The 576,716-nt window shown below is 40.9% G+C and overlaps 37 protein-coding genes and 2 long non-coding RNA genes across 67 annotated transcripts in view; 18 read left to right on the top strand and 21 right to left on the bottom strand.

Moving 5' to 3' along the window:
- Positions 1-9,395: 9,395 nt before the first annotated feature.
- Positions 9,396-79,421, top strand: LOC139988846 (LIM domain only protein 3). Of its 3 annotated transcripts, XM_072006625.1 has the most exons (7): positions 32,878-33,499; positions 33,628-33,761; positions 55,645-55,736; positions 68,513-68,624; positions 68,896-69,159; positions 76,371-76,611; positions 77,354-79,421. In XM_072006625.1, the coding sequence occupies exons 4-7, from the start codon at positions 68,536-68,538 to the stop codon at positions 77,507-77,509; spliced, it is 750 nt and encodes a 249-aa protein (XP_071862726.1). In that variant the 5' UTR covers positions 32,878-33,499; positions 33,628-33,761; positions 55,645-55,736; positions 68,513-68,535; the 3' UTR covers positions 77,510-79,421. The 3 variants fall into 3 exon arrangements, with proteins under 3 accessions (XP_071862728.1, XP_071862725.1, XP_071862726.1); XM_072006627.1 differs by lacking the exons at positions 32,878-33,499; positions 33,628-33,761 and adding an exon at positions 9,396-10,245; XM_072006624.1 differs by lacking the exons at positions 32,878-33,499; positions 33,628-33,761 and adding an exon at positions 16,301-16,953.
- On the bottom strand, positions 38,485-47,837 carry LOC139988857 (uncharacterized). The gene is made up of 3 exons (XR_011800226.1): positions 47,143-47,837; positions 46,841-47,035; positions 38,485-39,095 (listed from the first exon to the last, which is right to left on the bottom strand). It is a non-coding gene; the product is annotated as an uncharacterized lncRNA (long non-coding RNA).
- Positions 72,744-200,726, bottom strand: LOC139988855 (uncharacterized). Its single transcript, XR_011800225.1, has 3 exons — positions 200,446-200,726; positions 73,109-73,262; positions 72,744-73,050 (listed from the first exon to the last, which is right to left on the bottom strand). It is a non-coding gene; the product is annotated as an uncharacterized lncRNA (long non-coding RNA).
- On the top strand, positions 117,106-187,066 carry LOC139988860 (LIM domain only protein 3). 2 transcript variants are annotated; one of them, XM_072006644.1, is made up of 6 exons: positions 117,106-117,509; positions 157,775-157,890; positions 158,266-158,403; positions 159,008-159,133; positions 177,047-177,203; positions 185,041-187,066. In XM_072006644.1, the coding sequence occupies exons 2-6, from the start codon at positions 157,808-157,810 to the stop codon at positions 185,197-185,199; spliced, it is 663 nt and encodes a 220-aa protein (XP_071862745.1). In that variant the 5' UTR covers positions 117,106-117,509; positions 157,775-157,807; the 3' UTR covers positions 185,200-187,066. The 2 variants fall into 2 exon arrangements, with proteins under 2 accessions (XP_071862745.1, XP_071862746.1); XM_072006645.1 differs by lacking the exon at positions 117,106-117,509 and adding an exon at positions 155,498-155,628.
- A 134-nt stretch (positions 200,727-200,860) lies between the features above and the next one.
- Positions 200,861-277,272, top strand: LOC139988843 (uncharacterized). Of its 5 annotated transcripts, none has more exons than XM_072006616.1 (7): positions 200,861-201,110; positions 236,552-236,987; positions 240,943-241,086; positions 250,576-250,691; positions 267,321-267,411; positions 274,609-274,665; positions 275,600-277,272. In XM_072006616.1, exons 2-7 carry the CDS (start codon positions 236,645-236,647, stop codon positions 275,680-275,682), a joined length of 834 nt encoding a protein of 277 aa, XP_071862717.1. In that variant the 5' UTR covers positions 200,861-201,110; positions 236,552-236,644; the 3' UTR covers positions 275,683-277,272. The 5 variants fall into 5 exon arrangements, with proteins under 5 accessions (XP_071862717.1, XP_071862719.1, XP_071862720.1 ...); XM_072006618.1 differs by lacking the exon at positions 200,861-201,110 and adding an exon at positions 212,427-212,567; XM_072006619.1 differs by lacking the exon at positions 200,861-201,110 and adding an exon at positions 216,090-216,230.
- On the bottom strand, positions 201,506-206,946 carry LOC139988837 (uncharacterized). The gene is made up of 7 exons (XM_072006602.1): positions 206,841-206,946; positions 204,414-206,743; positions 204,238-204,333; positions 204,085-204,172; positions 202,848-204,000; positions 202,169-202,228; positions 201,506-201,750 (listed from the first exon to the last, which is right to left on the bottom strand). Exons 1-5 carry the CDS (start codon positions 206,890-206,892, stop codon positions 203,858-203,860), a joined length of 2,709 nt encoding a protein of 902 aa, XP_071862703.1. The 5' UTR covers positions 206,893-206,946; the 3' UTR covers positions 201,506-201,750; positions 202,169-202,228; positions 202,848-203,857.
- LOC139988849 (zinc finger SWIM domain-containing protein 7-like) lies at positions 207,025-207,899 on the top strand. Of its 2 annotated transcripts, none has more exons than XM_072006634.1 (3): positions 207,025-207,355; positions 207,436-207,596; positions 207,737-207,878. In XM_072006634.1, the coding sequence occupies exons 1-3, from the start codon at positions 207,232-207,234 to the stop codon at positions 207,752-207,754; spliced, it is 303 nt and encodes a 100-aa protein (XP_071862735.1). In that variant the 5' UTR covers positions 207,025-207,231; the 3' UTR covers positions 207,755-207,878. The 2 variants fall into 2 exon arrangements, with proteins under 2 accessions (XP_071862735.1, XP_071862734.1); XM_072006633.1 differs by having other exon boundaries at positions 207,026-207,355; positions 207,436-207,667; positions 207,737-207,899.
- LOC139988844 (cell cycle checkpoint protein RAD1) lies at positions 207,841-209,152 on the top strand. 2 transcript variants are annotated; one of them, XM_072006622.1, is made up of 5 exons: positions 207,841-207,981; positions 208,066-208,290; positions 208,386-208,580; positions 208,655-208,930; positions 209,015-209,152. In XM_072006622.1, the coding sequence occupies exons 1-5, from the start codon at positions 207,889-207,891 to the stop codon at positions 209,042-209,044; spliced, it is 819 nt and encodes a 272-aa protein (XP_071862723.1). In that variant the 5' UTR covers positions 207,841-207,888; the 3' UTR covers positions 209,045-209,152. The 2 variants fall into 2 exon arrangements, with proteins under 2 accessions (XP_071862723.1, XP_071862722.1); XM_072006621.1 differs by having other exon boundaries at positions 208,655-209,113.
- Positions 209,199-212,548, bottom strand: Fabp (fatty acid binding protein). Of its 2 annotated transcripts, none has more exons than XM_072006638.1 (3): positions 212,330-212,548; positions 210,196-210,467; positions 209,199-209,651 (listed from the first exon to the last, which is right to left on the bottom strand). In XM_072006638.1, exons 1-3 carry the CDS (start codon positions 212,400-212,402, stop codon positions 209,598-209,600), a joined length of 399 nt encoding a protein of 132 aa, XP_071862739.1. In that variant the 5' UTR covers positions 212,403-212,548; the 3' UTR covers positions 209,199-209,597. The 2 variants fall into 2 exon arrangements, with proteins under 2 accessions (XP_071862739.1, XP_071862738.1); XM_072006637.1 differs by lacking the exon at positions 212,330-212,548 and adding an exon at positions 210,693-210,873.
- Positions 212,701-217,935, top strand: LOC139988847 (uncharacterized). The gene is made up of 3 exons (XM_072006628.1): positions 212,701-215,174; positions 215,514-215,673; positions 215,773-217,935. Exons 1-3 carry the CDS (start codon positions 215,003-215,005, stop codon positions 216,173-216,175), a joined length of 735 nt encoding a protein of 244 aa, XP_071862729.1. The 5' UTR covers positions 212,701-215,002; the 3' UTR covers positions 216,176-217,935.
- Positions 277,273-277,818: 546 nt separating the features above from the next.
- LOC139988835 (uncharacterized) lies at positions 277,819-332,397 on the bottom strand. Its single transcript, XM_072006598.1, has 8 exons — positions 331,211-332,397; positions 290,220-290,355; positions 287,775-287,970; positions 286,690-286,900; positions 285,315-285,639; positions 284,200-284,466; positions 281,107-284,086; positions 277,819-280,927 (listed from the first exon to the last, which is right to left on the bottom strand). Exons 1-8 carry the CDS (start codon positions 331,575-331,577, stop codon positions 280,589-280,591), a joined length of 4,821 nt encoding a protein of 1,606 aa, XP_071862699.1. The 5' UTR covers positions 331,578-332,397; the 3' UTR covers positions 277,819-280,588.
- A 269-nt stretch (positions 332,398-332,666) lies between these two features.
- On the top strand, positions 332,667-337,509 carry LOC139988842 (RIB43A-like with coiled-coils protein 2). The gene is made up of 7 exons (XM_072006614.1): positions 332,667-335,019; positions 335,187-335,327; positions 335,533-335,678; positions 335,771-336,011; positions 336,769-336,996; positions 337,148-337,254; positions 337,327-337,509. The coding sequence occupies exons 1-7, from the start codon at positions 334,897-334,899 to the stop codon at positions 337,466-337,468; spliced, it is 1,128 nt and encodes a 375-aa protein (XP_071862715.1). The 5' UTR covers positions 332,667-334,896; the 3' UTR covers positions 337,469-337,509.
- Positions 337,510-337,937: 428 nt separating this feature from the next.
- On the top strand, positions 337,938-341,233 carry LOC139988839 (uncharacterized). 3 transcript variants are annotated; one of them, XM_072006607.1, is made up of 7 exons: positions 337,938-338,060; positions 338,131-338,206; positions 338,279-338,759; positions 338,824-339,808; positions 339,869-339,997; positions 340,064-340,225; positions 340,291-341,233. In XM_072006607.1, exons 1-7 carry the CDS (start codon positions 338,011-338,013, stop codon positions 340,316-340,318), a joined length of 1,911 nt encoding a protein of 636 aa, XP_071862708.1. In that variant the 5' UTR covers positions 337,938-338,010; the 3' UTR covers positions 340,319-341,233. The 3 variants fall into 3 exon arrangements, with proteins under 3 accessions (XP_071862708.1, XP_071862710.1, XP_071862711.1); XM_072006609.1 differs by having other exon boundaries at positions 337,938-338,048; XM_072006610.1 differs by having other exon boundaries at positions 337,938-338,048; positions 338,134-338,206.
- Lsn (vacuolar-sorting protein SNF8) lies at positions 340,358-341,560 on the bottom strand. The gene has a single exon (XM_072006623.1). It carries the CDS (start codon positions 341,232-341,234, stop codon positions 340,479-340,481), a length of 756 nt encoding a protein of 251 aa, XP_071862724.1. The 5' UTR covers positions 341,235-341,560; the 3' UTR covers positions 340,358-340,478.
- Positions 341,561-341,590: 30 nt separating this feature from the next.
- Positions 341,591-342,936, top strand: Roc1a (Regulator of cullins 1a). Its single transcript, XM_072006639.1, has 5 exons — positions 341,591-341,746; positions 341,913-341,940; positions 342,055-342,176; positions 342,289-342,374; positions 342,538-342,936. Exons 1-5 carry the CDS (start codon positions 341,654-341,656, stop codon positions 342,548-342,550), a joined length of 342 nt encoding a protein of 113 aa, XP_071862740.1. The 5' UTR covers positions 341,591-341,653; the 3' UTR covers positions 342,551-342,936.
- A 4,060-nt stretch (positions 342,937-346,996) lies between these two features.
- Positions 346,997-352,673, bottom strand: LOC139988838 (proton channel OtopLc). Of its 4 annotated transcripts, XM_072006605.1 has the most exons (12): positions 352,389-352,673; positions 351,250-351,553; positions 351,041-351,113; positions 350,788-350,946; positions 350,143-350,363; positions 349,892-350,061; positions 349,649-349,807; positions 349,039-349,305; positions 348,162-348,412; positions 347,915-348,048; positions 347,472-347,704; positions 346,997-347,387 (listed from the first exon to the last, which is right to left on the bottom strand). In XM_072006605.1, the coding sequence occupies exons 3-12, from the start codon at positions 351,070-351,072 to the stop codon at positions 347,097-347,099; spliced, it is 1,917 nt and encodes a 638-aa protein (XP_071862706.1). In that variant the 5' UTR covers positions 351,073-351,113; positions 351,250-351,553; positions 352,389-352,673; the 3' UTR covers positions 346,997-347,096. The 4 variants fall into 4 exon arrangements, with proteins under 4 accessions (XP_071862706.1, XP_071862704.1, XP_071862707.1 ...); XM_072006603.1 differs by lacking the exon at positions 351,250-351,553; XM_072006606.1 differs by lacking the exons at positions 351,250-351,553; positions 352,389-352,673 and adding an exon at positions 351,575-352,166.
- Positions 352,674-390,932: 38,259 nt separating this feature from the next.
- On the bottom strand, positions 390,933-396,917 carry LOC139989051 (uncharacterized). Its single transcript, XM_072006954.1, has 6 exons — positions 396,206-396,917; positions 393,437-396,134; positions 393,190-393,297; positions 392,820-393,035; positions 392,196-392,516; positions 390,933-391,989 (listed from the first exon to the last, which is right to left on the bottom strand). Exons 1-6 carry the CDS (start codon positions 396,274-396,276, stop codon positions 391,834-391,836), a joined length of 3,570 nt encoding a protein of 1,189 aa, XP_071863055.1. The 5' UTR covers positions 396,277-396,917; the 3' UTR covers positions 390,933-391,833.
- Positions 396,918-397,013: 96 nt separating this feature from the next.
- LOC139989056 (uncharacterized) lies at positions 397,014-398,582 on the top strand. The gene is made up of 4 exons (XM_072006967.1): positions 397,014-397,472; positions 397,544-397,709; positions 397,786-397,989; positions 398,058-398,582. The coding sequence occupies exons 1-4, from the start codon at positions 397,289-397,291 to the stop codon at positions 398,263-398,265; spliced, it is 762 nt and encodes a 253-aa protein (XP_071863068.1). The 5' UTR covers positions 397,014-397,288; the 3' UTR covers positions 398,266-398,582.
- Positions 398,583-403,346: 4,764 nt separating this feature from the next.
- Gish (casein kinase I gish) lies at positions 403,347-462,690 on the bottom strand. 8 transcript variants are annotated; one of them, XM_072006959.1, is made up of 11 exons: positions 461,296-462,688; positions 412,336-412,376; positions 412,007-412,076; positions 411,777-411,925; positions 411,332-411,566; positions 410,475-410,794; positions 409,861-409,935; positions 408,804-408,878; positions 407,545-407,670; positions 406,418-406,524; positions 403,347-405,512 (listed from the first exon to the last, which is right to left on the bottom strand). In XM_072006959.1, exons 1-11 carry the CDS (start codon positions 461,519-461,521, stop codon positions 405,443-405,445), a joined length of 1,494 nt encoding a protein of 497 aa, XP_071863060.1. In that variant the 5' UTR covers positions 461,522-462,688; the 3' UTR covers positions 403,347-405,442. The 8 variants fall into 8 exon arrangements, with proteins under 8 accessions (XP_071863060.1, XP_071863067.1, XP_071863063.1 ...); XM_072006966.1 differs by having other exon boundaries at positions 403,347-405,494; positions 461,296-462,687; XM_072006962.1 differs by lacking the exon at positions 461,296-462,688 and adding an exon at positions 430,908-431,017.
- Positions 462,691-462,799: 109 nt separating this feature from the next.
- Rha (rha) lies at positions 462,800-467,237 on the top strand. 2 transcript variants are annotated; one of them, XM_072006956.1, is made up of 11 exons: positions 462,800-463,340; positions 463,663-463,810; positions 463,885-464,140; positions 464,211-464,885; positions 464,963-465,264; positions 465,356-465,599; positions 465,657-465,777; positions 465,866-465,969; positions 466,050-466,331; positions 466,395-466,723; positions 466,801-467,237. In XM_072006956.1, the coding sequence occupies exons 1-11, from the start codon at positions 463,289-463,291 to the stop codon at positions 467,129-467,131; spliced, it is 2,844 nt and encodes a 947-aa protein (XP_071863057.1). In that variant the 5' UTR covers positions 462,800-463,288; the 3' UTR covers positions 467,132-467,237. The 2 variants fall into 2 exon arrangements, with proteins under 2 accessions (XP_071863057.1, XP_071863058.1); XM_072006957.1 differs by lacking the exon at positions 464,211-464,885 and having other exon boundaries at positions 466,801-467,233.
- Positions 467,238-467,337: 100 nt separating this feature from the next.
- Positions 467,338-472,008, bottom strand: Mat89ba (nucleolar protein 6 Mat89Ba). The gene is made up of 12 exons (XM_072006955.1): positions 471,789-472,008; positions 471,216-471,665; positions 470,677-471,145; positions 470,321-470,605; positions 469,967-470,240; positions 469,602-469,896; positions 469,296-469,520; positions 468,801-469,235; positions 468,550-468,713; positions 468,228-468,481; positions 467,745-468,154; positions 467,338-467,646 (listed from the first exon to the last, which is right to left on the bottom strand). The coding sequence occupies exons 1-12, from the start codon at positions 471,804-471,806 to the stop codon at positions 467,401-467,403; spliced, it is 3,525 nt and encodes a 1,174-aa protein (XP_071863056.1). The 5' UTR covers positions 471,807-472,008; the 3' UTR covers positions 467,338-467,400.
- A 163-nt stretch (positions 472,009-472,171) lies between these two features.
- On the bottom strand, positions 472,172-481,219 carry LOC139989050 (uncharacterized). 2 transcript variants are annotated; one of them, XM_072006953.1, is made up of 15 exons: positions 480,506-481,219; positions 480,276-480,429; positions 479,039-479,667; positions 478,784-478,960; positions 478,337-478,698; positions 477,993-478,259; positions 477,575-477,922; positions 477,245-477,488; positions 476,908-477,119; positions 476,685-476,823; positions 476,363-476,619; positions 476,135-476,297; positions 475,882-476,054; positions 475,738-475,789; positions 472,172-474,845 (listed from the first exon to the last, which is right to left on the bottom strand). In XM_072006953.1, exons 1-14 carry the CDS (start codon positions 481,007-481,009, stop codon positions 475,771-475,773), a joined length of 3,648 nt encoding a protein of 1,215 aa, XP_071863054.1. In that variant the 5' UTR covers positions 481,010-481,219; the 3' UTR covers positions 472,172-474,845; positions 475,738-475,770. The 2 variants fall into 2 exon arrangements, with proteins under 2 accessions (XP_071863054.1, XP_071863053.1); XM_072006952.1 differs by lacking the exon at positions 475,738-475,789.
- A 497-nt stretch (positions 481,220-481,716) lies between these two features.
- Rtf1 (RNA polymerase-associated protein Rtf1) lies at positions 481,717-486,061 on the top strand. Its single transcript, XM_072006971.1, has 7 exons — positions 481,717-481,958; positions 482,359-482,617; positions 482,706-483,110; positions 483,177-483,417; positions 483,497-484,223; positions 484,309-484,576; positions 484,678-486,061. Exons 1-7 carry the CDS (start codon positions 481,878-481,880, stop codon positions 484,782-484,784), a joined length of 2,088 nt encoding a protein of 695 aa, XP_071863072.1. The 5' UTR covers positions 481,717-481,877; the 3' UTR covers positions 484,785-486,061.
- A 1,650-nt stretch (positions 486,062-487,711) lies between these two features.
- Positions 487,712-492,704, top strand: Tsr (Cofilin/actin-depolymerizing factor homolog tsr). Its single transcript, XM_072006974.1, has 3 exons — positions 487,712-487,870; positions 491,744-491,986; positions 492,074-492,704. The coding sequence occupies exons 1-3, from the start codon at positions 487,868-487,870 to the stop codon at positions 492,272-492,274; spliced, it is 447 nt and encodes a 148-aa protein (XP_071863075.1). The 5' UTR covers positions 487,712-487,867; the 3' UTR covers positions 492,275-492,704.
- A 1,184-nt stretch (positions 492,705-493,888) lies between these two features.
- Positions 493,889-497,819, top strand: LOC139989057 (WD repeat-containing protein CG11141). 3 transcript variants are annotated; one of them, XM_072006968.1, is made up of 8 exons: positions 493,889-494,167; positions 494,434-494,666; positions 494,739-495,026; positions 495,104-495,264; positions 495,349-495,788; positions 495,856-496,015; positions 496,103-496,959; positions 497,033-497,819. In XM_072006968.1, exons 2-8 carry the CDS (start codon positions 494,442-494,444, stop codon positions 497,119-497,121), a joined length of 2,220 nt encoding a protein of 739 aa, XP_071863069.1. In that variant the 5' UTR covers positions 493,889-494,167; positions 494,434-494,441; the 3' UTR covers positions 497,122-497,819. The 3 variants fall into 3 exon arrangements, with proteins under 3 accessions (XP_071863069.1, XP_071863070.1, XP_071863071.1); XM_072006969.1 differs by having other exon boundaries at positions 496,103-496,923; XM_072006970.1 differs by lacking the exon at positions 493,889-494,167 and having other exon boundaries at positions 494,521-494,661.
- A 144-nt stretch (positions 497,820-497,963) lies between these two features.
- Positions 497,964-499,302, bottom strand: Atpsyno (ATP synthase subunit O, mitochondrial). Its single transcript, XM_072006973.1, has 4 exons — positions 499,148-499,302; positions 498,919-498,963; positions 498,614-498,724; positions 497,964-498,531 (listed from the first exon to the last, which is right to left on the bottom strand). The coding sequence occupies exons 1-4, from the start codon at positions 499,274-499,276 to the stop codon at positions 498,085-498,087; spliced, it is 732 nt and encodes a 243-aa protein (XP_071863074.1). The 5' UTR covers positions 499,277-499,302; the 3' UTR covers positions 497,964-498,084.
- Positions 499,303-499,763: 461 nt separating this feature from the next.
- On the bottom strand, positions 499,764-511,812 carry Dcma (decima). The gene is made up of 5 exons (XM_072006972.1): positions 510,413-511,812; positions 509,927-510,093; positions 505,518-505,654; positions 504,677-504,853; positions 499,764-501,528 (listed from the first exon to the last, which is right to left on the bottom strand). Exons 1-5 carry the CDS (start codon positions 510,536-510,538, stop codon positions 501,356-501,358), a joined length of 780 nt encoding a protein of 259 aa, XP_071863073.1. The 5' UTR covers positions 510,539-511,812; the 3' UTR covers positions 499,764-501,355.
- A 21,103-nt stretch (positions 511,813-532,915) lies between these two features.
- LOC139988757 (limbic system-associated membrane protein) lies at positions 532,916-541,325 on the top strand. The gene is made up of 10 exons (XM_072006479.1): positions 532,916-533,086; positions 534,965-535,066; positions 536,260-536,478; positions 537,726-537,847; positions 537,960-538,101; positions 539,262-539,359; positions 540,043-540,345; positions 540,466-540,658; positions 540,748-540,801; positions 540,894-541,325. The coding sequence occupies exons 1-10, from the start codon at positions 533,047-533,049 to the stop codon at positions 541,034-541,036; spliced, it is 1,416 nt and encodes a 471-aa protein (XP_071862580.1). The 5' UTR covers positions 532,916-533,046; the 3' UTR covers positions 541,037-541,325.
- Positions 541,326-542,959: 1,634 nt separating this feature from the next.
- On the top strand, positions 542,960-545,680 carry Asnrs-m (asparagine--tRNA ligase, mitochondrial). Of its 2 annotated transcripts, none has more exons than XM_072007710.1 (4): positions 542,960-543,178; positions 543,285-543,856; positions 543,937-544,384; positions 544,478-545,680. In XM_072007710.1, exons 1-4 carry the CDS (start codon positions 543,050-543,052, stop codon positions 544,736-544,738), a joined length of 1,410 nt encoding a protein of 469 aa, XP_071863811.1. In that variant the 5' UTR covers positions 542,960-543,049; the 3' UTR covers positions 544,739-545,680. The 2 variants fall into 2 exon arrangements, with proteins under 2 accessions (XP_071863811.1, XP_071863812.1); XM_072007711.1 differs by having other exon boundaries at positions 543,088-543,178; positions 543,281-543,856.
- Positions 545,285-555,722, bottom strand: Pcf11 (Pcf11 cleavage and polyadenylation factor subunit). 2 transcript variants are annotated; one of them, XM_072007707.1, is made up of 17 exons: positions 555,596-555,722; positions 554,387-554,613; positions 553,824-553,949; positions 553,277-553,462; positions 552,929-553,168; positions 552,750-552,854; positions 551,425-552,634; positions 550,924-551,038; positions 549,459-550,844; positions 549,137-549,379; positions 548,710-549,059; positions 548,323-548,587; positions 548,007-548,233; positions 547,690-547,931; positions 547,540-547,554; positions 546,539-547,025; positions 545,285-546,397 (listed from the first exon to the last, which is right to left on the bottom strand). In XM_072007707.1, exons 2-17 carry the CDS (start codon positions 554,549-554,551, stop codon positions 546,057-546,059), a joined length of 5,703 nt encoding a protein of 1,900 aa, XP_071863808.1. In that variant the 5' UTR covers positions 554,552-554,613; positions 555,596-555,722; the 3' UTR covers positions 545,285-546,056. The 2 variants fall into 2 exon arrangements, with proteins under 2 accessions (XP_071863808.1, XP_071863809.1); XM_072007708.1 differs by lacking the exon at positions 547,540-547,554.
- Positions 555,723-556,322: 600 nt separating this feature from the next.
- Positions 556,323-559,048, top strand: LOC139989534 (ras-related protein Rab-30). The gene is made up of 5 exons (XM_072008010.1): positions 556,323-556,755; positions 556,981-557,064; positions 557,167-557,350; positions 557,795-557,946; positions 558,025-559,048. Exons 1-5 carry the CDS (start codon positions 556,669-556,671, stop codon positions 558,133-558,135), a joined length of 618 nt encoding a protein of 205 aa, XP_071864111.1. The 5' UTR covers positions 556,323-556,668; the 3' UTR covers positions 558,136-559,048.
- An 829-nt stretch (positions 559,049-559,877) lies between these two features.
- Positions 559,878-563,179, bottom strand: LOC139989531 (retinol dehydrogenase 12). The gene is made up of 7 exons (XM_072008008.1): positions 563,034-563,179; positions 562,059-562,234; positions 561,639-561,746; positions 561,376-561,549; positions 561,089-561,296; positions 560,801-560,999; positions 559,878-560,452 (listed from the first exon to the last, which is right to left on the bottom strand). The coding sequence occupies exons 1-7, from the start codon at positions 563,060-563,062 to the stop codon at positions 560,258-560,260; spliced, it is 1,089 nt and encodes a 362-aa protein (XP_071864109.1). The 5' UTR covers positions 563,063-563,179; the 3' UTR covers positions 559,878-560,257.
- An 81-nt stretch (positions 563,180-563,260) lies between these two features.
- On the top strand, positions 563,261-565,103 carry Kr-h2 (transmembrane protein 33-containing Krueppel homolog 2). The gene is made up of 6 exons (XM_072008009.1): positions 563,261-563,407; positions 563,811-563,978; positions 564,044-564,225; positions 564,329-564,396; positions 564,507-564,640; positions 564,711-565,103. Exons 2-6 carry the CDS (start codon positions 563,812-563,814, stop codon positions 564,922-564,924), a joined length of 765 nt encoding a protein of 254 aa, XP_071864110.1. The 5' UTR covers positions 563,261-563,407; position 563,811; the 3' UTR covers positions 564,925-565,103.
- Positions 565,104-565,414: 311 nt separating this feature from the next.
- Positions 565,415-566,708, bottom strand: LOC139989532 (small ribosomal subunit protein uS3-like). The gene is made up of 3 exons (XM_074111818.1): positions 566,635-566,708; positions 565,934-566,256; positions 565,415-565,860 (listed from the first exon to the last, which is right to left on the bottom strand). Exon 3 carries the CDS (start codon positions 565,830-565,832, stop codon positions 565,425-565,427), a length of 408 nt encoding a protein of 135 aa, XP_073967919.1. The 5' UTR covers positions 565,833-565,860; positions 565,934-566,256; positions 566,635-566,708; the 3' UTR covers positions 565,415-565,424.
- A 935-nt stretch (positions 566,709-567,643) lies between these two features.
- LOC139988977 (small ribosomal subunit protein uS3-like) lies at positions 567,644-568,957 on the bottom strand. Its single transcript, XM_072006813.1, has 3 exons — positions 568,890-568,957; positions 568,189-568,511; positions 567,644-568,115 (listed from the first exon to the last, which is right to left on the bottom strand). Exons 1-3 carry the CDS (start codon positions 568,920-568,922, stop codon positions 567,680-567,682), a joined length of 792 nt encoding a protein of 263 aa, XP_071862914.1. The 5' UTR covers positions 568,923-568,957; the 3' UTR covers positions 567,644-567,679.
- Positions 568,958-569,898: 941 nt separating this feature from the next.
- On the bottom strand, positions 569,899-571,212 carry LOC139988980 (small ribosomal subunit protein uS3-like). The gene is made up of 3 exons (XM_072006816.1): positions 571,145-571,212; positions 570,444-570,766; positions 569,899-570,370 (listed from the first exon to the last, which is right to left on the bottom strand). Exons 1-3 carry the CDS (start codon positions 571,175-571,177, stop codon positions 569,935-569,937), a joined length of 792 nt encoding a protein of 263 aa, XP_071862917.1. The 5' UTR covers positions 571,178-571,212; the 3' UTR covers positions 569,899-569,934.
- A 941-nt stretch (positions 571,213-572,153) lies between these two features.
- On the bottom strand, positions 572,154-573,467 carry LOC139988994 (small ribosomal subunit protein uS3-like). The gene is made up of 3 exons (XM_072006826.1): positions 573,400-573,467; positions 572,699-573,021; positions 572,154-572,625 (listed from the first exon to the last, which is right to left on the bottom strand). The coding sequence occupies exons 1-3, from the start codon at positions 573,430-573,432 to the stop codon at positions 572,190-572,192; spliced, it is 792 nt and encodes a 263-aa protein (XP_071862927.1). The 5' UTR covers positions 573,433-573,467; the 3' UTR covers positions 572,154-572,189.
- A 941-nt stretch (positions 573,468-574,408) lies between these two features.
- Positions 574,409-575,722, bottom strand: LOC139988993 (small ribosomal subunit protein uS3-like). Its single transcript, XM_072006825.1, has 3 exons — positions 575,655-575,722; positions 574,954-575,276; positions 574,409-574,880 (listed from the first exon to the last, which is right to left on the bottom strand). Exons 1-3 carry the CDS (start codon positions 575,685-575,687, stop codon positions 574,445-574,447), a joined length of 792 nt encoding a protein of 263 aa, XP_071862926.1. The 5' UTR covers positions 575,688-575,722; the 3' UTR covers positions 574,409-574,444.
- A 941-nt stretch (positions 575,723-576,663) lies between these two features.
- The window catches only part of LOC139988882 (small ribosomal subunit protein uS3-like), a 1,279-nt gene continuing 1,226 nt past the window's right edge, over positions 576,664-576,716 (bottom strand). The window contains exon 3 of the mRNA XM_072006666.1: positions 576,664-576,716. This exon is cut by the window's right edge and continues 419 nt beyond it. Within this exon, the coding sequence (XP_071862767.1) occupies positions 576,700-576,716 (17 nt within the window). The 3' untranslated portion in view covers positions 576,664-576,699.

The raw sequence follows: 576,716 nt of genomic DNA on the forward strand, positions 1-576,716 counted from the left end.
CCTCTTCTTTTTTCCGACAGATATAAGATCTTTCAACTTCATACGTATGCAACGATCAATTTTGAACCGTCGCGTTGGTTTGCTTCGGTGCGCAGGTTATTCGTTAATTGGCGTGATCTTCGTTCGCGATGCTCTTATTAAAGCCATCAGCTTCGACGTTGGATCAGAGAACAAGCGACGAAACGATATACGCTTATTGTTCGATAAAACGAACCGACGTGTATCTTCGTAGCTAGCTTAATTAGAATGTGTATCTAAACGAATTGAAACAAGACTCGAACGACATGGAGCGACCATAAACGCGTTCAATAATATATCATCGTGCTCGAGGGAAGAAAGGAGCAGAGACGGGAGTCGACGTCTCGATGTATGAGCACATGCAGCCTGGCAAAAAAAGAGACGCGAAAGAACGTGGAAAAAAGGAAAAAAGAAATACATGTATATGTATATACCAGCAGAGAGAAAGAGAGAAAACGAGCAGAGCAAAGTGGGATATATCAACGAGCTCGCATGCGGCTGAAGTGTACGCGCTTAATTAGCTCGCCGTATCCCTTCCCGCATAAAATTACTAAACGCGTTATAAACCAGATATCATTATATTTCGACGTAATAAGATCAAACTTTAATTAGATTCTCTGTAAGAGTGTTCGTACACTTGCGCCTGGTCCGCCTGCTTTACTCGTGCGCGCGCATACACACGTACACATCGACGTCGATCATACGCATCGGGCAGCCTCTTACCCGTGTAAAGACATCGCGTGTAATACCGAACGCAAGATTGGTCATCGGAGAGTCGGTCAGAAACAATTATTAATAACACGTGGTACCGGGGAACGTGCGACGGGATGCAAGCAGCGCTCGATGGATTGCTTACTCTCCGCAGAAGAGAATGCTGCTCGGTTGGGCACGTTAATGAGGTGGGAGTTAATTAACCGAACTGAAGTGAGATGGTAGTAGAGACGAAGGAAGAGGCAAAGGGAGTGAAGGACTGGCGGGAACGTCGGGAATGACGGGATGAGGCCGGTTCTCTTTCCTCTCGTGGAACGGAAGGGAAAAACACGAATCGGCGCAGAAGGTAAAGAAGGAAGGAGAAAGATGGACGAATAGAACGGAGAAGCCGATAGAGGCGAGGAGTGTTAGGGATTGAGATACGGGCACGGGTAGTAATAGTAGCACGAGAGTAGACGGGGAAGAGAGGACGAGGATCGGAGTTAGGGTTATAGAAAGGGATGCTGGATGAAGGGGGATCAGGGGGTGGAAACGAGAGAGGAATAGGTGTACCGAGCAGGGCATGCGGGCTCGTAATTAGGGATCTATAATTGCGTGGAGTCAGCTAGTGCGGTTGAGTCGAGTGGCAGGCACCCAGCGTCACGTCGTTCACACGTACGCGCGCATTTGCGTACCTATGCGGCTGCCTTGACGGACGACGACGCGTGGCGGTGTGTTCTGTGCGTGTTCGCCTTCCCTGTCCCTCTCATTTTCTCTTTCTCTCTTTCTCTCTGTTTCCGCAGGCTGAACTGACTCTCCACGCGGGGGCATCGGTCGCAACCGGAAATGGAGTTGGACACGATGGCCGCAAGTAATACGGCCCGTTACTGTGATCATCCTTGAGATTAAAGACTCTGCGATTACATTGTGTGAGCGCTCGAAATCGCACATGGACCGCGTCGGTTTCTTCTTTTTAACAGCTGGCAGCTGTTTCTTGATATAACTGGAGAAACATTTTCGATTTTTCTTTTCATATAGCAATCAGATTAAATAATTTTCTTGTTTTTATTTGATATGCGCTACCCGTATCCTAATGACGATTTGACGAAGAGTTTACTTCGAGTTTATTATGAGCGTCGCTCATTGGCTATCATCACACGCTCGTGGCTATAAATTAACAAATCCTGTTTACGTACCCTCGCAGCTAACATCGAAGAAACGCGTCTGACCGCGTAAGTACCAGTATCGCCGCTAATTGGAGCTACGAAAAAGCACCGGTTTACAACGGTTAAATAGCGAACATACACGCGATCGATTTTCCATAGTCGCGATGATTCGTTTCGCGTAGGCAGCTAGCTTCTATCGGCTCGCTAATGAGGCAGATTATTCCCGGTAGACTGGACTGACAAGAAAAAAGGAGAATGTGCATAGGAAGTGGGTTTGTCGTTCGCATACTGATAGCACGACGTCGCATTCAGCCGAGGAGATAAGTGCATCTGACGGAGATACGCCGATCCCGGGGCTAACGTTTCCCAACTTGTGCTTCTCGACGAAGTAAATAACCTCGACTGTGTGCCTTGAAATTCGTGAAGTTAATTTAAATAACGCCGAACACTTGATCGTACTGTGACGTCGCGGTGACTGTTCCACGGAACGATAAAACAAAGACGCCCTGTAAATTCGATAAATCCAGGCAAACGACGCGTATGAACGTGTCAGCTCTAAAGGAGCAACGACGAGCGAACGTAACGCACGGTCGCGACGACTGGAATTTTCACGAGTATGACGAAAGGTCGTCAACGAAGAGGGGAATTATCAGGAAATACGGATTTCAAGCTAATAGGAGAGCGGTGTATCAAAGTTGAATCGAGCGATAGCATAGTCGACCGAAAATTTCATCAGTAACGGTGACGAGTACGACGAGAACGAGGACGAAGGACCTAGCCTTGGTTCGGCCGAAGGCGCCGGAAAAGAGCTTTCCCTGGCGTGGCGCTTTCTTCGGCTTGGCAATCCTTCACAGTTAACGCCCCTAATCGTATTCATTAAAGTGCTCTCAATGCTTTTACACGGCTCTCAAGCTCTGCCACCATCTTCTCGCTTCCACTCTTTAAACACCCACGCTCCCGGCCTTCGTTCCTCTTTTCCATCGTTCGCCTCTTCCTCTAACTCTCTCCTCGTCTACCTTTCCGACGGTGCTTTCAACGCCCGAGATCTTGAGTAGATTCTCTCCCCCTAGTCTTAGCCTCCTCTCTGCCCCCCTTCGCCTCCTTCGTCCTTCTCTCCCTTCTATCCCTCCTCTCCCTTTTCGTCCGTCTTCTTGCTCCCTCCCCCCCTCGGTTTCTCGTTGCGAGAGCTTTTAAGTTGGCAACAATGCGCGGATTTATAAACCAGACTGAGGGCATTGTTATCGGCGAGTGATTGGAAGGCGGCGTTTCGACACTAGCCGAATACCAACCATTGGTTACCGTCCATTGTTGACCCCTTTATCTTGGAAATTCGTGCTCCACCACCTTGCTTTTCCCCGTACGTCCGCCAGGGACTCGCTAAATCACTTGGTTTTATTGATGGACCGCGCCGCTAGAAAGGCGCGGCCAGCGTTGGTATCACGACTTTTGATAAACGGCCCATTGTGGGCCGTCTTTTCTTCGTGGTTTCTTCCTGTCGCGAGGCCGTTTCCCGTTTCCTTCCATCTCCTAATGCGGCCGATTCTCGTTTACTCTCGTTCGTTCGTTCTTCGACACAGAACGATACCCGCTTCTGCGCTTTTCCCGATTCCCAAATTTTTCGCCGGACGATTAATGATATCTCCTCGGTCACAGCCACCCCTATTTCGATCTTTATCGATTCCACGCTGCTGCTGTTGCTGCTGCTGCAACTAGGAGTCGAAATCCGAGAACCAGTAGAAAGTAGCTTCCGGGAAACGCTAATGGTTCGCGTTCGAATTTCGATCGCGTGCACGATGAAACGATGGGAGGCGAACGGAACGCGCTGGGTTTGCCGTGCTGCACCTTTTTGTGCTTGGAAATTAATGCCGAAGCGTGCGGACGCGCGCTGGATCCCTTCGAATTATACGCATCGGTGACAGTACTCGCACAATAGGATACGATAGGATGAATCGAGTTTCTACCCTCGCTTTGCGAGTTGACTTTCCCATGATGCGGTCGTAATCAGATCATCTCTACCCTACCGTTCTCCCGCGTGTCGCCGCTGACTGTTCCATCGGCGTCCGCGTACCCGTTTTTGTTTATTGCTCAAATGGTCCCATTGTTCGCCGTTGCACGCCACCGTTTTTGTCTTTCGCTTAAAAATTAATTAAATCGCCAGCCAACGCCGCGCTATCAAAACCCATTTATCTCTTTCGAATCGTAATGAAAACATGAAAACGAATCTTCAAAACAGAACGTTCGACTACCTTTGCGCGCGGTAAAGGATGCTGAATCTTCAATTAGACGAATACGGTGCTTCACGTCGCTAATTCATCGAGTTTCACGATGAATGAACACGGTCGACCGGCCGTTGCAAATACGAAACGCGATTGCCCCAAGAGACATTCTTCGTTGTAACGTACCTAATGTTGACATAAAAGAAGACAATACGTACGTACGAAATCGCGAGCGTGGCGAAAATCATTAAACGATTACGCGTCATGGGAACTGCAGAACTGCGCGATGGTAGACAAATTCGTACGTACGAAGGATCGCGGGTTGAGAAGGGAGCTTAAAGCGCGTTAAAATAATATACGAGGTGGCCGATATCACGAGGGGTACGGAAGAATATCGATTCTCGTCGGAGAGTCGCACGTGTACCGGCGCTTCGACACGTGCCGGCTAACTCCGCTACAGGGAACCACGAGATGCGAGAAGGTATCGTTCACCGAGCTGACTGTGTGGCACGCGTGTGCGTGCAGAATCGCGTGCACCCCGATTGATCCCGAATGATGGTGGCGGTCATCCCGCGTTCCGTGGCCACCCTTCGCGCGGAGCAGTTAAGAGCTATCTTCCGTTCATCTAATCCGTAATTATGCCGGTCGAGTAGCAGCTATTTGTACGGATAGGCCGGCATTAGTAGGAGCAGCACGTATGAGCTTCCCTTTGCCTAGCCGATGTTATTTTTGTTGCGTTAACCCTGGCCACCGGGGGTGCACGCATTACGATGCAAATCGGTATCCAATGACTCTTACCGTTCGATCTTTCTCCCATTAATTGGCCGATAAAAGATCCCTTAGGGTTGAGCTCCGAGTATTTCACACTTGGAGGTGGGAATCGTTAGTTCGAATGGGTGAAATGAGCACCTTCGAAAATGAAATACGGCTTCGTTGAACGACCAGCAGTCGAAACTTCATTTTCATCGAGGGAAGTTCATCTCTAGGGAACCTCGATATTTTCTTCATTGAATATTTCTGATTAGTTTATATTTACGTAAGCAGTTAGTTAGAAAAATCGACGAGAGTAAGATCAGCTATATAAAAAAACAAGAAGAAGTTTAATATGACTAGAAATTTTTGAGCTTAATCTCTCAACTCCCTATCCTGCTGTTTTGAGCTACCATAGATATCTTTGAGTTTAATCGCTTCTAATCTCTCGCTCCATTCCTAAGAACATCTCCGTCATCGGTATTTGTCTTGATCTGCAATCTTTTCTCGTCCAATCGAGCCTCAAACAAGTCGGAAGAAACTCTCTCTCTCTCCGTCAAGCGGAGTAGCGTAAATAAGCGAGCGAGTTTTTCTTTGCACAATATGTTGCGGGACCATTACTTAAGCGTGGTGGCGCGAGAGGGGTGGGTGGCAGCTTCTGCGCGGGGAGACTAGCTCTTACCTAAATAACCACTCAGTCACTCGCAGACTTAGCTGGGAAACGGCGGAGAGGTTGAGAGAGAGAGAGAGGGAAAGAGAGAGAGAGAGAGAGTGAGGGTGGTTCGGACCGAAGAGTTGCCGCGGGGGAGAGGTCGTGGGGGTTAAGGCCAACGGGGGGATGGCCCGATACTATTACGTGATGTAAGAGCAACCGAGCATCCAGAAACCACCCCGCCAGATTAACGAGGCCATTCTCCGATTGATTTCTCGAGAAACGCTTCGACCGTTAACTTCAATATCGTGCTTCGCTAGGTAAAGTAACTTTTCGTACGATTTCGATTCCTGCCATCCTTTCTACGTGTCGACCATGACGCCGGTAAAGGGCTTACGTCGCGTTATTTTACACTTTGAAAGGTAGGGGGTTATATACGTTCCGATCGCTACCCCTTGGCTATATCGTTTTCAGAAGCAATTAACAAAGCTGTTCCCGAATAAAAACTGGCTATTGATACGTAAATTAGTACGTAAACAAATTCGTTTTTAAAACACGTCGTTGAGGGGTTGATTACGCGACGTAATTTTCTTTTGTCTCCGTCACAGGTAAATGCCGCGGCCAGACACCGTGAAAAAACTCGATTCGCTTTGATCTTGAACTAGCTGCTCGCGTGATGGCATAATATCGCTTCAAAGCAAACGATCTAATTTCAGCACACGTGTACGCAATTTCGTGAAACGTCGGAATGGTCGGCTTTGAATTTTCTGTTTCATCGAAACTGTCTAAAAATCATTAACAGCCTCGATATCGTTTCGACGTTGACGTTATCCGAGACGCGCCACACAGAGACCAGACAATTTCACAATCCTCGATTCCGTCATTGTTTCCCTGCTATCGTTCGTTAGGCTTATTTCTATGATTATTTCTTATTTCTAGGCGTATTCCTATCATTGTTCTAGATTAAAAGCCTCGATATTCGATTCAATAGGAATTCTTCACTTCGGGTTTCTCCGAACTTTAACTAGAGACTGAAAATTTGACTTCCGATACTTTTTCTTTCTATTTTCATTTCCTTTCTAGAATGAACGATCGCTTAGAAATTTCGTAGTGGGCACGATAGCTATACAGAAAGCAAGTAAGCGTAGAGCTCGCGATCATTGGTATCTGGAAAAGTATTAAGTCCTGTAAACACTCGCAAAAAGCGTTAAGCGGGGTTAGAAAGACAAGCTATCAAATGCAGCGTACATCCAAGTTACGTTCAAGACTTGTTCACGAGTAGCGCGACTCGCCGCTTTGATGTCGTACGAGCAAGTCGCAAGTTTTCGTACAAACAGAGACCGGCGGGAAGTTTCTCCGCAACCTTTCATTACGAAGCTTTGTCGCAAGTGTGTACGCGCTTTTATAAATTGCAGAGTTTAAGGAATTAGCATGCCGATCGCGTAGGGTAGCTCAGAGATACGCCAGACCCGTCAAAGTGACACTCGCAGAGAGATGAGGTTCAGACGGCGATGCAAGAGGGACTGGATGCTAGGAGGTAAAGTGAGGTAATGGCGTGTCGGAGTTAACCGGCTGATAACCATCGGTTATAATTAACTCAACCTAATTGGCGAACAAGCTAACCCTGCCAACCGCGCTAAGTCATAACCGAGCGTTTCGCTTTATGGGTATCGAACAGAGGTCGTGCTGTACAGGATTCCTCGCTGTTCGCCGTTCATCCTCGAAGGAAAACCTGGAATGGCTTTGAATCCTTGGAAATTTTCTTTTTAACTATTATTTTTCATATTATTATTGTTATTGTTATTATTATTTCAAACACGACACCTACGATTGAAATAGAATGGAACGGAGGAAAAGTACTTATGCAGATCGAGCGGGTTCGATCGAGGTGTACAGAATATTCATTTTGCTTTGATGGACTTAATCTATTTGGTGCACAAACGAACTCTGCCAACCACGCAAAGTTATAACTGTACGTTTCACTTTGTAGATATCGTGCAACGATCATAGTACGTATTAGAATTTTTCGTCTTACTTCTCGTTTGCCTTCTGTAGATGCAGGAGTCTTTGGATCAATAGTTAGGATCAATAATTGTTCTTCGTACAATTATTCTCGATAAAATAGTCACAGCTGAAACAGGATAGTGCATTATAAGGGCTGCAAGTCGAACAGGTTGAATTGGAATCTATAGAATTTCCATTCTACTTTAATTAACTGAACACGTATGACGAATAATTCTATTAAATCGCTAACCGGTAATAGTCAGGATTCCTCGCGTTATTTGTAATAATCATCTTCTAGAGTCGTCGTCCTCTAACGTAACTTCAGAGGTCTTAGGAGCCTCGATAAAAGATTCTCCGTCCATTCTTCGTTATTGCGAATAAGATCGAGATACAACATACATAGGAAACTCGACAAAGTAAACTCATCTTAAGCGCGTTTAACCGACGACTATAGAACGTCTATTTCAGCTGGATGTAATTTTCCTCAAGCAACCTATGAGCCAGAGTTTCTCACAGGAACTGTAAACAAGGCGTTGCGTTACCAGGAAGCGGCTTAAAAACGACACCCGGTACGATCGCTGTCATGGCAGCCGTTGCCGCTTTCTCGTTGCATTCTGCCGAAGGTTAATCCCTATTGTCGGTTGACATAAGCCTCTAATGGATGGAAGCGATCCGCGGGACGAATGGCGCGCAGGCTCTGCGACATGGACGCATTACCAGTTCGATTCGTTCTGTTTGTTCAACGTAACGTTTGCGAGGCGCGAACAAGGATAAAACGTTTATCTTTTTTGTTATTTCATTCGCGAACAACGGGATGCCCGGGTTCCTGTTACGGATCTCTGGACTATGGCGTAGGATTTCGGATTACACGGAGTTTACATTCGGACGTGGTATCATTTAAGGTCAATTTTAGTTAAGACATGCGGCCACGTCGAAGACGTATAATCGAAATCTGTCTTCCGGCGAACGAGGCGAGCCAGACAGCTAGGGAGGTTAAACAGGGTGTCCGTTTCGGGTGCTTTAACGAGGCGAAACGAGGCACGGAGAAACGCGGTAAAAGGGCCAATCCCAATCACTTTTCCCGACCAATTCTGTAATTTTCGCTAAGCAGAACGAATGCCTTCTCTCTTTTCTTTCCTCTATCGGTGGTAGCCGAGCCGGTACGGTAGATTGCAGGGAGGGTTTCGAAGGAGGCCGTGAGCCGGGACACGGGGTGGTTTGCGGCGGAAGGGGAGGGGGAAGGGGTGGAAAGGCCAGGCTGGGCCGCGCGCAATCATCGCCCAGTCTTTTAATTTCCTATACTGGCGGGAGAGAGCACGTGTAAGTGTGTACGCGTTGGCGTGCACGCGCGCATCAACGTCCGTGACCGCGACCGTGTGCGTGCGTTCGTGTGAAACGGATGTAGGGAAGATAGGGCAGGAGAGAATGGGAGGGAAAGTTTCGAGTGAAGGAAAAGGAGGAACGGAGAGGTGTGGAAGAAGCAAAGGGAGAGAAGGAAAGAGAACGTGAGTGAAAGGAGAGGGAGGGTAGGAGAAGGAGGAAGAGAGCGGTGGCTCGTGCGCGAGGGTCGGCACGGGGTGGTAATTGGCTGTCATGGCTTCCCAGTTCTACCAACCGCCCAACAACCCCGAGAGATTGGTATCGCTTATAATTAACTTCTCCGTGCCACGAAGCCACCGTTTCCATCGCGGCGTCCACGAAAAAGAGAGCCAGTTACAAAGGAGAGGGGGAGGGAGCGAGGGTTAAAAAGCAGCTGTGCGTGGGTGTCGGAGAGGGTGGGACGGGCGGGTGGAAGTTTCGGTTGAAATCAAAAAGCTAGCCAGTCTTCGTAATCGTGCGACGAAAAAAGAAATCGAGGTACGAGAAAGGACAATCGGTGTGGGTATGTCGATGGGAGGGAGGATTGGCTCGTGGTCGGCCTTCCTTATTTCTTATTCGTAATATTAAGTTCTCTTCGCGGTACGCTGGCGTCTAACGGGGAAGATCGAAATTCCGTATGCCCGGGAGCGTCGAACGGTGGTCTCGTTATTTCGTAATTTTCCTTAGGTACCGTAATTGGAGCCTTTTGTACGCGCGTCGCTACTCTAACGAAGAAGATCATTAGCTTTGAGAAAATCTGGTAGTCCCGCAAGTTTCTCGGCGAACACCTTTGAAACGAACTCACCAACACCTTTAGGGGTGGCTGAACGAGTTAGAAAGAACTGCGGAAGCCGTGCGTCAGGGTTCGAGGAGGATTTTACGGGACATAGGATAGCGGTTTGCCTCTCGGATGGCAGAAGAAGAAGCGACAGCGACCAGAAGAAAAGCTCCTTCACCGTGGGAAACGTGAAAAGCTACCATTCAATGCGACTTTGTCATATTTTTAGCAACTGTCATATTTTTAGGAACAAAAAGAGACGGACACTGGTGGCGGGAGGGGAAACTGGAAGAGGATTATAAAGGAAGGGAAAAAACAAAGAGGCAAAACGATAAAATAGATTAAAGCGGAGTGGATGATAAAGAAAGCAACAAAGGAGTAGAATTTAGAAAGCGTGTTAAAGAAAAGGAAGAAAGAAAGAGAAAGAGAGAGAGAGGGAGAGAAAGAGGAAGAGAGGCAGAACAACGTGGACGTTGCTAGAGAGCTGGATAAGAAGAGAGGTTGATGAAGAAGAATGACGTGGCGAAGAGAAGTAAACCAAGGGAATCGTATGAGCGACATGGAGAGCGAGAAAAGAGGAAACTGGAGGGATAGAAATGCTCCGAAGTCTAAGTAAGTAACATCCATTTCTATCCTTTACCATCTAGTCACTCCTTTTACTTTGGTTTACCTTATACTTTACGCGCTACTTCTGCAACTTTTTATTTGCAATTCCACTTTCTTCCACGACTGCCGTCGTTCTCGCAGTGGTTCTCAGGAACACCTCGGTACACTACATATTTCATGCTCCGTTCTCACAATACCATTTATTCGTTACGAAGCTTTTCTGCTTAAAAGGGCGTCCCGTGAGTTTTCGCTCGAACGAAGAACGTTTGTGACGTGTTCAACAACGACGATAAGATATTAATTCGAGAAAAGAAACGAAAGAAACTACGAGCAAGGATGCGATAATAAATAACGATCATACGATGCAACGATCTCGAGAATGTCTTTCCATATTCGTGGAACGCATCTATTCTCAGATAGAATAAAACGTTAGTTGGCGCACCCGTTCGTCTGCATGTATGTATTCAATGTCGCGTGGGATCCGTGGAATGCCAGTACAGTGCTCCCGTAACTAGTTTCTGAGCAGGTCACCCCAATTAACGTTTTCACGTGCAACGTGCCGCTCGTCCCCTCGCTTTTCGTCCTCCGATAGTCTCTTCTCTTTCCGCCAGACCTTGCCCGCCATGAGCACACGTACCCTCAGCAGCCAACCTTCTCTCTGTACCAGCGAGCATGCTGGCACGCCACGCCAAGTCTCGCAGAAACTTATAATTACGAAAGGAGTCGGCAATTATAATTGCCTCCGGCCAGCAGAGACGGATGTAATTATCCAGACACTCGTAGGCGGCGCGGCGCGAGCGTCGTGAAAATTGGGCGCAAACAGTGCCGCGGTTGTATGTTTTCAAGGACTACTTTTGTCCCTCCTTCAAAGGGCTTTTATCGCAAAAGGCAAAGAAAGAGAAACGCAGCGATTCGATCGAATCCAAGAATCTGGTGTCTTTCGCTGACGGGAATGAGAATTCATGAAAGAGTCTTCGTAGAAGAGAATTCGTGAAGCAGGGAAAGGCGAAAGGAAGGTTTAGTGGTGGAGGTCGTGCGCGAACGAAGCCGTAAATTTCTTTCGATTAACACCGCCACCTCGTAAGCCTGACGCGCAAAAAGTTTTCGCGTTAAAGGCGCGAAGAATGGCGGGCTGTCTTCTCCTTTCTTTGCTTTACGAGATGGAGCAAGGGACGACAGGAGGTGAGAGTGACTGGCGCGCGAGTAGTCGTGTCGAGGTAAGGAGCGAGAGAAACCCAAGCAAGGAGGGAACCAAGACTCCGGTCAATTAAGCGCAGGAAATTAGAGTTTTAATTACGCAGTCATTCAGAAAATTACATCGGGGGCCGTGAAGAAGGCATCCGCAATCACCAACGAACGACGAGGGCACGGCGTGCCCTTTCCTTCCGACAGACCGTCCGACGAATTTTAAAAAAGTAAACACGGATCGATGCGCGCTCGCTCGCTTGTATTATCGTTCAACGATCGTTCGATCGAACCTACTCTTCTCTCTTTCGCCTTTCCTCCCTTTTTCGACATCGAAGTCGATAGACGACGAATATGAAACGGCGGAATTAGTTTGGCGCTTTTCCGAACGAACAAATTATATCGTGCGCGAAAACTGACTCATTTTCCTTAACTGCTGCATTTAAATTCCAACAAATGCGCAATTCAGTCTTTAATTGCTTTACGGGCATACCTGATGTTCGTAACTGCTCTCCCGCGAACCAGTAACTCTTCGCCGTATCTACCGAGACCTTTATAATATGTTTCGCCTCTTGTTTTTACTCTTTTTAGCCCACTTGAAATTCGTCGTTGTGATTGCACCACGTCCCTCACATCGACGTCCCTCTATTCGTCTATCGTGCGTGGTAATTCCGGGCTGGCCGATAAACGACGTTACCATCATCGTCGTTTCAATATGCGAAGCGCGACCCTCGATTTTAATGGCGCTTCCGCGCGACGCCGCGCCGTGGCTCAGCGTTTCCATTCGATTATCAAATCGAGTCTCGCGGAGTGGATGCGATAGCGGTGAAACGGAAATAGTGGAAAAGAAACAGGCTGGATGGGGATGACTGGAGTATGTGGGTCACGGGGAAGGTCAGCGGATAGCGCGTTAAATTTAATTACACGTGTCCGTGACGGCTGTTTGAACGGTCGGGAAGGCTGTGGATCGGGTAAAGCTTGTCCAAATCACTTCGATTTGGAAGTCGATAATGGTATATCCGCGAAAACGCGGCCGATATTCGCTTTAAATTGGTATCGATGGTACTCTTTAGGACGACTTTGTGACACGTCCGCGTTCAACCTGTCCGGTCAGCCGGATTCGCTTGATATCCGGATTGCAGTTCCGACCTTCCCCTACAGACTCGTCGGAAGATCGTCCAGTGGTCGAGGACGGTGAAAGGGAGCGGAATAGTGAGAAAAAGAGAGAGAGCGCGAGGCAGAACACGATTCCGCTAGTCAGATATTATTAGCGATGTATGTTAAATGGAAAAGGAGATTGGTCGTTCGCCGCCGGAACGGAATTATTATCGTTGGCCGTTTCGGTGCCGCCACTCGCTTCCTCGTCAATCGATGACGTTTATCTTAAAACGATCTAAATGTATCGATTAGCATTTTGAAGGAAGTCGGGCTATTTAGAAAGCACCTGCCGGCTTCTATCTTGATTCGAATTCTCATTCTTTCGAGATCTTCGTTGATTTAACCGTGTTAAGATGCTCTTTGTCGATTAGAGTAGGATCGAGAGAAACATTTCAGCGAAATCCTTGACGATACGTGAAACGTAACGAGACTATATTCATATGTAGAAATTAGAAAGTAATCGCGTTCAACGCCGAATATCTACGTCGAGTAAGGAGCCTGACGACGACGTGCTCACGGACCTTGAGAAGAGGTACGCGGCCAAAATCATGGATTGCGAACGATAGATAAAGAAGGGTAGAATTGGTCGCGGGACAGACACAGGCGATAGCGGAGGAATTTGAGCAAGGTGGGTCAGGCCATAGAAGAAGGGAAAAAAAAAGATTGTTGGGTGGTTGGCAAGTAACGGAGAGTGTTAATTTTCGGAATGAAAACGAGACATCCATCTTTCGCGAAATACTTGGCACTCGACGCTTCAACTGTCGGCCCATTCTCTCGCTCAACGCATTAGAGTAATGAATTAATTTCCATCCGAGTCTCTCTCTCTCTTTCCCCCTGTCCCGTCGTGCTCCCTTCTACATCTCGCAGGCCGGCCTTTTACCACTCGTTTAGCCCGCAACGACTCCACTCTCTCTTTCTCTCTCTGTCTCTCTCAATGCCTCGCTTCTTCCTCGCTTTGCATTCTGGATTTAAAGTCTATCTTCTTAATTATAACGGAGTGACAATGCACTCCCTCTTTCCCTGTCGTTTCCTTTCTCAACACTTCCATTTCCGTGAAAATTCCTATGCCGGTTTGCATTAAGCGGAGGAGAAAGATCAACCCTTCTCGCGCTGAATTCCTCTTCAAAGCAGCGAACGACGTCTCCAAAATTGTAAAACGCGTTCGTTCGTTCGATTTTCCGATTCGCGCGCAGTTCTGTATGTATGTTCTTCTCGAACGTCGCGTGTTACACGACTTCGTCTTTTTCATGCTCGGGACGAAAGTGACGCGTCCCAAGGTTCGTACATCGGTCTCGGCCAGAGTCGAGGAAATCTGTATTACGACGCAATCTACCACCCTCTTCTTTCCGTGACTTCACCCTCGCCACGAGCGTCGTCGCTGGCGTGTGTGCGTTCGAGCTTCGTCGATCCCTCGCTTCCCCGGCTTCTCGCCCCGCTCCCTCGCCAACCTTCTCGTGGCTCCTTGTTCTTTGGCGATGTTCGCGAGGTACACGGCGCGCTCGTTAACGTATTCATGGGTTTATGGGACAATTAACCCTTTGAGGGACAGTATAATTACAGAAGCGATTAAACATCTTAACGTATAAACACGCCGTGCCCCTGCGACGTATACGTATACGAAATTCGATGTGGCAGCCAGCCGAGTAGGTAGGCAGACCGTTAGCAATTAACATACTAATGACACGAGGTGCTTTTCGAGAGTCACTGTAACCGGCTGGCCTGCAAAGCTTCCTGTGCATGTATATATACGGGACGATAGGGTGGAGGGGGAAATATACACGCGTATCGGGCGCAGCAGCAGCAGTTTCGGCTTACAATTATTTGCGATTAGGGATCGCGCGATCGAGACGTTTCCCGGTGATGTTCGTTGAAATAATTGAACCTCTTCCTCGTCGTTGTCGTCGTCGTCGATGTCTCGACACGCCGATAACGAACACCCGAAATACTTATCCTCGCCCTCTTCCTCTTCCTTTCTCTTACTCTTTTTCGTTCTCTGTCGATTTCACGTCTCTACGGCTAATGGGATCGGTTAACGGAATAGAACGAAAACGCGTTAACGTCTCCGGCAAACGAATAGGATCACGAGAGACGGAAGAAGGAGAGAGGCGGGGTAGTTTGTTTTTGCGCGGGTCGTTCAGCCAACAGAGATTTTAATAGTTTTTTAAAGACGAGAAAAGGAACTCGTTTCCTTGATTGGATTGAAGCGTATCTCGCGCGCGAGCTTCCGTAACGACTTTCCTAATTACGCTATCCATTAATTTTAATTGACCCGGTTTTTCTTTCGAAAACGTTGATACCTTCCACGAAATTCGATTAAAAAATCCATCGAACAATAATCTACAGCCGCTCTCTCTCTCTCTCCACCTTGTTCGTATCCTCACTTGCCGCGATATCGGTTACAGCAGAAACGAGAAAATTTCAATTGTGCCCGAGGCGCTGAGCGTACTATACCGATGGCTCGATCGGTCGACAACATCAAACTCCTAATGCGATGCACGGCGGTTAACGATACGGTCGAGCATTCGGACATTTTGTTTGCCACGAACGAATTTGATTATCGCGTAATCTCAGCCGGGCTGTGATGCTCGAGCCTGTAAAATCATGGAAAATCTGGCTGGACAATACCGCTTACCAGTGTCATTGTGAAACCTTTATCGCATACTGTGATACGGAGCACGAACGCGCGCGCTCCACTCCGAAAATCAACGCTGCCGCTTCCCCCACCCGATCGTACGTATCGGACGTGTGCACGCTCGACTCACCGAAATGCTTTTGATTTAATTAGCTAATTATAATGTCCATTTAATTAATATAATCGGACCGGTTAGCGAGCGTGGGTGAAGCTTGTATGCTCGTGACGCCGCCAGTGACTATTTCACCGCGTTGCATTTAATAACACCCATTAACGAACATTTACATTAGCAGTAATTATCGCTGTTCCGACGCACCATCCAGCCGATTGGGATATTTTCGTTCGTCACAGGTAATCGCGACGTCATCTAATTACGCGTTACCATTGAAACAAACCCTCGGCGATCGTCTCTCTTCCTTCTGTGCTTGGAGTAAAATTTAACTACATTAAGGAGAGAAAAGAACGACGCGCTTAACGAGAAACTCTATCTGCCGACTTCTTCTCTCGATCGCGTCAAGACGGACTTTTTCCCGAATACAATACAAAAAGCCTAGGGATTCTTTATCAGTTCGTAACGTCGTTATAGACACGATTAACTTTCTTAATTCTATATTCTCCTTAATCAGTCCTAAAACTCTTGCATAAAGTCAAGATCGTTAGTCCTTTTCAACCCCGTTTCCTAACGCCCTCCTTCTCCTCCCTCCCTTCCTCCCAATTCTCGACAACCGAGATCTTGTCGCTTCCTGTCTTATCGTTAAATCCTCCCAAGCAATATCCGTCGGTGTAACGAAGAAATCGTGCCGGCCAGACGTAGTGTTGGTGGCAGCGATGGTGGTACTGGTAGTAGTAGTGGTAGTGGTAGTGGTCGTGACTCTCCGATTGATAAAGATGACTGGTGCACAAAGCGCGTGTACTAGATGCGTGTATAGTGTATACAGTGCGCGGTGTGGTGCGGCAGAACGTTCACGCGACACGCGCCGTGCGGGCAACCGCGCATGCGCACGGCCACGCGTGACGTGCCAAATGACGTCGCAGTATGGAGCGACGAGTGGCGGCCGGAGGACGAGAAGCAAGGAGACGCCGGACGAGCGTCCCAAGCAAAGTCTAGCCGAGAGTGCGCCGAGTGGTTGGCGGTCTCGCGTCGCCTCGCGTACCGTCGCGTTCCTCTTCATTCCGAAGTGAGCTGCCGTTGCGGACTAACCGGCAGCCCCTGCGCTCACCTCCGTTGCTTCTGTTGCTGCTATCGTTGCCGGCCGATATCGTTGCCGCTGCTTATCGTCGAATCTTCAGCGGCGGCGCACATCGGCGATAACGCAACGTGTACTATTACCGATACGTCATCGCGTGCACGACACCGCGCACCCGCTAATGAATTGAATTACTTTCGTGCCGCGGCTATCCACCGCACGAGACTCCGCGGCACGCGTACGCTCGATCGATCGATATCGCGCGACAAGTGACTCAAGCGATAAGTGTCAGATACCGAGAACGTTCCTCCACTTTCGTTTCACTTCCTTGCGCTACTGTTTACTCCTCCTGCATCCTTTGCTTTCTTCCAGCCAAATCCTTGCTTCGTTTCGGCTTTCTACTCCTTCGTGTTCGAGGACTCGCTTCGTTCATCGAGTGTGTTTGATGAGTGTCAACATTTGCATCGAGGATCGAGGAACCCTACCTACCATCGTGTCCTCTGGTATACCGAAGTTTAAGGATTTCCAAGAATCTGTCGGTTTTTTCGGCCGGTGAGTAGCTGAATGATTTCTTGCGAAGGAACGTGGTCGACACACGCGCGATTTTCAACGAATCACGTATTCGAGCGGACGTACGGTTTAAATCGATTTACAACGCGACGAAACGGCCGATTGATAGATCTTATTACGGTGTGCGCGCGGGGCCAGAACGTCGGAATCGAGGTGGACGATGCTGGAGTGTCGATACTCGGTGCTGGCGATGTTGAGCGTGGCCGCTGATGCCGGTTCCGATGCGGGACGTTTTAATTAACGTTAGGAGGAGCGACTTTTTCATCGCGACAGCGCGCTTTCGTTGCATCAACAGCGCTGATTCATTTAAAATCGAGACGTCCCATGTAGATTGTTTTACGTTTCGCATGTGTGTGTCTGTTTACCAAGAATCTATAACGTTTCCATCTTTCCTAGAATGTTGTTTCGCAAATGATTTTCCGTGTTATCAATAAATTATTTTTCTATCTTTGTTACGATTAGTGGAACGTCGGTCACGAGGTTCCATTGATTCCGTTTCACGTGCACGTTCCACGAAGCATGGCCGTACTCGAGGAGGATTTTTTGCACCCCTTTTTGCTCGCCACGCTCGGTGCGTGTCACGTTTGAGGTGATCGTGGTGTAACTCGAAGAGGAATGGAGCGTACGGGCCGCACGCATTCCACTCGTCGTTCCGCGAAATAAATCCGAGGCGCGGTTATGAGCAGGTTCGCCGTATTACACGATATAACGTCGTCCTTTTGAATCCGGCCTCGGTATAAATCGAGCATTATCGGACAATCCGTGGCATTCAACGGCCGAATGAAACGTTCGCCGCGGCGTACATTTACGTTTCAATGGCCGAATGAAATTTCCGCGTGGCGTCTGCCAGGCAAGAAGGCGTTGTTTGCAGGACAGAGAGAGAGAGAGGGAGAAAGACAGACAGACAGAGGGAGAGAGAAAGAGAGATAGCGAAAGAGAAAGAGAGGAGGTGAGTTTATAGAGGTTTAGAAGGAGAGGAACGGCCGTCGCAACGCTCGCCAGCAACCCCCGCCGCGTTTGCCGAGGCATTAATTGGGTGGAGCTTTAATTGCCTTAGCGCGACCGACCGCCGTTCCCGCCGAACTTGGCCCGAGAAGGGTGGCTGGAAGGTCGCGTTAACGTTTGCCGACCCGAGACCAATTTCTTCGACGATTACGATCACTCGATTAACCGATAGAAATTGTACATTGCTTTAAACAATTAGGATATCACGGTTTATCGACGGTTTCGATAGGAGAAATCGTGAAAATTTCTTCGTGGTAAAATCGTCCATTTCCCGTTGGTTAAGTATCTGGAAAGAGAAAATCGAATGATCTTGTTTTGTCTCGAATGTTTGTTCAACACCGCGTGAAAGGCCATCCGAGTAATGGCGAGTGCGGTCAAGCTCCTAGTCTTTGGAGTATACACCTCTCCACGCCTCTCTCCTTTCATCCTTTCTGTATCTGATACTCTCTCCGCGACTCCCTTTCTCCCCCCGTGGCTCTCACGAAACGCGGAGGCGACTAACCCCTAAATGAAATCCTGGAATTAAAGCCGTATATTAACCTCGGGGCGCCTCCTAAATTAAAAAACAACATTTTTACGATGTCGAGGGCGGAGTAAGGGGTTGAAGAGGAACGAGGAGGATATCGAGGAGCGAGAATCGGTTCGCGGGTACGCGGGAATTCCTCTATTCCATCGCTTCAGCCCCCGATAGGATCGTGGCCTAACGTAGTCCTTGTTCTACGTAGGCCGCCTATCCTCAGCGTCGACAAGGTCACCGAACTCCGACCACTATTCTATTGTCCGTAAATTGCGTTTTTAAATTCGTCGGGCGCTCTGGCACGTGGTGTATCCGCGCGAGCTTCCGAAACCTGCGAAGCGTCCGTCGGAGTTTGGAAACGCAGCTGTAACCACATTGTAAATTATTCAAACGCTTAACGATCGATCCATAAAGAATTTACGCCTGAAACATTCTAAACAAATTTATCATTTAAAGAAAGGGATGCAGTATAAAAGGGTCGACGGTAGAAGCAGTGGTAAAATTAAATAATTCAGTTTGTTGGTTGCAAAAGAAACGGAACGTTTGTAGAGAGCGACGAGTTAAGGAGGTAGATGGTGGATGGTGGAGAGAAGGCGTAAAGCGTCGAGATTACCATGGAAATCCAGATCAGTCGCTTTGCATACTTTGGAAATACGTCCACGGAATCGGGTAAGGGTGTATAATGGAAGTTGAAATTGGTTGAGCCTGTCCCGTCTGGGCAAGCTATACCCGTATACGAGGTATCGAGGGAAACGCATTCCTTGCCGAAATTGCTTCGCACTCGATTCAACGGAAAACACACGCGAGGCTTCGAGTTCGGGGTTACGTTTTCGCGCATCAAAAAATATATACGCCACCGGACGAGCACACACCGGTGATCTGGTGTATACGTACGCGCGCATCCACCACTCTTCGGGTTTCTCCTCGGCTTAACTTCCTCTGTCTCACACTCGTAAAGCGTTGATTAAAACCCACCCGTGCAATGCGGTGAGACAGAGATGGAACGAAAGGAAAGAGACGGAGAAAGAGGATGAACGAGAGAAGCCGTGGAAGAGGAAAGAGCAAAAGAGGACGACAGAAGGAAGAGGGAGGTTGAGAGGGGTTGAGAGAGAGAGAGGGAGAGAGAAAGAGAAAGAGAGCAAAGCAGGGGGTTGAAGGCAGTGGAAGTTTGGGTGGGTTCGCGTGTATACGCGTAAGTGGGTGCGTACGGTTGTTGTATGGGTGCGTGTATGCAATTGTATGAGCGGAGCGCGCGCGTACTCGGACGCAGGCGCAGGAGAGTCGAACCGAAACGGTGTGTGTCCGACAACGACGGTAAGCAGAAAGGAGAGAAGAGGGAAAACTAGGAAGCTAGGAGGCGAAGAAGGAGAAGAGGCAGGGTTGAAGGTGGTGGGTATAACACAGGTTGGTAGGGTGGGTGAGTGGATCGTCGAGGGGTAGGGGTGGTCCAAGGCGTTGCTTGCTTAATTACTAAAAGCTAATCAATTCCGGAGGAAGTAAAGTTTAAATTGCAAACTAAAGTATAGCTAGCTCCCGGATGTAACGCTGCAAAGCGATATTACCGTTCGCTGCATTCTGCAATTAGCCCGTGGTAAATCATTGAAAACAAATTATGGGCGGAACCTGCGGATGGCTGCTGACCCTATCCGATCCTCTTCTAACCCCGCCAGAGATCCTGGCCTGTATCTATAAAAATGTTGGCGGACGGACAGCGCTGATATTGGAATTTTAGCCCGGTAATACGGACGGTTCTTTCGTTCGCGTTAATAAGCCCAATTAATCCCGGCCGGTAGCGATTTTTCACGGTCCTTTTTGTCCGGGCTGTCAAAGGCGCGACCTCGCCATCGCACACCCGGTCACTATGTCCAATCCCCCTGATTCACCGATCGAAAAAATTTCCAGCCGAGGATGATTCATCGCATTAAAGATCGCTCGTGCGTTCACGATTTCTGCGATTTCTTGCCGAAGGTTCTTTCCACTTCTCTTTCTCTTTCGTTGGTCGTAGAGCTTGAGCGATATATTTGCACGGGCGGAAGTTCGTTCGATGGATAATACAGGAAGGGTGGGAGGGACGGACGGATGGAAAGTGCGTTGGCGGATGGTTTAAATAGCAAGAAGAAGAAAGAAGGAGACAGAGATGGTGGTAGAGGTATAGGAGAAGGTTGGTTTCAGATCGAAGGCAAAAAGGAGAACGGAATGAGGTATACAGCACTGAAAACAAGCAATAAAATCAATGTCGTTTCCGGCGATTCAATTCGCAAGACACATCGCACAATTTCACATACAATTTTACGGCAGAACAGGCAGGACTCCTATTTACTTCACGGCCGTCCTTTCCCACCTCCCTATAACCGTTTACCCTCTTACCCTCGGTTGGTCGATCGCTCGCTCTTTTTCCCTCGTTTCCCCGAACCTCTCGCTTTCTTTATCTTAAATCCTCGGGAAAGCGCGGCCACGCGATCATCCCGCTCCGACATCTTCCCAGCCAAGATTCTTTCTCTCGAACAAATCGTGGCTCGATTAATAACGCGAGAAGGGCGACTCGCTGGAGAAGAAACGTAAGCGTTTCGATCGCGCGCAACCGATCTCGATGCCACGATATGTTGATCGAACGTCGTTCCTCTATCGCGACCGGTTCATGGCCGAACCTCGTATAAACTATACGCCTGATATATATATATACACACACACACGAACATATACACACATATATATATGTACAGTTACACATAGAGCCGCGTGTAGAGGTGGAGACGGAGGTAGCTATTGGCCTCCGTTATGAAACCATTGGACATGCCCGCTGTCGCGTTCCCCCGGTTTTAATTTCCTATTATTTAAACGAGCTCGTCAGTCACCGTGACATTTATCAATCGCAAATTACGCTCGAGCACGCGCAATATGCGGATTATGAGCGCGATCGAGTCGACGTTGTTTGCAATTAATTATTGCAAATCAGCCGCGACTTTGTACGAAAGGCCACTTTCCCCGTGGCCACGATAAATTTTCTAGTAAATTGGTGGAATTAATTGCACAACGAGACTGCTGCCGTCGGCGTGGATAGAAGTTAGAGGCACCGAGAGCAAACGGATCTCGCGAGCGTAACGAGGGAACCAACACACTGCGAAGATACGGGAATAGGCATCGATGTAAGGAAATATTTAAACACGACATAATGAGCGGTCTAATTAGAGCTCGAGTCGCGATAATGGCATGACGTGGATGTGTTTAGCTTCGTTCCTAATGGACCTACTAATGAGTTCGTAATACGTGTTTATAACCTTCCTTCTCCTTTCCTTAATCTGTAGCTTGACTATCCTTGTCTTGTGCGTCGAAAGCCACTTCCACACAATGGCTATCGTCCATCGGCCAGCATAGTCTATCGACTGATGTTCCCTTGCCTCTTTCTGCCCCTTCCTGCTCCTACCTTTCTTTTCTCTCCACAGTAGCCGACCCCTTCAGAAATCACGCTCTCGGTTCATTTATCAATAAAAGTATTGGATCGGTTGCCTGGAAGTGACGCCTCTGCTAACGAAACAAAGGAACTGGGCGTAGTTATCAATTGGATATCGGGTTCTCGATTAATTATGCAACGTAACGCGCACTTCAGTCCTCTCCATTATCGTGGCACGTACTTGCGAATGGATGAATTTCAAGGTTATTAATCTTCTTTTGGCGTCGTTTCGGCTGGACACAGCGTCGCTCCTCCAGACCGAAATCCCAATTTTGCTTTCGAACGAATCTCCTTCCCCTCTTGCTCTTCTATTCACTTCGTGACGTTTGCCACGAATAAGCGAATCGATCGATCAACATTTCGGAGCGATCTAATTCTTGCAGTAGCGAACAAAAGGGATATACGAGTATAAGAACGTTAGTGGAGCAACCGATCGTCTTGATCTATCCGTAATTAATGCCGCGGTCCCTGTTCTTGTTTCCTGCGGTGGTTTCATGTCTCGGATTTCTGTACGGCGTCTCCACCGCATACAGAGGGTTCGACGATTATACCGGTGTCACGATACGACCGTTCACCGCAATAATATCGCATTACCAAGATTAACGTGATCTCCAATAATAGATCGGACAGTGAGCAACCATGCTGGATTAGCTGACAACAGAGATCCCTTGCGCTTGTCCAGGGCATTATTCTCATTATTCGATGCCCATTAATAATCACAGCATCGTTCCTTTGGTGTCCTTAAGTGCGTTCAATTTGATTCTCCCTTTGATCGTGTTCGTGCACAGTGCACGCAATAATGCCACGGGATAAATATCGGCTCGCTTGCTACCTGTATACGTGTACCACGCGTCTCTCTTCTTCTATAATCGTCCTCGAAACCCTTTGCTCGATTCTCAACAAACCTTGTTCCGTAGCCACGCGAGATCTACGTACTTATTACTTATACCTATATGTATATGTAGATAAGTGTATCTATTCAGAGAAACGCTCTGGATACGAAGAGCAGGAGCGAAAGACGTCGAGCATTACGCATCGTGAACGGATCGTAGATTTAAATAGTCTCTCCCGCACCTTGGCGGGGGATTCGATTTTTAATCGGTGAGCAGTCGCCGGAAAATAGCCACTTCGTCCCAGCGCGTCGTGTCTCTGTGGCCGACTCGACCAGCTGTCTTTTCCGCCGCCAAACAATTGTCCCTTCGTTCGTTTATCGAGCGAGCCGACTCGAGAAGAATGAAGCGCACCGATGTCGAGAACATCCGAACGAATTGTACCGCGCTTCCTCTCGCGTCTGCGTATAAAATATCCATCCACGCTTTACACTCCAGTTCGTTCGTTTCTTTCTATCTTTCTCCCTGTTTTCGAATCCTTTCTTCTTCCATTATCCTTCGGTTCTCATTTTCTTTCCCGTTTTCGTTCCTCTTCCCCGATTTCTTCATTCGTCCGTTCGTTCATGGTGATTTTCGGTAGGTAAACCGGTATCGAATCAAAGTTTCGCGTTTAGGAGCAACGTCACTGAGCAAAATCGATGAGACCCAACGAGCCAGAGAGAAAAGGGGCAGATAGAAAGAGAAAGGGCACGACCAGCCGACAATACTATCACCGTGGTTCGTTGAAGCCAAGTGTAAATAAATAGATTGCATTCCCGTCCCATTTGTTAGATTAGAATCAAATATAATTTCGCGAGGCTTTCCCGGTATAGGATCTTGATCGAACAGCGGCAGCAGGCTGGTCTCTCTGCCTGCCTGCCTGCTTGCCTGTCTGCCTGCCTGCCTGCCTGCCTGCCTGCCTGCCTGCCTGCCTGCCTGCCTGCTTGCTTGCCTGCCTGCCTGCCCCCGTATCCATTTTACCGCGTAAATACGGCCAATCTTCTCCAGAGTAATCTTTCGCGGCGCGTTAGTTACGGAGTTCGATGAGAAAGTTTACCAGGGATCGCTGCTCGATTCTTTAATGCATTTTGCTTGCACCGCAAGCCAACCTGGCTGTTGGAACCAGCACGAAATATTGAAATATACGGAGCATTCGACAACACCGAGGAAACGTTTACAGCGGCTACGCGCTTATCGATTCGCTGTAATTGGATGATTAATAAAATTACCGGAGCGACACTGACACGGCAGAAGCCTCTGCTCGATTTCTCGCGGCAACGCGTTCCTGTGGAACGAAACGAGTTTGTCACGGAGAATCTTCGTTAACGGCGATCTTTCTTGTTTTTCTGCAGACGAACGGCTCTTTCACTCTGCATTTTTCTTTTTTTCCTTTGCATTTTGATCGGTCATCGAAACTCGTCAGCTTCGATAAACAAGATATACATATGTAGTCACGGGCGTATCGCACGATGCTTGACTAGCTAAGGTGATTTTTACAAAGCAAGAGCCAGCCAGTCTTTTAATATCGTGCGGTCCTCTGTACAAACCAAGTGGGCGGTAGAAAATGAAATTTAATTGACAATTTCTGTAACGCATAGCCGGTTATCGTGTGTATCGTATACAAAGTGTCGGTGAATATTTTCATCAAAGGGATGATACGCTTTACATCGGCATTGGTAATTTTTCTTCTTGTTCGATGCACGTATCCCCTTTTGAGAAGCAAGCGGCGGGTATATTAAGCGCGTATCGGTGTTGTTTTTATATTTCAAGCGTGTAATTTGGAATTACAGTTGCTCGATTCGATATTTCACAGATTCGGTCGGCGCAAACTCCTTTTTCGCGTTTCCGCTTCATCGCGGTGGGTGGCCATTTTCGCTATTGTATAGTACCGGTGGCTTCTACGAGAGGAATAATTATTTCTGCGTAAATGACGATAATCGGGCTATTATTACATTTACGGCATTACGATGGTACGATATTACAGTAGTACGTTATTAGAGTATTGGAGGATGAATATTAATCGGGCACGTACGAGTGGTGCTTGTAATTAAAGTAGACACGTCATTGGACGGAAAATTAAATTAAACGGCGAGATAACCGAGTAATTACGCGATGTCATTTCACCGAACAAAGCGAAATTTCTTTCGCTCGAGCCTTTCGCGCGTTGCACGATGATGCTTCACGTTGACGTTTCGCGAAATTTCGTCCACGTTGAAAAATCACCACTCCAAACCGTTTTTAAACGAAATCGTTTCCAACAGCTGAAACGAATTAAATCCCTAGCGAGACGCTTCTCCCCTGTCCCTCTGTAACACGGTTCCCCCCTACCTTTTCCTCTTTCCCTTTTTCTCTGTCGACAAAGCGTTAACGAACGCTAATTCTTGTCGCAGGTGGATCGATCGAACGTCGATTTCTAAACAAATATTAAACGGCCAATTGGTGTTTTCCGCGTAGCCGCTCCCTTGTTATTATAATTATTGATTGGCTATCCCCATTTGGCTCGTGACGATAAATTAATGTTTCTGCGCGCAACAGTGCACACATACGTACGCGCACGTGCAAGCACAGTTAACATACGCAGAGTTGATTTCTAACGACGTTAAGTCGCATTTACCGATTGCCCATATTCCATCCTGCTCTGGTAACTGTCTTTCATCGTTCCCCTCGTTGGTTCACGTATGGTGCGCCGACGCAACGCTGGAAAACACCGTTTTTACCAATTACCCGGTCATAAATTTCGCGGGAACCGGCGGCCAATTATCCTGGAATTAGCGTCGCGCCGAGCGTCCTTGCAAACGGTCGCGCGTCTCTGTCTAAGCGGCGCGCATTCACCTCGCTAATTAGAAGAAAACCGAGTAATTACACCAGCGACCGAGCGACCCTTTTCCGAAATTTCGCCGCGAATATAACAGAGAGGGACTAGAGAGCGGAAGAGCGTGCGTGAAACGAAGAGGAAGGGGCAGAGAGAGAGAGAGAGAGAGAGAGAGAGAGAGAGAGAGAGAGAATAGAGAGTATAGAAGACGGAGCGAGAGACTCGCTGGTGCGGTTGCTAGTTTCTACTTTGAGCGTTGAAACGCGAGCGAACGATCAGGGAAACACTATTACCGCCGGTACCTATATACGCGAGAACGTTTAATTAATCTTACGCGAAATCAGCGGGCTTTTATTGTCATGAATAGCCTCCGACCTGTATTTAAACTGGTTGATTTTCGAAGAGCTGGGCGGTGTTTAATGATTCCGCGTGTTCGCGACCACTGGCCAAGTAATTTCCCCGGTAATCGGAAATATGGAATCGGCCGTTTGATAAAAGACATTAGTAATGGTGCTGTCGATCCGCGATAAACTATTTATTACGTTCACCCGTGGCCGATACACGGCACGCGTTACACGCGTTTCATGGCCCAGACCGCATCAGGCTGTGGATTGCCAGGAGGTGCGCGTGGGTGAGCGAGTGCGACGAGCTTGTGTACAACGTATCAGCCTAGCGAGCGAAAGACCGAGCGCGCGAGCAGGTAACACAGCGAGCACAGCGTCGACTCTCAAAACCAATTTTCGGGATTTCATTTGGAAAACATAACATGCTTCGCACGCTGTTTATGGGTTCCATTAGGAACCTGTCAGCCGGTGATCCCGCGTTGCATTCTCATACCATAGGGAAGGAGGCAACATGCGATGCTGCAGCCGATATACCAATCGTAGGGTTCGATGCCATCTTTGGGGACTTCGGCTTATCGGATACACGGCCTTGATCCACCGAATATCCGTTTGATATCGGCTTTGATATCGAACACGGGCACATTTTTTCCTCTGCCAGTTGATCGTCGCGATTTATTCATTTCGATTAATCGGAACTTATATACGTGTACAACTGATTTTACTACGTAGTTATAATTTGATCGATCAACGTTATGCTTTCGGATAAAGTTGATGGAATTATGTGAAAAGGCTGAGGCTCGATTTTGAAATCCTTAATATTCGTCGCATCGAGTTCGATTAGCGGTCTGATTTGTTCCCTGTCCAATCGAACGACGTTTCCCAATTAAGTTTACTCTAAATTGCGCGATCGTCGCGGTTGTTTTTCTTCCACCGTCGTTCTCTGCGCTCGTCCTGATTGCTCTATGGAAAAATACATTTTGGTACAGCCTCCCGAGTCGCTTCCAACGTATTTTTCGTATCGAACAAGCGAATACCGATGACAAACGTTTGCCACGACGAGTTACTACGCGCGCGTGAACGATCTCTCTTTTTCTCTCTGTGTAATCGTCTCTCTCTCTCTCTCTCTCTCTCTCTCTCTCTCGCTTATGTGACACGAGGGCCAATCGGTCGAATCTATTCGTCGTTGCAACGTGCCGCGCTAACAAATCGATGGAATCCATTAAATTCACCGACACGCGGCGTGACGCTCGAATTATTCGTAGCTGCAGAGAAAATTAGCGATTATACCGCGGTACACTCGAAACGGTCTCCCCAGTGGCGAGAGTGCTATTGTTCGATCGATTTGAAATCGAGGCTCGAAATTGTCGAAGAGGATATAAAGATGTTGATTTCGAGTCGGGATATAATGGATCTATGCGATATATAAGTCGGTGAAAACAGATTTATTCCTAAATATAATAGGATGACTATATTATAGAAATATTGACTTTCATTTGTATTCCGTATAAAGAAAAAATAGGTAGATTTTTTTACCGAATATTAAATAAGATTTACATTTAGAAAAATCAAAGTAGAGACGATATAATAATTTCATTGTACGATGATCTTTACTCGATTCTCTCAAACTCTTACTTCTCACCCTTAACCTTTCGATGAAAAACTTTCACGCTTCTTAATAATTTCGCATTCTTATCGATTTCACACGCCCGATACACATTTTGTATAGTCGTGCGTAGCCATAATATCCACGTGGCATGCTCTCGTACACGCATGCACGCGTTTCTCGGTCACCATCGTTCACATGGCTCCTCTCATTCCCATAATACGTATTAGATCGGTATATAATCGTACCCCTTGGTTTCACGAGACATCTCGATCCCACAACATCCGGAAAGTTAATTCCTTATGGTATTAATACAGAAAGTGCATCTCCGGTAATGAGATTGCGTTGCGCGAAGGGGATGATATAAGGGGTCGATTACAAGGCTCGTTCGTAATAACATACTGTACACTCAGCCGTGTATTTGCCGGAGGTAGGCATGACGCGTCGTATATACGTGGCAAATAACGTAAATAGAGAACTGTTCCGCGCGCGACGATAATTAATTCGTTGGCGGGGCTTGGTCGACCGGTGATCGCGTCGAATCGCAGGCTACCTACCATTGCCTCATCGCGAGTGATCGATCTTTCAACGGGGATATTGTTGCGGATCGACGCGGAAACGCGTGATTCCGTTGGTTTAGAGACGGCTAAGCGAACTGCACCGCGGTGCTTCGGCGCTGGCGAAAGATGAAAGTCGCAAGTCATGCGCCTAATTCGTTCGAAACGTTCTGTCTTCTCTAGCGCGCGCAAGCTGACCGCGACCACGGCGACGAAGGCAGATGGAAAAAGTATTAACGAAAGATTCGAGCGTGGAGGTTTGGTGCGGGCCAAGCCGCGGTGCCACTCGCTTCTTTTTCACCCGCCCTCTTCCCGTTTCGTTTTCTTTTTTCTTTTTGCGATATCGGTGGAGCGATCCATCGACGCGGCGATTCCCGTTCTTTTCAGGAAAAAGAGACGTAGCCGGTCGTACGGAAAGACCGAGATAATTACTTTCGGTTTTCGGGCGTACGCTTGAGCGAGCGCAAACGAAACAGGCGTATCTTGCGGTCGTGAATTTAATTAAATATTTTCGTGACCGAATGTCCGCCATCCGCCGTGATCATCTTGCCTTTTCCTTTTTTTTCTCTCTCTCTCCCTCCTAGACACCGGGCAATTTACTTTTTTAATGTCTGTAATGAATTAAACGTTTTCCCCCGTGATCTCCCTTTCTTTTCCGTCGTGTTCCCTTTTGCCAACCGGTGTTACCAATCCCCGTCTCGCACGCCACCGTTTCCTCTCTTCTTTTCCCTCCTCGCTCTATTTTCCATCTCAATATTCCTCCATTGTCCATGCAGCTTTGCCTCGCCATCTTCTCCGTTTTTCCACACTCTGCGTGTACCTCGTGTCTTGTACCATTTCATACACAGATGAAATTAGAGACACGACGATTTTTCTACATGCATGTGTACTCGCTTATGGTGTCCAATTTCGTTCTCGAAACTCCCGGTAATTCGTACTTTCGTCGTTACAATTCATTCGCTAGCGACGAGAACGAACGTCACCGAGCCCGCTAGCCTCCTTAAACTTTTATCGTGGCCGGAGTTTGTCGAGCCGCGCGTTCGTGATCGCGACGCTATCCCTCTTCGCGCAGGTGCGCGCCGTGACGCGGTGTTCAAGGCGAGACCGTGTAAAAAGAGTCTCATCTCGCCCGAGGATATAGTATACTCGTAAAAACGTCGTGGATCGATGTAATCTATTTAATGTAGACACTTTCCAACGCCATATCGTTCCACGTTATATTCGAAAATTCGCCGACACACGGATCAATTTCGGTTCCCAATTAACATAAAGAAACGCGCGACACTGTGATTCCATTAGGTCGATACTAAGATTCAATTTCATCCGCTCTTTTATTTCGCTTTTTTTTTTTCGACCTCGATAGCGTAAATTGGATTTGACGACACCGGACGCGAGCGACGTCGCAATACAGGGGCGGATTGCACGACAGTGCAAGCAGCCCCGTGCTCGCCGCTGTGCGGGGAAGCCGGCCAATTACATTACTTAGACTAATGTTATTGATGTCGTGGCGCGGAGAGGATTGTTTTTACCGCGCGGTGGCCCGTACTGTCTCGTCGTTTCGACATTTCCGTATGCTAGTGTGTCTACTACCGTAGAAATCCTCTTCCTGTTCCACGCCTCGCACGAGCCAGTTGCTCGCGTAATAATCGATTTCCGTGCATCGTTTGACGTTGCCTCGATCGATTCTTGTTTTCGTCGAGAAAAAACCGATCTGCCGATACGTGATTTAATCACGCGCTCCTTCGATTACCTCCCCGCCATTCTCGGATAAAATACGATTACGCAAGGAGATCACAGGGTGGCGTGGCGCGCGATTGTTTAGAGGTTTCGAACGATTTTCGTGTTTCGAACGGGAGGCACGATCGTATCCCATCGGATAGATTGGCTAGTAACGGCAAGGAGTGGATTTTTCGTCGTCCCGCCGGAGGAAGGGATTCTGAATGAGAAGTAGGAGCTGAATCCGAAGCAGAAATAGGGGGCGGAAGGGGATAGCGAGGAGGACAGCGACATGCGTGTTTCCTTTTCCTTTCCTCGGAATCTAATTTCGTCGAATGTCATCCTCGAGACTCGAGAGAGTGCAGCGATCTGCATTCGAGGTTGAATCGTCCGATAGCAATTTCCAAGTGAGGGGGAGAGAAGCTGTCGCACGCGGCTGAAAGAGAGAAACACACCGACCGAGTGGGGAACGGAGGGGTTGGAGGGGTACGGAAGAGTCGGTTGCGGGGAGGGGTTGAATCCTGCGGGAGGATACGCTGTCCGTTCCCGGGGAAGTCTCGTCGAAGTATCGAGACCTGTATCATGGCGGCTATAATACATTTTTTATCTGATCGAGGGGATCTTCTTTATGGAGGGTGCTCCGTGCACGCTTCTCCGTCGCTCTCTGTATCGGCGCATATGTACACGCGCGCCACCATTTACCCTGTGCCGCTTTTCGAATAGCTCGGTCGCTTGGTATCCTGTGTTCGTGTTTCTACTTTTTCGCGCAGACACCGTCGCTCCCCCGGAAACGGCTACATACGGAAACGCAGCCAGGTTCGTGCACTTCTACCGTAGCGTATATTTGGTACTTTCTTGCGTGACAATTAACGCGCGGTGATTTTCTCGCGGAGGAATTCGCTCGACGAAGTCACTCGATAAAGTCGCCATCGTTGATCTTAACTCCGATTAAGCCGACTAACGTGACTAATTTGTGGATTCCTAGGAATTTCAGACCGTGCACCCCTCCCGCCTCTCCCCCTCCCCCTTCCCGATCATTCCTTGGAAATCGTTAAAATTTACGACAGCGATCTGTTCGTGAAATAAAACAACGGCAATAGAGATCGAAATCGAAAGAGGCGCAAGAAAGGGTGGTCCCTGAGTGTCTGGGTTGAAGGCTGGATGTTGAGACAGAGGTATAGGCAAAGGCAAAGGTAGAAGAGGGAGCAAAGGAGCAGGGAAGCAGGGACTGAAGCAGAGCCAAAGACGGATGGTGGCGGCGGCGATGGTGGGGTGGCAAGGAGAGCTCCCTATCATGTGGGGAAGAGGGAGGGCGGTATAGGGGATTGAAAAGCAATTTCCCCGCGAGGGACGCGCGGTGTGTGGTCCGAGCTTTATATTAATGATCCAGATATATTATCGGACGTGACCGAAATTGCTGTCAAAAAACTCGGATATTGGATCGAGAGGAGATTGCGAGAAGGTCGCTCTTCTCCGGTTGCGCGCTTCTACTTACACACACACACACTTATGTATATATACATACACACACATATATAAATATATATACATATATATATATATTTGTATATATGTGTACATGTATGCCGATCGGTCACTGCTGAAAGTCGTTCTAAAAGGGGCACTCGTTTCGAGGATATTTTGGTTTTCCGATTCGGTGTTTGTCTACCGATCGAGCGAAACGAGGGCACGCATTTCGCGCGAAGCGACGAGTCCATTGAAATACTCGAACGAACACCTAACGTTTCCTATGACCTTCGTCGTAAACTATCGGCGACGACTTGCAACGTTTCTATATCGCATTTCATGCACGATTCTCGTTCGCGTTTCCCCGTTGCAGCCATGTCTATTATTCTCGCCCATCACGAAGATAATGCGTCCTGTCGTTCGCCGGAGGTTGGACAGATCAATTTTGTCCGCGGATTTCCCCGTTTCGAATCCGTGTCGCCTAAAGCGTTTCGCGTTCATTCCAGTCCCCTTCCGATAACACGCGAAACACGCTTGTTCATTTTCTGCCGGCCGGTTCAAGGAGACGATATCGAGCTACGACGAGAGAAGGAGGAGACGGGTTTTGCAGAAATTGGAACGCGTAGATTGTCGCTGGTCTCGCGCAAAGTGGACCACGCGATCGTGAATTAGACTATCTTGCAAGCGGAATATTTATAAGACGACGAGACGATGGCGATCACATCACCGACGTGCAGTCACCGGTTTTCAGGAGGTAGAAACACGTCTGTGCGAGTGTGTATGCGGGTGCGTTAAATAGTGGATCCTGTCGCGTTACGTACATACGCCAAACATGTTTTATGCAGACGCGAGATAAGCGATTAAACTGCAACCCAGCCGTACCGGTTTCGAAATGATAAGCCCGGCTAATGAACGCACTTTTTGCCCGCTGAAATCCCTCCGGCGTGGCGTGCCTATGTTCGGTATCGAGCATCGCGTTGACGGCTCGTCTAACACGTGTTCACATTCGATCGATCTGGTCGAAGCAAAATTTGTCTCGTTACTCGCAATTGCGTTCCATCGATGATTTACTCCATCATTTTCTAGAAGGCCCCCTTCAAGGGGGAAGATCCCTCTTGCTCTTTCTTCATCTCTCCCTCTATCTTTCTCTCTAGACTCGTATCTCGATCTCGATCGATTGAAAAAAAGAAAGAGAGAGCAGAGATTGGCTATTTAAATGCGATCGCATCAGCGCGGACGCGCGTCTAATACGTCGATGGAAATCGACGCTGCTTTTTCTGTTAAGATGCCGCTAGCACGAGGTCACGTTCCGACTCGAAAGACCAATTTCCGCTGACTTCTATTTACATAGTTAGGTATACGGGTTGGATAATACGGCCCTGTCGAGTTGGTCGTTCGGTCGAGGGATAGCGAGAGGGGCTAGCTGTCCACTGGTAGAAGGATAGCTTGGCAGGAAGCGGGTCGAGGAGGGTATTACCGTAATACCCACAGTGTTTCCAGAACGGTGGGTAGGCGTAACTAAATTTCCATATCTCGGCGATTGTAATGCGCATTTAGCGGTGAACGACGACGACGACGACGACGACGATAGATCGAATTAGCGTTTCACCCCGGTTCCTTCTACCCATGTTTACGCTTATACTTTCTAATTTCGTGAAGCGACTTCCTTTCCCTTCCAACGAGCTTCTCGCATCGTGGAAGGAGCTTCTCGACTAGTATACCCGGCGACAAGGTTTTATCGGCGTCGGAAGCACGACGAACCTCCGTGATTTCGTATCCTTCCGCCTTTGATCGATCAACGGACCACATCGGGCCGAAAGGTCAAGCTCACAACGAGAGAATTGCGCCTCGGCTATAAATCCACGCGGCTGTTCGAACCTGTATTTACATGCGCGAGTAGCGACGTTTGATTGGCCGTGACGTCGTCGCTTGAAAGTGGCTTGCCAGCCCCTTGATTGGATTCTATCCTGGACACAATGAACTGTACATCGTACGATCCAACGTAATCGAACCAGGACGTCGGCACTGTGAGAGGTTGCCAAGGGGAAGAACGAGAAAGGGATACCAGCGGGATTATTACGGAGCATTGTACAAAACCGTGCGAAGATTCGCCTAACTCTTGATTGATTCTCCGTCTCTCTTACTCGCGCGTCAGCTCGCAACAGCGTCTCGATTAATTTGCGGCAAGTACGAGAACGTTTTGTATATTTATTCGTACACTATTGATGTTTCGTTGTTTGTACGACCGCGTGTTTGTTAATAATTGTTTTGTCGATTATTCGCGGGCAGAACGCTTTTCAATATTTATCTTTCAGTGGCACCACGGTGTACACTGATGAAACGGAGTAAAGTAAAAAATAACGTCAGCCGAGGATTCGAACTAGGCTGATAGACTACATAGAAGCGAGGAAAATCAAAGGAACGATCGTATATTGGTCACGTTCCGAGGGTGCGCTTGCACATAGTAGTTTGATACTGATTGACGCTTGTTCGCGTGCGGAGGGATTAGCGATCCGACTCGTGCCGGGCAACCGCGTCTGCGCGCTGATTTCCTGCCTCACCGCCGCCAACTCGATTCGCTCATCGAGTATACTCCGTGAAATTCGCCATGACTCGAAGATTTCTGCTCTTTGGTCCCGTTCCACTAAAATATTCCCTCCTCTGACTCAACCATGTAAAAACTCCACGGTCGAGAAGCTTTTTCTGAATCGAAACCACGGTCAATGGGACACAGTCATGGGAACAATCGTATCGTTTAATCGCGTGGCAATTTCAATCTCGACTTCAATCTCTTTTTCCAATTAATCCGTGTCTGGCGTGACGAGCGGACAGACGGTGTTCGATCGTGTCGGTTTTACGCGAAAAAAAGAGGTTCAAATTTGGCCGAGGAAGTCGATCTCCTTCCAGTGACACACCACTGCGGAGATATATCTATATATATCTATATCTATATATATATAGTTCTCGTTTAGGTCTCGTGGGAATCAGGCACGAACTGAGTATCGTGTCGAGACGAGGATGCGAGCCATAGTCACGTCGAGGAATCAACGCGTGCTCATAGTCGCGTAATGCAGGGGAGAGGGGTGGAGATACAGCGAAGGGTAGTAAACGTGGAATTCGAAGGGTGTAGCGGTTTGGAAAATGTCGCAGAGTCGCTTAAGAAATACGTAAAGCGAGAGACAAACAGCGTTTAATGTGGGGTAAGAAAATAGGAAGAAAAGGAAGAGGAAGACGATCGTAAGGGTCGGTAGCAGCGTGAACGAGGAACTATGGCGATTCGAGGAGCGGGGGCGCAGAAGGGATTTGTGGAACTCGAAGGGGCTCAGGGATCAGTAGGTTGGTTCGAGGGCTTGGTAGGAAGGGGTGACTGTACTTAGTTAGCGGACAATGCGGCCCCTAATGAACAGCCAGGGGCGGCCGGCAGAGCAGCCACTGGAGCACGCCATCTAGTCTGAGACAGACAGATTACGTTGCGTAGCGTTATACCGCGTTATCCTCCCCTGGCTGTTGCATTCGAGGTTCGCATTGCGTGGCAATTTCGATTACGGCCGACCGTTTCGTCGTTTACGACTCGAGTAAACCGTATCGACGTTCCTAAGTATCGTTCGGCCTCCTAAAGCGTGAAAACGTTCGCCGGGTACTCCGTCTGGCGATGCATGGACGCATCTTGAAAAGGACTAGCCGAGAGTACGTGTGCATCTACTTACGCGAATACGCGGAACGATTATCATACAGATCGCATTAAGTCGAGTCAGGTTTTGATCGTCGACTGTTAATGAAGAGGAGAATAGACCGTCCTGATTTTTAACTCTTCGGATTTCAGCGGGTTTGCAGCGTCTTTTAAAGGTCGATAGGGTGGAAGGGAAGCGCGAAGCTGTCCCGTAGTCGCGTAACACGGTTAACGCGATGAAAATAGATTTCGGGCGGCTTGTAAATTAATCGTAACTTGCTCGTGGGTAAGTTTTGCTAACATCGTTGAAAGTTGAGGTTAACGAGAGGCGTGTTGCCGCGCGGGACGAGTAACCAGGAAATTCGCGTGGAATACAGCGCGCGGATTTAAACATCTTCGCGGAATCGTAGTCGGTCTATAAAAAGAGAAAAAAAAGAGCGCGAAAAGTACAGTTAAAAAGAAACGAAAAATTCGCTGAACGAGGGAAATAAAAAAGGCGAGCATAGCGAAGCATCTCGGTGACTTTACGACGCCGATGTAACGGTGTGTAACGATGCACTAAACGCGCGTGCATTTAAAACTTTAACATTGCAAAAACCGGTGTAAAACGTCGACATCTCGCCGACGTCGGTAGATAACGGTTGGAAAGAGCGATGCGCGTCAGCAGTCTCGAGAAAGAGATTAAAGAAGAGAGAAGAAACAGAGGAAAAGAATGTATAATCGAGGTAATACAACGAACGGTGTGGCGTGTCCGCCGCAATGGAAGAAACGAGTCGCGTTACGGCACGATTGAGATCCACTGGCTGCTGCGGCGGTTGTAATTGGATTCAATTGTCCCGCGTTAAATCAGTGACTGCACTCTCCTGCCAGTTCTCCATTCTGCGTCTATCCATCCGCTACTCCTACGACACAGCTCATTGAAACGAGTCGGCTACAGCGCGCTCGGAAAACCGAGTCCTTCACGACGTTCGCGGAAGCTTGAAAAGAGCTTCCGCCGCCAGTTCCGCCGTTGTATAGAAAAACACCGATTATTCGCGTAAATCTTTGTCTCGGCCGCGAGCGGCGGACGTTCCGATTCACGCGTCAGCTTGTTTTTTCAATTAAAAAAATCGTCCGTTTATTTGCTGTTCCTAGCACGCGTTTCAATCGTTCCAGTTGCACTCGTCCGACTCGTTAACAGCGTACAATGAGACAGGACCGGCCTTTGTAAAAAGTTCTTTTTTAATCGTTGATTCGTGCGAAATGTTGTTCTTATATCTCGGATTCAAAATCAAAATGATGGAAATTAAATATTTGAAATTTCAGGCATCCAACATGTTCCTTCAATTATATTTCTCGACATGTTCGGTTTAAGATCGAAGAACACGGAACGCTTTGAAATATTCGATGAAGCATTAAAAGTTGTCCTATCGCAGGTCGATCGATGCCATTTGTAATTACATTCCTCGGTGAATCGTCGAACGGAGAAGTAGCAGGGGGTGGATTGCGCGCGAAGCTTTTTGATTTTTCATTGCGTCGAACGGAACGGCCACTTATCGATTGGTCTTTGCTCCCATACTCGCGTATCGATAACAAGCTAAGCGGTAATTTTGCTAATGGCATTGCCGCGTCCTTTATATTCTACCCCATTTGCGTCTTCCGTCCTTCTCGTCACTCTTCCTTCTGGTCACTGCACTTCCGGAAACATGTTTCGCGTTACGTGCGTGGCTTTCGTATACATATCTTGCGCGTATTAAGGTGGCTCCCCGCTGGTCGAATATCTTCATTTTCTTCGCGAACACTATTCCTTTTAGTAAAGTAGCATTTAGTAAATTTTTATGGCCGTTTCTCGCTACTCTCAGCAAACGCTGGTTCTAAAGGATCTCGACCCCTAACGAACACAGTGGAGTTCGAGGACTTTAGATTTCCGAGCGCCCTACGTATTCCAAGGATAAGAGATGGAACAGGTAGAGTCGATCGTTTCTTGTTTCTTAAATTAATACGCAAGTTGTACAAATATAGTCATGTTTGGTATCGCTTTTACCGCACGAATCTTAATAATTTAATTAAAGCTGTCTATATAGCGATATAATAAAAGATATGAAAAAATGATATTTTTCTTATTACGATAATTCAGTATCAGTTGAATCACGTTAAAAGATGACCGTTCGGATTTCTGGTTTATGATGCGCTATTAAGGGCTGGAGAACGAGGCATGAAAATATGGAAACTCTAACTAAACGAGCTCCATTATGTATTCTATCTTTGAAGGAATCAGTTTTTATTACTTTAGAAATAAATGTCTTACTTTTTTAAATATATACATAAAATGTCTCTTTAAATACATATATTAAATTTCATGATTTCAACATATACATACAATACTTGTTTAATACATATGGTAATACATACATTGTCCCCGATAACAATGGACAGTCCTTTATCCCCTGACGTATTGCAGAAACGAAAAATTTGTCTTGCACTGTATAACAGTTTTCATCATACCATTGCATGGTTACAAGGAAGGCACATTTTCGACGAATACTAACCTTTTTTTCTTTTTTACATCCATTTTTTCCCGAGGTACGAAGGTAAAGTTCGATTTTTTTAATTATGATTATATATTTTTCTTCGCATGATTCGACAACACTTCCCAAGGTGACTGTTTTTTCGTCCAGATCGCGTCGAAGCGCGTCAACGGGAGTCGTAAATTCCCGTTACGATTATAACAATCGACACCACGAACAGGTCGATCCCCTTATTTCTTGTAGGATAATAGGGGTGTTTGTTGTGTAATAAAACTATGATCAACAGTTTTATAAGATTTATATTTTCAACAATTTATTACGCTTATTATTGCGCCGTGTCGGAAGATACATTTGATAATTGTATACTTGCTAGTTGCTTCGTATAAGCAAAAAGTAGATTAAGTTAATGTCGCGTAGACCGTAGTGAGGCTTAAGTGTGTAGCAATAGTAGACGACTGCGCTGAGATGGAAAAAACAGTAGATGACTGCTCTAAGGATAAGACCATTGACTTGACTACACGAAGATTGGAAGAACAGTAGAAGACCTGTCTCGTACTATTAAGGAGGAAAGCTCGGTGTGGGTGTGCCTTTTTGAACTAAGAACGCGGATTCGTTGTTCACACTTTTCGGTAAAAAAGCGAAGGTAACGATCCGCGATGCCCATTGATTATAGCCAACGTTAATAAATAAAAATATGAGGAGAAAGTCTCCTGCAGATGTGGCTCATGGGTGTCCTTGTTCATGGGAAGAACCTGCTATTTCGCTAGACAATCATCCGCTTTTTCCGTAATTTGTAAGAGCGTGCGATAAACAAGGACTGTTTTAAGGACCATCCATAAACCGAAAATACTTACAGGAATAGAGATTAAGCTAAAAAGATTCGGTTTATGGTGGTTCCTTAGGTTTATTGCGGGTCAGTGTAACGATGTGTAGGCCTTGGCAGCCTGACCATGAGGGACGTCGCACGGACCATCTCACGCGACGTAACAGTGACTTCATTAAACTTTTATATATATCACCGATTTCGATTAGCTATCGAGGCACAAAGTTTTCAAATTTACCAATTTTTTCGAAAAAAAAAAAAAAAATACTGCTGGTATAGGGAGCGCGGCTGGTGGTCTTGTTCCTGCCTCATGTGCCACGTGTTAGACATTGCTTCTTGAAACAGATACGAAGGGGTTGTGTCTACAATTTATTGTTGTAATCATCTTTCCGTTCTTCTTCCTAGGTGAAAACCAACAACAACAATAAATATCAATAGATATCTCTCTCAAGAGGCAACGTTTGACACGTGGCACTTCAGACGCGAGCAAGACCACCACCAGCCATGCTCCGCAACTTCAGCAGTGTTTCTCTGCAAAAATTAGCAGATTTATAAGCTCGATATCTCAAACATTAATCGATATCGATAGTATCCATGAAAGGTTAACGAATCGATCTTGTGAAGTACTATCAAATAATGCGAAATGTTATATAGTTCTGGTTAAAAACGGAAGCGCACCTTCGTATCGTGGAAAATAATAATGTAAAAAAAGATCGTTTGTGTTGCTTGATGATTGCGTTGGACAAAATAACGTTGACTTCCATATATCCTTCACACCTCCAACTGCAAAAAAAAAAAAACTAATTACATACCTGCATTAAATTTCTACTTTCTCGTAACCAGTGTTGGGCAAAATTTTATTTACCTGTTAAATAATGGATAATAAATTAATGTAATATTTTAGTTATAAATAAGAATTAAATTTCTTACTCAAACAAATCATTTGAGGGGTATAATTGCTATTTCTTATTTGCAAATGAAATTCTACTATTTTTTATTTTTTTTTGGATTTAATTGGAAGATGGATGATAACGTATAAATAAATAGTTGTTGGTTTTGTCTTATCCGTTTTATTTTATACAGTGAAAATATCGTGAAATTAGTATGGTTATGTTTCGATGGACAAATCGCAACCGCAGTTGTGTCTGAAACTATTTGCTTTTCAAGTTGTCCGAAAGTCTAATTCATTTCGACGTATTCAACAAACATTGTTAGAAATTATCACTTATAGTATGCAGTAATCTTCCTGATTGAAATATTATATTTGTGTAAAAATAAACTTGTTTACCGATAGACAAAAAATAAAACTGTATTTGTAAATAACAGTTAATTTCATTATTTTATGCAATGTATTTAGACTTGTACAAATAACAGGTAGTATATAACAAATGATGCTCTTTTAATTAATAATTATTTAAATGAACGATTTATTCAATGATGTCCAATATTGCTGGTGACTAATAACAGTGTATTTCTAATCTATCGTTTTAGAATTCTGTTGTCTGTATTGTAATTTTGAAATTGTTCACTTAGAAGTTAGAAATGCAAGAAACGAGTTATCTAACGTTAACTATACCAATTCTATTGTAACGAACAAACGACAACTTTTATTTCTAAGATTGTTTTCGACGCTTTAAACTAAAACTTTTGCGATTAAAATTAAAAAGTAATTAGTTTCTCGTAGAATTGCTCGTTCTCTGGGCAACTAAAGTACTACGAGAAAATATTATATCGTAGTTCATTTCATCTTTCATGTAATTCGAAATTCGCTGTTGCTTATACATGGACAAATCTTTGTTTCGAATATTATGAAAGAATTATCGACAAAGCTAACTAAAATGATCAATTGACGGTGAGTTTAATGAGCTTCCGTTCTTGGTACACGAGGTTCGCGTTAATGCCACGGCGTCGGAAAAATTTTTTTTATCGTTTCCCGCGATTGCATGGTTTCGGCCATATCAATCTTGCATGAAAAGTAGAATTTCGCTTCTCTTTGTACTTTTATTATTCGTTGTAGCGAATTAATTTTGAAATTGCAGTAACATTTAATTATTTCCGCGAGAATCATTATACGTTCATAATACTGTATAAATACGAACTGAGAGAAGAAATGAGCGTTGGTACAAAAGTAATTTGAAGCGCACGTTACGAACCGAGCTTTTAAATCAGACGCCCACAATGAATAATTAAAATTTAGTAGAACGTTTTACTTCACTAGGATAACATACAGCACGCGTGCAACGCTGAGTTTTGGTCCTGTCTTTCTTCTGTCCGCACCCGAATCAGCTCGTAGGTATCGCTGCAGATTATGCGACGCGTACTAAAACATTAAAAGACATGCGCTGTACAGATAACTTGTAAAACGCCACTTCATGGTAATTGCAGAAGAGTAGAGTTGTGGCTATCTCGTCGCGCGAGAATGGTGACGCTTACCACCTTTTTTCTTTACCCCTTTAAGGGGTTGCGTGCGTGTACGTCACGTTGATTAACGAAAATACCAAGGCTTCCGAGAGCTTGTACTACACGAAACAGCGTAATTCCTGGGCTCACGCCACGTGGATGCAACATAGTTGCAAATTGATGAGAGCAGATTTGTAACGAGTTGTGGTTATATGCCGGTTATTCGATCTTTGCGTCGCGATCATGCGATTGTTCGCGTTCAACGGCGAACGGTTTACGGTTTATATAATTATTTCTGGGAATTTCGAGCGCGTCATTATCGCTAAGAAGCATCCGCGAGACGAGGGAAATTGCGATCGAACAAGCTACTCGTACTTACGCGCAATCCATCTTGACGTCCTTAGTTATTAATGTTCTCGATACAATCTCGAGGTTAAGCTTTACGCGCATACGTAGCTGATCTTACGTAGGTAGAATAGACAAACACAGACAGCTAGTGAGAATGTGTGTGTGTGTGTGTGTGAGAGAGAGAGAGAGAGAGAGGGAGAGAGCGTAGCGAGAAATCAATCGATTTTCGCGATTACGTAGACATCGAACATGCCACGCGATTCGAGTTTCCCAAGCGGAATTAATAAGAGTAAATTAATAATGAAACGAGCTTGCCCCCTCCTCTGGCCGCGTTTCTCGCCTTTCTCGATTTAATCTCTTTGCGCGTAGCTACTCGGCATTCGCGTACAAAAGCGAAAGACTTTTCAGCTGCGAGCCCGGCAACTTTAATGAAAATAGTTCTTACGTTTTTACCTGCGAGTCTCGAGGGGGGTTTACGCGACCCCTTAACGAAGATTCTAATTAAGCGAACCTCCCACATCACGGCCCTAACTCACGCCCGTCACCTACCCTTTCACCCTCCCTTCTCCTCTCGTTCCACGCGAACGTCGTTTTCCAAGAGAGCCACGTAAAGAATAAACGTTGTTGGCCGCATCTGCCAACCTCGTCGACAGACGTACGTATGCACTATACACACATCGATGCCAACGTCGATATTTTCCATTCGGACGATAGGCCATTGTACCAGGCGGCAGAATAGCGTCTCGATAAATCCTCCGTGTTCAGCGTTTTAAGCTTCTTTCGCGCGTCTACGGATCGACATCGCGAGCATAGCGAGCATAACGAACAAACAGGTTGAGCAATCAATTTAATTTCTCTCCTCGTTCCTCCTCCTCCCTTCTCTTCTTCTTTCTCGGTTTCTCTTATTCGCTCTCTTTTTCCTCTGTTTCACCTCGTCCTCGTACTCCTTCGTACGGCCACCTTCTTTTTCTCCTCTCACCGGGTCTAGCTACTCGTGTGACGTAGCCCAGCTGTTAGTAGTTAAGAGCAATGGTTATAATGAGACCCCCATTACGCCGCGACTTTTAAAATCTGTCTCTGACAGCTGGACCACGATGGATTATTCTTTATCCGCGGGCAACAGTTTATTTAAAAGTAACGAGACCGGCACGGATAATGAGCCGTCCTTCTTTATTTCCATCCGCGCCTGTCTATGAACTTCTCTCCGGCTTCTCTCCCGGGAGAGAACCCGGCTTCCGTTTCTCTTATATGGCAAGCGTAATTGAAGTTTGTATCCAACGTAATAAATGTCCTCCGCGTGTACCATGTAATTAATAAATTCCGGGATTAAAGAAGCTCGCGCCGCGCAGTTCTGGCATAGTTTCGCGGCCAGCTTGCCTTGCTTTTGTTCGATTCGCCAGTGGCCGGCAACGAACGTACGCGGCCGGATCGCCTTTCCAAATACGAACGTTAATTCCGTTCCGTTAGAGTTCAATTTCAGAGTAATGGTTTCTCATAAGGGCCGACGCAAATCGATAATTCGATTCTCCGTTCGAAGATCAAAATAGAATTTTATCGTGCTATTCGGAATCTTTTCGAAAGCTGACAAAAACGCGTTAACAAATTGAATTCAACGATGGCCATCGTTCTTTCTCGCGACGTTCTTCCCTTCGTTTGCTTAGATCTCTTTTAATTATCGAAGGCGAATAATCGTTCGTTTAAAGCGAAATTAATGGATTCCTTCGGTGCCAGCAGGTGGAGGCGGGGGTTGGGGTTAGATTTATTTTTCCTCGCGCCACCCTTCTTCTCCTCGCCATTGCCTTCGTCGTCTTTTTCACGGCGTAACGACGGGGGAACATATGAGGGCACGCTGGAGGGGGAGGGGGCGGTTACGGCGCCATGGAATCTCCATAATTCTGGCTTACAGAAAATGACAGCTTTTAGCGTTGATGCACAGTTTATACCGGGCGTATTATTTTAAGTGGCGCTGTCTGTATAATTCAAGACTCGGGGTGCATAGACAGAGCGAGCGAAACAGAGGAAGAGTCTGTGGTATCCAATCCGCGAGAGAAAGGGAGAGGACAAGAGCGAGAGAGTTTGGGGGTGAGGACGACAAAGAGGTTGGGGGAGAGCACGAGCGATAGAGAGAAAGGAGGAGAGACGGTCCATACGAGAAAACAGGACGAAGAGAACGGTAGGATGAGGCGGAAGGCGAGTGAGAGGTGAAACGGGAGAATGTGGGTGTTGCAGGGGAGGGGCGGGAAGGTCGACGCGGTAATGGCATCGTCGTGTCGCCAGCTTAAAGCTCCAGTGATTCTCAATCACGCGAATCCATTCTCCGTGTCCATAGCGTTGGCGCCAAGTCCGCGTCGCGGATGAAACCGTCGGAGGCTGCGCTGAGATACTTTCCGCTCCGTCGATGCCGACGTTTCTTCCGAACTACTGTAAAATAAATAAACTCGGCCAGCATGTTCACCAGCTCTCTCGCTCCTCTCTGTCCCTCTCTTCCATCCGGTCTGTCCTCTTTTTTTCTCTCCATTTTTCTCCCGTGCATCGAATTTGAATTCATTCACGAGCCGGATAAAACACGGTCGCTCGCGGCTAGCTGGTACGCGAGCATAATGGACATCGACGAAGAAAGAGGGGAAGAACGTCAAACGTTAAAGAGGAAAAAGGAAGAAGAGCGAGTAAAAAGGGTGAGAGGGAAAGAAGCAGCGGCAGAAGAAGGGCAGAGGGGGGTGGGGCTGAAGAAACGAGCAGAAGGGGACCAGCTGCGGTTTCCTCTAATCTTTGTACAGCTACGGCCCCACCGAATTAATACGAGAGCCTCGAAGAAAAGATAAACATTCCCGTGAATACTCAGGGGTATACAGGAGAGCGAGTGTGTGTACGCACATGCGGGCAACCGTAGGCAGTAGCATGTGCTTTGCCGGCAAGATGTTTTGACCGACGAGATCCCGTCGTCACGGATGTCGTTTCTGCTTAATTGTTCGCTCTCCCCTTCGTATCTTCCTTCTTGGTTCCATCGAACGCGAACGCCGGCAGCGCGAAACAGGGCGCCACGATAGATGGAACCCTCGCCGTGTCCTCCTCCGACGTGTTCCATTGTACGCGTTCGAAAGAATAATCGTAAGTTCATTAAACGGAAGTCGATTCGCAGTTGCGAACTCGTCGTTAATATTCCGTCGGTATGCCGCTACCGGAGAGTTAGTTAGTCGTGGCCGAATTCGAGCACGAATTCCGACAGCATCGGGACGGCGAAGAAAAATCCATCTTTCTTCCGAAATAGACGCATTTAACGACGTAAGTAACTCGAAAAGGATCTAACGCTGGGGTTCGTTGTCGTTGGTTAAGGTCTCGAAAATTGGGTGGGGATGAGCGAAGATAGGGAAGAGATCACATGGCGGAGAGAGACGGTAGCGAAAAGGGGCTGACAGGGTGAGACAGGAAATAGAGAGCAACGGAGAAGGACGTGTACGACGTAGAAAGGGTGGGACAGAGAGAGAAAGAGAGAGAGAGAGAGAGAGAGAGAGAGGGAGAACGAGGGCCGATAGACGTAGGCGCCGGCCAAGTTGCGCCGCTGATTGCACCACAAAGGGTGCAATTATGCGGCCCTCCAGCAATCACCGCGCATTCTGCCCACCATTTGACCCCTCGACACCCCTCGAGCCCCTGAAACCCCCGCCATACCCCGAGATATCTACCGTCCCGGGTACACAGGCAGCACACTGCGAAGCACGACAGACATATCACCGGTCGGGCCACCGTCGCTTTTTATTTAAATGCGCCCCCTCGACGAGTCTACACCCTGAATGCCCCACGGAGTCTATGCAATTTAACCTGGTGGTGTCGCGAGAAAAAATCTGTTAATGAACGATTGTCGGCTACTGGGATTCGGATGAAAATATCCTGAAAATTGGACGCCTTTCTTTCCTCCTTTCTTCCGTTCGCTCGTTCTCTCCCTATTCGTATGATCCTCCACCCTGACTCGTCGTTTGAATTCGCGCGATGATCAAACGTTTATTCACCGGTCTTCCTGGCCGCGTGCCTCCTTGCTGGATAATTTATCGATGCGTTACGTTCGACCGCGACAGATTTATTTCTCTTTCGTTTCTCTTGTCCGTCGTCGATCCGTCTGTAAATTCAGCGTTTCGTTAATTACGCATACGTGTAAATCTCACGTTATTTACATCTTCTATACACAAGATAGCGTGCATTCAGTAACGTACGATATTTCCAACGTTCGACCGTTCTAACGAAGTACACTGCCTATAGCAGACGCGAGGCGAACGAACCTAATTTCTGGCTTTTTGCCTATTACACGAGAGCACTCACGACGTTGTAGCGATTATGGAGAAAGGGCGAACGAAGGATGAAAAAAACGGCAGCGAAAGAGTGGAGACAAGGGCCAAGGAACAGACAGAAGGCAAGAGAAAAAGAGAGGAGCGATGAGACGACGAAGGAGGTACGACGGAAGAAACGTTCCAGATGTGTTCCCGGCTTCTGAACAAGTTCAGAGTCAAGTTGCCAGACCTCGTCTCCACGGCCGTGGCTCGCAGGCAGGAAGTGCCGCATTAAAGCCGCTAATCTGCCTGTTTTCATGGCTCTTCGTTGCTCCTCGCGTCGCTGCTGCTACTCTTTCCCGCTTTTGTGCCCTCGCTCGTAAAGCGTATGTTTATGCCCGTTAGTTAAGGAAACGAACGGGGGATCGATACGCGGATGAATGTCAGCGCCGGGATTGTAACAAACTTATTACACGGTCACGCGATAAGGAAACATTTCTGTCACGCCCAAATTGTTCTGTAACGTACTTAGATCTTATTATCGTTTTCTTCGATTCGTCGTGGATCGATTTCAACCTTCGTGTTCCATCGTGCAACACAGACATTCGCGCAGATGTAGTTTTTTATCAAGTTATTTGCCGTGGTAGTACGCGTTGTCACTTTCTCGAGTCGTATATTTTGAAGCGTATACCGACGAGACCAAACACCGACCAGGTTTAAAGTAAATTTTAAAAACGTATTCGTCCGGGTCCCCGACGAAAATCTCTCCCAATGGCCCGTTTCTGTAATCCGAAGACATTAATTTGTTGGCAGGACGGGCTTAAGAGTGTTGACCTGGCCGTTCTCCCAAGGGACTCGTTGTATTTTCTCAGGTTATCCGGGAAGAATCCGGGAAACAGCGCGGGACGTGCCGGTCAAATTCTACGCTTGCCGACTTTTGTGCTTCCGTCGCACGATGGACGGATCGCCTTGACTGTCTGTTCTAACGCGCTTTTCAAATATTGATTTTTCAATTTCGCCACGTGTTCGACCAACGTGTCCCATCGATCGTCACGATCGTTTCCTTCGAAAATGAAATCCTGTCGTCACCGAGATTCTTGACTTTGTCTCAGTTCTACCATTCTAAAATCTCCCACTTGTATCTATTACATCGTTATATCGTTACCGATCCGAATTACAACCTTCTACCTCGGGAACCCAAGGGATATCCCTTCCGTTCGATTCGATCGAAAGTGTAAAATCGGCGATCTCGTTTGCAAGGGTTCTTCTTCAGGGAGCGAAACGGTGCGGGCGTACGGGCGCGTATCAGTGCCGTCGGTGGCAGAGATCCAGAGGCAGAGGTGGCTCGCAAGCAAGAACGGGCGGGTAGGACGGGAGGTTATTGCCTGTTGGGTGATTTATCTAGTAATACTAGTCGACAGGCCACGAGGCCGGGGCACCAGGCATGGGGGCAAACCCGTGCCTTCTACCCCTACCCGTGGGGCCAACCACCGGCACCGGTGGAAATTAAAAACTCACTTTATTACACGTCTCATTCTGTGCTACCCCCTGGTTGCCTCTGGCCTCGCACCCCCGGCAAACCGTCTGTACGATCCTCTCCTTTCCTCTTTTCGCTCCTCTCGTCCGTTGCGCTACTCCGCTCTCTCGTCACATTCTGCCGTCCCTGCAGCGCCTCGTTCACCGCGGACCGACTTAATATGAGGCCGGCCATACCTGATGGAACGAATATTATTAAAGTTCGCCCGCACGCGAAACCCGTGAAATATCGCTGCTCTCTCTCTCTCTCTCTCTCTTTTTCCCTCCCTCTCTCCTTTTCTCACCGTCGACGCTCCACGTCTCTTCTCTTCAGCGTTTAGACCCTTCACCTCCTCCACTCTCGGCCTGCTGCCTCTTGCCACCGGGCTTTTATTATCTGCCTCTAGCTTATACTCGAGACGGTAGCGAACTCCCAGAAGCAAAAATAATCACGGGTAAGCCGCGATGTAAATACGCTGAGTTTCACCGCCACCCTCTCATCCTCGCCTCCTGCTCGCCACCCTCGTCTCCTACCTTCTACTTCTACTCCTCCTTCTCCTGTATTCCGGAATAGAGTCCTCCTCCTGGGTTTTCCATTTGCGCCAGCGGTATACTCCGATTTTTCAAGTTTTCGCGAAACAGGATGAAACGCCGCGATGGATCGAACCGCACGCTGCCACTTCCTAAGGTACTCCCGTACCAAGTAACGGAACGTTACGCGATGGATTATTTATGATTCTATGCTTTTATCTGTATTACTTCGTCCACTGCGACTCTGACTGCACCGCCATCCCCGAACCCGCACTTACGTATTAAGAATGCTTTCCTACACAGTGACCTGTCGCGAAACGCGAGCCTTCTCTGTAATTCCAAACGATGCTATGATACCTTGCAGCCAAAGGTTTCGTCGATGATCCGCCTAGCAGAATCAGTAATGCTTTTTTCGCGATTTTGTTCTACCATCGTTGCTACTGCGTATCCTTAGGCCGTTGTTACGGTGGATGCGTGTTGCGACTAATTCGATACGACAAAACTATCGATTACGTGTATAAACTTGTACGCGTGCATGATTTTCGGTTTTCCGGACGTTTCATTCGTCAAAACGTTGGAACATTCATGTACTATAGTACAGGGTTGTTACTCGCGCTCGTGATAAGCAGAGCCAATGGAACAACAAGCGCGTGTTAAATACAGGAATTCTTACGCACGAACTTATCGAACCGAACATTATTGGCCTCTTTGCTTTCCTCCTGCCTCTTTTCAATCGATGACTAAATTTTCCCTCTCGGTCGGGGGACGTCTCTGTATAATCCGCAGACAATCAAGATCGGTCGGCGGAGCGAGGCGGGTAACGCGATTGATTCAATTTCCAACGTAAAGGGAGCGGTTACGGAGGGAAAATTGAAGCAGCACGTTGATCGGGCTCAAAACGGCCGTGGAACATACTTTATCTTATCGAGGAGACATTGGCAAGAAACGCGAGGTCTCCTAATCATCTCGCGTCGCAGCTGCGCGGCCTCTTTTCTCTTTCCTTTTTCCACTTCGTGTCTCGTACTTCTCTCTCTCTCTCTCTCCCTCTCTCTCTCTCTCCCTCTCTCCCTCTCTCTCTCTCTCACACTCTCGCACGCTATATCGAGTGCCTACGCATTCGTCTGCACGCGTATGCACGCGTGTGCGCGTGCATAGACCTCGATGTCGTACCCATCGGTATCTGGCTCGTTTTATTAATGTCAATAAGGCAATTATCGTCGATGAATGGCGTGGGTGGGTATCTTGCTCATACCGCTGTCGTGCCGGGTTACCTGCCTTCGGTATCGATGGCTACGAACCGATGTTTTTAATGCGCCCGAATGGAACAAGTTCGTTCACCGTGCGAGCGACGCCCTCCGGTAGCTTCGGTTTCATTTAGAATCGACGGAAAAAAAAAAAATCGATGGAACGCTCGATTCTAACCCCCACGGTTCGTGCAAACAATTGCTTAATATTTCGGCGACGGATAATACTAGCATGGAGGGCAAACAGCGTGTCGGCGACGAAATAAACCAAGTCAAATAAAAACGTGAAAGCAAACGAAACGGGAACGTAACGCACGATTCGAAAACTAGCTTCCCCTGCCCTGCCCTTCGGTCCAGGCCTGTGTGCAACTACACGATTTCAATTTACCTGTAAAGCGTCACGCTGGTGGCTGCATCAAACCGATAACATCTATCTGCTGGAGGTGGCTTAAAGAAAATTATCCACGCTGTATCCACGTACCAGAACCGATTTCTTTCCGCTGGCTTCTTGAACGTTTGCGCGTTACTCAGCGCACTCGCTGAACGAAATATACCGAGGGATGGGGAGAATAATATAGGAAAGAGGGGTTTCTCCAGTCTCCGCTAAGCAATATCCATCCACCCCACATGCCTGCCTGCCTGCCTGGCTGCCTGCTTGCTTGCCTGCCTGCCTGCCTGCCTGTCTGCCTGTTCGTATTATCGGTATGTACAGACGGGCTCTCAGCAATTTATCCATTACGGTCCCAGTCGCGCGCGCACTATTATTGCATTTTTTGAAATTATTGCTCTCCCGGCATCGACGTCGCACGCCACCATCTTGATTGACAGGCTGTGCGCGCCTTTATCGCGTATGAGCGCACCCATGGGCCGTATCGCGTATATACGCGTGCCGCATCGATTTATCGTTACGCCTTTTCTACCCGCGAAACCGTAACCGTTTATCGAATCGTTTTATCGATAACGAGAGACGCTCGTTACGGCCTAAGAATCGCTTATAGGCTGCTGATACACTGAGTACCTGTATAAATGCGAAAATCTCTCCTTCTCAGGGATGATTCGTAAACGTTCGTCTACTACTCTGCTTTATTCGATCGTCGGGCTTCCATACGAGTCTTCAAAGTAAATTCACGTTAATCCGATACATCGCGATTCTAACGAAGATCGACAAAGGAAGCGAGAAAATCAAAATTAAAGATACGTAAACAGATACATAATGCAAGAACAGGTTGCAGCTTGGACAAATGCATCAGATTACAGTTACAATATTCTGGATCTTTTATTTTATAGGAAAGATCTTCGCACTCTTCGTATTGTTTACCCTATGCATTTCGACTCGTCAATTATCGAGATCGATAATTACGTATACAAAGATCGCGTATTATTAACGAGCTGCTTCGGTTTTCTCGTTAAACAAACCCCCGTTTTATCATAGCCAATATTTCCACGAGGCTCTTAGGGGACGCGTACGTGCGTAGACTCAATTACCCGAAGTGTGTGTGCCTGGTTGTGTCCGAGGAGACTTGACGGGAGCGGAAAGAGGCGGGCTGAAAGGAGCGCGGTAATACATCGTGTCCGAAGCAACTGGAAGGATGTACGAGTTCGTTTGGGGCAACGAAGTCCGCAGAGGCTCCGGTAAAGGTTGGCATGGTAAAAAATTCAGAGGGTGAATAAATCAAGGAGCGTCGCAGCAGCAAGTAGCGAAGCGGTAGAAAGCGGAGAAGCGGTAGCAGCTCCGTGCACGGAGACCGATCTAGCGACGAAAGTGCGGCCGACGCGCCACGATCTCGACGATCCTCTTCTTTTGTACATACTTTATGGCGAATAATGCGTGAAAAGGGACGGGGCCGGCCCTCGCGCGTCTCGTTTCACCCTGGACATTCCCACGTATAACGTTCCAACGTAATCCTCTGATCCGTCCTTAGACGCACGATGATTTAGGGCGCCCCTTGCACTCGCACGTTGCTTGTCTTCTATTACAGAAATACGATTAGCCACGCTAGCATATGTATATCAGAGCATTGTCGTGTATTCAACCTATCCTGTATCTCGTTATTCTTCGCTCGAACGATGCTCGGTCGTTTTTCATTCGGTCCTCCATCGTCGAGTTATTCGCTGAATAAAGGACATTAATCGTAACTCAACGCGTAACGTTTGCGCATTGAAGCTACTACGATTCTCGACTGAGTATTCGAGGCGTTTCGAAACGCGTATCTTTCGTTGGTATTAATCTACGGTTCAGGATACGTAGCTTGTGGGGTGGGGGGAGGAAGGCGGAGGGCTAAAGAGATCGGTAATTACAGGACGCTATGAAGTAATGTCCGATACCTTTTACGCTACTATCTATTTGCGAGAAAAAGGATTAAGAGGCCGGACAAGAAGGATTGAGAAGTTGAGTGGGTGGGAGGGATGCCAGAGGCTGGGAGAAAGGTAGGGGAGGAGTGGAAAAGTGAGAAAGAGAGGAAGCCACGAGAGGAAGGAACGTATCTATATAGTAGGTATAGATCGTACCGTATCGTTGAGTAAGTTGGAAACGGAGGGTAGGACGCTCGGGGGGATGGTGGCTCATCTTGTAATGGACTCAGAAGACAGGCGAGTCGGCTAATGGACCCCTGCTCTTCCAGAAAAGCTCTCAGTATCTGTGCCACACGAGCATCGATGCCATCGGGCTGCGTCCTTCCAAAATCCGCAACGCGTATCGGTACCGTGCTGCTGTTTCTCCGCGATTCTGTACGGTAGATACGGCTCGACCAGCGTTTTTCTAGATCGATGTATTCTATTCGGGTCCGCGCGACGTGTATCGCCTGATAGACGAAAAACTGACTGGTTGTTTGCCGAGTTCACGCTCAAAAAAATATTTGACGTTACGCGTAGGATAACTGGGTATCTACGTGTTTGGATAACGGAAAATAGCGGATCGAAGCGTGTAGGAACTCGCATTGGATGACCAACGACGCGAGCTCTCGTCGCACAAATATTTTCTCGCGGAGACGCAAAACGGCGAGAATATTTAAGAGGATGCACGTTCTTTTGAAACAACGAACGGCGCCGCACGATATCGTTCACAGGCCCTGTGAAACGTTTAACCTGGTAAACGCGCGCGTAACTTCTCTTCGAGCCACGAGAACAAGACGTTCGGGAGTAATTAACGAATTATTGAGAACGAACAGTTGACTGGAATGAAAATATATTCGATTCGCGTGCGTTGGCTCGCGTGTCACAGGGGATGGAATCTTAGAGGTAGACGGATGGAACTCACCTCGCAGACAGACAGTAGAGGGAGAGAGAATTCCGAGGAAAAGGGAACTATGGAGAAGGAAAGCGAGCCAGAGGTAGTCGTTCTACTCTCATCTACTCCCACCGAGTCGCACCGTCTTTCTTTTTATCCTTCGCCAGTCGTCCTTTCCCGGTCCACTCTTGAGAGTAACGTCTACCTTCGTTGATGGGCAACGCCACTTGAGCGGCACTAACACACGGTCCCGGACACACTCTACGTAGCTGTCCGGCCGATGTCCGATACATCAGGTCCATGCATAATAAATCCACAGGAGCGGAGCGTGCGGAGCGCAAACACGCGCGCTGCCTTTACCCGTATTGGACGAGCGGATGTTCGGCGGAACAGAGACAGGAGGATGCACTTCGAGTCGAGTGGGAACTTTGAAGACGGGGCACGGGACGTTTCTCCGCGCGCGTGTTTGTCCTCTTGCTCATCGAGAAAGCCTTCGCCCGGATATCAATATCCAGGCTCCGTTGGCGTTAGCGGGTAAACTTGCCCATCAAATTTTTGCCAGTTCGCTTGCCGTGCCCAGCGGGGAAATTGCACGTGAAAATCGGACAATTGGTATTTTCGAGTGCTTACCTATCTCTCTCGAACGAACGTCGAATTTTCTAACGAGAAACTTCGAGTCTAGTATGTTGAAAAACAAATACGCAATTATCGTTACGGACTCGTTAACGGGAACGGACGTTGAATTGCGTTCCCTGTTTCGGCGCAACATCCTGGCAATTACGGGGGAACGAAGGGGTGTATCGCGTGACTACGGGAAATTTAGGTTTTATCGAAGAAAAGCTCGATCGAATTTAGAAGTTGGAACCGGTGTGCGAGGCTCTCTTAATTAACGAACGCTAAATAAATCCGTTTCGGGGTGAAACTCGAATGGGTCGGGCACACGGGGGTATGCGGGTGGCAGCCGTAGAATTTATTTCGGCATCGACACGGAACGTTTCTTCGAGAGACAAGGCAGTTCTCGCTGGTCTGGCTAGGCGAGAGAGCGAGCTAGCTAGCTAGCTAGCCGAGTGTCGTTTAGTTTAATACACGTAACGCTACTCTCCGACTGCTTTTTCTCCCAAATACTCTACTTCCAACCGGTTCGAAGTAGTATAAGTCGTGGACAAAGTAGACGGCGTACAGAAAACCTCCATTAAAGTCCCTAGAAGTGATTAGTACCTTTCCCATCTTCCCCCTCTCCTCTCTGTTTTCTCTATCCCGATCTTTCTCCTTTCCCCGTTCTTCCGTTCGTTACTTCCTCGTTACTATCTCCGTATACCTCCTCGCATCTCTATTCCTTCAAATCTTTCATCTATTCCACCTTCTCTACTAGCCACGATAGCGGTTCGGCGTTCGCAAACGCGCCGCGTGTTTCAAACATTCGTAATGATTCGCGAGAAGGTGGACTCCGACTGTTCGAAAACGAGACTCCACGGTATATTCCCCGTGCTGCGTATTTTGCTCGCTTTTAAAAAATCCATTCTCATTGGTTTCGGTAGTCGCCCTCGACGCAAAGTCGTTTTCAAGCGGGAGAAGCAACACGGGACTCGAGTCGACGAGATTTTCGTTCAGCGGAGGCTAGCTGCGTTGGCGACCGCGAGTTAAAAGCACAGACAGCCAGGCCTGCCGCAACATTCTAGGAAATTAAATTCAACATAGATAGTTTCGTTCCTGATTGCAGATGAAACCTGGCAATCGCCCCAATTTCATTTCGTTCTCGCGAGAAATAGAGGGAAAGGGAACGCTTGTACGTGTGTACGTGTACATGCGGTATCGATGACGGTGATGCCAGTAAAGGGTGGGGGGAACGGGCAGTCAAAAAAAGGGTGGATGCGGATTGTAAACCGACGCGTCGAAATCCCGATTCGAAAAATAGAGCGCCGCGTTTCCCATGAACCGGAAACTTGGCGGACGTTAAATTTAGCCGCGCACCGATCGGGAACGTTCGGGAGAGGGTTAGATGGGATGGGTGAGCCGGTGGGCGGGAAAACGGGTGGGTAAATCGAGGACGGAACGGAGAAAAGTATAACGTCGAATCGAACAAGTTTCAGAGAAATGTCATTTCGCGGGAGTATGTAATCCACTCTTCTCCCTGATTTAATCAGAGACCAGTCATAAATCAGCTGGTAATTAAAAGAGACCATCGTCGATAGCGGTAGTAAACATGGCCTAATCCATTTCGCAGGGTAGCTCATAGGTGTGGATAGTATGGGAGTGGAAAAAAGGTCGTAGCCTTTCTAATTTAATCTGGCGAATGATTCCGTGATTCTTGGAGCCGGCGGCAACCCTTTCATTACTTACGTCCCCACCCTAACTCACGAGGTACCCTCGCGCGCCACGGCAGCTCCCGAGCCTCTGTTCCTCGCTTTGCCCCGCGGACACCCCCAAGAACCGGCGCAGAACACTAAATCAGCGACCAGTGTAATTTTTGTAATGGGAGGTGTGGCCTCGTAGGGGTGGTAGACGCGTCTCCCGCCGGGAGAACCGGACATATAGTAGGGATGCCATCCCTGCGTTCGCCTCGCGTCGAGGAATGGTAGGGTTTCGTAGGGGTGATTTTAGGGGTGGAATTCTACGATGCGAGCACGCCGCTTCGGTGGTTAATCCTCCGTTGCTATTTCTCGACTCGGGTTCCGATCCGCCACACAATCTTCTCTCTCTCTCTCTCTCTCTCATTCTTTCTTTCTTTCGCTTCACCATCACTCTCTTTCTGCACCCCTGTTATCGTTCTTTTTTTCTTTAGCCTGTATACTTAGTTCTGTATGCGCACACTTCCATCAGCGATACAAAGCGATTCCTTCGTTGGTTTATCCTCGAAAGAACGGTAATTAGAGACTTCTGTTCCTACGAGCGATATCCGCGTGGTTATTAAATCGCGCATCATAGAAACGTTTCCACCAAGATTTCTCTTTTGCAGGTCCAACGACCCGCATCTATCGACTTCGTTATTCCGGCCTTTAATTAGCGTACATCAAATATGCAAGTCAAATGTCGAATCGTCGATCGACCTTTTAAAAAAAGACCTCCGTTATGATCCGCTTACTTTTCTTCTCTTTTCCAATCAAACCCGCGCACTCGACTCGTGGCAACATATTCCGAACCGATATGACTCTGGCGCTTTGATCGTCGTCTTAATCGGCTTGAAATGCGGACCCTGCTCCTCGTTGCTGAGAATTTCGCTCGAGTAGCAGTTAAACTGCGCGGCAGCGTAAATGGTTCGATGATAGGCGGCCGCGGAGTGGGGCAGCGAGTGCGGGTTGCGTTTGATGGCGGGTGCAAATACGGGTTTCGGCTCGCGCGAGTTCCTCGGGTTTGGATACGGGTGCGATGACGGTCGAGTCCGACTAATGCGGAGTGGGGAGATCGTCAGTGGCGGGGAAGGCAGCAACAGCGGCGTAGGGGTGGAAATTTAATACACGGGTGGGGGTAGAAGCACGAGAGTGGGGCGGCTGGAGGGGCGAGCGGCGGTAGAAGTGGGGATTTATCACTTTCGGTGGCGTGCCGCGGTCGCACGCGGTGCTCGGTAGTTTACAACTGACCGCCGAGCGGGCGGTTTCGTGACTCTTGTCGTCCGCTTCTAGATCCTCCGTTTATCGTGTTTAAAGGACGCGGGATGTCTCGTTTCGCGGTAGAATAAACAGGATCGCGATCACGGTCGAAAACATTTTCGAAGATCCGTATATTCGAGCGAATTCCATACCTTGATATAAATGTTTCGATGTTTCATGGAGAGGCGAATGATAAATAGTGAACGTTGTTCTGTGCAGCTGGTGTAGTGTCACGTGACGGAGGGAATCTGGAGAACCGTGCTCGGCACAAGGTACTCGTGGAAACTGGCTCGAGATTCGAACTCTGTTAGGTAAGTCTCCGAATATTTTAATAAATTATCGTTATACGTTGTACGATGTTAATTTCTAGTGACACTCGATGCACTAGTAGTATTTCTTCTCTCCCTTGTGGCTTTTTATTTTTAATGTAATCGCTAATTGGAGTGATAAAAACGAAACGCCAGAGAGGAATTGGAAATGCGGTGTGTAATTCAAATTTCACTAGTTCCACTCGGCCAGTCCAGTCCGGCCGCGATCACACGTTCAATTTAACAGGGGCTTCCGGTGAAAACCGCATTTGCCCTTTCCATAGTGGTGCGATTAACGTGCGCGCGCTCGCGCTTGTTCCCGCTCAATCCGCGTCGTTCGAAAATTGTTATAAAATTCCGCGTAATCCGCTTTGCATGCGAATGGTGGGAAATGAAAAAAACGGTTGAGAGACAAATGAAAGATGAAAATTACACGCTGCCACGATATTGCGCGTTAGACCAGCGAATAGTTGGCTATTATCGCTCCCGATATTTTTTTTGTCCTGATTCATGCGCTTCACCATGATGTTTAGTCATCGACGCTGTCTTGATTCAAGAGCACTAGTCCTTGTCGCCGGTAGCATCGAACGTAATGCGTTCGTATGGTTGCCGTTAGCAATACCGATTCCTTAGAAGCGACCTTAATCTGCATCCCGTCAAATGCTGACACATTGCTACGCTTACTTTCTCAGCGTAAGGTGGCGCTCGATTATAGTTGACTCGCGGCAACGGGAGACTTTTTTCAATCAACGACCGGAATTACCGTGCGAGTCGCGACGTTTCGACGCGTTCATAACACAATACCCCTGTTATTACGAATGGGACACCGGTCGTTCGGTTTAATTGACTTCGACACGTCTCGCAACCGATGTTTATCCTCCTCACACATCCCAACTGTAGATAAAAAAATTTCATTCATGCAAATACTATTCACGACTTACGCTCAATAGTGTACGATTAATCTTGAAATTAAAATCCCGCGATGTAATTACTTTCACAAGTAAAATTTACGCATTTTCATTTATCTTATACTTAATATACGCTTACTCAATGATCCATGCTGGAAGTTACGTAATCGAATCTCTTATCTATCTATTTCCACTCTATATCTTCCGTTGGTCTTTGTCCCTCTTCCAGAACGCTCGGCCACGATCCATTGCGACCGGATATCTAAGGGGCTGTCCGTTGGCCGTCCCGACCGGGCAGAGACGCGAGGGTATCCGGTCGTTTGAATTTCAATAATTGGCGCCAGTTTTAGTAGCGGCGGCGGTCTCGTTAGTCGCCCTCCCGAACGGAGTGACTTAATTATTTCGTTTGAAGTCCGCGGTAGACGAACGAGGGAGGAGAAGGGAGGACAGGGGGCTGTCAGAGGTTGTGAGGAGGAGGCGGAGGCGGAGGTAAAGGAGGCATTTGGGTGATGCACAGTCAGGCTCCGATCGTCTGTGTGTACGTATACGTTCGAAGACGTTGCCTCGGTCCCCACACAACTCACAAATAAATTGAGAAAACTGGAGCGAGGGAGACGGTCGTGCGAGGCAAACGTTTATTTTACACCGACAAATTGGTGCAGCTAATTAGCTCCGGCTAAAAGCAGAAGTATGACCGTGACGCCACGCCTGGTGTCGCGCCGCATCGATGTTGTTGCTGCTGTAGCAGCAACAGCAGCCACGGTGCGATTGTATGTAACAACGTTTCATCGTTGCAGCCTAGAGACGTGGCACGATTCATGGCAATTGTCTGTTGCTTCGTGTTTTCGTTCCTTTTGTACACCGCTCGCATTGAATCTGAAGCGTTTCTGTACCGGTGCTTACGCACCGAACCACAATAATGCAGCAATTAACGCTCTTTCGATTCTTGTCTTTTTTCCTCTCCTATTCTCGTTCTTTTTCGTTCCCTCCGCCCCCGTTCGTTGCGTGTTGAACACGATCGAATATTGTTTTTGCAAAAGCAAACGAACATCTTCAAGGTCGATCTCCTCCGATCGTTTCGTGACAGCGTGATGCGTTTTCGCAGAAGATATTTGTCGACGATACCAAGGAAATTATAGGGGACCGTCAGTTGCGATATAATTTAATAATGCCGGCCACGCGTAATGTCTTTCGACACGCGTCAACGATAATTCCGAGGCGAATGTCCAATAAAAAGCCACTTTGCCCGATCGAAATATCAAATGTAATCCTCTTAAGTCGGGTGCACCGGTCGAACGTGTATCTCCGGGACTGACCATCGTACGCTATCCTTTCCTCTTCTATCGTCTCTCGCTTTCTCTCTCTCTTTCCCTCTCTCTTTATCGTTCAAACATTTCTGTCTCTCTCTTACTAGTTTCGAGGGAACGTCCGCTCTCACCGTCCTCGTCCCACCCACGCGATTCACCGCGAACTTCTAAGTTAACTTCTAACCCCACACCCTTTTCCCTCGCTCCCCATTCCTATCCAGAGGCGTTGCTTTTACGGCGATTGAAGCTTCCCGTGGGTCCTTGGGCACTCCGCCAGGTGGCAGTGCCGCGTCCTTCTGGGCGTCGGCCCCCGATATTCCATTTACAAGATTTTTTAGACAAGGCTCGAGTATCTCTTCGCAATCCGCATGATTTCTTGCTTCACCGTTCCTCAAGAATCTTCTAGGGAGGCGAACCGCCTCCGCGACCGGTCGAATTTTCCGCCTGCCACCTTACGTTCGCTACGGGTAGAGTGGGGGCGGTCTGTTGCCGCACGCGAACACGAATATAATTAACTGAAACTTTAATTCGTTCCGTTCTCCAACCGGCCGTTTGAAATCCGATAAAGTAATCGGTGGATTACGCGAATTTCGACAACGTTGATCGATACTGCAGAGATCGTTGCGATGAACGGTGATGATTTCCGGTGACGATTCGCGTCCTCCAAGTTCGATCGAACGTAAAGCCAGGACGTAACGCGCGATGGATCCGATCCACACGGACAGAACGGTAACAAAACGGAGGTGGAATGGGATACAACGGTGCGGAATAGAAGGAAGAGAGCGGTCGGTGGCAACGCGCAATATCGCTGTGTTCCCCTGATCATTAAAGAACCATTTGCAGTTGCACCGATGCCGACCGACGTTGAATAATTAACCGGCCACCGACTAAAATCGATTCATTAATTAATAAAGCGGCTACGCTCGCTTCTACTAATAACGCCAGTCCACAATTGAATAGAGATCGCGTTCATTAACTGTCCGTGTACTATTAGCAGCGGTTGCGGTACATTACGAACGAATCGAATCAACTAACCAGAATGATCGAGTTTACCAGGCCGATAAACAATTTTTCTGCTTCTGCCTTGGTTCTCTCTCAGGGTTTACCATCCGATCGTACACCATCGTCGTCGCGCGACGCGTATAAAACTTACATCTCTGTAACGTGTAACGCTCGACGTCGTTCCGATTCGCGGGATAGACGAGCATCTGTGTCCTAAACCGCAAACAACGACGGCTCGTTTCGTGTCAACGGGTTAAAAAGACTTTGTTCCCTTTGTTAAACGTTTCTCTGCCGCATCGCATCGACACGGCTGTTCGCTATCGGTCGTCGCACGGCTCTACCGTCTCTCTTCGTGCCGCGAATTTTCTTCCCCCTTCCCTGATTCCTTCCTCGACTGATCTCGAACACAAACGAACAAGGAAGAAAGTTCCATCCTCTTGCTCGACTCTCTGGTACTTGCTCTACCTATCTCTGTGTTTGTCCGTCCTTGTTTCTTTCTATCCACCCTCACTCTCGATTCTTCGTACTCTCTCGCGCTTTCTGGTAGTCGTTGGTCGGGCGGTGCCGTCTATTGGCCAGGATATCTTTCGATTATCAAGACTATCCGTAGCTACCGCCTTAGCCGAACGGGCGCCGTTGTCTTCTCGGCTCTTTCAATTAATGTTTTGATTGATTTCGGACCCTTGCCCGGAGGCCGACCCTCCCCTTCCGCCTGGCTCGCGTTCGATCCTCTTCAGCGCACGATTCTTGCCTCGCCGCTGCTTCCTGCGCTCGCGTCATCGATCTTCATATTTACCTTTTAAGCTTCTATTGTCTCGCTTATACAGTTCCGCGTTATTTGTCCAGGATTATTCTTGCGGCGGATAGTAAAGTCTTTTATCGAGGATGGAGCGCGGAATATGGAATACAAGTCGAACGGTTTGCTCCTTTTGTACACGAGAAATCGGTTCGATGGCTTACTTGAAATTCTCTTCGTGTTTCGTCAACCCGTGGACGCGAATCGTTCTTTCTTAATCCGTTGTTTTGTTACGTCCAATCAATCTCGTGACGTGGATTTTGCTCCTCATCCAATGAAAATGAGTTATTCGTTACGTCTTATCTCGAGCCTGACTTCGATTCCTCTGCAGGGATTATCAAATCGATCTGTCGCTTTAAAATTCAGATATCCCAAGAATGTCTCGTTCTTCGGTTAATCGTAAAAAAAAGCATCCATGTACAATTTCTGTCTCACGTTCATCGGCTCGCATATCAAGATAAAGGAACGTTGGGATACCGAGATCGAAGAGTATTCTACAGTGGTAGACAAAACAAAGTTTAAAATTCCTACTTGCGTGTACGAGCGTTGATAACATCTATATCAAACATATTTTATCAAATCGTAACAACAATTTCTAGGATACCTATTATATCTATTCATCGACTTTGTATATTATAATTTCGTTTTCCAAAATTATTGTTTCTCTATATTTCTTATTTTTAAACATTCTTTCGTCCGCCGTTCAATAAGATCAAACTTATCCAACTTCTACAATCATCTTACGCATTTGCATACGAAAGATGGGTGCTCTATGTCGCGTGATAGATTTCCAAAAGATCGAACAAAAGTTGGCTCGTGAGTTATTTAGATCAAAGAGCGAACGATTTAAAGCAGTTCGGGAGGAAGGGATGGGATAACTGTTAGCCGCAGCTTTCTGCCCGGATTAACCGAAACTTCCGCTTCCGATTCTCGTGTACGTGCCGCATCCACGCGGAGAATGGACCCCCTGGTGCGGGTGTTTGGCAACGGGTATTCGAGAAGACGACGACGTTGCAGACAGTGTCGGTATCGTCGACGCCACACTAGGCATTCGGCAAAGGAACCAACGAGAGATCCAGCCTCTACTCGTTCGAGACGGTCCCTCGAATCGGTGTTATACCGGTGGCTGTTTTATTGCGAGATTTGCGGCGTGGCCTCTCCGTGTAACAAGACTTACTGAGATCTTAATAGAATCTGAGACCACCCACTCTCAGCGAGTCCCGTAGCACCAAGTAACGCCGTCTTCGGCTACACAGTCCCGTAGCCTTCTTTCTCTCTTTCTATCCGTAGAGTTTCCTTTTTCCACCAGAAAGAGTCGTCGCTTCTATCTCTCTTTGGTTGCTCGGCCTTTCTTTGGCTGGAAGAGGATGGACGGAGAAGGGAGTTGACCCCGGCGCTGCATCCCTCTATCAGGAAAAGGGGTGCTTATTCTAAGCGTATATAAGAGGGGCAGGAGAATGCCCGGGGTGGGCTGTAGAGTGATTTATGAATATTGCCTACCGAGAAAAGTGTATCGCGTTCGCCGCGTCGATTTTACCTCGACTCCGGAGCACTTCGAAACGCGTACGCGAACTTTCTTCCGTAACATTCTCGTCGTTCCGATTAGCGGGGGCCGACGAAATAGAAAAGGGGCGGATTTCGAGCGGTAACTGTTGCGATCGTCACCGACCTATCGGATTCTCTTGTCGTCCCGGTGATTCCGATCGTTCGCTCGCTTTCCCGGAATCTTCTCGGCGATCGTCTAATCCGATCTCAACGGTTTCATCCTCCCGTCGTTTGTACCGGATCGAAATTCGAGAGAAATTTCACCTTTCGAATAAATCACTGGTAATTGTTTAACGAAAAGATAAACATCGTGGCTGTCAACGGGAGGAATTTGAACGGTGATATTGGCTCGACGATCGCAGAGATTACGCAGACGCGATCGCTGTAAACCTTGGCGGGTGGCGCTCCGCTATTCTTCACCGTACGACGTAATTAATTTTGCGTTTTATCGCGGCATCGACTATTAATTACTGGCGGGAACGTGAGTGCGCGCGCGACCGTGCCCCATCGCGCTAAATGAATGTTCCTTCGGTCGACAATAGAGAAACCTTATTAATAAATATGTGAGGGTATCTTGGCCGCGTGGCGCGATAATGGCGATCGCGAAATTCGAAACACGCGACTCTGTATCGTCTGGCCGGCTATTCACCCACACGAACGAAATATTTGGAACGGTTATTTTGTAGCGCAAATATAAACGTAGCAAAAATAAACATTGCACTGGTATGTAATCCACCCGGTGGGTTATTCAGCTCACATCTAATAATAATAATAACAACAATAACAGTACACACCTGTTCGAAAACGATCATTGTAATTGTTCGAAAGTATAAGGAGTGGTATTTCGGCATTTTCATTCTTTTCGTGGCAATGAGAATTTTTCGTACAAGATTCTCTCGAGCTTAAAAAGATCGTTCCGGTGTGCAGGGTAAATATCTACGTGGAATAAAGAATGGTTAGCGCCCAGGGCCATCGATGATCGGTTGGCAGAAGCAATTTTATATTTTATTCCTCGATTTAAATTTATCATTTCGGATCTGGCAGGGACAAAAATAAGTTTAAATTGAATTCCGTTTTCCCCCCTATCCACGACGACAACCGCTTGCATACGCCTACCATCTCTATCCCTATATTCTTCGTATACCATCGAACAATTCTGTTTCGCTTTTCCAACCAACCTCAAGCCTGTCGTTTCTTCGACACGTCGTCGCGAGGGCTAGCGGTGGTATTGTGCGAACCTTGTTTCTTCGAGGACGGTTTAATGGGAGCCGCGTCAGACGGGAAACGTTTCGTATTGATGCGCGTTGTACATTTTCAGCGAGCAAGCGGGAAACGTGGGAAATAAACTCGGTGGGAGAAGTAACGTTCGAGGAATTCAAAGTCGACGCACGGATTATACTATTATCTCGGTTTCGTCTCGTCCTTTTACACGACTCTTTCTCTTCTCTTCCGTCTGATTCCAGTTTTATCGTCGTTTGGGATTTTTGTTTAATACCATAGAGACCGATCGAATAGTGAAACGTTGCGATGAAACAGGAGACGAAATTCCGTGGTTAAGACCGTGGCAATAATCGTTAGCGTAGTTACCAGCTAATTAGCGCGAAGCTTCAAAAATATCTGGACGCGGTGATACGACATAGAGCGAGGAAAAACGGAACGAGTAGGAACCTCGTGGCGGAGTGTAAACGAGAGAAAGACAGAGAACAGCTAGAAGAATATTTTATAACGAGCTCTCGCTACGAAGACAGCACCAGCGGTACGGTTGCCAGCGCGTATAACGGTAAGATCGGGAGTAGATCTGTCTCCCCAGGAAGCTTGTTAGGCGTCGGCGAGCTCCGCTATCTTCTAATTGGCGATATAATGATTCTGAAGGATGGAATAGCATGGTCCTGAAGGGGCCGAGGAGCACCCTATTCCGTACCATCCCTTGTTAGGGGTGAAATTAAAATTTGGCTCTACCTACCTTCCTGCCTCTCCTCCCTTGCATCGTCAAACCTCCATCTTCCTCAGCCACTGTTCCATCAGGCACGTTCTCTCTCTTCCACTCCGTTCACCTCTCGCAGCTTCGTCCTCTACTTCCTCCCTCTGTCTCCTTCTTAACTTTATCCTTTGGCTACCTGCTCTCTTCTCCCTGGTGGATTCGTTATGCGACCGCTGTGAAATGTATATGTCTTCTGATATAGCTGGAGGATTCGACCGCGAGGACGAGGCGGGGTCGTCGTTATCGTGTCGTTCGAATTTCGAGGGCCTTTCTTAGAAAGCTCGGCTGGTCGAGCACCGAACGCGATTGCGTTTGTTATCCTACTTCTCTCCTCGTTCCCTTTTCGTTCGCCACGTCCGCGTTATTTCCGCCGTTCTCTCTTTCTCTTCCTCTCTCTCTTTTCCTCCTAGCCCTCGGGGAAACGTCGTTAAAAGATCAAGGACCGATTCGTGGCGGTCGGATCACGCGGCAAACGATCTTGTCTTCGCGCGAATTTCCCGGAAAAACGGAGCCGAGTGGAATTTCGAGATGGCGCGTCCATAATTGCGATGATTAAACGCGTCATCCCGGCACGCTGGTTAATTGGACGAGTCAGTTGGAAAGTGGCGTATCAGCCGGCGATTTCGTTTTATATCACCGGAAACTATGACTCGTGAAATCAACGCCGGGCCCTGTAGTTAAGCGCCAATGCTTAATTAAACGTTAATCTCGCGCACGATGGCAAACGAAAGTAGCGGTGTGTCGGGGCGGTGGTACTGGTTGGGACTAGTAAAGAGGAACGTAAGGGGAAGAGGGTGGTGTAACCGGGGCGAAATTAAGGCTCGCCGGTTGATTCGAATTCTCCTTGAGAAATTTCCTTTCCCTGAGAACGCCCTTCGTGCGCTCTCTAGTAGTTACTAAACTGGTCGTCTCAATTAGCGAAACTTGCAGCTACGTTACCGACTTCCAATTAGTCATAGGTTGCAAACTGTATCGCGCTTACTGGAGCGAGACTAATAACTCCTAGACCATGAAATATATGCATAGATACACGATGCAAATTAGTGGTACACGGCCGGGCGGACGTTTATGAAATACTTATCTTAAGAAAAATTTCGGCTCCCTCTGTGTAATCCTATCTACCTACCAGTCAAATATGTACGTTAGGTTTCTCAATTAAATATCTTTTCTCACCTCGTCCTCCTTATCTCGCTTCTTCACCGTGTTTCCTCCTTTTCACAGATTCAAGAAATGCGCGATACAGATTTTTTCCCGCGTGAAAGTTCAACGTTCCAAGACCAGACGAAACAACGAACGTGTGCGTCTCGGGATCTGGCACGTTTGCGTGTTGGAACGAATAGGTATAAGTATATGCGCGCTTCTCTATGTATGTGTGTGCGTGTGTGTATGCTCGACACATAGACACACACGTATTCACCGTCGATCCTCGGCGAATTTACGAAGGCCCTTGTCGCGCGGCTGATAGTTACAGGCCTGGTCTCAATTAGTAGAACTTACGTCGCTAGGGTCCAATTAGACGTAGGCTAGAAGCTACACCCTGTTTGCTCAAGTTTGCCGTACCTATGCACCACCGTCCGTCGGATGGGGTTGCTGCCCGTCCTGTACCTACCAAGCCTGTTGAAGGTGTCTTTTTCCTACGCTAATGACTAATTAGCAGCCTCTCCACTTCACAGTATAATGACACGGGATACAGCCTTGAGCCGTCGGCTGGGATCATTATTAAACCCCGAAATTGCAGTCGTGCCTGCCGCCTCGTGTTATGCACCGCCTCGTGCCCTGTACTTTGCCCTATCCTGCGTTCTACTCCCAACCCTGTTCTACGTGGTTTCGTATACCCTCGCCACGACGTCGCGACGCACCGTACTCGCTCGTCTCACTACTATCCACGGCTCGAAGGACACGCGGCAAGATGCGGAACGTGACTCGACGAGGATGAGGGTGCGTTCTGATTTCGCCTACCTCTTATACGCACAACCTTTACTTCCTATCTTTTTCCACATTGGTCTGCTTCTATATCTTTTCTCTTTGTTTCCATTCCTTTTATTATACCATATTCTCTTATACTTTCTTCTGATTATATTTTGCAACCTCTTTCGAAAGATTCGATGGAGCGTACAAGTTGTATATTTACATTTGATCGACTGGTTTCGTGGAACCGGATAAGGGATACGCGTGAAATTACTCGTTTAATTAATTCAATGTTAAACGCAATTAAACAGGTTTCCTCGGCGCGCGCGCGCTATTCTCAATTACGCATCAGTATTTCAGGACACATAATACGAAACGAGAGAGAGAGAGAGAGAGAGAGAGAGAGAGAGATACCATCAAGTGATCCTGTGATCCTGCAACAAAATCATTGGATTTTACTTCGGTTTTTAAATTAATTTCATAGATGGAACGTGTACATTTCAAGCCACGCTATAGTCCATTTTCAACCCTTGGCATATTATACGACGCCCATTCTCTCGCTTATTATACAACGGACAAATTCGTCTCGTTCTATGGAATAATACTTTTCCACCCTACCCGCGCGGCTCCGTGCTACAAAACCGTTTCTTCCTTCTTCCTTCAACCGTTTCTTTTACATTTATTTATTTCCTAAACGTCCGTCCCCGCTGGCTACTTTATATTTGACATTTTTATTAAACCAGACGGTAGCCCCGTGTGTCCGTAGCGACAGCGCGTATCTCAAGGATGGCAATGGCAGTGGGGACGCACGAGGCACGGCCCCGCCGCGTTATCCCATATTGCTGTTAGGGCAGTTTCGTAATCTCGCGAGGGTGCCTCCTTATATATCGAGCGAATAAAAAGTTGTATCCGTCGCGCCGATTCGTCGATCGTCGCGTCCGGTTTTCCACCCCTTGTCGCGCCGCTCGCTCCATTTCTCCGGCCACGAAAGACAGTCAGTGCGGAAACGATGGGATATTGTATCGCATCCAGAATCACCGGTACCTCCATACACGTCCCCTCCATAAATCAACTTTTCACTTTACGATTCCGTTACGTCCGAAGGCGGCAGTACCCTTTGCGTCGTTTCTTGCGCGAGAACGATTTTACGCGGTCGATCAACGGCGGTACGCATCCTACAGAGAGTTTTCTCACTCTCTGCCAGACTGTGAGATCTCGTATATATCAGAATCGTCGAGCATCGTCAGGACGGTGCGGTCAGTTGGTTACCGATACACTCATTGTGCATTGTCGCGAAATAATGGGACGGTAAATTGACAGAACTAGTTTCATTTTATCTAGCGTATCATCGAACCCGGGCTTTCGATAACGGATACTGCGTGACGGTATTAAATACTGCGCATGCCTGACAAATAACTGTACATCCGTGAGAAGTTCGATCGGCACGCGCAACTTGCTTCCGCTTAGGGAGATTTCCGTATCGATACACCGACAATGTTATACTACATACTACCGCACACATATGTAAACGCAACATAGTACGTTGCGTTTTACTCCGGTTACGATTCTTCCGGCTGATCGCGGGCTGTCGGCTTGCTGCGCGAAATTTTCTTTCCTCTTTGCCGCTGGAATTTCGTTCACATCTCTTTCCCTTCTATTCCGTGTTCGCGACACGGATTTTCACGTCCGCGCGTTCGATATCGTCTCGCGACGATATCGTGACCGATAGGGAGAAAAAAAAAGAAGCGTAAGGAGTCGTTGGAAGGGGTCAGAGAGAGAGAGAGAGAGAGAGAGAGAGAGAGAGAGAGAGAGAGAGAGAGAGAGAGAGGGAGAGAGAAATCCGGAGAAAAAATGGAGCGCACAGATCGTTTGACGAATCACGAGGTGCCTCTTGGATACCAACGTAGTCGGGGCACGCTAAGAGGGGGCCAAGGGGATACGCGGTAGAGGGATGATGTTTTTTTCCTCCGCGGCGCCTCTTTAATTTGCCCTCCAATTAACGGACGGGGTCCTATTTGAAAAATACCTGCCACGAGGGCTGGCAATTATACTCCTTCCTTTTTTTTTTTGCGCCACGAGCGCGTTATTAGCGCTATCCGTCGTTCCTCTTGCTCCTCCTTCTCCCTCATCTCCCATACTCCTTTCTTCCACCAACCTCCCACTTTGTCGTCATCCCTCCAACTTCATTCCTCCTCTTCCTCGTATCGTCGAGTCGAGTTGTTCCTCTTCGTTCCCACCATCCGCTCGTCCCTATCCCACCCGCACTCTCTGTCACCCTCGCTTTTTACATGCGTGTGGCCGCGTTCGCGTATCCGCATCTGCGTCTGTCTGTATGGGTGGTTATATATGGATGTATTGCAAAATGTGCGAGTGCTGGTGGTCCAAAGGGGGAGGACACGCGGGCGCTCGTATACGGGAGAGAGGAGTGGCGACGCGGTGAAGAGAAAGGGAGAGTAACAGGGACAAACTGTTGGAAGAGGGAAACGAGAGACAGAGAGGTACAGGGAAGGGTATAGAGAAGGTAGGAGAAGGAGAAAGATAGGGTAGATGGGGAGGGATGGGGCCGGGGTGCTGGCGAGTTAGAGGAGTGGCGTTTATAACTCGTGCCCGGGTCTCCAAGCTTTGAGAAGGCCAATTAGCAGCATAAAGCTACAGCTCGGCCCCGGGGCCGAGGATGTTTGTATGTAATAATGGATTGTTACTCAAAGTATCCGGCTAATTAATTAAGCCCCCGCGCCTCGCCGTGCAGCCACTCACCATTTTAGCCGGCCGCCCTCCTTCCCTCGGATCGCCTTTAGAACGCGTTCGTTCCTGCGAATGTGGTTGTTCGTGTTTCTCTGTCGTACCCGCGCTTTTCACCCTCGCCGGATCACGTCGGTTCGAACTACGAACAATTCCTCGCGATCGATGCTCCCGCCAGTGGATCTGCCGAAACGGGGCCACAGGATTTCAATCTCGATCCCTCGTCTCCACGTCGATTTCTTATCGATCGAAATTTAGATCCTTGGCAAATCTTGTGACCTAATGTTTGATATTATTCCACGCAATTATTTTCGATTAAGACATTTACGACGTTCGTGGGAGTAGCGGAATCGATCTATCGAAAAACGCAGGTACGGGAGATTTAGCGCGCGTCGTCGGACGACCGGTCCAATTAGCGTGGATCGTTATTGCATGTTGTCAGCCACTTAGCAGACGCTTATTATCGCGACGTACGTGTACATTACGCGGTGGCTGTCTGCGGGCTCATTGTTACGAACGCACAATGGCAGAGAGACACGATTTACGATGTCGCGGATTTAACGAGTCGACGTTCTTGTTCCGTGTTGCAGACGGCGTTCTAGCCGAAATCACGATGACGATGGACGTGAGCAAGTCGGAGCCGAGTAAAAATGGCGCGTCGCAGCACGAGTGCGCTGGATGTGGGAAAGCGATCACGGAAAGGTAAGACGATCGTGGTCTTCAGTTACTACTTTTATTTCTTTCGTGAAACGAAACGGAATGAGGTAGAAACAAAGAACAAATTGAACGTAAAATAGAAAAGGACGCGATTAACGAACCGTGACGAATTACTTGAAAATATAAGACGGACGATTTACAGAAACTTTCTAATCGGTCAAACGATAAGCTTCTTCCGAGAGCCGCGGTCAAAGATCAGTTTCGAGCACGATGGGTTACTGGTCGGTAAGAAGGAAAACTATGGTCGGTTCTTCAGGTATCTCCTCAAGGCCATGGACCTGTTCTGGCACGAGGACTGTCTGAAGTGCGGGTGCTGCGACTGTAGGTTAGGAGAGGTCGGTTCTAGTCTGTTCACCAGGGCCAACCTTATCCTCTGTAAGAGGGACTACCTCAGGCTGTTCGGGAATCCGGGACACTGCGCGGCCTGCAACAAACAGATACCGCCGTTCGAGATGGTTATGAAGGCCAGGTCGAACGTCTATCACCTGGACTGTTTCGCTTGTCAACAGTGTACTCATCGGTAAGTTATTCAGCGCGAGAAAATCCTTCGATCGATTCGATTTACATATCGTTTCGCTGTAAACGTCAATTTTTCCGTCGTTTTTCTTTCTGTCTTCTCATCCTACGATCTCCGTTTACGTTTCTCTGCATCGAGCCGTACGACGATGCAAACGACGAGGGAAAGGGAACTGTACGCATGCAAAAGTAACAAAGACGAACAGAGTTGGGGATGAAGAAAAATAGTACGACGGAGAAGGGGTATAGAGAAATACAGGGGACGAAAAGAAAGAAGCGAGAGTACGGTTTGCGAGAGACACAGTTCGCTCGGGAGTTGCTTTACAGGTCAGCTGGGAAATCACCCTGTGCTCTATCCGTCGCGACCTCTTCCTCCGCTCGCGCTAGCACTCCACACAGCAGGAGGCTAACTTCTCGTCGCATTATTCCCTGCGACGCTTTCCACCCCCGCCAGGACTCTACCCCTGAGACCAGTTATGTAATTATCCAGATACTGCTGACATTTTTGTATCATATCGCACCGTGTAGCGTAGGCAGACAGAAACAATGGCTAAATGCCGAACGAAAGCTCGCCACGTTTCCGGTTCAACGTCTCGCGATGGACGACGAGAGGAAATTCACAGCACGAGTCTTTCCTTTCTGAGTTCGATCTCTGAATCACTCGGGAGATTTTATTTCAAACGTAGGTCGAATCGCTTCGTTTATTGTTCGCCTCTCGTCTTTCGCGATTACCCTTCGCTTCGTCCTTTCGATGATCATGTTTTATTAAAGTTCCGCAATTTGGTTCAAAGCGATCTTTCTCTTCCTCTACTCTCCATCTCTCCCCCTCTTCTTTTCCTGTTGATCATCCGGTCTTTGCCATCTGACGCGTAAATTACAACGGACCGTGCGGCGAGTAATTTGCTCGGATGCGAAATTTTATTGCCGTTGGTAACGAGGCTCGAGTAATTTCGCGACGTTACCCCCATCGTCTCTGCCGGTGCGTCGCGATTCCGTGCCTCCCACGTTGCTTGCTACTTTGGTGAATACCCAGAACAAAGAGAAACGAAGTAGACGCAGGGAGACAGAGAGGGGGCATGTAACTCCGTGTACCGGGATATACAGCGGCGACAAGAAATCGCGAGAGATATAGACGAAAGGGGACGGGGCTAGAAAAGAATAAGCTTCCGATAGAAATGGCGGTCAATGTAAAACGGCGAAACTATGGAACCGTGGTGAGACACAATGCCGACTTATTGACGAGATGAAAGGTTTCGAGGGTGGCAAAAGCGGGTGGTTGGCAGCGGTCTCTGGTTGTACGTAAGAGAGCGTGAAAGAGAAAAAGCGACGAGCGAGGTGGACGAGACGACGAGAGGTCGAGAGGAACATCGTGCACGAGAGGGAGAAGGCGAAACGGAACAGGAGAATGTAGTTTGGAGCCAATAACAGTGGCTCGTCCAGGCGTGCGACAAACGTTGTACAGCTTCTCAAACAATGCGAACAAAAGGGCATCAATTTTACGTTTTTATCGCGCGGCATTGTCTGTCTTCGACAATGGGCCGAGCGGGCAGCGACGGAGCCGCGCGCCGCCATGCCCAAAGCAGTGTCGCGTTCATCGCGGTACAACCGACTTCAACGGAATCGACGAAAACCTGCTTTTGTCTCCGTGATTCACCCCGTGCCAGAGAGTGTTGCACACACGCGACATTCTTGCGGTTCGCTGCAAGCCTTTTCGCTGGATCCCCGGGACCAATAGCCTCCGCGATTGCCCGTTTCGCGGAACCATTCGTTTTGAAACATTGAACGAACGCGTTTTCACGCTGGATAACCGGCAACCTAATTTCCATTACAGTTTGCCATCGTAGCTTTGTCCGGTTCGCATCGGAACGATGGTTATCTATGAGAAACCCAAAACGTTCTCAATACATTGGCGATTTTTTTCTCCGTTTAAAAGCTAAGTTTACATATAAAAAATCTTGTCGTTGTCCGGTGCTTTTTACGTACGATACGATACTTTGAAAAATAGAAGCGTATATATTCAAGAATACGAGACCTACAAACCGTCTTTCGCTTTAACCGAACGAAATTGCCGACGATTAGATTTCATTGGTAATTTAGCGTACCGCCAATCCCGCCAATTATTCCCGTTTGATCGAAGCCCCAAACGTTCCGTGGCCCGGATCGAAACGATTCCGGGCGTTCTCGGTCGGATTTAGATATTTCCCGTGGTAGGGGAAGAGAAAGAGAGAGAGAGAGAGAGAGAGAGGGTGGATCGTTTCCAATTATTTCGTCGGTAAAAAACGGACGGGTGAACTCGAGGAGGGCAATTATACGCGGGGCGCCGCGACGTGTAACGCGACGACTTAGAGTTTGCAATTAAACAGCAACAATTACACGGGGTAACTTTAGACTGTAATAACACAGAATAAAGGGTTGCCGGTGGCGGTGCCTAGCCTACCACCCTCCTGGTTAGAGGATGATTTACCGATCCAATTAGATATCTCTCTCTCTTGCTCTCACGCTCTCCCTCTCTCTGCTCCACTAACACTCAGAAAATCGCGTCGTGTGTGTGGAGGCAACTTTCTACTTACACACGTTTATTCGTGCGCGCGTGAACGACAGAGAATACGCGTCCCCTCGACGTTTCTTCGATCCTCTTGAGGAGACGTCCGGTCAAATTTAACGACCGCCCAGTTAATGCCCTCGCCGACTACAAATTGCAGTTTGCCGTCGTGGCGTCGCTAATTCGACGTTGGCCGATTCTTCGTGCTCGAGCATCGCGTATCGAACAAGCCGCGTCCGGTTGATCTAGAAAAATTGAAAGTAGGTGTTGCAAAAATGATCTACGTCTTTCGTAACTTTGGTTGTTTACTTGTTTGTTCTCGGACGAGAACTACGATCGTTTCTATAGAAGTACGTATTAAGTAAATACGGGATTGAAAGTTGTAAGGGACAGTCGATTATGACGCGTCATTGACAGTTATTACGTTGAATTACAATTAAAAGAGATACGATAAAGTCGACTTAACGGGTCTCGCACGTTTATAATGCACGGCAACGGATGCGGGAACCTGTTTTAAAGCATTATTAGCTATAACCGCTTTGAATACGATTATTACTTAAAACCACCGTCGTATTACGATCGTCATCCTGTGATACGTATTTGCAACCAGTTAGCTCCGCATCGGTGAAAGCTCGATACTTAGTCTTTGGATACTACATTTGTACCCAGTATCTGTTTAACGTCGAGCCATTGCTCCTTAATGAAAAAAGAAAAGGAGCAAAACATTCGAAAACCTGCACTTACACCACGAGCACGTCATTAATCGTGCACGACTCGGTTGTTCGAGCTGATACGCTTAATTTGCCTGGCAACGCCTTGCAGCTGGGCGAGAGAAAGAGAGGGAGACAGAATCGGGGAGAAAGAGAGAGAGAGCTGTTTAATCCTCTTTTCTGCGCCGAGGAAACTCGTCCCGTCGCGGCAAAGGCGCAAATTAAACCGGTAACGTTGCCACCGGGTCCCCGGACGCGATCGCGACGTTGAGACGCGGCGCATATGCAAATTTTATTCAAGAAACCTGTGTCCCTTCAAAGAAAAAGATTCACAGAGACGGGCAACGGTGAATGTTTTATTTCGTTGGCGTTGGTCTGCAGCTCCGGAGACGTTCCGGGAATGTTACAACTGCATCGAACACGTCCCGTAAAGCGGAGTCTAATGGGGTCACGCATTGGCACTGGTTACTTTATTTATTTACGCGATACCCGGCTTTCGAGGTTCCGGTCGTCCGTTTTCCGCAGTGGTTGGACGTGTCCGATTCTTCTCCAATTCTCGTGCGTCCAGAGCCTTCTGGCTTCAGCGAGCTCCGGCGACCCTCGTTAAACATTCGCCCGTAGCGATCTCCGAGACCAGCTTCCTCTATGGATTGAAATTTTCTACTTGAATCGGACTACGAACCTGGTCTTTCCATCCCAACCACTCTACCGATCCTCTCTGCTTCAGCTTCGTGGGTAGATTAATATTTCAAGCCCGCTGTTGTTGCGGTACGCCATTGGTGACTTGTAGATACGTGACGGTTCCGTACCAGACTTCCACTAGTCTTTGCCTCGAAGACTATTGGCAATGTAACGCTGAAAATTTTAAATGGTAAATAAAATTGTAAAGTCTTAGGCTATGGTTAAAATATATGCGTGTTCTGACCAACTATCGTTCGACAAAACAAACTCACAGGAGTCTATGTAATAGTTACTATATATTTGATTGCTTCGAGCAATGGAACATTTAGAGGATGAAACGCATACGCTCATAAGACTCTGCAGTTGCTGACGAAAGAATTCAGACGCTTGTAGGAATATTTTACAAATATATCAAGTACGTGTGTTACACGAAACATTTCGAAATCTCCTTAGCGCTGTAATCAGACTCGACTCGACGTTATGTTCATAAAGCTTGAAAAAATTTTCTGAAGATGTACATGCGATCTACGAGATATTTAGTACAAATATATATTTCACAAAGATCATACAAATATTTAAACAGTTAATTATTCGTTACATTAATAAGCCTCGTTCAATGGGACCATCTTAGATCATTATTACCACATCTAAAATGGCTATTTCTTCATATGGTATATATATGTATCTATCAATTACTTTTAATAAAAATATGTGTCCAGTAAATATTTCGGAAATTTTATGCGCATTTGAAATCTTTTTTCCAGTATAATCATGATACTCGTGTTTCACTATAGCAATAAGAAAATTTCGATATCTTTTCTACAACACACACGATGTACATATCGTATATTACATACGATAAGTTCAAATACTCTTCTAAGTCACTGTATACATATACGTGCACGTTTGGTTGCTTTGACGTACTTATTCGTCAGAATTTGCTATTTTTGCATCCTTTGCAATTTTGTATTCTTGTTCCTGTTTCTCTTCTCTCGAGCATCAGGAGGCGAATAAGATTGGTCGATTATTCTATCGTTAGAACACACTGCACGCGTAATACGTAACAACGAGAACAGTTAATTAGGAGGGTTAAATTGTTGATGAAACAATGCGCTCAAAATGCTAGATGGAAAACGTTAAAGTGGAAAATCAGCGGGTATCGCGCGCTGGTATCGTGCCACGACAGACAGCTGCACCGGTTGCTAGAATTAGAGGAATGGGATTCACGCGGCATTATTCGCGCGATTATAATAGAGACTCCTGAACGAATGCACTCATGCAACAATATAATTCTGACGGATCATAGTTATGTGAATATCTAGTTCGATCCAGACTTCACGGAGGAATGACTGAAAGAATGTGACGCGAATCGTTGGTACTTGCATTCCACATTCACGGCATATTATTATAGAAAAAGTACCTACAGGAGAATTTTAATATCGTCAAATAGTATTCAAAAGCTCAGTACTGTGAATAGCACTGTGACCTATAAAAGTAAAATCTCTCAACATTGTGTTCAAGATGAATCGTTTAACGTTTCAGTCCTATGACAAAGTCTTTGGTCCTAATGGCACTTCTGGCAACATCCGAACGTAAGGGAACGTTCATCTCGTAATTTCTCTACAAATTCACTTAATCAACTACCAAATAGTCAAATTTAACTAGTCATTTGGGTTACCAATCTCTTGCACATAATAATTTCTTTACGTGTGATTTCATAGCTGTTGAAAGTCAGTCAAGGATTAAAATACGTTCAGCTTCTAATCCCATGGCTGTAGAAGTTTCTAATTAAAGAACGACCGGTTAATAAGTTAACTAACCGGTCCTAGACGCGACAGTGATTCTACGATGGTCACTGGTAACCAAAGGCGTGTTGGGATTAATCGAAGTATTTAAAATGACGATAAATTTCTACCTTAAAAATTACGACCATTAATGTCATCTTTTCTTAACATATTCAATTTCCTTTCCTTAATCTGCTTAAGAAGGTAAATCACTCATTTCCGAAGCAGTTGAATATCAATCATTTACCCAGATAATGAAATCGAAACATTTACAAAACGCCAAGTCGATCGATTTTATTAATTTTAATGTACAGAATACGCAAAACTCGTTTGATAGTCAAGCCTTACAAGTATCTTGTCAATCAACTCTAAAAAACAAATAAAAAAAAGCAAAAGAGAGAGGAGGGCAGAAGCAGACAAAGAATGAAATTTGAAAGAGAAGAAATCCACGAGATGGATTCGTTGAGCGAAACAAAGTAAATAACCGAGGATGGTTAGGTGTCAGGCAATTGACAAGGAAAAGAGAGAACACCTTGAAAGCAGAAGGCCGGTTGCGGCGAGAGATGGTCTCGCGTGGTGGAGACCAGAAACCAGCAGGTGACGGCCAGCTGAATAGCGAGTAGAGGAACGACAGTGAGAGGTATAGAGGTGACAGAAGGGCGAGTGAAAGAGAGAAAGAGAGGTGGAGGTGGATCAGAGTACAGCGTCATTTAGCAGACGACGCGTATAATGGGGGAAACGAGCGAAACCCGGTATAAGCTGTGCTCGTTGGGAATGGCCGCGCGCAACGCGATAATTCTATTTGCCGTACGATTATGAGAGTATCTACCTCGAACCAGACTCTGCCGCTCTCGTATTTCGCTCTCGTATTTCCTACCGGGATCAAAGCGGATGTGAGACCGCTCGCGGACAGAAGCCCGATAATAATTATTTGTCCGACGCGTTGCGATACGCTCGTTATCCAACGCTCGTCCCCTGCCACCCTTTGTCATTGTTTCTCCTTTTTCCCTCCCCCCGATTTTTATTTTTTTCCTTTTTTTTTTTGAGTCCCACTTTTTCGGATTTTCCTCCCTTTTTGCCTTTTTTCCCCCATTGTAACGATCAACCGTTTATCGACGAGCTAGCAGCGACGCGATACCCATGCGTAGTGGTTCGCGAATGAAAGAATCGTTACACACGTTCTTTTTATATCGATGATTTTTTTTACCAATTTTTCTCGCCGAATAATCCCTGATTTACCTGTTGTTAATTGGCAAGAAATTAAAAAAAAAAAGAAGAAAAGAAAAAGATATTAATCGTATTATTAAACATCTCTTCTCACATAATGTCGCGAACGATCGAACAAAAGTTCAGGCGTTCTCTTTGAAGCCGGCTCGGGGATCTCGCAACGTAACAGATGACGAGAAACGTATCGCGCGGAGATCTCATCGAATCGCGGTTGGAGGCGGTGTACAAGTTGAAGCGGCGCGACACCAGTAGCTTGTGGTTTTGATTGCAGGTTTTGCGTGGGCGATCGATTCTATCTGTGCGAGAACAAAATCCTGTGCGAGTTCGACTATGAGGAGAGGCTCGCGTTCGCCAATATGTCAGTACAAACACCCGCCACGCTGGCGTACATCAAAAGGCAACTGCCTCCAGCGCCGACACCGCCTGGCCAGAACATGCATCCTGGTCACAATCCACTGCAACCTCATCAGGCACTTGGCCAGTCGGTGGGTCAACATAATCACGTGTCGAACGTAAGTTAAGAGAGGACCGTAAACGTTTGAAGCGTTGTGTCACGCACGCATGCTTAAAAGCATCGACGCCTTAGTCGCTGTGTTACCACGGTCGTCGATGACAGGCGGAGCCGGTGGTATTTTAATTGGAAGCGTTACACGCCACGCCGGAAGTTTTCGTCGCGTGATCGGTCTCGTTCGCTGGCCCGAGGGACCAGCGACGTACGACGTATTTCAACTTTGCTTTTCAGTCGGAAAATGAAACGCGAAATTCGAATGCTTTTCATCGTTTAACTGTTAAGAGTTACTTCTTCTTGTAAATTATTTTGTAAATGATTTTATAAATTATCTTGTTTAAATTGCGCTCATTTCGTATATAAATATAACGCAATATTAAAAAGAAAGTATATAAGGAAAAATATAAATTCGTTTCTTGCAATCTGGAAAGTTGACTAGCGAGATATTGAAGGGGCGATGGACGTCTACATTGCTCACTCTTCTCCGATCTGTAATTATTTTGATTAATAACGAAAGATTTTTAATATTCCCTTCTACAAATCGATCAAGCCTTTCTTTCCGCTAGCCAATTTACCAGCCGCGAACAGTAAATCCGCATGGGTCATCTCTCAAATATTAATGCGAATTCACCAAATAACAATAATACGATTCGCAAAATAAAAAATAAAAAAAACAATCGAAAGAATATAAGAGAATATGATTAATGCGATTCATTCTCAGTCAGAATAACAATTTTATGGTACAGGGACAGATGTCAGGGAGCACGCCGATGGTGAACGGAACGGCCATTGGCGTCGGTGGACCCAGAGCTCCGGGAGACATGAACAACAACGGGCTATCGGGTCCAGCCCTCGGACCGGTGAAGCCACCGCCGATGTCTATGCAGGCTCCGACCAGCTGAAACGAGGTGTCACCCCCTTTGAAGAAGCTCAGATGTCTCAGCGGTTATTGAGGCTATTGACGCTGACCGACGAGATGAACGGGAGGTACGGAGAGGGAGTACGGGCGAGGATTAAAACGTCGTGACGAAAGTGAACGCGAGGAACCAGAGTGATAGACAGAGAGGACGCATAACATGTGGATCGGTGAGAGAAAGAAGGCAGGTTGAAACGGGGGGTGGGAAAAGACGAGTCGTTCGCGACGAGAACGGAACGAAGATGGAAAAGAGAAACGAGATGGTCTCCGCGACGGTTCTCGAGGATACCCGCGGAGGATCGAACGTTTTTGGGGGAAATAGTCGTTTAGAGGTTGGGAATAATCACTGTGATCGCGAATTGTATGAATAAATTTATGGAAAGAGATACGTTAGGAGCTGCATAGGACGTGGACATCTCGCGAAGGCGAAGAGATACACGTTTAATACACGTCTTGTAATATACGGTACAACATGTAACATGATAAAAATAGGCGATTTATGTAAGATACGTTTCTAGCGAGGAGAAGAGCGATTAGAAGCGTGCGAGTAAGCGTGGAAGGACGACCGAGTGAGAGGGTGAGCGAATGGGGCAGAGTTACTTGTAAATATCTGTATCTGTCGACTCTGCGACACCGAAAGACTATCAGTATACGCAGACCAATCGAACGAATTTCCATAGTACTCGCGATTCGTCGACATTCGACGTTTGACGGCCGATCGAGAAGACGAGTGTCGAATAGGCGGAGGAAGAGAATCGTCGTAAGTTTGTTCGTAAGTTACTGTTTGCTGTTTTTCAATTTTATCGTCGGCTCGAGACGGAGGTCTGTGATTCGCTTGGACAGAGGCGAACGAACGTTCGATTAAATACCAAAGGTAAAATCGAGAGATGTTGTTCTGTTCGAGGGGAATCTCGGCGGCGCGAATGTGACGAATCTCGAGACGTTCCCAAAATGTCGGTATACGAGGCGCGAGCAAAGGCGTACACGATGGCTAATACCAAAGATTAACGATGTAAGTTTCGATGCCCCTCGGGAGAGCAAGTCGACGTCTCGGATTTCGAATATTCCTTTCTCGGTGATAATGGCGGTGACGGTTTACTCGAGCAGCCCGTGGTTACTTGCCGAGCTTCGCGGAGAATGCATCTTTAACGCGGTCTGCGATCGGAAACTTGCGAAACGAGGGGCTTAGTCGCGGCTTTACGCTTTAACGCCAAAAGACGAGCGAAAACGGTCCAGACGAAAGGAGAAGCAACAACGAGGAAAAGAAAGGAAAAGAACGGGAATAAGATCAAACGGCGGCATCGATACCAAAAGACGATTGAGAAAATCCGATAAACGTTGCGTGCGCTGATAAACGATCCGTTTTGAATCACCGACGAAGCAAATCACATTTGAAGGCGCCAGAATCGCGATCGTGGTACTCGTAGAGAATTTGCCTGACCGTACGCTTATACGACGACAAAATTTATCACCCTCTCCCTTCTTAATCTCGATGGAGTTGTTGACGTTGTCGTTCGATCAGACTGTCTCCACGAGCCACGTGGGACGACTCGAATGTCGCGCTGATTCTACAGGATACTGCATTTCGAAACCACCGAATCGATTAAGTACAAAAGATGTTACGCGAAGAGGATGTCCTACGAAGCGGGCGTGAGGTAACAACCTGTGGCGAAGGAGAAAGAGGGAGAGAAAGAACGAAATCTACACGAGTGATTCGCGCTCCGAGCACGCGCGACAGAGCCGAACACATTTTCCTCTCGTTTTTTTTTTTTTATCCATCTGTATATAAATATCATTTATTAGCGCACTACTAATATATTTACCGCCTCTATAGAGGCTCCTATTACTACCGAGAAAATATAACATTCTTATAAATACAAGCAAATCGTGAGTTTCAAGCGTGTGTTCATTTCGTTTCCAGGATCGGCCGATACCTACAACGCCGAGTACCATACGCCGTCGTCTTTTTACTCCTCTATTTATGGCTGTTTCCGCGACGTTTGCTCCCCTCCTTCTTTCCTTCTCTCTTGTTCCTCTTCGACGAGAAAGCAAAATCGCGACACGCCGTAGAAGAGATCCACTGATTTGTGCGGGCCGTATTGCCCGCGTGATACAGGGAAATGGTTAGAAACGGAGACGGGACAGGGCAAGCGTGGGGGTGGAGCGAGGGAAAGGGGTGAGGGTGAAACAGGCAAGGGGAGGCAACGCGATTTCCCTAATGCCTTCCAGCCCACGGAGTTGAATGTTATTATGCACGGTGAAGACTTTATAATAGGACGTTGAAACTCTTTAAAACTCGCGGAGAGCGGATCCTCTACCTCCCCCTCTCCTTTCGCATCGTTGCGCTACCCCTCGAAAGGGCTCGTCACTTCTCCGACACTCGAACAATTTTCCTCGTTGCACTAAAAAATTGAGAGGTTCGTTCCGAGTATACCCCGTTGTTTGTCGCTTTAAAGTTTATTAAGATATTTCCCTCTTGGATTTTTTCTTATCGGACGAATAACGTAGGTTGCTTACTTACAAAATTGCCTCGTCAAAGATTCATTCGAAGAATTGAAAGCAAATAGCGATATGCTAAATCCATATATGAGTCAACTTTGTCCCTTGTTTATGCGTCCACTTACTCATTCCAAAGTCAGAGATCATATACGGAAAATTTTATACTGAAAACACAAACACTTCTTTTTCAAGTATGTGTTATTTTATTATGTATATACGTAGAAAATATTTTGCTTTGCGAATATTATTTAATATACGTTTTAGTTAACGAGACGCGCATACCAATCGTCTTCTTTGACGTACAAGGACGGATAACGTTTTCGTTACAGATCGTGTACGCGTTAACGAGGAACGAGTAGGAAGTTTTTCGTAGAATAACAAAACTTTTCGTCCTTTAAAATATCGGTATCAAAAAATTTATATTGGCAAACTTTGATACGAGCCCAGTGAGACAGATTTCGCCTGGATATCTCGCGTCAAGGTCTCGTAACAACGCGTCAGTCCGCATAAATTAAATCGATCAGCTTATAAGCCAGAAGGTAACACGAGTCTCGATCGCTGACGCTTTTCGACCAGCCTCACCCCCTTTGTCTCTGGTGGCATTAATCACGCCGAAGTCGCGCGGTTATAGGGGATGGTAACCGGTGTGGTAGGAGAAAGAAAAACAGAACCCCTTAAAATAATCTGGCCTGAAATGAAATCAGCCAAGGCAATTTCCAGCCCCTGTAGCCAACGGTGATGTTAACAGCGCCGGCGGTTTTATCCATCCACTCTCTGTGCCATCCCTGATTCGAGCGCGGTGCAACCGACAAATGACGACGCGGCAACCCCCTCGCGGCGGCCCACGGAATTAAAGATCCCGAGATAAGGGTGTCATCCTTCGCTATGCATTATGTGTTCGGCAAAAAGCTCAGGGCCCCCCTCGGGCTATCCTGACGCTATGCGTCTCGTTCTCGCTCAGCTTCGCGCTTCTTCTCACCCCTACCGCCCCTTTTCTCTACCTCCTCTCAATTTCCTCTCTGTACGTCCTTCTTCCTTTCTCTTACCGCTTCGTACGCCACCTTTCCTCCTCGTCGACTCTGTTGCGCCCGAAGAAGGTTCCAATTAATCTCCCTCGTACTTTTTCCACTCCCCGCCCCATAGCCGTGTAGGATGCCATACTATGAAAATATTAACGGCGTTTTCGCCGTGTGTCGAATCGCTTTATTCCACGATACCAGCTCCACGACTCGTTGTTGGTAAGAACGTTGGACGATATTGGACAGATGCGTACTGGTAAGTTATAATAAGATTATTAATATTAGAATTGTAATTGATCGAATGTGATCATGTTCGTGATTGCAAGATAATTCAGTGTAATTGGAGAATGCGGTGTAATCGAAGCATGGGGTTACACGTGTTCCCTGAGACGATCAAAGTGTCACGTACAGCAGGGTTAGAGGAGAGGGCCGGAGAACGAGCTGGGAAGGTGGCGAGGGGTTCCTTTTGAAACCGTCGTGCAAAGTAACTCACGGAAGCAACGGGGTGCACGGGAGCGCGCCGTGTTATGATCCGGACATCCTTTTCGGTTCGAGGCGAATAGAAGTTCGACCAGCGTACGCGCTCGTATTTCAGGTTTTATCGCTCGAAAACTTGGAGGGTGGGCCGACGGTCGTCGTACTCGACAAACCGTGTACCGAAAAGCGACGTACGCGATTCGAAGGAGACCGTTCCCGTGACCCGCGGCGCCTCTCCTTCCTGACGGATAAGCCAAAGCACGCTGGTGGATCGAGCTCGCCCAACCCAAAGGTTATCGACCACTTGATCGTACGTTTAAGGATCGGTCGTGTGAAATCTAAGAAACAGATAAATTTCATCGCGAGAAATTTACATTGTTAGAAATTCACTTTTTCATGCCACGGAGAATTTAACGATTCTCGTGGCTTGGAAATCTGTTTAACAAAAATGATAGCGAAATCACGGAAACGAAAAGAAGATTCTTCCGTAACGATGACCAGAGAGGAATAACGAGGTAATTCGGGTCGACGCGGCGGGGTGGGTACGGAAGGATGGCGCGCGTAACTGTCGTTGGTCGAAATCGGAGTCGCTTTATCCCGGTGTATTGTCGGCGCGCATCCTAAAGCAATCACACAGGCGACCGGCCAACCCACCATTACACGATATACTGCCTTAACTTTGGACGGAGAAGCGACGTTGGCGTCGCCCTGCGTCGCGCCGCATCGCGAACGTTACGTATAGGGTGTACCGAAGGAAATAACCGTCATCTGTATTCGCGATAACATCGTAATTGAATGCGGTTGACGGGGATTTGCTGTACGGGCAAGCGGCCACCAGGCCCATAACCGTTCCCTTTTACCTCGGCTACCTTCACCCTCCGTTATTCTTCTCTTTTTTTCCCCGCAGCCACCTCGTTTCTTCCGTCTCTCTCTCTCTCTCTCTCTCTTTCCTCCCTTTCCTCTACGTTTTCTTGTTTTCTCTTCTCCTTCCTACTTCCCTTCGTTCCAACTTCTTTCTTCGTTCCAGTTTACCTTCAACTTTTCTACCCCCTTCTTTTATCTTCGTTCTTTTGGCCCAACACCCAACCCGCACCCTCCTATCTCGCAGGGATATTAATCATATCGAGGTGCGGAAAAATCTACTTCGCCGACGTTTCGAGCGTGTCGTGGTAGCGTCACGTATAAGTACACGGACACTTGCGCGCGCGCGACCATTTTCGGCGCGGGGACAGGGAAACTGAATGGCGATACGAAGATAGCAAACGTAGGAAAGAAAGTTTATGAGGGGTGTTTCGTGAAAAGGGATTTTATATGTTGCCGTGTATGAAAGTGGACTAGCCGCTTGGTTGGCCCGACAAAAGAAGTCGCTGAACTCTTACCCTCGCCGGTTCCAGCAATTTCTATCTCTTTTCATCTCCATCGTTTCTTCTTTTCTTATTCTTTCTTTCTCGCCTGTTGTGCGACGAGTATGCCGCCGCTAAAGTACGCGAACATCTCGATTTCAATTAGTCACCGAACCCTTTCCTCTGGCTCCCTCTTGGTATCTGCCCGTTAATATCGTAGCTCCCGATGCTGCGGGATACATTTCCATGGATACGCGACAAAACGCGCGTCGCATCGTTGCGGCGCGTCATAAAGGAGTAACCTCGCCAGGGTGTATCGGAGTGTAAAAAATCAATTAACAGGAAATAAAAACACACTTGGCCGAGATAGGAAGGATTGTTCGAGTGCATCGATACCCGCTATCGGGGCTGTACAGGAACGCTAAACGGGCAAGAAAGAGGACGAATCGCGGCTATCGGAATAATAAACGGAATGGTGACTGGGTTTCGCGAGACTATTCGGGATAAATCGGTGCAAGCGCTGATGGGAAATACTTGTTTCCTCGGTACTGTCACGAAACCTGATTGGCGCATAACCATCGGATTTCGCGCTCTATTAATGGCCGTGTTTTTAATCTTTTCGTTTCTTTCTCTCTTACTCGCAACGATCCTCTCTCGTGGTCTTTCTCCTTTTTATTCTACTCTCGGTTTTCTCTCCTCAATTTCAGCCACCGTCGATCCGAAAAGTGGCCGTCCGACGGATCGACACAGACGCGTACAAATTATTTAGCCAGCACAGATCGTGGATATGGAATTTCGTTGCTCCGAATGTCCGCTCAATCGGAACGATCGACCATCCCCTTATTTCGTTGGTTATGGGTCAAGCGTGATGCGTTCAGGAAACGCGGTTAAGACGTCGTACTCGAGTCACGGTTTCGTTCATGGGTGCCGCCACGGCGCCTTACCCCCTTCTTCTTACCACCAACCCCGCTAAATATACTCTTATACATTATTCGCTGGTTACGTCGCGGTGGTGGGCAAATAATTCGGTCGCGAGCCCCACGAAAGATCGATAAATTGTATTACATAAATAACGGTTGCGCGTGGCGTCGATGTTATCCCGCAATACGTTAGAATGAACTATCTTGCGCCGAATCACGGATGATAGCCGTGATCTGTGGCGCCTGACTCGGTCATCCAAACCGCCTCCTCTGCCAGGAATTATAGTTCCGACACTTTTGTCAGAAAAGAAACGATTCGGGAAATGTTTCGTGACGATATTTTTCTTCGACAGAGAGATAATCGTGTCGTTGTGCTTTTATGACTCTAATATACCGGGTGTGATACATACGCGTGGTACAAGCGAGCAGAAAGTTTATCTAACAAAATCCTAAATATATTCCAAATAAATTGAAAGACTAAAAATACGTTCGAAGCTTTGTGTTCAAAAAAGTGGAATTTGAAAATTTCCGGATAGTTAAAAATTGTCAAAGTGGCCTTTGCCGAAAACCAAACCTTAAACGAATAAATTTTATTCTGAAAATATATCTACAGTTTATATTATACACGTATATTCTAGAAGTTTTCCAACTCGATCTTCTCGAGAACAGGGCTCTTTCCAAACGAACGGTTTAGGGACTTATTGGAACAATCGCGGATGCGTGGAAGTGGAGTTCGACTGTCTGGAACTCGTCGAAGGCAATAATCGCGCGTAAGCAGGGCATTAAGGGCAAGTTAGTTGTCCGTAAGCCCCAAAGTACGAATTAGCGTGCGACCATTGTGGAGGGAGTTTCGGCAGAATGCTGTGCTTCCGGTGGCCCTTAACCACCAGGATACGAGCATGAAGGCGCAGAATGGCGTCAGGATTGAACTAAGAATATTACCGTTGGGAAAACACGCTAACTGCGCGTACTAATTACGCGGCCCATACTAACGGTCACGATATTTCAATTTCAGGCGACAATGGTCACGTTCTCGCCCACTAAAGAGTTAAGTTTAGATATGGAGGGTGATTCGAGTATACGAGCTGATTTATATCGTCTAGCTTACGTAAGAAATTTTGAATAAATTAGTTTTGTTTAATCAATGGTAATAAGAATAGCGTCCACGTTATTAATTAACCCGTTGCTTTATGATTTTTCCCCGTGGTTATATAAAATGGCGTGCGAAAGTTTTGCAAATTTAACTTATGCAAATCTTATGCAAAGGTATTCATATAGACGAATTTACATCGGTTTCCTCGCAAAATCGCAGGGAAATGTTAGCTACGTTTAGATTTACACGTTATGTAAGAAGGAACGATATAATAAATAAATGTTGTTTATTATTGTATATCCATTGTTCTAAAACATCGCCGAGTTAACACGATTAAGAGAAGATGAAAGAATCACTATACGTAAGTCGACGTTAATTATATATATATACTGTTTTAGCACAGTGACGAGGACAGAAAGCATTTGCACATACTTCGTTCTTTTCCGTATTAACAAATGTAACAAATTTAATGCTACACAAATACCCTTTGTAGTCGCGGCATGTCGGGAGCAAGATATTAAAAACATCGTACGTGATTCGTATTTAATAATTTTAATCTTGTAACGTTAAATTAGAGTTAGTATCACAGAACGAACTTCAAAATGATTGAGCTTAATACGAGTAATAGTCTGCCGTTGTTATCTTTGCTCCTTTTCCTAGCGTGATATACGATAAAGCGAAGGATTAAACAATCGTTGGAAGCGAATTTGAAGAACATGTTGAAAAATTGACCGTTTTGTGATCGACGTTAACAATAAGATCTCCGAGCAAATGCGTAACTCGTCGATATTTAAATTTTAATAGCTGTCACGTTTGCGCAAGTAATAGAACAGCGTAAAGTGTACACAACCATTAAAGTATGTTCGAGGGAAAAGTGGTACATGCTAATTAGTCGACGATACGTAGCGGGGAGAACGGTCGATGCTAACTACCTCGATATTCCAAATTTAGGGGACAGGAGTTTCGTTTGCGTAATCAATAGAGCGGCGCGAAACGTTTCGGCGCGATTGAAGAGTGTGCCAGCGAAAATTGGATATAATCAAGGAGAAAAGTGGCGACGATATTTCCATTATCGTTCGTTCGTGACACTTTAACGGTCTACCCGGTGTCATTTTCGCGCAGATCGTTGACAATATCCGGCCAAATGAGTCTATTAAATGCACTCGTCGCTGAAAATGTTGAAATTAACCATTCTGCCCGATGTTTTCTGGCATTCGTATAAACCACGTTGACGTCTCCGTCGTTATCCTAAAATAAAACGTTCGTAAGAAACAACCTACGCGTGCCATCCCCAGCATCCTGCGAATTGAAAAGATTCCTGTGATCCGAGCCGAGCGGTCGCCTTATTCCCTTGTGCGCAAAAATGGAATACGTTAATGCGTCTCGTTTAAGCGAAGCTATTTAACAGGTTCTGATGCTGAAACGAGTTGTCGGGAATAGAAAATCTGTAATTACCCCGCGTCCTCGCGCGGATGTAATTTACGCTAATTAACTTGAAAGCATTTTTTCCCCTGTCGTCGGTGTGCCGCCTCTCACTATTTCGCGGCCGTTCCGTCCGGATCTCGCGTCCGCGCTCACCTCGGATCACGTTTGCCGCGGAGGCTTTCCTTTTTCCCGTAACTCGGCCGCGCGTTCTCGATTCTATAATTGAGAGAAAGAGAGAGAGAGAGAGAAAGAGAGAGAATCGGCTAATCGAATGACGCAATAACCGCCCATTCCTCGTACCTAAAGCGAGCGGATCGCCTCGTAATAAGACGATTCTCTTGTCGAAAACGCTCCACCGACCCAAGGAATAGAACGATCCTTCTCTCCCGTCCGCTCGGTTTCTTTCGTCTCGCCGTTTCTATTTTCCTCCTTGGCTACTACGCGCGTTTCCTTCGCGTTTCTCCCTTGCTTGCTCCATGGCCGTAAGCCCGACGGGGATCGTTCACGATTTTACGAGGGACTAGAGTCGAGTATCGGTGGGCAATTATCCGCGAAACAAACAGGTCCGCGAGGGAAAGTCTAACGACTGCCGGGGTCTTCCCAGCGATTACCTCAAAGCAAACCGCCTAACAAGACATTGTTCCGAATAGCTTAGCCATTCTACCCTGGCGTGGCCCTTTTCCACCCTCACACCCACTCCAGCGGAACCTCTTCCCACATAGAAGAACCACCACATCCAGTGGGACGACCGAACCCGGCAGCAGTTAACAACCCTGGTCTGGCGACGGTCGTTAGCAACCAACCTCGTGCACCACCTCCCTATCCGCATCTTCGACTTTCTCGCTCTCCCTTACTCCTCTCCTCTCAGCATGCCGCATCACCGTCTCCTAATTCAAATCCGTGCTCCGTTAGCCGCTGCTGGTCTGCGGACGTTGATGAGCGTGCGGCAAACGTCCGTGCATCATGGAAACGGTCCGTTAATAGCGCGCGCCATCCCCCCGTCAGAAGTTAAACGTGCGACGTTGTGTCGCTTCTTTCCTTTCTTCCAGTTTGAGAATTTGTCCCGTTATCACCGTTCAACTCGATTCGATGGTAGAGAGTTTGTCGCGTATTTTGGAATATATTCTAAACGCTGTCAGCGCTATTGAAATTATATTTTTCTTTTGTGGGAATGACGCAATTTTTATATCGGTGATACCATCGTACGTGGGTTCGTTATCAATTATTATAATTATCGATACGATGCAATATCTTTTTTTTAAGTCTGAAGACAACAATGACTATTCTATGAAAAGGAAAACGCAACAGTTGCGACAGCGGCGTGATCGAAACAATAGGCACAGTGAATTACGTTGTTAGCTTCAATTAATTATTATTAGACAATCTTGTCTTGCAACAGGACAAACGAGTTGGTTGAATTGAAACGAATTTAAAAATACCGAAGACTGGAGTCTATGTTAGCGAGCGAAAATAACGTAAAAGATAGCTGGAATAGGTGGCGCGAATAAACACACGACTCGGTTGACGCGGTGTAACTATGAATGTCGCTTTTCATGCCGTTTTCCTTCATTAAATCTTGATTGAATCACAGAACATACACGTCAATAGGAACCAGCGTTAATAGATTGAAGGAGATGCATACATTCTATGTATCGTTGATTAATCAAATGTATTTTTTAAATAGAACAAGAAAACATATAGAGATAAGATTCCTTCACAGTAGTCTGTTGTCGAAGCGAATCTCGTAGCATCGTGTCGTCGATGAGGCACCAAGAGCTCGTTCTCGATAAGAAGAGAAGAGGAAGAGAAAGAAAGAAAGAGGCGACGGAAGAAACGGCACGGTCGACCGGTAACTCGCTCCTTTAAAAAAGTTCTTTCGAGTATATTCGCGCGTTAACGGCATTATCGCCGCCGCGATAAAATCCCCCGGGTGATAATATATTCCAGCAGGCAGGCCGGGAAAAAAATACAGATTAAGGTATCCTAAGCACGGATTTAATGCTTATTTATACGCCGCTAAGCACCAGCATTACCGGCGTATTACGATCCTAGCAGTCGCGTGAACTTTTTTCGCGCCTCCTACCACCCCTATCGTCTCTCATTCTCAATCTCTCCGCCGCGAATTAGCGAGCACGATTAATTTTGATAATTCCCAGATGCTACGAAACGCTGGAAACCGCTGTGAAACCAGCCTCCACGTTCGAGGCTGAGAAACTTTACGCTGCAATTTTATCGCGCTGTTCGCGCGAAACACGTTCCGCTAGTTCTCGCGGTTCCAGTCCATTAATGGGTCCTGAGATACGACTTTTTTTCTACGTTCGACGGTTAAATCGGAGATTATACCTGTAGCGAAGAGACCGTGGAAGACCGAGCGACACGAAGACGAATCGGTTTACGAGGCTGTCGGACTGGAAGGATCGGCATTTGCCATCCCAACTTCCGAACCGACGAAACTTTCTCCGATCCGTTTTTCCTCTTGGTCGCGAGTCGAGTTTTAAGTATTTGATTACCACCCTGCACAGCCGTAACGCGTTCGCGTTCAATGAGCCACCGTTGCTGTTCGTTAGTAGCTAGAGAATGCCAGCTCTGCACGCGATTCGAGCCAGCCTGCTCGACAGACTTACGATACTTTGTTACTGCGTCGTTAATTTTAACGTCTCGTACGTGCCACCGATTTTTCTACCGGCCTCTTCGATTCTCCTCTTGCCTCGAACAACGCGTACAAACCTTTGTCTTTCGTGATTTTTCTCTTTGCTTACGACGCCAGTGGCAACGATTATCCTGGTGATCGCGCAAACAATTCGAATCGAACGTAAAGTGACGAAGATGGCTGACTCGTTTGATTAAACTGACGGAATCGGGAAATTGCGGAGGAACAGCAGTTTGTCATTTAAATCGTAGATAGATCGACGATCGGCTGAACGAAAATCAGGACGCGGACACGTAATTACCCGTTCTCCTTCGCGTAATCGGTAAGACGATCGCCTATCTCGCGGCTCGATGCGGCGTCGTTAAAGGGAATGCTTTCACACCACCCTGGGGAGCATCACGCTGGAGACATTATCACCGGTAGGCTTACGGAATTAATATCAGAACTCTGACTCCCTTCTGCCTTCGTACTGTGTGTATCTCACGATACACCGAAACTTTCCAGTTTTAAATGGCCGCAGAGTAATCGAGGATCGCGACGATAAGGGCGTGCCGAAACAAGAAGCAATTTCGTCGAGATCGACGTTTGAATAATTTCCAAAATTAGTTTGGCGGTCGATATAGCGAATTGAACTGCTACTCGGCTATTTACTGTCCTATTTAACAAACATTCGAATTATCAGAATAGATGGATGGAAAAGAGAAGAACCGAAAAGTAAGGTAAAATGTTAGTAGATTTAGTGGTAAAATTAAATAGCATGGGGTTATAATTCGCTCGTTCCTTAGATGTTCGGATAATAGAGACTCTTTCTTACGTTTCTTCCTTTATTTTATTAGAATTGCCGTAGAGAAGCAATTGCTCCTCCTATTACTTGTAATTATCCTTTATTTTTGTTTTATTAGCAGTACACGGTACATCCATCACCTTTATTTCAGTAGTACAAGAAAAATGTTTAAAAACCTGCTTGACGCGATCCAATGAGGTCTTCCGTATCATTTTCAGCAGATGATCATAAAAATCAGGATCATTCTGCATCATAATTAACTAGCTAGTAGTAGTGTAATTATACATATTCGTGAATTAACAAATAGCAAAACGGAGCTGCCTTGTAACATACAAGATTACTTTTCGTTACGTCTGTCACTGTAACTTGTAACTTGTGACCTGTAAAATTCGCTAGTTAGGTTAAGCCAATTGCACAAGAACGCTCGCATTAAGAATTTCATACGATTATTTACGTCTGTCTGTACATGTGCCACTGGTAACGTGTTCAGGAAACACGCAACGAGTTTAAGAAAACATAACGGTATCTAGTAACAAAATAATTTCAGGATTAGTCTATCGGATTCCTAGATGAGCATTTACCAACGCGCATAAAGCAACGCGTATATCGCGCGAATTATGAGGGTGTCATAATGTTTCTCACGAAAATCCAATTTGCCCCAAAAGCTGGCCGATACAGTTGGACCCGCATTTCGATATTGCCATGCTTGTTAATACCGCGACTCTCTTCCGTCACTTTAATGGATGTCGCCGGGGAAAATCAATTTGTTCCAATTTGCCTAGTTCTTCTCTCTCCCTCTCTTCTCTCTCCGTTTCTCTCGCGAGATATCACGGTTCGTGAGCGTCACTTCGCGCGTGTACAACACGCGGCCTGGTCCATCCTTAACAAAGAAGCATCTCGGACGCTGCGTGTCGGTAAACACGCGTACACGTATCCCGTGCAGATAATCTTTTTTTCGTTACGTTGTGTTTTATTTACTTCGATCTTTCACGGTTCACGTTATAATTTTTATTGGCTTCCACGCATCGACAGTATCCGTTTCGAGCACTCCAACGAAATGAATTGCAATATTTGCCGGCTGCATTGGCGGGCATATTTTCGAGCGACGGATCGATGGATTGGAAAGCCAATAACGAACATTTTCGCGAAAACAGACGGAAGGAATGGGAAGAGTGATGGCGGAGAATGATTGATTGATGTTCTTTGGCGTTCTTCGAATTTTTCCTGGTAATCAAATGAATTAAGATCGGAGCAAATTTTCGACCGATCGAATATTTAATACTTCTTAGAAACGAGATAAAAATACTTGAAACAGTATAAAATCGTTGCCGATCGTAGAATAAAGTATCGATTAATTTGCGTATTGAAAGTTAGATCAGACTGACTTCGTTAATTGAATTGTTCGAATGATCAATAGATTATTCGTTTGCGCGGCTAATCAATCGTCGATGTCAGACAGACAATGAGGCACGGTGACCTGCTTCCTTAATATATCACATCGATATCAATTTTTCATGGTATTCCTTCTTTCAGATTCTACTTCTATTTAGATCGTTCGTTATTTCCAATCGCTGATTTGAAACAATCGGCTGTGAATTACGCGCTGCAAGATTTCTAACCTTAAATAAACAACGATGATAGAGACTAACGACTAACAGCCAGTTGGGAAAATTGTGGCTGGAAAAATCGGCGCAGATGGAACGGAAATCGGAGGAATGGGTCGATTAGGTCTGGATAGGCCTCCGGACGGCAGTGAACCGATCGAAAACCTGTCGTGTAACAACAACGGCCGGTTGCTGCTATGTCAGGTCCACGGAGTGAAGTAAAATGGACTTGAAGGGTTATGGCCAGCCATCCGTGGGCTTATGGGCTGATCGCGACCGATAGAATCAGCGTTCTGCCTCCGTGCTTTTGCTCATAATCACTTTTCGATTAATTAAATTTTACGCCCTCTGTCGTCGATAAACATTAAATTTAACGGGTCGCTCCTGCCACGCCGTTATTACTCGTTACGGTCTATAAGCCCGCCGCCGCCGCCGCCGCCGCCGCCGCCTCTCGAAACACGTAACGCACGCACACTCATAAAACCGACGCGCGAAACGTTACCCGTTTTTTGGTACGCGCTATCGTTTTTCTTTTCCTTTTTCATTTTTCTTCTTTCTCTTTTTTCATATTTCCCCGTTCGTTTCGTTTCTAATACTTTAGCCTGTATCTATCTCGTGCGATATCAATTTCGATCGCTGACACGTGAAGGGACGAGGCAGCAGGAAGAGGACGGTGGAGGCCGCGCGAGCGGGCCGTGAGGCTCATGGATGCTGAATGGCCACGACGATGAAACGGAACGACGGCCGAATCGCGGAGGAGGACGAGTGTTAATTGGATCGAGCGTCTGCAAGAATATCGGTTCAATTAAGAATGGTAAGTGGTTCCGTTAATTTGAATTCCTCGAAGGCTTCGGCCCGTTTCCTTTGGCCCGCGACGCGGCCTCTCATAAATATGCGCTCGATAGTTAACCTTTTTCTCGTCGCTTTCGTCATTCATGAGCCTCGAGCACGAAGAAATCGAGCGGATAAAGGGGAGAGCCGATCGAGTCGAACGATTCGTTCCTTCTTTATTTCTCCGATTCCCCCTGCCCCGTTCTTCGACCCACCTTATACTTTGCCGATTCGGCGGAGCCGGCGAGACCAGCGAAATCATTGTACTCCTTAGCAAAATCGACAAATACTGAGCCATTCTGAAGTAGGGTATCCGTGGAGCGGTGCGGGGCTAAATCTGGCGAAGGCGGTAATTAAATTAATTAGCCTTCTTGAGGATGCAAGGATACCGACCGACCAAGAAAGCCAGCAGAACACTGCAACAGAGAAAGAAAGAGAGAAAGAGAGAGACAGCCGGCTCGTTTCTTTTCCCTTAAAACGGTCTTAATTATCAGGGAATTTTCCCCCTCCTGTTTCGGCCCACCCCTTTCCGTTACCCCTCTTCCTTTCGCTCTTCTTCCTCCTCCCTCTCTTCCAACCATTTTCTTTCTCGTCTCTCTACCACCTTCCAAACCTTCGCCTCTCTATCCGCGCTCACACTTCCTGTCTCGGTCTTTCTTCCGGCTATTTATTAAGTTTTTACTTATGGCGGTGACTGCATAACAATCGTCCCAAGCGACCAGCCGGTCGATCGGTTTCGCGCGCTCTTACAGGCGGACGAAACTTTTGCCGCGCCCGGCCATGGGACGGCTCACTTTCCATGAAAGAAGCAAAGCACTCAGAGTAATTAGAAGCGGAATTATATTCCGCCGCATCCTGTTTCAGTTTATAAACAAGGACTCTTAAATGAAGTTCCCTCGGAAGAGTAGGACGCTTTAATGCCCCCAACGCCATGCGTTCACGTGTCCCCTATCCACTGGTTTCATTATTTTCCTCCTTCTCCCACTCGACCTGGTTCCGCGTACTATTCGACATGACAATTTTGATTTCTTCCTTTGTGGGGAGCAAACTTTTTATGGCCATGCGATATCGATGAAAAAACGCAACACTCGAGAAGACAAAGTATAAGTGTTCGACTTTGGAATCTTCGTTGTTTCGATCACTGAACGTATGAAATTTAATAACGATTGAAATTTAGAAACATAGGAAAAAGAATGTTAAACAAAACAAAAATAATAGAACAAACGTACGTTCGTTTTTGTTGACTTTTTGACTTTTGTGTCACTCGATGACTAAACGAAAGTATTTCAATGTGAAATAGTTGAAAATGTGTGTGAGATTCCAAGATAAGAGCTTTAACCTACAGTGTTTTTAAAGAAATGAATAACATTTGTTCAGTCGCTACGTTAACTTAATCCAATCAATAATAGATAAATATTGTGTAAATGTAAATAATATTGCGAATATTTTTTAAAAAGTATTTAATCCCAAAATCAGTTGGGAAAGTAGTTCCGATTGAATTTTGAAATTAATCTTCTGTAAAGCAGGAGAGATATTCCTTTTCATCTTTTTCACCTATAACGTTCATTTGCGTTTTGTTTGTCGGAAAGATGTGAAATAAATTATAAAGACACATTGCCAGATCAATGAGCATTATGCATCCTGAATTAATTTATATTCCTTTCACAGATTTTAGAGAATACTTTATGAAAATCATGTTTAACGGTATTAAAAGCTTAATTATAAAAAGATTTGTGGTGATTAAACGACTAAGCAACCACGCACAATTGCCCAAAGACGTATCGTATTAACTTTCTGTTATTAATTATTGTTTTCCAAGCGTATCGATTGGCCGGCACCGGATAATTGGACCCATGGCCCGTTAATAATGCAGCTTCCTCGTTGAGTTAATATTCATAAATTAGCGTTACAATAGAATTTGTTACGCGTACAACTACAGACTCACCAGGAACGGTACCGACGTCGAATTTCGCAAAGCGGCTTGAAATCCGATATAAAGTTACCAGTGAATCAACGCGTGATTCTCAAATCTGAAGTCTTGCATGATTTTCGCGCGCTGACTTTATCGATAAAATCGAGTTTCAACCAGTGGATATTAACTCAGTTTAAATCTACACCATATGCAGAATTAAATAGTAATTTGGGAGAAGTTGCATCAAAACTGTGAATAATGTTATTATAAAATGAATCTCTACAATATTAAATTTAATCAGTCACTGACAAACTGAAGCCTCTTGTACGATAAGTTATCACCTAACTATGCTTATAGCGATACTGTTGCTGTATGTTACAACTTCATTAACTAAATAAACTTTATCCATTTAATATGCAATATATATTGCGTTGCATACAACATAGTTACACATAACGATATTATATATAACATAATAAAATAATATAAGAAAAGTAAGATTTGTTTCGACAAACTGACGCGCAAGTTGTAAAATTTTCTTTGCAACTTTATTCCTTTTATCGATGTTATCGTGCAACACGGAATTTATTAGTATTTGTAACTGGTAACTCGTAAAATTTCACTAATAGTATTAGCTCGTTCGTGTAAGCGGCTCCTAATATCACGACGCGTAAATGGTTAAGCGTTTGGCGCCAGTAGAAACGGTGGTAAGAGTCAGCCGCGTTCCACCGGCATCGATCTTGGTGTTATCGAACACGCGTGCACGCTGAACGATCCCTAGGGAGCCGTAGCTCGATACACCGCCAGCTTCGCTTCGCGACTGCGAAATTAGCGAGAAGCCCCTCCACTCGATGGTGTTCTATTCCGAGAAGAGAAGCTTCAACTTCCTAAGCTCGACCTAAGTTCGGTGCTTCCGCCAGGCCATTCGCTTCTCTCCGCTTCCTTCGCGATCTCTTCGCCTTCCTATGTGCACGCGTCCTTCGGCTTGCCACTCGTCCCCTAGACGCGACACGATGGTCGCCACCAGCAGGATACGGTGTAGACAGAGAACGGGACACGCGTTTTAGTTTTTAATGATTATTGCGTCCCAACGCTCGGCCCAGGTAGCTAGACATTAGTCGACGGTCTCCCTTTCGCGCATTTGCATATCTTTCCAGCCGTTAGGAATTGCCTGCTGGCTGCTTTCGCCCGCCCTAACCAGGCTATATCTACTAGCACGGACGTACTCCAACTTTTAAGCCCTTTGCTACCCTTCCCGTGCCCCTTTCGCTTCTCTTACCGCCTCTCTTTCTCTCTCTTACTTGCTTCTTGTTCGTTCCAATTTTCTTCGTTTCACCAGCGCACCGTCATCCCCTCTTTTACACTGTTCGCCATTGCCTCTCTGTCTCTCCGCGTCCGTGTCTTTCTTTATGCGCGCGGCAGCCGCGCTTGTAATTCCTCTCTTCCTAGTCTTCCCCCGCCGTGCCGCTGCCTTCCCTCTTCCTTTAATGGCACTCGGTTTTCGAGTGCTTTAATTAACGTTTTGTCAGGCGTTCTTTAATTAGGACGCTTTTGAAAAAATCAGTTATCAGAGCAGTCAGTGCACCGCGCCGTGGGCGCTCTGGTCGAGACGAGGCACGATCCGCTCGTCTACCTGCGAGGTCGATTCTCGGCTAAGCGCCACGTCGCCCGGAACCGGGTGTTTACTCTCTCGATCAGTCGCAGTGTCGTAAACCAACGACCTGCGTTTCACGTGGAAAATTACTAAGGAAACACGATTGTTATGTTACAATGATCGCGGTGATCCGTCTCATTTACTTTAATTTCTGGAACTCGTTCGAAAAGCATTTTGGAAGACATATACACGTTTGTTTGTTTGGAATCTTTGAAGTATTTGACATGCAAAGTGTTTTTGTTCGAGGAAGTTATTGGATAGAAAATTGAGAAGATAATACAAGAACATAGACATTGAGGCGTTTTCAAGGATTTCAGATCAATCGTAGGAAGATCACGGGGACACTACTAAGCTCGTTCGAAGATCATCGAGGGCTTTCCTAGTGACATTTGGAAATTATTTATAATCAACATAAATCGGTCAGAAGATATTCAAAGATTAACAAGGATTATTTCAGAGTATAGAGAGATTATTTTAATACCATTCAGCTAAGTCCCGCTGAGGTTCTTTGGAGATTATTCGAGACAAAATTATGGTCATGCCAAGCTGCTTGAAAAGGTCGTTCAGGTCCAGTTCAAAATCATACGAGGATCATTGAAGCGTCAAACTGAAAGTTAAAAGTTAAACGTCTGCAAAATACTTGACGTCATCCCTTCCACCAAGATTATTCGAAAAATACCGAAGATCGTTCGAAAGCCATGGAAAGTTGTGTCAAACTTCCCACTAAGACTTAATCCCTGTCTTTGATTATTATTCTCATCCAAGTATTGCCACCCTACCAATTAAACATTTCGTCCAATCCATTTCTATGAGAAGAATCGGTTGCCTAACGAGTAACCCGAGCGTGGATCACGTTCAAAGCGACGCGACGTTTCGTTCAAAACCATCGGCAGAGATCCGCTCCCCTGTACCGTTCTCGTGGCCTGGTATCGCCGAGATCGTTTTCTTGAAATCGCGCTTCCCGGAGAACGAAGCTTACGCGCCATTAAATTTTCACGCTGCGATCGTCGAAATTCGCGAATATCGTGCTCTCTCCTTATCGTCGAACCGAGTAGGTTCATAACCTTCTCGTATCGAGCGCGGTGTGGTTTACACGTTATTTAGCTGCCTCGCCGACGTAAGGTCGCCCCGGTGAAACTATTGTCCGCAATCGGCGGCTGAAACGAAACGCGTTCGCCGTCCGTTTACCTTTTCCGCCTCTCGATATTACATCTAGTTACGACCACGGAAGAAACGTTTCCCGTGAAATTAACCCCCGCGCGGGCGTCGAGGGTATTTTGTAAGCGGCAGCTGGATGGAAGAGGCAGGTGGAGCGCGGTGAAACGGACAATAGTTGAGCGGTCGCCTTCACGGACCCCTTGTATAGAGATAATATCTGTATTTCATTAACATTATTCTCTGCGGTAGACTCGAACCGTCTCTGTGTGTTCCGTGCATGCCGCGAGACCCAAACGAGGTAAACGGCACCTCCAGAAGGTACTCGATTGTGCGTTCGAGACCCACCCACTCTGGGTGTCTTGCTCGCGATCTTCCGCGAAACTCGCTCCCTTCGAGCGAGGCCTCGACGCGGCTATAGTCTCTCTAATTAGAAACTGATTGCGCGCCGAATCTCATTTAAATTTCTGCCTCTTGCCGGAGCAACGTTTACGTCTTCCCTTCTTCAACTTTGGTCCTTTATTTTAAAGGTTCAACTTCGTTGTATAGGACCGTCTGTTCTTTAGGTGACGCACCAGTGCGAAGGTTGTCGTACGAACTTTGGAACTGCAGAATTTATCACCGTGACTCTGTCTTTTTTATTTTTTATTCATTCATGGGACGGTCCATTAGTTAAGAATATAATTTATAAATAATAACAGCGTCAGATGGGGACTTAAAGCGAGGTAGAGGTTAGTAGGTGAGGTGATTGATAGAAAGACCGGTCGACTCGTGAGTTTTATTGGAATATATGGTTGTTTGGTTGAAACATTTAAAATAATCGTACGATGATATTCAACTCGCAATAATTCAGAATGATGTAAGTCTCCGGATGAAACATTGGCGTGAAATTTGTCAGTGGTACTGCCAGCATCAAGTTACTAAAACTTTGAGCGTTTTACATACAAAGAGGACATTAAATTCGGTTGTAAGTTAATACCAGATAATGTTTGTTCGCAATTGCGATAGATTACTCACATTATGAGATTCCCGTTATATCTGGCAAGTTGACAAATTCTATAATGAACTGTTGACGTTATTAGATGCATGTGAACAAAGGAACGCGTAGATAAATTGTAAGGTAGAAAATATATTTTAAATACCGAAGTGTAAATACAAATCGGAATATAATTGAGCTGGTCCAGATCCGCACGCTAACAGTGTTACCCTGTAACTAAAAACTCTGAAGTCAACGTTGCCTCTGTACAGTTTATGGTTCGCCTTCGACGCAGTCTTTTGTCTATACGCTGTCGATGGCTTCAGTGCTTGAGAAAACTCAAAGACCAGATGTAGAGTTTTCTTAAAAGTGACGACTACTTCAACATGAACTCTTTCCAGAAAATTAGTATGTATTTTGTAGTAAGAAAGGCAGATTGTGGAATTATATTTCAGAATTAACTTGATCGATAACCGGTACAATAACCTGATGGATGCTCGTATTATTGAGGAGTTGAGAAATTCGTTGAATAGGTCTTAATGTCATCATGTTCATACATCAAGTGTCGTATATATGTATATTATTAAGATAGGAACAAAGTTAAGGGAACAAACGGTGACGTGAAAAATATTCACGTTAAAAAAAAAAAAAAAAAAATTCAGGACAAAAGAACGAACGAGGGATTCGTGGCGGGCCAAAAGCAAATCCCGTGGAGCAACGTAGCGGCTCGGGGGGTCGTAGTTTACCGGGATCGTTACGGAGCAGAGCCGCGGAATTCAATAGCAACAAACTCCGGCCGCGGATATTATTCGGCAGTAAAATTTTATTTTGCCAGCATTTATTGGCGCGTTCGCAAAGCCGCTCGACCAGACCCGGCCTCTCTACGCCCGCGTTTATTTGATAACGACAAATTATTGTTACGAGAAAAAATGGCGGCTGCCTTTCACACTCTCCCCCTTTCGTTTGCCAGCGTTTCGTTGACCGGCTCTCTGCAACGGCTCTCTGCATCGGCTATGAACGCACGTGGAAGGAGGAAGGAGAGGGTTGGACAGTGCAAGAGGAAAAGAGACAAGAGGGGAAAGGGTTGGCTTTGGGCCTGAGCCTCGACCAGCTATCGGGCGACGTGTCCGAACGCTAATCTCTCGATATTTTAGCGGATTTATATTTTCACCGGTTGCACTGCTGCCGCCGCGGCTCGATCCCCCGAGATATCTGCAGGGAAACGTACGACAGGCATATCATTCCTCCTTCGAGCTCTTCTCGCCCTCCTTCTCCCCCTTTCTCCTCCTCTTTTTTCTTTCGCTCTCTATCGTTATGCTTTTCCGAACGCAGTGTCTTTTCTCTTTCTCCATTCCAGGTTCTGGCTGCGCAGCTACATCGATGTTCTGGTAAAAAACGCAGATTACCAGGACTATCGGTAAATACGAACGAGCACGAACATTTCGCTGTGTTTTTTTTTTTTTTTTTTTTTCGAAACGAGACGTATTAAGCCGTAATACGTCTCGTTACGTCGCGTCGGTCAACTCCATTATCGAATGGACCTCGTACGCGTGTATACGTACCATCGTCCCGTGATACCATGGGATAATCACTGCGAGCGGATAGATTGTCGCGCGATATTTTTCCAATTCGCGGTAGGGATTTCACGTGTCAAAAAATGGACGGCGTATTTCGCGATGCGTTTACCGAGAGGAGAAAAGATAGGTCGATTGATATGGAAGATAGAGAGGTAGGGAGAAAGAGGAATTCTGGCGTGAGGAACACGTTAAGTTGTTTCGCGTTATGGTTGTGTTATGGGACATTGGATGCGCGTGATACGGTGTTGCACGAGGAGCGAAGGGTGCACCGTGCTCCATATAGGCACGCGGATATATCCTGGCTGCCGATGCTACTCGCTGCACCTGATCCTGGTCGGCTAAATTGATGATATAATCCGCCATAACTCAGGATTACCGTAGAGGCCCGAGTATGTGTCGGTACACGTGGAGGAGCCGCGCGCTCTTCGGCTTGTACCACGAATATCGAGCATTCTGAGTCGTGTTCTCTCACGACGTACTTTAATCCATCGCGTTCTTTCGCGTTACTCTCGAAATGTTCGTCTGGTCGTCCATTTTATCTAACGATCTGCCGTCGATCATATAGAAGCTGCAACATTTTCATTTTCTTTTATCTTCTCTTATCTTCTCTTTTTTTTTTTTACTTTTATATAAATGGAAATTTTCGTATCGCTAATCAAGTCCGCTTTTTGTTAGTTTCTGAATACAATTTCATTATACAAGCACGTACGATTAGTGTTCAGTCTTCAAGAGACAAACGACTTACTTGCGCAAGTTCATTCATCGCAAGAACATGAGGTACACAACATCTTCAATTCTTCGTATTATCTAATTTGCGTCAATAAAAAGTAGCCTTTTCAGAAAAGTACAAATTCGCACTAAATATTCGCAGTTTACTTAGAAACGATAAAAAATTCATCGCTCGTTGCCACCGCAATATTCTCACAGGTAATTTTGCATTCTTGCAGCTCTTGTATCAACAATTTCATACAAGTTGAATCGTCGAATCGCCAGCACAGTGGATCTTATCTGAATTTCCAAGCGGCGCGACGCTTCGCATTGTCGATTTATAAACTTAATCCGGTGAATGTTCCGGATATGCCCGTTCCGTAACATTGTTCCAAGGGAAAGGAGAGCGAGGGAGCAGAACCAGTGTGTCCTCTACGACGCAACGTGTCCAACAGGCTTTTTGATTCTCCCTAGCGACCTGACGACCGTCTCATGCTTCAACGATTGTACACCGCTATCTCGCGGAGGATCATTGCACCCCTGCGAGCCTCTTAGGTACAGTAAATGGCTACACGGAAGAGGGGCTGAATCCATGCCAACTCGCAGTCATGGTGGCGTTTGCCTCTTACTGCCTGACGTTGCGTTGTGTCGACCAGCAGGCTACTGTTAACTTCCAACTATCGCAAAAACCTACTTAAAGCTCGTGTACATGGTCTTTGTTGCTGTGTACGATCAAGTACGGTGCTCGACGTACGACGCAACCCTCGTTGAACGACCGGTTTGTCTCATTGTTATCCAACGATCCCCGAGAGGGCGGAGATGAAGAAGAAGGAGAAGAGAGGAAAGACTATGCTTCGTGCAGACTTTCTGCGGACAACGTTTATAGCAGCGGCGTGAGCTAAGGCCTCGTTAGTTTCGTGGGCCGCAACTTCCGGCGAATCGGCGTCCCCCGACGTCTCACAACGGTGGCGACGCTGAAAAAAGAAGTTGCTGCTCTTACCTCCACGACAGTTTTCTTTCTCCTTGGAAAACTCTCTCTTGGATTATAGTTCGCGTTCGTTACTCGACCCTCGTTCCATCTACGAGTCCCGCGTTATTTAACGACCAACGGGCAACTTGTAACAAGTTGTCGCGACGAACTAGTAACTAGATTTCAATAATCTTCCCCGGGGGGATTTCCGATTCGACGTGCCAATTAGCGCGACAACGATATCGTCGTCCATGGCACGGAGCAAGATTAAGAGAATGAAGGTAAAATAGAAAAAAAAAAGAAAGTGACCGGGGAGGAGAGGTGAAAAAGGAAATATAAACGGGAGTAGAATCTCTCGGACGTATGGCATGGACGCTTAAGTCCTACCATAAATATCGCTCGTTTTCCGGTGTGGCGCGAAGCATGAAACACGACCAGAAAAAATCCGTTCCTCAAACACGCGAAATATCGAAATTTACAGCCTTACGTTACAGGACGAAGGGTGCGGAGAAGCGGCTTTATGCAGATTTTGTAGACAGGGCAGGAAATTTGCCTGTGGTCTCTACGCTTCGAGCACCGCTGGTACAAATAGAATTAACGAATTCTGAAATATTTTTGTTTGTCCACCGTGAATGTCTGCGCTCCCTTGTCGCCTTCCTCGTTTCACGTGTAACGGAGATTAGCCGCACATTGCTCCCCAAGGATTCTTGCACGGCTTAAAGTTTCCTACTCATCTCGTTCCATTCAGTTTCGTTCGGGAAAAAAAACATCGGTAGAAGTGTCGTAGGAGTTTTACGACGTTTGCGTCAAACACGATCAGCTTGAGAGTGATTAAGCGAAACTCTATACAATACAGGCAATAAGCTTCGTTGTTATTCTCGTGAATCTTCACCGACGAGACTTAAAATGATTCATTCGGGAGGATTCTCTCGTAATAAATATTCTTACGGACGTTACGATCTTTTATCTCCAGTTTTTACGACGATATTCCGGCATCCTGGCTTACGATACGTTCTCGCATAATTGCGCTCCCGTCGATCCCGAATCAGCTACGCAGTAGTGGCCTAGATACGAATCGAATACGGAACAAGCCTCGAAAGAAGCTTCTTTATGACGTATATCGCAGCTCGGTTGACAAAGAGCCAGTCGACGAGTGGATTCGACACGATCGCGAGCCTCACGATATTCGATAACATCGTCTGAGAAGATGCACTGGTTGGCTAAAGCTGGTTTCACGACTCATAAACTCTCTTTCGTCGCCCTGTTATCGACGTCCTTGGCCTCCTATTGCTATCGATGGCGTACCTGCATCGTATTCGAGCAATTCATAATTTCTTCGCGTTATTATGTTACAGGGTATCCGATTCCTTCGTATCTCCTTGTTCGTGTGATCACGATGATAATTTGGACATTTTCAAGGTAGGAAAGATCATCGGTAATCAACTGAGTTCGAGATTGCTAGTCTTCTGTTGTCGTCGATGAGCGATACATGTAAGATCCGTGTAATTATTGCTCTTGTAATTAATCTTATCAGTGCCATATTAGATTTAGATTTAATATTCTTAATCTTAATCAAGTCAAGCTCCATTCGACTATAAAACAAGATAGCATCGTGCGCTACTTTATATATTAATTCCTCAAAAACATTTCTGACTGTAACCAGTTACGAAGACTGAAACTACCATTAATTTCATATTTATGTAAATTCATATTTAGACTCTTCTATTATATTCGAGTTAAATTCCAATCGAGTAGAACAAGAAATAGAACTAAATGCTACGTTGCACCGCAATTCTTCGAAAACATTTCTAACAAAGAAGAGCGAAGGTAGTAGCGATACCAGCGAGGATTTGCTTGTATTTTACTGGTCGACGAAAACCGATGACAAAGTTGCTTCGATAATGTTTCTTGAGTCTCAAGGGTCGCTTCACGTTAAGGCTTCGGCTGTGACGCCAACGCTGGCACTCTTGCTCGGTATGTTAATTAACGGTATAAGCTTCCAAGCCACGGGCTTGTAAGGAGTCCTTTATATAACTAATTAGTACCGCTGGTATTCAGACTATTTACTTCATTTGGCTCGGCCTAGGCACGGCTACATCCAGCTTTTATTTTCATCCCTCTCGTTCTCTCTCCTTTCTCCCTTCTCGCTGTGTGTCTCACCCTTCCGCATAGTTATCGCTATTCTTACTTTTTGCCCGCTGCCAGAATAATTCGCGACGACACTTTGATCCTCGTTAGTGTTTCAGAGACGCATTGTCTGACTTTTCGCGCAAGTTTTGCTCCTCTGAAACGTCGAACGAGTCTCGCTGTTATATTCGTTGGAATATTTTCGTCGATCGAGGACAACCGGGCCGAGGTAAATTTAAATAGCTCTTGGATTCTGTAAATCCTTTGCAAATTCGTCTGCTACAGTTCTCTTTCGTTGGAGACAAATCGTTTGCTCAAATACTTTCGTATGTTTTGGAATAATCGTTAAAGTTTAGGGGATGTCTTTTGCACCGACGAATCTATGTAAATCAAATCGTACGTAGTCTCCAAATCTTTATTTGTTTGTTCCGTTCTTTATTTATTTTACCACGAGACAAGTCCTGTAATACGTAAAAGGATGAAAAGACTCTTTGCTATACCTAGATAAGTTAAAGCGATGGTTACTATAATATACATTGTAAAGAATGTTTCGAAGATAATAAACATTAGCCACGTGGATCAATCTGAATAAATCATTCGATTTATGTATTTGTGAGAAATTTAAATATTCAAAAATATACAGCATGTGCAAAATATCCAAAGTAAAGTACCTACATCTTATGATATGTAGGGGGCGAAATAAATTTTTATGTACGTACGTTCTATTTCTAGGGTTCACGTCTATAAAGATATAAATTTGCATAAAATGTCAAGCCTAACCATATATAATATACAAAATAATTCGTTACGATAAAAAAAGAACGAAGCAACCAATAGAAGATATTAATGTTTGAAAGTATTAAAGGAGGAAGTTCCATTTACGTTGAATCATTCTGGATCTTTATTTACTGAAACAGAAACCGGTTAACTATGCGCATATAAAATAGTAAAGCACCCGGAGTGCTTTATTAAATATGAAATCCAGGAGGATCATTAAAGTCAGTCTTGGCTCCAAACTTTCAAATAGTCGCGAATAGAATACCATTGTTAAATCTTATGAAGATGTATGTAACATCTATGTACTCTTACATAGCGTTGTAATATGGTATTTATCAACGTGGCGCCACAAAAAGTAGCCTTCTCCGGGCATTCTTATTTCTCGGTCGGGCCGTGTTCCATCTTCGTCCGTTCGAGCACGAAGTTGGAAATTGCCGCGATAAAACCGCGCGTAAAAGTATAATAGTTTATGGAGTTAAGCAGCTACAGTGGGCCAATAAAATTTCCGGCATGGGTCTCTCTCGCTTGGTCTCGATCGTTTCAGGCCGCGGGAGATGTTTCTTCGTCGGTTGTGACGTTATAACGCGTTACGTAGGCCAGCGCATCGATTCGTCCGGGTGCGCGTGACAATCGCGATTAGCCCTCTTAACTCGCCAGATCCTATCGTTCCAATTATATAGGATTATCCGGATCGATACTACTTTGCTACCACTTTTCTTCTCGTAAATACATCCCGTTTATCCATCGACATTTCCCTCTAGAGATCTAGCATCTATCGGCAAAACACCACGTACGTAACTAACCGCCTTCTCTGCCAAACGTTTGTGGACATTGCTTGAAAGAAGCCGCTTATTTTTAGCCCGCAGTGTACGATATCTAGACCGGCAATCGTATTCGTCCGTGTTCCGTCGTTACGACAAGCAGTCTCCACGTGCGTCGTTCGTTTACGACTATAACGACGCGCGATTCCGCGTAGATAATCAAACACCGCGAAAATTCGTCTGTCTACTTAACGAGCGTGCAAAGTTTTTTCCAAACCATTTTTATCGACAGTTCGTCGAACTGATAATTTCTGACGATATCCTTTTGCACACCGGTGTCGTTAATCGTACCGTTTACAGGCGAACACCGGTAGCGCGCGCAATTGTTAATTACGCATCCCAAAGGAGCCGACACAGGTCTGCGTAATTAGCGGCGGAACGGATGGAAGAGAAAAAGAAGAGAACGAAAAGAGTGAAACGCGGGTGAATCCTTCGCGGTTTGGCGTCGAGGCCGAATACGGTCGTGGACGAGACAGACCAACAGGATTAATGACCATCCTTATTATCGTTTGGTCGTGGGTACATGCGCGACGCGGGCAAGTTTCGAGGCTAGCGCGTCTGCGGCGTCGCCTGCCGACGATGCTGTGCAAGATTTTTAATTAATCGATCGAGACGCCAGCGTCGGGGCTGCCGTCGTTCGCGGTGTGGCTGGTTCATTAGAGACTCTTAATTAACTTGCGGCGCTCACGCGACTTCGTACAATAGAATGTATATGTATATATATATAATATATATATACTTATCTGTATATATATATATATATATATATATATATAGTTAGCGTAAGCTAACGCCATTTAATTACATGTTAATAATATACACGGAGCAGAGTTACAGTGGCTTGCTTTCACGCCGGAAACCCGGCGAATCGAATTCACTTTGCACGTTCAAACTGAGGTCCAGGATAATCTCGTAGGCGGTGTACGGGCTTCTATGTCTCTACAACTATCGAATCAACCGGCGAACACACGAATCGATCGATAATTGCGTTCTCCGCAACTCGAATCTTTCTCCGTTGAGAATGGACCGCGGCGTAATTGACCGGCTCGGCTCGCGTTTCGTACGATTAATTAATAATCAACCACTACGTTGGTGAGAAATTGGAACTCGTGGTCGAGTACGGAACGTCGCACATGGTCATGAACAATAAGCCGCAATCGAGCACCAGCTCGAAATTTAATCGGTCTCACGTTGCAGAAACATCGTTTCCCTCGTTGAAGGATACACCGCGGTTAAACCTATAAGGTTTGACGTATACGTAGGAGATTAAAGAGAAAGGATACGTAATTACGGATGTCGCGAGATACAGCAACGTACGAAGTGTTTGCCTCGTGAAAAATTCAATTACAAAGGGGAGGGATAAAATCGGACCAACCAAGTACTTGAAAATGAATTCGCGTTCAATTAAAGCGCCTCGAACAATTTGCCAACGCGATCGCTTTCGTTATTTACCGAACGATAATTAACGATCGCGTCGTTAATCGTGTCTATTTGATTGCATCTGCTGGAAGTACGCGTGCACGCGTGTGCGCACAAATTTATCAAAATGTCGGTGAACATTCACATCCAATAAAGGGATCCTCTAACGATCGGCCACCGCGGCCCGCCCACTCTTTCACCGTCATGTCCCGACACGAGATCTTTCCCACTCGTTTCACGTTTCCGGTAATTCATTGAACCGAGATCGCGCGCGTGTACGTAGCGGTGTCTTAATTTTATTAAAACGGAACTTTGAAAACTGTCAAGTCTTAGAAATCTACTTATTTCTAGTCTTGGAATATGAAGAACCCAATTTTGAAAATCAATAATCTATACCATAGTATAGTCGAAACTGTCCTTTCAATTAACGTAAGACATTCTTGCGCCATATTGAACGTTCCGAGAATGGGAATTTGTTCGATTGTTTATAAAGTTTCATACCTATTGTCACCTATTATCGGGAAATTAATTTGCAAATCTAACGAGTCGTTCGAAATTAAGAAATTAACAAAAATATACTTATCATGTTTTTCACGTGTGACCTTCGTACGTTATACGCTTGTAAAGGTATTATTAAATTACGAATCTTGTTTTATCGCCTATTCTCGTTTTCTCCATTTATCTGCAGTGTATCCGGCATGGGCCAAAAAATCGATTCCGGTTTAATTAGCGTGCAATTACCGAGGATTATTTATCGCGTGACAAGCGAAACGGAGATTATTAGAATCTTCTTTGAGAAATAGTGGGCGCGGGGCGCGCGCCACGCAAGAACGATGCCAAGACTAGTGGAAGGTGGCAACATATGCTCAGACAGGTTTGCCACGAACGCGACCCGTATATATTAGAGGACGACATCGGTGTTTTCCGGCGGGCTGGTTAACCGCACTCGTTAAACGCCCCATAACGCGCTACCTCCGTAACATCGGGCCACGTTGTTTGTCGAATTTGAACTTACGCGCCCTGTTATAACTTTTTTTCCTCGTTGTTTTCCCATGTACAAACCATTTTAACCGAAACACTCTTTTTATTCGTTTAGCTTTCTAGTAACTACGTCACAGATATTCATTACCATCCGAATTGATCTCTAAACTATAAATTCCTAATAAATTATTTCTAGTCGCTCTAAAACTTTCAATAGAATTCGAACGTTCGAGTTTAAAATGTTAATTTTGAACATAATATCGTCAGAAATGATCGATAAATGTTTATATTCAAATTCAGTGAAATACGCTCATAGAGGATCAAAAGATTGGCAAAATTGAAACGTTTCCTTCAAGTATTAGCCGAATCAATGGACGATTTACGAGGCGAGAGCAAGAAACGAACGATACAAAAGAGGCGGAGGGAGGGAGACGGAGAGAAAGGCGCTCCGCGGAAGATCGATACGTTGAATCGGTTTGCTGGCGGCTGAGCGGCTCGAAAGACTAGCTCAACAGCTCATAAAAGGGCGCCCGCGGAAAATATATATCGACATTGAAAAGTTTGTCGAACAAGCCGGGCGACATGTTGCCACGATAGCGCCATAACTTAACGCCGTCGTCGATATGGGAGGCTCCTTCTCCCTCTTTCTCTCTCTTTTTGCCACCATTCTCTCCATTTCATCCACATTTCAGCTTCGTCCCTTCATAACGTGTACCTGCGATCGCATGAACTTAAGGGCCGCTTCGCGCGCTATTTTTACGAAACGATGGAAATATGTCGCGCCGATTTACAGGCCGCCGTCGACACGTACCGGTGCGACAACAAAGGAAAGGAGCTTTCGCCGTCGCGGATATTGGATACGGAAGAAACGATAAAAATCGTGCCAGGATAGCTGGTAATTATGGCAACACGGTTTAACACTAGAATTATCAAGTTTCCTCTTATTTTGTTAATGATAAGAATTTGTAATTTCATTTTTATCTTACTATTTTAATTATAATTGAAGATATAACCGTTGACATTATAGAGTTGTGTCGACATTTAGTGTATGTATACCTAAGTATAGTGTACATAATAAAAATTAAAATTAAAACTATATAATGAAAGTAAATGAGTATATTCAATCGCGTTCCTGTCTCGATAAAACCAGACGTTAATATCGCAAAACCATTTGCACGCTTTTAGTTGCAAAAACCGAGAAACAATTGAAACGTTGAAGTTCCAACGTAGAATACTAGAATTGTCCTATTTCTATTTTTCAGTCCTTGATTCTTAAATTCCATCGACTACCTTCGATAAAATATCCGTGAATAAATAACATGCACAGAATTTTCAGCGATTCTCTCTCACGATTTACGAACAGTAGCAGGAAAAATAGCCGGAACATTGTTTAAGCATATCCGATTCGACACCAACGGACCAAGATTCTAACAAGCTTATCGGTAGCTGGTCGGATCGAAGCCAGGGGCATAGAATTGAACCGGCCTCGAGTGGCAGCGCATCGACATCGACAAAGTTCATCGAAGACGACAAGCGAAGCGGCGATCGGCTGAAACGAGTTCACCGTGGAGCATTCTAGCTACCTACAGCCCTGGCAGCGGCTGTAGGCTGGGGTCGTTGCAATTAAGGGTATTAATTAGCGGGTACTTCATGCCCCCTCTCGTCTCCACCGCTGGCCTAGCCCACCGCCACCCCGTGCCCCTTTCCCGGACCAAACCCTCCTCTACCCCTCTCCGGTGGCTCTCCTATACGTCGACCCACCCTCTCGTCTCTGCACCCCTCCTCGTGCCGCTAAAGTGCACCGCACCGCACCACTGACAGAGCAATACGGACAAGAGGTATATAGCTAATTACATGATTTTATAGCGGTGTCCGGGGAATCAGGAAGGGGTGGTGTAGAGGAGAAAGGGGGTCCAAAAGGGGAGAGGCGGCAGTGAAACACTCAGAGACGTTCGTGACGTCAATGGCGAGCAACGCAAGCTGAGCTTCCGGCAAGGGAGGATCTAGTCGAATAGGGGAGAAGGGTTGTTGCGGAATTTTTTCTTCTCTACTTATCTTTTCTTTTTTCTCGTTTTCTTCCGCTATCCCCTTTCCTGTCTCTTTTTCGCAGTACCTTCTGTTCTCTTCGTTTTCTCTCTCCTCCCTTTTTCCTCTTCCTCTTCCTTTTTTCATTTGCTTCGCGATACGACGCAACGTCGACGGTGTAGACTTTGTCAATCGAGGCACGCGTTTGGTTCTCTGAGACGCCTCTGATGTTGTTCCATCACGAAAAAAACCACGTAGCTCGGCATGGGGAACCATCGTGCCGCTAATTACCCGGCACCATGCGTATGCAGTAACGCACGTCGCGACATCCCATGGAAGTAATCGTAGCCCGTGTCTTTAAACAAAGTTGGTTGGAACGCGGAGATTTTTAAGCCGGCCGTGTACTTGGTTCGTATACGTTGATCGGAGAAAGATAGGTACAGGTGAGAAATTCGCGAGAAACGCGTCACTCGTCGATCGAATGAGACCAGTTGGCTTGGCGTGAACGCTCGTCGAGCCACCGATCCATCGGTATCCGCCAGATGAACCCGCAAAGCCGCGCGATCAGGCTACCGCCAGCTCGAGGGAGAATGGGTTAGATATTCATGTATTTAAATTTATTTATTGGCAGGATTTTTGCTCCGGCGAAGGTGTCGTCGGGAACGGAGGGAGAGGTAGAGGCCTGGCCGGACTCGCCTTTCTCGTCCCTTTTCCTTCCATCTTGCAGTCGACTGTTAAACCTTTGCCGCTCGACAAGCCCTTCTTGGTAATTTTCCCGCTTAAAGAGATCTCGGCCAATTACGCGGCCTGTCCGACGGCCGTTGAATTTTAATTGGAAAAGAAACGAGCAGAAACCCTCCTTGCCGGCTCTATTGGCGCACCCCGCGGCCCACGAACGCGCGCTCAAGAAGCGTAGATACGGACGCATCCGACGTTGGTCCGGTTTTGTTCTTGACGCGGCCCGAGGAAAACGTGGCTCGTGCTCGAAACGGTGAAACCGAGAGAAATGCCGCGTGATTCGCGGTCCCTCCGTGTCCGTGGCAGATTTCTCCATGGTTTTCCGGCGAATTCCAAATGAGAGGATTTCACGGGGTTAGCTCGCCAGGAGCACCCCCATTAAGTATCGCGATTAATCGCGACCTACTGAATCGCTTACGCAAATCACGGTATTAGCTATTCAGAGTTATCGGTCTGCTGTTGGCTCGTTCATTTTTCTCCGACTCTTCCTGCCTCTTCAAATTGACACGACTAGGCAATCGCTTTTGTTTCGGTTACATTAGCGAGAGAATTGAAAGAATTCTCTGGTGTTTTTAAATTGTTCGTTTCGATAATATTGTCTCTGTAATTTGGAAGATTTATTTCGATGCAAATGTAGTTTGGACGGTTTTGTAGCTCCTTATAATTATTTTCTTCGGAGCAGAAGTTAAACACGGTCTTGTTTAATGGAAGATAAAAAAAAGCATATAGAAAAAGGATTAGGATCGAAATCTATAGTTTAAGGATAGATAACGAAAGGTTAAAAGATCGTTTTAAAATGGATTCCGTCGTAGCAAGGCACGGGTGCTGCCACGTCGCGGAGGAACAATAAACCATCTAGCCACCCCCTTACCACCCTCGTAATCAATTTCCTAAAGTATCCACATACGATCACGATCTTCCTTCGGAAAATCACCACGTCTCTTAACTCTGTTTCGTTCCAACAAACTGTACAAACATCATTATCATTTCCTCGAGACAGCCTTTTACGTCAATATCCAACCTTAACATCCCAAACAAGAATCGCCATTTCAGTCTCTATCAGCGCTGTTTCTTCGTCGAAAAAGTGAATGTAAACGTCGCTTCAACGTCGTTCACTCGTTTCACCGTATAATTATTTCCCATCCTGATGATATTCACTGCATTTTCTTCATCCCCTCTAGAGCAAACGATGGAACACCAGCCTCGTAAGTAGCAAAAGTGGACGCATGCGTTCGCTGGCACACGCTCCTATATTGCGAAACTTTCATGAACGCGTGAACGCGTGAACGTGCGAAGGTGACTACGTGCGAGCAGCCGATCGACAGGGGAGAGCTAATAAGTATCGAGAAACACGGAGTCGAAGTAACTTTTAAGAAGTCTACCATCGACATAGGAAAGGGAAAGAGGCGAGTGGGGTTGCTCGGTTTCCAGGTTTCACTGGCGTTCGAACTCGATGGAACACGAGGTTTCGAATGGGGGTGGTTTGGGTAACCGTAGGGGTGGTGGTAGCAGTACTTTATGAACGCGTTTCACATAAATTGTCGCGGCTCTTTAAGAAATTGGAAAAAGGCGCGAGATCCTTGGTGAAACAGCTTGCGTCGAGAGTGGCTCGAGAACTTTTTGAACTGCTGTAGGACAGCGAGCAGAAAGGGGAGAAAGGAACGCGAGAAGAGTGAGGAACGACGGGACGGGGGGATGCTCGTGTGTACGTGTTCGCGCGATACTGTGTGTGGGTTCGAATCGGTGTGCGTGGGCGAGCCCTTCGAAGGAACGTCTATGAGGCAGAAAAGAGGGAGAGCACGGGCTTCGAATAAAAGGTGACAAGGTTCTAACCGTGGATTTACGTAACAACACGAATATGCCCGTACCCTTCGAACAATCGAGATGCCTCGTGCTTATCGGGCCTCTTCCCGTCTTCCCACTTGCGTGTTGCATCCGTTCGAGCAATTACGTAACCGCGAGCAATTTGGATCTCGCGGAACTTTACTCGTGTTTCCGACGAATTAACGATTAACGAGCTAAAAGAAGGATCATGAAGATGAAGCGGCGAGGATGGTCTAAAAAAACAGTACGACCTTCGTTTTGTAAGAATCTGTTATATAATGTTTCGGAAATGGTAACAGAGACAGGCAGAAATGTCACAGTCAATACATTATCGATGCTCGTCCAGGAGAGGGTAATTCGAGTATACGAAAAAAAAAAAAAAAAAAAGAAAAAGAAAAGAGGAAAGGAGGAGAAGAGTCAAGCCGGAGGACAAAACAAGAGTGGCGGGTCGTCGAGGCGCAAAGGAAAATCGATGCGTACCTGTGGGACACATTTTCCAAGCAGGTAATCTTCGTTGGCGGACGAGATATTACATTTGAATAAACGTCGCCGTCGATAACCGCGACAGATCGCAAATACGCTATCGATCTAAGCGAACTGCCGCGCGTAAATATCCCATGGGAAATGTTTGCTAATATCGATCATATTCTCATTAATAGTATATGGCTTTAGGCTGGGGGGGTTGTCTCTTATCGTCTGCGAGCGTCTCGCGAAATCTCTGCTACCCCTTTCGGAATGGTTCTTTGAGTATTTCGCGCTTTAACCGGCACGGTACGAGATGGTCGTTCGCTATCATAAGAAAAAGAAGAAACGAAGAAGAGAAGAAGAGGCAAATCGAGGGGAGAAAGCAAATATGTACACGTCGAAGGCAGACACGAGCGTGAAAAGTTCAGAGGCGCGCTGGCGCATGTGCACGCGTACATGCGTGTACTTGTATGTTCGAGAGCACACACAAGGGACTGGCGAACAAAAAGTTTCGGGGTGCGGTGGGCATTTATCTCGGCGGACGATGATAAAGGGAAACAGAGGTTCGCGGCGTGTTGGAGCGAATAAAACGTAGTCGCGGGTTACGTCGAATAATGCCTATCACGGAGAGTAAATCGGAATTTACCCCAAATGCGAGCGAGCGAACGAACGAACGAACATGCGACCATATCTCGTTGGGCCCACCCCCTGTGGCCACTCGCCGCGTCCGCCGGTGTTTACCGCAATTATTAAATGTAAACTCATATTTCGTAATTGCCAAATATTGGCGGTCCGATCGGTTGGTCGTGGCTCGATGCATCTCGCGAGGGGATGCTACTGCTCTCGCGCGTTTTCATCCCTTCTCGCATAACAATCCTTCCCAGCGGCCCTTTGAACGAATTAAACCTCGACGAATCGATAAATGAATTTGCTTCACAGTGGTTCGTTTCTAGATACACTTTGCCTTCCGACAGAGATTCGATAAAGATTTTGGATTTCGCAGATCACACTGTGTCGTTCCCTCGTTGTAAATCCACTTATTCCAGCGAAAGATATTTCATAAATTCAATTCTCTATCGATATTTCGGTGCGACGGTTTTTCACTTTAAAAAAACAGCACGCAATGGAAGCTCGCGAAGAAGTTAATCGGATATGCGATTTTCGATAGCCAACCGGGGGGAAAGGTCCGCGCTGTTGACGAGGGTTGTCAACGGCGTGGCGTCAGCTTGTGTAACTATCGGTAATTAATCAGAATCATCCCCGTATATCGTGTCCGTCGGGTGCGGTGAAGGTAAAGGGAGGGGAGGGTTGGTTGACGGTGGCGATGCCATGTGGTGGTGGTGTTGGTTGCGAAAGGGTAGTTAACCAGTGACGTCACGCCCGTGGCGACATCTGGTCCGGCACTAACCACCGGACACTGCAGGACGTTGAACACTGGACACTAGTCTGTCCCTAATTCTGGATCAGAATCAAAATTACCCTTGCGCGATCGCGTCTAGCCTCTCCATGTCGGCAGCTGCTTCTAATTAATTCCGCGTTCGGCACGTTCTACAACCGTTCTCTATCCCTTTCGGTCAAAACGACCCGGGGAACGATCTCGGGTCCAAACGAGCAATAAATTTTTTATTTCAAAATTCGTTCCACCGTATTTAGACTGAGATATCTGGCAAGATACGATATCAAATAATTACGTCAGACCTTTTCGTGCAATTCGACTTCACGTTTTCTTATTTCGTTCTCCTTTATTTTTACGTTCTTTCAACTAAGCTGTTTCGCTTATTTGCGTATCGAATCGGAGCTGGGTTGGGACTAAACATACTACGCAAACTTTCGGAACGGTTAAAACGCGAATAGTTAAATGGTCGACGCTTTGGTGCGTAACGCCAGCTTCAAGCACGTTCCTCCATGCTCGTGGCTATCAATTGCGGCTAATCCTTTTCGAGGACCACCGGGAAACTCTTGTCCTTTTTCCCGGTGGTTCCCTTTACGAATCTCGGAACAGCATGGTTGAAAAATTCGTTGTTAAATTTCCGCGTTACCATGTGAATCTTTGCGCGTTACGTTCGGTAACGCGCGGTCTCGTAATTGGCCAGCGTTTACACGGTAATGGCGGGCTGGCATCGTTTTAAAAGGACGAAACGTAACCCCCTGGTGGACAGTTAAAGTCCGGCCGGCCTGTGGAACCGGTCATGTATATTAGATACCCAATTCCAGCGGTAATCCAGCCATAAATATCTTTGAATTATATTTTCCACCGGGCTGGACACCATCACGAACGATTTGTTCTAAAAGGTGGTGGGGGAGGGGGGTATCGGAGAGAGAGAAGCGACAGAGGAGGGATAAGCGGCACGAGGGCGAAAGAGAGAGAGAGAAACGGGCTTTATTTAGCCGTTAATCGCTCAATTAAACTGAATCGCTCGAATTAGCTTTTAATCCCGAACGTGGCGGTAGCGTGAATGGTATTTAAAAAAATCAAAATGAAATTTTCAGAACGTTCAGCTGCTATTCTTTTTCTTTCAAACTTGCCCTTTTCGATCGTTTATGCGTGTCCTCCGATTTTTTACGCGGTTTACAGTTCCATCTTTTCCCCTTATTATCGTGTTTACACGTATTAACGAACGTAAACCGTGGCGCACTCTTCAACGTTCTTCAAAAATAATAAACGCAGAATGTATTTATTTATTTATTAATCGCGATCAAAACAGCGTTAATTTTCATAAAATCGTATTTCAGCGATAAATTCTCGTCGATAAGATGGGTAGGGGGAGCCATATCGCGAATGGATGTGTGAAAAAATAGCGAAACAGTGTAAATATTTACGATCGAGCGATATTTGCCAACTGGGAGAAACGATTTCGCGGTGTTTCTAGGAAAATTTAGTATCCACGTCCAACTCTCTTCTATCTTCGAAATGAAATCACACAGACGAGAATTTGCATCGTTCCGCGAACAGCGTAACTATATTTTTCTTTTTAGGCGGTCACCGAACGTTGGCACGATCTTTAGGCTAATCTAATCCTATTTACATCGCGGCACCGCAGCCAGATTGACGTGCACGGAAATAAATCGGGACGGGGCGAACGCGAGCACCATCGTGGCCGTATAAATTCGTGCTTTCTCCCTGAACAAATCGAACGTCGGGCCTGATGTAAATGAATTCCGCTCTAATTGCAATTATGTGCCCGGCGAGTGCACATAAATGTTCGTCGTTACGCGATATATGACGCGTCACTCACGACCGAGCCGTGCGTCATTGCGAATTTATGAAATACTGATCGATGCTATATCCGTATCGCGCTAGTCTTCCACCAGCCACCGTCATAATTGCAATCAATAGTTGACGTTATATATAATTTGGCCAAGTCGAGACGACAATCCATTACGTATTTACGCGTCCTTGTCGTTTTCTTCCCGTGGGTGAAGAAGAACGTCTTCGTGGACGAAAGCTTCATAAAATCTAACGTGATGGTATAGGTTATAGGTACGATTACGTCAGTCACAGACGATTAACGTTAGTCTGTGCTTGTCAAGTTAATTTTCCGCTACACGAAGCTTCCGCGGAGCGACGAACCGCCGCCATTATTTGAAATTCCTTTGCTCCAAGTGGGAACTACGTCTGAAAAGCTTGGAAACTCCGATTTTGACTGCTTACAATCGAATTACGTTTACTCGGCATGAATATATCCGAATAATCGGCAATCAATAATAAATCACGTTACGTCGTCCTAGGCTAAATGCCATTCTCCAAGGGTAAATCATTAAAACGTTGGTAGCCGCGCACGCCAATCAGCAAGCATAGCGTGTAAATACGTGATGGAAGTACCCCAAACCCCCTTCGCCACCGTGCCGGGCCGCGTGCTCTTCCCTGAAATCACACCATCCTCCTAACTGATTTGCTGTTTAGCTAGACCGATTTATTTATCGGTCGGCCGTGATTAGACTTTCGCTTTATCAGGGACACACGACCTCGTTAAACATTGACCGGTCCGGCAGATTTGTTAACGATCGTCCTGCACTGCTACCGATCGTGAAAAACACTCTACACACCTCCGCATTCCTGCTTCTTTTCGCGTAATACCAAATAACTTCCACCTGTTGCTACAAAAGAAAAATACGTTGCGTCGATCGATGACGATTGGATAGCTCGTGTACACGAGAAAATGTCTTCGTTCACTTATCAGCGAAAGCTACGAGGTAGATGCACATAATCTATATCTTCCAAACAACAAACGAAGAAAACACTTAGAGAAAAGTAGCGAAGCTGTTTCTCGTTGATACGTGTTCTGTTCGAATTTATTTCGCCGAATCTTCGCCGTCGTTAAAATTCAAGACCGTTCGAGCAGACAATAAGATCCCTTCGCCGTCCACGATTCCCTGTAACACCATCCAAAAGTTCAGAGCATACTACGTGGCAAAAAGTTCGATGAATAATACGGTGACGGGTCGCATTAACTATCGGCCCGTGTCCTCCAGAGTCTTCGGCGTCGTTAGTTTCCCTTAATTACCGCGCTTGCCTCTATACCCCCTGCCCCACCCTAGCTGGCGGTCTCTGGATCGAAGAAGTCAGTTCGCAAGTTCTCGAAGCTCGAACGGGAGAGAGCGGTTCTCACGCTCGTTAGAAGCTTAAGGAAAAAGCACGTTAGGGGTGGGATAGCCTAGGAATGTGGACACCCACGAAGACGTGCCCCTTTCGGGATGTCCTATCGTCACCCCGAGCTTATTCCGCCCCTTAAGTTCTGGCCACACCCGCAATCATGCGCAGTTTCCACCCATCGGCCAATGAAAGCTCGAGAGCTTGCAAGCTCTGCTGAACGGCTTTCGAGCCGAGCCACTCCGACAAACACCACGTGCCACGCGGCCGAGTTGCACGTGCGTCCGCGGAGCTGTCGAGCTTTTGCGCGTCGTGGCCGTGAGTCGAGCCCTCCAATCGACGCGTCTTTTGAGGGACGAACGTCGTGTTCCGGTATCTCTGTTGATTTTTCTGTTCTTCTCTCATCCAGACACACCCTGTTCCCTTTACTTGCGTCGTTGATCGTTGTACACATTAGTTCGTTATTGCACTGTTTCGTTTTCTATGCTGAAGAGAAAAATCGTCTAGCCGACGACACAGAGGAAGACACCGAGACTTCACGGTCCTGAACAGGCTGACAGAACGGGGCCCAAACGTAATCGGGCGGAGGCAGTTGAAAACTTTGTGAAAACCACGAAGAACGTAAGTAAGAGTTTCTTTATTTCTACAATACGATTAGAGTTCGTTTGGATGAGAATCGAAGGTGACAGCGGACGTGAGAATTGATCGTGACAAGCCTGGCCGATATTCAACAGTTGGTCCTTCTTTTATCTTCCAAAACTCGACCCTTCGTGCTACCCCTGCGTCGAGCCCTTAACAGGTTCGCTCTTACGTCACCCTCGATTCTTATAGCAATAGATCGTACCTCTTGGGTAAGAGGTTGTCGACTACTTCCGTTTTGTAAAATAAATACTACTGCTACGCGGTGATATCATAGTCAGAACTATTGGATATCGTTACTTTTAATAAATATTCCATTTTAATACCAAAAACCTCAATTTTCTGTCGAGTGGAGTCGACAGATAATTTTGTTTCGTTCTTTCCATTACGAAACGTATATAATTCAAAAAGAACATCGTCGTGAAATCTCGAAACGCGTAAAAGCAAACGACTAAACGAAAAAAAAGGCAGTAGCCATGAGGAACAGACGTCGCGCGTAAAACGACGGAACCGCATTTATCGCGTTTATCCGCGTAATTCTTTTCGCGGTGCGGCCGGATGCTGGCGGAGGAATTCGCGAGCCGTGGGCAGTAGGTGTGGCCATAGGTGTAACATATTTATGTTGTGAACCGGCCGAGTGCGGGCAATAAATAGCGAGCGCACGACCGGCCACGGCGGGGGGTGTGATGGCGCGGGGAAGGCAGGTACGAAGCGTAGGGGTAGTTCGTCGAGGCGCGGGGTTAGAACGATTACGCTTTCCAAACCCCTGGTCGTTCGACCGCGTCACTGGCACCGCCACTGGCACCACCATCGGCACCACCACCGTATCTACCCCCGCGTCGCCCACACTCCCATGTACGTTCTATCACCATCTGTCTTTCTCTCTTTCTTTCACTCTGTCCCGTGTCTCGCGTTTCGTCCCCGCTTAACCCTACCAACCCTTTTGCTCACCTACATCCCCCTGTCCCGTGCCAGCGGAAGCTGTATGGTACCCGAACAATCCTATTCGTTTGTTTCCAGCCCGTATGCACGCATATACGAAGGCATGCAATTTCGCGTTAGGAATGCGCGAACGAGCGCATCGCAGACAATGTTTGGGGTGGACGGAGTACGAGGCGTGCTTCTTTGGAAAATGCCATGGCGAGAGGGCTTTAGGACGACCAAAGGGGTTGCAATACTGTCTGGTCCGTTTATACGCTTCAACCTCCCAAAGAAAAAACAATTTTCGTTGTTCACCACGATGTTATACAGTAAGATCTTCGTACCTGGATTCTCGGTATTGGTTGTTTCAAATATCCGTGGGTAACCGCAGTTGGAAAAAATAAATACGGAACGAAATGTGCATACACGAAGGTACGAATAACGTTGCATCCCGTACGGCACTCATTTTATTTTACTTTATCCCATAGATATTACCACATAACGTTCATTACTATACTTTTACCGTTACATCATATTAAATTAAATCATGATATACCATAAGTAATAACACACTACCAAGTTGTAATATACTTATGATAATAAGTATGCACAGTATACGTGTAGCGTTCTCTACTAATCGTGGCAGAGTTTGGAACTTATCCCCCGCGAATACGCAGATTTTACTGTATTCTCATTTTAAAAAATTAAATAAAAATTGGACAAACGTGTCGTGTACAGCGACAATTTAGATCAGGTGAATGACGAGTACGCAAGTGGTAGAACGGAATCGCATGTATAGACAGACGCGAAAGCACGCGTACGCGGCCTCGAGTCACGGCTATGCAGGCCATCTTAGGAAGCGAGCACCCCTCGGCATTCCAGCGATCTCGACCGATCGAGAATCGAAGGATAACAGGAACGCGGCGCCGAGTGGCCGCGTGTGTGTCGGCTGTCCGGCAATCCTAATGATGCATATCTCTCCTCGGCCCGTTATGTCTTGAATGTCACGACGATGCGATATCTGGCGGACCGGTATCGGTCGGTGAGGCTGTTGCTGGGGGTCAATGGGGGGGTTGAACAACGGGAGAAGCACGAAAGCTAACCGGAATCAGGGTGGTATATGGTCGCAATGAGGTTGAGAGCTTGCGGCCGGATGCCAGTCTAACCATGTCTAGCGTACGTTTACTTGCAAGCTTGCCAGACGCTCGTACGCATCGCCAGCATCCGAGCAATGCGACTCAAGAGTCCGCGTCGCCGCTGACGATGCACTTCAAGATGCAGTCTCTTGGTAAGCATGCTCCTGCCCCCAGGATTGGCCCGTTCGTCGTCCGCCAATCCGCATCAGGGTGTTTTAACGTAAACGTGACTTGGCGTGTATAGAGAAGAGGAATCACGCTGATCCGTGGTTAGGATGCTCGAGTTTTTGGATTATACTTTTTCAACAAACGTTCTGGATATTAGATTCTATATAGGATGCATCTTGTTTAGAGTTGACGTACGTGGCGAAGGAATGATACTAATCAATGTTTGGAAAATGAGATTTTTCAAGGGATGCTTCCTGCGAACAAGCGTCCTTGATAGTAATTTTTTAAGGAATACTACCGACTGTATTAGGAGATAGGAAGATTTCTTATGGGATATTCAAACAGGCACTCTTTCTATTAGATTGCTTAGAATATGTTCTATTTGGTGTTAACGTATATTAGAAAAGGTATAATGGAAACTGAGAAATAAAAGAATTTTCTTAAACGATAATTTCTAAGTTTTCATTATATTTGGTTCCGTATAGGATATATTTCACTTGCCGTTGAAGTACGATAACGAGGACAGTTAAAATTAAATTGCAGATTCTGCGCTTCTCTCTCTTTCTCGAGTTATTATTTCTGTGGTTAGAATTCATTCGGAAAATAAACGAAAACGCAGTGTCACCATTTCTCCACCTTTAAACGCGTTATTCCTTTCAGAGAGGAGGCGTGGTCGCCAGCTCTACATTCGATGGAATGGAAAAATGCGAATTCCATTTAGCATACAAACGCGGGCCCACGCAAATGAATTTTATAAGTGTCCTTTTCGCGAGAACACGCGCGTATTTCGACGCTTTGGCTGCGTTAACCCGGCGGGATTCGAGGACGCGCGATGGGTAATAGGCGGCCGCGAACGAAATTTCCACCCTCCTGTTCCCTGCGCCGGCCACCCCCTCGCGCGGCACGGTGTGTGCGTACACCTCGCGCATTCCGCAGCGAGATTGCGCAAAAATCGGGCAAAACAAACGCAACTAATTTAACTGCTTTCGAACAATTAATCCGAAGCATTTAATTTAATTGCGCCGCAGCCCGTCGAGACCGGGCAGCGTCAGTTGAAACAACAACCGATGCGAGACCCGGCCGGAATTTTCGGCTCGTCGCGCTTGACTCGAATTCTTTCGGATGCAAACAACCGAAAAAAAATATACACGCGCCTCTGCCCGTGCGAAATCAAACAGCGACCCATGGACATCGAAAGATGTAAACCGAATATCGAATCGACTAGTCGGAGGAAATCGTGCAAGTAAAAGTCTCACGAATGACGAACATCAAACTTCAAAAATACGGCTATATTTTCATAAAGGGGAGAAAAAAAATTGAAAGTAGTTACTCCGAGATGGAAGAAGATCGAGAGAATCGCGTACAGGAGTTACGGGCGTTGGTGGAGAACGAGCTAGTGGGTAGGTGTAATTAATAGCAAACCCGTATAAATCAGAGACAGGCTGGATGCAGGTTGGTATGCGCCGTTCCCGATGCGGGATTATGCCCAGAGGGGCGGTTACCCCACGACCCGCTAATTTTTCAAACGGCCGCCATAATGGTCCCGGCTAATTACTGATTTTTATCTCCACGAGTCGGTACTGTGAGAAAGAGTCGTTCGACCATGAGAAGAGGGACAGAGAGAGAGAAAAAATTGAGCGAAAGAGACGAACGCAGAGAGGGTGGGATAGGGAGGCTACGGAAGAAGAATTGGATTCGGGTCAACGCTCGTTCTGTATTGCGATTTTAAACGGCTGAGAAATTTTCTGCAGTAACACGGTATAGAGTTTCGCTTTAGAGTTCCAACGATAGTCGAAACGATCAAAACACGTTTTTAACGATTTTATCGAACCTTCGTGATAGCTGAAATGTTCGTTTAACCCTTTTGGCGAGTTTTGTTTTCCGCGATAACGTTAAAACCAAATAACCAACTTTCGTCAAATAACCAACACTTATCGTAAGAAAGTTAGAGCGAGGGAATAGTTTGGAAGCCTGTGGCGTTAATGCTACCGATCGCTGTTAGTCGGATGCCGCTTGGAAACTTACCGAATTCACAGGAGGATTGTTGTTCACGTGTACGGGACGTTTCAAGTTACACATCGACCGCGTATTTTGCGCGGGTGAATACAGCTAACTACCCCCAAACACCTATGTACTTAACGTAACCCATGTAAGCTCACGCTAGAACAAATTTACCCCCTGAAACCCCCGAGACGGGTCGCGTCTCTTCCGACCATCCACTTCGAGTCCCTTCTCACCCCTCTAATTCTCCTATGGAACACCGATGTTATGAAGTTGTGTTGAACTTTTCGCAAGCATAGTTTGCAGAACACCCTCGGGTGACTGCAAGGCTTACCTTGGCTCGTGACATATATCTACGCGCAGTTCTAACAAACCGTCGCGGAAACTGAGGGCGGGTCACGAGAACGAGGGGTGAGTCGCACGAAATTTGCGGAAGAACGCGTCAACCGCGCGTGGCTCTCTTTCGATTTCGACCACGTCCCTCTGGAAAAGTCTGCAATTCTCGTATCAGCTACCTGTTGCCCGGCCACTATGTCAATCGACATGTCAATGCGATAATTCTGCTTTTAATGAAATTCACAACGCCGACGCATGTGTTTGATTTTGGAAACGATGTTATTCAACTCTCTTGCGCAACAAAGCGTACAACCTTGCGTAACAAAGATGTAAATCGACTCGGCTATTAAACTCTTGGAAAATTCTTCTTTCGTGATATCTCGTCACTTCGCCTAAGAAAGGAAGAAATTATTAATGCTAACTTCGAAGATTTGCTTAATTTCTGTACTTTCTTTCCAACTTAGTATTACGAAGAGTTTGCTTATTTTCCCCGAATACGATTCGTGACGAGGCTTGTTTTTCGAACGGTAGCGTTCGTACGTGTCGCGTATGCAGCCGAAACAACGCACGCGTTAGGAATTCTCGGCACGGCAGTCGGAGCCAACAGGCCCGGTAGAAACTTACGGGCCAACTTTGAGGGGGGTAACAGCATTACAACGTTATTAGATTTACCGCAAGCACCTACCCCCGAGGCACTCCAGCACATTACACACATAGCCGTTCTGAAGTATAAGTAACCCTAAAGCGGTAGAGCTAAAGCCCAGCTCGTGGTCCCGGTGTCTTGTACGTTAAATTATGCGCGTGTGCCCGCAGGTACGAATGAGAGGCATTCCTTCGTACTTTGCCCCTTTGTGTTACCCCTTTCGATCGCGCTCGTATTCGAAATTTCAATTGCGAATTTTCAAGGAAAGACAACGTCAAAATCGTTGAATTATTCACGAAGTGAAAAGAAAGAAAGAAGGAAAAGCGAATACGGAGAAGAGTGAAATGGAAGAGAGAGAAAAAACCAGAAAGCACAGCGGAGATAGAACGGCGAACGGGCCATAGAACGAGAAAGAGAGAACGGTAGAAATTTCGGTGCGAGTAGCTATTGAGTAGCTACCCTTAAGATAAGGGTGACTTCACCCCGTCCCTCATACGTTTCCGCTATCTGACGCTAAACGGCACCGCTGCTCGTGGCCTTCCACGTAAAAGGGATGGTCCTGGCAGGATGGTTCTACATAATACACCGGCACATTACTGTCGAAACCCCATTAGATAAGCGGAATTTAGAACGGCGAGACAGGATTTTTGTACGGACGACGTACGTGAAAAATCACCCGAACGCTCAGCTTCGCCGCGGATATTTTTCTTCTCGTTTTTGCGTCTGCGATACGTTTCGAAGATCCTCCTTTTAATCACACCGCTTTGTTGCGTCTTTCTCGTTGCTATTTGTCTGTGTTGTCGCGACATTGTGGTAAAAATACGAGTGGGAAAAGTAGAAGATGATTTTTCAAATTTGGAGTAAAAATCGAAAATCGATTTCTGCCGCGACACGTTTGAAACGACGAAAGCTTCTCTTCGTCACGATGGATAGTCGATCTGTTATCGCGGCGAACTGGCATCAGCGAAACTGATTTCAAAAGCGAGAAGATGGGATCCACGCAACAAAAGCCTTTACACGTCTCGCCCCCTCCATCGGCTCATTTAAGGCTAACTGTCCACAACGGGGGTGCAAACTACCCTTATCTGCGGACGTTTATGCCCACGCCTTATCTAGCAACCCCGGACTGCTTCGTGCTTGCTAACAACTAGGTATTCTCTCTTCCAAGCCAATCTCCTTCCTCGAACAAAACGACCTTAAGTTCTGCCGTCTCTCTTGCTCCACCTACCCAGTTTTGTCATTTATTTCGCGTCTTCTCTGTGCTCCACTTTGCTCTGGGTTTATTTCAATTTCCTCCGAGTGTTATTTTTAAAATGTCAAACGAAACGTAGCTTCTCTTAAAATACTTACATCGCAGGAAGTTGCGATTATTCAACGAATTTAAATTATTTGTTAAAGAACATCTACTATGCGAAAGAATGGCGAGTCTTTCGTGATATTCAGCCAAACACCATAACGCGTGTCTCTTGATAAAAATTTAAATGTCGATGTTCCTTCGCGAAACTATTTCTTATATTCTCAAAACCAACAATCTGTTCTTCGTTCATTCGTATTGAAAAATATTTATCGAAAATCTGCTTTGACAGCAAAAATTAACGGAATAACAGCAGTCGTGTTAGAATCGATCTTCGAAGCAATGTTCCTTTTATTTTTCTTCCTCTACAAATCTAACGACAAGAGAAGTTAGGAAACAATAGCGCAATTTGGTTCCGCACAAATCCACAGAGAGGAACGGAGAAGGTGGCGATACGGAAAATCGAAAGGTACGATGTTCCTTATCTCGCAAGTTCCCTCGGCCGGGTTGGAAGAACGGTTGTCGAGAGACTGAGGGTCGCTGGCCGGAGGATGTTGCGGTGAAAACAAAGACGTTACTCGTCCCCTATCTAGGGTTGTAAAATAACCGTCGAACGAGAGCAAAACAGCGGGAGGCAGGGGGAGTAATAAATGAGATAAGCTTGGGATAGATTCTTGCGGGAGCAGAAGGCATTATCGATGCGTTTCGTCGAATTCCTTTCTTTCGTTTCAATCCGACTATCCCCCTTTTTCTACGATCTACCATCGTCAGGGCGTGCGTTCAACGAACAAACGGAACTACAAAAAAATAAAAAATACATATTTCGATTCTACAAGTTTCCTAGATTCTCTCCAATTTATACATTTTTTTTTTTTTTTTTTTTTTTTTGTTACCATAGAGAAACATACAGGGGCAAAATTGGAAAACACGAACGGAGCTCGATTCGTGGAAAATAAAAACACGTTGTTCCCAGCTGGTGCTCGTGCCTCGCGTCCCGGGAATATTACAAACAACCGGCCGATTTTCCGCTGATTTTCCTGACTGAAACGCGCATAGCCGCGTATTGGTATATCGAACTAATTGGAAGTCTTAATAGCACTCGACGTAATAACGCTGTCGGTATCCAGGCGTGTGCATCATATCGATTGGAATCTACAACGGACCCCTCTTGTTTTCAGCCCGCTCTTCCATGCACTCGATCTACCTCCGTCGACTGGTAGCGAATCAACAAACGGGACTGATTTGATTTCATTCATTAATTCCGAGCGACTTCGTTCGCTTCGATTTAAGTTCATGCGTACTTGAACGCGTTTGCGGCTGTGGGTCGTTCGGTGATTTCGCACGTGTCGCACGCTACGGGGACAATTCCGTCCTCCGCCGAGGGTCGCAAGGATATTTTTAACCAAACTCGACGCCTATTAAGCTACCGAATAATGTTTTCGATATTTCTGAAAGATTCGATAGACTTATTCAGCAAATACGAAAATAGTCTCCGTCGACGAGTTATTTTTCATACTCAATTTAATACCGACTTGATAGAAACAGAATAATTCACGTTCCGCCGAATATAGAATCGCGGCTGCAGTCCGTCACCTCGATGATTTAATTAACCATATATTCTTTCCAAATTGCGTATCGATTTTAACATTATCCTCGGGTCACGTTGAAAATATTTCCTCGAAAGTTATAACAGGTTGAGAGATTTTCTCAACTTGGCCGAACGATTTCATAGAATTTCCCTTTTAGCCGATGCCGAGAAACGTGTACCACGCGCAAAGAAGAAAGACACGTCTATTGACATCCCGTAACCGTGCCGTGATTTAATATAAACTGCACAAAGCTCCACCTTTGATAGTCAGATATGAAATACTCCGGACCGAGGAGTGCCCTTTCGAAGACAGCCTGCCCCTGCTGGAGGGTGCGTTCGAGAGTCTGGTCGGACTGCATCAAGCGGTGATATCTTCCTCCTCCTTCGTCTGTCTCGAGGTCGAATATTCTTGTAGCAAAGGGGCTCTACCAGCTTCCAGTCTTTCAAACATACGTATATGAAAGATACGTTGGAATGTTTGGACCTTTATCGTGGACGAATGTCACGTGTCCGAATGTCTTCCCGAGATTCACGCTTGATATAATACGAGTCGTACATTGCAGCAAATCAAACAGTCAATTAGAAAAAGATGTCACGCGATAAGCGATAGTTGAAACGATTTTCGTGAGAATCTTTCCTTAAGAACTGTGAATTTATTAAAAATTTCAAGGTACCCCTGGAAGTCTGTGGAGACTGCTGCTCGAAAGTTTCGGGTCGTTTCCAAATAGAAATGAAAAATAGTAGTTTAGTATTTCTTATATTTAGTAGGTTTTTAAAGTAAACTTTCAGTATGTTAAAGGACTTGTCATCTTTTGCTGCACAAAATCGAATACGAAGACAGGGAATTAACAATTACCGTGTGGAGAAACAAATCGTTGAAATATCTCAGCATGCATTAATACGTTTCTATCTAACGACCAAAATTCGTATTAATTAATGATTATTTTCTCCTTATCAATTAAATGATTCTAAACTATCAAACGATAGTGCAGCTAACCAATGGATATACCATTTCTTTGTCAGCGCAGAGAAAGCTAAAACACACAGCGGATTCAAAAAGAAAGCGGTTTTCTCTGATCGACGATGGTCCCGTGCGCGTAACAGCCGCTTCAACGGCAGACTTTGATCCTTTATTACATTTTTACAAGCGATTACATTGGCCAGCCGCTGGCGATTCTTTGGGGCGACCTTATTTTACTCGGCCGAGGACGATCCGCGATCGCTTGGCATGATCTACCCTGCCACGGCCTTACCCATCCCTCCGTAACGAAGTTCCAACGAAGGAAGATATTGTTCTTGTTTGTAGCGAAGTTAACTCGAGTTCCGACTCAACCGTGGCTCACTCGCCCCTAATTAGGTTTAAGGGATTATAGAATTGCCTGGCAAAGTCGATTACGAGATTGGAACGGCCGACGGAAGGGCGGACGACGAAGAAGTAGCCGGAGAGTTTTCAAGACACGAAGCCTCTGCGAGCTGAAATTTATCGGATTTCGCGAAACGCGGCGAAGCTAGCTTTGAAGAGAGAAAGCGTGCAAAATATAATCAAAGGCTTGAGTAACTTTCTCGTCCATTTCACCCTTGAATACCGTTAAAGAAGGACGAAATTATTCCATTTCCTCCCTGCTTCTTTTCCTTCGTTTCGGTTACTAACCCGAGACTAGAAAACATCGGTCCTATTATTTCTTATGCAAAATTAGCTTACCATCGAAATTTCACCATCGAGGTTCTTTCCATCGGTGAGAAGCCAATCAAGACTCGCCTACGGTTCAAAGCGACTCGGAACTTTTTCATCGAAGTCAGAACTCGCAGGTACGGTATTAAGAGCCGAGGTTGGTGAAGCGAGCCTCTAATTGAAAGCCGTCAAAGTGGTTAACGGGAAATCATAGGTTCCAGTGAAGAGAGACGCGTGCGACGAGCTGCGAGCGGAAGGTCGCGGGAAGGCACCGTTGACGGATCAACCGACGCTCTGCTGTTGGATATAGAGGGGTGGGTTACGGCGGTGCGGACACAGAGAGTGAGAAGGGCAGGCAAAGAGAAAGGGACGAGGGTTAGCAATTTTAAACAGTCTCCGGCGACTCGATCGTCCAGCATAGCGTAGTCCGGCTAGTGAGGCTGAGCGTGCAATGATTGATGCCAGGCCGACCGGTATGGAGGGGTGAAAGTGAGGAAGGCTAGAGGATCGGTCCTACGGCCTGGGGAAATTTAATTAACGTAAATGCCGCCGCCACGGCCGGCGTTACACGCCGTGTGTGGCAATCGCTCATATGCAACTGGCCCCTACCCCCCCACGAACCCTCTCTACCTTCAAACTCATCCCACACGGAGCCTCTCCTTCCCTCTCCGTCCACTGGCTATCCTACTGTTCACCCTCTCGCGATTCACCCTCTTTGTTTCTCTCGATTTCCTCTTTCTCTGTCTCATCGTCGACGTGAACGCCGCGCGCGTTCAAACCTTTCCCCAAGCACATCCACGCACGTTGCCGCGTGCGTCGGCCTGATCGGCCAGCTGGGGGTTATTAAACGTTTCGAACAGGGGTAAGGGGCTTCGATTGCGGGCCGATTGATGGATCTTGGATCCTGTGTTGCCTCGATCGACCAAATATCCGCGATCTCGTGGACCGCGATAAGTGAACGGGTTACGGCGCCCCTGGAAATAGTTCGCTGCCGCGCAACGAGCACGTATCGGTGTTTCCCTTTGGTTATTTGTTTGGCTTGATTATTATGTTTCGTCACGGTCGTGGCGAAGAAAATTTTAAAAGCGAGAAACGAGGAAAACTTTTAACGTCGATATCGTGTAGGTATCAGAGAAAATGTGGTCATCGAAGGATCAGATGCAACGCCAACCGAGACCTCTGTACAACGAAACACTTTGTAAATAAAAGGGGTAAACGCAAAAGAAATCGATCGATCGTCAAATAAGCGTATCTAAGATCGAACGATCGTTTCCCAGTGGCGATTGTCAAACAGGGTTTTTGCCAGGCTTTGTACACGTAAGTATCGCGAGGTAACGGCTGCTGCGGTGCGTGAGAGTGGGGTGGCTTCGTTCGAGGTCGAGATAGGCCGTGAAGGGTGAAGTGGGACGAGGGGCACGTAATGGCCACGGCACGTGGTGCGTGCCCCCATTAAACCGATCGCACTCTGGATTGATTTTCAGCCTTTCGGCATTTGATGCGAACAAACTTCGTTGTCGGTATAATTGAATCGCCGCGAGTGTCTACCTGACTCGAACGCAAATTAACCGGAACACGAATCGCGGCGTCGTGAGTTCACGACCAAGGGTGGATGCCGACAGGAGAAAAAGAATTCGTTCCTGTTCGATACAAGAACGCGCGTAACACGATGATCTAATTATTCTCGCTCGTTGCCGACCGATTCTTTGACGATTACCAACGGCTCGTCCGGTTCGCTGAACTCATTCTTCGATCGAGTCCACTCGAATCTAATTCTCTGCCAGAGCAGCTTTCTATCGTAACTTCGTTACCCGTTTTATTTCCAACGATTTAATAGCTTTACAATTTTAATCGGAGACCGCCGAGTCGATTGATCAGAAAGGGGTAGAACGGCGGTTGATCCCGTTCGACGATCGTCGAATCAGGTGGACCAGTCGATTCGAAGGGGTGAACGAGTTCGGGACGAAAGTGCAACGTGGCAGCATGCGAGCAAGCAGCAGAATGCATTCGTGCGGTCTGCGGACCGTAACTGCTAATTAGCGCATACAGGTCTGTATGGCAGGCTCGAGGGTTGGACGACTGCCGGTGCAGGCTACGCAATGCGCCCCTTTATTAAATACCATCGAAATTAAAATTATAATTGCATTCGCTAACCCAGGGGGGTTAACAGCGTCCGTGCGCGCGATACTTCTTTGCGCGGTCGTTCCCCTTTGCCGCAGTCCCCCTATCGCGGAGGATTTGCAAAGAATTAAAAACAGAGAAAGATGGTTCGAATCAAAGGGGAGAACACGGATTTCTGTATTTAAAAAGGAGTAACCCTTACGAACATATCGCATCAAAAATAAAGATCGTCCGTGATAAAAAAGGAAATCTAACGCTCTTACTACAAAATTCGTTGGTGAAACGGATACGCGTTGCCAGGCACAAAGATTGTAAAACGCTTCTTGAAACGTCGATAGTAACGAGTGGTAATAGTACCGTTGGATATTCTAATTAGGGGTAACACGAGCCGCTACTTCGATAGTCGAGTAAGGCATATGCCGATGAGATTGTAGGTGGAAACGATGCTGAAGCCAGAAACGGCGGAGGTAGAGGCAACGGCAGTAGGTTGTATAGCCCCTGTCAGCCACTGTGCCACTGACGGCTCGCTAATTGCTCGACCAACCTCTAATCCTCCGAGCTGCCCCTGCCTCCGCGTTCTGCCACCCTTCAAATCCAAATCCATCCCTTCGTAACGGCCGATACTCTCCGGTGCTTTCAGAATTGCGAGCATACATTCGAATATCGTGTGTATGATAACGAAATTTCTCAGCGAACGATCGGAATAACTGCACGCAACTTCGATCGAGATTTCTCATCGATCGTGCACGGTGTGAATAGAAACCAACCCTCGTTATCCCCTCCCGCAGGGGATCCGCGTTTCTCTCGTTTCACTAGGCCGGTCCACTAGAATTCGAAATTGCCTCGTCTATCCGCCGCTCGGTGGCTGTATCAATGCGATCATGATAAAAGGGAGAAAATTCCATTTAGGATCGTTCGAATTGTTTTGCGGTCATGCCGGTTTTCCCGTGTTATCGATTCGATTTTATATCGACACTTTGAACCAACGGGACACGTCTTGCTCGTTTTGCACTTTTAAGGAGGAAATAATAAGAGAAAAGAAATATAGCGAAATTTCGGGTCCTAGCGTAGTTCGTAGGTCGAAGGGTAGATAGGCTGGTCACGGTCCGGAAATGAAAAAATTGCAAGTTGCACGGAGCGCAAAACGCTCCTATGTGAAATCGATCGTCGTGACCGCGCGAACGAATGGGCGAGTAAGCGAACGAGCGTATCAAGGGTCGGTACGGTCGCGAATTAATCGAGCATATAATCGATGTGCGCCTGTCGATATATATGTATGTATATGGAAACCATCCGCCTGGTCACCCTCGTGAACTCGGGCCCCTCTATCGTTAGTCAACAGTGCACGCGGTAACGCTAATTTCTGTAGCGGACGTGTCCTCCTGCTTCGTTAAAAAACGTTCAATACTCTCGATGTATACTTACTTCTCCACCTTACGTTAGGTAATTACCGTAAAAATGACCATAACCCAGTATTTATTACGAAGGAACTCTGTCGTCCAACGTTCGCTCGAACAATTGTAATTAGAGTGGGACTTTTGACTATTACTCATCTACCTACAAAGACTACTTAAGATATTTCGATTAATCTGAATTTAGAAATTTCATCGTTACTCATCGATCTACATATCCGTAAAACATTTTTACCATTATCGTATTCTGCAAATATTTTTCAATCAATCGTTTTCGTTAAATTATCTCAGTGCATAACTTCGTATACGGTGCATTTGCTCGCGTGCAGGTTATAAACAGTTGAAAATTCGACGATTAGATCGAACAGGACGCTTACCAATACTTCTATTCCGACAACGGGGACAAATCGCGAGGTATCGAGGATCGATCGACGAAAGGATGGAAAAGGGGACGCGGCTGGACCGATTGGTTGAAATTAAGAGCATCGAATGACATCATCGCGATATCTAGCGCATCTCCGCGGCCGCGAACGAGAACTGACTGTCGGCCGGACACGGTAGCACGATAGCACGATCGTAGTCGCAAATTTATATCTGATTTTCCGGCGGGACGGAAATCAGGGAACGGCGCAAAATTGATCTGCCTTCTGATTTATTACCACGAACTAATAAAGCCAATATCGAGCGTGGCCCGCGGCATTCTACGGAACACGACCGATAGGTAGCCGTATCGCGGCACCCGCTACCGCGACTAGTTCAAATCCATACTTTACAAAAGCCACACGGCCCTGTGATTTCGATGTCGCGTCAACGTATGCCGTTCGTGTGGTGGCAGCCGCGACGATCGACCACGATACTGCGACCGATAAACGCGTCGAATCGTGGATTAGTGGCTGCCACGAATCGGACGATATTCTCTTTTTTCGGCGAGGCAAGCGACGTTCGAAAATTCAGAAATCCACGGCTGAGCCGTCTCCGCTTAGTTTTCGTTCCCTCGGTTCAGCGTGCACGTTTAATTCGGGCGATATTTTATTTCGACTCACCGTCCACGGGTTCGAATATCAATAACTTTTCGACCGGCACAGTTGGAAGCACGTTTCAACGTTGTTCAAGCCATATCGCGACGTAATTTCATTCTGCCCTGCTGAAAATAGTTTCGTTATCACGGCCATACAATTCCCGTGTCTTCGCGTTTCTACACACCGTTCAAAATTTATACTTTTCACGCGGTCGGATTCGTAACGCGGCAAACGGCCCGAACCAGTCCGTTCGTCGAATAATGTTCCGCGCACTGCCAACACTCCGCCACCGACTCCCTGACAAATTAAATTAAACAACGACGAATCGTTCCATTCTATTCGCGCTATCAAAAGCAAGTCATCCTGTTAATTTTCACTTATGATATTTCGCGCGTGTAATCTCGATGGTCGAACAGATCGGTGGATTTTGCGCGTTTCGATATCCCGTTGTTATTTTTTACAGCCGTGCCATCGACCGATGGAAACTCGACATAGGAGCAATTGGATTTGGTGAACGTAGGCGCGTAATTCCTAAGGATTCCACCGATTTTTCACGACGGCTATTCTGTGTTGGCTCGGATCGATTTCCTCCGTTTCGTGTATTTATCGTCGGGGCGATTTAAATCTTTCGCGACAGCCAATACGATCTTGGCGATGGAAACGACGTGCACGATACCCGTGGAAGCTTAACAGGCAGACTGTAATTAAAAATGCAATCGGCAACGAGCTCGTTCAGTCGTCCTCGTGTATACGAAGATAAAGGAAAATTAGTAGCCGACGTGATTGGTAGGATCGTACGGGGATCTTTGAAGCATTTGTCAAGTTCCCTGGATAAATGAACGAAATTGCAAGAAAATAGTTCCTTCTACGTAGAAGCTGCGTGATATTTGCATATTGTTGGAAAATATTTTTATTCCGAATTGTATATAATATCGTAAGTTCATTCCTTAAAACTGATAGCCGAGAAAGATTAGAAAATCGGCAACGAATAATACGTTCATTAATAGTAGCCGCAGTAAAAATAATATATCTCGATGTCATGTGCTGTTTCGATCTGAAATTAAATTGGCAAGGAAATGACTCGAATTTTATGAATATTTGATAAGTTTCGTTACAACGAAAATCTTCAAGAATTTCTAACCGCATTTCAAACAAACGATATACATTCTTGACACAATCTGAAACCTGGATCTCAAATGGATATTTCATGCGTTACAACAGGCTATTAATCCTAGCATTCCTTAAAACTATCGTCTTCCGACGATCGAAACGTTCGTTACAGAGTAAAAGTCTGCAAACGAAGAAAAAATATGCAAACACACGGTGCAACAATTACAACCGATAGAAACCGAAATCGCGAGCAAAGGGGTTGAAAGAGCGGAATGAGAGAAAGGAAACAGCAGGACAGGGTCGAGGATAAGCAGCATTATCGCTCGAAGGGATTTCAGATGCTATTTAAATCGGCACGCCGGATCGCGTATATTATATTTCTCCGTTCCATTTGCGTGAAACGTAAAATTAATTAAACAGCTGATACGTCGTGCCAGCGGCAGAGAACCACCTCGTGCAGCCTCTACCCGGAGGCAGGGGCACACGCCGGGAAAACAAACACATCCCCTTCTGGAAATAGGTTCAGGCCGACCAGAGCAGATTTTCAATTTACGCCGGGCCGCTCTAAGGGGATGTAAAAACGCGTTGCTCGCTCCGGTGCATTCTGCTCCGTTGCGCGGAATACGTTAGCGTGCATACCTGTCAACGTGGCTCAGCGATAAGGAGAACCTGCCGAGTGGTGTGCAACAAAGTAAAAATCGATTCGGTCAAACGGACGAGTTAATCGAATCGGCAAGTTCTGACTAACCGTCGAATTCGACGTTGCACTGTGAAAAGCCACCGACAGTCGGTACTACCCCTTTCGAACGTAACCGTCGCTGTACGGCGATGTTCACGGTAGAATTGATCGAAATAAGCTGATTGATTTTTCAGTTAACAAGTATGGAGAAGTATAGTCTTTGACTATCGAATTGGGATCGCGCAGAATTTTTCTCTCTTTCTATTTTAAATAAGTTTGAGAAATTAGAAGACCTGTGATGATACAGTTTGTCGATTACAAGAACGCGACGTACGTGTGCATAATTTATGTTTTCTTTCCTGGTCTTCGTTACATCTTAAGTATCTCCCCGATATATGCGTGTTCCTTATGCACTGTCTGTTACCTCACTTGTATTTTATCAAATATCTTCAATTTTTTTCTTCGTATCTGTTCGGAATTTTGAGTGACCGTTTATGGCACTCTTCTTTAGGAAATTCCGAATTACATGTCCTCCCCGAGCTGTAAACCTAATGACTCCGTGATCAGGTAAAAAACCCCGGGAAGAGGCCAGCCGGAAAGGCACGATGGACAGACGAAACCCAACGGCTGGTAGGGAGAATCAGCAACGTAGGAGGACAGTTCATCATCAGACATCGTACCGTGCGGGTAAAATACTTCACTCCCAACAAGATCTTACTACCGCCGTGTTCATAACATCACACTTTACTTTTATACAACAAGTGCTAGATTACTCTAACACTCGATCTATTAAACCTCCTCCACCTTGAGCGTTAAGTCATTCGAGGTACGCGATATCGACCGATCGGTTTGACCTGACCGGTTGCTCTTTAGTCGAGAATTCGTAACAGTATCGATACGATGATCTGAGATGAGCAAGTAACTGGAACGAACTTCGGATTTCTTTAACAGCATTCAGGTTGGGTGACTTAACTGACAATGAGATTTTTGGAATATTCATGACAGGCGTGTGACAATAATTTCATTACTACATATACGTTGTAATCTATGTATTTAATAGCATACGTGGTACAACCAAGAACAATTTGCCATTCATAACAGAGTGTTGTAGTTGGAAAATTGAGTTCTGCATATAGTCCTAATTCAATGACCAGGGGCTGTGCTATGTTGCAGCATAGTATGTGTGGCAATTGCGAACAGCGTGAAGATTGTTTAATAAAGACAGGGGGTTGCAGTAGCAGGTCGAAAATGGTACGCGAAAGGAGATTTGTCGCTGTAAACGAGAAGGGTGCAGGCGCCATTCCTAATAGCGCGCGTTTTACCTACACGCCGAATTCGCAAATTACATTTGCATGTATCCGCGCCTCCCCGAGACAATTTGGCCTCATAAACATAATTAATGGCGGAGCATTAATTCAGAGATTTTTCACCGGTTGCGAACACATGTTACCGTGCGCCACCAACTGTCTCGCAATTTAGCTAAATAATTACCAAACTTGCTCTCCGCGGACGACGACGCATTGCCAGCCGCCGACGAAACTTCATTGGTAACGGAGTCGTACGTACCACTGTCGCATTGTTTACGACTTCTTGCCAGTGAGATTTATCTTCCATTCTTTCAAAATATCACACGAATTGTACGATATAGTGTATCTTGGTTTTACCGGCGTGTCTGTCTACTTGAACCTTCTAAGAATCGAGGAACTGAAATGGTAAACGATGTACGATAAGTGTCAAAAACAAGTAGACGATTTCTTTAGTAAATTAAAAAAATATAAACTTCATATACGAAATATGACGAAGGAAACTGTAAGCGATGGAATGATTTATTTTAGCTCTTAGGGCCATCGCAAGATAGAACTACGATAAGTAAGCAGCGATTAAAGCGTAATTGAAAGAGATGACAGTACAATCTTGCAAGTAAATTAATGTAACTCTTTTACAAATACCATTCGTTCTTTTCATAAATCTACGAAGATGATAGGAGCTGAAGGAAACAAGGAAACATCTTTCGAATTCCATTGCGAATCCTACTTTTACCATTTACGCCATTCGCTTTCCGTGACTAGAAAGGTAAACTTAACGTTTCAAGAGAAGATTACAAATCGTCCCTGACACCGTTCGTGTCTAATCAACCCCCAATCGACATCCAAGATAAAAATGTCCAACTCGAAGAAATCTGCTGTTTCTCGCGAAAGAATGTGGCAAGAACGCGTGACCAAAGCTCGTCAGAATTTTAACCCGTGGTAAAATCACACTTAAGCGTTAGAGTTGATGGCTCAACAGAAGCCGACAGTGTGGCCATTCGCGTGTGTTAAAGGCAAGGCATATACGTGTATATATGGACCCTTGTCCCGAAGCAGGGCTGCCATCCTAAGCCGGCTTGACTAATTGGTAGCGTTATAATCATGGGTACACGGTTAGGTTGGTATTACCGCAAGTTATAGCCCCGTCTCCACATCGGCGACCGCCACGCACATTCACGCGTAAGAGGGGTGCTTAATGACCCCGCCGTTTACGCAAATTTTCCCATTATGCGACGCGGTTTTGGCCCGCAAAACGGAACGATCCTGACGACCGTCGGAACGAGCGTCATTTTCTTCAACTACGAGGGAGATTAAGGCTTTTCGAAACCGCGAACATCGCTTTTGACGTTGCCTCGTCGGCACCTCGCACACTATCGCGCGTTCCCGGGACTATTCATTCAATCCTCAATACGGAAACGGCCAGAACATCTACGTTTGTACACGATCCTCGTTAAACCGCGCACTCTTCGTGCTTTCATTTGTCGCCGTTTGTAATCGTACCTTGTATCAAGTTGTCGATTAACTAAGCAGCGATACGCTGCAACTCTACATTTCCAAATTATTCTTATTTCAATTATTTGTAAGAGGTGACAGCTCTTTGTGACTTTTATTTCTTGCTAGATTCGTAATATGAAAAAAGCAAGGATCTTAAAGCGATTGTGTGTCAATTAAATTACGTTCTTCGGTCATTTAATCTTGCGACGGTACAGTAAAATAAATTCGGAACAAACGACTTAGAAAATAATTATTAACTAGAGGTGCCATGCTAGTAGGAAACATACGCTTAAATTTACTATTGAATTATCGACTACCAACTGCATTACGTATAATAATATTCAAGATGCTACGATACTGTGAAGAAGTCAAATGCTATTTTCATTTTTTACTCTTTGCATACTGATTTCGCAGTGAAATAGTGCACGAAGAAGAGTATTCTGTATCTCCGGTAGTCGCGAACGATCCGATTTTCGGTACACGTAGACGCGGCCGTTTGGTCACGCGAGATATTGATAATAAAAAATCGCAGGATATAAAATAATTCAAACAAATGCGCTCGCACGAGGAACGGTCCTGCCACGATATATTCCGGCGGGCTTATCCGCGTCCGGTCATTCATATACGTGGGAAAAAAAGTGACGCTCTAATGGCTGGCTATCTGTAACGGTTAGGAAGTGGGGAGATTTGTTGATGCCAGCGCAAAGAAGGGGAAAAAGGAATCTTCTCTCCGGTGGCTGTCGTTTGACATTTATCGATATCGTACGATATTCTCCTGTCATAACGACGAAGAAATAACGACGAACGTAGCATCGCGACGCTTTACTGCGTTGTTATATTCGCGGCTACGAAAATTGGATAGTTGGAAAGTAAACGCAATTACGAAAACGCGATTACTATAACGAAATCAGCGTAGAAGGAAATAAACGCTGGTACAAAACGTGAAAAGGTTCGGGGAAACTTCATATCAGCGTACTGCGACGTCCCATCGGTTCGAATCCCGTGGGTGTGATCGCTGCTAACTAAACTTGTAAATCTCTCTGGCCGACCTCTCGCTAGCGCGGGACTAGAGCCTATTCCAACTGACCAGAACGCATTTGTCTATCTTACGAGCGTGGTAAACGGCGCCTGTGGAAAATCAGTCGTGCTGTAATCTTCGTTGCTTCGATCGAAACTAACTTTTAGCCAAACAATCGAGAAATATATCGCCTCTGTGAACAGAGAGGAACAGAGAAAAAGAGAGAGAGAGAGAGCATGAAACGATAGTCGGAGATCGATCAAGCGGATCAAGGTAGTTAGGTAGTTCTCCATCACGAAGTTAGGTATACGCGAGTGGAAGAATTTCGTGGTAGGCGCAGTTTCGGAGGAGATTGTCGCGACGTCAGGGCATTAGAAACAAAAGCTGGGCAAACGAGAAGTTACGAGGGCTCTTTATACCTGTGCCTTCGCATCCGGTTGTCTCGCGTATTATGACTGATGTCTTAGTTAACCGTTGCGGCGAGGCGCTCGAGGCTTTAATGCCAACGAACGAGAGAAAAAAGGAAGAAACCAGGCGAGAGATACGCGAGCACTTGTGTCAGCCGCGCTCCATGCCTCGCCCCCGAAATTGTGAGGGATGGTTATGGTGCAGCGTGCACGCGATACGATCCCGCGAGCGCTCACAAATCAAAGCTACCGCACGCATTTGCGTCATCTTTCCGCTCGAACCAAGGAATATCGCAAAAAGTTTCAAACCCAGTTCTCCGATCGCTCTACCTGCTCGTATATTGCTATTTCGTGGAAATCGACCTGTGGCTGAGGTACATACGCGCGTCGTTCACCGTACGAAACTTACATTTTAATCCTTCACTCGCAATAATTGTAATGGAGCGTCTACGAGCTAACTTTTCATGTATCGAAAATATTTAAGCGTCGGTCTTTAAACATCGTCGTGTTGAACGTTAACGGGATACGAAATACAAGTAGCTCCATAAACGTTTGATTTATCGTTGATTACCATATAAATGGCTCTCGAGTTTGATACGTCGAAGACACGAAAACAGTTTAATATAGATGTTATGGATTCTACCCTGATCGCGAATAATTAACGAGTATTTAATATTTTCGCAGCGGCTGCGGCCGACCGGTATCACGTAACTCCGACCCCTTTTTCTCGGTGGTTTTTTTATTCGCGCCTCGAGCTCTAATCGCCGCCTCGTATCCCGCGGTAATATTTAATTTTTAATCCAAGCGTATTCAAATGCGGCCGGGCTCGCTCTTCGTGGCGCTCTTAATGGGTATACAATTTATTCCCTGGCCACGGCTTATTTTACATTTTATGCTAAATAAGCGTCCCGGCTACGCGCGTCGTCTATACTCACGCCAACAATTAATTACACACTGCGTGCCGTTGGGAAGCACGGTTGTTACTTCTATAAAAAATAAACAAAGGAATTGCCGCGTCGATGGCCGATTAACCGGCAACTTCCCGGCCATTCGCCAAACCAGAAAATGCTTTCTCCTTTGGTTATATACCACGTATTAAATAAGACGAGGAACAGCACGCTCGAATACCATCCGAAGTGCATTATCTTCTCACGGACCCTTGCCCGAAAGTTCGAGGGGGTTATATCCGACCCTCGTAATTATCTACAGGAGAAATTTGGTCAACGTGGCCCGAGGGTCGGCGCGAAACTCAGTTACAGCTTGGTCAGCCACACTTGAAAATTCCCGGAGGCGCCTTTAATCCGTGATTTTTAATCCGGGATCGATTAAAGGCTTAATAGGCAATCCTAAGCGAAAATTACGCGCGACCTGGGGCCACAACCGTGTCCACTTTCGTCGACTCGATCGCCAATCCGCTCGTTACAACATTCCGCTTCGATCTTCTTATTTTTAGCTTCGTTTCCTCTATATTTCTGTTGGCTGTGCAAACATTTCGATGCAATTGAATCGGACGCTGTTCCACTATCAACTTGAAACGTTCCTTCCACTTCATTTTCCCGTTTGACAAATAAGAAGCAACTTTGTCGGTTACATCGCGCGAGAATCGTTCGACCGTTCCATGCACAATACGGATGGCTGGCACGTAAAAGCGGCCGTAAAACGAACAATTGTTTCTTGCTAATCGACAAGTTCCAGAGCAGGCCGTGTGCATTGACTCGCCGGCAAGTTTATACGCCTACGTCGAATTCCGACGAACGTCGCGAGGGGAACAAACCCAGTGAGCCGTTTGCGAGTGTCGAACGCGACTCGTGTCCGTGTCGGAACGTTCGTCGGAAAAAATCGCGACGAGTCTTACGATTCAATTACGACGCGTATCCGTGCAACATCTCTGACGGCGGATGTCCGGCCTGAATCAGTCATGAGTAGCCTGCTCCCTGTCTCCGTTCTCATTTCCGACAGGATGGACAGGAAAGAAGAAAGAAAGGGACCGCCTTCCGGCTCTATCCACTGCTCATTTTTCGGCCGCCACTTCATGCATTATTTAACTCTCGGACTTTGAAAACCAGCGTTAAAGTCTCTACGGGTGGACTTGAACGTTGCCCGTGACAGCTACCTCGAAATCGATTATTTTCTGAACTACGTACTCGCCAGAAGTAGAATATTCGAAGCAGGTTGCGCACGAAAACAGATTTGTAATCGATTTGTAATCGATCGAAGATAGAACACGCGAGCGTTTAGGGATCGTACGAACCGTTCGTTGATCGGTCGCGCAATCTTTGAGAACTCGTTTCTCGTTTGCCGATCTAGTCGCGTGGCTGGCGTTGCATTTGAAAGCAGATCGCTGCCGGGACGGTTCGTGTATGCGTTCGTTGCAAAATTCAAAGCAACGTCGAGCAAATTTAGATTTCCTCCCTGGGAAATTCCGGACATAGCCTAGATCTCGATTTAGACCAGCCCAACGAGCTGGCGAGATTGAATAATTGAACGAATTCTAAACCTCCGTGTCCGGCTATTACGAACGTTGAATATTAAAGCAATCGTTTCTGTGCGGTGCGGCGGTTACACGATCACGCCAGTTATAGACACTCTACTGTACGAATCTACGCTCTACCGTATAAGTTTCTTTCGATACGAAGGTGAAACAGCGGATCGCTGAATGATCCAAAACGGACGTTACGTGCGCAACTTGAAGCGCGTTTCAGAGATGTTTTATTTCCATTCTACGAGGAGATCTACGACTCGTAATCCGAGAAGAACATCGGATAAAAGAAGGGACGCGATCTTTTGCTTGGATCGTTCGTTTAAAACAGTTTTTCACGGCGTGAGAGGCGATAAAGACGAGAATTAGATACGAATCGTCTGAGATGGGTAGGGGACGCGAAGCTGGTGGTCGCGCCACCATCCTCCATTCTTCTCGAGACCTCGCGCACACCTCGGATTCTTAAGCACGATTTGTACGAGTGCTATATTTCTTCCGTAAGGGCGCCGTTTGGTGGTAATAGTTGCAGTATTATTTACTGTTAACGGCCCACTTTGCTCGCGTAATGCCGGTGAATTAACTTCCTGCGAGCGCACCTTCCCGTACATGCGACACGGGATACTTTATGGTTACGAGACTGACTACTCGGCCACCCCTTTTCAACTTGTTTACTTTTCACGCGACCTCACAAGCAATAATCGAAAGTTCCTTTCGCGACTGTGCACGAATTTTTCACGATCGAATCTGCCACGAACGATAAAACACGAGGTAAACGTTTCCTGTTCTCGAACGAGCTTACGATACTTTAATCGCGACCGGGACGAACGTTTTCCTTAAAGATATACGAGCCTGGAAGCGTTAATCGACGAAACGAAACCGCAAACTCGACCCACCAGCCACGGATACACGCTTTTTTTTTATGGTACTTTTAGCTAATTGAATCGATAACTATCCAAAGCTGTTATCGAATTATCCCGCCATTGACTGGAAGGATAATTACGCGACGGTTGGGTAAACCGCGCGTGGCCGGGAACGCATATTTTTACCGGGCTTCTGGTGAGAAGGAATTTTATGTGTACCATAGAAGAGATTTATCGGGCTATTCCGGGGATAATGCCGGTTTCGAATGTAATTTGGACACTTTACGATATCTGTGTATTGTATTTATTAACGAGCAAGGTATCGATCTTTATTTTGCTTAATCGTATTTTATCTTTGCAAGATGTCATAAACACGTACCACTGGCATTCATCTCAATAATCGTTTATGAGAACGAACTGGCGAACAAGCTAAGTTTTATCGACGCCACAACACACCATTCGTTTAAACAGGCCATAAAACGCTGCCAACATAATCCAACGTACCATCAACGCACGAACGAGATCGAGAACCACCATTAACGTTTACTATTACCGTTTCCAGTCGTTTGAGATCGTTTCACCGCGAAAGGCCGAATCACCATGTCAAACAGGGAACAACGTGACCGGACCTATCATTTCGGTGCATTGGAATTAGATAGAGTAGAAACGAACGCCTGAGCGAATAGATAGGCTAACGGGCGTACGTCCTGCCCAATACCTAAGATAGAAAGATATATATTATACGGATTATTAAGTGTTCGCGCATTCACTTAATCCCGTAGTGAATATCCCGTGGTATATCTCCGAGCCGATCAATCACAGAAGGGAGCCGTATAACCCCTAGCCAGAGGCGAGAGCCAGAGGGCAACGTGGAGAAGAGAGGAGAGGAGAATAGTGAGAGAGAGAGAGAGAGAGAGAGAGAGAGAGAAAAGGATAGGGCAGGGCAGGGCAGTACAGGGCAAGCCCGTCGGTTTCGGTTCTCCTCTGTTATTCGCACCGAGTCATATATCATTTCGTTATCATCGACTCTTTATATGCGGTTGCGCTCCATTTTCTGTCTGTTTGCTCCGTTAAACGGCGGCGCTGGTTTGATTCAGTGAAACCATTAGCCGGATTTCGGTCGCCGGCCGCATTTTCCGTTCTCGCCTATCGGCCCGGTTATCTCTGCCGCATCATACGCGACTGACTACCCGCCATTATCGGTATGGTCCGGCGCGAACGATAATACCCGGGGGCAACGGAAAAATATTCCCCTGGCTCGCGAAGCCGATTTACTATAAACAAAATCATTGAGCGAGAACGCGAGCCGCTTTGATTCTTGCTGTTGTACGCACGCGAGACTGGTGCGCGTGTAGCTGTTCCACGCATACGTACGATTCGCTCATAAACACGGAAACACACAAAGACAGGTACGCGCACACAAAGAGATGCTTTAATTATTATTCGGTCCTATTGCCCGTTGCATTTCATGTACCAACGATCACATTCCTTTATCGACGAGATTTTAACGTGAACGCGCGAGTTACGCTCGGGCGTTAATTCGATGCTTAAAATTCTAACCCCGTAATCCCTTTTAATTGCGCGATAACAGCGGTCGCATCGTGTTAACGAACATCGCGATGGACGCAACGCTGGGCCGGGCATTCGTTTGAATTTAAATTATAGCGATCATATTTCTTGCTTCTACCGACGGGTCACGTTTCCGCTTCTCTCCGCCGATCCTCCAAACCCCACCAGAGGACTTTCGATTTTTTCCATCGGCAAGCGATCGGCGCCTGTGCATATGCGTTCGCCGAAAAACCAGCTGTGCGCCGCTGAACCGCCGCCATCTTGCCGAACCAACAACGTCCCAAAGCGCTTGCTGAGCCGGAAACAACTGATAGCGATGCCACCGATCGTCGCTCGCGGTCGTTCGAGGATGGTTAACGCCGATATTATCCATTGTCCTACGAATACGGTCGATAAGCGGACCGATAATAGATTTTACGGGACGAATTCATGCTCCGTTTCCTCTGGCAATGGCTCCCTGCCACCGACAACGGTACCAATAAAATTCCTTGAAAGACAGTTTATCGTTTTCGCTTCTCCGCGCTACTCTCTCTTTATATTTTCCTTCGTTCCGGTTCCTAACTCTGGCGCTTTATCGATGTTTTAGTAAATCGAAACGAAGGATACAACGAAGAAAGTGGAAAGATTTTAGTCAGCTGCAAAAGTGGCTTCGTAGAATCTTGCGAATCAACGCGAGGTCGTACAGGAAATACCGTGAGAGCCGCGAAAGGGGATGAATAAGATTCACCCTGGCGCACTTTCGGGGCGCAGTTCCGCGACGGCAGAGATTGCGCCCGGGGGTTGCAAATGGGGGTGTCAACGGCATCAGGCCTGTATTGTGAAACGTCAATGCCACGGAAACTAACACCGTTCCCTTCGCTTCGACCCTCCTTCCCTTTGCCAAGCCAGCGAACCCACTATGGCACAAGATCTGTATTCTGTTGATGTTTGATTCGATGCCATCTTACGCCTCGTCCCGTTCGATTAACCGACATAGAATTCGCGCATCCATTGATTGTTCTCTCGTGTGATATTTCCGAACGTACGTCGAATTTGTAGAGTAAAAGAGTGAAAATGGAAAAAGAATAGCGGAGTAGAAAAATGGAGAAATCGATTCGATCGTCGTTGTCGCGTCGAGTGTATTTGCATTAATGGAAGAAGCGATCACGTCGTCTTCTGAAGCACCGATAAATTCGAAAATTGCCGATAACCGATAACTGGCTGTCAGAACAATCCACTTGTTTTGACACCTGTGTCACTTCCGGTTATTCAAAGCCCGCCGGCGTGTTGTCCAAAACGATGACAGCACCTTTGTCCGTCGCATTCGAGTGCCGAGCGTGGTACAGTCGTCGACTATTATTGTTCCAATCATTTGATCAGTCTCTTTAGACGATCCTCTCGTTCATTTTCTCGTTGTAAGTCTCCTCTTGCGTCTTATCGTTTACTTGACGCAAACGATCGTCAGCTGACGATCGTAACACGAGGTGCTATCGAATGATACAACGCGCGTGTCAATTTTGTCTGCCATTGCAATTTCATCCTCCGATTTTATTATATAAAATAACGTGTCACCGTGACAGTAGCGTTTATCGTCAAAAGAAGGGTAAAAACGACCGTTGCTGTTCATGACGTGAGCACGATTTTTCAAAATCTTCCGTCCTTTTTGGACGAGTTTAATTCTGGAATTGAAACGGTGAACGGTGTCTTCGGATTTCCAGTAGAAACGCGAAACATATTTCAATTAACAATTGTATCGTTAATTATATCGAATTTCAAAACAGAACTAATGGTGAAAAATATATCTGATTAGTTACATTTGTCTGCTTGAAAAATTGTGCTATTTTTTAAGTACGAACTAGTTGGCATTTACATTAAATTTTTTACTTCCTACATCGTTTACAGTTTCAACTCTTCGATTCGCTGCCGAAGGTGCTGATCTTTCCGATCGTTCGAAACATCATGCGAAGAGTGAACGTAGAATAAAACGATTATATGGGAAACCTCGATCGACTGGAGTATCCGAACGGGGTAAAGAGTACGCGAAATACCGCAACGACTTTGAGTGGTGTGATCCTAAGAGGCCGGTAAAGGGTTAAGACTACCCGCGTTTCCTACAACGATCTCCACTTTGGCTCGAGTCCTTATTAATAGAGCCGGATTAGCATAACTGCTACTCGGATCCGTCGGCCGAACTCCGCATAATTAAGCCTCGCCGATTGCTATCTTCGCCAGTGGAATTTCTAGACTGCGAGATAAGCCGTCGCGACAACCTACTTGGAAGTAGATGGTGAAATACGAATGCCCAGGGAATTAAACGATGCCAAAATTTTCGTTCGCCGTGTTTCGCTGGATTTTCACAGACAGATTGCTCAAATGTATCGGTTTAAACGTTTTAGATTCGCGGTAATGGACGAACGATAAAATTTTCAATTATTACGCCGCCACGTTCTACTTCATCCGCGGTGTAATTGGGGTTGCGATAATAACAGCGATGATATCGCGCAGAAATATTTGGAGAGTGGAGAGAGCGAGACTGCGAGAGACGAACAACGTGACAGAGTGGGAGAGAAAGAGAGCGAACGTACCCTTTTCATATACGCGCGTATAGGTTACGCTCTGAACACGAGAGTACACGTGGCTACCGATAACGAGTTCTGTCAGTGACTGCTGCCGCTGTCACGAGGATCGTCAACGAAGAAAGGGTGCACGTTTGCGTTTTGCAAAGCAAAAACTAGAGGCTACGTCACGACGGTATAACGGCTTATCGGTCGGTGCGGTACATTAAGCACGGCCGTTTACTGGCGCTACCGCAAAACGGGGATGCTGTCGGTCATGCTGGCAGAAAGGGGGAGGGACGGGGACGAAGAAGGGTGTCGAGAGATTATCTTGTCGTATTCAATATTCCTATGGAACGTTCGGGATGATAAATCGTCTTTCTCGATAGGAAAGATGCGCCGGAACCACGTTCCAGGACCTTCATCGACTCGCACCTCAGACCACCCCATGAAGTTCGCTGTCATACGTCCGTTTGCCCCGTTCCGATTCAATATCAAGGACTCCCGGGGATTTGGCTTCCATCGAAGTGGCCAATAACGTCTTAACATTGCCTTTTTCTCGCCTTCGTTCCGTTAACGCGCGTTTGATGTATCAGTAGATTATGTTACTGTATGGAACGTTTGGAATACGTTTGAAAGAATCGTCAGGCAAGGATTAAACGTTGCGAGTTATAGGGAATAAAAGAAGAGAAGAAGCAGGAGTTCGACGTCGAATAGGATTTTCATTGAAATGGCTGTTTGCCGAATGGTGCGCGTTTTCCTCCTGACGGAGATTTCTGAGTCGCGGTTGCGATGAATCGTGGAAACCGCAGGATCGGCGAGGACGCGGGTGCGAATGCGTCCACCAAGAAATCCCGCGGGTATCAGTATAATAAAACCATTAGAATGATCCTCGTACGTGCATTCAAACGGTATAAATATCCGGCGGAATCCCTCGCGCCGTTTCCAACTTCTGTGTAATGTTAAACTTGCGATAAATCCGAAGTGCCCGGGAGGAGCGAATCTCTTGTCCGTGACGTTTAACAGGGATCGTATCGTCTTCTTCGTTGACCATGGACAATAAATACTCTGCAGCCATACGTGAAACGCGTGGAACCCCTATGGCGCTGTCGCTCGTATTACGCGCGATATATTTTTTTCTCTGCCAGACCGGTGTACTTTCGAGGTTTCATTATTTTATGTGCATTCATCACGAAAACAATAACTCGGTTGACCTTTATTTTTCCATTTGAATCGGGATCGGTGGCCGTTCGATCCGTAGGCATTGCTATACCTCGACCCATTTACCATTCACACTTTTTCAAAAGTCATTCTCGTCGCTATCGACTCATCCTCAAGTCGGATATATCATGTACGAGGTACCATGCTGTTTATCGTACTCGTGACAGTATTTTCTGCAACGTTGAAAGAAGTCGAAACATTCGCGTTATCGTCTCGTAACAGTAGAATGCTTCGTTATAACACCGACCATTTTGTTTATTATCTGCCAACATTTTTGTTGATGCAATTACGTTATCCGACCAACATCCGACGAACCCCAGTCATTAGAGTCCTAAGTAAAGGCTGACATAGCACTCCTGCTCGTTTGTGTAGACGCGTATATAATTATCGAAGCGTACACCGAGACGATGTTGGTGTCAGCAATGGTCATTTGCCGCTATCGGCTGGTTCACAGGCTATCCTAACTGCTCTGTCCTGTCTGATTATTCTCCGTACCCATTCTACTCCATAAAGCCTGTTAGAGAGCCGCGCGTACATTATCAGCGGTAAATTAGCGATTTCAGAGTTAATTAACGCCACGATCCATTGATCGCTACGATTTAAGAAGAGTGGCAATCGGGCAGCTTCTGCCATTGAAGATAATTATTATAATTATTATTCGTAACAGACATATTTCCGCGTATTTCTCTATATGTAACAATTACTTTCCCTGAAAACGGCAAACGGTTATTCGTATCCTCGAAGAATTAATCAGACCGAGTTTACCCCAGTATTTTGGCAGCAATTCCAAGCGATCGATCATTTTGTCGAAGAATCAACAAGTACGGTTTACATGCGACCAGCGTCCAGTCTTCTTCGTGCTCAAACCACCGACACCCGTGGCGTGTGTTTCAATGCTCCGCCTCCAAACACGGACACTTCTCGCGAATATCGATATATCACGAGGCACGGTGGTAGCCTGACGTTTCCTGTCATCGCTTTAACGGAGCACCACTCGGATTAAGTGTTCCTGCTTTCGTGAACGAGTTGTACTCTTCGACCGGTCAATAACGAAACTACTTCACAACCGGACGCGTAAGAGGCGGCTGACCGAGAGATCTCGTCCCCTCGCCTTTCGCTATCGCTTTGTCTTCGACGTCGTTCCTTCTGATCCGTCTGCAACGTCAAAACTCGATTCCCACCCTTGTGATCCACGATGTTCTCCTTGCCTCTATACAATTCCAAGTTCAAACTACGTTTTAGAAGATACGCGTTTAAATCTTTGACTTTAATATTCAATGGATGCAAGTTTCGTGTCTACGATAGTAGACTATCGTTCGACCATCAAACAACGATCGTATATTCTATAAATAAAACTAATGATTTTTCGAACAGTCCAGTTGATTAATTTAACGTCCGTGTGATTCCATGTATCTAACATTCGCGCATCCTGTCTGCTCCTCTTTCACAATTTCTCTCTCTTACTTCATCCCCAAACGGTGTAAACTTTCTCAGAAAATATTCGATCAGGTCAGCTGTCTTCTTTCGCACGAAGCTCCATTACGTCGTAATAAACAATCATTGGAACGTTAATGTTACGCTATGAGGAAGACGCGGCGTATTCATCAACCAGGATTTATTAGTAATTCGTCAACGTTGAAGTTACTTTGCGTTGACCACCGTAGCGTAAACGTGTCCGAGCTGACCGAGAACCGATCTAAAGTTAGACACAAGTGTAACATTGAAGATAGCGCGTCTATCCAAGTAGAAGGGTAGTCGAGGAGGGTGTCTAGGTTATTTACCGACTAGCTGCTAACGGCTAACCGTTCCTCGAGCGGTCCTAACTCACGCGCAACGGCCGAGAATATGTCCCGGGTGTCCGGACCTTCGTCTTATTGCGGCGAGACCGTCTTGAATGAGTTATCCGGACCAAACCAAGGCCTGGATGAAGTTAATCACAACTCCTTCCTTGTACTCTACTCGGATTTAACGAATATTCATGACGATTATTAAGTCTACCGTGGTCTCTGACGACTTCGACTTTTTGCGTTTACTCAGAATTACTGATTCCACGTGGCTCAAGCGACTGATAAATATGTAGTAGCGCTTAAATTGGAATAAAAGTGAAATTCTATTGTATCGTTGTATTGTATTATAATTTGCACGGAATAGGTAACTATTTTTTCTATTTCAAGAATATTTTCTAAACTGTTGAAAGAAAAGAATAGATTAAGTGGAAACTTTGCTATCGCTGCATCTATCCAGCGGAAGTGGTGGATTTGGGCTGTTTGAACTTAGACGAAACAATTTTGTTGGAATTTAAGCGAACGTTGCTGTAATATACTTTTTTCCACCCATCATTCGTTTGATCTACCAGAGTGTTGCACTTCCTAACAGTTACTGTTCGTATCCTTACAACGCGAGACGAGTTGTTAGTTAAATTCTTTGCTAATTAATTTTTTATCTAGTTAAAAGATCGAGTCGATGGTGGAATATTATATCGTTTCGTTGAACAATAAGGTGCTGCAACAGTAAACCGGGCAAAATAATTAATAAACATTCTTCCGCAAGAGATCTCGTGTTCCTTTCTCTGGGGCTACGTTTGCGTTTGATTTACGCGGACTCGTAGGAATGCTAATTAAATCGTTGCTGAAATTTCTCCGGAAACTTTCAGTGAATTTCCCCGGCCGTAGCTCCAGCGCGAAACTGTCAAAATGCTAATTTCCAAGTTGATCGTCGGGATGCGTTTCGTGGGAACGATCGAACCAGAATCATCGTGAAGACTCGACTCCTGGCGTGCACTTGGTAATTTCGTCCCTGTAGGATACAGAAGAGGGAGGGCGAGCGGCAAAAACGCAAAGAAACGTTGCTCTCTCCGGTCAGAGAGTCGGACGGCGACGAATTGTACAGAAAGGGGTGGAAGAGGGTAGCGTGGCTCGCTTCAACTGGCGTTATCTTGCAGCGAAACATTAATAATAAAAGTTTTCGCTCATTGTCTCGCGGCGTCGCGCTAAACGGCAAACGAACGATCGTGAAGGGGTGGTCGGGGGTAGAAGGGGAGAGGAAGAGGAAGAGCGCGAGCACGGTAGCACGAGACGCGCTGTATACATACAACTGTGGCGAGCGCGTTTTGTCTTTGTCATGAATGCTCCCTTATCTTTCGCGAGTCCATCACCGGAGACCGGTTTTGTCCTGACTGGGTTCTGGCGTAGGACTGTCTGCGAATTGTAAGGAGACAGGAAGCTGGACACACCGGGCAACGTCTGGACGCTCAGTTGGGAAATATTTCGAAACGTCGATCAGCCGCGAAACAAGGGTCGTGAGTTATGCGATGGGGCTTCGGTTTACGTCAAGTATCGCGTATCTCTCTTTCTGCCCTTTCGTTCGATGCACTCGACTCTCCCAGCGTCGATCTAACGGCGAGGAAACGCGACGTTGTTCCCTGGATTTTCTTTTTTTTTTTTTTTTTTTTTTGCGATTTTATATCTTCCCTTCTTTGATGCTTATGGCCATCGATCTTCCTCGTCTTTGGTCTGTCAGCCTTTAAAGAACTTGTATCGTGCGTATTTTTAGTCTGTTACGTGGTGAAGTATAGACTATTGTGTGGCGGGGTTAGAGCAAATCGATGTCTCTCGATCACCGGCTACATCTCTCGGCCGACCACAGTTTCCCGGCTCGCACTCGCTTTCGGTAAAGGGATACGATGTAAATCAGTCTAACGCTCGGCCGCATGCACTGACCGCACATTAAGTAGCCTTGACCACCCGAGATGGAAGCAAGGTAATCTCACAGTCGGACTGCGCGGGTTCTTCGTTCCTAAACGGAATATGCTGTTTGATCGAGGTGATCAAGTACACGACAAACTAATCGGTTTAAACTATAGCTCCAACACGATTGAGATTAGAACCCATGTCTTTATTTGAACGATACTGATTTGGATGTTCATCGGTTTTTTTAAGAATAGATTTGTCCGCGAGAAAAGGACAATGTCAATGGCAAAAGGACTAAATTCGAGGATCTTGGAATTTCGATATGACGTGTAAAATCCACTTTACCCTCACCTAAGTTCCAGTGACTAAGTTAAACGTCTACCTCTACCGTTTTCGACGATTCAGACACAAAATAACCCACGAAATCCGATTCACCAGGTAGGATTATCTTCGGAACGGGCCATGTTCTCGTGTCAATGTCTCGAGCGAGAATTGCTGAGCACGTATGTGGAAGGAGGACAACCGATCGATCGTTAAGTTTGTGCACGGCTGCCGGGGACACTTACAAATTAGCCAATCAAGTTCTAATCCCAGCACGATTTACCCCAATCGGCCCGTATCCCACCGCAAATACTTTAATCCGTCCATTAATCCTACAAGATAAAAGTTTCCGAAGTAGTTACGGCCCCTTTGTCGTCGGCATCGGCAACGTATCGACTCGCGGCCGTTCAACCGACTCTCCAACGATAAGGACCGTTTCGATCGGTTCCTATCTGCGTAATTAGCGTTCGCTGAACGCCCATCAATCGTTGACCACGGACAGTAGAAAAGGAAGAAAACGGCCGGACCTCGAAAGCTGAATTCACTGTCGGAATTCCATGGATTCGTGGAATAGCAGAAAATGCCTTCGAAACGAAAATTTCGGTACGGCAAACGATTCATTTTCAACAATCTGCTCTTATATATAATACTCTGTGAATATTGCGATTCTAAAAATTCCATAATAGATTGCGTTGCGGTTTAATTCGTGTTTGTTCCGTACGAAAATTATACGCACACGTAAAACCTATTTCGTAATTAGAGATTTATAACGATTAAATAAACTAATCGCGTTCGAAATTAATTAATGTCTATAGTATCCCCACGATTGAACGTAAAGGGCTTGCTTCTCTCCTCTTCTTTTCTTTCTCTTCCATCGCTTATCCACACCCTTGCATTTCGATGTTCTCCTTTGTCTAATCCGAAACAGTCTACACGTTAAGGCTTAACGTATCTGTATACGTATCAGAACTACCCTTCATCGGCGAACTTTACAATACATTGCAACGCATACTGCTTAAAAATAGCTAGAAAAATATCTCGCGTGTATCCGCTAGACGAACCGTGACCTCCGCTGGAATAAAGAGAAAAGAAGGCAGGGAAAAAATTCACTTGGAGTCTTGATGACGAGGATTTTCTCCGTTTGACTGAAATACGTATCCGCGCGGCATAATCCCGATGTATTTAAGCGGACGGGTCGGAATTGAAATCCAAAAGAAGAAAAAAAAAACGGGAAGAAGGATGGGTGGGATCCGCGAGGGTAGGCGGAGAGGTGCGAGCTTCGCTTAAATTTATGCTCGGCATCCTAGCGGTCGTCCCCGGGCAATTTTTTTTTCAACTTCAACCTCGGGCGATTCTCTGCTCTCCACCCTCCCCTTTCCTGCACACCTACACCCTGCACGCCACTCTCTACTCCCCGCCACCCTCTCTCTCTCTCTGCCTTCCTCTCTAGAGAGAGCTGCTCTCCCTCTCTCTCTCTCTCTCTCTTTCACTCCGTTGGTGGCCATATACAGAACGCTGGACAAACAACAATAAATACATTTTCCCAAGCGGGGTGGCAAACCCGGTGAGGGGTGGAACTTCCATGCGAGCACGTACGGGCATAGCTTAGCGTAATCTGACTGCACACCACCCCATTTCAGCCACCAACCCTCCGCGTCACGACGTACGCAAACCCCGTTACCCCTGCTCTCTACACTCCAGAAGACTGTGGCCACCCTCTCTCGTGCCGTAGAAGAGGAACAGAGGTGCGCGGCGGGCGGTTGTTGGAGATGGAGAGATAGTAAGAGAAAGAGAGAGAGAGAGAAAGGTGGACGGATGGGTTAGAAAAAAAACAGGAAGGAGTACAAGAGAAGAAGACAGAAGAAGAGAAGAAAGAAAGAAACACAGAGGCCTGACAACGCGATGCGACAGGGAAGGAGGCGGTAGATGGCATTGCCACCTGACGAAAGAATGCCGCGACCTGACTAGAATTTCATTAACCGCGGTCTGGCCAGAAGGGGACGGCAAATATGAAGAGAAAAAGAGTGGAGACACGGCGGTCGCGTTTATCGGCGCGAAAGAACTTGTTAAACAGACCGTTTGTCCGTTCCGTCGTTTCCGTTATCCTTAAACGGCTCTTGGACGAAAATTATCCGGAACGATGACTGCTTAGAGGCTGGCTAACGTTTTCTTTTTTTTTTTTTTTTTTCCATTGCGCTCGAAGGACTCTCGGTACCGTCAGTTTTCATCGGCAAAGTAGAAAAGACGAATTTTGCGTTAGATATTTTGCCAAGATTGTGCGTTTTGAAACTTATGGAAGCTAAAGCGACAGAAGAAACAACGTGGCTAGTTCTTTGTTTCGTTTTATTAAATCGCAGGCAGTTTGGACGATTTCACGTGACCGTGGGGTGTTTTTCGTCGGTCGTTGGACCGAAACGGAGGAAGAGTTTAAGCGACGTTCTCAGCCGGCGTGTTTTCGGTCGACATCGACCGTTCGGAATGCTAATGCGTGATTACGGCACAGCCACGGTCGTAATACGTGAACTTTTTGTGCGACTCACGTGTGCCACGGCCCGCTTAAAACATCCCTTAAATTACCCCCATTAGCAAGGGCTGAATGCCGGGTAAACGAGGATTTCACTGGCGCTGTTACGCGAGATTTATTCCGTAGGAAATATTCCTTTGGCCCGTTAAATTACATCGTTACGGTCCACTCCTCCCATCCTGGCCACCTCCGCGTGTGTTGACCTAAACGTACGCGTAAGCCGATTTCCTAACGCATCGTACAATATAAAAGTAAGAACTTGCGGAACGACGACCGACTTCAAATTTTTCTATCCCAAGATATACCGTTCGTCGATCCGAAAAAGACGCTTGGAAGAAATGCTTGGGTTATTTCTCGTTGAAATACGACCGTCGAAATATTTTGTATTTGTTACATAGCATCTACATATTGTACTAATTCGATAGACCAAAATATATTAAATATCGTATCACTTATCGTTAGTAGTACGTGTAACTACAAAAATTAAATACTATCTGAAGAAAATGTAGAATCTGATAAAAGAAAGAACGCATCATTAGAAAATACGCAAATACTTTCTCCAGACACCGTATTTGTCGAAAGTATCGCATCTACAAGTAAGAACACGTATAGCTTCGCATGATCACCGAACGAGGAAAGTATCATCCTTGCCCCTGTGTCATGTCAAGTAACATCTTCTCAGCGACGAACGGGATTTACACGCCAGCTGAAAAGTATCGAGACACGTTTCGTCATTAATAACGCTTTCTTATTTTGAACTTTACATCGTATAGTCATTTTTTATCCTCGTTGTTAACGAATATTCAGGAATATCAAGTTATGTAATCTTTTAGCAGTTACTCAACTTCTTGCGGCTTAGAGAAAATACAATAACTGTCGTAAAGACTTTCGAACGGGGTTATACGTTAGAATATCATAATAATTTTCCATCAGACGACGTTTGAAGTTAAAATACAGCGAGGAAGAGCTACGAACTCGAGTCGTAAAATCTCAAGGTGCCAGCGATATCACGTGGAAAGCTAAGTCTCGCGTGTCTTTATTAGCAAGACTCCTTTAAATTTCCGGAAACAAGTAACAGTTCCCCGTGTTCGTTGAACAGGCGGGATGAGGGGGATATTCAGGACGATTTACAGAATTTAAACAGTCTCTAGGGATAAGGCGGTAGCATGGCAGGTCGGATTAGCAGGCTGCCGCCGTCGAAATAATTCCCCCACTTGCCTTTGCCTGGCCACCCCCTTCAACCTCCGGGGGTGGTTACGTCCTTCCTGCGGGATAAAACAAAACAGCCAGCGGAGTATATTAATGCTCGGCTTAATGTGGCCCGCCTAATTAATGGACCGACTCACCGGATGCCCGTACTCTCGTCCTAAAAGTAAAAGATAACGCTTCCGCAGAAGCATTATTAAAGACAAAAGCGTTCGTGCCGGGCGAAAGCCGGTTGGAAAAATTTCCAGCCGAGCCTCTGCTCTCTCAGGTCGACGAAAACACCGGCGAAAAGGCATCTCGCGCGAGAATATGACGCGGCTTTTTCCTAGGTATATCACGGTGTTTACAAGCGCGCGAAGGAAACGCGGAAAATTTTGTTTTTCCGTCGAGGAGATTGCAGGGGTGGTACTCTGGGAGTGTCACGGATGCTGCGAGGGCGGAGCCTTGAGAACTGCATCGAGACTGCCCAGTTACGTCGATAAACAGAGACCTCCTTTCCACGGTTTTCGTTTCAAGGAAATCTTCTTGCGCCTTTGTTACCACCGCCCTGTACATAGTTATATCCTCGTTTCTTATAAAAATATTTCATAACGTGATGTAACGTGCGATATGACGCTGGTGACGAATAAGATCCATCCCATTCGAAGATAACAAGTGAAACGCAACGAAGAGATCGGATAAATATGGAGAATGATATCGTTGGAAGTTCAAAGTCACTCGACGAAGCTAGGAAAAAATGGAGGCTCGATCGGCTGAACACAGATTACACGGAACTAATTTAATTACATTCAGGAAGATGGTTAACTAAGAAGATCTACCAATTGGAGGACATGTTGGCGGTTGTCGAACATGTACGAGATAATCGAATTATCGTCGCTTTGAGGAGCAGCGTCCGTGGATGATCTGATCACGTACCTGATGAACAGATCGCCAGCGATGCGAGCCGCTTTCGAAGGGAAAGCTCTCGTTATGGACCCTTCACGGTTACGTTCCAACGAACCGTTACCACTGTGCTCCGTTCGCTTCCCGACGATAGTAACTTCTACCGAGTAATTAAAGCCACGCGAAGCACGAAAAGCTAGCGGCGCGATATTGCTGAATAACTGACGTTAATGTTACAAGCACAATTGCGACCGCATCCGCGATAAAGTTGCCATCTAAATTACTAATTAAACGGCGCAACGCTTTCAGACGATGTTTCTATCTATCGCAACGATGGCTTAGTCACGCGTTTCTATTCTTTGCCGGCGGACAAGGCGTTTTCGGGCGGCCGGCAACGACCGCGACTGTAAACTACGAAAATTGTGGAACAAAGTGGAAATTGACCGACCGCATGCAGTCGGCAAAGGTTTTCCAGGTCGTCGCTGGCATTCAGGTTGGCTTCCGCAGGAATTTCTGCGGTGAAATTCCAGGCCTAGCTCGAAAATACTTTTGTAGAATAAGCGTTATACGTGCATGTAGAATAAGCGTTCGCGTTTTCAAATCTCAAAGGAAAACAAGTTCCGGTCACTGGACGGTATTCACATGCTTCTCCGTATCCAAGAAACGCTCGTTTCCTCGAACGTGCTGGAATATGAAACGAAGGACAATGGTGTTTTAAAATTACAAATATACGTGTGATCGATATTCGACGTATAGAATTCTATACGTGCGCAGGCAATAATACGTACGCCGCTCTCATACTTTTCGCGATGGACGTATTAACGACGACTTTAATCAACCAATAATAACAATAAAATATATTAACGTACGACATAAATTCAATGTATGGAGCATTCGATCGTTACCCAATTATTATGTGGGCAACTTTGGGCGCATTCGCATTTAATAGTTTGCATAATTTACCTGGCTAGTTAGTTGTTCTATTAATCACCTCCCTTATAGGGGTATAAAGTTACGCATAATAATTGTACCATTATTTAGATCATATTCGATGTATCGATAACCAGGCTAGCACGCAATGAATTCAACATAATTAATTAACTCGCTTCGACGTATCCATCGAATTTGAGGTTTCGTTTAGTTTCCAAACAAATAGTTTTGAAAAGATATAGTCTAGAAATTGAATTAATTCCATAAATAATATTTTGTTGTGAAAAATTATAGTGTAAAGTGTAGGAACGCTGGCAAAGATCGAGTCATAATATCGTTCTAAACGTATGAGTTTCAAATATTTCGGTCTTTATTAATTAACGTATCAAAGGCACGGTATTAATATTTGCTTCGCAGTCTCAACCGCATAGAAGATATTAACGTCCCTGTAATATTGTGTCCAGGCTAGAGGGAGAGGACATATTGAAACCGCACAAACTTTGCTCATAGCATCCACCGGGTACTCGTAAATATACAGGGTGGTTAAGATCGAACGTCCCCGCGGACGTAGACAGAATTTAAGTCCGTTGTGAAAGCACTTTGTGAAAAGTTATGGAAGCGTTCGAACTAATCCAAGATGCATGCGCATTGTGTTTGGTTAGTATAAATATCCAATGCTACTACACCTTTCCCAATGGTACATCACATACAAAATTAACTATCGATTACTCTTCTAGAATATGTTAAATCTTGGACCATTCGTGTGAACAAATTAACAGAAGGTACAACTAACGAAAGATCAACTGTTTCTTAGAAATATCACGTCCAAGGGAAACACGATACTCCGTTTGATGTAATATTCTAGGATCTAGACGTGGAGGGATGTCGTTCAACCGAAACTGTTTCAAACATTCTTGCCTCGAAGCTGGAACTTACCGTTTTCCCCCAAAAATTGTATTTTCCATCGTATGATATAACAAAGTACGAAAAACAAATGATAAATCAAATACTGCAGGCTATACTTCAATCAGACATATTTGCACTCTATATCTAAACCTTACTATCCTGAAAACGATATTTTCGCGTTTCAATAACCGTGAACGACCGGTGAAATAAAATAGAACGGGAGAAGGCAAACGCTGCCGATTAAATAAACGTTAAACCCCGAAATTTCGTTTAAACGGCATACATAGGGGTGGATTAATACATACGTCTTCCGGCGAAAACAATTAATGTTTATCGGGAAGCTCGCACAGCCGTTACCCGACAAGCCGGTGGTTGTTTCAGAACCGGTGCCGCTTAAACGTGCAATAAGTGGAGAGAAGAGAGGGTCAAACTAATTCGATTCTAAACTCTGACCGCATCGCGCGAGAAAGAGGCGACCACGAGGACGGGCAGAGAAAGACCCGGCTACGCACACCACGATGGACACAGATGGCACTAACCGCGCCGTTAAATTCTCAACCTGTAACTCTAATTGCTCATAGACAAGCCGACGTCCTAGTGCCAGATGCCGTTGAAACTTGTTAAAAGCACGCAAACGTGATTAGTCATTTGGTTCTGTTGAACGATGATTTACCGTGTTGGCTAATCGAGTGGTAATACAGGGCAAAATTAATTGATCGATTACGTATATAATAATCATCGTTCTCATATTAGTTTGCTTGTTCAGAGTCGAGGTGATCAATAGAGATTTTGTTATGTTGCAGGAAATCCGAGTGACATCTGAAAATTAATTAACAATGGATGTGACCAAAAGCGAGCCGAGCAAGAACGGGGCAGTGCAACGAGAATGTGGTGGCTGTGGAGAGGTGATCACAGAAAGGTGAATATCAGGCCATTCCATAGACAACTATCGTCTTTGTATGTCTAAAGCAAACTCGAGCGAACGTCATCTGTACTATCTATACGACCAAATACACGCAATATTATAAAACATAAGAGTGACGCGATAAACGACGAAAGGAATTGAAAAATTCGAGTCGAAAAAGAAGTTGAGATATAATTCTGGAAGACGATAGTCGTTTATTAATAGAAAACGATAAACTACTACTTGATACGTTTATTTAAAGCTACGAAATCTTGCGAGCAATTTTTGACATGCTCCTTTAACGTTTCAGAATAACGATAAATTCTTCATCTATTTATATTCTTTGGATACTGGAGAGATCGTAAATAAACTAAATTTTTCAAATTGCAGGTATCTTCTGAAGGTATTGGACATGTTCTGGCACGAAGACTGCTTGAAGTGTAACAGCTGCAACTGCAGACTCGTGGAAGCTGGCCCGTCGCTTTTTATAAAGTCTAATCTTATATTGTGCAAGAAGGATTATCTAAAGTAAGCAATTTGCCTAACTACCATTTCTCGAAACGCGTCACAACGTGTATACCCGTGAAAGAATCGCGAGTTTGTAATATTATAATTCTATTCTGGTGTGGGCACGTTGACGTTTCATATTTCATTGTGCCGTGGTGCACGGTGACGTCAATAAAGAGCAAAGTGGAAAAGGCGACGTTAAGCACACGTACGGACAAACCTCGACGTGGCGAACGGAAGCAACAAATCGAATTTTACAGATGAGTTTCCCTTATTGAATACATCCACGTCCCATATAAACAGGCGAGGGCAAATAAACCGTGTTGAGATTACAAAGTCCCGAGGGAACACGCGCAGGTGGCGCGTCTGCAAAGAGCGTTCGCTGTCGAACCTCCGTGGTCTTTATTAATAGCCCAATATTTGAAGATGGCATATTCCTCGTGGTCGTAAGCTTATTGCTTCTCCTCAACTAAAAGTCTATCTACCCCAATGCCATGACAACACATTTTGGCCGGTCGAATAGCATAATATCGTGAAAGAAGAAAATAAAGCAGGAAATTATTACAAAACCTTTGTCTCGTTAGGTTTCTTATCATAATAAAGTTTTGTTTTTCGATTTGCGCAGACTCTTTGGACACACTGGTCACTGTGCGGCCTGCAATAAAACCATTCCAGCCTTCGAGATGGTGATGAGGGCGAGAACGAACGTTTATCACTTGGAGTGTTTTGCGTGTCAACAATGTAATTACAGGTGAGGTGCTTGACGATCTCTTAGAACAGCGGTACGCGATACTCGAATGTTTCGAGATATAACACGATCTAAGATAATAATTCGAGCAGAGGAAAATCATACGAAAGAAAAATAGAAACTTTGGAAAAGTGAATTGTGTGGAATCTCGTTATAGAGTTGTTGGAGAACCGGGTATAGTTTTAGGCGTGCTAGCGATATTATGTTATTAAATATAACGGGAGGCTGTGATTAAACATTCACACCCAAGGGTGGTGGGAAAGTCACTGGTTTCTGGGAAGTATTCGTCGTGGCAGCTCATCCGTATAACAATTTAATTCGAGCCAACCCGGCCGTGTGCCTGGGGGCTTGGCAAAACTTCTGCAGCACTTCGCAACACTTCGCTTACTTATTCACAACAACCAAGTTAAGCCCGAAGCTCGTTCGAGTCTGTGTTTAAATCGAAACACCTCGGTGAATCCGGCGGATGAAGATAATCGGCGCAAGAATCGAGAAGCCGTGAGTAACTGTCGTGCTTTCTCGCCGGACTGAACAATAAAGTCAAATTAATTACACCATTCTTATTCACATACTTTCTCCTCTTTATTACCATCGATTTCGCGCAACGAGATATTTATCGTTCAGACGAATCTTCAAAAGTATACTTGGCGATATCGAACAACAGTTTTTAATTTCCGACGAAAACAGCTTTAATTCTCGACAGAAACAGGTGTATCCTCGTTTACGTGAAAATTGAAATTCCTGAAAAATGAATTCGCGTTCTACGTGTAACGAAGAAGTCCGGTGAAATTTCTGTGACGGGCATAATTGACGTGAGGACGGCACGGTAGGGGTGTTGAGACATCTAGCAAGAGAGGAGATCCGACTGGAAAGTCGGGAGAGTTCCGAACTATGCGAGCGACGTGTAGGTGCCTGGAGGTGCACGTCAGATGCAAATCATGCTGACTAATTCCCCGGAAAACTAACGAATCCCGAGGGCGCGCGAGCCAAATATCCGCCGTTCGCGAGAAACGTTCGTTGCGTAACCGCGTTCCGATAATCTGAAATTAGCAAATTAATTAATTTTCCTGCAGGAATTATTCCTGGAATATTCGACGGCAAACGGTATCCCCGAAATTAACGAGCAGCCATCGATCGTGCAAAAGCTTTGAAAATAATAAGAGGGAAGATTAGGTTCGTACTCGTTCGGCCAGGTCGAGAGGTTTAAAGGGTGTTGACGCGGCATTTCGTCCACCTAATGTCAGACTACGGCATTTCTTTGACCTTTCTCCCTACGAATGTTTCCGTCTTCTACTAACGGGCTCCTGTTTCACCGATATCAACGTATCGTGAGTCTCGGTTCGGATACAAACAAGGTACACGTGAGTAGAGAATGTTTGCGCCATCGTCGCCGAGAATTAGTCGAGTGGCTGTTTCTGCTCGAACGAGTTACATGTTCTCTGTTGAATTTAAAATATAATCTACCATTAAAAATAGAATTTTTTACCATGTAAGTGACTCCTATCGCGACCGCGATGCCGAGAATAAAAATGAAAAGAAGAAAAGAAAAATAGGTACGAGGTATGGTGCCGCATGGGCAAAGGTTAGCAGCTCGGCGTGCTCCTACGGTAGCACGTGACTATCGAGCAAAGCCGATTACTGCTTAAAGATACGTCGAAAGTATACTTTCTTTCGTGGTCGAAGGTAACGTGCAACCCTTAAGGCGAACCATTGGTTAGGGGTCGAAGCGGTTGACCGTAGGTAAAGCGGAAACGGATGTGGCCGTTGGGTCACGCGATCTCTACGAGCCGAGCATAAAACACCTGAGTTGTTTAATCATACGCTCCTAAGCTGAGTCGTACATCGTAAACTCGCGGGGGTTGGTCTCCTTCTCCTCTGTTCTCTCACTCGATCGCTCGCTTCCACTCACGTGCTTTCCTCTACCGAGATGTACGGCCGGATAAAAGTACTCCGTTTATCCATTAACAGGTATGTTCCGACGAGTTAACGGTATCAATAAAAGTAACCGATACAATTGTCGTGAAATGTAGGTTTGCCGCGAAACAACTCGATCGTCCCTTCTAACCACTCGAGACTGATAAAGCGCTACTGTATCTTTATATTAATTTAATAAGGATGTTTCTCGATCACTGCATGTTTTTACAACTTACGATATCTTGTCTCGTTAATAGGAACCATTATTACATTATATACGCCGTATATCGAGATAAATGAATTTCTTACGCGAATTACAACGGTAGATAGATAAACGACAATTGGAGCCGTTTAAACGTCGCCAATGGTAGACATAGCTTTTTCGACTTGCGATCCAACCGACGGAACTTCGAGCTCGCCTTTTGTCTATGAAAGCACGGCAGGTATTGTCGAGCGGCTTCTCCCTCGCAAAGCCCATTGTTCGTGCTTATATTGTATTTAGGCATTACGAGTCAGGCTGGTATAATTGTTATTGTTCCGTGGCGCTTATCGAACACGCTGCTCTGCTGCATTCCCACGCGAGTCATCGCCTGGCCTCGTAATTACTCGAAAATCATTAAACTTCCACGGTGTACGAAACGCCTGGCAAGTCATGACGTCCGCCATTAATAGAAACGTTTCCGGATAATCTCTGGCGCATGGTAGAAAACGGCGCGAGAAGTAAACGATAGAAATGATATATCATAATATTTCGTTAGGGCTGTATCTCTTGCAAACGGGTGCTGCCTTATCGTGGGCGCGTGTACGCCAAGAGCGACGAACGTTTCGATGTTCGAGCGAGACGACCGCGAAGCCGCACAATGCAAAGTTAACTCTGCCGTTACGAATTCACGCTCTTTAGGAGGGTTGCAAAGAGAGGCGTAGGTAGGTAGGTAGGTAGATGGTAGGTGGGTAGGAAGGTCGTGCAGAGTGGAAAGAGGCAAGTCGTGTAGAAGGGAGCGGCCATTTTGTTTCCGGTGTCCCGGGAGCACTTCCGGTCACCGTCACGCAGTTCTGCGTCGCGAAGTGCCCTCGAGCTCCTGAGATCTCCTTTCACGATTATATTCAAATTAAATGCGGGAGTCTGACCGGTAATATACTGCCACCAATTTAGCTACAACCCCCCGGAGGGTGGTTCGCCTTACCTCGTTCGCCGACCATCCGACTGTAGTAGCCTGGAAGAATCCCAGGAACCCGCTGTTTCTATCTATCCTACGTTAATCGTCCGTGGCAAAAACGTAACCGCGTCCAATGGGGAAAATCTTTCCGGGTCGCCCCTTTGTGACCACCCCCCGTAAACGATGCCAAAAAAATCTCATAGATCGACGGGGGCATTGGTAACCGTACACCAAAGGCATCGATCGGAAGAGAAATTTCGATAACGGGAAAAACAACACCGGTTGGACTTTTGTGATCGCCAATAAATGCGCGGCAGACAAGGAATTTGCTTCCGGTTTTCGATGCAAAGCTTGCCGTATCGCGTTCAAGCGCCGCTGCATCCGAACAGTGGGGTTTCAGTTGCACCATTTTCAATGGTGATAATCCGACGTACCGAGGGCCTCGTTGCACGAACCGAACCAGCTTTGTCACCGGATAACCTAGACTCGCATTGCCAGCTCCGGTAGCGGCAGCGATAGACCCCCCCCGTCTCACCCCCTTTTACAACCCCTTGTCACTTCTCCTCCTCCTCCTCCACCTCCTCCTACTCTTCCTCCTACTCTTCCTCCTCCTCGTGTTCCACCCCCTTTTGGCAACCCGTTTCATCCCCTTCGCCGAAACTGCCTTCAGCCGAAAGCAGCCCTGTGTAGTTGAACACTACGGACGTGCAATACTCTGCCCCACTCCTACGCTCTCTATCACACACGATACACAAACTCGTGGTAATAGACGTTCCAGCGCGATTATAAATGAAACGCGTGACACGCGGGATCGAATTACTTCAACGATCAACGGATTCTCTGGGAGAACGATGGTCGCGCCGTGGGAAATCCGGAGCTGCGCGCTTCCACCGTAACGAGCTGGTATTTGTTTCCGTGCCATCAAAATGTGTATCATTATTCATGCGTTTCGTTGTTTCGTGGGTCAAAAGAAACGCGAACACAGAGATGGAAAGAAAATTCAGCAGTCAGTCAAAAATGAAGCAATTACGCAGAGGTATAATTTTCTTTCTTGGAAACGTTGTTTGGTCGTACATCAAGTTAAACGGACGATATGGACCACGGTTGATAGGGAACGCCATGATACCGACACGATCGTCCGTCATGACAATTTTACGACTACGCGTGTATACCTTTGTGTAACATGGATGCCACCACGACGCAGCACACGTACACTCAAGCTATGCACGGTAATCGGAGCCAAAAATTCTCTGAGTTTAATTGAACGCGATAACCGATACAAATTGAACATTGCGGTCAAATGGCAACAGGTTCGGTAAAAGGCGCGTGGCTAGAGCAAAGATATCAAATAAAAGATCACGATGATCCGACTGAACGAAGAAAAAAGACAAACCCGAGGAAGACTAACAGTATTTTGGTCCTCAAGCTCGAAGTAAAAAAAAAAGAGAGAAATACGTTATACGAGTGAAATCGATATACACACAACAAGAATTAAAATAGAAATAGAAAAGAACTATTCTTAGAATCCTTACTCTTATCAATTTCTAACTCGAAAATTTCCAAGCTAACTCGAATAATTCCGCTACCGAAGAATTCTTTTAGCAAATAAAATTCGTCAATATCAGCGGTACTCGATAACCGGGAATCTTTATGCGAAACGTTAATCGATCGCGCAGTCCGTGAACGTGGCACATTTCACGCAGCCGGTACGGATTGTTCGCCGGCGGTGCTTTTGGCGCTGACAATACCGCAATGCACAGGTTGGCCTAATAAAACTATGATCGCCGGATAAAACAGTGCAGTGCATGCTGGTAATTAGCGGTATACATAAATCATTGGCAACGTAGCACGTAAATGCATACACACACGCCAACGTGTACCCGCGGCCACACCGTCACCCATTACAAACCCCCGCGCACCCCTTCAACCCCCGACAGTCGAGCAAACGAGAGATCTGTGTGTATGTATAATGGGCTACGCAATGTTGCAAACTTGGCCCGCGTATGCGACGCCACGCTGAATCTTTGCCTTTTGTTAGATACGTGTCGACTTAAATAGAGAAATGAATAATACCTTTGCACGAAGTCGAATAAACGGAAAATTCACATTAGCTTTTTATATGTATCAGAGAATTGCGATATGCAGGATGATATTTACAAGAAGTTTTAGTTTCTCCGATGAAATTCGAACGATTTTTTCATCGATAAAAGCGGATAATACGAAGGACGAAAAAGATTCGTTGTAGGGAAAAATGGACGAGGCAGAGATATTGCTCTTAGCGTCGTAATTAATTCGCAGTTGCTAGCGACGCTTGCGCCCGTATCGGTGTCTAGACGTAAGCCTTGGATTTTTGAAGCGCTCTCATGCAAAGTGATGACTTAATCTCTGGTTTAGGGGCCTTGTTAGAAAATGGACGTAGCTAAGCCTCGCATGGCTTAAACGGGGCATTAAACTCTTCCCGTATAAGGTATACACATGCCCTATATCACTCTGACAAGTTGCGATTAGTTCGCCCCGAGTAATGCGAGCTTACCGCCTTAACGATGCCTCGCGCTTTCTGCTTTTATTTTAATATTTCATCGCACGCATTGTCGCCTGATCGATTTCTGCGTGATTTTAACCGAGGACGGGTGAAACATCGCGCGTATCCCTAACAGGGAAAGTGAACTAATCGAAGATTTTCGTCGAGGACGAACTCGAATAAAAAACAAACGTGCGATTTTGTACAGTTTCCCGACGTTTCGATCAATGGGATTTTTTACTTCCATCGGCCTGGTGTTTTATTTCTCACAAATTTTCGGTGATATTTTAAATATGAAATAGTGGGTGTAGAACGAAAACTGACATTTATATCGTTCTGTTAGAAAAAAAACAAACAAACGGGGGAAAAACAATACGCATAAATTACATTCGCACCAGCTGTCAATTCGGACGGTGATATTAGCGGATCGCGGTGTTCTCCAGCAGCGATAGGCAGCAGATATGGCTGCATGCAAAAGTAGTGAACGATCACCGGGGGCGAGAGCTGCATGCGTGTCGGGGCGTGCGTGCGGTATGAAGCGCGCACGACAGAATAATTAACGAAACATCAAATTCCGTTAAACGCGGGAAATTAATCGAGCAAACACGAAATTAGCTGAGGCGAACGGTAGATACGCGGTTGTACACGCGCAAAGATCCCTGCACACCTATATACGCTTCATATTATATACACACTGGCGGTCACACAGATATGCGCGTATTTGCGTTACGTGGCCGCCGATAAAACGATACCGAAATTGCCGCACCGCGGTGAATGTCGTTATAGAAATTAATGCGATTTCCCTCGGGCTATCTACCCCAGCTTAGATTTACTATAACCATAATCGAAATATAATCGAGTGCATCCGCGATGCCAGACGCGTGAAACGCGACTCTTCGTGTGTACGCGCCGCCTATTCGTTCGTAGTCGTTGCGTTGCGCCTGTTGCGAATCCTGTTACGAAATTCCTTCCGATGCGTCATGCTGTAAACTACCGGAGTGGTTTGCAGCTTATGCGTGCGATAGTAACAGACCAGACGTCCATCGTCCATGCTCGAGCCTCGTGTTTTACAAACATTTGTTTTCATGCAGCGGTGTGCCTGCACGTTTATAAACAACGCGCGGCGTGCCGCGAAATGTAATTCTTTTTCCCCTGTGCATGACTCGGCATGAGCCGAGCCAATTAGGGAAAACTGCGCGTCGACGGTCGCGCTGTAGTACGCCTCTGGACGATATTACCGAAGCGAAACGATACGAAACATGTTCGACTTTGTAATCGGACTCGGTCCTTGGGAAAATAACGGGAAAGCGCGCCGACATTAGCCAACGAACGGTATGGGAAAGTGGAGGGGAGAAAGGCGCGTGTACATGTAGATGGGGTTACGAATCGAGCTGATGTTTGCGTCAGACCCGAATGCTTTGTCGGTTGACAAACTCGACGTGTGCAACGTAATGTTAGACGGCTTGTGTAATCACAGAAACGCGGTCTACCCCTTAATAGGAAACTTCAATTGCAAATTAGTTCGTGGAACTATGCGACGAACGCTTTAATAGCCAGCATGTGATAATATCGGGCGAATTTACGTTTGTCCGCTAAGCAAATTCTTCGAAAAGCGGTGGTGGATGGAAGCGGTGGTGCCGTTGGTGAATCGAATACGAGAGCCAATAAATAATGAGAGCGCGGGAGATCGGCCGCGCTCTCGCGCGTGACCGTCGATAAAATAATAATTACCGGCGACAATGCGCCCGGTACAAATTGCCCGTTAATTTTTGCCGATAAACATTCGTAAGCCCGCGTAGAAGCGAAAACCGTATGCACGCGACGCGTAAATAATGGTGAAAATACGATCACGAAAAGCGCGTGTACCTCTACGTGGACACGTTCGATGTGCGAATGGCACACACTGCGCATATGTGTGTGCGTATATCTGTGCACGACGCGGTCGAACGTGCGGCGCTGGAGGTTAGCCTCGGCGTAAATATCGCTAGACAATAATTTGGGGTGGTTATTAGCGATAATAAAATGCCAATTTATCGAACGATGCCTTTCCCATCAACATCCGCGATTTATAATCCGTATTCTCGATGCTTCGTCACGATCACGCATCGCAACCACCCAATGTCCAGCTATTATTCACAGATGGAAAAAATGTGTTGTACGTTTGCACGCGTTTAGCAGAATCGAAGGTCCAGGAATCGGTGGTTTCGTTTCGTTCTGTACGGATTAAATGTCTGTACGGTTGCTCATTATGGACCGATAAGCCAACAGGGGTGAAACAACACGGCGTCGACTGTCTCGGGCAGGTCACAATGAAACTAAGGCGCAATCCGAAGCCCCGTTTCTCTGTGACACATTGGTTTCTGAGTTACCGAGCGTCTGTGTCAGACACCCCGTATCTAGTGGGCTGCAATGGAGTTAGACGACTCGGTATAATATCACTTGTCACGTCCAACGTCAGTTCGGAAACCTAGACTATTCGGTTGCTATACGGTTGCAATAACACTGCCTATAGCTAAGCGAGCGTATAACTCGCGCCGTCCCCAACAGTCTGTTCGTTTGCTTCGTCTCGACAGTCGTAAAGGAAATAACATTCCTGAAATTTCGATGATACTTCCGAATCTTACTAATTACATGGCGTCTTAATACGAAAGTATTTTTCATCGAATATCGATGCCTTTTACAAACCTTTACGACCGTTTTATAAAATCAAGGTAAATCGACATATCGCTATCGAATCGATAAGAAAAGATCTTTATAGACACGTCACAGAAAGCTAGATTACGATAATAGATGGGCATCCATCGACGCAACTTTCAAGAGAAAGAAGGTGGTGCTGGGAGCAGCTTGCGACACGTAAACCTCATGGGTTCAGGGTCCCGTCCAGTGCATCAATTTCAACTTTACTCGCCGTCTCCCTGTTTTTAGAAGACGCATTTTCTTCCACTTAACTTTCCCGGCGATAAGGGCAAGCTCTACGTCGAGGACCTGGCGGCGACAGGACGAGAGAGAAAGAAGACCAGGGGTTCGCGTGCAAAGTAAAGTTGTTCTTTAGTTCGTTAGGTCGGATCTACCGACAGCCAGGGGAGGCTGCTTTTCCGCTTTACTTATGAGACTCGAAGGTGAAAAGATAACCTAGCAGCATTATTCACCGCTGGAAAGGAGCTGCGGTTGTTACAGCTAGGTTTAAGGATTCGCCGATGGCAACCTGCTGACGTAATACAATTTGATCAGCCCTCGGTCCCCTACGTTTCCCTTGCTTACATCGCTACAGATAGAAGATTACATCGCTGCAAAAACTTCAACAAAAGACAGTAGAACCTTGCTTATTCGCACTTCTTTTATGCGAAGAAATTAATACTCGACTTAAAACGTACTCAGTTACGTGAATGCGTATTCTTACAACGACTGCAAACGTTTACGGAGTATCTATAAGGAATACTATATCTCGGATATTTTATATACTTTTGCGTATCATGTGCATTTTTGCATCCTCAAATTTTCCATTAATGCGTAAGAATCCTCAATATTCCTATAGTGAATATACACGATGGTTTGTTCGCATCGAGAATAAATTCAATTTTAAAGAAGAAACAGCTAAACGTGATAGAGAAGCAACTGGTCCGCTTCAGTTTTCCAAACATTATGTTCCTTTTTATGAAGTAGTATAGGAAGTAGAGGGTGAATAATTTTGTTATTCGTCTTGATCCTGTACAATCTTCTAAAACACTTCTTCGACGATAATGTGACGATAGTAGTCGAACGATCGTCGATATTCCGATTGCACATATATTGTACAGGCACAGAACGTTTTTGTTTCATATAGTTGGCACTGTCATTATGATCTCGTTAAAGAGAAAGTTTTGCACAGCTCATCACAAGGGTAAAAGAGGATGCCCAGGGGCCAGTCTACGGATGGGCTTCTGTTCGAGGGTACAGGATGGATTCGAACTCCCAAGGGTGAAATGGCTCATTCCGACGCACTTATCCGGCGCACGCCGTAGATAACCATAGATTAATGGGGCTTGGAGACTCGAAAGGCGACGGAAAGAGACAAACGAACGAGAGTCGAAGGACGACAGAAGGGAATGAAAGACCAAGGGCAAAAGCGAGTAAAGACATGTGTCACGGAAAAGAGGAAAGAGGAAAACTCGATCTATAAGAGAGGGCGTTATACCTTACTCGGCGTCCTAGCTGATTTATTGTTTATTGAGAAATATGGCCGTTACTTCGCTCCTAAGAATTAACTTAACTCTCTTCTTTCCTCCTTTCATTTCGAACAGTTCAACGAACTTCAATCGGAGAGAACGAAAAAAAAAAGACGCGACGAAATACGAAACGGTTGCCATTACTTTCACCATCGGACGAGAATCGATCAAAGAGAGAATAGCCGAACGATGTTCGCTCGCGAAGTTCGAATCGGGATGAAATTTTCACCAATTATTAGATAATACTGTATTAATGCATCACTATATATAGTCTTTGAAACTCCTGCAGCTTTACGCCAAGTTGATGGACTTTGCTTAATGCAAAGCCGACCCACAGAAAGGATTAGGCTAGCTAAGCCCGCTACCAGAACTCTATCTCTTCCTCTCTTACTGTTTCTCCCCTCTAGGATATTCAGGATATTCAGTTATCAAGAGCTACCGGTCAGAAGGAGGTACTGTTAGAAGTCAAACAAGCTGCCCTAAGCGAGATAAGGCTGTTAGTCAGACCTGTAAGTTACCGGATAAGGAGCTCATCCCGTGTTTTTCAAAAATAAGCGATCGTATTAAGGAAATTAACACGTACGAGTGCCGACAATACTCACGATTGGACATACAGTTTCTCTGTATGATAATAAACCACGGCTTACGCACACATTAACTCGAGCCAAGAAGTTTGCAGCCTGGTTCCTTGCACCTAACTCCGGACAAGATTTGGTAATTAAACCATGGCCTTTGCAACTTTGAATTATGCGTGTTCACGGTCCTACGCAGGAGAACTCCTAAGGGACCAATTTGTTGATTAAACCTTCGAAGCATCTTACCTTCTAATTCCAAGACCCTCTGCTTCTCAGCCACCATAGGTATTTCAGGTGTATGTAAAAAATTTATCTATATTTCCAACTATTTTAGTATGGATTTCATTGAAAAGACACTGTGGGAGAAGACTCGATCAACCTTACAAGACATCTAAATCATCCAACGAGTTTCAGCCACTTAAATCGACTCCATGGATCTCTTTAATTGTGAGCTTAATTTGGGGGTTTACGTTCATAACCCTTGCACGAAGAGGGTCGCATTATTCTCCCGTGGGGTGCAATTTATTAAATCCGTTCCGGAATACGCTCGATTCGTATAATGCGACGCAGATTTCATGCTCGCGCGTATAACAAGACGAGAAAGAACAACAAAAATTAAACAAAACTAAAACAAAAAAGAAAAACTAACGTCACAAAACGGTCGAACGTTTGGCGGAACGTTGGCTTTCATCATACATTTCCGTTACACCGTATCGCTTCGAGTAAATGACTCGCACGGACTGCTTTGAAATTGATTTTAACGACAGAATTAACATCGAAACAATCTACAGTTTTCGATAGAATTACGCGAACGATTTGGATATTTTCCAGCCAAATTACAGGAACGTCAACACCATCGCTGGTATCCCTGTCATCCACAATGCACAACTATGCGTCGAGGGCAATGCCGCTCTCTTTTCGAGTGTAAAATTGAATCAGCGCTTTTTAAACGTCCCGCACGCTTACTTTTACGCGTTTCGTTGGCGCGTTCCTGTACGTTTGATGAAAAACATAAATCGTTCGCTCGGCGCTCGGACATACGTGAAATTTTCAAACTTATCAACGTTTCTGAACAAAACTAAAATATTCAAATACAAAATCGTCACAGTCTTTGTCTCGTTATCCATATGAATTATCCCAGATCGCGAAGAAAGGTCGTACACGTAGATCAATTCGTCTCGACCGTGATACTCGTCGATAGTCCAGACCGTGGACCAACTTGCCCGAAGCTGGCTCGTGAAATGACGAAGAACGGAACCGAAACAAAACCTCGACAATGCCCGCCGGTTACAGTTACGGTTTTACTGCTATAGCTGCTGGATAACTTCGATATTCGATATCGGTACATGGAAGATTTCGGAGTTGAAAGATCAAGCTTGTACTAGCCTGCTACGGGCTACTTCATAGTAGGAAACTTAGGTAGCAGCGTAAGTCATGTTTAACCCGGTTCCCCTTAGTGGCACGTCAGCTCGTAAACCAAAGTGACTTAGCGGACCTCGGACATCCACTTCCGGTATACGGTCTCTCGAATGCGGCTGCTTCCCATTGGCCGATTCAAATTAGCCGGAGTTTATCTGGAATTATGGAGTACGGTAGCGTACTTCTCGACGATGCTCATCGATGAGCACGAGTACGTGCTTTCGAGCAGATCGATCGACTATGGGCCGCTGCCATAATTGGCAGATTCCCTCGTTATATTCACCAATTAAGTTCTCGCCTGGCTCTGCCAAAAACTGTTTTGTCAATTTCCAGCGGGCTGAAGGACCATCGCGTTTTGTTCGGCCGCCGTTGGAAAACAAACAAGGAAAAAAAAAAGGAAAAATCGATGCCTGCGAGCCGCAGGGGAGAGGACGATGTCTGTCCGAAGCGGAGTTTACATGCGTGCGTCCGACGCGTGTGTGGGTTCATGCCAGCGCATTATAGTTCGTTGCCGTTAACTGGCAATTATGCAGAGTGGAAGCTTAGCCTTCCGAAATGGGCATCGATCGTGCCGACTATCCATACCGTTATGCTGCCATATCCAGCCAATACGCTTCCGTGAAACGGAGATAATCGCGCGTCGAATCGAAACCGCGATTCCTGCGCCTTTCAACCGCTCGTCCTGTACGAAACGATGGAAAACGTTGGAAACGCCGGAACATTTCCTTCGATTCGGATGCTCTATCCTCTCCCATCGAAGGGACGTCGCAACAGGATCTAGAAAGACAGCGACGCGATCGACGAACATGGTTGAAGATTGACGAGCTTGCTTGGAACTCGATGTCAATTTCCAGAGATGAGAGCCCGCCAGGCTTTTCTCGCAGTCACCGGTGTCGCGGGTGATCCTAGAGAACTGATAAGTACCTGCTTCAGGCGAACGGTAGATTTATTGCCATGCTTGTCGGTCTAACCTCTAACTGCCACCCTTCCTCTTTAGTTCTATCTTTACCCCGTCGCCCTTTCTCTCTTTCTCTCTGTTTCTCGTGTTCACCCTCCCGTTTTCTTAGTATGGAACTTGCCCTCGTCTAGTTCCGCGACCGAGAACGATTCGTGCAGCCTCCCTCTCTTCTTCCGCTTCCGACCAAAACTCGACTTCCGTTTTATTGGCGGAAATAATCTTTGATGTGATTGCGTTTTGCCTTGGAACTTTTTTCTCCAACCACGAGGGCGACCAAGCCGATCGATTTGTGATACGCGGACCCGATTCAACTTCAACAGCCGCCAACCGCTCTCGGCTCCGCATATTTACGATAATGCGTTCTTTTTTTTCCCTCTATCTCTCTTTCGTCGGGGCTCGTTACATATTAATACGATTTGCATTAGCATAACAGCGAACAATATCGGCGAGAAAGAACGATAGAACGATATATACAAGAAACTAAAGAGTTTGAAAGGTGGGAGACGAAAAATCGCGGTGATTCTTTCCCGTAAAGTAAAGAGCGATACGTAGCAATTGTTCGATAAGACAGAGGCTTTATAAGGCGTTCAAACGATGACGAAGGGACAGTGAACGTGTCGCATAGAAATATCGCAGTTTCATCCAGCCGATTCAACCCCTTCGAAACAACAAAGCCGCGTTCCTAAAGGTATCAACGACCCATCGTTGTCTTAATTTCCTTCGTAATCTAGGTTATTAATATAGCTTAGGGTCGGCGGCGCGTAATTTCACGCCGCATAGAAATTAATAGAAAGACGAATGCTCCCTTCGCGTACTTTATAGCTGAATACCCAAACGGAATATCAAATGAACCCTAGACTGGTGGATTTCTATATTCGTTTTAGAAAGTTTCACTAGAAAATTTCACTAGAAAATTTCATTAGAAAATTTCATTAATTTCATTCTTTAAAATTAACTACCAATATTTTTCTTCGTTCGCTAACGCGTTACGACATTCATCCTACTAATTAAAGAAAAAAAAAAAAAAAAATCGTCCGCTGTATTCGGAGTCTTGAGCCCATCGGTTCGACGTCGATGGGATGCGTGACATGACGTAGGGCCCGTGAACATTTCCATGTCAACGTGCACCGTACGGTCGGACAATGAGTCGCGGATTCGAGACGTCGCGTTGTGTATTATCGAGTGGCATTCCGACGCGTCTCTGCAGCGACATTTAGATAGCGACGTCAACTGTCTACGGGGGTAAATCTGTCTTGGAAGCAAAGGCAGCGCACTTCCCCCAAGTGCCACAGCGACCAGCCCTCGCTACCAAACCGAGCGAATTCACTTCTGATCGAATTAGCGCGTCACAGTTCCCTGATACCCCGACAGTCTGAATTAATTAACAGGAGAACGCACTAGGTAAGCAGCCATTATCGAAATAAAGCGGTCAGATATGAGGTGACATCGCGAGAAATAACCCGAAGGATCCGATGAATTGTCAATTTTTGCCTATATAAATTTAAGTTCTAGAAATTCTGTTCTAGAAATCAAAAGAAATGAAAAGAATGAGTTTCGAGTGCTAAAAATACGAATACGGATGAATGAAAGAACAGAGTATAAAATAGAGAAAGAGACGCGTGTCTGTAAACTTTTGGACCATACTCTTAATCTTTTTTTAAGTTGCATTGTACTTGAAAATTATTATTACATCCAGTTATTATTATATCTATTATTATTATTTGACTTTCTGGTACCATAATAGAAATTCCAACAATACAACTTTGATAAAACAAGTTACGATCGTGGCAGGAATTCTTACTGTTTCTTAAACAGACAAGACTACCTAACGTCATATCGGGAGAACGTCTCGACGCGAAGGAACAGCGTCTTGACTCCATTAACTTCACACTTAGCAGCACCTTAGAAACCCTGGTGTCGGCGGAAGATCTGATTAGGGGTTCGAGTCTCTGCTAAACGCGTTAGTCTCGACTGTAGAACGTCGAAGAGGGAGGGGGGTGGAGTGTACAGCTCCATCAGGTGCTAGAACGGTAGCTCTGCGAGAAGCCGCTGGGGTGGGACGTTTGGAGGCGGGGATGGTTGTCTCTCCATAGTTTGATGCAAATTGAGTAGGAGCACCGGCAACTACCAAGAATGTAGACCCTTTCTCTGGCTCTTCTCTGCCGCGTAGGGATTCCGCGATCAAGTACAAAATTTATTCTCTGCAACCACCTTCTCGCCAACGTTGCACCACCTCCCACCTCCTAGTCTCGGGTCTTGACTACCGCCGAAGTGTTGCCTTTTGGGGTTTCTCATCCTACTGCTTCGACAACTCGCTCTGTTTGCCGACGAATCTCGGGAGCTTCCTCTCGACTTAGCAACGTTAAAGTCGAAACGCGGGGAACGGTTAACTGTTTGCAAGACAACCCCTTCGCAGTCATCTCGTTTTCTAGTTTTCCTATGCGTTAATTGATATCAGGGAAAAAATTTGCAAACGTTTTGCTTCTATTTCTAAAGCTCTATAAAAGAAAGCTGTATGAAACTGAACTTTTTTTCCGAATACGACATTGCCTCGAAATGACATTGCCGCGAACGAGAACGTTTCGACGCCATTTAACGTCACTAATGCTCGAAGCGTTTAACATTGCACAGACGTGTAACGCGTATCTAGTCAGAAAATCACAACACCATTACGCTACGATCTCGTTGCTTCCATCCTTCTTCCTTTCTGTAGCTTACCATCATCCTCTCGCTCTAATGTTCCCTTTTTATGGCGCACGATTCGAAGCTGCCCCCGGGATCGATTTTACTTCGCACCATGGCACTTATCGTACCCCGTTACGGTGGAGCATTGCTTTTTATGGCGGTCCATGCTAGATGTTCCGATCGCTCTTCGGTTCTCTCGCTATTTTCTTTCCCTCCCGTAACCCTCTGCTCTACCCCACGCGTTCTTCCGCCTGTTTCCCTGTCTTCTCTCCTCTCGACCGTTCGGAATCGCGGAATTAAAAGAATGGAAAATCGAAGGGTGATCACCGTTCGCGATGTCAGTTACGGACACGAACAGATGCTATCTCAATTCATTTTTGATGACGCTAAATCATCCCGTCTGCTATCGACCGCGTTACGTATCGGAAACCGCTCTACGTTTCTTCGACTGAACGCGAAACAAAGATCGTTGCTAACTCTGTCGCCATTTCCACGGAATTTAATAGCATAACCTCGGATGACATCATCGAGCTGGAGAATATTTAGCTCGAGGCAACGTAAAAATACATATACATTTGTTGGCCGTTACTCACGTTACGATTGCTGGCCAGGCTCGTTTCGAATGCTGCAAATGTTCTGCATATTCGTGCAAGTGGCCCGGGGAGGTGCTGAAAAAAATCACGTCTACATTTACATAAGCGCCGGTATAAACCACTCGACAGAAATCCCGACATAAAACTCAAACAGGATCCCAGCACGGGACAGCACATCCGTTGAATACGCAATGCCCGTATGTACACAATGTACTGTCCCTCCCCCAAAAAAATGCTTTTATTATTCACCACTGAGTTACGATACTAAGATACACCCCCTACGTTTACACCTACAAGAAGTTTACGCGCCTGAACGATGACTTCCCGTCATCTCCAGACTTTGAGCTTTCAGCGAGAATCGAATGGAAACAACGTACGGATATTACAATATGTTAGAACGTGAATGCATAAATACGGCATAATCGCGACATCTATGGCTAATAATTTGTATATATATGTAACAAACTTCTTTTTTTGCAAGTTATTTGGAATTTTAATTATATTAATCAAGACGAGATTATAAAGGAATTTAATCGATTGTAGAACAATCTGTTCTATTTTCTATGTCTGAACGATAATATCTTTTGTCTGTCTTTGATCACGCTCTCTTTTGTTTTGCGGTGTAACAATTTTTCGAGCAGAGCGAAAATTGAAATACAAGAAGATTACGCCGAGGACAAATCTTAAAACCCATCGCAATAGTTTAGAAATGTTAACAATCGTATTTTACGATGTGAATGGAATAAAAACATGAGATAGATAGCGGAATTAAATAATAAGGACAACAGCGTTTCATTCTTGGAAGACAAATCGCGGAAACTGGCTCGTCATACCGCGGTCGATACGAAGTACGTATAACACTCTGAGAGCGATGTTCACGGCACCTGACGAGAATATCAAGGCGTCGCGGTATCCTGACAAAACGATTTTCGAGTCCCTCGTGGATCCTGTGAGGATCTATTGTGTTCGTTGGAAAGCAGCCACCCTTCGTGATCCTCGTTTTCCAAGGTTCTTTAGCATTTCCGGCGTATCGTCCTTTATGCGGACATCTAGAATTCCGCGCCCCGTTCTCTCGCGCGGTTACAGAAAAAATTGACTTTTAAGCCGGCAATAAAAAGGAAAAATGCGAAATCTTTGATTTTAGTAGCGCCTCTCCCACGCGTCTCTTGCCGCCCGTCCGGCGACAGTTGGTCGATGCGTATAACCCTCGCGGCAACCTTATTTCTCTTATATCGCAAGCCAAGCACGTTCGTACTTCGCCACCATTTCGAAATCTGCGTTTCTGTATATAGCGTACACCGCGTAGGATCAGTGGAAAATACCATGGATTTCATTCGTTGAATTTTAAATCGCAGTTACCTGTGCGTTATCAAAACTCAGTCGAATTATACATATAGATGTTCCGTGGTTTACAAGCTTTACAATGTGGATGCGTTAAAAACGAGACGGCCGTGGCGACAAAGTAAATGCTATTGGCGGATCGTTGGAAAAGACTTCGATTCCGGTATTCAACGTCTGCAAGGGGTGTGCAGGAAAGAAGGTTAGAGCAGGAATGGACTCGGCGGTAATCCAGGTACGACGTAGCGTCTGCGAATCGAGTGGAAATTTACATTTAAAGGACCTCGAAGACACTCTCGGAAGCTACGGGGTACCGGTGGCGTTTCGCTGCCTGTTTTTATTTTCTCGCAATTTCCTCGACGGAGCAGAACGGAAAACGGTCTTAAAAGGAATTAGCACGCTTTACTACTCCGCCTATCTCCGACAACTCTTAGTCGAAATTTCTTCAAACCTCTGCCATTTCCCAGCCTCGTCATACTAATCCAAGCTACTCTTACTACTTCAACGAAATGTCACTCCGTAAAAATAATTTCATTTTTCTCTGTTCGTAGATTCTGTATAGGCGACAAGTTCTTCTTGTGCGAGAACAAAATTCTGTGCGAGAGCGACTACGAGGAAAGACTGGTTTTTGCAAACATGGCGGTGCATCCGCCATCGACCGCGACTCTGGCGCACATCAAGAGACAAGTGATTCATCTTCAACCACAGGTAATTAAACGCTTTGAACATCGAGCATTCGATACTTTTCAAAAGCAGCGTCACGCGTAGCGATCATCGATTACGCTTAGTCCTGCGATCTACATAATCCTATGGAATACCAGTTGACATCCTTTGACAGCGATACCGCTATAAACGTGGTCGATATCCCTGTTCTGTCGCAAAATATGTATGCTGACCGTGCAAGCGTATCGCTTTCACCCGCGCGACGCTGTCCACGTCGCTGCTTCGAATCTGCCGGAGATTACGATCATCGGATGTTCTGGAAGGTTCAAAACTCCTTAAGACGTAACCCCTTAAGGTGGGTTAAAGTGGCACGTCGCTCGTCCTGACCCTCTCGACAACAAAGGACTCCCTCGGGACTTCAGCTATGCTTTACCATCCCGCCATCATCTTACGAGTTAGGATATCGCGTGTCCTTATTAATTAAGCTCGTCCGTTAAGCAAGCCTCATCGCATACCGTAACTATCCATCCTCTTCACCGGGACTGGAACGTGCGAAAGAATTTACTCTTTGAATAAGGATTTGACAGTGTCTTAAGTGGAATTACCCAGCTGAAATTCGTTGAAGAACTCGTGTTGCCGTCGTCGCGAAAAATGTCCGACGGAACGAAACACCAGCGAGTATTTTAAGCGTGTTGATCGACAAGAAATTGTACAGAATTTTTATCCGTAGAGTAGATTCTTCGATATATAATACGCAAAGTTTTACAGTTTTCTATGGATAAAAGGTAAAAGTAATGACTCTTGTTATCTCGATAATCATAGAACGCTACTTTGCCTTGCAAGTTGGAATTTTAAGCACGTTGATTGATGAAATGAATTTACTAACAATGTCAGTCTACTCCTTCTTTTATAAATGAAAGATAAAATAGAAATTATTATTCGTTCGAAGACTACTTTCCGTCTACAAGTTATTTGGAATTTTAATTATGTTAATCAAGACGGGATTATAAAGGGATTTAATCGATTGTAGGAAAATCTGTTCTATTCTCTATTTCTGAACGATAATATCTTTTATCTGTTAAATGTCTAAAGATATGGTTGTCTTCCGATAACCATGGCTACTTTCCAAGTTGGAATTATAAACTCGTCTAGTTAAGCCGTTTGGGTTTCTTGATTATCTTAAGACAACAGTCGTGCTTCGAAACAGTACCTTAAGCCCTTACCGCGGACCTCCGCCTGTCTGACCCAAGGTGGATCCGATCTACTTAATCCGATCTCCGTCTTGCAAGGATGTTTACGTCCCTCTGCATGCTTGCGTCACGTACCATAATTTACCAAGTGCAATATTTACCGATCAACTATCGTCCGATTTGTTGTTATATCTCGTACAGGAGCCACGATCGACGACGTGAGTCAGCACGATGATACATATATTTCATTTATAAAACTCGTACAACGCGAGCTACAGGACAAATTAACGCATTACGCTTGTAATTTTTCAATTAAAGATCCACATTTCCTCTTAAACTCTTTCACCAAACTCGATCGTGTAAAATTACTAATCAAATTTTGATGGTTCAACGTTCTCATAATGAACATCCTGAAGAGTATAGAAGCATAGCGGTACAAATCTACTACCAGTAAATACCACGCAATAATTATTCTGAAATTGGAAATTCTAAATTGTAAATTTTAACCAACACCAACGCTTTCCTTTGACAACTACTTCATTTTTAGTAAGCCCTGTCTTAATCCTGTCTACAGAAGAAACGATTCGCATAATTGCTGGAAAGTATCGTTAAGGAAGTTTCAAGACAAACTTTTAAGAGTGGTCGAAGAGGCTAGATTGCCGGTGCACACGCTCGAATTGTACGCATGCACAGAATAACGAGGTCCCCAAGCCGATGATATCAGACTCGGCAGCGTGTACTACTTATAATATGCAAATTTTCTCCCCTTAACCGTTCTGCCGGGGAACTACGTGTAATTCAGGGGTTGCTAACCCTTGCGACTCTATTTCTACACCACGTAAGTGTTCATGTTCTCGAACGGTAGCCTACTACGCGCGTCCTTCGTTTCCGTATGCGTGGCTCGTTTCTCGTGCGTGAGTGTTTAGTTCAATTAATATCGGTTTGCACGTACGGCTGGTGAGCCAAAGTGGCAGGGCGCTGTGGAATCCGCGTGTTGGACAGAAAAACCAACGGTGGCAAGGAAACGTCACAAGGGAAAGAGGAATTACGTGCGAAAGTAGAACTGGTCAACGATTGTTTCTCACGTACTGGAAAGAAACGTCGCGCGCGACGTTGGAACGCGTAAATCGCTGTGTCCCGATCGCACGGGAATGAATTTTTTTCTTTCTTTCAAGCGACACCTGAGACGAGTCTAAGGTCGGCAATGAACACAAACGTAGAAGAGAGGCAACGTTGGCAAACCTCGAGGAAAGTAACGCCTGATGTAAAAGCGTGGCTGCGTTTATTACGCGATTTCTCAGGATCCTACAATTTTTCGCGGATCGATGAGTCGGCTGTAATATCGATTTCATCCGAGGGTTTACGACTGAGGGTTATAAATGACCGATGCCGTGAAATAACGGTATGGCGGACTAATGCCAATAATCGACGCGGCATGCTAATGTAGTTTGCGCATCTATTACGTTAAGCCTGATGGATCTCTCTTGACATGTCGTTCCTGAAGCGTGAATACCTTCGATCGCAGAGAACACCCCGAAGGTGTCTGCCCCGGCGACATCGAGAGCCGTTCTATTTCCTCCGGTGAATGTCATTCTGACATTTAGCATCTGAATGGAAAAGACAATCGCCGAGACAGCTGGTCTCCGGCGTGAGTTTGACGCGGTAGATAATGTCAGGTTGCGAATCGTTTCGCCGCGCGTGTTTCTCATTAAGTGTCACGAATCAACGTGGCGCTACTACGTTCAGATTGGAAACCAAGATTGTCATCGGCGATGCTAATTTTCCAGATTTACGCAGCTACAGATCTATTCGTTTTATTACCGTAATATCGATCAATGACGTATCGTTACGGAGATATTCTCAGAGGACGTCTCGTTCGACTGTATAAAGATCGTGGGAACGGATTAGGCGGAAACGACGATCAACAGGAGTTAGGGAGGAAAGGATAGGATAATTCGACCCTTGGAACAGCCGGCTCGTTGGTGGAATTAAACGTCGCAACGGAATGCAAAGTGGTCGTGCTATCTCGACTTGACAAAATCAAGAGTAAAGAGGGGCAAAGAAGGAGGCGCTAAGATTCTTAAAAACCGCGAAGAGGGTGCGCATCCAGGCCGTGGCAGCTGCCACCCTTAACGCTTCTCCTTAAGCCGTGGCTATGGGAATGGCGAAGTTACCTCGGCCGAAGGAGGTGGAAGGTAGTTTTTCTGATTGCCTGAGAACGGACAGCTGTCCCAATCTTTCCCAGCCGAGCACTCGGCAGCCTCATCGGCTCTTGTAAATAACGCCTGACCGTGCAGCGTTTACGAATAACTCGAGCGTGCCAAGCGATCCTAGGTAAACCGGTAATGGAGGCGAAAAAGGGAAAGGAGAATGGAAAAAAATACGACGGTCATCACCCTCGATAAATTCAATTACCATCGTCCCTCGAACAACCGCTGCTCCGTTTCTACTTCTCTTTCCACTCTCCGCCAAGTGGAAAGAAAACGTCTCGTTGAAAAGAAGCTCGCCGTTCATCTATCAAACGTGTCACGCGGCTCTTTAAACGCGTTTAGGAAAACCATTCGAGAGGGGAGTTTCTAATCGATTCGAGATCGCTCGTCTTTTTAAGGCATCCCGGCTAACTTCGTTTCAACGGCGCGATATCCCTTTCCCACGGAGACAACTGTAACGCGTTTAAAAATTGGCGAGAAGTCTTATTTTGATCTAATTTTCCCCTCGAGACTCGAACGGAGAACGCGGCGTGGGAAAGGGATACGCCGCGAAGAGGTCGAGACGAAGAAAGAGAGAAGCGGAACGTAAGGAGGAAGAGAGAGAAACCGAAGGGAAGGGAGTTGGAAACGATTATCTGAGTTTTAAAACAAACTCTCAAGTGTCTGCAAAGTCCTCTGCGAATCAGAGGGTTGAAGGGGGTGGAACTAGGGAACGGAGAAGGGGAACGATGGAGAAGGAGGTTGCGGAAGATAATATGCTAATGCCAAGACGGAGACTACATGGGAATTTAAGAGGATCAATGTGCAGTACGAGATTCGTACGGCGAATAAGGTATTACAACGTCTTCTATACTTCTTCCAGGCGATTAGACCCTCTAAAGTTCGCGGAACGTGCACGAGGAACCTGAATTAAATTAAACTTCCGAATATTCGTCATTCTTACCGGGCGTAAGTGTACCGAAGCATAATTCGCTGAGTGAAAACATTATCTACGAATCTATCGTAACGATAGAATTAATATACTGTTATAATATGAATTCTTTTAAAGTAATAACGAAGAAAAGCGAGGAAACTTGTGTGGGAGACATCGGGCGCGTATACGTATCGTTTTTGTTAACAAACGTATTATTAGATTCACGGTACTTGACTACATTTCACATAAAGCTTCCGCCTAGCCCTTTACACAATACACGCGGAGAAAGCTCGCATGGGAAAGCCCAGCTTGCGAGCTTATGTGAGATTATGAGTTTAGTTACGAAACAACGGAACGCTACGTGGCCTCTACTCTCTTTTGTAACGATTATTACACGTAGCGCGTGGTCTTACCTGCGCGTTCACTTATCCGCGACAGAGAACTCAGCCATCGTCGAGCTTATTTAGACCGACAAAAATAGAACACGAGAGAGAATCGTAAAATATCAGTGGAGACGTTTTTACCGCCTAATAATACAATTACATCTATGATAATATAATTTCACTTTCTAATAATAACGAATACGCTTCCTGTTAATTGAGAATCGCTAAGCGTGACTCTGTATTTCACGAGTAACTCTGGAAATCCCAAATGATGAAGCACATTAAGGAAATCCTACGCGATATAATAATCCCTGGTAAAATAGCGAGGTTCACGGCATTCTGTTCTAAATGATCCTCCTTCGATAAACGACGTGGCTAATTCTCATCTCGTGCTTCGGGCGGTGGATAGCCGGGCAAGAATCGTGGTACCGGAGCGGCGAATGGTGTAGAGGGTGGCGCTAATTTTTGCGCTTAAGAAAAGCAGCACTGTGGAGGAACTAGCTTGCACCTGGCTGTTTCCCAGCCGCGGGAGATCAACGGACAAATGACACGCGATTCTCGTAGCTCCCGGTAACCACCGACAACCCCCGACAACCCCCCGATGCTCCGCATTTACCGTCAGTTACAAACTGCCTTCACCTTCTCTCGTCGAGTCGCGATTAATGTCTTATTCGTGGCCGAGGCGTAAAGATACGTTTACGCTGGCGTAGGAAATTTCGCAATGGAGTTAATAAAAATAAATTGCGTACTGTCTGATGTACTGAATTGAAAGAAAAGCGCACGAAGGATTTGAAACGACGAATGTATTAAAAATGGAACGAGTTAAGGGAAACATTAAGCTTAAGCGGTTGTGGATCTAAAAGATTCCTATTAAAGTAGAGTCAGATAACGTTCAACTTATGATCCGAGTGCAAACTCGATTTTACCTTCGAAAGAATCATCTACGTTCGTAGAACTTTGCGATTGAAGGTTTAAGTTGAAGAATCTTGGAGTTCCAAACGAATCTCGGTCCTCTTTGAACTTGAATATCTCCACGAAACTTGCAGATCGGACAATGGATTCTACGAGTTCGGGATTCTCTCGCAAGTCTATATTTTGAATGTTCAGGATGATTTTCATCGACTCCTCTAAATCTAGCGTCTAGAAAACCGAATTTCATTAGGTTACGATGATTTCTATAGAATCATATAGTTATGATATGTTATATCAGAATCTACAAATCTAAAACACCATATCAAAGTCGCATTTTTCACGAGACAATGTCTGAGATGGAATCATCTTCGAACTTTCTCGCCGATGAATGTAAATTATTTTTAACAAAACCTACGCTCGAATAACTTCATCTTACTAGAGTACATACTATTCTGTGCCAGCAATCTGTATCTGTGTAAACGATTCGCAGAGCGCGTGCCGTTTGATTACAAAGACGGCAGTAAATCCACGGGACAGTAATTCCTTCTCTGGCAATTGTAGATAAAACTTGAATAAGTCATAGACTTAATTTAACCCGTGGTACCGACCAACAGCGGTCCGGAGCCTTCCACGGAGATTTCTTAATTACGTGCGGGCTTCTGGCGGGGATGGGGTGAAAAGAAACAGAGCAAAAGGCGAGGAGGAAAAGAGATAAAATGGAAGGGCGTTTGTATCGAGAAGAGAGGAAGAAAGACGATGGTCCCTCGTCGGCTCGCGAAAAGCTAAAAAGGGTTTCCCGTTGCGGCAAGAAGATTTAGAAATTCTTCCAGAGGCGAAAGTCGCCCTTGCAACGGCGATAAAGCATTTCTTCAGCGGTGCTTTGTCATTTTTATCATAATTATTTACGGGTTAATTACTCGCTCCCGTTGGGGCTGTGCGAATTTTTCTCCGTCAGTTGCACCTTAGATTTTCCAATTAAAAACGCCGTACATATTTCAACTTTCCTTTTAAAGCGTGTATCGTATTCGAAAGAATTACTAACGAGCCTTTATTTTTCTTTCCCTAACGCGCCCCCTAACTGTTCAGCCACTTTGTGGACACGAAAGTTCACGCGCATGAGGGAAATCATGAGAATGGCAGGTTCGTTCATCGTGCGAAAGTTAGCATGATCAACTCGCGAAGTAAAATCATGGTAAGGGTGGATCTCGTCAGTAAGGGCTGTGCCGCACGGTCTGCCGAATTTTAAGCCTGTATAATTTAACACCTTTGCCGGCGAAACTAAGAGAAACTGATGGTGAAGGGAACAGCGGAGCTAGAAATACCAAGTTTGAAGTTTTCAACGCCACTTATCTATCCTAGCGGCATCTCTTGTTCCCCGTGGTACCCTCTACTTACTACTTCCACGAGCACTTCTTTCTCCCTTTCTCCCTCCTTGGTCGTCGTTCCGGTGGATATAGCTTGCAGATAGAGACGGCTAAAGACCGAGACAAGTGGCGCGGAGAAAGAGAAAGAACAGAAACGAAAGAGAGGATATCGAGAGGGAAAAGATAGGAGGGACGAGTGGAAACGCCCAAGTTGAGTTGCTCCGTCTGAGCTGAGATACAAGTTCGTTCTTCTGGCCTTTTGTTTTTGGAGTAGAACCGTAGAGACGGCGGAGCAGGAACAAGAACACCGTGTCTAAAACGAATTCGTTAGTGGCATCAACCCCTTTCACTGCGCGAATACCTTCCCTTCTTTCCAGTTTTAAGTCTCTGTCGTGAATAATTGCTCGAATCAGATTAAGGCGTTGCCCGGTCGATTGATTGCTAATGTAATTAGAAGGCTACCAGTTTCTATCCACCTTTACGCTATCGTAGATTCCATTTAACAAAGCTTCGAAGCTATCCTCTTCTGCAAAAAGATTTTAACGCCAGGACTAGAGCGATCAAACGAATAACATAATTTTTCATATTCGTCTTATTACAATGGCGAATGTTTGGACGTTTGGACGATGTTTCGTGAAACTAAATTTCTCATTGTTTATATGTAAATGAAGCTAGTTTCTTTGTGTGTATTGTGGACTTTTTCAGGTATTTGATGATATCTACCATTTTGATTTCTTTCGGACAAATTTTATACTTTAACAATCGTCGATAGATCTAATGTTAACGTTTAATATTACAACTACCCTTCAAAGGGCTTCCAACCAGTATTCTACCTTCAAATTAATCCACACCGCATGGAATCGTTAGAATTTTTGAACACGTTATAACTTTGACGATTTCTGTCTTTCAGATCATGTCTCCGGGAGGCCCGCAGAGACAAGTAAACGGAGAGGCGACCCATAACCACAATGGATACGCAGCGCCAGCGAGCTCGAGCGCCCATAACATCCTAACCTCCATGAATAATTTAAACGGTATCAATGCACAAGCACCTTACGATACCAAATGACAAACGAAGTAAGCGCCGACGTATCGATCGTATCACAAATGCGTTGCCAAATTCGTTTAACGACACGGACGTCTTCTATCATCATTGCCGCTATCGTAGTAACACTCGGAATGTTCGCTTGTTACTGGAGTCTCAAAAATCTGCTTACACGTTCGAGATTCGTTATTAAACAACAACCAATAATGGTCGTCGTTCTAACGACCGATAGACGAACATCCGTAAAATCACGCATAGACAAAATGTTAAACACTTTCGCAATAGCAACTTCTATTTCTCTAAAATCTACTAGATGGTACTCTAATAAATAGATGCCTGTTACATCATAATTTCTAACGAATTTCAATGGATCTTGGAATCAAGTTGATCCAGAGAAACAACGTGCTGATTTTAAATTCGCGTTTGAAGTTATCAAGATAAACGTTAAGACGTATTTTATATCATGACGTAGCAGGTGACCAGACTCTGAAGACTGTACGAGTCGACATGAGTGAAATCATTGGTGCTGTTTAGAAGTTTAATTGCTCGAATTTCGCAGGCTAAGGTAGAATATAAAAATCAACAGGAAGGACGAAGTGGCCAACGAACAGAAGAGCAAGGGAGAAAAAGGGGTTGAAGCAGGATGAGGTTAAAACGCGCGAGGAAACAATGCGGGTAAACCGAATGCTCAGGGGTGATCAAAGTTTGGCTGTTCTTGTAGTCGACTTTGCTGTCCGTTGCGGGTAACGCCGGTAAATCTAGCTTTACCGGACTACCGGACCAACGAACTACCGGAGGTAGAACTGGAGGAATAGCCAAACGGAGTGAAATTGGTGAGCGAGGTTGGCTTGGCAGATCGGATCGGTAGCTCCGGCTTCGCCATCCAAACCAACCAGAACCAACCTCGCCACCCCCCTTGGGGCTCATACGTTAGGGGTGACTTAAGCATTGTTTCAACTTCGAATCTCCCGGTAGAGGGCCAGATTGATGTCGCGAACTTTTCCGTTGCCTTATTTGCGAGTCAGATAACGAGGCTGAGTTATGCCGAAAGTTCTCTCTTTCTCTCGGATTGGCCGGGGCCGCTATCAGAAACGAGCAGACCGGCCGAAGAAAATGTTTTATTTCCTTGATTCCATACGCTGCGGAGATTTGTCGGTGGCACGCCTCCGGAAAAGAGTTTCACGATCGCTCGAACGATAATAGGCTTACGTCTGTCGGATACGATAATTTTTACGGGAAACGAACAGTTTTCCATTTCCAATGAGAAAACAGATACGACTGCGATTTCTTTCGTGTTCGATCTCTTTCTTATCGACGTTTACGTATTTTATCGCGTATCACGATGAAAATACTCGCGAGCGAGCGAGCCTATGATCGTTCTATCGTTTTTATCGAATTTTTCTATCGGAACGTTTTGTTTTGTATTTTGTAAGCATAACGAATACTTCCACGATACTCTACGATTTTACGAGTACGCGCGTAGTTCCTAACGCTAAGCGTCTCTGGGACGAAAAATGAAACGTAACGATCAGTAAAAAGGAAAAACCCATATCGTCTCGTACGACTACTAACCGATTGTCTAACCAAATTAACTCGTATAGATTACGATTAGCAGTGACTGTGGTAGGCGATCTCTAGTCACACTATCGTTACCTACATCATCGAGTATGCTCCCTTGACATACATTGTATCCAAGCAGCTTGTCTAACGGGGGGGAAAAAAAAAAAAAAACACCTAGTCCATTTCGTCTTAAACGCTATGTACGATGCATGTAAAATCTTTGACCGAGAATACGTAAGGAAGTGTGTACGTTCACTAGTATAGATATGTTTTGTATCATAGTTCTATCATAGAAATATTAATTAAAATAAAATTACTGTTTCGATGTTAACCGTGTCGTTCTATACACTACCTGCCTAACCTCCCTAACATATAGCAAAGAGATGACGAAAACGCCAATGTCTATGATATTGATTTCGTAACTTTAAAGTCAATTCTTCGTAATATCTTCGCCTCCCCGTTGCTGTCCCGAGATTTTCCCTGCGTTTCTCGCATCCTTCGCGCTTCCTCTGAATTATTTAAGGGCACTACGTGATTGGCCGACAAATCCGATATACCTCAATAATTTACCAATCATACGCAGTCCTTTGTGTTTTATACACCACGTTGCGAATAAATCGCATTGCGTATTCAGGAGAGCGAGATCCAACTCTATTCGACTGTGAGCGCGAACCCTCGCTGTATTTCGCCTCGAGAACAAAAAAAGAAAAAAAAAACGAAAGAGAAGCGATGGTCTAGGATATGAGAAATCGAAAAGGGAGCAATTTTTAAGGTACTGCTCGAGGTTTGCTGAATGTGTCAATAATATCGAGATGGTAGAGAATTTGAAGCACGAGCTAGTACAAAGCTCTAAATAATTTCCCCTTTCTGTCTCAACACAATTTGTCACGCAAATAGAAATTTCTCGATTCGACCGAGAAAATAACGCGATTTCGGTCGTAAAAAACAGTCCGATTTCGTCAGAGGAACGGCTTATCTGAAATCGAACGACTGCGGCAAGTAAAGTAAGCTGGAAACGAGTGGTGGAGAGAGAGCGGGCATTCGATGTAAATTGGCAATTTTTCCTGTGCGACCTACGGTAATCATTGGCAATTAGACCGACGGACAACCGATAAATGTTATTTATGGCCGCGATTATCCGCGGCGCACCTAGCTGCCCGAAGGTTCGTCTAACTATAAAACCTTGCTCGCGGCCGTCTAATTGGTCGACGATTATTCCTGTTTGTACAAAATGTCCGTACAAGCGCCACTTTACTTCGCCACAAATACAGGCGAAACTTTCTGGTGAATCGCGTGTACCGATTTAATGCACGCGAATCACGGATACCAGCGAACAACTTAACCGAATTCGGTTGTATCGCTTAATTAGTACACTGTTCCCAATATATTTGTTTTAATGTATACAGAAATCGAAAGATCAATATATTAAATCAAAAGATGTAATTGTCAAATTGCAATCAAATACAGCGGTCACCAAAGGTATTCGCGTATCCCCATTGTATTTATTTCGGTATAATAATTAATTACCTTCAAATATATCAAATTTTGTGTCGTTTAGCAGTACTTCCATGTAACTACAAAAACTTGATACTGTGAAAATGTAACATATATAGAACCTGATACGAAAACTTTTTATTGGAAAGTATGTCTATGCGAAAATCTCTTTTGCGGCCATTGCATGTGGTTGATTTAAAATAATTCGAAGAAAGATATTTTTCTTAGCGTCAATAGCCCATCCGTCGATTGTATTTTTCTATGGATACGTGTATTTCGGACAAAACACGGATGAGAATACGACGGGTAGCGTGGTAGCTAGCCGAAAATCGTATTCCATCCGCTGAACGTGATTAAAAGGGAAGAACGTACGCATCGCGGTCCTCTCGCGGCCCTTGAAACAATATTATTATTAAAAGCTTTGCGCGGTCCGGTGATCCACGTGAGTCGACGGAATGGTGAAAAGAGTAGTGGACACGCCGGAGGAGAGGAGGAGACCAAGCTAGAAGGGAGATAGGGACAGAGGGTGGCTTGGGAGAGGGTCCAGCGACGGAACAGCGATTAATTAAAAGAGCAAAAACTGTTTTCATAAAATTCATTTGCGGAAATATGCGCCGACTGAAATAATATCCGGCCGATGAGCGCGCGTGTCCTGGCTCGCCCCGGTGTTCACGGGGACGCGATGCTCGCGAGTGAAAAACCGACGCGAATAAAAATGGAGGCTGCACGAAATACGAAAGTTTTCGCATTTTTTTACGTTCGTCCAGCGGACCGTGGTATACGTTATCGCGCGATTCTGTGTGGGTGAGTACGTTTATTCTCTTGACCCGGCATCGTAAGCGTATCGTGCATACACCAGTTACAAAGCAACCAATCTTCTCTGTCTTTTCCTTCTTTTCTCTGTCCTTTCTCTCGACCCTCTCACCACCACCGTCCTCCCTCCACTGTTCCGCTATTGCTTCTCTCTCTTTTGTTGCCACATTTCCCTCGTTCCCACTTTCATTCAATCTCACAGCCGTTCAGTCATAAAAATATTTCTACGCCTTCCTGGATATTTTTTCTTTCCGTTGCCATACCTTGCACACTTTTCCAACGTTGGCCGTCGACCCTCCCCCTCGGCGCACCCCTGCCCCCTATTATTCTCGACGGCTAGGAGTGGCGCGAAGTGTGATTTAAACGCGCGTAAAAGTGGCCGTTAAAAGGCAAGAAAGCTCCTTAACTCCCGCTTTGATTGGCCAACTCGGTTTATTAAAACGCCCCGAGCGATATTACATATTTTTCTTCTCGCTTGAACCGGGCCACTTCAACGCTACCGTACATCTCCTTTTTCCTCGTCGTTGCCCATTCTTTCGTATTCTTTGTCGAGCTATAAGGCTAGCTGCTCAAATAACCATTTTCTCTTTCTCAGTTCCTTTTCTTTATTCCCCACCTCCGGCCCACCTTCGGGCCAGTGTCTTACTACGCCTCGAACAACTTTCTTTCCCGAGCCTCCGTGCAACGAACATCTTTCAACCCCTTCTAAACGATATTCTTGAAGAGCGCCGAGTGGAAAGAATACAATCGTCGAAACGGATCGTTGGAACGTAAGTGAGAAATATGAAGAAACGAGCAACGAGAATTAAAACACCGTTAACGTAATATCCCCTTGTACAAACACGATTACTCTCGCTTGTAAATCTGTTCGAGCCGCAAAATCGAAAATCACATCGAGGTGAAACGTGTAATCGTTAAGCGGCTCGCCCTTCCTCCGCCACGACAGCTGGACTCCCTTTTGTAATATTAATTAATAAGGCAACTTCCGTGGAACGAGATACTTGCTGTTAATTAAGAAATACCTAGCGAGCGCTCTTTTCCAACGCAGGGGCGAGGAAGCGGAAAAATAAGAGGTAGAAATTCCACGCTGCTCTGGCACCCTTGGAACGAGGTAAACTTAATCCTCGGCCAAGTTAAACCAACTGCTAAGCTTTTCATTATGCCAAAATGAGCACGCGAAGAAGAAGGCCGGTCGAGGAGAGCCTTGTTTTCCTTTATTCCTTTCTTAAAATCTTCATATCGAACGTGATCTTTTATCTTCGCTTTTGGATACACGGATCATCTCGGCAGATTCTTTAAACATCTCCCGGCTTCGTTGCATATTTCGAGTAGGAAATTTTCGAATTTTAAAGTCTCTTTATAGAATTCAAATTCCTTTTGCCGGTTTCTTCTCTTTTCTTTATTTCCCAGAGGGATCGTTTACGATAAAAGAGAAAAAAAACGAAGGGAGGGAAAAAGAGAGAAGCGAAGGTTGCAAAAGAAAACTCTTGGAACTTCGAATTCAAGCGAAAGGCGACGAAAAGTTTTACGAGCACCACAGCCGTCCTGGCTGGCTGGTTTGAATTGCATCAATTAAAAAAAGCCGTTCCACAAAAATTCCATAACGCGACGGTTGGAGGGCTGCGTCAAATGTCCCTGCACATTCGTCCGCTTTCCATTTCTACCGGATAGTAAAACCTTTTCATTCTTCTCGCACCTCTTTTTCGTTGCATCGTCGATAACGATTACCCTGCCGCCGATTTAATTTAGCATTTCGCTCGCCAAAATCAGAGTAAATATATCTCTCTTTATGACGCGTACTATGTTTTAATTTTTCGATAAAAATACACGTCGGCGAATCCACCGTATTGAAAAGTATCGTTTCGATGACTATTATAAAATAATATAACGATAGAAAATATGTGTACAGAAATATTTCGAATAAATATAAATGTAATATGTAACGGTGTGAGAATCTTCGCTTCGATAGGTGGAATATTTCTGAAAACACGTCTGTACAAAGAAACGAGAAGAATACTATTCTACGAGAGAAACATAACAATAGTACCTGCACCTGTAATAGTACGTATAGGATCGGCATTCAAGGTATGCGAACTATGTTCTCATAATACTTTGTCCGGTCGCAGAGGATATATGAAAATATACGACAAGGGTCGATGGTGGCAAGGGTGAGATCTATCGACAGGGATGCGATGTTTAAAAGGATTTTTTCTGTTTTTTTTTCCTTTTTTTTTTTAACAAAACGATACATTTATTTGATCTACTTTTGCTCGTTTCGTTGGGATAAAATAAAGAATAAAAATTGGTCCACTGCCAGGACTTCTTATAAAACGCGTTTAAGGTATTTCCAACCACCTTTCGCCTTTCCTACGAAAACAAAATTACGGTATATCGGCGAGCTTGAACGAGAATGTTGAAAGGCTTCGATATAAGCCAATCGAAGCCTGTAAAAAATCGCACCTAAAAAAAACTCGTTACCCTCTCCATCGAAACGGTACCTGTTCCGTCGCGTGACGCAATTTAATTTGAAAATTTCGCCGTTTAAATCGTGCTTTAAACAGAAGTTCGCGAAATCGTATTCTGAAAACGAAGATCGTGCAACTTCCGATAAACGCTATTGTTTCAACGACGACTGAAAAGAGTCTCGAGTTACAATGGATTCCGATAATCGTTCCCGTCGTCTTACTATGAAAAAAAAAAAAAAAAAAAAAATGAAGAAGAAAGAAAGGAAGAAGAAAAAGAAAACGAACGGACGATAAACAGATCTTATCGCATTAAATTGGGGAAAGACCATAGCGAGGTACTAATCGGCTACGATTTTTCCCGAAAAGGCAGTGGGAAAAAAGGACGATTCTTCGGGGAGTTGTCGAATGAATCGAGCAATCTTCGGGTCCTTTGTTTTCGAGATCTGCCACTTGTAAATATAATTACCCCAGGCTCCTCTTGGTTGTCCTCCAGTCCAACCCCCGCAGCCGCTAGTACTTCCACCTGGCCCATCCCATCGTCTCTAATTTGATTCCGCGGTTGTTTTCACCCGCCTTCGCCGCCTCCTCTCCTCTGTTCTCTGCTCCGCTCACGCATTGTCTCTTGTCTCTTCATTCAAATTACCCTACGCTTTCCCATTCTCGCGCCGTTACAGCCTCTCTCTTCCCTCGTTCCTCTCCTCATCCCTGGCCAGACCCCACCGTTTTCACCCTTATTGTTGCGGTTTTATTGAATCCGCTGTGCATTGTCTGCGCGCGAGCGAGACGCGGCCGTTGTTCAAAGAAAATTGGCGCGTAGTTCGAAATACGCGAATATATTCGTCTTTCAGCGGGCTTACCCTGTGCGGTCCGATGAAATCGAGTTTCACGGCTGCGTACGTACGGTCAAAAGGTACACTAGGCTGGCTACGTTGTTATTGTACCGTGACGTGCGTCGTACCATTTTTCCGCGTATGGGTGCGGGTGTGTTTTTTCGGCAGTTGTCAAATCGTAAAATCGTTATCCAGGAAAATGGCTCGGGAAGAATAGAAGGATGCTTGCGATGCGTGTTTTAGACCGCCGTTCCGATCTATAAATTCGTTGTGCGCGGAACACAGAGGAGACATCGTCGATCGTTGTTGCGATGCGTGGAATCGTTGTAAATACGAACGACGTTGTTTCCTCTTGGGTATCGAACGGTCTCTGCGAACGTCCGTTTCGTTCTAACATTTGCCGGCATTGTCTCGTTTCCTCGGATGTATAAATATGTAAGAAAGCGGAATTCGTGACTGGACTGCGTTACACGAGCAAGGAAATATTCGCCGGGAAGAAATCTGTGCATCGAGGGTAGGGGGCATCGGGGAACGTTCGAGGGGAGATCGAAGAACGTTTACATATCAAGAATCAAACGGGAACTCCGGACAAAGTGTCAACATGCAAAGACGGATTGCCTTTATTTATTTTTCCATTACTTCCGCGTGTACATTTTATGAAAAACGTTAAAACCATGAGCCCGGGCTACTCGATAAAAGATACGCAAATATTTTCCAATAAGTTTCGAGTGCATGTCGATAGGTCGTTTCGAATGTTTCACCGAACAAAATCGCTGTCGACAAACAACGGAAGACAGGGGCAGCACGGTGAGAGAGGGGTGGTGTAGGTATGGTGGAAAAAAGGGGTGCTTAATAGCCGTCAGAGACGCGATTGTTGATTCGTGTAATGAAATCAAGAGTAATCGCGAGGGCGATGGCTTTTGTCCGGGATGCATGAATTTTCGACGAACGACCATTAATTATTCGAAATTAAATATCCTCCGTAGGTTTTAATTAAAATGTTTACAATGTCGCCCATCCAGATTACCAGCGGCATTTTATGACGTCGATATATTAAAAAGGTGCGGATTCATTCATCACGACTGGATCGGCGGCTGCCTGTACAACTTTCCAACGAAACATCAGCCTGGCTTGTGTATCGAATAAAGCATCGAGATAATAGCGACTACGTAGAGGAGAAAATAATAAAAAATCAAAACTACAAGACGCCTAATATAATGTCCGATGTATATGAAATTATCAAGGAATCAGCTTGCGTGAATCAGACGACGCAGTTGATCGTCAGTTTCCAAATCCAATAATGCAATTATGACGCGTCCCGATAATATTCGTGTAATTAAAATTCCGCGCCCTCCAGCTAGAGGCTCGTACCTCCGTTACCACGCTCCCTGACTCTTGTGAGCAAACGATTCTTGTTTGTTTTGCAAACAAAGGGTTTCTCGTAAGGGTTGGAGAGACTTGGAGCAGAGAGAAAGAAAGAGAGGATGGTGAAGGAGGGCGAAAGTGAAGCGTGGAGGAACGAGGGGAAGAAAGAAAGAGGGGTGGAAAGTGAAAAGGGGGTGCTGGAAAACAGGGGGCAGAATTATTACATCTTTTGTTCGAAGGCTCGAACCGCCCCATTTGCGGAATTGCGGATCGCGATCCAGCCGCGATTGCGACCGCTGAATACCACAGGGTCGGCATGGCTTTTGTTAGTTTTGACTAATTTCCGCCAGGTAATCTGCTTCAATTCGAATTTCCTCAACCATAATAGCGTGTTACATAGGAATTTGATAAAGTTGTCTATGCGATATCTGCATTCCTGATTAGTTTACGATCCGCTGCACCGTGTTATATGGATAAAATATTTTTTCGTCTATTCGCTTACGAACGGCTCGTCAAATTATTTCGTTTCGGTAGATTTATTCCGATTGTTTAGATTGTTGAGGTTGACTGATCGAAGTACGGGTGGATGAATTTGTAATTATTTCGGCTATTAAGATCCAAAATTCTCAACAGTTTCAGTAACGAAACTTGTTAAATTTGAAGACACACAGGGAAAGAATATGATACTTCCTCTATCTTCTGTAGGACAACAATTTCAAAACTCAATACCCTGGCGACTAATTTCATATTACTGGAAAAGATTATTTTTTCATTTAAAAACTAGATGATACTTGTGCTTGTCATCTATCTACATGTACTTGAACTTATTATTTCAAAAATATTAACAGTAATAGTTATTGTTGAGGTTGAGGTTGACTGATTGAAGAACGAGTGGATGAATTGATGAATGTATAAGTTTATGCTGATTCAGATCCTTACTCTTTTAGTGTTACTAGACAATGGAATGATAGGGAGCACGTTCATATATTTATAGCAAAAGAACATTACCAAAAAAGTTAAGCTTATAGCTATGGCTAGAGGCTACAGGGAACATAAATAGAAATCTAGCTATTCGTTCCTTTGCTCCTAGACCTTGCAACTCAAAACATAATGTATACTCAGGAGTACAATAATATGCACCGCTCCTTATTTAGAATACTTCTGCGTAATAGCAATCTCCGGGTCACGGATATACATAAATAAAGATGTAGACTTTTTCTTGAAGTAGTTACTTCAACATTGATAAAGAGGCAAATTCTTGAATTTTTGGATAGTAAATATAAGAGAACAGAGTATACGATGATCGTAAAATTTTAATCCCTATGCGACGCGACGTGCACCATCGACAAAACCCAGCCCTTGAGCAAGTTTAATTCTTGTGGGTCCCATCGGTGACTTTATCGCGAGAAATTGCCACGGTCCGGAAACCGTCGTTACAGCATCGTTACCGTAAGAACTTACTGCGAGCATTGTTACGGCTAATGTTACCGAACTTGGTTAACTTTCAGTTTTACCGTCGATTCGGATTAAGAATTTATGGTAACAGCCGACTCTTCGGTTTATTCCCCACCGCGGAAGAACCGAGAAAACGTTTTCGAGATACACTTTAATTACACTCTCGGTATGCTTGAATATTTATTTTTATGGGGCGGAAACTAGACTTGACTAACGGTGCACGTATCGTGAGCATTTTGTGAGACTAAAAATTCGAAGAAAAATTGCAACTACTGTCCTAAAGCCTCTAAGCCTCGCTTACGGTGCTTCGTATTGCTCGAAGAAACGAGTAATCAGAGAATAAACGACTCGAGACTGCGGTTAGAAGTGAATGCGCGCTGGCCTAGAGCCTGCTCTCGTTGCGTATAATTCGATCCACGCATCGTATCGTGTTACCGTCGATTCGATAAATCGGACGACTGGCTTGGACGCGACGTCAACGTCGCAGAAACCGAGTAGTCTCGTAGAAAACCGAACGTACTGGTCTCATGTATCATCTACTTGCTGGTTCGGCACTTTCACCGCCAGTCAATTATATTAACGAAGAAACACGGGGTGACAAGCAAGCAAGAAGAGCCAGACCAACTTGGAAACTTATAACTTCACCCTGATGACTTGTTATTTTTACTTCGTCCAACTGGTTCCCATACTAGCGTACTCGTGATATGATGTTACAAGAGTTTCTCGACTAACTTCTGCTAATAATGGCGAAACATTAATTTCATCCGATTGGATCCAACAGACTTAAATAACAAAAACGAAGATAAAGAACGACGCTCTTTGGAGGACAAAGGAGTCTGTCCTTGCTCAACCCTCGCATCTCTTCAGAAACATTCGAATTCTGATTCCATGACGGGAACAGAGAGGACTACTTTAACCCTTCTTCCTTACCCCGTATAATCTTTCCCTGTGGTAGCTTTCTCTTGGCGGTCGGTATAATCGCACCGCACCAGTATTCCCGCTGGAGTCGTTGCTCTCGACACGATTCCTCCAAAGGATGAAACGACGAAAAGTTTAATGAGTCCGCCTACCACGTGTCCTCGGTCGGTAAAATTGCCTTTTCCTTCTCTTAACGACCTTGATTTCGGACATCTCTATAATCGAATTACAAACAGACGTATTATCTCATTATACGATTCGATCAAGAGAATCGTACGATGCAAGCAGGTATAACACAAGTCAAATTAACTTCACAATTGGTTTTACAATTTTATTTTAACATTCCTACTTCGTGTTATATTCTTTTCTGCAATGTTGTAATGACTTTCGCAACGATAACTAAGGGAATAATATAATGAATTTTATTTTGTTTTTTATGTATTCAAACTGAAGATAATTTTGTATCAAGACTACTTATACCAATAGCAGTCAAAGTGATTGGTACTTGTTAAAGTGTAAAAGGGTCCTGCAATCTGTTTATCGAACCCCAATTAACCAGTTTCCTCGTTTTGTACAACTTCCCACACGTCTGTAAAATTTTTATTGCGTATTATTCAATATGATGACATCAGTTATCAGGAAAATTCCAGATCGATCGCTAGATCGCTAAATGATAACACTAGAAATACCACACTAGTCCAAATGACTGATTCTACAATTTTATAAATGTGTTAACCCTCGTTTAGGGATCATGATCCCAGATGGATTAATAATACCAAAAATGTACTACGTAACATGCAATTCCTTCTGTAAGAAAGTAATAAATCAATAAATATAAGAATATTTTATTATTACGTATCTTTTGAAGACCAATCATTTTCACTGGTTTTGATAGAAATAGCTTCGTGTTAACTATCGGTAGTTCTAGTGTTAAGAAACCTCTTACGTATAAGAATATCCCATTTTTTTCATACAACTAACAACGAGAAATAAAATTGCGCGTAGATATCTTATGGTATAGCGTTTCTCACAATGGTCCTCAGTAACTGTTATCTTCTTCCGAAGATTATCCTGTGATAAGCTGCACCATGTCAAAGATTACGCGTTACATGTAACATACTCGCATGCGTTCCATTTCGGAATGCTTCTTAGACTTCAGAAATGTATACTGATATCTAATAGCTTATCTAAAAGTTAGCTGCAAGAGTCTCAACGGTAACTACAATCTTTGCGTTTTTTGAATCGATGCGTTTCAGCAAAATAATTTAGGAAGACGAGCTATGCAGTGAACAACGAAGTAAAACAAACATTGTTATTTAAACTGCGAATGTCTGACAAAAGAAGGTATGCAAGTTCCTAGTAGCAGTTCTAAGTAGCAGAAAATGTGTTAAGTTAGAATGTAAGTTCTCCATTTGCATGAAAGACGATTATCGAGACATGTATCACTACTTATTTAATAAATTACTACGAATTATTACAACAAATATCGAGGTTCGTCGTACCTGTGTACAAAATATCCGTTGATTATTGCCTATTCTATTCCATTATATCCGATAAACAATAAATTAAATCGCAAACCAGTAACAAGATACGGCAATACGCGATAATCTAATTAAATCCATTTTATACAATGTCTGTGATAAAGGACTCGCAACACAACAGACGTATTGATTGTACGCCACTCGGCAAGTTTCACGAGCGTTTTACAGCATTTCGAAACATAAACGCGACTGAGCACTAATGGACCGACTTAAATATGTAAGAGAAGCCTGCCCACCGGGTAGCGGGTAACAATAAACTAACACTTAAGACGTACTTCACGGCACAATGCGAAGTCACACTCTTCGCGCTAACGATCTCACCTCCAAGCTTCAAGCTTCAAGCTGCTTGTGCCACTGTCTCTCTGGAAACTGTTTTAACTGATGCGGGATAGAGGAAACGCGAAAGAGCTGCGAAATATCGACAAATATTTACGCCAACGATTATATATTCGCAGAATACGTGAACAAGAAACAAAATAAAGATATAAATGTTATTATAGGAGAAAATTTTATATGCAACATTTTTAAACAATGAGAAGATACCTAATTGGTGAAAGTGGTTAATTTTTTGGATCGTGTGATGTTTCATAAAGTAAACTGTTACATTAGAAAACAAAATAAAAATATAGACGTTATATAGATGTTGTTGGTAATTAGTGAAACTATTTTTTGAGAGCGAAATAATAAAATAATAAATATCTCGCGTTGCACCAAAATCCTCTAAACTGTAAATGAAAGAAACAGACGACACCCGGTATATCATAAAAGCTAACAATGATGGAAATATTAGTTTTTAAAGTCGCGCAGGGTGTCGTTAACGTTCCGAGTCTTTCCCGTTCGTGAGCTAAAAGTTGCTGTCCCCTCGTTGCTCGTCGCTTTTCTTAACGCCTCGCGTTTATAGGCCTTCGTGAGCTATAATTCCTTTTTTTCTTTCGTATACTCTTTGATAGGAGAAAAGAAAACCGTGTTCCCATTCGCCCAGTTTGCAACAAGTTATAGGACTTTGTGTTACAATGCACATTAAAGTAATCCTTCGAAGTGATCGTTTAATTTTTCACAAACATACAATACTGTTTTTATAAATATTTAACACCGAATATGCTACATAACGGCGATAAATTTTAAGAATATGTAAATTAAAAAAATTGTTCAGATGTTAAACGACATAAGTGGTGATTAAATAGAATTTCTATTCGTATACAACGATTCAAATGGAAATCAAGTTTTCTGTCGTGCATCCTTAAATTCGACCGTCGTACCTTTCGATCGCGACGGCCGATAACGACGATCATTATAAATTTAAGCGCTTTTAACAAAAGCCACGTTAGCTCACAGCCGTTTCGCACGCAAGCGGCACTTTGCATGCCGCATTCCGGACGACTTGCCACCCTTGTTTGAACTAGCGAACTGGTGTTGCGCTCAAAGTCCGAATGTATAATTAATCGGGTTATCAATTAAAGGAGCGGCGCCGATTCGTGACCGCTTCCTACAGTCGAACCGCTATTATACATATGTCGATATTTGATCGTGATACTGGAAACGGAAACGACGTTCGTATATTTTCGCAGTGACGAGATCGCATAGTTCTGCTTTCCAATCGTAATCGATTCACCTTATTGACTTAAGGATAAATCAATAATACCGAATACCATTACTTGTTATAACGTATATTAGAACTTATTATAAATTAAGCTTATTTTATTTTAGAGTATTTGATAATGGTCATCATTTCTGATATTTTGTATGTATTTCGCTTAGACTGCTATTAATATCTGAATATTTTTTAAAAAATTTAACCTAACCTATGCGAGTATATCAGATTTGAACTTTCCAATCGTAATCGATTCACCTTATTGAATTTTCACTTAAGGATAAATCAATAATACCGAATACCATTACTTGTTATAACGTATATTAGAACTTATTATAAATTAAGCTTATTTTATTTTAGAGTATTTGATAATGGACATCATTTCTGATATTTTGTATGTATTTCGCTTAGACTGCTATTAATATCTGAATATTTTTTAAAAAATTTAACCTAACCTATGCGTGTATATCAGATTTGAACTTTCCAATCGTAATCGATTCACCTTATTGAATTTTCACTTAAGGATAAATCAATAATACCGAATACCATTACTTGTTATAACGTATATTAGAACTTATTATAAATTAAGCTTATTTTATTTTAGAGTATTTGATAATGGATATTATTTCTGATATTTTGTGTGTATTTCTCTCAGACTACTATTAATACCTGAATATTTTTTTTTTAAATTTAACCTAACCTATGCGTGTATATCAGATTTGAACCTTCAGTCTTTGATTATTTTGAAGCTTCGGTATTTGGCGTCTTTGAATCAATTTATGCTCTCTACAAAGATAGAGACGGTCGATCAACTGAATTCTCATTGGTGGAACGACATGGAAGCCGGTAAACTCTGTTTGAAACCGGCGAACTCAATCATTCTCTCTGTTCTACGACACGGCAAGGACCAACACAGTCTATGTAAATACAGGGAACTACTATACACAAATATATGCACTTTACTCGATATTTAATGGGAATACCAAATCCTTCCGGTACATTTTTTATTAGCACGAAGAGAAATGAACTAGGTACACGATCCTTCTATGGCGTATTCGCAAGTTTATAAATAATCGATCAATTTCTGAAGATAGCTCTCGATATAAAAAGTATATTATAGTGTTATGAAGAAAATATCAAGTAGAGAGTGAGAGAAAATATTTGACATTTTATACAATACCAACATAGATAATTTAATCTAAATGTTACACGTAATATGTTTAAACGTTTAAACTTACCTCGTATAGACAGACATCTTGTCAGAAAATCTTCAAATGGAAAGTACTTATAAGAAACGTAAAAACAGATAATGATCACATTTATATGACACACAACACGTACTCGATATAAACTGCGTTATATTATTCTTGTAGATGTATATCAAAGATAATTAATATCACACAATTACTTCAATTTTCCAATTATTTACGTCAATATGACGCGCACGTTTCAAATCACTACTTTAAACTAGAAATTTTCTCTAGCGCTCGTGGCGCACTCTAGTGAACGAGTGCTGAAATTAACCAAGTCTTGCTGTTACACGGTAAACAATGCTGGATTATCATTGGCTGACAAGATCGACAAGTAAAATAACTAATTTTATTACCACTGCTGCCACTCTTATGTTTCATAATTTGCTTATGATGAAATAAGTTTGAATCATCTAGCGGCGTAAAATTATAATTTTTGAAATAGATCGACTTTTGAAGTTTGAAGTTTTAACAAGTAGTAATCGTTATCGACGTTACGAGTGTAAATAAAAGATGTTACATCTTATATTTTTGATAAGAAAAAGTGTAGTGGAACATTTTGAGTGACTAATGCACGCAAAGAAGAAAAATAAAGTAGGCGATAGAATTTCATGTGCTCCAGCTTTGACCACACATAGCCTTATCAATAAGAGGTAAATCAACATATGATAAGTATTAAAGTAGTTTTCGTTATATGAAAAATGCGCTTGCGTAAGTCGAAACGTAATTTCCATGTCCTCTGATGTAGTTATTATATGTATGTGTATTTATATATATATATATCGATGCGTAATGCGCATTTATGTCGATCCGTAAATACTCTTTGATCGCTTCCTGCGAATCGATTATGAGTAAGGAAGCTCATATATTTCCAAACTAGAATGATTAAAAAATTTGATTAGTTACGTTAATAAAGTTCTAGGAGAAAAACAAAATATTCTGTTAAATCTTTATTATATTTCACACAATAAAGGTAACAGTTTTGTAAAAAGCATAGTTTCATAAAAGATATATGTATACATTTGTAGAATATAACGAATGCAAGAAATAACTTTTAATACTTTTATTAAGTGACGTAATGACTGCCCATATAATATGTATTATTATTTATTCTTTGCGATAAAATTTTGCAATATTAATGATAATAATAGTAGGGGAAGCATAAGCAGATGATGACATCTAAAATTGCAACATCCATTCTCGGTGTTGATCAATTTATTAGCGTCCTGTCTGAATTTTAACATTTACAGGGCTTACAACTACACTGTCCGCCAGATTTACAAGCGCATTTGTCTGTAACACAAAATACAAAAATATGATTAGTGTTAAGTATTTAATGAGAATTTATTTACAATAAACATTAAGTATAACAAAATGTGAAACAAACAATAATTCATGATTTAAAAAATTGTAATGTTTTGAGCAGTTATTTGCAAAGAAATATTTCGTGAAAGTAATAAAACTCGTTGAAAGTCGTAACCTAACCGAACTATAGAGTGAACCGACATTAATAGTGGTCACGGTTAAGCGATCGTTGCTCGTTTACAAAAAATGGGATATGTACAGTCAGAACAGAAGATCATTACCACATTCCTTCGAAGAAATCTTTCTACCTTATCACAAGTCTAAAAGTTAGAGTAGAATTTTTTTAACATATCGTTTGAAAATTTAAATTTAAATTCTGGAAGTAATTTAAACTAAGAGTTATTACCTCCACATGAGGAGACGCAGCACTTGCATTTGTCGCCACATTGACATTGTTGGCATTTATCTGCAATAAGAAATAACATTTTAAATATTAGACAAAATAAAAGATAAGTATTAAGTGTAGCAGTCAATTTTATTGAGGAAATTTGCGTTCACTATATATAAATTGGTCAAAATCATCAATTGAGCACTGCCCGTAATAGCGTTTGATGAATAAATTATTTCATTACTTCCTGTATAAACCAATAAAGCCAAGCGCATGTTATAAAAATTGTAATAAAATTTCGCGTAATTCTAGAAATTTCAATTATCGCCCATTCATTCATATGAAACAAAACTGTACGAAAATATCGAAATGCCTTAATACAAAATTCAAATTTTTTTAAATGATTTGAAGAAAAACGAAGGAACTGTTGTTGTAAATATTAAAAAATCAGTTGAATCTGGTAATAATTACAATTGAAAAATAAAAAATATTATAAATGAAAGTGTTAAAATATATGTAGCAAATTAACAATCATTAAGCTTAGTATATTAAAAATATTAGCACTCGACTAAAAGTGAGCAAAATTACTAAAAATTTCAAAATAATTTACTGAATTGTATATATCAAAATTGCATTACATCCAAATTAAATTATCGTATAATATAAGAAGGTTCTTGGAAGTGAAAGTAATACTTACCAGAGCACTTGTCGCAGCCTGGTCCCGGCATTTTGTAGTTTTTACGTAGTTACTTGGTTCGAGTCACTTGGAAGCTGAATGATCACTTGTTAGTTCCGGCGTACCCGTTCGAATTTATCGATCATCTCCTACCATAAGCCCTCTTATACTAACGCATCTTAACGGCGTGTGCAACTAGCATCGTGCGTGCCATGCGCAAAGCAGGAGCGTACTTATTCACACTAGCTTCATACATTAAATTTAGAATTATGGAATTTCAAATACTCTTTATATTATATCAACATCTGTCACAGTTTTCTAATATAATAATAATTATATGCAATTGTTTAATTTTCTGCATTAAGGTTTTTCATCGTATATTATATCGCAGAATATTGCAATATACATTTTATAATTAATTAATAAAAGGAACAAATAACTTCAAACTATGGCAATTCTACTGTTAGAAATTAATGCGATTGTCTGTATATATTTAATTTTAAATGCTACTAAGTAGAATTACTTAGATACACAATTTAGATACATAGGGGTACATTGATAGACAATTTACGTCCCTGATATAGTGCAGCACGAAACCAATGAATAATATTGCACGTTACACTACATTATGAGATAAAAACATTAGTACTACCAGAGTCTGATACTACAATGAATTAAAGTTTATTCTACAAACATTATGCAAAGACTAGAGCAATGACTTACTATTAGAATAACGAATAACTAAATTTCTTTCTATTCTTTCCCCAAAATCTATTAGAAAGTCTATTAGAAAGCATAAATAAGGCAATATGTATTTTCACTCGTATGTACCTCGTTTTATGCTATATATTTAATATTTATTTAATAGGAAGTAAAAGTTGTAAAATTCATTGGGAACCTTTTTAGAATATAAAATTAAATTAAATTAAATTATATGTACTTCACTAAATATTATTGCTTTTTACCAATGCTTAAGTTACTTATAATAAAAGTATGAAATATTCATTTTATTGCAAATATTTAAATAGAATTTAAACATTTCTCCACTTATTAATAAAATTCGTTTTTCTGGCTGCTTCTTCAACATGTATGGATTCATCTTCAGGTTCATAATTAATTTCATACATCCCATTACTTGCTGCATTCTTCCCTTTTTGTGCTGAATTTACCCGGGCTGAAAATATTTTTCATATACATAGATTTAAATCATAAAACTAAGAATTTCCTCATTTTCTTTCATAATCAAATGTAATTATACCTTCGTGTCGGATAACAACTTTGCTTTGAGCAGTTTCAAGTAATTTCTTGACACGAATTCCATGTATTGGCGATTTACTATTCCTTATCTATAAATATGTATAATGAATTAACATATTTCCAAAATATAGAAATGGTATATAAAAGTACCTACTGTTTTAACTTGTAAAGGAAGTTTATATGAAACCCTAGGAAGGACAAAATGACTTGTAGGTGTATTACCACACTCTGGTGTTTTTATTACATGTGCCTTATAAAAAAGAACATACACACACAAATAAAAAATTACCAATACATCATTTAAGTAAATTTAGATATATTTATATTTACCTCCTGTTCGTTTGTATTTATTCTAGGAGATAAATTAATCTTGAGAGTTGTGGTTTTTTGAGTTTTATTTATAGTTTTTGGTGAAGCATTTTGTTTTGAGTTTCTATTTGATAATGATTTAGTATTCTGTTTCACAGGAGTAAGTAATAAATTATCTGTTTTAGCATGTACATTTTTTATGAGTTGCATATCTGTGCCTCTTATATACATACCAACTGGTGACATTATAGTATTATAATTCAAACGATATAAGCCTTCTGCATGTGGACTTTTTAAAATGTGTCTTACTTTAGTATTTTGTACAGGAGTGTTCATATCAGGAAAATATGTTTTTTTCTTTTTACAATTCTTATTTAAAGGAGATTTTCCAGGTGTCGTAAAAAGTTTTGTTTTTACACCTTCTTTTATCTCTTTCTCTTCCATGCCCTGTTTCTTTAACAATGGTGATTTTATATTTGGACTTAAATTAAATTTTGTTCCACTAGATGTCTTTTTAATATTTACGGTTTCTTTTTTAGAAACTATATTCTTTTGATATTTTGGATCAGCGTCCTCAGTTTTCTTTAAGTTACTTTCACTTACAAAAGAATTTGAATTTTCAAGTATCTTCAAGAAAGATTTATGTTTTTCTAAACAGATTTGATAGTCTTTACAAGAGACTAGAGTTTGTAAAAATTTAGTTTCATCATTCAATGAATTTGATTCACTATCATTAGCAAACATAGGAGACATTTTCAATGTTTTTTGTATCTGTATAATTTCAGGATCTGCATTAATTTCTGTAATAATTCTTGCTGTATTAAGACATCTCTTCCTTTTTTCTGCTATGTCTTGTATAAGTGATTTGTCTAATTCATCTAGATCTAGTATTGCATGACTATTTACCTTATCAGGTGTCACCATATTCAAAACAGGCTTTTCATTAATTCTTTTAGTTTTCTTCTTAGAATATGAGATATCACTACACCGATTACCTTGTGATTTATTGTGTAATTCTTTTAACTTCGAGCAATTAAAGTCTGTTTTGTTTATAGATGGGCTTTGACATATATCCAATAAATTTGGAGTACTTAATGCTCTATTTTTTGGTGGATTTACATCATCAGACACATTTAATGATGCCATTTGTTGCTCACATATATTTTGAATATGACTCATACTTAACAAAGAAGGCAATGACAAAATTTTATGTAAAGGTGCAGAATATTCTTTTTCTTTAGGAAATAATCTATTACACTGATCTTCCAAATGTTCAAAAGATGTACTACTTACATTATCTATATTATTAATACTCTTACTAGAATTACATTTTGATATTTTAGCAAAGAATCTTCTTTTAATTACATCTATACCAGAAACAGGAGTAGTACATAGAGATGTATTTATGGGAGAACATAATTTTTCATTTTTGCAATTTGTTATGTGAGTAGATCTATTATTACATGCAGGGCTTATAGAAGCTTCTGGTTGTGTAAGTGTAGACATTTGAAATGAAAGCCATTCAGGAGCAGATTCATCTTCAATAAATTTACACATTTTTCTAAATTCTGTTGTTAATCTACTTAAATTTATTGCAGACATTTTGTTTGCATCATCATCATCATACATGACAGACTCCTCAATGATAGTTAAGAGTTTTTCAGTAAAAGTTTTTGGTGACTGTTCGAATTTATCAGATAAACGTTTTAATATTTGTTGTGTCTGTGAAACTTCTTGTGCTTGATTAAAGTAATTATCTAATAAACAAAGCATTGTCTCAAATTTTTTTGTTTCAATATCCACATGTTCATCTTCATAATTTCTAGAAAAATTCTGTTTGTTTCCATCTGTACAATGGGGAGAAACAAATGGCGGTATCAGTTTTGTATTAGATGCATTATCCGAAATAGAACTTGCATTTAATCTATTACTGTTTACATTGTAATTGGTATCCCTTCTTAAATTTTTGCACATTACATTGGATTGTAACTTAGGATGCAAATCTGTGGTTTGCTTTTTCACTGTACTTGACAATTTGTTAGATGTATTATTTGTAAAATTCTGTGGATTATTATTTTCTTTATTATTATCCGCTTTAGCACATAACTGTTCATCTTGAAATAAGTCAATACACTTATTTAAATTTGATGTAGGATGTATAATTGAAGATGAATTAATTGATGGATTCTGTATACAAGAAAGTTTTGAAAAACTGCCAGCTAAAATAGGAGAATCTTTATTGTTGCACGTAATATTACCAGATGTATGATTACTTTTATCTTTACTTTGAATTTCATTCAAACTGTCTTGAGACATTGAAGAAAACGTATCGGGATCAATCTCACAATGTTCTGAAAAAAAGTTTTTTTATTGTTAGATGAAAGATTAACACGTAAATTAATATCTTTATTTAGATAGAACCACTTGTATCATCAATTCTCTACTTACGAAAACTATTTAGCGAATCTATGAAATCAGCTCGCCTTCGTCGCCGACTCATTTTTCGAAATTTTTGGAAGAGCACTGCATAACTGTTAAAAACGTTACGAATCACTATAATCATTCATTTTGAATTACCAGTAATGCCAACATATCAAAGAATAACTTATACTTTAGGAAATAACCTATACTTCATGTTGGTAAAATAGGGAATGCTAGTAATTACAATGTGAAGATAGTTGCGTGTATTTTAATCATCTTTTGAAGTGTTAAGTTGTTTAAAGTAATGTGATTCAAAATTAAGATAACTTTGTGTTGGCTACTTATCAACATTTCTTTTATTTATATTTTTTGTACAAAAGTTACATTAAAATATGTACTTACACGAAACATAACCTTCATGAGTGTAAACAAACAATTAGCATCAAATGCGCTTCTGTGTAAGACGTACGATATAAAATATGCAAAGTTTGTAAATAAAGTGTTAAAGGAATCAGCTGACAGTTTTGAAAAAGAACAAAAATGTATACATATTTACTATGTAATTATATAATGCTATGTAATTATCAGTGGCAAATTTTTACACAACAATTAATGATTTTAGTTTTAGATGATGTACTATTAAATCTGTATAACATTTTTGGTGATGCACTTGAAAGGGCATTAGAATTGTATGAACGAGGACGTATAACTTATATTTTTCCTTCTGAAAGTGCTGGTGTTCCACCTCATAATGATAGACATACTGCCAGATATTTAGTGCAGGTTAAAGGATTGTCAGGAGCAATATATATGCTTTTCCCAGATATAAACTATTGTCTTTGTGCATCCTTTAGGTATAAAATATATAATCTTTCTAGGCACTTATAATAACAAATATTGATGATTATAAAATATATTTCCAGATGTCAAGTGTTAAATGATAGATCTTTATTTACTTGTAAACACGTTTTAGCAGTTTGGCTAACTGCCATCACGAAAGATAAATTGTCTTATCAATATATAACAAAGGAACAATTTCAAAGCTTGTTATTATTTCAAGTTTTAGATAAAGAACATGTACACTGAAGTAGAAAATTATAATTTAGTTGCAAAGTTAGGAAATCTTAAAACTATAGTATTGTTATTAAAAGCAATTAATTTTAAAGAGGTATAATAATATTCTGCCATTCTTTTGAGATTTCTAGCAGAGACAAAATAGATTTTGATATAAGAACTTTTTGATTTTCTTCAGAATGCCACATGTTTTGGAACTGAGAATGGTTTAAAAGTAACAGTAGAAGATGCAAAATGCATGCAAGCTAGTGCTTATATACCAGCTCATGTATTTCAAGTGTTTAATTTGAAGGAAGACGTAATATTTAGAGTAAATTTAAACATATTAGTGGAGTGCCTCTGTATGTTTTGGAGTAATATAAATTGTCAAGGGAGCTCTGTAGCTTTGCAGCTCTTCTACGAAGTACATATGGTCAAAATATATTATAAACCTTGTATTTAGCTTTTAATAAATAGAAGTTTTACTTTGCTATTAATAAATAGAAGTTTTTATAACAGGGCAATGGACATCCTGTAACAGTTCTGATAGAGGAAGATGGTATTATAACAGATTGTTCTTTAAAAACTCAGGAACCTGATGAATTATTAGATTTTCATCTTGAACCAGAAAATGTTTTGAACAAAGTAGTCCTTCAAACCGAACTATTAAAAGATATCTTATCCGAACTTGATTCAACTAGTGATTTGATTGAGGTAAAACATAATTTAATGCTTAAAAATTCTATCAAATTATAGCTTAGTAATTTTATATTTTGGTAATATTGCAGTTATTTTTATCACCTGCTCCACCTTTTTTTCGTATTAGTACAACTGGTTTAGCTGGAATTTGTCATATTGAATTACCCCATGATGGTGAATTGGTTGATAACTTTCAATGTACTTCAACAGCTATGTCTAGTTACAAACTCTCACATATTAAGCCAGCTATGAAAGCATTGTCATGTGCAAACAAAGTTTCATTGAGGACTGATACATGTGGACTATTGTGTTTTCAATACATGGTTAAAACCGATGAAGGACATACTTGCTACATAGAATATTATGTAAGGGTGACTTATTCTTGCTCAGTATTTATAAAAAAAATATAGTATATAGATAGATATAAATATATAAACAAAATTTTTCAGATTTCTCCAGTGATAGATCCTAATGAATAATATTACTTAATAAATGTGTTACTAGGATTGTAAATATTGATCAGTAAAGTTTTTAAAATTGTTCTTTTATTTTGTATTATTTATAATTAAAGCTTTCTATTCATTGTATTCGTTTTCGTCGTATTTATAGAAAAAAAATATTTTGATACAAAGATGTTCAAAATTATTCTTTATTTGTTCTGAAATTTCGTTCGATATATCCATAATGGATATAACATACATGGAAGCATATGAATAACATTTAAAGATGCATAAAAAATATAGAAATATTTGATACTTTCAAAATGCAACATAATTTTCATCTTACGTGTATGAATATGAGTAACATTGTATTCATATATCGTATCATACTGCGAAATATTAAACCCTTATTTGAAAATAATACCAGCTGTATCATATTTATGCGTTCATATGTATTATTCTGCGTGTAAAAAAGTTTATTTTTTTTACATTTATGAAAACAATATATTGCCCTTAATTAGCGAGAACAACTTTCAACATCATTAATCAATTTTTAATTCATTAAGGAACATTATTTCCTTAAATAACATCTTTATTCTTGAACTTTGTATACTCTTGTACATACGATATCATCAACTTTCATGATCTGAAACATAAAAAATATTCATCTCTTTAATTCGATAAAAAAATTACATATATGTAACAAATATTTTTATATTTTAATAGTTTCATTGAATGAATGTAATATACGATCCCTATAGTTTTTTAAACTGTCTTTCAAGGTTTTCAAACAGTTATTATTAACTCTATTATTGAACTTATTACATTGTTCGAGTCACGAAGAGCAAGCGGTAATTGGCGGACCTTTTGACCAATGACAAGCATTGTTATTATCATCAGATGTTCGCCCTGTTATCTTTCGTAGTGTCGTTCAACCCTGCAGAACTTCCATTGCACAAAATGTAATTCAATTGAAACACTGAGCTTCTAATTCCTTAATGATCGAGATTATGTAATTTATTATGACCATGGTTTTTATTAGATTAAACGTTTACGATTGTACTGAGATAATAAGTAAGCTGTTAAGATACAAAGATTGCTGATAATGTTCTTATAAGGTTAAACGAGATAATTTTTTTCTATTCTCTTTCTCTGCCGTGTGCAAATATACTTTTTTCAGGCATACATACCGCTTTCATTTCTGTCGGCGTGAATTCTCTTTCAATAGTGGTTTCCTTTTCTCCTTTTTGTACTTGAATAAGTTTATTTCCATCTAAAGTGCAGACACACTTCACTTTTCTTCCATCTGCTGTTTCTTCATCAAATTCCTCACCAAGCTTGAATTTTATTTCAGAGTTCTTGAATGCGCTAGTCGTTTTCAACGTATACACTCCATTGTTCTCTGTTAGTTCAATCACAGGACTCACGCTGCTACCCATTTTACGTGTCATTATACCTACACCTAAAACAAAAAAAAAACAAAAAAAAAAAAATTACAAAACTCCAAAGTTTAGGAATATGCAGATTAAAAAAAAAAAAAGATGGAACTCGGTCGTTTATAAGAACGGCTTCTTTTCAAATTGATAAATGCAAGTGCAGATGTTCGATTCTAATGTTTGAATTGCAAATTAAATTTAAGATACTTTTTGCTAAATAAATTTCTGTTAAATATGAGAGTCTTCCTTACCCAAGGCTTTCATGAATTCATCAAAATTTTCACTCGATTGGAGTTTGTATTGTTTTCCGTAAACGGATGAAAGCATTTTGAACGAATAGAGCACGACACGTTACCAATGAAAGTAAAAGCAAGACTGAACACCACCGGTGTTATTATCGCATCTTATATCGTGAATAATGAGGACCAGGTTCTCCATAATCGAAATACCAATATGTAAACTTTGAAGTTTGAACTTTTCTGCGATTATTTGCGATATCTACAGCACATCGCGCGTACATATCTTTGAAAACAAAATATAAAACAGGTTACCATAATCTTATTTGTCCGTTTGTTAAGATCAAATTACACCGGTTACGTGATATTTGTTTTCAACGTACTTTATTTGCATATCGATAGATTACGTAATTGCGACCGATATTATTAGCCATATTTTTTAAAAAGTAAATGGAAGTATAAGATTTAAAATATCATCGCGAATCTGTAAGAAATTGTAGTATGTTTTTACACACATCAATCATAAGCACGACGATTTCAGCCTCCCTCGATTCGAGGAAGGAATAATTTATATTCCTTGCTCGTATTAGTCAACACTTTAACGTGTGGGCGATGTCGATCAGAATGAGCTTGCAGTTTTATTTAATTTCCGGTAATCGTATGAAATAACCGGTTGCAATATAATGAGAATGTGAAAATGTTGCGGATGCGCTTATACGACTGTTGTCACTTACAATGTGACGAGTAAATCATACGCATTTTGTAATGTTATGTATCTTGTTCTTCGCTTAAGGCCCCTATTCGTCTATTATCAGGCAACGCCGTCAGTGTATTTTTATTAAGTTAACTTCACAAGTACCATACATTAGTACGATTCGACTGACAATTGCGATTTATTAATCTTGCTGGTAAATTAATTCAAGTGTTAAATTGGAGTACAATCGGACTCTGTCTGTGGCACATGGCGGGAATTAAGCGTGAGGTCAGGTCGTTGCACAGCCACAGGAGCATAGTTCAACATATTAAAATTGATTATCTTATTTATCATTACAATACGTTGCGGGCTCTAATATTATAAATGAGATCGTTCGTTTGTGGTGGAATTAAATTTCCCAGCAACAGAACCGGCTATTTCATAGCATTGATTGTGCATGCCACCCACATTCTTGAGGTTTCTCTGACTTTATCAAAATATCTTATTATTTTTTATTTTACTTCAATCTTTCGTCATTAATAAATATTTTTATAACATAGATATATCACAAGTTCGTTTCAACAATCGAGTATATCGATTATTACCGCAATACAGGAATGGCATTGCAAGTTGTACTTTCACATGTTTCGTTACCAGATCGTAATTGAAATATCTCCCTTATCAAACAACAAAATGTCGTTACTCGCATATGTGCTGTATAATGTTTATGAATATTTCATTTCGATTATGGTATTTACGATTTATTTGCCACATCAGTCGGCGGCTGATAATAACGTTTGATATCATAATCTGCCGGATGAAATTCATGCAACGATACAGAACGTCTCGTGCATTATCATTCACCTTTGTATCGTACGCGCACGTTTAATTATGAATCACGTTCTTGGAACTCAATTGGAGTAACTTACTTACGTATATATTATCAATTCATACGTACCGAGCGCCTTCATGAAATCGTCGAAATTCTCGCTGCTGAACAGCTTGTATTTTTTTCCAAGGAACTCCGGCATGACGATCGATCGAATTTGTCTGGACTTGAACACGTGACCAAAGAATTAGGTCTCAAAGGACGATAGTTTCAGTTGGACAGAGAAACGATAGTAACGAAACGATGTTCACCGTCTTGTTGCCGGTTCTAGACTGACTAGGATCCGGGAGGACGAAGAGCGTCAAAGGTATACTCTGTATGGACTGACTACACATCTCTCTCTCTTCTCCTTCCCTCTTCAGCTCTCTATCTCTATGTATCCTCTCTCGCTCCTTTTCATTCACCCCCTTTTCGCCCTTCCCTCGATCGATCTTTCTTTCTCATTCGACTTTCCTCACGCTCTTTCCGTCTTCTATTCGAAAATCTTTCATCTCTGTTCCATCATTTAGCTTGCGTGTTTGGGCGGCCCCCTCTCGGGATATTCGCAGCTGCTGCGCAGAGTCTGTCTTTTTCTCGTAGCTTGGAACTTCGTTTGCTTTTTTTTTTCTTATAGGTTACGCCGTCGTCAAATCGTTCTTGGCGTTTGTTTAGTTACGGTTATCGTAGGAATGGTTTGGTTTTATTTACCAACTTCAACCATATTTTTATCGGAGTTGGAGATAAATAAATATACCTATTGGTAGGAAACAATATCTAAGCAGTTTCACTTTGACTCTGTATTGGTCAAGCCTATGTATAGCCTATACTTTACTGCCTTGTTTTCTTACAATAATCACAGATAATGTATGGGAGATGTTTATTTTTCTCTACTCTTTCTAGGACACCTTTTTCTTTCACGAAATATTTTTGAATCGTAACATCGTTCCTCGGAGTTGGATTCTTTCGAATTATTTTTAAAATGATACTTAATCATTTAAATATTCGTCAAAATAACCATAGCATCGATCGTCGTCAATTATTTATATAACGGTAAAACAATGTGACGTTGTTGATCACGCGCAAAACATATTCATCTGACTATGGAAAGTTTGTCGTTTATTGGACAGCAAGCATTTGCGCGCGATGCGTCAATTAACTCTGATATTTTACAGTTAGATCGTGAACGTAATTATTTATGATCTCAGTAATACATCAAAGCGTTTCATTTAGTTTGCTCTTTCATTTTACTCTTTATCATAAAAACGTGTTGCTATCAACGCCATGAACTTGCCCGATAGAACAATCGCCAGTGATATTATACAACTTCGGACGCGTTATAAACCGATTTTCGTTAATCCGCAGTTTCTGTTTGTAAAAATGGTCGCGAAGGTGTCTTTACTAGATCGCAGGCGAGATAAGAGGATATAACGTTTCATTCAGCAACCAGCCGGCGTCGATTTCGCTGCGTTTGCCAAACGGCCGGACATGGTCGATAACGGCGCGGTAGAAACGCGACGACGTGGCCGCGGCGCGTCCGCGTCCATTCTTGTTGAGCACGGTGTCTACGATCGCGTAGCAACGCGCCACATTCGACGTACCTACTCGTACACTTAGCAACACGTTTGGCAACGTCGAAACTTGCGGCGAATTCCGCATCAACAACGACGATGAGAACGTAATCCACCTGTATCCATCTACATACGTACGTGTTCTATCAAAACGATCCGAAGCGTTTGCTGGATCGTACGAACCACGGAATCACCGATGTGTTCTCGTTTACCGTAGCGCGAGCAATCGCATCGTTTGATAATGATGTTTTGTCTTTTGCGAGGTTACGTAAGTGCACTTTGAATTTTCGCGATTTGATGGTCCGCTCTAATTATAGATCCAAAGACGAAACATGCGTTTTGTTCACGTGCGAATATCGGACTACCTCCTACAACCGGTTCCAGCCGATCACCGGTTTCTCTCGCAATGTTATTATAAACCCGGTGCGGTCGATGGGCGCCAGTATCACCGCATTGAAAATGCGACGGCGACGACCGGCCAACGAGGATGCGTCGCACACACATCCACGCAGAGGAAAGGAGGCAATCGCGACGTGCTCGCGGGTTTCGCCGTCTTTTCAGTCTCGACTGACCGGGTAGATTTGGCAACGCTGCGGCATAGCAGCGGCATAGATTCCGCTCCGCAACCGCAACCGCACGCCAGCCTAGCGCCATGATGCCAAACCAAGCCAGCCGTACAACGGTTTCTCCGCAGTGACGCGCAAGCTGCCGGCGACGGCGTAGCATACACAAGCCAAATCGCTTGCGGGATCATAACGTTCCGTCCAAAAATTTCTTTTTCCAATTCTTTTTTTTTAGTCTTCGCGCGCTTCGATCGTCGGCATCGACCAACGCACGAGTATTCACGCGCGATACGATACGATACGAACCTTCGTTCTTATTCATTGGCCGCGAATTGGCCAGCTCGTGCGATCGTATACACGTTCAGCTTAATCCGAATCGATACACTCGTATCTTGCTCGTTCGATCGTTGAAACACGATCGACTCTAGTCGAGTCGTGTCATCCCCTTTTGTAATCGGTATCGTTAAGTAGCGGCAAATTTCTCTTCTTTGTTACATGGTTACGTTCTTTCCTTTCCTTTCTTTTGTTGTTAATATTTGAAGTAATTGAACGACAAAAAAGAAGAGAATATCTATAAGGAATAAAAAAGAATCTCGAAGGTGACTTTGATAAACCTTCCCACGATAAGCACCATGTTCGATACTGAGAAATTTATCGGAGAAATCGAGAAACGACCGGCGATTTATGATGTGAATCGTAGCGAGTACAACGACCGTAATGCCAAGATGACCGCGTGGGACGAGGTCTGCCAGGTGATGGTACCGAATTGGGCGCGCTTGACGGACGAGGAGAGAAACGTTGAAGGTATACAGCCTCTTGCGATCGATCGATCCGGATTCCTCGACTTGCACTTACTCGACCCTGGCACGAGTTGTCGTGACCATACCTGCAGTCGTTTAAAATTAGTACAAATTGTTTCATCTATTCAATAGTTATAACAATAACTGTCGTTCTACTTGCATAATCTTTAATTAAAAAAAAAAAAAAAACAAGATAGAAATATCTTGTTTTTCCCGATGCAACTGATCAGTTTTTATAGATCTCCTTTAAAACCATCATAGGAAATAATCTTTAGTAAGAGTAATTTTGTTTAATATCGTTAGAACATGTTATATATCTACAACAGAGCCCCATAATTTCCAGAGAAAAACTTACGTGGAAAATGGAGAAATATCCGTGACTATTTTATGAAAGAATTGAAGCTTCAGAAATCACAGAAAGTAGGGCCGGTTGGTCGGAAACGAAAGAAATACATGTATTTCGATCAACTGTTATTTCTAATGCCAACGGTGGAGAATAAACGGTTAGTACCTCCCGAATGTTGTGAGCGCGAAGATCGTTCTTATTTGAACGACGCATTAGCCAGTCTATAGTCGTATGCCCGTATTCCTATACATTACAGAAATGCCGGTACTACATTAAGTAATTGCAAATCTGAGGAGAGCGAGGGTGAAATTGACAATCCGGTGATCGAAGAATACGACGTACCATTGGCCCATGCTGCTCCCTCCATTACCACTGGCAGGGAATACCTTCAGCCGGGCGCATCCTATAAAATGTGCCCCCGTTATCCGAAGCAGCTTTGTGAGACGTCGTTCGCGTCCTTCGATAATGAAATTCACGATATCCTGTCGTCACACAGCAGCCAACGAGTTGCATACGATGAGGATGATTACGACAAAATGTTTCTACTCTCGTTATTGCCGATCATTCGACAAGTACCGGAAGAGAAGAAGCTCGATGTCCGGATACAGATGCAACAAGTCTTGGCCCTGGCACTTCGTCCTCCGGATAGTATGCAATGATAATTCTGATGATATTTCGAAGATTTTCTAATAAAAGCACGACGAATTAGGACATGTAAGTATGCTAGTCCACATGAAAAATTGTTTTTTTTTTTTTTTGTAACGTTGTTTCCGTTAACAACGATAATTGTGCAAACGGAAAAACGATATTTTTATGAATTTAGTATCACGTATTTTTTGAACTTTGGAACGTTGCAACGAAGTTATATCTAGATCGCTACTTCAATTGTGTTCGTTTTGATAACGGCTAATATCATCGTAGATGTTATATAGATTGTTTATATCGTAGACATAGCGAAATTACGATAATGTTTGAGAACGTCTCGAACATAAGCTTTTATGAAAGAACCATGACTTAACGGATTATACTTCGAGTACCTATATCTGTGATATTACGCGAGAAAAACTACTTTTGACAAATGCAATACTAAAAATAGAATTTATAAGGTATCCTACTCTACTATAGGAAGGATGATATACATAGTTGTTTTTCCTATATAAGACAATGATATGATATGTATTTTCGTAATTTGAAATAAATGCCAGTGGATTATCGATATTTGTCCAATATGGATAAGTGTGTGGATGCGTTGCGCAAGATTATAATGAACATGTAAATATGCAAAAAATAAATGATACGTAAGGTTACTTCTCGTCGATACAGAACTCGCTTGCGTTTAGGAAAGTATGGACAGGTGGCAGCACTAGTACTGTACTTTCGAACTTTTCACTTTCTGTACTTCATGTAACGCATATGGAACTACTTAATTTAGCAATTTAGTAGATATTTAATTGAATCATGGAAATTATTCCATTAAAATGCGCCTACTTAATTTCGCACTTAAATAATGTACTTGCAGTAAGATTTATCGTTAAACACGATTCGTATTTACTCATTTTGTACCAATCTGTTATTTATCAGTTTAAAATAAAATTATTGTCGAAATATGATAATCACTGTCCGTATCGTATAAATTCATCCTTCGTTCGTTCACGATGGCAGGAAATTCGATGCGGGAAGAAACTTTGAGGTATCCATTATTTCTCGAGAAACTTAATGGTGACGTGAATGGTCGTAATATCATTTACATCTTGGTACGCTGAGGAAATTTTGAAGTAGCATTTTAAGACGACATAAAATCTTATCAAAAGTTGAAAAACCTATTTTAACATGGTTGACTTTTAATCGTTAACTGGAATAAGATGTAGATATACCTTTTTACGTAAAAGCAATTTAAACGTTATATCGATCCTAAATCGAACTTATACTAAGATTATACTTCAAGTATTTGTTAGAATATTCGCTTCTAATCTAACAGATACAGAAAGAGTAACCCGATATCATTGAATAAGAGAAAAATGTATTTGTTCGGATATCGTATCGTTTGTTGCTCCACTTTTACAGGGTGCAAACTGTATTTAATTAACCTGCCATCGCATCCTCTAGTGGGTGGTATCTTGTTGTAGCATAACGTAAAATGCTATTCATGCAGCGCATCTAATTATAACAAATAATGAGGTCCATCCAGAATCTAAATTCACGATGTCCTATTTTATTTTTAGTCAAAAGTACAAAGGGGATGAAAATACGATGTATACTTTACTATTTTGTTAGTTTAGTGGGCGTACAGCGGTAAATATCGATTAAAAATTCTGTAATGTAAAAATACTTCGTGGTTTTTGCAACTGTTGTTCTTCCAATCTCGATCGCCGATATGTATGTAATCTCTATTGTTGATATAAAGCAATTTTAAACGAAATTTTGATCCAAATCTCTTTAACGAAACTCACCGAATAAATTGAATTCCGATTCGATACGACTAACCACGACTGTTCGTTTACCGAAGTACTAAAATAATGTAGCTTGGTAACGAGGACGATGCGTACACCTATTAGCTGTTGCACTTCCACTCATTTAAATACAAACTGCCAATCATTGGCTTTCCATATACATTGCGTAGATCGCAGACACCTTCGGTTATAATATTTGACCAATTTCGTTTTACAACAGAACAAAATGAAATCGTTAGAAATTTCGTTGACTCTATCATTTCTTTTGTCATCGAGCGTTTACGACCTAAAAGTTCAGACAATGGAGATGCATCGTTTCCCCATACTATTGTCTCGTTTTTTGCTTTTCTATGGTATTTCATACTCAAAAAATAAAAAAAAAAAAAAAGAAAGAAAGAAAGAAGGATAAAACCAAAGAGTGAACCACAAATACAGCATTACAATGCGTTTGAAAACAAAGAATCGTTTTTTCCTATCATACATTTAATCCACAAATAAATTACTTCGATGAAACTTTGCCTTTATATCTACGTTTATCGATTATTATTCAACAAAATGTCCTTGATCCGTATTCGAAGGGTGAAAATTAATTCAGCGATTTCTGACTGGAGCACTAGATGATAAAAATGGCATTAACGCATTGACAAGGACAATCGGTAACCGGCTTGGAACATCAGGCGCGTAAACATGCAAGGGTTACCAGCAACTAGTGGCGTTTGTTGAAACCCAACCCCTCGGTGAACCCTCCTTTCCCTTCCATTCACTCCCTTCCTGAATAGACACAGCCACCCCCTCGATCTCCACGTATCCACCCCTCTCTCCTAGCCATTTCTCTCACCCTTGCTCGTTCACCGTTCCCCTCTTCTCGCTATCTGTCTCTTTCCCCCTTCGACACGCGCGGCTTTCTCTCGCGCGCGCGTTCTTCTGCCTCTGGAGCAACTCGCAGCATCCATCGGCCCGCTCCGGACTTCAGTCCATGTCGAGAACGCGGCACCGCCGGGACCCTAAGGACCCTTCGATATTCACGAATCCTTAGATCTTGCGAGCTAGTGGTATCGAGACAAAGCTGTTCGTTTGAAAGCCACAGCCACGTTTCAATCAAATCGTCGACCGATCGAGCGTATTTTTCAAATAAACCCGACACCGCACTCCTGTCAGTGGGAAACTGATCTCGTTCCACTGGAGAACTGGTATCCTCTATGGTACCTGAAACCTGAGCCTTCTTCCTCGATCGAGCATATTATGCTACCAGCGAAACAAAGAATCTCGACGACCTCTCAATAAGCATTTCTAAAGCGTCGAGATCTGTTTACGTATAATACGTGGTGGACGTATAATACGAAAAAAAAAAAAAAACGAAGCGTCCGATACTTTCGAATTCATTTGTCATTTTGGCCAAGAACCCGCGTCTCGAAGGATCAGCGATCAGCTGTCCGATTCTATCGGATGTTTTAAGGGATTGCCAGAGTATAAAAATAGATAGTCAAATTTGATGCGGATAGAAGTAAACCGCCTAAAGCGTGATCTTTGAGGAAGCGACAGTTGGAAGGGAAGAGGAGCCACGAGGGCCCGCGAGGAGACTGAAGAAAAGAGATTTCCCGCAAGACTGCCGGGGGTTGTTGCCCAGCCCCGGAGAAGCGGACATCAGGCCCGGATGTTCGCAAGGACGAGACGCCGAAAGCGCTGCCATGCTACAAGGGAAACTTTTCACGGCCGTCAACAAATTCCTTACGACATCCCCTTTGGTTAACAAAATCAAGTTGCTGATTGTAAGTTTCTATTTCTTCTCTCTGTCTCTTTTCCCCTCTCTCTCTCTGTCTATCTGTCTGTTTGACTCTCTCTGTCTCCTTGTCATCACTTCCCTTGTCCGTGTCTGTCTTTGACCTTCTTCTCCACTGGCACAGTTTCTCTTCGACCTTATTGAGAAAAGTTGTCAGTCGCTGTCTCCGGTTTGATTGTATTCCGAGCCGTCCCGAGGAAACTGTTTAGAAAATTGTCGTATATATCCTCGACCAGCCAGATGGGGAGATTATTTGTTGTATATTGGAGTCACTTTTCTCCGCTATGATCTTCTCCTCTGCCTTAATGGAGAAAATGCATTAGTAACTGAACGTATGAAATTGAAACTATATTTCGGGCCATTTTCCTCGATGAAAGAATATAACCTTGTGGGTAGGAGGAACGTAACGTGAAATGCTTAGAAGGAAGGGTGGAATTTCTCGAAATTCCTCGTTGCATGCTTAACTCGGAGTACGTTACATTCTGCAGAAAGGCACCGGCAGAAATTCGCAATAGAGATTTTTTCTCATGAGAAGGAAAATAGCTCGGATGATACTACAACAGCGATAGTATGTTGGAAATGCAAGCTGTACAGTTTTTACGTACCCTTCCTCCAGTTTGAGAAAGTATTTATAGTAGCTTTCCGAGAGGGATCTTTTTGTTTACCTGACTACGAAGTGAGAATTTTGTGCCAGCGAAATGGCCCGTGGAAACTTCGAACTTGTTTTTCCCAGTCATGAATACGACCAGGATGGCACCTTTAATTGCACGCAATTATCTAACTCCACGCTTGTTTGAGCACCATTATACCTTCTTCTACCACTAACTCATCCAACTTTTTACTTTCATTTACTTTTTCCAAATATTCCCTTAGGTCTTGAGTTAATCTTCGCTAATAGTAAAAACGCGAGCGTCAAAGAATCAGAATATTAGAGGGTTTAGTCATCTCCAATATATATTTCATAAAGAATTAGGTAGGAGAATCGTACAGTTTAAAATTATGTAGTAAAATTATGCAGCGATTTGGTAGCAAAGAATTTTCGTGTCCTATCGATCATGTAATTTCATACACGTGCCTCGAAAACGAACCAAGTCATCGATTGAACATTAATGCAAATCGACAATGCTCCTATCTACGAGAGTCGTTACATGCGCATACCTTGTAATGCTCCAAATTATATAGCGATACACGTCAGTTATTTGCCAGACGAAACAATCAAAGCACACTCCATTTCCCTCGTTTTAACTTGTTGCTCGTCATACCTCCATATCCTTCCGTATGTTTATCATTGGTTCTAACTGAATACCATATTCCTGTCACTGATAAATCCTATGGAATTCGTCTTGGCATGTAACGACGACTACAAGTGAATGATCAAAGGCACACGGATCGTAATTTCATGTCGTATTCGTGAAACAACAACGTATGATTCTACCAATTTACCTTGCACGTTTGATACAAGATAATCTAACTCGTCTTTAATTAAATTTAATCAGGGAACAAACTTATCGTGGGGGATTAGCAATAAGCAATTGAATTCTCCATCGCGCACGGAAATGATACATGCCAAATATAGGAATACATTTTAAGGGATCAGCTTTGTCGTATTACACGCGCCAATCCCTGTATCGTCTTAGGATTCGTTTCGAAGATTCCGCGTGTAATCTTCGACGTATTATGTAGAATATTCTCTGTCTGTTTCATTAGGCGATACAATCAAAGTCATCGGAATAAGACTTATATTTATAATCGCAAAAGTTTCTTGCTACAAATTGATTATAGATTTATAGTACTTTTCCAAGAAAGTGAGTTTGCTTAAATTATTGGAAAATGCAGCTGCCACCTTACTGTCAGGATCTCTTCAATTAGACGTGATCACTTTTGTTAATCATACTCCTAGAACTGAAAATGCACGCGAGATTCAGCTCACAATCCCTAGTTCATTACTGACTAATTGACTTTGCGTTTCTTCCGTTCATCCTCTTACCAGCTCTGCAAGGTACCTGACTTGATGTTTCTATTTACAAGTATCAGACTTCCGATAAAGCACTTTGATCCGGTTGCTCGAGTACTGTTTCGGACGTTTCAGCATTGTCCTCTGTTAGAACGGAACGAATCTCTAGGAGTTCTCGCGTTTCTCCGTCATTCTCGACGTGCCATTATCATCGACGAATGTTCACCGCAGAACTCGAAATTCCGACCGGGCACGATGCTACACGCGAAGACAAATGGCCAGATCGTAAGCAGATACGAGACGCCGTCTAAAAGAATGCACTGGTGGACAACTTCTGGCCCGGACTGCATTGCGAATGAGCCCTTTGAATAGCAAGGCGTAGCAGCCACGTTTGTTGCAGAGTGTAGAGTCCATCGTGCTTTCATCCTGCCTCCATAGTTTGTTACTTTATCAGTTTACGTGAACCACACACAGTGGTACAGGTCAGTCTGTTGACTTCTCCAACGAGATTAGCATTGTGTTCTTTCACTTGCAGCGTTCCTGTGATTCTATTAGCCCGAGCAGAGTTTTTCTCTACGTGCCGCTTTGTTGTGTTTTTATTGCTGTTCATGGTGTTTTATGTTGCAACTTAAACTCGCAGAATCCACATACCTACTTTTTTACTCGAGTTTGGCTTTGTGGAATTTCAGCATGGACGCGTGTTACTGCTAGGAAAGAATGATCTTTGCTTTGAACATTCTACCCTTTCAGTTTCGTCAAACAAGAAATCATGTTTGTCGTTCGTTTAAAAAGTTGTACAAACAATTTTCATTCCTTGGAACTCGATATCGCGTGTTTGGTACCGATATATAAAATATATAGATTGAGTTATGATTTTTATCTTTAATTGGTTTATTTACCTGGTACGTCTCAGATTATATAGATCGTCGATAGATTATCAACAACTTCGAAGATTCAATAATTCATTTTTCAAAGAAATAAGCTTTGCAGCAAATCTATCTTTTATTATACGTATTCATACGTATAACAAAATATTCGAACTGATTTTAAACGAATTTTCAGCTTTGCTTCGTTCATTTGGCAGCCGTATCACGCGACACATGATTGGTCAATTATCAGCATTTATGGGCACATGTTATACGCAAATTGCGTTCCAGATCAACGGAATTTTTGTCAAACGTCTGTCGAAATATCCACTGAAAATCTCAGCAGGATTTTCCCGCGCGTTGAAATCCCTGGAAGTTCCAGTGTATACCATTCTATCGAATCAGTTTCCATCAATTTGGTCAATTCATCTGCGGATTATGACGTTATAGATTTGAATCATTCGCATTACGTTTTAATAGACTTTCTATGAGATATCGCGACTTTTCATTCTTTTTCTTCTTTTTTTTTTTTTTTTTGTGTCGATCGAAAATTTGCTACCCGATAAAGGAATAATTAACTACGACCAACTTCATCGAACAGGGTAAATGTTTAAAACAAACGGTCCGGTTTGGCTTTCTCTTGTTTCAGCCGACGAAAACCGTCGGGCTAGTTCAGTTTCAGGCGGCGCGCTATATATACATGTAATTGCGCATCGTTTAAACGTAGATTAAAGGAACATGTTGACAGCCGTAACATTGCACGTCCGAACGTCATAATAAAAACCGGGCCAATCCGCAGCATTTTGGCGATGACACAATTTCGTACTCATCGCAAAGCACGCAAGTTACTTTGAAAATGTTAATGAGTCAGAACTAACCAAACAGTTAGTTCATACTATGATTATATAACTTGGGTCTTTGAAATGTTCAAGGAGAGGAGAGTTATTAACATCACTAGATGCTCTCTTCATATTTCTGAACGTGAAATTTAGAGAGTGAAATATATGCTTATCTAGAAATTTAGAAGAAAAGTGGCAGTTATAATTATGTATTTCCATTCCGATTGGTTAAAATATAAGATAAGATAAGAATTTTACGAAATAGATCTCTCAAGAATCTTAGCGATATCTAGTATACATGATATGTATCGTTCATCACGTTTACGTACTTTATCTCTTCGTTAGCAGATCATATCTGCCTAAATATAGTTTGCATTTTTCCTTTGGTAGAACACCTGAGCGTTTCTTCATTCATTTGCGATGTACTTTACAACGAATCTTTAATAGGTTCTTTTTATACTCGCGCAGAGAAAATGTAGGAATGTGGCTTGAAGAAGACAGTAAGTGATAGAGTAGTGGAAGGTCGAATTTAATTAGAGTATTCCATTTTCTGTGGTAATTTGTAAGAAATAGGCGAACGTTTCATTATTTTAATTCGTTCAGAGCTTTCTCTAAATTTGTACCTATCGTAAAGGAAAAAATTTCCTGTGGTTCGTTGCAATACGCCCACTTGACTTCTGTTTGATTTATAATGCTTAGGCTCTTGATTCCAATTTTAAAAATTGAGTAAAAAGATAAAGAAAGGATAATATGACGAATATTCCACGATATGAAACTTGTTAACTCGCTAAAACATTTAATTTCTGTTTCGAAGCATCGAGTACGATAAGATAATTTTGAAAAATTATCAGCACTCATACTTTCTGCAGGCATTGTGCTGTCAACAATGCGCTATATACGAAATCTTGCAACGCTGACCTATCTGCTTTCATCTTACGTAAAGTAAGAAACGTATAGCCAAGACGCATTCCATTTACCGCTTTGTATGTCACATCTTATAACGAGCTACTCAAAGGTAGGAAACAACGGTACCGGTGGAATGCGCAACAGAAGCATACAATAGCCTGTAAGCTTCGATACTTCTTCCTTGTCAATTTGCATATCGACGCAGATACCGCGTGTCGTCGATTCTTCGACCAGGATCATCCTTTATTCCTTGTTTTCGCTATTGCTTTTTATCGTCGATCAAAGCCTTCATACTGGGTGTTTCGATTAGAACGAACACATTTAATACAAGACGTCGTAAAATGTTATATTTCGTCGAGTTAGTGGCAAAAGGAACGATCCATGATGTATATTTATTCTCTGCTAGATCGTAAAGCGAAGAACAGGCCAAACGACATAATGTTTACGAGGACGAAGAGTTTAATTGATATCGACTCATAAATTTCATAGGTTTTCATATCCTGTCGAGATATATCTTCTCGCGTCGCAAAACCCAGAGGAGCTTTCATATCACACGCGTGCACCATCAAAATTTCATTTTTCTTTTGCATTTTTTCGCCGATTGCTTCTCCAGCTGTGGTTCAGAGAGATTGTTCGATTTAGGATTTAGATTCGATTCAGGCCAATGGAGATCTCGCACGAACAGTCCGGATTTATTCGAGAATATCTTGTGCAAAGCGCGTTGAAAATCCACGGATCGGGCGACTATTGGATACTTCGAATTCGAGTATCGGGATTCGACGATTCCTATCGTTTTCCAAGCTCCAAAGGAGCATGCTTTCTTGGAAATATTCTGACTGTTCGCGCGCTCAATGCGACTACTTGGCCGCGAGTTTCGAGTCCGAGTTGCTTCATGTTTCACGCGCTCTCTCCCCCAAAATCGAATCCTTCCGTTTGATCGCTTTCACCTTTGAAATGAAAATTCTTTCGTTCTCACTACGTGCTAACGTCAACCTATATATTCTTTTTCTCTGTTTTTCGACGAAAACAACTTATCAACCAGCTCGTATTTCCTATCGATTATTAATTTCTCTGCTCCATTCTTTCAGAACTGTCAATTAAACTCGGACGCTAACAGAAAATATTCGACGAAAGTATTCATTGATATTTCACCGAATAACAAATAAAATTAGCTCTAGAATTTAATTCGATTGATTGGACAAATAGCAAGGTGCTATCGCGGCGTTCGGAGCACGTTACGAATTATTTTATAGCGATACACGCGGCCACGTCCCATTTACCATGCCTCGCTATTTGAATACCGTGTATTCTAATTAACCGCACCGTACTCCTGCATTTGTACGGATAATTAGTTTACTCAATGTCATTAATATCCGTAACGAGACGATAACTTCTCGAATACCTTGACTTCGTACAGCTTCGTTTGTATTGTCGAACTTCGATGAACAACATCCTTCAAGATCAATGATAGATTATGATAGCTGAGAGATAGTCCTCGCAACGTTATCCATCGTGTAAATGCACATCTGTCCGTTACTACGACTCTGTATATATTAAGCAAACGAGTCGCTATTTAAAACAGTTTCGTTATTCACGGTATTGCTCGCGGCCTACCCAAAAGACGTTTCGAGGTAACTTCGTATGGTAACTCTATTCATTGTCCTAACTTTCTTCCCAAACTTCTGCGACGCTCGTGTATGCGTCTCGGTTCTCGTGGGCGTAGGAAACGCTGGGGTGGAGTGTGGCTGAAAAATTTGCGATCGTCGAGAAACGTATCGCGAGGGGTAGCTGGCGGATTAGCGAGGAATATGCAAGAGGCCCTGGGAAATTAAGGGGACAGAGATTTCGCGTTTCGTATAATGAAGGCTTTACCGTGGAACAATAAGATTCGCAAAAGTGGAAATTAAATTATATTTAGGCGTTCTTTATGGCAGACGCCCAGAAGACAGACAGGAATCCAATCGACCGAATTCTCGATCCTGTTTCCATTTTATACGGTCGAAAGAAAGAAAAAAAGGAAAAAAGGAAGTGGCGGGGAAAGTGATAAAAGATGAATTCTTACGATTGCAATATTTTCTTCTGATTTTTAGAACTTACATTGTTCACTTTGATCGATCGATTCGGATATATGTACTTCAAAGATAAATATACCTTCACATATAACACGTCCGTTGTTGATCGAGGATGAGATATAAAAGAAAAGATTAAGGTGGCGATGTTATTTATCTTGACGACACTTTATCTTTAGTTATTTATATATGACGGTCCGATCGCTGGTGTTGCAAAGAGATCGTGATAAATTTAAGACAGCCAGGCTCGTTTATCGAATATTCGTCGTAAATAGAGTATTTTCGAAGAGAAAGCCGCGGGAGCGAAGACAAAATCGATATAACTATAAAGATACCGATCATCATAACGATCCGCCATTTATCGACGAGTTTTAATGAAATTTAAGAGCATTTCAAGTTGGTTGTTCGTGATTTACGCGTAGCACGTTGAGAAAGCACAGGAAACGAAGTCAATTTTGTAAATTAAATCTCGCTTTCTCGTATCTCCTTGTCTACAATAAAATTTCGGGGAACGCGCATAAACCTTGCGTTATCTTCGTGGGTAACGATGCGCACCAGCGTAATAAGTTTTTCAGAATGTACATTACGATATTTTATTTCGTCATAGAATAACTAACACGTTCACTCGTTGCTAGTAAAAAACGGCCGACGTCTTTTTATTATTGAGCAAATAGAGGTCTGGTCGATAAACCGTTCACTTTATCAAAACGGTATTGACCTGACCGGATAAACACTGTGGCAATACCCATAGGCAACGCATATCGTGCTGTAATACATACGTGTTGTATCCTACATTTCCTAATTCTAATCTACGTTGAATCAAATGTCACACTTAAGCCATCGGGGTGTGTTTTCCCATCGGCGATGCCGTGACGGGTATAACACTGGTTCATTCGTAAATGTCATTCATTATGCCATTACGTGGTACATGTCACGAGTATTAGTGGGAAAACACGAGATATATCGAAGGCAATTAACACGAAGGACATCGCGATAAGGCGATAGCCAGCGGCATTTAAGACACGACATGCATCGATCTGGTTTAGTAGATAACGAGGGCGAGTTTCCTAATCGAGATTTTGACACGATGCTTTCTATTGCCACGTCGCGAAGAAGAACCAACAGCAACGACGATAATCAATTGAATTTTTCGACAATGCTGATGCGCTGGAGGAGATCGAAGCTTTTTTCTTTTTTTTTCTAAACTACCCAGTAGCGAGAAATTAAATCGCGCCATCGATTTCCGTTGCGTTCCAATCGCGTTCAGCGAATATTTCCCAACGTATATATACGTAACCTAACCTAAACCTCTTTTTTCCTTCTCCCATTCACTGTTCGATCCCAATCGGCGTGCCGCGTTTCATCTGCATATCCATCGATTGAATATGCAAATGTTTCGTGTATCGTGAAATACCACTTACGCCGCGCCGCTGCGGCCCTACGGTCTTTTGACTGTTCTCCTCGCAGAAATACGGTGTCGCTTCTATCGGCGAAAAATGATAATGTAGCTTTATTTCGGACAACGACGAGAAAATAACGGGGCCGTTGCTATTGCTAGAATGGCGAAACGTCGACCATTATACCCGGAAAATTCTTGGTCGAGGCATAGTCGTAAAAGAACAGTGGCAAGTAGAGGGAAGCACGCGTTTGGTTTACCGAAAGTATGAATATCGAATAGGTAAATCTGCCGAAGGCTTCAGCTAGTGGCACGGTCGTAGCGGAACGTCTGAATTTTATGTAACGTGCGATATCATTTCGAGAAACGGAAGTATAGGATTAAACATGGTTTTTTTTTTTTTTTATACAGGTATAGATACAGTATCTGTTTTTTACAACGTGTAACATAATCACAAATGTTACAGATAAAAGAATCTTTAATGATTTTATACTTTATAATTATTATACGTGTGTCTGATAAAACAGCATGATAATTGATTTATGTGTAGGAGCTAATGCATCGATAAAGTGGAAATACATAATCATCGAAGATCACGGAATTATATGTCCTATTGATTTGGTAACAATTAATTTCGTATCAGATAAAGAAGATTTCTTTAACTTGATACGAGTACTAGCGATATCATTTCGAGTAGTAACATGTAAAATGTATATTATTTTAAAAAGAAAAGGTGTTGTTAAGGTTATTGGATGTATGTGAATACAAAGGAACGCGTGGATAAATTGTAAGATAGAAAATATATATATTTTGAATATTAAAGTGTCAGTACAAAGTTCGGAATATAATTGAGCTGATCCAGATCCGCACGCTAGCAGCGTTACCCTATGACTGAAAAACCCTGAAGCCAACGTTGCATGCGTACCGTTTATGGTTTGCCTTCGACGCAGTCTTTTGTCTATGCGCTGTCGATGGCTTCAGTGCTTGTGAAAACTAAAGACCTGATGTAGAGTTTTCTTAGAAGTGGCCACCACTTCAACAAAAAGTGATAATTTATTGCGCATTATTATATAATTTCTTTCCAATCTTTCTGAGCTATACGTGGCTAAATATTGATATTCCTTTACTTTTAATTTATCAACATAAACTATAACTATACAGAGTCCAGATGTACTTATTTCTCAATTTCGTTGACATTTGTCTACTTGTTGAGACACAGAAATAATTTCCAATTGCACCTTTAATTTTTGGTGCCATTAATCGTAGATCTTGCAAGGGTCATAGATTTTTGCAATATTTGCGACAGTTTCTTATTTCTTCTCAGCTTCTGAAGCATTCCTTGCTTTATTCCAACACTCAATACAATACGTTTCCTCTTTGATGCCGTTTTAGGATGTGAGATATTAACATAATGTATTAACATAATGTCAATAGTGACACTTCAACAGGTGTATATTTTACAAAGAAATTTTTTAAATAAGTAATTTAAATTTATAACTTTCCAAATTCATAAACGCTGATTCTAAATTTTGATAAAATTCGTACAGTCGTCGTAAATCCTAAAATTTCTAAGTATTTACAGTCAGAAGAAGTGCGTATCAACGTCTTGACAATTTCTAGGCCATTCGTAAACCGTAAATTCCTGCTCGAGTTTCCATTCGAGGACGAACTTCAGCCAGCAATTAAAAATCTCCTTGGTAATCGTAGCACTTTTAAACAATTAACGAGCGAGCAACTGCGTCCGCTGTAATTAACCGATAAGCAACCCGTCCGTTCCTTTTCAGTCTCACGTCGCATTGCATTGTTTCCATTTTCGCGAGCTCCTTCGGAACAATTCGACGGGGCTAACGAATTTTTTTCACCATAGAGCGAAAGGCAAGCACCCGTAATGCGAAGCGTAGCCGACGCAGCGACATTTTCAAATTTTATCGTGGCTCCTCTCTTTTTTCTATTCGATACAGCGAACGTGAAGAAAACATAAACGCGGATCTCTCGTTTCTCTTTAAAACGTTTTATAAAACGTTCCGATATTAACCCGAGTCTGTCCAAAACTTTGCCAGTTACTTACGTCGCTAGCCTATTCTCTATTAGTTCTAATTTGCATATTCAAGTTTCACAAGGTGGCTGACATGAAATTTTAAGTTTCATCGCTGCGCAAAGCGCACTCAGTCAATTCGTTATACTCATTTTTTACTGTCCCTACCTACGTTATACACGTATATATACATATTTCGCCGTTGAGTGAAATTTACGATGGCTGGAAATTCCAAGACGCTGTCAGAATGTCTCTGTGCACCGAAGTAGATGCGTTTCTCGCTTCCCGAGCTCGATGCGTTGCTTCCTTCTTCCTCGTTAATTCTAACGAATTTGAAACGAGATACGAACGATTTTGAGATAGATGGAGTACCGGCGGCAGCATTAAATGAGAAAACTTAAGCGCTCCTGCGGTGTTCGTCGTATTACGGAACCGTTGCCGCCGCTGTATGCGCTAGCCACACTTTGGCCCGCTCTTTTCTTCGCCCGTTTGCTTTGTGCACGTTGATCCAACCGTGCTGGGAGTTCCCGGTAAGACGTAACCGTGCGTTAGGAGGCTTTTCGAAAAGCTTCAAGCACGTTACGGTTGGAAACACATACCTACTTTTCGCTGGGTGAAAGTCCCTGGAGAGAAAATATCGCGCTACACCTACTACAAGAATATAAATCTCGGCCGTTACTCCCACCCGGAACCAAATGGGTGAAACGATGCTAAATTCTTCTCAAGAATATCATCGTACTTGTCACGTAAGCTCGTGTTTCCACTTAGGCCGTGATTCGAGGGATTCGCGAAAAACGTTCAAATCCCACGCGGATGGAGCATTCATTGGCAGCCTGGAAACCCGATCATATATTCCTGTTCCAATTCGTCTCTAAGGTTCACGAGATACGTGAATGCGAAGATTAACGGGTTTTTCGATCACACTAAATGGTACAAGGAATTTAATGGACGGGGCAATGAACGCGTGTCATTGATCTGTCGCGAATAATCACACCATTGTATCGAGAGAACAAGGACGTGAATTAGCCGTATTCCACAGGCGTTTCGTCGATCAATTTTAGTCTAGATGCTTTATTGTTATGGCTCGTAGCACAGTTACTATTTTCACGAACATAATTCTTTAATACTCTCCTATAAATAAAAATTTAGTTGCAGGGAAATAAAAACGAAACGTGTCTGTAGCAAGGTGAATAAGAAACGAGAATAGTTTCGGTGAATTTGTTATGTATCGTTGAAATTTTAGTGAAAGTTCATGGAACGGCATCTTGTTAAAAATTAATGTTTCATCAAAAGGTGTGCTAATAGAAGAGGCGAGGAAAAGGCACGCGGTATTATTGGACGATGAATAGATCGTGTGTTTTCTTTCGATCGACCTCTTTCTCTTTATTCCTATCCTAACCGTACTTCTTCTCTTCGAAGAATGTGTCGTCGAAAGATAAATTTTCATCCCGCGTGAAAGAAAATCGCGATGGCTGTTCTCTCGACCCTTACCGAGAGCGTAAAATGTTGTCGTTCGATCGATTACTACAGATATCGGTTTGTTATCGAGGAAAAGAATTATTTTTCTTCCTTTAACGGAGCCTAACCTACACGATGGCCTATATAATATGAATCGTAAACTGTGTGTGTTCCATGGTTTTCCTCTGGCAATGAATTGAAAACGAAATCGGCGCTTAATAGCTAGCACAAACACGGGCAACCGTGCCGTCGCGCGATCATTTCCTTTCTCATAAGCTGAATTATGGCGCAGAGCGACGCGTTTGCGTGAAATCGGTCGTAAACGGGCGGTCAGCCGCAGCGCTAACGAGTTCGCCCTCAACGCGTTTCTCTCCCTTTCCCAGCGTGTCGATTAATCGGTTAATTCTTGGTAATTCCGTACATTCCCAATTAGCACTCAGCGAGTACGAGTACGGTACGTGGTCGGCGATCAAATTTTGCGTACAATGTTTCTAGTTGCGAGTTTCAGGTTGTAAAATCGTTCGGAACTCGCCAGTTGCTGTAGTTCAGCTTCTGAGGACAGGTTGTAGCGCGTTTGGTTCGAGACTTCGTGGAAATTGTACGAGCGGAGGGTTGAAAATGAGAGAAAGGTCGTGAAGAAGGGCGACAAGAGCGCACGAGGGTGTTTTATACTTTAACCGCGTACCTCGTTCCTGATATACCGGGATGTGTCTTATCTGGTTATCTTGAGAAATGCTCTTGAATATTAGAAAGATTCTCTGACTCGGCCGAGTGCCGGAGGAATCCTCGGGGAAACTGCTGGTCCCTCGTTGATTGAATAGTGTCGAGCAGGCGGTTGCTTACATGCTTCCAAGGTACAAGCTTGTCGCAGCAGTTTACCCCATGTAAATTGAATCACTATACCGCTACAACGGGAAGGTAACTACATGTCTACAAATTGCACTAATCCGGAATGGAATCGGTGAAATTTGCCGTGTCGCAGTCAAACCCCCGAGACTCCAAACACCAGATGCGTACGTATAAGCAAATATCCTTGAAGTTAACGCTCAGTTGGCGCTAAGAACATCGTATTTCACGTCAAGACATTTAACTTTCTTGTGTACTCGTACATTTCGCGAGATATTCTTTCGAAATATTATCTCTGTATAAATCTGGTAAGATGATTTCTCTTCTTCGTAATTGGCCATTTGTAATGCAAACATCGCAGTTTCTTCGTTATCGAACATCAATTATCGAGCTACATACTTTCTTCCCTGGACGCTCCGATGGTATTTCATCCGAGGAAAAATTAAATGTTTAATAGCAACATAAAACGCTATCTCTTGTATGCAGGCTGCGCCACGTAATAGTCGCATGCAAATCGTCAGCCACGCGTTCAAGTCAGTCGAAGTTTTCTCGTTTCTCGTTCAATCAAAATGCGAGACAGTGTGATCGAGTGCCAGGTCCTATCGCGCTTACGGCCTAACCCTCGTAAACTTCTCTCTTTCTCGGTCCATTCCTTTCCATCGATCTTGTATCTCTGCCGTATGTTTCTCGTTGTACGTTTCTCGCGTCGTTGCATCGTGCTTGTTTCTCCTACCCTGTAATTCTTCCCTCAGCGAAAATTACATTTGCTAGTTGCTTGTTCCTAATGCTTACAGCACTGATTTACACAGTGAACACATCCATTCTGTTTCTCCGCAACCGTTCCGACGAACTCTCGAAATTCGCTTCACGCGTTTTACAAACGCGCTATACAAACACCCTTTGGCGTTAATTGACACGATTTTCGTAAAGCAAACGATTAACAGCGGTATATAATTACAAGTCTGCAAGGAACGCGTTTCCATGACGCTTGTTTACTTCGATCCACACTCAAATTCAACGAAATTCGCATAATTTTGAGCGAACGTTTCAGATCGCGCGATTTTCAGCGGAAGTCTCCGATCGCACGTTTTAATTAAAACGTCTTAACCCATAAAATTCCGCGAGACCTGAGTCGCGCTATAGCATCAGGCATTCCATTTTGCGACGTCCTCTCATCGGTATTCAAAGAAAGCGTTCTTTTAATCGCCACCAACATTCCACGATCCTGCGGCAAGATTCATGCATCGGCCATTGCGATCGTTAAGTTCCTTATACCCATCTAATTGTCCGTCGATCTGTTAAGTATTCGATGCTTCGACCGTTCGACCAGATGCTCGCTGCTAAGACGAGTTAATTAAGCGGCACGTTTATTACGAGACTTAATCGAGTTAGAACGGTCGCGTCGTCCAAGCGATCTTCGTGCCCTCGGACGAATTTCGTGACTCTTTTAGCCCGAGCCAAGTCTCGATATGAAGAACTAGGCTGATATGACTGGCACAGCGATAATAGCCACGGCTGCGAACAACGGTAACATAACGACGTTCTCTTCGCCGCTCTTCCACCTGTTCTTCCAGTTGACGAGTAATAAGCCGGTCAATTGGCGTAGTCGTTGCCGCTAATGAAGTTTCCCCTCGACGAGGAAATATCGAGAAACGAATTAAGAGCGTGCTCTGAGTTGAAAAGGCTTTCAACGATGCAATGTGTATTACCAATTCATCCAGCGACTAAAAGAATACGAAATGTGAATCGATTGATGATTCGCTAAGGATACACTCGGTAGAGCGAGACGGATAATCTGTGTGGCTACGGTAAAATTTCTTCGAGCTTAACTGACACGACATTAGAAACGATCGGCAATGATACAATTTCTGGCTGAAAGTCCACCGGTCAAAACATTACGCGTATCGCCCACCCCGCTGTTGTTTCATTAATCAACTGGATAATGGACCGTCTGGTTGTAGGGGATGGTCGTAATTGAATTATCTACATGATAGATTGCAACGGACAAAATGGTTCCTTTTCTGGTCACGCGCCCATCTACCTTGTTTTCCGATTTCCTTGTTTCATTGTGGTTTCTACGGTCGTGGCATGTGACTTTGCCTCCAGAAGAAATAGTGATTGGTTAGAGGGACAAACGCTTGTTACGTAGTTTCGAAAATGCAGGTTGCTCGTGGGTTATTTTTATACGATAGTGTCAGTTGTCCGTTTACGATCGCAGGAATTTTAATTATGCGGCTAATTAAAGACAACGTTCGATAACGGCTAATCGGAAAAACGAAGGGATAGTTAACGGGCGATTACGAAGAGGATTAAAACCGCTTTTATAATTACGTATCGAAGACGTTCCCCTTTATGTAGTGGTCAGCGACGACGAGTAAAGAGGAGAAATATTCGTTGGTAGATCTCGACCGGAATCTGAAATCTAATCCAGTGAAATAGGCTACGGTCACCTTATCCACGTTGGGTGGCACCGATAAAATGTAATTTAAATCGGCGGACCATCCGAGGAAACGTCGAATCCGAGCACAAAAATGTCAGGACCGATCGGGAACGCGTGACGAGTTAACGAGAATCCGATTTTGCCACTGTCTTTTTACCGATGGCTATGCAGATGAAAATAAATGAATAGAAAAGAAAAGGGAACCTCGAGAGCTCGTTCCACGTTCTTTTGTTACCAAATTCGCGAAACTTTTCCTGTCGGTTGATTTTAAAATTCGAGAGTCCTGGCTGGAGTGTGGTCCGCGTAATTCTCGTCCTAGCCATCTATGTCAGTTGCGAGAAAGCTGCACGGAATTCAATAAATTGGATGTCTTTCTTCTTGTCCGCTCGGATCACCGTGGTTTTTCCGTTGAGCTATCGATCGCTCGTGCGTTAAGAAAAATTTAATCCGTTTTTTTTATCCTGAATATCGTGGCAAGAAACTGTTTGCCTGCGAAAATTACGATTTTATGATCGGCCGTTTCTTTCTGAGCGAGAATACGAAATTTATAGTGGTCGCGATACGCGAACTGGATCTCAGCGGAAGATTAGGGTCGATTCGCGCCCCGAGCGACGGCTCTCTCATTCCGCTCGCAAAAACGCAGCAATTTGGCGAGTCGTCTGATCCGAGGTTTATCGCTGTGACGTGTGTATGTTGTGTCGAACTGACAGGGAAAAAAAGCCGCCGGCTCGAGCTTCTTTTATTGTCGCGGGAAATACCACGGAACCTGGCAGTTTCTAAACAGAGTTAAACGCGTCGTAACTTGCGTCCTGACGTTCGAGATACTTTCAACCGTTGTGTGCTTTTTCTCTTCATAAATCAAGTCTCGGAGTAAGGATTCTATGGCTGTTCTTGCGGTTATTAAATCCACGTCTCAATTACTTTCGTTGATAAAGTTCCGCGCGATAAAATTTCTTAATTTTGGAGATTAGAAATTAAAATTTCTAAGTTTAAAAACTGGGACGGTGTTATGTAGGAAAGAAGAATACAGGCAGCTTTCGATGAGATTATTTTAATCAGAAAAGAGAAGCGACCAATTTTATGCCAATTTAATAAACTAAATTGCCAGAGTTTAACAAGAGCGTTTCCCAATCGAAATCCAATCGATGTTTCTGTTACGAATCGCATCAATTACTGCCATCAATTACTCGGCTGTTGATATTGTCGACGATATATCTCGCACAGAGGAGGCTGAATGTCAAGCCGACCATCAAGGCGTTCAATCGATGTTCGTAGCTGCAACGAGACACGATTACCGTGAACAGCGCAAAAACACGTTCGTGGCTAGCTTCTAAACCACGCGACCGATAAACTTTGTACGCTGATACGCCTGCGGGACGTGTCTCCAAGTTCATAACCGCGAAACAGCGAATACCTGCCACTTCGTGATCGTTATCCGATTCCTGTATATTTTTCACTCCAGTTCCGTCCGAGTTCACTCAGTTCTTTTCTCGCAAACTGTCCGTCCACGTTATCTTTTTATTATTAAATTCTGGTAATGCGCTTCGGGCCAACGTGCAAAATCATCGATGGAATTGCGTGTTATAAGAACGAGCCAATAGATGCGTCTTTCTTCGATTAGAACACATAATTCCGATTTTCTTTTTCACGTAGCTTTATCCAGATCCGCTCTATTGTGTCTTCTGTGTCGCGGTGAACTGTCTGTCCATCGTAACGCGCGTCGTGCCACCTGTGGCTAGCGAGCTAGCTCGATTCATCGACCATCAGAGAACGTTAAATCGTTACCCACGAAATTCATTCGTCTCCTTTATTTGCCACGCTTTGTCTCGCGTAATTGCACTCTATATTCGCAAATAAAAACCGTAAAATCTCGACGATTTTCTACCATTTTCCTAAGCATTTTCTCTCTACAAATTCCTGAAACTCTGGCGTATAAAAGACGAACAAGCGATCAGACGGTTGTTCTCACGAGTGTGTTTATTTAAAACGTTTGCAGACGAGACAGAGCAGCGGGACAGTAGCGAACAGCGAGGGACAAGAAGGAACAACGAGCAGCTGTTCGCCGAGGACGTCGGCGGCCACGATAACGATGACGATGACGACCACACCGACAACGTCGACGTCGACGTCGACGATGACAGTCGCGTCAATGGCAATGCCATTTGTGCCCGTGGAATCAGAAGCATCGATATCGTCCAGCGCGACAGACCAACGGCAGCAATGTCGTTGGCAATGGCAACAGGCCCCACAGCCCCATTCGGCGACTTGCCCGATCACGGCCACGTCGTCCTCCACATATTTGTCGGCCTCGTCGTCCACGGAGGCCACCAAGCTGTCAACGAACGTTCTCTTTTCCTTGCCCGCGTCTCCAAAGAGATCAGCTCCTGAATCGTCCAGCAAGACGCCTACTATATCGAAATCTCAAATGAAAGGTGAGTTAGTTTAACGATTGTCAAACGGTCGTAGCAATCAGGTTCGAGACATGTGGACGCACAAGTGGACTATGTCTTTTTTTAACGCCAGAGTATTGATTTACGTATTCCAATAATCGGCAGTAAGCTGTCAATTTGAGGAAGACGATCTTAACTGGTGACTGGCACTCCTAATTTTTTTGATATAATAATTTTTCAATTTATGGATCTTCCTCTGTTTAATCTGTCTTATCGTTTTTTGGTCGAAAATAAATTATATCGTATTTCCGCTTGCGAGGACTAAAATCGATCTAACTGCAGTTAACTTTTGATTCTATAATTATAGAAATTTCTGATTAAGGAAATGACCCGATTAACAGATTAATCGTAGAAAGGCGAAGGAATTCGCAACAAGGTAAAAAGTTATCGGACTTAATATTTTGTCCTCGCGTAGATCTTATGTAAACAACAAATTACTCAGCTTGTCAAGTATTAGAATTAGCCCACTTTTGCTCTCGATGCTTCACTTGCAGCCGAGTCTGGCATAGGTTTTTAGGACAAGAGAAAATTAGTGGGCAGAAAGTGGAGTGGTATTCGTTTGTAGCCGAATCTGGTACCTATAGGTTGTTTGAAGGCAAAAGAGAACCGATGGACAAAACGTAGAGTGGTGTTCGATTTATTTTTACGATCTTTAAAAGACAGATAATCCTAAGTCCGTAGCTGAGAACTCGAAGAATTATGTTGGTGTCACACTCTATCCATATTAATGGCTCGGAACAAATATAACAGAGATTTTCTTTCTGTTTGAATTTCGAGGATTAAATACGATATCGCGTTGGAAAGCTTAATATGAAATTAATCTGACGTATCTCAACAATGTATAACTCTGCTCTTGTGTTATAATTTGGAAGGTGTTGTGGCGATGAAATGAATGTACCTGTGGGATATTATTCGTAGGATTACTTTTGAGAATATTTAATCGGAGATGAAATAAACATAAATCATGATCCAGGAATATATTTAAACCGTGTAACGAAATTTATTACTTTAATAACCGAGCTGGAAGTATCCGAGTGAATTCATGAAAACATAAAACGACTCTCGTTTTAAACGCATCCATGACTTTTCAGTCATTTTCCATAACATGAAAGAAAATTTTCATATATTGCATCTGTAATTAGTTCTGTTATATGATAGAAATACAGAGCCGAATTTCGTATGAAAATTTATTTTATTGTTTGTGAATTAAGTTTTAAATATTATCGCGCCTTTTGTTTCATTAGCTTATTATCAAGTTAATTAAAATTAATTATAATATCCTTATAATTCCGAGCAAAGACACGATAATTAAAATTTCCAATATCATATCCCTTTTAAAGTCATTTGTTCCAGCGAATCGTTGAGCAAAAGAAATTCCAAGAATTGTTTTTGTTACACGGCTTATCTTTCCACGCAAATTGGAAACAACCAAACCGTTTTGTATTTCATTTATGGTATTCAGCCATCGTTACGAGCCACTACTTCGTTAGCGTTGTCAAAACAGAAGAGAAATTCGCAAATATGTAGCTACAAGATGGTGCAACCAACAGCTTTTCCGTCATTTCATTGGTACACTGCAATGCTTTCGCGGCTGTTGCTTTTTTTGACATTTGCGTCACGCGCAATCAGAAGTATAGTTCTTCGTGACGTATATTCGTTTAGAATCCGAACTGTCGCCACGGTTTTAACCGGTTTTGTTTTTGACAGGAAATATCACCGATACTTAAGCTCGACTCTTTTCAGTGTTTTTCCCGCGTTTTCTATATGTAGACCGTTAATTATAGAAATGTAAAGAAAGTCGGTGCAACGTTCAATTACATAATAAAATTTCTTTCGTAAAAGATTTACATCGAAATAAAAATTAATTTCAAACGAACAACAAAATTAGCAAAAGATTCGGTATAAAATTTTTATACGGTACGATATACAGCTACAAATTAATGATCGGACCTTCGACAAATTTCAAACGCTTTTTTCCAACTGCAAGATCCTTTTATAGAGACAGGATTAAAACGTTGGTCGAGGGTTCGTCCAATGGCAAGATAGCGCGACGTTAAAAGCAAAAGGATGTCGCAAACAGAATTTTTGGATCAAAGAAATCTCGTCTACATCGCTTATTAGAGAAGCGAAACGCAGAAATATGCCGGTCCCTTTACAGTAGAGCGACACGCGCGTCAATGCTGACTTAAGCTTCTTCGTAACTTCCGTTTCGTCTGATATTTTAAAAGAGATCCTTTATACCAGAACATTTTATGCGTGCGATTCTCAGTTAAAGATGCCTAGCTATTCGTTCGAAGATCAGGTTACTTTCTATAGAATACCATTCGCATGTTTCGCGCAAATCCTCCTCATACGATGTACGGTCGTTGCCGAGAGAAATTACTCGCGTTACTTCTTTCCAGAGACGAATGTCGAAAGTTTACTCTCAGTTCAAGGCCCATCGAAACGAAGAGATAGCTGCAGCACGTGGAAACTAATGGTTTAATCTTCGACTTAACTGCGTCCTTATTTATATCGCCAATTCGACGAATCCTGAAAAACAACTTCGAAAGGACTATCGCGCGAAATATATCGGAAAGAACCATACTTTGTTCCTTAATCTCTTACTTTACCTCTGTCTTTTAGTAACTATTTAAATGAACTTTATCTATTTCCTGTTGTAACATTGTATTAGATATAAAAATGTTTGATATCGTATCGTTGATTCGCCAGAAGAATAATGCGTCTAAAGAATTTCATATCAATTTTCGGATACGCACAAAAATTAATCCTAAACCGAGGTGTATAATATTTCATTAGAAATCCTAAAAATTCAAAGGCTATTATCTAAAAATGACAAAGAGAAGGAAATTTATCTTTATCGCTAAATGGAAGCGATATTAATAATTAAGAACTACAAACTTGTTGCAGATGTGTCGATATTATAAGGCGAGGGGTTAATTCTTTCGGATATTGTCGAATTATCTCAGCATCGTTTCCTTGTCGTTCGTACAGGATAAAACTACGAAAAAAAAAGAAAAAGATCGGAAAATCACAAATCCGTAACCGGGTTAAGCAAAATCTATTTGTCGACGTTCCTTCCTGCGCGGTTTTTCTTCGTCGTTACCCATTAGCGCGAAATCGCGGGCATCCTCCGGCTTCACTCTCACTCGTTCTCTCTATCTCGGACTGCCGCTAGTTGCAGCACAATAGCGCGTGGATACGCCGGTAGAGAATGTGTTTATAGGAAAACCATAGCCGCCGGTACGAACAAAATCAATGGGCCGTGAAACGAGGCTATTAAACGGTCGAGTCAAGCACCGACGATCCAAGTCCGACCAAGCTTGTCCCTTCTCATCGTGCTCGCCACTGGCATCAAACATCGCGGAATGTTATCGACCGAACTGTTTAATCAGCTCGAACGTCCGATCTTTCTAACCCTACGGAACGAAGAAAGAAAAAAAGAGTCGATAGACGGTTGCGGATTTTACGATTATTTTCGACTCGTCTTCGTGACTTGCGATTCATTGCAATCCAAGTTCTTTGATTGTGCTACTGTCAGCGTAATTAGCCTTGGGGCTACTAGCGTCTTAATCGCTTTTCATTATTTCCTTTGTTGTATATATTGCTCGATCGAACGATAGTGTTTCAGAATAATAGATATTTTAATATTGCACTCTGCGAGAAAAAGGTATTAAAATACGGTCGTTGAATCGGAGCTAATTAAAGAATCGCCACGTGATTGCGTCGAGGGATGACGCATTAAGACCGGAAGGAAACTCCGCTTTGTGCCGCTATGCAGCACGTTTCTTGAACGCGTTTCGCCACTTGCCAGTTGTCGCCTTTAATCTTTCCTTTCTACGATGCAACTTTTTTGAATATTATTCATCGAGAAAAGAAGAAAGTTGGAACGAAGGGGTGCGTGTTTTATTAATCGCATTGAATTTCGCTGTTGTAGAGTTCAGGGAAGCTTTCAGACTATTCGACAAGGACGGAGACGGAAGCATCACCAAGGAGGAACTCGGCAGGGTGATGCGCTCGCTCGGACAGTTCGCAAGGGCTGAAGAACTACGCACGATGCTACAGGAAATTGATATCGACGGTAAGCGCACACATATCGAAACCTATGTATCTGCGAGAAAAAACTTTCCCATTTTGAAACCAAGAAACGTCACGCTATTCTATTAATTCGGCTATGGAAACAAGGCAAAGTAAACGTGGCGTGTGACAAAATAGACAAATGTGCCGAGAACCACGGTAGAACGTGGCGTTAATCGAAAACTTCCCATTAATATTCAACGATACTGTGAAAACGAAAGCGCATGGCGACCGGGTCGAGCACGGAGGTTCGTTAAAATTCGTAACGGTGTTTCCAATCACCTGGCTAAATTCATTAGCAACACGTTCGAGTGGAGCGCAACACGAGTCCCTTGCACCACTCCCGCACGTAAATCGTTCCGTTGTTGTTACGATCCTGTGGTTATAGTTTACGAACGTGGAACAAATAAGGATAGCCAGGTGGATTCGTGGATGAAGGTGATAACCGAACCACCGGCGAATGTCGCAAGTTTCGTTCGTTGGTGTAACCACGTTGGCCCACTTACAACCTTTCTGCCCAACGGCATCGCCTTAATTGCGGGTAATTTTCGAGAAGTGTTCTCTCGTCCAACAATGGGGAGAATGTTCGTGAGTGGAGCCTCTTTATTAAGCTAAATCCATTTCTCTCTTCCCGAGAACCCTTTCCCATCGTTACACACTTTTACCCCTTTTCGTTCGCCTATAACGCCAGAAAAGCGGCAGACGGTCGTTTCGTTCGCTCGTTCTTATTTCGAAGCGTGTGGCTTGAAATTCTTGGCGGCATATCCGATCCGACCTTCCTATCGTTCCGATGTCTAATCACGAGATTCGTTGAAACTTAAGGACCAAATCGGGGGCCGTATCGCGACCGAAATCTTGTCAGCCTCCTCGATGCTTCTTTACCCTTTTAAAAGAGGCGGGATGGTGGAAGATATCTCGAACGGATAAGACGCAAATTTTCGGTGAAAATTAAACCGCGCTCGTTGTTGTTTATGTCGATCGCTTCGTTAAGTGAACCGAGGCGAGGTTGGAGCAATGGAAGTAGATATTGGTTTCCGCGCCAAGGAGCGATGCTCTCGAGTTCGCCGTACTTTTTCGCCACAATACACAGGGTTCATATAAGAGTATCGGGACCTGTTGCTGATTCCTCCATCGCCAAAAAGGAAATTTCTTTTATCGCGATACAATTGATTCTTCGCTTTACGATCGTGCTTTCTCACGGTACTAAAAGGCACAAATTTCACACTGAAACCGGCACAGTGATCGAACCGGTCAACTCGTTGATTCGATTCTTAGTAGAAATTTTATAGATTCACGATGGCGTATGATTTTTGAAAAGTTTGCTTTTGTACAAATGTACGTTATTTCGTCCATTTCTTTTTAATTTCTTCGGTAGAAATACGGGCGCTTCTTTGTACTTTAGTCGTTGTTAATTTCGATGTTATGAACTTCCGATTTGAATGGTACATTGAAATTCCAAGTAATGTAGCAATGGCCACAATCTCGCGCGAGGAGCCTTTATTCAAATGGAATCTGTGTTTCGCGGAATTACTTGTACGTGTAAACAAACAACGACGGCTCATTTCCCATGACGAATCCGAAAGCTGTCGTCGTCAATTGCGAGTCGTGTTTATGGCGCGTAAAATTTTCTCTCTCTATGTAACGTCTATCGTCGCGCGGTAGGTAGTTCGTTTCACGTCGACGAACGGCTTGTTCGTGAAAGATTTTATCTCGTTGACAGGGTTTTTATTAACTATACGACCCGTTGGAAATAACGAAACGCGAGCGAACTCCTATAATTTACACCATTATGAATATCAAGAATCATTTAACTTCTCAACACTGGTAGCCAGATTTCATAACATCCAGATCACATAGATACACGTTATTTATCTTTAAATATCTTCGTTCCTGTTTGAAATCTTAATTGCCGACACAAGTCCATACTTTGCTTCTTTAGTTTCTATTTGCAGTCGTTGCAACACGTTCTTTACTTCGTTTTCTTATCGTTTGCTTACTTGTCGCAGATTTACTTAATAGTTTGCGAATATTTAACAGTTTTCTTTCGTCAGCTTCAGCGCGACTCGTGAATACAAGTCGATCTACTTTAACCGTTGTAGCTTCTTCAAATAATGTATTTAAAAAATTAATTGGAACCGGTTTTGCACTTTATAAATAATAATAAAGATACTCGTATTATCTTCATCTTTCTTTCGTTACTTGAACGTGTTTCTATTGTTTCTTTCATCGCTTGTACACGTTTCATCTTCCTCGTTAATATTCCACAGTTCACGGACGTTCCCTCTAATCGACAGGTTCATGTAATTCTCGCGTCGAATATCGTAACGGGAGCGAAGAACTCCGTTCGTGAACGTCATCCTCGCCGAATCAAGGCCTGGTTTACCTGGCTTCACGCGGAACCTCGGTAGGATCGCTTCGAATTTCGATACTAAAACCTTGTGGTATGTACGAGTAATTAGAAATACGGATCTGCTGGCGGTCCGCGATACGAGACCATCGCGCGCGTCTACGTCTAATCGGACTCGTTTCATCGTGGATGCATCTCATCTCGATGAATACGTTCGCCTGTGTGCATCATATAGCATCGAATAAAGAGAAAACAGAGAAAAAATGGAGGAGAGAGGAAAAATATTCCTATGCGCACAGATACATCGGCGACGGGACAAAACGGAAAGAAAAGCCGAGGGAAAAAATATCGCAAGATACTCCGACGATAGGATGCTCATGCAATCGCTCTGATGCGACATCCACCGTGCCATTGAATACACCCACTCCTCTACGAACACGAGGAATCGTTCTTTCCGACTTAGTCGGGCCAACCAGACCATTCGTATGGATGGTTCGCGCCACATCGAATGCCAATCGTCACGTTGTGGCATTTCATGTTGCGTGATCGCAAGTTGCGGATAAGTTGATGTACAAACGGGTAACAGGATGATTCTATGCTGTTGACTAAACGATTATAGCTTCTATGATTTAACAATATTTTCTATATATAAAACTTAATAGATGCACCCTTTCTTGTAAAGGGAAAGTTGGTAATTTAGTTAATTAAAGTCCGATCAATGTGCGACGCATGGTGTTTTAAAACAGTTACCTGGCCACGAAAATTTATACTTTTGATCATCTTCTATTCCTCAATTTTTCGTTTCTTTAAGTCTCTATACGCTTAAGGATCCTCAATTAAGATGCTATTTAGCTACGAGGATCATGTAAATGGGCAAATAAATACCATTACCAATAGATGTTTCTTTCTTCTAAAAGAGACAGTGTTTACTGTAAATTGTTTTATTAGGTTGTCCGAGAAGTTTCTTTCGTTTTATGACAAAGAATAATATACAACGTTTTTCGTTTTATATTATTTTGTCGAATTACGTACGATCCATTTTGTTCTGTTGAGATAAACACCGTGACATTACACAGACTTGATTTCACGTTTGTATGAAGCTTCACTATTGTAAAAAACACGTTTGCGAAAGAAAGACAACCTAATACATCTCCATTTTCATGTTTCTAATAGTCGGGTTGCATGCCACGCGTATATTCCATCGTTAAAACCATAATCCCGTCAAATCCTAAAGCGTCCCCGCTGCGAAATCGCAACAACGGCGCATCATCCGTGTGTACATAGCCTTAGTCGGGACAACTAGATTATTCGTATAAATGACTCGTGGAATGTCGAATGTCGATCGAATGGCACGTCGCATCGCGTCCTGATGTTTGGCTTTTCGCACGAACGTTCCGACAGGTCGATCGGCGGCGGCCAAAACGAGTTACTGCTACCTGTAACTCGAAGACAGGTTTTCGCCGATGGGAACATTATTCATCGGTGGAGCAGTTTTACCGCGAGAAAGTCGGGGCATAAATTGATTTTTGCAACCCAGTGGTGTTGTCGGTTATCGCGCGGGCCTCTGACTTTCGCGAGAGTCAGCGGATGTGAAAAATTGACTGAAGTCTTCGCGGATTGTTCTATAAATCGTAGTTAGGGATAAAGTAATTGGACCGAGGGATTGAAAACAAAAGCTTCGGGTACCTTTGCTCGATTTAACACTTTGATTTATTCGTAGTCGTACTGCGCTTATTTCAACACGGTTTTGGTTGTTCGGTATCCACCTGAAAACTGAAGGTCCCTCGTGGTCAGCTCATCGTTACACGTTCGGCGTCTAAACACCGAGACATTAGTTAAAGTGCTTTAAAGTACTGCGGATAACAAAGTTTTTTGAGTCTTAGACTATTAGAGCCTTGTACGGGAGTATGATTACGACAATGATTATCTCAAAAATAACAGCTTGTTAGCAGTCTTCTCTAACAAGAGCGAGAATATACGTGTGAGTTGTCTTAATACAATAGTAGCGCTAATGATCTTGGCAATCGACGCGACTTCAAATAATAATAAAAAAAAATGCTTCAAGTTCGAATTTTAGTTTATCTCTTAAATTTGATTTACAAGTTAGCTTATAGTTACCACAGTTTTACGTGATACAGCATGCAGATATATCAGGTTTAGCTGTTATATTATTACATTAAGCGCTGCGAATGTTTTTAAACAAATTCCGTGTTGTTCCAGTGGAAATTTATTGTTGAGAAATTAGTATCTAATTGCAAGTATAGCTATTCGTCTGTGGTCTATTCTAGAACAGCGTGTGTGTAGAATGGTAGATCAAAAGTTAGTGGAAGTTCATTTTAAAAATAGACTTTAGGTTGCGATCGATCCACTTCAACGAAGTGTTAATTAAAATTCGTGACGTCTGCCGTGTTTGCGGAACGAGACTTCACGTTAGCTTCGTGTTAGCCTCTCATGATTCATACATATTTTTACAAAAATGCAATTCAATCTTACGCAATTAATATCAAGACGCCAGCAATTCTTTCTTTTATGCGCGAAACTAATTTTAACGCTCGAAACGTTTTTTATGAAAATTCCTCAGAGTTAAAAATACAATTAATACCACGTTTTATTAAAAACGAACGACAGTGTTCTGGAATTTTCTATGTCGATGTTGCACCACTAACCTTGTTCGCGCATTTAAATATCGCTGCAACTAGTTATTTCATTAGCACTCGAAGTACGTGTCAGGAAATCAGTTACCATTAAAAGCGATTCGTTCGATAGCTTTTCGATCAATGAATCGCCACCTATGCGTGTGTATACAATGCTTCAAATTCATCTTTACTTTTCTCCACGATATCTAAATCTGTTTGTGTAACTGCATATGCGAAAATGACCAACATTCATCACCGTATTTGCCGGCGTTCGAAATTTACGACAAAAAAAAAAAAAAAAGAAAAAATGAGAAGATTAAAATGTTACATAAAGTCGGAAACGCAACTACTACGATATAACGTGGCTTCTGCGAGACGGTTTCGTTTTCGGTAATACGAGTCTGGTTTTAAATCAAATCGTCGATAACGCTTTGCCACTCTGATTTGCAAAACGATTGTAAATGGAACAGTGATTCCGAGGTCCAGTAAACAACAAAGCCTTGAACGACTATTTCATGTACATATTCCATTTCAAACGGCTATTTGATACACAAACGAAAGATGCGTGTTTCGTCACAGGGGTATATTAGGTTCCGTGATCTCCCTCTGTCCATCTTTGACTCCATTTTCCGCAGGAAATATCGATACGACGTCTGACTCGACGGCCACTACTACTTATTTCACACGACACATATTACGCTCGTTATTTGTTTTTTCGCGAACGAAAAATAAAAATATATTTTATGTATATCGATATAATCGTAAAATATCATTGTAAGAATGAGGTCGGAAAATATCTGCCCGGAATCTTGATTTCACGAGTATGCCTCTATTTATAGGGATATGGTTGAATAACATTCTTCACGGTTCACGGTTAAAACGAATTGGATGACCACAGAGGATGCAACCAAGGTTCCATTCCATTCGTTCGTCTTTTACGTTTTTCTCGTGATCCGAGGGGAACATCGTTCAACAAATCCTGGCTTATTTAGACTCCGATCTATTTCTTCGTTTATGCTTGCATGCCGTATTCCGCTTCTGTCGAACGCACGACGAATTTAAATTTGCCGTTTCTGCATCTGTAACGAGCAACCCCCTGGGTTGCTGTCACAAGCTCTATAAAATATTTCGCTACTCTTTTTTCCCCTTTCTACTCGCCCTTTGTGACACGTTTATTCGCGCGCAATTATTCACAAGTTTAGCGGTGTTTACGAATTACGGAAAATCCGTGGACAGGGGGCGATCGAAAGCCCTTCTATTCGTCGCTTTAACGCAAACAAACGAAAATAACTCTTCCTCCCGAATATCGACGGTATTGCGCGATTTAGAGTGAAGTATCGTTTCGAGAGGGATCGTAAAATGTACCAACAATCAACCGTTTGCTTTTTCGCTGGCAAGAATTCCATGATACAATTTATTTCGAGAGGCGAATGAAATTCACGGAACAGACTCGGCTAATTTTCGAGGAGAGCGTCCGTTTCCCGTTTGTGTTTCTCGCCACGCTCATTGTCGATGAAGTCGCTAACTTACGACGGTGCTCCCTGCTCAAGATGCGTCAAGAGATTGCAAAGTGGCGGCACGGTTACTCTGGTTACGTCAACCGCGCGTCCCTGGAATTTACCATCTGATGTCCGGATAGGTAAACCAAGAGCACTTCGCGTGAACAGTGTCTGTATGTATGTTGCGTTTACGTGTCTCTCCGCGCTTGCGTTTACGTGTAAGTATACTATAGTATATACAGAAGCGGAACAAACGGAGCGCCAAGGCGAGCGGTTAAGCGTGACGCAGTTGCGCGAGTGCAAAGGTAACCGAGGCTCCTCTGCTGCCAGACTATTAGCGTATCTAGACAGACTGCATCGCGTGCTTGTTGGCCTTTTGCGCAACGCCCTGCTTGCAAGGCGAGCACGCGTTAATTCGTCGTAACAATATACTAATTAAAACTTGGCCATCCGCTTGAATAGCACAATCGTTTACACTGTACAATCTACTGTAACTATTTCACGCGTTGAGGTCGTTTCTCCATCTCGGCACGTTCCCCGATTCCGTATGACTCACGTAATTTTTAAACGCAAGAAGCTATTTTATTTTACAAATGTATCAACGAGAAAAATACTCGTTTACTTATTTTATTCATTTATTGTCGATTAACGGCCTATATTCCAATTATAGATATGCACTACATGTCAGTCGTATAAACAACGTATAAAAGTACAAACACAATGTCAAGTCGCTGTCTGCATTGCGAGCTTGCACAAGGGGCATTTTAACGAAGAGATATTTCCGGCGAAAAAGTCCAGGCACTCGGCAAAGTAGTTAGCATATACAAATAGCGTACAATTAGCAAATTAAGAATACACGGTACACAAATCCAAGCTGTTGAACGTACATTGTTAACATAAAAAATATTGTTTCTCCTCCTATTCTTAGAAGGTACGCGGGTATTATTCGTGCTAAGGAACGGAAAATCAATATCAGTGGTTAAGGTTTTTTTTTTTTTAAATCACATTACGTATCTTCCTTTCATTTGCAAGCGATCTCGTATTAAGCGTACCAAGATCAGGCTTTGTATTGCTAATTATAGTTAGCAATATTATATCGCCAAAAATTCTTTTTAAATTACGTATATCGTTGGGTATTTCAAGTACAATCGGAATGTAGCTTCGCGATACTGTCGTTCATTGTCCGTTATCAGGGCAGGTTTCATTGTTCTCATCTTTTTTTCTACACACGCTGTTATACAGGTATGTAGTTTTTAGATAGATTTTTTGTTTAATTGAAATAGGTTACTCGGAAATTGATAAGCCGTTGGAACGTCCGACTCCCACTCAAATTTCCGACCGATAATCCAATTTGTCGACAAAAAAACGAAGGAAAAGCGCGTTCGAATAATTCTTCACGCCCGGACGTTTAATCGCTCGAACAAACGAACGTTGCTTATCTCTGTACACGTACGCGATAACACGACGTGCATAAGTTCACGTGAACACGAGGCTGATAATATTAGACACGTGATTGCGCACGTTTTATGTGTAGACGCGTTCGAAATCCGGCGGATTTTAGAAACATAATCGCGGCGTGCTCTCCCGGAATAATATTTCGACCATCTCAGGAGGACGAGAAATCCTGTAACGTCACAGAAAATTGCCGAGTTTCGAAAACACGACAGCTTTGCTCGGAGAAGACACGTACGAGTTTTATAGGTTGCGTTTTGCCGTATCTTCGACTTTTCCAACGGATACGTTTCCGTGCAGATAGCGCTGCGCCCATGTTTTACTTGACATCCTTTACAAGTGGACGTGCACGAAATTCAACGCAATTATTCCATTTAAATACAATCTGCTGCTTTAAATACAATCTACCGGATGGCATAATTAACAGTGAATAATAATAATAAAGGAAGGTTGCCTGACGTTCTTAATTAAATAAAATGTTCATGTAATTTTTACAGAATTCCTATAATTTAGTTTCTGCGCGATTCTGTGCAACTCGTGCAATTTTTAAACGCACAACAAATTATTTAATCCTTCGCCGTTTCATGTATCGCCGATAGAAATATTATATCATGAAAAATTTCTTGCCATGAACGAAGAATGAACAATTTCAGTACACAACAAAATTCCCCGCCAATCACCAGAAGCTCGTAACAACAACCATTATACAGTCTGTACACACTAGTCGTTTGTTTGCTCGAGGGGAAGTGGCACGAAGGTGCTTTTCTATCCGAGACTGTGGTTATTTATTTAAAGATGAAGGATACGACCAGAATGTTAGCTTTCGATGGTCTCCCGTCATGGAAAATTGTCACACTATTGAAAGCTCTCGGTGGGTTCTCGTGTATTTTCGTCGGTGCTTTCTCGAACGTGTTTCCCACGGGAATTATCACCGAGAGAATTTATATAGTTCCTTAACCACGGAATTTTTTTTTCTTCGTATATTTTGTCCGCTGTTCCATATTTTACATGCTGTTGCACGATCGCGATAAAATAGGCGGCGAGGGAAGGGGAGAAAGAAAAAGATACAGATAATGGAAAACGCGATTTTCAGGACGGGAATGCGAAAAGCGTGGAAAGCAGCTTTCGTGCAAGAACGTCGAGCTTACATCCGAGTCGTGAAGTTTGTTAATCCGTCGATGTCGCGGCTTATGTCTTCTCATACTTTGCAACGTTCTTTTCATTCTCGGTACGAGAGTTTCTTTTCGAGTGGTAGTTTTGAAGTAAACTGAATCAGAATTGGAACTGTAAAAGGCGGGAATGATAAAATCTTTCTTTTGCACGGGTGAGAGATTGTATCTAGACAGGATGAACAGCGTGTACGCTATAAAGCCTCGTTTTTTTCTTTTAAATAGTTGTAACAGAAAAACGAAAAATGCAGAAATTCCAGTAGAACGGCGTTTGAGAATAAATGGTAGCCATGTTGCTGGCTGACGCCGAAAAAAAAATTCTCTAAAAAAAAAAAAGAATGAGACGATGGTGATGTACATGATGCGTTCGTTTTGTTTTTGTCATTTTAGGAGATGGAAATGTCAGCTTCGAAGAGTTCGTGGAAATCGTGAGCAACATAGGTGCGAGCGAAACCGCTCCTACCGATCAGGATCAGGAAGAGCAGGAGCTGAGGGATGCGTTTCGGGTACGTTTGCCTTTTATCTTTTTCCCTTTGTTCCTTGGAATCTCCACTCCACGCTGTTTCAACGTGATTGCCAGCATGGAAAACACGGTACAGATACGATTTCACCGAACGACCAGCCAGTTTCATTTAACTATTTAACAATCGCTTGATATCGTTTTGAGTGTACCCGCCGCATTCTCCACACGGCCAATCTGCAATGGATCGTTTCAAAGTGTTCTGACAGCGTGAATTTTCCTATTGAAATTATATAGAGTCACGCCAGTTAACGAACAGTGATGGAAATCGATAGATTAATCTGCGTGTTCATAGCGAAGCGTCAAGGGAATGGATTTATTAGTCGAGCACGAAGGTGTGAGATAATGTTAATCGTAACGATAGACAGATTGATAATTATTTTGAACTTTGATGAAAATTAGCAGGAAAAGATAAGAAGTTGAAAATCGTGAAAAATTCAAATTCAAATAATCGAGAATAGAAAAATGTGAAAATCCCAAAGATCGAAGATTGGAGAATTTAAAGATTTAAAGATATTTAAACGCAAAATCTTACACGTTCAAATGTACAATATTAAGCGAACTAATTAAAACTTGTTAGGTTTCCGATGCTGAAATTAGAATGATCACGTGCAAGGGCAAGGAAATCGATTTATGTACGAATTACCTGATCAAGTCAGAGTCTTTGCTAGTGAACGAGATACGTACGAATTCGAGTCTCGTGTTCGCTAGCGCTGAAATTTTCGGTACACGTCCGCTCGGACAAGATATATATAAAGCAGCAATGATGCCGGTAGTTTACATTTCCCTGTGCATATATGTAGCATAACGTAGTGTCTCTACGTGAAAGGTGGCAGGTCCCTTAGGAAAAATAAATCCTTGCAAGAACAAAATCACGAGAACAGCTTCACGCGCGGAATCGTGCTCGATGCTGACACCTGGTCTGTTGTCTTCCGGTAAAGCAGCGTCAATGTGACTAGCTTCCGAGAGAGTTGAAGCGTAAATCCGCTTAACGTTATCGAATCACAAGTTTCTCGTTTTCTCCTTATCGAACGATATCCTTTTCTTCCATCTATCTTCGATTTATCACAAATTTATTCGGAACTAAGAGAGTTAACGATAACGATGCAACGATACGCGACGATCTGTCGAAGTAATCGTGCTCGAAAGAAACGTAGAATTATCACATCTGTCGAAAGTCTGCACTTTCTATTCCGCTTACATGGAATTGAATCCGTCGAAAGGAAGGTTAAAAAATACGACGATTGAAACAGTTAAGTCGATCGCGACATCGAGGACGCGGCTCTTTGTTCCCGTAGAACGACGACGCGGTTTGCGTTCAACTGGTCCGTCAAGCGTATCGTACCTATGCTTCAATACAAACGTTAATAATAATTGTCAGATAACGAGTAACGAACGACAGATTTCGTTCCAAGGCACAAAGCTTTTGCGCGCAGCAACTGCGGAAGTGTTCTACAAAGAAGCCACGTCCGTGTCGTTCCGTCCCGTTCTGACCAATTCCAATTAATTCTCGCACGCGCGCCACGAATTTGTCCGACGAACGCGCAACCGACTACCTTTGTTCGAATGACATCGAATATACCACGCGTAGGCGGCTGCCATTTTTGGAATGTATCTTCTTTGCAAGAACGTTTCTATACTACGAATGAGTTAGTTTGGTAGAGTAGTTTCGGCTAATGCTTCAAATTTTCCGCAAGCTGACTGTCCTAGTTAGCTTAATCGTTGCATCATTAACTACAGAGACGAGACTAGGAATTTATTGATCGTTGGATAATTGAATTATCAAGCTATCGAAGCGATCCACTGACAAATAGCAGATTTCACTTTGTGCCAACGGGTCCGCGAATATCTCAAAAGGTTCGAGCAATTAGTTCCAACGAACGAATCTTTGACTCTCGTTTGATCGCGAAAGACATCCGAAGAAACGGGATAGCGAATGCCTCTTTCGTGTTCACGACGCTTTTCGCGAGACGGACGAGACACTCGCTTTCGTGTTTTATATCCTTTGAAAAGCAACGCGACATGTCGGCAATTTTAAGCTGCTATGCAGCGATGTGCATTAAGTAGAAGTTTTTCATTCGACGGGAGAAATTAGATTCGTCAATGTCGTGTGACATTTGCACGAGACACCGCACCGCTTTATTACTCTGAGACGCTTGTTTCCTCGTAGGTTGCTTTTTTTCAAACGATCGTCGCATTTTTATCGACTCCGCTTTGTCTCGCTGTTTTTCTCGATGTTTGCGGAAGATCCTTTCCTTGTGCGGCAGAATAAACACCGATAGGTTGTACTTAAACAACGATAATGCGACTGGATATTGTCATTCATGATCGTGGCTCTTAATAAACTGTCTAAAAATGGAATAAAATGTAGAAGTAGGGTAGAAGAAACGGAAATATAAAGAATAACGCGATTTTCATCTAGCGAAAAGAAATAACAATTTTTCACCAGCCTGTTCTTCCCCTGTACGAGTTTCTAATGCTCTCTCGTTTCTTGGATGCATGCAAACGTTTGCAATCTGTTCGTCGGTGATTTAGAACGAGTATATATTCTCCTCAATGTCCAGATTTGATTCAAGCGAAGAAATTTTAATCCGATGAATCCACATTCGCTAGAAAAAACGAACGTTTCCCGAAATAGCGTTAATAACGGAACGATGACTGGAACGGCGTCCATTTCCAAGTTCTAATTGATAAATTGAAGTCTAAACAAGTTTGTCTCGGCGACGAAGCCTCTTGGCTATTGCGCAATACGGAATGGCTCAAAGCGTCCAGCTTCGAGTAATTTAAAATTCCCTCGAATCTAAGTTTTCCCATTTGTGCCACGAAATCCATGAATTGTGTTCCTCAACGAGACCTCCTTTCGTTGACTTCGTAACGGGTTTCCTCTCTTTTCGCTAAACGGCGAACACAGGAGTAATTGAAGAAGAATTTCTCGCAGCTAAAACTACGCTGGGTCTGCTTCTCTTTTCTCCTCTCTCTCTCTCTCTCTCTCTGTGCACACTTTATAATAATTTCAGACGACAGGGGGAATACTTGACGAGCTGGATAAAGCTCAAACGCGGTCAGGATCAAAGAGGATAGTAGCCGGGTTAGAAAGTTCTTGGCCAGGAACGTGGCGGCCTCCGAATTCGAAGCGGGCGACACTGGTTGCAAGATTCAAGCTGAATCCTTCCGGATCATCATCGTTCTTCTCTGCCGCGAGAGAAGTTGGTCGCGCATCGACCGAATAAAGAAGGTGACAACGAGAAAACGAAGAAAGTTTCAGTCTCCTCCGCGCGTGACGTAATCAAACTCAGAGCGAACCGATGGGATTACGTTGGTCCTTGCAAATCCCCGTTTAACGTTTCGTACCGTGCACCCGCCTCGTTTGTCGTTATCTTAATGAAGAAAGCGTGTGCCACATTCGAATAGTTTTTTCGAGAGATTTTCCCAACAATGTTTCATTTCGAAGATAGGTATATCGAACTTATGAGCGAGTTGTTCCCATTTTCTCGATTGTACGGCTTACGAAAGTATCCGAACACTTATCATAGAAAACATTCACGTACGTATCATATGTATAAAATATATTAATATTTCGTTATCTACATAAGATACAGTTGTCACGGTTACACTGGTAAAATTTGGAATCAGTTTGGAAAATATTGATATAGTCAATTTTATTTTATTTATTGAATAATTGGATATTGGATTATTGGATAATCGATTATATAAATACCTGTGTGATCTCTATAAAATAAAAGCTTGCACTAGATATCTTGTAGATTACAGATATCTTCTATGCGGATTTTCAGATTTATTCCAAACTTTAACAACATAACCGTAATAGTTGAATCTTATTACAGTATTAATGGAATTATCAAAAGATGATAAAATGAGCAAATTAAAAAAGATTTCGAATGTTTCCTGTAATACAAGTAATACATTTGTAAAAGGTGTTTGTAAATGTTTGAATAACTTTGCGAGCTACTATATTTTTTCTGATGTATTCTTCTCGTTCTAATATTTACTCCCTTGTCGCGCTGTTATTGAACAGATTGTTAAAACAACAGTTTTGCAAACATGTAACCGCTGTTTTTCGATGCTGTGCGGTGTATTACGCTGTATTATGGCGCTTTAAACGTAGCCATAATGGGATATGTTTTTACAGGTAAAGCTGTTTGAGATCTTGTATACTACAGCTTTGTAAGTTTGTTGAGGTATTGTTGATCGTTAGAATTACAAAAGCAACAAGTTTCCGTGTATCGATTTTACAGTCCACAAAACTTCATTCTATCTAGTTGTTATCAATTTGTTACACAAACATAGTATTCTTGCTGTAGACGGTCGCTGCTACTTTCACGTGCCTACTTTTTCTTTTATACTGTAGAGCTCCGTTTATCTAAACTTGATATAAATCCATCAAGGGATAAACTGCAATAAAACTTGAGTTTATATAGTAGAAGTTTCCTGAGCTTCCCCATCTGTGATATTTCGTTCGTATAATAGAAATCCACTTTCGGAAATGTAATTTTAATCGGCAGAAGTTTACTTAATTCATTCGACGCTATGAATTTATATAAGAATTTCGAAAAACAATTCAAAATTATTTTTAATGCTTAAAGCTGTGTTGCTTCAAAATAAATCTTCGATTTACGATATGTATCACTTATCATGCTCAAGCCTAAAGGTATATTTCAAGCCTAAAAGCTATAATTTGTCATTCATAATGACTATAATTATATGCTATAAGCGATGAATTCATAAAACTTCATGTTTTTCGCGCTTTGACCGTCGAGTAATTTCGACAGCGTAGCGCATTAAACAGCGTATGATAAACGCGCGTCGACAAAGCATCTTAGCGTTGAAAGCGTTAATCGAGTAGTAACTAATATATCATTCCAATATATACATTTGAAATAAATGTAGTTCTACTGGCAAGTGGCATCTTTACGAGCATATTTTACTCGCAGAAAATTAGATAACAATAATCGAAATACGACATAAAGATTTTCTCATCCAGCTGTCGCTTTTCATTCCGTTTCGCAGCCGAGAATGAGAGAGAAATTTCGTTCCGGTAATCTAGCGGATCTGAGACGCGAGATTTCACAAGTTTTCCAGTTGCAGGCTTAATGCCCTCTCGGAACGGGTCTGAGCTTATCTTGAGCGACAATGAGCAAGAATGCCGCGTGGTGTAACGACCTACTTTCATTTGCGTATGTACGCGAAATTCAGCGAGTACTCAGCGAAAAATCGGAGTCGTTTTTTAACTGAAAATCTTGCGGAATCAAACGGTGATTAAACGTAGGTATGAAAAGATGATCCTTTTTTTAGACTAACCGAATCGAATAGAAGTTTTCTGCTGACCAGGGTGTAACAGGTTTGTCGGTTTTCAACGGGGAAATTGATAAAGTCGAGGAGGAGGAATTATCGTCACCTTTGGAAAGCGAAACGCGCCAAGGATGGCGCTAATGGAACCGCCCTCGATCGATTTCCGTATTAAGATTCGCTTTCAATATCGAGGCCACAAATAAACCTTCGGCGGATGTGTCGATGAATAATTAAAGCGTCGAACGATTCGTCATACCGGGAGAAATAAACACGGAAGAGAAAGTACACGGTGTTCCTTCTTCGTGAAAAGTAATCTAATCGAAGAAAGCGTAACTGGAAGAAAATGCCGGCTACTCCAGTTACCAAGAATCTTTCGTCTGACGGTTAGCTAAAAGGTAGCTTTCAAGCTTCGAAAAAGTACTGCAACGAAAGCCGCAGCGAGCCACTGGTCTTTCGTGTAATACAAAGGGAACGTCCATTAGTCCTTTCGGCGTAATACGATTCAATCTCGTGGTCATTTTTTTCGTTCGATTCTTTTGGATTGTTTAAATCCATCGCGTATACATCGCTGAATTCATGGAACAATTTACGGCTGGTCGTTCAATGAGTAGAGTCGAATTCCTGGTAAATTTGATCGTAAAACAAAAACAAAGTGATTGCATAGAGCGAATACTATTGTATGGAATGCGAACGTCCATATTGTTTTGTATCAAATGGGCTAGCTTCGATGTGAATACCATCGAGGAAGTATATGATTTCATCGACATATCGTAGATAATTCGATTAAATTCTTCGATGGGAAAATAAAATTTTTGATCATACGTAGTGTACGATAAATTTGACGATCGTCGATACGCGATTTCGAGATGGAAATCATCGCGAATTAAGCAACCATTTAAATTAGATTCCTAATAAGCGATAATATCGTTAAACACGCTAATTTGCAAACGTAGAGTTTCGTATATTTCGTTATCGACAGTACTGCAAATTCTGTTTGATTCTATGGATAGAAAATACAATGCATTCAGAATGTGTGCACTTACATTGTTAGTTTATTATACAATTGATTATACGACTACAATAAGTGTGACAATTGCATTCAATGGAATTTGGGTTGCGTGGATTTTATACGACGCAAGGTGTGCACTAGGTGACAATGTCGCGCGGAAAGTACAGCGCCAGGCGCATTTGTTAATTATGATTTTTATTTTCGTAAAAGATGCCGCGTCGTAACGAATTCTACAACATTTCACAAAATATACGATGGGTCATATGCACACGTATGCGGTGGAATAATACAACGAATGCTGGAAAATCCTATTATCCATCCTACCGCTTTTTCCATTCTATAAAGAATTCTGCCGGCAACTATGACAATTATTAAATTGTCAATCTGCCGTTTTCTTAGCGTTTGTAACATTATTTGATTATTAATTTAATTCACTTATCTTTTCACGTTTACTATGTACACGACAAAATTAAATTATGTTTAAAGTCGATATAAATTATATATATTTATCTATGTCATATAACTAATCAACTTTTTACTTGTTCCTTGACAATTTGAAATCAGAAATATTTATTTGTGAAACAACTTAGAAATACTTATCGGTATATGCTGAATTCAGAAATATTTTTCCATACCTATTATATATATTAATTTAGATACAGAGACAATTCGTTTAGAACGAATTACGTATGTATACACTTCGATGCACGCTAGAACGAGCTGATACTACAACGAATAAGCATCCAATTAGTACATTTTAACGTATGCCACTGAAACAACTTTTTATCACGAATTGCCTTTCCCTTGAAAACATAGATTCACCGGACTATTCGTTCGAACATACGTTTCTGCAGCCAGGAGTCGATCGGTTCGCTTTTCCGCTCCTTTTTTTTTCACCTGGTCTGACTCGTATGTACTCGAATTCCAGAAGTCGATAACGTACTTTCGACACGTGATCGTACCTATTCGTCCTCATTTCCAGCGCAGCGATAATGTACCACCCACGCGCAGTTATCGTACATATTAGTTAGTTGAACGAGCTTAGCCACCTCAATACGCGTTCCGCCGAACTAACTTCGTCTTATGATGGCGGCTTTAAAGGCCGTTTGTCGTTCATCTTGCCGATGGCAAGATCTCCCGAGTCTCCGCGTTTCCATCGTTCCAACACGTTCCAGCCATAATTCCGAAATATATTTCGTGCAATTTGTCTCGCTTGCGAAGCGCGTGCAACGTGCAATTCGTAAACGAGAATTTAGTACGATTACAAGCGTTTTAGTTGAAAAAGTGGGAAACGAAAATTGTCACCTCCCGTGTGAGTATATTCGGTGAAATAGAGGAAACAAGCGTAAAATGGAGTAAAGCAGCCGCTTTTTCTCTCGATTTGAGGTAACGAGGATTCGCAAATGCTTGTAATCTTCGGACGTAACGGCGCAAACAAAAGGAAAGGAAAATTGTTGAGAAAATACCTGGGAATTCATCGGTCGGCTGCGACGAGCTTTGGATTCTTACCAGACACAGACTCGCCTTTATTTCCCGTTTACACGGGTTGTATGAAGACATAGCTCGTGTAATGCGAATCAACGTTGTCGGAAGTTTGTCTGCTTGTGATTGTTCCGCAAACACTAACTTGTTAACCGACAAGGACAAGTTAAATCGTCACTTGGATCAGCACTCTCTTGCAGATATAATAATTCTGTTATTCAGAGATCCTTATTTTTTTACCTTTTATTTGTCTTACAAATAAACGATGCCGTGTTTATATGCGTTTGCAAGTATATAATGAATTGTCTTAAATCGTCTCAACTCCGTGATTGTGGAAGGTCTTAGCTGGCTACCAGGTTAAAAGTAAAGATCGTCACGAATTGATTCGCGATAATACAACGAGAATTAACTGTGCTAGTTAGCTTTGACTAACAAATTTAACAAACCCATCTTAGTTACCATTTCCTTGATTGCACTGCCAAAATGTAACGTAAACAACGTCGATTTAACTATCCAACGTCGCAACAGAAATAGAAGTCCTCTGTTTCTCGTACGCCTTTGCTCAAGAAAGTGTTCCCGATTTGTTGATATTCGACGGACAGAGGCAAATGAATCATTTGCGATTCCGGCAACTGTTGTTCAAATAAATCAATCGCAGTTGTGTATTGCGTGTCGAGATATAGCGGTCGTAAATTAAACTGAGAAGTAGTAGCGGCTACTAATATATTAAGCTTCAGATACACTTGAGACCACTGCATTTTGTTTTATCTGTTATGTATAAAAAGAATAATGCGACCGACGACTAATGTGTTCTATTCACAAGCAGAAAACCAGTAAATATTGACTACTGTCCCAAGTATTAAAAAACGAAAAGAAAATGTCAATACAAATATAAAGTTTTATTTCAATATATCGTATAAAATGTATATTACTTTGACTCTACATCGAAAGCTTATTCTCAGTGGATATTGATATGAAAATCTAATTTGTACATTATTTATCTAACAATATCCAAATTATATACACATTATTTAAAATATTGGCATCTCGTTTTTATCGATGAAGTACGATTATTCGAAGTGAAACACTAAGGATTAGGTTGTCCGAAAAGTTTCTTTCGTTTCATAAGGCGATAGCAGACGAACAACAATTTCTGTTTTATATTATTTTATTGAATTAGGTATGATCTGTTTCATTTTATTTTTATTAACATGTTCGCGCATAATTCAATAAACTAATATAAAACAAAAACATTGTGCGTCTGTTATTTCCTTATAAAACGAAAGAAACTTTTCGGACAACCTAATAGTACTTCGTTGTTAAGGAATTAATTTTACCCTCGATTGATTCTACGATTCCGCTATAGCATAACCCAAGATTATAATAACTTATTATAATATCTATCAAATTTACGAAATAGTCTGATAGTCTGCTATTCACGAGTGCCTTTTAGCATCTACGCATTTTCAGCATTCTACAGCAGAGCTGACCGAGCCACGGTCCACAAAAGATGAAAAAAAGTATAGCGTTCTGCTACCTATTATCTAGTATATTAGAATGACCGGTTTATATGCATGAGGCGCTCAATTCTGTGCATCTGCCAATGCGTAAAAGTGAAAAGGCCTTGGCGGAGATAAACTTTCTGGAGAACGAGAACCGGAGGTATGTGGAGCGGCGCGTCTCAAAAGGGAGCGTGTCAAACCGTTGCGCCACAATACATTCTAATGACTGTACCATCGCAGCTCGACCACAAGGACATTCATCCTGCCGTCGTTTTCGTGCACCATTCTTCTTTCCGCCGCGAACGTCTACATACACTATCCTAGCCATTCCGCGGCCTTTGTTGCCTGGTCTTCCTTTTCTTCTCTTTCTCCATCAACCAACCGTTTCCACTCGTTCCCTTTTTCTCCCTTCCTTTTCGTCTTGGCCGGCTGCGTTTATACTATTTCCTCGAGCGTTTCTCGATTATCAGGGAAAAAATCTTCGTCTCGTCGTCCTCCCTATGATCCTTCATGCATATATTCAAGCTGGAATCCGGTAAGAAAAATCACCACCGCGATATCAATTTAATCATCCTCTGTTCTTCCGTTTATCCAAGAAATCGTTGCATATTAATTCGAATACGATACTATTTCCATGGAATATTCGTCTCTTTTCGTCCGTTAACGAGGCTCGTATTACCATCCCTGGTCAGGGGTCAATTTGTCAGCCAGATAAAACTCGAGTATTATTTCATTCGTTATTCGATGTTGAATATCAGTACATTTAACCAAGTTATGGTTTTCATTGCGGTATCACGTGTATAAATTGCCGTTCGTAAATAGACAAGAAGACATCAGCTGGTCTCGTAAAGAGCATAATAATTGATCTACTCTATCAGGAAACTAAATATGTAAAATCATTTACAGAATTCGTCGGATCAAAAAGTGACAAATACGGTAAGAAGACCAGTGATATTGTTAAGAATTTTGCATCTTAATTGCCAAAATAATGGTATAGGAGCACTAAATTTACGCTTAGAATTTATATTAGAATAGTTATATATTTATTTGATAAACGATTTCAAAGATATTCATCGATACACACTTGCACGCGTCTCACCTTCTTCCATACAAGACTGTTAACTGAACAGTTTACATTCCTTTGTTTTCGAGACACATACTTCCACACACTCATATTCACATACATGTATCACTATTACGCGGTCAATCTAGTCTAGTACATGAAATTATACATATTTCAATAGATATGAATTCCGAGATTGGTTCCCTTAAAGAAAGAAACCCTTAAAGAAAGACACGACAAATGTAAGTAAAAAAAAAAAGGAATTTAATCGAATTGTACGTAACTGGTGTTATTATAATATTGAGTGCATGAGTTCTTTAAAGCGTAGGATTTCAAATGAGATTTGTTAAAGACTTTAATAATTCCCTAGTGATCGTTCATTTTATTACACGACTTAACCTTTAATAAATGTCTTAATACTTATGAACAGACATATACGTATACATACATACGTACATAGATATAACAAAGCAATTTGCGGTATCCAGAGAACGACCAGTTCGCCGTTGCGTGCAGCCTACACTCAGTCTTGCTATTAACGACCCGTTCCTCTTCCTTCTCCTCGTTCCATTCTCGAAGCCATTACGTGCTTACGCGCGGACGCACGCTATCGGCCGACGCTGGTCACTTTTACCGCTCCATTTAGCTTCTCGTATCCACTCACGATCGCGGCCGCTTGAAATTTAAAAAAATAATTTTCGCCTCGTTTTCAAGCAATTATCTCCACGAGGAGACTAACGCGTGGACTTTTCTTCCAGCTTTTCGACCTACGCGATCGTAAAGGTTATCGAAATTTTTTAATTGATTCGAATGAATTTTCAGCTTAATATCGAGTGCTAATGACTTCTCGCGGTTCTCGTTTTCCTTGCTCGTTTTACTACGCAGAATTAATTTAGTTTTAGCTCCGATGATCGACGATCGTCTCGTTGGGAATCATATTGTCTGGAAATCAAGCTTGTTGTCAGGCTGAGTATCTGGCTTCGTAATAGGCGAGGCGGAATATTTATCGAGGGAACTATACATATATCGTGCACCGCCTTTATTCGATACGAATTAATTAACTTCGTTTTACCACGCATCAAATATCCCTTGGAAAATCAATGATTAAATGTTAATAATGATGAGGAATAAATATCGTATCGAAATCCCTGGGTGCGTAATACGCTTCATTACACACGTCCTATCGTTGATTATTCGATTAACAATGGTAGGAGAATAAATAATGGCGGTGTGAAAGCGCTTGGAGTCGTTGGCTTCGCGGCGTGAGAGAGCGATTCAACCCGTCACTCGCGTTGAAAGCTACGCCTCGATCGCTTTAAATCGCCTAACGCGCGCTTAAAGAGTTTAGCGAGCCGGCATTGGGGTCAGACGCGACGTATCGCAGTGTCCCGAGTCGATATTTTAATCTCCGTGGCCTGGCGAGCGCGCCGGCAGCCGGATTGTAGCCGACGAATAAAAAAAAGAAAGGGAAGGGAGGAAGAGAAAGAAGGGAAAAAGAGCCGGAAAACACGAGAGAAAAAAAGTGAAAAGCGAGGAGCAAAGCGAGAAACAGCTTCGAAAGAACGGGATAAAACGATCGAGAGTATAGTGGATGACCAGTAAGATTTATTACGTTCGTTGAGGAAGGGGAAAGAGACGAAAGGGTGAACATTAGAGAAAAGCTAACAAGGACAAAAATATTGAGAGAGAAAAAAGGAGACGCGACGACGATCTCTCGCCAAACGCGAGATTATTCCATGATCTGTATTCTGAAACGTTCGTCTTCTTCCATTTCTTTTGTTTGTTAAATACAAACCGTATTTTGCGCGGTTCCGGGAGTCAATTCGCGTAGTGAAATATGAATCGTTTTAACGTATATAATTAATGGAGTATGTTATTCATTGCGCGATCGATGTTATTCAACTGTGAACAAATTAAATTTCAAAATGGAAATGTATTGGTATTTACGCGTGGGAGGTATGAGTTTTATCAGTTAACGATATCGAATTTGTAAAACAACTTGATACGTTCAAATTGATTACCTGTAATTCTACGATGTCAAGTAGAAATACAATTTTTGCGTGGTTTCTAGGAATAAACGAGTTGCAGAAAAGAATATCCAAACGAATCGAAAAACAACACGGTTCAAAATCCGAGAGGTCGTTGAATATGCAGATCGCTGCGCCGAATAAACAATTTATTGTCTGCAAGGAACACGCATCAATAGGAAGAAAAATGGAATAATCTGTGAACCGGAGAAATCTATGACGAACAGAAGAGAGTCACGGGTCAAAAATTCAGATCGTCTCCCAGGAGTATTGGCATGCAAATATTGTACGTTGCTCGCCCTTTGAGTCAGTTGAAAGCTACAGAGAGTCCAATTTAAGTTAATTTAAACCAGCAAAGGACTACTGTAACATCGTCAAGAACGAACATCCATCGTGAGTCAACGGTGTTTCTTCGACCACGGGAGAAAACCAGAAACCGTTATCTTCTCGCGTTACTAACGGTGTAATCGCTCCTTAATCGACAAAAGTGGCTTTTCATTGGATTTACGCGAGGCAAATAGAAAAGGTACGAGCCCGGCTAATAGAAAAGGTATGCCCTTTTAAGCGTACCACTTTTAATATCACAAAGTGTACGCTTTGAAAGAAGAGGATGAAACAATGGGCTAATTGGTTATCACGAAAGGAATCGAAGGGTGCGAGGAATTGGAGCGAATCTTAATATTCCGGATGCGAATGGCCCGACACTTGGGAAATTTTTTATGCTCTTACATCCTCGATTACGTTCGTCACGTCCCAATGCCCTAACGCCTCGCGATTATCACCTTATCGTAGTAGCGACTTCCATTTCCTTCTATAATCCTTTTTTCGATTTTCTCACGTAGCTGCCTCTGGTCGTGCCAAATTTCGACGATTTGTCCGGAATTCGCGATAAAGCTCACGAACTTATTTGGTTATCTGACTCGTAGCCTGGCAAGAGCCTGGCATGATTTATTCTGTCGCTCGTACACGTTCGCGCGAGACAAACGAGCGTATGCATGAGAGACCAGCATAAGGCGATCTTAGATCAGAGATCATAGGGTGAATTGGATACGAAAAATCGGGTATTTTAATCTTCGTCTTTTGCATTAGCATATATATGACACAGTTTCTTTTGTCGCGTTATTTCTTTTCCTCGTTTTCTCTGTTTAGTTTCTCTGCGATTTGTTTAATATTCCAATTCATTATCGTGAATTGTAAAGAGAACTAATTGGCAACGGCCCCGATCAGCGACAGATTTTTTCCTCGTTAGCCTGCCTTGTTCAGCTGTGACATTGTTTCAAGAGGGTCGACGTAGAATACGCGATACGCGCGTCAGACCGTGTATGCGATTAATCGTCCTTAACCTTTGCAACGCAGACTTAATCGACGATTGATTAATCACGCACGGTTTACACGTCTATTGCCACGATTCGCGTGTATTCCAGGCACCGAAAAACAAGCCGATGTCTACTTTTCCATTTCCCGAAACACAATCTCTCCCCTTTGTTTAGTTGCAGAAATATCCAATTTCGCGGCTGATCGAGGCGTTCCAAAAAAAAGTTGATCGTGAACAGCCGTGGATTAATCAATTAAATCGATCGTTCCGATCAAAATACTTCGAATTCGATTCTCCACTGAGACTCGTTCGATAGGTCGATCAACGATCCGTTCGCCAGTCACTCACTGATGAAACTGTCGCGCAAAAATTGCACTCATCGTGCGATGGAATCGTCATGAGACACGCTCGGATGTCGAGTATGCAAATAACGATAGTGTTGATTACGACGTGTTATTTGTTGGCTCGACGATCACGTGACAAACCACTCGTACGAGCAAATAATGGAATAGTTAGAGAACTAACGATTTGGTAATTGCCGTAATGGCCGCTTGATTACGATTTCCGACGTCGATGAATGTGAGAATGCCACGTGGAAGCGCGTCGTCGCGATTCGAGACGCGGCATCTTGCGTGAAACTCTTTTCTTTGCCCTTTCCCATTTCCTTACACAATGGTGAACAATATTCCCCTGTGATCGGAAACGGAGCCAGACCAACGATTTCCAGTCAACGGAGAAACAGAAAAGTGTGTGTAATCGTTAAGCTGTAATGGGAGACTCGGCGAGTTCCGCCACCTGGAAACTGGTCGATTCGCAATCACCGACTATCTACCCGACGTTGTTACCTTTGACCTGAAGATGCTGCGGAAAGGGAAAGAGTGGAAGGGTGTTCAAGCGAGCCCTTATTCCTACCTCGTCTAAAAAGGACTTGGTGAATTGGAACGCATTGCGTAATTGCCGAGGGAAGAAACTTTTGGCGCCATTGTGCGTAAACTTGATCAGATGGTGGGAAAATTAAGGGGGCGAGAACGAGTATTTAGTTACTCGACTGTTCTATCTCTTTGCTGAATAAAGCTAAGGCACATTATTCCATAAATAATCTTCCATAAATTGTTTTGTACGCTGTTGGAAAGTAGGTTTCCGACTTGCAACGAAGGCGTTACCTTGTAAGCGAAATAACGAGAAGAATCGATGCGTAGCTCCATTTAAATAAATACCAACTACATATTGCACGCCAACGAAGCGCGGTATCGTAAGGAGACGATTCTCGTTAAGCAACCTAACTTTTCTCTCTATCAATTTGCCTATCTTCGTTTAAGAAACAGGTAGCGTTCCGTGTTTCGAGCTTGTTCACTTTCCGCTAACAGCATCGTGGAAAATTAAACTTCGGATAGTATAATGGTTCTGAACATTATGAAACACATTTATTATTCCATTTATCGCGATGTAATATTTTGAACAAAAACCGTTCAACATTGGAACGATGTTTTCTTTATATCGCAAATAGTCAGAGCGAATATCGATTTCCCTTTATTTGAACTAACTAGAAACATGTTCAAAAATACAGGATCAACGTGATTATGTGGATCTGGACGGTTTCAAAATATCCGATGAATAAACGTGGCTGTGCAATTTCGTTAGCCAATAAAAACAGAAACGCAGATCGAATGTCGAACCGCGAGACGAATCGAGATATTCGTGTAATACCATACGCATTACAATATTTGTATTATAACTGTATAGCGATCAGCTCTCTAATTCAATTATTCTTCCTGCCGTAACAAATATTCCCCATAATTGCAAAACATCGACCGATGGCTCAGGAAAGTATTTGGACAATTATCATAGAAAATTTCTGTGCGTGTATTGTGTGTTTCATATCAAACATTTTGAAATGTCGTTAATCCTGTAACAAGACACGGCTGACATGGTTATCCTGATTAATAAATGTTGGAAGATATTTATTGCAAACGTATATTTTGTAGAAAGAAATGGTATACGGTACACAGCATGAATAGTCATCTGAAGTATATAAAATATTAAAGATAATGCCACTGAATACGGAGACTTATTAATATAAATATTTTTTAATTTGTTTGAAAGTTGATTAATGCGATCGTGAGATACTAATCGGATTTTACCAACTTTCAAAATATTTCGGAAAAGATGTTTACCAGTGTTCAAATATTTTCGCGAGCAACTGTATTCCCACGATACCGAAAATCGACCATTAACATCAGCGAAAATAGCAGTTTTTCGATCCTGTTTACTCTCCTTTCCACCCCCTCGTTATCCTCGGTCGATGAACTTTACTTGTTTGCTTGACAATTCAGTAGAAATCTCGACGACGTCGGTCGCGAATGGACATCGTTGCTCGACGCTGTGGCTGCGCACGTGACTCCTTAGAAACGTGGCCTGGTTTCTCTTTCCATGGAAAATTCAAACCCATTAATTTGCTGGTAACGAAGCAAGCATCGGAGAAAGACGTTTGCACTCGAAGCTAGACGAACGAGTCGAAGGTCGTCGCACGGAGACCGTTCCCAGGAGTTGCATCAATCCCAATTCTACTTCCACAAAAGTGCGATGGTTTCGTGATTGCGTCTGCGACAGCGGCACCGCCTGACAAATAATAGAGACGCGCGCCTCGTTATTATTCCCGCGTCGGCATTTACTCGCGAGCCTCGTCGTCCGCGCGATTATCGACGCCCTCGAAAAGAGCCACCCTCCCGTTAGGCTCGCAGAGAGAAAAGTGCCGTCTGCCATTTTCTTTGCGCGGATATTCCATTTACCTCGAAATAAAAGAATCTATCTCGCCCGGATGATTCAAACCCGAATGCTCTAACCGATAGCATACGGCGTAGAATGTTGGCGAGCAGTTTTCTGTAGCGATTCGTTGTTTGCTTGCAGGTGTTCGACAAACACAATCGAGGATACATCACCGCCTCCGACCTGAGAGCCGTGCTGCAGTGCCTCGGCGAGGATTTGTCCGAAGAAGAGAGTACGTATCTCTTACCGTTCTTTGTATGTTTATTTTATTTATATTTATTTTATATTTTATCTTATATTACTTTGTATTTCATATATTATTTATCCTATTTTTTAATACGTTGTATTTCATAGTTTATTCATTTTATATTATATTTACTTTATTTAATACGTTTTCAACTACGTATATCACAGTGGATGACGTATTTATTTTCTTCTCGGTCCGTCTGAAGTTTTCTTTAAATTGTAGTCTTTTATTCAGGACAAACAAATCTCTGTATCTTGCAGACGTATCGAGTTTCGTGTGTCGTGGATGGTGTAAATACGTTTTCCTATGCAGTCTGTTTGAAGTTGACTGTAAATTTTATTCTCTTGTCCGGGATAAATAAATCGAAGATGCGAATAAATTAATCGAAAGGACGAACAAGGTCTGGATAAATAAAACAAAAATGAAAATAATAATGGACAGTGTTGATAGTAAAAACGGTGGACGAATGGAACTTCATGGCAGAATGGCGTGACGCGGAGCACATTCAAGAGTATTCCTTGTGAAGATAGAAAGGAAGGGTAGTATAGAAATATGTGGTACTCGATGCATGGGATGTATATACTTCAAGAATTGGGGAAAACCGTAGGAGTCATAGCAAGTGATATATCACGAGGGTCGTGGTAGCAAAATTTTTATTTCCCATAATTCTAAGATCCCCAGCTTTTTGGGATACCTTTTCTAGTTTATTTACGATGCGTATGTAATGTCGGAGCATCAGAATCGTTTGTATAGACGCGTCTTGACCGAGAAGTAAAAGTGTAAGTAGATTGTGCCGTGTCGAATCAGACAAACGAATCTTCGAATTTTAAGAACTTGATCTTGGAAACAGATATTGATGTGACGCTATAAATCTGCAAGATTGTATTATCCGACGTTTCCATTATCTCAATTCAAATCGTCATATCCAAGTCAGATAAAAAGTTTTCTATCTTCAGGGAAAATTATCGAATTCCAACTCCGAGTTATTTTTATTTAATATTCAGAGATCCGAGATAATAGTCAAGTATTCGACAATTTTTCTAGAAAAAAGTCAGTGAGTAAAAATTTCATAGTTATTTACATGGAAGCCAGTTACCAGTAGATTTCAAAAAATTTTTCAAAAAACGAAACGATTGAAAAATATAAATTTTTATTTCTTCTTGTTACGAATAACCATTATTGGTTACTAGTAACCAATATAAATGATCGGGATTTTTCGTGGTTACCAATAACCATTATCGATGACCAAAATTTTATTTTGGTTATCGATAACCAATATCGATGGCACAAATTTTTGTAGTACGATATCTTTTATCTTATTTTCTGTTTCATATGTTTTCATGTTTCTTTGCTTAATAATATATATATATGTTTTATAACTATCTTCTTTATGTCATCAATGAATACGTATTAATTATCTGTAATAAATAATTAATAATAATTGTCAGGTAATCAATAAAATTTTGCTATTGATAATGGTTATTGGTAATCAAAATAAAATTCTAGTCATTAATAATGATTTTTCATAACCAAAATGAAGTTCCCATTAGAAATAACGATTACCGATAATCAACAGAATTTTAATCATTTATTGTACAATGGTTATTTATAATCAATATTTTTTTAAATTATGATCGAAGTTATGATATCTGTTTGATAATACTGCGGTAATAAGTGATTAAAATCTCATATTATATTGTTATTACTCTCGTATATCAAACGTATCGTTTAGTATAATATTTGAAGTACGCCCGAAGAAAATAGTTTCAAGAAATGACTGAAATAAATGTAACGAAGCCACAAATACCGTTGCATCCCGCAAAATTAATTTTGAAAACGAAACATTCCGCTGCTTTAACGCTACGAATTCGTAGAGATTGTCATTTTCATTGTGTTAAACTAACTTTTGTTATGTATCCATATATTAGGTTGTCCGGAAAGTGTCTATCTTTCGCAAACGTATTTTTTTCAACAATGCACCTTCATACAAACGTGAAACCAAGTCTGTGAAATGTCGCGGTGTTTATCTCAACGGAATAAAATGGATCGTACGTAATTCGACAAAATAATATAAAACCAAAAACGTTTCGCGTCTATTATTTCCTCGTAAAACGAAAGAAACTTTTCGGACAACCTAATACTTTGTCAAAGATATGCCGCAATAAGTCTATAAAATTTCTATGAAAGGTTACCAGTTAGTTATTTCACTCTGATAGTTCTAGCGTGAAAATACGCCGTAATTATATAATACTAAACGATTTCAGATTGATTAAACGAATCGGAGATATCGAGATTCGTCGTTTGTAAACTGTCGAACAAATACAAACGAGAAAGAGGCCTCCCGAGAGGCAAAAACGAGAAGGGAAGTTCGCGGAAAGTTTTCATTCGATAGCAATTCCGCGCTTGTCTTTCGTTCCCGCGACAAATCGATTCCAATCTCGCATCGCGCTGGTTAAAATCGTGCAACGCTCTATCTGTCGCGGCGAATTTTCCCCGGAAATCTTCACGAACGCATCCTCGAACTATTTGCAATATTCGCGCTGCTAAAATTTGTCCAGGTATTCTCGTACATTTCCACTACTCCATATCCAAACTCTGTGGAATTTTTCGTTAGGAAATCTAAGGAAGGCTAAATCGAAGAATATAGGTCGTTCCTGGGAACGGACTTGGGAAATTCAAATATTATTTCGAGTGCAAGCGAGTCTGAGAAAATAAAGGGAAAAATGGGGAAAGACGAAAAGACAAAATGGCTGTTATTATCACGAAACGAAATAAAATTCCATTTGGAAAAACATTCGTTGCCATTGTTCTCGTTTCTCCCTGTTATCTCGTTGGATTAGCCGACACGCGTGATCTCTAATTTTATTTGACGTGTCGTTGCAAGCTTCCGCAAGTTCGACGAGGATTTCCTCGTCCGAAAGAATACGAAGAATTCTTTGCTTCTTTCTCGATCGACTCCGCTAGAATTTCGTAGGGTCACGCAAATAAACAAAGACTACAGCTTCTCCGAAGTCGTCTTCAAAAGAAATCTTTCTTTTACACGACGATCTTGCAAACTTTTTTGCAATTTAAATTGTACGTCACGTTGTCGTCGTTTCGACCGATCGCCCGAGCACTTTCCTAGAACACTTTCGCAAAAGAAGCTTCGTGAGAAATTTCTCTACGCGCAATCGCGCACCGAATGGCTACCAAACTCCGTGATACTTGCTGAATAGGATTCTTTTTTATGTCGCGAGGAAAATTTGCAACACTTTGGGAGAAATAGCTATGGAATACTCGAGATACTTCTTCTTTGCTTATTAGAATATCCCTCGAGCGTTGAAATGTGAATATTAATGAAAGTTAAATAAGCGCAGAAGGCCAGGTATTAATCCACTCTTGTTGAACAAGTCGTGCATACTTGTGGTGAAATACGTGTCACACCATGTCATACATAGTAACGTTTACAACTTCTATGATGTAGCGTACCTGCAACTTCGGTACATAGTTTCACTAATACTTCCAAGTGAAACTTCCCAAAATTATAAGCTTCGCATTCAAAAGAAAAAAGACGTGCGAAATATTTTTTTATCGGCAGAAAATCGAATAAAATCTTTTACGTTGTCATCGCCGCTATGAAACCGCAAACGGAATACAAAGAGTTAAACTTAGGATTATTTTTTAATTTTTTAATTCTTTATGACTTTGGCGCCCAGCATTGATTTGAAAATTCACGGTAGACACGATATTTTTCACCGCGTCTCGTTACGGTGACCAACCGAGCTGGATGAGCCTGTTAACAAACTTAACTCGCTCGAATGGGCCAATAAAACAACAGTGACCGCGCAAAAACAACGAAACTATCCTCCACTCCTGTCTCTCTTTCTCTTCCCTCTTTCCCGTGCTTCTAGCCTTTGCGAAAGTTTTACAATAGACAATCAAGAAGCATCTGGAGCAAATTTGTCGAGGGTTGAGTTAATAGCGCGACCCGTTCTGAGAGACGGTAAATTGCGTGGCTTCATCTACACAGGGCAACGTAATAATCCGTCCAATATATGGCATGAGGTTACTAATTGACTGGAATCAATTTATGCTCTATATGTATTTCTGCCTATCTAGGTATTAACATTTGCCGTGGGCTATGAAACCGATTACGGTAATAGCCCACCGAGAAAATTGCCAATTGTATAATTTAGTGACGAGTGTTATTAAATATTCATAAGTCACGCGGTATACCGTAGATGTTTTCGAAGAAGAAGATACGGTAAGAAGTGATCTCAAGTGATCTCGTCATCGATACTACAGATCTTCGTTACGTATTAACCGTTTTTGATCGTGGAATTCGACTTGATATCATTAAATAACTATTTGCTTCAGAATTTCGAGAAACACAATTGGGATCATTTCCAATTTTTACCCTAAAATTTACCGTCAACGATCTTTCAGTTTCTCGTGATACGTCGCAAGGGTTGCGATTCTCAAGTTTCTATTTTCCATAATATCAAAATCCCAAATATTTGAAGCCTGAAGGATATTCTTCCCAATCTATTTACGACTCATCCGCAACATCTGCATCCTTTGGATAGACGTGTCGTACCGGGAAGTAGAATTCCAAGTAGATCGCTTCGTGTAGAGTCAGACAATATATCTGCAAATATTAAGAAACGTGGAACTATTAAAAATACATATAGAGGAATAAATATTAAAAAGAATTGTCGAAGAAATATTAAGGATCTGCAAATTTCGAGAACAGGAGAAAGTTTGTTATTAAAAATTGTTACTTGGTAATGAAAATATTTCATATTTTTTGTTCTCATGTATATCAGGGAAGAAGGAAAGAGGAGATAAAATTGTTATACAAACACAGGTCGTTTAAAACTTTATTAAAAAGTTACGACAAAAATGAAATGAAATACAAAGGGAACAGTAACAGGCTCGCGCTTACTGCGATATCATGTAAGAACACATCAGCGACACTTACGTTTGCTCAGTTTATGCAAATGTAACGAATTCTCCATTTCAAGATGTTTACATCTCAAAATGATTGCATTTGGCGAAACGAAAGAAAATAGAAATAAAATTCGCTGGATAATAAATCCTACTTTCGGCCGCTTCAATCCTGAATTATCGGTTTTGATGAACATTTTGAGATGGAGAATCAACTGCCTTCAGATAAACAGATAGAACGTAAATATCGCTGATGTATTCCTACGTTACGTCGCAATAACCGTAAGTCTGCCACTGTTCCCTTCGTATTTCATATTTTTGTCGTAACTTTTTAATAAAGTTTTAAACGACCTATATTTGTATAAAACTTTTTCTCTATTTACGCGCACAGAATATACTGACAACGTTTGGCCGTTAATATCTGCGACTCTCTGTATAATATATCTTCTCAACGATATATTTCTAAATTTTAAAGGAATAGCTATACACACAAAAAAATATATCTTTTTCTTTTGAAAGAAACAATCTAGGTCAGAATGATTCATAAAGGGTAGAAAAATCAGATTACGTGCAGGTTATTTCCAGTCGTGGTAACATTGAAGAAAAAACAGTAATCGTCTATGGGAACTCGTACCGGGCCATTGAAAACACTTCTGTGACTTGTTTCGTGCAATTATAGTGATCGTGATGAGAATTAATAGAGTATTAGCGGATACGAGATATGGCGTTTATCGTTCGCGGAGGATCGTGGGAATACGCAATGACGCAGCTGTTGCATTCACAATGGATTAGCAGTTACAATTGAAACTAAGATCGAGTGGGATAATTAGTGGGATATAAGTAGTCATTTACAGTCTTGTGGAAAGATCGAATTTTAATGAATAAAAAGCCAATCATAGAGTAATAAAAATCCGAGGAAAGAATAGAGAGAACATCGTTGGAAGAACAGGCAAAACGATAGAAATAATAATCTTTTAGACTATCTGGCAATCTCAAAATTCATGTAGAAATTTGTTGCATTTCGAGGAATTACAGTTAACGAGTGAAATATTAATTACATAAAATCAATGTTCCGTACAGAAAATTCTAAAAGAAAAATAAAAGGGATAAATATCTGTGGAAGAATGGAATTATCGGTGAGAAAATTAGCAACGATAGAATTGACACGACGATTCATCGAATTATCAAACGGAATTAAAATGGAAAATTGTCGACGTGGTTGCGTCATGTCTGACCATGATCGGTCGTTTTCCACTTTTCCTGCATTACACTGGTAGCACGGAGCGAGGGGCAGAGCGGTTACATTATCGAGGTGTTTTTCGCGCGTGGGAAGCGCAGGCCAGAATATTAATCGCTTGGTACGTTGTTTCGCGCGCTAATACTTCGAATTTTACGGGAACGAGAGGCCGAACCGCGCCGGTGAAAAATTAAATTGGCGCTCGTTACCAGCAACCGTTAATTAGCATAGGAACGTTCATAGGTGACTCTAATCAGACTAAATGTAATATTTGCCATGTCAGTGAATGCCTACCGTGCGTATGTTAACGGTGAAGATGTTAATTTCAACTTTTCGTCAAGCTGTCCGACAATTTAACGATCGTTCTACCCAACTTGTAATAAGCTTGTATATAATCTGTTCACAAAAATCAGTGACGACGAAATTCCTTTTGATAGTTCAACGAAAGAATTTTTCAAAGAAAAAATAAAATAAAATAATATAAAGAAAAAATAAAAATAAAAAAGAAAAATGAAATTATATTGCGTTCCTGAAATAGAATTACGTACATATTCTTCTTTTCGTATTGTCCAATTACATGATATCATATTTTTTGGAATTCATTTTTCCGTGCAATTTAGAATATAAGGAAGACGTCCACGATGCAAAATATATAATACAATTTAAAAAGGAAGATTGTAAGAAATTTTGGGAAGAAGGAATTGTATTATCGTAATAACGTGAAAGAATTTTCAAGTGTTCTTTTCACATCGACAGGTTTCCTCGTGAAACTATCAGAGAAACCATCTCGAATATAGCTGATCCGATCCGCATCTTGTATACACGTGTAAAGTACAGCAGAATTTCACGCGTGTAAACACGTATGACAATAGCGAATATCGCTAAAAAGCTAAAAGAAAGAGGAAAACCCGTAACCATAATCATTTTATCCCTGTTTACTCGAGGATTTACCTCGCCCATAATTTTTCAATTATACTAGAGAAAGAAAAGATGTAAGCTGCTTTTGCTGTGTGTTTCAGTCGAAGATATGATCAAGGAAGTGGACGTGGACGGAGACGGCCGGATCGATTTCTATGGTAAGCCCAATGCCCCATAGGAGTTCCTAATAATCGGAGAAAAATACGAATGGTCGAATGGAACTGGGAATTCCTCGAGTACGTGACGCGTGTGATACGAGATCGCGATTGATCGATGTATGTTTAGTCGAAGATAGAAAAATTTTGGGGGAACGAACAGGCAAAAATATCGAAGTATTTCGAGGAGAGCAAAAAGAAGATCGACTGTTGCGAGTTTGGAGAAATTCCATCATCTCGGTGATGCGGCTAAAAGAGAATCGAAAGGAAAAATCTGTCTCGCCCCTGTCGTTTCTATTTACATTCTAACCTTCTGCTCGAGTATTGTGTTTTCAAACATATTATGTACATAAATGAGGAACGTGCATTGTCGTCATCTGCGATAAACCCAAACATTTCGATCACGATTACCCTATTTATCCCCCTTTTCCTCAAAGATGGCCAAAGCTTCCGTGTATCCTTCCCTACGAATTTCCTTAAGCGACATGGGACGTGGAATTGTTGATTCGTTGTAGTACTGGGGTTGGAAGAAGCATTTCGTTCGTGATCTCTTGCAGTTGAATTAACGTATCTCTGGGACCCTCCACGACAGCAATGGTAATACAATTTACGTTCATCGAATTTGTGACACTGGACCATGGGACGCGTTCTAGAGAATTTATTTTATTTATGGACACCAGCTGCACAGGAAATACTTTTCACGAACGAATATACCTCTAAACTAGATAAGGGTAAATTCTATTTTATAGGAGTTTTTGAAACGTACGTAATCCTATACCGAGCTTTTGGAGCTTGCGTTCGAACGGAGGGTAGGCGTTGAATAGATTCCATAAGCAAAGGGTCGACATGAAAATGGTATTGGCAAACCTATTTATTTTTGTGACGTCTTTAAGGACACGTGGTTGCTGGAACTTCAGCAAAAGTATTTCTGTTCCAGAATTCGCCCATGCGCTCGGAGAGCCTGGAATCGACGACGACGAGGAGGACGAGGAGGAGGAGGTGCTGTCCCCGGGCTACTAGGATTTTATCTATTCTCGTGTCTGTATTAGATAGAACGAATTAACATCGAGCCAACATCAACGGACAATCGCGTTCGTCGCACACTTTTTTCCCCTCTGACATTCACCTCGTTGCATGTTTCGCGAACATCTCGTGTCAAAATTCGGCACGATGTGCATCGAATGAAAATGATATGCTCGTAATGTCCGAGTCTTCTGCTTGCGTTTGTTAAATTTTTGAGCGAAGAAAAATGTCGAGCGTAGAACGTAAGGAAAGTCGCAGAAAATGTTTAAATCGCCGCCAGCGCGGAAGATAGTTGCGTTTCGGACCGACAGAGTGCGCCACTCTCTTACCAGAGTTCACGGCGCCACTTTGAACTTGGCTTAATCGTAACGCTCGTTATCTTCGACCAATGTCAGAGGATTTTTCCGACAAGCTCTAATCTCATCTACCACAAGATTCGTAGATACGTCTGGTGTGATTTTACGTTACCCAAATCCGAACAACCTCAACGATACACCGATCGACTCTATATGTTCTTTTATCGATTCGCAGCAACGAGTATCGAATTATTATAGCAACACGCGAAGAAACGATTTTCTTTTTCCCATCCCATCCTCTTTAATTACAACGGTACAGTCGATCGTTAAAGAAAGAAAATCTACGTTGATACACCATCAGACGTCATAGCGCTGATATTTTTAAGCGTCTTCGTAGCAAGCGGAATGAACGACGCAGTGTGTAACGTGAACGCGAGAGAACCGGCTCGCGTTTCCTGTAACATAAGGTCCCAGCAAGCGACGCGTCGTCTAACTTCCTTCGTTAACTGCGCTACAGTGTCTACCGATAAATCTTTGCGAATTGTGATTCGCGTGAAGCAAGACACGAGAGGTTGGTGGGAGAGACGGAGACACGATCGCTAATTAAACGATCTTGTTGATTAAAGAAGGCAAAGTAACGAATACGACGAACGTGCTCCATCTCTCAGACAAACGACGATTTTCTCGACTAATTAAACTCTATTCGAGTCTCTTGATGTCTCGATCGCCTGTGTCACTGTAAAAGAAAGGCGATCGGCTGATAATCGATTTCTTCTCATAAGATATATGGATTTTTCGATTTTACTCTCTCTCTCGTCTAATCTAAGTGATGCACCGTATTCTTCACCTAAAATAACGTAAAAATTAAGAAGATCCAGCACCGCAGTAAACTCGATATGTTCGAGATTGGGTTCTCCGTTACGATGTCGCTAGAGATCGATCGACGACGTTTGATCGCAACAGCTTTAGTATCGCGTTCCCGCCGTTTTGGCGAACACGCGACGAAACACGTGGACGAGACGAGAACTCGCGCTTGCACTTTTTGAAAACTCTCAGTGGCGCGGGTCTCGAACGATACCAACGATCCGATTCGTTCGCAGAACGTAGGGAGCGAGTCGAGACCGCGAGGGGGAACGGTTGAATTGTGAATTTTAAATCGATCTTGATCGCTTCGCTCTCCTTGAGCTTCGTACTGTGTACCTTATTAACGATATCTCACTGTTACGCCAAATAACAAGAGCCGCACGCTGTTTCAAATATTTTAAAGGGTCAAATAAATCTACTAAACAAACGTTCCTTGCTATGTCAATTTTCTTTACTACTCCCTTCCACTGAGAAAAGAACAAACCTGGTAAAAATAGATATCAGAGCAGAAAGCAAAAGTGTTACACCGTGATTAGCTGCTAGCATCAAAATGATGTATGTGATTTAATTCACGTCGTGGTTTACGCGAGGCTGATAGACGAGTCTCGTAAAACTTTAGAAAATCCGATTAATCGAGAGACAAATCGAATTTCTTGGAAGAAAGTAAAAGACGTTTGTAAAAGGTATAAGCTACGAGTCTACTAAACAACATGTTCTTTGATGAGAATGGATCACTAAAGTAGGATTTAAAAGTTATCAGTAAACAGGAAGTAAACAGGATCAGCTGTTAGCTTCTAATTTAACATTGGAAGGTTCGTATCGGATTAACCAGAAGATACAGCGAATTACGAAAACAAAGATGAATATGGATCGCTTTCATTTCATCAAAAGGAGAAAGAAAGAAGTGGCTGTAGAAGGAGCAAGGTAACTGGAAATTGAACACGAATACATATATCCACTGGTAGCCACATAATTTTTTTTTTTTTTCATAAACGTTCATTTTTATTAGCGATAAATAAACTTACATATCTTTACAGTAACAACGTCCTCTCGTAACCCTCGGAAAATATGGTAATATCTATCCGCGAAAATCCATATAGATCGAGACTTCCGTTCTTTCATATTTCACGTGTTTCTCTTCCCGTTAAATGTTGTTTCTATCTCTATGGTGTTCCGTATTTAACACCGACACATTCTCCGTGCTGGAAACGGATGAACGGGCTCGTTAGGAAGAATCGGTACGACGCGAAACGTACGTACCAGAAGTATCTACGTTTTACAGTGTGTGTTTTACATGCGGCCTACGTACGTACGGAACCTTACGCTTCCTTGGTTAAATCCTAAACGATAGCGAGCATACACAGCTGTCAAACATAAAACGAAACGAAAACGTAAAACGAGTTCGTTAAGTATCGAGCCGAAGGATATTTCGATCATCGAACCATCGACGCCAACGGCCACGACGATCGCGACGAGATCGAGGCCACGAGCGTTCGTCTGGCTGTTTTATATTTTTAAGTTTCACTATGCCATCCTGCTTTGACCGTTAACTGGTTTTCGCTTCTCGGTCTACTAATATAATCTAGAATGGCTGGAATATATCCTCGTTACACGAATCCCAGTCCGTTGGGCCGAACACGGTTGGCGAACACCTTACTTCCGGCAAACATAATCCGAAAATAGTACGTCCGCTCGGCCACGGTAAATCGAGAAGAATGAAAGATATCATGCGATCGTCGTAACTTTTTCTTTCGCGAATAATTTGACGTTTCTTGCGTGTATTCCTTTTTTTTTTTTTTATTTATTTTCTTTTTTGTTCACCGACGAAAAAAAAAAAAAAAAAACGGCTATACAATATTCGAAAAATATGATTCCGCCAATGATTTCGAACAAGGCGACATACATGATATATATGTATAGATGTAGTACGTATATTTTACCAGTTAAGAGGAAAAAGCTTTCGTTTAATGATTCGTATATGTATATATGTATATATGTATATGTGTATATATATGTGTATATATATACCGTGTTTCTTCGGTTTACTCGTCACAGAAGCAATATATGTATGTACACGTATATGTTTACGAATATACGCGGCTAGACGTCAAGTTTTGTGTGCGTGCTATCGAAATACAACGCGATACGGCTGAGAATTTGTCAAAACCTTCACTCCTCAAATCCTCTGTCCGACTTTATGTAATCCGGGTGCGATAATCGTTCACATGGAGCGAAAAAACAGATCAAGTTGAGAAATACACATCGTCGATTGGTCTGCGCATGTTTGCAAAATCGAACAAGCGCGTTTTCCTTCTCGATTCTTTTCATTTTTTTTCACCGTTCAATTTGTTCCCGAATCGTCAAGGACGACATTTTTCTTGACCGCAAAAAAATGAACGTCCTATCGATTCCAAACGACAACAAAATCCTTGTATCCTTTTTTAAAATCCACTTACGTTCCCTCTCCCATTGAAAGACATCGTGCGAAGAATCGCGTTCGATCATCAAAAAATGCTCGAAAAAAGAGGCTCGTCTCGACAGTGATCGCGGACACGATTTTACAAAAATGTTCGTATCATAAGCAACTAACTCTAATGGTTCACCGGTGCGAGACACGAGGCTCGTTGGTTTATCAAATCGCAATTATATAAAAAATCAAGCGTCCTTCGTTTAACTTTAACAATGCGGTCCCTTGAGCAGTCGAGGTTTTGGCGCTTCTCAAGTCACTCGAGTTATTCTCGTTTACCTAGTACCATCCAATCGTACAGATCGTACAGTCATGCACTCGAATCCAATTGGTTTGTCAAACCGACTTGTATTTATTTTCTTCTTTTCATACTTTTATCTTTGTTTCTTTCAACGTCAGTTCCATTTTCCGTTATCCAGGTCCGTGCATCTTCGAACGTTGCTTGAACAAGACAAGACTCTGGAGTCGCCATCGCGTGCTCTGAACTTGAAAAGTACAACCGAAGTCACAACATGTTGGTGGTTATTAAACGCTAAGTGTCCTTACGTAAGTAACATTTAAACGCACACAACGTTTTCCTTAAGTAGCTTACGAAGCAATTTATGTCGTTACATATCTAACGATCCGCGACGACGGTTTCCACGATCGTTCTCAGACTTTGACAACCATTTCTTCCGAGAACACGAAGGAAAAGGAAATATTCGACCCGTCGTTGCGCTCATTGTTCGAGCGAATGTCCTACTTTCGTGCATCGACGTCCCGTGAGACCGCTCGTGCGAAAATCAAAACGCTTCACGACGCAACGTCAAATCATAACTGTTACAGCAACTTCGTATCGAAGTACAGAATCGCAAACAAATCGCAGGAGACTTGGAGAAACAGAGGGTCGCCAAACGAACTTCGAAAACCCTCTGGTCTACGCGTCGATCATTTGAAAACAAGAAAACGATCGAACGATCGCTACTGGCAGAATAGTAGCCTAGCAAAGATAGTCCAAAAGACCGAGTACGTTCTCGTACAGCTATATATAAATACGTATCTCATCATCGATTCATTCGTCGCGATCTTTTCCTCTCTCGCACGATCGACTTCGTTTAATGAAACATCGATCTTAGCATTCTCCCTCGGGATCTTGAATTTTCGCGGTAGCGGCAGCGCTGGCGAAACGTAGCCGCCTCCTTCTAACTATGGAGAATGTCGATAACGGTGGTTTTCGACGGTGATGCGAGGATGAGATAGAAGCACGATTGAAATCCCATCTCGCGACGGGTCTCCCTCAAAGGACCGGTTCTTCGTCGGTCTCGTCATTGTCATCATGCTCCTGTGCCTTGTACTGAATCGTAGCTACCGAGACAGAATTTGTCTTTGCTCTTCGCTGTCTCTTTTGTTGATTGTTGACACCAGTGGGTGCGTTGCCCACGCTGCTGGCGGTCGAACTGCAACTGGATCCGCCAGAATTGTTGCCTCCGTTGTTTCCTACGGGAGATGCGAGATCGAGATCGAGTTGCTGGCCATGAGCGTCGATCAAAGGTCGCAAAGCGGTCCTCAAAGACCAGTAAAGTCGAGGATAGGCGCGTTCCTGTTGCAGGATTAGCTCCTTGCTTTGTTTCTGTCTCTGTAACAAAACCAAAAAGCGCACAGTCGAAGTGGATGTTCTAATTGGAACGGGTCAAGAACGAAATCATCGAGGAGAAAGTGCGTGAGAATTATCGATCGCGTTTAATTAAAGGACGGGCAAAGTGATACGCTACGACGAACAATCAAAGATATAAATAAACCGTAGGAGAAGCTCACCTCGGGAAGGTCGCTTGACCTGATTCCCCGTGAAACCAACAGCTTCTTACTCTCGACGAACTGCCTCAACGCTTTTTCTCGGGTGTATACGAACGGTCGTACGACCCTGAGATCTTGACGTCGTATGTAATAGTGCGCTTTCATGGTTTTCAGCTTGCCACCGTGAAACACCGAGACGAAGAAACTCTCCGTAAGATCGTCCAAGTGTTGGCCAACAGCCAGCACGTTGTATTTGTGCCGCTTGGCGATCGCGTATAACTGCGACCTGGTCTCTCGGTTGCAGAAGCTGCACGCTCCACTGGCGTCCACAGCTTCTTCCTCAGGCTGATTGTCACCGCTGCTGCACTTGAATTCGCTGCTCTGTTCTTCGTAAAAGTAAGGAACGTCCAGAGACTTCAGATAGCTCATTAGTTCCAGAGGATCGAATCTGTTTGCGTCCACCGTGGCTGCTCCGATCTCGAAGTCCACGCCCTTTGATCTTACGTAGAATCGGTACTGGTGCAACGTGTGTAACAAAGACAAGGAACTCTTGCCGTTAGTCGACAAGCAGACCAGCACTCTATCGTTGTCTCGAATCATATCGAACTCTTGCATTGCCTCGACAGCTGGCTTCCAAATGTTCTTTGGCGGACAATGCCACTGAATTCGAGACAGTTCGGTGTTGCCGTCCTTCGAGTCAAATGTCGCTCCCTGGTCTCCATCTTCTTCCTCCTTGAGATCGCTCGAACATTCCTCGTCTTCGGAGAAGTCATCGTTTTGACGGACTTGCTGCTTGCAACTTGATTTATTGGATAACGCGGTCATCGAACTTGCTCTTGGTTTGCGACCGTAACTGTTGGTCGAATTGGACTCTGCGCTGCTGCTACGCTTTAAATCAACCGAATCTAGAGACTTGTCGCTCTCGTGGAAAGATAAATTGATACCACTGTCTTGGGAACTAACGGAATTCACGGCGGAATAAATTTTGGGAAGAATCTTTCGCGCGTCTCCGATCTCCAAACCACCGCGTTCTTGAGAATCATCGTCGTTTAAATCGTCATCCAAATCGTGTACCACTTCTTCGTCGTCAGTTTTCGATTGGTTGCGAACCATCTGTTCGTTCTCAGCTGGCTTCATCACGTAAATTACCGTCTCATCCGAAGAACACTCGCTGGACATTTTGCTTTCCTGTTGAGTCAGTTCTCCGATCTTCCCAGAGATCTCTATTGGTCCGCTTCGTCTGGCGCTCGACATTCTGGGCGATGACGAAGACTGAACGATCCTCCCTCTATCCGGCGAGCCGCAACCATTCGACGACACATCCGAAGCCGAAGCATCCGGAGAGTGTCTGTGCAAACCGTCCACGGCATTAACCATACATCTGATCTCAGACTTCACCTCGCTAGCCATTTCCTTCGAGAATTCCATCAAGTATTCCGCGATATCGCTCGCAGTGAACGAATCGTGTCTCGTCTGTTTGTCCTCTACGGACAACTGACTAATGGCGCTTAGATTGCGTGAATGATGTTGCGGCGTGTTCTCGGAAGTATTCGTTTCCGACAGCGCATCGTCGACCTTGGATATCACTTCTCGGATCTCTGACTTAATCTCCGTCGCTAATTCCTTCGTCACTTCTTTCACGTAAGCTCTCAGATCGTCCTCTGACTTTTGACCGCCGTTCGCTGAAACTGGCGACGACCTACCTCCCCCTACGAATCTTTCCGTATAATCATAGACAGAGGAATACGAAGACGGGGGCGATGTTGCGTTATGATAATTTAACGACAAGATCGAATGACTGGGGCTGCCATTGTCCAGTTCCAGAGAATTCAAATCCGTTTGACTGCTGCAACTACAGTGATGTCGTCTGTGCTTCGAGGAGTTGCCATTGTTTCCACTTAATCCCAGACTAGTCAAGGTTTGCGGGCTCAGAGGAAGCAGCGGAATCGGGGAGGACGAGGATGATGCGACGTTTCGGTTCCCCGAATCGTTGCCACCGCCGCTAGTGCTACCGAGAGAGTTGCACCTGGCACGACCAGCGTTGGTGGAGTCCATCGGATCTCTTTGCTCTTTAATTGGCCTGCTGCCCGCGTGAGACATCGTGCCGAGAGCCGATGCCGTGACCGCTTCGCCAACCGCGAACCTCACGGGCATCGGAGAACTCGGACAAGTAGCCGGTGACCTCTCACCGGCTGAGTCGGTATTTCGATCGATCACGGTGGTAATGGACGACGTCTGTTCCTCTTCGTTACTGTTCGCTGGACTGGACGATGAAGTCTGGAATTCGGCCGCGTTCAACAGAGTTCTCCTGACTGTACTCAATACCGGAAGACTTCTGTGTCTAGGTGAATTCGACGAGATCGGAGCGTTTCCCGCTCGAGGAATGTCGCTGTTCAGTCGACGGATGCTATTAGCCAAGGCTAGGCAATTGACCAAGCTGTCGTGCGTTGTAGTCGGCGTGTGATGGCTGTGCTTCTTCCAAGATAGCATCGGACTGAAAGGCACTTCTTGCTTCACGTTCTGCGAGTTACCCAGAAGAAGATCCTGCGCCTCGCTCGGCAGCATGAACCATCGTAAAGACTCTAGCCGTTCCGACACGATGTTGTAGCTACGATCTATCTGCAGCGGATACCTCTGCGCCATTTTCCTAGCTCGGTTGAAAATGTTGCGCGCTGTCTGCAAGCAGTCGCCGTAGTTCTGCGGAAGTACACCAGTACCGGATACTCGTCTCTCGGAAGCGTTCATCTTCCCGTCTGTGTATCTGATGGAGCTGAGCCACTTTCGCTCTTTGAACACGCTATTCGTGTGGTGGCGCCATTCGCCCGTATCCGAGTTGAGCACGTACTGCGGCAGCAATTTCCAACCTTCCGTCGCTACCATTTTTAGTGCCTCCAGTACGAACGCCACTTCTGCCTCAGACATAAAGTAAGGGAAGGAGAGTTTCGCGAAACCCGGCCTCAGACCTTCGGCGTTCGTTTCTTCGTTCTCGGTGTTCCGTTCCCTGGAAACGATAAGGTAACCCGGTTAGATCGCGCAGGCAAGTACGTTCTATTTAACGGTATCATGCACCGTGATCATTCGATACGGTCCAAACGATGTTTTCAACTTTCGTACCCCTCTATCAACGCCTTCTGGTATTCCTTGGCGAGTTCCTGGTCGATTCCCATCAGATCGTGAGCGTAACGTCCTGCACACGCGCACCCGCCACGCGCCTGTATACCGAACACGTCGTTCAACACGGCGCACACGAAGTTGTGGTGAAGGAACGTGCCCCGCGGATGACGCACCATAAACGAAAAGATCGGCAGCCTCTTAACATTCTGCGAGCTGCTACCGAGCAGAATTAGTTCCGGAATCGTGCGTACGTGTGCCAACACTTGCCTAGACAAACAGGAAACATCGATCATGTTTTACAAATACAATCCACTTGCAGCATCGATCGAAATGATCTTTGAAAACATTGTGCGCGGTCGTCCTTCGTTCAAAGTCGATCACAGCCTTCCTTTATATTGCGTGGTTGCTCAAGAACATTGCAATTTGGTTTTGTTATCTCGCTGATTGTCATGCAAATTTCACGTTTCTTTCTTATCTGCAGCACCGAAGTGCTGTCATTTATACGTGACACGCGTATTATGAACATCTTTTAGCCGCTTTCTTATGTATCCAGTATTTTACATTGTTAATCTACAAATTTAGTCTACAATTTTTTCTATTAATTCTCACATCACCAACCATCGATTCTAAGGTCTAACGACTGATCGCCAGTAACGACCGTAGCAACCGACGTTTTAATGTACGAGAATCGGCCGGTAGAAATTTAAAAAAAGAAATAATCGAGTTATTTCCATCAGCGATTCGCAATCAAGGAAGCAGTCTCGAACTGCCAATCGATTTCAGTCGAATCAAAGCTCCAGGAGGTCTGGCGTTGAAGACGTTCCCCTTTCCGATATCTACCATTCTCCTATATAAATCGGCTATAAATATTTCCGCGATATCGGTGACGTTTCCTCCTCGCGAACACCGCACGTGTCACGTATCGTATTTGAAACAAACAAGTTCACCAAACATGAAAGAAAAATGGTAACCAGATCGTACGATTTGCTACGATTGTACGAGGATTTGCTTTTAGACGATGACAAGCTCGATATTCGTCGATTTTAATCGATTTCTTAACAATGAAATTGTTAATTCACGTTACATTTTTGTTGGAGACGTGTAAAAAAACATACCTGGAAATCTTATCTTGACGAGTGACGATCGCTCGCGGCGTGACGTTCTCTTTCAGTTGCACGGCGAGTCCGCATCTGATGGTCTCGACGACACCCGCGGTGCCACTCTCCTCGCAGAGTTCCGGATCCCGGTGATAGTGATGAGAGTCCCGCATGTCCTCCGTGGCAATTTTATCTTTCAACAGGGACCGTTTGGTCACGAGCACGCCAGGGGATTGAACTCCACCGATGAACTTGTGCCCGGCGAAAATAATCGCGTCTTTGTGCACGGTCGTCTCCCCGACGCCGGGCAGATGTGGATTCATATCGATTTGAATGTACGGGGCTGAAAAATAGATGTATTTCTAGAATATACGTTTCTATAAATGATGTTGCTTTTAAGCTTTCGATCACTTTTTAGCTGTCGCCTATGAAAAAATCATAATACTTTGGAGTATAATATTAATTTAATATTAAAACACCGAAGATATAGAAATTTCTATTGATTTAATACAATGGTCGTAAAAACGATCTGCGCGTACCCTTATTTTTACTTGTTCTTCGACGAAACAGGTTTTTAACAAGTTCTACGTTTCATTCAAATAATATTTTGTAGCAAGTCTGTATATTCCTTCTATACTTTAATAACAATAAGAAAATTATTTCGAACGAAGACACGCAAACACACTCGTCGTTCTTTGAAATAGTTTCTTTAAAATCCAAAAATTGCGAATAATTATGACGATAATAGCTCTTATCAATTCGTTAATGACGTTAAACTGAGGCGATTAGTCGTTCTAGCGTTTACATATCCTTTTGTAGAACAAGGTATTTAACATCTCTTTTATCTGTGAAAAACTGTATTGTTCCTAAGTCTGCCACTTTAAAGATCACGGTATCCGTAAGTGACTGTCATCCGGTAATTACTAGTTTCATTGATTACTAACAGATAAATACCAGACTCTTCAGCGGATATCCACTTCAATCTGATCGTCACCGTCACTTTCTACTTACATGCGTAACCGCGTTTCCAACTCAAGTTGTATTCATCTTCTCTAAAAATCAATCTTCGATCACCACGTACAAACAAATCTCTACATTTTCCTTATCTTTCTATAGATCAAACTTCCAACGGAATCGTACAATTTTTCTCCTATCTTCTATTATGTAGAAATGACATTTACAACGATATTGTTCTATTTCAGGTAACAAAAGAAGAAAGAAATTTCATACGATACGGAGATAACAATTTTTATGCGACTGATAATACGCGTGCCTGCTCGATCAGGATCGAATGGTCGTGATAATATATTTTTGTTAGAAAAGGGAGCAAACATTACGTCACGTTGAATCTTTCATTGTTTCGTATATCGACTTCCACGTGCATCATTGTTACCTGTTGTGGTGTAATCCCAGACGCTAAGTGCCCCATACTGATGCAGTAGAAGGGTCGTGGCGACGTCATCTGCCAAAACCCCGGTTATGCAACTGGCAGCGCTGAAGCATCCGATCATTTGCGTAACACCTTCGCTTCGAACTTTGATCAGGCTCCGCTCGAGATCGTTCAGATCCAAGAAACCTTCTCGAGTCTCGGAAACTCGTACTATCTACGATGATCGTTTCAATGTTACAACCAAATATTATTGTATTGTAAAGTATTATTCTAGTTGCATACTCTCTGCCCTATTTTTAGCGTTCTACTTTCACGGTTCCATTTTTGTCGTACGATGTTATCGATCCTAAGTCGGTACTTGCTCACGCGAACGCACGATTACACTCGCAGTGTAATCTCTATTTCTGAATATTCTATGTTCTTCAATGACTTGTTGAACGTTCCAGCAATTTAAAAACGATTAACAATACGCGTTTGAGAAACACTTTTGCGTCGGTAACGCGGACAAAAGATCGTATTTTATTTATACCGAGAATTTTATAGCGATGCCTGGCAAGTTGGAGTCACTTCAAAGAAAAGAATTGCAAATGGCTTAGTTCCGGAATAACATGTATCACGCATTCGTGTTCTGCGAAGTGTCAAAGACTCTTCAAAGTTTCCCGACCAGTTTCGTTCAAAAGGCACATCCCAAAGAGTTCTCTTCGCTGCGAACAAAGGCGTAGCAGAACTTATCACCGTAGAAACTTCTTCTTACTTTTAAATACAGCGCCTATTCCAGGAACGTATCGATTATTAAATTTTCAACAGCCGGCTCAAAATAGACTTAGTTATTCCCTACTGAGAGAGCGAAACAAACAAATTATTCAAAATCATATCGTTAAAAGATGAATTGCAGCTACTTAATAGCTTATAATTCACTAACAAGGAGACTATTCGAAAACAGGAAAGAACGACGACTCAAAAATATCCTCGGTGGAACTCTCAATGTCTTTCACAACATTTACGTTTACATTGAAACGCATCAAACGTTTTCATCGACGAGAATACTTTCGATTCGCTGTTTTCAAAATATCGTATCGTCTGCTTACCCTGACGCCATGCTCACGCCAAGGCCGCAGATTTGCGTGGTGCTCGAACGGTCCCACGAACACCACGGTGGATTTGGAGACATCGAGGTGTCGCAAAAGCGTACGAAGGGCAGCCGCCGTGCCTTGACCCGTGAACAGCACAGCATCCTGCTCGCCAGCTCCCACCGCATGTCGAACAATGTCTCTGGCTTCGTGTCTGTAAAGATCCTTGCAGTCAGGATACATCGATTCGTCCTCCCGTGGCTATTAACGATCGTAAAGTTGCTGCTGTTTGTCCAATCGAGAACAAACGATGCTCGTTTGCGTTTCTCAAGAACGTCTCGAGATCTCGAGTTTCATTGGCGATCGTTGAGGTCGCCTCGAACAGAGAAACGCAAGTAGGACGAAGCTTATGACCGTTATAGGAAAACATGCTTCTTCCAAGTCCATTTATATGGCAACGATATTTTAATCAAATACACCAATTCCTGTCGATTAAGCTCATTCGTCCGAACGAGAGATTGCATTGTACGCATAGGATGTCACGAGCAGTAGGAATTAAACGATGGACTTTTGCTATGTGAAATTCGATTACGTTTATACGAACTTCTCTCGATAGGTTTAGATGACCCCACGTGCTATTTGAACGCGGAAATCTACACGCGTGTCCACTCTGGGCAAAAACGCGTCACCGGGTGCAAAGATAAAGCTACGGATGCCAACACCATATACAACCCTTAAAAAATATAACACCTGAATCGGAGCAAAAGGATAGCCGACAATCGTTAGGAATACGATCACGAGTCTCGACACGAAGAATGTCAGTGCCCGTTACTCGTGACGCGCAAGTAAATTACGTTATATGTTTCTTAATGTAGCAAACGATAGCCGTGATGCTCAAGGAATAAGCTTTAGTTAGTAAATTATTTCGATCTTAGTAAAAGGTGCAATGTTTATTCGCCTAACCGAAAAGCATCCGTCCATAACCGCGTCAGGGTTGTATTGTGCAACGTATCGCTCATACTTTTACCGTTTGTTACGTGTACATTGGATAACGGCGAATCATACTTGCGTTACTCTGTTCCTGAAGCTGCTTCACTCGCTTAAACAGAAGATTTAAAGGGGTGGGTGGAAAAATGGTACAAGTTCATTTTTCTCCAAGAATATCAGTATCTTTCTAGTAGATTTTGTTAGCGTTTTAGCGCTACAACTACCGAGAATCATCAGAGTGTAAAACTTGTACCAAAGGAACTTAAATAAAAATATTGGTATAAAGAAATACGTACAAATTGCACGGAGAAAAAAAGTTTTATCCATACAGTTTATAAATGAAAGCGTTATAAATTTATAAAATTAATAAGAAGAACGATACCAACTAGTCATTTACATCATTCCGGTAGTTTTCACGTTAATATTCAGAACCACACGTATGATTTCTCTCTACCAAAGTTCAACTTTCGCCACAATTTTCCCAAATCAGAAACATTCTTGCTCGTACCACTTTCCCTCTGACCTCTCGCTTATCTCCGGTTTACGCGAGAAACGCGATTCGGATGTAACCGTATAAAAGTCGCGTGACGAAAAAGGCGCGTTATTGTCGTGACTGGCTTGGTGGTGCAGTTGGACAGCCGGTAAGCGGTTGGGATTCGACTCGGTGGGGATATTGATCTGGGACATGAGCGCCAGGGAATGGGACGCTGTGCGGAACCACCCCTACACGTTCGACCGCGTAAGATTTAGGGATAACGGGGTCGCTTCGCGCGGGACAACCTTTTCGATCGAAAACCATGCCAACAACGAACAAACGAACAACTATCGGCGGCTACGATCGACTATGAACCTGAGATATGAAACGAAACGTGTCGCGAGCGGAATGCGTGGAATGGAGGCGAAATTGTACGGGTCGGCAGAGAAATAGAAAGGCTCGTGTACGGTCGAGTGGCGCAGAAAACGAGTCTCGTTTACCGCAGAAACGGTACGTCAACCGGAATCGTACGTTGCACGCGGTACGATATGCTAATTTCGCGTAGGAAATCGACGATTACAAATTCATAGCGCATGCTCGGATACTTTCTAACGATGCGATCCGCGACGTACGTAAGTACACAACGGTCGCGTACGAACAACACGACGAACGATTGAACGGACGACGGATCGTGTTGGTCCGCGAATAGCTACAATATCTCGATTAATAGGCTGACCAGTAACTGGAATTGGTTCTGGGAAGCGGCAGCTGGTGAACGCGGATGTGTCGCGCTCGATAATCGTCGACCGTGTATAAATGCGTGCGCGTGCTTCTCGCCGCGACCTCGATCGTTATCGTGATCATTCGGTGGTCCAGTCACACGCTGATAGCATAGATATATATATATATATATATACAAAGAGAGAGAGAGAGAGAGAGAGAGAGAGAGAAAATATGGAGGGAGAATATGGGAAGAAGAGGGCGTCTCTCGATCGTCTCACCTGAACAGAGAAGACTGAAGGCTGCAGATGGACGTGGACGCTCGGGTGTCGCCCAAATATGGCAGCACCTCCTTCGCAATGTACTCTTCAAGAAATTGCAGCGACCTTCCAGAGGCGGTGTAGTCGCAGTAGACCACTGTAACAATAAAACGCCAGTCGTTTTCAGATGTTTCGAATACGTACACAAGAAAGAACGAGGGAAAAGGAGGCGGAGGGCGCGACACACCGTTCCTCCTTGGCAAGTCTCGCGCGTGGGAAATCGATCGACGTCCATGATAACGCTGCCGCGTCTTTTATTCAACGGGCGTTGCCAAGTGTTTTTGAAAATTTCATACTGTATGGCCGTCGAAATAGCCTGCACGCGACCGGGTCAACGATTCCACGTTTCTCACGAGAATAAGATTTTCGATCCCATCTTCTCCCTCTTTTTACCTTCTTACGCTCGTGCGTTGCTTTCGAGCGAGTTGTTTTCTTACACACTGAAATATCCCACGCGATTCGGACGACCACTAAAACTGCGCGCTATTATTCATGCTTCGCGAGAGCACCGGCGCCAGCGACGGTGGGCCGTTTATTCGAAGATATATTGGGTGTGACGCTTGATAGAAATAAGAAAAATTGCTCGACATATGGGAACAACACTCGTAACGCTGGTACGCAACGCTCGTCCAAGGTGTTCTATTAGCGTAACCGAACTCGTGGAATTCAAATTCGCGCGGAGATCCAGAAGAGAGAAGAAAAAACGAAGTAGGTCGCGGTGTCAAGGCAACTCTAAGGTCACAGAAAAATATCGGAAAAACTGATTCGATGATAAATACGTTGCGATTTCAATTCCTCCAACAGGAAGAAGTCAAAGGTCGTGGTATCGCGATTAACCTTGCAACGACCTTGACAAGTCCGTCTATATTACAAGCTTTTATCGGACCTACATGCTCGGTTTTCTGCATATATATCTATATGTAGAGTAAGCCAGCTCGCCGCGTACAAACCCACTTCCGTTCGACTCCAATTAAATCGTATTACAGGTTCTCGCGTGAAAAGTTATACAAACGTGCTTCTTCGAGAGTCGAGGAACGAGATGACTCGGAAAATATAGGATTTACGGAGATCGATGGTGACAAATCTCGAGTATCTTTTGCGAATGTGTTCAGTGGTGCCCGATAAATTATCGAGGAGAACTTGAGAAAACAAGGTCAAGCGCAGCTCCAGCTTTATTTCAAATATCTCGAATTCACCCCTAGACCATTTTCCTGCGGTCGACATTCGCACGTTCCACCCTGTACATCGGTGTCGAGGCGTCGAAGCCGCGGTCGTTGCTTCCGTTGCTATTTTCAGCCCCGCCAGCCAAGCCGAGTTTACCAGAAAATGGAAAATGTTTATTCAGAGGAGAATGGGAGCACATTCTTTCTTGATGCTTCTCCATCCGTTCCTAACAAAGGACTGTACGTACACGTTTATCTTGCACAGACAGGTTTGCCCTATGCGAAAGGGTTCGAGAGAAAATATTCTGTCGAGTTGCGAAACAGGCACTTTAATCAAGGTGCTATAGTAATTGCCAAAAATCGAGGCTTCCGTAGGTAGGTTTTTAAAAGAGAAATTCTGACATCTTGCAAGCATTCGGATTGACACGATGGAAAGAAAATTTAAGACGACGAACGATACTAGAATACGCCTCGAATCGTATTAGACAAGAACAATGATATAAACGACAGGAATTTGTTTAAAGATTCGTTCGAAGATGATCGTTATCATATACGCAAGCATAGACATTGAACGTTCTTTCGACCAGCATTCGTGAGTTTCATCAGAGGTTGGACTGACTACAACACTGATACCAGCACGATAATTTATCAACTAATAATATTAATAAATTGAATTACATATTGAATCTCATAAATTTCTGAGAAAGTAATAAACTCTTCGTAATCTTGTCTTCTACGATCTTACGATTTTAGAAAATAAGATAATCGAGTGACTTGCCATTTATAAAATCCACTTGTAAAATCTTGTTTCTTTTATTATCGTTACCGTCTTACAACAGAACTATTTGTACTGACATAAAATTTCGCTAATAATCCCAATCGTATATACATATAGTAAATTAATAACAGCGTTAAAGGATCGCGAATAGCCATAGGTGGTGTTGTGAAATACTTGGATCAGCGTCGACGTAGAAACGAGCGTTCTGCCATATAACATTGACGAGCGGCGACGAGAAAGAAAGAAAGAGATTTGGCTATTTCGCGCGGCCAAATGGAATCGCCTTATTGCCGGGGAAAGCCAAGGTAGGCGAGGGATAATGATTCGCAGGTGTGTCTTACGAAACAGTCACGATCGGTAACCGGTCCTGCGCGGGTTCGCCAGCGAAATTATGCCCCGGCCTAGCGGCTTCCGACCATTTTACCCGCGAAGGGGATAAATTGCATTGATTTGTTTAGGAAGGAACGCGTGGAACTAAGCGAAGTTTAATGGCCGTTTCGTAACTGTCCAGCGCCACTTACGTAAAGTGTCGAGCGCTCTCGTCTAGAACGCGAATGGAAGCGTTATTCCGCGAAGTTGAACGCCGATTAACAAATGGAAAATAGTCTTCCGCTTTTACTTCTTTTTCCTACGTGACCGTCGTGCGGAACGATCCACGAGCACGCGTTCTTACAATCGTTAAACTCTTGTTCCCGTTAATTAATGCTATTAGGAATTTAATAACCGGTAATTTGTAGCGAGAATTGCGACAAGGTGAAAGTGTAAACCAGAGAACGATATCTGTACAGTTTAAAAATCGTTAAGAGGCTGAAATTTGCATAAGACTCGAAAGGAAGAACGATTGGGCGCTTAATTCACTTTCGATGTATCTTATCTATCCGCGTGATAACGATTCTTTTACATGTGCAATGTCGTCGGCATAATTATTCGCTCGTTAGCGGTTTCTCGAGAAATACTCCTCGATTGTCGCGCTGCAAGGATACACGTGTTTTGAAAGAATAAGGAGAGTTTTATTTATCTACAGATCATGATCGATCGTTTGTAATCGAGGCACCGCGCCGTTAAGACCTAGGCGATTCAGCTTGGCGCGCGAACTCGAGCGCTGATGCTCTCGACTGACGTCAAAATCTCGTTACTTTATCGAGTTGTCACCGGTTCCATCAATGATCGTGGATACTAAATCGCTCGAAGCAACGTCTGCACACACAGTGTCGCCAAAGCTCCTTGGGAATAATTCGAACGCGCCATGACGGCTGAATGTCAACTACGCCTCCGCAAATGTAGACGAACAGGGTCGTACGATCGCGCGACTACGTCCGCTCGAGGCGATCCTTTTGCCAAGCTTCTTGTTGTCCGAACTAACAGTGAAGCGTGCAATATCCCTCATCGATCGGTGGAATATTACGCGAAAAACATCGCCAGATGATTGACAGAGCTATTTAAAGTAACGTCTAGCCACTCGACGGTCGTCAAAACGAAGTTTCGATAATTGATTTTGAAGCTGACTGGCGAGAAGCGAGTCTTCCGAATGGACTATCCGCTACGCCGGCAGGCTCGTAACCTCGTTGCAAACCATGCTCGGAACTTTGCATACTGGACGCTTTCTCTAGCTTGCAGGCACGAAGCCAGCCTTCGTTCCGTTCGTTTGAGAAGGTTCGACAAAAAACCTAAGGACGGTTGGTTAATCGCGTCACGAAAGGCAAACGACATAACCAAACGAATCGACTAACGAACGAACAACCAACTATTCCACGGAGGTGCGCGCGAATCGTTTTACGAGGCACCGGACGGGTTCAAGGTACCAGGAATTGCAGGGAATTCGCTTCTGGGCGTAGTTTGACCTAAATCTCGAAGGCAACTTACTACGATTGCCCGAACGACCGTTCGACCCCGAACCGGCAACTATTCGCGTTCGAAGCACACACTGAAAGAAATCCTCTCCTTTGTAGAACTAGAGCACACGGGTGTGCAGTGTGCACTTTGTACACGGGTGAATCTACAAAGAGAAGAAGAGGAAAAAAATAGAGACGTTGGATAGAGGACGCGTGCGTGCGCGAACTTAGATAGCCGACGTATTGCTCGTCTCGGATAAACGGTAAATTACCAGAGCATTCCGCTTTCCAATTAGTCTTCAATTACACGCGGACGAGTTGACCGACAACGGCACGCGTCCGGCAACGTTTAACTGCTAAACGACGGGTTCCTCTTCGAACCAACCGCCTTGCAATTAATTCGGAGGAAAGCTTTCGCCGCTAATCGATTAATTCGGCTGACCGGATGAGAAAGCTCGACTCGCGTACGCAGTTCGATGGGAAACACGTTAATTGAATCGGCAAAAGATCGGCTCGTAATGAGAATGTTGATATACCGTTGATCTTATCATATGGAAGGATTCATTGAAAAGCTAGACGTAGCAAATAACCGTTTGAGAAATATGCAGTCGCATGGTTGGCGAGCTATTCTTTGCACAATTAAATATTTACGTAACATCCGCACAACATGGCGATAATTTGTTTGAATGATGCGCGTTCCATCTACCTCTTGGCAGACACGAACGTTATTTGATAAATGTTAAATCTCTTTTTCTCTCTTGCTCACTATACGTTTGAGTATTATTTAAAAAACAATTTGCGTGATGTCAAAGAGGATAATTAAAATGAACGTAATAGAATTTAGGATACGGATAATACGTAAACGAATATTCAAATCGATGCAGTCGAAATACGTGAATAGACTATGGTCAACGAATAAAGTCGGTACTCCTACTTGATTATTCCGAGTGCCAGTTAATTGGTCGTATTTCCGCAACGTTATTATTCGCAATAACGAGACTGTATATATCACTCGCGTCCTTCGATACGTCGTGCGTGACGGTTCACGAGATTTTATTCTATCACGTGTATCTCCTGGTAGGAATGTACGACTTTAACCACGTATTCTTTCGCTGATTCAGCTGACATAGCAAAACTATTCCACTGTGCCTATATCCTCCTAAATCTTTCAAATTTCCACGCTATCGGATATCGATCAATATCTTCCGTCTTATCAAACATCAAAGTCTACTGCTATCAAATTCGAGCAATTTAAACTTCGTAAATGTCGTGGAAAAGTTGAAGAAAGGTAATTACTACTAATATTGACTATTTCGTACATAATAGTCAATATTAATTTAATTTCAGAACAAAATGCCCGAAGAAAAATGTAAAAATCTCTCATTATCATCTTCTATTTTTACATATTTGCCAATTTCTCTTACAAGGAACCACCTCGAATTTTTCTTTGATCCACGTTGATCGACGTTCTGTGATAATTATAATCGAGCTCTGAGTCTATCGTCGTCCAATTCAAAGAATTCAAATCCCAAAGATTCTTTGAAATAGAACATCACGAAGATGAGTTAGAGGAATCGTCGCATGAGAAGATTCGACAGATGATGCAATTCTCGCGACTATTTTTGACGCGTTTCAGTGCTGGGTAATGATATGTGTAATGGAACGAAATTAACGCTCGCAATTATTGTCAGCAGCTGACTCGAGAGCGAACGTTTCTAAGCGTTCGTGAGTGTCGACCGACTTGGCTAACTGGATTACGCGTCGCTCGCGTTTCGCGGCGGATCGTTCCGGCCGCCATTCACTTTGTTCTTAGTTATGCGGCAATCCGGGAAATTGTCCTCGAGGCCGGCCAAGTCGTTCTGTGCGTAACCGAACGCGTACGCGAACGTTTTGAGGGAGAAAACTCTACCAGTCCGCCTTTTGGGAACGAGTCGCAGACGCCTGTTGCGTGCTCGTACGTTTCCGCAAATTCCTGTCGTTTGTTTTCAACATTTAGCATTGTAGATACGATCCGAAGAAGATCGCCATGATATTTTCAATGGTTCGTCGAACGTGTTTAATGTACGAGAAAATGAAAAACAGAGACTTCCTTGGAACAAATTCGAAGAAAATCGGAGAGAGGAGAAAGAGCTCTTAACAGATACACACGATTCCCTTGGCTTTGATCCTCTTACGATTCTACAATTTTTATGCTGCGATTTTGCTCTCCTTTCAACAGGAAAAGAGACTTTCATATTCAATTCTACATTATATTCTAATAAATTCTATTCGTTATTCTCTTGTATTTTAGATGGAAAAATACAATTATGTCAGAAATGTTGCAAGGAACATAACGCAATTAATCGTTAAAAACTTCGTTTTTACATGCATTAGAAGGAAATGAATTTTATAATAATTACCTTGCACATAGCAGTAATATCTAAAAGGTGAATGTAAACGAAATAAGAAAAATTCGAGTACATTATTCTCCCACGCTTCAACATTCCACGAAACTATAATTACTTCTTAAACCTAGAGTCAATATGCACGATATCCAGCCTGATTAACCAATAATCTCTTTATCCCCTTAATCGCGTGTCAGCTGATGGGAAGCTTCTGATAACCGAGCCATTTCCTGATTAAATCATGTACGAGAAGCGCAAGAAAAATAGCAAAAAAAAAAAAAGAGGAAGAATGACCTACGACGGGACGCGGACAGAGGCCTCGAGTCGTGCAGCGATCGAGTCGAACGCGACCCAGTTTCCACGTCTATCCGTGTTCTACGGACTCCTTGGATCGCGCGATAGTACGATCGACCTGGCCGACGAGTTCGTACGATCAGTCTACCGTGTGGAATATTGTTCGCACCTATTTCGGTATAGGATCGGTACGACCGACTTCTATCCACGACCCAGATCGTCTATTCCATCCTGTAAGTAGTTTCTGCGCACGTTCCCTCAGAATGCTTCCTCGTTTCGTTCCAAACGAATGGATACGATCGATCGGTATATACACTAGCAAAAGTTTCATACCATCGAATGTGTCTCATAAAATCCAAGAATTGGAAAAAATAGCGGCTACTTTAGGAAATACTTCGGTAAAAAAATTATCGACCCGAAGGAAATTATTTACTATGGCTACCTGTATAGTATAGATCTCGAACGAGTCCTGTTGCACGATAATTTACTAGCTAATAATATTAACGAATTAACGTGTCGTAAATTCTAAACTCGACTTGCATAGTTTTTACGATTTTGTAGTTTTACATCGAACGGAACAGTCAGCTGACCTGCGGTTTCAAAACATCGGACGTAAAACTTTTATTTATCACATTACTAAGCTGGCCGCTATTATTACGTATAATTTATCAACGCTGATGAGTTGTAATTTGCAAACCCGTAAAACATCGCTAATAATACTATTTGTGCAAGAGGATGTGGATGATTCAACGGTCCGAATTTTTGGCTAGTAGTGTACATTCCATTCCACTCAAAGAAACTGCATAAGAAAATAGGGAAGCGGCCTTTCCGTTTGCACATGAGCGGTTTGGATTGCTTCCACTCGCGAGATAAGCGAATCGATCGTGGTCGTTCCAACCAGCAGATCCATGCTACAATAAGAGCTACTCTTTTCCGCTGGATACACTCGAATCGCTAATTAACGCGCGAGTGTTTCGGAGTGGAACGGCAGCGGATCGATGGCCCTCGCCACGCTTCCAATTACGCGGGCCCCGAGAAAGAGTGTGGGCCGTCGCGTGGGCGTTCGAATCGTCCTGCTCACTTTCGTTCCCACACACCTGACCTTCGAGAGAACAATAAATTTCAGATTAGTCAATCGTGTCGTACGTCTGTCCCATATTTACTTCATCCGCTATATCTGCTACGATGCGAGCGGTTTTTCTTTTTTGCGAGAGAAAATAGTCGAAGGCCGAGTTTTACTGCTGTTCCAATCGTACTTCTGTTAGGTTCGAGTGATATTTCTCGCGCCGCGGGTATCGCGTGGTGAAACAGTTGCCTGATAAACTTTGGTAAACGTGCAAGATTGTGCTCACTGAGGGGAAAAAATATCGTATCTGATAAGAAAGTGCGAGGGAACTCGCGCAGCTGTCGGTAATCGATTTCTATATCGAGTGATGTCATTTATAGTACAGTTTCTTCGAAACAGCGTTGTTAATCTACAACGTTTACAGACGTACACATGAATCACGAACATCAGAATCCATCTCTAAGACTACGAAACTTGATCGAACGATCAACGTCATTCGAAAACCTTAAGTGGCTCTTACAGAACGAAAGCTGTAACGCTGTGAAACGCAATATTTTGCATGGAAAAATATTCATCCGTCGTTTTAACGCCTCGAAGTTGCTATTGAGAAATATACAAATAATATTATACCAAATGGTATTCAACTATTCTAACACCTCGAAACGTATACGAATATTCGTCATACCCAGTGATTGCATCATACGAGACATCATCTTGTTTCGTAGGATGAGGCAAGTTTCGCGTATAGGAACTACTTTAGAGTACCCGGAAGAATCACGTAATCGCACGAAAAGCCATGTCGTTAGCGACAGTCTCGGCCAAGATTATCCTTATCGCGTGACAATTAACGCTATAAATAAAGCGCGGCGATATAGGTGAATATTGCAGCAACTTCTCGCCAAACGTTGTGCGTCAGTAGCAAGATTTCGAGTTGCCGGTGTTGTACGCGATGCACGCGACAAACGTCAAATACGAGACGGAGGACGCTTCCGACAAGCGCGATGTACCGCTGCCGGAATCTTTCACGAGCGCCAAAAACCTCCGAGACGAGAAGTAACGTGCGAAACCGGGCTATGGCGACGGGACGGGAGGATGGGGAAGAGAGGGTGGAAGCCTTTCGAGATCATGCCCGGCACTAAATTTGGAACAAGGCTCATATCCAACGTCGCACGGTTCGCCACGGGGCAGAGGAGAGAGCGTTGCTTGCGACCTAAATACGAAGGGACCCCGAGAGAGCGTTTCGCCGTCCTAGCGTCGCGGGGTCACTTCCATGAAATCGTCCCGCGCACGAAAATAATTCAGTCTTTATTCGTTAGAGCGTATACGGGCGGAAAGCGAGCGAGAAGTTGTTCGCTGGGAGAGCCACTTGCTCTCCCAGTGCGAAGAATAGGTCGGCGAATGGTCGTACGATCGATTCCAGAAGGAAAAGTCGCGGGATGAAGGTTACGAGAGAGTCAGCTGTTCTTGGAAGCCATGTTTTCCATGGTTAAGAGGTTGTACGCGAAGCTGAGTTGCAAATGGAAAAAGCAGATAAACTCTGAAAGATTCTTTGTACCCGTGTCTCTAATCAATCCTCTGTAAAGAGATGCAAAAGCGGTGGTAACAGTCTGGCCATTATTGCGAAAGATAGGTCATCGTATGAACTAGAGATAACACCAACGACGGAGGAAGAAATAACTGACGTTGAATTTTTTCATCGTATCTAATCGAACAGCTGGTCTTCCACAGACACAGAACGCGTGTCATCGCGAGAACCAACTGATCGATGAAACGTCGAAAGAGGATCTAAGACGGCTAAAGCCGAAGCTTTCTGTGTTCTTCAACCGATCTTCGTGATCTTCGATAGATCGGAAACGGAGCAGATCGCGCGAGGTCGTAACTAGATCTAACTACCGTTGAGGAGCGCGCAAGGTGGCGGGGAGCGAATAAAAACCGAAAGTGATTAAATCACCGCGCCACACTTCCTTGGACCGTTTAACCCTGGAGCAATGACGCATGAATGGAGACGACCCGGTTGAACTTGGAACCGTGAAACCGGTTAAGCGCGCCGGATACCAGGGTCGTTCCATTCCGATGTAATACGCGCTTGATATTTTTGCCGGGTTACGTATTATTCGTTGACGAATGGGATCATCGTCGGGAACAATCGCGATGCTTTGGCTCTCGTTGTTTCGATAACCACGGGCCATCAACTGTCGATGCATAACAAATATCTTGCCGCGCAGACCACATTTATTGACTTATGCAAGAGAACATGGGCGGAAAAGATTGATTTACGCATAAATAGATAGAAATGTTAATTTTAATTGACATTGATTTATTTTATGAAATTGTTATGCTAATACGTTTCAACGGATATTGTTGGAGTACGTCTCGTTTCTGAATCTCTCAACTGGATCTTGTTGTTGTAAGATGATCTAATAGCTTCGTGTGCCTTAGACGTTCACAATTAGACCGGAATAGGTAATCTATTTGAATGAATCGATAGCTAGGTACACAGCTTTCAGAGTATGGTAGCTATGCAATAAATATTAACTAGCCGCCGACTCAAGAAACGGTGATTGTAACAGATACGAGAAGAGTGGGCATCGATTACGTCTTACCAGGCGTGGAAGTGACACAGGAATTGCCTGTATATTACGTTCTATGCATGATTTCACTTAGTTATCGTTATTATAGTTACGCTGAAAGACTTCTTTGTTGATTGTCACGATGTTTAAGCTTTTAACTTCTCCGCGTATGAACAAGCATTTCATTTTCATAATTCAATACCGAAAGTGGAAAATACCTGGAAGAAAAGTAACAGCGCCGTAATAACAACGTAACCGCAAGTTATCTGCGTAAACAGTCGATGGTGGCACGAGTGGCACTCTGGCCAAGCGCAATTACCACGATAAACTCGATTAAACCTCTCGTTTCGCTTGACGTAGTTTATTTTATGCACAGAAACTGGGCGCTCTGTAATCTCAGGGAGCAAGCGGAAGTGATCGAACGGCGCAGTTCGCCTCCGGCCCGATATCCACACCGATAACTTCCGCGTGCCGCTATGATGCGCCGCGATAATCGGCCATCGCGTCGGTAACATTATTAACGAGCTCGGTGCACGATGACGCTCGAAAACGCCTAAACCGCTCTCGCTACACGATTTAAAGTCAGAGTTCAAAGAGCGGCCGTGCATCCTCGCGTGTAACAACTCGAATATCCTGTTCCAGGATCGAGAACCGTTGCGTCGGAGGTTGATCGGTTTCCATCGAGATTCCGTGCAGTGGCCTTTCGTTTGAACCGTTTGCTCGGTTCGACCAACGTCCAATCAATTAAATTCCGTTCAATAAATCTTCGACAGATTTCTCCTCCTTCGTTCGATTCCTTCCTCCTAAACGACGACGATAGACACGCTCCCCTCGATCGAGACAGTGAACGCATCCGTGATTTACGCGACGTGCAGCCCTGTGTCGTGACACGAGCGCATATGCACGTGCACGTATACGAGCTAGGGAAGTGTAGAAAGAGAGAGAGAGAGAGAGAGAGAGGAGGGGAGAGAGAGAGAGAGCAAGCAACCGCGTCAGCAAACCACATTAGGCGTGTGCTACATTAACACGTGGTTGGTCCGTTGGCTGCGTTGAATTACATAAGCGTGAGGTAACTGAGGGCAATGTCAAGGCTACAAGCTTTACCAGTAGTATATATCGCTGCTCGATGTTGTTACGATCCAGATTTACGTTCGTCAACTCTGTGTGGCTCCTCCGTGGCCAGAGATAATCACGCGTGATAACGCGTCTTCTAGCGTAGTCGTGGGTGGACGGACGCAGGAAGTCTCCGTCGTCGGTCGAATGCACGATGACGCGGTCTCAAAGCTCAGCCAATTCTTCAACCACTCATCCGTAGACGAGCGAATACGCGAATCTTGCGTAAAGATATTTGGCAACGACTCGATGATATCGAGCTCGTCGAAGGTTACACACGTCGAGCTTTTCTGGTTGATCGCGTGGGCGTTCGATATGGGGAGATAGTTTTTATTTGGCTTCGTAGGTGCTCGCGATGAGTTTACGAGATGCCGCTGTTGACGGAGCGATTCGTTATCCCAGTGACAGCACGTGCTTTCAAGAGCCCTGCTCCACTTACGACTTACGACCCGTATTCGAGAAAGCGCATGAATGAGCTAGTATGCTCGACTATACTGTTACACAGGGATTATTCGTTACGTCAAGATTTACGTCAGAGAACTATCCATGCCCTAGAAAACATTTTCAATTGTTCTTAGAGTACTATACGCTGTATACCTTTGGCTATTGTTGCAATTTACTTCAAAATATGACGATCCACTGCTTCTTAGGTTGGTTGATTAGACAGCGCCCGGCCGTCTTATTCTACTTACAAAGAAAAGGTTTCACTGAGACACGAATCCGACTAGAAAAGAACGTAAACACTGGTTGAAAAGTGCAAAGGTAGCGAAAATATTAGCTCGTATCGATCGTATACTTGAAATAAACCCGAAAAAGCGTTCCAACTGTTACCGAAGCAGAACTCCAAGACAAAGCTAGGTCGTTCGAAGCATCTCTTCGATTCAACGTGATCGCTCGATTTATATTTAATCTCAGTCGTCGTCTCGCTGCAATCTTATTTACAACGTAAGTACTTTGTTAGAGAGTACATTCCATTAACAAGTGGCGAAAGGAGAAAAAGAAAAACGGCGAAACGCGGAGAATTACATAAGAAGACGAAGTCGTTAACGAGCAATGTCACTAGTAGAGGTAGCTAACCAAACCACGTTATCAATACTGGTTCGAAAATTTATGCGATTCGCATGCACGATATATAGGATATCGAGTAAACTCTATATTCTTCATCCAGTACATACCATGGGCTTAACATAAAGTTAATTGCTTGTTTCGCTGATAAAATATTCTTATGATTTTTGTCAGTGATAAACGCGTTCTCGAGCTGCGATAAGAATTTTGTTTTTTTCGCCTTTCGTTCGGTGCCACTACGTCTGCTGCTGTTATCTAACAATTAACGTCCCACTAGGACAGAAATCTGTACATCTGTTTTGCCGGCTGTGTTATTCATCGCGTAAGTAATTACGACGCAAACAGTTCGGCTCATTCTTTTATTCTTACTGCGCATGAAAAATTCTCGATTTATCAAACAGGAAAAATATCGAACCGCTTGATTACCATTTGCCACGAAGTCGAATTGGTAATGCCCGACGGAATACTTATATTTCAGCGTGAATGCAGTTCATCGGCGTCATCGATCGCTCGATTAGTCGTCGTGAAGATAGTGATAGCTGTTTATAATATTATCTTGCTAGGTGATATTTTCCAACAATATCGCACGATAGTCAACAGCTCGCTAATCATATAAATAAATCACGTGGCCTTTCCAACAATATCTATTTTCGTGGACTGAATATTTTCACCGAGGTTTCGAGTTGGAAACTATTTTAGTTGTCGAAGCGACACGCGCCACCACCTTCGATTTACGATTTATCTATATCAGTTTACGGCGCGCCAAAACATCACGCATCGCGGCAAGCGGACATTGGCCGGGTTTCTTGCTGATTTCAGAATGCCCGCGATTGGAAATTTTTTAGCGTCGAGGCAAACACGCGCCACGTTTCTATCGAATTTATCGAACGACATCGACTTTAATTCCGTGACAGGACGGTGCTACTTCTCGATTACCAAGTTGCGTGTCGAAGAATCTAAGCCTGTCACGAATGACACCGTCGATGTACGAAGATCGCTCGGTTTTTCCAATAACGTACGAGGATCGCTATGTCTGTTCGTCACTTTTTCTCTTGTGGAAACTATTTTCATGAATAATTCATTTATTAACAGGAGTAAATCCTTTTATATTAAATGTAGATACGGTGAGAAGAGGCGAAGAAAATTGGAAGAAAAACGATGTATTCCTCGTTAAATTGTTCCATTTTGTATCTATTTGGAGAGAAGCCACGGCTCGTTCTAGTCAGTAAAATCGCCTGTTTACGCATGAATCTTCTAAGAAACGTCTTATCTTGTCTTAGGAGTGCGCATGGTGCTTCCTAGCTAGGAAAACTTGCTATACTTCAAAGACAGATTCGCCGCTTAAAAACAATATAAAAATTCCATATAGGCTGATTCCGTTACAAGCTTTTTAATCAACGGTATCAGTAAAAAAGTTCGTATCTTGTCTATGATATAAACACATAGACCGATCTAAATGGAACTTGTTAATTTTTATTACAACTTTTCCAACGACTCGCGATCCGTTCATTGGTCAACTTTACCTAGTAATTACAACGTTAAATCGTGTCCGTGTTATTAAGCGTAAGAACGAAAAAGTCAATCGATCGGATAGAACTAGAATTAGAATCGGATCTTGTTAAGCGATTGCTTCGCCAATTGAACTGTCCTTAACTTTTTCTATATTCTAATCTACGTTGATGTAACAGACTGGTTTGAGCAAAAGGCAAAACGAGAAATTCCGAGGAAAAGCTGCGTATGTCTCTCGAAAATTTATAAATGGTTGAGAAGAACACGTTTCAGACCGCTGATCTATTCGCGAGCAAAAATAAATCGACTCGTGGTTATGCGCAATCCATGAATTGTTTATCGTGAATCATTTCGAGTATGGCGCAAATCCATCTCTTAATTCTATAAGCGTCCCATATTTGTATGCACTTCTGTTACTTTATGACATTCACAAACGCGTTAAAATATTTAAGTATTCCTCCTTCATAGCGCAGCGTTTCTCACTATCCAATTACGAAAAGTTTCGTGAACTGTCTTTTCTCGTACGCTTCTGTCCCTAATTACAGCGGTGTACATATCGCTCGTTAAGGAAATCTTGCTTTATTTTCCAAGATTCGAATTAACCTCGAGATCGATTAAATCGAGCAGATACGACTTCCCGGGATATCTTTCGCCAGATCGGAATCTAACTTTACTGTATCTACAACGCGAACAAACACATCGAGAATGGGAGAAACATCATCGATGTTCAATCTTACGTTTGCTATTATTGCGTCACGGTCCAAGTGGCTCGAGTGGAGCTTTCCTCGAGAAATTGGCCGGTTGTTAGGGCGACAGCGGATTTCTCGTGGTTGTCATAGCCTCCGGAGACAACCAACCGGATTGTCTTCGCAATAAAGAACGGCTAATAAAGCGATAAGCGTCGCGTTCTCGAATTACCAGTCGAGCACGTACACAGTTGCTGTTCGCGGCCGCATGCTTACGGTTACGTAAAGTAAATCCTCTCGTAACGAGGAGACCGACCGATGCGCAAGCGAGTCGATAAACCTGTGGCCTGAAGTCGAACGCTCGGGGAATATATCGAAAACCAGTTGACACGTTCGATGGAAACAGTTAACACTGGCGGATTAAGGTCGACGATAAATCGACGATTAGTCCGTGGCCACGATAAGCTATTACTTTCGTACCAGTCTCCGTGAATCGAAACGAATCTTATTTTTAGAAACGTCTGAAGAGTAATAGGATTAGAATATATTAAACAAATACGGAGATAATTTATGGCGTATTATTTTGATGTTCGTATGCGTGTACATTACGTGGGACGAACGTAATACGGAAGTCACTTTCGGTTTCAACATGAAATGCATTATCGTGCAGCCTCTTTGAAACAGGATGTCATTCCGCGTATCAAATAGAATGAACGTTCCGGTAAACAATCGTAATTAACCTGATTTCCGAATGTTCCGAGTACACAGCTATTTCCGTCATTTTCCGTCGCGCACGCAGAGCGCAACCTGTTTGCGCAATCTGCATCGATGATGATGAATGTTATTGATAACGTTATCGAGCAAAGTCCTACACCGGAAATGGTAAATTTACGAATTTATGCAGATACAGAATGGTTGATAAAACGAATCGACTTGAGATGAGTGCTCGTACGGCGAACTGTAGATCGATAAAAAATTCGTACGGGTGACCTCGCTTCTGTTTTCAGCGATCTAAAGATTCTCGCTCGAAGGCGGAGCTAACGTAACCGGCTCTGAGCAAACATTTGCAATCCACGCCCGCTATCTTGTGCACGATCTCGTTGACTATTTGTAAACACTGTCACAACATTCTGCGTATCATTTCACCGAGTTAAACCGATAACGATATCAAAAATTTCTAATATCAAGTATATCAAACTATATGGCAGAAAAACAGCGATTTTGTCGTTCAGTTAAGTATTGGATCATTCTATAAGTAACGCGATGTTTTCCAATATACGCGTACCAACCAGGTAAAAATAAACAACTAGGCTTATAATTAACCTTATTAACCTTCGCTTTATATTTCTCTGAGTATGTGTATACATCATCGTTAGCTATTTAGCGTGTTAATACATTATCTTAATCAAAAGAACGAGATATAACGTACAATTCGTACGTTCGATGATTTATGGTATTCTAGTTTAGAAGCTGAAATAAGATTAAAATTGAGTTTTACGAATACGACACATCTTCGTTGTATTTGATGCATAGATTCCACTTTACACCGAGCGTGCATCTCGATATTATAAAACAATGGGTTAATCAATGATATATCTTTTCTACAGTTGATCGTCATCTTTTTATTAAGTTTCCTATATCTCTTTTATAAATCTTCTATCATGACTTATGACGATACTGTTACGAAATCGCGTTAGTCAAAGGATAAACTAATGTTTAACATCTAGATGATCAGATTTGATCACCAGAAATCGTCAGAAACGACCGGCGATCGTTACAGAAGTACGTTATAAGGTTTAAAATATTTATATACAATCTTATCCTAATTCTGACAAGCATCGTTTGAAGATAACATCTAACTATTTTCATCGTCGAACGACGTTACATAAGAAACGCCTTCGCGCGCGCGGAACAATACGGTCCCCTATACGTGGAAACTCCTGTGCATGACTGGTCGTCGCTTAATTCCCGAGGCCATTTTCTAAACGACTGGCCGAGGAAAACGGAACGTGGCGACGCGAAACGTAATGATGACGCAACACCGCGAGAAACAAACGAGCCGACGGATGCGCGACCATTGCTGCTAATTACGCCGATCAATCTACGATTTCTTCGAAAATGATCATAGCAGCGATCAACCAGATCGTCCGTAATATTAGACGATTGCTAGGTTACTAAATAGTAGAATCGCGTTTAGGAATCGAGCAGTACATATAAGTAGATCTTAGATAGAATTAGAACGTTATCAACTGTGTCACGATAACGATGTATTCGTATTTGTAAATTTGGTACCAGTGGAGAAAATGATAATCGTTGTGTACCGTTATTCGAAAGGAAATAGGTAATGAGAAAATTTAAAATTTAAGATTGGAGCATCGATATTGGATGGAAATTTATTCCGAAAACGTTGGTCGGGCATACTGCATCTGATACGAACGTCTACGTCGAGTCGCTATTAAATGCGAAATAATTGCAAAATAATTGCGAAATAATTGCGACTATGTTTTAATAGACTCGGAGAAATTCACGAAATTCCTAAACACAGTGTTTATGCCGTATCTGTTGCCAAAATCACGCGTTGGTACACTTTGACAATCTTCTTGCGTACACAATTTGTCAGAACGAGTTATGGATCGTTCACTGTTCGATCCACCTAACGTCTGCGACACGCTGAATTTCACGAAATGTTATTTTTACGAGGGATAGGCGAACGTGTAAATATATTCGTAGCGTTTCGCGATTCGATTTCGACGACGATATCTCGGCCACTTGGCGCAAGGCCGACCTATGAATCGGTCCGCGATTATTCGCTCCGTGGTTTCACCGTCGCGTAAAAGTGGCCACGAAGTCACGGAGGTACGCGTGTCGAAACTGAAAGAGCCGATACAATTGCAGATAATGGAAAAACGCTCGGATTTTTGCCGCGATCCGACAAACTTTTACCGATTGCCCTCGTTCCTTGCTGTAGCGTGTGAATCAAAGCAGAAAGTAACACTGGTTTATGGTGTTTTGCGATGCGGCGTGGCGTTGCTTTTGCTTCCACACCCTGTTGGAGCACGTCGCGAAAAAAGACAGAGATCTCGACCCTCCAGTAATGTAAAAACCGATGCTCCGCTTTTACCTCGTCTATACCGCAGCGCGAGACACGAACGTGACGCAAATAGAACGTCGCTGCAAGGTAAACAGCAAACGGATGTCGGAACGAGCGAAATGTGGAATACATTAGCATTAGTTGTGGAATAAAGGGAACAGACATCGAAGGTGACGCTCGTTTGTTCCACTGATCCGGACTAAAGTTTAACTATCGACGCGATATGCATTCTATGGTTAAAAATTCGAAATGTAATAGAACAATGTTGACAGAATACCGTAGTATGCCGTGTATACTTTTATTTGTAACTTCGAAAGTTACTGCTGGTTTTATGCGAAACACGATGACTAATTCGGATTATCAAGAAACTGCTTAATTGTTAAAAATTCTATATTAGTCACTCAAGCTAATGGAAAGCTAAGAAACAATTTGCAAGAAACGCAGAAAAATTATGAATTAATATTCGTGAGTTGTTAAGCACGACCTTCGCACGCAAAATTTCATTGAAACAACCTTTTCTGAATGAGAAAGCTTGAAAAGTAAATAGCAAAAAACGGAATAGAAAATTTCACAATACGAGTACAAATAATATATATACGCGTGATTAAATTTTTATCACAACAGCAAACAAATGCAAACCAAAGCTCCAGTCAGGGTAATAATTCTTGAAAATTTCACTAGTTTCACAGATATATCGTTTTTCCGTATGCGTGTCCTCGTACTTATACATATTTAGGGATATTTGACCTGACATTTCAAGAAAATGACAATGAGTTCCATCGAGTTTTTATTGGTTCGATTTGCAAACAGATACTGTTGTTCGATCGGGGGAATTACAAAAGCCGACCTTCGAACACTCAGGCGAACACACTGAACTCCATCGAGCATAATCTTGTTTCGCGTGTGTTGCAATATTCGAGAGAAAAGGAATGGGCAGATCAGGTTTGCCGGGCCCGAATTCGAAACCGAATCTTTTATTTCTAGGACGACGGCCAGCCGGTTGTGGTTGCTTGGCAGATTCTTTCTGGTCAAGCCTAGCGCGTCGAATGATTGTCGCTTCTAAAAAAAGCGCGTGCATCACGAAGCTAACTGCAAAAGCAAACCTGGACGAGACACCGAGTAAATCGGCGATTCTACTTGACCTAATAAAACGCCAGACGACGACTGACTGCTTTTTATCCCATTGAAATAAGACGGTTTCCATGGAAACAAGGAAATCAGTCGATTTATGTACGCGCGAATAAATAATGCACGAAAGCCGTCGTTTCGACGTGCGTTTCTTCACGTCTTTGCGACATCGTAAGATAAGATCCGTGGAACCCATGCGAACAGAGATGAATAAACGTGTGAATGACGAGCCATGAGTCGCGCCTGTCATTGAAACGTTGTATTATCACCTTCGAAAATACGATTCGACGTATTCCGGTTACGTTGCCGAGTACTAAATACGCTGGCGCCTGCTGACTAGTTCACTGGAGATAAGATTGAAAGTGACGAGCCGGAGAAGCTGTAGAGGAATAGTTCGAGTTTCGTTCGAGTCTCTTAGTTACTTCGAGCCTGTAAGTCTTGCAATGCCAGTTAGTAGACTTGTCATCGACGATACCATCTTCTGCGAGTCACCTCGCGAACGATCTTGTACCTGCTGTATATTGCTTTTCCAGATGCTTCGTCTCTCTCGACGCGTGTATGCACGACGTTCCAAAAGTTCTATCTCCGTTCGACGTCTGACGAGTTCATAAGTGCGAGCGTATTTTTAGTTACAAGGAAGCTACAAAAAATTTCAGCTTGATATTTATTTAGAAGAATTCCTTTCGATTTCGATGGATAAACCTTTACCTCCGTTTTCGTAACTCGTCGAACGAGTCACGAATCACTATTTTTAATTATTTCCTCCGAAAATTATTTCAAAATTGCAACCAATTATCAGCTATTTCGTTTGCCTGTTACACGACGAAGAAGCAATTCGTCGAAACGTATCGACTTTCAAGAACGTCTATGATTCTATCATTAGCCTCTAACGACGTATTGTGCTTTTCACGATCTAACATTACGCTTCATCATCCTAAATACATAGACTAGAGAAAACAAGAGAGTTAACGAAGCTCGAAGAGGCTCACAAGTTCATAAACACACATGAACATTTCTTCCATAAAAAAAAGGGCAAATCTCTGTTACCCTCTGTTAACCTAGCGAAATGAAATCCTTTCCTAATCGCGCAATCCATCAGGAAACGATGCCCCAAGCAATTTCCCTTTTCTCGTTCTCCTCGTCCCAGTAACTTACAGAAGGCGTGAAACGAGAAACGATAGATAGAAGAAACGGAGCAATGTTGATCCACGCGATATACGACCGCTCACCATTCAAGGTCCACCGTTCAGGGAAACGTACTTACATATCCCAATGAATATGTGAATGCACACGAAGACAAGCGCTGTATTGTGTGCGAAGCCTGTTTGCGATCTCCTCCATACAGGCCGAATCGAACACGTAACCATCGACAGTTTCTCTGGTACGCGCTCTCGCGAGATTATCACAGAGAAGAGAAGGGCGTTCATAGTGATGTAATCGGCAAACGTAAACCGCGGGCGACGCCGGGTCTGCCGGAGTCGGCCGATGGCCAACGACCAATGGGAAAACGTGGCACGTTTGTTTGTACCTCGGCACCGCGTGTATGATTCCTTTCGCTGGCCTCGTTCCCTAAGCGCCCGTTTCTGATCGCGTTCCATAACCGCGCCAGGATCAAGGATACCTTGTTCGGGAATTCGCCTGTTGGCAGCCGTTCACGACTTTCGGTCGACGGGTCTTTGTCCCTCGTGACCGACTAGTCTGGCTGGTAGCCGATCCTTTGGAAGGTGAATTGGTCTATGGGTATGAAACTAGTTGGTCCCTCGAGGCCGTTCAGGAATAGGTTGTGGTCTACTATTTGGGTCCTCGTGCTTTGTTGTTTCTGTTAACTCCTTAACCCTTTCGTTCCTGATACTTGCATCCACGAGATGATGCATCGGTACTAGTGGCAATTTTTGCAGAATTTTATAAATCTTCTTTCTTTTCCTTTTTTTGTTTTTTTTTTTTTTTTGTTTTTGAACAATTTAAGTAGGTATTTTAGAAGATTATTCTGTCCACGTTCGTGAAATTCGTGCATTGACTTGTTCAAATGGCGGTGTTATTTCAAATAAATAATATCGCTGAATGATCGATTCATAATATAAATGAATGAGTAATAGAAAGTTAGAATCTGCGGATATAAGTGCACGTAGATACATACATACATATGCTCATGTGTGATGCAGCGAATTTTTGTTGGTACATTTCAAGGAAGAATAAACGTATATTGCACGAGATAAAATTATTTCCCTGGCGTCATAAAATTTCTAAAGTCTCGATGAAAAGTTGTCGCGACAAATAATCTGTATAGAAGACTAGCCAGTGTTCTATAATTTGCAAACGGGAATATATTGGTATTTTGTCCAGTACTTTTGTGTCGAAGAATAATTAAATACGCGCAGCAAGGTCACGAAAGAAGTCGTTTGAATGCTATTCATAGTTGAAGAGGAGGTAGGTTTGGGCAGTCGATTAATTCCAACATATAGAATATATTCTCGCTTATTTATGCCGCAACTTGGTAAATGTCAACGAAAGGGACCCCGCTTTGACACTGTGATATCGAATAAAATTGCCATCCGCTTGGTTACATTTCACTGTGATTACAAATGAAATCTCATTACTCGCGAACGATATAGCTCGCGCAAAGCGAAATAGATTGCACAGCTCGTCGAGCATAGCTCCGGGTGTTCTTTAAACGTTCTCCGCTGTGATTGTACGTGAGCTGCAAAACGATACGGAGGATCTATTCGAGAAACTATGTAAACGCGACAGGACGCGAGATTGGTGGGAACCATGAAGAAATCTCGCATTTAAAAGCGACGCGCAGAACATGGATTGCATATTTTGATGGTCGGCGAATCGATAACGACCGCAACCAAGAACATAACGAATGCAATAAAGCGGTCAAAGCGGTAATTTAGGGCCGACGACGTTTCGTCCAAGGAAAATCGTTATTTGCATATAGCGTATATTGCCGTCGCTTTTTAACGTCTTTCTTCCTCTTTGCTTCCCTCTCTCTCTCTATCTATTTATCTATCTTTCTTCGTCTCTCACGAGACTAGAATTCACGGGGACAAAAACAATGAGAACGTAGATTATGCTCGTGACTGACTTCGCCGCTCGTCAGAAGTGAAGTGGAAACGGACGACGAGGTTACAAGGAGCGGTGGAAAAAACACGGAGGTCGTTGATGGACAATGCGTAATTTACAGCGAAAGAGACGTGCCAAGCACAAGCTTCCGCGTTAGAATATGTATACAAATGCATGTACAACAGGAATATGATGGGTAGAAGGGGAACGAAGACTCGCCGACAGGAAATCGGTCGGTGCGCTATTAGAAACGCAGCCATTTAATGCCACGTCTGGCGATTGTCAGCGAAATTGGATAATACTACCGCGGGATTTCACTTCCTTCTCACGTGTTCTTATGTCGTATTAATAGAAACGGTTCAGGTGTCACCAGAAAAGTAAGGTGAATGATACGGAAATTTGTCAGAAATATTCTGTAGTTGTAAAGGGATTAATTCGACTGTAAAGCAAATTTAATTCTTAAACAAGCCGTACTACAACGAGGCTCGTATTGCCGGCGACTTTATCAAATTCGTAACTCGACCCGTACCACTTCCGTCAACTTCTGCTTCGGTATTACTCTCCCGATGCGAAGTCGATTATTGAGTTTCACGCTGAGCCTGTCGCGCTGGTACTTCGTAAACGAAGCTCATCGTAGAATTTCATCATCTCAAACGAGCTTGTCGAGAAGATAACCGCGTTAATATCCACCCCTTCGTGCCGACGCTTGAAATGGCTGTTCCTCTTCCACCTCCGGATGGGAAAAGACCGTTCGCAGAAATTTCTTCTCGCTGCAACTTCCGAGGGAATCTAATAACAATATCCTTGACCCGGTTTCCATGGCGATTGGTGTCGCGTTTAATCAAATAGTTGGAGTCTGATCGAGTTCGTCGTTGGACAAACAACCGAGTAAACAAAAGATGGACGCGTTGGATGGAAGAGATAAGAGAGTCTTGCTCAGTTACCAGGACACCCCCCGGCCACCTCGATCGATCGTCAGAACAGCCGGTGAAAATAACGCGGGCATTATCGACGATAGAAAGTCCGCTACTACCCGGGGAATGCAGATAAAATCAATGAAAGCGAATCCCTCCTGTCCGTGTTTACGGTCAATCGCAGGAACTTGAAAAACTCGACGTAACAATAATTTACAGGCTCGCCCATAAAAAGTCCCGTGATCGACTTTATCGTTGGCGGCACGACCCCAGATATCGCGCACCCCCTTTTCCTCTCTGCTTGCTATTGGCTCAGCCACTTTCCCCGATGCTTGTTTCAACGATCGCGACGATTGCACACGCAACCTAGTTTCCAGCTGTCAGAATCAGTGACCAGGACGAGACGCTACATGGAGCACGATCTCCGCGTAGAAAGTGATCGAGCGTTTCCGGGACAGGCTGCGCGAGTCTCTCCGGAGACGCGAATGATAACGAAAGGGAATAACCGAAGGTGGTATTCGATTCGATAGAAAGGGAGATGAGATATCGTCCGGCTCGTATTGTCACGAACGAGAACTCTCTTAAGAACGAAGAAGATCGAGAGGAAACGAACGACATCGACGAGGACGTCGCGTCTGTCTGATCGAAGCGAAAGCAGCGAACAGTTTTGCCGCGATACGGTCGACTTGGCACACGTGTGTCTACGAGCAGATGGTCTGGGCTTTTGTACGATGGATCGACGACAGTCACGAACTCGATAGAATCGCGGCTACTCTACGCGAGCGGCTAGCAAAAAGGAAGGAAAGGAAGAAAAACAAGGCGACGAAGAAGCAGAAGAGGTGGAAGAGGGGTTGGAGGAGGTGGTGGCATGACACGCGTATGTCGGAGTAACTGACGATGTCGGAGGTGGGGATAGGCTGTCTACTACGCGATAGGTAGCTGTGCTCGAACGAGAGAGTGGTCTATAGGCACGGCTTGGCTCATCTCCAGGGCATTGTCTTTTTACGATGACGAGTAGCACCGAGGGCTGAAGCGACACCGGTGGAAGGGTGAGATTGCGAGCTACGAAGAAAGATACTCGCGGCCGAATAAGAAAGGAAAACAGCTCTGTCTATGAATGTACCGACCTGGAACGGATCATCAGCGAATCGTGGGTCAACGTTCGGACAAGAGGGAGATATTCTTTTCTTGGTCGCTTTTAGATCGTGGTATAAATATAAGCGGAATCGGTGCATGGCTGTAGCCGTTCCGAACTCTGTGACTCAAAGGAAATAACGATGGACACGAGCACAACAGCCGTAGCTCGATGCAACGACCACGCTTTATTGCATGAACGCACGCAGGCCTGCTCATCGTTGGACTCGTCGCGACCCTATGATTTTTAGTTCGAGATGATTACGAAACTCTCGTTGTTTGAGTTACGATACACGTAAAACGCCTGCTTCTGCATATTATTATCACGTTGTATACGCGACCTAAGTCAATTCATGGATTGTCAACAGTCGACCATCCAACGATAAAGAAATTAGATGTAACAGACGACGTTGCAAAAACTTTATCTAGTCAGTTCGAACGTATCCAACACGGATTGTGTTTCGCATTCTTTATCTCGCGTAGCGTCGACGTGTATCATACAATATATCATTACCTTGAAAAACAAATCGTTACTGGAAATGTTTCCCACATAGAAAACATTCGCGCGAAAATCTTCCGCGCTATATAGAGTGTAGAGGGTGGCCGAAAATAAAATAACGATCCAGTAGGAGACGCGAAACGGGGAAATACAATATATTCGATTCCTGCTACAAAAGCCAAACACAGGAATCGCACCTTTCGATAGGCACCTCGCCAGGAATTCGCTTCGCTGACTGAAACAAGTATCCACCCTGCGTAGCCTGGCGTGTTGTCTGTGCGTAATGGCGGTGCGTGGCTTATTCCACTGCGCCGCGCGCGCATGCGACACGACGCAGCTTATCGGCTCGTTTAGGGGACAGGAGGACTCGTGTGCATGGCAGATAATAAAGGTTCATCGTCCCTCTACGGTACCAATTATTTCTCGTTTCGACGTTCTCGGCGGACATTGATATTCGGAGAAGCAGATTTGAGCACATCCGCTCGGCTAAAATGGTGCTTTAACGAGCTCGTAAGAGGTTACAACCGGTTCATGCACTCTGCGAACCATTTTTACTTCCGCGACCACTGGAGAGGAAGGAAAGACATTGTAACCGAACAATGGCGCGTAGAACAAAAGGGAAATTATGAAAGATGCACATTTAGATTGACACGTTTTTACGTTATACAAGAAAATTCATTTACAGAGAAATAAAAGGACGTATAGGAAAGATCTGTATGATATAACAACGACAATTCGCTTTCACGCGAATTCGATGATTCGGGTAATAAGAGTTCGGCTGACGATCGATAAAAATTCCATAAACGGAATCAAGAAACGTGATACTACGGATAGAGAAAGTGGAGAGCCAACGTGAATCGCGTATGCGAACAACTCCGTTTGATTTGGGGATAATTATTCGCGAGAAAGGTGGATTTTATGAATATCGATGTACTTTATGGGTCTTTGGTTGTCAGAAACACGGTAGAACGACTGGCGCGGTGCAATTGATTTCACCATAACGGGCCGATAACGAGTCAATTGCCGTGGTTCGCGCACTTTCGTTCCTGATTGCAAAATCGGTCACGCGGATTATGTTACGCGCGCCGCTCGTTCGACTGTTGCTCGCCGCGGCAAGGTTTCCAAGTTGCAATGGAACACACGACGACTGCGAAATCACGCCAACGGCCGTTCACAATTTCTTCGGGAACATCGGAATGCGTAGTGCGATGCGACGTTGCTTAAAGAACGATGGAAGAATCGGAGAATCGATTGAATTGCTACGAAAGATCGGTTATCCTTGTGACATCTAACGGATCGGAACAATGCTATCGTTCTTCTCTTCTTTTCTCTTTTCCTTTTAAGGATATTGAAGAATGACAAAAAAAAGAAAAAAAGTAAGATACAGAGGTGGTTGAGAAACAGTCACGAAAATGGAAACTTGGACGTCACAACGAGAATTAAAATCGTCGTGATGTATAACGCTCGTAGGTGTTTTCACAGGAACGTCGATGTTCGTTTGCTTTCGCGGGTCGCCTTCGATCAGTTTATGTGCATAAGTTAAAGCCCAGCCGGTTCATCCTAACGAACTTATAGGTGCATCGACCTACTTTTAGGCTCCGTTCGTGGGAGCGCATAAATAAAGGAGTCAGTGTATAATTCAAGGTCCGTCCACGTTGGCATTAGGAAACGTTTTTCGTTCTAGAAACCGTGTTTTCTTCGCGACCTTTCATTTCGATCCGTTCTTACGGTGTAATCTTCCGAGCTAAAACATGTACAATCGGTCGCAATTTGTGAAACGGATAAATTTTCAGAGGGAAAAATCACTACGCTTGCGCCGTGTTTCATCCGCCATTCCCCGCCGGGTATCTCGCCAGCATCGTTGACGTCAGGGGAGAAGACGCGCGCGCTTAGCGGCCCAGTACCGACGACCGATCCTTTTAACGAGTTCCAATTGAAAGGAAATGAAGTAATGAAAAGTGCAACGACGAAGGCGCCCTTCGTAAAAGGGCGCCAAACACGACGTCTAACAACTACTTTGTGATTCTAATAGTCGTATCCGTTCACGCAGCTGACCTCTTTCGCACTGCAACGTTGAATTGCAGATTCGTCGAAGACGCAAAGTTATGAGTATCCTCGTTCGTGGACACGAAGGCGTTGCCAATTATCACGAAGAAAAAGACCGAACGATTTGACCCGAGAACGAGAGCTAACTAACTGTTGAGTAGGACTCGGATCGGCCATGAATGCTTCGCATATCGACGCTTGCGATGGGATTGCCGGCTCGTCGAGTGGTTTAAGTGGTAGCAAATTCTAATTGGCTTCTCGTCTAATTTAATCGACACTCTGTATCCGGAGAGCTCGCGTCACTGAACGCCTCCGGCTCGTTAGTCAATCCCGATCTCCAAGATCGGAATTGACGGACAGTTTTGGGTCACGGACGCACGTAACGCGCGAATATTTTCGGTGCGTTTATCGAACCGGTCGCACCGCGTGTTCGCGCGAGTGTGCGTTACCGTTAGCCACTGCGCGTCTCGCGGCCAATCGCCACGCGCTTGCCTCGTTTCTTCGAAAACGGCTGTACCTGGACGAACGCGTCCTCACGCTTCATTGCGATCTTCTCGGGCCATCCGCGCGCGTTACCGTCGCGTCCAGAAATATTTGCCATGTGACGCACGACTAGCGGTGATTAACGACGAACGAGACACCGCTCGCGAAAATGCTTGGTGAAAATAGAAAGCGTAATCGGGACATCGCGCGCGATCCTCTTCCATCTTCGCTTCTTCTGTTCCAACCGATCCGTTCGAACGATGACTAGGCAAATGTTTACTACAATCCGTGCCGCTTCTAGGTCCCGCCTTCCGGACTCGATTGCTCACTCAGAAAACAGCCAATCGTTCGACGAGATTTTTTTGTCAAACCCGTCGATCGATTCACTTTGCCGACGCTTTTAGATGTTAATGTAAAGACCGTGCGATTGTGGGGCGTCCGAAGGTTTTTTTGAAAAACAACCGTTACCTTCACCTTTCCTTCGGAATAAGCGGCCATCTACTATAAGAACAAGGCACGGAAACCGATATCTTTCCTCGAAAATTGTATTGCTTTCTGACAGTGTATTAGTGGCAGGGTCTAGTCTAAACTATAACCGACTGACCCTTCTTTATTTATCTGTTTTGAAACTGGGTAAAGATAATCGATTTATCGATATCTGGCCGTATAATGCAGCACTGTTGAAGTATCATTAACTCGGCTTTCGTAGGAATATCTTGATATATAGCATAGTACACGTGTCATTGTGTCCGCCTTCTTCTTCCAACGCTATTAACGTTATTATCGCAACCTGACGAGCAGGTAACCAAGCAAGAAACAGATCCCCGGACAAAACACAGTATCGATCCTTTTATTTCCACGGGTACAATTTGCCAGACCATGCTACCTCTTGAAAATATATGATTAATGATCGATACCCGCGCAGATGTAGCTTGGCACTCGCCACACAGAAAGAAAAGCAAAATTAAAGCGCATTATGACGAATTCTACTGTGATGACTATCTGCTGTTGTCGTTGACGGATCACAGCGTTCACCATTTTCGCTTGCACTCTCGTTTCATGCAATCCATCGTCAAGAATGCAAAACAAGTTACACAGACGTGGTCATGTATAGAATGGTAAATAAAAATATCGACTGGCTTTTCTAAGATCAAGTTTAAATTTATAGGAAGTACGACTGTTTATTTATTTCTTTAGTGAAGTATTTTGGAAGATCGAAGATAGATGTAATATTGATTTTGCTTCTTAAAACCGTCATACCGAGTAACTGTTTGCTAATTCGATTACGGCTTATTATCGATTTTCAAATGTCTTCTAAGTTATTTTGGACTGAAAATTGGTTTTAAAATATTTCTAGAATCAATTTTCGTATCGATTTTGCCACATTTGGTTTTATTTACTTTTATCCCGCAGCTATCAAATCATAATCATTCGTAATATACGTATCTAAATATGAGTTTCGAAACTTATTCTTTACACAAGAAATAACATGAAACTGTTTCGTAGGTTTCCCAGAGGTTTTACAGGGAAATCTGATCTGTGTCAGTGCATTTGTATACAGATCGATAACGTTAAGAGAAGCGTGGAAAGCGATGGCGTGGATATCGATATCCGACTTAAGCATGCAAATGAGAGATCAACAGCAGCAATTTAAGAAATAAAATTAACTGACACTCACGAGCCTACACAGGTGCTCGAACGCGCGAGCTTGTGTCGATAGATTATTTGCACATATTTCCATAGAAACTCTCAGGGTTTCCTCTCCTTTTCCTTTCTCTCTTTCTCCACCGTGAATCGTGCGAAATCGCACGTACATTTCCAACATACACACCCATATTACAACTTCTCGCACAACAACACTCTCGTTGTTTCGCGCGTAAGTACACCTTCTCCTCTCTTCCGGAGGTATCACCGTTTGGCAGCGCGCGGACTTTCGTAATATTTGTATAGAGAAGGGAAAGTGACTGAAAGAAACGAGCGGCAGATGAGATCAGCGTGGCCGCAGGTATCTCGAAACGACTAGCTTGTCAAAGCCTTTTTTGTCGAGTAACGGTACAAGTATCGTTTATCGAGGCGAACTAGGAAATTCGTGATGTCTTTCGCGAATTTTTATCCCATCGAGTTTAAAAGTTATGCGCCAGATAGGGAACAGGAAAGCCGATCGATCGATATTGCGAATAGGCGAGGGGCCATGGTTGCTCATGCGGCACGTTGATTCGAGCACTTTCACCTAGACCCGTGTCGATCCAGCTCTTCTAGATCTTGCATGAAACGTAATAATTTAGAAACGAAACGTTTGGCTCGAACAACTGATGCTGATCGTTTTCTTTCTTCTCTTTTTCTTTTTTTTTTTTTTTTTTTTTTTGTCGTATCGCAATACGAAGCGACATATAGATACGATCGCATTGCTCGAGTACCATATCATTCGCGAACGTCTCGATTAACCGAGAAGCAATTCGTGGAACGACTTCGTCGGCTGTTAAAGTCTATCGAGATATTATTGCCAGGTTTTCGTAGACGAGATCTAGTACATGGTCGAGCCGGTGAATTTTCCAAGAAGCAACGACAACGCGTGTGTCTTGTAAAGCCGATAGACTCCGCAGAGTCAACAAAACCACGCGAATAGAAAGATATAATTGACACAGATAACTGTTCGATCGGTCGCCATGCGGAGTAATGTTTTTGCGGCAATCGCGTGCGGTGAACGCGTCGATCGTTGTAGAACACACGTCGGTGTACAAACAGTAATAGTCGCATTCATCTTGATTATTTTCATTGCATTATGCATTTAATTGGTAAAAACATGCATCGAGTTGCGCCACTCGCTAGTTGTTCCGTGAGTATTTCCCAAACAGCTCTGACCTTTGTCGAGCACCGTTATCCTTCTTTCCACGCGTCCATTAACAATGGACCTTAATTTAACGCAACAAAAAAAAAGGAAATACTTTACGCGCGTCGCTAGTCCAGCACGTAAAATTTTCGACCGTTGCTCGATTCGATCCAGAATAGAACCAGAAGGATCGTATAGAACGAAACACGAATATCCGAAGCTCGGGTGCGCGTGCGCGCAAAAAGCGAATCGCTGCTTCTTATCGAGGGCGTAACACGAGACAAACCGATCTGATTACCGGCGAACGACCTTCCCCGAGAACTATGTATCAAACAGGCGTTACCTGCTACCAGGCGGGAAGTCAACGAACGATCATAACCCGTAAATGTCGCCTACAATGGAACCAGTTTCGTCCCGTTCCATGCTGTTCGGTGGCATCGATACCGGTGACGTCAGACGTTAACGGGCAAGAGGGCTGCACGTGCACGAGAAAGGGAGAAAAAGAACTCGTGACACTCTCCGGGAGCAAATAGAGAGCTGGAGCAAAGTAAATCGGACAGAGAGTGGCAAGGGAACCGCGAAGGGTGGCGGATCGATAGCACGACCTTGAGACTCGTCGTCGCCTCTGTACGCCCGAGCAACCTCCGGTTCTCATAAAAGCGAATTACCGTTGGGAAGAGAGGACAGCGCGTGGACGTATACACAAACGCGCAAGTTCTCTGGGTCGACAACGGTTTGGGAAGGGAGAGGAACGAACGAGAATGAGGTGAGGATACGGTGAAGAGGTAAAGGGAAAGAACCATCGTGCGGGGTGTAAGCGAAGAGAGAAACAGGGACGTAGAATGAAAGAAAGAGACCGGAGGGAAGGAGAAAACAAAAGATGGTTCGAATGATCGTACGACGTCGTGGATACGCGTTTTATTTCAAGAGGTACTTTTACGGAACGGGTCTCGTTGAGTAGATTTTTCTCAGCAGAAACCGTAGCTATTTACGTACCACGCCCGCGAAAATGCATGTTTCGACGCGATCGTTGGCATCTCTGACGTTCAGCCATTTTGGATACACGGTGACGTCAGCGACAAAATCTGGGAAACGATCATGGATAAAGACGTGTCATCCATCGTGGCACGGCAATTTTCTCCGCTATACTGGTACCTTCGTAACCTCACGCTACATCGATTAGCGTCTCTATTCGTCCGAGAATCGAACCGGACACGGTCGAGTATGTTCGTGATGTATTTTTATTATCTCTGTTCCTGAGAGTGAATCGGGAATGTACCGTTGCCATTCTTCGTTACGGCCAAGACAACAAAGATAAAAACAACGACGAGCAATACCGAGCTCGATTTTTTTACTCACGATAGATGGATTACTTTCCTTCTCTCTTTATTCTCTCATACTCTCTTCTTTTTTTTTGCTTTTCGTATGACAAAAAGGAACAATGCAACAGAGCGCCGCGCTGGGTAACGAATGGACGAGCATTCACAGACGACCGATGTGCAACCTCGCGTTCTCATCGAAACCGAGAAACTTCAACGTGCATCCGGTGCATGCCATTGTGCGACCTCACCGGTAGTCTGTTCGTTCACGTACGTATCGGTTTGGAACCGAGACGCTTTTTCGTATGCTTTCATGCAAATACTGCTGTGACGGAGCTCAGTTGTTTTCAATCGATTTAATATTGCGCACTTAGTCATTAACATAAGACGTAATGGTCGCCGAAGACATAGTAATTTATTAATGTATCGTTCGTTTATATTCGAGATATTGTAGCTAGTTTCTAAGCGAAGATAAAACGTGCTAATAAAGAAAAAAAATGAAGTAAACAGCTTAACGAGGATTACCTTCTTATAATATAGCGTCTCTAACGAACGACGGGTTTATTACTTTATGATGACTCGCGCCGTCACACGTGAGAAATAATCATGTTACCGGAGAACAGCCGACGGTAAATCTAATCCGTTCTTGTCTTCTATCAATCCAAGAAGGAACCATATTCGTCATAGTTTCTAGAACTATCCTACAAACGCGATATTCGTTCCTTCAATAGTACGTATAGAAGTTAAATAAAAATTAATTTATGTTCTCCAATCTATTTATATAGATATGATAAATTATATGAAAACTGATGTATGTTCTCTATATAGAAGATTTGATTAAAAGTAGTGAGAAGATTTTAATTGAAACTAGGTCAAAATCTAATAACAGAGAAAGCAGACTTCAAAACATATCGGAGCAACGTTCGATCGTTGGACCAACCTAACCAGATAGAAACGAGTTTACATAAACGAACAGCAATGAATCATCGATATAATTGGCAAAGAGAGAAAGAGATCGCTCTCGCTTCATCTTTCCGTTAGCTACGATTTCGAGTTGGAAGCCAACAAAAGGAAGAGAAAATAACCAACAGAACTTTCTTTTCGACCACACATGCGAGGGCTACGACGAACAGATAGCTATCAGGTGTCGCGTCGCGATAGCACTCGCTTCCCCTTAGCGGCCGCGGAATTTAGATACCCAGCGACGCTTCTCTTCCGGCTGCACCGCTTACGTAGTGCGTACAAGCGTTACGTAACGCACGAGAAGCAGAGCAGACCGAGCAAAGCGTAACAATCTATCGGATCTACGCACGGTTGCCGCGCGGGTGAACGTTCGGCAATGTTCGTAGATTCCCGGCTGAGCTCGTTGGCCGTGGCTCGACCGATTTGCAATTGCACCCGCGCCGCGCATGCGCGCGTCTTTCGTACATGCAACAGCATCCCAGATTTCAAACCTATCGAATTTTCCTTTTTTCTAACGCAACACTCTACGTATCTTTATTTCATTTCGTTCCCTATTTATCCGGCTTTATGTAACGCTTCCAATATTTTCAATTTCCCTGCAAGCTTGTTACACCCACGCGTTCGTTTATTTATCAACACGTGTCGACACAGCGCGACATTTTTCAAAGGATGCGCCAAACGCTTCATCGCATTGATCGCGAAACTGTTTTTGGGATACGCCACGTTTCGGGTGCAATTTTACCCCGCGCGTGACAATATTGCATTACGTTACTGCGGTGCAATGCGCGCCGCGTATTTCTCCGTTCCTTTTCCACGAATGCACGTACGCACGCTCGTTTTTGCGCACTGCATTTCAACCGGTGTTTCTTTCGCGCCGCGCGGCCTTTAAGAAACCACATTTCACGCGAGCCCCGTTCCTTACCACCCGTTCCGTAATGTCGGCTTCTCTCATTTTTTTTTTCCCCTCTCCGCTTCCTCAGTTTGTGCGCGCGTATACAAACGCGCTTCGATAAGCGAACCGCGGACGGACGGGTTGGCAAAGGTCAAATATTTCGAAGGTTGTCGATGAAATTATTTAACGAGTCGCTACCGTTCGACGGTGTGAAGTCGTTATTGTAGCTGGACGGTCGAACAGTGAGAAGAGTGAAGGGAACGTGTCTGTTAGGATTTGCGCGGATTCTTCGCACGTGGACTTTCTTGCGCCCAAATAAGCGTCCTCGACATATAAAACCTTACGTGTACAGAAACATTTAAGTTCTCGAACTGGAAAGGACGGTCTCTTAGAAACATATGACGTATCGCTCGATCCATCTTAGTCGAGGATCTAGATTGCTGTTGGTTCTTTCTTTTTTCACCGCTCCTATAAGGCTTTACGGTGCGTTCTAAAATTAGAGGATGACCGAGGGATCGCGCTTTTATCGGATAGAATTAATCTGCCGAGAAAGTCTCACTTTTGGTCGCGCGAGTTTAACGAAAAATTTAATTAAAAGTAAAAAACATCGATTAACCGTGTCGAGTAAATAATGTTTAGTTGAATCTTTTAAAAATGTTTCCGCAACATTATCGATAATAGAATAATCGTGGGTCAGGAGGATCAACGCCCGTATAATTCCTATAAAACGTACCGATAACCAGCCGCATCTCTTCGTGCCGTTCTCTGATACGTAACACTTTGGTAAATTATGGTCCGAAGCTGCGCAGATTGATTCAATACAGGTTATGAAAAGCAAATGTATAGCTGTGTACCTTCGAGCAAAAACTATGTACATCATTTTGCAGATACACTCGTGACCGCACGTTCATACTCACGTTGATTTTTTCCTTCTTCTGTTAAGTAAATTTTGCACATTGTTTACACAGTTAATACAGTCAATAGAACCTCGATACAATAATATCTCGAATGACATCATAGACAAACATTTAAATGATTATGATAAGAACGATCAACAACGACAAATATGACATCGATATTATATAATGCCCATAATGCCCATTGGTAACATTAAAAACAGTTACGTATATCTGCAAATATGAAATAACTTTAAAACCGGATCTTTCGCATACATTTGCTAGAAACCTTTTTCTAATGCATATCTTCGATCAGTAAATGTTTTCATCCGTTGAGTTCACTTCTATAATTCCGACGCTAACCTCTCTCTCTCTCTCTCTCTCTCTCTTTCTCTCTACGACAATCGTTTCGTCGTGGAATGCTTTCTCGCGATGACCTAGCCGTTTAGTTAACAAACATCTGAACAAAATGACGTACATATATGCCTTGATAAATCAACGATAGCGATACTGGTACATGTCACGTTATTTACAAATACGAGCAGTCGTTAATTGAATGGTTTCTCGGTTAAAATCATCCGCCACTTCGAAGTTAAATAAATGCACGGAAGCCGATGCTGCATCGTGAACTTAAAGCAAACATTAAACTCTATCGAATAGCTATTACTTCAGGTTTGGTTTGGTCGTACTCACGAACGTCGAATTCTGAGTCACGTCCGCGAATAAACGTGTTACGATGATTGTTATTCTTCGGTAGCGACTCGTTTCCACGAGCGATCCGCTGGTTGGTCTGGAGCGACGAGAGGAGTCGCTAAAAATCGTGTCGCGCCGTATACGCGTCCTTATGAGGAAATCGGGACGTCGGAGGACGAGGCCTGGCCTGCCGGATTTCATGTTATCCCGTTAGCAGACTCGGGGGCAGCCGCGACGCAGCCAGACGAGACGCTCCGCGACACGCGCCGCATCCATCACCTACATACGCGCATAGATTGCGATCGTTTTCCGTTCCCGTTTCCCATCTTCGTGTACGATAAAACCGTTTTGCGCCTCTGTGAATCGCGACTACAGCATGCGCCTCGCACACTGACCTCGATACATACGTCGCGGGTCTGATATCTGCTCGCGTTGCTCGTCAACCTCGATTAAACCGCAGCCACCGAAAAATGTCGAATATCGCGGCGCGTCGCCACGGACCGTGACTATCGGTGCCGTTCCGACCCTCGGGGAAACGCTGGCTCTCATTCCTCCGATCAACTAGCTCGGTCGCTAGCATTACCAGCTGTAGCCGGGTAACCGTCATAGAAAAGCGGATATATCTTCCAGCCGTAGATTGGCGAAAAGCGGTGAAACTCGAAGACACGTCGAAACGCGTAAATTCAAGCAACCGTGCCTCTCGCGGTTTACCTTTTTGTGAAAGTAGATCTCTCTTTCTCGACGGGTCACCGGGCGTAATTCCTCGTCCTTATGCAGCGAGATTACGCGCTCGCGTCGGCCGATGCTTGCGCGCATTCTTTTCCTCCGCCGCGAAAGGACATTATGCATAAACGACGGTGACAATGTGTCGTGTCATGCGCGGTGCACCGCACCGTACCGCACCGCTCCACGCCACTCCATGCCGCGCCGCGCCATGCCACACCGCATTACTTTCCCGCGGTGTGGAATTATTGCGGCCCGTTGGCAAATGGGTGTGGTAAAGCGATTTCGCCCGCTCCTTCGCGAGTCACGTCGCAGCCAACCGATTTTAGAGATCGCGACAACGCATAACACGCGAGATATAAACATTTTTGTCGTGATACGTCGGTGATACTCCTTCGGTTGATGGCACGTTTTTACGAAAGGTTCGCCAGGGTCCGTTTCCGGGAACAGGTCTACCTGTTTGAAAGGACTCCAAAAGAATTCTCGCTATGCGCGCGCTGGATTCCATGCCGCATCCTTTTACTGCTGCGTGACATCATATCTATTTTCAGTAGCGCCAGATATCTAATATCGGACATCCGCTGTAATGGAACCTGAGATCGTATTCCCGGGGCACTCGGCATAAACAAACATAATTGTTATCTCGCGTGTCTTATTCAACTATATTGCGAAGGAAGTACATATACGATACGAGAATCATCGAAACGACCACAATATCCACTACTTTCCACTGTCGCTCCTACTTTATCCCATCTATGCGATATCTAGGCGACCAGCTATATTTCTAGCGCATTCATCGATCGCTGGTTCTCGTAACGAGGTGAGAAAAGACTAGAATTTCATTCAACGACGTTGGCGTGAGGCTGCTGCTCGTAACACTAGTCCAAGCAAAGATACAACGTCCGTCAAGGTGTTACTCTCGAGACCGTGAGAAAACAACGTGCGTAGAATGTGTGTACAATGATAGCACTAGCTCGGCTTCCTCTTGAGGAGAGATGGTTTCGCGAGCCGTGCAATCTCTGATGTAATACGAATCTTTCTCTCTCTCTCTCTTTCTATTTTCTTTTTTTTTTGTGTCGTAGAACGATGTACAACGTATAATACACTTCCTACGCGGCTTGGCGAAATTCGACGCTGGAGTATCTCATTAATATTCTACGCCGTTGATTCTTTATCTAAAATTTAAATTCTCGGATCGAGACCCAGCATCGTAAATTGCCTTTCGGTCGGAGAAAATGAGAGAGAAAAAAAAAAGATGATGAACATGAAAAAAAGAAAGCAAAAGAGAGAGAGAGAGAGAGAGAGAGACGGATAGAAAACAACGAACGAAAACAAAAATAAGAAGAGGTAAAAAAAATACAATAACACATAGCGTTTGGCGTTTTCATAGAAGAAAAAAAAAACCGTCAGAGCATCGTGATATCTGGGATCGCGCGATTTCTCCGTTTCTTGGGTCGAATCGGACTCGAATTCTGGACGTGCACGCCACGCGTACACACGAGTAGCATCGTTGCGGCACGTGAACGAGATACCACCACATGTTCTCGCGACTTTTCAACAACACTGACGTGTTGGACTTTCAGCTCTGCGCGATTAACTCGGCGGATACTAGACAGTCATCAGTGTGTAACGCTCAGGAGGACGCAGCGTTGCCCGCAATAGAATGAGCCCGTCCGATTAATGGCACAGTCAGACGAAAGAGGACGCATCTACTTCGACTACCGACATCGACGATGTTCTATCTCAAGCACACGATCAGATTATTCTCTCGCATTTAAATCGTGTGCTTTCACCGCGTTACACATAACACGGTGATAAAAAAAGCACGAATATAGAATCAAGCAAATCTTTCCATCAAATGGCTGGTCATATTATCGTCACGTAATTACTCAGCGGGATTGCTATTCGACGGAAGCTACTACGAACAGTCTACGTGGAATGTCAAGTAGTTTTGTTCATGTCGGTTTGCATAGAACGCGAAAAAAGAAAAAATAGAAAAATAGAGAGACGGAAAAAAAGAGGAAGCAGGGAGAAGGCAAACCCGCCCGAGCAAAATTACGATGAATACCGGTCGTTGTTTTCTAGTACAATGGCCGTCGTTATGTCGCCGCTTTTATTACGTTCATGCGAAACTGCATTGGAAATGAAGCGACGCACGCGATTGGTCGTCCGTAATATCGTTCGAGGCTGATTTCCATCGGATAAAACGAAGCAGGAGCAACGTTTGTCAACTAAGATTCCGTGGAAAGTTGCAGAGAGCTCGACAAGGGGCGCTCGTGGGCGTTACTCCGCTATTATACGACGGAAGGGCTGAAATTAGGTCAACAAGGTGTCGGTACGCATAACGAACTGGGTCACGCTTTTACAGACGCTTCCACATGGCGAACAATCGATCGAGCTTCAGTTTCCCTCCTATATATCCCGTGCTTCCAAAGTAATAAAACGCAACAGGATAGAAGAACGATGAAAAATATTTGGCGTGGATACGCGAATACACGAGCAACGTCGGAATTTGCTCCGGCGATTATCTTATCGCGAATATTCCCGCCGATACGGAGCTCGCGTTGCCAGAAAACATAAACAGAAATTCGTTTGGCCCATGCAAATAAACGATCATCGCAAATTGGGGCACAGATTGATTCTCTTATATCCATCTCTGAATTCTCCGCCAAATTATGAAAATTTCTCGCGTGCGATAAAGAAATATTATTCCCAGTGTCAATAACGTGGCAGCGAAGATATCGATAAAGAAAAAGATCGTGATACATCTTACTGGTTGACCTTGCACTTGACGAAACTATCCACGTGGCTATATCCGCCTGATGACGACATCGATGATGTCGGTTGCGGCTACAGGCAGAGGGGGACTTTCGTTTTCATTTTCTTTCGAGGTACTCGTCGTCGAGTCCTTGACTGTGCCCACTTCGATAACACTACTCGCATAGTAAACCCGCTGACTCTTATCACCTTCTTGTATTCGCGGCTATCGTTTCTCGCTCGTTCGAGGTGAGTCACTTCAAATGTTCGCCATTATGACATTCGTGACATCCTCGTCGAACGATGCTACGTTACATTGTTTCCATCCGTCTATATTGCGTCCAGATTGTATACGTATATACATATTTTCGTTACGTGAGACACGCCAATGGTTTATACGGTCGTGTTATAAGACTTGCACGACTCTCAAGCGATATGATATGTATACATCAGGCCGGATAAAACGGACGACCTTGCGTATTGGCGTTCTCGTGACAAATCGGTACATCGGCAAATTGGGCGACCGACACACATCTGGCCCATCTGTCGTCTCGAGAAACTTGTTTTTCGACCGTTGGTCCGACGTGTTTTTTCGACCTCCTCATGAATCACGCGTCTCGTCCACGCTCCGGGCTATTAGCGCTAATAATGCCACTGCCTCGAACGGGATTAACCCGATGGCACATTAATTTGGACGATATTCGCGATCGCTCTTCGCTCTACCAGAGAGCGTTACGTCCGCGAGCAATGACGATAATTGTTTGCCAGATTACACGATCTATTAATAGGTGGAATATTTCTGAACGTTACCACGAATAGCTTTCCTGTCAAAGAGAGAGAGAAGCTGTCGATTTTCTATAATCTCACGTGTTCCTAATTTCATTTCCAAACGTCTCAAATAGGAATGACGAATTTTAGCTATAAACGTATTTTTTCCTCGGGGTATTTTTAAATTTCCTTTCCTACTACTTCGGACGTTTTCAGATTAAAAACACTTGGAGCTAAAAAAATTTCTAAAAATTCTGATTTTATATTTGCCGTTATTATTCGCGGGAATATCGCTAATAACAAATGTAAGCGCGTAGTTATGATCTTGCAATGTACAACAAACATCGACGTTTAAAAAAGAGAATCGCTTTATGAACGATATCCAATAAAAAAAAAAAAAAGAACCTATAATACAGTACTGTTCACTTTACTCGTTCGCATAAAAAGCGGATCAAACGTTGTAATCACTCAACAACTCGGGTTCTCTGCATCCCAGCGAATCCATTATTCAACGAGAAAAAAGAAAAGAACGTTTAAGTAGCCTCGCCGCGTGAATCCCGTGGCGAAAAGAACGATCTCGAACGTGTTAGTAATTTCCTGCGCAATTGCGACACCGTCCTTTATCTACTGTTTACATAAATCCGTCGTCAGATACCTAAGAAACGATGATTAAAGAGACATAGCTTGTGGATACTTCGCGAGGAAAATTAGATCGGCGAGCGTTTAACCGGAACACGAGGCACACTCTAATGGCGAATCGTTTAAAATGGGCGGCGGTGGCAATTTATTTGCATCGCACGTGGCCCTCCGTGGGCGGCGGTCAGAAAGCGTGTGTACACGAGATCCCGGAACATCGTCGGCATCGACATACCCTCTTTCTCTCTATCATCTCCTTTCCTCTCTTTCTCTAACGATAGACACACCCGAGTTACGCTTTGGGGTGAAACTATACATATAGTTAACTCGATCAAAACGGCGACGGGCGACATGGTCGCCATGATTGGTACGAAGTCACCCAGAAGAAAGAGGCAGAGAGCCTGGCTTCCGCCCTCGGTAGATCGACGCCTCTCGAGTCCCTTATCCCGTCATGTCGTTCCCGCGGATCACATCCAGCTCGGGCCGTGTTACCAAGGAACGAAACTCGACGAACAATTTCGGCGGAGGACAGAAGAATGGATGTTCTTCGACCGCATTGACCGTAGGCCAACGACACCGAAATAATACGACGCGCAAACATTGTCGTGCCTTTGAATATTTAACAGAGTCAACATGCGAGTTGCCGTAGCAGAACGCCGGGTGTTTACGTTGACGAACGAACGCTTACATTATCCGCGCCTCTTGATATCCTCTCCTCTCTTACCGCTACTCGAAAGCGAAATACCGAAGGGAATTAATTATGCAAGCGTCGTACGCGATCGAGCCCGGTTCGTTCATACGTATACACGTTCGCTACTCGCCGCTTCTACCTGTGACGGAGGAATGGAACACCCTCGGGTAAGACCGATCTTCGCGAGGTTGTACCTCGCACAGAATCTCGCGTATCATGCACGCGATCGCGTCAACAACAACAATCGGGGATACGCGGAGAAACGATCATCCTCGCGATATCGATCGCAGTTGCGGCGAACAGCGCACGACGCGCTTTTATGTTCCTAATTGGAGATACATACTCGCAACGCAGAGGTTTCCACGCGCGGCTCGCCGAAGTATCGTGTTACGAAAGGTATATGCCAAGTGCACTTGTAAGGTATCCCCTCTGTCAGTCCGGCACATAGCGAAACAGACATGGAGCAGAAACACCTGCTCGAGAAACATCGAGACTTCGTCGGTCTGATTCTATGAAATGCACGCGTGTTTAAGTGGAACGATTTAGAGTCAAGGTGGACAAAATAAATAGTAAGAAACGGGGAGGAGGGGATGCGGTCCAGTAGACACCCTCGTATGTAGTCAGACTCGGACTCGTGGAAGCTACGAGAACCTTCGATTTTATTGATAGGACACACACAGCTCGTAATGTGTCGCGTTAATCGAACAATGTTGACGACCTTAACGAGAGCTCGTGGACCCTGCTAGACGCGCGCTTCTTTGTGTCGTGGATCCATCCGTTGCGTACTGTCGGCTATGGGAAGAGGGAGAAAGAGAGAAACCGAGAGAACAAGAAAGTCACGGAAAGTGCGACAGAGAGACAGAAAGAGAAAGAGGGAAGAAGCTTCGAGGGTTTTAGTGGGGGGACAGGGGGGCAGCAGGGCTGGAGGAGGCGGTAGGGGCAAAGACTATATTGATCACTGACCTTTCCTGCGGCCGAATGGTCCGAAGAACGTGCCGTTCTTGCCGATGACGTTATCGTCGATGTACTTGAGCAGTTTCGTGGTATCCTCCCCTTTTCTAGAGGCGATCGACTTGACAGGACGCGGCGGCGCAAGCCTCTGGTTACCGCTGGTCAGCGTGCTCGGGCTGACGGTGTTGGTTGTGGTTGTGGTGGACGTGGTGGCCGTGGTCGACGTTGACGTCGACGCTACGGCGTTCGGTTGGCCCGCTAAGCCGACGCAGCTTGTGCTTCCAGCCGTAGGGCACGTCGTTTCCTCCGCGAGGGAATTGATCCTCCGCTGCGACCCGCTCCAGTTCTTACCGCACGAAATCTTCACCGAGCAACTCATTCTCTCATAGTAATCGGGTACCTCTCAGTGTGCATAGTAAGGGTAACGACGATTCGACACACGCGATAACGCACCCGATCGTTGCATGTACTCTCCGCGATGTGCTCACGGAGCCGAACGTACCGACAAACACTACGGAATAAACGTGTGTATTATACGTGTATATATACGTTTGTATGTCTCCTTAGTCAAAGTTTGTCACTCGCCGAACAGCAGTAGCATCGTCCGGAACGAGAATGAACAAATTTGCCTGTCTGGTTGCCCTTTCTCTTTGTCCCTTGCACTCTCGGATACACGTGTTTATCACTGGAACGTTAATTGAAACGGTGCGAGGGACGCGAGGGTTGGGTTATCGTTCGTAGTCTGATTTAGAAAAAAAAAAAAAAAAGAACAGACGAAGAGGGACGCGCGCGTATCGCGTGTTAATCGTCCGTTCAAACGATAACTACAGGCGGAACGAACGAACTTCGCGAATATCTCTTTCGTTCTTTCTTCCTCCTTTACTTTTCCTTTTTTCCCTGTTCCTGGCTTCTTTTACACCTTTCGTTATTTGACAATGTTTCGATCGATTTTGACCGATCCGTTCCAGGCGAACGGGACGAGGAAAAGTTTAACGTTCACTCAGCCTGGCGATATTTGCTCGACTTTTGACGTCACGCGATCCGGTTTCTTTCGTGTTTTTATACCTTCGAATACGTTAGCGCGACCACCGTCGGATTAACTCGAGCTTCGACTACTTCCGTGATAGCTTGCCAAGCAATGTGCGCACCGTGAACACATACAACCTCACTCGATGCTGAGGCGAGACTGAATGTCTAGCGGACGAGCTGCCCGGTTCGCCAATGGCGTCACATGGTCACGCAGGCGCCGTCGAGTCTCGCTTCGCTTCGGGGCATCTTCTCTTTGGATCGGACGTGCGGGGTACCGCGAAAACATGGAACTCATTTTTCCGCGAATCTCCACGCGGAATCTACTTAAATGCTGCGCTCGATATTGCAATTATTATTGTTATTTCTTTTATTTCTTTAGCAACGCTAAAAACATACAATGTGAATTAAAACGCGCCGCTAATCCGTGTAATTTCTTTTTTTAAGAGCAGTGGATTTACATTTCTTGAATGGGTTTGTTCTTTCGTATTTCTTATAACGTTAAAGTCTTGTACTATACGGACAGATATACGTGTGTGTATTTTTTGTTTTTCTTTTAATTCGCGCGTGAGTTCTTAGTTCAGTCAGGCATTTCGAGATATCATTCAATTTTATTTATCTTTCATTAATATCGACAGCCATACTGTAGGTAAACATAACTGAAAAACAAAAATAATTAGTATCATTCTTTCGATCTTAAATAAATTCTTCCTTGGAAGAGTGAATTTTTAATGAAGCGATTCTTTTAATCGGGAACTCCGTATACATCCAAAGAACGTATTTTTGCAGAAACGACTGCTCTTTAAGTTTCTCAACTTGTCATTGCGAAAATATGACACAAATAGATGTCTCGTGCTTCAAAGGAGAGTTTTATTTCTGGCAAACCGCACTCTCTGAACTCGAATCGTTATACAGGAAACGTGCAACTCTTGTACGTTAATCTATATTCGTTATTAAGAGTACTTAAGGAAAAGGAAAGTAAGAAAACTACTTTTTCTTCGGTTTATCATAATTACGCAAACAGCTCCTAGTTGTATCGTTAGGATCCTTTGCGCGTTAAAATCCGATCTCCCTCGTTTTAAACATACTAAATTGAATTTCACCATTGGGTTTGTATCTTTTACGTTGGTCGTTTCCTTCCATGTTATAGATAGACAGTTATTCGTGTAACCTCTTTTCCATGATCTACACTGGCAATCTCCAACCATATGGCCCGACACGTTAAATATAGGTCAACCGAAGGCACGTGCGTTTTCCCATTAAGCGAACAATTAGAATCATTAGCCAGGAATACAATACCGCGATCGTGTTAACACATTCTAATAAGAGCGCAAAATTCGTGACAGCATCGATATTTGTTTGCATTGTTCGAAAACTGTTGCTGCGTCGTTGAACGTTGTTCGATGCCGCATAGAAGAATATCAATGGTCGAGGTAGTCGAACGAAACTCTCAACGCGAGTATCATCGAAACGTTTCCCATAATCATCGTGGTAGCGATGTAATTAACAGGAAACAGGCCTATCGTACGGTAATAAACGAATCGCTTTTTCCTCCGGTTACGTCCCTGTAATTAAGGATCAGTGAAATCTCGTCTGTTAGCGCGTTTCTTTTTTCACTTTCCGGCAGTATTAACGGCATAGCGAAATCTTTGGATAAAATAAGAGACACAAATTGCACCGTTCGTTCGAATCGATAAAAGAGGAAACGAGGCGAGTATTTCCTTAAAATCTATGCCAACAGCGTATAATATTCTTTTCATCGTGTCCAGCTGGAAGCCGTAAAGAGGCTTTGCCTTTCACGACGATTTATTCGAGCTTCTCGCGATTTGCGCGAAACGATTTGAGCCTAGAATATTTAATAAACAATGTCGCGTTCCCGTGGCTTCCACGTGGCTTCCTTCGACACCGCTCTAAAATCTATGCTTACATTTGATTCGTAATCCGTTCTCATTACCGAGTTCTCATTGTTGAAGAAAACGATGCGACAACGACGTAAGTCACTCCGTGAGTCATGATGTCACGCGAAACACAACGTCCACACAAAGAAATCAAAGAAGGCGACTAAATTCGTTCTTTATTCCTGTCGTAAGCTCTGCAATTGTAAGCGGTCGCCAACACGCTATAAACTATATACATATGTATATCCGATCGATACAGACGTTCACAGAAGCGTGATAATACAGAAACGTAAAGTCACGAATCATCCGTAATGACTTTCGCCGAGTCAACAAATACATTATACGACACATGTTTACTCCTTCAACATCTGCTCTTCACGTGACTTTTTCGTGCAAATATTCTTATTAGCGCTCTATATATGTACGTCAAATAGATGCTACTATCGCCTGAATTCGAACATGATTAATGGCGTTAATATCACGCTTTATATAATATAATCACGTGTTTACGATTAATTAAAAGCAATCCAACATTATCAGCCGATTTGAGTAGATAAAGGTAAAATTGGCCAAATTTTTTCTTAATCGATAAATAAGAATTTCTCATCCTCTGCTTCGATGCGAAGAATCGCGTTAGATTTTGACAAGGTAACGGCATGTTTATCGCTCAAACGCTCCATGGTAACGAATTCCACGTGATTCTTGCGGCTTTCGTGGCTAACTGACACTCGGGCTCTGGTTACGCTCGTCCTCACGTAGATCGAATTTGGCACGATGCTGAAGTTTCAAACCGCGACCAAAGAAGACCTGAAACTGGCCGCATCCATACAGCGCAGACGGCAGATAGATGCGGAAAGAAAGGAACGAATATTCAATCCACGATTCAGGAAAATCGGAGTAAGTCTCAAGGAGCAAAGTGTTTCCATCGAGCACGATAACCTGTTACAGATCGATCGTGCATGAAGGACAAAAACGATAAGTGTATACGCACGCGAAACGACGATATATCATGCTGCGCTTTCGAGAACGTCCGGCATAATAATTTTTATCCGTAACACCCGCAGATAGACAAGGAATTCTTGGACAAACAGGTCGCGGAAAAGAAGCAGCAACGTGAGCTGGAACAGGCCCGAGAATCTCAACTCGACGAGAATTTGATTCGCAGTAGTAAGGTCGCTTTACTGCTGGAAAAAGAACAACAAGAGGTAAACTGTCAATTATGGACTGTAAAAAGCGAACGGTCGGATGATTAATTGTCTTTTGCAGTGTCATCGTTAAAAATTCCGACTTTGTTCGCGTACTCGTTGCTCTTTGCGCGTTTTTCCTTTTTTTTTTTTTTTTTTTTTTTTTACCTTTTGAATACTTTGTTAGCGGAATCCACGTTACACCTTGTCATTGTTGATTTTCCAGGAAAGGCGAAATATAAATAAGGAGATCGAACACTTTAGACAGCAGTATCAGCGTGCTGAACAGCGTCGTGATTTCGATCTTTACGATCCTACTGCTCTTAAAAAAGCCGATGTCGACCTTTCTTTTGAAGCTGGTTTTGGGCAGAAGTAAATGTTGTCGTAGTAAATTTCATTCGCGTGAGAATCTCCTCGAGCTTGAGAAGGAACGATATTAAATATTTGGTGGTCGAATGCTGCAGATTCGCGGGCGAGGACGATAATGCAAAAGAACGGTCGAAAGCGCAGAAAGAAGAGATGAGGTGGTGGATCGAAAAGCAAAAGAACGAACGTATGCAGGCGGAGAGGGAACGCGAGGAAGCCGAGAAAGCGTACGAAGCAGCTGTCATCTCCAGGGACAAGCGTGCCATGGCGTTAGATCAGATGGAACGGGACTGTCGTCGAAGATTGAACGAAGCCACCGCGCAATTTAATCGAGCTCTGGTAAGGCTTTCTCCTATTTAGTCCTTCGACGAAACAATCGGGAACAAAGCGTCAGGAACTGCAAGAAAAAGATAAGAATCTTATTATCTGACGATTGTATTTTACAAGCCGGGGGAACAGAGAGAATCGAATTTCCTTCTCATACAGACGGAGATCCGTTTCCCTGTCGTTCCTCATCTAGGTATTTGCGTACTAGTCGTTGTTCGTGGACGACGAGAAAGTGTGAATTCAGATAATTAAGTGCTTGATGGCACTTCATCTCATTAATTGATTTAAAGTCTTCCCTCTCTTATTGTCTCTCTCTCTCTCTCGTTGTTCTCTCGTCGCGAACGAGCCAATGACGACGAACCGTGAAATGTCAGAGTTCAACGGTGGCAAAATCTCGTTGTACTTGATACGGCTGTTCTATTCTGTTCGCTGATGAATTCCCTCGGTGTCACTGCACCGACGAGACGGAGTTATTGTCGCTTCGTCGTTTAACACGTCCCGAGCATGGGCTACACAGTTAACATAAACCTTCGTCGAAGGTGAGCACCGTTTACAGCAACGACGAGGTTGCTACGGTCGATGAGCAAACTTGGTGACGTCATCGACGTACGAGTCTCGGTAACAACACGACGAACGATCCTTCGGTCGCTTCCCCGACTCTTCCTACACGTTCTGATCCTTGACTTTTTATCTCTTCAAATTGTCACGCTCCGTTGGATCGTACGTTTTAGTCGAATGACCGGCTTCGTTTTTCGTCCCCTTGCGACAGGCTGAGGAGCAGAAGTACCGCCGCCACTGCGAAGCCCTTCAAGAGGAGGAGGACAAGAAGGCGGATATCTACAATCACGTGACTGGGGACTTCCTTACGGAAGCCAAAGAGCAGGCGGAGAGCACTCATGGACCGCACAAACCGTTGGCCTCACGTTACAAGGGCATGACTGCGGACGAGCTTAGGGTTTTCAGAGAGGCGCAAACACAGCAGCTGAAAGAAATCGAGGTAAAAGCCGATGGAATGAACGGTTGTTTTGCGCGGTTTTAACGATGCGCCGCGGATGGTTGAAACAGTGCCAACCGTTGTCACGGCCATGCGAGGGCACGGCCAGGGGAACAAAAAATTTGGCTCGCTCAGGGTAAACCTCTTTTTCCAGAAAATGAAATTAGAGGAGAAGCGAAGGGACGAGGAATGGGATCGGTTAATGAACACCCAGGCAGAGATAGCGGATTCGTATCAACGTGAAATTGACCGGAGAAGAACGTAAGATGTTTAGGTTAAACATTTGTTGAATTATAACAAAAAAAGAGAATTGAATAAATCGATACGTTGCAGAGAGATTAAGAAGAAGATAGCAGAGGAGAATTTGGAACTCGCGCAACAACACAAATCTCATCAGGATTATCTGAATCGTGTGCTCTACAAAAACAAACCGACTGCAGCCTTTTATGAACAATTTAACAGAGACGCTCGCTAAAACGAAAGCTTATACAATGATACGAATAAATGACTTTTTTTTATATAAATACGTATATTTTATGCTTATTATTCATAACTTTTATATTCTTACCTTTTCACGCGCATTTTCTACGTGTAATCGAATACGATTATTCGAAATGTTTGCTTGTTGGTAAATGATAAATTTGCCGCTTCATGAATCATCTTCAGTCGGTATTATATCATCTGCTTGCACGTCATATTTTATATTTTATAACAGAGAAAGTTTTACGAACAATCACATGAATTTAGAATTTTAATGTATCGTTTTATTGCAATGCTTTAAATATACTGCAGGATATTAACATTTTGTGTACTATTATCGACCATCCTGTTGAATGCATGCATTTATGCGCTATCGGTAAAATGAAACATTGTTGATGTTTACGCGTCCGGCTTCAATGATGTTGCTTGAAATATCTCCCGAAACATTGCAAATGTAAATTAAACGTGCAATATATCTTTCATCATGTTCCTTGACGCAACATAATATTGCGAAACATAAATCATTCTAGCGATAAAATGCTCGATACAGAACACGATGATGCTCGGAGACAAAGGTTAGCTTTAAGGTTACATATCTTCCTGTATTCTTTGTTTTATTTATGATAAATATATTTGGTAAGTTTTTTTTATCAATAGCAGCGAGCGAGATACGTTGCTCGAAGAACAATATGAAATTGTGGAGGGCCTCAAACGAGATTTGCACTTATGCAAGGTATACTGTTTGTACGAATTAAAACATTGTATATATGCACTTGAAAATATTTGTTATATATCCACTTTTTAGACAGAACAATATAATATGCGAGTTGAATTAGAAATTCTGCGAAATGAGAATCAAAAGGTTACCGATATAAAAGAATCCCTGAATCGTATTCATTTAGAAGAATGTGATAACGAAGATGCACATAAAAAGGAAATAAAAAATTTACAAGAACGTATTAAACTGTTAGAAACAGAAAAAGATTCAGCTTTGCAGCTATGGCATATTTCCCTAGATACTGTAAGTGCCTTAGAAGATCAATTAAAAGGATTTCAGGTATATGGGAAAGGGACAAAATTTTATCAAGAACAAACAAATGCTATTAAGGAAAGTTACTCGGAAGCTATTAGAATGTTAGAGGAAAAGCTTGCATTGGCCAAAGATAATTTTATCAAACATCAAACACTGTACGAAAGTAGTAAAGAAAAAATTAACAGTTTGACTAATGAAAAGGATAAACTTTTGGAAAAATATAAAAATCTTGAAATGGACGCCCATGATAAAGGTCAGTAACATCTATTTATAATTTGCAATAACAAATAGAGACATTATTTTTATTTTTTAAAAAGACAGGAATAACCAGCTGACGATAGAAACGTTAAAACAGGAATTAGCTTATGCCAAAACAGAAACCAATAAAATGGTACAAGCAAAATTAGAATTAGAAAAACAGTTGAATGAAGTTAAAACATATGCTGCAAACGTAATGGAAAGGGACAAGGAAACAAAAACTAAAATGGGAGAAGTTATTGAATTGATAGAATCTGCAGTTAGAGAAAAGGATTTGGTGCTTCGTCGTGAAACTCTTGTATTGGAAGAAAAAGCCAGATTAGAACAGAGACTAAATGTAATAGCTAATGAATATGATGTAAAGATACAAGAATTGAATAAAAAAACAAGAGATGAGATTGAGTTAAATACGAAAAGGTATCTAACAGAGATCAATGAACTTAAGGCAGAACTAAAGGCAAAAATAACAGTAGCAGAAAAAGCTCAGAGAGAATTGAAATTTACTGAAGAAGAATCAAACAAAATACGTAGAGATTTAAGTGTAAAAGTATTAGAATATGAACAGAAAGCCAAACGTATGGAACTTCAGTTACAAGTATACGATGAAGCAATAGCTAAAAATAAATATGATATGGAAATTAAGCAATTAAGAGAAAAAATTATTATTCTTGAGAGTAAGCTGGGTACTTCAAATGATAAATTACAAAAGTTAGAGGAACAGCAAACTAGTAACATACAAGATCAGATGAATAAAGCTAATCATGAAAATAAAGATATAATGAAACAATATTCGGATTTAGAGAATCAATTAGCTAAAACATTAGGTGATAAAGAAAATCTTGTATTGCAATTAGAGTCATTGAAACATGATTTTGAGTATGAAATACAGAAAAGAGATAATGAAAGGCATTCTCTTGGAAATAAAATTCAAGAACTTGAAGTTAATCTTCATAAAGCAACTTGTATAAAGGAAAATAAATTTAGAGATGACATTACTGATGGAATAAATCCATATGTCAAAAATAAGCCTAGTTTTGATATTACGTAAGTAAATACAAGTATTTATTAAGTCAAGCGATATTATAAAAAATATTTCTATTACAGAGTTGAAAACAAATGTCATTGTTGTCAGTCTGCATTATCAGATTATATGAATAAATTGCAAGAGAAATTTGATAGGAAAACGAAGGAGTTAATCAATCATGTTCAAGTTCACCAAAAATTAAGTAAAAAGTACATAAACTTTTTCCAGATGTAAATGAGAAATTATCGGTATCTTTATGTTATTTTACATTTTAGATGGAGGGATGAAGCAAAATCTTTGACAGTTAAATTTCAAGGGAAATCTAAAGAACTCAGGGGAAAGATAAATTTCTTACAGAAGGAAAATAATGAATTAAATAGAGAATTATTAACTTGCAAACAACAATTGGCACAACATGCAATTGAGGATATACAGAAGTCTGTATTTACTGTATTCATGTAATATAAGATATTTTAGACTAACTATGGATATTTTGTTTTAGATTTAATGAACCGAATGAAATTAGGTGATAATGTTTTTCTGCATCTACAAAAACTTTATAATGGATGTTTCATCATGTACATATTACAGGAATATGTAAATTTATTCACATTAAAAATACATTTTATGCTACAGATATCCTTTTTTTTAAACACTGTCTATCTATATATAGTAAAGTCAATATTGTGCTTACTCTTTGGATACAATGCAGGCTGTAAATAAACTAGGAAACCAATATAATGTTTCATTTTCACCTTGTTCATCTAACCATGCCAGTCCTTCTTTTACCATGTGGTCCAAGGCTTTTTGTGTCCTATCTGGTTCCCATTTTAACTCCTTGCACAGCATATTTCTTGAAATATATGCATTTCCTGATAAACTAGCTTGCTGTAACACAGCAGTATGGTCCATGCTCAATTCACCAGGAATAGATTGTACTAAATGCTTGCCACGTCCAATTGGAACAATAGAAAATCCATTTCCAAAAATTCTTAATTTTTTTGCTGCAGCTAATAAGTCCTCATTTGTGATCTCTTGGTGTTCTTTCCTACGGCCTCTGGCTTGTATCAATCTTGTCCTAAGTTCGTCCAATGATATCAATCCACCATTTTTATAATTTGTAGCCATACAAACTTCAACAATTTGAACAGCAAGTTCATAATAAAAATCTCCTATGCCAAGAACTGACCAAAATCCTTTACCCGAGGCCAAAGGATCTACACCTATTGATGCACACATTTCAGTAAATTGCCGCCGAAAGCGTGCATTCTTCTTAATTTCATTTTTATACTTTGAGGCGAATTCTTCTAAATTCACGCGAAATGTTTCCATATGCTTTGTCATTTGCTCAAACTGATTTTCTTGAATCTCAGTTCCCTTATCTCTATATTTTTCTCGCTCCAGCTTTTGTTTTTGAATAGCACCAACGCCCGCCTTTCGTCTCATCGTGCAATATATTTTATACTGTGTTACGGATTACAAAAGTACGGATTAGAAATTACACCAAAACAAAATTAAATGGTCTTATCTAGTTATTAAATGGTCGAAGTAACTGTCATGTTCTTTCATGTATTAGGTCCTCTTTAAAAACATAACCTAATGTCGATACAATGACATGGACTATACGTCGTTTCTACAATAGATACTTTGATTCTTAAGCATTGTTTTCAATACGAAATGAAGGTATTGATGTTTATACAATATGACAATTTATGACGCGCACAAAATGTTTAATAATTGAAAAAACTTGTAACTTGTAAATACATTCGTATAGATTCTTGCCTTCGTATTGCCTATACATTGTACTTCGAATCTCTCACACAAGGTGTCAGATATCAGTTGGCTTCAGACATCAAAATTTAGATATGGCGTCGGCAATGGAAATTGATGATGAAGAAAGTGATTTACCAACTTCGAGTAGTAGTAAAGGAGAGAAAAAACGTTTTGAAGTGAAAAAGGTGAGACGAAGAAATTAGGAAAATATTTTATAAATCTCCTATAAATTTAAAAAGTTCTAAGAAATTAATCCACGAATTCTAACCTCATTTTTGCATTGTCATATTTATTATATTCGCATGGTTTATCTGTAATATTTAATTGAAAATACGAAATTTTATATTACAGTGGAATGCTGTGGCCCTTTGGGCATGGGGTACGTATTTGAAAATTACATTATATACATAACTTATTGTAAAAAGTAACATGGTTAATTTAATACCTATGTTGCAAGATTTTCCCAATAATTATAAAATTTATTATTTTACAGATATCGTAGTAGATAACTGCGCGATCTGCCGTAATCATATAATGGATTTATGTATTGAATGTCAAGCAAATCAAGCGTCAGCCACTAGCGAAGAATGTACCGTAGCTTGGGGTGTATGCAATGTATGCATTCTATTGTTATAGCATTTTGTTACAATACACATTTAGTATCAACAGCAGAAGTAAAATATTTTAACTTTTTTATTTTAATTTTTTACACTTTTTTTTCGCATAGCATGCATTCCATTTCCATTGCATCTCACGTTGGTTGAAGACTCGACAAGTTTGTCCACTTGATAATCGAGAGTGGGAGTTCCAAAAGTGAGTACAATTTACAACAAACAACAATACACAACAGGCTTCTTAAAGCTTTTGAAAATTGTGTGTTTGTAGAAGAAGCACAAAAATTTTTCATATATTTTGTATAACTTTTCCGTTTTATATATATGCTAACTCTCAAATACAACTTTCATATTTATTTTAGATACGGTCATTAGCTGAGTGTGTTCAACTACCACGAACATCTGAACCCTCGAGAATGCCAAAGCCGATGCAGGTTTAATTACATATGTGAATAAAAGACATTTAAATAATTTATCGTAACAGCATCATAAAAAAAAAAAAAAAAATCGGCGGCATATCTATAAGCGTCATAGCAGTGCTTTTGGCAAGGAAAATAAATTACAAATTTGCTTGAAACACAACGTGATTGAAACATTATTGCACCAGCAGTATCAACTTTATAATGATATATCTATTGAGTTAAAACTGCGAATACTAAAACTATAAGCTATTGAAAGTTTCTTATATTATCGGTTATGCATTATATGACAATGTACTTCTTAGTCCTAGGAACATAAATAAAGGAAAATAAATTAAATAATTATTTAGCCCATATATTATTTCACATCGTTTCATTAAAAAGCACGTAACTATCGATACCTCTAAACACAACTATAATTCTACATTTTTTTTCACAGCATCATTTGGAGTTAAAGAGCCGAATACAGAAATATAGAAGTATCTTACGCCGGTGCATTTTTCCCTAGGATTATTTTTTTACCGAATTTTCCAATGATCCGCTTATCTGATTGTAAGAAATACCATCTAGCAAAAGTTTTGTCCTTGCCCTTCTCAAGAACGGTGAATTCACGTAATCCACTCTTTCGATCAGCAATTTTTTTACTTTAAATAGATATTGGTTTCACCGACACATACAAAAACCTATAAGAAAGATGTTTCAATATCTTTAAGTAAAATATCCTTTACACTGACCGTGCCGCAAAAATTGTGTACACGCCTGTTAAATATAGATAAATTTATATATAAAAGTATGCGTATCAAGTATTGGTTTCTTAAGATCTACTTCTTTGGAAAGATTGATGGATATTTTTCTCTCGAGACGTTAAGTAAATTCAGTCTCATCTAAATGGCAACGACAGGTATCGTAATAATAGCTTTTACGTTCTGACAACCTACATGATTCTGCTGCCTTTATGCTCTTATCATTAATCCGCGCTATTATAGTACCTGGATTTTTAATGAGACACAACAGCTGCCTATCTTCGTGACCCGTAACGTCACGTCGAGGCCAATCGACCGCTTTGAGATCATCTCGAATCCCTTTTCCAGTTCTAGTATATTCAAGAGGTATGGGGCAATACTTATCAAGCGGCATACCGTGGAGGAGCCTCCGACGAGCTGGCTTCTAATCCGGGCATACAGTGAAAATTACATCCATGGAGACCAAGCGACATTCAGTAGAGCTGCGAGAGAGCATTAGTAAGTCTTTCCGGCTCCGACTTTACCTCGCCTCACCTTCCTTCTTTTTTTTTTCCTTTTTTTCTTCCGCTAATGTCTTTTTTATTTTTACTCAGCTTGCCACTCCTACTCTCCTACGCAGTCACTGCTATAATAGAAAACACGATATCATCGTAGAAATGGGATTTGTTTAAGTTCCAATTTGCCCGGCGCACGGCCATGTATTTCAATAAATCGCAAATAAACGGTCGTCCAATAATGATAATATCGCTGTCAAATTACAACGTCTGCTTTCGCTCGCACGTTTCGGTCAGAAACTAGAGTTTCGCGACGTCGGTAAATATTTATAATTTAAATATTTGAAAGAGAGCGAAACGTGGAAAGGGGCGGTAGCGGGATGAGCGAGGAACGAGGCAGCTGGAAAGAGCGGGGAAACGCGGGTAATTCGGCAAGTGGATTTCAATGATTTCCAGAGAGCAAGTTTCGCACGAAACGCGGGTAACTATGGCTGCTTGAAATATTTACCTGGTCGCGTGAGATACAATATAAATACGATTTGCATTCTCACCATCGAGATAGAGAGCGATAGATAGCTCGGTTGGGGAAACGGCCATAGGCTGATCGAAGAGGTTCGAGAAAGCGTTCAGGAGGAGGCAAAATTGGTAGCGGAGGATGAGAGTACGAGTCGCGAAGGTCTCATTTCCGCCGGAAACAGAGGTTCCCTCGTCCTTGCTGCGAGTTACCCTCCCTTCTTCTCTCTTGTCTCGTCCAGATGGAGGCAGAGTCCAATCGAATTAAATACATTCCCGAGGATCGTCCAATCGACGACCTCCGCCAGTGGTATTTGTCGGGTAGAGTTGTTCTACCCAATACCACTGTCATATCTTTTCGTCAATGTCTACCCCTCCCTTTCCACTTTCACGCTCTTTCTCCTTATTTCAGTTACATCGACAGCGACCGAATAATTTACTTGTTTTTCCTCTTTCTTTTTATCAACGCGTCGTAGCGGGCAGCTATATCGAAAATTCATTAAAGCCTCGTGTAATTGGGTCGAGAAAGAGAATCGCCGCTGACCCTTCGCATGGCTCCTTTATGCTCCGCTCTCGCCGAGATAATTTTATTTCGAACGTTTAATGATTTCACGTGTCGATACGTTTTCGGTCCTCCGCTGATGACCGTGGGCGACAACAAGAGGCTATTCCTTGCGGCGGGCGATTATTTTATTGCAGTATTTACTGGAGAAAAAGACAAAGAGGAAAAGGTATAAGCGTATTTCAATTCGCCATAAAATCGAAACATTTCCGCTAGTTGTACGTTATATTATTCAAAAAAGTTCCCCTGCTGCGAGACCATCCATTATCTGCTGCTCCGATAAATCCGCCAAGACGTTCTCTCTTCTTGTGTTTGGAGGATATATCAAGGTTTCCTCGTCCCGTCGTTGTCGCGTCGCCTTTTCCTCCTTTTCCACACTTGGTTCCTTTCTGCCAACGTGGACTTTCGAATCGACGGGAGTTACGGGACAGGACCCGATAAATTGCAAGATTTTTCCGTGACCGATACAAGCAGCATCGTGCCTCGTCCAAGAATTATCGGGCGAACGGTCAAACTCGCGCGAAACGTTTCGTATTCATCGAATGTTAAATGCAAATTCACACAGTCCTTGATTATTTCGCTTTCAAGGTGTCCCCGCTATAAATAATCTCGTCGTTAATAATAATCGATATTCTCGTTGCGTGGCCGATTCAGTCCGATAATAACTATTATCGTTAATAGATGACTCGTTATACGACAATTACGGTCACCGCTTATGGTGCAACTTTAAATTCTACTACCAATTAAATTAGGTAAATGGATTACGACCTATGGCGCTAGATTGTCCTACGAATTTCATTCGTCCTGCTTCCGTTCTGTCGATCGTTTCGGACAAATTCCTAAAAACTCTTGCGAGTACTTTTTACGTAGTTCACGATATCCAACGAAAGCCGGGCAAATCTAAGATTTCGCGTTTCCTTGGAAGCCGAACGTTTTCCATGCGCGCGTTGCAGATTGTATCCGATGCTGGTGGTGGTAGGTCGCGCAGCTAGGCGGTCGTAGAGACGGTAAATCCTGGTTAAATCCGTAAAAAAAACAAAAGCTACGACGAGCGTTAGAGGATTGTGACGGCTGTTACTAACACCCTCTGTTCTTTCTCCTTTCGCCGAAGATTCATACATGTTTTTGTGTGTAAAATTCTTCCCAACAATTATTGCTTTCAGTTTTCCAACTAACAGTTACGCTTTCTTCCCATGAAAGAACCTCTCCCCTTCCCCACTCTCTCCGTGAGTAATTAAGCGTGTTCCGATCTTTTACTCGAAAAATTTATTTATACGAGAGCGAACGCAATCAGGTCTTGGAAATCTTGACGCGGAAGGTAGACGGGCAGTAAGTGGAGCATTAAGTTCGAAATTTCGGAACACAAGGTACACGGGTGGGACGCGTACACGGTATTCTTGGTGGACGAGTCCGAGAGCACTCGATAGGCTAAGTAAATCAGAAGCCTTTGGTCAAGAGTACAGCCTCCACTACGTTTAGGGTAGGAGTTAAAGAGGGCAGAGCAGAGGGGCCGGCAGGGTGATGAAGGAAGAGGGTGCAATAGTGGTGGCAGGAGCAACAAAGGGTTGGCTAAGAGCTCTTCACCGTCCACTCGCTCGCTTTCTCCAACCACCGAAGCATCACCTACTTCTCGCTGCAGCGAGGCTTGCTTGCCTCGTGATGTGATTGCTACCGAAATGTGTTTACCGTAAACCGTATCAAACTGTCGACCGTCCACCATCATCGTTATCGTCTATCTTTTCTCTGTGGTATACCGATAAAAGTACGCACCTCTATCGATTTGCGTCGAGCATGGCACGTCGCGTCCTCGTCCTCGTCCTCGTCCTCGCCAACATCGTCGCAGCCAACGAAGAAGGCTTTGAAACGGCCCTTTTACCCTTTGTCTTTGGCGCCAGCTTAGAAGTTCCCGTGCAAGGTAGTAAACGTTGCGGACAAGTTTGCCTTTTGTGTCTTGTAACGTTGTTATTTGCGAAGGATCGCCAGTCCTCCTTTCTTCATTTTTTTTTTCTGCACTCTCAGTCTCTCTCACTCTCTTTCTCTTTCTCTTTTGTGTTTGCCAAGTTAAATGGTAATTAAGGAACGTCGAAGGATAACGCAATTTCTTTGTGTGTTTTACTTGTACTCTTTAAGAAAAGTAACAATTTTATCAAAATAAACGTACTATAAAGTCATCGTTTTGAATCGGATAACTTAGTAAGGAGTTTGAACGACGCTGTTGGATCTACATTTGTAACACGTCTTCCATATTTCGAACAGGCATATCGCCGAATGAAACCGATAGAATATAGCCAATGGCATAGACACGTGCGTTATGATGGTCCATGCCCATACACCGAAGAATCGTAAATGATCCGGACGAACCCCCGCGCGAGATTTCTCCAGTGTGTTCACTGTCCATAAAGCGATGTTGACGACTATCAGAAAGGTGATCAGTTCCTTGCCAGGCTTGTCGTTTCTGGAACAACGTCTTCCCCACGCGATCTACAAATTTTTGAATAGTCGAAAGACAGTTCCTCTACCTGTCGATAGCGCAAGATTTTATTCTTCGTGCTGTCAATTTCTTACTTTAATAAGCAGTGTCTGGCTCGTGCTCTGTACCAGCGCCAATAAATCTGTGATAAGCGATAGTATCCAGGTCGGACCCATTGTCAATATATCGCCAACAACTCCGAACAGACAATGCAGATAGACCCCAGCTTGAGCTGCCGCCAACAGGGTGGTATCCAAGTCCGATGGCTTGATAATCTTTTGCTGCAACGCTTGCAATTTCAATGTTCCAGCGACCGAAGCGATCATACCTACGATCGTTGATCGTTTCTTTGATTTATAAGAATAAAACATAAAAATATTGGGATTTTATCGACGCGACTTTAACGCACGATGTTCGTTGAAATCTAATACCGAAAATATCTTGGTGACACAGCGGATCATTGATCTCCGTTAACTGTAAATTTCACAATAGCGATACACGATACGATACGATAATTCCATAAAATATCGGCACTTACCTAACATAAGTATAGTCGCGTCCAACGAGGTAACCTGAACGATCGCGATCTTCATCTTGGCCTCCTTCAGCACGAAGAACATGATCAAGCTCAATATCGTCGCGGCAACGACTAGAATTCCGCCAAAGAGACCTCTGAAAAACGTCGAGAAGGAAACGTCGGAACGAAACAATCTTGAAATCTCAACGATATCGCATTAACAAATTAACGGAGAATTCTATCGGACTAATTAAATTTCCAGGCTGACTTGTGAGAGCTGCTGCAATCTATGCTAAGGTGATACGAAGATCTCGTCGGGATCTCGCTTTTAGCATCGATCTTCTCGTCCACCCTCTTCCACATCTCGAACAGTATCACCGCGCAAATTAAACTGAATTCAATTGTGCACGGGAAAAGGAACGGGCTGGCGTCTCTCAGAAGCGACTTGAGGATACCGTCATCGTCGTCGTGCGTGTAGCCCAGTTGATCGATCTCGTGTTGCGTTTCCTCGACCAACGCCTTGGCAAACAAACGGAATGCCTGAGGACTCGTGAAAAATTCACGTCGACGCACGCGTATCGACGTGGCGGAAACACAACGACGAAAGCATCGGCTGCGTGACGGAATCGCGTTGTTCGCTCTCGCGCTCTTTCGTAATACAAAGATCAAAAGCCACGCGTTCTAACTGTTCCCGGTCGTTGATACGCGACTACTTCCATTTCCACGTGAAAATGAGACCTAGCGTTGGTTAAAATCAGTAGCGCGCGTTTCTATGAATACAGAAATAAACAACGAATTCGGCTTTGATAAATGGTAAATACGTTTAATCGACACTAACCGCTCGTTCATGCTAATAGTCATCGAAATGCTGGCTGACGTTCAAAGTGATATCATTTATGTTGCCGGTATGTTCTTTCCCCTTTATTCGAGTTGGTTATCATTGAAACGTTTTCGAATGTTGTCGGACATGACGCGATGATCACTGGCAAATGGACTCGAATCACTCGACTATGTAGTTGATGCAACGATGTTTCGCTTTTGAATCGCGTTTCGAATAAACACGATGAGTGTAAAGTGTCGGTTTGTTCAAATATCTTGCTTCTCGCGATGACAGATGTTTCTATTTTATTTATCGGTCCACGTACCTGCAGCCATTCGCAGAGATTAGTCGCGATCATGTGCATCAGGCCTAACTTGGCGAGGGCGGCGTGCTTGGCCAAGTTGAGACTTTTACTGTTGAGAAATATAAAGTGCATCTGGGCCGTAACTAGCAGCAGCCTGGCACCCGGTGTAATCGCCCTGAACGGACCGGAAGCTATTTCCGCCCCAATTTGCAATCCCGTAAATACCAACGAACCAGCGCCAAATCCCACTGCGCCGAGTCTCAGACAAAAGCTGCCGTACTGTTGCGTCTAAGGGAAGAAGGATTTTTTTTACATCTGTATATTGTACGCGTGTTACGTGGTTGAATGCGACTCGTTAATCAGAATGTAGCGGACTGTTCGCGAATTCACACGCTCGATGAGAAATGTTTTCGTACAAATTATTCAATGGTCGAGTCGGTGTAACGAATGATTGGCCTGTCAGTTAGTGAACAGTTGCACAGGACGAGACACCTGAAAGGGATTGTCTCTGATCGTTTCTGACACTTTGGAGAAAGACAAACATTCGCGGGTGCAAAAGGTAACGGCAATGTTGGACGTGATTCCAAGTTCATTTCGAAGGCGATTAAATATTTTCGAAGCGCAAATTTACCTGACACGCGTTCACGCGATCGCCCTTCTCGTTGTATTTTAACGCTTCTTTCTTCTCGTTTTTCCGCGCCATATTCTTCTCGGCTTTGTCCCTCAATACCATTACGTACATAGAGATCACGAACGTGACACTGACTACGTACAAATACAAGTAGAAACCCTAAACAGATTCATTATAGCGTACTTCTCGAGATGATATCCTTTCTAACGACATTAAAGAAATATTTATAAGAAAACTTGGCACCTGATTCAACGAAGCTGGAACTCTTTCCGTCACATTAGCAGTGATAGGTACAGCAAGTCCAACTACGATCAACAAATTCGCGTAGAGAGTACTCATAATGGACACCATTTCCGCGTGACATTTTCTTTTCTCTGTCAATTTTGGTCGTTGCTCGATCATCTGTTGCTTGACTATCGAACGAAATTTTCAATATCGATCAACATCCCTTAATTGCTTGGAGTGTGCACTTTCGTAAATAAAAACTCGCTCACCCTTCGCTGGTTCTAAAGCGTTTACAGACACGTAAGCCGTGTTGACAGGTGACAGTGGTAGGAAATTGGGTCGTTGCCTTTCGTGATCGTTCCTCTCCGGATGATTCCGATTGTTTAACAACGGTATTTTACATCCTGTCGTGTGTCCCGTTACAAATTCCTGATCCTGAGGGATGCAGGAGGGTAGCGACATGTTACTGCCTATCCCTGAAATCAATGCCCTATCGGAAGGGAATCAGTTCGCGTTTCGCGTTTGACGTTCATTGGATTCGAGACAGAGATCGTTTGGCGACGATTAAAACGTATAGAACGCGATTTCAGCGAGCATTTGTGAAGAACCTGGCAGGTATTTAACCGTAGTGAACCGGTCGATTTCGCGTCAATACACTCAGCGAAATAAATTCAAACGAATCAGTGGACCGTCACGTTGAAAATGTTTCATTGGAAAACTGAATTCAATGATCGTAAAATTATACGCTTTCTGCGCTCTTGTATATCGCGTTGATCATGCAAGGCTCTATAGTATTTTGGCTTCGATATGTTATTAATGTCGTCGATGATATAATATATCAGTCGCGTGTATGTACGTATGTATGATCGAATAATATCTCGAAAGAAAATTAGAAAACGAGAAATTGGTATTACCCGAGAAGACCTCGTCGATGGTTTATAACGGCAGTCAGGGACATGCTTTGTCTCCGTGGATGCGACATTCTTCCTCGAGGCGACAACAGGTACTCTTTTCCATCAGCCTCTGACGATAGGGTTATCGCTGTCGGCGCATCGCGAGTTTTCAACTCGCAACTTTTTTCACAAGGTATCGTTATTTGAAAATGTAGTTTCGATCAGGATGCTATATCGTTTTATAGCGCGATGTACATTGTTATCAGTTACTCACGTCGTCGTTATATTGGATTGACTATTATTCATAGTCTATCGTCGTTGTCCTCGATATGGATGAATAACACGAACTGAAAGAAACGGTAGCTTTGAAACGTTAAAGAAAGCCAACTAATCTCTCGTGGTTCAATTTCTTTCTTCTTTTATTATTTTCTTTCTTTCTTTTATTATTTGGCTATTATAGAATTCACGTAACACACGACGTACAGTTAAAAAAGTTCTTTCCCCCTTTCTTTACGCAAACGTTGCGTAACAATCGTTTCGGTTTATTCACCGGCAATGCGTTAAACTTTCTAGCTCCTTCCAGGGTTGGATAAGCTCGCGACGCCGTATTTGCTCGGCTATTCTCGCGAAGGAAACTTTGAAATTTATTCCCAAGGAAATTCGCCCGCGTTTTGAATTTTTAGTAGGCTGGCCAACTTTCTTTCTTCGTCGGTCGCCTCGTCGCGTTTAAACGGCCGCGACAAAAGCGATTCTTCGTTTCGATCGTGACGGAACAGTACCGTCACACCTGAAAAATTGTTCCAATTACCGGAACGCATCGTCCTTCTCCTCGTTACTGTCTCCTTCTCTAAATCCCACCGACTCGTCCAACGAGACCGATTCCGTTGCCGACTAATTTTTCGGAGAAGAACTCCAGCCGACGAACTTGTTCGTTGTTTTCGCTCGTTTAGAACGCGAAACTCCGGCGACGAGTCGACGACGACGAGGCGAACTCGCGAAAGTTGCACTTTATTGAAGGCGATTTCCGACTTTGTGCCCGCCGTGCAACACTGACACTGCCGCTGTCGTGTAACCAGACCAACTTTGCCAACTTTCGTTTGAATCGCGTTAAACGAATCCTGGTGAACTGTGTGACGCTATCGGCGCGTCACTCGTTTGAAACGCTTCGCGAGAAACCGAGGCTAGGCGTGGTAATGCCATTGGTGTTACGCATACTGCCAACTATTCTTGTGACGCGCGCCGTGAATCGCACAAAAGCCACTTCGAGCACGCCTTTGCGGAAGGTAAGCGCTTTCATGCGTCCGTCGACGATGCCTCGTTACGTTCTCGTCACGAAATTTCTAACGGCGAGTGTCTTTTGTAGACTGTCGACTAGTTTCGCGGCCGTAATTAACTTTCCGCAATATATATATATATATATATATATATATATATATATATATATATATAACGTTTAATACAACGAACGAAAGGTCACTCAAATTTATTGTAGATTATTCGCGTGCCATGAAAATCCTAGGCGTTTAATACGCGATGTCTCTGTTTTTCGAACGGAATTCGTTACGTTAACAGGGGACAGACGGTGGAAATGCAACGCATAATACAATAGCACGGGTTATTACCTCTAACGTTGACAAATCAACTGACACCGTTGCGAAGCGTTACAAACTGTCGCTTTGATTGGCGAATCGAGGCGAACGATGCACGAATGAAACGGAACAGTAAATCTCGCAGAACGATGTAATGACTTGGAAAAGAATAATTGGCTATTTGTTCACGGTTACGAATCGCACGAATCGTCCAACGATCGTTCGACACCGATCAACCCCGAAACACGTCGACGCGAACAGTGACGAATTGGACCGCGACTCGCGTGATTCTGACCCGAGAACCGCGTCCGCGTCCGGTTCGACGTAGAACTCGCGACAAACAATTGGTGTCGCGGCGAAATTAGCGAGAGATCGCGAGAAACGTCGGAACCTGGCATTCTGAATATCAGGGAAAAAACACTGCAGTGTAGTTCGACGATCGAACGTGCGTCGAGATCGTTGATTGATCAACGACGCCCGGTTTAACGGCAACACGTTGGTCGATCGATATTGTAAATGAATGTAACTCGTAGCCGTCGATTGTTTATTTATGCGGAATATTTCGAAGCGGTGATAACGCGGCCGTTCGAGCTGGTATTTGCATTTGTATTGCTTGATTACCTGAGAATTCAATTTCTGCGACGCAGTTTTAGGAATAATCGAAGCAAGAAATCGCGCTCGTTCGACGAGCCGTTCGGACCGTGTAAATTTTCATAAATCGGTGACCGTTCACCGGATCCTCTCTGGGAAGAACGATCGCGAGATTATCGCGAGTGCGCATCGAATCGAGGATCGCCGCTTTATCTGTATCGAAACGAGTGCATCGATGGAATTTGCGTTAATAGGAAAACATGTAATCCGTATGGAGGCGAACGTCGGCCCGCCGATACGTTCTCATAAGTGGGACCCAGCCGAATTCTGCATAATTTTACGAGACTTCTGCTCGCGATCCGGCAGAGTTTATAGGGCGATCTTCTCGAGCGTAATCCGCACAAACGAGCCGGTTAAGTGGAGTATAAACTGTTAATGAAGCCAGTATCATCATCCACGCGGAACGCCACGATGTGTTTACCGAAACAGTTCGAAAATTTAGACCGTGCCTGCTAAAAGACACTAATTGTAGGCGCAGCCGATAATAGTTAGTATCTGTGGCCTAATCACCGCTTCGATGCGAACGACGATCGATTCGACAAATCCCGATTTACATCGACTCGCCGTTGTCCTTGCCACTTTTGCCCTATGCTCGCCGCGGTTAATCGGCTAACAATTTTTTTTCGCTCGACAATCGGACATGGGAAAAGATTTTATGATTATTCACGACCTCGGGCAAAGAGATAAACGTGGTAGCTATTTCCTGGTTTCCGTCGCTTTCCGCGATGAAATTGCACGGAAAAAGAACCGAGAAGAAAAGGGGAAAAGAGAATGGATCAAAGAGACCGCAAAGTAGTGCACACGCCAATTCGGCTCCCAATAGAGTACAGATTGACGAGAATAATTTCGCTAGATTCGTCGGTTTGACGGCGGTGTGGCGATGAATAGTAATGCGCGGATTAGATGCGCTTCCAGTTTAATAATCAAATTTTATCAGTACTCTGGGGGACGAGAATTCGGAAACCTGCCTTCGTTCGAATTAAAAAAAAAGCACGAATCGGAATTAGGCACGCTCGATGTTAGAAAAACCACGAAAATCAAGGAAACCAACGAACGATGAATTCGTTGTAACTTTTCGTCGCTAATTTTACATGGAACATCGCCTGCTTCCCGATAGGACAATTGTGTACAGATTATTTTGTCAAATATAAATACCTACGTATAGCAAGTACATGGATGCGTACAGGCTAGCAGCATTCGATAAACAAATACAATAACGACAAAAGCATCGAATATCCGACTATTGATAGAACAAAACGCAATTTCTACGTGGTAGTCTATCGAATGTAAACACCTCCACATAGAGGAGGAACGAATAACATTCGACAAAGGATTATAACAGCAACAATAGAATGGAGGATCAGGATAGTGCACAGGTGAAGCTCCATTCTCAGCAAGATCGGTAATGACGCGAACAGCCCTAGTAGGACGACGAGCAATCAATCGAAATCGTGCTTGTTGCTGTCTATCCAACCTGCGACCTCTTCGTTCCTCGATTCTCTCCTGTCTGTCCCTGGCCTCTCTTTCTCTCTTTCCCACCCTATCCTTTTCCTCTATTTCTCTCTTTCTCCCCAGGAGAGAGCTCTCTCTCCATCTCGTTTCTTTCTCTCTCTCTCTCTCTTTCTCTCTTTCAGTCTGTCAACGCTGTTCAGGTCCCTAGCTCGCTCTTGAACCGGGCCATTCAGCGAGGCCGCCCTTTCGCCAGATTCCTCTTCCCGGGGGCGGAACCAGGGAGAACCGGAAGTGCCCGGATATGAGTTTCCGGCGCGGACAATTTGCAGCGCAAAATTGAATGATCGACTCCGATAATCGTCGTTGCTCGTGCCTACCTATGTAGCTCTGCCACGCTCCAAATTCCAAAGCGGCGGCGTTGTCGCCAGCAGTCGACGATCGGCTGCCTACCGCCATTACGTCGATTCGTTATCGTCATTACCGGGGTTCCGAACGAGGCCCGTCGAAGCTGGCAGACGGTTCAACCCTAGCCAGCCTGATCCGCCATTTTTCAGCTAGTCATTTGCCAACGTTTTCACACTCGAAACTACACCGTATGTATTTTTTCCTCCGCTTCATTTTCTTTGTTTAATTAACTCTGCAAATTGTACGTGCATTCGCGTATTTTCGCTAAATATGTGAGCAATCAGCGTGTTCCTGGAAGTTCCTAATTCTCGAAACGAATAGTTTTCAGTTGAGGATGAAGCCTCTTTCCGAAAACCGCTAAGTGAAACACGAAACGCTCGAGACTAACGATAATAACCTGTTACTTTGTGCAACCGCTTGCACGGTCGAACACACGCGACCAGAATGGCAAAGAGAAAGAGCACGGTCACAGGTGAACTCCATTTGCCGCACCGACGTAAACGCTGATACGGCATAAACTGTTTCGACGGCTACGAAATACAGGTGTCCCTGCCGCTGCTGGTTTGGTGGGAAGGGAAATAGGCGCGAGATTGATTCGAATTGCCAAAACGGTCCGGTGACTGCGACAAGGCGGTAGCCATTTTTGAACAACGAACCTTCGCTATAAGCTCGACCGCAAATGGCTATTTACCTCTTCTGGCCCGCTCGTTGACGTTCGTGTCCCTGTTCCACTCATCGGCCATCCAGTTACTCGTTCCAACCCCGCTTTCGTCCGCCCCGCGTCCCATCCTTGCTCTGTCGCCCTGTTTTCAACCCTCCAACCCCCCCGTAGCCTCGGTCTCACCCCTATCTCTTGGCGCACTGTGCCTGTACAGCCACTGGTTCGCTCGACAATGTCTATTGGAAGATTTATTCCAATATTTTCAATTAAAGTTAGACAAAGCCGTGTTTGATAACGCCTGCGTGTTTCGCCGCTCTAGTTGCGAAGGTAAAAATAATGTAGTACGCGCGAATGATCAGGAGTGGTTTTCAGCGGTGTCGCTTCACAGGGGAGGAACGTTTCAGGCAGTGGGCTCGATGTGTGTAGAAAACATATCAAGTATGGAAGAATGAACCGCCATCGCGAACGCTAAACAAAGTTCGGTTTACACCGAATATGAAATTTTCGCGTCTGGTCTCGAAAGACCAGTTGCTTTTCTTTTAAACAGACCGATTAAGTTTCCTGATGGACAAAGTATTCGATGTTTTGTCTCGAAACAAATGGTAGTCTCGTGTTGAACGTTCGGCTGGATGATTTTAAAGTTTTTAAGAAGCTAATAGTGAATATCATTTGAATTTTTGAACGATTGTGAAATCGATAGTCCACGATTATCTAAAGGGTGCAATTAAACGGTTGGGCGACAGGGATGACAGTGAAATTATCATTACGCAAGCTAAACGACTGGATATCGTAATTAGCAGCGTCGCATTACATTGATAATTGATTGCATAACGACTATTCGAGTTACTTATAACAAGCTGAAATGGAACAGTTCTGCCCTTCTGTTCTTCGAAAATCATAGAAGAAAAAAAAGATGGAAATCGTTCAATTTCTCTTGTTTTCTCTTTTCTTTGGAAGAGAACATGGCTCGTGGAAATCTTCGCAATCCTCTCATTTACTTTCTTATGTATCCAAATTTACGAAAGGGAACGACGGTCTTTTATTGTACGTGGCGAATGATAATTGGATGCCCAGTGGAATACCCGCAAATGTCACGTGGTTGTCATGAGAGCTGTCATTGCCTTCTGTTGGCATACATGTATGTGTGTATGTGTGAGAGAGAGAGAGAGAGAGAGAAAACGGGAGATCGGCGAGAAAGAGAGAGAGAGAGAGTAGGAGAAGAGGTATGCACGTATCGGGCGGCACACTGATTCGCTCGGACAGTTCGATCACTGGCTCGTATACTTGCGACAAGTCCGGAACACGTAGCCTCGGGGAACGGCGGTTGAAGGCGGTGAAAATGGAATTTGAGTGGCATCCGGGGGATCGTGTCTGTATTTATGATTTGATATCAACTTTCCTTTCTGACTCGACGTTGCTGCGTTCCCAGTTTCGCGTCACTGCGCCAAGCTCCATGAAATTTTACCCCAAATTACAGGTTTATAGAATTAGAGATCTATCAGTTGGCAACTGTTTAGAAGAGGGAACCGTCACGAACCTCGCGAATTCACACAAATGCAATAATTCACCGATTAATTATACGGGCGATCCGACACAGAAATGGAAACACGAAGAAACGAATTACATTAATAATTTTCGTTTTCTTTCCGTCGTATTCAGAAATTTAGTCATCGTCGAGTAAAAAGTATGAAAGAGAAGAGAGTGGCTAGTACGAGGAGAAGATGTCACAAGATTCGCGAGTTGTTTCCGAAGGTTGAAGATGCACCCACGCATTGGCGACAGGTCGAAAATCGATTCTTGGTTGAATATGTATAACGCGAAGGGTAGGATGACCCCTGGTAATGCGAAATATATAGTGCACAGGCGGAGCGAGAGAAGGGAAGTAGGACGTCTGACGTCGAGGGGAGGCTGATGAGGTTGAGGATGTTAAAAAGAAAAGGAAAAGCTGGGAGGTACCGAGTACTCGAAGAACAGAAATGGTCTGACGAAGTAATAGGCTCGCCATGGCGTGCCCAGGTATTGTGCCAAGGAGAACAGCTTCAATAGGAAGGGGATGAACGCGTACACGTAGACCAATACCGATTGACGTCGTATAATCGAAACTTATTAGTCGAACGCGTTACGTCCATCGTTCTATATATACATATATGCATATATCTGAAATTCTCTACTCTTTCACTTTGATGAAATTAATCGTTCGTTCTGCTTTCCTTTTTTTTTTTTTTTTTTTTTTTTTTTTATAGAGCCAGTTATTTACAAGGTCGTTCATGTGGAGGAATAATTTTATTTTTTCAACATTTTTTTCAAGCGTCGTTCACAGCATTCTATTTGATCGGCGTGTCGGCATCAAAATGATTTTCGCAACGACTGAGAGTCGATTTCACGCGAACGACTGGTCGACGTTCGCGCTACAAATTTGCGTTTTGATAACGGTCGGATTGCGAGGGTGTCAGAGTCGAAATGGGTCAGAAAAAAAATCGCGAAAAAACTGATAAAATACATATACGCAAAATTGAAAAACGCACACGCACAAACTTATACAGCGGTGAAATCGACCAGTAGAGGTTTAAAAATAAATACGACGCGACTGGGGAAATTTTCGATAATGCTTCTGGCGTTTGTCGTAAATAACGTAGCGTTGCCGCGTCTGGTGACACACAAAAACGGCCAGGCGAAAAATTCTCTATAGCGGCAAACCCTCGTGTAACCGGTCGCGACTCGGTTGACGGATACAGTATGTGGCGTTTAAATGATTCTCACGCGCGCGATACAGATCGCGCCTGTTCGACCACCCTTCTGCATCGTTATTCAGCTTAGTGATTTATATAGAAATGCCGAATGAAAGAGAGGGACGAACAGATTATATTGAACGACGATGGTTCGCGTGGAATTTATCTGGAGTGTATGGGACAGCACGTACGTACACGTGTCATCTGACATCGGCGGGAACTGTGTCGGTGCATGTACCACGACACGCGTCCAGCCATTCGCAGGTGATAGAGAATCGCGAGTTCGCTTGTTATTATGCTATGCGCGGTGTGATTTCCAATATGTTGCGAACGACGACCGTCATAGCGACCCGTTTCGACCTTCGATGCCCAAATGACTGGCCCAGTGGCTAAGAGAAGAGTGCTCGTTCGATCTGTCGCGTTAATGGCCAATACGCGACACATTTCCGATTGGTTCGACCTCGTTCGCCGCGTGGCATCGATGGAATTCGTACTCGTTGTCACGTATAACCAGATGGATGCGTACGTGTGTGTAAATACTGGCGAATTGTGTAGCGACGGTCAACGATAACGTCGTTAAACGGATATTAACTTCGCTGAATAACTGTCTGCGATGTGTGATCAGCTCGAAAATATTGTACATTTATTTGTATCATTGACAAAGATGTTTCGATGAGGGTAGCTTTAAAGGCGACGTAGTATCTATGAGGAAACAGTTTCTAAAGATTTTTATTGCAGAATTTGTTAGATTAAAGATACCGAGGGAAGGAGGAAAGGAGATGATAGAAAGGGACGAAGTCAGGGTAGTACACGAAGGTAACGTAAGATCGAAGTTTAAGTGGTTCTTGACTCGAGAGCGAGAAAGAGATTGCCACATGCTCCGACAACGTGACTCTGGTAAACTGGTAATACTGATGCAAGTGTAATACCTAATAGCAGCCCGAAGCGGTGTCGGGGCCAACTCCTTCTAAGTGAATTAACTCTGAGTTAATCTCGAGTTAAGTAAACCCCTAAGTAGACCTCGAGTGTCTTCCGTTCTTCCTTTCCTGCGAAGCCCGCTTCGTCTAGCCTCGTCTAGCCTTCCATTGCTCGAGCGTATGTAGCAGGAGTACCGTGTGATCGTTAACGATTAGAATCTTTCGAGCCCTCCGAGTGATTACTAGTCACGCTAACTCCTTGGGATCTTTCCGTTTTGCTCGCCTCCTCTACCCTCCATCCAATGAAATGAACGTTACGCGAAACTAAACCTACCGAAACGAAATACATACTAACCCGTTTAATGAACACACTTTGCAAGATTTCTCTGAATTTACTTGATTCGCGGATAAATTCACTGATTCATCGCATTTTTAATCTTCCCTCTGTTCATTAAGATTAACCATAGAACGTCCCGACGACCGGCCATCGTTATACTCGGCAACCCTCTTTTCTCCATCGGGTACAGACGCATATTAATCACCGCGCGACCACACTCCGCTCTCGCGTCATTTTTCCTCCGTTTCGAGATTTTTCCTTTTTCGCGTCTGACAGCATGGGGGCGGAGCGAAACCGCGTTACCGTTATTTTTTGCGCCATTTTTCACTCGCTCGTTTCTCGCACCCTCCTTTACCGCCTCTACCGAGCCACTTCGTCCGGTATATGTGGACGTTGTTCCCGTGCAGTTTCGCTTGTCGCCGTTTCCAACGCGATATTTATACAACGAATGGAAAACGTTGATCAACGTCGTTGACGTACCGTCGATTCGGTTGCAGATCGTGCAGGTTTCGTTGACAACGAACCAAGTCGTAAAGAACGGCTCGCCTGCCACGAAACCCAGACGTTTGCATCCATGTCTCCAGTTTTTCATTCTTCGTGCTCCTTCCACAGATGTTTCTTCCGGACGTTTGCTTCTCTCGCGTTCACCAGGACGAAGAAAGATCTCGCGCTTCGATGAGGAAACGTTCGAGCGTGCTCGTGGAAACGTTCCACAGCGCTATATGCGTAATTGTTACCAAGTTCATTTACATCGCATTAATGCCCAAGCAAAATTGCTGCACTCGCACGCTAACGGACCGATCGTTAAATACAGCTGCCGTTTAATCGGCTTGCACGGTATTACGCCGGGTGTGTGCAACAAAATTATAATCTGCCGGCCTCGTTGTATATTCCGGCGACTATTAATCGTCTACCGAATATGGTTAATAAGCATACTCGATGCGCGCAGATCTATCGATTATTAGGCGTTGCTTCGAAGGTGTGGAGAGGCGCGGCCGAAACACTGGTATTTGGAGTTGGTCGATTATCGTACTCTGCCAGAAAGAATATATCAGTGGATTGTATCATTCCAATATACTAAATGAACGAAAGGACCAAGTTTTATTTTTATGGCTTCGAATACACGGTACGGTAGAAGCCTATTTATCTCGATTAAAATTGGACAATAAATAGCTAAAGAATTTTGAAACGTTTCCACCGTGTCGAAGAATTTACCTTAGTTACTTTAGAATATTCTGTAATCAAACATGTATCGAAATAAAGATCATTATTATGTGTTTGCTATTAACACTGAACTAGTAACGAAATTAGTAGATGATTTAAAGAAGTGGTTAAAAATGTTTGCTCAGTAATGTATCTCATGTTCGTGCAATAAGATTTCACTAATTCTTCACTATCATTTATTCACACGATAGCAGTTCACAATCGCAAATAAACGCAATCAAACAACAGGGATTCATTTAATCGTGTATTAATCAAAGATTCGTTGCAACGAATGAAATTCTACTGTGCGAAGCAAAGTAATTTGCTAATCGTTTCAACGAATGGTACATTTGACGGAACAACACTTTCAGCCTGTTGGTAAATTCTTACGATGTATTTTAGTATCGTTACCAGAAAATAAGCGATGGACCAATGTGAATAATGCACGAGGGCTTGAGAGAAAGAGGCGGGTACAGAGAGACATGGCGTGTCAGGGTGGAGAGCGACAGGAACCTAATGAAATTACGATGTTACTTGCCTGAAAGACACTATTCAGAGGAGGGTACAAAGACAGCCAAAGCGGTAAAGTCGGTGTTTGTGTCGCAAGCTGCTCGACCACGTACATACACGTACGAAGACATAGGGCGAGACGCGTGCATGAGAAGAGAGTACACGCGCGTCTGTATGTATGTGTATATTATACGGTAGCAGCCGTTGACGCAGAACCGTGCAGGTGCACGCGAGATACGATGCCTGCATGTGCATGTACGTATAGGCGTAGGCGTGCATGCGCCGAGATGCGTTTCTGCTCTTTCCCCATAGAAAGAGCTGATGCTCGCAAAGCAGCGGAAAAAGAGCTTTGTGAAAAGCGCAATTGACGGGCTTTCTATTAGTAGACGAGGAAATATCGGCAGAGGAAAAGAGAGGTGAGACGAGGTGAGAAGGAGAGAGGGGACCATCGATGGAAGACCGGTTGGGGCTAGACTTTTATGGAATGGACGAGGAGAAAGAGCGCGAGAGACAGAGATCGAACACGGAAGGTGAAATAAAAAACAGAACGAAAAAAGAAAATAACGAACGAAAGGAAGAGAAAACGGAGAGAAGGAGTGGGGGAGAAAGGGAAAAGCAAACGACCCTCCGTTTTACTTTCCTTCTCTCCTCCTTCTTTTTTTTTTCTCTTCCTTTCTTTCGGCCTTTTTCCATTTTTACATTAAGCGACTAAATTTCCGTGTGTGCCCGGCTACGTTGAATATTCGCCTGGAAAGCCGTCCGATCGCTTCGCATCCTTTGATGTACCGCGGCTTTTTTTGTTGTACACCGACTGAAAACACGAATCGATTTTGCGCTGATTCGCTCCGAGGTGTAGAGCTACCACCTCTCTTTACCTTCCACCATCTGCTCCATTTCCATTCCCTGTTCCTCCATCCGTCCTTCCGTTACCAGGTTTTCCCGAGGATCGTCAACCAGGCGCAGCTTGCAACCGTCAGTTACAAACGACAGCCAGCGAAGGTTTCGCATTGAAAACATAAAAGCTCCACGACCTTCCTCGTGCATTGCAAAATATCTTTTAACCTTTAAGCGGCGCACGCGTTTGCGTATATCGATCGGCCATCACGGGAAACTCCATTAATAAATCGTATTTACGAAGGAAGAAAAAAAGGAAAGATAGAACGCGGACCGCTTTGACACCGGGTGTTCGCGATCACGACGCTCTTCTTTTTCTCTCTTCGCTCTCCGTCGCTACGCTCACCAACCGAAAATTAATAGCTCGGTCCGGTGCCGTCTGGTTGTACCGAATATGGAATATTGCGCGCAAGATTCAACGACTGGCCCGATTGACGTTGGTTACACATCCTGCCAACTGTATCCTGACGCCTGTTTCTCATTCCACGCATACACGTTCATTGTTTGTCGAGTGGAAGGCATGAGATTCAAACGGAAATCAGTACACGAATCATGACCAAAGTTCGACGTTCTCCATCGTTTGTCCCGAAAGCATCGGGCCACGGAACAATGCGACAACATCCTATAATTATGTTAAGTACGCCACTGGAACACGGGAACTGTATAGTATGGCAACTAAACTAGCACCACCAATAATCGTGCACTTGGTTTGCTCAGATTCCCTCTTGTAGACGGTGAAGAGGGTGGGGATGGAGTGCATATTACGAACCAGCCTATAACATAACGTTGTTACGAAGCATCGCGACCGACCATCTCTGTAGTGATCAGACAGTAACTAACCACATTTCGATAGCGCTCGCGCGTGCCTATACTCATGAACGCGAGTATAAACGCGTGTGCAAGTATTTATCGTCGGTACAATGGAAAACGTAAACGTTTATCGTGGAACGAAGGTAATAAATCTTATCGGTAAAATGAATGGCAGTTGCTTACGACGGTGTTTATATTTCGATTCCTATGGAATTAAGTACCAGATACATATACCTATGTAGCATTATGTAAATAGGTACCCGATAAAACGCACGATCACGAGCAAATAAATATTCAATCAGTTCCGTCACCCTTTCCCGTTGCACCCGTACGATACAGCCATGACAAAACAATTAAATTGGACAATAAAATTTTAATCTTTCGTTTGAACGGGTATCGCGTTTGTCCGAGGGAAAAAAAAAAGAACAACTTCAGCGAGTTTCGCGAAACTGGCTGCCATCTGGCTGTACCGCAATAACGCGTGTTGTTTTTTCCATGCAGTTGCCATCGTTTTGTAAATTGATGTCCGGTTACTACATCGGTATCGTTCTTTGACGATGCATCCGTATTGGTTGGCTTTTAACACGTCCCTCGATCATTACCAATTAGCGACTGACTAACGAACAAAATAAACTCACCGTTTTTCCACTCCGCTAGAAGCTAGAGCTTTTCGTTCGGTTAGCGGAATATAATATCTCACGGAAAGCAATTAACCACGGATAGAAGGAATCGTTGTTTGTCTGGCAACGTTTGCTCGACCGTTAGAATTATGCGTTAGCGGGCAATTATCATCGACACTCAAACGTGGACACCGGCTGTACCTACCTGCTGGAAATATCAGTTCAAGCAGGCTCGATCCAGAGGGGGGAAAGGGGGGGAGCGTTAGATCGGAGCAGAAGCGGTGATGGCTGACGTATCCTGTATTCCACAGTGACGGCAGACAAGCACGTATATCAAATAATTAGATTTCGGCCTGAAACGTCAATAACCATGTCAAACCATTACCCGTACGAGACCCTGTCGGCCGGTTCGTTACTAAATGGTCGGTGGACCCGGCCGATGATCGGCGGGGATGTTAGGCAGGAAAACGCTCGCCTGTCTGCCTGCTCGTCCGCTTGCCTGGACGACTGCTCGCAAATTTAACCGTGTTAGCAAACAACTCATTTAACGAAATTAGGGGCTGGAGCGTCGCTTAAAATCGGAGAAATAAAATTACGTTTCAAAGGGGTGGCCGAGTGGAAAGTAACGGGAGGCCGTACAGAGCACTGTACGGCCTTCTTTTCTCTCTGTCTGGTGCTCACCGTACTATCCAAGCGTTGCCTGTCAGGCGAATTTCTCGGTCGCCATCGGCCACTGATTGCCAGAGGGGCACATCTCTTGGATATTTCTTTGGAAATGAATTTTATCGAAGGAAATCTTTCAGCTACGAGGATCGATGTTCTTCGAACCTTTTCGTATCGCAACAGAGAACGATGTAGAGCTCGTGGGATGAACCTCGTGAAATCGAATCGGTCAATGGGAATAGGAGCGGATTAAGAAGATCTTCTCTCCGAGAGTAGAAGAGTCTCCGTAAATCTCTTCCTTTATCGTTTCTAAATGTAACCAGTCTTGCGATTCTTAAACCAGTAACCAATCAGTCTTTCATAACGTGTATTCAAAACTTGGAAAACGAGGCAAAATTTTTCGCGTAATTCCGATTGCGAAACGTTGCGTAGATTAGTGGTGCAGAATGGCTGGCTGATAATAAGGGAATGGCAAGAGTAAGCGAGGCGCGGTGATAGCGGAATAGGTTTGTTTAAAGCGCGAAGGAAACGTCGTCGATGTCAAACGTCGCAGCCCCGAGTGTAACAATGGACGACGTTGCGCCTTCCGTTCGAGATACGATTCGTCGTAGTCGTCTCGTCGGTCGGTTGGTACGCGCTCGCGACCAGGCAATCGCGCACACAATTGTACACGCGCGCACATTGTGTGTGGCCGCCCATACAGCACCGCGCGAAACCCAACCGTACAGCTATCACTGGCTCGCCATCTGACAGCCTTCCCTCGACTGTTCTCCTCCTTCCTAACGTCATTGTTCGGACGTAACCGCGTACGGACCAAACTTGCGTGCAGCTGCACGACAGGAAAACTTTTGGAAACTCGTCAGGTTCAGAACACGACCGGTAGCTGTCCGCTAGAAATTAGAGGCACACGCGTGAATCCGATGAACTCGTTTTCAAAATTAGGCGTCTCAATTGGATTCCAGGATCGTCACGAGTCGGTTAATTCAATCGGAAAGAAAAGAGATTTGGTTTTTATAGATAAATATAGTTCGATGGGGATCGTCGGCTTTTATTCACGTGGCTATCAAGTTAATTTACTGAACTTGTTAAAAGTTGTTAACGCCGCTAATGTATCGAGTCATATTCCTGACGTGGATCGTGTGAATTTGACACGTGTTTATGACGCAGATTATGCAGCTATTTTGATATAATATATTGTGAAAATACATCGTGCTGGTTAATGTAGTAAACAATACCAGGTAAAGTTATTAAAAGAATCACAAGTTTGTTGGTTAATCGTACTAAAATATCCGAGTGTCTAAATACCGTGTTTGTTTCGGGACGATGAAAAATAAGCGTATTTCTTAGACATCGCTAATTAACAACGTTGTAATTATAATAATTGAATACAGCTGATCGATCGGATATGTGAATTGGAACAGGAATATGTAATGTGAACATTCTGCACGTGGTAACGATGAAATATAAAAGACGATGGAGTGGAAAGAACGTCGCAGTGAAATATTAAAACGAAAGGGAAAAAAAGGCAATATTAAAAAGCGCCGTAGTTTAAACGCTGGACAAACAGACGGACGACAAAACATGTTTTTCTATTCGTCAAGAATTTTATTTGCTCGCGCAGCCGCTGGTCGTTATTAACCGAGTTCGCTGACGGAAACGTTTTAATAAGTTAGCCGCGGGTAACATGATTTTTGCAATTCGAGAAATTGCAGTGTCGCTGGTAAAGCAAAGGAAGAACACGGTAACAATGCCTTGAATAAGTGGACGAAAGCGTGCGCAAGGGCCCGCTTCGAAATTACGTTGTGCTAATTGTGAAAGTTTGCGATCCCCGATGGTATATGGGCGTGGAAAAGGAGCGCGTGCTTTTTTCCAGATTGCCAGCGTCGAACGTTTATTTGAATTCCTCGCATAACTATGCACGTTTATGTATCCGTTACGTTACGGAAACCGCTTGCGGCTGAAGTTCTTATCGATCGATAGCTACGCAACAGCAGCGTAAAAGAAAAAGGAAATAAAACGTGCACATGGCATAAATATCCCATATAACAACGCGTTAATCTTTCGCGTTGAACGATCGACGAACAATTTCTACTTTGTCGATTATCCTGGCATCCATCTTCCCACGTTCTCCTTCAATTTTCCTCTTCTTCTTTTTCTTCTTCTTCTTCTTTTTCTTCTGCCTCTTCTTCTTCTTCTTCTTCTTCTTCTTTGTCATTCTTATTCTTCCTCGTTGTTGCCTTCCTCCTCTGTTTCTCTCTCGTCGTCGGCCGAACAAAAGATCCTTCCAAGTTTCTTATTTAATTAAACTTCGCGAAACAACCGGTAATGAATTTAGATATCCTGATGCGTTTCGTTCGCGGCAAAGAGATACGTCCTGACCGTCTCCTCGGCGGGAGTTTGCGTTTCCACTGTCCTGACATACCGTGAGACGTCGACCCCGTGATTAAACTGGTCGCAGTGGTGCGAGTCAACCATGGAACAGGCACGTTCCGTTAGATACGCACGGTTACGTAAATGGAAACGAACGATATTTCTTTCGATTTACACGTTAAATATTATTTCTTACGGTAGAATTAAGATAATATAAATTATTAATTATTCTTAGATCACGAATATCGTAAATAGTTTCGAATTCGAATATTCTAATCGATAGTCTTTATATAAATTAAAGTTCCTTGGGTATTCTCATATGGATGTCTCAAGTTCGACGATTGTTTCTCGCGGCACGCATGAACACGTATCGACGTCAACTCGTGTCTCGTCGCAAGTTTCAGTTTGTCTTGCGGCTGATTGCCAGGCGTATCGCAATTATTGGATGAGCAAAGAGCCGTGGGCGTAAGGCGGTATCATCGAGTTTCACGCAACACGCTGTTTCGTCTGATCTCTCAGGGCACGAATCGATCTGACCCGATTTCTAGCTTCCCCTTCGAGATACTCCAACACCTTCGGTAAAGCCAAAATCGTTGTCGGTTATCGACGTATATTTGGAAATATTCGATCGGAAAGTAATTTTAAAGTCGTAATTTCGCAAATAACGATATCCGCTAGATTTCCTTTCGAATCTCAGGCTTTTGTATCTGTGCGTAAATATTCTCTTTGAGTTCATCGGATTATTACGTTGAAACGAATGTTACCGAGAACGGTATCGTATCGTTTTAATATTACGATGCAGAATCGGTTAAATCTTCGGCATAAAAAGGAATTTACATAATTCTACGAGAACGTTTCAGGTATAATACGTCAGAAAACCATACGGCTAAAAGAAAAGTGTCTAGACAGGCACAATTATTATAATAACGCGAGGTACTGACAGTTTATAGCTACGCTTTTATTAGCGAAATTAATTTCGCTAATATACAATTAGTCCCGTAATTGAGTGATTTAATACGGTTTGATTATTGAATGCGTTAATAATGAATTTCATTTGATTATAATATCGTATCGCTGAAGATCGAAGAGATTATAACACAGATAAAAGACTCCTCTGACGGATTTCGATTTTCGAAGAATGCTATTGCAAAAAGACAGGAAGAAATAACGACGAAAGACTTTTCGTACTCGAACTGTTCAACAAATTTTTACCAAAGTGAGAACGAGGATCGATTTCCATTTCCGGCTTCATTGCGTTTTCCAATTAAAGGTCGCGTCAAAGTTTCTTAAGCGGCGGACGTCAATTTCCTCGCACTTACTCCGCAAAGAGAGTGACTAGGGACGGAATTCTCTCTAAATTAAGTTCTCGATGACTTTGAGTATGAGCTGCGTTGGATACCGTTGACAGGCGACCAAAGGAGAAACTGTAGAACGCGAGCAGAACGTTAAATACCCGCGCTTTGTACTTCGTTGTTAATTCTTTCTCGATTAATCGGAATCGCGTGTCACGTTTAACGTTGAAAAATTCCAATCACAAAGTCACCGTGTGCGGCGGACATCGCGAAAACGAGCAATTTTTCCGGCAATTAACTTTCGAAGCCTCTGGAATCGCGTAACGACGAAACATTACTCTCGGACAATTATCGATTCGCGGCAGGTGGCTCGTTCGAATTCGAGTCGGTCGTTCTGGCCGAAACGCGAAACACGCCATGTTAATTTTCGTTGCTTTTGCGTAAATAGGCGTTAAGTTTAACTACCCGTGAAGGCGGCGCGACGCAGCCATCAATTCCCTCGCATCGACCGGCCGTTTTCCTGTTTTCGTGACTTCACAGAGCCTAGCGCTGATCCTGTAAACCGTTTCGCGAAAAACTCTCTGCCCAAGCAGTTAGAGATCGCTTCCGTTAAGCCCGTTAACTGAAATATCACCCCGATAACGAGAACGTACTGGAAGAATGGAAAAAGAGACGGAGCCCTGGAGAAAGAAAAAAAAAAAGACGAGAAATAGTGGGGTATACATATATACATATATATATATATACGAGATATATATATATATACATATACGAGAGAAAAAAAAAAGAGATGCAGGAGATCGAGCAATTGTATCTATTTGTTCGAGAGTACCAGATCCAGCTAAAGCATAGAGTGGGCTGTACATAAACTGGTATATACCAACGGATACACATACACGCGCATAGTACAGGCTACGGGTAGAGAGCTTAACGGGATCAACGGTCGTTTAGTATCGTTTTATCCGTGGGATTAAGCGCTAATTTTTGCGAATAAACTAGGTGAATTGTACACACAGTTCAACCATCGTGCGTGCGGCTATTTAACGAATTTACAGCGGGGACCGATCTGTTTCGGATTTGCCCGCGAACTACGACCTCGAAAATTCGATTGCGGCTCTCTCGATGATTCATTTATAGTACCGGTCATCTGGACCGCGATCCCACGTTAATTACGAACCTCCAGTGAACTATCGCGAGTTTCACGCGCGAGAGGGAAAAAAAAAAGACAAAAAAGAGTGTTCGATAGGGAATTTTCGAATCGCGCTACGGCTCGTTCGTTTAACTCGATCGGTTGGGAATCGTCACGTTTTAAGAGTATCGTTCCGATTTGGACGCGATTCAAGGGAGTACCTATTTCGAACGACAGGAATACTATCGTCCATTCGGTCGATCAGCGAATCCGGGACGGCGCGTGCCGGAAACGCGGTTAATTGTTTATACGATGCAGATTGAATACTCGCTTAATGATTCATTGGATCCAATAGATCTTGAAATTGGATACAAACGATAATGGAACCGTGACAGGACAGTTCGATGCGATTGATGAAACCGTTCGCGGCCACGTTGCACGCCGTTCCGTTTAATATAAATCCGATTTCGAGCATCGATTTATACAGCTGGAAAATAGTTCTCCGCACTCTGGAGGATTATCATCGTTCCTCGAGCGGCAACGTTATAACACCTATAAATTTCGAAACGCTTTACTCATCGCCCGGATTAAACCGTAATTAAATTGACGATCGTGGCTGGCGAAGATTTCGTAACCTCCCGGATGCAGACATCGTCGCGATCATCTTTTTAACATCTACCTTACCTCCGTGGAAGGACTTCGTCGCGCAAATCACCGTTAAGATTCTCTCTCTCTCTCTCTCACTCTCTCTGTTTCTCTCTGTCTGTCTGTCTGTCTGTCTCTCTTTCTCTCGTTGAAACCTTAAACCTTCGAATCCTCAAAGGAAGAGACCAAGAAAGCGGTTACTCGGCAAATGATACCAATTACCAGGTCCAATCGGATAACTTAATCCCGAAGCGATTTGCCGAGTTGGCGCAGGTGGTTTGCGGTTTAATCGTGACTAGTAGCAACCATGCACAAGGCAACGTCGAGACCAAAAAACACGATGCTGCACCATCCAGGCTGGCAGGCTTACCTACTCGAACGGTCAGACGAGCTTAGTATGCATTGCATGAAGGCACCGCGTATATCCATTATATTACGATCCCTTCCTCCCATGCTACCTACTCTTCCTCCCTGCAGCTCCGTTCTTCCTTGCAGCTCCCCGTGCTGCTATATCCACTGGAAGAGATTTTCTGGCGGATGGTTCTCCGCTATTATCCGGGCGCTATCTGCTTCACTCCTCTCTTCATACCCCATGTACCCTCTCCTTTATGTGCACCCGTTATATGGAGAGGTATTTACCTGAATACGATCCCTGCAGTGTAGCACACGTGCGTCTGCAGCCTAGGCTCACACAGAATACCCGCGCCTATTCGCGTTACCGCCAGATATATTCGAGCAGTCTGTGCCACGAGCCAAGCACCTATGCCCTGCTTCAACCGCAATCCAATGCTAGAGAGCGTTGAAATGCACGAGCTTCGTCTGTGTGCGGCTGCGTGTACGTATATGTGTTACTGTGTACGTCCCTACGCGTATGTAGAACGCACGGTAAAACGGGGAAGCATAGAATGCCGGTAAGAGGTGGTGGTACGCGTCAACGCGTAGACAGTATTCTACCGTGGCGCGACGAGATCAAACTACCAAGCTCGGGGTAAATCGGTCGAGCGTGGTAGAGGTGCAACAGCAGAATCAAACCTAGTTTAACGTCAAACGTCTGGCGTATTTACATTGTCGTTAATACCAGGTCCACCCTGTTAACTTAGCCCAGCAATTTCGCTATTTCGCGCTGTTCAACCACATTTTCAGCCACTAACGGTATCTGCAGATGTGCACGCAGCACCACCACCACTCGTTCGACCCGCGCCACCTCCCGTAAGGACGAGATGCGGTGCCCATGGACCCGGTCGTATTGCCTTCCGGGGTGTAAAATAAAATTTTACAACATTTCGAGGCTTCGTCTCTAATTTGATCGTAACCGGTTTTCCCACGGACCGCTATCACGACCCATTACCAAGAAATTTCATTTTTTTCTTGCTCAATTTCACTTCTCTCCCCCACCCCCCAACTCTCTCTGTCTGTCTGTCTGTCTCTCTTCCTTTCTCTCTCTCCTTCTGTCTTTTTCCATCTCTCCGTACGTCTGGTATTAACCGTTACTACCACCACTATTTCGACCGCTTTTCGTAAACGATCCTCGTAGCGTTTCGCAGCGATCGCCAGGAGAATGAGGATTCGTGGGTCGGCCCAATGTCTGGAGATCGTTTCCCTTAAGTCCAGATATCGTTATATCGTATTCGTTGGCCGCTATCGAAACGATCTCCGGAAACTTTAATTGCGACAGAGTTTGGAATTCGACGAAAGATGGAAGGCATTAAATCGTACTAGGATTTCTTTTCTTCTCTCCGTCGTTTCTCCTTTTTTGTTCTCCTTCTTTTTTTTCGGGATATTTCACTTAAAACCGTATAACGTTACGTCGAATGTAACAGCTCCGGAAACGGTTTCTTTTCATTACGTTAATAGACCAGGCGAGAGTTAATTCCCTTTTTCTAGCCGCAGACGCATCGTCTCGTCACGGTTCGCTTTTCCCTCGATTCCTTCATTTATCTCAGTTTCTCTGGATCGATCGAACGTGTCGGGACCGCCGCCGGCGTGTACACGATACGAAAACTTGCAAGTCCGTACAAACTAGCGGCAAGTTCATTGCCTCGATCCGTATACGCGGAGTGGAAGTTCCGCGAGGAATCCGCGCTCGCGGTTTTATTGCTCGTTTCGCGTCGCCATCGAATCACGAACCGCTTGTCCGATACCTGGATTCTCTTCGTTTTCGCGGCTACGACCGGGAGAAAACGGGAGAGAAGGGAAACGTTAATGTCCGTCGAAAAAAACCTGCGCTGCCGGTAGTTTCCCACGGCAAATTGATTTAATATACGCGCGGGCAAGTGGGTGACGCCGGCGATGAGAGCCGCGTCTCGCCTGTACGCATCTCGATTTTCGCATTTCATGAGCATAACAAATCCGGTAAATCGGATTTCGCCTTCGCGGATGGAACCTCTCGTATTGGACAACGTTATTTCGAACGGAAATTCGCGTCGCGTTCAGCGTTGATTTCGCGCCTCCTCCTTTTGATCCCCGTTTTCCTCTTCGCCTGTATACGCGTCTTAATTGCGAACGAACGCCTCTCGACTGTGTGTGTGTGTGTTTGTGTGTGTTATTTATCTAGACGGAAAAGAAATACGCCGTTGCAATCGACCACGGAATTCCATAGACTGAAATCAATCATTCTCTGAATTCAACGTTGATCCCGTATTCGAAAGAGACCTCAGACCGTCTTCACGGGCCTTTCACGGTTCCTTTCACGACTTTGCCAATCCCCTTTCCATCGGCAGGAAAATACGTAAACGAAGATAGACGCGCGTATTCCCAGATAGGATCGGGGAATATGTGCATCCTCGGAGGCAACGAATCGTTGGATGTTTGCCGACTGTACGATATAAGGTGAACCGCTGGATGTCGCGCCGCATCTTGTCAACGATATTTCGCCAAATGTTATTAGGGATCGTTTCTTTGAACGTTTCTACAGGAGAAAATATCCCGTGACATCTCGGCGTATTACCAAATTCGCAAACATTTGCGTGACTGAGATCGAGAAATCTCGCAAGTCCCTAGACCGTGTAAGTGGTGTGTAAACGGTCGTAGGAAGTCACGATAAAAATAACTTCTTATATTTCGTTGCTTCACGAGGCTAGAGGGTCGTCGTTATACGCGGAATACGGTGTACGTTTATAAACATATCGTAGCAGGTGGGACAATTGGAAATGCAGGTTGAAAACGACGTTTTATTTCGGCGAAACATTTTTCCCCACAGCCCTGCGGATACGTACGTCACACGGAATATCGGCGATCTTGTTTAATTTGTTTTCAGGATCAATGAATTTTTATTAACAAACTGAAATATTTGAATTGGAAATGTAAACTGAAATAATTTATATTTACCAAAGCCGTTCGTTCGAATGACAATAATATTTGTACGAAGCGGTGGTATCTGCCGAATTAAAACATCCGTGATTTATGCACGAAACTACGTGCAACAAAACTTTCTAAATGAAATCCAATAAAACGAGCTTTAACGAAAGGTAGATACACGCCCCTGTTCAATCGGTTTTAAAATCAGTTTCGTTTGCAAAAGCGTACCTTGTAACGGAAACATTCTCTCCTGTGCTATTTTATTTTAATTCACCCTCGACGAAAAATCGCGGTGTTTCGAACGGTATCATCATGCCGCGTGTCGTAATAAATAGTTTAAGATGTGAAAAATATGAAACTCGTCATATCCTCGCCAACCCTCGACGAATCTTCCTCCCCTGTATAAATCGTTCCAGCGACCGATTCGTAACGACCTCGACGCTTAAACGCGTCGTTGCATCTGCTCGCGGAAAATTAGGGGCGTCGGCGCGATCCTCCGCTTCACTCTGTTTGATTATCGATCCAAGCCATCGAATCGTCCGAGTATCCAAGTATCCACGCTCCAGCCACGTCGGTGTGTACCTTTGCTCTTCCTTCGTCGTCTATTTGCCTTCGACTTTCCATTCTCTTTCCACCCCTTTCCACCCGCCTGTGCTTCCTTGTCCCCTAACCCTGCTGACTAGTGAACCATGTAAGAGGCTGCTTGCTTTTTCTAATCTAGCTGAGGGATTGACGAGCAGGATCGAGCTTTAAGCATCAATTTACATGTAAGTTTCCGGCCGGTGCCTCGTTCGTACCGTAATTACGTTCGCACCAGGGGTAATCGTTGCCTGTCTTTACCAGAAAATATAGGAGGCGCGAGTCGCGTCCGATGATCGCGTCTACATCGCCCGAGAGACGCGTCCTCCGAGCCCCTGTCGAGGGGATTTTATCGATTCTCGGTCTCGCCACCCTCTCTTCCCTTTAACGCGCGTTTCGACGCGACCGTGTCTAAAACCTGATATAGAGCTCGTTCTTTCGCTTCGAAGAAATCGTTCGCAGCACGTAACTTATCGCTCGATTCGTCGAACATTCGAAGGGGAATCGAAGACGAATATTTTGATTTTAACGACCCAGCTTGAGTCCCACCGTTTCTCTGAAATTGAAGTTACAAAGCTTCAGAATGTTTATGTCGTTTGCGAATGCGATACTAAGGGATTGTATACATTATCGTGATTAATCTTGTTGCTAGTTTTCTAATTAGAATATACCAATACATTGTACCGTTATGTCCAGCTATAGTTCATGGTGATGGTTACGACGTGACCGTTGAAAATTCCTACGTAACGCTCGTTGTTTTAGAAATCATACCGTAGGGTTAATTGATCACAAGAGGCAGTTCCTTTATTTGCTCTTCCTCTTCTATCGCTACTCTCGCGTCCACACTTCGTCCATCGCTATTACAGTTTAATAACCGAACGTCTCGAAGTCGACACAGCCGTAGCTTTCGCCTCGAGCTTCTCAAGCTCTAAAAATCGATCCGAATCCATATTACATTCCCGTCGGATTTCTCTTTCCATTTGAACGAACGTTGTAACAATCTTCTCGCGTCCCTATCGACGGCGAAGAATTTTAGCAAAGGTCCAACCGTGACAACGTCGAGATCTCCTCGGGATTCACATTCACTGCGATTAAAATATTCTTTTCTTGTCGCATTTTCAATGATCTCGTTCGTGATTCGCGCTCACGCATCACTCACCCATCATCCTACGAGTAATTCGAGTATTTCGTGCAAATATCCAGAGGTCAGAGAAGCGTTTTATTACAAAGTGAAAATAAAGGAGGACGACAACAAATCGCCGTGTCGTGACATCGGATATCCTTGCAAATTAATTTCTATGGCGGATTTCTAGATGGTATTGGTGCAACCCGACCGATTCAAGATAATGTCGGTCGAACGGAAACGGAAAAAACTGTTCACCGTGGTTCGTGGGTTGCTCTATTAGAATAGGTATCCGTTCCTTTTCATTTCGTTCTTTCCACTGTCTCTGATTTGTAGCTCGTGTTTCCATCGAACGAGCTACGAGGCCAGCTTGCCTCTCACGGTGGAAATCATTCGTGCATCTCGCACGAGCCAGACCCTTCCTATCGGTTTCCAATTTTTCTACGTGCGCGTGACTCTCTATACGTCCTGTCCTTTCTTTTTTCGTCCTTTTATTTTACGTATGCGCTTCGCTTCCACTTTGTTTGCTCTCATTTGTTTCTCGCGAAAAAGACAACTCCGGCTGTCTAATCGTCGATGGCCGGCGCGACATCGGCAGCGTCATCGAGACAAATTAGACGGATCACGGAAACGTATTACGCGAACAATGGATTCGTTAGCGAGCACGCTTTAGTTTTTTGGTCGATTCTCTTGGCCGAAACGCACGAAAATTTGACCGGAATATTGAAAAGTATCTCGGTCGTACTCCAGCGGATACGTTCTAACGAAAACAAAAAGACGAGATAGGAAAGAAAAAAATAACAAAGAAAAAAAAAAAGGAACCCCGACGCTGGTACAACGAAAGGTTTCGCCGGAGAGAAACGGTAACTTCGTGAAATATCATGCACGCTCAATTTCACTTTGTCGAAAGTTTCTTCGTAGTCCCGGTCATTATAACGACGCTTTGTTATCCATCGTCTCGTCGTACTATAGCTCTGTTGCTCGTAGCTCGCTTGCACGCGTGCGAGTGCGTTCGCTCGACCACGCTCGAAACTCTAACTTTATGAAACAGCTCGCGGAAGCGTGGCTCTGGCTCGGCGCGACTCGGCGATTGGGCTTGCGTCGCGTCGTTTCGCAAAAAAGAAACCTGGAAACCGAAGGTAGTGTAAATTGAGCTTACAATCCAATCAGCCTCCCCTGCCACGCCGCCTCTGCCGCTTCCCTCCGCCCTCCCCCACCATCCGCTGGTATCTCGGGCTCTACTCGAGGTTCGTCAGCTCGAGAGGCGTAAAATAGAAGCAAAAGAAGGCGGGAAAAAAGTGGAAGGGAAAAAAGGGAAGAACGAAGGAAGATCGCGCGATGAAGAGCTGAAGAGAAACGACGAAAGAAGGGGGATGGTCAGGATCAAGGAAAAGGGTGGGTGAGAAAGTGGGAGCGTAGGGCCGCAGAAATAGCCCCGGAGGGTTGATACAGTGTCAGCGAGCGAAGAGAGAGAAAGAGATGGGAGAGGATCGAGAGAACTCGGGAGCACACAGATATTTCCAAGTACATTTTTGATGGGATTTTTAAATGAGCCCCAATTGCGTTAAACGTTACGGTGCTCGACTTAAGGCAAGATTTCCTTAAACGATGTTTCAGATTCTCAAGGATTCTGGTTGGTCTGCCTCGTTAAGGGGTGAAGATTAAGCCGGCGACGTCTTGTACTTCTTTTTTCGTCGCGGCCTGCTTGTGGATCGTATTAATCGTATCGTATCGTCGATTTAACACTTAAAATCTATTCGAATTCCTACGACATCCTGTACCGCATCCTGCCCATCGAGTATCGATTCACTGCCGTTGGAAAATCGGTCGACGTAGTTGTGAAACAGGAATATACAGCTTCGACACGACCGTCGCGTAATTCGCTAAGCTAGTTTCTCGTAGAAAAAATCAAGCTGGAGTAAAGCGAGAAGTGTAAAAGCGTGTAACGAGGGGACGAACGGCGTTGTTGTATGAGATTCGTAGGGGAAAGTTGCAGTGTAAATCGCTAGATGGTCAACTAGTTGATACTTGGTTGTGTGCCACGAAATCGCCAGTATACTTTGTTCTTTACGCGCTACCCGAGAGGGAAAAGGAAAACCTTGAAAAAGAGACGAAAGATAGAAGAGACAGCGGGGGCGGAAGGGTGACGGGCTGTACGCGAAATGACGTAAAATAAATTACGCCGAGTTTAAATGTACTTTTACAGCTGCGATGGCGCGGGTTTTACACCGGAAACTTTGAGACCGACAGTCGTAGAAAACACGGAGATACGAAGAATGAAACGAGGAGCATCGTTTTATCCTGATGAGCGCGGAAATTGACGCGTCTCGCGGGGACTGTCGGGCTGCACGCTGATGCTTTCATCGTTAATTTAATCGCAAAATTCTGTTCCAAGTAAACACGAACAACATTTTTCCTTCCATTTCTCAAACAGAACGAACACGACGTTGTTTCTTTCGCGATGTACTACTACCGGTACGTAGTTGAATCCGTCGAGATCCATTTAAATTCGTGTCCTTATTTATTTCCGTCTCTCGATAAGCGGGATTTCCAGTTAAATTCGATTTCCATTACCAGATTCGATCCCGTTGCAACGTATACTCTCGGTATCTTCTAGAATTGCGTCAGACACTCGCTGGATCATGGTTCTTTGGCTGTGAAAACGGATTTCGTTCGACTTTACCGTATCATTCAACCGCCTGTTCTCCTCTCGGGGATAAAAGGGATACGGAAAATTTGATCCGTCGCTATGTTTTCCGCGTGATGCGAGAGTTCCACGTGGTAATCGATCATTCGTGACATTTGAAACGACCGCTAGATCCTATTTACTAGGCGTTATAGATTCTCCGCGACTCTCATCAATATATTATACTTGTTATCCGAGTTCGATTATCGCGTCTCTCTTTCTCCGTTGCTCGTTCTTCGGTTCCCTGTCTGGTCCGGTCGTTAATGGATACTTATCGAATTAAAAGTTCGGCGTGCCATGCAATCTCGCGGTGCTAAGAACCTAATTGGCATTTAATCTCGTTAGCGGGGACGTTAACACCCTCGGACGATCTGGCCAGTCCCCTGGCGTTCGAGTCCGATCGAGAAGCGTTCTCGTAACCTTTCCGGTAGGGTACGGTCGCGGTAAACTATATCTCGTTGCAGCCAAAGTATTTTACGAAGTAATTAATTCCCGGAAAACAAGTATACGTACGCGTGAACAACACATCGATGAAATTGTTTAACGATGCTTGGCGACAGCAAGCTCCGTGCTTCCGGCGTCGTGAACCAATACACCGATGAGACATAATTATGTTTGACGAACGTCAATGACATCGTGTTGCGCAATTTACGCGGCAACACACGTCCAAATATGATACATACACGTTGATGTCTAGACATGTACTCATAATTTCCCGGATGATATGCCAATATTCTATCTGTATCAACAAGAATATCGTTAGCTTAATGTTTACGAGATAGATCCAGATTATCGCTAGAGAGAGAAAGAGAGAGAGAGAGAGGTAGTTTCAACAGGCCAGGCGCTCTGCATTCCTCCACGAAGGCTTCAACATAATGAAATGGAAATATGTTGCACGAGTATACACGGAGAAAGCTTTTCGCTGAACGCGTTGAACTTGCCTTGTTCAGTGGAACGCGATAATTATTCGCTGCTTAACCGCTGTGCATCGTCAAACCGACCCTGCCGTATCGGATTATTTTACGGTTACAACGAGCGCGCATTGTAAGCGCCCTTTCATTGTAACCTCCCTCTCTCATTTTTTTTTTTTTTTCTTTTTTTCGTCTGTTTTTCATCCGTTCTCCTCTTTTTCCCCCTCTCTTTTATTTTTGTTCGAAGCGGGAGGTTGCTCGATAAATATTAAATCCGACGATAGACGATTAAACGCGCGTCAAAGCCGATCGAACGGAAAAGAAGCAAGCATTCGATGGAATTGATCAACCGAACAATGTCAACTATTTTCTCTCTCGTTTATTATCTACCGTACGTTCGCGATCGAAAAACAGTCTCACACGGCTGCGGGCGACAAAGCTCGGAATTAAAGTTTTATCTGAACGATGCCGCCGAATCTGTCGATTCCAATTTCAAACTATTCCACATCAAACGATGCGCTTGTTAATAGCGCTATCGGAAAAGATCGATATCGTGTGACCACACGCAGCTTTATGCGAAATTTCGTGTCTCTGCTATCGTGGATATCGATAAATATTCACGCGAAAGGAGTACCATTTATTGACAAACAAAGAGATGTTTCAATCGGCCAGATTGCAACATTCACGGTATACAAATTGTTATTTGCTTATCGAGAGAAAGCATTCATTTACGTTCGATTAGTCGACGGGCCATTACGTATGACTAGTTCGCGTTTATTTATAAACACCGTATCGACTTCCGTTTCCGAGACAATCGAAACAGGGCGCATGGTACCTGTTAATTCGAAGGAGCGAAAACAATCGACACCCGAGCGTTTTCGAGTTTTCGTACGATGCTACTACGACCATTGTGATTCGACGAACGATTATATACTTTGGGGTGGTACTATCATCGACGAGCTTACGTCATATCGATAATACGGAAAAAGAGAATTACCTGGTAGTCGTGTTCGTTGATCCCCCGGCGTTATTCGTTTCGATCGGCAAGCAATTGGTCGGCAGACGTCGTCATTTCGTTGATCTTCGATCGGTCTCATCGGTTTATCGGCAGTCACAGGCTAAAGTATCGCGCGTGGATTGGACCAGAAATCGGTAGTGAATAAGATACTGGCGGTTTGCTGGATCGTGAGATGCGTTGAAAAGGTTAAGCGGAAGATGAGCTGGGTAAAGTGTGCGTAGGTTGCGAGAGTGAGGGAACGGGGGGAAAAATCTGGCTGGAAGGTAGTAGGTGCGGAAGCGCGTTGAACCGAGTACGTGCTTTCCTTCGAGAGTTTGGCGCGCGACTGTGCTACTGAGGCCAACCCGGGCCACCATCAACCCTCTTATGGCTCTGTCCCTTCGTTCAAACCCCTCTTTACACCCCTCTCTCTTCGCGCCACTCGTCTGTCCCACCCCGGTTGGCGCTCCCACCAGAATTCTGAGCGTCACATACTCCTCCGTTTCCCTCTCTCAACCCCTACCGTTCACCCTCTTTCTCCTTCCGGTTGGTTCTCGCATTGCCAGCCTCTCTTTCCGTTCTACGGCTCGTTCTTCACCCCTTCTCTTCATCGACCTCTCTCCAGCGTCCACCTCTCCCGCGCAGCTTCATTATACCCTTTCCTCCATGAGCAGCTTCATCCCCCTTGTCTCTCTATACCACCGACTATCCTACTCTCTCACCTCTGGCCACTTGCTGGGTTACCTACCCCTACCAGCTAATCTCTCTTTCTCTCTACCCCACCCTTCGCTTCTCTTCCACTCTTTCCTCCTTCCCTTCCTTCCCCATTATCCTTTGTTCTTGCTCTTTTTCACCAACTCGTTATGTCTTTATTTCACTCTGTCGGCTTTCTTCTACCCCCGATGTTTCGTGTCGCGTTCGCTTCTTCTCTGGCGTTCGCCCGACGATCCTTCTCCCTCCGCGCCCCCTTCACCCTTTCGTCCTTTTCGTCCGTTCGTCCTCCGTCTCGATGTCTCGATCTTCGTCCGTTCTCGCGACCTCCCCGCGTTCACCTGTCCTCTATCCTGCTTCCCTATAACTTGTCATCCTTCAGTCGCGTATACCTGTCTCTGTCGTGCGAGCAACCCCTTCCTTCGACCCCATCGTGAAATCACCAGCGATGTGGACCGGCGGTTAGCGACGGTGCGCGCGCCGCAATTCAAAACTGCGGTTAGAAGGGGTCGTCGAAGATAAGGATGAGCCCTAAATATAGCGACATGGTGCTTAAAAGATCCTCATCCCAGGCCCTCGGCTGCTTACCTCGCCTTACGTGCTCCTTTTAGCGCCGCCACGAATTCTCCGCACTTCTCGCTCCAATGCCCGAAAGCCAATAACCCGTTCGACATGCGTCATACGTCGTTTAGAAACGCCGAACTCCCTTCGTACGTGTGTGCTCGTTAATTTTTCCATCGATTGCTAATGGCCCTGCGTTGGCGTGCAATTTGGAAAATTCTAGCGAAACCTTCGTACGAATGACAGATTCGCAGGATCATTGCAACTCTTTGTAAGATCGATATGTTGATCCATAGCCACACGAAGATCCACGCTTGCCATTATAAATATATCGACTTTATCTTTTCTAATTGCCGACGGACTTTAATAAAAATTCCAGTCCGATGATACAACTGAGTTAGTCGCGTGAAATTGCGAAAGTTGCGAGAAAGTTTGCAGATGCGTCTTTATGGAATAGAAATCGCTTTGGAGCAAGAAATATTTCGAGGTAAATATACGATCTCGTTGCTTGATGCGTATTTTCAACGATTCATAGGCGATCTCCGTGATCAAGCAATGATTCCGTTGTAACGATTCCATCGATGAACGAACGATAAACGTTTCCGACGACGTTAGATGTGTCGACGGTGTGACGCGAATCGCAGCGTGACGCGTGTATAAATAAAGATCGGCTAAGCCTCGTCCTGCTCTGTAATTACGATGGAACTAAGCTGGGTATTCTGCGGATCGGTGATCCTTGCGTCCTGGGCGCAACGCCGCCGTGGTATCTCCGCTCGGACGAAACCAATTTGGAATTAATGTAACGTCCTGCGAAATTAGCGTGACGTCCTTTCGGATAGAAACAGCCAACCTCTCGATCTTTTGACGGAGAGTCGAAAAATAATCATCGTTCTTTCGTCCATATAGTAATCGATCTCGAAGACACCTGCCTACGATCGAGACTTTGGATCGTCATCGTCGTAAATTTATACCTATTGTCATATTTCTCTATGCGATAATATATTCATGACGAGTATACAAGCGCGACGTTATTAAATCGTTGGAAATACATATTACTACGTATTACTTAAATTTCCACTTTTTAGATTACGTCATGAGTAATTAAAACGAATGGAAAATCGTTTCGGTAGTTGCGAAAGATCCTTCAGTGACCACGACCACTGCATCCTTTCTCGTCCAAAAGTACTTTCATCCGAGTAATATCAGAGTACCGTAGAAGCGAAGCTAAGCTCTATTATTAAATCTAATCTACCATCGTCCTATTGCATTTCTAATATCAAACGGTAAATTAGGAAGAAGGTTGCCGATTATCCATACGCGTTCGCATTTCGCAAAAATCTGCGAAAACCCTCGTTTCGGCCAATAACACGTTAATACGATTAAGCTACCATTCTTTCCGACCAGGCTGCTAGCGAATGCGAATCACGTGAGCGGACTGATTCAACGCGGTAGTAGTAAGGTCAAGCCCGTGTCCACGGACAGAGGGATTACTCGCGCGAGATTAGATACTGGATCGCAATGCGTTAAATGAAAGGCGACATCAGAACAATAAGTACTCGGTACTGCTTCACGTACGTGTGCTGGACACCAAACACTCCGGCTGCTCGTTCTATCTCTTCTCGTTAGTTCCGATGGTCGGCGTGTTTCACGTGCCATGCGCGACGATACACCTATCCGCGTGCACGAATTAATAATCCGGCGAATCGAGGAAGATTTATGTTCGACTGGACGATGTGTGTGTTTGTGCGTGCCATCTCGAAACAAAAAAAAAAAAAAAAAAAAGGACAGAAATCGCGGTGAACGGGAGCAACCAGCGACCATCGCGTTCCCGTTGCACCATGGGAAGGTGTAAACGAAGATATCGGCGACGAACGAACGAAATAACTAAATAAGTAGCGTTACGGATTTTCTGTTTTACCGTTTTACTGAAAGAAACTTGTAAATTAACATTCAGAAAGAAGAAGAACGATCGTAATGAATAGAAGCGACTAGAGATCATCGTCCTCGTTGCGTAATGTAAAGATGTAAACGAATATTTCAATGACCTGTCAGTGAGTAAGTAAATGGATATTTTTATACAATTTCCTTTCGATATTGTAATCTTCTGTGCTTCCGATGAATCCAAATGGAGGTTTCTAGGTACTTGGAAAAAAAGAAGAGAAACGAGAGTGAAGAGAAACAACAGGCTGTTATTGTCCTCGTTAGTCGATGGAAAAGCGTAAAAGAAAATACGAACAACGTATGGGCGAAATAAATCGATAAATAGATTACGGTTTAATGAAATTTCCCTCTGTTATCGTTATCTTTTATTTTTTGATAAAGCGAAAAGAAAGTTGCGGGTCGACTAGTAGGACGAATCGCGACTCAGGAATCGTCAGTGAGATGTCTAACGAGATGCATTAGGGACTCGACTGGAACGTCAAACTGTACCGGATTCCGAGCATCGAGCAAGCAACACGGCAGAATGAAGCCAGTTCGCGGAAACGCAAGAGGCTGGCATCCTATTTCGCATTAGATAGCTATTGTTTCGAGGACGATTGTCTGTAGCAAAGCGTCGACAGTAGGGGGATGAGGAAACGCATTTTAAATATTCACCGATATCCAACGTGCTCGCTCGGTGCTGTTCTTCGTTCCACGGAATTGCGAAGCATCGATCGGCTCGCGATGCCCGCTGCGTTTGGAAGAAGCGAGCTATCCGATTATGCGACTCGCCGATCGAACGCTCGTCCACCATTCAATGGTATAGCTAGAGCGATGAATATCTGGTTCGATGCATGAATTTTAATTAAAATTGTTCGCGTTTGGCGTTAGAATCTCTTTCGATGACAAATGAAGGCTGCGGTCTGGACCACGATCAAGAATCTGATATTCCATTTTTAATTTCCTATACTCGAGGATTATTTGCTCTAATTATACGGAATTTGGTTTATTTAATTGATCCAACGAAGACGGAATAAATTATACAGTTACGGCGTATTATCAAGGAGCAGGATCGTCGACGACTACGACCGACATGAAATTAGGAATACAAAAAGGAAAAGGAGGGACGCGGTAAATGGACGAGGTCGAGCGTCGATGGTCTGGGTTGGGCATAGAGAAAGAGAAGAAAGTGAGACGAAAAGAGAGCTGGCACCGGCTACACAACCCTTGCCGATAAACCGACACATACCAAACCCTTTCCCCCCGGTTGACAGTTTACTCGCGGTTCACTTGTCATCGGCAAAGATACAAAGATAATTGGTCATTGGGGTATATCGTGGCGCGGGTCGGAGCGAGATAGACGTAACCAAGTACTTTGAAGAGGACAAGCACTTTGAACAGATTTGCTTTGGCCGTTGTTTCGGCCTGGTATTTTAGTTTAGATCAAAAGACTGACGATACTAGCCAATTCAGCCGTATCTAAGCTGCCGACTCTCGCTGTCTCTCTTTCATCAACGGTGTCGCCCCGCGTCCCACTGTCTATTTATCTCTAACTACGTTTCTCGGGATTTCCACTTGCATTCGCGCCATGCCTATTCGAATCCTGTTGCATATATGGAATATGCACTTTGCGTTCCTTGGCTTTGATGCCACGTATAATATACCTGGTTGGTTGCGGCTGCGAAAGAGACACATCGAAATCGAGCGAAATTAATTCCCAGCCAGACCTGTTACTACCTAACCGTTAATAAGATTTTCTTGTTGTCTGATTAATAGCCTGGCTTCCGGCTAATACCAGCATTTGTCTCGTTTTCTTGGTTCGCTCGCTTGGTTGGACGAGACAACTAAAGAGAAGGGGAAACGAGTCTCGCGAAAACGTAAGTGAGATAAATTCGATTCTCTCTCGTAACCGGAGTATCAGCGAGTTGTCCTTGAATTCTACGTACGTCTGGCTTTGTACGCTTTTTCATCAGGCAAGTTCCCAAGTTCGTTCACCTTCTCGATGATATCGTCAGACGATCGAGCTCGACTTTTCAGTACCGAATATAATGCCGAGGACAGAAAAGACGCGAAGAAGTGGGAGGCAGGGAGGGAAACAGAGAGGGGAACCGATGAAAATGGTGCTACGAATGACGACGAGGTACGGGAGGCGGAGAAACGCCACTGTCGAGCCTAGGACCGACATGCATGGTTCGCAGATTTGCATCTCAATGGCAAGTAATATAAATTACACGTAATTACCGCCTGGCCGTTCGAGAGAGCAGCGAATTTTATTCCGCGCTATTTCGAGCCATAGTCACTTGCTCGGAACCGTGACTGCGAGCCTCCTGGCCAAAGATCGTTTCGATTCACGTACGAAACCAAAATTTAGTCGTTCCAAAAGACACGCGACTTTCCGTTCTTGCTTTTAGAAAATCACGATTCACGAATTATAAATTCTTCCGCGTGAAACGGTTTCCTCAACGGATACAAGCGAATAAGTCTGACGGTAATGCGACGTCGGCTTTATTATTTAACGCATCGATTTACGATTACAATCGCGGCGACGTCCACGCCTCTCTGAGTTACAAGAAAGTTTTTCAACGAATTAAACCATCCAATTATTGTCCCCGCTTTCCAACTCAAGTAATAAACATCGAGTGCGATAACGACCCCATTCCCAGACACCGAGTAGCTAGAGGGGTTGAACGTCTTCCGCCAGTAACGTATCTAGACTGTGCGCTACTCGTTTATCGTTCTTTCCCTTCGTGTCTTGTGCAAACCAGCGGCACGTCATTATTTATTAAATAGCACCAATAAAGAAGGAACAGCGTCCTTTAATCCCGGGCTGTTGAGACACTCGTTTGACACGGTTTATCGTTATCGGATTTCACCTATCTTAGCTCGTAGACGCTAAATTAGCTAACGAGATTTGTATCCTCGCGTCACGTACACTCGATTCGAAGCTTAAACGGATCTTCTTCGTAGCCTCTTTCGACGTAATGTTTGGAATTAACGAAAGAAAAGCGCCTCTCCGCAACACTGTACGTTGTTGGCCGTCCGTTTCGCGTCCCGGCGATAACATCGCGTGGCGTTTAATCTTTCAACTTTTTCCTCGAAATGCTCGACGATGGAAGTTTTCCAGTTTGCCGGGAGGAAGTAAGCCGGCTGAGCGGCCGCTAACTTCGATGCCCCGGCTCTTTTTAATGTTTATGCTTTCGAGGCGCTTAACGCGCCGCCCTCCCCCCATGAATATGGCGCAACGAACAGCTAGGCGCGCGGAGTTTTACTCGCCACGGGCCGCGACTCAGATAATTAGAGAAATATCGCTTAATAAAGTTCACTCGATGTTCGAGCAGCCCGTGTTGCTTCGAGGTAGTTGGAGAAACTCGGGGGTTGCACCTGATCCTCCATCCTCGAACGCTGTTCCAGCCGAAGCTGCCGCGGCCTATGCGCACCTTGCCTCTCTTATTTTCCTGCTCTGCGCTTCCGAGCCCACGACGATGGGTTTACGCTGAAAACATGCACGCTGAGCACAATCGAAACTTCGCTAAGTGCCTGCCAACGGTTCGGATTAGTCGAGCCCGGTTACCTTCTCCGGCAGGAAACACTTGTAATTACACGAAACTCCAAGTTTCTCTTACTTTGATTTCAATCTAGCCCGCGTGCAGCGACGCGTAAGGTGTCGTTTAGCAACTTCCAAACGAATAATCCATTCTCGGCCTCGTTGCGAAATTATTCACTTGCTGCTCGGATTGTTCGTTAGCTGCGTGAATCGTTCATATTTTCTCAATCCCCGCCCTCCCCCGTCATTCTCCCTCTATCTCCATGCTGTTTCTTACTTTTTTGTCTCGTTTCCCGGTTCGTCGTTTCTAGATCAACGCATAACGCGTTTAAACGACGAGATTTTAATGAGAGTTCATGATGGCGCGAAGGAGGAGCAGGACGAAGAAAGGCGACGACGAAACAAGGATTTCGAATGGAGACGCTACCGATTTTAGAAGCTATAAGTCAACCCCGACGCGCAATTATCCCTCCTTCAAGCGTCAGGGACCCTTTCTATCATCGTTCGCTACGGGATTCCTGCCGTGATTCGACCCCGCAGGGTTATAACTTCTGAAAATGACAAAAAAAAAAAAAAAAAAGGAAGGAGGGGGAAGAAAAAGACGGTGAGAAGGCAAAGGCGGAGATAGGAAGAGGAAGAGAAGCTTACCATCGATTCACGGACTTTCAAAAAGATTATTTATCCTTTCGAACATGCGGAAATACCGCGATCGTTCTACGTTCTTCAGCCGTAAATAAAAAGGCATCTACGCAGCAATAACTGTAAAAACTTCAAAATTGTTCAACGTCGACAATTTCGTTTCCCTATTCAACAGGTATTCAAGATTCAACATCCTATTTATCGATCATCCTTATAGCGTATTACTTGAGACGCCGGAAAGCCTTTAACCAAGCAACTTCTAAACAAACTTCTCGTATAGCGGCACGACAAACCATTGGAAAATGAATGAAAATCGTGGGAAATCAAACGACGTACAGAGTAGCCTAAATATATCGTCCTCTGGAAGAGAACAATTAACGTAGCGTGGTTTAACGAACGTTCTAACAGATGATATATCCTTACTCGCAGCTGGAAGTTCCTGCAACGTTCACCCCTGACCATTGTCCCGGTTAAAAGCGGGGTTGCGCGACGCGAAAGGGTCATCTCCAATTCGGTCGACATCTCGACGAAAAGGGGGTATCCCGTAGACGCGTGCTAGCGTGACTCCTACGACTGATATCGGTTGGCAAAGTAAAGGCTTTGACCGAGGTTTCGTGTATGTAAATATATATATTGCGGCCTGCTCTGCGACGATGCCTACGACACCGTCCCCGGACTAGGGTTCCCTATCGATCTAGTAGCTTGTCCGAGTCGCTGCAATCCTAGAAGAAGAAGAAAGAAAGAAGCTGCCGAGTCCGTCGAGGATTCAACGCGGAACAAGGCGACGAGTGTGCACCGGCGTTATCCGGATTTCCTTCGAGTGGATAACGAAATCGTTCTTCCTGTATATATTTTTCTTTTCGTCTGTAATTTCTTGCGAGAGACTCATCCGGTTGTATTATATCTTCTTCGTTCATTCTCCTTTTTTCCAAGTTCGACTGGTTTACACACAGTCCAATTACGAGAGATTCCCAATTTTTCGAGTAAAATGAAACAACGTTCTGGTCGAACGGTCGAAGCGGTGCTCGATTAAAATTAAACGAGGCCGACCGATCGATCCTTGGTTTTTCGTGTAGATACAACTCGGCCTATGTGTCGATGAATCGCGTTCTATTTACGGTCAGTTTGGAGGCAACGAGGACGAGGGTCCGGCGCAAAGGGCTAAAAAAAATAGGAGATGACGATGATGATGACGACGACGACGACGACGACGACGACGGCGACAACGAGCAACTACACATTCGTCCGTGGACGAACGGAGGGGTTTGGTGTATCCATCTGGAAACACTTGGACGGCCACGCTCTACCCTGCTTGCGTCATTACGCTCGCGCACCTTTTCTTTCGCACTTCCGTCTAATTGCTTTGCTTACGTGCCAAGAGAAGGGGGACACGGTGTCACGTGCCGCGGCTGCACGACAAGCAGTTCTATTACTTAAAACCGGATCTCTGGAAAATTTTTCTCGCTCCCTTTCGAGGCGAACGCGTAATCCTACAGACGTACCTTTAATTTCGTTCCGTGCAATTCCGTTTCTTCTTCGTTCTTCGTCCGTAAACGGTCGTCGACCACGATGACCAACGTAAGAGGCGAGAATTTTGTTCAGTTCGTTCCTATCGACGAGCAAAACTTTATACTTTTAGACTTGACACGATCGGTTCGATGCGTGGAAATTTCAAAGTCAGAATACGAAGTGGCAAGAGTGTCACAACGAGGTTCTCGTAACGATTAATCGTACGATTGATCGCGGATGACCGTGTCTGCGTAGCACGCAACAGCCGATGTGTCATCGGGTCAAAGGACAACGAGAGACTGGCCGATGCACCAGTGCTGGCCGCCGTCAACGATACGCCGTCCTTTGGCAATAAAACGTGACGCACTGTCGAAACAGAAGAAGAATCGCGTTATGCCAGCGTGCCTCGGCTCTGTAACTATGCCGGGAGTAACCGTGACGGGTGCGGCCTTCCGGGTGAAACCGGATGTTCGTTGAAGTCTATTACGCGTCACTGTTCAACATTGTGCAATGTCATCGTTCGAAGAGTTTGTTGAAATTTAGCTGGAACTCGAAGAATGGAAGACACTCGAGATTCATCGAACCGTAGTTAATGCAAAATATTACTCTTGTCTAATTTTCAAGCATCGATTTCACGCTAGGCTTGTACCAGTCGTTGCGAGCAAGCATCTTCCTCTGTTTTCATCTAACCCGACCGAATTCGCTTTCCTTCTTTTTCTTTTAGGTACATCGTAGATTTTCGTTCGCTCGGCGTGTTATCCAATCTACAGCTGGCCAATCTGTTTATTATACGAAGCCAGCACCGTCTCGCGTCTTAGCGATTCAATCAGGAAGCGTAGAAGCTGGTTTTTGCCCTGGAAATTCGTTAAACCCGTCGGAGGGTGCTCTCTCGTTACAGGTATACAGAAACTTTTGCCTACAGTAATTTCCTGATTTTCGTTGGGCGCAAGGTGTACTAATCTATCGATGTAACTTAATATACGTGATAATCCAGTTGAACGCCGGTTGTAACTATTTTTTCTCGATTGTAGGGAAACGGGTGGAATTGGTCGAACGAACGAGAAAGATATCGTGATAGAGCCGGGCACACCAGTAGCCGTGCACCACCGTTATATACACTGTCACAAACTTACTCGACAATAGATCGAACTGACGCGAATGGTCAGCAGGAAGCGCTTCCCATTTCGTTTGTGAATAGCTACGCGCTCACACGTTTCGAGTTCTTGTGTTATACGTCGAATGAACGTAGCGAACCGGATCGCCCTAGAACCACGCTTCTCCGGGACCTATGTTGCGGAACAAAAAAAAAAAAAAAAAAAAAAAGAGAAAAAAGAAAAAAAAGACGGTCGTTCGATTTGATCATCCGCCATTGGTGCGGACGCCTTTCGTAATCGTAAGTGTCGCGTACCAATATAGCCGTAGAGTACCGCTGTCCCAGACAGCAACGAATCGAATCGACGACGAACGAGATGAAAGTGGAAATTGATCGATTTATCCCAATTTGCGGTTAAAAGTTGCAATCGCGGGAAAATCGTAGCCGCGATGTCGCGCCGCCGTAGATTTGCATAACGTCTGCTCGTACGTGCGGCGCGCGAACTGAATCTCGATCTTTCCGGGAATAGTCAGGGTTGAAAGGTACCCGTTGAAAAGTAGCGATTCGAAGTGCCGCCACGGTCGAGAGGACGGAGTTTTTAAATGCAAACTTGATAGCATGAATAAAAGATTTTGGCGAGGCATCCAAGTGCGCGAATGCCAATGCGATCTGACAGTAACCTAACCGTATTACGAACGGTAATTGCCGATGTAGAACGACGCTGATTGTCGTGTACGATTGTGTACGGGTAGCTAGAGCCAATCACCCTGAATAACGTGGGTTTGCTTCTGTCGCCTCGCAATTACTTCCTGTCTTATTTTTTTCTTCCTCTCCTTTTTCTACTTCTTAGCTTTTTTCAGTTGCGGTCTGCTCGAAGAGCAACACAATGCACACAGAGTTCGATCACCTTGCGGTGATCCTTTGCCGTGAGTCTGTATGACAGGAAAGCCGAAGATTTAAATTGAAGTAATTAAAATCCAGGCATAAGAGAGGGAGTGAGAAAGTTGGGTATTGTCAGTAGGGAGCGTGCGCCTTGTTAAATTTCTCGGTCGAGCGCAAGTCTCTATTCCAAGTGGAGCGAAACGGATGGCCAATGGCCAATGATGGCGCGGTGTCCTTCTTCCGCTTCCGCGGTTTCCTCCTCGTTTCCCTTCGTCGACTTTTTCGGTACCCTTTCTGCTTCTTTTTTAAGGTCTCCTTCGCTCGCTTTCTTGTCGTCGTCGTCGTCGTTTTTTCCTTCTCACCCCCTCTTCTTCTCCCGTCGATACTATCTCATGGGAAATCCGTTGAAAAGGAAGCATAAAGAATCACGCAACTAACGTATGAAAAGCAACGTGATACCGGTAATTTCTAAAAAAAAAATCTGGCCGGAGAGCCGTTCGAATTTTTAAGGCTCGATCGACGAGGCGTTGAGAAACTAGAGACTTCGTTTCGTTGCGATTCGTCAAAGGAAAAAGCAACGACGAGGGGATAAATCGCGAAAGAGGCGACGCATAGAACTTCGTAGCTTCTTTGCCGGTTTCGATTTTAAGTAGCTTCGGCGTTAAGCTGATGATTCTATGCCGTGTCCCTGCTGTCGTTGGCAGACGGCAACAGGACGCTCGGTTTCTGCGATACATTTCCAATATTCCTCGACGCCTCGTTTGTATTATGTCGCTCGCGGAACTATTGACATCGACAACGAGGACGATTCGTTTGTAGTCAAAGGAATCGGTTGGATTGACATCGGATCGTGTTATTTGCTATTTATTATCGTCGCGCTGAAAGCATCGTTCGTTTTCATTTTGCCAGCGCAAAGTAGGCGAACAGAACACCCGTTAATCGTCAGTTTCTCGAATGGAAATCGCTTTCGAATCCTATTTTCATCCCTCGACATATTTTTTACCTCTCCATCGTTCTTGTTTTTCAAAATTCTATTTGCTGTGGCAATATTTTATATTAAATACGCGAGAGTTTATTTGCAACCGTACGAGATGATGAAAATAACCAGCCGCCCCCACCCCCTGCACCTCGCCTCCAATATTATAACTCTTCGGATATTTCATTTTCCAGTACGATTGAAATCGCTGCTCACTGCCCGATATTCGTGCAAATAATGATATCGAACGGTGCGCTGCGAAATTTCTCGCTGGACGCTACTGATCGCTCCGTAGCTTCGCAGGTTAACCCTTCGTTTCGTACGCAAAAAGGAGATAGATAGAGGTGGGGGATAGGCTTTTGACATCGTGTCATCGACTGATCGTATCGGTTACACACAGACATTTCGTTCGTTTATAAGCGTAACGGAGGCGAGAAATTCTAAAATGCGGGCCAGTTTCGGATACTCATTTTGTATACGCTCGACATTTACTGCCACACAATCATATGCAATTAAAATATTCATGCGTCGGTTCGATTTAAACCACCGGCGCACACAGCGACAGATGGAAGGCTATGAAAATTTCACGGAAATTGAAATAATTCGTTTCGATGCATCGGTATAAAAGGGAAAATCCCGTACAAATACTTGTATGCATAGATCGGAAAATGCGGTATATTCGTGTGACACAGTGAAAACTAAGAGTAGCAGCGATATAAAGAACGAGGCACACACGCGTGCACACACATACGCGCGCGCGTGTTACGTCGAGACATCGTCACCGTTGATCGCCACTCTCAGACTCTTAATTTGATTAATGTCCAGTTCGAGATGCGCGAACTTCTCGTCGTCTTCGATCAGTCTTAAAGAGCTAATATCCATTGATGCGATTTCCTCCAAAGCTTGCGGCTGTGGTACCTATAACGGTAAGTAAGAGGATTCAGGTACATTCGTTAGAAATGTTATGGTATATCCTCGCGCAAACAGTGGCTTTCATTATCCGCTGTCTTTAGCACAGCGTGGTGGGTTACGGTACAAGAGTTAATTGGAGAACGAACACCTGACGACGATTCCGTTGATCTATGGAAATTTTATCGTACGATTAATAACGCGGATGCTGTTACCTCCGGATGTTGTTGTAGCCATTCCACGAAACCTCGTACGCTTCTCAAATCCAATATATCTTTCCAAACGACTTCCATCGTTTCGATATCCTTGGGCACGTTCTCGCATTGCAGCCATTTCTTTCGCACCTGATTATTAGGCGGCACGAATCGAAGCTTCCAAGGCATAGCGGTGCCAAAAGCTTTTACTTTCGCCGGTGTTTCTTCCGCTTTCACGTCTTTCATTACATGCTTCTTCGTCATCGTGAGCTTTCTCGCACCGGGTGTGTTTCTCGTTAAAGCTACCTCTGCAGGTACCACCGGCATTTCCTGGATCGACATCTGTTTGAAAGAAAAAAGAGAACAGATGAAAACAAGGAATAAAGTGTTCAGACGCAATTAAACGAGACAGCTGAGCAAACTTCTCGCGAGATTCAAATGGAAGAGGATGCTTGCTTCCGAAACGTGCTGTTCAAAGTAATTAGAGACTCGTTGCCGATATTTAACAGGAATTAAATATTCTCCGACTGTACGATCGTTCGTCGCTGTGAATAATCGTTTGCAGTAGGCGAGTAAATATTAGAAAGATTAAAAGCTGTCTCAAGAGCATACGTATAAAGGGCATGAACGATATTTCTCTTTAACCTGCATCGCTCTGCAAGCTTCGGCGCTGAAATCGATTTCAAACATATCCCTGAGAACCTCCTCGTCGATGACGTTATCCGTCCCGCCTAAAGTTTCCACCCATTGGCAAAAATCCTGGCATATCTTTCTCATCGAATTTTCGGCTCTCATTTCCAGCGTAGCGTCCGGATCGTAGCCCTCGAGATCGCGTTCCGTCAAAGGACGCCACGTAACCACCTGACGCGTAAAGAGATTATTTGTCTTTTTTTCTTCCCTTTCGACCGACATTTTCTATTTCTTTTTCTTTCTCTTTTCTTTTTTCTTTTTTCTTTTTCCTCTTTCTCCCTGGCCGTTAGAAGATTACTCTATCGCTATCAGTTCGATATCGCACCTTACGTCTTGGTTTCATCAGAAATAGAGCGTAAGGATTGTATCTACGACGACCCACTTTCTCCTTGTCAGCGAGCGATTCGGTGTCTCTCGGTGTCGGTGGATGCACCTTGATAATTATAAAAAAAAAAGGCTATCTTTAAAAGGACGAACCAAAGTGGAGCAACTTGTTAAACTAAAAATAGTGAGCGCGCGATACGAGGACGTTTGCTTTCTACTTTAAAAGAACAGACGAATATCAAACGTACTTCTAAACTGTCATGCGTGGACAACGTGTCTTCGGTAATTTGCGTTTCACCGATATCGAACGGATCTTTGAACACAGCTTCCTTTTTCTTTGGAAGCTGTTCCGGCATTCCCAGCAAAGGTGCGACCAGATTGTAAGTCTTTCGAGGTAGGATACGTCTGAGGAGACGGGAATTACACACGGGTGGCTGATCGACGGAAAAAGATAAGTTAGAGGGGAATTTATCAGGATACAAATAACGTTTAGAATCGACTAATAACCTTGTCAAATTCGTGATCATCTTATTACGTTCTTTCGTGTTCGAATCAGCGTTTTCGTTATCGTTCTTTAATCGTTCCGAAAATTCTTTGCACAATATTTCCAGCATATCTATCGACGAAACGTTCTCATCGAGATTTTTCAAAATTTCTACGATCTCGTGCGGTTGCGTAAGCGGCAATTTCGACCGGGTTCTCGCGAAATCCGTAGCGGATAATGTTTTCAAAAGGCCGTCGTCACGAGTAGCGTCCAATTCTCGTAATGCGGCCTTCGACGCGTCCCGATATATTTCCGAGCTATTGGACGCGGTATCCATTGATACAGAAAAACCAGCGAAACTGGTTTCCTTTCTGAGAACGTGTCGTTGCTTTGCCGTACTTGCTTCGCCATTTCCAAGCATCAGTTTGTCCAGCACGGATTTTGCTTTCGTTAAAGGAGGAGGAGGTGGCTTCTCGTCGTCGTCTGTTTCGTCCTTGCCAAGGACTTCTCCAGGCACGGCTCTTGATTTTCCCGAAATGTCGCCGTAAACATCGATAGAAACGCTTTTCTTCAATGGCGTCGACTCGAGCAAGGCAATTCGATCTTGCAGAGTCGTCGGTTTTCTGCTTCTTAAAGCTCGCAGGGGCTCTAAGCTCGGCCTGAAATTCGTGGGGGCATGACAGGGTACTAAGTATTTCGGCTTAGGTAGATCGTCGCTGACCGAAACTACAATCGAATCGTCCTCCTCGGAGCTTATGCTGCGAGACGAAGAGGGAACCTTCGTTCGTTCCAGAGACGTAACACGCGTAAGATCTGTCGTAGCTTCGTTTAAATTCGTCAAAGTCGTGTCATCGTCTCGTCGATCCTCTTTGGTTTTCTTCGCGATCACATTAGACGAAGGCTCCGACTCTGACATACTTTTTCCCTCCGCTTCGTCCGTTAGTCCTTTGCCTGCTTGGTCTTCTTCGAGAGAGCAAATGGCATCCGCAACCTCGACCACGTTTTCAAAGTCATAGGATTCTACGAATGCAACGTCGCATTCGAATCTAACGTCCGCCTTATCAACTTCGTCGGTCAAAACTCTTTCCACTTGGTCCTCGAAGTTTGGTATGTTCAGAGAACTCGAGTCGCTATCTTCTAACGAATCCGTGGGTGATACCACTTTAGTGTCTTCTGCGATGATTCTTCGCAAAGCGGTTCTAGGTAGAGATACTTTTCGCTGCAGCGGAGTTTCCAACGATTTATACATACACGGTAAACATTTGTCGCGATTCCTCCTTGGGAAGCTGGATAATTTTGGAATTGACGAAAGAATACGATTCGATGGATTTTCCCGGTCCTCCGGGTATACGAATTCTGGACTTGGCCCCGATGTGTAACGCGATCCCGTAGAAATGGTCCTTGAAATTGTCTCGTCGGATTTCAAAGATGGACATTGGACGTCAGTGCGCGTGAATTCTGAATCCTCGAGCGACCTTTCTTCAGAAATCGTCTGCAAATCGTGGACATTTGAAGATTCTTCGCTTTGCTTATCTTTCTCGATGCGTTTAATCCTTGGGAGCTCTCGCTTTCCATCGTCACTCGCGGAAGAACCGTCTCCTAATTTCAAAACTTGTTCTTCTTGCAGATTGTCGAAAGGTTTGAATTTGAAATCCAGATCTTTGTTCTTCGTTAAACGCTTCAACGCCTTGTAGGCAAAACGAGCGGAATACTTAAAGTAATCTTCACCCGTTAATGTGTCTTCGTTTTCTTCTTTGATTTGATTCGTCGTAGATCGAAAATCTGACACGAGTTTCCTATCTTTTGCTTTGACAATTCTGTGACGTGTTCGATCCTTCGTCTCGCCGTCCTCTTCGTCCAATGATCTTAAATGTTTCTGTATTTTTTTCAGTTTCAATCGGAGATCAGACGTCGTAGGGTATGCACCGAGAATTGGCAGAGTCGGGAAATTTTCTCCTTGTACATTCCGTTCATTTTGGACATTGAAAGAAGTCCGAATATGATCCACTTTACCTGAACGAATTTTCCGGAAACTAGGTTGAGGATGGTGGCTATCTAATTTTGGAATTCGTACAACTTTAGACGATGTGGTAAGGCAAGCCGTTGTATCCAAACTTTTTGGAGCAGCTCGAAACGATCCCTTTAGTATCGATTTTGGATACGATTTCGCGGCGTCGCAATTCCAATACCTATTCGACTTAAAGTTTGACCTTATGGGATGCAATTTGTGCAAAGAATTATCGGATGCATCGCAATCGTCTGAACAAGAGTTAGAAAAAAAATTCCGATTAGATATTTTATCCTGAATATCCGAATTAAGATCGATAAGTTGTGAATCGTTTTTGGAAAAGGTACGATAGGATAATTGAAGGGAAGGGTTTCTTACTATGATCAGTCTCTTCTCTTCGTCGTCGCAGAATTTCTCCCAGTATTCCTTCGATTTTGCAATCGGATATTCCCATCTACCAATAAATGAAATTTTTCTCAAATCTATTCACACTAACGTAGAAGTAGTTCCGTAAGTGTAACGTACCTTTTTCCAGTGATCTTCTTACTTCTGCAATCGTTCTGCTTCTTAGGTTCCCGTCTGCACGAGCCACTCATGTTGCGACAATCTCGAATATATTTAAACGTGTACACGTTCACTATCTATTTACAAGGAATATTTTTAAACCTAACCGTTAACCTTACGTCTACGAAGTTTCTTCAAATATTTGATTTCAACTATCGATCAAACAAATTTTGACCAAATTCAGGACATACATACACATGTCGAGAATGTGACGATGTCTTAGATTGGTTACATTGTATACTAATTGTATAGAGAATACCGTATGAAGATATATCATGGAGTTTCTAACCGATCGACAGTCGTAGAATATTGTTAGACGTAGTAACAGCAGTTTTCTTCTTGTAATTCGTTACCTCTTAACATGGCGTTTTCTGATTGTTACAGGGTCAGCACCGTCAGAAATTCCATATGGATCATGCATATATTTGTACTTATTATACTACGTGCATATGGTTTGAGATTCTATCTATTTCAGTCACTGATTGTATCATACAATAACCTGGTAAAAGACTTTTAATTCAAATCGGTACTATACTCGATCGATAATATCGCACGTGACATGAAAATGATAAGGACGTCAGGCGATACAAACACGCGAGACACGAAAAAGTATTGCAGGTTACATCTATTCTATGTCGCGACTGTCATTCTATCAGTGATTCTAGTACTCTACTGGATCGATAACATCGCATGTGACACGAAAATGGTAAGAAGTTCAGGAAAATAACAAAACGTCGTACTCGAAAAAGCGTCGTACCTCATCTATTATATTACAAAAAAAATAACTATGTAGATCAAATTTTTCATAATTCTATCCTTTTATGTATTAGCCCATAGTAATGCAGAAATAACTTTTTTTGAAAATAAATGTAACTCTTCTTAGAAACCCTGTCTTATTACAAACTAAAACTTACCAGTTACAGAAATCTAGGAACTTTTTAATATTTGATAGTTGTAGCAGAATGGTTGTAACCATAAAGAAATGCTCATTACAAACTAATATGTAGTAATAATTACCTTGATTTTTATTATTTATGTTACAAAATGTCAGAATTCGATGATTTAAAAGATGCTATTGCATGCTTGAATAAAAGTGTTTCCAATTTTCCAATTGGAGCGATATCGATAGAAGATTTCAAACCAATTGAAGAAAAAATTACAGACACACGAGAATTATTGAAGTGTCTAAATGCCAAGTTATTGATACTTAAAGCACAGCATGATTTCTGTATGCCATAAAATTATTACATACCAACCAGACATTAATGGTGTAAACATTATGTTCTACCATAATTTTAGATACAGCAGCTGAGGAACCAGTGGAAGATCTAAGAGACACGGTAACAAACTTGCATGAAGCGACAGCAAGTTCTCTTATAACTAATACAGCGATTAAACTATGTCTTCATTCCCATAGCATTCAAGCTATTTTGGAAGGCAAAGAAGGTAACAGTGATATGCAAAGGTATAAAGAATCAAATAATCTAAACTTGAAAATTTAGAATGGAAGAAAATATTTAACTGTTCTAATATGTTTTTAGAAAAATTTATGCATATATGCGTAAGCTTTTTAGTTTGAACGACAATATTTTAATAATACAAAAGGAAATAGACAATGCAATAAAGGAGCAGTTAGAATTAAAAATTCAATGTCGCAATGCATTGTTTGAGCACAAGAAATTTTTGAAGGAACAGGAAGAAATATGCAACAAAAAATTAAAAGAAATAAACCCTCAGTTAGCAATGTAAGTACATATGCGCTTAATAATACATTAGTGAGATTTTTAACTCAGATTTTACTAAATGTTTTCAGAAATAAGGAAAAAACAAATAGAACTATAAGAAATATTAATATAATGAAAAAATTAATTGTAAATTTTATTGCTGCCTCTAATCATATGTTATATAATGATCCATTTTTTGTACAAATGCTAGAAGAACATAGAGAGCTAGTTAATATTGAAACAGTACTAAAAATGTCTCAAGGTAATTTTGAGAACAAAGAAGACAAAAGCAGCTAAATATTTAAAAGAATAATATTTATGTAACATTTTATATTATTTATTACTTTTGTACTTTAGCTTGTACTATTTTTTTAATGCAACAATATTTCAATTAAGAACAAGATTTCAAATAAAACATACTACAGTACTTTTTAAATAAAACACTTTTGCTATTATTACGTACAAACTTTTTTGTTAATGTAATGTAGATACTAAGATCATTGTAAAGGATAAAGAAACTTTAAAGCACATCATGTATCATTTTCTTTTGTTTTATAGAAGAAATGTATATGAAATGAAAATTCTTAAAACAAAATAAAAAAACTTAAAAATTAGATCTTTTGTATTCTCTCTATTTACCGCATACTAACATAACTTGAAGCTTTGGAAACAAGTTCTTTTTCTACAATATGCGTTGAAAAAGAGAATAAAAGAAGCTCCAAACATATAGTCAAGTAGTCAATTTGCATAGTCAAAATAAAAACATACAAGAAATTCAGTAAGAACTTTTGTTTGACTAAGTGCGCAGGCACAACGCTTATTTACAGGAAAAAATTTTCGCGCAATTTCAATGTCTTTTTCAAATTCTATTAAAGCGATTTTTATCAGACGGTTTTATGTATATATATGTATATATATAATATACATAATATATATAATATATATATATATATATTAGTCGATAAATAACAATTCGTAAGCCGGTGATTACGAATTAAAAGATAGGATTTGAATCACAGCTTACAAGTACGATAGAAATGTATTATGTAGGGGAGAGAGGTGCACACTTGTTGACAAAACTAATGAGGACATGATCCATTTTGTAAATTACATTATATCATCTATATTACGTGAATTTAATGCGTGAAATTTTTATGGTCCGGTGTGTCTTTCAGTCTCGTGTTTTTTCACCATTAGGATGCAAACCGCTCTCCACCCCTCGTATTCCAACGCTTGCTGACGTAAACACAGAATCCATCGGAATAGTACTCAAACAATTTAATTTCTATGTACATTAATCTTCTTTTTTTTTTTATCTTTAATAGATTATTAGTTTCGTAAGTGGAAAGAAAACGAATCCACTAATAGAATAACAAAAGCACGTTAAAAGTGAACAATGTCGTTCCATTAATATAATAGAATATTCTCGCTCAAAAACTTCAGACGTCATTGTCTTTGTGTTTGTAGACATATACGAAATGGACAAAATATCTTCGAAAAGCATCTTCGATACTTTTAAATTGTCTCTATAAATTAGCAAATGGAATAATTCATTAGCGATTTCCATACTCTTCTTCGTTCGATTTCGTCACAAAGAACACATTCACTTCTCACTGGCATCATTTATGATTACGCGGTAATAAAATTAGTCGATCACTGCCGTTGCGAGACAGTGGTAATTACTGTAGTAACAATACAGCTTAGTAATCGCCATTATTGTTACTGTAGTAACAATACAGCTTAGTAATCGCCATTATTGATATTGTTTATGCATATATGTATATGTATATATAATCTGAAGCTGATACATGTCCGGATATCCGACATTTCACATATTTTAACTTTTCGTGTTTCCGTGTGCGTACTTCGATATCCATTCCAATAATTCCTATTTACAAAAATTAATCGTCGCCCGATTTTTATTTTTTCTTTCCATAGCATAACGTCTCCTCACTATATCGATAAACTTCTCAAAATTTCTATAACGTCATCAATCACACTCATTACATGGGCATACTATCATAATGCACATGAGCTGCCAATTCCATATAAATGGCAAATAATCATCGAACACAAGCTGCAGAATGCTTTAACAACGAATACATGCTACACAAACTTTTATAATAATAATTAAAACGCACACTAACCGTACATTATCTAGATCATGTTCGCAGAACGAAATGTATCGCGTGAAAAATTCACTACAAAAACGCAACACATTGATTAACATATTAACTATAATTGAATGCGTTTTTTTTCTTTTTAAATAAATGTTACTAACATTCCAAGGTAAATATTTTAAAGACAGGTCAAAATTTAATAATAACTTTACAAACTTTAGCTTTTGCTTTACAATGAAAACGAATTGGAAATACATGTAATGGAACAATTAAAGAAGATACCAGTTACATGCACAGAATGCACACGAAAAATAGTCAGGGTTAAAGAAATAATTAAGGAACAAGTTTTATATAATCGATACGAGAAAAGAAAATATCGAGTAAATTTTTCAATATATGATTAAAAATAATAAATTTCGCTTTATAATAATTACGAAACAAACGATTGAAAAAAGAAACGCAACGGAAATCACGTATCCTTTACGGATTGATTTGCGATCAGCTCGAGTCTTGCTGGAACATGACCGCCTGTCGTTCTCGTAATTGAAAAACGAACGGTAAGTCGTGAGTTGTAGCAACTCATTAAAAGCGAGGAAATGAAAGACACATACATACATTGATCTCGGTCCGATCTATTCGCACCATTTTACAAATATACAAATAATCGTTTTCAAACTCAATCATTGTTCTATCATTAGTAATGAACGATCGAATTCGTCATTGGGACGAGCATAACAACCTTTTCTATACGAAGTACAAGAATGAATAAGAAAACAAAAATATCGTTAAGAAAAGGGGACATATATCCCGGATAAGATAAAGAAACATTTTCTTAATCGCTCACAACCATACTTAACCAGCAGTCAGTCGTGTTGTATCTAAAAATCTGGTGACACATGAAAAATCGACTAAAAAAAAAGACTACAAGCTAAATTGCAACATAGTTGCAGCATAATCACGCCAACGATATGTGGCTGGATAGCGATATAAATACGGAGACTCTCTCGTTTCCACAAGATTCACTCGCGCATTTTTCTTTCTTTCTTTCTTTCTTTCACACGTTCTCACTTTCATTCTCTTGCGCGTGCTCCCTTCCTCTCTCCTCTCACGGAGATAACTCCGTTCCTTAATTTTGGAATTCATTACTAATATATACCCTAATCGCGAAATTTGGTGTGTGTGCATATGTTTGTATGTGTATGTTTGTGTCGTATATGTTCCATCGAGAGATCATGCTTACAAACGATACTAGTAACGAAAAAGTAAGAAAACGTAAGAGGCATTAGCTTCTTAAGCATTCAAGTAACACGAAGATTCGTTCTCTTTCCACATGAAAGCATACACACTGGAGGACAACGGGATCTCCTTCCTCTTTTCTTTGTCCTTCCATCACTCTGGTACTCTGAATTTGTTCTCTTTCACTCCGCCAATCGATACCTCCTCTCTATGTTTTCTCTAGGTCTTACATTACCGCGCTCATTCTCTCCTTTCGTCGTAGCATTTGCATTCGCACTCTTTCGCTGTATACAAATCTAACGTCCGATTGTTCGATATTTACTTGCGCCGACAAGCTTATAAAAGGAACAATACTCTCGGTACATACCCAGTGGGAAGATACAGATAATAACGAGAGAGGAAATCCACAAAGTTAATAGGTTTAGTTCTTATCTCCATTTAAGCGTATTACTTCAAGACATCCGACGGCCAATAACAGCGTAATACATACAGGTGTGAAGAAGCTAGCGACATAACGTTTCTTTGTTAGTTTCTCTTTTTTTTTCTTTTTTTTTTTGTTTTTTCGTTTTTACATAAATCGCGATACACTCTGTCCTTTCCTTTAGTTTGCGATCTCTCTCTCTAGTGCGCCGCGCTCTCGCTTTCGTTCTAAGTACATCGAACGTTTCGTCGTCGGATGTGCTTGGCCAATAATTAATGGATACAACGTGTACGGGCACTCACGGTACGCTAACACGGTACATCGGTATGGCTCGGCAGTGGTACGCAATCGTTGGCCAGACTAGTAGAAGTTCGGACCTTCGGACACGGTAAAGTTAGTACTCGCCGTCTTCACGCGCAGACAAGTGACAGTCTGTCGATTACATCGCCTCTTAAAATATTCCTGCAAGAAGAAAAACATCTATGCTAGTCAGCCGATTAAACAACTGTCGCTGTTGTTCAACAATTCTCTCTAGTTGATCAATCGATTGCGTTTTGTTACAAATTCATTTGGCGAAGTACTGCCCGAATAGACAAGATTTTACTGTGGAAGAAAATTATGGAAAAGACACGTCACAAAGACATCTAATCTGTCCTTTCTTTACTTTCTTTGTCAGTCAACAATTATCTAACGGGATGTAATGACATTACAGCAATAGTTTCATTTTTCACTATCATTATTGCCTTTATCAGTTAAATGGTGTATTTGCTTCTGCCTCTATTAATATACTTATAACGATACATGTGTTTACTTTCAAATAGCAATCTTTTGTACATCTATGAAGTAATACTAAGTTATTGGGAATATTTATAGATAATAATATTTTTAGAAAATCTATCGCTTCTTATATAATTTCTTTATATAACTCCACTTTTCCATACAAACAATTAGTAAAAAATAAAAGGACATATTTTTCCGCGACTACGGTACATACTTTTCGAGAATTTTCTAACTTCTCAAAAAGGATTTTGTTTATCTTAATATCTACGTCCCGTATGTCGCAACATGTATCGTCAGGGAATCCTCCAGGAAAATTTAATATCAAGATATATAGAAAACTTGAGACCAAGAAATAATTCAATTTTTTATTATTAATCAGCCTGCAAATAAACGAACAATACAAGTTTCTCAATTCGTAACATGTCTGCTCGAGTAAAACGTATAAATTCGTTTGAAACGTATAACTTCCTTCAACAACGTATTTAAAGATGTTGCAAATTTGTAACAAAACATCCGGTACTATCAACACATCAAATGTTCTTACTTGCTCGTTTAATCGGCAGGCCTGACAAGATCCTTTTCCCCTTCGTCATCGCGCGCATATTTTCACGTTAAGTATATCTCTTCACTGCTTGGGTGCATTTTCAGAACATCCACGGGGATTTGCATATATCACATCGTAACGCTCTTCTTCTCGTAACTTCGTGGCACAAACATATTAAATAAGCTCTCGAGAAAGTTTTCCACAAAGTAAGTGCACAGTACTGTATAACTATGTCACGTACAGTTTTATATTCCTTTCTCTCTCTCTCTCTCTCTCCCTCACTCTCTCTCTCTTTATTTTCTTTTGGTTTTAAATCCAGTTGTGTTCGCGTCGATCTAACAGACAACGATTCGTTCCAAGGAAATTTTGTTTTATTTTCTTTTGTAGAGTTAAACAGAGACGGTAAAAGTTTGTATTTTTATTGCTTTAAAATCAAACCTATATTGATGTATATTCAATTACAAGCATACTTTGGTTCTCTTTTTTTTTTTTTTGTTACATTTCTAATAATTATCTTTGTTTAAACACGTGTGTTTCAAGAATAAAAAAATTACTCCGAAATGAACGAGTCCTTTTATAGACGCTAAGATACGATTCAAGAAAGTTTCCCGAATCTTCGTGTTTTGGGTAGAACACGGATCAACTGTGTCGAATACATGTGTATAATTTGTTGATCTACGTCCTATTCAATTTTCACGGTAGATAATAGAATCTACAGAGGAAAATTTGTAATTTCTCTTTTCTTTGTGTTTCGATATGTTATGTAAAATGTAATTTGAATGATTTCTGCGACGTATAGCTTTTACGTGATAAATTCACGGAAGGCATGAAACCGAAATCGAAATGCTTAGAATTACGATCACTTTTATATCGCTCCAATTCCAGGATATATATTGATAATTTGGACAGTCGTTTTTGTTATACGAAGCTCGGTAAATGATATGCGATTAACTAAAACAATCGATATAAAGCATATGCAGCTTTGTAGCAAAATAGTTCTCGATATATTTTATGTACAGTCAGTGTAATGCTTTTACGTATAATCGTGTACTTATATAGAATAACGACAGGCAGTGTAGGCGTGAAATAAAATTAGTTAAAAATTGTTAACTAAAATACGGTGAGTGCAATTTAGCACGTATCCGTTGCTACCTACAGATAGCGTTAATACTGTTATACCTTGTGTACCGTACAAGATGAACTTAAAAGGATATAATCTTCCATCAAACAAGAAACTATTTGTCAAACTCTCAGCGACAGCGAAAAGACAAAACATTTGGAAGATTCGAATGTGAAACGATGAAATCGAAAAATACGCGCGGAAATGATACGTGAATTTCAATTCTACTCGATCGTCTGCTTCTAGTGATCGTTGAAAGGAAAATAAGAAGAAGGTAACTGAAACGATCACGAACTTGAAAAACGTTGTCCTATTGAACGTGCTTGTGACTGATCGGAGTTAAGCATACGCGAACGCGTTTATCCTTTCAGTTTCATGCCTTTCCAGTCGATCAGACTTCACAAGTAATTTGTTTATAAAGTTCAATACAAGCAGGAGTACGCTACGCTCGTTATCCGGGACTTTGAGTAAAATGAGATCTCAGCTTCAATTTTTTTTTTTTTTTTTTTTTTTTTTTACGATTTAATACACGTATCGTAACACATTTTTGCAATGACGGCGTGTTGAAAAGTGCGCCACCGCGGTACAAGATGAAAGAGTCGTAGGCACAAAACGCGTTCTTTCACCATCGGCACGTCAATTCCTTACTGTTATACACGTATAGTAACGTAGGTGGAGCGATTTACCAGTACTAAACGGTTGGGATCGAACGGTTAAAATTATCCTCAGTCAGCAGTGACAAGTTTACAGTGTATTCGGTAACATCGACATTGATAAACGATGTTTGATTCGTTTTAAACGATGATCGTAGATGAAGTGACAATAATAATCAGCTAAACGATAATAATAATAATAAAATAATAAAATAATATAATAATAATATAATATTAATAATAATCGTAATAATAATTGTAAGAACGAAAAGAAGAAGAGCAAAGTTAATCGTGGTAATAATAACGATAATAATAGCAATAATAATAGCAGTAATAATGATGGCTGTGTGGTGGTTTTAATTTGATAACGACGGCGGCATGACATCGTGACAATGGTGTGCAGCACCGAATCTTGCGAAGCGGGTCGACTTCCGGCACGTAGCAAGGTAACGGCCTCCCCCATTCCGGATCAACTGCAGCTTTTTCTTGTCCACGGGTTTCTTCGCGCACTGCCGCAACACGTTTCCCAAAAAAACTTCATCTGCACTTCTGTTACACGCGCACTGTATTGTCCCCCCCAAGACTGACGATAACAGACAGTCACTTTTGTCTTCCACTTTTCTTCTTCTTCCGCTTGAAGAAACAACAGCATCTGCAAATAAACCAAACACTAATAGGACTTAGAGTCGTCTTCTTTTGACCGCCTTACGCTATGACACCAACATGCAGCACGACAAGGCATTCTAAAGCGGCGACAAACCGAGTTCTTTTCTCAAATCAATTTTCTAGAGACTAAAGTATTAATTGCAAACGAACAATCGACACACGGGCCACTCGTCAAATAAAAAAACATAGAGGGACAAAGAGGCAAACGATGGATTTAGGATTACGGTTACGGTTGGTCATAGAGTTTGATTAGAATCGAAATCGTCGCGTGTAAAGTCGATATTCTCTTCTTGACTTTAAAGTACGTCCGTTACATCGTATATTATGAAACAAAATAAAGATCATCGAGGTAGAAAAGAAATGAATATTGCAAACAACGTATAACAGAATCAGGTAGATAAGGAAAATCATCGAATATTATATTTTGCCTTTATGTTGTACAAAAGAAAATTCTTTAATGGCCACTTATATCGTGATATTGAAGCAAGTTCAGGAATTGGTCTAGGATCGGCAGTGGACGTAGGAGGGTATAAACTTCGACGTATCATCTTTCCACATCCACGACAATGCATTTTTGTCGTCGAACATTTCTTTCTGAAATAGGACAGAGAGGACATTTAACACGTATCATGCAAAAGATACTAGTAATACCAAGATTAAAACTGTACAAAGAGACAAGGATGTGATTTTTCTATTAATTATCTATCGTGTTAGTGTACTCTGTTCAACGTTGGCTTATATTTTTCTTTCTAATACAATTTTACGTTTCTAATACGTCACATATTCATGCACTAGTTATAGAAGCGTTATTGCCTCAATCGTAATTTATCTTTCGCTTATCAAGGGGAGTTAGCAATCTACTAGTCATACAAAAGGAAAGAAAATATATAAAGCAATCGCAATACTAACTTGGTTTCGTCGACCATGTCCACTTCTTGAGGTGCTGTGATTGGCGTATTAGAATGTCCTGCAGTAGGATCATCGTTGGCTAGTTCTCCATTCGTCGAGGACACCACCTAAATACATAACAACGTTATCATCCGAAAGAAAGGTTCTACATACGTAGACTACTAAAGGATAATCAATTAGTTGAAACAAAAATCTATATCCTCGATATCGATATCTCAAATATGAAATCTTACGATTCCTACCATGAGTTTGAAATATAAAATGCACAGAAAAATACTCTACCAAACTAATAGGAAATACGTGACAAAGATACCTTTATAAACATATACACGTGTATAGATAAACTTCTACGTCGAAGGTTCAAGCCCATAATTTACATCGATCAACAAATATTTGTAAGGCGTCGTTAATTAAACTCTAAAAATATGGTATAGCTGATCAACTTGGTTAACAAATTACTTGTTTTTACTCGCGTCAATTATGTTCTCTCGAACTTCGGGAAAACATGGGAATAAAGAACAAGAGAAAGAGAAGACACGATTATGGAAATGAAGCGAAGACTGGATTAGTGAAGTAGTAACTGAATTAGAAGTGAATCGATCAACGAAACAAACGTTCGCATGCGGCAACAAACCAATTTGCATAAACTTCTAACTGACCATAATCCGGCGTTGCTTTGTCTAGAAATAGAGCGAACGGTTTACTTCGTGGACGCGTCTGCACGTCACCTTCTCGGGCTAAGAAAATGGGGGAACAAAGGCGACAGATGGATAACACGGGCAGGAGGTGCGCTGTCTCTTCCTATTCAAACGTAAACTTACGCTCGAGAGTTCATCGCACGAGATGAATGACATTACAGACACAAGGCGTGATGTTACTTTCTTTTCTTTACTGCTACAAAATCAACACACTTTTGTTTCGTTAAAAATATTGTGCAAAAAGACAATGTTATGTTCGAATAACGTTACTAAAATTATTTATCGATGAAATAGAAATTATAGATCAAACGGATGAAAAACGTACAACAGAAGGGAAGAAAAATAAAGAAAAGGAAAGTAGCTTTTGGATAAGTAAGTGAAATAGATGGGCACAATGGATCGTACAAGGGATTGGCAGGGTTCACTCACCTGTACAGAACCGTGCCTATCAGCGGGTGTCAATGTACCACCAGCTCCTGATTGCTTCGCAGTATCTGTCCTCGAGGTTCCCACCCATTTACCGCCCCCGCCTCCCACCCCTGGCTCTGTCACGTCCTAAAGGAATAAGCACTAAAGACCACTTTTCAACGGCAATAAAAAAAAAAAAAAATTTATAAACTTTATGCCACTCGAAGCTGTACCCTAATGTGAAGATCATCAATGACGTGAGTTTTATCGTTGTCTGTAGCCCGTTTAGCATGGTATAATTTTCACGATCGTTTGATATTTATATCTAAGATACTAATAGAATACTGTGTGAAATTTATTGATAGAATTTTGTGAATGAGATTAAGCGATCTTTAATTTACTCGATACTCGCCAACTAAATACGTGACTAACTACGTTTAAATTTATCGTCGATGATAGAAACAATACTAGGAGGATTGCCAACAGGGATTTCAGATACGGCATGTTCTAAATCGCTTCTTCACACATGTATTTAAATGTGAAATGTAAAAGTTTGCACGTTTAACGAAAAAAATTAATGAAATTCAAATTTCTCTTAGTACCGTTACTTTAAATTAAGCTGTGTCATTGGAAATCGTCATGACTGTTTCAAAGCAGAAGAAAGAAAGAAAAAAAAGAAAACGCCGGTTTATCTGATATGATAACCGGCCATTGTATACGTTCACGTAACTACAACTTTATCCCGAATCATCTACGATAAGATAGAACATGCATGAAGAAGTAAGACCAGCGCATTACAAGATTTTGGTGGCTTACGTAGTTGCCTTGCATTTCGATGTGAACCTCATCCAATCTGAGGACTACATCTTCCTCAAAATCATCGCATTCCTACACACCGATGATTTCCATGTTTCGCAAAGAAACAAAATCGTACATGTAATACTTTTTTTTTTTTTTTTTAGAAAGTCGAACTATCTGTCTGCTTCGAACGTTTTCGGCAAAAGTGCTGAATCAAATTTTCTACTTTCGTATCTTAACGGTCATTATCTTAAGAACGTTTCCTTTTCGACAACTCAATTGCAAATAGCTTTCGTGAAATTTGTTTAAAAATATATGTATATATATATTCGTATTTTTTTATTTACTTATATATATATACCGACGAGATGTATACTCATGCTGTTATTTAAGATAGGTAAGCTTCACACAACCATGCTTGCTTCTTGTTTCAAAAGAAAAAAAAAGAAAAATAGAATATGGAAATGAAAGCGTATACGTACCTTGTACGGGTGCCGATCACGATTCGGAGATACAATAATCTCTTGTCCAGTCTGCAGGGATCCAACAGGTGTAGACTGAAAACGAAACACAAATATTACATTCAGTGGAGTGTATTGTTTATCAGATAATGTTTACAGATAGATCAATTTCGTATAACATACTTGAAGACAGAAATGAAATAATAATTGACGGGAACATTGGACATTATTATTTTGTACACTGTTCTTCGAACTGGAGAAGATAAAACGGACATCCATATTCAAATAAAAATACGACATTACCATGACTAATATTATCTGCAAACGTGAAGCATTCTAAATTAACTGGTAGAAACATGCTATACTATTCATTCACTGTAAGGATGAAAGGAGTATTACCATAGAGAAGATATTTCCCATACAGATTAGAAATCTAATCTACGTTACAGTACTGGCATTCAATGTTCTACAAAGGAGTAAAAAGTTTTTTAACCTCTATAATTAAAAAATTATAAAATTAAAAATCGATGGTAAAGACAAATCAATTTCAATCGGATTACTTTCCCCTGTACATGTAAATATAATTTCCTCGGTTAACAAATTGAAGAAAAGTGGCAAGGTAAATGACGCATTTAGTATACTATTTAAATATAAATACTATATGTATGTAAATATTGCGAAAGAATCTTAGTACAGGCATAAAATAAATAATTGAACATAGGGGAAGGGATGAAAATATGCATACTTAAGTGGTGAATGCAACTCTTGCGGACGTAAATGCGAATCTCGGTCAGAACGAGATATCGTGTCTCTAAGGAGGAATAACATTTTCATGCTCAACGAAATAAAAGTCGATAAGCTCCCAGTATCGTTCCATGCGCTTTACGAGCGATTCTCTTCGAGCAGGAATACACGATTCTTTGACAAACTATCTGGATACAGCGTCGTCCTTTTTGCATACATTAATAGAAAGTCGGTGTACTTTTCTCAAATAATTTCGATATTCAAGCTGCCGAACACGCATATGTCTGCGTACAGGTAATAGAAACGTGAACTTCGCGTACAGTTTATCACCCACCTTATCAGATTTAGTCTTTCCAACGTGAGAGGGAGGAGCCGTCCTCAGAGCTCTAAGTTGATCGAAGTTGTGTGGCTAGAGATTTATTGAGGGCAGCATGCAAACGTTAAAAATCAGTGAAACATGTTTTTCACCAAAAGTAAACACGTAGGACCGATGTAAAGAAGGAATTCCTCAGGACGACTTACTTACCCAGAAGAGACGATATCTCGAAGTTTCTACGCGATTATCGCTAAAACTACTATGTACAATATAATGAATACGTTCGACTAGCCGCACGAATGAAATAGATATAATCAAGAGGTATCATTGATAAAAATCTTTTAATTTACGTAATCAAATAAATGTGAACATTATTGTACATTGGGTTAATCGTAAATTGGTAATCGTTCGAATATCTAAACAGAAAGAAAAAAAAAAAGAAGGAAAAGAAAAAAGAGAACTCCGCTATAGGTTTTGATATCGACTCTTGCCATACGTGCTTCGTCCCTGGGCATAATCGACCATGATGCAACTCTCTTGTTATTCTGTCTTCCTTTTTTGCATGCATTACGAAGGGATAAAAGAGAAAGTGACGTATACACGGATCACTTGTTCGTCAATGGATCACGTACCATCGTCTTGCCAGTCCAGTCGAATTCTCCGTCGTCGACAAAACCTCGTTTCTCGTACAGGTCGTGGAAAAGGTTCCTCAGGTACTCGTAGTCGGGCGTCTCGAAGAAATCCAATCTACGCACATACCGCAAGTACGTAGCCATTTCCTCGGGATGTCCATCGCAGAGAACCTCGATCGGCGTGTTCCGCTTCGTATCGCCGATCTTTTGATATCGTTCTTTCAGCGTGTCCGCTTTCAGTCCTTGCCACGGAAGGCTACCGCGCAGGAAGTACATCAGCATGTTCCCTAACGCTTCTAGGTCGTCTCTTCTACTCTGCTCTAAATACAAAAGTAAGAAAAATAAAAATTTTGCATCGGTGGTATTCGTATAAATTTTTGCCTCGGTCTATGGTTACAACGGAGGCGTTTTCTGACGAGCTGGCGTTCTAAAAGATATGTCAAGACAATTTTATGAGAATACAAGATATGTATTCTATCATATGTGATTTACATCGTTCCTCAAACGTTTCATTCGTCCGAGCATGTATCCGTTATAACCATAGTATAATACCAAAGGTCTGTATGACGCACGAGAACCAGGGCTCGTTTTTTCTTCGAAATATAATCAAAAGATATAAACGACGTAACGATTGTCCGCGAGCAAAGCAGAAACGTGGCTGCGAACGTTGCGAAGAAACATTCTTGGTGGATTTAATATAGCGTAGCGCGGCGCGTGCTCGCTTACAAACTTTCTCCGGGTCTGTGAAGAACGAGCATGCGGCGAAGTTTGAAAAGTTTGTGCAGATGGGCCGGCGGCCAGGTTGTTGTTGTAGCCGTCGTCTTATGTACGGATATCTAAACCGAGGTAAAAGTTACCTTTTCCAAGATGCGTGTTGATGCTCATATAACGCGCTGTACCCGTCAGACTCTTGTGTTCCCGGTACGGTATGTGTTTGTTCGTCTCCAGGTCTATGTACTCTTTGGCCAGTCCGAAATCGATGATGTGGATAATCTTTTCCCGTTTGGTTGTGCATCGTCCTATCAGGAAGTTTTCCGGCTTGATATCACGGTAGATCAAATGCCGACTATGAACGTATTCTATCCTATGAAGCTGTAAAGAAGCAATATTTCAATTAATACAAACAAACTTATTATCGAGTAGTATACCTATCAAAATTAATTATCGCTCAAACGGAAAATCTACGTTAGCAACGTCATAACGTAACAAAATCGTTGACTTAATTTAGACGAGACGATTCTTCGACAATTTAAAATTCGAACAAACTTAGAATTGATTTACATAAACATTAATATCACTTACGATCTGTGTGGCGATTTTGAGAACGGTCTTTAGGGTAAACCTCCTACCGCAGAGGTCGAATAGGTCCTCTAGACTCGGTCCGAGAAGTTCCATCACCAAAGCGTTGTACTTCCCACAAGGACCGAAGTAGTATACTTCTGGTATACCCTCTGCGCACGATTAATCACATTGATCGATCAGAATATTAATTATTTCAATAGAACTTCAACATTTAAATCACAGATACTCACCATGTGTACCTAATAATTTGTAAAACCTATATTCTAAATGTAGCTGCGGCGCCTTTGACCTCATTGGTTCCTGTAAAGTTCAAAAGAGACATCGTTTTAAAATAAAAGTTTAGGACTAGAGAATCGTATGAAGTTAATGGGTTCTTATTTTTATATATCCACGAATTGAGCGAGATTCCTCTCGAAGGTTGTTAGAATCGACGGAAAGACAAATTGTTAAAAGCAATTAAGCAACTTCCACGTATCTTTCTCTATCGTTAAAACGGAATTACGCTAACGGGAGGACTCTAGACAAAAGTCGTGACTGACTCAAATTTTAATGAACTCACCAATTTAATCGCTACGTGCTCGTTATTGTAGAGGTTCTTCCCTGAAACAAAACCAAAGGTAAAAGGTTTACGTATGCATTCTACGATTGTACCAATTACACGAATCATGCACGCGACATCGATTTCATTAATGCCTTTTTAACGTCGTAAATATATATTGTTGCAATATTACATGGATTGCGCGGACCTATACATATATATGCATATAAGTATAATGCATATGTATATGTATATATTAATTACGCTCGTAGCAGCTGTTTTACGCAATAAGAAATATCAATTCGAGCGTATCTCATTCGTGTTTATTAACTTTTTGCTTTATCTGTGTATTAATAAATATGAAACTGATAGATATAAGCTACGATTAATTAGGAGAAAAAAGAAGCGCGAGAAACAGCATCGTACACGTCGTATTAATTCTGTCACGTTCGTCTCCGCCTCCATTTCGACAGCATCGTAATCGCGCAATAATTCTCCATCGAGGGACGACCTCCTCCGTTGATTGCACCTCGCGTGAGAAATTGGATTGACCAGATTTGTGGGCTAACGTGTGCGGTTGTTGTGGTATCATGGTTACTGGTTATTAATGCACACAAAGCTTTCTCGCTGCTTTTGAATTTATAATAATTTAATTTACACGCAAACAAAACGAAATTCATTAGACTGTATCTGCAGTGAATCCGTGTTTTGACCAACTATCGTCCTCACGAGTGAAACATTTTAGTACGAAATGCATCTATATATATATGGTAAAGATATGGTTATTTCAGTCTTTCAAGCTTCAACGTTTTAAAATCTAATCGTGGACTTTGCATAGAATAGCGAAATCCGATGGATATTACGAGACGTAATTAGTCTTTGATATAATAACGAAAGAATGAGAAAATACCTGAGAGCTAGTAAGAACAAATCTAAGAAACGAGTTATTTGAATCAGCGGAGATATATTGTGTAAGGACTAATACAATAAGCAACAAATAATTCTCAGAGATAGCGTAATATGTACATGCGATTGAATTATGACAATCACAATTGACAATACTAACACTGAACATACTTCTTTTCTTTTGACGAGTACAAGTTCTATCCACTGTCTATTGCGATTAAAAACTGATGGAATAGTTTTGTTTCCAAACATAGATCGCTCAAAATTTTGACCAATTACAAAACAAACGACCTATCTAGATTCAAATAAGCCTAGCAATAAGAATCTACATTTTTTACTGTCCTGACATATTCGTTGAAACGACAACCCGTCAGAACACATTGCGATCATAGCCTTACGCGAACAAAATTCCGTCGATGCATCAACGAGGATCGTGACGCGAAAGTGGTTTCCGAAACATTCACCAACGAATAAAATCTCGTTGTCCGTCGAATTCGTATGCGCCAGGACAAAGATACTCCCTCGGTGACCTTATGAACGCCAACTTCGTGACGAGAATCTTTGTACGGCGAAGCAAAGTCTCCAACAACTTCGCTTTGCAAACTATTGTTCAGTTATATCGTTGGGGAATAAGGAAACGGAGACGTTCGAGAACGAAAGTACTTTTCCTACTTCTGAATAGCGATTGAGAAGTTGTTTGGTAGTTAAACAAGCGTATATCAAGCTACGACAGTCGGTAACACGCGTTTCAGCAACCCACGAGCATTTGCCATTGCAAAGAGATTCTTCGGTATACGAGACGACTTCACAGGGGAATGTAATTTTACGAGCTCTCCAATTATTCACTGACATTAACCACTAAGGTCGTTTAGTCAAGGACCTATACAGTTCGAAATTCGAACCATTGTACTGATTCGAACAGAGAGTTTTCAGGCGCCAGTCTAATCGCAGTCGATACAACTCGCAACGACAGGATGAAAGTCGATCGTAAGCGGGCCAAGTCGTTGGTTAAGACCTTCGTTTTCTCAAAAACTCCAAGTGTAAATCTACATATATATATATACATGTCGGGTTATCATTAGGGTTAGGGGCGTGTAACGAATCTTTCTTTAGATTAGACATTGTTGTTATGCAAGAGGAAAGATATTTACTAGTACAATTATGATTATGATAGAATTTGACAAGTAACCGTGGTAATGAGATACTCGGGATGTGAATGGCAATGATCTTCGACTCGGTCCACGGTCAACGGGATGACGAATGTGGTTTTTTCCACAGTCTGAGTCGGCTCAGAACTCAACTTACTGATCCATGATTCGGGTGTGTCTCAATGTACTTGTCTACATTACAAATAGAACTTATCTGAATCTCAGTCCGAGTGGAACTGCCTTTATATACTCCTCTCCGTACCTCTCTGTACCCCTCGGGTCAATCTTTGTTTTTAAGAAGAGTTATTTAATTACTCCATACCTCTGTTAGGTACACGTCCCTCCCGTGACCGTGGTTATGTTCAGCAGCCCGTTATGTCACTTCGAGCCCAAGCCCACTGTCATAAATCTCGGCACCCATACTCAGATTAAGTCATAAACAACTATTTCTCAGTTTTATTATTTAAGTACAGCTATAATAAAAAGTCTGGACTAAAGTATCGGGGATCTTCTCAACCATTCCGAAAGAAAGGCCCCGATGTCCCTTCATCTCCGACATATATATATTCAGAATATACAGCGAACAAATTTGTACAAGATTTGGAAGCTTAAATAGAAAAGATCTTTGTTCGTGCTAGGTATTTTCTCTACCGATCCACGTTAAGTAGCATCGATCGTTTGTGATTGATTCTTAGAATCTACGATTTAGAGAGTCTTACGTGAGATCACGATATCTACGAGTCACGAACCTCGACATACTGTTGGTCAAAAGTTTTAAAGAAGATCCGCATGTATTTTATACATATAGAATCTGTGAATTTATCTCTTCAACTATTTCAATTTAATATTCCAGAAGGATTCTTCGGAAGTAATTCTCCCTTACAAGATTGCTCTAGGTGAACTTGAATGCTCAATGGCGAGCCAGATTCGCAAAAGTGTATTTTTCTCTACAGCGACCAATTAGTATACGAAATTATATGTTCAGCGATAATACATTGTAATTATTGTAATCGCGTTATTCGTTTAACTGCTTTCGTCGTGCATGAGATCAAAGACTCGATGTATTTTAATATACAAATAAATAAATTTTGTTGAAAGATAACAGTAGGATTAGCTATCACCGTGTACAACTCTTTATTCGAAAATCTATCGATGTGAAGAAAATTACTATCAATATCCACAGTTTTAATTTTTCAATTGACAAAAATTGGCAGAAAATGCAGACAGATAGGAGCAAGTTAAGTGTAAGAGTTAGGATTAAACATTTGTTATCGTGTTATTAACAATCATCTATTCCGACGTAGACCTACATATTATATCTATTTATTACTCATATTTATCAAATATTATTTGTAAAATTGTGATATTTTATCCTACCTCTTATCTTTTAAACTTTCCTTTGTCCACCATTAATTTCACATACAACTGGAACTTAGCTACAAAGTGAACCCAAATTTTTGACCGATAATAAATGTACGCGATAAGTCGCGTAAGCCTACTCAAGAAACCGACACGGTTCAACTTCGCCAAAAGAGGAACTTAGACTAGATCTGCGATTCTTACGATAGCACCATGAGGCTCACGCGAATCTGGCCGATTAAGGAGAACAATTGGAATCTCGATCTGGAATCAGAGTCTCGCGGATCGCGAATGAATTACACGCGAATGTAATTGACGAGTATGTCACGACGTTGAATCAGTACCGGATCTCACGTGCCGACCGAGACGAGCTTAATTCATGCGCGTGAACACGAATAGACGTGTGGTTCTCATCTAGCATCAGCACGTGACGATTCTAACAGAGTGGATACGCGGTAAGGATTCTCGATTACCAGCTACAAATCGTACCGATTGAAAAGAAAATATACTCAGATGATTAATGCTATCGAAGATCTAACGTCACGTAGAATATATTTCCTAACGCGTATCCATCCGGTCGAGCTTCCGTTCTGATTTGTGTCGATCCATTGAGTGAAGACGCTGAAACGTGCATGGTCATACGAAATGCAACGACTAGAGAGATTTCTCTCGTTGCGAAAACGTGGCCATAATCACAGGCAAAGAAACCGGATGTAAACGGACAGTCACGTATGCTTAATTAAACAATTAATCGAACCGAGACGTTATCTCGGGATTTCATATCTTGTAATACTCTTATAACGATTTCTCGTTGAATTATCGGCAATGATTAAGTTTGATAGTTTGATCGGAATGTAAATGATGATCGATGAGTTTCCGGAGCAGATTGTTACGAAATAAACGAGATTAGAAAGAACGTACAGTAACCTTGGTCAAGTCTTGGTCTGCGACAAATCACCGACCAAAGTAAAATAAAGAAAGATAAATGTTCATCCAGTTGAAAAAGGCGTGCTCTTGTTTCCGCCAAACCTTTTCCTACACAGAACAGCTACACGCTGATCCAATTTCACTAAGAAGATAGTCGACAATGGAAAATATGTCACCAGGGAACAGCAAGACCCGCGGAAATTATTACAGCTCCGAATACCGTGGAAAAATTGATTTGTCCTCGAAAATAGGCCGACTCCCGCAGAGCCGCCGCGATAAACTCTCCGAAATATTCCGAGCGTCTTTATAATTACAACGATGTCTGAACGAACGTTCTTCTATTCGAAGCTCTCCTCTCCTAATTTTCTCTTTGATTAACCAATTAATTATGAATCATACTTTTACGGTGTAAACACATATAGCTAGAAAACTCGATGCTGATAACGTTAATAAAATTAATTCAATTAAATAAAATCTTAAATATACGAATAGAAGATCTATGCATTAAAAAATGCAGTAAAATGATCTTTGAAACACACACTCATGCTTCAATTATTGAAAACTACGCACATAATTAATTTGAGATTCTCCTTTGGAAAACGAAAAAAGAAAAAGTGAAAGCGTGTAATAATCGCGAAATGCACGATAGGTTTTCGAAACGAAACACGACTCGCGAGATGGTTCAACACCGAGGAGGTACGACTGCCGTGTTTTGCTCGTCTCAAAACCGAATCGCCGTAACTCGCGATCGCTTTCTCCCGCTTTCGTTCCGAGCTTCCACGATCGATGCCAATTACATAAAGCAGAAATTACGAAACGATCCCGACCCGTACAGTTTGTTTTTCGCAAGGTTTAGAGATCGGTCGCGTATAATGCGTGGAACTCGCTTAAAATTCGCGCCTACGACCGACAGCACGTTTTACATGTCGACAATTAACGCGTTCGTAGCTCGTGCTTACTCGCATGCCTACTAATTGCAAATTAATACTCGGATATTATCGACAGCAGCTGTATTTTACAACGCGCCTCTCGTTCTTTCCCTGCTCGTCTATACGTGTGATTCAATTTAACCATTTACTCGCGTGAAAACCTGCCGACCCCGAGGGCGAAACTCGATTAACGATAATAATGAAACGGTTCCAGGGCAAAGAGAGCATATTTTATTTTTCGCTTTTAAACATTTTTTTCATTTTCTTTTTAACGGCAGCGATCTCTCGGACCAGCGGCCTTTTACTTGTCGCACGATCGAACAACGATGAAACACACGGTTACAACGGATCACCATACTACCTCTGGTCGACGTTTCGAAATTTTCTCGACGATCGATCAATTACGATGCAAGATTCAATCGCTGCAGGCCACAAAATCGATTCCGTGATGTCCACGATGTCGTGATTATCGAGTTTTCAGGCTTCCGCAACCTTGATGACGGAGTAGTAGTTCATTCCGGGAGAACAGCCAGCTTTTTGACTTGAAAATGATGACGCCATCGAATTGCATCGAAATATTGGTAAGAAAATTGGATGAAAAGTGTGCTTGTCAACAAATTTTAATTCGACGAGTTAACTAGGAATTCAATCTCTCGTTTCGATCGAATTTGAACCGGATGAAATCAGAAAGCTCTTGCGCAATCTTACTAATACAGCCAACCCACCTATAACACATTAAACGAAAGCAAAACAGTACGATGGAAATATTCGTACTATATGAATCACCAATTGACAATGATCGTTCAAGTTTATTAAGTCGTGCTATATAGAACCGTATCGCAATTTTTGCACCGTGTATCGAAACTATACTTTTTGAGTATCGTATTATAAGAGGGTTGAATGTATATATTCAAGTATAAAATTGTTTCTAAAATTCAATTTCTTTTATTACCAAATTTATCAGTGCGATAGAAGGGACTCTATCTGTCAGTATTGGTAACGTGTAATTTGTAACTTGTAAAATATCACTTGTAAAATATAAAATATATATTTTATGCAAATTACACATTACCAATACTGGAAAACAGAGTCCCTTCTATCGCACTAATAAATTTGGTAATAAAAGAGATTGAATTTTAGAAACAATTTTAAGTAGCAGTCACTTGATCATTCTAAGTGATGTAAAATTGCAGAATTGTAAAAGAGAAGTCTGTAACATACAACTTGTCAATTTGCTAATATTACCGGTTAGTAAATTATCGTGCGACAGAGGCCAGGTTGATTTATTCTCATCACTTAACATTATTCACAAAAGAGGATGACCAATGATTCGGGAATGAGTAAACGTTTGTGGTAGAGTTAGAAACCACTCGGGGAATGGCTCGTATATAGCTTTAAACACATTAGAAAATAACGTGAAAGAAATAAGTTATTCTAAAAGCTAGTGAAATACATCGCAAATTTGTAGACACTGTGTAACAAATATAATAATACATAAAACAGAACGAATTTATATTGCAGTTCAATATCTACTACGGCATTATCTTTGCGATGCCAATATCAATTTTGTCGATATTTCAATTAATAACAAGTACCAATAACATTCACTAATAACGATTCGTATAAAGATATCGACGAGAAAACAATCGAAAGAACAGTGGAAGAGCCGCAACACAAGCAACAGATACGTAGATACGAAACGAAGGATCGAACAATCCGTGTCAACAAACAAGAATGGTGCATAGCCTCGACTCCGTTCATCAAGCAAGTATTTGAAATTAATACGCGCTTACGTAAAGCATCGAGGTCAAGTAATAACGCTGAAAGAACTATTGTTTCTGGTGTTTCAGCAACGAACCGAGGTTTTTACCCGCAGACACTCTGTCTATCCTAAGTTTGATAGCCGGTAGCAACGACTCTGGGATCCTGTCCTGGGTCTACGTATCGGAAATGCCACTCATCGATTTGTACGGCATGCACTTGACGCCTTTGACCCAATCCGTATAAACGGAGAACGTGCATACACCGAACCCTCTTTGTGATGTTTACCAGACCGATAATTAGAGTCAGAGTTAAGTGTACACGCTTGATAATTAGACTCCGAGTAAGCCTATTACGCGCTTTGCGTCTTCGATTGTACCAGCGAACCACAATCGACGAATTACTCCGCAGCATTAAGGTGTACGATATCTCGGCCTGGGAAATTCCCATGATGTGGCAATATCACGAAAACTTGTAATTTCAAGAGTTGGAAGCCTGTTTATTTTTATTTCGTATATAATAGCTTAAGAAAGTATTTGGTCACTTATAGAAACTTTTTTTGGTGCTTAATATAGAAATAAAACACGATGGCCTTGATATCTGTTAATCGCGTGTGTTATGAGGAAAAATAAATTACACTCTATTTTTAAGATTCCATTAAAGCTTGCGTTTGAAGATTAGCAAGTATCAACTTGTGGACGGAAGTACACACTTGTACTATCTGGAATCTATGGAAGTCAAATGCAAAAAAAAAAGGAAAGCAAATGAATTTATTAGATTGTTGAATTACCTTCCCCTTTCCTTTCGTGTACGTAAGGTATTAATTTCATAATAAATATAACATTGCTAAATAAACTATACTTCTACAATTTAAAGAAGATAGAAGCAAGATATTTTCATTAATCCTTTATAATCAGGTATTGAGAAAGATTTTTATGATGACAAATCTGGTACCAATAAATTTCCATTTCTTTCGAGCCAAACAGTTTTACGAATCCTTTTTTGTACTGGGCGCTTTTTATGCATAAAGTGTTTCAAAAAAAGCGGATATCCGTAGAGATACGGACGTGAAGAAGAAGCGTGGAGAGCAATAGGATTAAAATTGCCTGTTAAAATCGACAGCAAAGTGTTCGAGATCCTTCCTTAGATTCAGAAGTAGCAATATTTAAATTAAATTTATTTTGGCGGTGTTCAACCTGTTGCGTTTATCTCGTTTCGCATGATTCTTGTTTGGCAACAAGATTTTTCTCTGGAATAATCTGTTTACACGAGTGGAGGCAAGGGCGGAAGCGATAATACGACGACGAAATCTCAAGATCCAATTACGGAGAGAGTGGATATCGCGGAAAGGATTTGGCGGAAAATCGAATCCAGTTTGGCCGGTTTGCAACAAGCGATTCTTGACGGAAACGACGACCGACCAATTTGTTCGACTGGGTAATTTTGCATGATCGGCCCACGACCGGATTCCCCACTGACTTTGACGACTCTTCTTTTCTTCGCCTCGGCACTGGGTGATAACAGAAAGTATAAAAGAAGCAGCGAAGCGTCGAATAAATGCTCCAGGCGAGAAAATTTCCTTACGCTCTCGTCTGCTTGAACTGCTCGTGCGAGAAAACTGATCGATCCAGTGCCCCTTGTAAATAACGACACAATCTCGAGACCCGCCTTGCAACGACAATTTTTCTCAAGAATCTCATTCACAATGAAATACTTTTCCTCGCGATGCTTCTCTCGAAGATCGTCTCCACCGAGAGAAGAAAAATCAATGATACGAATTATCGTAGCCTGGTATCGTGATTTCCTTGAGAATTACCTCAACTAAATCCTATTTTTATACAGTTTATACGTGTGCTAGATATGGCGGTGCAGCATTAAAGTTGTTAACTAGGCAGAATGAGTTGATCCACCATTCGAATTGTCAATCTCTTGGACATAATAATCGTTTTTATTTAGAAATTTCCTATAGGTACTATTCGTGTTTAATTATATAAATAAATCATCATAATAAAACATCAAGTTTTATCATTTCCTTTGTACTATGTTTATTTTTTTTCCATTTAATTTAAAACATATAGCCTTCTGTTTCGTAATTATTGTATAATATGATTTTATTTCATGTGATAAACTTCATATAACACTGCTGTTCTCCTCGTTTATTTTTCACGTTTGTATTACTAACGACAACCTTCCTCCAAACTTAGAAATTAAAGATATAGAATACACAAATAAAATTTATATTTAAGTAAGGTCAAACATTTAAACGCTACTCGTAGCTTAATAATATGTATTAAAACGTAACATTTATCTTCGGTTATATCGATCCGAGAACAGCGGAGTTTAAGGACGCAGAAGAATGCAAATGTTTCAGCGTATCTTAAAAATTGCAAAAATTCCAGACAGAACGTTTTGACGAAAGAGAACGGTATAGCTAAATAAAGTTCCAACTCATGGTCAATTAGGGAAGCATCGCTGTGTTTCTATAGCAGACGCGATTTAGAAGTTTCACGCGAAATCGCGGAGATTCAAACAAAACTTGCGCCACGTACGTTCGTGTTTTCGTCCCTCTTTTCGAGCGAATTTATTTTTTCCTTGCTTTATTCCTGGCTATATTTTCGGAGAAGTTCCTGGGTGCGTTAGTTCGCGGCATTCTCCGCATACCAGACACGTGAGTTGTGACGAAATGTCGGACAAACTGGACCACCGTGAACAACACAGAAGCCGCATAACATACAAAGCCTTGTGTTTGGTTCGTTTGCAAAAGGTTTCCTAGTCGCACGCGGAAAATCTAATAAATCGACCACCGGAGGGAACAAATAGTTTCTTTCCTAGCCTGTTGATTTTTATCTTCGTCATCGTGTAAGTACCTTAAGGAATCCGCGAAGAAAAAGGTCGAGTTCTATATTATTACGTAAAAATGCGGCGCAAGGAAACACAACGTTCCTCGATTATACTCGTTACGACGGCGATTCAATTAAACAACCGGTACGTTCTATGATTGCATTTATCGCGGGGATGTTTTTCCCCGACGAGAAAATATACCAAGTACCAAATCAAATAACACATTTCACCGTATCACTGCTAATTCATAAAATATAGTATCTCAAGCACATGTTCCCTTTCGTACGAATCTGTTTGCCGGAAAAATCGAAATCTCTCTTTCCATCGTCGTTTGTGTCTATCTTCGGATTTAACAAGATACGATTACGATCTCTGAATGAAAATGGAACAAAAGATACCTCGATTAGCGTCAGATCATCTTTACGTTCATCTAACTAACGTGTTGCAAGTGTTGAAATCCTTATTCGTCGATTCGTTCGCGTTAAGAAGGACGAACAGAAATTTTCCTGAAAGCAGTGCGCTTTCATAATAACTGATTTCCTTCCAAGGAGTTCTCGAGCGCTTAAAGATTCCACGGAAAGTTTGTAAATGTATATACAGCGGAATACTCGATAATTCTATTACGATATTAACATTTCCGCGGAATACTCGAACACGATGCGCTAGGATATCGGTGTTACGGACGAAAGTGAACGCGTCACCGGAAGTTTGAAAGAAGTTCTGGCGTTCGGCCAGGAAGTTCTGAATAAGATATTCCCTACGATCGAAGCGTTATTCAGCGACCGCTTCGTTGGGCGGAGAAGCGAGAAAAATTGGCGAAATGATGGAAAAAAAAGAAGAAAAAAGATTTCGACGAGAGACAACGCGCAGAGAGGCACATCGTGACATACATATGGATATTGAAGTTGAAAATGACAGCGCGAAATCGCGTGAACTTTGAAATTTTCAGCGATTCGCGATATGGAACGCGATATAGCATGAAACCTGTGCCATGTTCTATATCGTTTGCAAAACGTTTTTTCGTGCATCAAATCGTTTCTGTATGCCCGTGCCTGTTATCTAACGGGAACCCGAGTTGAAATGAATCGGCGGTTAACGAAGACGAATGCGTCGGAGCAGAAATCAAAAGACGGATGCACTCGCGGCAGGAGAATTTTTCTACGCGCGAGAACATCCGGAACGGAGACATTAGATGCGTTAGAGACGTTCGAATCATTAAGGCGAACTTTCATTTCGTCATTTCGTATTCACAATGGAAGGTCATTGGGGGGTCAATGATATGCACGGTGCAAAGAGATAATTTGAAATATTGGGGGAAGGCTGTTGCAAAGCGGCAGGCAAAGATATTCGACGGGTGCAGAACGTATCGTACGGTCGTGTGCGTGACATGATCGTGCGCACAAAATACAGTCATGGTTTAACGTTATATTCTGCTCAAAACGCTATATCGATCGTAACTCTTCCGCTCGCGTAGATCTCCATCAGCGAGATATCGTACACGGCTCTCTCACGCGATCGCCGTGCCGCTCAGAAATCGTGTCTATAATTTCATGTAATTTCCTCGTGACGATTACCAATATTTCGTCCTCTTCATCCGACTTTTATCAAGGAAACGTATTGAATCTAGCGGAAATATTATCCACGACAGTCTTTTTTTCTTCCGCTTCCTCTCGTCCTCTATTCCGGGGGGGCTTTGACAAAACGCTTTGAACACAGTTTCGTGCTGCAAGAGGTAAAAGAAAAGAGGGAAAAAAAGAGAGGTAGACATCGACGATGCCTCTTTTTCATCTTTTATCGTTATTCGTCTTTTTGCCAGGGAGACATATTTTCCACGGTCATGACGAGACTTTGTAAAACCTGACAAATTTTATATTTATATTTTGCTCAAAGCGCCTCTAGTCGCGCGGTCGACGGATCGTTCAACGATCGGAAAAGGTGTCCATTTTCGAGTTCTTAGAACGACGAATGCGATGCAGGTCGGTTGCACCGTGATTGCGCAAAGCCGAAGCTCTAATTCGTCGAAAGTATCATCAGCATGACGACCGCTCGACGCCGTAAGTGCGCATTCCTGCATTCACTCGCGACACTTGACAGTGCCACAAAACCAGATTCACCGAATGACTCGGACGTCTTCCAGAGGCGAAGGTCATTGACTCGGGCCCGCAATTAATCAGTGCTCTCGCATAATTAATCGGGTGCCTCCCCGTGTCGCCTGCAATTTGCGACAAGACAACGATTTCTAATAAAGATGCCACGCCCTTGTCGGATCATCGGTTCCTCCACGACCTTAACAGAGATTTTATCGCGTCGTTTATACGTCAGCATGTTATTTTTCGCTGGCCGTTTCATGCAAAATCCAACACGTGTCGTGCTACATTTTTCTAAGTATTTGAATTACAAAATTTCCGAGTTTAAATAAATATCATTAGCTTCAGTTGTGCAGTAACAAATAGTAATATATGAATCGTGGATTTGCATAAATTTGATTATCTAGATTTTAACGCTAATCTTACCAAGCCCGGTCAAATGACCAGTTTCAAAATTTAACTTAAAGTTGCACATTCATTGCTATTTCTTTGGTCCATCTAGCTTTACGTAAATTCTTATATTATCTGATCGATCGATTTCTCAATTTTTCTTAATATAAGAATTAATATAAGCGAGTTAAATAAATTTCGATAATATTACCATGTAGTAATAGTTAATGTGTTAATTGTGAATCTTCGTGAACTTGATTCGACGTGATAAGTCACATTTCTTATTCTTTATCTGCAAGCAGCTTTAGAAATGTACTACGTTATCCGATCAATCCCAAAAATAGTTGTTTAAAGCAATCCTTTCGATCCTTTTTATTATTTCATATTAGTACGATATCATAAGTGAGGATGTTTGTAACGCACTGAACATAATGAAGCGAAATAACGTTATCAAGGATTCAGTGAAATGTGAAAATACATGCGTTCCGTATATGAAAATAGTAACTTGAGACTATTTTAGACAGCTTGTATGGAATTAGCTGAATGGGTCTGAGTTCGGTGACATGAATCGGCATAGATATCGGCATTAATGCGATAATTTTCGAGTACTATTATAGTCTCAAATTACTTTGATATACGGAACGCATGTTTTTTCATGCTTGACTTCCGAGATAACGTTATTTCCATTTTTATGATACCGAATACTAATAAATAATAAAAGTTGATTTTACATCGAAAGAATTACTTTTACGATCTATGTTGATTAGCCCCTTGTTGTTAGACCTGTGTCTATTTGGCTATACATTTACTCTTATCTTACTTCTTTCGACGAATACTACAAGGCTTTTAGTTCAAGTAAGAACAAAAAATTATAACGAGAAAAACGTTGAAACTGAATCATTCTACGTTTATATTAGATACAAAGAAAAAAACGTTTTTACTTATAATTCCCTAGTATTAAAATGATAATTATAATCTCATTAATCTAGGAAAATACATCAATATTCATAAACCAACACGACTTTACACTTTAATGATTGCATAATTTGACGCGTATATAGCCACGAGTCGCAATCAATCAATAACATAATATGCTAATCAAGATCCGTGTCAAAGATCGCGTAGACGAACAGAGTAAAAGGAGGAATAACAATAAGTGTATTTTTCTAACTTGAAAACGTGGCAAGGAAGCTGGATCGAAAATTCCCGTGCTCTTAACGTGGTTCTTCGTGCGCAATCCACGAATTACGTAGATATAACGAGATTGCGGGTCGACGGTTTGTTACAGAGCGTTGACTGTGTCGTTAGAGGCTTGAAAGCGAAGTATCCGGAAAACTCGCACGCGTTACACACTAGGAAAACCTCGATGAATTGTATCGTGCGTAGCTTGAACAAGCTGGGTTAATTACGCGAATGGATAAAAGCATTAGCCAAAGTGGAAAGTGTCGCGGGTTAAACGTCGCCGTTGCTCTTGGCGACGATGCGGCTATTAAATGGAACACGTGAAATCGATGTGAAGGAAGTGAAGGATAGAGAAAAAGAGAAGAGGAGAGGCAAAATTTTCTCGATTCACGGTAAATCGATGAAGAAATACGAGGTGACCGAGACTATGGCGTTAGGAATCGGCATATTCCGTGTACGAGCACGTTATTCGATTCGCATCGAAGAAATGACCGATCGAAGCAGAAAGCTACTGGGAAGATTTTATCAAGCCGCTGCTCTGAGTAGATATAACCTGTCTTACCGGTGCAAACGAGACTCCGGGAAGACAAAAATCACGACGACAAGTTGGAAGAGTATCGAGCTGACGTTGCACAGCCAGCCAGTTCTAAAGTGGGAAGAGCAACGTGGCGGTTTTGCATTTAACTATTCAGAACGCAGCTCTACTTATTTACCTGTTTCGTTGAAAAACAAGATCACGGCGCATAACAATGACGCGGATGGTATCGAGATTATAGAGAAGAAAAGGGTAGCCGGCGCGGGGCAAAAGTAGGCCACTCGAGAGTCTAACAGTCGCGTATACGATTCCCATTCTAAAGGTGTGCGCGCTGTCCTCGTTAAGAGGTAGAGGGTTGCGTCGTTAAACGCAAGAAATATATTCCCAATGCGAGATAACGGTATGGAGAAAGAAGAATGGAAAGAGAAGGGAAAGAAATAATCGGCAAGGAGCCGATGTTTTCGATTACGATCGTCTGACTGACGTCGTTGAAACGAAAGAGTGCCGCGGCTTCATTTCGAATTTCAAGCTGACCGTGTTCCAGAAAATCGATATCCCGAGCCCTCGACGACAGTAATGCTATTTTAAAGCGCAACGCGAAAGCGTAATAATAACAACGAGAGTTGCGAAGAGGCCGTGATACGGTGCGCCACCAGCCGATCGAGGGATAATTAAGAGAAGCCAAACGAACGATATCGAGAGAAACCGGATGAACAAAGCGGAACGCGACGACGCTGCGAGACGGAGACACGACATCGCTGATGGTATATGTACCTTGTACATAGAGCACACAAGTAGGCGGTGAAAGGGAAAATTATGCTCTGGCGTGACTCGACGCGGCCAAAGCAAAGATGCACGTGTTAGAGATACATTCGATTTTCCAGGCGCCCGATAACCTCGTCGAACGAAACGTCAACGGAGAATCGCGCGCATAGTTTGCACGATAGACCGTTTGCAATGCAGAGTAGGTGGTCGAACGTAGGTAGAAATAGATAGGTAGATAGGTAGGTAGATATTGGTAGATAATGCTAGAATAGGGTGGTGGCACGAGCAGACGATAAAAAGTGGGCCGCAACGCATGTTCACCATGGAGGAAAGGAAAAGCGTCTCTAGGTCCACGTGTTGAGAACTCGTGCGCGGACACTTTTAACCCTCTAACCTAGTCGAGGAGAACTGCTTTATACAAGCCATCAGCCAACCAGCGTACCGACTGGTCGACCGAGCAACCGAGTCGGCCCAGCCTTCCGACGACTAGAAAATCGAAGCAGAACGTACGAGAAGCGGAGGCAACATCGCTCCCATCGATCGTGACCTACCAGAGAGAGGAGCCTATTCCACCCTCGGTGCCCCTCTCTTTCACCCTATTTCTCGATCCTTACCCTTCTTTTTTCCTCCCCTCCCTTCTTTTAATCTCATCTTTCTCCTCGTATCACCCTTACCCCGTTCTTTAACCTTACCTGTGCGTGAATATCTCTCTCTTCTTTCTATCCAACATCTCTCCCTCTCTCTAATATCATCCCTTTGCTTCTGCATCTCTTTTCAACGTGTCTTCGCTCGTTCTCCATCGCATCGATGGCCCCTCCGTGCGTTTCGAGTCGCCTCTCTATCGGGCTGTTCCCGCAATAACGACGCACGCGTGCCACTCCATATCGGACGTTGGTCACACTTCGGCCGTGCTGTCTCTGTTTCGCCGGCCTCCTCTTTCCGACTCTTTTCTCCCCTTTTTTCATAACCCACTCCCTTTCCCCCTATCAGCGCTTTTTCTCCGCTGCCATCAGCCACGAGCGCGTGCCGTTTATTCCATTGCGTTATACAACGAGTTGGGAACTGTATACACCATGCAAATCGAATTCCCTCTCCACGGTCATCCAACGATGAGCTACCCTTTGCATTCGGATGTCGCCACTGTTGGCGGTATTTGAAATTTATTTTCCAAATCGATCGGTACGGTAAATATTCATTAACTCAAAGTCGCATCGACTAGTCGGCTGCGCCATCAGAAAAATATATCGACCGCGAAGGGTTAAATCTTGGTCGAATTTTCTCGAGTATGCTGTTAAAAAAAAAAAAAGTATCTTTCCCCCCTTTCATTATGTACGATTTTGAGGCGAATATCTACGCGATACGGGAGTTCGCGAAATGAATTCACACAGATGACCATCGACCGTGAAACACTGCGATGCTTTCATTTCGAGTTCCGTAGAGTAATACACAGTCGACGTGTTTTCCTTTTGCAAATTTCAGAGCAAGATATCCTGAGACAGTCTGCTTATTTTGGGGCTATAGATTGGTTATTAGGTCGGGTAAAAAGTTTTCTCATTCATTTTAGAGAACTTCGGATCCAATTTTCGCGGAAGCGAAACTTCATTAAGCAAATGGAGGGCTTGTAAGAAAACGAGCCACGTTACATCTTTTGGCTTCCTTCATAATGTCATTTAGTCGTCATTCTGTTAAAAAACGAGACGCGCAACATGAAGGAATCGATAATATAAAAAATGATCAGTATTTTGACATATTTTGTAAATATGTACTCGGGAATTTCGTAATACTCGTGAATCGACACGAGAAATTCTCGCGTCTCGCTCGTTATCAGTTATTGACAACGATACGCGCACATGTGTGATATAAGTATGTACTCTCTGGAAAAATAATTAAAGTTGAGAAAGCCTGGCGCAACGCAACGATGCGTACCAAGTTCGTTTCAAGGTGCGAACAAGTTCTCCCTTTGACATTACATTTCCAAAGAAAGTGACACGATTTCATTCGTCGGTTTTTTCTGAAACTAAAGAAAAATTAACAAGACCTCGGGTTGACCCAATAACATTCGAATCCTCCCACTAACGTTATTCAGCATTGCAGAAAAAGGTCACTCGAAGGAAAAGTATAGAAGATCTCCTACGGGTATTTCATTTATTTAATTAAAGTTATCTGTAATTTATTTTACAAGGTTACGTCGCCTGACAAAGGAATTTATCACTATTTTCGAGTAGAATTAAAAGAAAGGCTTCCCCACAAACTCGATAATTTAGAGGGAAAAATCCTAAAGAGCTCGATCGCAGATCTATCGTACAATTGAACTTCGCTTCATCGTGTTACGAGCAGCTAGCGGTTAAAAAACAAACAAATATCCCGCGACTATTCTATTCGCTACTAGGAAAAACTCGATACGAGCGAAACGAGCAGCCTTCCGTCAAATTTGTGACGAATGTTAATCCAATTTCGAGAGATCGTCACTGTCGAACGATTAACGCGGTATGCGTTTAATCGAATTCGCGATTAGGTGCATAGATACTTCCATTGAAAATAGCTTCGTTCGATTGCTTCAAATTCAATTAACGTATATATACGTCATTACATAGGTGACTGCGATAATTCGTGGAATCATGTGAAATTAATTTTCGTAGTTCAAACTATTTAACGTATCATATATTGAAAAGGAGTATGCTGGATTTTCTTGAATTATTCAAATGACAGAAAATAACGAGATATTTTATTTATGAGACAAATTGACACGAATAATTTAAAGAAGACACGTTAGCTAGGACATTTTAATTAAAGAGTATTGTATAGCACTGTGTCATCATCAAACGTAACGCCTGTTGGCAACTAGCAAAGGTTATTCAAAGTAGTAGCACGAAAACCAATTCATAAATTAATTCATTACAAAGTTAACGTCGGCTAATAAAATAATACCGGCGCTTCTATGCACAAAATAATTAAAAATCGTTCATTCTCCTCAGATCTCAAATGTCAGGCGTTCGATGCAAAGACCTACTAGCAATCACCAATATGCGTAAATATATCTGCTATTATACTTATTTCCTGACAATTGAGTAAAAACGAAACTGTTTACTAACTATGAACAACTGGATTCGTAAGATAATTACAAATTATCTACTCACAGAACGCAGATACTGCAACCAAAAAGCCTTAACATCGACCTATACTCCACAATCGATATACAAAATACAATCGTTTCGTTTCTCAATGTTTCTCAAACATCAGCTACGAAACAAAAACTGCCTGCACGCGGTAGCAACGGGCCTGTGCGTTTCCATAGTTCGTTGCACGAAGCGAGAGAAAATCGATTCCTAGAATCTATCTCACAACGACGACGCCAAGACTACGCGAACGAAAGGAGGAATTTCGAAAGTGTGGCAGCCGACGAAGGACCTTGAGGATCCCTCGTCGAGGATCCCTTCGACCGTTACCAGGGACAGCTGTCTGCGAGCAATGCCGCGAACCACCATAAAGTGCGGCTTGGTCGACGATTCACGACGCGGATGGTAACAAATGAACGAAAGAACCGACGACAGAGAGCAAGGAGGAAAGAGAGAGAAGGTGGAAAGCCGCGCAGGTGTCACGATCGAGACGAGTCTCCGGTGCACGTTGTAGCCTGGCTTGCACTTTGTGCGTTGCACATTTCCCCTTCTCTCTCATCTACATTCCCTCTTTCTTTCTCTTTCTCTTTACCTCAGTGGTCTTCTCCACTGTATCGCGTTGTCTTGTTCTAGACGCCATTCCCTACCTTCTAGCGTTTCTTCCTACACCACATGAAGCCCCGTTCACACGGTACCTCGACCTCCAGGCTTCCTAGGCTGCATCCTCCCGAACCAATTGCCACCAGGTCAGGGATGAAAAGAACGTTCCCCGAGTTTAAATCCCCTAAGGATTCTACAGTTCGATTTTCCGAGTTTTCCTAGATATAAACGTCTGAAGTAAAAGTGATATTTAATGCTGTTTTTGTGTTGTTCGATGGCAAGGACTATCAACGCGAAGACAGAAAGCGAATGGCAAACACAAAGCGAAGATAGTCGCCAGAGACTAGATTTTGTTGCAGAAGCGTCTAAAGTTTGACAACTGGAATTGATACATAAGTTATTCAGAAATTAAACTCATCAACTTCGTTTTATGGAACGTTCGTTAACTTTACTGCCAAAGTACACGAGTAATGTTTAGCGTTTGGATAGAAACAGGTTTTGTTATAATTGGAGTGCAGATTTCTATACATTTATGGGAAATTCAAAGATGCGGAAAAATGCATAGAGCGCAAACGATACACAGGAATATGTAAAATAACCAAAGTATGTGAAACGAATCGCTTCTCAGGTCCTGCTTTTTCAATATCATTTTCATACAATTTGCCTAATTTACATTTTCTAGATAGAAGCTCGTTCATTTATCCCACCAGTCGTATAGAATATCTGACAATTCTGACTATAGTCACAGGCCACAGGATGTGATCTTAGAAAGGAAACTGGCAATCATTGGACGACGGGATACCGAACGAGCTCCCATACCGAAAAATATGCCAGAACACGTGTTGGCGAAGCCCCAGAACATCTTCGAACCGAATCCTTAGGATCTTATAGTTCAATGCGCTCCGAATGCGTCACGATATGTTGCGCGTGAAAAGTTTCTCGGCCGCGAGCTGCCGGTCGTGAAACAGGCAGAAATTCACGATCTTCATTGAGCATCGAGCGAAAAACGTCCTGACGTTTTCCGCGAATAACGGGCTCGGCAGCTCGCGCGGAAGCTGTTTCTGTCGCGACGTGAATTCGAATGATCTGACCGTCCTCGTGCAAATCTGGAATGCGCAATAACGCTGGAGACGGCGTTAGCTATCCGTGACGGAAACGAATTCCAGCCGAATCGCGCGGCGAATCATCGTGAATCGAAGCGCCGAATGGAAAAGCACCGAGACGATAATAAAATTTCATTAGGGATATCGCGTTGATAGGATCTAAGCATCGATATGCCAGTACGCGGTAATGATATTAAAATTTTGTTTAACGTCATCTTGTCTTAATCGCGTTTTGCATCTAGCTAACAAGATCTGCGGAGCTGAGTAAAGACTTTTTGTTCGATGTAATCTCATTGATGACGAAGCACTTGCTAGAGTGTCTCTTTATGACTATATGACAGATTCGGACTGATAACTTGTCGTAGGGTGGATTGTTCAAAGACTAATAGATCGAGAAGGAATCGTGAAAAACAGAAGATTTACAAGGGTTTTGTCGTTTAAATCTTTATTTAATTTAATTTAATTTATATTAGAAAAGCGCAGCGAAAACAGACTGTGGTCTATGTCAATCGAAATAAGTTAGGACAATCGAATTACAAATTAGCTTGATGAAGGCAGTACCCGGTTTAAATAGAAACGAATTTAATTCGATGACCGAAACCATGCAAGTCGTTAGGTTAACTAATTTAGTAGAAAGTTGCGAGACTCTTTCCCGCTAAGCAGATATCTATAGATAATACCATGGCGCGATAATTGAAATGGCCTGATGCAAGTTACGCGCAGATTCTGAGCTGGAACAGAGGGATACATAATCGCGTACGAGGCCATTACAAAGATCAAAATACAAAGCGAGCTTTGTGAAACGCGCTCCTAGATAGCATGGAATCACTAACACGTGGCCGGTTAATTAAACCGATCCAATTAGCAATAGTAGTAACTTGTTTATACTAAGGCAATTAGTCGTTGATATCGCGTATCCAACTATATTTTATCGCGAGACGAGACGAACGAGAACGAGAGACGAACAACACGACGAAATTGCAGACATGTAATTTCCACTTAATCCAACGAGAAGGGGGAAAAGCAATCTTCGTTTCGTGTTAATTGATATCGAAACTGAGTAACGAACCTGTCGGTTGATGAAGTTCGTCGTTCAGTCCGCAACAGTTAAGAAGAAACAACGTTCATCGGTTACATATCGAACGAAAACGTCCAACTACCAAGCTTTCCTCCCCAAGCTTTCGTTGAAACGTAGTTTACCCACTAAATTTCCGCCAAATCCGCAACGAAACTCGTCAATGTCGCTAGCTATCAATGCGCAACGGATAACTAACTAAATTTCCTAACATCCACGCATCGTAATAGAGAAAGGGACAGCCGATATTTCTTTCCCCTAACGTTCAAGATACTACACGATCAACGAGATTATGCTTAACTACGGATGATGCACCCTACGAGATCGAGTTCGTCGCTAATGCACGTGGGGCGGACCCGAGTGCTAATTAAGCCCAATCTGTGCCCATTCTGCCGATACTACTACGGTGAACGACGTGTCAGTTTAATGTTTGGCGCCATCGAGGCTCATGTACTATCACGGAATCTACGTTCCCGGTTCTACAAATTTACAATTGAGTCGAATCAGTTGAGTTAAATTATAGACGCAGCAAGGGGGATTTCAAGATCAAAGCTAAATAGAGGTCGGATCAACGTTAGATCAAGGTTAAATTGAAACTAAATAGAAGTAACAAAGGAGGCATAAACCTAGAGAAAACTATTTTTTTTCCAACCACTAGCTTCGATTTTCTTTGTATTAGATACTTTGCTGAGGTGATTATTGAAAATAATGAAATTAAATTTTATTACTAAACCCAGCATATTTATATATTTATGGCAAATTTAAACGTATAAAAATGAACAGAATGCAGAGATATTTAAAATAAGACATGCACATATGGACATTAGGTATAACATATCAACAGATGAATCTCTAACAATATACGCAATGTATTTATTACCATGCAACCTGTCTTTATTAAATCGAAACCATTACGTATCAATATCATGATCGTGTTACTTGATCAAAAGTTATCTTGATCAAAAGGCAGATAAATCAAAATGAAAATACGCGATTGAAGGTAATAAAGATATAAAAATGAACATATAGATATTATCCTCGTTTCGATCGAAAGACGCGAAGAACATAAAAGTTTCAATTGGTCTGTGTCGTCAAAACGATAATCGATATCTCAAAAATGGGAAATATACATACGTGGAAACATGTATCGAAGCATAATCAAAACCACAAAACGAACGCCTCAATGAATACAGACAGCATTACTTTAATTATTCGTTGCATCAACAAAGCCTGCAACCTGAGGGCTCGACGATACACGAGGGCTTCTCGAGGTTCGATTTATCGATCTTCCATGGCCTCTTTTAACGTTCAAAAGTCAATTTCAATGTCGCGATATGACGTTGCTGGGACGATACGACAGAGCCTATCCACGAATTTTTTTGTCGAACGAAATGGGTAGTAATTATGAAATGTCGAGACTTTAAAGGAGGAACCAGTGTGTAATTAAATTCGAGATAATTACATTTTTAAATTTATGATCAGACAATGAATAATCAAGAAGAAAAGCTTCACAATCCTGTCGCAATAACGAGATCTATATTCTCATTTTTCATCCCTTTTTCCCCTTTTCTCTTCTATGATACGCTTCAAGAAAATACGCTTGAAAAACATACGAAAGCGCAATGTTAAAACATCTCAGATATTCGCGGTTTCCGTTGGTAACTGTATTAATTGAAACGTGTATTTTAATGATGCTGTTATTGTCGGCTGACACGAGCGAAGATAAAAGACGACAAACTAGAAAGAGGAGGTGCGTTATCGATTTACCTTCTCCCCTTTTTCTTTACGGCCGCTCTTTGCATCGCAAGCCTTTGATCTACACCACGGGTCTGCGCTAGCTTGACGTAATTAATGAGAATAATGGTGGAGTAGAGAGGTGCAAGTATAGTTCCGTGTCCAGTTCGAATAATGATTAGCAATTACAAAGTAGAGCTACTTCCGGTTAAGATACTATCGGAACGTCACATCGAAGAACAATCGTCTCAAAATTGTCGAGAAACTTCGAATGTCCGTCGCTTCCGACAGTTAAAAAGATTTCACGTGATCTAAACTGATCCGGACGACGAATCCAGACGAAACACGTCTACAGTAACGTGAATGGAACAGCGAACAGGAATAAAAACGCGAGCGACTCGACCTGGATATAGACTCAAGTGTGAAACACACTCCTCTATAAATGGCTAATGAAACAGTTAATTAAAAAAGACGGAACGTCTGACCACGATTTAACGGCTATCTTCTTCCTCCTACACCAAACGTAGCTTAATATCTACCAACACGGAAAGTTGCCGCCGCTAAATAAAAATTCGGAAACGAGTAGAAAATATATCGTTTCATCGAGACTATTAGCGCTTAACCAGAAAAAAAGTCCTTCTGAAAACGCGGTCGCGAACTCGCTGCTTTTTTACGTGCAGATAAAAAAAATCACTGCTATCTCGGCAACTTATCAACGAGTAACGAATCGACCTGCAAACAAATTTTCAGTCGTAACGTAAAATCCCGGTGATCGCGTATAACTTGGTCGTCGGTTCATTCCATCAATCACGTATAATCCCGATCGTCCATTGTCCTACTCCCTTTCGACCTCTCCTCCTTTTTTTTATTTTTATTATCATTATTATTGTTGTTGTTTTCACTGATTTTCCTTTTTTTATTCGTTTCCAGCGTTGATATAACGGAAGCAACAGGTTCGACACTACGAACTGCGGCGTGAACTGCACCGACGACAGAAATACGCTTTTTCAAAGGGGGGCGGCGGTAGGTTCGCGTTGGTTCGCAACGCGCGCGCCACACGGAGCCGAGAATGTAGGCCAGAGTGCGGAGGTAATTTCGAAAATATTAAATCAGACCGGCCAGTTGCCAGGCAATCGGCGCGGGACGGTCAGACGATCGACCGCCGTAGACATAGGTTTAGACGTAGGTGTGAATGTAGGTCAGGGTACCAGCACGTGCAGCCGGCCCGCGAACAGGCAAAAGAATACACGTCGTAAATGGGAAGTTCGTTCACGAGAGCCACTTTCGGCCCACCTTCGCCGCCTTCTCACCACCCTCAGTTGCCCTCGAGTGTTTTCCCTTCGACCTCGGAGAATTTCGCGGTACCGTCCGCGTCGAAACCTTGACGAAATTCACGCTTCATTTCAAGGACCTCACCGACAGCGCTCTTGGATTGCAAAACTAATCCCACCCTTGCGGGAACCACAGGATCGATAATACCTAGCGGCACAGGGATAAAACGTTGTTCGACGTTTCGATCAACCAACAGCTTGTTTTGTTGCTAGGGAGAGCTGTACGTACGTTTAAGTCTATCCCAAAATCTCTCCTCTCCTAGCTATCCTGTTCGATAAAGACTGACGTGTATCCGAGAAGGTTCCCCAGGGGTCTGGCTGTTGCGAATTCTCAACTAGGTGACGATCAATCAGGTTGCAACTGATCGGTTGATATCGCGAACCTGTGAACGCTATTAACACTCATGGTGCAAGTACATTAAAGATACCGAATAATGTTATGTTTAGTTGATTTATTTGCACACTGTAGTATAACACGAAGAATATGAAGCTCTGATGAAGACTCTTTGAAGGCTAGTCAAAGAAGCCACGCCTGGTCTTTATATGCTAACTCTTCGTTCCGGGGTTGTTCTTCTCACCATGGTTTTTATGGGGGTAGGAATCTATTCCTTCCAATCTTGTAATTGTGTACCCTCATGGGCGCATCTCCTCTGGTGTTGCTGATTGATACCAAATGTTTACTTTAGAGCGGGACCATCGAGTACCGAGGCTGCTAATTAGCCTCTCTATGAGATCCGCATCGTCAAGTTTACAATTTGGCAGGTAGGAAATTCGGATTTTCCCAAAAAAGGCAGATGAGCTGTCCAAGTCATAAACTGACGACATATTAACAACTTTATTTGAGTATTTTCAGAGACCGTAGGTAGTTAAGGTGTATGGATATTTTAACGATATAATACTGCCGAAGAAATTAATTGCCATTGAAGACTTGATCGATAAATTGTTCAAGAAAAATGGAGCATATTGTACGAAGTACTTTATTAGGGTCTTCTCGACGAAGAAAACTTTCAATACTAAGCATCAAACTTACAAAGACAATAGAAGAATATTTTAATAATAAAAATGAAGAACTTTTTCCAGATAGGCGGAAGATAATTATAAACAGAAATGGATATTGTATCGAAAAGTAATTAATGGAAATTTCAGTTACAAAACGGTCGATCTCTTTCTTTTTAAAAGATAAAAGCGAGAAAATCTTTCGAATAACCCAATAATTTATGCTCGATGAAACGAAAAGGGCAAGAAAGGTGACGTTAAAATACGAGATAAGTGTGACCATGCAGTTTAACAGAAATTGCAAATTGTAGATCCGCGTAAATCTAATCGTTTACGAGCAATTGAAAAGGGTCTGCAAGATTACGAAATACGAATCTATGACTATTATACCGATTAACGACATATACTCCTGGTAACCTACAATATTATTTTTCTCATAAACTCAAGGAAGGAATATTTAGATATCGTTAGAAATAAAATTTGAAGCTATCACGATTATACTTAAATGTCAGACGCTGCTGCAATCCAGGCGCCACGTTCAATTATCAAATGAAATTACTAACCCAGGGTAAACCTTTTTAACGAGTAATCTTCTTTCGTCAACTCTTTCCTCGTACAATCTACGACCAAGGCTAATTCAAATATCTCGAACTTCATAATTGGCAATTTTCTCTGGAAAAACTTATCACCTATTTCCTATCTCTGTTTTCATTTATATTTTGGATTTTACACCAACAACTGTAAATCACACCAGATCTAATATCGCGGATACAGTGGCTCACGAAAATATTCCAGTTGATCAAAGAGGCTTCTTTTAGCCTCGGTTAAAAATCGAGTCGTTTGGGTCATTGCCCTCGATTGCTTGTTCGCAGACGGAAATCGGTTCAGATAAAATTAACAGCGAATCAATACGTCGTTCCCGATCAAATATGCTAAAAAAGTTTCTTAACGTCAACGTGATCGACATACAACTCCAAAATAACAGCATAATTCACGATGGAACGGCTATCGATCGTTCGGTAATTTTTCTTCTTAAACTTCCAGTGATAATGTTGCCAGGTCACAGCCATTACTTTAAATAGAAATGTATGCTAAAAACAGAGCGTTCGATGGAATAATCGATACAGGATTTTCACCTTTCCTCGACTCTGGGCCAGTTAAATTTTCATAAACTTCACCGAAGAGCTAGAAACACGATTGTTCTCAGTATCTTCGACTCGCAATGTGGAATACATACATCTTTCAAAAGCCGGTATTGAATTCCACAGGGCTTAAGATCCTGTTAGACGATCGTATTTGTTACCCGACCATCGTTGGATTGGCATGCCAGCGAAACACCTTCGTGGTAATGTAACCTTCGAATATACGTGAATCAAATTTCGAAAGGATCTGAATCTGCTTTTTCATCTTCGTCGTTGTAACTACGACGAATTGAAATTTCTTCCATCTTCCTAGCTTAGCAACTATTAGATCGCCACTCGTAGGTACATATGAAACGTAGCTATTAAATTTGACTGATTAAATCTTGCCACGTCGTTGATTATCAGGCCGATTTAAGAATAGAAGTAAAGATAGGTATAAATAAAACATGAAAGAAAAAGAAGAAATTTGCTATACGTGACATATTGAATGTTAAGAAGATTTATAATCAAAAATAAGAAGAAATATTAGAACCTCGTTGAAAAACATCGTGAAGAAATTCGAATGAAGAAAAAGTGATGTAAATGTTGCTGGAAATATAAATTTAGCAAAGTTTAAAGGCGTTATCTATTTCAGCCAGACAACCTTTCGATGTATGAATTATTCTGAAAGAAACTGTGAACAGGGAAATGATAATGGCTGCGCGTTCTATAAATTTTGAATTCTAAAACTGATAATCTTTAGAAATCTCGAACAATGAAGCTGCAGACGTGTACTGAATCATGAACAAGCTCCTTTGATTAAATACAATATTCTCTGAACAAGCTACATACAGTCAAAGTCTTATCTAAGAAAACGACGTTTCGTATTCGACATTCACCCCGATCTATCAACGATCAGATGTCGTTTCCGCGATTTGAATTATTCCGGTTATGAGTGTTGTAAGAATTCGATTTTTCAATTTGAAAATTCAATAACGGTACGTAATCGATGTGGACGATCGCGTTGCACTGAAACAAAATCGCCATTCCCTTTCTAACAGGCACCTCACTTCGTTAAGTTAAATTGTCCACGGGACGAATTTAAGCGGTGTTTTTTCTCAGATACTTTTAATTATGTTTACGATGGAACGGCAGTGACGCTAATTAAATGCAGATTGATAAGGCGAATGGATATTCGAATAGCAGGATGAGATCCAATTAGAGAGAAGTCTCCAGACGGTTCAATTACACGTGAATCTGCGAGAAGCAACTCTTATTCAACGATAGCTAACGTTTAACGTTATAATATCATCTGACGTATTAAATTAATAGAAATTATTAGCCACGAAACAATTGCTTCAAGCTATACGTTTCCACGTTAATTGAGCAAAGTTTTATAGTTAATTGAACCGAGGTTCGTCACGTTCACCTTTTATCAACCATCGATAAATTTCCCTTTTTCTTTTTCGATGTCGAAACGATGAACTTTAAGCCGTCAAGGTTTAATGTTGCGTTAACGCAATATTTCATTCTTTAAATTTCGTAATTATAGAAATTTTCACTTAAGGGATGAGCCAGTTAGCAAGTTAACAGCGCGAGCAATTACAGAGAATTACAAGAGAATTTTTATTCGCGAAAACATGTCAGAGAACGTACGGGAAAGCGGATTATACGGACACTTATGATACTTCACATTTTTCCTTGGTCGACAAAGCGTAGCGTGATGCTAGCACGAAAAATGTCTTGCTCGTGTTGACATTTTGATCTCGAATGCACGGTGCGCGCAGGGCCGACCCTCTTTCTCGAGATAAAATTTCAGTGGAAGAACCAGCTCTTGCAAGAGACGTTAGGTTCGTGAAGTGGCTCTCGATGTTACGTTTTAGGCAATAAAAATGTTGTACGTTTTCGTCGTTTTAACATGTCGCGTGTAACAAAGAAAAATACGAGGGAAGGAGAAACGAAGGCAAGGTAAAGGTAAAAATAAATAATACAGGCAGTCGGATTTTATTTCGTCGAAATACTTAGGTAACCGAAGTAATAAAATTAGGAGAAACGAGGCAGAAGGAAATTGTATAAAGTTTCCTGTACGCGCCCTTAATAAATTTCCATGAAAATTAGTTTCTAAGTGGCGAAGGAAACTTGGCCGTGTTCAACTGACCCTGTTAGAGGCGGAGGCAATGAGGTACAATGAGAAAGAAGGTGCTAAAAAGAAACCCGGTTTTATTCGGTTCAACATTATTAGTTCCCGGAAGAAAAACAATAGGAAAGAAAAAATGAATTTTAGAATCTTAACGAGGTACGGATAGATGGTCGAGCTCGTTCCACTCGAAAGTGAGAGAAGAAAAAAAAAACGGTTCGACGTTGATGAATTTAACGACCGAACGATACAGCGAAAGTAAAAGCAGAGAAAACGGAGGATTTTCAGGATGGAGAATTAACAAAAGAGAAAGTATAAGGTAGATATTAATTCCATAGACTTCTAACTACTGCTATAATCTAATCGGAAGGAAGTGATCAACGTGTCCTCGTTTTCTAGATACGTACACTTTTTTCCACTTCCTGTATTTCTATCTTGTCTATCGAAACTAGAACTCGAATAAAATCAAACGAATCACAGTCTAGAGTTCGCGTATTATCGAACAAGACTCGTAGAATGGCAATTGTTCTGCAAGAAGATTCCAACATTTCCAACGGAATTTAGCTGTCGAGACATTTGCTCGAGTAATAAGGCGAGATACAGAGAGCACCGGGAAACGGGAGACACAGTGTGAAAAGCGTCGAAGCGAAAACGCCGCCAGTTGAAAGGAAAATAAAATTCAACGTCGTTGTTCGTAAACAGCGAGATAGCCGAGAAACGACAGAAATCCGTCGAACTCGTGAAAATTAGAACACCGACAACGAGATCGTAAATACAATAGCATGCTTGACCTTACGCTAGAACCGTACGCTGCGTCTTTCTAACGAAGTTCTTGACCTCGATGGACCTTCAAGAATCGATACAAGTAGATTTTGCATTGAATTTGAAAAAGAAGAAGATAAGACGATCTATAGTTAGATCCTAGCGACTTGCAAATGACTGATACGATATCGTAATGTGTATGTATTTTGTGTTAGCCAAGGACATATGCAGTTTCCCTGTCCGTCGAATTCGTATCACTTAAAACTTTCAATGTTTTCCAGTTTTACGATAATATTGAGAAGCGTAAGCGGATTTTACCAACGAAGTTTATCTTTCCATTTTTTCTCCTCGTTTCGTCTCTCATATCCATCCACGATATTTCGTATGCGCTACTTTCATATCCTCGTTATTTTACTAAATGTTCTGAATTTTAGTCTTGAAATCGGGTAACGAGATGATCAAGGATAAACAGATTCAAGACGCTTTCAATAACATTCGAGTGCTAATTATAGAAATACGGAGATATGATGTATGTGATCATTTCTACTAGTATTATATAATATCTAATATCTAATAATAATTTGAATAACCAAGGACAATTTACAATTCATGTAAAATAATATAGCGTGTTATAGTCAGAGGAAGAATATTTCTGTGATTCTAATTCGATAATCGGGAAATGTATAAGCTCCGATGGCCATGGAAACGATCGAATATCGTTTATTTAGTTTAATTCGATTGGATATACGGTGGATTGAAGAATTTAATAATAGCAAAGGGGATCGCGCTATCGTCGAGTCATCGACGGCTTCTTCGGATTTCACCAAGGATTCCACTTCCATGACATTAATCGAAGGTCACGAGATGCGCACAACATGCCTGAATCAACGAAAGGTAAAGTTTACATCGCGTACACCGGTCTGTATATCCTCGTCTCGCATTAAGCATCAGCTGGATAGTGTAAACTACTCGTGACGACTTGTGTACAGGACGTTCCAATGACTCTGTCACCAACCAGCTGTGCTCGCCTCTATTCATAACACGAGCGTCCATTTCTTCTTCTCTTTTTTTTTTTTTTCAATTCCATTGTTCGACGACGCGTGCCTCGACATATGTATGTATTATGATTCGTTTGTATACAGATTTTAAAGCTCCCTTGATCCGTGTAAACCGTATTCAAAACTATACGCGGATAAATCGCTGCAATAGAGTTAGGGTTATAAAGATTGATGGAACGTGAACGAGAAAAATTTGAAGAAATGTTCGCAGACTCGTCGAATAAAACGAAGTTTCAACGAAAAATTTTATATTAATTTAGTAGGCTCTAATTAATAGGCTCTTCACAAATACGATTCTACGTATATATTTCTAAATACATACTTGTGATTCTAAAATCATATTCACGAAATCTTCCGTTCTAGTTAAGAATTGAAACACTCGTTCCACTTAACATTTCCGTGGGCGCAGCATTTTTTTGTGAAAAAGTAAAAATTTCAACGCAATGCATATTAAGTAGGATATATTTTTATTTCACTAAGATAAACCGTTCTATGACTTCCATCATCCATGTTCAGAATATTTTATGAAACTAATTTGTAATATGAATTAAACTTTACTTAGATAAAATTCGATAGATAGCAATAAATTTACGTTTTTAATCTAATCTTTCTCTCTTATGGCTACCTATACATGTATATGGGCACACTCTAGAAATAGGAATATATTTCCACGTTAATTAACAGGAGGCATAATTCCCACCACCTATGAAAGGGCTAAAATTCACCCTGCCGTATTTGTTTTGCATATCGTCTGTATTCTACTACACCAAAACTGCACGAACATTTCCTTCACGCAATTATCCCTGCAGAAGTTTATCGCTCGAACCCGGAACTATGAATAGCCCTTTACACCGTGATAAAGTTCGAGACACAAGCGCTAGCAGTGTCACGACATCATAATCAACGTAAGGGAACACGAGTGGAACACCCTGTATACAGTTAGCAACTTCGACAGCCAGAATTCTGTGCGTGCGCGTTTACGTTTAGAAGCCGAGGCCGACTTTGGCTAAAGAGGCCATCGACGAAGACCTCGGTATTATGTACTCTCCGAGACGTATGCGTGCGCGTGCAAAAAGCTATTCGCTCGTTGACAAAGCGAGTACAACAGGGCCCCAACGAAAGAGCGAACGAACCAGTCGAGCAACGATACGCTTTGTTCGTTTGGCTTTTCCCTCGAAATCTCTGCCTCTTCGAGCGAAAGTACTTGCTACGAACGCGTGAGTTTAATTCTTTTATCGAGACCCATGGTGTTTATTTCACGAGAGAATGAAATTTAATAATGCCAGAATTGAATCGTTGGTTCGAAGGTGTATGCAAATGAAAATCACTGGCGACGAATTTGATGAATCACATTTTAAAAGTTAGTTAGATCGATATGATATCTCATCTTGCGAAAATTGTCGTTTTATTTAGATTCAAGATAAAATATGTATATTTTTGCCTCTCTCTTGACTATTGATTGTGCAGAACTTCGTGGTTTTATGCATATTTAATTAAAAGACGTATCTTTGGATCTGAAGTAATCCAATAATGAGATAGTTTCTTTCGATAAAAGTCAGAAAATCAAGATGAAGATATTCTTGTGTAGTTTCGAAGCGATAAAATGTTCTCTTAGAAACGGATCTTTTTCTATCCCATCTAGTTTAAGCCTGTTTTATCAAGCACGAATGACGAAACAGCCATTGTAGCGATAAATTAAATGCAAGGTGTATCCGGAACGGTACAAGAAAGGAAGAATAAAAGACAAAGAACGCGAAGATGCCTCTGTTATTGCGACCCAATAATAGCGACGGTTAGTTTGTAGTTTCGCGACGCGGAATACGAAAATATTTCAAATCGAGTGGTATTTTTAGATCGTGGCTAGCTTCTGCATATACGCACAGGTGCATCGAGCGAGTGCAACAAAAATCAGGAGGAAATTGCTTCTCGTGAGTCAGAGGGGCGTTAAAAATATCGCTGCTCTTTTTCCTTTCTTTTTGCTCCTTCTTCTTCTCCCCTCTTTTTTAAAAGGTCGTTTCGCAACATATAAAAGAAGGAACAAGCGAGAAATCGCGTTGAACTTTTAATTCGAAACACTCGTTTCGAATGGTAAAAGTACCTGTGAGAATCTAAACAAGCTCCGCAGCGAATAAGAAGTAAAAGATTCGATAAAACATTTAAGTAACGGCTACACTTTATTAACAAGCTTTACAACGTGCCTGCTTAAAAATATTTAAAGAAGTATTTCCCATGTAACTGATAAAAATAATTAATACAGGAACATTTTAAAGATAATTAATATTTGAAACAGTTCCTTCCCTTCTCTTTCTTTTGTTTTTTCTACTCAGTCCATTCCTTTTTTCCTTTCCTTCAATATTCCCTCCTATTCTTCCTTTCTCATTCTGTATTCTTATTTCCCATTCATCGTTCTTCTCTTCTTCTCCCTCTCTCTCTTTCTCTCTCTCTCTCTTATTCCTGTTGCAAAATATAACAATTCCTCCCATTCGCAAAAATATGCACGATATTATGTCCAGTTTGGTATTGGTAATTCCATATATCGAATATCCACCGAAAACTTACAAGAATTATAAATATATTGAAAATAGTTTTTTAAAAAAAATATCAATCGTTTAAAATCGTCAATAGGAAGGATGCGAATGTTGCTGATCCACTATATGTGACTAATGAAGATAGCTTTACCACAAGTCTATTAAAAATTATTTATAGTAAAATCTCGCGTATATCTGTTAATTCAACCTTAATCTCTTAAACGAGACGCCATCCCTAAACGTTTTTGCAATATCCTTCTTGCTTCCTTAGTAAGCTCCAAGAACTACCGGCCGTAGAAAACCGATATCACCCTGCCAAGGATCTTAGAGTGGCGCCAAGATAACGATCGTTTCACCGTATCATCTTATGAATTATTCTATAAAAATTCCATGACCTACGTTCATCAATATCGGATACTTCATATGCATACGTATGTAATCAGGGAATCACGGGAAAAGGGTCACGATGATCCGATGCAACAAATGAAAGAACAGCGTAACAAGCGCATAGGAGCAACGAACATTTTTTTCTCCCTCAATTTCTTCCTTTTCTTTCTTTGTTTTCTTTTTTTTTTTCGTTTGTTTTTTTTCTCGTTTGAAACGCGATAGTCCCGTTAATCAGAGCTAAACGCACGAACGACCTAGTTTTTTCCCTCTGCGATCAAACGTTTTACCACGATGCTTGGGTAGAAATTTAAACAATAGAGGGAATATCAAAACCGTCTGGCGGACACAGATAACCGACCTCGAACGCGGCTCTACCCGATACACGTAAGAGGATAAACCGATCTTAATTTTTCGTAACAATAAATCCGCCAGCTTAATTGTTTTCCTATCTGCACGTTCCACATAGTGCGATTATTTGTTTTGTTGCAAAACATCGCGATAGATAGATTGACAGATAAAAAGAAAGTATATTGTTACTAGAATCGACGACTCTTTCCTTCGTTCTTTGAGCGTTCTATTTCTCCGTAACGCACACCTTCTCCGCGAAACGCATTCCCATCACGTTCCGCCACTTGGCTTCTCGAGATGATTACGGATGTAATCGTTTCTATAACGTTATGTATTTGCAACGACCTCTGCACAATAAATCCACCGACGACGCGCATTCTCCCCCGATTATGTCATAAAGTAGAAGACTCGGTGTGCCAAGTAGTCTGCGGTAATAGCGAGAATTCTTGGAATGTATTTAAACATAACCAATTGACGAGAACAAACGATTAGCTTAAACAAGATTTCATGCCTTCCGGTTACTGTTTGTATAATTTCTTTATTCCATAAATCGCGAAATAAGAGTGAAATTAACAAGCGCCAACTTCCGCTTGTTTCTTCGCTCTTTTGTGATTCATCGAAAACCTGGTCTTTCCAAACAAAACAAATATTCCGGAGAATTACCGAAAATACCAAAAATCGCATCCGTGCGAGTTAATTAGAAAAAATAAATGTAAATTTTGCGCGACAATCGCGAAACGGACCTACGTTATACGTACAATGATACACGTAAAACCATGTTCAGAGATGTTAATAAAGCTAAAAGACGTTAATAACATTTTTATAAGTCCAATCCGCTTTCTTTTTCATAACGACTTACATGATATATCTGACGGTAGAGTGGGGATGCGTTAAACAGAGAAACGTTGGAGCACGAAGAATAACATTTTCGTATAGAGGCAACTTGCCTCGGTGAAACTGTGGAATCTCTGCCAGTACGCACGGCCAGACGTAAATCATTGTCAGCAGCATAACTCGATAAAGGGGCACAAGTTAACATCGGCGGAACCAAACGACGACGAGCAAAAGGGAAAGAACTGATCGCCGCGCGGTTCCACCGCATAGCTTCTGACGCCACGCGATGTTTGCTGACGCCTTTCGTTTCACACGTGCACGATAATACGCAACCAGGATTCGAAGAAAATATGGAAGGCCGCGATAGTCGCGAAAGAAAACAGGAATATTGCGCGCAACGGATGGTTCGATGCCTGGTCAATATCGACCGCGATCTCCTCGAGTTTTCCGCCAGAAAGCATTTTCTATCGCGAACCTATGCTCTCTGCTAGTCATTCGATCGATTTGCGTACGTATTATCGTAAATTTTACATAACATTCCTCTCTTTCTTATAGCGGTTTCTTTAGCTTTATAGTATAAATAGCAATTCATGAGTGAAAAAGAGCAGATTTCTTAGACTGTTTATAGTTGTTGTTTAGCAAGATAAGAACCGATGCAACAAATAACTAAAAAATATACTGGAGATCTGATCGTGTTTTAGTATATTTGCATCTCTGTTCATTGTAAGATATCGTTATCTTCTTTTCTTTTCTTTGCAAAAATCAAATGTGGACATTTCACAGTCAGTTTAATTGTATTCATTATAGGAATTATTATTAACAAATTAAGGGCTAACATTGCTGTAACGCAACATTTCATTTGCAATTTTCTTTCATCAAAATTACATAACGGAATTCTATTTTTTTTTTTAACATCGTAGCTGTGAAAACTTAGATTTTATAATTTTATAAAATTTAAAAAGAACGCAATATATGTAACATTCTGATAAACAATCGTTTGATACTTAAAGCTTCAAGCCGAGCCTTTCTTATCGATTTGAATTTGCTATCAATTCCAATATTTATACGCGATAAATAATTGCTCGATTCGTTATATAAATAAATAAAAAAATAAAATCTTCAAATAAATAAAACACTGGTATTTTCATTATCTCCTCGTTTAGCGAATGATGAAGTGCTTTCAACGAAAGGGTGGCTGAGAGGGCGTCGAACGGAATATAAATAAGGTAGGTAATATCATCGCGATCCTCAAATTGTTTTGATGCTTCTAAAGAGGCAGTTAATTAACAGAAGTTGATTCGTCGCGTCGAGAACAGCGTCTTCGAGCCTCGCCACCAATTACCAACCTGAATCTCTTGAACAATACAACCGGGGAAATGCGTAATCGTGGCAAACCATGAGACATATCAGACCAGACAGAGCAAATACGAACGCGTTTGGAGAGCACGAAAACGTTAATCCACTAATCGAGCCGACCAAATACAGTGTAACCGATCGTTGTTTGCGAAATCGTCCGCCTCGAAATGCTTTATAAACAAGCGTTTCTCTTCTTCTATATTTTTCCTCGAACATATACACACATCTACCATAAAAAAGAGAAGTAAATACATGGCAAAACGCAATAGCATCGCGTGTCGTTGAACCTTGAAGTAGCAACGAATAGCCTGATGAATCAACGATAACTTTGATTCGTTGTTTAACCCTGCTACTACTCAATTCTCGATTTTTACATTACGAGCATTTACACTCACTCTTGTTTCAATAAACAAAAGTTCTTTGAGGCGATATATTATGCTATCGACAAACACTCTGTCGTATTTTTCTCAAAGTCAACACGATTGGCTCGTGTATAATCCAAAGTATACGCTGCAGGGTTAACAATACGATACTTGCCAGTCCCGTTTCATCCGTCCTATCGGTTACGTAACGATCAGCCAAGCATCGACTATCATCCGGTACTTTATCGCCTGTTTCGCGCTTCCTATATCCCCTAGCCAAAGAACGTCTTGGCTGATCACGAGGCAATTAACGAGCTGCAGCAGCGAACAGGTAGACGATTCGAGCCACGGACACGCGTGTGACACTGTTAACATCTCGCGTGGGTCAAGTCCGAGTAGTAGCCGAAGAAGTGGCTGTCTAAAAATATATCGCGTTTCCGTTGCCGAGTTGGCGAAGAACACAGCCAACCCACACGGGCGTAAAGAGAAGGGAGAGACAGAAAAGAGAGGAGAGACAGCCAGGCAGGCAAGCAAGCAGGCAGGCAGCGACAAGGCAGCGTTAAAAGGACGTTACACGGTGTGCGGCTAGTCTAGCCGGATCCGGGGCCGAGTTCATTTCACTTTGCAGTCATCAGGTTCTCCTGAGTCACTCGAGCCAGCGAGTCGGCCAACCAGACAGGTTGCTACCTGCCCTCCAACGTTTCGTACGGCAGTGTGCGTGCTATTCGAGTTTGTGAACGTGTGCGTTTCCTTTGGCACACGGCTGCAAGAATTCATCGATGCCACCGGCCGATCAGGACCGGTCGTTCGACCGACCGAACACTAGAAAATTGCAACCGTGACGACACGACGCGAAACGAAACTACACGAACCAACGAGACGAGACACGACACGATACGAAACGACGAGGCGACGAAGCAGCGCTGCTTGTTCGCCGACGCCATAAGGGAAATTAAGAGTCAGCTGTGTAGCCGGTGTGAATCAGCTGACCGAGACTCGGAATGTTACCGTGTTCGGAAAGTGGATCGCCGGAGGATCGGTTCGTCTCGATATCCCCCTCCTTCCCCGACGTACTTCCTTGTCACTCGAAACTGCCTAAAGACACGGGCTATACCGTAGAAAAGCTTCAAGGAGAACCGACCGAGTTTCCTTTGGCTTCTGTTTACCGGTTTCGAGATAAACGCTCACTCTACTCCGCACAGAAGTTTAGGGAAGTTACGTAATTATAGCGTCATGCGCCGTAATTGCTAGAATATCGGGTAAATCGAAGAGAGTTCGTGTAACAGCTTTGTCAAATGGTAGAAAATATGAAATGAAAAATATGTATATACAGCGTGTCCTATAACACATATATAAGATCTACTTCGACGATTGATTATACATCTGAAAAATAGGATGTATATTTGCATGTCGCATTTGTACATTAACGTGTACAGTAATATGTATATTAATAAAATGAAGAAATTAAGAAAAAGAGGAACCGATCAGTTTGGCTTCTCAGAGCATATCGTATTATTATCAAAAGAAAGATACGTATTCTAATCTCAAGCTCGAATCAAACTCTTTGTGCTTCTAACACGAAAAGTAAAGGTGGCAGGGTGTGGATTTAGGCAAATGTCGCACCCTCGAGAGCGATCGATCAATTTTTCGAGAGCATGACCGTGGGAACAACAGACACGATCGACCCCCTCAGGTATAACCGGAAGGTCGGTTTTACGTACACCGCTCTGTAGTCTACAGTTTGGAATTTCGTACTTCCTGTCCCCGAACGAGCACCAAGGTTCCGGCCAAATAAAGGACAACCAGCTTGTTCAACGAACGCGAGAAGCCTATTTGAAACGCTTCGTACGAACTCTCGTTCGACCGGTTTCACATCGACGTTTCGTGAACCAAGGAAAATGGAGTATCGTAACGAGCAATTAATACGATACGCGTTCGCTAGGAAAATTAAAAATAAGAATCGAGGCTAAATAATTTGTTCGTAGGAACGTGTATATATACAAATATATGGGTCAAGTCATAACTAAAAATTATGGAAGATACAGGAAACTTTCATTAGTCAAAATTAAATGGTTTCGAATAGCGCAGCACGTAGCGTATTACGTCTAAAAGATATATGATACACGATATGACAGATATAAAATATAATGGAAGAGATATTTCAAAGGTTTTAAGGTCACTACTACGATATACTTTTAAATAGATCTGGATGTTCTAACTTTAGATATTTTAATTTTAGTTTAACTTAATTCTCTAAGGTATAATAAACGAAGAAAGATGAAGGCAAATCATATTTTCCATTCTTTGTAAAAGAGCAGTTGGGAAATTCAGTACACCTACGTTGTCGAATAATTCCACCGTCGTCATAACTTTAAAAATATTACTCGTCATAATATTAAGATATTGTGCGTCTCAGCGGTTATATCTTTGGCTTCTACAAAACTTCATCAACTACATCGTTAGAACTAACAGGTTCTTCCCGCTCTTAGCTACAAACTTTATACATTAAGACAATTCTTTTTTTATCAAAAAGAGCGACATTCTTGTGATCTTCGTATAATTAGGCTCGATGTTTTTCCTACCTTTTGTACGATAAATTTTACAAAATTAATATCAAAGTACCTTTTAACCTGATTCGTTCTCCATCATAGATAGCTTTCTTTCATCTTGATAAAGCAACAAGTTACTTTATTTGAATCTTCCAACGCTACCGCATCTATGCAACTTCGACGAATTATTTCTCTGCTCGATCCTTGCTGGATTAATCCAAATGCAAGGGATATCCTGTATAACGGTCCGTCGATCAGAGTGCATTCTATATAATAGTTGTGATAAAATTGGCAAACAAAGTTTCCAAGAAGAAGTTAAGAAACGATAGTAGCTCGTTCGACTTTGCTAAGATTTCGAAAGCTTCCCGAGATATACACCGCGATCGCTTCAACGGCTTTACACCGCAATGACGTCAGCGCATCAGCTGATCGAGTTTTCCAACAGCGGTATATTATTACGACGAAAAGAAAGAAACAAGTTTCGTCGGGTCGTGCGCTTCTGTAAGTTCAGAGGTAGAGAGTGATTACCACGGCTGTACGACTGTTACGACACGTATAACACGAACACACATGCGGAGCCCGCAAATAACTGCCGTTATAGCTGGCTCTCGTTTCTCCGACACGCCGAAAGCGGAAATCAATTCAACGGTCGTGTTAAAGAGAACCACATGGCGCCTGAAAAAAGTAATAGGACTTCCTATTCTAAACGGACCGAATCTTCAAGAAACTGTAAACGTTCTCCGATAACAGCTGAAACCAAAAGTATTCGTTTTATGAGTATCTATCAACGTCGCTCATATTTTCATAATGTTACGCGAGAACGATAGGATTCGTATGGATAATGAGTAAATGAGAAGAATGTTTATGTTAGAATATTAACAACGAGTGAAAAGATATTTGGAGAAGGCACGTGGGAAGAATGTATTTTGTGCTTGCGAAAGCACGCTTAAGCTCTTTAGATATGAATTTTTCTTTCATCGACGAAGACGTTAATAGGTTTTGCACGCATCTAGTAGAAAGTTTGAATAAGATTTCGTACGATTTAAATGTTTCTAACAAGATAATAATATAATGATACAGGAGGAGAATTCTCAACTTTTTTATAACATCGAAATAGACATGAAAATATTTCTGTACCGCTAAGAAAAACCGTGTCTCGTACGTAGGAATTTAAGACTATACATTTAATTAGGTTACTGTCATATGATCACTAGCATCGGTTACTCAGAATTGAGACGACCGTACACGTTAACATTGACAATACTCGAACTATCGGATGATGAAATTGTTATAGTACCTATATATTGCACAAATTATCCACGTACCATTGATTGAGAACTACCAATACAGATCATATGTCAAGCAAAATAGTAATAAAGCAGTGGGTGTAATATATGAAAAAAGCTAGACATTCTTAGAACGATGTATAAACCTACTTATAATAGAAGAACGATCCTATGTCCCAATATATAATAGGTATATCTCATCGAAAGTAACATCAAAAAAGTTATATAACCATCGAGCAGTCTTTCTAAAAGTAAAGCACCTTGGAATGTAGCTATAGTTCCGTTAGTTTCGAAAGGATTAAAGATTGCAGAGAAAACTAGCAGAGAGTTACAAAGTTGTTAGAATCAGCGCGAAGCATCATAATCGATTATACACTTATTTATTCATTTAAGTGTGTACTTCGCCAAGAATCGCTTTTCATATTAACCAACATCGAAAACGTCACAGGCTAAGATCACTAGCGAATACACCAGGGCCGAGCGTTAACAGAAATTTCTTTCCTGTCGCGCATCGCCTCTTGAATCAATAAACGCCATTCTCGACGAGTTATTCCACGCGAACAGTCCACTGAGCGATGTGGAAGCCAATGCGGCAGAATATACATCGCGGAAGATAGCTCGAGGCAGTGTGCACGTTCTCGCGAACAACCGCAAGCCAGTTTCCCTGGTCGTAGCATAGGCAACACGCTCCTGGATCACTTTGGAAAGCAATTTACCGCGGCGTACACGACCGATACGCCTCTTGGCCGAACTCTGTACGGGCCACGCGATACGAGAAACGCCAGCGAACGCACAATGACCACATCGTAGACCAATCAGATCCCTCGCTAAGTGCATTTACAGCTTGTCTATACCGACCAGCTACGGCACTGGCTACTAAAGCAAGATGATAAACTGATAATCGCTGTATAAGAGAGAATACGCTAACTACGCCACGTGGCATATGGTTTTTTAGATCGTTCTTGCGTGTAATAACAACTAGACTGTGGATTTTTGTACATTTATTATTTCAAGTCTATATAAAAATATATAATGTATCCAAAGTATGCTTAAAGTATACAGAATTAGTTAAAATGTCTTATCAATTATCTAGAGTTTTTCCCGTTTTCCCAAACGCGTTCAAATATTTCAAGTTACTCGTATACTTTGTATCTTTCGTGTAAAATTACGTAACAAAAGCTGTTATCAAATAATAGTTAGATATTTTTTATTGAACAGAGAAAGCGATTAAACTTCGGTTTTCTTCAGCTTCGAATCGGTAGATAGGACATTTTAACCAGAAAAGACATCGTAGTACTCGTTGTAATATTTAGTACATGAAACAAAACTCTGACTTAGATTCGAATCTTTTAATCGTATTCGTAGAAATTCGCGTTTGCATAAATATCCGCATAATATAGTGATAAAAGAAAAGAAAACAAAAAGGTTGTTGGAGATCTTATAATCATTGGAAAATCAGTTACGTAAATTGCTGATAGGATGATCGTACCCTAACGATATAAGTGTTTGTCGTATAACTGATAAAACGTAGTCGAGTTTCGCACTTCCTTTTTGATACACGTTCTACGCTTGAAGATTAAAAACCGTTGTCTCATTGAATAGATTACAAATCTCTTTCTTTCACGAATAAATCAATCATTGAGAAATTAGAAGGATACAATCGGCGTGGAGGATTATTTCAGTGAGATTATGTCGACAGACGATAAAAAGAGGCAAAGGTGTAGTTAATTATTCCGCGAATTCGAAACATCGGACTGCAGAATGATTATCGTTGGGAAATAAAAAAACAAATGATCGGTAAAAGTAATCGGTATTTGATAAGATCGAATACTGTACCGATGTTGGCCAATCTATCGTTTCAGTTAGTTACGTTTTCGTTGATGGATTTTCAAATAAACTCGTATAACGAATGGATATAAGATATGAGAACGAACGTTTCGCTTAAAGTGGTAGACTCGTTCTTTTAAATTGCGTTAAATCTTGTACGAAGGAGCACGATATAGCTTTTCATAAATACACGTAGTGCTAGCCAATTAATCTTTATCGAGAATTGCATCGCGATAAAGCAATCTGGTTCTTCGAAGAACGATATGATCGAACATCATTCGATGCGTCGAGTATCCGACAGGTAGCGGTGGAATTAACAAATTTTTGGTTTCGCCAAAAGAATTTTAACGACGACGCGATAATCACAACGGCAAACTTTTTATCGTCACGCGACTGCATCGTGCTTATTAGCTAACTTTGTTCCTGCTCGATTGAAACGGGCAACGAACTAATCTCCGAAGAATACCCGATGGTTCGATACATCAATGGAAGGCGGAACATGCAACGCTGAATTCAAAGTACGAATCTACAATTAGTATCAATGAAGCAGAGGAAAATCTGATGGCGTGCTCCTCGGCACGACCATCGCATTAAGATAATGGACGATATCGTTCGTCAACCGTTTGTGATTTAAGTACGACGGAGCGAGATTAATTTTGCAAAAAATATATTATCCGAGAATTGTACAACAATTCTAACGCAAAACGTCAGAGGCGAAGACTTCTGATAATTTACATTTAGTTTGAATTTCTTCCTCTATTTATTTCTACGTTCCAACGTTACCAATTTCTTTGTACCGTTTGTTTGGTCTTTCGCTTGTAAACAAAGTCTAAAGTTAAGAAGAGAAAATTAAAACAGAGATAGAGGAGAACAGCTACACCGAAAAATAGAGCTACAGCCAGTATAAATCGAACGATTGCTATGTGACGGCGCGATTGTTAGACACGTTCGATAATATCGACGGGAAAGGAACGCTTCACACTTGGATGACTTAATCGGACGATGAATGTCCGCGAATAATACCGACAGTATTAATGTACCTTTATCGCTACCTATGAAATCAGTCAAATGTAAAGCAACGCCGACTCCAGACGGTTAACCCGATCGATGCAATTGACGATTTTACGATACTGCAAAATATCTTCTGGTATAATGGCATTATTCAGAACGCTGGAACGAAAAGCCTTTTCAATCGGCCAAGTACATAGATCCTAAGACGAATCGACTAGGGAATCAAGCAGAGACTCGACTTTGCGAACTCGGTATTCGCATCTGCGAGGACGATGATACTTTCCTCGGGACGTTATTAAGGTCACCGTTTGAATCCGTACAAGACCATAAATTATGGAAGTTCTAAATCACGGATTATTTATATCGGCCACTTGGCCCGTGCACAAATCGATACGAAGTTTCACCGGCGGAAGGGAAACGAATCGGAATGTCAGACCCTGGCAAAAAAAAGCGTCGACGACAAACACACAGGGAACGCGTAGTTACGATGCGTTCGGTAAAGTGCAACCGTCGAACGAGAACGCAACCACGCGACAAACGCTTTAATATTAAGAATGAGTCATACGCCTTCGACAAGCATCGTTTTAAATGCAACCGAACCGAGCCGAACCGAACCGAACGTGCTTATATACTAGCACTAACTTATCAAAAGATAATGTCGCTAAATCGTTACTATAGCGTGTTTACGAGTTTGATTGATAACAATCACGATTGTTTTTTTAATGCTTAAATATCGGTAACCAATACGTTCGACGTCATTCTATTATCATATTACCATACGTGTATAGATACTGTAATTGTCGTCGATCACTCATGAATCAACTCTAATTTCTTCGTAAATTACTTACTGGGTTATAAGGCAAAAGCATGTACGTTAATACCGCTTTCGTAAACAGTGGAAAAATACGGAGTGTGATTGAAACGGTGAATGAAGTTCTATTTAAAACCAGCTGCGCTTGCACTTTTTTGAGTCCGTTCAACTAATTTCACGATATAATTTATTCGAAACTATCTCATTTCTCATATTATCAGCTGATCGGTCGAAACAAAAATTTTGAGTCCGTTCAACTAATTTCAAGGTATAATTTATTCGAAACTATCTCATTTCTCATATTATCAGCTGATCGGTCGAAAAAAAAAAAAAGAAAAAAGAAGCTACTGATTCTCAAGAGGAGGATTGAATAACGCCAATGAGACGTACAAATGATTTTTTCAAAGGGGAGAACTACTGAAAACCGGAATCTTCGGACAGTAATAACCGCAACAAGAGACCGAGCAAGCAATCGAGTACAAGGCGAGGGACTTGAGGGAACCATCCAGGCAGAAGAACTAAATGGGGAATTCACACGCGGCTGATCTTTCAGGGATGAATCACAGGAAGAGCCTAAAATTTTTCAGCCCCGATAACACTCACACATTGTATTCTCGATACAAGATATATATACTTGTGGGACACGTTTCGAAATTACAGCGTTACTCGGGGAAAGGCGCGCTAACAAGAAGCTCATCGTGCGTCTATAGAAAAATAATATCTTCGAATAGGCGACTATTCGCTAATTCGTAACATCGACGAAGGAACGTTTGCTTTAAACATTCTTGTCTATTCGCGATGTCGCGTCAGCGGTTCTCGAATGCAGGCTTCGACCATTTCACGCGATTACACGGTATGCTTGAATCATACTTTGTAACGAAACCTTACAACGTGCGCTCTATTTTTCCTTTCTTTCCCTCCTCTATTCTCGTAAGAACACGAGCAAAGCAATTTCTGAAAATCACCTACCTACCTACTTCTAACGTTGGAAATTCATAGTTCGAGTGCTTGTCACGAGAAATCTACGATGTTTCGTAATAAACGAATAATATTACCTTAGTCGGTTATGTTAGTTTAACTTATTTAGCGTTAGTCTATATATAGATATGTATAAATAACGTTATTAAATATTTTATAAACGACAAGAATTTAATTCCCAAATCGAGTGAAAAGACAAGTTTAACGTGAAATTGATCGAAAACGTATATCGAATTCTTAAATTGCTCTTGCATAGAAAACGAGAAACGTGACTTATCAAGTTCTTCACCTATGGCCTTCATACTCAAAAGTGAACTATGAATTTATAGCACGTCGCAAAAGGTGATTTGACTTTGATTGATTTCGAATTGCTCTCTGTTGTACTTTACTCGAGTTACTAGAAATTGCAGCCACCGCCTGATCGCAGCAGTCCCTTTAATTATAAAAACGACTCGTAAACTGAAGTTTCATATTGAAATCTTTGAGAGATATCGAAGCAGCGCACGAAACTTAAACGATACAATGGAATTGTAAATTCCATATACATCGAATAACTGTGCACGATACGACGATAAGGCCAGCGCAAGGGACCACTTTCAGCTGAGAAATAATTCAGTTGATAGTGCGTAAACACGTCCTAATTAACGCACAAGGAGACGGTTATTTGTCGAAGCGCTAAGTGATTTTCAAAAGACAATAGGAAAAGAGTCGCGGAAGACGCCCTTTTGTCTCTGTTCTCTGAACACGTCATATCTCCTTTGAAGTTTCGAAAAGCTTATACTTCGATAACACAAACCCTATTCCTTTTGCAATATTTACACAGTTAACATCGTCTAAGGTTTATAGGCGTAAGCCTGGTCTTTTACAAATCTCGTTGAAGATCGACCGGATATTCCAATCGAGATACAATCAGTAAATCTACTTATCTACTTATCTAAATTACATTTCCCATGAACTTTGCACACCACATACAACATTTTCAAATGTGAAACTAATTTGAAAATGTATATAAAAAGTAACGATATATTTATTGCGAATATGTATATGTTTAGCAAAAACTTATATTAATATCTTAAACATATAATAAGTATGGAAGATGACCTTACTGATTATCGAGGTTTATTAATATACTTGATAATTGACTGTTTAAATATTTTTCTTACGCCAAATATCTTGCAACGTTTATATTACATTCCCAGATTTGTTTCCAACTTTACCAATACAATCATGATAGTCGGGTCTCATAAGAATGCTAATGAAATTTCGAAATGTTTTGTACGATACATATTATAATTTGTTCGTATATCATAAAAAATTTCTACAAGAATACTTTGTGAGCTGTTGTATATATTACGGTAGTTCGTAAAGTACATGTAAGAAAAATAGAACGTGTACAACGTTCTTATCGATCTGAAACTCTAATCAGAATTGATAGATAGCAAAGAAGCAAAGAAGAGTGAATTTTCGCATGATGGATCGGGATTTTAATTATTGTTCGTGCGATCTTGTTGGATTTCAACACCGATCCTCGAAGTTCGATATTTCTAATCTCCCAGGATAGTAACTTAGAGGTTTACCTAATTCGTTCTCTTTGAAAACACGAAGCTTTGTGCCAGCCAGGGCCAGGTGTGTTTCAATTAGAGCAAAGGATATTCGATTTGTCCGTAGAATCTGTGGAACACTCGATTCCTTCCACTTTTTAAACACAATCCTCTTTCCAATACAAAACTCGTCACTCGTATACATAACATGTTCCAAAAAAAAGAAGATCTATCATTTTGTGAGTTTATAACTGATACAATATTTAATGGATGAAACAAATGTCTATCTAGGTTTCATTTCTTTAACGCGTTGAATGCCATGGGGTTACCTATGACCGGCGCGCCAAGATTAGTAGAAATACATAATTTGAACAAATGTCAATAGTTATAAATTTGTTATTATTACCATCATTACTACAATGGTGAGACGAAGGTAATGCGGTATAAAACATATAAAAATAATTTTATTTATACATGGAATATAGATCCATTATGTGCTTCCCCCACCAGTGGCCGTCGAACATGGGAAAAACCCATTTTTACCGTGTTTTACCTTAATGAACAATAACCCTAAAGACCGTTTCGATTTGAAAGATGTTTAATGGCACTTAAGATGAAGATAATAAGTATGAGGGATGGATTATGGTTTATGGTAGGTCCCGGAACGTAACAACATAGATAATCGAAAAAATAAATGAATCGAGCGAAATTGCACTACAGTGCCATGGGGGTCACCTCAGTTAGATAAATTCATTAATGATGATTATACAACGGAACATATCTCTTGTAGGTAATATATCGCATAATATAAAATTCATCGTGTCGTCACGGCAATCTTGTAAAATTTGCGTGACATTCAACGTGTTAATTGTATCCGTACAAATGTAGATTGACATAAATATTCGCGATATGTAGAATAATATTAACAGGTACTACCTCTTTGTATACAATTATTCAGTATAAGCTCGCAAAGTCTTAGATCCTTTTTTTTTTCTTTTTTTTTTTTGCGACATTCTGTATACACGTGAAACGACATTAAACCTTACGCGTCTATTCATTATAGCAGGACACGACGTGAGATTCCAATCAAATCTAATTCCTAAAATTCATTCGCTATGTCATTTGCCAAATATGTATTTGATCTTCACAAGTGGGTTTCAAATCGCAGAACAAGTAGTTGCAAGTTTGGAAAATCTACTTCCAACTGTGTACGTACTTCGACGTTTGAACGAGTCGAACGCCTTACAAATTGCAATCGAATCGCATGAGTCAGAAAGGTATTAGCATTCCGTTGAATTCTTCTAGCAAATTTCAAAAACTCAGGTAGAACAGAATTCCTATAAATTCTATTTTTATGTTTGCGTTCGTCACTGGGTAATTAAGAACCATAGCCGTAAAAAAGGATTCTAATGACCTGGATCCTATTTGACACACACACGTACCTACGTACGTACATTTCTTTTTCATTTGCCAAAGTATTCACAGAAAATTCAGGATTTACGACCTAATTTACTTGAAAATGCCGCTTATTTCTTTGTTTCAAGATATTTATAGAAGCTTCGAATTTGATTCGACCGATCGATTTAATTCGATTGGATAAATTTTCGAACCCACTTGCGACGTATTTCAGTCCATCACTAGCGGTAGCTATCATGAATGCGTGCGAAACGAAAGACAATGAGCAAAAAGTTTATACAAGTTGTTGGAGTTGCAAGCATCGCGACGCACAGTTGGCTCGTCGCGAGGTTATACATAAAACATTTGTACCTGGTAAAATTCAATGTTTATCGAAGGAGCTCGTTTAACCCGAGTCACGTGGCGGAATAGCAAACAAATCGACGAGTCGATTGTTTAACTTCGCACCATCGATAATACTCGATATTTTTTCATAGTTAAAAGCGTGCGAAGGTGCATATACGCATGGTACGTTAATTGGTATGTTAAAGTTCGACCGTTTCGCGGAACGTGCGAGCCGAGCACGTAATAAAATCGCCAGGGAGGCCATGGCGGACATAAACATCTTTATATTCGATGCACACTCTCTTTTAGCATAGATAAAAGATATAAATTTATCGTCGGAGAATTACGTCACGCAGTAAGACCTGAACTTCGGACGATACCGATGCAAGTCGAAATGCTGAAATACATTGTCATTGTTGTTAACGCGTTCGCGATAATTTTACGAAAATAAAGTATCGTATAGAAGATGGAAAGTGTGCGCGATTGAGACAAAAATTTGGTGAATTTACTTTCGAACGTCATGTTTCATATTATTTGTTATTTTTAATTCACACAAGTGGGAATATTTGTGTTTTCGTTGGAATCGTTGGTAAGTGGCTAACCTGGACATTCTTGTACAATTAAATTATTACATTATTAACAAAATTTTATAAATCACGAGTTACAAGATTTGGTATTGTATTGATAAATTAATAAATTCCCTTGCTTCATGGTAATACATTTGGCAATAAAGCGGATGGAATTTTAGAAGTAAATTTTATAAATTACAAGATATTCAATTATTATAAAAGGAAAATCTATCGAGAAAAAGGTCCTTGGTCATACTTTAGTTATAAAAAAAATATATTATTACGTTAGAGACTCTGAATGTGTTACTGAAGTAAACAAAATGGAAGATATATGGAAAATGACGTAATAAGGGAAGAAAGCAAATTTACGTTTATATATTTTGTAAAAAAAAAATGATCATTAAAAAATCCTGAAAAATGTACCGCTGTAACTTTATAAAATTTCTATGAAAAATTGCAAATTGGACATTTTAACCGCTGCAAGATAATTCTAGTATTAATTTAAACGATGGCTTTGCACTCGTGGCGTAAGCGATTTTTCGAGAACGCAAATGTCGAAAAGATAGAAAGAATACGCGGTGATAGTGCAGCAAACAGAATGAAAGATCTCGCGGGCGAGTCGAAGCGAGATCAGCTGAAACGAATTCCATTAAGATCGATCGGAATGAAATGTTGCTTCAAGGTTCCGTTCATTCCCGTAACGCGAACCGCTCCGGAAAGGTTAGGAAAGATTTCTTTCTTGCTTACTAACGACAGCACACGGGGTGTTCTTTTACGTGGCTCCATTTTGTTCGATGCCATTGAAAAAGTCACTTTCACGCGCGAATATTATCATTGACGGAGACGAACGTTTTAACATGACGTGTATTATTTATGATCATATATGTAGAACGTACATCGAAAAATAAACGAAAAAAAAAAATACATATAGAAAGATATGTAATAATAAAGAATATAAAAGAAGAAAAAAGGAATAGACAATCAAACTCACCGAGTCGAAGTTCTCCAAAGTTGCCAGATCCAATTTTCTTGCCGACACGGAAGTTGGGACCGACCATGAGTACATTAGAGGAGGAGGTGACACTATACCTTGAGGAATACGCGTTGAATCTGGTAGCATTACCGCTACCACGAGAGATCCTCTTGGTCGTTTCCTGTTCGCGTTCAGAGCTACGCGCGAGCTGTAGCTGTGTGTCTCTACCGTCTCTTTTCTGCATGGTGCGAGTGTCCTCTGTCGTGGCAGAGTAATCCGCGACAGTCTGTTTAAACGTGACAGAAAAGGTCGATTGTACGGTAAAAAAAAAAAAAACGTTGCCGATGTTAGTCTTGTATTAGTCAAATTAATGATGTAAACGATGCACGGCGTTTAATCGTCGGGGATCGATCCCCATTCTTGACATATTTTCTTCTTTGGTCGTCCCGTTGGATGGCCGCCGATGGAAAATAATAACTCCCAGCGGTTTCCTAAGGAGGAATACACACACGCACGCACACACAAAAGCACACACCGCGTACACGACGCGAGTCGCAGGTGTCACGGTTCGTCGGTCGATGCCTTCAGGGGATCAATCCCCATGCTATCCTAACCTCGAAACGGATTTCGAGAAATGTTTACACTTAAAGATGTAATGAAGAGGGCAGACGAGGAGAACACACACGCGCAAAATACACAACAGCTTTCTATCTCTCTTTCTTTCCTTTTTCTCCCTTCTTCTATCTCTTTCTAAGCGGCTAGTGGTTATCACAGACGGGAGCGAGTGTTCGTCGTGTTGAGGACCCTGGACGATTCCATACCAATTTCGACCTGCCTCTCTTGCCCGGCCGGCCGGGGGGAATAGTCAACGATAAATATCGCGTCTCAGTCAATACGGCGTGCATCGCCGTGACTGTTCTGTCGCACAGGAATACACTCGGAAACCTCCTCCATTACAAACGGCCCTGCCGCGTGCGATCGTGATCGTACTCAATCGTGGCCCGATAGTACCGCGGCCTCACCACTACAGACTCAATTCTGCAGTTAGATTTGGGAGCGCCGCCGAAGCGGCTCTGAACTCTTTTATAGTGACACGCACACAAGCACATGCACTTTGCGAGCTTCGTATGTTCCTTCCTTCTTGCCGAAGGAAAAATCCGCAGCCGTGTCACCAGTATGCCCGATCGGCTATTATATGCCCACACACAAGCCCCGTATTAACCGCAGTCCCCTCCGCAATCCTTTCGCTTCCCAGGCCTTCCAACAAACTTTTATTTCGAAACTGGTTATACTAATACAATTTATATCCCTACGTTCTACCGTCCACCGATTACACGCACGCTATTTGAAAGACCTGTCGAACGCGGACAAACGATCGCGGACAAGCTTACGCTCCTGTCTCTCGCGCTCGACTCGACATAGGTAAGATTTGTTACGAGGCTGACAGTGCTGCCAACTTGAAACGAAATAACGCCGCGTTCCCAACAGTCTATCGACGCCGACGCCCTCTTTTCCAAACTATCTCCATTCTTATACGTCAATAATTTTTTAGCTTTTTCTTTACATCTTGCAGCTCTTTCACGATTATGACTAATTTTTCTATGTTATGTGTATTTTTTGTATGATTTTGATAAAACAAGTTAAAAATTAATATTTGATCGGTGTTCAATTTTGTTACCAGACCAATTTGGACGACTAATTATTTATCTATATTCATATTCAGTGACACTAATATGGCGTTTATTTGAATTTTCAAATAAATTTAAGAGGGCTTTAGCGAATCTAATCTTATGAAGATTTCAATGTTACTAATTGTGTAAATAATACATATTTTATAGTCCTGTGTAATTTATGAGCCGTCCGTGAAACATTGACATGATAAATAAAATGTTATGCTATTAAATACCCACGTATCCATAGTAACCAATTCGAATTTTACGGATTCCATTAATTTTCATTAAATATTTGCTCACTTTATACTAATTATTTTTATTTATTATATTATGATGCAATGGAGGAATTAGCAAATTCTGATGTTCGAGTTGTACTGAATATAAAAGAAGGTAAATCTTACGATTGATTACTTCTTGTTAACCTTTTATTTATAAAGTCTTTCTTGTGCGAAAGAATGTAACATAAAATAATATACAAATATAGTAGAAAAACTAATTGTTTAAGATATTTACTTAAGAATGACTTGTAGTGGATAAAATTCTATAATTTCGCATTATATATCTGCTTTTTTAATATTAATAAATGTATTTCTTTGTTTTAATATTAATAAATGTATCTCTCTGTTTTAATTTCAATAATTCCATGATATGACCTAAGCATGTTATTTAATAAAAGTTAGAAGAACTTAACGTTTAATGTTAACAATCTTAGGCAAAGGCTTTGAACAAATTCTGCTACCTACATTAATTGTTGCAACTCTAAATGGACATTCCTTAGAAACTGATATAGTAGAACCAAATTCAAATCCTGAATATGATCATGATTTGGTTTGGGAAGTAGATAAAAACAGACTACGAAAGTATGTATCATATACGATGTTTATTACAAAATACTTTGTAATGTTTGTTATTAAAACAATTTTTAACTTTATAGGATGAGGTCAGGACAAGTCCCATTAAAAATAGAATGCTTTGCTGTTAAAAGTAATGATATCAAAGAAAAATTAGGGTATCTTTTACTTAGTTTAAGATCTGCCCAAGTGTTTGCTAAAAGTGGCATTGATAATGTAAAAGCTAATTGGCATAAACTATCAGGATTAAAAAGTGAACTCAAAATACATAAACCTGAGTTACTTCTTGCTTTAAGTATCCACGATCTAGAAGCTACATCAGTAAATGCTCAATTAGAGGTAAATCATTTGTTACTTTTAAATAAATGCTCAATAATGATAATGCAAAAATTATGATATGAAATTACAGTTAAAAAATTTGGAAGAATGTCAACAATCAAATGTTCAATCTAATAAAGTAACACCAATTTTGTTACGTGATGAACGCCTTATACAATTAGGTCCATTAGATATTTGTCATGAATTCTTTTTAATGAATATCACTGCTATATCTGCAGCATATGTAGATTCTTTGCTTCCAATGAGATATTATGCAGATATGAAAAACAATTTATATTTTTGGTGTAAGATATTAGAAAATGATGTATATTTTAATCAAAGTAAAAAAGAGTATGGAGATATTTGGACACTTAATGAAAAAATTGTTATAAGGATCAGAAGTTCATTAAAAGTTTTCAAAGAATATTTACAACTAAAGCCATTTCTGTTCATATATTTAAAATATAAAGATCATATATTAGGTCAATCGGAAGTAAATTTGCAACCATTAATCCCTGCTGATAATATTGAAGAATTTCTTAAAATCACTGAAAATAATAGTAGTATTTTAAATCAGCGGTGTTGTTTATGTAAAACAGATTTCAATGAAAATAATAAAATAGAATGTAGAGACTCGTATCTCGATTTACAGTTAAAATTGCAATATGTAGGTAAAACAAGTGTAGCAATGGATACTTCAAATGCAATGATCAATGATTTCATCACTCCTAATTCTGCAGAATTAAAGAATATCTTAAGACAAGTAGTAAGCTTTGTTTGGAATAGATGGCGAAGTAGCAACATTTAGAATAAATATTCATTGTATTTAATTATAATTTTCAGAATTATAGTGAAATAGATTGTCATAGAAATCCTGCTGGTGATTTTAGAAAATATGGAATTCAAATTTTCAATCCCCCAAATGGATGCAATAATATAAATAAACACATTTTAAATTGTGATCTTATAAGAGATCAACCTGTTAAAGCTACTTATTCACATTCAGTTGACACACTGCTGTGTCAATCTAATATCGATAATTCCTCTAAAAGTGTAGAGGCTTATCACTGTTATTATTTAAATATTTTGTTGATAGCAATAAAGGCAATATCTTCAAAATTAATTATTCCAAATATGGAAATTCGGTACTAATTACTAATGTAACAGTTAAAATTAATATTTTATATTATGAAGGAGATTTTTTTTATTTAAATATGTATCTTTTCTTTAATATAGGTTCCATCATCCAAAAACTGAAGTTACTTCAGCATTTCATCCAAAAATACTAGCTTCATTAGGAGAAAAAGTAAAATTACAAAATATAGGGTGCAAATTACAATTTATATCAGCAACAGATGAAATTAAGCAATTGTTGCTAAATTTCCCACCAAAAATTAGTATATATAAAGTGGAAGGAAGTACTAAGACTTGTATATCTGAAAGTAGAATTAATACAAAAGAATTATTTTGTCAAAATAAGGTAATATATTAGAAATTATATTTTACATTTTACATACATCAAATAAATGTATTTTAGATGGAGTACCAATACAATATACCCTTGTATGATATAGAACATAATAATATTGGCAACTTGGATGTTATGCTAAATTTACAAGATTATGGTCCATATTATAGGATTAAAAAAACCATTCCTAGTAAGTCTTTAATGTACATGATTTTTTATTCATTTGTTTCATCTATGCATGAGAATATAACATTACAAAATATTTGATTTGGAATTAGATGAAAACTTAGGGCCACCAATCTTAGATGATAGTTTAGCATATAAAATAGTGGATGAGTTAGAGACTTGGAAAGAACGACAAATGGAAATATTTAAAGTTGAGGTAAAATTACATCTAACTATAGAAAAGAAGGTACTTTTATTTTAGATATATATGATCTATCATTCATTTTTATAATTTAGTTAAAAAGGAAGGAAGATCGTCATTTAAATTTACTAAGTCAGGAATGGCAAAAACATAGAGAAAATTTAGAAACAAAACTTGCGTGTAGCGTTGAACAATGCAAAATGCTAGCAAATAGTTTAAATAATGCTACAGAAGACTTAAGAACACGAAGATTGAAAAGCCTCGAAAAAGAAACTAGGTTAATTAAAGCAAATGAAGATTTGCAATGGAGATATGATACAAAATTACACGATCTTAAAGAGTCATTTCAAATGGTTCAAGAAGAACTTATGACAAAGGTTTATAAACATACTTGCGCCCTTATAAATAAGAATTAAATTATACAATCTTAATATTTTTAGATTGATGCTCTTGAAAAGAGGAAAACAGCTTTAGAAACACAAACTGAACAATTAAATACTGAAAATGAAAAATTACAATTGGTTGTATCAAAACAGTCTGAAGAGTTGGAAACTTATCAAAAAGGTTCTTTGACGCAGGATCAAACAGCAAATTTATTGCAAGAGTTAAAGACACTTGAAAAAAAATTACAAAATGCACAGGAAAGTAAATCTTTTTTCAAAGAACAATGGGCAAAAGCAGTTCGTGAGATACATCGTATGAAAATGGAACATCAACAAGCTATACAAGTTCAAATTAAAAATAGTAAAGAAGAATTACAAAACTTAGAGTATGTGCAATATGTATATTAATACAACATGAGTGACATTTAATATGTTTTAAAAATATCTTATCTTTTTTCTTTAGCCTAGAAGAAATATTATCTGCAGATTCTACTGCCTTGACAAATGATCAAATATTGTTAAATGAAATTCAGAAAGAAATTGATGTAATCAAGCCAAAAGCATATCTCATTGAAAAAGACGCTTATTCTCAAGTATTTACACCAAGTTCTGTAGGCTCTAAAATTTCGCAAAATGCTAACAAAGGCATATTAAAAAGACCAGATGAACAGGATGAAAGATTGCAAGCATTGGTTGAAGAACGTGATTCCCTTTTAAAAACAGGGAGTTATACAATTGACGATACAGTTATTATGAAATTAAATAATGAAATCAGATCTTTAATGATGAAGTAATTCTTTTATATAAACTATACCTTAAAATATTTCAATATCACAGTACAATATAAAATACTTTATAATCATTTTTATATGTATATATATACACATATATATTTATTGAAATAAATGTATTTTATATAATTGGTTTTTATCTATATTCATGTTTTATTATGGTTTCATAATTAAATTATTTTGTATGCAAAATAATTATTTTTATACAATTAATATAAAAAACAAAGCTTTACTTTAAAATATATATTACAATTTATTTATACTAGAAGAAATCAAGTTAAAGAAAACTTTTTAGATTGAACATCTATCGCTTCTACAAGACCCTTTCCAAGAACATAGAAATCTTGTATGATTGCCGAAATATTTAAAGCTAGTTCATTATTATTATTACATTTTCTGCCACTTATATTTGAAACCTTGAGATCCTTAATTTCTAGTGCAGAGGGTTTCAATAAAACTCCAATTACTGTACCACCATAGGTATCATGGAAAAATAAGGCAAATTCATCATAACCATTCTAAAAAAAAATATAAAAAGAAAAATATTAATAATGATTAAAAAATCAAATTATATAGTAAATATTAATATTATATGAAATATCACTTAAAAACTTACCCTAAGATCTTCTAGAAAATGTTGTACAGGATCAAAACCTACAATTGGTATCTTTTGGGCTGAATGATGTTTATATGGGTGCCATTCAACAATTGGACATTGATCATTAACATCAATTGCTTGTAACCTTCTAGGAACCATACATGGTTTTAGGTAAATCAAACAATCATATTCTGTAACTGGTGGCCTAAATAAGGGTTTGAAATCTAACAGAACTTTTGTAAAAAATTGATGTTCATATAACTTTATACATTGTCTAGCCAGCATTGTAATACGATTTAAAATTAAAGTAGATGGTGCTTTTTTAGTCCATAATGATCTCTGTTGATCATAAGGAGTAGAGATAAATAGTGGTGGTAAAGAATCACGAGATGATCCAAAAAGCGTTTCCACGGCAATTATTTCGTCTTCTATATTTAAAAATGATATTATAAACAAGTGATAATACATTGAAGAATTTTTAGTATCAAAATAAATACTTACTAGACATTTCATTATTGAAATTTACTATAACAGGATCTGTATTCCAATGACCCCTTGCAAAACTTTCTAAGAGTCTCAAGAATGCTATTTGAGGCATTTGAGGAGGTCTGTATGGTGCAGGTATTAAATACATTGAAGCTACAAGTAGTTCAACTACTATATCTGGCATATGAGAATTATCTAATAGCTGAGCGGATAACCAACGTTTTGCCAAACAACATGCAAGTCCAAAGGATGGTTGTTGATTATGTAATCTACCATATAAATAATATCATATTACTAAGTTAAAGCATAATAATTTTTTAAGATAAATCAACCTTACCCATGTAAAGCACTAGTTAGCTTTGGTAATTCAAATAGCTTATTTTCTAATTCGATTGATTTTTCGTTATCTTTATATTGTATAACTCCATCCTCAGTTATTTGCTGTTTCAAACAACCAACTTCTTTTGAATGTGCCACTCTTAACCGAAACACAAATCCATCCTAACAAAAAATGATTACTTTTTAACGAATCATCTATGTTTAATATTACTTTTCTTTGTTGAAGAAATAATATTTAAAAGTAATAACCTTATATACATCGATATGTGAAAAGTTTGCTTCTGCCGTTAACTTATATTGTTTTCTGAGGCATTCTGCAATTTGTATGTGAAAAGCAGCTTTTGTATTTCTAAGAGCTTCTAACTCGTCTGGCCACTTTCCACTAGTTGATAATTGCAAGCTCACATCAAGTGGACAAACATATTTAGGTGCTGCAGTTATATTTCTTGATAATATCAAACCCTTTTTAGATTTCTTAATAAGTTGATTATCAGGTTGATAAACCGTTGCAAGTGGTGGGAAAACATCCGTATATCGAAAAACCGCGCTAGATCCTTGTACCCCATGTATTGATAAGGGAATGTCTGTAAGAGACATTAAATCTTTCTCAAGTTGATTGAATACGTTTATTACTCTCAGTGCTGCTTCTTCTCCCGTTCCATAAGCGAAATGCGTTATTTTTACCTAAATGAAACAAAATATTTAATATATTTTTATAAATAAAAATGTACTGAAAATGATTACCTTTTGCAATTGTAGAAGTTCTCCTATTTCATCCGCAATATATATAAATTTATTTTTAAATATACCTAATTTTTTTCTTAGTAAAAATGTTACGATTTTTTTACATATTAATCTTTTTCCTGATAATGTTTTGCCTTTCGACCAAACTATTGCTTCTCGAATAGTTCCATCTTGAAATCGCCGTAACTCTGATTTTTCACCCCAAAAATTTCTAAATTCAATGGCCTAGAATATGGAACATATTATATCATACACACATAGAAAAAGAAGTAATAATATCCATTAATATTTAAAAAGCTTGCATACTTCTGGTAAATTTGCTTCAGGTCCTTTGTCAACAATATTAAAACAATACTCTGGGTTTAATTCTAACCCAATAAAAATCTTCCCAATATCATCACAATTGTTCTCTGTACATTCCCATTCTGAACTTTCATTCGGTAATACACAAATTTGATGTACTCTATTTGCCAGTCCTTCTTTAAGAGTATTACAAAGAATTTTTATAGCTTGGGCTCGATAATTGGGACCATAATCTAGTTTATCTTTGTCACTTGAATTAACATTTACTAGATTTCTTAACATTTTAGCATCTTCAAACCTATACATTTTTTTAATTTTATTGTTTAATTAATCAATTACATATTTTGATAAAGTGTAAAAATAATTACCATACAAAATGATCAAATGCCATATAAAATGGTACTTTTCTCATGAAAAGTGATTGGAAACTGTTTGCATGTGCATTCTCCAAATGATTTAAGGAAAGTTCTGCTTCTTTTTGTACCCATCTATATGTAGCTTTAGACAGATCTGTAGTAATATTGTAATAACCAGTGCTATCCAAAAATACACAATCATAATACTCATGATATTTCAAAACTCTATCTTTACTCTCTTCATTTTGATTCGTACTTACTCCAGATTCACACCAATCAATGTGTACTGATAAAATAAGTGATGTCAGTTAATAGTAATAAAAGTATTAAACCTATCAATATTTATACTTAAAGAATGTTACATACTTAAATAATTCCACACATTTCTGACTATTTGATAACTGCTCATAAATGTGTTTAACTTTTTTATGGATAACAAATATAGAATAAGCATTGTTATGATATGTCCATTAAAAGCTGCATAGCCTTTTAATAATTCACGTTGTGTTAACCATATTTTCAATAAAATAATGCCATCCCTTATATTTGGATATTCTCTTATTACTTTCATACTCTCTGCATGTATTTTCATAATTAGATCACGAAGAATTATTGAATTATAATGTGGTGTTGGCACAAAGTTCTCTGCAACTATAATTATAAAAATATGATTATTGTACAGTATAAGTAAGAAATGTAAGAAAAGAAAATCAGAAACATACTATTTTTGGTCTCTCCAAAAAACCATTGAGGTCTAACATTATTCTTTTCTGGTAAAAATCTACTTAGTCTAAAACTTCCTTCTTGAGCTGACATATGTATCAATACATTAATTTTGGTACCTAATTTTCCACTTGGTACAATTTTTAAAACTGGCTTTAATGTGTCATTCATAAATTTCTTGCTTTCTGCAATATCATCAGTAATATTAGATGCTATGTATGCTAAATATATCATTTTCTTTTTTATATATCTATAGTTTAGGTAATCTTGTTTTTGGAACATTTTGGCAGGCATTTCAATCATTATATCTACAGTGATATTTGAACCAATTGTAGTTTCAAATATATAAGATCCTATAACAGAAATATCTGTTGGTTTAAGAAATTTAAATACTCCTTTTGCTTCTTTTGGTACATTAAGCATTGAAACATGCATGTTCAATTTTTTCCCCAGTTCCTTATCTGAAAGCTACAAATATAAATTATAAATTACATAAAATCTTTGTTTCAAAGTTTTCTGGTTAAATAGATCTACATACTTCATATTCTTCTGTTTCTTCTATGGATTCAATAGTCCCTTTAAACTTTTTAAACCAAATATCAAACAACTTTTTATATTTATCCTTAAGTCTAACTGCATTTAACATTTCGTCTATTTGTAGTCTAAATAAATTGGAATGAAATAAATTTTCTGTTTCCCTAAGTTGATTTAGTTCTTCAGCAGTTGGTGGTTTGTATAAATCATTGTCTAATTTTCTTTTCTTTTTTAATAAAATGTCTGCAGAATCATTGGTAACCGTCCTTCTTTTTCTTTCAGATACCAAGAGAAAATTTCCTTCTTTATTAATATCTTTGATCTTTTCCACTTTTTCATTTTCTTCACTTTCTTCATTTTCATAGTCTTTGTCTTCATCAATTTCATCATTAGAATGGTGATCATTTTCAAACACCAAATTGCCAGAATGATTTAAAAAATCATTTATATTTGCCTAAGATACATAAGTTTATATATTTTATTCAGTTTCTTAATGTTCTTGAAATGTTATGACGTTAAATGTATAAATATTTTAGGTTATATGATTATTGCTACATTTCTTTTCATAAATACTTACCTTGTAAGGTATTTTCATGTTTATCTTCCAATTTGTTAATAACTGTTATATAATCTTATGTTATTATAATATAATGTATAATAAAATGTTAATATAATATAAAAGATTAATCTAAAATGCCTAAGAAAATATTTCATACGCTCCCATAGTAGTTTCAAACCTCGTTGGTCCACGTGAGTGGATTTACTTTTGTTACTATTAGTACCATCTTTGATTCACCGTACGTGCTAAATAGCCAATACTGTAATACCGACATTTTTAAATTTCTAAATTAGATACAAACGACGATATATATTTATAATTAGCCATTCCATTAAGTGAAATATAGATTTATATCAATTGTTAACAATAATCTTTATAAAAAAATAAATGATTAAAATGCCTTTTAATGAATAGATTAATACGTTATTCTTCTTGTATTTATTTTTATATACTTATCAAACATGTCAAGATATAATACATTTTAAGTTACTAATTATTGTTACTGTTACATCATGGGCAACGCGCACATTACAAAAAACAAATAATACATATTTTAAAAATTATACAAAATAATTAACAATCAGATCAAACTCATATTCATTGTTGATTAATAACTATAGAAAAATATATCATATTTACTATATTATACGAATATATATGTATACATGTGTTGTGTCGACAAAATACTCTGGAACTAGTCATTATAAACCGAAATTAGCAAAATGCAGATTTAATGAAATGTACCTAAACATTATGTATATGACATACTAGATATACAAATTGTATTGCCATTAGAAAAGAGAGAAGTTTTACCACAGATCTTTTTTATTTGCCAAAAAGTTAGTAACAAGAGAAATTATTATTCAGTTATGAAGTAACAAAATATTATTTTTGTTTCTTGATTATTTATAATTATAAAATCAAATAACAGAAGACTGATCATTAATTTTATATAAGAGATAATGTAATAGATTCATGGAATAACAATGATCTTCACTATGGAAGCCCACTTTTATTTAAAGGAAGAACATGCGTGAAAGAAGATATTTATCTTAAAACAAGATGTCATGATACTATGCACATGCATTACTATACATATCTATAATAACATGTTATTAAAAATTTGTATGTAAACATATAATTTCGTAACGTAAAAGTTATTTTGCACCATTTTTGGAAGAATTGATCGTGCACGAAGATTTAACGCCATTACATACGTAGATACGTATATGAAAGATGTACTGCTGAATTCAATTATATGTACTCCATATTTGTTTGCACTATGAATTATTTAACATTTTATGATTGAGTAGATAGGTGAGATTTTGAAACTGAATGAGACAAATCTCATACAATTAGCACCTTGTTAGATTATTAGATAAAATATACAACAATCATAATCATAATAATGTGCAGAGATACAATTATTATTAATGAAATCATTTAAATATTAATTTTCGATAAAAATAAATATTACATTTCGTTGAACAATAATTTGCTTGCTCTAAATCAATCATAGGTTTTAATATGTTTTACTGCATAATTTTTATGAAAATATACAATATGCAATTTTCAGGAAATTGGAACGATTTGACATTTTTGCAAATGCCAGAATACATATATTTTAAATGAAAAAATTACTTTTGTTTGTTTTGTTTGTTTAAAAAGTAAAATGCAGTAAAAATACAGTACAATTAATAATAACTAAAAAAAGTATGCAAAAGCTAATTTTCTTTTAATATTGTAAAAATCTGACATAGCTAGTAAATTTATAATAAAGCTGCATAATCAAATAATATAAACTTTTGAACAAGTACATATTAAAAATTTCTTAGACAGTGTTATCAATATACATTAATGAGCTTAATACCATTTATAGATTATATAGATCAATATCAGTGCATTGATCGCATTAAATTTATTAAGCGAATATGCATGATATATTTGTTTCAATAATAAGTTCAAACAATTTCCTAATATATATACAATTAATACAAGAGCATACAATTAAATTAGTCAATAACAAAACATAATACTTTAATAGATGTATACTATTACCTTAAAGCATATTCTGATCACATTAATTGTTAAATTATCGAATGTAAAAATTATAATAATTCATTGCACCTTTTCAGAGCAAATAGTATTGTTTTCTTTTCATGTATATCAATATTTTTACTGAAACACAGAGAGAGCTTATATATATTTAATTAATGATATATGAAAGTCTTTTCCTATTTTTCAAGCAGTACGTATAATTTTATGTTTATTAGAAACTAATAATTTAGCAGTATTTATAACGATGATTCCAATAACACATAAGAGGATATTTAATTATAATGAACTAGAGAGCACGCAATATTACTAAAAATTTGTTTAGAAATTCAACAGGATACTTAATACAATAAAACATAGTTAACATATTGAATACTAAAATGCAAAGATATCAATCTTTATACCATTATGTGATTGGTCCAATTATATACATGATCTTTTTCTATTTAGTATTTATCATTTTTAGGCCCTAAGATTGGAACTACAATATTTTCCATACCACAAATTCCAGAGGATTTCAGCATATTAAATTTTTATCCATAGAGTATTTGCCTTTTAAACACAAAATCGAAATTTATATTACGACAAAAAAACTAAAGCATGAGAATGTTGGCATATAAATATTATGCAGGTATGCATCAATTTTGTTGAACATTAATACTTCAACTTAGAATAGTACTGATAGCCATATAGATCTATAGATTCTTAATGTTAAAAGTTGCAAAAAATAGAATCTTTTAATATAGAAAAGATTTTTTTAACATTCTCCTTCAGATAATATAATTTCAAATGTATAGAACTATTCATAGAGCAATTCTGTAAGAACCGATCCTCTCTTCTTACTCTTTATATACATTAATATAGTTGGAGGTTTTATAATTACGTTCATTTATATATTATTAATAACTTGACTTCTAATAGAGTGTAGCTTCATCTGCAGATATAGCTAATTCTTCATCACTCCAATCACTAACTCCAAATCCTGATGATCCATGAAAACTGCGTGATCTTGCAACATTGCTAAAAACAAAGCAAATTCTGTTTTTCCTATCTCTAATATATGAAGAAAGAACCAGTAAATTATATTATTGTATACAGCAATGTTTCAACATGCTAGTGCTTTATAACCTATATAATGTGAAACACTGTAGAAACTGTAATTTTGTACATTTCCACAGAAATTTCTGTAAAAGTTCATAGATATAATTAATTTTATTAATATAATTCTTTCATAGTTACTTTTTCTTTTAATTTTTTCATTCAGAAATTTTTGAGCAGATACTTGAAATATTGAACAAATATTGAGAGAAATATTGGATATGAAGAAATTGTGCATAGATAAAAATTTTTCAGTATGCTTGGTTCTTTCTTAAATCATGCAAGTAAAACAAATTAATAAATAACACATTAATCTAGCTGTATTGCATTAATAAGCCACAACAAACTATTCTGAAATTTCTGATTTGCACACTCATAAAAATGATACATATGTATGTATATTGGTTTACTTTCTAGCAATCTTGTATACAAATAACATTATTTTAATAAAAATAACCATTTTTTGCAGCTTCCACTAAAAAAACAATTATGAAATGATCTTACGAAATAAACAATGAATAATATGGATTTTTCTAATGTATACAAGATTAAAACTTTATATAATGTATATAATAAAAATAATATATGTATATCTTGTGTAAGTTTTATATTAAATTATAACATATCCATAGTATTCACATATTAATGGTGTATTGTAGATGAACTGATGTAAACAATAAACAATACAAAAAAGCAGCATTATTGCAATAGGATTTTCTTAAGAGGTTATGAAAAAAAAACATTGAATGTCACATTTTTTAGTATATCCCTTAAAAAAATCTACATTGCAATATCAAACAAGTCATTTTCGTACCACTTGCTTGTATCGATGGTCTCTATCATTAGATTATCGATCGCTATCGGTCCTACCAACATAGTGAAATAATTACTTCTTACATTAACTGAATAAAATGTTTTCATATGAATTTTAATTTAAAAATGATAAACAATTGCTTACCTTGGAGAAAGATTGGGATTTGTATTTTTCTTAACCAAACCTGCTTTCCTTCTCCCTTCCATTGCCGCTTTCATAGGATCATAACTTTTACGACGTTTCCAATTTTGCATTTCAACTTCTCTTGCATTTGGCATGGCAGGCTTCTTTGTTTCTTTTGGTTTTATCTTAGATCCCTGTGATAAAAGAAATACTCAAAACTATGTGAAGATTACATACTATACATACATACATGTTTTATGTAAAAGATACATACAGTATTCGTAGTTCTATTTGATCTCATACTAAAACGTCCAGAATCAGTCCTACTTATGTTTGAAACAGATTCAGATTTTCGAGTATCTGGTGTAACTGGTTTACTTTTATTTATATTTCCTGGTAACTTTGTTGGTTGCAGGTCTAATCTTGCTCTGCGTAAACTGTAAACAATTTTTTAAAATATGTGTAATAACAATATCCATGAATTATATTTATAAATTTTTACCTAAATGCTCGATTATATTTAGTGTTTGAAATAGCACTTTGTGCATTCGGATGACGATCGTCGCTGCTCTCTGTGTCACTAGGTTGGTGTAATGTTTTTGATATACTTTTATGTAAACTATGACTAGTATCTTCATCGCTATCATTATCTGAGTCTACTAAAGGTGAATGGCAGACTGTGATACGAGCAGACATAGCTGACATTACATTTTGTGTTGTTTGTAAATAATATGATGTTTCTACATCACTATCACTTTCCTGTGTATACAAAATTTAGTTATTATTTATAAAATTTCGTAAAATATATGTTTATATATATTTACCAATTGTGGACTGCATGGTGGGGGTACTTGATTGTCATTCTGAGCAATGCTTAATTCGTTGTCAGACCATTCATTAGCTAATGAAAGAGCACCACCTGTCCCATGAAAACTTGCTGATCGTAATACAGAATTATCATGACTAAAAATATATTGGACAAATCAGAATAGAATAGAATTACATTCTGTAAATATTTGCGATATTATATCTTCAATATATACGTACTTTCCCGAACTATCTTCTGTACTGTGATGTTTCTTTGAATTGTCTATTAATTTTTTTCTACCTTCAGCAGCTGCTTTCATTGGATCATAGCTTTTTCTTCTTTTCCAATTTTGGAATTCTACTTCCTTTGATGTCAATGTTGAATTACTTCTGCCAGATTTCTTCTGATCTTTACTTACTTTTTGTATAGGTCGTTGTGTAGTAGAGGCTTGCTATAAAATATTTTAAGTTATTACTAATTATATAATTACATTTAACTTCAATAATTTTTAAAAATTTAGAAGAACTAAGATATAGTATATGAAAAGTAAAACATTGACAAATCTGAAACACTTACCTGAGATGATTTTGGTGCTCTGATACTAAGTCTTGTACTATCAGTTCTTGATATCGACGCAGCTCTTGGTTTTATAGGTTCTGATTTCTTTACAGATTCTTTATTGTGTACATTCACGATACTTGTACGACTTCGATGATAATTTTGCTGTTTATTTATAGGTGTTGGTTTTACTTCACTTTGTGCTCGTCTACGTCTTTCTTCAGGAGTTGTATTTGGAGTTGTATCAGATTCACAACTTAATCTATGCATTGTACAGCATAATAATAAATACATTATGTCAATGTTAAATTGATTACTTTCATTATATTGCATATATTTTTTTAATACCTTGCTCTTCTTATACTAAAAGCTCGATTTAATTTAATTCCAGAAGAAACTGAGCCTAATGAAGATTTTGCTTGCTGTTCGCCAGTTTCACTGCTACTGTCAGAAGCAGCAAGATATCTTCCTGCTAAAGATGCTCTATCAATATCACTACTATTAAAGCTACTGCGACGGGATGACTGGCTTTGTGATTTTATATTTCTAATATTTGCATTGCTACATGATCTTTGGATATTTAAATTACGTTTAAGATTTGGACTATTTTGGAGAACACTATCTGTTGTTGTACTAAAGCCTACATTTCCTTCATGATAATTTGCAGTACTATTTGATTTTCTTAACATATATGGACTAAAAATATAAAAACAATATAATTAATACATATTAATATATAAATATATAAATGAATTTTTATGCGTACCTATTTTCGACACATGTAAAATATCCAATATTTTTGGCTTGTGGAGAAGATTTTGTCAAATGCTTGGTTCTTTCCAATACTGGAGAGTTTATAATTTGAGTGACAGTTTTGCGAGTTACAATTGGACTGTTTGTTAATTTTGGTGTAGACGGTCTTAGGCGATTTAAAATTGTATTATTTGAGTATTTAATTTCATCATCTTGATAATATTTCGTGCTACTTCTTTTGGACGTATTACTGTCTGTTGTATTAGATGTATAATCCCTCCTACATTACAAAAGATCAAATTACAAGAATTATTTAAATTACATTTTTTAAATATAAGTGATTTCTTTATTTTTTACCTGTCCAAGGAACTACTTCGTCTTCCTAAATGAAGGGAAGTAAACTCTTTGGACGGACTACTTAATTCAGCATTTGTATCTTCAGTCTTTGATTTACTTGAACTTATATATTTGCGGATACTTCTCCTACTTTCGTTGGTATTAATTCTTCTAAAAAGAGATTCAGATAAACTTCCTCTTCTGGCCAAAACCCCATGTACTGGTGTTCTTTGTGAACTTTGTGGAGGTGTATTATAACTGTTACTGGTATCATCGTCTGACTCTCCACCAGAATCAATAAGTACATGTTGAGTTGAAATTAAACCAATTCTTTCTTTTATTCGTAAATATGATTCTGCATCTAAACTACTGTCACTTTGTTCCTAAAAAATATTTATCATTACGTATGCTTGTATGTATATCACATATACAGTCTAAATATTAATACAGTTAATGAATATTTTATACATTGCGGCTACGAGCGAGTCGTTGCGATCTGCTATGAATAGGAGATGGTATTTTGGAAGGACTTAGTGGAGGAGTACGACCAGTTGGCCCACCAATTGCTGGCGGTAGCGAATTATGTTCTGCTACCTGAGTGGCCCATTCAGATATCCACGTGTTATTATCTCTTGAAATACTCATCTTTAAAATAAAAAATATTTTATATACTATCAAAGAACAATTATCATAATTATAATAAACAATGTATAATTGACATACTTTAAAACTATGAATACATGCTTCATTGCTGTCTTCTTCAGTTAAAACACCAACACTAAATATCTTATCAATATCCATTCTTGCTTTTTCCTCATCTGTATAATCTTTATGAATTGTATATGTTCCTGCTTCGCTAACTGCTTCATCTGATCCTCCATCAACATTACTAACATTGAAAACATCTATATCTGTTTCAGCTAGATCATCTGGGTTTACTTCCATTGTATAGCTGACACTCGATAAATTGGATCCCTTAACGCTTATGGTTTTATTTCTAACATAATTTATGTTAGACACTTTTTCAGATACATTGTCAGATGAATGTTCATATTCGTCATCTTGATCAATATTCTTTGTATATAATTTTTCAGCATCATCATCATAATTGTTTACTTGAATTCTACTTAAATCATTTATAGTAGCAGACTTTTGTGGTACCCAATATGATGTTGCATTTGTTTTCTCTGTATAACCAAGTTCCAGTGAGAGATTCTTATAAGGAAGTTTAGGTTGTTTTGACTGTTCAAAAGATTTACTCATTGTATCTTGTTTATTTTGAAAATTAGATACTTTTACATTAGATTCAGACTTTTTTAAAGCATGTGATGGTTTTAAAAATGATTTTGAACCTAAAAATAAGGTGATATAATTACAAAAAAATATAAAAGTCAGTAATACATTACATTTTAACTGTGAAACAGTAAAAATATAAAAAACAATATTAATATTATAGACAACTAAAATCTTTTAATCTAGTATAATATAATGTTTTAATATCATATGTGATATTATAATCATTAATGTTGCCAGCCTATATACCGTGAACATATCGAAAGTACTTGAGAAGAATATTAAAAAGCATAGTAAAGATGACTTCATCATGACTCATACATTACAAATATAGTCTTCCATTATATTCAGTTTGCTATTCAAAAGGAATTGTTTCCCAATCATGATAAAAATTTAAACACTTCAGACATTATATAATAAATACATGTTTATATTATACAAAATAATTAAATTATGCTAATAATTAATGATACTTTCCTATATATTATTAAAAATTATTATTAAAAATGCAAAAAAATGTATATTTGTAAAGAAAATTAATTACTCATTTTCACAGTTATTACCATATATTATATTAAGAAAACATTTTTCAAAGATAAAATTTATAAAACTTGCTACAAATTTAATTTTCCAACATTTAAATATGACTTTAACATAATGAAATTACCTAATTGTTTCAGTTTCTCTGATAATTGATCTGTTTTTCGCTTTGTGTCATCCTCACTACTGAAATAGCCTTCAGAATGTGTACTAGAAACTTTTTGTTTTTGCATTAAGTTTGAAGAAACTAAAGTGCCAGGCTTTTTTGTATTTATTTCTACCTAAAAATTGAATTTACTTTATGCATATTTTAAAATACTTTAATTTTTTATATGTTTTTATACAAAATATACTTACCTTAGATGTAGAAAAATTTCTTTTATGTCTAGCATTATATCTCTCAAATAAATTTTGATATTTAGTTGTATCAATTTCCTTATTGCCAAAATCAATTGTGAAAGCTAATGGAGCTTGAGATACATAACCATCAGTAGAGTTTTCTGATGTTACTTCTACTTGTTCAGTCTTACAATCATCTTTTAGAACCTTCTCATCTTGTAATAATTCTTTTTCTTTATCTTCATCGCTTTTTTCTTCTTCCTCTTCATTTGTAGACACTAGGTTATCTCCTAAATTTTTCGCGTAAATTTGAGAATTTTCAAATTGTGCGTATATAATAGTATCATCGCGTTTTTCGCTATCAATCGTTATATTTTTAAGGGAAGACAATGAATCTTCGACATCTTTAATATTTTCGTTGTCTTTTTGAATATCGTCATTAAATTCCATTGAATTGTTTGCCGAAAGTTGAGTGTCAACCTCTTTGGATGTGTTCTTTTCTACTTCCATATTCACAGCCATTGAACATTCCAATTTTAAACATCCGTAATTAGAATGGTCACGTTCTCTACGACACTACTATCTATTACAATTAATTTATAAATGCCACTCCTATAATTACATCTCACTGCTTGACTGTAACGTCATATAAAATCCAATATAGTATAAAATTTTTCTGACACATCGACACAGGTGCATCTATTATACGCCATTGACGGCAAAAAGTGTCAACATTCATAATTACCAATGTACGGAAGGAAATGTTACCAAAATGAAACTATTATGTGACTTCTCGTAGTGGAAGTTTTAGCGCGGTACGTATGAATTGTAAGCAGTGTAAAATAATTAATTAATTAATTAATTAAGTAAAAATTACATTTATTTACAACATTTTTTTTAAATTATTCAAAACTGATTAATTTATTAAGATTTAATTATTTGGAAGTTTTAATTTATTTTAAATGTTTAAAGTATAATTACGCCGGCATGAACAATGTGTTTTAGTACTCCAAGGATAACAACCTCGTTCAAATTTCCAATTGACTATACAAGAAAACTATGCCATCTTTGAAATCATTACAGAAATGTATATTATCCTTAATTATATAAGAGAAATATTACGATAGCGATACTTTATTTTTGTGTATAAATAAATAATGTATAGTAGTTCCATACAATATGGCATAATATTATTGGTTCGGTATAAAACCAGATTGATGAAATGGCGTGCTGCGTGCTATACACTATACGCTACTATATCAGTGTTAATGTTTAACGTCTTTGGTTCTACGCGGTCTTCCTAGTTTATTGTATCTTGCATGACGTTAGATTTATCCTTGTTAGGAGGGCGTGCAATTTTCACGATCTCCATTTACATATTTTCGTGATAATGCCAAAAAGGAAGAATCAGGCTCTTATAGATTCTGATAGTAGTGGCAGTGCATCAGAAAGTGGCTCGGACTTGGATAATGTAAATGATATAACCTTACATAAAAATCTCATATTGTATATCTTCTGTTTTACACATATAGTTAACTTCTAACATATCGAAAATTGATCAAATCAAGTTTAATAGTAATATATACTGTCTTAAAATACCTTCTGTACCTTTGAGACATATTATAAAAAGAATATACAAGCAAAATTTACTTTACATAACCTGTTAGCCACTCAAATAGTTCATTTTTAATTTATAAAAATTTACTATTTTAAGCTTAAATAGGAAAGAATGTAAATACATTCTAGTTTTTATAGTAATCATAAATATTTTGTATGTCATATATTTAACAAATTATTCTTTTTATTAAAAACAATTGAATTCTAATTTTGAACTTACATATATATATGTGTGTGTTGTGTATTTAAATCAGGACTTATTATCTCTCGCCAAAAAAAAGAAAGGCAAAGCCCAAGATGATTCTCAGTCTAATGAAGAAACTAGCACTACTAGAAAAGATAATAAACATGATTCAGACACATCAGATTCAGATGATGATTGGGGTGCAAAAACTGGTAAAAATAAAAAGAAGAAAGTGCCAACTAAAAGAAGTAAACGTAAAATGACAAAGTCTAGTAGTGAAGAAAGTGCCAGTGAAATAGAGCCTGAAAAAGTTTCTGAACCAGAAGAAGGTAATTAGCTGAAATCAGCATCAATATTAATATTTTGTAAAATTATTTTATAATTCTATAACATTATAGAGTAACTTTATACTTTCAGGTGAGGTTTCAGATTCAGATGCCAGTGTTTCTGACTCTAGCCAAGAAGAATTTAACGATGGTTATGACGATAAATTAATGGGAGATGCTGAGGATCAAGCAAGACTTGCCCAAATGACAGAAAAAGAACGTGAACAAGAAATTTTTAAACGTATTGAACAACGTGAAATCATGAAAACAAGATTTGAGATTGAAAAAAAATTAAGAATGGCTAAAAAGCAAGAATTAAAAAAACAAAAGGAATCAAGGAAGAAAGAAAAGAGTGCAGAGGAAAAGAAAGTTGACAGAGCTCCAGATCCTAAAGAACGAAGCAAAGATCGTAAAAAGACAATAGAAGAAAAACAAGATAAAAAGTTCCATGCAATGTCTCTTCTAAAAGCAAGACGAGAAGAGAAAAAAGAAAGAGGTAAAATATTGAATAAAATATTGTTTATTAAACTTAGATATATTTTATTTCTCTTTTCTTATTTAGAGGAGAAAGAAAAACAAAGGATAGAACAGCAGCAACAGCAATCAAAGGATATTGAAGAAGAAGAATTAGAAGATGACCATAAAGGAGGAGCAAACAAAACAAAACTTAAAGCGTCTGATATTTATTCTGATGATAGTGGTTCATCAGATAGTGGTGAAGAAGAAGAAACTACTAAACCATCGTCTCATCGCAGATCATCTTCAAGTGACAGTAGGGATTCTGATTCTGATACTGATAAAAAGTTGGTGACACTAAATCTCTTTTTCAAAAGCATTAGTTGGAGGTTAATGATATTAATAATCAAATGTATCACTTTACAGATCTATTACTAGTAATAAAGCCAAACTGAAGAAACCAATATATGTCAGTACTAAGGAAGATCTCAACAAAATTAGATTATCTCGTCATAAAATGGAAAGATTTGTACATTTACCTTTCTTTGATAGAGTGGTACAAGGTTGTTTTGTTAGAATTGGCATTGGTAACAATAATGGAAAACCAGTATATAGGGTAGCTGAAATTAGTGGTGTTTGTGAAACAGGAAAAATATATCAACTTGGTGGAACTAGAACAAATAAAGGATTGAAACTAAGACATGGAGCTCAAGAACGGGTGTTTAGATTAGAGTTTGTGTCAAACCAAGAGTTTACTGAATCTGAATTTTTCAAATGGAAAGAAACTTGTGCTTTGCAAGGAATATCAATGCCAACTTTTGAAGAAGTTGAACAAAAATTAAAAGACATTAAAGAAGCTTTAGTATACGAATTCAAAGAAGAAGATATAGAAAAAATAGTGCGGGAAAAGGAAAGATTTAAACAAACTCCATATAACTATGCAATGAAGAAAGCGCAACTTATGCGTGAAAGAGATGCAGCTAATTGTAGAGGGGATGACGAAACTGCCAGTCGGCTTAACCAAGAATTGAGTGAACTTGAAGAACGTGCTTCCGAACTTGATAAAATGCGCACTGCAACAATATCTAGCATATCTTACATTAATGATCGTAACCGAAAAAAGAATGTTGAAGAAGCTGAAAAAGCAATCATGGTAAATTAATAACACAAATTGTAGAATATAAAATTATTAAAGTATAATAATTTTATTAATCTAATATGTATTTTTTATATAATAGGAAGAAATTAAAGCCAATAAAGGTAAAAAAGTTGATGATCCATTCACTAGGAGAAGTACTAAACCAAGAATGGTTTTTAAACCAGAAGATGAAGAAATATCGTCTACCACTGTAGTAAATGATAAAGCAAGTCCTCAACAAACTGAAGTAGTAGCAGTATCTAGCGAAAAAGAAAATAGTCAAGAAACGAAGAAGAAACAAAGTACTGAAGATTTATTTAATGCTCACGACTTTGATATCACAATAGACTTAGAAGTACCAATTCCAAGTAAGTCCTACAAAAAATTCGTTTTGTCTTTTTGTTAGTAAAAATTTAAGGTAGTTTAGTGTAAAATATAAGTACGTATTATTTCTGCTTTTTTTTTTTAGATAATCCCGTTAGCGTATTGCCGAAACCTATTAGTAATATCAAAGATACTGGACCTCGACGATCTTTAAATCTGGAAGATTATAAGAAAAAACGAGGACTAATCTAACGTTTTATTAGCTTTAGAAGTAAAAGAAATGAGTCCTTGATGATCTGATTAATTCTGAAAACAAGGATGAAGTTTTGTAACAGTTGACTGAGAAACTAGCTTATGTATAGTTCTCGTATAACATTATTTTTTTGTTATAAATAATGATTCCTTTTTTAGAGAAAGAATATAGATGGTTTCTACCATAATATTCTATTTAGAAAGACATAATTATTGTATTCTTGACTAAAGAATGCATTTCATTGTTCGTTAAAACATTTTTTTTTTTTTAAACATTATTAATAAGTACTTAACAAAAGAGTATTACAATTTGAATCATTTAAGGACCTCATAATTGCATTTGTTTTCCTCTCTCAACAATACATCATTTTTTACCCTTTAACTGAAATAAATTGACTTGTTCTCTTTTAGAGAGGAAATAAATTCAATATTGAAAATTAATAATTAATAATTTTCTAATACAAATATTGAATAGATAATTTTAATAACAAAAATCGCTATGGGTCATAAATATATCAATCATGATTTGTGTGTATGAATATGTGACATTTTCCTAGGTTCTGTATGTTAAAATCAACATTAATAAGTGGCCACCTGGCGATAAAAAAAAATACAAAAATTTATACGAATTTGAATTGGTCTCTAATTATGTTTATGATGATTAATTGCTTTATATGAGAACATTATGAAGACTATCATACGTATAGATATTTTTTTATTCTCTGCAGTGTTCTAACACTGAAACTGCAAACTACTGCCAATATAATTTGGCTACACAAGCTTCAAAATATGGTTTACTACAAAAATTTGTAAATATTCTCTAAACAATTCAAATAATTTAAATTGCTAAATTCTTATATATATACATATATACATATATATATATATATATTTCTGTACGAAATAAGGATAAAAGAATATTTTTAGATGTATACTTTTCTTATGTCTAGTTAATCTGATTATTGTTAACTTTAATCTATTAAATTTGATAGATACATAACAAATGTATTATCGTATAATATGATTTTTATTGATACTAGAATGATTAGGTATCTTGCTGCATCTTCTGTCCATAATATTGCTCGTTAGACATAATCATAAAGTTGATATCTTGAATAAATAAAAATTTGGTATTTTGCGTTAAAAAATATCCATTTTTTGTAATTATGCACTATTAATTAAGGAAATAGATTAATTGAAAAAAAATTAATTTTAAGGGACAAATTTTTATATTTCATGTATTTATTTCAAAATAAATGTTACTATACAAAATTTTATTTATCCAAGATGTCAAAAATTATTTAATATAATTTATCAAATTCAAAAATAGTTATATAATCTGATAAACTATAACATATATGAATATCAAGTATTAATTAGAATCATTACTCTACTATCCAAACAGAGCATGTTTGCTTTTATCCAAAAATCTGCCAAAATTGTACATATATGTACCTAAACAGTACTATTAAAAAATTTTAGAAAAATTCACATTTTTATTTATGTAAGGAAAATCATACAATTTACATTTTTGGAAACAATCACAACTTACTTAAATTGTGTGTCAAGTAGAACAAATTTTAAAAACTTTCGTTTGCTTACCCAAAAATATATTAAGAATTAAACTGAGATACTATGTTCATAAAAAAATACTCAGTTTTTATATTAGATACAATAAGTTATAAATTAAATTTTTATATACGATTAATGATTAGATTAAATTAAGATATATTTCAATTATCCCTATATGAAATGTTTAATTCAATATAGACTGCTTCAGTATTTCTTTATTTATAATTTGTTATGTTTATATACTGTAATCTTGTTTATTATTTTAATTATATTATGTATTATAAATTATAATAATCTAAGATTTTTTAATTATATCAAAAACAATCCTTAAATGTATTTCACATACTTTTAAACTGTATGATTGGCAACAATATTGTAATAACATACATGTATATGTATAAATGTACTTACATTTCTTCAACCAGATACTTCATATAGTATTTAATTGTATTTTTGGTGTATCAAGACATATATACTATCTAAGAAAAGTATATTTATGTCAATATTATAATTTATTAATTTCTGTGCTTCAAATAATCATAATGTCATTTCTTAAACATAAATATAACATTACATTAATATATCTGCCATATACATTACTTGAAGCACCCTTATCAAATCTGGCTTACTTAATTTAAAAGAGATAATATATTTTTCTTATGTTAGTAATATTTTTAGCAGAAAAATTCATTATGTCGATGATTTAATTTTTACCGATAATTACTCGAGGTTATCGGCAAATTGATGTGCTGTAACGGTTTGGAGTGTTTTGAAACTGTCAACTACATTGCGCGTCGTGCGCACGCAAAGCAAGCGGCATGCGCACAGAACGACGCGCGACGTCTATATGCGATCGCTTGCATGCCGCTGCCCATATAAGGTAATTTCCCCACGTCCCATACTATGATTGGTTGGTATGACCGGCAGGTCACGTCGATGATTATTTTCCATAGATTACCTATTATTGGTCCTTAGATGGTCTGTGTAGTTGTTCTACGACACCAAAGAACTTATCAATTGTTCTTATTTATAAGATAGTCCGAGAAAAAATCGTATTCTAGACAAAATGGAACGCTATATAAACGACCGGCATGACCGCATCACTCAACGCTTGCGCACTGGAACAATCCTACCGGTTCCAAAACAAAGTATACGCTTGTATGTATTTAATTCGTTGATTTACCATGGAAAAGGATAGACTGCTCGAAATATACGATTTTTTAATCAATTTTCATAAAAAAGGCATCGGTTTACTCAATTATGAATTTTTGTTAACCAGTGATCGGCCAATCAAGACAAAGTTAATCAGAGTGCGCGCGCGCAGGCGTAGGGATACAGGATTCGCAGAAAGCTAGCTAAGAGAGGAGCCTCCCTTCCCGTTCGTTCGTGAGCCGCGACCCCCGCGACTGGACACTGCGCCTATCCAGTTCCACCAGACCGAGGCTCTCGTGAAAGTGTAGGTTAAAAGTGCTTGTTTACGTGATTCTTCTTACCGGCTACTACATCACGAAATGGTAAATATCATACTGTGCATGCATCCAACTTCCAAAAAATGTCAGCGATCCTTTGGAAACCGGTACATGACTTACTTTGTGGTTATGGCCGAAGCAGACGCGCCGGTCGCCATTTCTGTCCCGGCAATACGCCGCGAGAACAACTGCTTTCTTCTTTTGGCCATACCAATCAACCGATATTATTTAGTCTCAATTATTTGTTCGAAATCGTTTGTGCCATTGATTTTCATACCTCTAACAACAAACCAAACATAATTAAAATCTCTCACGTAGGTGCATTTTTATGTGCCAATCGCGATTCCTTGCTTCCAGGAAACGGATGATTCATTTTCAGTTTCACGATACGATAGTCAAACACTCGAAGACCAACTGTGATCGGTGACGGAAAAATGATCGTATATCATTGATGAGTAAAAGCTCGCGGTTGTGTTGTAACGTTTGTCGCATGGCAATCGTCTCGGTGAATTCCTTTTCAGTTGTGTTTAATTACAAGAAACGAAGAATTGTTTGCTTCTCTAGTAGAAAGATGTTTTCCCGCTAATGTAGCATTTTTGATGGCTAGTCTTATTTTTTTTATCACATGCTTCAGTTTTATGTAAACTGATAAAATATTTTAGACTATTATAATTTCTTCGACCAAAACAAAATATAATAAAAACGCAAAAATAACTTTTTTTTTTTTTTTTGGGCTTGATTTTAATAGTGCCGATCATATAAGGACTTGTTCCTTTCTGTTCCCGTATATCTGACATCGATCTTATTGAACGCTATAAAATATATTTAAGTATTGTTATCGGCATGTAATTTCGCCTTCAGTTCAAACATTTCTTGAATTTTGTCGTAATTGCCAAAAATTTATATAACGAATAGGTTATGCCAGATTGAAAATTTGTACCAATTTTCTCGTGTGATGTCGAAATATTGAACTTATTATCGATCAGCAACCGTCTATTCGCACTTGCATCGGTGTATATATTTTAACTATTTAATTTTGAATCCACGTTATCTCATTTTGTTTATTGTACTCTGTTACTACACGTTTGCAAAAAAGGACATTCCCATAAAAATTGTATGCAATGTAAATTTCGTATTTTTACGAGCGTGGATTAAACACATAGGAACGAAATGTGCAATCCATGACTTATATAAAGATAAGCTTCTCGTATTGTAGAATAGTTTCATTTTAGCATTTTCGTTCAAATAAAGTATTATTTATTAATTGCAATTATATTCCATATATGAAAGCTGTTGTGAAAGTCGCAGTTAATAAAACTGCCAGTGTTTTTTTCAAATATCTTTAAGCTTTCTTTAGCAATTAAAAATTCATGTTTATAGAACGATTAGTCATGTGTGCGATGCATCTATCGAAGTTCCGGAAGAATTCATTAAGTAGTCGCGTTCCGTTTCCGGCAAATTGGCGACAGAAAATTAACCATGTGAAACTGGCACAAGTAGTAACTACCGTTCTCCGAATACATTTTAAATATTTATGCTAGCTACCGATAGACGCTGTATCCTTGGTAATGAAGAGCTGAGTTTCCTTACGAAACTAACCCTCTCCCACTCTTTTGCTTCGAGGATGACAGTGAACTACAAGAGTTCTGGTAGAGAGGGAAAAATTCAATGAGCCCGTAAGGAGGTCGGTTCTTGCAGGCCAGTGACTCTCAAAGTTCACTGACGCCTTCATAAACGTGATGAATAAGCTGATTATCCTTAGCAATGCGATGATTAATTTTACTCGGTATTCCTTATTCATAATCGTCTAACCTTTTCTCTTTCGTATTACCATTTAAAATGTAGCTATTAATCTTCTTTAATTAATTTATTTCATTGCACTTTTCATCATGCATTTGAGATCCTCGTGAAGAAAACGCCTACCATTAGAAATCAAGGGAATTGGGGTAATTAGAATCTAAAGCGAGTGAAGATGGCTGAATTTAAACATGTAAACGAACCAGATTTGTCGACAGATTTTATACAATTTTTACACGTCTTCAAGTGATATCCTACCTTTTTTGTAGTAAGGATTGAATATTTACTGTCCTTTTAGTACCGTTAAATCATTAAATAATATAAAGTTGTACATGTAAACGATTAGTATACTTAACAGTTAAACAATCGACCATGTCGCTCCTCATCGGTGAATCATCTTCCGTTTGACCTTGTGCCACACACAAGAGACGTTTACAACAACGCCCTAGAGGGAGCCAAGTCTGGCCCTAACCGGCATCCCCTGTCGTGCCAGAATATCGACCGAGGAATTGCATCCTCCATCCACTGGCTATCCTCCAACCACGTTACACTTTTCGTCGAACCCTTTTGCACCCCATTCGACCCTTACGTTCATTATGCCGAAATAGACAAAAGCTTTGACCATTCGTAAAGGATGTATTTACAATGAAACATGGTCACCAATCGGAAGAGACGAATTGATCTTACATTATTTCTTATGTATATTTTTATTTCTATTTGATTATTAATGACTTCCACGTGTATAGTAATCGTTATAAATAATAATATGAAATAAATTTAGTCGAATCGTCATTCTGCATAGTTAAGATTGTTTATTTTAGTGAATAACAACGTTTTAGCAGGTACGTAGAAACTATATAGTTGATCTGGCAAAGTGTCTGTTTTATCTTCAAATATCGAATTACGTTTTGCCTGACTAATTTTAGCGATCTTGCAATTTCTTGTTTATACCCGTGAAACTGTTTGTTTTGTCACGATTCCCTGCATTCATTGCAAGATAACCAAAGATTTTTTCACAATTACGGATAGATAGACTATTAAATTGAAAGCGTTGATCCTAGACGAAAGGCTGTTTCAAAAATAACTATTCCACTTCGAACTTTTACTCTGTGCATGTCGCCCATCTGTGATGTTACCTCTCTTTCTGCTCTCCCTCCCTCCTTCCTTCCCACTTTTCCCTATTCTGCTGTCTTCGTCAGAATCTCTATCCGGGTGTCATGTCATGGTCGTATTTCACAAATTTCCACAGAGTGGAAGAAACATGCAGTCGGACAGACCTCCGTACCGTGTGGCACGTGCCCGAGAGCAAGGGATAACTTTAGAAATGGACGTCGGATCTCTTTTAGCATCGAATTCGTGCGTGGGAAGACTTTATTTCGGTACGTCCCCTACGTTTGTCCGCGAAATAAGCTTAAACGGCCAGACTAACATGACGTGCGTAATACTGATAGTACCGATACTGGCACAATCTCATCGTCAGTCAACCACTTCGTCATAACATCGTAAATGCAGAAAGATGTCCGACGCTCGTAATCTATGTTCGCACTAATGCCGAAAGAAAAAATATTACTTATCTAAAGGAATGATGGTGATAGAGCTAGGTGGGAGGTTGTTGGATGATAAATCAGCGATAGCTTGTAATAGATGGAACGCATAGCGAATGCATTATTAATTTCCATTAATTTCTAATTATGGATATTTCAATTACAATTGGAATATTTAAACGAAAGAATTTCACAAACTTCAGAATTCGAATGAAATTTCATATTGTTATGTACACAGTAGAAATACATGTCATAAGTCGTAAAAAGTCTTACAAGTTTCTTGTCATCGATATCAATTTCAACGAGTATGATTCAATCTTATAAACAAATTTTTTTATCGGTCTCTTGTATGCAACCTTGTGACTCCATATTACACCTGATTCGCTTATACGATATTGAAGATTATATATTACTTAGAATTTTTGACAAATTTTCTATCTGTGAATAATCAATTACTTTAATTATCAAACTTAATTTTTGAGAAAAGAAAATGTGCTATGTAAATATGTTGTGAAAAACAAACAATGAAATGTTAAATATTAATAATTGTTTGCTTCTTGTTTGTTTGTTTATTTAGGCATCTGGAGTAACAGTAGCCGATGTTTGTAAGACAACGTACGAGGAGATTAAAAAAGACAAAAAGCATCGATATGTAATCTTTTACATTAAGGACGAAAAGCAAATTGATGTTGAAGTCATCGGACCTCGCGACGCAGCTTACGACGCCTTCCTTGAAGATTTGCAGAAATGTGGTAGCGGAGAATGTCGCTATGGCCTCTTCGATTTTGAATACACTCATCAGTGTCAGGGTACTTCTGAGGTAGTATTCTTAATACATAAATGGTAACGAATTGAAAATTATTAGTCGAAAATAGAGATTATTCAATTGGATTTTGTTATTTTTCAGGCTTCCAAGAAACAAAAATTGTTCTTGATGTCGTGGTGTCCTGACACGGCCAAAGTTAAGAAGAAGATGTTGTACTCCAGTTCTTTTGATGCTTTGAAAAAATCCTTAGTTGGTGTGCAAAAGTATATACAGGCAACAGACCTTTCAGAGGCTTCTGAAGAAGCTGTTGAAGAAAAGCTCCGAGCCACTGACAGGAATTAGGAGTATTTCAGCAAATCCAAAATTATTAATATTATTGAGAGAAATCAAGTGAAAAACAGTACGCAAAATCCCTTCCCCAAAATAATGCTCTGTACCGTCGTCGCATTAAACGTTCACGTTTTTACACATTTTTCACGTTTAAACGAAAACGATTACTAAGTATTTGTGCTATATGTATTAGTCATTGGGGAGCGTAAACATTAGCAGAAAGGAACGTAAAAGGAACAAAAAAATATAAAGAAAAAAACACTTTTCATACTGCGAACGTTGTGTGAATCTGTCTGATATAATATTAATATTATACTATTATTATAATTATAAGATAATTGTAAAAGAATAACAGTTTACAACCAGTCAGGCAGTAAGAATGAAAGCATTACACTTTTGTCATCGGCTGTATAATGTTTAAATTAAATTCATTTCATAATGACTTCTCGTGAAATCCTGTTAGTAAGTCCCATGTTTTCCTAATGTTGTGTCAATTGTTTGGTTTGTTATAAAAGTAAAGGTAATTAGTGTAATATCGTTTGTACATGATAAGTCATTCATCGTTTTATACATGAAATAAAATTTGCTTCTATTATTTTCTATAATTCTTTATACTGAAGTAGAATGTAAAAAGCTTGTGTCTTAAATAATTTGATATACCATGTGGTCATTATAATCTCTGGATTATATAATTAAATTCACTATTTTTAGTTATTAAAATTTTGTAAGTAATATATATATATATATATATATATCAGTTTTTTTGAGCATGTTGCATTATACAATTTGACGTGAAAGTACAGGAAAATTTATTAACTTTTTCCGTGTATATTATATTTACAAGGAACATATAAACAAAAAGATCCAATGCTTTTAACTTTGATATTTATTAGTCATGCGAAAGTAAATTGTTATCAACTTTTTAATCTGCCGACCTTGAAATTTGGTGTTGGAACGTAAAGCGTTTTTTTTTTGTACATTGGTATAGTAAATAAATACATATAAGGGCTTTATACAACATATTAGTTCCTTAAATGCTTAATTAAAATATAAATGTTCCGGATTTATCACTTTTCTATGTAGGAGATTTATCTTTTAGTTACAGAGTATATTATAGCAATATCACATTTGTAATAGTCAATCAAAATGAATTTTGAATTATTGTTTCTAAAAACTATTTTCTAAATATACATATTAAAAACAGAAAAATATTTACGTGTTTTTTTTTCCTGTTCTATAAAGTAGTGAGCGCACTTTATACTAAATAGACATTAATAATGATAACAAAATGCACACATCCTGAATGCTGCGATTTTATAGTATTTACTTAATAAGTATATATGTAATATACACAATATTTTATAAATATGTCAATTTTTATTCAATATCATTATATATAGAGCTAAAATTTTTAAAAGAACGTTTTAGTAAATATATATATATGTGTGTGTGTGAACTATGTATTGTTACATTTGTATTTCAAAAACGTTATACTTTGATAATATTTTTAGAATATATCAATACTATATTATATATAGTACTATATAAATATCAATATCCTATATATATACGATATATATATTTGCTTTTATGCTATAAATATATTAAATCCATTTTATGTATATATTTCTATTTGATAATATGAATCGTTAAGATAAATCTAGAAAATGCAAGCTTCATTTTAGTCATAATTATATATATGGTATTCTATTCTATACATGACGTGGTTTATGGTACTTACTTGAAGGCGTGCACTACAATCTTGACAGAATTTGCCGAACCATGAAATATTAAATGAAACACAAAAATGATCGGTAAAGTATTATTATTTTGTGCGGTATGATAAAAGAAATGTGATTTCATTACTTTGATATTTTCTGCGAATCAAATTAATTCTATAAGAAGGTAATTTTATATATCACGTAATAAATTTATTATGACATAATAAAATACTGATTTCATATGTGTTGCTTTTAGACTAACAATACTGTAATGTAGTTCATCGTTGATAATTATGTACATAATATTAAATGTCATATAAGAAAAGGGCATTTTAGTTTATATACGAATTATTTTCTTCATTCTTCTTAATTTGTTATTACTTATGTCGCTATTCATTCATTAAATGTATGGTTAATAATATGAATTGTAATATAATTTTGTGGATATAGCACTTACAATGACATCACCTATGTGTGAAGATGGTGGTACTTTACGAGAATGGGCACCTCTTGCTATGCTTCTTCAACAAATACCTGCGAAAATTCAAACTGGGCTCTTTACACACAACATTAATTTTACATGTATTGATGCAGTGCCTGAATTTATAGCCATTGGAACTAACTATGGTTTAGTATATTGGTTTGACAGAGAAAAGCAAGACTTGCAAAGGCTTCGATGTGAGGTATCATACATAATATATACTTAATTTATGATGATTTTATATTTACACATGATGTGCTATTTATTTTTTCAGAATGTCAATTCAAAAATTACATGTATTCAAGTGATATCAACAGTAGACTATATGGTTGCTGCTGGTAATGAACATGGTGTAGTAACTGTATTTCAAATACCTAAAAATCCACCAGATTCATTACCAGATAGTTTAAAACCAAAACAGAAAAAACAGGTTGAAAGGTATAGCATAAGTGGTTTACATAACAGTGCAGTAACTACAGTTGAGTGGTCTAAGAATGGTATGAAATTATTCAGTGGAGATCAAGATGGTTTAGTTGTACTTACTGAAATTGATTTTTATATGGTACGTAATGCAAATTAAATAACAGTGTAGTTCCATTATCCAAAAATTTTTATGTTTTTTTATAAATATTCCTATAGCATTTGTCAAAATCATCAGAATTGTTAAATGAGAAATATGCAGTAGTGCAATTAAGTTATCAACAAGGTTTATTGTTAGTTTCTACAACATTACGTACGATACTGGTAAATAGAAATGAGAATGGAAAGGTAACACAAGTTGGTCAGAAAGAACGCAAAACGTTAGTATTTAATTGAATTAACATCCAATTTTTAATAAACAGTAATGTTATAAATTAAAACATAACAATGAACGTATATTTTAGATTGGGAAGATTAGGTGCTGTATTTGGTTGTAGACAAAATTATGTACAAGACTTAGTAATATATGCTAGTAGACCTGGATTACGTCTATGGCAAGCTGATAAAACAGGGACTGTGTTAAAAACACTTATTTTTAAGGATGCTGTTCGATCTGGGCATACAGAAGTGGAACTTTTAAATCCAGCACCAGAAAGTTGTAAAAAGAATCGCGGGGAACCTACATTTGGTGTCATTTTACCTTTTTGTGATGACTTACTAATTACATACAGCGATGATATTATATATGTAGTAAATCCACAGACTATTGCTATAACATCCATTGTAACAGATTTACGTCGTGTGACTAATGTTGCTTGTACTAAAGATGAAATATTTGTGTTGGAAGGGGAAAGGAACATAATACGTATTGCATATTATCCTGAAACTAACATGTTCTCATCAGGTAGATATTTTTATTAAATACTTTTCTAATATCTTATTCGAATTTTAACAACCAATTTTATTTGTAGAAGCAAAAAGTGCATCAGATCCATTATTGTCATTTGCTGAAATTAGTAAACCAGTTACCAATGGTATATTAGAATTAACTTCAAAATTAATGGAAAGTACAATAGTGCCAGCTATTCCTTTTCACAAAATCAATCCAAGTAATATTATTCAATCTGTAGGGTAAAGTATCCCAGTGAAAAAGAAATGTATTTATTTTTTATTAATAAATAATATATAAATTGTTTAAAAGTATATATCACTTTTTAGAATTGTACCAATTGTTACTATTGGCACTGATGTAACATCAATTACAAATGCGGAAGAAGCTGTAGAAGTACCAATGATGCCAGATAATTTAAATTCTTCATTAATAATAGACAGTAGCAAAATAACAGAACATAATGATATTTCCAAAAGAAAAAGTAGCGAACAAAATGAAAAACATAATGATAGGAGGCAAATATTCGAAAAAATTAGTCAACAAGAATTTGAAGATGTTGTATTTACTCCAGAAAGGAAAATTAAAAAATCACATAATAGGCTATTAAATGGAAATGGAAATTGTTCATCATTATCTGACATTAATTTTGATTTATCCGCTTTCAATAAGGACAAAATAAATGCCAATGATGCAAAGACGATGCATTCTTCTTTATTAACACTTAGCGTCGATGATGATTTTATATCAAAAACTGAAAGAAATCTTGAATCAATCCAACGTGATGTAGAAAATAAAGAAAAACTTTTGGCTGATGTTTTGGATTTTGATTTGTCAAAGTATATGACGAGCAGTCAAATTAGTACTACTAATTCAAATATGTCCCAATCTATTGATACAATTACATATATAGGTTGTGCAGTACATTCCAATAATTCTTTCACAGAAGAAAAAAATGAGCAAAATGAATATAATGATCACAGTGACCATACAGAAACGGAATCTGGAGATGAAGATGTCAGTTACCGTACGGAATTAAGGAAGTTAGAAGATTTAGGTGAATGTAGAAAAAAGCTTTTACAAGATAAATTAAACGAACCTTTACAAAAAGGTAGTTATGTTGATGGGAGGAAAATGTCACATTCAACAGGTATGGGTAAACATGAATTAGAAGTTGAATTTCATAGTAAGTATAATAAAATTAGTTCCCAACATATGATTACACTTTTGCAATATAAATGGAAAATATTTATTTACAGTTGTACCGAATGAGTTTATGATATCAACTACAATTGAGGAAGAAGATTGGGTTTTAGTAAAAAATGATATACCTCCAGTTGCAATATAGAGCATAATTAAAGTATGAAACTACTTTAAATAGAAATTACTTCAATTTTGATGAATGTTTTCTTTTTTAAGCTTTATGCAGATGTGCCTTCAATTTTTTCTGCACATCCATCCGATGAAGTTATCTCACAATTAAGGTAAAAATGTGCGTGTAGATTTTCTCACATTATATTCAAACTTTAATTAGACAATGTATTTTCTAGTCTTATTTTAGTGCGATTTATGTTATTTTTACCATAAACAAAAAAGATTACAAAATATGCATAACATTTTATCAAATATTGTGATTTATTTTTTAATTATGAATTTTTTTAAATCTATTGTAAATTTGTAGGAAGGAAATTTATGATAATCAATTTTTTTTAAGATTTATTGTTACCTAGTGCTATAAATGTGCGGTTACACATTTTTAGATATATTGTAAAATGATATGTAAACACATTTTTTTTGCATAATCAATGTCATTTATAACATTCCATTTTAAATTTTTATGAAAAGTAGTCTACTTTTTGCCATTTGAAACTAGCAATAGGCATGATGATTATATTAAAACATAATGTTCTTACAAATATATATTAATTTATAAAATGTAGGAATGTTTAAAAGTTGAACGTTTGTAAACTTCTCTGTAAATGCATATACAAATTCAAAACATTGTAAGTACTTAATTTTTCAAATAAAAATACTTTTTAAATGGCACTCAAATTTTTGTTAGCATAAGAATAAGTATGACTTTATCTTACTATTATACAAAATCTTGTTTTTTTATCTGGTTTGATTTTACTTACAAAAAAAAATAAAGGTTACTTATGTATAAAATGGTTTAACTTAATAAAAAACAGATTTTCTTAACAGCAATAAGTAGATTCTGAATATTTTATTGTTTAATGACATACAGAATACTCATGAATTGTTCTATATGAGTACTTTATCTTTGCTCATTTCACTGAATGTTAGAAAATGATCACACTGTGCTAGCAATAATGTCAGAATATTTTTTTACTTTACTGGCAACGCTCATGTCTACATATTTATCACCTATTGCTATAATCATACCTCCAATAATAGAAGGATCAACTTTCGAAGTAAGCAAAATAGATTGACCTTTACTTAAGAAGCCCTTTAGAGCTGTTTGAAGCTTAGCTGTCATCTCAGCATCAAGTGGTTTAGCAGTTGTAACTTCACAAGGGACCTCACCTCTATTGGCAGCCATAAATAATTTAAATGTATTAATTACATTATTTACATTTGAAAGTCTGCCATTTTCTGCCAGTAAACCCAACAGATTTATAGTTTCATTACTTAGACTAACTTTTCCACCAATTGTCTGAAGCGCTTTTACTTTTTCTTTTCGTTTTATCGATGGATTCTTCACAAATTCTTCTAATTTTTTATCTTTCTTCAGAAGATCCTAACACATGTATGTTTTTATTAATAGTAAAATTATTTTTAGTTACAAATTAAGAATAAGATGTAACATTTATCATACATACTTGAAATTTAAGCAGATCTTTTTCAACATTATTTAATGTCTTTTGTTTTGAAGCTGCAGAATAAAGTGCTGTAGCATATCGTCCTTCTATTCCATATACTTGAATTGGAGGCTAAAAACAAAAAGACAGTGAAGTAACATTTTCATTACTGGAAATGAAATTAATAGAAAATATTCTAAAGTTTTTAAAAGTAACTCGCGTAATTGTGACTTATTAAAACATATGATTATGAAATACTATCTGAAGTATAAAATATATATTTTAAAGTTATATAATTTTATATTTAATATATGTTTGAAAAATACCTTAACCATTTGTTGAGCAGTAGAACTACTAGAAAGTGACCGCACCTAAAAAATAGTAATGTCTTTTGTTAATTTTATGTAATATTCTTTGGTCTTAGAATGTTTTTATTCAATCAGTACCATAATTAAATTATCGGAATATTTCATTTTATTATCAACAATTCAATTTTTATACATTTTATTTGAATATTAACGAGTGTAATAAATTATATATTAAAATAATACTTACAATTATCCTACTGAAGGACATTGTCATATATTTCGAACAGCAAGTATCTAAATTCGAGAACGACAAATGTGGTTCTGCCGATCTACCATTATATAATGTGAACTGTTTCACATAGATATGTAAGTGCATACACTTTTCGACTTAATAGCGACATCTCTAGAAGTAGTTTTAGAGTTATAAAATTTTATTTAAGGAATAATTAACGTAAAATTATTTACTGTAATTGCACTTTTATTTATTATTACCGGAACTTTTATTTATTACATGACTATAATTACATTCATTACAGATTTATGTTCATACGTTCTTACATCTTGTTCGAAAATAGGTTGCCATTTTGTAATTGCGTGCTATACAGTTTCTTCTGATATTTGTAAGAGGGCAGTAGTGTATTGTAATTTTGAAAAAAGAGACGTCAGATCAGTTTGAACAAACATTCGATAAAAGTAAGTAGGAGATGCCAGATTAAAATTTATTAACTTCAGTAATTCGATATGATATTCTCTTCTAACTACATACATTTAAGGTATATTATGCATTTGTCTTATTCTCTCATATTTTCTTCTTATATACGTATCAATTGAAAGGCAACAAAAATTTCCCTATATCAGGACCAAATAAAAAGTTTTAATATATAGTGATTTATTTATTATTCTTCAAGTATGATGTAACGTACAATAAAATTTTTTGCCAATAGAGAATTTGGATGAAAGATTTAACGTTCAAGTTTCTTTGCACCGTCAAATGAAAAAGACATTTAAGAATTCACCAAAGTGATGAGATCCTTATGAATATAACATCCATAACATCGATGACATGAACGTTAACTTTTATGCTTTACATACAATGTCATACAACGTTTTATACTTTCTTTTACATATTTATGTTCTTATTTAAATCTCTACTCAATACCCAGATTGATTCGTTTTTAAATAAAAAAAACGATAATTTGCATCATACACTAATATTCTCCGTGTAATATTTCGATAAGTGAAATCGAACGTAAATAGTAATACAAAAGATGTCGAAGCATCACTAGCGGAAGGAGTCCATTACGTTTAATACCGTGAACAATGAAACGATAATAATTAATAATTACTATCGTTTATTGATACGTGGCCGTAAAACCAACATTATATATACTTTTATACGGTTCAATGTAACGTGTATACATATAGATGTATGTGTGTATATATAGATTTCACATATACATATATCTTTTTTCAATATTCATATAATAATACATTTAACATTAAAATGAACCGTTTATAGAACCGTATCGCCAATTTGTTATAAAAAATGACACGAGTTAAAAGCGTGAAATGTTTCATTTTTATTAACTTATGTATAAATAACGACCTTATATATATGACAATAATGAAAAGATACGAACGTATCATGATTTTTATGAAATATAATTAGATAAAGATGCAATACTGTCAGAGACTAATACGATTAAAATCTCAAAGTATAAATTCTTTTTAATTGCGTTACTCTTATTGTGCATATGGGCGATACGTGGTTCACATTGGTCCACTATTGGGATGATCAACGTCCAATTCAGTTGGCATTTATTTTTCTACTTTCCAACGTGATGCATAGTTTCTTATATGCTATCCGATCAGCGATAAATTTGAGCTCGTTCATCACAGTTCGGATTTCGGAGTAGTAAATACACAAATAAACGACAATGTCACATCTATAATGATTGTTTTTACATTGACTTTTCTTTCCTTTAAATGCTAGATATTATGCCGTTGGCGTTGATCGAGGGACGAGAGAAAGTCTAATTAAATTTTATTAAGAAATCGATCTGTCTTCATAATTTTATGGAACCGAGTGGTCGATCAACAATGCAACAACTCACTTGCACCGTAAGTTTAGTAAGTCGGATTTTTCAATATATTTAAACGATTCCGCAGTAAATGAAACTTTTTTATAAAAATACCGAATATGTTTCTATATTTAGAGATCCGTACTTATGAACTAAATAAAGCTTCAGTATCAGGTTTCTTATCGACTAATCGACTAGAGTTGAATATCCTTTCGATTTAAAAATATAGCGAAAATTTCTTCTCCTTTTATCACTTAGTCTTAAAATTTACAGATAGAAAATTAAAAACGAAAGGAAATTAGGCATATAAATTATTAAAAACTTTTGTGAAAGGATTTCTTTAAGAGAAAGGTGGGCAAGTACGTTTAGTTCGATTAAACATAGTTGGCTCTTGCGGCGCAACAAAAGAGATTCAAAGCTCCGCGAAAGTAGGACGATTGTCTGGTAGGCCTGCTAGGCCTTTCGTGGCTTTGGTTCCATCGATGCATCCGTCTACCGTTGGGACGGTTACCCCTACTTCCGGCACTCTGTAAAGCTGAGTACTTTTCTGGAAACAAAGTGCAGAAGAAATTTTCTTAGCTTTGAAAATTTTATAAACCAAATATATAGTCGAGTCGATATTTTTTGAACGAACAATTATTTAATTATTTAGTGAGGGAAAGGAAGAGATGATTTTATTTGCTAGAAGATCTAGTCAATATACTTCTAATCGAAGAAATTTTTCATAAGATTTTTCTTTAAATTAAAAATGCTAATAGCACTGTATATAACGAATTTTCTTACGCGATACCTAAAATACACTTCTCTTTACTCCTTTTAATTTTATATCTTTCTTTAACTTATTGACATACTAATCTTTTCAGATCAAATGTGAAGATATACATATCTGGATGGCATAGGTTTTACTGCAATTTTTATTCAGATGCTTCACAATTGGGGCAATTTTTCCAAGTCCGCGATTCTCAATTATCTGGCGAGCTGAAAACCATAGTGGGGTAAGCCAAGATTTTGAAAATTTGAATTTAGTCACATATTTCAATTCTTACAAGTCCTCTCTGCAACGATACATTTTCATGACTTAAAACTATAACGAGTTACGTATAACAATAAATGTAGGACATTATTTTATAAAGAAAGAAATAACTACGAACTGACTTAATATCGTTATGACTAGGCATTTGTGAAGTACATAGAAAAATGAATAATACTCAGCTAGCAAAGCAGTTAAGTTAAAGAGAATGGCTACAATGTTTCGAATCACTTAACAGATAGACTGTCCGATTGTATCGATTTTCATAATGTACGGCTCTCGATTGCTGCCATTTTTTAATATCCAGTACTTTTCAAAGGAGCTTCTTCTCTGAAAGAATATCATCTTCAGCGATTATACCCTGGGAACGTATTTTAGAGTGGCGAGAAATGAAAACGCGAAAGGGAGAAAGATTGCCGAATAAATTATAGCGAAATGTGATGTAAGCCTTCTTAAGCGGGACATATCATCGCCATTAGTCCGACAACGACCGGAAGAGGTGCTATTTCATACGATGCCAGGCAATACGGAAAAATCGTACGAGCTCGTATCGTACTACGATGAAAAGACGACTTAACTCTACCATTGCTATGGCCGCAATAAATTGCGATGCCTGCTCGCAGAGATCTCTTCGCGTTCGACTTTGCATTATCGTAAAATCACCAGTGGTTTCATCGACTCCGAGAATCTCAGCGATAAAATATGTACCGTGAGATTTGAGAGTGAAAAATATCACGCGAACCGCGTTCGCTTTGTTATTTCGCGAATTGCAATTTAAATTTACTTTATCAAGGGACAGTCTTTGTAACTCATTCTCATCTTTTTCTTTTCTCGTTCTTTTTCTCTTCCATTTGACACGCAACGAAACTTATTTCCAGTTACCGCAGATGGCCCCTTTTTTTTCTCGGAAAATCGTAGTTGAAAATGAATTCCTCGCGTCCTTGACCCCGAAAATTGCACTCCACGCTTGATGGCACGACGATACGCGTACATATTAATTCTATCAGCAGAAATAGAGAATCCTGGTCTAGCTACGGGTCACCATAGCTCCGGCTACAAAGGTTTACACGATCTTGTCTATCGAGATTGTTTCGCAAATCGTGACTCAAATTGCTTTATCGGTTCGCGGTCGAGCATATTTCCCTCTCTACCTTTGATTTTCCCACCCTGTTCCCGCGCCTAGCGAATTCTCGTTTCCGTGGAGAACGGAGGGAACGCAGGAACGAACTTCCACGTTTCCATCTATCCTTGACCCGAAAGCTCTGTTTAATGTTGAATAATACTCTCGCGTTCTCCGTAGCTTTTATGTATTTCTGTGTTTTGTATTTCTTGTTTACGTGCTTCCACCGTATTACATTGACCGGGTTCCCGTGGCTCGAACATCTTTTGGAAATTTGTAAAAGCTGCGCATGTGTCTTGTTTCCACGTCGGCAAAGTCTTCCGCCTAAGTATTTCCACTCGGAAATAAACCGTGCGTTCTTTTCTATTCGCGCTCTGCTTCCTCCCACCTCGTTCCTCTTTCGTATCGTTTCGCGCCGTTTCCCCGACGAATTTTCTCGACACGCCGCGTGCACACAACACCACTCGACCTGCCCTTTTACGAAATTTTACCCGGAATTTTCGACCAACCGCGGCTGTTCTCTTATTCTACTTCTGTGACCGCGCGTGATCTTCCTTAAACATGAATTTCCTGTTCGTAACGCGCGTTAAGGGAAGTTCATGTTCTGATTCGACCTTGACCTGGTTCTTGTTCAATGTCAATCTCTCTCTCTCTCTCTCTCTTTCTGTTCCTCTCTAGTCGTATCGTTATTCCCTTGATAGGCAGGCAAAGTCTCGAATTGACGCTTAGGGGATCGAAGATCGTGGTACATGGTAATTTTCGTGCTATCTCTCTATCCCTAGTGAAACACAGGGGCGCATCCGAATTCGCTCATTATATCGGCAGATAATTAAGGTCGTCGTGTACTATTGAGACTGAGAAGTGAATCGGCATTATAGCGTGATATACAGAGCTGTAGCCTGTTTAGAGCTAATACGTTTGTTCCATGGAATCAATGGGAATTGGCAAGAGCGAAGAGGTAAGTCGTAGCCAAAGAGACGAACAGAGAGAAAAGGGGGATTGTGTTCTCCTTTGAAATCCAGACCTTGGCCTCTGGAGTAACCCGATTAGAGGCGGTTGAATAGAGAGAGGTCGCGAGAGAGCAGTAGAATAGGAAGAAGGATGGATAGTGAAAGTAAGGTCAACAAAGCAGGAAGAGATATTAGAGTGGCAAATAGAACGACGAAGCGTTCGCAGAACAGCGTAATCGAATTAACGGACGTGGCGCGTTTACGTTTCGAAGTGAATCGAGTGACGCGAACATACCGTTCGATTCTCTGCCGTTTGAAAAACAGTTTAACCTGCCCCTTGGAAAATGTCTCTCCGGGCGACAAGGGCTTTTATCTTTCCGAAAAACGTTCTTACCGCTTGTGCGCTCTTTGTCAACCAATAGCGTTTGTAATATTATCCCCTCGAAGCGTACACTCGAGAAAAATTCGAGCAACCCGTGAAAAACGAGTGGGAATATACGCAGGGAAAGAAACAGGGGCGCTGCGAAATAAAATTCTATAAACGAGAAACAAGGGAGGAAAAGGGGAGAATGGTAAACAGAGAATACGACGGTACCTATATCGCCACCCGACTGGGGCATAAATTCTTGCAGTTCGTTCATCAAGCCTCGAATTTCCTCGGAGTCCTTTTGGATGCTGCACAATTCTTCCTCGTAGAAATCCGGTGTGATCTGCTTACAGAGGACTATCTGCGAGATCACGTTGCCGATGTTGGATGGCCCGGCTCGAGTTTCTGTAACGAGAGCAAAAATAGATCCGCGTTGGTCGTTACCATGGCTGTTTGTGAAAAAAAAAAAGAAACGCGCGACGTACAAATAGACTGCAATTTAAGGGTGTAAAAATGCATAGAAAAGGCGAATATGTAAGAATACATGAAATTATCCAAATTACGGTACTCGTTATAAAATTATTCTACCTACTTCAATAGGTGAGAAGAAAAATAGGTGTAGTTTCATCTACGTTAATAAGTGAAATAAATATCTCCTTGGATTCTGTTTCAGTAGTTACGCTTGTGAAATATGAATTTCTATAAAAATCCGTAGTCTGCGTTGATATAAGTGTTGGACCCTTTAACAATGGGAAGAAACTTTATATATATATATATATCTTAAATGGCTTCGTATATGTATCTATGTATAATATTTATATATAGTTGAAAATATTCTTTTCTTTTTGTGTGTCTGATAATAGAAACGGAGAAAATCTGGAGGATAAAGAGATAATACTTTTCTAAGTCGTTTATTCCGAATTAAATTACTTCTTTCGGCGAATACCTTTAAATGATAGATAAAACGTATGTAACGCGTTTATTGCAAGTAAATTTACGAGCTGATAGGATTGTTCATTCGTTGGAATGTTTAATTCGTAGGAAAATATAGGATGCTTAGAAAAGTTACCGTAATATTCCGTCATATCCATCGGCACGATGCGGATGAGGTTCTTACTTTTGCAGAGCTCGCGCAGGAATAATTGCACAACATAAAAGAGCAGCATCAAATTTGGGCAGTCAACAGGGATCCCGATATCTGTTGTTCTGAAAACAGAACCCATTCGCAGGCTTATTATTTTTTTGTCGTCCCAAGTTTCCTCGTTAGGGATTTCGTCATCTGACCACTTTTTCCCTCTCCAATTATTACTTCTTTTTTCTTTTTGTTCGTCTGCGACTTATTTCGTAGCCAATAATTCCATGACCTTTCATCCTACGTTCTACCAAGCTAATTACCCGAGAAACACGATTATTAACATTTACAAAGACTCGAAACACGTCAGTCGATAGAATGCGATAAAACGTGGGACGTGGAGTAAAACCTTTACGCTATGATTGTTACATGCGAAACAAAATAAATTTTATATATTAAAAACTTAGTTAAAACATCTTTGTTGCTGCAAACGTAAAATGTTTAATACCGTTTCTGTAAATGCGACACGAAACCAAGCGGTTCGTTACGTAACGAGATTGTTTCGTGTTGGTTCGCGGCCAGCCACGGAATTTCTTCTTTTCATTGCGAAAAGGCGAGACGAAATGTGAGATCGTAGAATTATAACGAAGTGCACCGACGTGGCGCGTTCAACAATCCTCTCACCGTAAATTTCTTTTTAAATTGTGCAATCGCCACAATGGAGCGCAAGGAGTTAAACAACAACTCCTCGACAACATCTCTCTCCTTGACAACATGTATTTTAATTGTAAAGTTACAGATAAATTGAACCGCGGTGATTTCAGTCTTTATATCGATTTTCTAAAAGCAGATATGCGATAATAAATCTGGTATTTTTCATTAATGGATAAATCTTGTAGAAGAATTTTATTGCTTAATAAGTTTTTTACGGCTACGTTCTATATTTTCGAATTATAAGTTTCCGATTTTAAAGCAAGCGATGGTATTTAACAGTATGATATAGATAGTATATTTAATAGCGTGGTGTTTGGTATAGCAATTTAAATGTATCGTCTGCTAATTTCATAAATTTGAGAAAATTCACGTACGTTTACTAAAACTTAATGTTCAGATATTTATGAACGGTGGTGTACGTAACGAATCTGTCGCGTGATACTTTCGTTTCCACTATTTTTATAAATAATCTGTGAAAATTCACGTACATCAAGCTGGAATCCTAAAAGCAAGTAGACCTAAATGTAAATAATATATCGTTTTGCTTTGGTGTTTACGAAGTTTCGTGGAAATTGTTGGAGTAATACCCTTTAAGACTTTAGTCTCGCGTTGACTCTTGAAATTGTAAATGGTTTCTGCGTGTTGCTCGGCTAACTTTCAACCATAATTTTTCCAGGGCTGTAATTTTAGTATCGCAAAAATCTAATAATCCAGTTTCTTTCTTTTCAATGACCGTTTATATTATGATTTACGTCAGCGGTGCCTCGCATGCGCCTGCTATTTATCGCTTAATTCCCTAGCGGTCTGTAAGTAACGCTTAACAACAAACTTGCTTGATATCAAGAGCTATAACAGCGAGCGCGATTACCAGATGATGAACTCGATCCTCTTATGTTGCTACTCTCGTTTGTCGCTATCTCGTAGGCAATTAGTAGGAATAAATTTTGAAACAGGCGCAGCGATCCGAAAGGGGAATTTACAAATGTTAAGTTGAAACCCGTAATTTATGCGTATACGGTGATCTGCTTCGATTAGTGGTTATTAAACGGAATTATGCATAAGCGTTTCGATGTAATATCGTTCATTGACGAAAATGTACACGTACCAATTTTCATTGAAAGGAAGAACAAAGAAAAAAAAAAAGAAAAAAAAGAAAAGAAAGAGGAAGAAGAAAAACGAATGAAAAAGAAGGTAAAAAAGGCGTATGTTTCCGTGTTTCGCGTAATCGATACAGAAGTCGCGTGATTTCGTAAGATACGTTGTACGAGATAGGCCTATTACAAGGCACGGAAGTATTGGAAAAGTTGTTTGCATGATAAATTAAACGTTCGGTATGTTGCTAAGTGCTTCATTGTGAATCAATCACGCTTTCAGTCAGGCTTGATATAATTTTTAATTCGTTTTCTTTTTCTCCCTTTTCTCAGTGTACGTAACATTTTGATAATTGTATTGCGTTTAATTTTCGCGGAGTAATTATTTAAGTAACACTTGATCGCGATTAGTGTGCGTTTGACGTTTAAAATGTAGCAGAGTTTACGCAGCAATGTGTTACGCGAATGGAAATGGGGGAGACGGAGGGCGAATATTGTGTACACGATGTGTCGCGCCATAATTAAGTAATTATGTAACGAGAAACGTATAATAAACGAATATGTAATATCCGATAATCTAACCGGAGGTAAGGAGTTGTTAAAGCCAGGTGAACATTGATTACGAATACAATTTAACGGGAATAACAGTTTCCATTAAAACCAACAAGATTGTCGAGCAATGCATCGAGCTTCTATCGAAGAAATTACGAGACAGATGATTTTTCGGACGTTCGCAATTTTGCAAAATTTATTCGACGAGTCGGAGATTCCGGCTGTTTCATTCGTCTCGTTGTAAATCGGATAAGAGGAGAATTAATGAGAATGCAGAAGAGGAAGAAATTTGTGAACATTTAACTTTTCATTAAAACAGGCAAACTCGCGGAAGAGAATTGTTCAAAGGTGACGTCTGAGAATGTTTGGAGATTGGACGTTGGTCATCGTTCTTTATATCTCCTTTTCTCTCTCTTCTTCGTAGGAAAACCAATCCCCTGGAATCGATAACATTCTTTGCAGCACGGTTCAAAGTAATAGGAACTTTCGTGACGCTATTATTTCACCCTTTCCCTTATTTGATTGTAGAACGCGATATTTTCTTGTGATGCGCGGTTTGATTACAACAACGAAAAGAATTTTGATATAAAAATACCAAATGGATAGCTTTTACTAGTATAGAGTCGACGACCCTCGGTTATACTTGTTTCAGGAATTCCGGTTGTCACACTAGGTCACCCAGACCCTATTCAATTTTCAACTAGCTGCTGTCCAAAAAATAGCAGTGATATTGAATCGAAAAAATTTGGGGAAATAGTTCGAACATCCTAGAATATGCTTTGACAGAAAGAGATTAATAAACGAAGTGACATCATTCTTAAAAATAAATCTTTTTAATTGTAAGCTTAGAAAAAAAGATATTTTTATGAAAAATGTTATAATATTTTTACGTTTTCACATTTCTCGCTGGAAATTTAAGATGATGCTTTTGAAGACGCGGTACTCGAAGGGAAAAAGTAGTTTTTTAATACACGTTTCAAAAAATACATTTATTTGATATATCGAGTAATCTTTGAACAAGAACTGCGATGCACACTGGTACGAAAATTTTTTATTTTACTTATATATGTAGAATTAGGTGTAAAAAAAAATATATAATAATGATTGACGAATGTACGTGAGATTTGCACAGAAGTAAAATATGTTCCACTGCAATAAAAAATACGCTTGAGTCAGCACGACGCTAAGACGTAACTAACTTTAGAGAGTTGCCATAAACTTACGGGATTCTTAGCTGAAAACACTTCAAATTGATAGGAGGTTGTGCCATTACAAGCGACGTCTTGTAGATATCTCATTACAAAGGGTAACTGTGGGTCACCAGGATCCATAGTAATAACCGAGGGTTAAGAATGATTTGGAAACGCGATAAGATTATCAGGGTAATGACGAAAATGCGAGGGACTGATTTGACTTTAAAAAGTCGTTTAGCGTCGTGTTTAAGAGATGTAATTTGGCGAATAAAACATAACGATAAGTATGATAAATTCCCTGGCGGATTTTTTGAATCTCCTTGAAACGATGCATTTCCGATTCTCACCGAGGAAAATCTTTGGTCATATTGCATCGTTGCATCAGAAACGGAGAGTAGCAACGTAGCAAACCACAAACGTGGTAGCAACTGTACGTACATATACGTATTGACTATCGTGGCTGGTTCGCTTCTGTTATAGCAATCTATTTATCCCGTTAATTGGAATCTCATTAACCGGAAGCAATTCGAGTTCGCTTCGCGCGATGTCTTCGTTTAACGCTCGTTTCGGAGTAATTGACATAAACTAGTTAATCAATCGTTCTCGGTTTCCCCCTTTCTTTTTATTTCTCTCGACTTATCCTTCCAATTTCTGACCTCCCTTCTCTGCCCGCTAATTAGCAAGTTTAACGGCTTGTTGACACGGTAATTCTTCCGTGAGAATTTCGTACGATTCGAAATATCGTGTCAAGGACGTAAATCGTTCTACTTTCTCCATTAAATATTTCTTTTATTATTACCCGTTCTAGGAAGAAAGCGAGAGAGAAAAAAAAAGATTGTTAAAAAGTTTACCATACCTTCGTACTTGTGGCAGTATGAGCTGGGACGTGTTTTTACACGCTTCTACGCAATGTCGTCGTAATCTCCGAATTTTCTCTCGAAGTTCCGGACAGTCTCGTGGTTGGCCGATGTTTATCAGCAGATCGCGGAATTGCGCCACTTGATTGTTGATCTCTTGAATTTGCTGCGAAATAAAACCGAAACCCGCAATTAACTCCGTTTCCCTGACATTCGTCGCGATAGATTCGTTCGCAAAGTATCGCTACCTAAGTTTCTCAGAATCGTAAACCGAGAATTTTGTTACACCACCGATGATTATTCCACGATACATCAAGTAACACGGTGTTACTGTCCGTTCGAACAATCGCTTTCTCATTACGGTCTACGCAAAACGAGAATACGTGCAACTTCGCAACGAAAAAGAAACGTGTTATCGTCGGCTTTAATCCAAATAATATAGTAGACTCGGTGTTCTAATAGTAAAATAAATAGCAATAAATTACCAAAAGAGCAGCCTTCTCCGTTTTCTCGTTCCTGTCATCTTGAATTTGCGTTTGAACTTGAGACTGGCTTGCGGTATGAGTGCGACTCTGAATGTTGCTGACCGACGGTATTGGCGAATCCGTCATTATTTCGCTCTAAGGAGTACCGTTTGATTGCTAATTGCCACAAGGCAATTAACAATATAGCCGTACGATATCTGCGAATGCTGCAAGTTGTTTGCTACGTAAACACTAAGAGAACACCGTAAATACCGTGCGAATTCACACTCCTAACCACCGATGTTAATATACTTTGTTCGTTACTAATTCACGGCTATGATTAAACGCGTATTACCAGCGACAATGAATTATCAATTTCGCCCCTATGAATATTAATGAACATTAACATTCAACGTTTACGCATGTTTTATAATATAAATATTTTATAATATCCGTCTGGGTAACAAGGATCAGCTTTACATCGATACGAGATCCCATCGGTTTTTCCTTTGACTCTGAAGGAATGACTTAATCCGACGTTGGTTTGAAACAAAGAGTATTGGAGAACGATCAAACACGCGAACAACATTTTATACCGAACGCCACGACGAACGAGATTTTCTTCTTTCATCAGGATTTTCATAGGAGATGGATCGAAGATATTCTTATCGTTAAATTAGGAATATCGAGCGAACGATATTCACACGATTTGTATTAGTCGAAATACAACCGCACGAACCGCTGACTGTGAGCTGCGAACACAATGTCTCTTCATATTCGGGGTAATTGCGGTTGGCTTTTGTCTTGTTTGCAGGAAAATTATCGAAAATACTGCTTCTGGTTGGCCACATTCCACCGTAACACGAATTATGATGAATGATACCGATGAAGTCGATGGTAATAGATTAAAACGATTCACGACGCAACCAAATGGTCGACGATTGATACAGAGTTCCGAATCATTTGTGTTTGCGACGGTAGATTGTACGGGAATGTGATATAATATGTCAATTAATCGAACGAAGCTTATTCTCAGATTATGAACCTGATAGATGTGATCGTGCTTCTGTATTTTCACGAATTCGTATCGATATCGCGATTGTATCGTGTTCGATGTTTGTTTCCCCTCAATGATAGCGTTATTTTTTCTCCGCGAAAATTTACGTGAAACGAAACGCATGAGACACGTACTTGTCGGTTGAAACGATCGCGTTGCACGCGTTTTTTTTCGTCGAAACGATCCACATATTTCTCGACATCGTTTACCGAGATTCGTGGAACGATATGCGCGCCGTGCCAGCACACGCGACAAACTGAAACGTGGGTTTTGCTCTCGAGCTCTTTCACTGCCGCGATTCCCTCTTTAAGAGCGCATGTCTGACTTGGCTTGTCAGTCTACTACTGTAGTATACCTATTACATATCTCTTCTCTTTTTCTGTCTGTCTGTTTGTCTGTCTCTCGTTACATTCATCCACGCACACACGTACTTATGTATGTGTGTCGTATGGAATTTTTAGTTATTTAATGTAAAATATTTTTACTACGCGTAGAAGGTTCCTCCATCGTGACTTACGGAAAATTTTAACTTCACGCGATTAACATGTTTCGCTATTTGCCCTTTGTATTAAACGACAGTTTGATAGTGATCAGTTTTCTCTGTTCTTATGTAACTTGCCTCGCCTTTGCTCTTATACGGCTGTGCATGTATAGCAGGAGTGAAAAATAAATACAATGCAGCAGGAAACGATAACGTGATGCAAAAAAATTACGTCGTACCATATTGTACGGTAAGAAAGGAGCAGAAAGGCGGCCTTTATGCAAAAGGATTAGGTCTTCGGTCAAAGAAAAAGTTAATACAACATCCGCTGTACCCGAACAAAATCATAAAACGTGAGCGGAAGACAGTAATAATGCTTCAATCCCTTTCATCTCTCTCTCTCTCTCTCTCTCTTTCTCTCTGTGCAAATGCGTATTCTTTGGAAATATCATTAAAATGTGTATAGATTTACGGTTCTCGAAAATATCCAATTGTTGCTCTATTATTCGCTAACACTTGTAGCAAAGATGAATTTCCGCCACTCTAAGCGAATTTTTAATTAAAACGCGCTACGAATTGTTCATTCAAGATCCTGTTTTATATAGGAGGTAATTACCTAGAGAATTCGTATTATTAGCGAAAGGAGTCTCGCGTGCCATAGTAAATACAGTACAGGGAACGTCGAGATAAAAGCAGACATTTGTGCGCTAACAAACATTGCGCTGAACACTGCAATACTGTTACAAACACCATTTATGCTAATAGCATTGACATTAAATCGGATAGAAAAATCTTTGCGAAAATGTATTGAATTACGTTTTGTCTACTTCTTCGTTTGAGCAATTTGGATTGACAATCATGTATATCCGATATATCACGTATACGATAATTATCACGATGATATAGAAACAGTAAATTAACATAATTTTCGATTTCGAAATGACTTGTACGTTGTTATCCATTTTGTATGGCATTCAATGTCTTCAGTCTCTGTTAGAGCAAACGATGAGAATATCGAAGGTGGTAGGTAGATTATAACAAACGGAATATATCATATATAGAATGATTTCGAATGAAAATGATATACCTTATACAGACTATTGGTAATCGAAAATCAGACCCTTTACTTTTTATATCACTTCATTTCGTTATTATTGAAAAAGCTAATTGGAAAATTGATTGAAACAGCTTGCACTGATCTGCAGAAACAATTAGTATAATTTACAGTATTATTATAAATAATTTATGTAATTATAATTATAATATTATTTATAATTATCTTTTAATTATTATTTATAATTATAATATTATTATAACTATAATTAATTTAAAGTATATTCTTTATTGAATCACTTTTTCTGTACAATCTGTGCTTAAACTGAAAGCAATCTGCATGTCGAGAGTTGGTCTCATTCCAATTATTAGGAAATTACCAAAATTTAGACGTCTAGACAATAACAACTTTTTAATTTGTTTCCTGTCGATAAAATATACTGTGGAAATTTGTAAAGTCGTTTAATTTAAACGGAAAATAAAATAAAGGAAATTCGATGTAAATGTACGAATTTGTTGTTAATCGTATCGCAAATACAACCAGCATCCGGAGTTTCGTTGATAAAATGTTACGCTCCAGAGACCAAGCTTTGCCACAGGTTGGTTGTCTGACTCGTTTCGCATTATACTACTGTACGCCAAACTCGTTTAGTTAGTACACTTATAACTTGTTACCCTCCACAAATATCAAAATCATTTTAAAGCCGAGATTAAAACATCAAGTTCTAGTATAATCTAGACTCTCCAATGTTCCTGTTCCGAATTTAGAAAGTAGTAATATAAGTTGGAAATACTTTATCCTATTAAATTTTCGTTTCATTCAGAGTACGAATAATAGGTTCTTACGAGACATCACGTAACGGTCAGTGAATCTATTGATAACTCGACAATAGAATCTTCACTAAATTGTCACATGAAAAACAAAATAGGACAAGGACGCTTTCAGCTCTTTCTTAAGGATCGTTTCTCTACGGCTGACTTGTTCGGCACTATGCTACTACAGCCTTTACACTCGTTAAAGATGCACAGATTGTACGAAAGAGGAGTGACGATACGATAAAAATATAGCAATATAAATATAGTAAACAACACAACGAGGTAAAAATTATATGTCATGTTCAAGCTTCGAGAACGTAGAACGACTCTAATACATCGACTGGTTCCATATTTCTTATCAGCTTCTTAACGATCTACTATGGATCCTCAAATTCTACAGCTCTCTTCCTTCCTTCCTTTTTTTCTTTCTATCTCTAAGCGAACGAAATAAAGTCAAATATCAAATACAATTACGAAAGTAAATGGACGATAACGAGCATGAAACAAAGTTTGTGCGATTCGTATGTAATGTTAACACTATTTATATGTTTTACGAAGTCTCTGTACGTGCGCTCTAGAGGACCACGTAACGAATTAAGACGTAGATACGATAGATAACATAGATCAGGTATAGCACTAAGAGGTAAATGCTATACATGGTAACTAAGAATATTCACTTGCGATCGTGTCCTTTTAAAAAAAACGAACACCCTCTGCTCTTCCGATCCAAGACGCTGATCGAAAGCAACTAAACGGTTGCTCTTCGGAGTAACAGGCATACCTGCGTACGGAATGGAGGGGGCGAAACTGTGTCGTTAGCAACAGGCGCGATGAACTGACAGGCCAATTTCGCGTTAGAGCAGCATCACCGGGTGCATGCGCGATTAAAAGCACATATCAAATCATATAGCTCCGCGCTATACTGATAAAGTGAAGGATTCTCTTATCGATCGACCCGATCGCCGTACGACTACCACGGGATCATCGACATGAAATTTAAGGACTTTGTGTTACAGGGACACAATGTAGCACGTATTAACGCGCATTTGCGAGACATCTTTTTTTACATTCTGTAGCATCGAGTGATCGACTTAATGGCTATTGAAATATCCTACGTGGATCCTTAAAAAGAGAGATCCTCGGTATAGAGGAAATTTCTAACGTGATTTTTTATTCTAAATTTAAAAAGTTTCTTTAATCGAATTATGATTTTACTCTTTGATATTTATAATCTGTTTTGAATCAACCTAATGAATTAGAAATACATTTCTAAAATAGAGGAAATTTCTAATATAATTTTTAATTCATTTAAGTGTTTAATTGAGAACACTGGCCAGTCAGATTTCGTTTTTTTTTTTTTTAGTATATTATCCAAATAGTAATTGATATCGATTAAATATCTGTTAAGATAGAGTTCCTCAATCGCGTACATGGTTGCGTAAATGTTAACTTCGGACAAACTGTATGAAGGATTGGTCGGTTGGCACAGCATTAAATATAGGCTCCAGTTAAATGTACCAATCGCATCGTACTACGTAAATACAGCAGGAAGATTGATTTTACCGCGATGCAGCTAACTAACCAGTAAATTTAGCATAATGTCTACGAATCGAGCAAGTAAATATTTTTCTGGCGATTTTCATGATATCAAGCGATAGAGGTGTATCGATCGCGTTTGTCGATAAACTTATTACGCGAACGAGCTTGATACCCGTTTAACGCGGCGGATCATTCCGAAAACGTTTAATTAATTTATCAAAGTGGAACAATTAACTTTAAAATTGAATGAAACACGTTCAACTTCTAATCGAGATGGTAATTAATATTTTTTCATCGCTCGTCGTTAGACGATTCGCTATCTGGTTCGCTTAACAACTCTCTGCCTTTTTCTTTTTTTTTCTCCTCTTTCGAAACGATATTTGTACCATTTTTCCTGCGTTTATTCACACGATGGTAAACCACGACGCTTTCTACGGCTGTCAGAACAGCCCCGATAACGAGCGAAATCTGCAACGCGGTTCTAGAATTTATGAGAGCCCTTGACATCAATCATCGCTAAGTTTCGCGGGCGAAAGTACGCGCGGTAAGAATTTTCTTCCTTATTTCCGTCGCTTCGTTCTGTCGGCGTCAAACGAGTCTTCTCTTTTTACCTTGCTAGAAGGTTATCTCTCTTAACGAGTTAAAGAGGTTTTCTCTCTTATCTGAAATATCGAGATTTTCCTAGCTCTGGGATGAGATAAGGAACAGGACGTTAGTCGTTCGCAATAAAACGGAGGTTGGACTTTATCGCATTACACGTACACAAACATGTAAATCGGTCTATATGTACGTATTATACTCGTACAGGAAATTAGAGCGAACCACGTTGTACATTACGTTCGCGTACCCCGAAAAAAGCAAAGTGCGTGACCCATTCTTTCTTCGTTATTAAAATGTTTCCATTTACTCACTCTGTGCCAGTGATTTTTAATCTCCGAGAGTATGAAAATATAAATTCTACCAGACCACGGGTGAGATTCATTTCTAAAATAGGTCCGGTCGAAGGAGCGTTGGTCTTCCCTTTTCCTTGGTTAAACTACTTGATCTCGGAAGTAATTTCATTTACATGGAGAGAAGCAATAAAAAGTAACGAAATCTTTCGTGTCTTTTTCTAAATACTGATTACCCGACAGAGCGGATTTTCACGTGGAATTTATGAGGATTTTAAAGCTGCAAAAATATAGAGGACATTGTATATTTGCAAGGATACATACACATAAAATATCCAATGTAGAGAATGCTCGTTATGATATTTATTACGCGAAATAAATCTCTGTTTAGATTCTATATTTCCTAGTTACGCGTGTAAAAATATGAATTTGCATAAACATGCATAATCTGCTAATTACGTTTCTTCGTGATTAATGCGCAACATAAATATAAAAACTGCTAGATTTCATATTCTATAAACGTGATGAGGTTTTATTGCTCCATCAATACGAGATGGCTTTCCATTTCACGGTCATAACAGAGATGAAGGCTTAGAGACAAACGCTGCCGTTCTACGACCCTCAGGAAAACGGATATCTGCAGCAAATTTCGTGTCGTAAACGTCGGGCGCAGAATAGAGACTCTCAACCTGTAGAGTGCTAGTTGCGGCACGGTATATGCCCCCTTCAAATATTAATCTGGCTTGGTGGGCGGGCCGCACATTCTTCATGGCATTTCAATCTTTCATCTTTCAATAACGAGATACATGCACCGATTCGAGATTAAATTATAAGCTTCGGACGTATATGGTCGTGGTGGAAAGAACGGAAGAGAACGCTCGGGGAGGAAGGAAACGAACAGAGTTACGAGGGCACGAATGATTGTCGTTTATTGCTCAAAGTCGAGGAAAAGAGCTGCTTAGGTAAGACCAATTCTTGGATATGGACATTAACCCTTAAAATTTGAATTGCTCTGCTCCGAAGGTGAACGCGTTTCTAGCAGACATTTTGTGCATTAAAAAAGTTTATATTATTAGTGGAATATTCAATATGCCGTTACTTTTATCGAACTAAATTCAAATTTTAATCAGTGCGCTGTTTTGGCAGAGGCGCACGTCTAATGTGTATTACAGCGCTTCTTTCGTATATTTTTTAATATATGAAATTCTATATTTTCATTCTATTTTTAATTTCTCTACGATTCAAGGTACATTGGATTTTTAATAAATTAACCACGATTAACCATATAACAATGGAACGAGCAGTTTAATCGAGCAAGCTTTATTAGTAAGTTGGTAAGAAGCGTTTCTGACGCGAATTTGTCAGTGAAATTCAGGCTTTGGTATCGTATGAACGCTCGCTCTGACCCTGCGTGGCATATACATATAACAGGAATAAACAGGACAGTAATAATTCATTCTGAGTCTATTAATATCAGTCCTAATTTTCGGTACTGGCGTTGTTTCGTTGACGCATGATACATTGACGCCAGATGTCAATTTACATTTACATAGACAGATGCGTCTTGAGGTTGTGAGCATTTACGACGCCTGACAAACAGAAACCGATAAAAGGGGCGATCGTTGATGTCCATCGATTCACTTACTCGTCGATACGTCGATAATTATCAGACAGAAAGCGAGAAAGAAACGCGATACCTGCGATAAAATGAAGATTCTCGCACGAGAAATTTGTCCCGATAACGAGAAAATCCGGTTTAACTGGCATCAAATTTTCACCGAGATATCCCGGTTTTCGTTCTTGCTCGATCTAGTCGCTCAGTCGTTCAGCTCGCACACGCTGAGCGAAACGTGACAACTGCGTTGTATTCCGTGATTTGCATGCCGCTTTGCATGTATATATGCATTCGTTTTGCATCCATTAAAAATCAGAACGGTGGTCAACGATAATAGGGAATTCCAGACTACATGATGGAAATGTAAATCAAAGAACGTCTCGACCGAGTGTTTCGAGAACACGAGCTCGTTTACCACTTTAACTTATTATAATTTTAATCATACCTTCCCCCCAAAGGAAGTAACGACAGTTTAAAATAGCGTAGTTCTAACGTAGGCTGGTATGCTCGCATTTAAATTCAAAAGTAGAAATCGAAGTGCGTGTTTAAGAAACGCGAATATATGAAATGAGATATTCCGTGAATTCCTAGGAATTGATAACAAGCGAAACACGCGTTTATTTTTATCGTTTCGAACTTTCATGCTTCGCGAGTCGTAGAAAAACTGTACTTGCGTATTTCAGATGTATCAGTATATTAACAAATCCTCTCACAATGAATTCATTAAGCGATATTAATTCCCCAATTAATTTTTTCAATAGGTCTCCACGAACAGAAGTTATTCGTGATCACGTACAATGAATAAAACTCGTGCATAAAGAACGAATATATTGTCACAATTTTATTGGACCTCTACTGCGAAATATGCATTCGTAAAATTCTTTTTTCAACGCCGGTACCAGCTTTCTATTTGAATATTTTACCATCGATCATACGTATGCAAATGCGGACGAATTTCCACAGTACCGATATTCAAGTATCTACGAGTACACAGAGGTGGATTGTGCTGAAAATCAAGATCGGACACACAGATGACGTGTTACTTGAAATTTTTAAGCAAATCTCTGTCTATCGCAAAATTCTCTTTAACTCGCGTGTATTTTCACAAAGGAAGTTATCGTATCGTAATCAAAATCTTGAATACCAACAGATGTAAGACTAAGTATAATTGAAGAAAAAAGTAGGGGAAAAACGCTGTCGAATGAGGAGTGCGAGTGAACAATGAACGATAGGGAGAACGAGGTTCGTGCCTAAAAACGATAGCGTGAGGAGGTTAATGGTTAAGTTATATATCTCGTGAAAAGAAACACGAGAAAAACTGACTGAAAGTGGGCTATGGAATCAGGACTATGACGCGTAGAGTCTGAAATGCTAACTTAGCACGTAGGTATATGTAAAAAATGATCTAAGGTGTTTTAATAATCTTAAGTGATCTAGCATTGCAGATACTACGTTGCATACTCTTGTATGCCATCTTATTGTACATTACTATATAGGGTGCCTTATACAATTGGACGGATTATATCTCGAAGCCAGTAAGAAGAATAGAAAAGTACTGTCGAGGAAAAAGTTAAACGATACGGAAAGATTTATGTTCGTAGGTGCTCATTTGTTTTTAGTATGCAACGATGCACCGCGAAAGTGCAATTGTACTCTTTTTTTAAATGGAGCTCTACGATTTTATTAAGCTAGGTAGATCGAAAAATGCTTGCTTCGAAAGATATTTCACTTTTAATTTCATATATGCATAAAATTGTATTGTTTCTCGTATGCAAAGTTTTACAAAATTAAAATTGAAATATCTTTTGATTTTTTCGACATACGTATCCTAATACTTTCTCCTAGAAAATTGAAAAATGCATCGAACAGTTAACGAAAGTGCAGTTACAATTTCCCGGTACATTGTTGCATATAAAAAATATGTGAATACCTACGAACATAGATCTTATTATACCGTTCAACCTGTACAGTTTTTTTTCTATTTTTTACCGACATCGAGATGTAACCTGGCCCAATTGCGTAACACACCCTATATATACGATGTAATACTACTATACAGAATACTACTATACTGTATGTGACATCTAAAACAGGCCATCTGAACAATTCGCCTGATCAATCTTGTCTGCTTTCAAGGAATACATAATCTGATGTCAATAGGGTCTTTGTAGGCGGAGACGTCGAGGAAATACGAAGGTTAACATCGTTTTCTTGAATAGAATGATACATAGCGATGTATGTTGACTCTTCTGTATATAATAAAGTGTTCTTACACTAGAAATATCCAACTACTTAAAACGGTTGATATTAGATTTGTTGTTCCTGTAATTACCAAGAAATATGCAAATGTGTTTCTAGAAATATTAATGTATATTAATTTTCACATTATTTTAATTCTACTTAACTGTGTATAATATATTTCGACACGTATTAAGACATACAATAACCTGTATAATTAAGTCATTTAAGTTCGTCGAAGGTCTACCAAAATTGAAAATAATTTTCTTACTTCAAGAAATCGATTAAACACTCCGGTAACTTAAGTATTTAAATACCTATGCTCCACCAGCGTAAATCTTCAAAATTTTTATCTTATGCATCGATGAATTTCATTCGTTAGTTCCTTAGTTTAGTAATCCTTAGTTTCGCGTTATATCCGAAAGATTAAACTTTCCTAGGAAGAGCATAATGAAATTTGGATTCGGTTGTAAAATTCAGTCTCTGTGGAATAGTGTGCAGTTAACCGAACGAACGAGTTAAAAGAAAGAGCGGAAGTTTAAAATTGTGTGTCAGTGGGTCAATCGAGGGTAAGAGGAAAGGATCATGGTCGTTGCACAACGTTTTACTTTTCGAAATGAAAGGAAGTAGGTGGAAGCATGCGAGACAAAGCGCTTGGCTTAGTAAAAATAACAGAAAAGCAAGGCTAATAAGGCAAGATGTAGATGAAACGGGTGGAAGGAGAACAACGTAAGGAGTTGAGGATGCGCGATGATCGTCAATGATAATTAGAAAGCGAATGAAAAATGCTATCGCATTGTCGCCAATAATATCAAGATAAAACAACGAAGATGAACTCTTTGAAATCGAATAATTATGGATATCTTTGCAATACATTAAGCTGTGCTTATGAACTTTGCGCCATTCGCGATTTTACTTTCCCTTGCCTCCACTTTAAACTTTTCCCTCGAGCGCTTAACAAGCCACTCGAAATGTTGTGCGATCTCCGTGTTCTTCTTTATTCAACATATTTTTCCTTGTATCTTCTCCCCTGATCCTTCTTTTATTCTCATTTTAATTTCTTTCGCTGGCGTAGAATATAAAGTACATATAAATCACTCGAAGGATTGCACAACTTGTGTGTTCTGTCTCATTCAACATCTTCTCCCTTGTGTTTCCTTTTCTGATTTCTGTCTTATTCTCCTTTTAATTTCTTTCGTTTGCTATGGAATCCAAGGTGTAAATATCACACTAGTGATTTTCTTATTAAAATAATAAACGCACAGAAACAAATTGAAGATACGTTTCTGAACTGATTTTTCAGTTTTCAATGAAATTGATATATAAGACTTCTATTATCTCGATCAAAACACGTCAAATGAAATAATAATCAAAGAATAGGAAAACGACGAGGAATGTTCTTGAAACGTTCAAATCTGCTGCTATTTCGGATCTAGACCGAGACGACGATTCTCCTGGGAAGAAGTTTTTCATTATTGCAGGCAGAAACGTCTGAGAATGACATTAAATTATTTCGAAGGACCTCAGAGCCGCGGCTAACTGTGACCAACGTTTCGTTGCTCGCCGTAGCAATTTTCATCGTCCGAAAGCACGGATATACAGGGTAGGGCTGTATTCGTGGCACAACCGGCGAGGGGGTGATTCTACGCGAAAAAAATAAGAAAAACGATGGTACAACATTTTTTCATTCCAAGCTTCGTTTCCGAGAAAAGCTTCGACTTTAAAGATTTAACAAGCATACCTTAAATTACATTTGAGAATAAGTGAAAGACGTAGAATCAAATTTTTCCCCAAGATGCTTCATTTTTGAGAAAATTATATTTGCAAATGTATCATACCAGATCAGTTTGTAATTAAACACGTTCAAACTTTATTTTCTTCGATACGAAGCCTTAAACAACAAAATTCTATTTTACAATTTTTATTTATTTTCACGGATATAATTATCTCCTATTGATTGTTTACTCGTATCTAGTCGATAATTTAGGCCAAGTTAAAGTATATTTCAGAAATTTTCAAACTCGATTCTCTAAGAGACGGAGCGTCAAACGAAAAAATTGTATTCCATATTTTCGACTTGTATTTTCTCGTAGTCACCCTCTGCCTGATTGTGCTACGATTACCGCTCCATCCTGTACAGTTAGCTTCTCCCCATCTGATCGCAATTAAATCGACATCTACGATTGTACATTCGACGGTCGTGTTAAATTGAGAAAAACAAGTAATTAACAATTTAGAAACTCACGCGCCAGATTATTGGAGCGAGAATATTCTCGTAATCGGTGGAGATTGGTGCTTGCAGTTCAAGACGCGAACGGAAAGTTCCGTCGTTAAGTTTATGCCGTGTCAGTGAGGAACTTCCACCGAGGATCTTTCAACGAGCTGAAACAAATTCGTTAGAGAGATGTCTCGTTAACGGATTAGCTGTACAAAGACAATTCACGGCTGTTGGCCTGTAACTACGCATAAATTTCGTTTACCGATTCGTTCTGCCGGTGAAATTACCGATTTATGGAACAGGATACCGGAAACGTTATTTCTGTCATTGTTTTGCTTTAGATTACCAGAGCTTCTTTCGCCTCTACATAAACCATGACGTCGCGTTAATTGGATTTTCGTCGTCTCGTTAATCTACAAATTTTCATCCCACGTGTGTCACGATTTTTTAGTCAATGATATTTCTCATCGTAGTTCTACGTTCTAACGCGACATCGTAGTAATTGAAAAATTTGCAGCAATGAGAACGTAACTTCAATGGAGTAAGGTGAAGTTATTTTAGTTAGAGGGATATTTGAGACAAGTTGAGTAATTTGTCTTGTAATTCACCGAATTGGTCGAAGCTTAAGTGATTCGAATAACCTTATTATATTTAAATTATATAGTTGTGTGAAAAATTCATAGCGTGTTCGACAGACGATGTTTAATCAGTGGTATTCAATTCTTGCATTTCTGTGGATTTCCTTATGGGAAAATGTTGACAGGGCCCGAAGCAATCTGCTAGGCAGTTTACGAAAAACCATGAATAGTACGAGAATCTACGAGATTACAGAGAAAGATACTCTAGTTGATAAAGGAACAGGTCTCTCTGGAGAATCTCTACGACAGTCTTGTCCTTTTTAGCGCGATCGATAGTGGCTCTTCGTTACTTCCCGACAATACCATTTAGCCTCGAACGATCATCGAAGATTTTGTTTATCGCGATGCCCGTGAAAGAATCATCAGGGAAGAGTGAATGATGTAATGATCAATCGGCTGAAAATAAAGGATGTCCGATTATTCTTCATTACTTCCACATCTTCATTCATCATTGAAAGATGATCAAAGTAATTAAAGAGATAAGACTTTTGGTAAAATATATAATATTGAGATTTATAATATACTCGTTGTGTTTCTTCAATCACAATTGGATGTTACGGAAGGAACCACCGTATTTACGCTGTTCTTTGACGATTACAGTACAGCGGCCTGCATTTGCCATAATGATCTTGCCTTTATTATACTGTAAGCCTCTTGCTCTGGTAAACTTGGACATCGCAAAGAGTCGGATTAATCATCAGCCACCGTGACTTGAATGCATCGTTGAGTTATTCAGGAACGACAATAAGTTCGAAGGCTTTCAAAACTCTGCTCATTTCCACTCTTTTTTTCTACTCTATTCTCAATTCGACAAGAGAATGCATCTCAAAAGTACATTCACTGAAATCCTCGTTCAACGTTTAATAGATTTATTGCGTGTTCCAAAGTAGGATAATTAGAGAATTCGTGAAACCGTTGCTTTGAAACTTCTGCAAACTTTCGAAAACGCATTAGACGGTATCAAGCAGAAAAATCGCAGGACAAACCACATTGCACTCGTTATGTTCCGCGTGAAAACGAAACTTTCCTGCGCTTTCTGTTCAAATCGGATTTCATCTCGAATCTCATTAGTCGATTGGCTTATAAGTCGAGTTCACAGGACCGTGCTAATGGCTTTTACAAGCAAACTCGCAACGATCCCGAAGCTCCCATAGAGCCCAATACTCTGACACGAGGTCACGCACATCGCCCACTTAACCGTTTTAGACATTCTGTTTGCCAGAATTAATACCAAGCGAGCATTAGAATAAATATCACGAACTGGTAATTATATAAAATGTGGCACACTTTACAAATTTCGATTACTCTGAAATATGTACATTTATCGTTAAGGTCAAGGTAAGGTATCCGTATGGTCTCCTAATTGATTTCACCAATACATATAACCACTACTCGATCTTACAATTAGTAGAAAGACAGACGCATTAATTTCAGAGATATACGCTAAAGTATTTTCGATACTATGTACGAGCTAACTTATCTACGTGTAACTGATGCCTGTAACTCTGAATTACGCGTAATATCGAAAATACTTTTGCGAATATCTAGCGGCGTTTACACGTATCGGTGAAATTACATACCGTGGACATCGATCTTGACAAAATATCTTCAACGAGATATATGTATTGTATATGTGAATCTTTGAATATTCGAATCTTTGAGTATTCGAATCTTTGAATATTCGAATCTTTGAGTATTCGAATATTTGAATATTTGAATATTTGAATATTTGAATATTTGAATATTTGAATATTTGAGTATTTGAATATTTGAATATTTGAATATTTGAATATTTGAATATTTGAATATTTGAATATTTGAATATTTGAATATTTGAATATTTGAATATTTGAATATTTGAATATTTGAATATTTGAATATTTGAATATTTGAATATTTGAATATTTGAATATTTGAATATTTGAATATTTGAATATTTGAATATTTGAATATTTGAATATTTGAATATTTGAATATTTGAATATTTGAATGTTTCCAATATTGAATATTGGACTCTGTTCCGTGTAATTATACTCGAGCCACTCTGTCTCCTGTATTTTCTTTAATTTATGACGTAATACGCGGAATATACCCGTTGATGAGTAAATAGGACGAGTGACATGTTCTGTCACGTAGATCAACATGTGAGTTACGATGTATTCGATAATGACATCGCCAAAATTTAATCGAATAGCTCTATATTCTACTCTGTATTGCGATAGTGACGTAATCCATGAGAATCTCAATATAAATAAAATATTACTAAATACAGATGGAATTTCGATACCGATCAATATTATCATTGATTAATATGTCGGCTCCGTATTGCGTTCTAACATCGGTGGATTAATGGAAGTCCAATAATAGAGGTACGCTGTGACCGCCTGCCGCTCGTGCATGTAATTTTTACAAGTACTTTGAGAACTTTGGAACAGCGGTCTAATTGAAATCTGTCCATTGAGAGTACTTTTAAAGTATTTTAAATTTTGTAATAGGTACTTCAGAATTTTAAAATCGTTTTTAGCTGCTAGTGACACATACATTACATTTCGCCAGTGGTTTCATTAATGTTCTTGTCATTTAACACTTCATATTTAAAAGTTTCATACGTATATTAGTTTATATTGTGTCGCACTGATAATTACCTCGTGTCGTTACTTATTACTTGATGAAATCTGATTTCTCCAAATAACGGTTAATAAGGAAGTTAAATGCAAAGATACTTTGATAAAATAAAGTATATTGTTGCTTACAGGTATGTGACATTCGTTTTATTTCTTCTTGTCTTCTTGATAAAGTGTAATTTGGTTACGAAATTACAAACAGAAAAATCCCAGACGATAATATTTATTTTTAGAAGTTAATGTACAATAGAAAAAGTTTGCATCTGTACGTGTGAAACTTTACAACAGCGAAAGCTTTGAACATGTCATCGATCTCTTGTCCACTAAACAAATGATGAAGTAACGGATCCAGGGTTACGACGATTGCATCGATATCGAAGATCGTAAACAGGAAGATCCCTCAGATAACTACAAAGATAAATTAATCAAGGCAAGTACAAAGCAGACAATTAAGAACTTCGTAAAGGCCGTTTCGAGATATTAGCCGGTATCACGAGTAATCAAATCTCGAGAACAATATCACGACGTCGTTGACGATTCATTAACGTCCATCGCATATTCTAGTGGCAGTGGCTTTGCGCGAGAAATTATGCACTTCGCGTTGATGTGATGCACTCGAGACATCGCGATGCCCTGTACACGAGCTTTAATGCACTCACGTCGTATCTTGCGCTGATTTCTGTTCGACAGTCTCGAATTTACGGTCACCGTGCATCAAAGCAACGTTTTGTTGCGGTAGGAAGATTAAAATGTCAAAAGCGCACGGTAATTCATGAAAATATTCTGCTACTTTCTATAGAAACTTTTTACGAATATAATTAGGTGATTTATACGAAACTTTTTGGAATTTCATTAGCATTGTAACGGGACTGTCATGATTATAGTAATATTATTTGAAAACAATGTGGAAATGAATATAAAAGTTACAAAATGTTGCAACCATACCATAAATATATAATTAATAAAGATAGTACAGAGGTAGAATGATTCTGTTTAAATAATTTAATTATAAACGAGTTATAATCTAACAAACTGCTTCTCGTGCATTTGTTTTCGTCGACTAAAGTTTTTTATCGCGCTCCAAGGATAATTCAATGCTTCTTGATATTTTCAAACGGAATTAATTTTCCGATAACATCAACGCGACAACTACGAAGACAAACAGCTAACGAGTTAATTAATATTTCATTGACAGTGCGTTGCATCTTCGAAATCACGTTCGTTAAATTCCCACCGACCATTCGACGAAAGTTCGCTTTGCCCAAGCGCTTAACAATTGTTTCGTCGGTATAAGCGTCAGTATAATATACCTACGTTGATCTTCAAATCGTTTGCAGCTGTGTATCGTGACGTAAGACGGCAATTTCTTTGTATTGACCCCTTTGCTCGCTGATTTTCCTGTATTTTCTTCGTGTTTCGAAGTTTCACCCTGAAAAGTGTGCCAACCTTCTTTCGTTCTTCTTATCTTGATTCACTGTTACATTTTTTACCTTGAGCCAAATAAATCGATCAGTATGCTCTGCTTAAAATCTGTACCAATAGATAACGTACATTTGCGCCGTATAAAGGAAGAAATATATACTTAAAAAATGGAAAATACTCAGGTTGAATAATTTTATCGAGCCGAAGAATGTTAGAAATTTTATTACATCCATAATGCGATAACTAGACTGTGGATATCATGCAAATTCATATGTTTATGGATATAATTGGGAAGATGGAGCATAGTTAGAAAAATGTTATACTCGCTTAATATTACAGAAAGTACTATACTTCGAATCTTTTCTATATTTATTTATGCATTGTGTGCATTATTGCGCCTTTAAATACCTTGTAAATATATTATACAGCGATGACTTTACGTTAGGAAAGAAGATTTTAATGGATAAGACTATCAGTCGGGAGTCTGTAGGGTTCATTTTAAATCATCGTCAATTAAAGTTAGGGAGATTGCATTATTCATGGGTGTGCAACATTTCTGGAAATATGTCGAGGTTATTCATTCGGTACGCAGTTTTATTTACGCGTTTGCGTGTGCTTTCGGAATTGCGGTCGACGAAACAAACGATGCATTGCGTACACGTGTACGACTCGAAATATCGTTCGTGTTGCCACACGTACCAAGTCGACCATTTAGCGTGGAACGCCGATAAAATCTAACTACACAGGATTGCGTTAATTCAAGGCAGGAAATTAATTGGTCCGTTTTCCTCAAATATTTCATGTGACCTGCTAGGAAACAGCGTTGGTCTCTTCGACCAGCTCGAACATCCTCCTCTTTTCCTTTCAATTTAAATTAATATTGTTTGCGGTAGGTACGATATCATATCACGCAAATATAACGATGCTCGTCGAGATACAAATTGAAACAAACCTGTCAGAAAAATGATAACTATATAGGTATCATTTATTTCATGTATTTCCAATTCACGTCATGCTTAATGGAAAATCTAGTTATAGGCTATCCGATCGATCAAAATTAAACGCGTTTCATTCGCGTTTTAAATATTTTTCACTTAGTGAGAGTTTTTCATACTCGTGGACGTATTTTTGTTTTATTTGATGTTTGTAACATTCGAAAATGCTTGTTGAGGAACCGGCGCTTAAAAAATTTCCGGTGTGACAACATGACCTGCGCAATTAATCCCATTTCCGACCCTAACTAGCAGATATTCCTTTGAGCCCTCTGTAAACACGCTTCAGCCGACGATGGCTCGCTTGGGGTTACCGCTTCGGTAAATTAGCGTTAATTAAACCATGAGTTTTTAGCCACTGTCTGGTCTCGCACGTATACTCGATGACAACATACAACTTTCTGTGCAACTGTCAACCGCAAAATGAAAAGTACCAGGGTCAGAGAGCGGTATGCGAATAAAGTACTTTCCAAGATGTCTACAACAACCGAAGCTTTAGCCGGTATTTTTAAATCGTACGAAATGCAAATTTAGACATTATTTAAATTATCGTTAGATTGTATATTTTTAGACATTTATGGGAAATTTAAAAAATGTGAAAATGTACAGAATATTACACAACGTATGAGACTATACGATAAAATATCTAAAGTGGAGTACTCGTTATAGTATTCAATAGACGAAACAAATTTCTGCATAAATTCTATTTCTTGTGTTTACAAAAATATGCTTTGTTTACAAAAAATATTTATCGCTGTTTTTAAATAATAACCATTAGAATAAATCGCTATCTCTTGTATTTATCAACAATCCCTCAACGTCTCGTTAAAAATACGCAACTTCGAATTCATTGACCTCTCAGCGAATTTCTCAATCAACTTAACAGGCCTTCTATGTCACTTTAATGAACGTATCAGATAATTGAGAACCACTCTAAAGTGTCTTCTTCACGTTGGATTAAGCATATTCACATGGATTCGTACGAACACGCGTGCAATCATCCCGAGCCAAGAGGGGAGGATTATTCTCGCCCTACGTTTCACCTTCTCGTATCTCTCTTCCTCCAACGAGGCCAAACATTGAGTCAAAAACAACTGCATACAGTCTACAGGGTCCAAGATATTTCCTTACAACCCTTCCGCCGGAAATATCGAATATACGCGGGATTATTTAAACGTGCATAAGTAATCAAAGAACCCTAGTCGAGCGAATATTTCATATGGGTGCACGAAAGAAATTAAAAGGATAAACGTTTCGAAAATTTGGACGGAAGAAGCGAACGACGTGTGGAGCGTTCGAGGATTGATTTAAAAAGCCATGAAACGACGAATTATCGAGCGAACTACAAACCGATTTTCGTGTACGCCGCGTGCATTATTCATGAGGTCAGATTGCACGAGCCACTTATTACGTGAAAGTACTTCGACCAGTTTTTAATGCTTAGACGAGATACGTGGAAACTAACTCCGACTGGGCGAGTTATTTCGATTATTACAATGATAAGCGCGACACAATAAAGCGGTTAAAGTGCACGACACACGTAATTCTGTTAAAGGTCTATTAAAGCACGAAGAGACCTATTCAAATTCGAAGTTAAAAAAGCATAGTTAAAAGAAGATGCGGAAGAAACTTCTTAACGGTCTCGTCCATCTATTCGACGATAAATCCGCCGATGCCATCGAAAACGATAAAAACGCGCGATTACGTGTCACGTTATGGATGGTGGACAATTGCAAATGATCGACAGCGTGTCAGTGAATCGCGTTCGTTTTCGGGGCGAGAAGAAAGCGGGAACACGTGTCGCTGTAGGCGATTTTCGCAATTTGTCAGTGGCAGCTGGATGGTACGTCGAAGAAAAGGAAAGACGGCGACGTTGCGTCGTCTGACGGTATTTGTTCAGCTACGTTTTGTGGCAACGAATTTCATTGAGACTATGAATATTTATCAGCGAGGAACGCCTCGGGATGTTTCGTGACAAGTATCTTTGAAACAATGTCTTACCCGGAATATTCGTTGTTTATAGAGGTACAATTTATAGTGGCTCGTGAAAGTATATACGTTACAGTAAAAGCGTCAGTTGAGTAAATGTATACACCTACTACCTATATAAATTATACACAAAAGACAAGGATTAGGTTGGTGTGTATAACATACATAATAATATGAATAAAGTAATATGAATGTCTCACTGAATATCGAGACTTGTTAGTATAGTGGATAATCAATTATTTATGTACATTTTCAGATTTATTTCAAACTTTATCAATATAACCATGTCCGTTCAGTATAGTCGAGTCCGTTATAGCGATAATAAAGTATCAAAATGTTTCGTATAACATACGCGATATATTCATAAAAAAATCTGACTATTTTCCAAACTTACTGCATATCGTAGCTTCTAAGAAAAAGTCGTGGAAATTCATTAAGCTCCTAGAAAGTTTCGACGTCTGTGGAAGGTTTAAATTGAAATATCCTAAACGGGTTTCTTTAAATTATCCAAATGCGATAATAGTTCCGAATAACAATATATGGTAGGAAGATAGTGATATCAAATTTTATTGTATTTACATTAAGGCACATAAAGCATCGGGGAAAATGAGCGTAAAAACTTATCTAAAGAACTTTCATGTCTGTGCATAAAATATCGCTCACGAGTTTTGAATTGTAAATTAAGATCGATGTCTAACGACGTTTTAATAAAATGTAGGTTACCGTTGAAAATCTGTTATTCCTCTCCGTGTACTGTACCGATTTATCATGCTATTTACTTGTTCATTGTTTTTCTTTTTTTTTTTTTTTTTTTTTTTGATAATACGTGTTTTCAATATCAATGTATGTCCGTCAGAATATGAAAAAAGGATCAGAGACTTTTCGCCAGCGTTAGCGAACGACAAACTCTATGCTATTAAACCATTATTCGGAATTAATCTCGCGTTGCACAGTTAAAACGTATGGCCAATTTAAATCTGTCACTGGAGCGCGACGTGTTTGCACGGATCTGTTCAAAACGTTCCGAACGCATTGAGTGACGTTTATCAAAATCTTCCGTTAATTTTGCGTTATTTGTAGAAGTCGACTGGCCATCGTGAACGGATTGCCCCGTTTACCGATAACGTCGATACCTGAATGAAATTCATTCTGCCTAACATAATATTATCAACGCATCATACTGAGCGTTGGTTAGCTTGTTACCCGGTCTATAATGCGTGAACAATGCAATGCAGTGGCATTATCTGCGTCGACGATGCCCATTAAACCAACCACTTTTATATCTTCGATAGATACATACAATCCCCTGCCTTTTGTCCTTATATTCTTTATTATCATTTCAATGGTAGAAAAATATCACAGAAACTGCCAGACTTCAATGAATACGAGTAAATGGTACAAAAGATACGGATAAACTTTGAAACATCCAATTTTAATGGATGATATGAAAACAACGAAGCGTTTAACACGATTTTCGTGGAAATTATATACCGACCTGTTATTTGGATAGAAACGGAAGATCTACAGGATTGCTGTCAGATGGGGGAGAAACCGTCACTCATAATCAATTATAGAAACAAATATCGTTTCGGTGAATTTCCTTGTCAGATATATTTCGAGCGAACAATGAATTAAAAATATATCTCGAGATCAAGGAAGATATAATAGTTAATAAAGTAATAAAGATATGACAATTTTCTTGTGTTCGTTCTATTTTATCCCGGTGCGTAAATGTTACGTTCTCGTTTTATGATAGAGAACAGCGTTAAATAACGTTCTATGCAGGTCTCGGTGAGGCAATAACTCGTCAAAGCAAGGATAGAGGAAAATTAAAATGCAATTAGACATAATCTCTATGCAAAAGTTTCGTTGTTAATTCTTTATGATTCCGCTTCAAAGTGCCTCGAAATGGTCGATTTCCTCCTTCCTTTTTTTTTATTTTTTTTTTTTTTTTCGTTGTTCACTTCGACTTCTTTTTGTTACTCCTTTCATCAGGGGAAAGTAAAATCAGCCTCGCCGATTTATTGGATTACGTCGGCCACGTTCCCAACTTACGCAGTTCAAAGTGCACTCGTGAACAACTTTTTGACAACCAACCAAAAAAAAAAAAAAGAAATAGAAAGAAAGAAGAAAAGAAAATAAAGGGAAAAAATGTTATTACGTTGAAAGCAGAAAGTTCATCTGTTCTGTGAATACTCACAAAAGACAAATCATCCCTTTTACCCTCAAGTGAAAGGTTAATTTCGTCCCTGCTTAAGACTATTCCATTGTCTCTGGGATTAAGGCGTAACAGTGACGATGACATTTTCATTTGTTTACGATCGTGACAGAGTACACGGTTTGTCGCTTCCTTTTAAAACGGGCCGTCGATTCACATATTAGATTAACGATTTAATGGATAACTCGATGAATGACTCTATGTATGGTACGTGTCGGTGCGTAAATTGAACAAATTATAGAAGAATGCCTTTGGTGTTGGTAAATGGACACCCTATGCATGTGTACATAGTGGCAGCGCTGCAATAGGGTGTGGCGGTTCTCAGTCAGAATAGAATCCCTTGTTCTAACTTTACGCGCATTACCAACCGATTTCATTTTCTTATAAAAAAAAAAATCGATGCTTTGAAGATATGGCATAATCTTTGGTACAAGACACTCGTTGACCATTTATAAAGGAAAGTATCATTATGCCAATTTCTATAAAACAATAAAATATAATTTTAAAATGATTGTAATATTTCGTCGATTCCTTCCAAAGGTTTCGTTACCGAGCATCGTTGTTTAAAACGCTTCTAAACGGTCAAGCGGAGAAGACAAATTGTTTTATGGGTGACGATATGAGCATCCCTGAATCGCAGAATGGCCCACTGGTCATAATTACGTTGGACGACAAGTGTGCGTGAGCGTGCGTGTGTGTGCGTTAAGATCGTAGGAACACGATCACCATCTTAGTACAAGATCAGTGTCTCGTGAAAAGTCGAAGAGTTCGCGCATATACCACGGACATCATTCAGAATCGCTTCCTGTTCTCCGTATATCTCGCGGTTCGAGGGTGGTGGAACGTATATGCATGTTTTTATAACATGGTGGTCTTTGGCTGGATGTTTTGCATTTTTATCATAGGTGAGCAGTAAATTTCACAAGGCACACGTATTTTTCCTTCCGAAATGCGCTTCCACCTTTCTGTAAATGTATATACACGCGTCCATGTTGTTTGTAAAAATTGGCACGTAGATTTGGTTCGAAATAACTGAATAATTTCTTTCATTGGTTTTATTACGTAATCGACTGTTTGAAAACTGTTTACGTTTGAGCGTAATTCTCAAACTACAGTATTTATCTTCTGTTTGTTCTTTGACAATCGTTCATGCACAAATCGAAGAAACCATCGTCGAAACGTGAAAACGCACCTGAAAAAGATTAAATTTCCATTTTTCGCTGCCACTGACGTTGTTTTAATTGAAATCAACAATAATAGAGATCAAGCAACTGGCTGTGAAAAAACTTTGACACGCGTAACTCCGATATAGATACATAGATTTTTCTATCAGTGGGCACATCCAGCACAATCGTACGTATTCACATATACACAGTGCTCAAAACTTATTTTGATTTATTATTGTCATTCTACATCCTCGGATCGATGAAGATCTGTTAAAAAAATGTGATCGCAGAATTGACCTTGAACATGATTTTTAACTTGAAATTCTTTTTTTAAATCGTCCAGTATTCATCAGTATTCATTCGCGACCCATGGTTCCTCTTAGACTTTTGTTCCTCGTGATGAATACTACGCGTCGCAATAGAAAAAAGAATTCGACCTTGAAAATCATGCTCAAGTACAATTTTTCGATCATCTTTTTAAACAGATGTCCACCGATCCGAAGATGTAGAATTATTTCTCAAAGCCATAATAAATAATTTTTGGACACCCTGTTGTTATGCTAGGAAAAATAGATCGAAATAACAGACAGTTTCGTGAGGTGCGTGCAATTCGTAACTTTTGTTTCGTACAATTCATAATGACGGGCTAAAATTTTCATCCTGTAAATTGAATATAATTCAAAATTTAAAGCTTTGTTCAATTTTCGGGCAACTTGCTCAATCTCCTTGCTGGTTCCCCGATTAAATTTATTAAAATTAATTCATCGTCGAACTGATTGTTTCCACGTTTATTTTCGGTTCACTTCGAGGCAATGGGATTATTTATTATTCGCGAACGCGGCCATGTGATAGCTACGGAAATGAGTTTACAATAACTGCTGTAATTTTCGCGAAATTGTTTCTGCTCTGTTTATTTCATTTCCGTACTGTTTCTGCCCTCCCATTTTCGCTCTTTACTAATTTTCTTTCTTTTTTTTTACGAGGGCGGGGTGCGATTTTAATTAAAAAAATAAATAATCTGCTACGTTTGCCGGAAATTCAGCTCGTTTGAACAAGAAAGTGAATTGTACTCACGTTCGGTTACCTGATAACCCGACGGCGTGCCGTTGCACGCAGCGCGAAAATTGAGCATACATAATGCATAGGAAATCTGCATTTAACTTTTCAACGTGACGCGCGAAAACACGGTTGCGCCACTGCCTTTATAGAACCTACGAAGCGAATTTTATAACGTCACCTTGCAGTTAGGGCTTAACAAAGTTTTTAAGAGTCAATAAAAAATGAAAATTGTAACTGAAGTTAATCGTAAAGATATTTGTTTCAATATACTATCGTTGCTGCAATTTTCGATCGATCAACAGAAGCTTCACTTTCCAATAATTTAAGTAAACCAACAAAAACCTACTCAATATCGATCAAAATCAAATGACTTCTTCAAATGTGCTATAAATTCATAGTAAACTAATGTTCGTAGTAATGAACTTTTACACTTTTGGTTGTAAAATCTACGTCTTTCTTTGCCCTTCCGATAAATACAATTTAAGCATTGCTGGTGTCTTCTTATTGTTACAAATCCTCCAATCGTTAAGTACGAATTTGTTAAATTTATTATTACAGGTAGTCGGGCAGCAGCAAACAATGGCTTCAAAAGTTATCCTACAACGGTAAAGACCTTTGAAAATGACACGGTCCTGCTTCCCTGTTACGTCGAAGATCTTGGTAAGTCGCTTCGATAAATTTTCCACCCTTAAGTGTCTTTCATTAAAGTCACAGAAGAATATTTTCCACGCGAAGACGATCACAAGTGCGATCGATTGTTTCATGTATTAACAAGCTGGGAAAATCGAGCGAATTAAAAACGGTCGAGGCGAGCACAAAAAGATTATGAAGAACTTAACTCTCCCGGTGCGACAGTTACAAACAAATATCACCTGTTGCATCTCGTAAACCGTAACAACGGTGTAACTTTAGATTCGTTAAATCACGACTGTTCTCTTTTAGTATGCAGCTTTCCTTCGTGATAAGATAAAATAATCAACGTAAATAAAAGAATCTCTTATCAACCAATAATTTGATCAAATTCGATAGTGAGATTTATAAAAAGTATCTATATGTTATAATATTTATTCCCATTTATTTAATGGCAAATATAATCATCAACATAGCTCTTTTAATAATAGCGAACGCTCGGAAGATACTTTTAACAGGAAATAGATCGCGTGTTTAGACCTTCTTTCGAACCAATATGATACTATATGGTACATTTACTATTAACTCGATCGAGAATCGAGGGTAAAGAGACGGTGCCGCAATTTCGGACAACGATCGATGTTAATTTCCCTAAGCAGGAACGCGTCCACTCGCGACACTCGTGTACAGGTATAGAACGCAAACAATTTACTGTACAATCGATCGACCTGTCATCGATGGTTTCGCTTAACGGGATTGCCTGTCAGACATTCGCTTTACCCTGCCGCGAGTTAGACAGAAGGCCACGAACGTTAAGACGATCGTAAGATCGCCACGGATTAAGGACTTGCTTCGGATTATACGCCTCGCTCCTCCGGTTTCTAGCGTAACCACGGGACCACCGTTGCCGAACTATGCCCTCGATATTCTATCGAGCTAGGATTTATGGTAAATTGGGTCAGAGAAAAGGTATTTGGTTTGCCCGTTTGGTTACTTATCGGTTGAGAGTTCACCAAACTGCATAGAGTCGTGTCAGCATACGTTGTCCCTATTTCTAGACGATTGAATATCGTACAAACCGAGTTGCCAAGTAACTTTATAACTTTATTATACGCGAACGCATATAGTAATAAATTTATCCAGAAAGTTAACAGAAAGTTTTTCATATTGAATTTAAGATAGATTGAACCGCTTTCGTGCATACAACAAACTCATATGCCTAGATAACGTACAGACGAGAGTGAGGTGGTGGAGGGATGGCATCCTTTTGGCTGACAGCGGTGAACCACGACACGAACCACCTGAAAGAGTTAAAATGTACTCAAACAGAAGCTTGGAGGTTTCCCACGTGAAACGGAACGATACCGGGGAATATGTATGCCAAGCGTCTCGACCAGCTCCCTGGGGACATGCCACGCAAGTACACGAGATTGAAGTAATGTGTGAGTAAATCCAGCAAAGATTTCTACTTCACAGACGTAAATCTATCGGTGATACGTCACAATTCGCTTCAAAGAATTGTTCCAAATTCTCTACAAAAGATTGCTCGACCTCAATGTTGAAAATTGTTTAACAACATTCCTTCTCTTCTATCGCTAATTGGTTCGGTAGAATCAATAGGCCGTACGGTGTCAATTAATCGAAATCGATAACTTAAGAGTTGAGAAGGTTCAAAGAAAACTGTGTGCGTTTCGTAGATAGGTTAAACACAAATATCGATTCTATCGCGTATCGTCGTTGGCGTGAAATTATGGATGACCCGAAAGTACATTCGAGCTCTACGTCTTTCTGCAAACAAATTCGGGAAAGTTTCCTCAGCCTCGGAATCCTCCACGGAGTTTTCCCAACCATAAGGATTTCGGTTCCATTTCGCGGAATCCAACATGTAAAAATAGAAAGAACCCTTCCAATTCGGCTGCTCCGAGAATCGAATTTTCCGTTTTTTTTCTTTTTTTTTTTTTTTTTTTTGTGTCCCATGAGATCGAAAACGCCCGTGCCTTGTCGTCCAACGATACACGCGTTTACGTATACATTCGAACATGTTTCGATCGCTAGAACTCACTTGGGTATAATTAATATTATTGGATGTCCTGTTAGGAATACCGATGGTATTGGAATACTACGGAGACTAATTCCAAGGAAATACACATATATTTTGAAGATGGTTTTCCTGAATATTTCGATTCCTTTAATAGTTTTCGATCGGAAACCTTCGACGGTCGATGTTGCCACAAATGTTGAAATAAATATCACTTTTATGAAACAATTTGTAAGGCAACAGTTTCAAACCCTTTAGTTTATACATCGTGCTAAACTCGTGACGAGAATTATAGTCTTAATCCAATAGAGACTTTATCCAATAAATGTTTTATCCCTAACCAAGTTTACATTAAATTGTGCGTTTTGAGTTTCGATTCTTGTAAAATTATACATATATATGTAAGTTATCCAAGGTATATCTAAAATAATGCATAAGTTATATATTACGACATCTGACACGAGTATCGTAGTAGCGAATAACTAACGCTCATTTAAGTACATATGTAGTTATGAATGAAATTACCAAACAAGGAGTGAGAGTAAATGTGAAAACACCAAAGCATAGAGAACGATGCTCGAGTCTAGAATATAAAATACAGAGAATGATGTGCGTCTTTGAACGTTGATCGGACTACATCGTTACTTGCAGATCCACCCAGCGTCCATCCGATACCAGAATCTGGTAAACTGGAAGTGAATTTAGGAGAGGAAGTGGATATGGCCTGTGTGGCAAAGGGTGTTCCAGTTCCGATCATATCTTGGAGGAACAAGGTAAACAATATCTTTTAGAATCACAAAAATAGAAAACGAGATATCTTTCGATAGACACAATTGGCACGAATATTAAACATAAAAAATAATGAAAATATTTATCTATTGACAGGACGGGGAAATACCATTTTTATATGATAGATCACGTCTGCGATTTCACGCTGAAAGCCCCAGCGACGCTGGACGGTACACTTGCGTGGCAAATAACGACGTTGGTGAACCTGCCATGGCCACTATAGATCTATACATTAGATGTGGGTACCGCTTTATCAAATTCGCGTAATTTTCTTCGACCACGTCACAACAGTTTATAAATAGCATTCGATTATGATTGCACGGATGTAACTAAAATTCGTGGTCCGCCTACGTTCGAGTTAATTGACTTTATGTACGCCTATATGCACAGAAGTAACGGCGTACACCATTCTGCATACGTTGTTAAACGGCCGTAATTATATTAGGAAATTGCATTCCTCTCTTTAGTATTCCAATCAAACGCCGGCACGATCTAATTGTAATCCCGCGTTGCATGTATGCGTTAAATCGTTTATGCGCAGTAATCGTCCTACGTGACAATCGTAATTGTAATCGAAAATCACAGTGCGTCGTTTCGTGCATATTTTGCATCCGATAAAACGTACAGCTTACTTTGATAAACGTTCAACCTATAATTAAATGATGCATCGCGTTAAATGATTTGATAACTAGAAGAGACGATAATTAAAAGGGTCGCTGATGTAAGCACCGATGTCAGTGAACCGTTTTAAAAAAGCCAGTGTTTTGTATACGTACATTGCCTATTCCGAGAATTTGCTGGCAAGAATGATAGATAGAGATGTTCAATGAACTTCTTACGAAATATTTAATTCTTCAAACTATGTCTTTTTCGTACAATGTTCGATATCGTCCGAATACCAGAGAAAATACAATACGCCCGTTTTTGTTAATTTTTTGACTTTTATGTCGCTGAATGAAAAGATTAAAACTGAGCTGGAAAGAACTATTCTAAAATAATTGAGATAATTGAGATAATTGAAAAGAGCACAACCCGATAAATTGGGAGATATATGTCTTTTGAAAAGAAATGTTTTATAAGAAACGAATTGTATTAGATCGATCGTTATGTTAGACTAACTTAATTAATATTAGTCTGCATAACTAATGATATTCACATGCTTTGAACGCTTTCAAAAGAGTAACGAAAACACATATTTAATGCTAAAACCAAATATAAAGATGGTTTTAATATAAAATCAGTTGAGCATTTATCGAACAAGTTTATTTAATTTTAATTGACTAAAAGGGAGAAAATGTGACTTATATTTTCCATCTGTGGCGTTCGTTCGTTAGAAAGTATAACAAAATTTTTTTATCTGTTTTAACGCATCTGATGTTACGATGGAAAACAACGCAGACAAACCCAGGATCGAGATGACGAAAACATGGATGCACGCACCCGCTGGGATAAGAGTGCAGCTACATTGTGGGGTGACTGCCTGGCCAGAGGCAACGGTGAGCAGTTTTGCGAGACTGCAAACGATATAATTACAACGCTAGTAATTAACAGCTCGTGCAACAATGGGTGTAGCTCGGAGTCAAGCCCGTTTTCACCTTGGCTGGGAATATCTTCGTTATCGGACGTTTAATTACTTCCCAGTTCCGCGCTTGGATTTGTTTTGACTAGATGCTATCGTTGATAAAGAAACAAGAAGCTGTATTCTTCGTTTAACTTTCATCTCGATGTTATCGCTTAACAAGTCTTTTCTCGATATGTAGGAAGGAATCTAACGCGAGAAGTAATGATTAGAAATATATAATTCGCACGACAAATATATAAACCTTCGACTGGCTCTGCCTGTAGAGCAATTTCTTTGAACCTATCCCTTGGAGTTAATAACGCGTGACGAATCGATTGACGGGAAACGTGACTCGCGATACTTCTTCTTGCAAAGAAAAAAAAAAAAAATAGCTACTACGGTTAAATTCTTTGCTGACGCGGCATTTCTTCCACACTTGTCTCGAACGGGAAAGATTGCCGTGGTGCATTTTGACGAACGATTTTCTCAGTTACATCATCATACTCTCGATAAATCTACTTGAACCGATGGAAAAAGTTTAATAACATTGATGATTTAACAAAAAGATATAACTTTCTTTTCTTTCTATGTCATCGGATCTATAAATCCGATCTACAGGTGGAGTGGTATTTCAACAATAGAAGCGTGAAATATTCATCGAGGATAGTGAAACACAACGCAGGCAGCGATCACAGTTTAGTGATAAGGAACGTCAGGACGACGGATTATGGTTTCTACCTTTGCAGAGCTTCTAATTCCTTGGGAATCACCGAGGCAGCGGTCGAATTATCGGGTGTTGCGAATCCGCCCGTCTTTAAAAAGACTTCGCCCAGCCTCTCTAAGACCTCGTACAATTTCGTCTGGGAGGTTCACAGTTACAGTCCAATAGTTCAGTACGAATTCAGATTTCGTAAATACGTGGTAAGATTCAATACTTTCAATACTGGTTGATTTATAATTAATATAGGTATATTTTATCTAAGCTTGTATTCTATTATATCATCGTATTATTTGTACCGTCGTGAATTTTTTAATCTTTAGAACGGTGTTCCTGGTCAATGGTGTAAATTGTACATACCCAGCGGCAACGATGGAAACAGTTTCATACACACATACTCGTTCAAATTGACGGGATTGCAAGAAGCAACGCATTATGAGGCGCTTGTTTTATCGAAAAATCGTTATGGCTGGAGTAAGTCGTCGGAAATAATACGATTCGCAACGGAAGGTGCTCGTAAGTACTACAAATAATTTCTTTCTTGACATAAAAATGATTTCATTTCATTTACGTGATTTCATAATCTGTATAATTTCTTTTTTCAGTGGACAAAGATAATTACATAACGAACGCGATACAAGAGGATAAAATCGCACCAGGTAACTTTATATTTCATGTTAGTTATTTAGAATAATTATAATTGAAGATACTATAATAAAATATTGTATGTAAAAATCATTTCTTTTCGTAGCCGTACAACTTGCATCAATGTCCCAACATCCTCCTCTGGATACTGATAACGGCGAATCCTCTGTTACGCAAGCAAAAGCAATGACAATTATAATAATGATATTTATATTATATGTTTTCAACATTAATTTTTGTAAGTTGTAAGATATTTGTATAAATTACTAACGTCGCATTAAATTAGGTTTTATTGATTAATGAAGTAGAAACAGAAGAAAGAAAGGTTAATTCTGTCCTATATTAGGATAAAATTTCATGAACATTAAGCTGTTTGAACTTTAAGATTGTAAATAGATTTTAACTTACGCGTTCAATGATAATCATATATATACATATGTTTTGAATACTATAATAGGGAAAATGTTTATTTGTGAAGAAGAGAAACTTTTTAAATAGATTATAAAACTATGTATAAAATAAATCATGAAAAATATAATTCGTTGTGATTCACTTTCGAAAGATATTAATCAAACAGTCTTATAGTTAATCCTTTTTCATACTCAATGATATGAACTCCATATCATGACTACGTAATTGTAAATATATACAATATACGAAATAGATATGACATTATATGGGATATTGACTAAGGACGCAGACGAAACATTCGTCTATGCCCGTACCTCGCCTGTAGTAATGGCATCGACTAAATACAGGATAGACCCGCTATTAAATGAGATATCGTATCTCACATTCTAAAATACTGGTTTCGAAACAAAATCTGAGTGTTTCTTGCGTCCTCCACGGTTTGCTATAAGATATTATGATGGACCATAAAAACTAAAACTCTTGTAAAAGAATTGCTAAATATCTGTAATTAATACAAATTGAAATATTATATAAATTTTGTTCAACTTTATGTTTGACTATTATAATAGAATTATTCTTATCAGCAACTGGTATTTAATATAAAATAGTACCATAGGAGTGCAAACTTAATTTTACTTGATAAAAAATATAAAAATTATAAAAATAATTATTGTAATAAATCGTTGATGGTGTCAATTTACAATAAAGATTTTAAAATTATTAAATTTGATTTTATTATAAAGGAAACATCACTTTTCATAACATCGATAAAAATCGTCACCTTTTGACCTTAGAAAAAAGTCACCTTGTAATAGGTAAAAACATAGACGAGTTATGCTGGTAAATTGACCCTGAATTAATAGATACAACTCTAAATTCTTAGATAAACTCCTAGGGTAAAACTAAGAAAAAAGCGAAGTGCACGAGCTCAGTTTTGCTTCAACTCCTGTATCGTGAAAATCGGAAAAAAGCAAAAGCCTAACTAAAAAAAGTAAAAACTTGCACTTATTGATAATTTAATTATTAGTTTATAACATCTAAAATTGATTGTAGTACAATATAAAAATCATTTTTCATATCGTCAGCAAAAATTTTGTGTAAGGAGCTACTGAAAATGACTATGTCCCATCTCTTATTTGCTCATCTTGGAATGATAAATTGAAAATAATAAGAATACGTATTCTCAATTGAAATTTCTAGAAAATCAGTTCTTCAAAATATTCAAATACTATACAAATATTATATTAAGTTTTCCTATTTAATTAAAAACTTAAAAATTAGGAAAGGAATAAAGAATATTTTATAAAACAACGGTAGAACGTATCGACTTAAACCAAGTTGAAGTAACAGACTTCCTTTCGAGAATTTAACAAATATAGATCTTTCTATAGGTATATACACGGTGCATACGATTCTGCTATAATGTATTGTCTTTATCGCTCTCGATGATTGAGTTGAATATATCTAATTTCTACCTTCGTTGTAACAAATCGCAGAGGGCGTAAAAAACATTCTGATTTTTTTCAGATCGATATTTCAGAATCTGAGAATTTCTGTTCTTACAATTAATCAATACGTATATCAATTATGATTACTAATTATATCGAAAATAATTAACTGTCACTAGATTTAACTATCATTCCTACCATTCCAATAACGTTGATTTCATATTTTATTCTGAACCGATAATGTTGTATCTGACATGAAAGTAGTAACCTGGGCTACGTAGTCCCCGGATCGCGGAACACAAATTTATATTGTATGTTAGGTCTATCTTATGCCTTGTCTGTGGTAATAACTTCGTGATTTTATTATCGTTAATTGCACAAATTCCGCAAAAACAAAAGAAAAATGTCATTTCTTAAGTTTAACAGGAATTTATTTGCTATCCTTAAACTCCAAAGACGTCATGTTCACAGTATGTTACAAATATATAATGATAATTCTGAAACTATTGTTGGAAGACATATAAAAGTACAGGTTAGCTGTATCTTATAGTTTTTTAATATTTTTTTTATATTGTTTTGATTATTAATATCTCTTGTTATTTGTGATATTAACCTTTGAAACAATTTATTAAAGATAGGGTTGGGTTCATGGAATGAGAAAGATGAAAAATGACATTTTTATTGATATTATGGATGGGTCAACTCCTAAAATGTTCCAACTTGTTATACCAAAATCAAATAAACCAGACAAATTAAGTTTTGGAAGTAGTATTAAGGCAGAAGGAAAATTAGCCTTAAGTTCAAGTGGTACAGTTGAACTACGTACAGATAATATTGTTGTAATTGGTATGTGTGATGTTATGGATGGATATCCTTTTGCTCCAAGAAAACAGTATCATATGGATTATATTAGACAGTTTCTTCATTTAAGACCAAGAACTAGAATATTTTCATCTTTATTAAGGATACGTGGTATGACATCTGCAACTATTGAAAATTATTTGAGAAGTAAAGGTTATGTTCATATACATACACCAGTTTTAACTTCAAATGACTGTGAAGGAGCTGGTGAATTATTTTTAGTTAAGCCAAATTCTAAAGATCTATTAAAATCAATGGAAAGGAAAGGTTTAGAGGAAGAAGCATCATTTTTTAGTACTAAAACTTTTTTAACAGTATCAGGACAATTACATTTAGAAGCTGCTGCCAGGTGAATAGATTATAGGATTTTATGAATAATATTTAAGCAAAGAAAAATTATATACCTAAAGTATGCATAAAACATTTTAGAGCATTTACAAAAGTGTATAGCTTTGGACCAATATTCAGAGCTGAAAATTGTAAAGGAAGATTACATTTAGCTGAATTTTATATGTTAGAAACTGAATTAGCATTTATTAATAGTATTGATAATATAATGATTGCAGTTGAATCATTAATAAAATATGTGGTTAAAGATATACTCGTAAAATGTGCTTCAGATATACATGCAATAGGTGGTTGTGAGGTACAGTGGTTGGATAAAAAATTTGCATGTATAACGTATGATGAAGCAGTTAATATTTTACAAAATAATACAAGTTACTTAGGGATTCCTATTAAATATGGAGCAAACCTATCTAAAGAACATGAATTGTTTCTAGTGAAACATAACGATAATATTCCCATATTTATTACAAATTGGCCAAAAGAAACAAAACCTTTTTATATGAAAGAATGTAAAGATGATACTTCAAAGGTGAGTATAGTGAATTTAATAAATTTTGAATTTGATAAATATCTTTACAAATAATAATCATTGTAAAGGTATATATGATCCTTTCTTTTTAAGGTTGCTGCAATAGATCTTTTAGTACCTACTGTAGGGGAGTTAGTAGGAGGCAGTATACGTGAAGATGATTATGAAAAGTTAAAGTCAAAGTTACCCTTAAAATCTAATCTTTCTTGGTACTTAGAACTTCGAAAATATGGTAATGTTCCAACTGGAGGTTTTGGAATGGGGTTTGAAAGATTTTTACAATTTATTTTTAATATACCAAATATTAAGGATACAATCCCTTTCCCAAGGTGGCCCCATAATTGTAGCTTATAAATAGAAATCGCAAGATCTATTATCTACATGGTTATCCCATAACAAAATATATATATATGTATATATATGTATGTATATATATACATATAATTTTATATGCAATTAAAGTATTTAAAAATAAATTGTCTTTTAGGGAAACGTACACAAACATTTATATGGAATAATTAGTACACAAAACTATTTTAGAAATTATTTTTTATTATGCTCTCAACGTCAAATATTACAAAATTATTAGATTAAGTATAAGGAGAAAATAGTAACATCAAATCATTTTTTTTTTTTTTTTTTTTCTAAAAATAAGATTTATTGAATACCGAAACAGATCTGAACTAAAGAGTAACTTTTTATTAATACTTGTTTATTTCTTCAAATATTTTTATAGTTAAAAATTTAAATTTCTAAAGTTCTTCAGCAATAGCGATTATCATAAGGGATATTTTAGACAGGTAAATTTAGTAGGATCATAAATAAGCAACCAAAGGACGTTAAACCCCGAATGATTAACAAGATTTTTCTTTATACAACAAAATAATTCTTCTCTAGTAGTAACTGTTCTTCTTTACCCAATATCGTCGGGATTAATTTTATGTTGGTATTATGTACATTATAATCAACAATTTTATATCACACAATTTGTACACCTAACTAAATTGGGTAATCTTCCATCATTTCTACGGGACCTCGTTTTCGTGCTTTGTAAAATCAAATTGGGGATGATGCTTCTAGAAAACAATGTATCGAATACCATTCAAATGTTTTTACAAAGTACAAACGGTATGAAATTCTCAGTTAGTCTTGTGCATATCAGTATTACATTCCTGACACTTCTCTGTCACGAAACACGATTGCACTCGATATTATTGGGAATGCTACTATATCATATCTCGCTTCTAGTTAGACTGTTTCGATTACATTAAATATGTACAGTTTTTGTTCTCTTTTCGCCTTAATTAAAATTTAAAAACTAAATACACGCATACACTTATACAATCACACATTGTAACACGTACTTTTAGCTTATACGACGTGATATTTGAAAATAGATGTGATTAATTCCTTTTACTACATTAGCAGTTCAAAGAAATATTCAGATAAAAATTGTGCATGTGAAATGCAAAAAATAGGAAAGTAAAATACAGAAAAATGAATAATACAATAAAAAAAGAAAGCAAAAAATTCTGTAATCGCACTACATCACATCGTACAAGCTGCACAAATATGATATACAATGCAACAATACTTAATTTTAAGTAGTGTTAAACATGAATTCATTCTCACACTCCCACACATACATATTTCAAATACATACATGTACTATTTACATAATTGAGCAGAGTCCCGATAACTCTTGCCCTCTTTCCACGGGAGGTAAATTTGAAAGTTTTCTACCTTGCAAAGCAGGTTTGATAGAAGCAGGCACCAAAGGTTCTGTTATTTCTTCAGTAGGTGTTTCAACTATAGGTTTTTCTTTTTCCTTTGAATCCTCTGGTTCTTTATTGATACACAATGGTTTCGTAATATTAATCTTAATCCGAGAAGGAGCCGCTGGCATCGCCGCAGGCGTAGAATCCAATTCTACATTCCCGTCTATAGAACTCTTCACAGCTGCGTATGTCGTATCAACCGTTGCAGGTTCAGTTATTATACTTTCTTCAGGATCTATATGTAAAATTGTTTCACAAATTTTTAAAAAATTTATTATATTAAAAAAAATATATATATATATCAATTTGCTTGAATCGATGTTAAAAAGTCATAATATTAAAACATGATATTATATATAAAGCATACAATACGTACCTAGTTCCTGTTCAATAGGTTCTTCTTTAATCTCTATGTTAGTAAAATCGAAATGTTCGTCTAATTGTTCCTCGGGTTCGTCAATTGGTTCTTCTTTAATTTTAATATTTTCAAAAGATTTATCCACATTTTCTGTTTCTGGTATTTCTGTTTCGACTGTATCTTCTTTTTCTATACTTTCCATATCAACATCCTCCTTATTACTATATTCTAATTCTTGTTCTTCCATTTTTACATTTTGTTCAATATCTGCATTATCTTCAATTGTAGTTTCCTCCTCTTTAATCTCCATTTCAGTAGATTCTTCCGGTACCTTATCTTCTATTATTTCACCCGACGGTTCTACTGTTTCGAATTCAGTATTTAATGCTTCCATACTTAATTCATCAGTCTTATTTTCTTCTGCGAACGTTTCATCTGAGCTCTCCTTTTTTTCATCCTCCATTTCCTCTATTGTTTCTTCAAGCGCAGATTTTTCCAAAGCTCTCTAATGGCGTAAAGAAAGCAATATATTAATAAATTAATATACAATATATGCAATACAATAAAATATATAATGATACAAATATACAATGGTAAGAAGTATAAACGTGCAACAAAATTTTATATAAATGAACATTTCTTATTGCCTTACTTTCTAACATACATATGTGAATTAGAAACTATTTTAAATTAATCATCCAAATTATTTATGTCATAAGATAATGTATGTATTCAATAAAATTTGAATCTTACTAAATAATAAATGTAATCATGACTTTCATTCCTATTTATGTACAAAATGTTAAAAATCAATTCATGACAAAAAGAAATTATATGTTATATACATTTCTATAAAATTAAAAAGTTAATCTATAAAATTAAAAAGTTAAATAAAATAAAATATATATCGCAGAATTTACATTACATCTTTCATTGCCTAATTACTTCCACTATATCTATAAGTGCGGAAACTTTCTGCAAGTGCAATATGAAAATATGGATTATTAAGAAGCACATACCACGAGACTCTTTTCCTATTTTTTGTAAGAATGCAACAAATGAAGAATTCATTAATAAATTTATATCGATATTATATTCCGATTAATTGATCGGAAATATGATAAAATGTTAACAAAAAATATAGGAAGATATAAAAAGATAAAACCAACCTTGTAATCATCAAGACACAATGGATGATAATTCTTTCCTTCAAAGTTAATTGCTGGTCTTAGATGCCACTCCTCCTTTTCTTCATTATAAAATTGTTCAAATGCATCATGACATACTTGACATCTAGAATCCTCGTCAGTTCCAGTGGGAACACTAGGCTGTGAGGCTTCTTGAGGAGAATCCTCGGCCGTGATACCTTCCGTATCAGCCGTCTGTTTTTCCGTTTCAAACCAACTTTGTACTAAACAATATAAATAAGATATTAGGTCTTCCATTACAAAATAGATTACAAATAATAAAAATAAAAAATTTTTACCTCTATCTTCTAAATCTTCAATTTCTTCAAACTGTATCCAATCACTAACATCATAATACCAAGGTCGTGAATGAGCCTTTCTTGCAGAATCTCTTTCTCGTCTGTTTTGCCTAAAGTGCCAATCTAAATGATGACTATACCGAGTTGCTAATTCTGGTGCAAATCTGGCACCACAAGAACTACACTGCATGCCACTGTACAATGCTGCCGCAATAGCCGGTTGCTTACTAAAATAAAGAATATTTCCAATTCAAAATACATTAATGCAAAATACAATAATTAATTTAAAATAGTGTTTTATTACAATTATACTTACACCTTAAGTGTTTCTGGTTTATCAAATGAAACCGGAATAATTTCTGGTTCCTTCTTTTCTTCCTCTTCTTGTTTCTTTTGTTCAGAAAGATTTGATACAATACCAGTCTCTACTAATCTCTGAAACAGTTCATTCATATTCAGTGGTAATGATAATGGTGGAGCAGTTGTAGGTGGATTTTCAGCTGGTTCAGCTTGATAAGATAATCCAGACGATGGTGCCATTGCAGATGGTAAAGCTGAAGATAACACATCTAATTGCAAATCTGAAACAAAACAAATTTTCGCTACAAGTTTAATGTAATATTACACAGAAGAATATACTATATTTTAGTCCACATACTATTTTACATATTACATGATGTGTTATTACAAATATAATATTTACCCGGTTTAGGAGTAGATCTAAGATCCGAACCATCTTGTGACGTTGATTCATGTTCAACAGCAGAAAACTGCGTTGGTGTAGAAGCTGCATCCACTTTCGGCTTTTGTGTCAATAGAGGCGGGGTAGGTGGTGCTTCGATAGGTTCTTCACCTTTCATACCTGCTATCTTAACATATCCTGGTCGGACACCTCTAGGCAGTACCGAAAATCTTATAAAATGCTTTTTATCCCTAACAATAATTGGTTTAGGTAGTCCACCGAATTCCACTTTAAATGGCCGTCCATTTAAAAGAACTGTTTGTAACGAGTCTATAAATTCAAGCGTATGAGGTTTCCCTTCAATTTCAAATCTGTAAATAATTAAATTTATAAGTATTGTTTTATACATGTTTAGTCTAAAGTTTGTAATAATACGAACACAACTTACATTTGAGGTTTTGCATCTAAAAATACAGGAACCATATTTCGGGCATTAATAATAAGATTAATTTTGGCAACTACTAAGTCTGTTCTCTTTACAGTACCAATCTTAACAAGGGGTGGAGGTCCTTCCAATTTCACGTTAACCTTTTTACCACCAAGATCTACTGTTATTGGCATACCACCGAAATAACACTCATACCACCTATCATCAATATATAACTCTCTCGTTGGTGCACCTAATTTAATCCTGAAAATATAAACAGGTCAATAATATCTTACATTATATATAAATCTGTTAGTCGAATGCACGACATTACGATACATACCTATGAACTTCACCTTCATAAATAAATTCTTTGTAATTATCATTAAATGCACAGGTTATAGTGATCTTATCATCAATTAAAATCCGCCGTATACCATCTTGAAATCCGATTTCTCTTGGATCATCCCAATTCATAAAAACTACTCCAGTTTGACCATAGTACCTGATTTCACGTGGTATATGCTGTATGTCTATATCTATAGATTTCATAGTATCTCTTGCAATTTCATCTAATAATTTTGAATCTGGTGGCGGTAATTCACGACTATGAGGATTTGGATTCTTTATCATCGTAGTAGTATAATTTTGATCACCATCTTCGATATCATACTTCGAAGACGAACTTGGCGATACGTTTCTTGAAGCATTCAATGATGACATATTTGTATTTGATATAAGACTTGTCATTGGTCCATTATTTATCATCATTCCAGGTCCGTTCATTCCCGGTAATGATATAGGCGGATTCGGCATGCCCATTGGTCCAATTGGACCATTAGGTAATAAATTTGACATGAGCGGACCATTAGGTCCCATAGGTCCCATCATTCCAGGTCCTAATCGTGGGTTTGGACCAATAGAGTGATTGAAGCCACCGTGATATTGATAGTCGGGTCGCATTGGTCCGAAGTGTCTTGGATTTTGCCATGGACCAACTGGCCTAAAATCTGAATTAAAATGTCCTTGCGGTCCACCATAAGGAGGTCCCGGTGGATGAGCCCATGGTCCTGGTTGTTGCCATGGTTGATTCTGCCATCTAGGGCCATTTGGATTTCTTGCAATAGGATGATCTTTGTTTCTCATCATTTCCTTATCACCAGAAGGACTAAATGTAGTCGTACGCTCACCAGGACCCGCCATATCCAAGTTTACACCCTTTTCCCATACTATAGAACCTACTTCTTTTTCCTTTCGTTGTGCAGCTCTTAATTTCCGATCTTCACTCATATGTAAAACTTCTTGAATGAGAGTATTGTATTGAGTTTTAGTAATGGATCCTTGATTCAATTGTTCGGCAGCTTGTTTCATTATAATTTCTATATTTCTATCTTCATTCTTTTCAGGTTTATCATTTTCTCGACCTCTTCGACCTGATCTGTTATCTTGATCTTCGTTCGATAATGTTCTTCTTCTTTCTTTAGGATCATCCGGAAGTTTGTTGTAAAGCCTCAGTCTACCCAATCTATCTCTGTTACGATCTCTAGCATCACGCTTATCATCAGTATTATTAGCTTGCTTTTCTCTGTCATTCTTTGATGGTGTCTTTAGTTTTGCCCACCCATCTTTGCCATCTTCACCAGATATTACGGGTGGAGGCGGTGTCGGTGGTCGTCCAGCTTTAGGATGAGTTAATGTTCGCAGATCAACGTCTTCATTTCCAAATAATCTATAAAATTAGAAGAATTACGTTAACTGTGCGCTATATATCTTGTATAGCAAAGAAAAAAGGAAATAAAAATACATACGCATCAAACTTTTCAGCTTTTGTTTTCTTTACTAATGTAGATTCCATGTGTTCTGCAGTTTGTCTTTTGTTAGTATTAACTGCTGGTGGTAGTACACGCAAATCTAAGTCCTCTTCTGAAAAAGATTTCGAAGCAAAGTGAAATAACTCATATATTATACAAGAATTATATGCGTATTTAATTTTACCAACATATAGGAACATTGCATCCTCTTTTGCATGCTAGTTTTATATCTTGAGAAACAAAAAATGTTTGTTCGAAACAGAGAAATAAAGAATATATTATTCATGAATAAAATATATTTTAATGTTTCGCCTTTGAAGATTTAAAGTAATATTACAGCTGAAATTGTTCTGACGCAAATCTTTAGAGCTAGGGACATCGTTGTAACCACTTATCATGAAAAATTAACTCACCATTAAATAATGCAAAGTATATGATGCACATGTGTGTCTATAAATAATTTATATTTATGTTGAAAAACGTAAAATATTAACTTACTCTTTTCTAATACAGAAGCGGCTGCACCTGGAAGAGGTAGTGTTGCTCTCAAGTCTTCATCTTTGCTGGATGATTCCAAAGTTGGTTCCGCAGCAGTTTGAACGTTTCCAGCATTTGCTGGAGAGCGCTCGGGACTAAGACTGCCATCCTTATTACGTCTTACGTAATTTCTTTGTCTAGCATTCGGTCTGATTTCTTTAAATGTAGGTGGGTGAGGAGGAGAGACTATCAATGAACCAGATTGCTCCTCCTCAGTAACACCACTAGAATTGCTTAGACTTAAATTGGATTTTGCATCATTGCGCCTAGGAATTCTATATGGAGGACTTGGACTGCGTTTTCTCGATTTTGTGTTCTTTTTCCGATTTTTAGAGTTTTGGAAGGATTGGGGAGAGGTACGCGAGGATGGTGAACTGTCTCCACTATCTTTTTCACGAGATTTGGACCTAACAGGACTGGCATCTCTGTCGATTTTCGGTATTTTACACGGAGATGTTTGAGGTTGTTTAGATCGCGATTTGTTACCTAGTTTTCTATGCGAGGATTTTGAGGAAGCAGATTTGTCGATTACCGAAGATGAAGAAGTTCGAGAATTCGAACTCTTCGAATCTTTCGACTTGGAATCGTTATTTCCACCTCCTCTATTACTCGCAGATAAAGAACTATTGCTACCGATAGATAGACTTTGAGAACCTTTGGAATTATTACTGTTTAGGTTACCACTACTATTACTAGACAATCGAGGGTCTTTCTTTTGACTTGTTCGATGCGACACAGCATCTTTATTTGCGTTACCACTGAAATTTTTATTGTTATTATTATTGTTGAGGTTCGTATTAGCATTATTGTTATTACTAGCGTTTAATGTCGCAGTATCGGAGCCGGCAAGATTTGTCGGAGACTTGTTGATAGTGCTAGTCACAGCCTGTTTCGAAAGTAACTGCTGTTTTAATTGATCTGAAAGTACAGTGTTTGTATGTGCCGCTAACTGCGCTTGGCCTTCACCCCGCGAATCCTTCTGAGTTGGTGTACTTATTCGCTGACGAGGATCCACGCTTGAAACTGGTACATCTTGAGCCGAGGTAGTTTTTAGTCTTGGATCACGAGATACCGGTTTAGCTGATGCTACTGCTATACTACTAGCTGGTGCAATTCGTGGGCCATTGTTCATTCCTGCATTTTTCAGAAGTGAAGCGACTGCTGCTGGAAACTTCAAAGAGGAAAAGTACTATTAAAAAATAATACATAACATACATAATAAGCAATAATTTTGCTTCATAGCATTTTGTGGCACAATGATGAAAATGTATAATTTAAATAACTACCTGTTTTGCTACTTGCTTTGATACTTGACTTGGCACAGTGGTTGCAACAGGTTTCCCTTGCGTGACAGTTTCTGTGCTTGGCGTAATATGTGTTGTAACTGCAACCTATTCAAAGAAAAATAATAAAGTTTGGTTAAAATTAAAAATGCAGTTAAAAAAAAGATTATTTTGCAACTCACCAGTTCAGCTTTTAAATTTCCAGCTTGCTTATCGAGTTGCCGCTGTTGTTGTTCTAAATTAGCTTTAGCTTGAAGTAATTCTAATTCAATCTTTTTTTTCTGTAGTTCTATCAGTTCTCGCTGTTTCTTTAATAATTGCTCTCGCATTGCTGCTTCCGTTGGTGTCACAGGATCACCTGGTGGAAGCTTAACAGGTGCTACGATTGGTTGTGAGACAATAGATGTTGCTGATTGTTGGGGCTAGAAATAAAATTGTATGAATTACATTTCAAGTATGAAAATATATTATCTAATCACATATTCGTTATATATACATATATTTCAAGCAAATAAGATTATTAAACTAACCATTGAAAAAAAACGAGGATTAACATGGATAGATCCAGAAGAAACACTAGTAGGAGAGGCAGTGATTGGCCAGGCAGGATCAATACTTTGCACTCGTACATCCAAAGAAAATAATTTCTTTGCTGGAAATACATCATTCCATGTTTGCCTCAATTTCCACATGCTGGCTCTTGTATTCTCATCCACCTAATTATTTATACAAATAATAATTAGTTTTATGTTCCTTCTGTCTTTAGAAAATTTTAAACTTTATACTTTATAGTATATAGAGATAGTGTAGATACACAAAGTACAATGACCTGGTATTGACTAAATAATTATCTTATATCTCTATGGACTGTAAGTCTTACAATTGCAATACATTTGTTTTTTTTTTCTTTTTTTTTTTCAGATATAAATATAGTATAAGATCAAGCAAATTAATTTAAAATAAAACAAGATTATACATATTTTGAACAAGAAGAAAAAAAAAAGAAAGAAAAATAGGAATAATTAATATATATTTTTAAATAATATGCATTTTTCAAATAGTAGTTAGTAAACATACCTTTTCAAACACTCCACAAAAAGTATTTACAATATTTTGAGTGAAGAGATTTAAATATGCTCCATTAACATTCTTCACAATCGAATCAATCAAGTAAAGGACAGGTAACTTGATATCACTTCTCACCTATTACGACATAATATAATGTATATATATTTAAAATTATATCAATAAATTTAAGCTATTATTTCATACCATAATGTATACACAAAGGTGACATAAATACAATTGAAAAACAAAGAAAAAAAGGTGATTATACAAATAATTACATTGTATTGTACAACTTATTATAGTTCATTTATCTTTATTTGTCTTATTTACTTTTGCTATATTTTAAATAAGCAAAGGTATGAAATACAGCTTTGCTAGTTTTAGCACTTACAATGTATAATTCATAAATATTAAAAAAAATAGGACATGTAAATTTCCAAAACTCCAATCTCTTATAGACATTAAAAGAATAATATTAAATAAGCATGTAACAACGTAAAAATAATATATTTTATAATATACAAAACAACTTATATACTATTTGAACTAAAATATTACAATAGATAAATAACCTTTTGTAGATGATCCTCAACAGCTTGTACAATTGCTGGTGCATGTTCTATGTTATCTTCAGCCAACATAGTAAGCATATTAATTAATGGTTTACTGTTAATCGTCAAATCAGACAACGATGAGATATACTCATCCGCTATTTCCTTAGACTTTGTTGATGTCATGATGTTGCTTTACCAATGGATAAATGCAACAAATCTTCGTCAAATTGACAGTGATAATTATACTGTAACACACAAAGAAACAGGTATTAGGAACAATAACATATTTTTTAATATATGAAGGCAATGACATAAACACATAACTCTTATTGATCTTTTATTAAAATAATATATTTAGTGACAAGAATTTATTCATTCTTTATTACACAACTTTAATAATTGTTTTAAAATATTCTTAATGTGCAATGTCATATAAAAGTCTCTTAACTTCAAAAAATATTTTATAAAAAGAATTAAATATAAAAACTACAAAATTATAGAAACATTAATATATCCATATATTGAATAGTTACAATTTCACACGTGCGCATTCTACAACTTTAGAAAGTAACAACAAATTGTTAACATTATAATTCAATGGACAGTTAAATAATTATTGTTTGTTACATATTTGTGAGATTACAATAAAATTGGAAAATTTTAATATATGAAAATATGGAATATTCTAATCAAAATTATTTGTTGTATAAATAAAAATATAGTGCACAACAAAATCTTTGTTTGCTATTAGTTCTTGACTTTTTATGGTTAGACCACTCCACTTTTACTGAATTGCGATATATATATAAAACAGAAAAATTGGACACGTATACAATGTCTTAAAATTTAGCTTGTACTGAACAAATTAATGTAATCAATCTTAAAGTATTAACCTGAACAAGAATTAATACGTTATAATCTCTATTTATGTAATATTATCTGAAATCTTTTTACAAAAGATTGGTAGACGTCATACACACATATCGATTTTTTCAATGTTTTAACAATTATGCACTTTCCAAAAATTTTTTTTAACACTACTACTGCAATATCCATACATGTTCTAAAACATCAGCACAAATATCTAAGTGTACACGAATAACTAACACGCATCTGGATTTCTTTAACGCCTAACTCGAGCAAGCTTGAACGACATTGATATTATAACTTCACGTTCTATAATGAGTTTTACCGAGAACACTATAAGCGACACTGGTTAACATTTACCTTTTTAATGCATTTCGAAAAAACAGAAATATCCCGAAGCACGATTATTTTGACTTTTCGCGATAATCACGCGGACACTACTGCTACGCCAAACGGGATATCCACGTATAATGGCTACCATTCCTTTGTACCTTCTAACGGGATTACAAATGTATAACGCTCATCGTGATTGGATAAATTTCTTACTCTGTCGGTTGAATTTCTGTAAAGAACCAATCACATATTCCGTTGCAAAATACAACCAGTTTGCTTAGTATACTAGAAGTTCACAATTTTCCGCACGTGTCGCTAGTGTGCAAAATGGAAGCATATAGATGTATTTTCATTGGACGATTCTTATGAGTAATTTATATTGAGACAAAACGACAAAATGAAATTACGAAGTCTATTGAAATTTATTTAATAAATTATTAGAAATATCTTAAATGTTTTCTAGAATTTAACTGTTAATTATTTAATTGCAATAAATAAGTAAAATAATTTTTTTTAGTTCGTATATATATTATCTATAAAATTATTACCTATGATATTGCAAATAGCTATTATTAATTATTATTTTTAATTTTACAGTTATTTATATATTATCTATACAATTGTAACATACAGAAAACGAAATGGAGTGAAATTATTTAAGAATAAAATAAAAAACGATAGGGAATTTTGAAGTTTATACATATATGTATGTACAATAGGCAACTTCGAAATTGTATTATTTCTAAATCATGATAACGTCATAATTGAATGGCGGGGACGAGAGAAAACGTCATTTTGACAGAATGGCAGAAAGTCTGGAAAGTTAGTCACGATTTCTGTTAAGTACTTGTTTCTATGTTTATTTTATAAAAATGGAACATCGTGTATTCGGTAAATCGTAAAAATAGAGAATACCGAATAGTGTCACGAACAATTTTTATTAAAATTAATGGAAAAAAGTGAATTTCATTAAAAAGAAGTACATTATAAAATTTCGGTCCATCGTTACAGTGAACGCTTGCGGAAATTGTACGTGTCGTGCTTGCAGATGCTTCGTTAGTTTTGCATAAGGTTCCTGACCGTAATACGGTGCGAATGTGATGGAGGATTACAAATTTCTCTTTAAAGTTGTGCTCGTAGGAAATGCGGGTGTCGGCAAGACTTGCCTCGTGCGCAGATTTACCCAGGTATATATGTATACACATTTATATAATTAATTAAATCATGTTAGTTATTAACAAAAGCATAAAATAATTTGTTATAATAAATGAATTTGATTAACTTACATACTTTCTATGTAAGTTGTTCCATCTGTTTTTGTGATATGATGATGCCTTATATGGATTGTCCAGTTAGAAAATAATACACTAAATATGCATTCTTATTAATTAATATATACATTTGTCTTATAGGGATTATTTCCCCCAGGTCAGGGTGCAACAATAGGTGTTGATTTTATGATTAAGACTGTAGAAGTAGAAAATGAGAAAGTTAAGGTATGCATGTGATGTAATGCATTATGATTCATCCAATATATACAGATATACTTTTTCAGAATAATTTTGTGATGTGCATACTTAATATTGTTCTTCTTTTAGCTTCAAATCTGGGATACTGCCGGTCAAGAAAGGTTTCGTTCAATAACACAAAGTTATTATAGGTCAGCTCATGCTTTGATTTTGGTTTATGATATTTCCTGTCAACCTACATTTGATTGTTTACCAGATTGGTTAAGAGAAATTGAAGAATATGCAAGTAATAAAGTTCTTAGGATATTAGTAGGTAAGTAATATATGTTATTTTTCATAAAATTTCTCCGTTTAAAGCTTTATTCTGAAGAAAATGGAGTTTGAACATATTTAGTTATAGTACACATTTAGTACACGTTTAGGTCTAGTACACATATATTATAAATTTTCAAACTTATTTTTCTCTGAAACAAAGCATCTTTAAAAAAGTTTTGTTCTACATTTCTGACTTATTTTCACATATAGAATAACTTCTTGTCAATTATTTAGTCTTGTCTAGTCCAGAATTACCCATGTTTAAGTAATCATAATAAGTATAACATATTGACAAATTTCCAATCTCGACTTTCTCATAATCTAAATAGAAAATCAGAAAGCTTTATTCTATATTTTTATCCATAAGGAATCATATTGTGTCTATTTTTACATATTATTCAGCCAGACTCTATATATTAAATATATTTAATTATTTCTTTAGGTAATAAAATTGATCGAGAAGACAGAGAAATACCAACACATGTAGGAGAAGATTTTGCACAAAGACATGGAATGTACTTTTTAGAAACTTCTGCTAAGGAAGCAGAGAATGTAGAACGACTATTCATGGAAATAGCAGCTGAACTTATGGAGGTAATAAGATGACAAAACCCTTTCATAAATAATTTTTATGTGAAGATTAACTGTAATCAAATTGATATATCATTGTAGCAAGCACGCAGTAAAGAACTACCTAGATATGAAACAAATGCAACTTCTATAAATGGAAAAACAACATCAATTGGTGATACAAGTAACTGTGGTTGTAGTCGACTTTCTTAACTAGCTTTTATATCTATTATTAAGTCATTCAGAAAATGCATAATTTCAGTTGCTAAATATGTACGTAGAACACTATCATATAATTTTTATAGAGTACAGGAATTGAATGCAATATTAGTCAATCTTCTGCCACTAAATAAAAAGAATTCTAATATTAGAACATCTTTGATATTATATGTTAGCATCTAGTGTTATATCATGCAGATTATATTGACAATTTTGTTGCAAAAAATATATAATATTTAAGATTAAAATGAAGTTTAAGTATGTTGACAAATATTTGTTCTCATATGTGTTCTTATAGATATTAACTAAAGTCTTTTTGTTATAATTTTATGATTGCATTATTTGAATAATAAATAAGTTGGACGCCTGTTTTTTGACATTTAATGTTGTGCCCATAAATGGAAGTTTATTATATGTTTTATAATATTCTTATTATGTCAGAAAGTACAAATAAGTATTTCATATTTGGTGACTGAATATGAAGTCATTACAAATATAAGATTTCTACTAAAAAATGTAAGCCTAACATCGTCCAAGATTTTTCCAAATCCGCAGTATACACAAAAATGTTTGCTGCTTTAAAAGTCAAGTGAAACTTAAAATGAAAGCAAAGTTCCGTATATGTACGATTTATTATAAATAGTAAGAATTATTATGAATAATTTTTTACTTGATTATTGCTTATTATAATAAGTGACTAAGATTATGTTAGCAGCATTTACACAGCCAAAGTTTTGTTGTATCTTTTAAGATTTTATTTATAATTCTTAAATGACAGATAATTAATGCTTGTTCCGTCTATGCATTGTTCGACGTTGTATTTTATAGATTTTTATTACTATTTATGTTTATGAATAAGACATTTGTTGTTCGTACTATTATATCAATAACACAATTTTTTAGCACATCACTCTAGTCTTTATACCTTTTTATATTTTAAATACAAAAAATGAATAATAACTTATATCATCTCATGTTTTTTGTGATTACATTATTACATAAAGGGTCACCTCCACTTTTTACAAGTTTTCATTAAGAAAATTAAATATATGTACATTATGTATTTATTTTCTATATTTCACACAATTTAAAAGTTGAATACTTATAAAATAAAATCATGTATGGATATTTTTCACAAACATATTTGAAATTGTTTATCTGTATTTGTATTGACAGCTGTACATCATATAGTTTGTATTAATATTAGATTATAATGCGTAGGGAAATAATAAAACATTTCGTGTAATTTTTCATTAATATAAAAAGTTTTATTTAGTGTATTTAACTTATTTCAAATATATAACGACATTGTATATTGTATTACTTAAAGTTGTTATGATTTTTATACAATTATGTTGTTTTAACAGCATAAAGTTTGTAAGTAGATTTTCAAATTACTGTCTACTCGCAACCACTGTGCAATAATATTTATAGTTTTAAATAATATAAAACATGCATAAAAATTTATAATAAAATTATACTTGATAAAAACATATCAGTTTGTGTACAGATAAAAGATAATTATAAGAAGCCTGATTTTTAATTTGATTAAACAAAACTCGATAAGATGTCTTATAACAAAAATATTAAATCTGTGTATTGTTTAAAACGTAGTCTAAAATATAGAGATAATATATATTGTATGTTATACAAACCGATCAGTAATAGACTTAAAAGGTACTATAACAAATGACAAACGATTTTGTTTCGTTTTATAGCATTTTTTATTTATAAAACTTTATTTTATACGAAATGTGTTCACATTTTATATCTAATATATACATAATGTAAATTAAAATATATTGCAATTGAGTATCAGAATGAATTATGTTATAGAAAGTATACTTCATATTATTTTTAATTGGCAAGATCTGCAACACTCTCCTGCCATATAAATTTGTTGTAAAAGTTTCAAAATTTCACTTAATAATGTTCTACATAAATAAATAAATCAGAAATATATGTACATTCATTAAAAAAAGTTATTCCTTCCAAATAAATATTATTATACTATTCAGTTATATATATATAATTGTAACTTTACTATTTACTTCATACTATAAAATTCATTTAAGTACAAAGTGAATAAGATTAGTATCTATAATTTAAATTTTCACTATACATACTGAAAAAAATTATTTAGCTGTACTTGCTGAAGAGATAATTCAAATAATTCTTTTTGTATAGATGAATTCAAAGCATCGGGATGACCTTCACTGCGATAACAATTATCTATATATATACCACCACAATTCTCAACTGCTTTATTTACAGCTGCATAGACAATTGAAGTAGCCCCTTGTCTGGGAGTCTAAAAAAAAATGTATTATTCCAATTATAATTATGATACAGTAGAACTTTGTTTATCCAAACCGCTTGGGGGACAAAGTGGAATTTGAATAAGAGCTACTGCTATGAGTTTCAATAAAAGAAGTTGAACAACAATTTCAACACAAATTGTGTTAAATTATATGTCAGTTTAGACAAAACAGACGGATATGTTGACTTCAGAATACGCGTACGTATAATTGAAACTACACTCCAGCGTAGTTTAAATGATAGAGGTTGAGTTACGAGTTCATATAACTGACGGTATATAAAAACTAGTTTCTATAAACGGGCTTCGAAGTTTTACTGCATTTGATTTGGATACATTTACCTTAAAAAAATATTGAGTAAGTAATTTCAATTTCCAAATATAAGAATGTATAAAAAGTTCTGTATATACTAATCCAGGATGTACAGAATAAACTTGTATGTAATACTGCTTTTCTTCTAGAAGATGCTGTAATCCTTTTGTAAATATTTCTTGTGCTAGTTTGCTTTGTGCATATGCAAATTTAGTAAGGAACTTTCTCCTAATTAATGAACAGAATTTACATCAATGAATCTATTAATTGTAAAAGAGAAACAATATGAAATGCAAAATAGAATGATAATATAATACTTGTTATTAACATCATTGAAGTTAGCTTCCCCCAAGAGGTGAGCACAGGAAGTAACATTAACAATTCTACTACATCGTTCAGAATGTCCACCAATTTTCAATAATGGCAATAGTAGTGCTGTTAATAAAAAATGTGATAAATAGTTTACAGACCACTGTTCTTCAAAGCCATCTATTGTTTCTTGATAAGGACAAAACATGACACCAGCTACAAATAGTAAAATTATACTAATTTTGATTTAATAACCTTTTATGTATTTATGTTATTTACTTATTAATTAAGTTACCATTATTAATTAAGACATGAATCTGTTTATAGTCTCTTTTTATCTCCATAGCAAATTGCTTTACAGACTTTAAAGAAGTATTATCAAGTTTATATACTTTTGCTTGTCCACTCTTGACACCAGATTTTCTAATTTGAAGAATAGCATTCTCACCTGCAGAAGGTGTTCTACAAGCTGAAAATTTTTTATTTTAAAATTTATATAAAATATTGAAAGAAATAAGTTTCATAAATAAATGGAACTTAATTAGTTTTTAAACTTACCAATTATTACTTCCATATCAAGTTCTAAAAACATTTTTACTACTTCAACTCCAATCCCCCTAGACCCTCCTGTTACAATTGCAACTCTTCCTGGTTGAGGTGAACAATCTTGAGAAAGGAAAGGAAATATATATACACATCAAAATATCATAATTTCTTATTAATTATAAACATTTCATTAATATATTTCATATTATTTTAATATTTATCGACTTTGTATTAATATATAAACTAATAGTTTTTTATCTTTTTCCTAAAAAATCCATTTAGTTACATAATGTTAATAGATTATTATAATTTTTATTGCCAACAGTTTCTTTCTATAAAGACATAAATTCCAATATACTACACTCACGTCATACTCTAAATTTTAAACCTATAGAAAATTTTACAAATGCACCAAACATATTTAACACTTACCATTTTTATTTCTTTTGTCCTTCATCCATGTATTTATGATGTCTTTGATAGCTAGTAAATTATATTTTATGTTCCATAATAATTCTTCGACTATCAAAGGACGATTTTGTCGTAACTTATGATACACGAAACCACTTGCAACTACAGTACAAATCGTGCCGATGAGCAGCATTCTTCTAAATTTACTTTTAGCAATTTAAAAAAATTTATTTTCTTTTTACAATTTTGAAGAAAAATTAATTCTTGTGCTAAAGTAACGATTACGGGTAAAGCAAAGAATCGAATTAAAATAAAAGTCGAGTATTTCCTTGCTTCGTTCCTTTATACTTGAGCTACTTCCGTATATAGATTAAAAATATTTGTACCGTTACTTTCATACTTTTCGCGTATACTTTGCATTTGTTAAGTGTAAATGAAGAATATTTTTCAAATGTATTCATGAGCGTGTATATTACATTATATAATTCGATTTTTCAATAAAAATATTAGTTTCAATTTTATATTAATTATAAAGGAAATATATCTTCATTAGGTATTACTTTAATATTTATTTAATTTAAGCGATAACTGTAATATCACAATTTACGATTATAATATTACGGTTATTGCTTATTAAAATATTATTAAAAAGCGTTTTACAAATAATATTTCCTTACTTAAATCGAATTTACCAATAAATAAGAGTCAAATGCTTTTTTTTATCATCGTTTCCGTGAATAATATGTTGTAAAATATTCATTTTTAATTAAAATATCTTATAACCTTCTAATTCTCAAAAATATCCTTAAATCTATAATACATTTTCATTAATAAGGATTGATTAAAAGTACATATCTATAGATCGCAATAACTTTTTTGAATTATTGACACAAGTGCATATAATATCAATACGTGTGGTTACAAATCAAAATTAATTACAAATAAAGATAAATGATTACTTGTGCTATAATAATATAATAATAAATATATATTTACGTTGCAGATAATGTACGTAATGAATGCATCGGTAAAAGTTTATTATTTCTAAAATGTAAAGATTGTTAAAACAAAAACACCGTTTATATAACGTATCCTTTTTCTTCAAAAACCAATTATCTTATAATTCAATAAAATACCAGTAGAGTGCAGTAGGCAATGGATAACCACATCCACACCATCTATCAGAGAAGTTAGAAATCTTTAACTCGAAACTCAAAGTAATTATTAAGATATCTGAGGAAATTATACATATGTAGGTAGTAAATTTACGCAGATGTACTACGTTATTGTATTCATTGCAATTTACGTTTATGCAAGTGTTTGTAGAAATTGAAATTTTTTTATTTAGTGAACAGACGTTTAATTACAAAGTAAGTACCATTTAAATGATTACAATTGAAAAATAATTCATTGATACAAAATATGGTTTGTAAATAGGATTTTGATACCTAATAAAAAATTGGATTAAATATTTCCTGAAAGCATTCACTTTTGTTTATACTTTATAGAATTTAAAACTTTTCCTAGTAATAGTAAAACTAATAAATTTTTAACCTATATGTGAGGTATTGTATATTTAACATTTTATTTAAATTAAGTTGCTTTCACTTTAGAAAATAGGACGCGATTTACATAATTTTGCCATATTTTTGAATGTTTTTCAATAATTATTTTAAATGTAATGAAATTGTGAAAAAAGATATTCTACACAGATTTCATATAAATGATATAGAATTTAGAAATTATAACGTTTAAATTATCTTTAATATACAGAATGGCAGATACTGCAAGTGCAACACCAGAAGATACTTCAGTACACATGGAGAAAGGCTGGTTTGCTTTGAAGCAACACATCATTGATAATAAGATTAAAGTTGGATTATGGGTTACAAGACTTTTCACTCTTATATTTACTATTGGTTATATCATTCCAATATTTGGGTATGTTGTTACAAATTATTTTATTATATGAATCAAAAAATTAAATTTTGTATTTTATATTTCAGTAATTCTTATAATATTTATTATAAAGTATTAATGAGTAATGCAGCAACTAGTGCACTACGTCTGCATCAAAGAGTACCACATGTTCAATTGAATCGACAATTTTTGGAACATTTATTTATGGAAGATTCCTGCCATTATTTATTTTATTCTTTAATATTCCTCTATACTGCTCCTGTTACATGTATCCTTTTTATATGATAATAGATATAAAGTAAGACACTTCTTGGCTTAGATAGATTTGTCACAAAATGTAATAGAATTATTTTTCCTCAATTATTAATTAGTGGTGTTAACTCCTATATTTTTATTTGCATTGATGCATTTTGCTAGTGGTTCTCTTACACTGCTTGATGTAAGTAAAAATGTTTCATTTTTCAATGCTGAGTCATGTCATGCTAACATAATTCTATGATGCAGTCATCATTATGGTAACTAGTAGTTATTTTGTTCTTTTTAATTAAGTGTTTAGGACAAAATAGTTGGTGGGGAGCACGCCTGTTAATATCTCTGGTAGAGTTTCAATCACGAAATATTTTACGACTTTGTGCATTATCTGAGATAATTATCTTACCTTTCACAGTTCTTCTTGTATTTACGTACGTACTAACATTTATTAATTTTCTGAAATTAGATATACAAATAATTTATAAAAGCAACTTCTTACAGGGGACGTGCTGGTTTATTGACACCATTTATTTATTTCCAATTCTTAAAATTCCGTCTCGCATCACAAAGAAATCCTTTCACCCGTAATGTTTTCTATGAAATCAGAAATGGACTAAGTTCAGTCTCAAGGAAACCAACAATGCCAGTTATAATGCGACGAATAATTGAAGGTCTATTATCACTTACACAACAAATGGCTCCTGTGCGTCAGTAATTTTTCAGTTAAAACAGGTGTATTAAATTATGAAAACAAATTTCCTAGGGTACTAGGGTCCATGTAATAATAATTTCACATAACTGAATGACAAATTGAGTGCAAATGTAAAAAACAACAAACTTATAATCTGTTATTTAAAATGAATATGAGAAATACCAAATATTTAAAAATTTTAATTAATATTTGTACCCCTTTTTGAACATCATAAATGATAACAAGTTCTTTGATATGTTTAATATAGTTTATTAAGGAATTAGATTTAGAATTTATTTACTAAACCAATATAAGTATATAAATAAATAATTATAATAATTGAATTTTTAATATTTCATGCTCCCTAATATCCATCTGCAATAAGATTACAATTATGTACTTTCAAATCATATAGAATTTAAATGAGTGCATAGTACAATGTGTTCCATTGAGTGAATATATTCAAAATTTAATCTCATGTATTATATATCTCAGTTCTTAAAATTCCAATATTTACATATAAATTACACCGCAAGTGGCATTGGTTGTGGCAAATCCTTCGATGCTTTCACTTCAGATGTTGGTTGGGAAGGAAACACCTCATCCTTTGGTTCAACAATTGAGACAGAATCTGGGAGAGGTTTTTTAGGACCTGTCTTGCCATGAGGATCATACGGCAGCATAATCTTCACTTTGATACCAAGTACACCTAATAAGAGATAATAAATTAAATTAGAATCTGTTTTTATCATTAATTTGTTGCCAAACGTACCTTGTCGAAGAAGGACGTGACGTGTCGCGGTGTTTACGTATTCGTTGGTTGGTTCCCCAGAATGGATCATCAAACCATCAACAAATTTCATGGACTTTGCTCTCTGTCCACGCAATTTGCCACTAACAACCACTTCGCAACCCTTCGCACCAGATTCCATAATAAAGCGCAGAACTCCATAGCAAGCCCTTGTAATTGTATAGAAATAGTACAATTTATGTACAAGAAGTTTACATAACTTATATAAATGTTTAAACTAACCTTCGTACAGCTAAACCTCCAATTAACTTGAATCGGAGAGATTCTGCTTGCGCTATAGCGCAGAGACCACGAGTTGCAACTTTCTCAGCATACAACTCGATGTTTTATGCCTCTTTGAAATTAAATCGTTTTTGAACCACAGAGGTTAACTCTCTGATTCTCCTACCCTTTTCTCCGAGAACGCTCTGCGTGTGCGTCGCCAGCAATATGATCTCTGTACGATGAGGGGTAACACGTACCTCTACCCCTGAATACCCGTCCTCCGAAAGTTCTCGAGTTAAAAACTCGTTTAATTCGGCTTTGAAGACTCCGTCTCCGACAAACTAAGAAACAGAGATATCAAATAAATAATTACATTTGGTATATACGATTTTAAAAGGTTGCAAATTAATCCGTAAGTACGTGTCTATTGACATAAACGTAATTTAACCGAATGTAAAGTAGAACTTTGACTAACATATTTCGTTTAATGTGATAATGTACATAAATTATTTCAATGTCCATGGAAGTATAATATTAAAAATGTTTGAGACATAAGACGTAGGGTCACGTGTATCGAACGAAAACACCGTGACAGCATTCATTTCATTCGTCATTTATATTTGCTTTTGGATAAAATATTTCTCGTATAACTTTAATTATCATAGCGGACATCATATCTTCACAAATCATTAGACATAAATTATGAAAATATAACAAACCTTTCTTTTCTTCGAGATAGAACGGCTGTCCATGTTTGACGCTGACGACACGAAAGGAGTCAAAAACGGAAAAGGCACAACTGAAAGCGGAAATGATACGCTTGTACGTATGATATCATGAGAGCGTTAAATTAATGTTCCTCGTAAAAAGATATTGGTTATAAATATTGACAAGGGTATCCGTTTCTCTCAAAAAATGTTAACATTTTTTTTTCAATATGAGAAAATTTGAATCGGAATAGTTTAATATTATTAGCAGATTTATGAGCCTAGAAGGAAGTTAGGGAAAACACTAGATATTTCAAACGTGCTTTTATGTACAACATACAGCGAAATACCTAAATGTATTCTTTAGAATATAGATATCTTAAAACAAATATGCGAGTTGTCAAACAATAAGTTCACTGGATAACCCTTACCCCCAACGTGCTGCTTGTTTGTATGTAAAAGAGAACAAACATATTCTTGAGTACAACTTTTAAGTAAAACACTAATGTAACAACATAAATGTAATGAAAGAACGCTTTGGAATAACATGATATATAAAGAACTATTGCGAAAGTATAAATATTCTATTCGTGTGAATTGCAATAGAAGACAGATCATTTTATATATTTTAATTTTTATGTGTATAAATTCATCTACTTTAAAACTCAGTGAATTAAAAATTGGGGACACTTTATATGTTATAACGTAATACATAATATTTCATATTACCAGATATATTTTCGTATTTTTTAAAGGTTCTTTGATCGTTTACACTCACCCCCTCCACTTTTTTCGGGAAAGGATCAATGAGCATTGAAAGCATATTAAATAAATAATTTTGTTATTATTATTTTATACAAATATGAGTCATTCTATGGATTTCCTGGTAAAGCGGTATTAAACAGTGGATGATTGTCTCAGTCGTAGTTATTCTTAAAAGATACTTTATAACAATTTTATTACAAACGAATGTTATTTACAAATTATACAAAATAGTTATTTACAAATTATACAAAATAGCTATTTACAATAAAGTTTATGTACATTTACATATAAATTACACCGCAAGTGGCATTGGTTGTGGCAAATCCTTCGATGCTTTCACTTCAGATGTTGGTTGGGAAGGAAACACCTCATCCTTTGGTTCAACAATTGAGACAGAATCTGGGAGAGGTTTTTTAGGACCTGTCTTGCCATGAGGATCATACGGCAGCATAATCTTCACTTTGATACCAAGTACACCTAATAAGAGATAATAAATTAAATTAGAATCTGTTTTTATCATTAATTTGTTGCCAAACGTACCTTGTCGAAGAAGGACGTGACGTGTCGCGGTGTTTACGTATTCGTTGGTTGGTTCCCCAGAATGGATCATCAAACCATCAACAAATTTCATGGACTTTGCTCTCTGTCCACGCAATTTCCCACTAACAACCACTTCGCAACCCTTCGCTCCTGATTCCATAATAAAGCGCAGAACTCCATAGCAAGCCCTTGTAATTGTATAGAAATAGTACAATTTATGTACAAGAAGTTTACATAACTTATATAAATGTTTAAACTAACCTTCGTACAGCTAAACCTCCAATTAACTTGAATCGGAGGGATTCTGCTTGCGCTATAGCGCAGAGACCACGAGTTGCAACTTTCTCAGCATACAACTCGATGTTTTGAGCCTCTTTGAAATTAAATCGTTTTTGAACCACAGAGGTTAACTCTCTGATTCTCCTACCCTTTTCTCCGAGAACGCTCTGCGTGTGCGTCGCCAGCAATATGATCTCTGTACGATGAGGGGTAACACGTACCTCTACCCCTGAATACCCGTCCTCCGAAAGTTCTCGAGTTAAAAACTCGTTTAATTCGGCTTTGAAGACTCCGTCTCCGACAAACTAAGAAACAGAGATATCAAATAAATAATTACATTTGGTATATACGATTTTAAAAGGTTGCAAATTAATCCGTAAGTACGTGTCTATTGACATAAACGTAATTTAACCGAATGTAAAGTAGAACTTTGACTAACATATTTCGTTTAATGTGATAATGTACATAAATTATTTCAATGTCCATGGAAGTATAATATTAAAAATGTTTGAGACATAAGACGTAGGGTCACGTGTATCGAACGAAAACACCGTGACAGCATTCATTTCATTCGTCATTTATATTTGCTTTTGGATAAAATATTTCTCGTATAACTTTAATTATCATAGCGGACATCATATCTTCACAAATCATTAGACATAAATTATGAAAATATAACAAACCTTTCTTTTCTTCGAGATAGAACGGCTGTCCATGTTTGACGCTGACGACACGAAAGGAGTCAAAAACGGAAAAGGCACAACTGAAAGCGGAAATGATACGCTTGTACGTATGATATCATGAGAGCGTTAAATTAATGTTCCTCGTAAAAAGATATTGGTTATAAATATTGACAAGGGTATCCGTTTCTCTCAAAAAATGTTAACATTTTTTTTTCAATATGAGAAAATTTGAATCGGAATAGTTTAATATTATTAGCAGATTTATGAGCCTAGAAGGAAGTTAGGGAAAACACTAGATATTTCAAACGTGCTTTTATGTACAACATACAGCGAAATACCTAAATGTATTCTTTAGAATATAGATATCTTAAAACAAATATGCGAGTTGTCAAACAATAAGTTCACTGGATAACCCTTACCCCCAACGTGCTGCTTGTTTATATGTAAAAGAGAACAAACATATTCTTGAGTACAACTTTTAAGTAAAACACTAATGTAACAACATAAATGTAATGAAAGAACGCTTTGGAATAACATGATATATAAAGAACTATTGCGAAAGTATAAATATTCTATTCGTGTGAATTGCAATAGAAGACAGATCATTTTATATATTTTAATTTTTATGTGTATAAATTCATCTACTTTAAAACTCAGTGAATTAAAAATTGGGGACACTTTATATGTTATAACGTAATACATAATATTTCATATTACCAGATATATTTTCGTATTTTTTAAAGGTTCTTTGATCGTTTACACTCACCCCCTCCACTTTTTTCGGGAAAGGATCAATGAGCATTGAAAGCATATTAAATAAATAATTTTGTTATTATTATTTTATACAAATATGAGTCATTCTATGGATTTCCTGGTAAAGCGGTATTAAACAGTGGATGATTGTCTCAGTCGTAGTTATTCTTAAAAGATACTTTATAACAATTTTATTACAAACGAATGTTATTTACAAATTATACAAAATAGTTATTTACAAATTATACAAAATAGCTATTTACAATAAAGTTTATGTACATTTACATATAAATTACACCGCAAGTGGCATTGGTTGTGGCAAATCCTTCGATGCTTTCACTTCAGATGTTGGTTGGGAAGGAAACACCTCATCCTTTGGTTCAACAATTGAGACAGAATCTGGGAGAGGTTTTTTAGGACCTGTCTTGCCATGAGGATCATACGGCAGCATAATCTTCACTTTGATACCAAGTACACCTAATAAGAGATAATAAATTAAATTAGAATCTGTTTTTATCATTAATTTGTTGCCAAACGTACCTTGTCGAAGAAGGACGTGACGTGTCGCGGTGTTTACGTATTCGTTGGTTGGTTCCCCAGAATGGATCATCAAACCATCAACAAATTTCATGGACTTTGCTCTCTGTCCACGCAATTTCCCACTAACAACCACTTCGCAACCCTTCGCTCCTGATTCCATAATAAAGCGCAGAACTCCATAGCAAGCCCTTGTAATTGTATAGAAATAGTACAATTTATGTACAAGAAGTTTACATAACTTATATAAATGTTTAAACTAACCTTCGTACAGCTAAACCTCCAATTAACTTGAATCGGAGGGATTCTGCTTGCGCTATAGCGCAGAGACCACGAGTTGCAACTTTCTCAGCATACAACTCGATGTTTTGAGCCTCTTTGAAATTAAATCGTTTTTGAACCACAGAGGTTAACTCTCTGATTCTCCTACCCTTTTCTCCGAGAACGCTCTGCGTGTGCGTCGCCAGCAATATGATCTCTGTACGATGAGGGGTAACACGTACCTCTACCCCTGAATACCCGTCCTCCGAAAGTTCTCGAGTTAAAAACTCGTTTAATTCGGCTTTGAAGACTCCGTCTCCGACAAACTAAGAAACAGAGATATCAAATAAATAATTACATTTGGTATATACGATTTTAAAAGGTTGCAAATTAATCCGTAAGTACGTGTCTATTGACATAAACGTAATTTAACCGAATGTAAAGTAGAACTTTGACTAACATATTTCGTTTAATGTGATAATGTACATAAATTATTTCAATGTCCATGGAAGTATAATATTAAAAATGTTTGAGACATAAGACGTAGGGTCACGTGTATCGAACGAAAACACCGTGACAGCATTCATTTCATTCGTCATTTATATTTGCTTTTGGATAAAATATTTCTCGTATAACTTTAATTATCATAGCGGACATCATATCTTCACAAATCATTAGACATAAATTATGAAAATATAACAAACCTTTCTTTTCTTCGAGATAGAACGGCTGTCCATGTTTGACGCTGACGACACGAAAGGAGTCAAAAACGGAAAAGGCACAACTGAAAGCGGAAATGATACGCTTGTACGTATGATATCATGAGAGCGTTAAATTAATGTTCCTCGTAAAAAGATATTGGTTATAAATATTGACAAGGGTATCCGTTTCTCTCAAAAAATGTTAACATTTTTTTTTCAATATGAGAAAATTTGAATCGGAATAGTTTAATATTATTAGCAGATTTATGAGCCTAGAAGGAAGTTAGGGAAAACACTAGATATTTCAAACGTGCTTTTATGTACAACATACAGCGAAATACCTAAATGTATTCTTTAGAATATAGATATCTTAAAACAAATATGCGAGTTGTCAAACAATAAGTTCACTGGATAACCCTTACCCCCAACGTGCTGCTTGTTTGTATGTAAAAGAGAACAAACATATTCTTGAGTACAACTTTTAAGTAAAACACTAATGTAACAACATAAATGTAATGAAAGAACGCTTTGGAATAACATGATATATAAAGAACTATTGCGAAAGTATAAATATTCTATTCGTGTGAATTGCAATAGAAGACAGATCATTTTATATATTTTAATTTTTATGTGTATAAATTCATCTACTTTAAAACTCAGTGAATTAAAAATTGGGGACACTTTATATGTTATAACGTAATACATAATATTTCATATTACCAGATATATTTTCGTATTTTTTAAAGGTTCTTTGATCGTTTACACTCACCCCCTCCAATTTTTTCGGGAAAGGATCAATGAGCATTGAAAGCATATTAAATAAATAATTTTGTTATTATTATTTTATACAAATATGAGTCATTCTATGGATTTCCTGGTAAAGCGGTATTAAACAGTGGATGATTGTCTCAGTCGTAGTTATTCTTAAAAGATACTTTATAACAATTTTATTACAAACGAATGTTATTTACAAATTATACAAAATAGTTATTTACAAATTATACAAAATAGCTATTTACAATAAAGTTTATGTACATTTACATATAAATTACACCGCAAGTGGCATTGGTTGTGGCAAATCCTTCGATGCTTTCACTTCAGATGTTGGTTGGGAAGGAAACACCTCATCCTTTGGTTCAACAATTGAGACAGAATCTGGGAGAGGTTTTTTAGGACCTGTCTTGCCATGAGGATCATACGGCAGCATAATCTTCACTTTGATACCAAGTACACCTAATAAGAGATAATAAATTAAATTAGAATCTGTTTTTATCATTAATTTGTTGCCAAACGTACCTTGTCGAAGAAGGACGTGACGTGTCGCGGTGTTTACGTATTCGTTGGTTGGTTCCCCAGAATGGATCATCAAACCATCAACAAATTTCATGGACTTTGCTCTCTGTCCACGCAATTTCCCACTAACAACCACTTCGCAACCCTTCGCTCCTGATTCCATAATAAAGCGCAGAACTCCATAGCAAGCCCTTGTAATTGTATAGAAATAGTACAATTTATGTACAAGAAGTTTACATAACTTATATAAATGTTTAAACTAACCTTCGTACAGCTAAACCTCCAATTAACTTGAATCGGAGGGATTCTGCTTGCGCTATAGCGCAGAGACCACGAGTTGCAACTTTCTCAGCATACAACTCGATGTTTTGAGCCTCTTTGAAATTAAATCGTTTTTGAACCACAGAGGTTAACTCTCTGATTCTCCTACCCTTTTCTCCGAGAACGCTCTGCGTGTGCGTCGCCAGCAATATGATCTCTGTACGATGAGGGGTAACACGTACCTCTACCCCTGAATACCCGTCCTCCGAAAGTTCTCGAGTTAAAAACTCGTTTAATTCGGCTTTGAAGACTCCGTCTCCGACAAACTAAGAAACAGAGATATCAAATAAATAATTACATTTGGTATATACGATTTTAAAAGGTTGCAAATTAATCCGTAAGTACGTGTCTATTGACATAAACGTAATTTAACCGAATGTAAAGTAGAACTTTGACTAACATATTTCGTTTAATGTGATAATGTACATAAATTATTTCAATGTCCATGGAAGTATAATATTAAAAATGTTTGAGACATAAGACGTAGGGTCACGTGTATCGAACGAAAACACCGTGACAGCATTCATTTCATTCGTCATTTATATTTGCTTTTGGATAAAATATTTCTCGTATAACTTTAATTATCATAGCGGACATCATATCTTCACAAATCATTAGACATAAATTATGAAAATATAACAAACCTTTCTTTTCTTCGAGATAGAACGGCTGTCCATGTTTGACGCTGACGACACGAAAGGAGTCAAAAACGGAAAAGGCACAACTGAAAGCGGAAATGATACGCTTGTACGTATGATATCATGAGAGCGTTAAATTAATGTTCCTCGTAAAAAGATATTGGTTATAAATATTGACAAGGGTATCCGTTTCTCTCAAAAAATGTTAACATTTTTTTTTCAATATGAGAAAATTTGAATCGGAATAGTTTAATATTATTAGCAGATTTATGAGCCTAGAAGGAAGTTAGGGAAAACACTAGATATTTCAAACGTGCTTTTATGTACAACATACAGCGAAATACCTAAATGTATTCTTTAGAATATAGATATCTTAAAACAAATATGCGAGTTGTCAAACAATAAGTTCACTGGATAACCCTTACCCCCAACGTGCTGCTTGTTTGTATGTAAAAGAGAACAAACATATTCTTGAGTACAACTTTTAAGTAAAACACTAATGTAACAACATAAATGTAATGAAAGAACGCTTTGGAATAACATGATATATAAAGAACTATTGCGAAAGTATAAATATTCTATTCGTGTGAATTGCAATAGAAGACAGATCATTTTATATATTTTAATTTTTATGTGTATAAATTCATCTACTTTAAAACTCAGTGAATTAAAAATTGGGGACACTTTATATGTTATAACGTAATACATAATATTTCATATTACCAGATATATTTTCGTATTTTTTAAAGGTTCTTTGATCGTTTACACTCACCCCCTCCAATTTTTTCGGGAAAGGATCAATGAGCATTGAAAGCATATTAAATAAATAATTTTGTTATTATTATTTTATACAAATATGAGTCATTCTATGGATTTCCTGGTAAAGCGGTATTAAACAGTGGATGATTGTCTCAGTCGTAGTTATTCTTAAAAGATACTTTATAACAATTTTATTACAAACGAATGTTATTTACAAATTATACAAAATAGTTATTTACAAATTATACAAAATAGCTATTTACAATAAAGTTTATGTACATTTACATATAAATTACACCGCAAGTGGCATTGGTTGTGGCAAATCCTTCGATGCTTTCACTTCAGATGTTGGTTGGGAAGGAAACACCTCATCCTTTGGTTCAACAATTGAGACAGAATCTGGGAGAGGTTTTTTAGGACCTGTCTTGCCATGAGGATCATACGGCAGCATAATCTTCACTTTGATACCAAGTACACCTAATAAGAGATAATAAATTAAATTAGAATCTGTTTTTATCATTAATTTGTTGCCAAACGTACCTTGTCGAAGAAGGACGTGACGTGTCGCGGTGTTTACGTATTCGTTGGTTGGTTCCCCAGAATGGATCATCAAACCATCAACAAATTTCATGGACTTTGCTCTCTGTCCACGCAATTTCCCACTAACAACCACTTCGCAACCCTTCGCTCCTGATTCCATAATAAAGCGCAGAACTCCATAGCAAGCCCTTGTAATTGTATAGAAATAGTACAATTTATGTACAAGAAGTTTACATAACTTATATAAATGTTTAAACTAACCTTCGTACAGCTAAACCTCCAATTAACTTGAATCGGAGGGATTCTGCTTGCGCTATAGCGCAGAGACCACGAGTTGCAACTTTCTCAGCATACAACTCGATGTTTTGAGCCTCTTTGAAATTAAATCGTTTTTGAACCACAGAGGTTAACTCTCTGATTCTCCTACCCTTTTCTCCGAGAACGCTCTGCGTGTGCGTCGCCAGCAATATGATCTCTGTACGATGAGGGGTAACACGTACCTCTACCCCTGAATACCCGTCCTCCGAAAGTTCTCGAGTTAAAAACTCGTTTAATTCGGCTTTGAAGACTCCGTCTCCGACAAACTAAGAAACAGAGATATCAAATAAATAATTACATTTGGTATATACGATTTTAAAAGGTTGCAAATTAATCCGTAAGTACGTGTCTATTGACATAAACGTAATTTAACCGAATGTAAAGTAGAACTTTGACTAACATATTTCGTTTAATGTGATAATGTACATAAATTATTTCAATGTCCATGGAAGTATAATATTAAAAATGTTTGAGACATAAGACGTAGGGTCACGTGTATCGAACGAAAACACCGTGACAGCATTCATTTCATTCGTCATTTATATTTGCTTTTGGATAAAATATTTCTCGTATAACTTTAATTATCATAGCGGACATCATATCTTCACAAATCATTAGACATAAATTATGAAAATATAACAAACCTTTCTTTTCTTCGAGATAGAACGGCTGTCCATGTTTGACGCTGACGACACGAAAGGAGTCAAAAACGGAAAAGGCACAACTGAAAGCGGAAATGATACGCTTGTACGTATGATATCATGAGAGCGTTAAATTAATGTTCCTCGTAAAAAGATATTGGTTATAAATATTGACAAGGGTATCCGTTTCTCTCAAAAAATGTTAACATTTTTTTTTCAATATGAGAAAATTTGAATCGGAATAGTTTAATATTATTAGCAGATTTATGAGCCTAGAAGGAAGTTAGGGAAAACACTAGATATTTCAAACGTGCTTTTATGTACAACATACAGCGAAATACCTAAATGTATTCTTTAGAATATAGATATCTTAAAACAAATATGCGAGTTGTCAAACAATAAGTTCACTGGATAACCCTTACCCCCAACGTGCTGCTTGTTTGTATGTAAAAGAGAACAAACATATTCTTGAGTACAACTTTTAAGTAAAACACTAATGTAACAACATAAATGTAATGAAAGAACGCTTTGGAATAACATGATATATAAAGAACTATTGCGAAAGTATAAATATTCTATTCGTGTGAATTGCAATAGAAGACAGATCATTTTATATATTTTAATTTTTATGTGTATAAATTCATCTACTTTAAAACTCAGTGAATTAAAAATTGGGGACACTTTATATGTTATAACGTAATACATAATATTTCATATTACCAGATATATTTTCGTATTTTTTAAAGGTTCTTTGATCGTTTACACTCACCCCCTCCAATTTTTTCGGGAAAGGATCAATGAGCATTGAAAGCATATTAAATAAATAATTTTGTTATTATTATTTTATACAAATATGAGTCATTCTATGGATTTCCTGGTAAAGCGGTATTAAACAGTGGATGATTGTCTCAGTCGTAGTTATTCTTAAAAGATACTTTATAACAATTTTATTACAAACGAATGTTATTTACAAATTATACAAAATAGTTATTTACAAATTATACAAAATAGCTATTTACAATAAAGTTTATGTACATTTACATATAAATTACACCGCAAGTGGCA

This window comes from Bombus fervidus, chromosome 7 (assembly GCF_041682495.2).
Source record: "Bombus fervidus isolate BK054 chromosome 7, iyBomFerv1, whole genome shotgun sequence".
Taxonomy (NCBI): Eukaryota; Metazoa; Arthropoda; class Insecta; order Hymenoptera; family Apidae; genus Bombus; species Bombus fervidus.

What these genes read in the sequence shown, in the direction of transcription:
- LOC139988837 (XM_072006602.1), bottom strand. Translation starts at nt 206,892, where the DNA reads ATGAGTCGGCGACGAAGGCGAGCTGATTTCATAGATTCGCTAAATAGT. An exon ending in TAAATACAAACGAACAGGAG is followed by an intron (nt 204,334 to 204,413) that starts GTAAATATAAAT and finishes CTTTTTTATAAG; the next exon opens with GCACATGTAATAAAAACACC. An exon ending in AGTTGTTATCCGACACGAAG is followed by an intron (nt 204,001 to 204,084) that starts GTATAATTACAT and finishes AAATATTTTCAG; the next exon opens with CCCGGGTAAATTCAGCACAA.
- LOC139988843 (XM_072006615.1), top strand. Translation starts at nt 219,655, where the DNA reads ATGCTACAAGGGAAACTTTTCACGGCCGTCAACAAATTCCTTACGACA. An exon ending in ACAGGAAATTGATATCGACG is followed by an intron (nt 241,087 to 250,575) that starts GTAAGCGCACAC and finishes TTGTCATTTTAG; the next exon opens with GAGATGGAAATGTCAGCTTC. An exon ending in CGGCCGGATCGATTTCTATG is followed by an intron (nt 274,666 to 275,599) that starts GTAAGCCCAATG and finishes TTTCTGTTCCAG; the next exon opens with AATTCGCCCATGCGCTCGGA.
- Tsr (XM_072006974.1), top strand. An exon ending in AGTGTCAGGGTACTTCTGAG is followed by an intron (nt 491,987 to 492,073) that starts GTAGTATTCTTA and finishes GTTATTTTTCAG; the next exon opens with GCTTCCAAGAAACAAAAATT.
- Pcf11 (XM_072007707.1), bottom strand. Translation starts at nt 554,551, where the DNA reads ATGACATCAACAAAGTCTAAGGAAATAGCGGATGAGTATATCTCATCG. An exon ending in TTGAGGATCATCTACAAAAG is followed by an intron (nt 553,950 to 554,386) that starts GTTATTTATCTA and finishes ATGTCGTAATAG; the next exon opens with GTGAGAAGTGATATCAAGTT. An exon ending in TTAGATGCAAAACCTCAAAT is followed by an intron (nt 549,060 to 549,136) that starts GTAAGTTGTGTT and finishes AATTATTTACAG; the next exon opens with ATTTGAAATTGAAGGGAAAC.
- LOC139988847 (XM_072006628.1), top strand. Translation starts at nt 215,003, where the DNA reads ATGTTCGATACTGAGAAATTTATCGGAGAAATCGAGAAACGACCGGCG. An exon ending in CGAGGAGAGAAACGTTGAAG is followed by an intron (nt 215,175 to 215,513) that starts GTATACAGCCTC and finishes CATAATTTCCAG; the next exon opens with AGAAAAACTTACGTGGAAAA. An exon ending in CCAACGGTGGAGAATAAACG is followed by an intron (nt 215,674 to 215,772) that starts GTTAGTACCTCC and finishes TATACATTACAG; the next exon opens with AAATGCCGGTACTACATTAA.
- Kr-h2 (XM_072008009.1), top strand. Translation starts at nt 563,812, where the DNA reads ATGGCAGATACTGCAAGTGCAACACCAGAAGATACTTCAGTACACATG. An exon ending in CTATACTGCTCCTGTTACAT is followed by an intron (nt 564,226 to 564,328) that starts GTATCCTTTTTA and finishes ATTATTAATTAG; the next exon opens with TGGTGTTAACTCCTATATTT. An exon ending in ACAGTTCTTCTTGTATTTAC is followed by an intron (nt 564,641 to 564,710) that starts GTACGTACTAAC and finishes AACTTCTTACAG; the next exon opens with GGGACGTGCTGGTTTATTGA.
- LOC139988842 (XM_072006614.1), top strand. Translation starts at nt 334,897, where the DNA reads ATGCTGAAGTTTCAAACCGCGACCAAAGAAGACCTGAAACTGGCCGCA. An exon ending in TGGAAAAAGAACAACAAGAG is followed by an intron (nt 335,328 to 335,532) that starts GTAAACTGTCAA and finishes TTGATTTTCCAG; the next exon opens with GAAAGGCGAAATATAAATAA. An exon ending in CGCAATTTAATCGAGCTCTG is followed by an intron (nt 336,012 to 336,768) that starts GTAAGGCTTTCT and finishes CCCTTGCGACAG; the next exon opens with GCTGAGGAGCAGAAGTACCG.
- LOC139988993 (XM_072006825.1), bottom strand. Translation starts at nt 575,687, where the DNA reads ATGGACAGCCGTTCTATCTCGAAGAAAAGAAAG. An exon ending in CTATCTCGAAGAAAAGAAAG is followed by an intron (nt 575,277 to 575,654) that starts GTTTGTTATATT and finishes TCTGTTTCTTAG; the next exon opens with TTTGTCGGAGACGGAGTCTT. An exon ending in GGAGGTTTAGCTGTACGAAG is followed by an intron (nt 574,881 to 574,953) that starts GTTAGTTTAAAC and finishes TACAATTACAAG; the next exon opens with GGCTTGCTATGGAGTTCTGC.
- Asnrs-m (XM_072007710.1), top strand. Translation starts at nt 543,050, where the DNA reads ATGTCATTTCTTAAGTTTAACAGGAATTTATTTGCTATCCTTAAACTC. An exon ending in GAAGACATATAAAAGTACAG is followed by an intron (nt 543,179 to 543,284) that starts GTTAGCTGTATC and finishes TATTAAAGATAG; the next exon opens with GGTTGGGTTCATGGAATGAG. An exon ending in GTAAAGATGATACTTCAAAG is followed by an intron (nt 544,385 to 544,477) that starts GTGAGTATAGTG and finishes TTTCTTTTTAAG; the next exon opens with GTTGCTGCAATAGATCTTTT.
- LOC139988835 (XM_072006598.1), bottom strand. Translation starts at nt 331,577, where the DNA reads ATGAGTTGCTCGGTGAAGATTTCGTGCGGTAAGAACTGGAGCGGGTCG. An exon ending in CTTCAGTCTTCTCTGTTCAG is followed by an intron (nt 287,971 to 290,219) that starts GTGAGACGATCG and finishes GGATCTTTACAG; the next exon opens with ACACGAAGCCAGAGACATTG. An exon ending in CTGGGATTACACCACAACAG is followed by an intron (nt 285,640 to 286,689) that starts GTAACAATGATG and finishes TCTATTTTTCAG; the next exon opens with CCCCGTACATTCAAATCGAT.
- LOC139989531 (XM_072008008.1), bottom strand. Translation starts at nt 563,062, where the DNA reads ATGCATTCATTACGTACATTATCTGCAAC. An exon ending in TGATATGGAAGTAATAATTG is followed by an intron (nt 561,550 to 561,638) that starts GTAAGTTTAAAA and finishes AAAAATTTTCAG; the next exon opens with CTTGTAGAACACCTTCTGCA. An exon ending in TTCAATGATGTTAATAACAA is followed by an intron (nt 561,000 to 561,088) that starts GTATTATATTAT and finishes TTCATTAATTAG; the next exon opens with GAGAAAGTTCCTTACTAAAT.
- Roc1a (XM_072006639.1), top strand. Translation starts at nt 341,654, where the DNA reads ATGGCGTCGGCAATGGAAATTGATGATGAAGAAAGTGATTTACCAACT. An exon ending in AACGTTTTGAAGTGAAAAAG is followed by an intron (nt 341,747 to 341,912) that starts GTGAGACGAAGA and finishes TTTATATTACAG; the next exon opens with TGGAATGCTGTGGCCCTTTG. An exon ending in TGTGGCCCTTTGGGCATGGG is followed by an intron (nt 341,941 to 342,054) that starts GTACGTATTTGA and finishes ATTATTTTACAG; the next exon opens with ATATCGTAGTAGATAACTGC.
- LOC139989057 (XM_072006968.1), top strand. Translation starts at nt 494,442, where the DNA reads ATGACATCACCTATGTGTGAAGATGGTGGTACTTTACGAGAATGGGCA. An exon ending in CTGAAATTGATTTTTATATG is followed by an intron (nt 495,027 to 495,103) that starts GTACGTAATGCA and finishes ATATTCCTATAG; the next exon opens with CATTTGTCAAAATCATCAGA. An exon ending in AACTAACATGTTCTCATCAG is followed by an intron (nt 495,789 to 495,855) that starts GTAGATATTTTT and finishes TTTTATTTGTAG; the next exon opens with AAGCAAAAAGTGCATCAGAT.
- Atpsyno (XM_072006973.1), bottom strand. Translation starts at nt 499,276, where the DNA reads ATGCACTTACATATCTATGTGAAACAGTTCACATTATATAATGGTAGA. An exon ending in CTGCTCAACAAATGGTTAAG is followed by an intron (nt 498,725 to 498,918) that starts GTATTTTTCAAA and finishes TTTTGTTTTTAG; the next exon opens with CCTCCAATTCAAGTATATGG. An exon ending in AAGATCTGCTTAAATTTCAA is followed by an intron (nt 498,532 to 498,613) that starts GTATGTATGATA and finishes TACATGTGTTAG; the next exon opens with GATCTTCTGAAGAAAGATAA.
- LOC139989051 (XM_072006954.1), bottom strand. Translation starts at nt 396,276, where the DNA reads ATGAGTGGCTCGTGCAGACGGGAACCTAAGAAGCAGAACGATTGCAGA. An exon ending in AAGAAGATCACTGGAAAAAG is followed by an intron (nt 396,135 to 396,205) that starts GTACGTTACACT and finishes ATTTATTGGTAG; the next exon opens with ATGGGAATATCCGATTGCAA. An exon ending in TGATGAAACCAAGACGTAAG is followed by an intron (nt 393,036 to 393,189) that starts GTGCGATATCGA and finishes TTTACGCGTCAG; the next exon opens with GTGGTTACGTGGCGTCCTTT.
- Rha (XM_072006956.1), top strand. Translation starts at nt 463,289, where the DNA reads ATGGAGGAATTAGCAAATTCTGATGTTCGAGTTGTACTGAATATAAAA. An exon ending in TGTACTGAATATAAAAGAAG is followed by an intron (nt 463,341 to 463,662) that starts GTAAATCTTACG and finishes TAACAATCTTAG; the next exon opens with GCAAAGGCTTTGAACAAATT. An exon ending in AATTATTTTGTCAAAATAAG is followed by an intron (nt 465,600 to 465,656) that starts GTAATATATTAG and finishes AATGTATTTTAG; the next exon opens with ATGGAGTACCAATACAATAT.
- LOC139988839 (XM_072006607.1), top strand. Translation starts at nt 338,011, where the DNA reads ATGCTCGATACAGAACACGATGATGCTCGGAGACAAAGGTTAGCTTTA. An exon ending in AATGGACGCCCATGATAAAG is followed by an intron (nt 338,760 to 338,823) that starts GTCAGTAACATC and finishes TTTTTTAAAAAG; the next exon opens with ACAGGAATAACCAGCTGACG. An exon ending in CACCAAAAATTAAGTAAAAA is followed by an intron (nt 339,998 to 340,063) that starts GTACATAAACTT and finishes TTTACATTTTAG; the next exon opens with ATGGAGGGATGAAGCAAAAT.
- LOC139988838 (XM_072006603.1), bottom strand. Translation starts at nt 351,072, where the DNA reads ATGAATAATAGTCAATCCAATATAACGACGAC. An exon ending in CGCTTTAGAACCAGCGAAGG is followed by an intron (nt 350,062 to 350,142) that starts GTGAGCGAGTTT and finishes TTCGTTCGATAG; the next exon opens with TCAAGCAACAGATGATCGAG. An exon ending in ATCTCTGCGAATGGCTGCAG is followed by an intron (nt 348,413 to 349,038) that starts GTACGTGGACCG and finishes TTGTTTGCCAAG; the next exon opens with GCGTTGGTCGAGGAAACGCA.
- Mat89ba (XM_072006955.1), bottom strand. An exon ending in CTAACTAGTGCTTTACATGG is followed by an intron (nt 468,482 to 468,549) that starts GTAAGGTTGATT and finishes TTTATATGGTAG; the next exon opens with ATTACATAATCAACAACCAT. An exon ending in TTTCAATAATGAAATGTCTA is followed by an intron (nt 468,155 to 468,227) that starts GTAAGTATTTAT and finishes TTTTAAATATAG; the next exon opens with AAGACGAAATAATTGCCGTG.
- LOC139988846 (XM_072006627.1), top strand. Translation starts at nt 68,536, where the DNA reads ATGACGATGGACGTGAGCAAGTCGGAGCCGAGTAAAAATGGCGCGTCG. An exon ending in GGGAAAGCGATCACGGAAAG is followed by an intron (nt 68,625 to 68,895) that starts GTAAGACGATCG and finishes TCGGTTCTTCAG; the next exon opens with GTATCTCCTCAAGGCCATGG. An exon ending in TGTCAACAGTGTACTCATCG is followed by an intron (nt 69,160 to 76,370) that starts GTAAGTTATTCA and finishes TTTTGATTGCAG; the next exon opens with GTTTTGCGTGGGCGATCGAT.
- LOC139988977 (XM_072006813.1), bottom strand. Translation starts at nt 568,922, where the DNA reads ATGGACAGCCGTTCTATCTCGAAGAAAAGAAAG. An exon ending in CTATCTCGAAGAAAAGAAAG is followed by an intron (nt 568,512 to 568,889) that starts GTTTGTTATATT and finishes TCTGTTTCTTAG; the next exon opens with TTTGTCGGAGACGGAGTCTT. An exon ending in GGAGGTTTAGCTGTACGAAG is followed by an intron (nt 568,116 to 568,188) that starts GTTAGTTTAAAC and finishes TACAATTACAAG; the next exon opens with GGCTTGCTATGGAGTTCTGC.
- LOC139988849 (XM_072006633.1), top strand. Translation starts at nt 207,232, where the DNA reads ATGAGTGTAAACAAACAATTAGCATCAAATGCGCTTCTGTGTAAGACG. An exon ending in TTTTGAAAAAGAACAAAAAT is followed by an intron (nt 207,356 to 207,435) that starts GTATACATATTT and finishes TAATGATTTTAG; the next exon opens with TTTTAGATGATGTACTATTA. An exon ending in TGTCTTTGTGCATCCTTTAG is followed by an intron (nt 207,668 to 207,736) that starts GTATAAAATATA and finishes ATATATTTCCAG; the next exon opens with ATGTCAAGTGTTAAATGATA.
- LOC139988757 (XM_072006479.1), top strand. Translation starts at nt 533,047, where the DNA reads ATGGTGGTCTTTGGCTGGATGTTTTGCATTTTTATCATAG. An exon ending in TATAGATCTATACATTAGAT is followed by an intron (nt 538,102 to 539,261) that starts GTGGGTACCGCT and finishes AAAACAACGCAG; the next exon opens with ACAAACCCAGGATCGAGATG. An exon ending in TCAGATTTCGTAAATACGTG is followed by an intron (nt 540,346 to 540,465) that starts GTAAGATTCAAT and finishes TTTAATCTTTAG; the next exon opens with AACGGTGTTCCTGGTCAATG.
- LOC139989534 (XM_072008010.1), top strand. Translation starts at nt 556,669, where the DNA reads ATGGAGGATTACAAATTTCTCTTTAAAGTTGTGCTCGTAGGAAATGCG. An exon ending in TAGAAAATGAGAAAGTTAAG is followed by an intron (nt 557,065 to 557,166) that starts GTATGCATGTGA and finishes TTCTTCTTTTAG; the next exon opens with CTTCAAATCTGGGATACTGC. An exon ending in AGTTCTTAGGATATTAGTAG is followed by an intron (nt 557,351 to 557,794) that starts GTAAGTAATATA and finishes TTATTTCTTTAG; the next exon opens with GTAATAAAATTGATCGAGAA.
- Rtf1 (XM_072006971.1), top strand. Translation starts at nt 481,878, where the DNA reads ATGCCAAAAAGGAAGAATCAGGCTCTTATAGATTCTGATAGTAGTGGC. An exon ending in AGAAGAGAAAAAAGAAAGAG is followed by an intron (nt 483,111 to 483,176) that starts GTAAAATATTGA and finishes TTTCTTATTTAG; the next exon opens with AGGAGAAAGAAAAACAAAGG. An exon ending in GATTCTGATACTGATAAAAA is followed by an intron (nt 483,418 to 483,496) that starts GTTGGTGACACT and finishes ATCACTTTACAG; the next exon opens with ATCTATTACTAGTAATAAAG.
- Fabp (XM_072006637.1), bottom strand. Translation starts at nt 210,768, where the DNA reads ATGCTTTCATCCGTTTACGGAAAACAATACAAACTCCAATCGAGTGAA. An exon ending in TGAATTCATGAAAGCCTTGG is followed by an intron (nt 210,468 to 210,692) that starts GTAAGGAAGACT and finishes TTTTTGTTTTAG; the next exon opens with GTGTAGGTATAATGACACGT. An exon ending in CGCCGACAGAAATGAAAGCG is followed by an intron (nt 209,652 to 210,195) that starts GTATGTATGCCT and finishes TTTATGTTTCAG; the next exon opens with ATCATGAAAGTTGATGATAT.
- LOC139989056 (XM_072006967.1), top strand. Translation starts at nt 397,289, where the DNA reads ATGTCAGAATTCGATGATTTAAAAGATGCTATTGCATGCTTGAATAAA. An exon ending in GGTAACAGTGATATGCAAAG is followed by an intron (nt 397,710 to 397,785) that starts GTATAAAGAATC and finishes ATATGTTTTTAG; the next exon opens with AAAAATTTATGCATATATGC. An exon ending in ATAAACCCTCAGTTAGCAAT is followed by an intron (nt 397,990 to 398,057) that starts GTAAGTACATAT and finishes AAATGTTTTCAG; the next exon opens with AAATAAGGAAAAAACAAATA.
- LOC139988980 (XM_072006816.1), bottom strand. Translation starts at nt 571,177, where the DNA reads ATGGACAGCCGTTCTATCTCGAAGAAAAGAAAG. An exon ending in CTATCTCGAAGAAAAGAAAG is followed by an intron (nt 570,767 to 571,144) that starts GTTTGTTATATT and finishes TCTGTTTCTTAG; the next exon opens with TTTGTCGGAGACGGAGTCTT. An exon ending in GGAGGTTTAGCTGTACGAAG is followed by an intron (nt 570,371 to 570,443) that starts GTTAGTTTAAAC and finishes TACAATTACAAG; the next exon opens with GGCTTGCTATGGAGTTCTGC.
- Dcma (XM_072006972.1), bottom strand. Translation starts at nt 510,538, where the DNA reads ATGACGGATTCGCCAATACCGTCGGTCAGCAACATTCAGAGTCGCACT. An exon ending in CGGAGAAGGCTGCTCTTTTG is followed by an intron (nt 510,094 to 510,412) that starts GTAATTTATTGC and finishes TTTATTTCGCAG; the next exon opens with CAAATTCAAGAGATCAACAA. An exon ending in ATACTGCCACAAGTACGAAG is followed by an intron (nt 505,655 to 509,926) that starts GTATGGTAAACT and finishes TTCTGTTTTCAG; the next exon opens with AACAACAGATATCGGGATCC.
- LOC139989532 (XM_074111818.1), bottom strand. Translation starts at nt 565,832, where the DNA reads ATGGAATCTGGTGCGAAGGGTTGCGAAGTGGTTGTTAGTGGCAAATTG.
- Lsn (XM_072006623.1), bottom strand. Translation starts at nt 341,234, where the DNA reads ATGAGACGAAAGGCGGGCGTTGGTGCTATTCAAAAACAAAAGCTGGAG.
- LOC139988860 (XM_072006644.1), top strand. Translation starts at nt 157,808, where the DNA reads ATGGATGTGACCAAAAGCGAGCCGAGCAAGAACGGGGCAGTGCAACGA. An exon ending in GGAGAGGTGATCACAGAAAG is followed by an intron (nt 157,891 to 158,265) that starts GTGAATATCAGG and finishes TTCAAATTGCAG; the next exon opens with GTATCTTCTGAAGGTATTGG. An exon ending in TGTCAACAATGTAATTACAG is followed by an intron (nt 159,134 to 177,046) that starts GTGAGGTGCTTG and finishes CTCTGTTCGTAG; the next exon opens with ATTCTGTATAGGCGACAAGT.
- LOC139988844 (XM_072006621.1), top strand. Translation starts at nt 207,889, where the DNA reads ATGTACACTGAAGTAGAAAATTATAATTTAGTTGCAAAGTTAGGAAAT. An exon ending in CTTTGCAGCTCTTCTACGAA is followed by an intron (nt 208,291 to 208,385) that starts GTACATATGGTC and finishes TTTTTATAACAG; the next exon opens with GGCAATGGACATCCTGTAAC. An exon ending in CAACTAGTGATTTGATTGAG is followed by an intron (nt 208,581 to 208,654) that starts GTAAAACATAAT and finishes GTAATATTGCAG; the next exon opens with TTATTTTTATCACCTGCTCC.
- Gish (XM_072006963.1), bottom strand. Translation starts at nt 461,521, where the DNA reads ATGCAGAAAAGAGACGGTAGAGACACACAGCTACAGCTCGCGCGTAGC. An exon ending in CTTTGGAGAACTTCGACTCG is followed by an intron (nt 412,377 to 461,295) that starts GTGAGTTTGATT and finishes GTTTTGTTTCAG; the next exon opens with GGAAGAACCTCTACAATAAC. An exon ending in GTGATCGGCACCCGTACAAG is followed by an intron (nt 407,671 to 408,803) that starts GTACGTATACGC and finishes TTATTCCTTTAG; the next exon opens with GACGTGACAGAGCCAGGGGT.
- LOC139989050 (XM_072006952.1), bottom strand. Translation starts at nt 481,009, where the DNA reads ATGGCTGTGAATATGGAAGTAGAAAAGAACACATCCAAAGAGGTTGAC. An exon ending in GAGCACCAAAATCATCTCAG is followed by an intron (nt 477,120 to 477,244) that starts GTAAGTGTTTCA and finishes AATATTTTATAG; the next exon opens with CAAGCCTCTACTACACAACG. An exon ending in CACCATGCAGTCCACAATTG is followed by an intron (nt 476,620 to 476,684) that starts GTAAATATATAT and finishes TTGTATACACAG; the next exon opens with GAAAGTGATAGTGATGTAGA.
- LOC139988994 (XM_072006826.1), bottom strand. Translation starts at nt 573,432, where the DNA reads ATGGACAGCCGTTCTATCTCGAAGAAAAGAAAG. An exon ending in CTATCTCGAAGAAAAGAAAG is followed by an intron (nt 573,022 to 573,399) that starts GTTTGTTATATT and finishes TCTGTTTCTTAG; the next exon opens with TTTGTCGGAGACGGAGTCTT. An exon ending in GGAGGTTTAGCTGTACGAAG is followed by an intron (nt 572,626 to 572,698) that starts GTTAGTTTAAAC and finishes TACAATTACAAG; the next exon opens with GGCTTGCTATGGAGTTCTGC.